This window comes from Myotis myotis, unplaced genomic scaffold, assembly GCF_014108235.1.
Source record: "Myotis myotis isolate mMyoMyo1 unplaced genomic scaffold, mMyoMyo1.p scaffold_m19_p_5, whole genome shotgun sequence".
Taxonomy (NCBI): domain Eukaryota; kingdom Metazoa; phylum Chordata; class Mammalia; order Chiroptera; family Vespertilionidae; genus Myotis; species Myotis myotis.
The window spans coordinates 101,481,133-102,042,601 of NW_023416357.1; the positions used below are offsets into that span (position 1 = coordinate 101,481,133).

The 561,469-nt window shown below is 49.1% G+C and overlaps 18 protein-coding genes, 5 long non-coding RNA genes, 1 other non-coding gene and 6 pseudogenes across 68 annotated transcripts; 12 read left to right on the forward strand and 18 right to left on the reverse strand.

Annotated features, from left to right (window-relative positions):
- Positions 1–2,951: 2,951 nt before the first annotated feature.
- LOC118656570 lies at positions 2,952–8,419 on the reverse strand (annotated as a pseudogene).
- Positions 8,420–24,246: 15,827 nt separating this feature from the next.
- On the reverse strand, positions 24,247–28,305 carry LOC118656870. Of its 3 annotated transcripts, none has more exons than XR_004967729.1 (5): positions 28,172–28,305; positions 27,661–27,833; positions 26,101–26,164; positions 24,667–24,771; positions 24,247–24,424 (listed from the first exon to the last, which is right to left on the reverse strand). It is a non-coding gene; the product is annotated as an uncharacterized LOC118656870 (long non-coding RNA). The 3 variants fall into 3 exon arrangements; XR_004967731.1 differs by having other exon boundaries at positions 27,661–27,766; positions 28,172–28,289; XR_004967730.1 differs by having other exon boundaries at positions 27,661–27,859; positions 28,172–28,186.
- Positions 28,306–42,432: 14,127 nt separating this feature from the next.
- On the forward strand, positions 42,433–43,621 carry LOC118656571 (annotated as a pseudogene).
- A 484-nt stretch (positions 43,622–44,105) lies between these two features.
- Positions 44,106–51,448, forward strand: LOC118656572 (annotated as a pseudogene).
- A 6,941-nt stretch (positions 51,449–58,389) lies between these two features.
- On the forward strand, positions 58,390–76,850 carry SRRM2 (serine/arginine repetitive matrix 2). Of its 13 annotated transcripts, none has more exons than XR_004967708.1 (15): positions 58,390–58,587; positions 61,802–62,079; positions 62,943–63,050; positions 63,225–63,389; positions 63,595–63,672; positions 64,146–64,208; positions 64,305–64,337; positions 64,532–64,582; positions 64,989–65,081; positions 65,755–65,950; positions 67,142–73,737; positions 74,471–74,758; positions 75,098–75,717; positions 75,841–75,954; positions 76,080–76,108. XR_004967708.1 is itself a non-coding variant. In XM_036310522.1 (15 exons), the coding sequence occupies exons 2-15, from the start codon at positions 61,838–61,840 to the stop codon at positions 76,296–76,298; spliced, it is 8,154 nt and encodes a 2,717-aa protein (XP_036166415.1). In that variant the 5' UTR covers positions 58,390–58,595; positions 61,802–61,837; the 3' UTR covers positions 76,299–76,850. The 13 variants fall into 13 exon arrangements, 7 of the variants coding, with proteins under 7 accessions (XP_036166415.1, XP_036166414.1, XP_036166416.1 ...); XM_036310522.1 differs by lacking the exon at positions 75,098–75,717 and adding an exon at positions 76,289–76,850 and having other exon boundaries at positions 58,390–58,595; positions 76,080–76,196; XM_036310521.1 differs by lacking the exon at positions 75,098–75,717 and adding an exon at positions 76,289–76,850 and having other exon boundaries at positions 76,080–76,196.
- Positions 76,851–77,345: 495 nt separating this feature from the next.
- ELOB (elongin B) lies at positions 77,346–85,809 on the reverse strand. Its single transcript, XM_036310619.1, has 4 exons — positions 85,696–85,809; positions 85,448–85,582; positions 84,204–84,309; positions 77,346–77,522 (listed from the first exon to the last, which is right to left on the reverse strand). Exons 1-4 carry the CDS (start codon positions 85,696–85,698, stop codon positions 77,410–77,412), a joined length of 357 nt encoding a protein of 118 aa, XP_036166512.1. The 5' UTR covers positions 85,699–85,809; the 3' UTR covers positions 77,346–77,409.
- Positions 85,810–90,674: 4,865 nt separating this feature from the next.
- Positions 90,675–92,927, reverse strand: PRSS33 (serine protease 33). The gene is made up of 5 exons (XM_036310010.1): positions 92,882–92,927; positions 92,154–92,316; positions 91,720–91,991; positions 91,330–91,499; positions 90,675–91,128 (listed from the first exon to the last, which is right to left on the reverse strand). Exons 1-5 carry the CDS (start codon positions 92,925–92,927, stop codon positions 90,970–90,972), a joined length of 810 nt encoding a protein of 269 aa, XP_036165903.1. The 3' UTR covers positions 90,675–90,969.
- A 2,167-nt stretch (positions 92,928–95,094) lies between these two features.
- Positions 95,095–102,244, reverse strand: LOC118656857 (testisin-like). Its single transcript, XM_036310603.1, is given in 4 exon segments — positions 95,095–95,398; positions 95,757–95,911; positions 100,787–101,067; positions 102,147–102,244. Coding segments are annotated over 4 exon segments (762 nt in total). The 3' UTR covers positions 95,095–95,170.
- Positions 102,245–107,035: 4,791 nt separating this feature from the next.
- Positions 107,036–113,397, forward strand: LOC118656574 (testisin-like). Its single transcript, XM_036310011.1, has 8 exons — positions 107,036–107,133; positions 108,277–108,473; positions 108,558–108,587; positions 108,677–108,703; positions 108,915–109,080; positions 110,148–110,431; positions 112,724–112,878; positions 113,158–113,397. Exons 1-8 carry the CDS (start codon positions 107,036–107,038, stop codon positions 113,395–113,397), a joined length of 1,197 nt encoding a protein of 398 aa, XP_036165904.1.
- Positions 113,398–124,595: 11,198 nt separating this feature from the next.
- LOC118656862 (zymogen granule protein 16 homolog B-like) lies at positions 124,596–126,746 on the forward strand. Its single transcript, XM_036310609.1, has 4 exons — positions 124,596–124,639; positions 124,730–124,812; positions 124,999–125,104; positions 126,250–126,746. The coding sequence occupies exons 2-4, from the start codon at positions 124,758–124,760 to the stop codon at positions 126,581–126,583; spliced, it is 495 nt and encodes a 164-aa protein (XP_036166502.1). The 5' UTR covers positions 124,596–124,639; positions 124,730–124,757; the 3' UTR covers positions 126,584–126,746.
- Positions 126,747–133,510: 6,764 nt separating this feature from the next.
- On the forward strand, positions 133,511–135,629 carry LOC118656861 (zymogen granule protein 16 homolog B-like). Its single transcript, XM_036310608.1, has 4 exons — positions 133,511–133,646; positions 133,737–133,819; positions 134,007–134,112; positions 135,260–135,629. Exons 2-4 carry the CDS (start codon positions 133,765–133,767, stop codon positions 135,612–135,614), a joined length of 516 nt encoding a protein of 171 aa, XP_036166501.1. The 5' UTR covers positions 133,511–133,646; positions 133,737–133,764; the 3' UTR covers positions 135,615–135,629.
- Positions 135,630–151,801: 16,172 nt separating this feature from the next.
- On the reverse strand, positions 151,802–154,616 carry LOC118656875. Of its 2 annotated transcripts, XR_004967739.1 has the most exons (4): positions 154,484–154,616; positions 154,317–154,385; positions 153,605–153,673; positions 151,802–152,865 (listed from the first exon to the last, which is right to left on the reverse strand). It is a non-coding gene; the product is annotated as an uncharacterized LOC118656875 (long non-coding RNA). The 2 variants fall into 2 exon arrangements; XR_004967738.1 differs by lacking the exon at positions 154,484–154,616 and having other exon boundaries at positions 154,317–154,430.
- Positions 154,617–157,230: 2,614 nt separating this feature from the next.
- Positions 157,231–164,154, reverse strand: LOC118656575 (annotated as a pseudogene).
- A 5,091-nt stretch (positions 164,155–169,245) lies between these two features.
- Positions 169,246–174,244, reverse strand: PRSS22 (serine protease 22). The gene is made up of 6 exons (XM_036309871.1): positions 173,782–174,244; positions 172,737–172,763; positions 172,093–172,264; positions 171,561–171,838; positions 170,307–170,464; positions 169,246–169,717 (listed from the first exon to the last, which is right to left on the reverse strand). Exons 1-6 carry the CDS (start codon positions 173,861–173,863, stop codon positions 169,463–169,465), a joined length of 972 nt encoding a protein of 323 aa, XP_036165764.1. The 5' UTR covers positions 173,864–174,244; the 3' UTR covers positions 169,246–169,462.
- Positions 174,245–182,641: 8,397 nt separating this feature from the next.
- Positions 182,642–201,178, forward strand: LOC118656714 (cullin-2-like). Of its 2 annotated transcripts, XM_036310280.1 has the most exons (3): positions 182,642–182,647; positions 186,784–186,788; positions 199,003–201,178. In XM_036310280.1, exon 3 carries the CDS (start codon positions 199,181–199,183, stop codon positions 201,161–201,163), a length of 1,983 nt encoding a protein of 660 aa, XP_036166173.1. In that variant the 5' UTR covers positions 182,642–182,647; positions 186,784–186,788; positions 199,003–199,180; the 3' UTR covers positions 201,164–201,178. The 2 variants fall into 2 exon arrangements, with proteins under 2 accessions (XP_036166173.1, XP_036166172.1); XM_036310279.1 differs by lacking the exons at positions 182,642–182,647; positions 186,784–186,788 and having other exon boundaries at positions 198,926–201,178.
- Positions 200,389–207,398, reverse strand: LOC118656715. Its single transcript, XR_004967669.1, has 2 exons — positions 206,427–207,398; positions 200,389–201,222 (listed from the first exon to the last, which is right to left on the reverse strand). It is a non-coding gene; the product is annotated as an uncharacterized LOC118656715 (long non-coding RNA).
- A 15,001-nt stretch (positions 207,399–222,399) lies between these two features.
- Positions 222,400–230,083, forward strand: PRSS27 (serine protease 27). Of its 4 annotated transcripts, none has more exons than XM_036309671.1 (6): positions 222,411–222,550; positions 226,528–226,554; positions 227,227–227,389; positions 228,420–228,754; positions 229,101–229,270; positions 229,658–230,082. In XM_036309671.1, exons 1-6 carry the CDS (start codon positions 222,499–222,501, stop codon positions 229,949–229,951), a joined length of 1,041 nt encoding a protein of 346 aa, XP_036165564.1. In that variant the 5' UTR covers positions 222,411–222,498; the 3' UTR covers positions 229,952–230,082. The 4 variants fall into 4 exon arrangements, with proteins under 4 accessions (XP_036165565.1, XP_036165564.1, XP_036165567.1 ...); XM_036309674.1 differs by having other exon boundaries at positions 228,462–228,754; XM_036309675.1 differs by having other exon boundaries at positions 222,415–222,550; positions 228,483–228,754; positions 229,658–230,083.
- A 138-nt stretch (positions 230,084–230,221) lies between these two features.
- Positions 230,222–233,427, forward strand: LOC118656394 (annotated as a pseudogene).
- A 4,311-nt stretch (positions 233,428–237,738) lies between these two features.
- On the reverse strand, positions 237,739–272,075 carry KCTD5 (potassium channel tetramerization domain containing 5). Of its 2 annotated transcripts, XM_036308505.1 has the most exons (7): positions 271,783–272,075; positions 253,105–253,213; positions 250,885–250,976; positions 249,556–249,651; positions 246,296–246,421; positions 243,219–243,277; positions 237,739–239,484 (listed from the first exon to the last, which is right to left on the reverse strand). In XM_036308505.1, the coding sequence occupies exons 1-6, from the start codon at positions 272,032–272,034 to the stop codon at positions 243,233–243,235; spliced, it is 720 nt and encodes a 239-aa protein (XP_036164398.1). In that variant the 5' UTR covers positions 272,035–272,075; the 3' UTR covers positions 237,739–239,484; positions 243,219–243,232. The 2 variants fall into 2 exon arrangements, with proteins under 2 accessions (XP_036164398.1, XP_036164399.1); XM_036308506.1 differs by lacking the exon at positions 243,219–243,277 and having other exon boundaries at positions 271,783–272,073.
- Positions 272,076–282,008: 9,933 nt separating this feature from the next.
- Positions 282,009–374,770, forward strand: PDPK1 (3-phosphoinositide dependent protein kinase 1). Of its 2 annotated transcripts, XM_036309790.1 has the most exons (15): positions 282,009–282,120; positions 318,698–318,964; positions 323,239–323,281; positions 323,550–323,687; positions 328,517–328,661; positions 329,516–329,613; positions 339,650–339,725; positions 343,224–343,277; positions 344,110–344,178; positions 344,431–344,527; positions 357,142–357,315; positions 360,937–361,154; positions 366,681–366,738; positions 368,326–368,478; positions 369,171–374,770. In XM_036309790.1, exons 1-15 carry the CDS (start codon positions 282,097–282,099, stop codon positions 369,285–369,287), a joined length of 1,731 nt encoding a protein of 576 aa, XP_036165683.1. In that variant the 5' UTR covers positions 282,009–282,096; the 3' UTR covers positions 369,288–374,770. The 2 variants fall into 2 exon arrangements, with proteins under 2 accessions (XP_036165683.1, XP_036165682.1); XM_036309789.1 differs by lacking the exons at positions 282,009–282,120; positions 343,224–343,277 and adding an exon at positions 293,790–293,831.
- Positions 374,771–381,718: 6,948 nt separating this feature from the next.
- LOC118656132 lies at positions 381,719–401,121 on the reverse strand. The gene is made up of 2 exons (XR_004967504.1): positions 400,948–401,121; positions 381,719–382,232 (listed from the first exon to the last, which is right to left on the reverse strand). It is a non-coding gene; the product is annotated as an uncharacterized LOC118656132 (long non-coding RNA).
- On the forward strand, positions 383,902–389,141 carry LOC118656133. 2 transcript variants are annotated; one of them, XR_004967505.1, is made up of 3 exons: positions 383,902–385,411; positions 386,247–386,662; positions 387,925–389,141. It is a non-coding gene; the product is annotated as an uncharacterized LOC118656133 (long non-coding RNA). The 2 variants fall into 2 exon arrangements; XR_004967506.1 differs by having other exon boundaries at positions 383,902–384,910; positions 385,239–386,662.
- Positions 401,122–411,040: 9,919 nt separating the features above from the next.
- On the reverse strand, positions 411,041–426,390 carry AMDHD2 (amidohydrolase domain containing 2). Of its 7 annotated transcripts, none has more exons than XM_036308595.1 (11): positions 426,205–426,373; positions 425,937–426,073; positions 425,718–425,857; positions 415,119–415,173; positions 414,738–414,950; positions 414,563–414,651; positions 414,340–414,484; positions 414,160–414,267; positions 413,929–413,997; positions 412,969–413,135; positions 411,041–412,580 (listed from the first exon to the last, which is right to left on the reverse strand). In XM_036308595.1, exons 1-11 carry the CDS (start codon positions 426,285–426,287, stop codon positions 412,572–412,574), a joined length of 1,215 nt encoding a protein of 404 aa, XP_036164488.1. In that variant the 5' UTR covers positions 426,288–426,373; the 3' UTR covers positions 411,041–412,571. The 7 variants fall into 7 exon arrangements, 5 of the variants coding, with proteins under 5 accessions (XP_036164488.1, XP_036164487.1, XP_036164486.1 ...); XM_036308594.1 differs by having other exon boundaries at positions 412,969–413,070; positions 426,205–426,369; XM_036308593.1 differs by lacking the exon at positions 414,160–414,267 and having other exon boundaries at positions 413,929–414,123; positions 426,205–426,390.
- An 87-nt stretch (positions 426,391–426,477) lies between these two features.
- On the reverse strand, positions 426,478–432,307 carry ATP6V0C (ATPase H+ transporting V0 subunit c). The gene is made up of 3 exons (XM_036308596.1): positions 432,076–432,307; positions 427,368–427,551; positions 426,478–427,218 (listed from the first exon to the last, which is right to left on the reverse strand). Exons 1-3 carry the CDS (start codon positions 432,155–432,157, stop codon positions 427,014–427,016), a joined length of 471 nt encoding a protein of 156 aa, XP_036164489.1. The 5' UTR covers positions 432,158–432,307; the 3' UTR covers positions 426,478–427,013.
- An 11,842-nt stretch (positions 432,308–444,149) lies between these two features.
- Positions 444,150–445,304, forward strand: LOC118656396 (annotated as a pseudogene).
- A 4,575-nt stretch (positions 445,305–449,879) lies between these two features.
- On the reverse strand, positions 449,880–478,003 carry TBC1D24 (TBC1 domain family member 24). 12 transcript variants are annotated; one of them, XM_036309734.1, is made up of 11 exons: positions 477,311–477,421; positions 470,507–470,578; positions 459,013–459,122; positions 456,577–457,650; positions 455,933–455,950; positions 455,252–455,410; positions 454,025–454,088; positions 452,672–452,767; positions 452,124–452,364; positions 451,613–451,783; positions 449,880–450,960 (listed from the first exon to the last, which is right to left on the reverse strand). In XM_036309734.1, the coding sequence occupies exons 4-10, from the start codon at positions 457,539–457,541 to the stop codon at positions 451,629–451,631; spliced, it is 1,698 nt and encodes a 565-aa protein (XP_036165627.1). In that variant the 5' UTR covers positions 457,542–457,650; positions 459,013–459,122; positions 470,507–470,578; positions 477,311–477,421; the 3' UTR covers positions 449,880–450,960; positions 451,613–451,628. The 12 variants fall into 12 exon arrangements, with proteins under 12 accessions (XP_036165627.1, XP_036165630.1, XP_036165626.1 ...); XM_036309737.1 differs by having other exon boundaries at positions 470,503–470,578; XM_036309733.1 differs by lacking the exons at positions 470,507–470,578; positions 477,311–477,421 and adding exons at positions 461,671–461,769; positions 462,887–463,213.
- A 571-nt stretch (positions 478,004–478,574) lies between these two features.
- On the reverse strand, positions 478,575–481,431 carry NTN3 (netrin 3). Its single transcript, XM_036309730.1, has 6 exons — positions 480,140–481,431; positions 479,880–480,068; positions 479,654–479,803; positions 479,484–479,534; positions 479,266–479,340; positions 478,575–478,964 (listed from the first exon to the last, which is right to left on the reverse strand). The coding sequence occupies exons 1-6, from the start codon at positions 481,065–481,067 to the stop codon at positions 478,615–478,617; spliced, it is 1,743 nt and encodes a 580-aa protein (XP_036165623.1). The 5' UTR covers positions 481,068–481,431; the 3' UTR covers positions 478,575–478,614.
- A 5,751-nt stretch (positions 481,432–487,182) lies between these two features.
- On the reverse strand, positions 487,183–491,387 carry TEDC2 (tubulin epsilon and delta complex 2). 3 transcript variants are annotated; one of them, XM_036310775.1, is made up of 10 exons: positions 491,253–491,387; positions 491,067–491,165; positions 490,809–490,879; positions 490,325–490,706; positions 489,820–489,873; positions 489,089–489,182; positions 488,813–488,924; positions 488,614–488,715; positions 487,998–488,251; positions 487,183–487,679 (listed from the first exon to the last, which is right to left on the reverse strand). In XM_036310775.1, the coding sequence occupies exons 1-10, from the start codon at positions 491,276–491,278 to the stop codon at positions 487,533–487,535; spliced, it is 1,341 nt and encodes a 446-aa protein (XP_036166668.1). In that variant the 5' UTR covers positions 491,279–491,387; the 3' UTR covers positions 487,183–487,532. The 3 variants fall into 3 exon arrangements, with proteins under 3 accessions (XP_036166668.1, XP_036166669.1, XP_036166670.1); XM_036310776.1 differs by lacking the exon at positions 489,820–489,873; XM_036310777.1 differs by lacking the exon at positions 491,067–491,165 and having other exon boundaries at positions 491,253–491,323.
- A 1,182-nt stretch (positions 491,388–492,569) lies between these two features.
- Positions 492,570–514,224, reverse strand: CCNF (cyclin F). Of its 4 annotated transcripts, XM_036310187.1 has the most exons (17): positions 514,116–514,224; positions 512,939–513,093; positions 510,274–510,380; positions 509,264–509,331; positions 507,829–508,022; positions 507,404–507,457; positions 506,545–506,649; positions 506,148–506,225; positions 504,632–504,783; positions 502,465–502,629; positions 500,377–500,500; positions 499,925–500,105; positions 498,992–499,079; positions 496,738–496,837; positions 496,512–496,639; positions 495,641–495,810; positions 492,570–494,632 (listed from the first exon to the last, which is right to left on the reverse strand). In XM_036310187.1, exons 1-17 carry the CDS (start codon positions 514,129–514,131, stop codon positions 494,163–494,165), a joined length of 2,355 nt encoding a protein of 784 aa, XP_036166080.1. In that variant the 5' UTR covers positions 514,132–514,224; the 3' UTR covers positions 492,570–494,162. The 4 variants fall into 4 exon arrangements, with proteins under 4 accessions (XP_036166080.1, XP_036166081.1, XP_036166083.1 ...); XM_036310188.1 differs by lacking the exon at positions 506,545–506,649; XM_036310190.1 differs by lacking the exons at positions 504,632–504,783; positions 506,545–506,649; positions 509,264–509,331; ... (1 more) ...; positions 512,939–513,093; positions 514,116–514,224 and having other exon boundaries at positions 507,829–507,906.
- Positions 512,045–512,151, reverse strand: LOC118657275. The gene has a single exon (XR_004967970.1). It is a non-coding gene; the product is annotated as a U6 spliceosomal RNA (small nuclear RNA).
- Positions 514,225–561,469: the final 47,245 nt, after the last annotated feature.

Genomic DNA, 561,469 nt, shown 5'->3' on the forward strand with positions numbered 1-561,469 from the left:
TTATTGATTTTAGAGAGGAGGAGAGAGAGAAACATCAATGTGAGAATCATCTAAATCGATTGGTTGATTCCCGTATGCATCCCAATCTGGGATGGAACTCACAACCTAGGTGTGTGCCCTGACTGGGATTTGAATCCTCAGTCTTTTGGTGCATGGGGTGACGCTCCAACCAACTGAGCCACCCACCAGGGCCTGCGTTATAGCCTTTATAATAAACCAATTATCTAAAAAGTGAACCAATTTCCTGGGTTCTGTGAGCCTTTCTAGCAAAGTATTGAACGTAAGGAGTTGTGGAAATCCCTGGAAAGAAATTTGTGGGTAACCTGAGACCCATTATCTGGGATTGGCATCTGAAGCTGGGGCAGATTGGTGGGACTGAACCGTGAATCTGTGGGTGTCAGATTTGAGTTAAATCGGAGGAAACAAAGTCGGTGTCCACAGAGACTGGAAACAGCTTGGTGGGGAAATCCCACAGCTGGCCTGGACTGTGAGAGTTGTAGAGGAGAAACAGAGGTGACTTTCCCTTTTCGGGCCCCGAGGAGGCCCCAGAAGAGCCAGCCGCCCTGGGTCTGAAGGATGAATCAGGTCAGGCAGCCCTGGGGGAGGGCTAGGTGGGGGCTGATTGGGTGTGGGGAGGCCCCAGGGCTGGGTCTCAAAGGACCCAGAATCCGGGGATAAAGAGTCTGGTTCTGGAAGAGTAAGGCACACAGTATGCACTCAATCAATGTGTATTTAATTAATTTTTATTTTGCTCAAAAGGTGACTTGTTTATACTCAAAATATAAGCTGTGAATAGCATGTTGCTTCACACGTTCCCCAGGAAGGTGAAGCCTTCTCCTTCTGGCCAGGAGATTGGAAAGGATTCCTGTCAATGCATTTTATAGGTCTTGTTTTCACTGACCTGGAAGAGAAAGTGGGCGTGTCAGACAGGGCCCGGAGCTGACAATATTAGGAGGGTATGGGCGGTCAGTTTGAAGGGGCTGCCAGAACTCCAGGCCAATGGAGGGCCCCACTACCTTCTCAGATCTGAACTGTGCCTCCTTAAAACCATCCCCAGCCCTCCCTCTTACTCATACACAGCCCCCACCCCCACCCCAGCCAGCCCCAGACCTCCCCAGATGCTAATCCCAGGCTTGCTCTGACCTTAGCCAAGCAGAAGGCGCTGATTCCTACGAGTCGTACTGCCACCGTCACCGTGCCCAAGGCTAGCACAAGTGCACTGGGCCCATTTGCCAATAAGTTCAGACTGATTGCTCCCTATGTGGAGGAAGAAAGGGGAAGGGTGACCTGTGCCCCCAGGCTCACCCCACAAGATAAAGACAATGAGGGGACTAAGGGGCTCAGGGTCCCGGCTGACAGGGTGGGTGGAACCAGAGGGAAGAGGAACACTCAAGATGGCCCCATCCACTGAGCTGAGTGGGAAGAATGGGCTTCAAGGCAGATGCTGGCTCTGCTCCACCCTCTGTAGAGAGCAACTGGGGGCCTCAGAATGGCCCTCGGCCCTTCTGGGTGCTGCCACCTCATAGGTCATGGGGATGGCACTCTCCAACCCCTGGGCTCTAGGGAGAAAGCAAGTGGCCAGTGGAGCTGCTCACAGGGTGAGCTGGGCACATTGTAGGTCAGGGGTCCTCAACCTTTTTAAACAGGAGGCTAGTTCACTGTCCCTCAGACCATTGGAGGGCCAGACTATAGTTTAAAAAAAAACTATGAACAAATTCCTATGCACACTGCACATATCTTATTTTGACGTAAAAAAACAAAACGGGAACTAATACAATATTTGTATTTGCATGTGGCCCACGGGTTGTAGTTTGAGGACCCCTGCTGTAGAGAGTCCCCCATTCTGGGGGATGTGGCCCTTCTGACTCCCCAGCAGGGGATGGAGGCTGAGGGGTCCTGTGTAACCGGACAATCAGGGGGTCTGTGCTGCTGTCACTCCTTGAGCCAATTCAGCAGAGCGTTTATTCCAATGCTGCTGGCAGCGTTGGTGAGCAGCAGGTCATCCCCAAACATCTGCTCTGCACCTCACCGTAAGCCCGCTGCTGATATTGGGTACAAGGACAAAGATTGCATGGGGAAGTAGGTAAGTGTATGCCAAGTGGGCAGTTTACAGCTCATACAGGCTGGAGATTTGCAAAGGCCTGAGCATATGCAAAGGCTGCGGGTCTTCAAAGGGCTGGCAATATGGGAAGGGCTCCAGGCTCTGGTTTCTACAACTAGGCTGTTATTCTTTCTATGATAACAGGCAGCTCCCTGGTGGGGATGATGGGCTGCATTTCCAGGTGAGCTCCCAGCCAGGTTAGAATGTGCCTTATTTCATCAGAACAATCCAATCACGGTTAACAGAGCATGATTAATGTTTCTTACAATTTCAGTTGGTCCCCAATATTCTCTTTCTGCCCCTATCACCTGGGTCCTCTGAGAACTGCTGGCCTATCGCTTGAGATGTCCCATCCCAGGGTCCTGGGGTCTTAGCCCAGGGGGAAGCAGTGGGCCCCCTTATAGGCCCTTAGTTGTCCTGGGTGCACCCTGTCAGTGGGGGAAATGACCAGAGTCCTGTTTTAGTCCCAGGAACTGCTGGCTGGGCATGGCCAGGCCTGGCTGAATCTTACCAGAAAGAGGGTGAAATCCAGACCTTTCCTTTCCCTCACCTTCTCAAAAAATCAGAGCTCACACCTGTGGGGAGAAAACCCCAAGTCACCTTCCCACACACTCCAATTCCCAAGGGCAGGGCGTGGGCAACCTTTTTGTGAGTGCGTGCCAAAACCAGCAAAATCTCTGACTCCAAATTCTTCTGCATGCCAACCTTCGTTTTTTGAAAACATGATATGCCTACTTGATATCTCTTAAGGTGTATGTATGTGAAGAACCTTGAAGAAATAATAAAATTCATTTGAGCGACAAAAACACAGTATATGATGATGAAAAATACATTTATTATTATTTTTTTAATCACAAATAGGCTTTTTTATTTGTCATTAGATGTCTGAGTTTTAAACAGATTCTTGGACTGGAGGCTCATATCCATCAGCTCGTTCAGCTTTAGCACCTGTCTCATCCCCAGTAGCTTTTCCAGAACTGCTACCTTCACCACGAAACTCCATGAGTTTCCCCAATTCAAACTTGGGCTTCTTCAGCATTTTGACTTTTCTAACAAAGACATCATGGAGTGGATAAATAGATTGGCAAGCCTTTTCTATGTCTTTTCCAATGCTGTCTGGAATCAATTTATTGACCAGTTCTTTCAAGTCATTTGTCTGCACCTCTAGTGTCATGATTTTCATCATCTTCTTCCGGATTTGGCGAACCTGATGATGCTGAGCATAAGAGGTCTTCCGAATCTGATTGTCGAGCTTTTTTTTTTTTTTTTTTTTTTAAATATATTTTATTGATATTTTACAGAGAGGAAGGGAGAGAGATAGAGAGTCAGAAACATCAATGAGAGAGAGACATTGATCAGCTGCCTCCTGCACACTCCCCACGGGGGATGTGCCCGCAACCAAGGTACATGCCCTTGACCGGAATTGAACCTGGGACCTTTCAATCTGCAGGCCGACGCTCTATCCACTGAGCTAAACCGGTTTCGGCTGTTGAGGTTTTTAGTAAAACCAACACAGAAGAGACGAAGCAAATTGCCATCAGTAGTCTTGGCATCGACATGAGCTTCAATCATGGTCTGCCACTTCTTGACCATAGAGCACATTTTGTCACGGGTAAGGTCCATGCCATGGAAATTAGTCAGGCAGTTTTGCCCTGAACATCCTCAGTAATTAGCTTGAATTTTCTAAATGCAACTTCATCATTCTGTAGATCAGCTAGGCTCACTTCAAAAACATGACCCTTGAGGCCATCAGATGTAATTTTGGTTCCTTGAGTTCTCGTAACCAGTGTTTTTCCAATATTTCTTATATTGAACAGAGCTGGTGCTTTCATATCACACCAATCTTTCTTAGAAAATGGATCAACCACTTTCTTCTTGGCTCCCTTTTTGCTGACTTTCGTAAGGCGCTTGTTCTTGCCCACCGCTATGGTGCTGCTCAGAGAGCCAAAAGGCTACATTTATTTTTTAATGTATACATGTACACTGATAGTCCGACAGAAAGCTTTATGACTCCGTTTGATATTATCAATGGGACTTTTGCTGTGCATCACTGATGACAGAGATTCTACATCAGGTTTATATTTTGTGACCTTCAGAGATATGAACGAGCTACTACTTTCATCCATCTTTCTACTCCTATTACGAGACTTAACGAAATTCATCACTGAGAACAAAGATTCACAATTGTAAATGGAAGATTATGAGAGGGTGTCGTGTGCCAGCAAAAGTTACTGGCCTGCCATGTTTGGCACACGTGCCAGGGGTTGCCCACCCCTGCCCTAGGGCCTCTGGAATCTGCTCCTCCAAGTTGGAAGCCAGGTCCGAACCTGCCTAGAGGGGATCTTCTGGACAAGAGACCTGCGGGACAATTGCCCTGGAGCCAAGCCCATTCTGGGGGGGGAAGGGGGGCGCCTTCTCTGTGGAGTCCCAGGGCCAGGCTTTGCCTTGGGCTCAGAAGTGTCCTCTGCAGGCCTGGGGGTAGAGCTCACCTCCCCCCTCTCCACCCCACCCCCCATTGCCTCTGAGCTCCCCAGCCTGGCTGGGGCTTCCCCTTGTAGGAGACATACCTCTATGATTCATCTTCATAGAAAAGAAACAGCATGTAGCCAGTCAGTTACTGAGTTTTCCCAGAGCAAGCAGGATGTGGCAGGGGAGAGATTATGAGAGCTGTGCACATGGCTGATAGCACATTTTCCATGAAGATTCCCTAGACCAGTGGTGCCCCGACCCGCGGGGCATGCAACGTGGGTACCGTGACGATTCCTGTAAGGGAATGAGAGGGTAGGAGACGCGAAGAAATGGAGGCAAGACAGGATTCTGATCAAGCCTCAAATTTTATTCTTCCAGCGGCAGAATATATATTGTTTTAGGAGGTGGGGGGTGGGGGGGTGGGGGGGGGTGGAGAAGCCTATTAGCTTATCAGCAGGGTTGTAGCGGTAGTTGCTTCAGGGTATGAGATAATTATCTTTAGCTGCTGACCAAACCTCAGGACATACGTGGTTTCTGGTAACTAGGAGTTCCTACCAGAAACTTACTGTTCTTAAGATGGCTTTGTCTAGGCCAATATCTCTAATGGCTCCCAACACAGTGGTCGGCAAACTCATTAGTCAACAGAGCCAAATATCAACAGTACAACGATTGAAATTTCTTTTGAGAGCCAAATTTTTTAAACTTAAACTATATAGGTAGGTACATTGTTATTAACTTAATTAGGGGACTCCTAAGCTGGCCTTTGCTAAAAACGTCCTCAATCTGATTGAGGTACGTTCACTGAGGTCGACCCCTTCCAACTCTCCCATCCACACTCGTCTTGTATACTTGTTTCGTCTATCTCCTTTCATTCATCCTTTCTATATGTCCAAACCATCTCAACATACCTTTCTCAATCCTCGACACTACATCTTCTTTCACTCCACAACGCTCCCTAAAATTAACTTAATAAACTTTACTTAAGTTTTAAGTCTTAGTTAAACTATAGGTACGTTGAATAAAACTTGATATAATACTTAATAACAATATTATTTATTGATAAAATTAAATTCCTTACAATATCCATAAAATTAAATCATGACAATGACTGACAAACACTAATGTGAACAATGGCTTTGCATCTCCTTGGAAAGTTTGGGTAAGTCAGGTTTGTTTGTTGTTGCCCACATGTGGTATGTTTGGAAGAGCCACACTCAAGGGGCCAGAGAGCAGCATGTGGCTCGCGAACCAAGATTTGCCGACCACTGCCCTAGACAAAGGGAGGTGGAGACAACTAGAAAAGGCCTCAGCCAATTAAAGCAAAACAAAAACCCAATAGGAGACAATAAGACCTAGGTGACTTTATGGGATAGTATGTAAACTCCATATACTCAGCCAAAGAACAGGAGGAGGGACTTTCACACAAGAGGATAAATATTGCCTGTGCCAGCTAATTCAGGTGAGCCTGCACCAACGGACACCTGCTCCTGAGAAAGTTTTAAAAGTCTCCTTTTCACCAGACTCTGTCTCTGAGTCCGTTATTTGAATTCAGACAGGTGAGCCTTTCCCACACTGTCTCCTCACCCACCGTGGGAAACTGTTTTGTTTTTTTTTTATTTAATTTTTATTGTTCAGATTATTACAGTTGTTCCTCTTTTTTTCCTCCCATGGTTCTCCTCCATCCAGTTCCCACCCCACCCTCTGCCCTTACCCCTCCCACTGTCCTCATCCATAGTTGTATGATTTTTGTCCAGTCTCTTCCTACACCCCCAAACCCCTTTCCCCCCAAGAATTGTCAGTCCACTCCCTTTCCATGCCCCTGATTCTATTATATTCACCAGTTTATTCTGTTCATCAGATTTTTTATTCACTTCATTTTTAGATTCACTTGTTGATAGATATGTATTTGCTGTTCATAATTTTTATCTTTACCTTTTTCTTCTTCCTCTTCTTAAAGAATACCTTTCAGCATTTCATATAATGCTGGTTTGGTGGTGATGAACTCCTTTAGCTTTTTCTTATCTGTGAAGCTCTTTATCTGACCTTCAATTCTGAATGATAGCTTTGCTGGATAAAGTAATCTTGGTTGCAGGTTCTTGCTATTCATCACTTTGAATATTTCTTGCCATTCCCTTCTGGCCTGAATAGTTTCTGTTGAGAAATCAGCTGACAGTCGTATGGGTACACCCTTGTAGGTAACTGACTGTTTTTCTCTTGCTGCTTTTAAGATTATCTTTTTGTCTTTTGCTCTTGGCATTTTAATTATGATGTGTCTTGGTGTGGTCCTCTTTGGATTCCTTTTGTTTGGGGTTCTCTGCACTTCCTGGACCTGTAAGTCTATTTCTTTCACCAGGTAGGGGAAGTTTTCTGTCATTATTTCTTCAAATAGGTTTTCAATATCTTCCTCTCTCTCTTCTTCTGGCACCCCTATAATTTGGGTGTTAGTACACTTGAAGTTGTCCCAGAGGCTCCTTACACTATCTTCATATTTTGGGGTTATTTTTTCTTTTTGCTTTTCTGGGTGGGTATTTTTTGTTTCTTTGTATTTCAAATCTTTGACTTGATTCTTGGGATCCTCTTGTCTGCTGTTGGATCTCTGTATATTATTCTTTATTTCAGTCAGTGTATGCTTAATTTCTAGTTGGTCCTTTTTCATATCCTCCAAGGTCTCACTAAATTTATTGGTGGTTTCTAGAAAATTCTTGAAAAACCTTATAACCGTGGTTTTGAACTCTATATCCAGTCGTTTGCTTTCCTACATTTCTTTCATGTGTGAGGTTTCTTTGTCTCCACATTTTTTATGCTTCCCTGTGTTGATAGAGTGGCTTTGTGTGCTAGGTGTCCTATAGGGCCCAGTGGCTCAGCCTCCCCAATTACCTGAGGTGGACACTCTTGGTGCACCCCTTTGTGGGATTTGTGCACAGTCTTATTGTAGTTATGCCTTGATTGTTGTAGGTATCACTGGGAGGAATTGACCTCCAGGCCAATTGGCTGTGAGAATCAGCTGTGTCTACAGTGGGAGAACTTCTGTGCTAAAGACACCCTTATGGGGCAAGACTTGCTTCAGTGGGGCTTTGGTGCTCACTGAGTCTGCCCCCTGAGTGTGTTCCTTATGGATCTGAGGAGTTGTAATCTGGATGGTCCCACTCTGACAACTGGCTCTTGGATCTAAGGAGGTGCTAATTTAGCCTCTGCCTGAGGCTAACCAGCAGGAGCTATGAAGAGATCTGCAGATTCCCCTTTCTTTTTGGGGGTTTGGAGGTGCCCAGAAGAGGCCCAGCTGTGCAGCAATGCAAGTTGCTGTGGGGCCTTGGGACTTCTCTTGGAAGATCTGGGTCTGTCTGGCCCAGCTGCGATTTGTTAGGTAATTTTCCGATTGAAAAGGGGCAGGGCCTTCATATGCAAAAGCCTCTGCCACAGCTTGTGTGGGGTGAGGTCTCAGGGAATCAACAGGGCGGAGCAAGCAGCTATGGCTGATCCTCAGCCCTGCCCTAAGCGGCCCATGTCTCAGTGTCCCGGTAATTGCTGCAAGCACCTCTGAGGGAAAGCCATCCTCAAGTTCCGAGTTCTGCCTGCTGCCAAACAGTCCAGTTTCTCCCTGTATGAGTCCTGGGTGCCCAGAGACTTCCTGGAACTGGAGTTGAGAGCAGTCCGGGGCTTCTGACTCCCTCCTGATTCAAAAAGACAGCCGCATCCTCAGGTGCCAGCCCCTTTCCACATGCTCTCGAGCCTCCATACCTCTGCACTTTACTTCCACGGCTTCTCTGAGTCTCAGTGTGCTTTTCTCCTTCCTTCTAGTTGTAGAATTTCCACTCAGCGAGCCTTACTGTAGTTCTGGATGATGTCCATTTTGTCTTTTCGTTGTATTTCTGAAGTTGTTGTGGGAGGCAGCAATTTCCGGTGTTTATCTATGCCGCCATCTTGGTTTTCCGGGAAACTGTTTTTTGAGGAAGCTCCTGTGACCACCAGCCCAAGCTTTGTTCCACTTCCTGCTAATCCTCTTCAGCCCCTCCACCTGTGCCCCCCATACCTTGAAAACCCAGGCTTGGCTCCTAGGGCCCTTGGCCCCTCTCCTCTGCTCCCTGGGTCATATGGGGATACTCATCAGCAGCCCCTCCCCCTTCCTTGTCCACCAGGCTATTTCCTTTGGCTGCTCAGAATTCCTGACACATCTCCTCCCCCAACTCACTGCTCCCAGCAGGACCCTTGGATAAGAACCTGCCATGGGACACATCTGGGGAGCACCTGCGGGGGTGGTCACCTGACAGGTGGTAGTGGGATGAGGGGTGGCCCCACTGGGTTCAGAGAAAGGAACAGCTGGGGTTTTGGCCCACTGACACTCCCTGCCCATCTCCCCCAACACATCCGAAGGCACACATTCCAAGGCCAGGGTGTCGGCTAACCCTGGCTCTCACCCTTTGTCCTCAGTTGCCCCTTCTAGAAGGAATATCTGATTCCTGCCTGCAAATCATTTCCCTGCTGTATCTAGGCCTCCCTTGGCTGAGGACCCCATTCACTGAGGCTGAGCCTTCCGCCCGTTCCAGATAATGAACCCCCTCCCCTGTCGGACTCCCACATCTTGGTGAGGCAGCTCTCCTACCCTGGTGCTCCTGCCCATCACCCTGCTCTTACCTTGAGAAAGAGACCAACCTCTCTCCTTCTGCTCAGACTGGTCCAGACACAGAAATAGACTTGGGACTTTGCTTCCTGCTCTTCCCCGGTGTGTATCCAGTGGTTTCCCTGAAATTATGTGACATTTTTTCTGAGGTGATTATGGTTTGCCCCGACCCCCAGGACAACAACGGGGGAACGAAGAGACACCCTAGGAGAATGAAACAAACAAGAGACACGAAAGAATGGAGGCAAGACAAGTTCTGATCAAGCCTCAAACTTTATTCTCACAGCGGCAGGATATATACTGTTTTAGGGAAGGGGGGTGGGTAAAGGGGTCTATGGGCAGTAACCTATTACTAGTGATTTATCAGGCTCCGGATGGCTGTGCTTATTAGCGGAGATGTGTGATTTAGCAGGCTCTGGATGGCTGTGTGCTTATCAGTGGAGATATGTGATTTAGCGGCTGTGTGAGGGTAGTTTATCTTTTAACTGCTGGCCAAATTGTAAGACACAGGTGGTTTCTGGTAATTAGGAGTTTCTGGAGGAGCCAGAAACTTATAGTTCTTAAGATGGCTTTGTCTAAGCCAATATCTTTAATGGTTCCCAACAATGGTTCATTTTATTTTGTTTCGCTTTCACTTGCTCTGAAGAAAAAGCAGTTAACACATAGCTTTTTGTGAGTCAACTAGGGACAACTGAGGGTGAGGGACAGAGGAGAAAATCAATGCCTGGGCAGGCTTGCCTCATGGCTGCTAGAGGAGAAATATAGTTGAAGCCCCAGACAGTAGGGGCAGTGCCAGGGGGTGGTGGGGACTGAGGCCAAAGATTCCATAATTCTGAGTCATTTTAAGAGGACCCTGAGCCTGCTATGGAAACAGAGCTTCAGGTCCAGTCCTTATGTCCAGTCCCCGCCCCACAGTCTGCAGCCCCCATTCCGTACTCAGAATCCCTGGAGCCAACATTTTTGGCAAAGGCCCTTCCCCTGAAATCTCACAGTGTTAGACATGCTCTCAACAATGTCAAGGGAATGAGACAAACACTCAAAACTGGATCAACAAGCCAAATTCACTCCTGCGCAGAGGGTGCTCTTGCCAGCTGGTAATCAAGGGCAAAGCACACCAAAAGGGAAGTCTGATGAGGTTTTATTTCCTGATGCGGGGTTTGCCCTGCCCCTCACTCTGAACTCTGACTTGATTGGTCAGGGCTCAGAGCTCGGCTTCCCACTATTGCTCGATTGGCTAATTCAGAGTAAGGGGAGGGGTAAGACAGAGCCCAAGATGGTGGCCCCCAGGGAGCTGCAAGTCATGCAGGCCAAAATGGCAGCTGTCTAAATGATTCTTTGACAGATGTTAATGGGAAAAAAAACCACATTGAAACCTATAAAGAATTTTGTTAGTTTATTTGAGCCAAACTGTTGACAATTGCCAGGAAGCAGAACCTCAACAGGTTGAGATAATGCTCCGGAGAATGGCGGGGTTACATTTGTATTTATACATTGCAATTGAAGGAGGGATGTAGGTGGGTTACATGAAATTCATTGGTGATAGATGAAGGAGGAGAGGTATAGCAAAGCAGGGAAACCCCTGGGATTGGATAAAAAGTAAAATGATGGAAGAAACCAAGATGGTTTCTTCGCACAACCACTTAAAAAATGCAACTAAAAGAAAAAACAGACATCATCCAGAACCACAGGAAGGCTGGCTGAGTGAAAATTCTACAACTAGAAGGAAAGAGAAAAGCTCACTGAGACTCAGAGGAGGTGCGGAAGTAAAGTGCAGAGGTACGGAGGCAGCAAGGGCTGGCAATGGAGGACGCTGGTGTCTTTTTAAATTGGGAGGGAGTCTCAAGCTCTGAACTCCAGTTCCAGGCAAGTCTCTTGGGACCCAGACTCATATGGGGAGAAATTGGACTGTCTGGCAGCGGGCGGAACTCAAGGGCGGCTTTCTCTTAGAGATGCTTGCAGCGATTACCAGGACACTGAGACCCGGGACCTCTTAGGGCAGGGCTGAGGATCAGCCATAGCTGTTTGCTCCACCCTGTTGATTCCCTGAGAACCAGCCCAACCCAGGCAGCGACAGAGGCTTTTGCATATGAATGGGCTGGCCCTTTGAGATCTAAAATTACCTAGCAAACTACAGCTGGGTCAGAAAGACCCCGAACACCCAAAAGAAGGCCCAAAGCCCCACAGCAGCTTGCATTGCTTCACAGCTGGGCCTCATCTGGGCACCTCCAAACCACAAACAAGGAAGAGGAACCTGCAGATCTCTCCGTATTTCCTGCTGGGTAGCCTCAGGAAGAGGCTAAATTAGCACCTCCTTAGAGATCGAAGAGCCTGTTTACCCAGTGGACAGATTGGGACCATCCAGATTGCAACTCCTCAGATCCATAAGGGACACACTCAGGGGGCAGACTCAGTGAGCACCAAAGCCCCACTGAAGCAAGTCTTGCCCCATAAGGGTGTCTTTAGCACAGAAGTTCTCCCACTGTAGACACAGCTGATTCTCACAGCCAATTGGCCTGGAGGTCAATTCTTCCCAGTGATAACTACAACAATCAAGGCTTAACTACAACAAGACTACAAGAAGACTGTGTACACAGCCCACAAAGGGGTGCACCAAGAGTGTCCACCTCAGGTAATTGGGGAGGCTGAGCCACTGGGCCCTATAGGACACCTAGCACACAAAGCCACTCTATCAACACAGGGAAGCATAAAAAATGTGGAGACAAAGAAACACATCACAAATGACAGAAATGGAGGAAAGCAAACGACTGGATATTTGAATTCAAAACCATGGTTATAAGGTTTTTCAAGAATTTTCTAGAAACCACCAATAAATTTAGTGAGACCCTTGAGGTTATGAAAAAGGACCAACTAGAAATTAAGCATACACTGACTGAAATAAAGAGTAATATACAGAGATCCAACAGCAGACAAGAGGATCCCAAGACTCAAGTCAAAGATTTGAAATACAAAGAAGTAAAAAATACCCAACAGGAAAAGCAAAAAGAAAAAAGAATCCAAAAATATCAAGATAGTGTAAGGAGCCTCTGGGACAACTTCAAGTGTACCAACATCCAAATTATAGGGGTGCCAGAAGAAGAGAGAGGAAGATATTGAAAACCTATTTGAAGAAATAATGACAGAAAACTTCCCCTACCTGGTGAAAGAAATAGACTTACAGGTCCAGGAAGTGCAGAGAACCCCAAACAAAAGGAATCCAAAGAGGACCACACCAAGACACATCATAATTAAAATGCCAAGAGCAAAAGACAAAAAGATAATCTTAAAAGCAGCAAGAGAAAAACAGTCAGTTACCTACAAGGGAGTACCCATATGACTGTCAGCTGATTTCTCAACAGAAACTATTCAGGCCAGAAGGGAGTGGCAAGAAATATTCAAAGTGATGAATGCCAAGAACCTACAACCAAGATTACTTTATCCAGCAAAGCTATCATTCAGATTTGAAGGTCAGATAAAGAGCTTCACAGATAAGAAAAAGCTAAAGGAGTTCATCACCACCAAACCAGTATTATATGAAATGCTGAAAGGTATTCTTTCCCCCCCCCCCCCCACACACACATTCTGGATCAATTATATTTTTATTTATTTATTTTCCTTTTTTTTTATTGCTTAAAGTATTACAAAGAGTATTACATATGTCTCCAGTTTTTCTCCGCCCTTGACAATCCCCTGGCCTCCCCTACCCCCCAGTGTCTTATGTCCGTTGGTTATGGTTATATGCATGCATACAAGTCCTTCGGTTGATCTCTTACCCTCCCCTCCTACCCCCCAACCCTCCCCGGCCTTCCTGCTGTAGTTTGACAGTCTGTTCGAGGCTACTCTGCCTCTGTATCTATTTTTGTTCATAAGTTTATAATGGTCTTTATTATCCATAAATGAGTGAGATCATGTGGTATTTTCCCCTCATTGACTGGCTTATTTCACTTAGCATAATGCTCTCCAGTTCCAACCATTCTGTTGCAAATGGGAAGAATTCCTTCTTTTCTACAGCAGCATAGTATTCCATTGTGTACCACAGTTTTCTAATCCATTCATCTGCTGAGGGGCACTTAGGCTGTTTCCAGATCTTTGCTATGGTAAATTGTGCTGCTATGAACATAGGGATGCATATATCCTTTCTGATTGGTGTTTCTGGTTTCTTGGTGAAAGGTATTCTTTAAGAAGAGAAAGAAGAAAAAGGTAAAGATAAAAATTATGAACAACAAATACATATCTATCAACAAGTGAATCTAAAAATCAAGTGAATAAAAAACCTGATGAACAGAGTAAACTGGTGAATGTAATAGAATAAGGGGCATAGAAAGGGAGTGGACTGACAATTCTTGGGGGGAAAAGGGTATGGGGGTGTGGGAAGAGTCTGGACAAAAATCGTACACTTATGGATGAGGACAGTGGGGGGGGGTAAGGGCAGAGTGTGGGGTGGGAACTGGGTGGAGGGGAGCTATGGGGGGAAAAGGGGGAACAACTGTAATAATCTGAACAATAAAGATATATTTTAAAAAATATAAAAAGAAACGGGAGAAGCGGGACTGTCTGGCTTTGGTCGGAACTCAAAGGCAGCTTTCTCTCTGAGGTTTGCAGTGGTTGCTGGGACTCTGTGAGGCAGAGCCTCTGGGGACGGAACTGTGAGCAGCCATAACTGCTCGCTCCGCCCGCCCTGTAGATCCCCGGGGACCCGCCCCGCCCAAGCCCTGCGCAGAGCCATTTGCCAGGTAGCCTCAGGCAAACGCTAGATTAGCACCGCCCTAGAGATCCAGCACAGAAGCTCCCCCACTGCAGACACAGCTGACTCTCATAGCCAGTTGTCTGGAGGTCAAATCACCCCTAGAATTGCCGACAACAATCAAGGCTTAACTACAACAAGACTGCGCACAAAGACCACAAGGAGGTGCACCAAGAAAGCATAAAAAATGCAGAGACAAAGAAACATGACAGAAATGGAGAATATAGAGCCAAAAACCGCAATTTTAAGGTCTTTCAATAATTTTCTAGAAACTGCCGATAAATGTAGTGAGATCCTCAAGAAATCTAATGAGACCCTCGATGTTGTGATAAAGAACCAACTAGAAATTAAGCATACACTGACTGAAATAAAGAATATTATACAGACTCCCAACAGCAGACCAGAGGAGCGCAAGAATCAAGTCAAAGATTCGAAATGCGAAGAAGCAAAAAACACCCAACTGGAAAAACAAAATGAAAAAAGAACCCGAAAATATGAAAATAGTGTAAGGAGCCTCTGGGACAGCTTCAAGCGTACCAACATCCGAATTATAGGGGTGCCAGAAGATGAGAGAGACCAAGATATTGAAAACCTATTTGAAGAAATAATGACAGAAAACTTCCCCTACCTGCTGAAAGAAATAGACTTACAGGTCTAGGAAGCTCAGAGAACCCCAAACAAAAGGAATCCAAAGAGGACCGCACCAAGACACATCATAATTAAAATGCCAAGAGCAAAAGACAAAGAGAGAATCTTAAAAGCAGCAAGAGAAAGAAACCCAGTTACCTACAAGGGAATACCCATACGACTGTCAGCTGATTTCTCAACAGAAACTTTGCAGGCCAGAAGGGAGTGGCAAGAAATATTCAAATTGATGAATGCCAAGAACCTACAACCAAGATTACTTTATCCAGCAAAGCTATCATTCAGAACTGAAGGTCAGATAAAGAGCTTCACAGATAAGGAAAAGCTAAAGGAGTTCATCACCACCAACCAGTATTATATGAAATGCTGAAAGGTATCCTTTAAGAAGAGGAAGAAGAAGAAAAAGGTAAAGATACAAATTATGAACAACAAACATGCATCTATCAACAAGTGAATCTAAGAATCAAGTGAACAAATAATCTGGTGATTATAATAGAATCAGGGACATAGAAAGGGAATGGACTGACTATTCTTGGGTGGGAAAGGGGTGTGGGAGATGGGGGAAGAGACTGAACAAAAATCGTGCACCTATGGATGAGGACAGTGGGTGGGGAGTGAGGGCGGAGGGTGGGGTGGGAACTGGGAGGAGGGGAGTTATGGGGGGAAAAAAGAGGAACAAATGTAATTATCTGAACAATAAAGATTTAATTAAAAATATATAAAAAGAAAAAAGTAAAATGATGAACACATACTTAGGTGGGTGCAGGACCAATTAACATGATAATGAAGGAATCTGTGGTATCTGTCTTGGCGCCCAGCACATTTGGTTGTGCCCCAAGGGGTCCAGAAAAAGGGAAGTTACAAGTTACCCAGACACTTCAACGGCATGTTATCATAGATGCAAAGAGATAGATAGGCTCAGTTCAGGTAAAGGTTGACCTTGTCAGTGAAGATACCAGCCTAGGATGTAACTACCCACCATAACTGCTTTTAGTTAAAGTTTAATTTCAGATCATCCTTTGTGGTTCCTTTAGGTCTCAGAGTTTGCACGACCGCCATGCAAGCCTCCCCTGAGCTTGTCAGGTTAGCATGTGGCCCCTTTCATACACAAATGTTTCTGTTGCACCTTGGAAACTTGAATTTTGAACTGGGCAGGATGCAAAGCTAGCTTCCCGGGTTCTTGTCCAGGTGGATTCAAAGAATGAAGCCACAGACAAAAGGTGGAAAAGGTGGAAATGTATTGAGAAACAAGCACAAACTCCCATGTGGGGAGGGGGAGAGAGTCCCTAAGTCCCTTTCTCTAAGGTTTATAAAGGCTGCAGTTCTTTGTGTCCTGATATCCCACCTGATTGGTCTATAGCAGCTTCAGAGCTCAAACCTCACATGGGGTTCCCCTCTTCTCTCCCTTGTGTTTTTCTATTCCCTTTGGCCTCCTCTTCCTTCTCTGAGTGAGTGGCTTCCTTTCCTGTACTCTGTAAATGCACACCTCCTGGCTGCTCCCTTATTCTGTGAAATGTATACCTTTGGGCAGCTCCCAGCTTTGCAGCCTTGTGGTTCTCCCCATGGAACCCCTAATTCCTAAAACTTCCTAAACCTGCCTATTTTACCCCTAAAAACTGCTTTCCCCTTCAGCCTGCATGGTGCTCTGTGGCCCCTCCAGTGAGCAGCTCCCACTGTGCCTCTGGGGGGCTCTGCAGTGCAGGGCTGAAGGGTCCAGCCAGTTGAGGGGAATGCCACTTCATATTTTATAATTTTTAAGTGATGGGATTTTGACTGATTGGTCTTTTACTTTGCAGCAGGCCCCTTTCCCCCAAATATCCTATCTAATAAAAGAGAAACATGCAAATTGATCATAACCCTAACACCCTTCCCATAGGCTAACCAGCAGGATATGCAAATTAACTGCCAACCAAGATGGCGGCCGGCAGCCATGCAGCTGAAGTGAACAAGAGGCTTGCTTGCTCCAGTGACGGAGGAAGCCAACATTCCCGGCCTGCTGCTGCTGGGCTCTGAGCTGCACTCTAAGCAACTATTTTGCAATTATAGAAGCTAAACAAGCTCCAGAGACCTGCTTTCAGCCAACTTTGGCCTCAGAGCTTAGAGCTGCAGTGATGGCAACAGAGTTTCAATTATAGAAGCCAAACAGACCCAGAACCTGCTTTCAGCCCTCAGAGCTGGAGCTGGCTCTCAGCTCCAGTGACAGCTATAGAAGGTAAATAAATCCCAGAATAAAAAAAGAAAAAGAAAAAAACGAGAGGCTGGGAGTTTAAGTTGCCCTCCAGCCTGAAAACAGCTCTCAGGCCCTCACCCAGACTGGCCAGGCACCCAGTGGGGACCCCCACCCTGAAGCGGGTGTGACCAGCTGCAAACAGCTATCAGCCCATCATCCAGGCTAGCCAGGCACCCAAGTGGGACCCCCACCTTGATCTGGGACACTTTCAGGGCAAACCATCTGCCCCCACCCATGCACCAGGCCTCTATCCTATACTACAGGCAGGGCGGGACAGCGTGAGCTGCCATCCGGGCCCCATGTGCAGCCCTGGGTAGTGGGGCATAAGCCCCTCCCCCAGCCGGGACCCCTGTGTGCCACCTGAGCCTCCAGCCGGGACCCCTGTGCCACCTAAGCCCCACACTGCTAAGCCCCGCCCCCAGCCTGGATCCTATGACTATTGGAGAGCAGTAAAGTACCGCTGGGCCCTGGGTCACTGTGGTGATCTGGCCGTCGGTAAGTAGAAAAGTGCGGCCTGTAGGCAGCCCCCAGCTGGGCCTGCTCCCCGGTTGCCATGGGGATCTGGGAGCAGGAGAGCCTGGCTTGCAAGCAGCACCCCCATCCTGGCCATAGCTCAAGGGAGAGTACAACATGCAGTGGAGGCCAGGAGCCTGAGAGATCAACACAGAGGGGCTCCTGCTCCAAGCCTCCATAGTGTGGCTGGGGGCAGGCCCCCAGCAGACACACACACACACACACACACACACACACACACAGTGCCTGCTCTGAGCCTCCAATGTGGCTGGGGGCAGACCCCCAGTGGGGACACACACACACACACACACACACACACACACACACACACGGCAACTGCTTCGAGCCTACGTGGCGTGGCTGGGGGCAGGCCCTAGCAAACAGACACACACACACACACACACACACACACACACACACACACACACACGGGATGCCTGCTCCGAGCCTCTGCTGCCAGACTGTGGCCATCAGTAGGACATCCACTGAGGGCTCCTGGTCTGTGAGAGGGGCAGGCTAGGCTGAGGGAACACCACCCCCCAGTGCAAGAATTTCATGCACCGGGCCTCTAGTCCTAATATATAAAAAACCAGGGGTCATCACTCTTAGGTTAGGTGGCTCAGGAGGTGGCAAAGGAAATAAAGAAAAGGAAGGAAGGAAGGAAAGTTTATTCTGCATCCCCAGGAGACCCATGTACCCCCAAGAACAGGGCACGTGGATTCACGCCAACAAGGAGAGGGGCAACCCCTTGATTACACCTGTCTGGGTGCCACTGGTCGTAAGCAAAACAGACATAGGTTTGGCCAGTATTGGACACTGGATGTCGTCAGCCATCTGGATCTTTGTCTGACATCCGAACAGAGGGCAGTCCTGAGATCCTACCTGCCAGGTGACTTGTTTGCCGTTCTGGTAGTGGGTTTCATGGACCTGGAACCTCCACACATAAGCGGGTGGGGGTGGGTGTAGGTTGCTCAGGGCCGGGAGGAGAAAGTGGAGTGGGAGGGCGGTTAAGCAGGACCTTAGTGGGGCCCAACACCTCACATTTATAGAAGTCATGCTGCTCCGGGGTCCTCTTGAGTCTGGAGAGGTGGTGCCAGGACAGGTCGTCAAGCTGGGGTCGTCAAGCAGCTTGGCTGCAGTGGGGGCTGTGAGGATTACAGTGTGAAGTCCCGTGCACCTAGGCTCCAAGGCTTGTGATTAGGTTCTTAAGGAGGACCGAGTCACCAGGGTGAAGGGCTGGTCCTTGGGAGTCCTGGTCGGTCGGCTCTCCCTCATCATTCCATGTCCGTTTCACCTGAAAATATTAAAAAACCTGAGCAAAACTGGAGGGTCCCTTGCCAGGTAAGAGCCTGTGAGGAATGATGAGTCATCCGGTCCTGGATGGTGTCACGGAATCTTCTTCGGGGATGGTGAGAGGCACTCGGTGAGCCTGAGAGAGGTAGGTATTTCAGTGAAAGTGGGAGGAAATGTTAGAATGGGCTGTTATCCAAGGGAAAAGGGAAGGGATGGAGCAGTGGAAGCCAGGGATCTGGATATGAGACTGGAGAAAAGGCGGGGGGAGGGAGGGAGCAGGTCGAGCAGCCTGTTCCCAGGCCTCTAGCCGCTTGGATTTTAAAACTGCCGCATTTTTCCTTTGGGAGGGGTAGAGGGGGATGGGGCGAGGTCAGAGCAGTTTTCAGTTCAGAGGAGGTCACAGTCGTGGAGGAGATAAGAAGATAAGGCTTTCACAGCGAAGACTGAGCTAGGCGAAAACTGAGCTAGGCGAAAACTGAGCTAGGCGACTGGTCTGGGACAACAGGCCCCATAACGGGACGCGTGGCAGTGGGGAATCAGCATCCCTGTAAAGGGAGGGGGCCAGGATTGGAAGGAGCAGGGAGGCTGAAGGGAAGAGTGGCCGCTAGGATGGTGAGGATATCTCGTTCTAACAGGGGTATGGGGCATGAAAACATGACTAAGCTATCATCAAGGAGGCAGGGAAGGGGTCCGGTGGCCAGCGGGCAGGTGGATTTGCCATTAATACCCATGACCAAGATCTTGGAAGGATAAAGGGGCCCTAAAAAGGAGGGCAGGACAGAGAAGGCAGCTCCCGTGTTAACCAGGAAGGTGACCCACTACCTTCATTGTGACCCGAGGCTAGGCGAGGGTGATGGGGGTCGTCGTGTCCAGGCTCCTTCAGTCTTCAGTCCGTCCCAGCATGGCCAGCAGCGGGTCATGACCTTGAAGGGCGGCCCCTCCACACTGGGGTGCAGAGGGCCCGCCACCTTTCCAGGGGCAGTCATTCTTCCAGTGGCGCTTTGGCCTCATGCCGGGCAGGGCTTGGTTGGAGCCGGCGGCCGGGGGCACTGCTTTGCCCAGTGGCCTTCATTTCCGCATTTGAATCATTCTCCGGTGGCGTTTCTTTCATTGTACCCCCACCGCTCACAGCCCCCTTGGGGCCATGGCGGCTGCCGTCGACCTCAGGGCCACAACTAAGGCGTGTCTGCAGGTGTACCTTCTGTCGAAGGCAGGCTTGCCATTCTGACTGTGCCTGCTCCCACCGGCATTAAAATCTTACAGGCTGTGTTCACTGGATCTCAGACAGGGGTTTAAGGACCAGTAAAGACCTTAAAGGTCAGTTAGAGAGTGGGGGCATAGATTCAGACCATGCCCTCAGTCCCTGCTGCCTCCCTCAGGGGTAGAATGGGCACAGAAATAGAAGAGGAATTCCTCCCAAAGGTAACTGGCCCACCACCTGTGAATTTAAAGTGCTGGCAGTCATGGGGGCAGAGTTTCGGCGGATCGCACAGAGGAAGGCGGGTGGTTAGAACTTACAGAGGGCACTGCGTGGGGTACAGGATTCTACAGCAGGGCTGTAAGGGAAGGGGAGAGAGCAGGAGAGGCAGCCTGGGTGGGCGTGGGAGAGACACCAGAATTCTTTGATGAACTCAGAGGGGTTGGCGGAGAAAGACACCAGCTGCAGTTCAATTGAGTTTAAAAGCCGCAACCATCTGGGTAGCGTGGCCGAGCGGTCTAAGGCACTGGATTAAAAGCCGCAACCTCCCGGGGGCGGGGCAGTGGGGAGGAGGGACAGAAGGAAGGTGGAGCCTGCGGATGCGCGCACGCACATGTGTGTGTGTGTGTGTGTGTGTGTGTGTACCGACTGGGGAAGCAGGTGGGGGTGGGGGCGGGGTTGCTGTCCCGGCGACTTGAGTTTCCGGCTCCTGCAGCGGCTATGGCGGTGGTGGTGGGGGCAGAGCAGGCAGACGGACCGACCACGTGGCAGCAGCGCCATGGAGGGGTGCGGGTTGTCTTCAAGCAGTTTGAGTTTCCGGCCGCCATTGGGGGGGGGGGGCAGAAGAGGGGAGGCAGGGTTAGCAGGTAAGGGCGGAAGACGGGAGGCAGGATCAGTAGTTAATGACAGAGAAGGCATGGCTGGAGGAGGGTCTGGCAGGGAGGGAGGAGGAGAGAGGGTGTTGACGGACAGGGGCACCAAGCCAGTGGCTTTAGCCGAGGGGAATTTGCAGTGGTCTCCAGTGAAGGGGAGTGGGAGGACGCGGAGACGATGATGATGATGGCGCCGGTGCCGGCGCTGGCGCCGCCACCCACACATAGCACATGAACCCACTCCCACACACACATACCACACACACTGAGGGCTCGGTAGTGCACTGCGCGGCAGCGCAGAGAGAGCCCGGAGGGATGAGGGAGGACAGGGCGAGGAGAGACGTGGAAGGAACTTTCGGGGGAGGGACGGGGACGCAGCAGAGAGAGGGAGCACTTTTCAGTGAAAGAGAGAGAGAGACTTGGGCACATTTCCCAGTTCGCTGGCAGAAATTACTGAGATCGGTGAAGACGGTAAAGTCAGGGTTCCGTTTTCATACTGAGGCCATGCTACGTTACAGAAAAAGGACACAGGTCCGGGACAGGCCCCATGTTTAGCCAGATTGGCAAGCCGACACCCTAGAGGTGTGCTCAAGTCAGGTTTGGAATTTGGATTCCCCCTGTGCTTGATCCCCGTGGCCTGTAGCGGGGCTAAAGGCTGGCATCCCAGTGGTTTAACCCATGCTATGGACGGACGGAGGGACCGTGGGCGGGGTAGAGGCATCCCTGCTACCTTCCCAGGTCTGAAGGAGCCTTCCTGGAAAGGTCCGGAAAAGGCAATTCCTGACGCGGCCGCATTTTACGGACAGAGATGCCAGCGGGCGGGCGGCCACATGGGACCGGCACGAGTGTGGGCGGGACTCACCGCTGATGCTGCCAAACTGGGAAAAGATGCTGAGCTGAAGAGATGAGGTCCTGATGGGTCCAGAGCCACGAGGAGGGAGAGGCGGGCACCCCGAGCCGTGGAGGGACGGCCAAATGGGGTGCTCGCGCCACCCAGGTTTCAAGGCACCAAATGTTAGGTCAGGTGGCTCAGGAGGCAGCGAAGGAAATAAAGAGAGTTGATCAGAAAAGGAAGGAAGGAAGGAAAGTTTATTCTGCATCCCCGGGAGACCCACATACCCCAAGGACAGGGCACGTGGATTCACGCCAACAGGGAGGGGGGCGCTTTTTTTATACTGCGGTTGGGTGAGGGGCAGGGACATGAGCTAAGGTATTCAGCTGAGGAAGTTTCAGCTGCAGAGGGTCAACAAAGTATTCAGGAAGGAGTCAGTATCTGTTTGGGGGTCTTGGAGAAGCCAGTATCTGTGTCTGGCACGCTGATCTGTGAGAAATTCCAGGGGAGTCCATTGTCTCATCACATGTCTGCATGTATCTGATCCTGGGCTCTCTCCGACCTTACAATCACAACCAAAACAACTTAATGGACAACCAAACAGCAGGCTGGGTGGGGCAACAAGGCTGGCAGGGGGGTTAGTGATGGACAACCAAACGACTGAACAGCAGGCTGTGTGGGGCGACCAGGCTGGCAGGCAGGGCAGTTCGGGGGAGACCAGGCAGGCATGGGGTAGGAAGTTTGGGGTGACCAGGCCAGCAGTGGGGGCAGTGAAGGGCCACCAGGCCAGCAGGGGGCAAGCAGGACAGCATGGAGGGGGCAGCTAGGGGTAACCAGGCTGGCAGGGGGCAGTAAGGGGCAACCAATCTGGCAGGGGAGGCAATTAGGAGTGACCAGGTCAGCGGGGGGGGGGGGGGGGGTCAGTAAGGGGTGATCAGGCAGGCAGGCAGGCAGGTGAGCAGTAAGGAGCCAGCAGTCCTGGATTGTGAGAGGATGTCTAACTGTCCAAAACTGGCAGTCGGACATCTCCCAAGGGGTCTGGGATTGGAGAGGTGCAGCCAGGGCTGAGGGAACCCACTGCCCCCGTGCATGAATTTTGTGCACTGGCCTCTAGAGTGTGTGTGTGTGTGTGTGTGTGTGTGTGTGTGTGTGTGTGTGTGTAGATAGATAGATAGATAGATAGATAGATAGATAGATAGATAGGGATACAGATAGAGATAGAGATAGAGATAGAGATAGAGATAGAGATAGAGATAGAGATAGAGAGAGAGAGATAGAGATAGAGATAGAGATAGAGGTAGAGGTAGAGATAGAGATATATGACTTGGTACTTTCAACCCCATCCTCCCATCCTTTCGGGTTGATGGTGACTATATGTTGAAGCTGCCATTAAAATCCTTGAACTACAGGATCTGGAGAGCATCCAGGTTAGTGAACGTGTGGAGGTGCTAGAAGGGTGGCGTGCGAATAGGGGGCATGGAAGCTCCTAGTCCCTTCCCCAGTACCATGCCCTATACATCTCTTTCACCACTTTTTTTAATCCCCACCCAAGGATATGTTTTTATTGATTTGAGAGAGAGAGAGAAAGAGAAACATCAATGTGAGAATCACCTACATCAATTGGTTGATTCTTGTATGCACCCCAACTGGGGATGGAACTCACAACCTAGGTGTGTGTCCTGACTGGGATTTGAACCCTCAGTCTTTTGGTGCATGGGGTGATGCTCCAACCAACTGAGCCACCCAACCAGGGCCTGTGTCATATCTATTCTAATAAAAAGGTAGTATCCTAATTAGACCAGGAGACCATCCCAGAGACCTTCAAGATGTCCTTCCAGACAAAGCCATGGTAGCAGGGCCGAGGCAGAGGAAGTTAGGGGTGATCAAGCCAGCAGGGGAGGGCAGTTGGGGGTTATCAGGCCTGTGGGGGCGGCAGTTGGTGGCAGTTGGGGGTGATGAGGCCGGAGGAGAGGGCAGTTGGGGGCGAACAGGCCGGCAGGCAGAGTGGTTAGTGGTGATCAGGCAGGCAGGCAGGTGAGCGGTTAGGAGCCAGTGGTCCTGGATTGAGAGAGGGATGACTGACTGCTGGTTTACGCCCAATCCGCTATGGACATCCCCTGAGGTGTCCCAGATTGGAGAGGATGCTGGCCAGCTGAGGTACACACCCCACCCCCTGTGCACCGAGCCACTAGTCCTTTATAATAAACCAATGATCTAACCCATTTTCCTGGATTCTGTGAGCCCTTCTAGAAAATTATTGAACCCAAGGAAAAGTTGTGGAAATCCCTGGAAAAAAAAATTTGTGGGTAACCTGGGACCCATTATCTGGGATTGGCATGTGAAGTTGGGGCAGATTGGTGGGACAGAACCCTTAACCTGTGGGGTCTTCAATAACTCCTGTTGGTGTCAGAACTGAGTTAATCAGAGGAAACAAAGTCGGTGTCCACAGAGACTGGAAATAGCTTGGTGGGGAAATCCCACAGCTGGTCTGGACTGTGAGAGTTGTAGAGGAGAAACAGAGGTGACTTTCCCTTTTCGGGCCCCGAGGAGGCCCCAGAAGAGCCAGCCGCCCTGGGTCTGAAGGATGAATCAGGTCAGGCAGCCCTGGGGGAGGGCCAGGTGGGGCTGATTGGGTGTGGAGAGGCCCCAGGGCTGGGTCTCAAAGGACCCAAAATCCTGGGATAAAGAGTCTCGTTCTGGAAGAGTCAGGCACACAGAATGCACTCAATCAATGTGTATTTAATTAATTTTTATTTTGCTCAAAAGTTGACTTTGTTCATACTCAAAATATAAGCTGTGTGTAGCATGTTGCTTCACACATTCCCCAAGAAGGTGGAGCCTTCTCCTTCTGGCCAGGTGATTGGAAAGGATTCCTGTCAATAATACATTTTCTGGGTCTTCTTTTCGCTGGCCTACAAGAGAAGGTGGGTGTGTCAGACAGGGCCCAGAGCTGACAATGGGAGGAGGGTATGGGCAGTCAGTTTGAAGGGGCTGCCAGACCTCCAGGCCAATGGAGGGCCCAACTACCTTCTTGGATCTGAACTGTGCCTCCATCAAACCATCCCCAGCCCTCCCTCCTACCAAATGCGGCCCCCAACCCTACCCCCAGCAACCCCCAGACCTCCCCAGATGCTAATCCCAGGCTTGCTCTGACCTTAGTCAAGTAGGTGACGCCGATTCCTAGGAGTATTACTGCTGCGCCCACGGATAGCACAAGCGCACAGGACCCCGATGCCCACATTTTCAGACCACCTAGTCCCTATATGGAGGAAGAAAGGGGAAGGGTGACCTGTGACCCCAGGCTCACCCCACAGGATAGAGACAATGAGGGAACTATGGGGCTCAGGATTCCGGCTGACAGGATGGGTGGAACCAGGGGGAAGAGGAACACTCAAGATAGCCCCATCCACTGAGCTCAGTGGGAAGAATAGGTTTCAAGGCAGATGCTGGCTCTGCTCCACCCTCTGTAGTGAGCAACTGGTGGCCTCAGGATGGCCCTTGGCCCTCTGGGCGCTGCCACCTCATAGGTCATGGGGATGGCACTCTCCACCCCCTGGGCTGGAGGGAGAAAGCAAGTGGCCAGTGGAGCTGCTCACAGGGTGAGCTGGGCACACTGTAGAGCAGGGGTCGTCAAACTACGGCCCGCGGGCCACATGAGGCCCGCCAAAAATATTTATCCGGCCTACCGGGTGTTTTTGTCGCTACTGTCTGCATAGGAATTTGTTCATTGTTTCCCTTTTAAACTATAGTCCGGCCCTCCAACGGTCTGAGGGACAGTGAACTGGCCTCCTGTTTAAAAAGTTTGAGGGTCTTTCAGGCTCTGGGGGATGTGGCCCTTCTGACACCCCAGCAGGTGATGGAGGCTGAGGGGTCCCTGTGTAACCGGATAACCAGTGGGTCTGTGCTGCCTGTCACTCCCTGAGCCAATTTAGCAGAGCGCTTATTCCAATATTCCTGGCAGTGCTGGTGAGCAGCAGGTCATCCCCAAACATCTGCTCTGCACCTCACCATAAGCCCGCTGCTTATATTGGGTAGAAGGACAAAGATTGCATGGGGAAGTAGGCAAGGGTATGCCAAATGGGCAGTTTGCAGGTAATACAGGCTGGAGATTTGCAAAGGCCTGAGCATCTGCAAAGGCAGGGGGTCTTCAAAGGGCTGGTGATATGGGAAGGGCTCCAGGCTCTGGTTTCTACAACTAGGTTGTTAGTCTCTCCATGATAATAGGCAGCTCCCTGGTGGGGGAGGATGGGCTGCATTTCCAGGTGATCTCCCAGCCAGGTCAGAATGGGCCTTATTTCATCAGAACAAAACAATCACGGTTAACAGAGCATGATTAATGTTTCTTACAATTTCAGTTGGTCCCCAATATTCTAGTTCTGCCCCTATCACCTGGGTCCTCTGAGAACTGGCCTGTCGCTTGAGATACCCCATTCCATGATACTGGGGTCTTAGCCCAGGGGGAAGCAGTGGGCCCCTTATAGGCCCTTAGTTGTCCTGGGTGCACCCTGTCAGTGGGGGAAATGACCAGAGTCCTGTTTTTATCCCAGTAACTGGTGGCTGGGCATGGCCAGGCCTGGCTGAATCTTACCATACAGAGGACCAATGAGTGATGTTTTCCTTCCGCCATCTTCTCAAGGAATCAGAGCTCACACCTGTGGGGAGAACATCCAAGTCACCTTCCCACACACTCCAATTCCCCTAGAACCTCTGGGATCTGCTGCTCCAAGGCGGAAGCCTGTCCAACCTCACAGATCCAGCCCTGAGGGGATCACCTGGACAACAAGAGACCTGAGGGTTAATGGCCCTGGACCAGGCCCATTCTCTGGGGGTGGAGGGATGGGGGGTTATCTGTGGAGTCCTAGGTCCAAGCTTTCCCTTGGGCTCAGGAGTCTCCTCTGCAGGCCTGGGGGAGAGCTCACCTATCCCCCACCCTCCATTGCCTTTGAGCTCCCCAGCCTGGGTGGGGCTTCCTGTTGTAGGAGACATGCCTCTATGATTTATTCATTTTCATAGAAAAGAAACAGCATGTAGCCAGTCAGTTACTGAATTTCCTCAGAGCAAACAGGATGTGGTAGGGGAGGTGTGGAGAGATTATTAGAGCTGTGCAGCTAGCTGGTAGCACAATTTCCAGGAAGATTCTGTAGACAAAGGGAGGTGGAGACAAGTAGAAAATGCCTCAGCCAATAAAAAAACAAACAAACAAACAACCAATAGGACACAATTCGACCTAGGTGATTTAAAGGAGAGTATGTAAACTCCATATACTCAGCCAAAGAACTGGAGGAGGGACTTTCTCACAAGAGGATAAATATTGCCTGTGCCAGCTAATTCAGGTGAGCCTGCACCAACGGACACCTGCTCTCGAGAAAGTTTTAAAAGTCTCCTTTCGCCAGACTCTGTGTCTGAGTCTGTTATTTGAATTCAGACAGATGAGCCTTTCCCACCCTGTCTCCTCACCCACCGTGGGAAACTGTTTTTTGAGGGAGCCCCTGTGGCCACCAGCCCAGGCTTTGCCCCACCTCCTGCCCATCCTCTGCAGCCCCTCCAGCTGTGCCCCACCCACACCTTGAAAACCCAGACTTGGCTCCTGGGGCCCTGGGCCCCTCTCCTCTGTTCCCGGGGTCTATGGGGATACTCACCAGCAGCCCCTCCCCCTTCCCTGTCCACCAGGCTATTTCCTTTGGCTGCTCAGAATTCCTGACACCCCTCCTCCCCCAACTCACTGCTCCCAGCAGGACCCATGGATAAGAACCTGCCCTGGGACACATCTGGGGAGGACCTGAGGGGGTGGCCATCTGACAGGTGGTAGTGGGGTGAGGGTGACCCCACTGGGTGCAGAGAAAGGAACAGCTGGGGTTCCTTGACCCACTGACACTCCCTGCCCAGCTCCCCCCACACATTCTAAGGCCAGGGTGTCAGGTAACCCTGGCTCTCACCCTTTGTCCTCAGTTGCCCCTTCTGAAGGCAGATCTGCTTCCTGCCTGCAAATCATTTCCCTGCTGTATCTAGGGCCCCCTTGGCTGAGGACCCCATTCCCTGAGGCTGAGCCTGCCGCCCTGTTCCAGATAACGAACCCCCTGTTGGACTCTCACATCTTGGTGAGGCAGCTCTCCTACCCTGGACCCCCTGCCCGTCCCCCTGCTCTTACCTTGAGAAAGAGACCAACCTCTCGCCTCCTGCTCTGGCTGGTCTGACCCAGAAACAGACTTGGGACTTTGCTTTCCGCTCTTCCCGGTGTGTATCCAGTGGTTTCCCTGAAATCATGTGACTTTTTTTCTGAGGTGATTATGGTTCAGTTGTTTTGTTTCTCTTTCACTTGTTCTGAAGAAAAAGCAGTTAACACATAGCTTTTTGGGAGTCAACTAAGGACAACTAAGGGCAAGGGTCAAAGGGAGAAAATCAATGCCTGGGCAGGCTTGCCTCATGGCTCCTAGAGGAGAAATATAGCTGAAGCCCCAGACAGTAGGGGCAGTGCCAGGGGGTGGTGGGGACTGAGGCCAAAGATTCCATAATTCGGAGTCATTTGAAGAGGACCCCGAGCCTGTTATGTAATCAGAGCCCCAGGTCCAGTCCCTGCCCCACAGACTGCAGCCCCCATCCTGAACTCAGAATCCCCGGAGCCAACATTTTTAGCGAAGGCCCTTCCCCTGGAAGCTCACAGTGGTAGAAATGCTCTCAGCAATGTCGCAGGAATCAGGCAAACACTGGAAACTGGATCAGCAAGGCCAATTTACCCCTGCACAGAAGGGTGCTCTGCCAGCTGGAAATCAAGGGCAAAGCACACCGAAAGGGAGGTCTGATGGGGTTTTATTTCCTGATGTGGGGTCTGACCTGCCCCTCAGTCTGAACTCTGACTTTATTGGTCAGGGCTCAGAGCTCGGCTTCCCATTATTGCAGGATTGGCTAATTCAGAGGAAGGGGAGGGGTAAGACAGAGCCCAAGATGGTAGCCCCCAGGGAGCTGCAAGTCATGCGGGCCAAAGTGGCAGCTGTCTAAATGGTTCTTTAACCGATGTTAATGAAAAAAACAACAACATTGAAACCTGTAAAAAATTTTGTGAGTTTATTTGAGCCAAACTGTTGACAATTGCCGGAAGCAGAACCTCAATGAATTGAGGTAATGCTCCAGAGTGGCAAGGTTACTTTTATTAAATTTCTTATCTAATTTGGATGTCTTTCTTTTTTTTTTCTTTTAAATTAAATCTTGATTGTTCAGATTACTAGAGTTGTTCCTCTTTTTTCCCCCATAACTTCTCTCCACCCAGTTCCCACCCCACCCTCTGCCCTTACCACCACCCCCCGTCCTCATCCATAGGTGTATGATTTTTCTCCAGTCTCTTCCTGCACTCCCCACACCCCTTTTACCCTGAGAATTGTCAGTCCACTCCCTTTCTATGCCCCTGGTTCTATTATATTCACCAGTTTATTCTGTTCATCAAATTATTTATTCACTTGTTTTTTAGATTCACTTATTGATAGATATGTTTTTGTTATTCATAATTTGTATCTTTACCTTTTTCTTCTTCTTCCTCTTCTTAAAAGATACCTTTCAGCATTTCATCTAATACTGGTTTGGTGGTGATGAACTCCTTTAGCTTTTTCTTATCTGTGAAGCTCTTTATCTGACCTTCAATTCTGAATGATAGCTTTGCTGGATAAAGTAATCTTGGTTGTAGGTTCTTGGCATTCATCACTTTGAATATTTCTTGCCACTCCCTTCTGGCCTGCATGGTTTCTGTTGAGAAATCAGCTGACAGTCCTATGGGTACTCCCTCGTAGGTAACTGACTGTTTTTCTCTTGCTGCTTTTAAGATTCTCTCTTTGTCTTCTGCTCTTGGTATTTTAATTATGATGTGTCTTGGTGTGGTCCTCTTTGGATTCCTTTTGTTTGGGGTTCTCTGCACTTCCTGGACTTGTAAGTCTATTTCTTTCACGAGGTAGGGGAAGTTTTCTGTCATTATTTCTTCAAATAGGTTTTCAATATCTTGCCCTCTCTTTTCTTCTGGCCCCCCTATAATTCTGATGTTGGTACGCTTGAAGTTGTCCCAGAGGCTCCTTACACTATCTTCATATTTTTGGATTCTTTTTTCTTTTTGTTTTTCCAGTTGGTTGTTTTTTGCTTCTTCGTATTTCAAATCTTTGACTTGATTCTTGGGATCCTCTAGTCTGCTGTTGGATCTCTCTGCACTTTACTTTCACACCTCCTCTGAGTCTCAGTGTGCTTTTCTCTTTCCTTCTAGTTGCAGAATTTCCACTCAGCCAGCCTTTCTGTGGTTCTGGATGATGTCCATTTTGTCTTTTAGTTGTATTTTTGAAGTGGTTGTGCGAGGCAGCAATTTTCGGTGTTTACCTATGCCACCATCTTCGTTTCCCCTCCCGAGGTTACATTTGTATTTATACATTGCAATTGAAGGAGGGACGTAGGTGGATTACATGAAATTCATTGGTGATAGAGTAAGGAGGAGGGATAAAGCAAAGCAGGGGAAACGCCTGGGATTGGATAAAAAGTAAAATGATGGACACATTCTTAGGTGGGTGCAGGAACAATTAACATGATAATGAAGGAATTTGTGGTATCTGTCCTGGCACCCAGCACATTAGGTTGTGCCCCAAGGGATCCAGAAAAAGGGAAGTTACAAGTTACAAGATATTTCAAGAGTATGTTATTATAGATGCAAAAAGACAGATAGTCTCAGTTAAGGTAAAGGTTGACCTTGTCAGTGAAGATACTGGCTTAGGATGTACAATTGCTTTTAGTTCAAGTTTGATTTCAGCCGAAAATGGTTTGGCTCAGTGGATAGAGCGTCAGCCTGCGGACTGAAAGGTCCAGGTTCGATTCCGGTCAAGGGCATGTACCTTCGTTGCGGGCACATCCCCAGTAGGAGATGTGCAGGAGGCAGCTGATCAATGTTTCTCTCTCATCGATGTTTCTAACTCTCTCTCTCCCTTCCTCTCTGTAAAAAATCAATAAAATAGCCAAAACCGGTTTGGCTCAGTGGATAGAGTGTCGGCCTGCGGACTGAAGGGTCCCAGGTTCGATTCCGGTCAAGGGCATGTACCTGGGTTGTGGGCACATCCCCGGTGGGGAATGTGCAGGAGGCGGCTGGTCGATGTTTCTCTCCCATCGATGTTTCTGACTCTCTATCCCTCTCCCTTCCTCTCTGTAAAAAATCAATAAAATATATTTTTTTTAAAAAGTTTAATTTCAGACCATCCTTTGTGGTTACTTTAGGTCTCTGAGTTTGCAAGACTGCCATGCAGGCCTTCCCTGAGCTTGTCAGGTTAGCATGCGACTCCTTCCATCCACAAATGTTTCTGTTGCACCTTTGAAACTCGAATATCAAACTGGGCAGGATGCAAAGGTGGTTACCTGGGTTCTTGTCTAGGTGGATTCGAAGAATGAAGCCATGGACAGAAGGTTGTATAGGAAAATGTGGAAATTTATTCATAAACAAGCACAGACTCCCATGTGGGGAAGGGGAGAGAGTCCCACTAAGTCCCTTTCTCTAAGGTTTATTAAGGCTGCAGTTGTTTGTGTACTGATATCCCCCCTGATTGGTCTATAGCAGCTTCAGAGCTCAATCCCCATGTGAGTTCCCCTCTTCTCTCCCTTGTGTTTTTCTATTCCCTTTGGCCTCCTCTTCCTTCTCTGAGTGAGTGGCTTCCTTCCCTCTACTCTGTAAATGCACACCTCCTGGCTGCTCCCTTATTCTGTGAATGAACACCTTTGGGCAGCTCCCAACTTTGCAGCCTTGTGGTTCTCCCCATGGAACCGCTAATTCCTAAAACTTCCTAAACCTGCCTATTTTACCCCTAAAAACTGCTTTCACCTTCAGCCTGCATGGTGCTCTGTGGCCCCTCCAGTGAGCAGCTCCCACTGTGCCTCTGGGGGGTTCTGCAGTGCGGGGCTGAAGGGTCTGGCCAGTTGAGGGGAATGCCACTTCATATTTTATAATTTTTAAGTGATGGGATTTTGACTCATTGGTCTTTTACTTTTCAGCAGGTCCCCTGCCCCCAAGTATCCTAATATATAAAAAGCCAGGGGCCATCACGACCAAAACAACTGGAGGAACAACTGAACAGCAGGCTGGGTGGGGAAACAAGGTTGGCAGCGTGTTAGTAAGGGGCAACCAAATGACTGAACAGCAGGCTGTGTGGGGTGACCAGGCCATCAGGGAGGCAGTTGGGGGTGACCAGGCCACCAAGGAGGCAGTTGGGGGCAAACAGGCTGGCAGGCAGAGGCAGTTAGGGGTGATCAGGTTGGCAGGCGGGGCAGTTAGGGGTGATCAGGCAGGCAGGCAGGTGAGCCGTTAGAAGTAGCAGTCCCAGAGAACCAAGATGGCGACATAAGGTACAAACCTATACGTGCTGCCCCCACAACAACATTAAAACCACAACTATATGGGAGAAACCAAGATGGTGGCATAGGTAAACACCGGAAATTGCTGCCTCTGACAACAACTTCAAAAATACAACGAAAAGACAAAACAGACATCATCCAGAACTACAGGAAGGCTGGCTGAGTGGAAATTCTACAACTAGAAGGAAAGAGAAAAGCACATTGAGACTCAGAGGAGCTGCGGAAGTAAAGTGCAGAGGTACGGAGGCTCGAGCACTCGGAAAGGGGCTGGCACCTGAGGATGTGGCTGTCTTTTTGAATCGGGAGGGAGTCACAAGCTCCCGACTGCTCTGAACTCCACTTCCAGGAAGTCTCTGGGGACCCAGGACTCATACGGGGAGAAACTGGACTGTCTGGCAGCAGGCAGAATTCAGAACTTGAGGGCGCCTTTCCCTCAGAGGCGCTTGCAGCGATTACCAGGACACTGAGATTCAGGGCCCCTGAGGGCAAGGCTGAGGATCAGCCATAGCTGCTTGCTCTGCCCTGTTGATTCCTTGAGACCCCGCCCCACCCAGGCTGGGGCAGAGGCTTTTGCATATGAATGCCCTGGCCCTTTGCAATCTGAAAATTACCTAACAAATTGCAGCTGGGTCAGACAGACCCAGAACTTCCAAGAGAAGGCTCAAGGCCCCCCAGCAGCTTGCATTGCTTCACAGTTGGGCCTCATCCGGGCACCTCCAAACCCCCAAAAAAGGAAGGGGAATCTGAAGATCTCCTCAGACCCATGTGATACACTCAGGGGGCAGACTCAGTGAGCACCAAAGCCCCACTGAAGCAAGTCTTTCCCAAGAAGGGTGTCTTCAGCACAGAAGTTCTCCCACTGCAGACACAGCTGATTCTCACAGCCAATTGGCCTGGAGGTCAATTCCTCCCAGTGATACCTACAACAATCAAGGCTTAACTATAACAACACTGTGCACAAAGCCCACAAGGAGGTGCACCAAGAGTGTCCACCTCAGGTAATTGGGGAGGCTGAGCCACTGGGCCCTATAGGACACCTAGCACACAAAGCCACTCTACCAACACAGGGAAGCATAAAAAATGCGGAGACAAAGAAACAGGTCACAAATGACAGAAATAGAGGAAAGCAAATGACTGGATATAGAGTTCAAACCACGGTTATAAGGTTTTTCAAGAATTTTCTGGGAACCGCTGATAAATTTAGTGAGACCCTGGAGGATATGAAAAAAGACCAACTAGAAATTAAGCATACACTGACTGAAATAAAGAATAATATACAGAGATCCAACAGCAGACAGGAGAATCCCAAGAATCAAGTCAAAGATTTGAAATACGAAGAAGCAAAAAATACCCAACCGGAAAAGCAAAAACCAAAAAGAATCCAAAAATATGAAGATAGTGTAAGGAGCCTCTGGGACAACTTCAAACGTACCAACATCAGAATTATAGGGGTGCCAGAAGAAGAGAGAGGGCAAGATATTAAAAACCTATTTGAAGAAATAATGACAGAAAACTTCCCCTACCTCGTGAAAGAAATAGACTTACAAGTCCAGGAAGTGTAGAGAACCCCAAACAAAAGGAATCCAAAGAGGACCACACCAAGACACATCATAATTAAAATACCAAGAGCAGAAGACAAAGAGAGAATCTTAAAAGCAGCAAGAGAAAAAAAGTCAGTTACCTACGAGGGAATACCCATACGACTGTCAGCTGATTTCTCAACAGAAACTATGCAGGCCAGAAGGGAGTGACAAGAAATATTTAAAGTGATGAATACCAAGAACCTACAACCAAGATTACGTTATCCAGCAAAGCTATCATTCAGAATTGAAGGTCAGATAAAGAGCTTCACAGATAAGAAAAAGCTAAAGGAGTTCATCACTACCAAACCAGTATTATATGAAATGCTGAAGGATATTCTTTAAGGGATAAACACCACATGATCTCACTCATTTGTGGAATGTAATGAACAACATAAACTGATGAACAAGGACTGATCCAGAGACGGAGAGGCATTGATTGGACTGTTGGGCCCTGGAGGGAAGGTAGGGGACGGTGGGGGTAAGGGGGAAAGATCAACGAAAGGACTTATATGCAAGAATATAGGCCTAAGCAATGGACATGGACAACCGGGGGGAGGGGGGAGGGAGGGGTGGGGGAGAGGGCATGAGTCGGGGGGGGGTAGGGGATAACGTGGGGATAAGGACACAGATTTAATATCTTAATCAATAAAAAAAAAATTAAAAAAAAAAAAGAAGTAGCAGTCCTGGATTGTGAGAGGGATGTCTGACTGCCGGTTTAGGCCCCATCCCCTGGATGGGGCCTAAACCAGCATTTGGACATCTCCCGAGGGGTCCTGGATTGGAGAGGGTGCAGGCTGGGCTGAGGGGGACCCTCCCTTGCCCCCACCTCATGCACGAATTTTGTGGACCGGGCCTCTAGTTTTAAAATAAAAAGTATCAAGCCTGGCAGTTAGAATTCATCTGAAATAAAACTTCAAGCCCAGCTGGCATGGCTCAGTGGTTGAGCATCAACCTATGAACCAGGAAGTCAGGGTTCATAGGTCCCGGTCAGGGCACATGCCCGGGTTGTGGGCTCAATCCCCAGTTGGGGCATGCAGGAGGCAGCCAATCAATGATTCTCTCTCATCATTGAATGTTTCTATTTCTCTCTCCCTCTCCTTCCCGCTCTAAAATCAATGAAAATATATATTTTAAAAAAAACTTCAACTGCTAACCTCTCTAAAGAGACTGAGTAAAAATAATCCTAATGTGGTAGGCAGCTAGGCATGAGCAGAGCAAGGATGATGGGCAGGTACAGAAAGCCACCCGGGCGGAAAGCCCCAGGTGCAGAGCAATGGGGGAAACTGGTAAAACAAGAACCTTGCCCCCAGGGTGACCTGTGCTTCCCTAGCTTATCCCTGGTCATTCGGTTTGGACACTCCCCTGACCTTTGGTCCCCTGGCATGTTGCTGGCCATACAGGTTAGACCTCCTTGGAGGGGAACAAACAAGGGGGCCTGAGAATAGCCCTTAAGCATTAAGGCCCCAGGACAATGAGGCTCTGACCAGCATCAAATACACCTAGACCTCAGTTGTGTTTCAGCTCCAGGCCCAGACAAGCAGCCAAACCTGACAAGCGACACTATGGCTGACATCAGGACCAGCTGTGTTGACTAATGACCCCTGCCCTGGCGCCAGCCCTGAAAGGACACACTGGGAAAGCTGATAAATATTCTATTGGGATCCTCCCCTAAGATGTCAGCTGGAGTGCGGCTTGGGCTCTCTCCACGGATCACACCCTCTCCCTTCCCCTCTCCCTTCCCCCAGGCATGGTTTTCTTGCCTCTCTCTCTCCTAAGCTCCAAGGCCCTTCTTTTGCCTCTGTAACTTGTTTCCTGAGCCCATTTCTTCTACAGCTCACTTCTTCTACCTCTTTAACTTCATAAATAAACTTTCTTTTATAGTTTGAGTCTTGAATCTTTCTTAGCCAGAATTCAAGTACCAAGGTTGCTGAACCAAGGTTTGGTCTGACTCCACTGGTCTAATACCTGGTGCTATTTTCACTGCCAACACTAAGAAAATAAAAGTTACTGCTTTAAGAGCTCTAGAACCCCCCCCCCCGGCTGGTGTGGATCAGTGGTTGGAGTGTCGGCCTGTGCACAGAATGGTAGCCGGTTTGATTCCCAGTCAAAGGCATGCACTTCGATTGCAGGTTGCGGGTTCCCTTCCCACCCACCCCATGTGTCTCTCTCACATTGATGTTTCTCTCTCTCTCTCTCTCTCCCCCCTTCTCTCCCTTTCCCTCTCTCTCTTTTCCTCTCTCTCTCTCTCTCTCTGAAAAGCAATGGGAAAAATATCCTCGGGTGAGGATTAACAAAAACATACACACAAAAATAACCTCTAGAAACCCCCAACTTACAGAGAGCATCCACCCTGAGAAGAAGGGGGTGGGGGGGACAGTGCCAGCCTGAGCGAGGGCTGCACAAAGGCCACGGTGTGTGGTGAAGGAGGCCACGCCTGAAAAGGCTCAGACTAGGGACATCCCTGTTGCCCAGGGGAAGGCCTTCCCTCACAGGGTCTTTCTTGGCCACGGAAACAGGGGCATCTTCCAGGAGCTGCATCCAAGACTTCTTTGAGGGCAAACGCTCTGCTTGCCAGGTGCCCTGCTTCGCCTGTGCTGAGGCTGCGTGGTCCTGGCCACGCCGTTAACCCACACAGCGCCTGGAGGCTGCCAGGCCTGGCCAGGACCATGGTTTCAGGCCTGTGGGAGCTGGCAGGCTGGAGCTGGGACCTCAGATAAAGAGGTGACATAGGAACCTCACAGCAGCAGAGGGTGCTACAGCACCACCTCTGGGAGCTGCCCTCCCACCTCGGTCTGGTCTCCCTCTGGGGAGAGGGAGGAAATAGGATGCTTTCCTGACACAAACCCTGCCTTTACGCGCCCCCGAGCTGCTCCCAGAAGTGGGAATTGGGTTTCTGTGTGTGTGTTTATGGTCTGTCTTTCCAGAGCAATGTCAGCTCCAGGATTCCCGGATCCAGGAGTCAGAAGTGGGAATGGGAGAGGCTGCACTCACCCTTGCCCCAGGAGTCACTGAGGCAGGACGGTAAGAAGCTGGGCAGATTCCCTGACAAGTGGAACAGGGAAGCTGAGACAATACAACGAAACAGGCCAAACAATCTGAGCAACTTACAGCGAGCGTGTGAGTCACAAGGTTTTACCTTCCGTAACCAAGGACACTGAGGAGCAAATTTCAGATCCTCTCAGGACAGAATGGACTGGTCCTGGGTCCTTTTTCAATACCATTCTTAATGACGTTCTTTTAAAAGAAACTGACCAGAAAAGAACCCCTGTCCCCTCTATACTCACATTTGGATGAATGAACACACTGAAGAACACACCTGAAACGCTAATGAGCCCTGGCAGGTGTGGCTCAGTTGGTTGAGCATTGTCCCATGTGCCAAAAGATCGCTGGTTCAATTCCCAGTCAGGGCACCAGCCTTGGTTGCAGGCTCAGTCCCCAGTAGGGGGTGGGCAGGAGGCAGCCGATTGATATTTCTCCCTCACATTGATGTCTCTCTCTCTCTCTCTCTCTCTCTCTCTCTCTCTCTCTCTCTCTCTCTCTCTCTCTTTCCTGTCCTCTCTTTCTAAAGTCAATTAAAAAAAATTTTTTTAAAAGAAAACAGCCCTAACCGGTTTGGCTCAGTGGATAGAGCGTCAGCCTGCGGACTGAAGGGTCTCAGGTTTGATTCCAGTCAAGGGCATGTACCTGGGTTGCGGGCACATCCGCAGTGGGGAGTGTACAGGAGGCAGCTGATTGATGTTTCTCTCTCATCGATGTTTCTAACTCTCTATCCCTCTCCATTCCTCTCTGTTAAAAATTAATAAAATAATAAAAAGAAAACAAAGCTAATGAATATTCTGTGAAGACCCTCCCCTGAGACCTCCCCTAGGATTCTGGCAGGCCAAAGAGAGATAAAAAGCCTCAAGACAAAAGAGCCACAGTGCGCCCTCCAAAGAGCATGTCCATGCCTTGTGTCTTTGCTGGTTTTCTCCTAAACTCTAGGGCACCCCATGAGACTTGTAACCAGGAGAGCGGTGGGCAATGACGGCTCAAGCTGGGCTAGCCCCCCGGACCTGTCTCCATGGCCCCCTTTCCTCTGACTTTTCCTCTCCTGTTGCTTCTCCTACCTAAGCCCTCCCTTGTTTCACTGTCCCCAGCTTTAACAAACACACTCTCAAAAGCCACCTGGACTCATGTTGTGAAATCTTTTCTACACAAAGTCAAGAACCCACACATGATAGGTCCTCCCTTCCCCCAACTGGTGGGTGGGGTATGACGTAACCTGCAGCCCAGAAATACCTGAGTGACTAACCAGGTACCTTATATGGACTATACATTGGACCACCAGTCCACACCTGCCAAATACCCTAAGCCCTTGTCCTATATGGACAATGCAGTAAGCCACCAATCAGCGTGCGCCGAGTACACTAAGCCCCCCACCCCTTCCCATTCCGCCCCTCAAAAGGCCTGCCCAGCCCTGCACGTGCTGCTGTCCTCCCGTTGCGAGGCAGCCCGGCAGGTGCTTCTCCTCTAATAAAGCCTGTAGTCCTGGTTTTAGGCCTCCGTCTGATTTTTCAACACACTATGGTGACAAGCAGGCTGTGTTCTAGGAGGCCCGATTAAGGAGTTTTAGATTTTATTCCAAAGGCATTTAGGAGAGATTTTAGAAGTTTGCATTTTAGAAATATTACTCTAACAATATAGATGCTAAAATGTTAACAGTGACTGTCTCTGGGGGATGGAATTGTTTGTGTACGCTTTTTCTTTACTTTTTTTTCTTCTCTGTTCACTTATCTGTATTTTATCATGTTTTCCACAATGAACACGGCCTACCTGTGTGTATCAGTGTCCAGGGGCTGCCATCATAAAGGACCACAAACTGGGTCACTGAAAACAACAGGAATCTATTATCTCCCAGATTGGGAGACCCTCGGACGCCCAAAATCAAGGTAGCACGGTGCCATGCTCCCTCCCAAGGCTCTGAGAAGGGTCCTTTCTCTCTCTTTTTTTTTTCTTTTCTTGTTTTTACATGGGAAGGATCCTGTCTCTTTTTCTCTTTTTTTTTACTTGGGTTCTGGCTAGGAAATAATTCAGAGCCCAAACCCAAATTATAAGAGAACATTTATTTGGTAAATCAGAGAGGTAGAAAAAGTAATTCCTAAAAGAAATGGGCTCTGGAAGCAAGTTATAGAGGTAAAGGAAGGGCCTTTGGAGCTTGGGAGTGAGGAAGCTAATTGTGATGTGCCTGGGACTCCACGGAGGGGTGGGAGGGGTGGGAGGGGGAGGGCAAGTAAAAAGGGGAAGGAAAGGGAAAGGCAGGGGCGTGCTTCCAGGAGAGGAGCACCCAGGGAAGGATCCTTCCTGCCTCTTCGGTTTCTTGGCTGGTGGCTGCATCACTCCGGGCTCCGCCCCTCCCTTCACATGGCCTTCTCCCCTGTGTGCCTGTGTCTCCTCTTCTTATAAGGACACCAGTCACTGGGTGTAGGGTCCCCCTTAAATTCATAATGATCTCATCCAGAGACCCTTAACTAATTGCATCTGCAAAGCCCTTTCTTTGTCCCAAATAAGGTCACGTTCTGAGGTTCCGAGTGAACATCGAGTTTTGAAGGGCTGCTATTCAACCCACCACATTGCAGGATACAAATAAAGCATCAAAGGAAAATTTAAAAAATCATTCTGGAGGCCCCATGAGACTGGAAGCAAAGCTTAGCGGCCAGGGGCCTGGAGAGGAGGCTGGTGCTGGAGTCCAGGCCCAGGTTTGGACAGCAGCAGCTGGGGATACCGAGGGCAGGGTGAGGGAGAGGCTGTGGAGGCCATGTCACAGGGTTAACTGGAGATGGACATCAAGTGGGGCCAACGGCTGGCTTTCTGGCTTGGATAACAATGCTACGTATCCAGATGGGAATGAGGAGGAGGAGGAGCACGTTGGGGAGAAAGGCATCTGCCAGAACAGGAGAAAACTCTCCACAAGCCAGTGGTACAGACTCCGAGTGACCAAGATATAGTCTCTGAAGGAAGAGTCCTAAAACTAAAGAACCCAGTGAGAAAGGTGTTCATGGTTTCCTACTAATGGCAAGCATACTTGTCTAATGGTCATATTTGTCTAACGGCTCCATTTTGCAGGTGGGGAAACTGAAAACTAGTGTATACCATTCAGAATATATGGCTTTATCTGTTTTACCTAGTTTAATAAGACTGTAAACTTCTTTTTTAAAAATATATATATTTTATTGATTTTTTACAGAGAGGAAGGAAGAGGGATAAAGAGTTAGAAACATTGATGAGAGAGAAACATCAATCAGCTGCCTCCTGCACAAACCCCACTGGGGATGTGCCCACAACCAAGGTACATGCCCTTGACCAGAATCGAACCTGGGACCCTTCAGTCCACAGGCTGACGCTCTATCCACTGAGTCAAACTGGTTAGGACCAGACTGTAAACTTCTATAAGGGAAAAATATATCTCATGTTCAACCTCACTTGTGATTATTGAAATGCAAATTCAAACTACACTGAGATAAACTGGATCTCATTAAAATTAAAAACTTTTGTGCAGCCATGACCAGTTTGGCTCAGTGGATAGAGCATTGGCTTGCGGACTGAAGGGTCCCAGGTTCGATTCCAGTCAAGGACATGTACCTTGGTTGCAGGCACATCTCCAGTAGGGGGTGTGCAGGAGGCAGCTGATCGATGTTTCTCTCTCATCGATGTTTCTAACTCTCTATCCCTCTCCCTTCCTCTCTGTAAAAAAACAATAAAACATATTTAAAAAAACAACCTTTGTGCATAAAAAGATACTATAAAAAAGTGATAGTTTTTCTCAGTGGATAGAGCATCGGCCTATGCACCAAAGGGTTCCAGGTTCAATTCCAGTCAAGGGCACATACCTTGGTTGCAGGCTCCTCCCTGGTCCAGGCCCTGGTTGGGGCTTGTGCGGGAGGCAACCAATCAATGTGTTTCTCTCACATGGATGTTTCTCTCTGTCTTTCCCTCTCTCTCTTCCACTCTCCTTAAAATCAATGGAAAAATATCCTTGGGAGAGGATTAACAAACAACAACAAAAAATTGAAAAACAACTCACAGAATGGGAGAGAACAGTCACAAATCTGATAAGGAACTAATCTCCAGAATATATAAAGAACTCTTACAACTCAACAACAAAATCACACACAACCCAGTTAAAAAATGGGCAAAGGACTTAAATAGACATTTCTCTAAAGGAGATATACAAATTAACAATAAACACATGAAAAGAGGCTCAAAATCACTAATCATTAGAGAAATACAAATCAAAACCACAATGAGATACCACTTCATACCCAGTAGGATGACTAGAATAAAAAAGACAAAAAGACATAATAACAAGTGTTGCTAGGGATGTGAAGAATTGGAACCCTGTGCATTGCTGATAGGAATATAAAATGGTGAAAGCCTTGTGGAAAAATGTCTGGCAGTTTCTCAGAAAAGTTAAACATGAAATTATCACATGAGCCAGCAATTCTACTCCTAGATATATATCCAAGAGAAATGAAAATATACCCACACAAAAACTTGTATACCAATGTTCATGTATAGCAGCATTATTCACAATAGCTAAAAAAAAAAAAAATGATAACAACTCAAATGTCTGTTAACGAATGAGTGGATAAAACACAGTTTATATAGTCCATGGAATATTAGTCAGCCATAAAAAGAATGAAATTCTGATACATGCTACAACATGGATAAACCTTGAAAATATTATGCTAAGAAAAGAAAATATTATGCTAAATGCAATAAGCCAGACACAAAGGACAACTATATATGATTTCCACTCATATGAGATACCTAGAGTAGTCAAATTCTTAGGTACAGAAAGAAATGGAATAGAGGTTACTAAGGGCTGGGGAGAGGGTGGAATGAGGAGTTATTGTTTAATGGCTAGAGTTTCCGTTTGGGGGATAAAAAAAGTTCTGGAAATGGACAGTGGTGATTGTTCACAACATTGTGAATATACTTAATGCCCTGAATTGTACACTTACAAATAGTTGAATTGGTAAATTTTATGTTATAGAAATTTTACCACAAAAACCAACACTGAAATTCCATTTCTCACCTATCAGTTTAGCAAAATTGAAAAGTATAGCAACCTACCCTGTTGGCAAGGCTGTGGGAAAGCAGGCCCTCTTATATTTTGCTAGTGGGAATGCAACCCTTACTGAGAGGAATCTGTCATTAATAACAAAACTACATATGTCTTTACCTTTTGGCCCAGAAACCTCACTTCTAGAACTTTACCTTGGAGATATACCCCCAACAATATGAAAATACATATGTACTTGGTTGCTCATTGCAGCAGGGGAGCTATTTAGATGCTCATACATAAAAAAGTGGTTGAATAAAAGCTCTTCCACACACCTCTGTGAATTGAGGTGGTGTGATTTCCAGGATATAATGCTAAGTGAAAAAGGCAACACGGGAAAGAATATCTAGTGCAGGGGTCCTCAAACTACGGCCCGCGGGCCACATGCAAATATAAATATTGTATTTGTTCCCATTTTGTTTTTTTACTTCAAAATAAGATATGTGCAGTGTGCATAGGAATTTGCTCATAGTTTTTTTTTAAACTATAGTCCGGCCCTCCAACGGTCTGAGGGACAGTGAACTGGCCCCCTGTTTAAAAAGTTTGAGGACGCCTGATCTATAGTGTGCTACTTTTGTATAAGAAACAAGGGGAATTAAGAAAATATACATTTGCCTCCTCACTTGAGCATACAGAAACCTAGGAAGGAAAAAGCAGAGAGAACTGAGATTGGTTACCAGAAGGCAGTGGGCAGGAATTGCGAGGGCAGGATGGAGGGGACAGGGGAGAAGATACTTCTCTGAATATACCTTTTTGTACAGACCTGCCTTTTGGAACCATGCCATTCTTCTATGTATTTGAAAAAGTAAGTAAAATCTCCAAAATGGGAGGAACGAGTCCTAAAATTTAACACAAACAGAACCAAAGCACATTTCAAATGAACAACAAACACACTTGTTCTCACTCGCTGCAGCGGGCCCACACTCCGCTCGCAGCTTTGCTCCGTGCTATTCCATTCTCCGAGACGACTGTTGTCTCCTCCTCCAGTCGCCACGGAAGAAGAGATGTCATCAACCATGGCTATGGCCTGTGCTGAGCTGGCTTTGCTGGGGATGATTCCACCCCTCCCCCAGCTGTGTTTCCTTCATTGCCAGATGCCCCCAACACCAGCATCATGGTGGGCATGGGGCAGAAGACAGCTATATGGGCAACAAGGCCCAGAGCAAGCACAGTATCCTCACCGTCTTGGATGACATGAAGATGGAGAAGATTTGGCACCACACCTTCTACAACGAGCTGCTTGTGGCCCCCGAGGAACATCCTGTGCTGCTGACCGAGGTTCCCCTGAACCCCAAGGCCAACCATGAGAAGATGACTCAGATCATGTCCGAGACCTTTAGCACTCAGGCCATGTACATGGCCATCCAGGCGGTGCTGTCCCTGAATGCCTCTGGCTGCACCACTGATATTGTTATGGGCTCTGGGGATGGGGGTCACCCACACTATGCCCAGCAATGAGGTCTACTCCCCCCCATTCTATCCTGTGTCTGGACCTAGCTGGCTGGGACCTGGCCAACTATCTCCCTGAAGATCTTCACAGGGTGTGGCTACACCTTTACCACCGCAGTGAATGGGAAATCATGTGTAACATCAAGGAGAAGCTCTGCTACATAGTCCCGGACTTCGAGCAGGAGATGGCCACTGCAGTGTCCGCCGCATCCTGGAGAAGAGCTACGAGCCCGAGGGGCAGGTGATCATCATCAGCGAGCGGTTCCAGTGTCCGGAGGCACTCTTTCAGCCCTCCTTCCTGGGTATGGAGTCCCGTGGCATCCAAGAGACCACATTCAACTCTATCACGAAGTGTAATGTTGACATCTGGAAGGACATGTATGCCAACACAATGTTGTCTGTAGGGCCACCATGTACCCCAGCATTGCCGACAGGATGCAGAAGGAGATCACAACCCTGGCTGTGATCAAGATCAAGATCATTGCCCTGCCGAAGAACAAGTACTCGATGTGGATCGATGACTCCATTCTGGCCTCACTGTACACCTTCCAGCAGATGTGGATCAGCAAGAGTATGACAAGTTGGGCCTGTCCGTTGTCCACTGCAAATGCTTCTAAACATACCGTGGGCAGATGAGTAGCATTTGCTGCATGAGTTGATCAAGTCTGAGTTTGCCCTAGCAAATGTATACACCTCAGGCTGGCCTCATGGAACTGGAATAAGCCTTTGAAAAGAAATTGTCCTTGAAGCTTGTATCTGATCTTGTATTCAAGTTAACTGTTCCCTTGGAACATGTTTTAAGACCCTGTACATATCTATGATTTTTAAAAATATATATTTTTATTGATTTCAGAGAGGAAGGGAGAGAGAGAGAGATAGAAACATCACTGATGAGAGAGAATCATTGATTGGCTACCTCCTGTACACCCGCTACTGGGGCTCGAGCTCACAACCCAGGCATGTGCCCTTGACTGGAATCGAACCTGGGACCCTTCAGTCCATAGGCCAACACTCTATCCACTGAGCCAAACCAGTTAGGGCCATATTTATGATTTAAACCCCTGCACATGTGGTTGGTCACTTGGTGGCCGAAACGAAAACATGATTGTGCAAGAGAAATCCAGCGTCTTGGTGAGAAGTGGGGAGACCACGCATTCCTGATTTGTTCAGGGTACTAACCTGCAGAAGCTGCCTATTCCAGGGTTTCTTTGTGTTTTTTTTTAAATATATTTTATTGATTTTTTTACAGAGAGGAAGAGAGAAGGATAAAGAGTTAGAAACATCGATGAGAGAGAAACATCCATCAGCTGCCTCCTACACACCCCCCACTGGGGATGTGCCCGCAACAAAGGTACATGCCCTTGACCGGAATCAAACCCGGGACCCTTCAGTCCGCAGGCCGATGCCCTAGCCACTGAGCCAAACCGGTTAGGGCAATTCCAGGATTTCTTTAGAGGCTGGCATGAGTCCTGAACCAGCTGTCATTTCTGTCCTGCCAGTCTGATGGTGTTGGGAGAGTTTGAGGCTTGGAAAGTTTCTATCTCTATCCCTCTCCTTTACTCTCTCTCTAAAAATCAATGAAAATACAGGTTTTTTTAAAAGGTTTAACTGGCCGAAACCGGTTTGGCTCAGTGAATAGAGCGTCAGCCTGCGGACTGAAGGGTCCCAGGTTCGATTCCGGTCAAGGGCATGTACCTGGGTTGCGGGCACATCCCCAGTGGGAGATGTGCAGGAGGCAGCTGATCGATGTTTCTCTCTCATCGATGTTTCTAACTTTCTATCTCTCTCCCTTCCTCTCTGTGAAAAATCAATAAAATATATATAAATAAATAAATAAATAAATAAATAAATAAAAGGTTTAACTGTTAGGGAATCAATTACACATTGAGAATGACTAATCTTATTGTGGGAAGCCGCCTATTATCTTCACTAGCAGAGAGGTGTGGACAAGGAGCCGGAATGCTGGTGACCCTGGAGCCCTGGCAAAGGTCAGGGCAATGCACCCACTGTTTAGCCCAGACAATGGTAGCTGAAGCAACTTCCCACCAGATAGTCATGGAAATCCTTACTGATAAGAAAGCCTGTCTGTCACTGGAAAATGCCTGCCTAAGGGCTATAGGTGTATCCCAAACTGAATAAAAGTCTGGCTAGGCCCAGCACAAGCGGAGTCCTCCCTCTTGCGTTCAGCTCCCGCCTGGCCCCCCAATTTCCAAATTATTATTTCTTGTCTCATCTCTGTCATTTGCTCGCGGCCCTTCTCCAGAGCCGGAACCCTGAACCACGCGGGACACGGGTCATTCACATCTTATGATGACCTCAAAAATAGTATTTCACGCTTTATTACTGTGTCACTTCACTAAATAGGAAATTTAGTTTCTAAAAACTCTTATCTGTTTTTTATTTTACTGGCTTGAAAGGCAGATTCCTGTTTTGAGAATTACATGTTGTAATATAATCACAAATAAGTTAATGGTTCAAAAACAAATGGTAGTACTTTATAAAAGGAGCAAGACAAGAAAGAGAAAAAAAAAAGGCGCAAGACCGTTTTCATTAGGTTGTGACACCAGGCTAAGAGGGCTTAGGGTTGGAAAGCAAGGAGTGTGGGCAGTGCATGGGCTCAGGTATAAATCTGCTTATGCTCTAGAGCAGTGGTTCTCAACCTTCCTCATGCCGCGGCCTGTGCTAGGGCGAGGGGCGGCGGCGTGGAGGGGTTACAGAATGTCACAGAATGTGCTGAGGGGAGGAAACGGGACATGAGAAATTGAATGTGCTGGGAGGGGGGACTGACATATGGAGGACTGTGTCAGGGTTAGGAACCACGGAAGAAAAATTGCTAGATTGTCTTAGAAAAACAATGTGTTATGATATGCTCCAGCCAGGTGTGACGACTCTGTTTACCCCCCCCCCCCCTTTGTGCTTATGAACTATCTGTGAACTTCTAAGGAATAGCTAATGGAATGCTTTGTATTTTTTCTCTAACACTGATTTGCTATAAAGGATCATACTGCACCCTTGATCTCTGCCACATGCTCCGAAGCTCCCAGAGGGGGAGATAGGCACTGTGGTCAGCTGGCCAGCTTAATAAAGGCTCTTAAATTTAAATTCTGAGTCGGTGGTCTATCTCGTTGAGCCAACCCATAACAGACCCTTTAATACAGTTCCTCATGTTGTGGTGACCCCCAATGTCATTGTTACAAATTGAACATAATTAAAGCGCAGTGATTATCACAAAAACAATATGTAATTATATATGTCTTTTCCGATGGTCTTAGGCGACCCCTGTGAAAGGGTTGTTCGACTCCCAAAGGGGTCGCGACCCACAGGTTGAGAACCGCTGCTCTAGACGAAGGGATCTAGAGAACCTAGACCTATTTTCCTTTCTTAGCTGATGTTTTCCTGCCAGAATACCTAGGATGCTTGTTTCTTGCCTTAAGTTGGAAAACAATTTGCATTTTCACCTCTAAATTTATTCATCTTTTTTTTAAAAAACCTGATGCTTTTTAAAAAATACATTTTTATTGATTTCAGAGAGGAGGAGAGGAGATACATAGAAACATCGATGAGAGCGATACATCCTAGGCTGCCTCCCACACGCCTCCTACTGGGGATCAAGCCCACAACCTGGGCATGTGTCCTGACTGGGAATCAAATCTGGGACCTCTTGGTTCATGGGACTACGTTCAATCCACTGAATTACATCAGCTGGGCAATTCATCCTTTTAATTTATGTAAAATTTTTGTACACAATTCTCAATTCTTTTTTTTTTAAATATATTTTATTGATTTTTCACAGAGAGGAAGGGAGAGAGACAGAGAGTCAGAAACATCGATGAGAGAGAAACATCGATCAGCTGCCTCCTGCACATCTCCTACCAGGGATGTGCCCGCAACCAGGGCACACGCCCCTGACCGGAATCGAACCCAGGACCCTTGAGTCCCCAGGCTGACGCTCTATCCACTGAGCCAAACCGGTTCGGCCTCAATTCTTTAAGAGATAACAAGTACTGTCATGTGGGGGAGAAACCAAGATGGCGGCATAGGTTAACACCGGAGATTGCTGCCTCGAACAACCACTTCAGAGATATAACTAAAGGACAGAACGGACATCATCCAGAACCACAGGAAGGCTGGCTGAGTGGAAATTCTACAACTAGGAGGAAAGAGAATATCATACCCAGACTCAGAGGAGGCACAGTGCTGAAGTGAAATACTCAGGTGCGGAGTGCGCGCGCGGAGCGGGCTGGCGGCGAGGGTGCGGTTGTTGTTTTCAATCAGGAGGGAGTTTCAGACTCTGAGCTCCAGATCCGGGCGAGTCGCTGGGGACCCAGACTCAAACGGGAGAAGCGGGACTGTCTGGCTTCGGTCGGAACTCAAAGGCAGCTTTCTCTCCGAGGTTTGCAACCGTTGCTGGGACTCTGAGAGGCAGAGCCCCTAGGGACAGGACTGAGAGCAGCCATAACTGCTTGCTCCGCCTGCCCTGTAGATCCCCGGGGACCCGCCCTGCCCAAGCCCTTCGCAGAACCATTTGCCAGATAGCCTCAGGCAAACGGTAGATTAGCACCGCCCTAGAGATCCAGCACAGAAGCTCTCCCACTGCAGACACAGCTGACTCTCATAGCCAGTTAGCCTGGAGGTCAAATCACCCCTGGTATTGCTGACAACAATCAAGGCTTAATTACAACAAGACTGTGCACAAAGACCACTAGGGGGTGCACCAAGAAAAGATAAAAAAATGCGGAGACAAAGAAACAGGACACAAATGTCAGAAATGGAAGATATAGAGCTCAAAACCACACTTTTAAGGTCTCTCAAGAACTGTCTAGAAGCTGCCGATAAACTTAGTAAGGCCCTCGAAAAGACTGGTGAGACCGCCGATAAATGTAGTGAGATCCTCAAGAAATCTAATGAGACCCTCGATGTTGTGATAAAGAACCAACTAGAAATTAAGCATACACTGACTGAAATAAAGAATATTATACAGACACCCAACAGCAGACCAGAGGAGCGCAAGAATCAAGTCAAAGATTCGAAACGTGAAGAAGCAAAAAACATCCAACTGGAAAAGCAAAATGAAAAAAGAATCCGAAAATACGAAGATAGTGTAAGGAGCCTCTGGGACAGCTTCAAGCGTACCAACATCAGAATTATAGGGGTGCCAGAAGATGAGAGAGAGCAAGATATTGAAAACCTATTTGAAGAAATAATGACAGAAAACTTCCCCCACCTGGTGAAAGAAATAGACTTACAGGTCCAGGAGGTGCAGAGAACCCCAAACAAAAGAAATCCAAAGAGGACCACACCAAGACACATCATAATTAAAATGCCAAGAGCAAAAGACAAAGAGAGAATCCTAAAAGCAGCAAGAGAAAGAAACTCAGTTACCTACAAGGGAATACCCATACGACTGTCAGCTGATTTCTCAACAGAAACTTTGCAGGCCAGGAGGGAGTGGCAAGAAATATTCAAAGTGATGAATACCAAGAACCTACAACCAAGATTACTTTATCCAGCAAAGCTCTCATTCAGAATTGAAGGTCAGATAAAGAGCTTCACAGATAAGGAAAAGCTAAAGGAGTTCATCACCACCAAACCAGTATTATATGAAATGCTGAAAGGTATCCTTTAAGAAGAGGAAGAAGAAGAAAAAGGTAAAGATACAAATTGTGAACAACAAATATGCATCTATCAACAAGTGAATCTAAGAATCAAGTGAACAAATAATCTGGTGATCATAATAGAATCAGGGACATAGAAAGGGAATGGACTGACTATTCTTGGGGGGGAAAGGGGTGTGGGAGATGCGGGAAGAGACTGGACAAAAATCGTGCACCTATGGATGAGGACAGTGGGTGGGGAATGAGGGCGGAGGGTGGGGTGGGAACTAGGAGGAGGGGAGTTATGGGGGGAAAAAAGAGGAACAAATGTAATAATCTGAACAATAAAGATTTAATTAAAAAATAAAAAAAAAAAACAAGTATTGTCATGTGAGAACATTAGGCTCCAAGAACAAGTCATTGTGAGAAGAATAATGTGCTGCAGTAAAAAAAGAGACACATACTTAAGGGTGAGAAAAAAAATAAAACCAATGATCTTAGGTAACTTTTGAATATAGTATTTAGAGCACATGCCTTCAGGTTAAAGACAAAAAGAACTCTAAACAAATATTAAACTCTACTAGGTAGGCATTTTTCCCCATAGGCATGAATGAACAATTTGAAGTTACTTTTTGGAATTCTAGAATTGAGCAAATATGTAAATATACAGTATTGTGGAAATGAAAGCCAAGTTCCTCATGGTTGGAGAATGGAGTTACAAATATGGAGAGGGGATGCCTGGCCGGCGTGGCTCAGTTGGTTGGTTGGTTTTGTCCCGTGCACCAAAAGGTTGCCAGTTCAAGTCCTGTTCAAGGCACATGCCCAGATTTTGGGCTCAGTCCCCAGTAGGGATGCAGGAGGCAGCTGATCAATGTTTTGTTCACACTGATCTTTCTCTTCCTCTCCTTTACCCTCTAAAACTCAATTTTAGGAACCTGGCTGGAGAACCTCGCTACGCTGATCGCTGATCGACTGAACGCTGCCTCCGTGTCATTCCTTCTTCGCAGACTCCGTCCATCCGCACCTTTGGGAACCCCTGGACCTGCTGGGGCTGGACCCCAACATCTGGCGCCCAGCGTGGGGCACGAACCCACGACCCTGAGATCAGGAGTCTCCTGCTCTACAGACTGAGCCAACCGGCCGCGTGCCAGCCTCACACCCCACGGGGTTGGCATCGACTGACTGCCGCAGGGAGCCCGCTTCGGCGCAGAGCTCCAGCGGCCGGCGGGGGCGCCCGCAGCCTCTCCCGGGATCCGCGCCTTTGGAGGCGGGAGAGCCCTCCTGCCGCGGCTGGTGTGGGCTGGGGACACCGCCCCTCCCGCTTTCGCCCCGGCCGGGCCCCTGCCCCTGCCCCTGCCCCTGCCCCTGCCCCGGTCCCTGCCCCTGCCCCTGCCCCTGCCCCTGCCCCTGCCCCTGCCCCTGCCCCGGTCCCTGCCCCTGCCCCTGCCCCTGCCCCTGCCCCGGTCCCTGCCCCTGCCCCCGCCCCCGCCCCTGCCCCTGCCCCTGCCCCTGCCGCGGAGCCGGCGGCCTCCCCACCCCCCTGTCTGCTCCGGAGCCCGCGGGTCAGCCGCTCTGGGAGTCCCCGCTCTCCCCCGTTTCCTCCCCTCCCGTCCCCCCTCTCCACCCCCGGAGCCCCCGGCCGTGGCGTGCGGGGCCCCTCTGAAAAGGACTCTGGGTTTCCACCCGCTGCTGAGCCCGGCGTCCCGGAAGCGGCGGCGATGGGCGCCATTGTGGGCGCCCACCTCCGCCGCCGCCTCCGCGGAAGCACCTCCGAATGGAGCCGGCCCCCCTCGGCGACGTCTCGGCCCGCCTCACCACAGAGCAAATCCTGTACGACGTAAAACAAGAGTATAAACGCCTGCAGAAGAGAAGACATTTAGAAACTTGTCTTCAGCCTAACCGGTTTGGCTCAGTGGATAGAGCGTCGGCCTGCGGACTGAAGGGTCCCAGGTTCGATTCCGGTCAAGGGCATGTACCTGGGTTGTGGGCACATCCCCAGTAGGGAGTGTGCAGGAGGCAGCTGATGGACGTTTCTCTCTCATCGATGTTTCTAACTCTCTCTCCTCCCTTCCTCTCTGTAAAAATCAATAAAAATAAAATTAAAAAAAAAAAACTTGTCTTCAACAGACGGTTGCATGTTGTACTTCGGATGCACAGCCACATGCCTTTCTCCTCCGTGGACCCGCTTCCCCAGGAACTTCATCTGCAACATCCTCACCTTTAAAGCAAGAACAGCCCTTACTCACCCGACGGCAGGTTGGCGTGATCTGTGAACGCTTGTGGAAAGAACGGGAAGAGAAAGTTCGAGAAGAGTATGAAGAATTACTGAAAACAAACCTTGCAGAACAATACGATGCATTTGTGAAGTTTACGCATGATCAAATAATGCGACGATATGGAGAACAGCCTGCTAGTTATGGTTCATGAATCACATTTTCTGCATTTGCGGGCTGCCTTGTTCCTTGTTGAATTGTTGCAAGCGGTCCCAATTATGACATGCAGCAATGCGAACACCCCCCTGTGAATACAGGTTATTTCAAGCTTTCATCAGTGACCACTACTCTTAGGCAGCAACTGGTTTTGGAAATCCCTACCTTGTACAGTAGGAAAAACAACCTCCCTTACAGAGATTAAACAGAAGGTCGAGGGACCTATCAGGATTTCCTTTCTCGCCTCATACAGGCAGTCAAGAGAGTAATCACTAACGAAGAGGCAGCCGATATTCTAGTTAAACAACTGGCTTTTGAAAATGCTAATAATACCTGTCAGGCTTTATGAAGGCCGATTCGCAGAAGGGGAACTATAAATGATTTTATAGAACAGTGTGCTGATGTAAGTCCAGCATTTATACAGGGTGTAGCGATAGTTGCAGCCCTCAAGGGGGAGACATACCCTCAATATGTACAGGGCATAGGACACGCCAGCAATAATACAGATAATAAAAGAAATATGAACTGCTAAAAAAATAAAAAATAAAACTCAATTTTAAAATATTTAAAAAAAAATATGGAACCCTAGCCTGTTTGGCTCAGTGGATAGAGCATCGGCCTGTGGACCAAAGGGTCCAGGGTTCGATTCCAGTCAAGAGCACATACCACGGTTGCAGGCTTCTCCCCAGCCCAGGCCCTGGTCAGGGTGTGTGCAGGAGGCAATCAATTGATGTATTTCTCTCACATTGATATTTCTGTCTTTCCGTCTCTCTAAAAATCAATCAATGGAAAATATCTCAGGTGAGGATAAAAAAAGAAAGAAAGATATATGGAGAGGGGAGATAGAATGAATCCTATAGCATTACACTGGAATTGGAGATATCAGTATAAACCTACGGATGTATACATTTCATCCATTTCCCAGCTCTATCCTCCAAGAGGGCACCACAATAACTATAAGTACACTTAGTACCCAGCTCTTGGTTTCTAACTACATTTTCCACTAAACACTTTTTTTTTAAATGTTAATAGTGACCCTCTTTGAGTGGTATTTATTTATTTATTTACTTTTAATTTTTATTTATTTCAGAGAGGAAGGGAGAGGGAGAGAGAGACAGAAACAGCAATGATGAGAGAGAATCATTGATTGGCAGCCTCCTGCATGCCCCTTCCTGGGGATTGAGCCCGCAACCCGGGCATGTGTCCTTGACTGGAATCGAACCTGGGACCCTTCAGTCTGTAGGCCGACACTCTATCCACTGAGCCAAACAGGCTAGGGCTCCACTAAACATTTAAAAAAACAACTACAAAGTGTCAACTAGAAGTTTTATAGCAGAGGAAACCTGGTTGATCAATCAAAGTCAGCCTTGGCAGTAATGAAACTATTGGGCAGTGTATACCTCTTCACATTATACACGGAGAACTCAGCATCACTTCCGTAGTCTTCCTGCCTAAAAAGTGAATGGCCTAAATCTAAGTATGATGAAACTGAAACTGAGGGATACTCTATAAAATAAATGGCCGTACTCTTCAAAATGACAATGTCAAAACAACAACAACAAAGAAAAAAACGAAAACAAAATGACAATGATTATAATAGCTAGGAACTATTTCAGATTAAAGGAGTTTAAAGAATAAATGCAAACCTTGTATGATTTTGAATTTTCTTTTGCTATAAAGAATATTATCAGGACAATTGATAACACCTTGATAAGGTCTGTAGATAATAGTATCATTTCAGGGTTACTTTCCTGATTTTGAACACTGTTCTGTGGATATATAAGGGAATTCATTGTTGTTCCCATAGGAAAAGGAGAATAATACCTACCCCATGGGGTTGTCAAGAGCATTAAATGCACTGATTCACATACAGAATTTAGCATAAAATATGTAGTAAATATAGAGAAGAATACCACTGGGAATTTGGTTACAAGAAAGGGTCTCATTGGAGGTGGTATGGTAAAAAAAACCACCATCCTATACCTTCAACTTCAGAAATACCAGCTTAGGTGCAGAAAGACAAAGGCTCTGCCAATATGGATATATTAAAACACACACACACACACACACACACACACACAAAACCCACAATATATCTGCCAGGAAGGAATCGTAGTTAACTGGGCACAGTCTGATAACTGAAGTCTAGTTGCCATCGTTGACAGAGGCCTGTCATGCACACTGCATTTTAGGGAAAAGCTACAAACTGAACCTTTAGATTTCTGTACTGTGCTCCTAACACCAACCCTTATAGGAGTTTCTGGTATTGTCTTTTAACCAATGAGCTAAGAGCTGCACTGCTATTTCTTCATTTGCATCTTTATGGACCAATCAGAGCAACTCCATAATGACCAATCAGAACATGTGATTCTAACCAATCCAGAGAGTGCTATTTGGACCAGTCAGACTATGCAAATTTGAACTCCTCATTTTCATAAAATGGCCAATCAGGGAACAGGGCAGGAGTCCACTTTCTCTATAAAAAGTGGACTATGGTCCTAATCGGTTTGGCATGTAGGCCTGCGGACTGAAGGGTCCCAGGTTCGATTCCGGTCAAGAGCATGTACCTTGGTGTGGGCACATCCCCAGTAAGGGGTGTGCAGGAGGCAGCTGATTGATGTTTCTCTCTCATTGATGTTTCTAACTCTCTATCCCTCTTCCTTCCTCTCTGTAAAAAAAAAAAAAAAAAAAAAAAAAAAAAAAAATCAATAAAATATATATATTTTTTAAAAGTGGACTATGGAGCTCAGTTGGTTAGAGCATGACCCAACATGTCAAGATGTGGTTTGATCTCTAGTCAGGGAACATATAAGTATCAACCAATGAATGCATAAATAAGTGGAACAATAATGGATGTTTTTCTCTCCCCCCTTCCTCTCTCTAAAAATCAATAAATTAAATAAAATGTATAAAAAGCAGCCTCTCCACACAGGGGGTGCGCTCAGTTGGTTGAGCACCATCGCAGGTTCCATTCCAGGTCAGGGCACAAGCTGGGTTACAGACTGTATCACCACTAGGGGGCATGCCAGATTCATATTTCTTTCTCATTGATTTTTTCATCTCTCTCTCCTCCCTTTCTCTCTCTAAAATCAATTTAAAATATTACACACACACACACCCACTAGTGGCCTGGTGCATGAAATTTGTGCACCTTAAAAGGGAATTAATTAGAGGAAACATTTTAATATTGCTATTTGCCCTTTCTCTATAATAGAAGTGTCAGAGATGAAAGAAAATTAATAAAATGTATATGAAAATCTACCTCCTGTCAGAGTCTGGGGCACGCCGTGAGACCCAGACTCAAGTCCCCACCCACCCGCATGCATATCGAAATCATGTGAGACCCAGACCCAGCCGGCCCCACCCCCATTGGGTGAGATCCAGACCCAGCTGGCACCACCCATGTCAAGCCCTGCTGGGCAGGGGGGTGCAGCCTCAGGTCCCCCAGCCCAGCACCGGGGCGGGGGGCATGGCCTGAGGTTCCCGTTCAAGCCCCAACAGGTGGGAGGCGTGGCCTCAGGTCCCACGTCAAACCCTGCTGTGCCAGGAGCGTGGCCTCAGGTCCCACACCCCAGCCCAGCGCCACACAGCCTCAGGTTCCTGCTGATCACTTGTTATGGCTCGTTATAGGAACCCCGCCTCTGCTGTGGGCACAGCCATCTTCTGTTATGGGAACCCTGCCTCCTCTGTGGGCGCAGCCATCTTGTGATGGCATGATTGGGGGTCAATTTGCATATTATCATTTTATTATATAGGCTATACACCTTTTCTATTTATATAAAAACCCTGGGTGTAACATCACAACCAGAGGCTTGACCAACTGGAAGGAAGTCAGTCCTGCAGAGGTTGTCTTGGAAACGGCTGCACCTTCCCTGAGCTGTTTCCCAGGAGGGCGAGGTTTGAGGCAGGAACCGGCCCTCGGAGCGTGGAGGCATATCTTTATAAAGTTTTAATACATTATATTAGAGGTCGTGGTGGTACTGTTTTACCCACAGAGTCTACAGGAATTGCTGCACATTTACTTTTCAGTGGAAGGGCCTTTCATTCCCAATATAAATTACCCATTCCACTAAATGAAACTTCAATTTCTAGACTCGATATAAACAGTGAAGTTGCTAAAACTATTAAAAAGGCCCAACTTCTCATTATTAATGAATGCACCATGGCATCCAGTCATGCTATAAACGCCATAGACAGATTACTAAGAGAAATATTTTTTTAAAAATATATTTTATTGATTTTTTACAGAGAGGAAGGGAGAGAGATAGAGAGTTAGAAACATCGATGAGCAAAAAACATCAATCAGCTGCCTCCTGCACATCTCCCACTGGGGATGTGCCCACAACCCAGGTACATGCCCTTGACCGGAATCAAACCTGGGACCTTTCAGTCCGCAGGCCGACGCTCTATCCACTGAGCCAAACCGGTTTTGGCACTAAGAGAAATTTAAATGTTATATTTGGTGGGAAAGTTCTCCTTCTTGGAGGGGATTTTCAACAAAGTCTCAATATTGTACCACATGCTATGTGATCGGCCATAGTACAAGTTTAAAGTACTGCAGTGTTTGGGGATGTTTCAGAAAGTTGTCTCTTACAACAAATATGAGATCAGAGGATTCTGCTTATAGTGGATGGTTAGTAAAACTTGGAGATGGCAAATTTGATAGCAGTTTTCATTTAGGAATGGATATTATTGAAATCCCCTGTGAAATGATTTGTAATGGATCTATTATTGAAGCTACCTTTGGAAATACTATATCTATAGATAATATTAAAACTATATCTGAACGTGCAATTCTTTGTCCAAAAAATGAGCACATTCAAAAAGTAAATGAAGAAATTTTGGATATACTCGATGGAGATGTTCACACATATTTGAGTGACGATTCCATTGATTCCACAGATGATGCTGAAAAGGAAAAATTTCCCATCGAATTTCTTAATAGTATTACTCCATTGGGAATGCCGTGTCATAAATTAAAATTGAAAGTGGGTGCAATCATCATGCTATTGAGAAATCTTAATAGTAAATGGGGTCTTTGTAATGGTACCAGATTTATTATCAAAAGATTGTCACCTAACATTATCAAAGCTGAAGTATTAACAGGATCTGCAGAGAAAGAGGTTGTTCTGATTTCAAGAATTGATTTGTCCCCATCTGACACTGGCCTCCCATTTAAATTGATTCAATGACAGTTCCCCGTGATGCCAGCATTTGTGATGACTATTAATAAATCACAAGGACAAACTCTAGACAGAGTAGGCATATTCCTACCTGAACCTTTTTCACACATGTTCAGTTATATGTTGCTTTCTCTCGAGTTCGAAGAGCATGTGACATTAAAGTTAAAGTTCTAAATATTTCAGCACAAGGGAAATTAGTCAAGCACTCTGAAAGTGTTTTCACTCAATGTGGTGTACAGGGAGATATTAGAATAAGTTTAATCACTTTATCAGTCATTGTTTGCATCACTGTTGTTTTTTTAAAAATATATTTTATTGATTTTTTTACAGAGAGGAAGGGAGAGGGATAGAGAGTTAGAAACATTGATGAGAGAGAAACATCAATCAGCTGTCTCCTGCACATCTCCTATTGGGGATGTGCCCGCAACCCAGGCACATGCCCTTGACCGGAATCGAACCTGGGACCCTTCAGTCCACAGGCCGACGCTCTATCCACTGAGCCAAACTGGTTAGGGCCACTGTTGTTTTTATATCATGTTTTTGTTGTTTTCATATCATGTTTTTGTCATTTTTATATCATGCCTCTGTTGTTGTTATATCCTTTTGTTACTGTTATTTATTAATGCATTTATATATTATTTTCATATACATTTTACTAATTTCCTTTCATCTCTCACACTTCTATTATAGAGAAAGGGCAAATAGCAATATTAAAATATTTTCGCTAATTAATTTCCTTTTAATGTGCATGAATTTTGTGCACCGGGCTACTAGCATATATATATATATATATATATATATATATATATATATATATATATATATATATGCCTCTTGTAGAAACCCAAAGTACACCCCACTTTGTCTCTAGGGGTGTACTTTAGGTTTCCACCCGAGGCTTCATTTCCTGAGTTTGCAAACTATTCTCTTGAATAGTTTTTCCTTTTTCCATACTCCTAATTTGGGGCTTTTGTCATTATCAGCCTGGGGGTAGTGAACTTTGCCACAAGGTATTCCATTGGTGGGTCCAGCTCATGGAAGCTGTATGCGAGGCGCCCGGATTCAAGGAGGCAGGTACACCAGCTCTTGGGCCCTGTAAGCTCCTGCAGAAAACGGAGGGTCCCCCAGTTCTAGTGTCTGAGGTGAGTCTATCCTTACAAAGGCAGGTTAACAGGAATGCTTAGCAATACCAAATACAACTCCTCCAATTCAAAACGGCTGTCATGAAATAGCTACCATGTGCTGGGTATTGTTGAAGGTGCGAGGCAGCCTCTCACCCCAAGGATCAAGATCCCCGAGTGTGAGCCCAAGGTTGACCGGCAAGTGAGTGGCATCTGGTGACACATGTCGGCCTGGCTGAGCAGTTCAGCTTCTTTCAACTCTGCTCTGAGGCTGGCAGGATCTCAGGCTCAAAAGGAAAATGTGCTTAAATTAACAGGAGACATTCTGTAAAGGTGGGAAAAATTTAGGGGTGTTTGTAACGTTTTTGCCCTGTTTTGTTTGTATATCACATTGTTGCCTAGCCGCTTCACCTGGAGCTAAAAGAAAATTATTTCCCGGGATAGAGGACCCGATTCTGCTTTTCTGCAACCGTGAAAGCTGCGAGCTGGATGGGCTTTCGCCTCAGGCCCTGGGCCTGGAGCTGGGCCCTGGGGTCCCGTGGGAGCCCGCTGGCTGAGGGCTGAGGGGATTTTCCCCAGGTGCGGTCGCAAGGCCGAGTGCGGCAGCGCCAGTGCCAGCGACACAGGAAGCCCGCGGTCACGGAGAAGCAGCAGGGTCTCTGGACTCAGGGCCATCGCCTTCCAACTTGGGGAGACAAAATGGCGGCCATGCCCAGGGCCGAAACTACAAACGGGTTCCGGGCTACGCTAGAACCACAACTCCCAGAATGCTCTCGGTCGAACTCGGAGTCCGTGGAACGTTCCAGCGTCGCTCGATGTGGGCACTAGCCCCTGTGTTCTTCTCCCCTTCGTAATACGTTGCCCCGCCCTAGCCCGTCATCGCACTGGCCAACGGGACTCGTAGTTCTTCGGCTACATAATTGAACAGCCCTCGGGCCTAAGAAACTACACTTCCGGGTGGGTTTCGGCGCCTGCGCACAAGGCCGCGGTGCGTACTACGGCGCCCGGCGGGTACTGCGACGCCCGCGGCTGCGTGCTGACGCACTTAGTCGTGCTGACGTGCAGCGCGGCCCAGGCGGGGTGCGAGTGGCGCAGTCGGAGCCCGCTGCGGCCCTTGAGGAAGCGAGGAGGCGTCAGTGTCGACTGAGGCGGGTGAACCGGCGAGGCGGCGGCTTCAAGCCCCTAGAGACTAAGGAGCTCGAGCAGCAGTAGCACCTCTTCCCCTAGGAAGCAGCGGGCGGCGGCGGCGGCGGCGGGTGAGAGGGTGAGGGAGCGCGCGAGCCGGGTGGGGGAGGGGCGGCGGCCCCGGCTCGAGGCCAAAGCGCGCGGAGAACGGTCTAGGCCGCCGCGCGCACGCGCGCTCGCCTCCCCTAGCTCGCGCGGACGCCCTCGCTCGCCTGCCTCCCCTCCCCCTTCCCGCGGTTTCTGTCGCGCGCGGGTTTTCACCCTATTTCCCCTCCCCCATGGCAACGGCGCGCGCCGCCGATTGCATTCAAGCGCGTGCGCGCTCTCGGCGAGAAGGGGGGAGCGCGCGAGCGCGCGGCCCGGCTGATCGTCTCCCCCACGCGTGCGGCCGAGGAGGTTCCTTGTGTAGCTGCCCTTTCTTGGCGGGGAGGAGGCGGCGGCGACCAGGGCCTGCCCCGGGATCATTTCCCCGCTCCACTCGGGCTTCCCCATCCTTCCTGGGCCTGTGGTCGGCTAGGAGCCTCCCAGACTTTGGGGCGCCACGCAGCCCCCTCCCCCCCCCTCCCCCCCATCTCTCAAGTCCGAAAATAAGCCTTGGCTTCTCAGTCAGTGCAGAGAAAGCCTTGAACTACAAGCCGCGGAGGTTTAGATCGTTCGGACTCCTTACTGTTCGCCCTGAAAGTATTAGGAAGAGAAAAGGCCCAAACCTTTAAAAAAAATACTCAACCTGGGTATGTAAAGGCAGACCATGTGCTTTTATAAAATTTAGGTTTTTTTCGTCGTCTCCCCAAAAGTTGTGTTAAAGTTAGGGAGGAGGCTGGCTGTTGGAGGAAGAAAACGCTGGACTCTTCCAGGCATTATTTGGCACATAACGCTTCTGAGCCTTGGTCTCCAGTCACGTTTATCTAAGATATCTTTTGGATTAAAAATTCGAAGAGAGTCTGTTTCGCCTTCCATCTTCAGTGTGTAGGCTTAGGTCTCGGAGCTAATATTTTAGGCTTTCTGGGTTTCATAGTGACAACTCAGCTATACAGTGCCCTAGTGCTGTGCTTGCTTTGCTTACATATGTCCATTTTCCGTAACGTTCCCCCTTCCATCCTGTTTGTGCCTTTCGTTTCTTGGATACCTTAATATTGGATTTCAGGACTGCCTTTTATCTCATTAGTTAAGCATCGTGATAATTTCCCAATAGAAAAAATTCTCTTTTGCATTCCTTTGCAGCTTTTATTTTCTGCCTTTAGCTTGGGTAACTTTTGCATTTATAATCCTTCAAAAGTCCATGGACCCCAGTTTAAGAATCCCTAGTTTATAAAGTCATCCGGTTTTGGTGATGTGTGCGTTAATGTGCCCCTGGTCGGTCCTTCCTTTTAATGTTTTGGATGCTGTGGTTTGTTTTTTTTCTTTTCCTTTTTTTGGCTCATTCTCTACAAGTTCTCCAGTTCGTTGTGACTTAATACCCTTTGCTTAGCAGCTACTGGTTTAATCTCCCTAGGGAGTGGGAGGATTATTGTGTGAGGTGGTATGGAAGTGTGGGTGAATGGTTAAACTGAAGAATTAATTGCAGGTCAGAAGCTTTCTGCAAGGGAAAAATTAGGTGGGGTGTAGAGAGGCAAAGAAGGACCTAGGTTTAGAGTGGGGGGGATTGGTATTGGAAAAAGTGAAAGTGAGGTTTGGAAGGTAGAGAAACTGATTTCTTGTGCTATAGTTTTTCATTTCTTTGTCATTATCACTTGCCTTTCCTAGACTTAGCCTCATCTGTCATTCCCTTTACCTGGTATGGTTACCTTTTTTGTTTTCAATTTCTTCTTGAGTCTACTACTGAGATGGGCAGGGACCCAGCCTTAGAATTGGGAGGGGGGGGGGAGGGAGAAGGGGGTTCCCAAGCTGTTCTAGAGTTTGGGCTATCTCCCTTCCATTCAACATCTCGCCATACCTCTCTCTCTTTTTTTTTAATTGCTTTAATACATTTTCCCAGGCATTTGTATGATACTTCTTTATTCTGGGATTTTAAAAAACATAGCCTTCCCTTTTATTTAATTCAGTCTCTTTTCCCTCTTTCACTAATCTATCCACTTTGTTCCTTGGGTAGTTTTCCTAACACATTTATGTTTTGTGAAATTATCTTGGCCAGGATAAGTTGGAGAAAGAAATAGAGTATATATAATATGAGAAAGGAATAGACTATATGTAGCCAAGAAATCTAACAAGAAAAACTGGGGCTTGAGGGCTCGTTAGAGTCATGTTGAGGTTGGGACTAGTTGAGAGGATAGGACCTGGTGGGAGGCATGGGATAGCAATGTGAGAGGGATAAGGCAGGCCTGGAAGAGAAAAACTAGGAAGTGAGATACAGGAGACTGGTAGGGAAAGCCGGCAGTTTGACATAGTGATAGTGAACTATAAAGGGGTTGTTTTTCATTATAAGACAGGGAATAGAGAAAGTATGGGAACAGTTGAAACAGGAGGCTGGTTTGATGTATTTAGAGCATTGAACTGGAAACAGGTAATATTTAACAGGTGTTAGGGAGACTTGGATGAGCTGCAAATCGTGAGAAATCCTATAGCAAGGAAATTGAGGGAATAAGGTATCGGGGTATTTAAGAGGAGGTATAAATATTTGGGATCAAGGAAATGGCCCCTGGGATGTAAAGTATGAAGATTGTTTCCAAGGTTTATGGGTTTCTGACATGCATGTTGGCCTTTAGTCTGGGTTTGAGGCTGCACAGGATACTTTTGATTTCTCTTAATCAGTTGGTCTACCTGTTTAGATATCTAGGGGCTGCTTAGTCCATTTTGTGTTCATAACAAGGTAGTCTGAAATCCTTAGGTCAGTTCTTGGAAGTCTTTGAACTTGAGCTGTAGGCCCTTGAGTGTTTGTTGTGCCAGTTTGGAGGCCTCCGTCAGTAACCAGAGGTTAGGAGTTAGAGTAGTTGGTGGAGACACCATTTGTGTGTATTGGGACCAAAAGAGAATAAAGGGACAGTATGGAGATATTTGAAAGGATCTTTGTTTGCTTAGGGTAGAAAAAAGAAGAAAATCTAGGTGCAAGTAGGAATGGCTCTTGCACCTTGAAGGAAAATGCTGTAAGAGCTGGGCTATGAGTTGGTGGAAAGAAAGCATTGTGGGAAGGAAGGTTTTGTTAGGAGACTAGGAAGATTATGCAGCTAAAGGTTGTTTAGTGTGTATGTACATGTTGTAATAGGGATGAAGGAGAGCAGGGATTTGGGTGGTGGTAAGTGGTTAGCTTGGGGCCAGGGGCCTGACCCGTGTTTCCCCGCTCCCCCTCAGGAGCGGTGGTGCCCCACTCCCCCCGGGCACGGGGCCATGTACAACGGGATCGGGCTGCCGACGCCCCGGGGCAGCGGCACCAACGGCTACGTCCAGCGCAACCTGTCCCTGGTTCGGGGCCGTCGGGGTGAGCGGCCTGACTACAAGGGAGAGGAGGAACTGCGGCGCCTGGAGGCTGCCCTGGTGAAGCGGCCTAATCCTGACATCCTGGACCACGAGCGCAAGCGGCGAGTGGAGCTGCGATGCCTCGAGCTGGAGGAGATGATGGAAGAGCAGGGGTGAGGGGAGGGCTGGGGAGAGCCAAGCACTGAATGAGTACAGAGCTGGGGGAGTTAGGTGGGGTGTAGGTAGCTTAGGAGTTGTTGAAAGAGGCCTGGAGGGGAGTTGTAGGAGGGGTGGAGGTAGCACCTTGAAAGGAGTTAAGGGACAGTTCAGAGTGGGAGATGAGGAAACTGCCTGGGACATCTAAGGGAGCCCGATTTAGACAGAGGCACATGGGGAAAGGGGGCCATTGAGGGGGGGAAAAATGTGCTTTAAGGGAGAGGTGGGAATGCAGAAAACAGGCAAGAGAAGATCTAGATAAGTTGACCAGTGTTGTTATTGATAGAGAAGAGGAAGATAAATGTATTTAAGGATTTAGGCCTTGGAAAGTAGCAAAGACAGGAAAACAGGAACTAGAATACCTGGCTGGATAAGAGAGGATCATGGGTTGGATAAGAAGTGAAATTTTGGGAAAGGAGCACATTCAGGGAGAAAACCTTTTAGAGCAGTGGTTTTCAAACGTCAGCAGTGGCGCCCCTTTTATACAATGCACCTTATTTTGTAATCCTAGGAAATGAAAGACCTGTTCTTGTTGAGGTTGGGGAGGAGCACCTGAAACTCTGCCTGTTTAACTTTATTCTCTTGGCCTGAGTGTAGCATGTTTAAAATCCACTGTTCTAGAGGGTATAGTAAGTGGAAGGAAGATGACAGAGAGAAGATCAGAAGGACTTAAGAAAAGGGTGCTTTGGGTGACAGTGAGTGAAAAGTTCTATGTGTGCATGGAGAGGGAAGGGACCCTGTTGGGAATGAGGAAACTGTAAACCTGGGACTGGGGAAAGTGTCTAATCAAGCTTTAACCCTGAAGGGATTTGTTCTCCAGGTACGAGGAACAGCAAATTCAGGAAAAAGTGGCGACCTTTCGACTCATGTTGCTGGAGAAGGATGTGAACCCTGGGGGCAAGGAGGAGACCCCAGGGCAGAGACCAGCGTGAGTGTTTAATTCTCCTTTGATTTCCTCTGGACTATATACTGCTCCTTCTGTCCTCTCTTCTTACGTTTTACTTTCTGTTTTGTCTTCCTTTTCCTAATCCTGTTTGGCTCCTGCCTGTAATTCTGTAAAAATGATTGTGTCCTTCACACCTTTGCTATTTTTTCCCTATAGGGTAACTGAGACTCACCAGTTGGCAGAATTGAATGAGAAAAAGAATGAGCGACTTCGTGCTGCCTTTGGCATCAGTGATTCCTATGTGGATGGGAGCTCTTTTGATCCTCAGCGTCGTGCTCGAGAAGCCAAACAACCAGTTCCCGAGCCTCCTAAACCTTACAGGTACATAAGTCCAAGAACCCAGTGTCAGCTTCTCTCCCTAATTCTAAGTGCTCTGCTTTATTTATTTATTTATTTATGTATTTATGTATGTATGTATGTATGTAGACTGTTTCTTCCCAAACTCTTTGGATTTTGTTCTTTTGAAGTTGAAATATCTTGAGAAAATTTGTCTTAACACCCATCCTTCCTTTTCGTTTCTCCCCAGCCTTGTTCGGGAGTCCAGTAGTTCTCGTTCACCAACCCCAAAGCAAAAGAAGAAGAAAAAGAAGAAAGATAGAGGACGGTAAGTTAGTTGGAAAGTTACTGTAGTAAGCAAGAGGATTAGTTCTGCATTTTTTTTCTCCCCAGTCAACCTGTATATGTGTACCTCTCTCTGTCTATAGAGAATTCTTGCTTCTGGAAAGCAGGAGAGAGTTATCTCAGGGAAGAGGGAGTTCCCATTCAGATTTCAGCTGGGAGAAGGAATGTATATGCTTCTTTAGTGGAAAGGGTTGATTCTGTAGCTTTATCACTTAAGAACTGGCCAACAGCATTTTGGATTTCTGAGATTTTCACTTTGATGTTTGTTGATATAAGGAGGAGGTACTTACGCTTTTTATTTTAATAAGTCCTGGGCTTAGGTCTGGGACCTTAATGCTGTTGGAGTTGTTCGGTGCTTTAGAAGCCTTTAGTGGCGGGGAGGGTGGGGTGTGTTATAAGTGGGAGAGCTAGGGAAGGAGCCAAGCAGAATGACCTTGTTTCTGAACTCATCTTTAGCAGGTCAGAGAGCAGCTCTCCTCGACGAGAGAGGAAGAAGAGCTCTAAGAAGAAGAAGCACAGGTATGAGGTGGGAGTACATGGAATGATTTGAGAGGCTTAATGAGTCCAGTTATAGTTATTGGTTTATGTTTTATCCCCCCCCTCGCCCCCCAACAGGTCAGAGTCTGAATCCAAGAAACGGAAGCACAGGTAAGAGCTCTTTGGGGCATAGGGGACATAGTGGCATACAGAGCAGTGAGCCATTGCTTGATGGCCTTGCTTGCTTTCTATGGGGCTTTTTTCTTAAAATAAAGCTTAATTCCTTGATTTTTCAATAACTCCCTAATTCTTTTCATTTCATTTTTTAAATGTGATTATTTTAATAATTTTAATTTAATTTCTAGGTCTCCCACTCCAAAGAGCAAACGTAAATCTAAGGACAAGAAGCGGAAGCGGTGAGTGAATTGGAGGAGGATTTGCTTAGCAAGTAGATGAATGCCGCCTAAGGGGTTAGGGTAGAGTATGTCATGTACCTGACTGATAAAGGGTTGAGGGATGGCCCTAGCCGCCTTGGCTCAGTGGATAGAGAGTCGGCCTGCAGACTGAGGGGTCCCAGGTTCGATTCCGGCCAAGGGCACATGCCTGGGTTGCGGGCTCAATCTCCAGTGGGGTGCGTGCAGGAGGCAGGCAATCAATGATTCTCTCTTATCATTGATGTTTCTATCTCTCTCTCCTTCTCCCTTCCTCTCTGAAACCAATAAAGAAATATATTTAAAAAAAAGAAAAGGGTTGAGGGAGGAATGAGGGGAAACCAATACAGGTGTGACAGTACCTGAGTTCTGGGTGGTGGTCTTCCTTCAGGTCTCGAAGTACAACACCAGCCCCCAAGAGCCGCCGGGCCCACCATTCAACTTCTGCTGACTCTGCCTCCTCTTCTGATACTTCCCGCAGTCGGTAAGGGGTGGTCCAGGAGGAAGGGAGGGAGAGGGACTTGTGGGTTAATTAATTTAATATTTATTGAGCGCCCACGGTGTGCTAGGCGCTGCACAGACCATTCGGAAGACACGGTCCCTGCCCTCTAGGAGCTGACAGGCTAAAGCAACAGGATGGACAGACATATACATTTCCCCTTCTCTTTTTTTTTTTTTTTTTTTTTTTTGGTTTATATTTGTTTTGTTTATTTTGTTATTTTTTTGTTTTGTTCTGATGTATATGGACTGCCAGAATAGGGGGGGTGGTGGTTTGTTCGTGGTGTCTGGGGGAGGAAGGAATCCTTGCCCTGGCTTCCTTAATCGGGGAAGGCTTCCTGAAGGAGGTGGGCTCAGAGGTGAGTTGTGAATGAAGTGGGTAGGGAATGGCTGGGTGGAGGGTTTTGGGAGGTTTGTGGGAGGTGAACAAAGGGGTAGAGGGAGAACATTTTTTGGGATCGTGTTGGGAAGAGGAGGACCAACAAAGTGAATTGGACTTGAACTTCAGTGAGTGATTTGAATCTTATGATTAAGAGAAGGTTTACTTGGAAGAGGGTTGTGTACAGTCAGGAAAGGTGGATGGGAGCTGGGGAGGGGGTTTTCTGTACTCCCCTGAACTGATTTTCTTTCTCTCCCCAATCCTCAATTACCTCCCTCAGGTCTCGAAGTGCTGCAACAAAAACCCATACAACTGCCTTGACAGGGCAAAGTCTTTCCCCTGCTTCAGGGCGTAGAGGGGAGGGAGATGCACCTTCCAGAGAACCAGGTACCAACAACACAGGGCATCCAAGCAGCCCAGAACCCTCTACAAAACAGCCTAGTAGCCCTTATGAAGACAAAGACAAGAAGGAGGAGGTATGTGCATGAGTTAATGGATGTTTGTGGGGTTATAAGGATATGGACTTAGGATAGGTGTTTGCATGAAGAAAAATAAGAGCTTATTGAGATAAATGAATTTGGGGTTGTTTTTTTAAATGTGTTTTTGAATTTAGAGAAAGGAAGGGAGAGAGAAAGAAACATAATGAAAGAGAGACATCAATTGGCTGCCTCTCCTGCATGCCCTCTTTTGGGGATTGAGCCTGTAACCCGGGCATGTGCCCTGACCAGGACCTCTTGGTTCATAGGTATAAGCTCAACCATTAAGCCACACTGGCTGGGTGAATTCAGTTGGTTTTTCTTTTTCCCCTGTATTTCTGTCTTGTTATCAGGTTTTCTTTTATATTTGCAAATCCTTTAGAATTGTGGTTTTCAAACTTCACTTAATGTAGTTTTTGCATTATCATCCTGTTTATATATGTATATAGAACTCTAAAGTTTCTTCATACTTGGTATTACTACTTAGATTCCTCTAATATTTTCTCTCATTAAATGCTGGTTGTGGCTAACTAAAATGTTTGAACCCACTACTGGGTTGCTACCTGCAGTCTGAAAACACTCTTCTGGAGTGTTTATTTTTCAGCACCTGTGCTTTTATACTTGCTATTCTAATGCAAGCCCTAATGTTTTCTTGCTTCAACTATTATATTTTAATTGCTGTTTTGCTAAATTCTTAGCTCTCCTATCCATTTTCCATGTTCTCTGTCTTTTCCTGTGCTCCATCCCAGTGTTTCTTATTTATATAAGTCCTCAAATCTTTGCCTTTTTTCTTTTACTTAATAGTCATTTTTTAAGGATAAAGTCAGAGTCCACCACTTTAGTGAACTGCTTTATCTTTCCACTTAAAAATACTTTTTTCTATGTTTACAACATTTTATAATGGCTCTTTTCTGTAAAATGTACTGTGTTTGCATCCTGTCTCTATATTATATGACCCTTGAGGTCACAGACTATCCATATCTTCATGTTTTCCCCCAATGTTTTTTATGTTAAATAGCCTCTTGTTATTGAATAAATGTGATGGCTTGTCATGGGAAAAAGGACCAGTTTGGTATAATGGGGCATGCAGAAAAATTCCTTTGGAAAGGGTGTTGGAATCTTACGGGTGATAAGAAGTTTTAGTGCTTACATATCCCTATTCCTGCTTTTTTTCCTCCCCCCCACCCTTAGAAATCTACAGTTCGACCTAGCCCCTCTCCGGAAAGGAGCAGCACAGGCCCAGAACCATCTGCTCCCACTCTGCTCCTTGCTGAGCAACATGGCAGCTCCCCACAACCCATTGCAAAAACCCCCATAAGTCAGGAGCCAATGAATCCCCCATCTGAGGCTTCCCCAACCCGGGGTCGATTACCACCTAAGTCTCCTGAGAAACCTCCCCAATCATCTTCAGAGAGCTCCCCACCATCCCCTCAACCTACCAAAGTTTCTCGGCATGCCAGCTCTTCCCCTGAAAGTCCTAAACCCACACCAGCTCCAGGGTCCCACCGAGAGATTTCTTCTTCTCCCGCATCGAAGAGTCGCTCACATGGCAGAGGAAAGCGGGATAAGTCACATTCTCCTACTCCTCGTAGGATGGGGAGGTCCCCTAGCCCTACCACCACGAAGAGGGGGCGATCGCGGTCTCGAACCCCTACTAAGCGAGGTCATTCTCGATCCCGGTCCCCTCAGTGGCATAGGTCCCGGTCTGTACAGAGATGGGGGCGATCTAGAAGTCCCCAGCGACGTGGCCGATCTAGGTCTCCTCAGCGACCAGGCTGGTCCAGGAGCAGAAATACCCAGAGAAGAGGCAGATCTAGATCAGCAAGGCGAGGAAGGTCACACTCCAGATCCCCAGCTGCTAGGGGCAGATCTCGCTCTAGAACACCAGCCAGACGGGGCAGATCTCGCTCTAGAACACCCACGAGGCGTAGATCACGATCCAGAACACCAAACAGGCGTAGATCTCGGTCTAGAACACCAGCCAGGAGGGGCAGATCTCGGTCTAGAACACCGGCTAGGCGCAGATCTAGGACCCATTCAGTACGACGGAGGTCTCGTAGCAGGTCGCCAGCCAGGAGAAGCGGCAGGTCTCGCTCTAGAACCCCGGCCAGGCGTGGCAGGTCTTCCTCTAGGACCCCAGCCAGGCGTGCCAGGTCTCGCTCTAGAACCTCAGCCAGGCGAGGAAAATCTCGGTCTAGGACACCAGCAAGACGAGGGAGATCTAGGTCTAGGACTCCAGCAAGACGAAGATCCCGTAGTAGAAGTCTAGTTAGACGGGGAAGATCTCATTCTAGAACACCACAAAGGAGAGGCAGGTCTGGCTCATCATCAGAGCGGAAGAATAAATCCAGAACATCACAGAGAAGGAGCAGGTCCAACTCAAGCCCAGAAATGAAAAAATTCCATGTTTCTTCAAGGCGGAGCAGGTCTCTCTCCTCTCCACGATCCAAAGCAAAATCTCGCTTGTCTTTGAGACGAAGCCTTTCTGGATCCTCTCCGTGTCCTAAACAAAAGTCTCAGACACCACCTAGGCGTAGCCGCTCTGGATCATCCCAATCTAAAGCTAAATCTCAAACACCACCACCAAGACGAAGTCATTCTGGTTCATCTCAACCTGAAGGGAAATCTGGAACACCACCAAGGCAAGGATCTGTAACAAGTCCTCAGGCAAATGAACAGTCTGCAACACCACAAAGACAGAGCTGTTCTGAAACATCACCTGATCCTGAGGTGAAGTCTAGGACCCCTTTGAGACAAAGCTGCTCTGTGTCCTCGCCTTCTGCAGTGAAATCGAGCACATCTCCAAGACGGAGCCGGTCTGGGTCGTCATCTCCACAACCCAAAGTAAAGGCAGTAAAATCACCAATCCAGAGCCGTTCTGGTTCATCTTCTCCAAGTCCTGGTAGGGTGACATCTAATACACCACCAAGGCAAGACAGATCAGAGTCTCCTCGCTCCAAGGTGGAATCTATATTGTTACAAAGACACAGCCATTCTAGGTCCTCCTCACCAGATACCAAAGTGAAACCTGGAACACCACCAAGACAAAGTCACTCAGGGTCTACTTCACCAAGCCCCAAAGTACAGCCTCAAACTTCACCAGGCCACAATCTTTCTGGATCAAAGTCACCAGGTTCCCAAGAGATGTCTAAAGATTCATCAGCACAAAGTTGTTCTGGGTCCTTCTCACTCTGTTCAGGACTAAAGTCTAGCACACCACCAGGAGAGAGCTATTTTGGCACTTCATCTCTGCAGCAAGAAGGACAATCTCTCACTTCACTAGATTCTAGATCTGACACTTCAAGTCCAGAAAGGAGACAGAATCACTATGACACACTATCTCTGAAGAGCAAATCTCAAACACCGCCTAAGGGTGGTCAATCCAGGCCCTCTTCTCCTGTCACTGAGCCTGCACCCAGATCTCCAACAACACAAGATAGAAGCAAATTGTCGGTGAGCCCTAGGCTGAAATCTGGAATGTCTCCTGAACAGAACAGATCCCAATCTGACTCTTCCCCATATCCTCCAGTGGACTGTAAATCTCTTCTGGGGCAGAGTAGATTGGAGCCTTCTCCTGAATCAAAAAAGCAAACAGACTTACTCCTTCAGGAGGATCTTACTGCATCATCTATACTAAGTGACAAATTGAGTCCTCCTCCAGTACAGAATAGACCTGAGCCCTCACCAGTACTCAAAGATACACCTAGAACCTCTTCAAAGGAAAGAGGTGGTGTTGGGTCATCTCCAGATACAAAAGACCAAAGTAGTCCATCAGCTAAACCAAGCCAAGATGAGGAGTTAATGGAGGTAGCTGACAAATCTGAAGTGTCCTCAAACCAGGTCTTGTCCCATGTTTCTCCAGAACTCAAAGAAATGGCTGGAAGTAACTTTGAATCATCTTCTGAAAAAGAAGAAAGGACTGCTGTGTCTTTGACTCTTGACCAAGGCCAGTTGTTGCAGGCTTCTTTGGAAGCAGAACTCCCTGCAGTGGCATCAACTTGGAGTGGGCCACATTATTCTCCAGAACATAAAGAACTGTCTAACACCTCTCCCAGGGAGAATAACTATGAGTCACCTTTAGAATTTAGAAACTCAGGCCCTGTTGCAGAAATAAATACTGAATTTTCTGCTGAGGTCAAAGGTTTGAATGAACCTTTTCCTAGTCAGTTGGAGACAGATCCATCTCTAGACATGAAAGAACAATTGAGGTCCTCCAGACGCAGCAGTTCTGAGTTATCCCCAGATGCAGTGGGAAAAGCAGGAATGTCCTCAAATCAGACTCTCTCTTCGCCAGTACTTGATGCTATACCTAGAACACCCTCAAGGGAAAGAAGTAGTTCTGCATCTTCTCCTGAACTGAAAGATGATTTACCCAGAACCCCCTCAAGGAGAAGCAGGTCTGGGTCTTCCCCAGGACTTAGAGATGGGTCTGGGACTCCCTCAAGGCACAGCTTGTCTGGATCCTCTCCTGGAATGAAAGACATACCCAGAACACCATCCAGGGGGAGAAGTGAATGTGATTCTTCTCCAGAAACAAAAGCTTTGCCTCAGACTCCTAGGCCAAGGAGTCGTTCTCCATCATCCCCAGAACTCAAGTGTATTACCCCCCAGAGAGAAAGAAGTGGGTCAGAATCATCAGTTGAACAAAAGACTTCGGGTAGGTCTCCTCTTGGGCAGAGAAGTCGATCTGGATCTTCTCAAGAACTTGATGAGAAACCCAGTGCATCCACTCAGGAAAGAAGTGATTCAGACTCTTCTCCAGATGCTAAAGTTAAAACACGAATGTCACTTAGACAAAGGAGTCGTTCTGGATCATCTCCAGAGGTTGATAGCAAATCCCGACCTTCTCCTCAGCTTAGTAGGTCTGGCTCATCCCCTGAAGTTAAAGATAAGCCAAGAGCAGCATCTAGGGCACAGAGTGGTTCTGATTCCTCTCCTGAACCCAAGGCTCCTGCCCCTCGGGCCCTTCCCAGACGAAGCAGATCAGGTTCATCAAGCAAAGGTAGAGGTCCTTCTCCTGAAGGAAGCAGCAGTTCTGAGTCTTCTCCAGAACACCCTCCCAAATCCAGAATGGCTAGAAGAAGCTCTAGGTCATCACCACAGCCCAAGACTAAGTCTCGCACCCCACCTCGTCGTCACAGCTCTCGATCATCAGAGAGGGCTAGGAAGACCAGACTCTCCCGTAGAAGTCGTTCTGCATCTTCCTCACCAGAGACACGTTCTAGAACTCCCCCACGACGCCGACGAAGTCCTTCAGTGTCCTCCCCAGAGCCAGCTGAAAAGTCAAGATCTTCACGCCGGCGGCGTTCAGCTTCATCCCCCCGCACTAAGACAACTTCAAGGAGAGGTCGTTCTCCTTCACCAAAGCCTCGTGGGCTCCAGAGGTCCCGTTCCCGGTCAAGGAGGGAGAAAACCAGAACGACCCGACGTCGAGATAGGTCTGGATCTTCTCAGTCAACCTCTCGAAGAAGACAGCGGAGCCGTTCAAGGTCTCGGGTTACTCGTAGGCGTAGAGGAGGCTCTGGTTACCACTCAAGGTCTCCTGCCCGGCAAGAGAGTTCACGAACCTCCTCTCGACGTCGAAGAGGTCGCTCTCGGACACCCCCAACCAGTCGGAAGCGTTCCCGCTCACGCACATCACCAGCCCCATGGAAGCGTTCCAGGTCTCCCACTCATCGGCGATCCAGATCCAGAACACCCCTGGTCAGCCGACGTAGATCCAGGTCACGTACTTCACCAGTCAGTCGGAGAAGATCAAGATCTAGGACATCAGTGACACGAAGAAGATCTCGCTCAAGAGCATCCCCAGTGAGTCGAAGGCGATCCAGGTCCAGAACACCACCAGTAACCCGCCGGCGTTCAAGATCCAGAACACCAGCTCGCCGGCGTTCCCGTTCTAGAACACCACCAGTGACTCGCAGAAGATCTAGATCTAGGACTCCACCAGTAATGAGGAGGCGATCCCGAAGCAGAACCTCTCCTATCACTCGCAGAAGATCCAGATCCAGAACATCACCAGTCACCCGCAGGAGATCTCGATCTCGCACCAGTCCAATAACTCGAAGGAGGTCCCGCTCTCGAACCTCTCCAGTGACACGCCGCAGATCTAGGTCTCGAACACCTCCAGCTATTCGGCGTCGCTCTAGGTCTCGAACCCCACTTTTGCCACGCAAACGCTCTCGAAGTCGTTCATCACTTGTCCGCCGTCGTTCTAGATCTCGTACTCCTCGAATGACTCGGGGCAAACGGTCCTTAACAAGATCTCCTCCAGCCATCCGTAGACGATCTGTATCTGGAAGTAGTTCCGATCGTTCACGTTCTGCTACTCCTCCTGCAACAAGGAATCATTCTGGTTCTCGGACACCTCCAGTGGCACTCAATAGCTCCAGAATGAGTTGCTTCAGTCGTCCTAGCATGTCACCAACTCCTCTTGACCGCTGTAGATCTCCTGGAATGCTTGAACCCCTTGGCAGCTCTAGAACACCCATGTCTGTCCTGCAGCAAGCTGGTGGCTCCATGATGGATGGTCCAGGTCCCCGAATTCCTGATCACCCTAGAACATCTGTGCCAGAAAATCATGCTCAGTCTAGAATTGCACTTGCCCTGACAGCCATCAGTCTTGGCACTGCTCGGCCGCCTCCATCCATGTCTGCTGCAGGCCTTGCTGCAAGAATGTCCCAGGTTCCTGCTCCAGTGCCTCTCATGAGTCTCAGAACAGCCCCAGCTGCCAGCCTTGCCAGTAGGATTCCTGCAGCCTCTGCAGCAGCCATGAACCTGGCCAGTGCCAGGACACCTGCCATACCAACAGCAGTGAACCTGGCTGACTCGAGAACACCAGCTGCAGCAGCAGCCATGAACTTGACCAGCCCCAGAACAGCAGTCACACCATCTGCTGTGAACCTCGCTGACCCGCGCACCCCTACAGCTCCAGCTGTGAACCTACCAGGAGCCAGAACCCCAGCGGCATTGGCAGCATTGAGTCTCTCAGGCTCTGGCACACCCCCAAACGCTGCAAACTATCCATCCAGCTCCAGAACACCCCAGGCACCAACCCCTGCAAACCTGGTGGGTCCTAGATCTACACATGCCACAGCTCCTGTGAATATTGCCAGCTCAAGAACCCCGCCATCCTTGGCCCCTGCAAGCCTCACCAGTGCTAGAATGGCTCCAGCTTTGTCTGGTGCAAACCTCACCAGCCCCAGGGTGCCCCTCTCTGCCTATGAGCGCATTAGTGGCAGAACCTCACCACCGCTCCTTGACCGAGCCAGGTCTAGAACCCCACCGGGAGGCCCAGGCTCCAGAACCCCACCAGCTGCCCCAAGCCAGTCTAGAATGACCTCTGAGCGGGTTCCCTCTCCAGTTTCTAGAATGGTTCAGGCTCCTCCCTCACAGTCTGTTCTCCCTCCAGCTCAGGATCGGCCTAGGTCCCCTGTGCCATCTGCTCTTTCTGACCAATCCCGATCTTTGCTTGCCTCAACGACCCCTGTAGCAGGATCTCAGTCCCTCTCTTCTGGGTCGGTGGCAAAGACCACATCCTCTGCTGGTGACCACAATGGCATGCTCTCTGTCCCTGCCCCTGGGGGGGCCCACCCTGAGGGCGGGGAACCACCTGCCTCTACGGGGGCCCTGCAGCCAGCAAAGGAGCGGCGGAGTTCCTCCTCCTCCTCCTCATCTAGTTCCTCCTCGTCATCGTCGTCATCCTCCTCCTCCTCCTCCTCCTCTGGCTCCAGTTCTAGTGACTCGGAGGGCTCTAGCCTTCCCCTTCAACCCGAGGTGGCACTGAAGAGGTAAGGGGACTTGGCTTTTAGAACTTTTCCAAGGGGAAGGTTTTGTAAAGGATGGTCGGGATGGGGAAGGGAACGCCCTATCCAGAGGGTTCCTGGCTTGTTTAGGTGTAAGCTGGGAATAGAGAGAATGTGGGGTGGGGGTGTTGGAGGGTGGAATGGGACAGAAAAATCTCCAAAGGTTAATTCTCTAGAGGATAATGATAAGTTTTCCATCTCTACAGAGGACAGAACTAGAGGAAATGGACTTAATTTTACAGCAGGAGGGATGGCAGTTAGACCTCAAGAGGAACTCCCTGGGCTGGAAGGATCTTCAGAGGTCATCCCATCCCTCTTCCTGCCTCCAGGCAGGACGGCTCCTCCCCCAGCCAGCGCACACACACACAGGAGCCTACCCAAGCTGGCTCTCCAAGGAAGGAGACCACCCAGCTTTGCACCCACACCTGAGCCCAGGGGCTGTATTCCTTCATCAGGGACATTCTTGACGTTTAACCTTGATCCCTTGTGCTGCAGACCCCCAGCCTATTGCTTATGTTAGCAGAGGTTGGGTCAGCTTGGGGCCACTGCTCTCCAGAGAATATGCTCACTGGGTCACTGGCTCTCTGGCTTTGGCTAGGAGAGTTCCCAGGACCTTTCTCAAGCCCCCCTCCCCCACTGCCCTTCCTCCCGGTCTTGGAAGGTAGGGTTGGGGTTGGGGCAGCTTGTCTCTCCTTGTGACATTGTACTCTTCCTACAGGGTCCCTACTCCTCCCCCAGCCCCAAAAGAGACTGAACGAGAGGGACGACCTCAGGAACCAACCCCAGCCAAGAGGAAGAGGCGTGATAGCAGCTCCAGTTCCAGCTCTTCCTCTTCCTCTTCCTCATCTTCCTCCTCTTCCTCTTCCTCCTCTTCTTCCTCCTCCTCCTCTTCCTCCTCTTCCTCCTCCTCTTCCTCTTCTACATCCTCTCCTTCCCCTGCTAAGCCTGACCCTCAGGCCTTGCCCAAACCTGCAAGTCCCAAGAAGCCACCCCCTGGCGAGCGGAGGTGAGTGCTACCTTGCTTGAGATGGTAGGGGCGGGATGTGACCCTGGAAGTGTGAGATCCCTGCTGGGTGTCTCATATGGACTCTGGTGTCTGGTTGTATGGGAGGAGTCAAAATCTCTTCTCCCCACATAACTCTTGTGCCTTGTTCTGACAAGGGCTGCGCCATCCAAGTGGGTGCCCCAGCCAAAATTGGGGAGTCCTAGGTTCCTTCTCTTTGCCCCTGACATGCAGCCTGGTCCCTGGTCCCTGGTCCCAGGGATTCTAGCTTTTAAGTCTCCCCATTGCTATTGCCAGGGCTCTGGTCTGGCCACCGTCATCTTCTCCTGACTCTGTCCACAGCCTCTTCCCTGTCTCCCTGCCTCCACGCCATTCTCTTCCACTTGTAGCCAGAGGGATCTTTCTAAAACGCACATCTGGTTACTTCCCTCCACTCCACAAATCCTTCTGGGACGCCCTGTGGCCTGCAGGATAAAGCCCCATCTCTGCGGGAATGGCGTGTGAGGCTCTCCACCAACTGGCCTTGCCTGCCCTGTGTTCTCCTCTCCTGCCCGCCCCCACACATGCCCTCTGCTCCAGCCACTCCCAGCGCCTTGCAGTCTAAGGAGAACCCCATGCCTTTGGACATGCTGTTCCTTCTGCCTGGAATTCCCTTGTCCGCCTGGTGAACTCCTCGTTCTGCAAGACTCCGCTCAAACAGCACCTTCGAGAAGACTACCCTGCCCCTCCCCTTCATCTCCCTCCCCTGAGTCCCCAGATCTACCTATATCAGTCCCTGTGGGGCTGCTTCCCACACATGAGGCTGAGCGTGCCTCTTGGCCTTCCTTCACCACCAGACTGAGCCCCTCCAAGGGCAGGGACTGTCTTTACCTTTGTGTCCCCCACCGTCCCATCCCCATGCCCTGCCCACTGGGGCACTCGGTGGATGGTATGCGGGCGGATGGGTGAGTGAGCAGACAAAGGTGGGTCTGAGGCTGGCCCTGTGTGGTATGAGGTTTGGTGGTTAAGACCTGGGGGGTGGTCCTGAGTGCTGGCTGGTGGGTTTGGAAGAATGTGGCACTATGTGGACCTTCTCTGCTCTTTAGGTCCCGCAGCCCCCGGAAGCCAATAGACTCCCTCCGGGACTCCCGGTCCCTTAGCTATTCACCTGCCGAGCGCCAACACCCCTCGCCCCAGCCCTCACCACAGGACCAACAGAGGTAGGGCCACTAGTGTGTTCTTGCCAATAGCCAGCCCGATTTGGTCAACATTTGCAAAACAGTTTTCAGGCTTAAAAGATGCAAGAGATTGGGGTGTGTGTGTGACCTGATGTCGTGTGTTTCAGGAGCAGCAGCAGTGAGCATGGTTCCCGGAGAGGTCAGCGTGGGGACAGCCGCTCCCCAGGCCACAAGCGCAGGAGGGAGACACCTAGCCCCCGCCCAGTGCGGCACCGCTCCTCCAGGTGTGTTTCATTGTGCTCCAGGACTGAGCCTTTTCCCTGAGAGCTCTGACTGCCTGAGACCTCTGCATTGATGGCATTCTTCTCTGTTGCAGGTCTCCATGAGTGTTTTCTTTGGGGAATCCCACCACACCCCAAGTTCTGGAGCCACAGGGAGTGCCCCCTTTTCTCCCCAACAGCTGTGTGTGTGGGGGGGTGCTTGTCCCCTCCGAACCCTGGCAGCATTTTGAGGGGGTTCCCTTCTTTCTCTACCCCCCCTTTTTTTTTCTTTGTTCCTGTGAAATGTTAATCTGTGAGTTTTTCTGGTTCACATGTTTTGGGGGGTTGGGGGTGGGTGGGAGTAAGAATGGGAGTTGCTGGAGGAGGAAATAGAGTTCAGGATTCCTTCAGTCTTGAGTCAAAAAGGGCCTGGGTGGCACTGTCCCCCCTTTACTCCTGAGTTCAGGGAAGAGGGGGAGGTGATGATTTGGGACTTGGGAACTTGTATGTTATGGAAAGGGGCAGGAGTTAAAATTAGTTGGCCCTTACTGCCCCCCAGTGAGATTGTGGCCCCTTCCCCCCAACTTTTCTTCACATTTCTTAAAGGCATTTTGGTTTTTTAAAATCTGTACAGCAAGAGCAACTTTTTCTGTCAAATAAAAATGAGAAATGCAGGAATTGGGTCTACAGACTGTTTATTAGAGGGTGGAGAAGGGCAGGGAGAAGAGCTGCCCCTTCTAGTGACTGACTACAGGGTTCCACATAGACCGCTCTGAAGCCACACACTGGTTCTGGCTTACGCTTTTGCTTCTGGTCTCTGAGCAGGAAAGAGGTACCTGCCTGGAAGCCAGTGTGCAGAGGTGGAGGGGGAAGCAGCAAAGGGGACTATTGATTGGGAATGAACAAAGCCTCAAACCTTTTGCCCCTAGACAGGAGCAGGCTGAAAAAAACTAGCCTGGGGCCCGGGGTTTCTCCCAGTTCTCTCCCCATGGCCTTTCAGGGACAGGCTGGGCTGGGGATGGATTGATGAGCACAGAGAACCTGTGGTCCAGCAGGCCAGCCTGGCAAGCAAGAGGAGAGGCTGGAGAGGAGTCTCACAAGGAGTGAGCCCCACCCTGGTGAGGATGATGCCTGGAATCAGGAGAGGGTGTGCATAAAGAGGCAGCAACCAGGCAGACACCCAAATCTCTTTTATTGCGGGGATGGGGCACTGGGGAGGAGCAGGCCCCAGGCCCAATCACTGCACAGCTTGTTCATTGGCACTGCTTCCTGAGTCCTGTGGCTTCATCACGTCAGGCAGCTCTGGAGGGCTGGAGAAGGGCTCAATGCGCAGAGCTTCAAATGCATCATCTGAAGAAAATAGGGGGAGCTGGAGGAAATACCTCTAACTTGTGGGACCTCCAAGCAAACCCTCCCCCACCCACCCCCCAAAGTGAGTCTCCTCCACAGCCCTGACCTACCTATATCCAACTGTCCTATTGGAATGTCTCCCACCTCTACAGGACTAACTGACCCTGCTCTCCCTGAGCCTGGCCATCCTGGGGCCCATTTCCTTACCTTCTGATCCCATCTCCTTGTTTCCTTCACATCCCTTCTCTACCAAGCAGTGATTTAAAAAATCAAACCAGCCATAGCTGGTTTGGCTCAGTGAAGAGAGCGTCAGCCCATGGACTGAAGGGTCCCAGGCTCAAATTTGTTCAAGGGCATATACCTTGGTTGCAGGCTCAATCCCCAGCCCTGGTCAGGGTATGTGCGGGAGGCAACCAATTGATGTGTCTCCCCCTCTCTTCCATTGTCTCTAAAAATCAATGAAAAAATATCCTCTGGAGAGGAAAAAAAAAAAAATCAAACCAGACTATTTTATTCCTCCTCAAAATCTTCCAATAGCTTGTAACATACTCTGAATAAAATGTCAAGTTCTTGCTATCATGTTTCTCCAATCTCTCTACTGTGTTATTCCAAGTTCCCATATCGAACTCTTTCTGCCTCAGAGCCTTTGCACTTACTGGTCCAAGCCTGCCATTCCATGACATTCAAACCAAACCACCTCAGAGAAGCCTTCCCCAGCCATCCCACATGAACCACCCCTCTGCATCCCAATGCCCTGTGCATTGCCTTGGAACACTAAACTGGCCAAAATGGCTCTCTGTTCTTCAGAAACAGTGGCTTCCCTGTCAGCATAGAGCAAATGAACCCCATTTCACTTTTTCTTTCTCCTTTTTTTATTGTTAATCCTCACTCTATTTTTCCATTGATTTTTGGGAGAGAGGGTAGCCAAACCGGTTTGGCTCAGTGGATAGAGCATCGGACTGAGTGGTCCTGGGTTCGATTCCGGTCAAGGGCATGTACCTTGGTTGCGGGCACATCCCCAGTAGGGGGCGTGCAGGAGGCAGCTGATCGATCTCATGGATGTTTCTAACTATCCCTCTCCCTTCTCTGTAAAAAATCAATAAAATATATTTAAAAAAAATAAAAAGAGAGAGGGTAACATCGATGTGAGAGAAACACATTGGTTGGTTGCCTCTTGCACAAGCCCTGACCAGGGCCTGGGCCAGGGAAGAGCCTGTAACCGAGGTATGTGCCCTTGACCAGAATGGACCCTGGGACCCTTTGGTCCACAGGCCGACGCTCTATTCGCTGAGCCAAACCGGCTCGGGCCCCATTTCACTTTTCTTCTTCACTTTCTTCCACCCAGAGACTTCCCTTTATCTGGCTCAGGGTTCTCAATCTATTAGGTACCCCCAGGGAAAGTTGGCCATATCTGGCAAAACTTTGAATTATCGTAACTTGGGAGGTGGAGGTCTGCAGACCTTTTCCATTCCTTGGATAAAGTCTGGATGATGCCATTTAACACTTGAGTTGAACACTCACCTCCCTAACTGAAGCCAGTTTGTGGGTGAGAAGACAGACCAATGTCTTGTCCTTCTGCAAGCTGCACAAGGAAACAACTACCCACATTAGCAAATGACCTGAACTCCCCATGTACAGTTAACTTATCCTTAATATGGCACAAGTTTTTGGTCTGCAGAGATGCTGGGAGATTAAGTGATGCGCTGCTGAGAGAATGCCTGCCAGGGTGTCTAGCTCAGGCAAGGTCCTGGCAGCTTGCACCTGAACCATGTCTCCCCTACATAACTGCTGGCAAGTCTGTGTCCACATCTCCAAAATATGGATGGCAATGCTTACCTCTCAGGGCTACCAAGAGGATGAGATAGGCCCTAGCCAGTGTTCTTAGTGGTTAGAGTGTCAGCCCAAGCACCAAAGGGTCTCTATCTTCCCCCAACTCCCAATCCTCCCTTCTACTCTAAAAATCAATGGGGGGAGGGGAAATCCTTGGGTGAGGATTAACAAAACAAAAGACAGTAAAATGAAAATAAAACAGAGCACAGGGCCAGGTACTCAGTAGGTCCTCTCTCAGGTCCAAGATGGTGGCGGCATAGAAGGTTAAACTCGCCCCCTCCCATGAGCAAACTCCAAATAATAGAGCAATTCTTCATGCAAGACAACTGAAAGTTGAATGAACAATTTCTGAACAACAAATGAGGAAGAGACAGAATAGGGAAGGTTGGGAGGTCACAAAGCCATCTAGCAGCTATGGAAACTGGACAAAGGAGCCAGTGAGCACCACTGTTTACATTCCCCTACACTTGATAGGGCTGGGGAGCTCTATCCAGGTGCTTTGGCCTACCTGCAAGATCACCACTGGGTGTTCCTGGCTACATTGCACAGTCTTTAGCCTCCCAACAGAAGGAACAAGCCAGGAATAAGGCATCACCACAAATACCTGGCCTCCCTGCTGGGAGCCACTCTAGCCCCTATAGCAGTGATGGCGAACCTACGACACACGTGTCAAGAGGTGACATGCAAACTCATTTTTTTGGTTGATTTTTCTTTGTTAAATGGCATTAAATATATAAAATATCCAAAATATAAATCTTTGTTTTACTATGGTTGCAAATATCAAAACATTTCTATATGTGACACGGCACCAGAGTTAAGTTAGCGTTTTTCAAAATACTGACACGCCGAGCTCAAAAGGTTCACCATCACTGCCCTATGGGCTAGTGCTCCAACTAAGACTACATAAAGGTAACTTCTTCACCAGACCACCTTCTGTACAATAAACAAAAAAGAGCATATACAGAGAAAGGTGGGGAGCCCGGGACTCCAGGAATTCTACAAGGTTGGCATTGTTTCCCCAGAGTTGTTTATGTCCCCCTCCGCCTCCACCAGGGTCGTCATGGGCTCTATCCAGGTGCTCTAGCCTACCTGCAAGGTCCCTGTGGCATGTTCCCAGAAACATTGCCTCAGCCCATTTCAGCCCCCAACAAAAGAAGCAAGGAAAATCAACAGGCCATTACTACATGCACCTGGCTGCCTAAACCCCCTGGAGCCATTCTGGCTCAGTGGGCAAGGGCTCTGGACGCCTCTTACTAGCCTGCCAAAGCCACCCAGCACACACAGCCTACACAGGCCGCTTCTACCTCCGGCTACTTTTTCATGACTGGGAGAAAGCTATTTTGTTTAATTCATATAAACAAAGTCAAACGAAATGAAAAGACAGAAGAGTATCTCTTAAATGAATGAACATGAAAAATCCCCAGAAAAATACCTGAAGGAAATAGAAACAAGTAATTTTCCTGACAAAGAATTCAAATAATCCTAAGGATGCTCTCCAAACTTGGGAGTAGAAAAGAGGAACTTAGAACTTCAACAAAGTTAGCAAGTATAATAATCAAGCACACCTTTAGAATACATAACTGAAATGAAAAATACATTAGAGGGAGGCCCAGGCTACCCGGCCAGTGGCTTCCCTCTGCGGAGCCCCACAATCGATCGCCCGCAGAGGGAGCCCCAGGCCAGCCAAGCGATCGCACCCCACGCCTATCGTCTGCAGTGGGAGGCGACTTAACCGGTAAATTCTGCCAAGCATTCAAAGAATTAAACATATCCTTAAACTATTTCAAAAGAGGAAGAAACACTTCCAAACTCATTCAGCATTACCCTGATGCCAAAACCAGATGAAGACATTACCCCCCCACACACACACACAAAAAAAATTATAGGTCAATATCTTTGATGGACATAGATGTAAAATTCTCAACAAAATATTAGCAAACCAGGATTAAACACCATGACCAAGTGGGTCATCCGAGGGATGCAAGGATGGTTGGACAACCATAAATCAATGTGATACATCATATTAACAAAACATAAAAACCATTTGATCATCTCAATAGATGCAGAAAAAGTATGACAAATTAAACATCCTTTTATGACAAAAACAACGAAGTGAGTATAGAAAGAACATATTTCAACATACTATACGCTGTATACTACAAACCCACAGGTAATTTCATGCTCAATGGTGAAAGCTTTTCAAAACTAAATGGAGCCAGAGCTGACATGCAGAAGGAACGGCCTTGCATGTTTTATGCCTCAAATCTTTGGAACGTTAAGGCAAAATAACCTTTGGACTGAGCCCAAAGCAACACTGTGTCCTACAGAAATGTTTGAAATTAAAACAAGAAAGCAGTTATTTTAACTACTGGACTGAAGACTATTGGACTAAAAATCACAAATACTGTTTAGAATTAACATTGCTAGCCCTGGCTGGTTTGGCTCAGTGGATAGGGTGTCAGCCTGCGGACTGAAGGGTCCCAGGTTCGATTCTGGCATGGCTCAGTGGTTGAGCATCGACTTATGAACCAGGAGATCACATTGAATTCCTGATTGTGGGTTCGATCCCCAGTAGGAGGGGGCATGCAGGAGGTAGCCAATCAATGATTCTCTTCATTGACCGTCTCTTCTTTTCTTCTCCTTCCTCCCTTCCTTCCTCCCTCCATCCCTCCCTCCCTCCCTCTCTGAAATCAATCAAAAACATTAAAACACACACACACACACACACACACACACACACACACACACACACACAAAGCTACGCCCAGACAGCGACCTCAGTGGTTGAGCGTCGACCACTGAACCAGAAACAATAGAAGGTCATGGTTTGATTCCAGGTCAGGGCACATGCCTGGGTTGCAGGCTCGATCCCCAGTTAGGGTGCCACGCAGGAGGCAGCCAATCAGTGACTCTCATCATTGATGTTTCTATCTCTCCCTCTCCCGTCTTCTCTGAAATTAATAAATATATATATATATATTAAGAAAAAGAAATAGAACTACGTCACTAAATAATTTCTGCACTGCAAAAGATATGATCAGCAAAATGAAAAGACAACCGACTGAGAGAAGATATTTGCCAATGACACATCTGTAAGGAGTTAATATCCAAAATATATAAGGAACTCATACAACTTAACACCAAAAAAACAATCCAATTACATAAAATGGTCAGAGGAGCCAGAACCGGTTTGGCTCAGTGGATAAAGCGTCGGCCTGCGGACTCAGGGTCCTGGGTTCGACTGGGTTCGATTCCGGTCAAGGGCATGTACCTTAGTTGCGGGCACATCCCCAGTGGGGGGAGTGCAGGAGGCAGCTGATCGATATTTCTCTCTCATCGATGTTTCTGGCTCTCTATCCCTCTCCCTTCCTCTGTAAAAAATCAATAAAATATATTTAAAAAAAAAAAAATGGTCAGAAGACCTGAACAGACATTTCTCCCAAGCGGACGCACAGATGGCCAACAAACATGACACTCAACATCACTAATGATGCAAATTAAATCACAATGAACTATCACCTCACATCTGTCAGAATGCTATCATCAATAAATCAACAAGAAGTGCTGGTGAGTAAGTAGAGAAAAAAGAACCCTCATACACTGTTGGTGGGACTGTAAACTTAGTGTAGCCACTATGGAAAACAGTATGGAGATTCCTGAAAAAATTAAAAATAGAGCTACCATATGACCAAGTAATTCCACTTCTGGGTATTTATGTAAAGAAAACAAAAACACTAATTTGAAAAAATATATGCACCCCTTTGTTCATTGCAGCATTACTAGTAATAGCCAAGATATGGAAATAAATTGATGTCCATCAATAGATGGATACAAAAGATGTGGACATACGCACACACGATGGAATATTATTCAGCAATAAAAAAGAATGAAATTTTTCCATTTGCCATAACATGGATGGACCTAGAGCAGTGATGGCGAACCTATGACATGCGTGTCAGAGGTGACACACAAACTCATTTTTTTGGTTGATTTTTGTTAAATGGCATTGAAATATATAAAATAAATATCAAAAATATACATCTTTTACAGAGGCAGAGCTGCCTCAAACAGATTGTCAAACTGCAGTGGGAAGGCCGGGGAGGGTTGGGGGGCAGAAGGTAGGGGGGTAAGAGATCAACTAAAGGACTTGTATGCATCCATATAAGCATAACCAATGGACATAAGACACTGGGGGGTAGGGGAGGCTAGGGGACTGTCTAGGGCAGGGGAATAAAATGGACACATATGTAATACCCTTTGTAATACTTTAAGCAATAAAAAAAAATATATATATATATATATATATACACGTCTTTGTTTTACTATGGTTGCAAATATCAAAAAATTTCTATATGTGACACGGCACCAGAGTTAAGTTAGGATTTTTCAAAATGCTTGACACGCCGAGCTCAAAAGGTTCGCCATCACTGACCTAGAGGGTATAACACTAAATGGAGTAAGTCAGACAGAGAAAAACAAATACCTTATAATTTCACTCATGCGTGGAATCTAAAAAAAAACCCAAAACAAATGAATAAATGAAACAAAACAGATGCATAAATAAGCTGATGGTTGCCAAAGGGGGAAGAAGAGTAAGGGGGATGGGAATTTTAAAAAAAAGTCCCCTGTAAATATAAACTGGTATCATGAATAGAGACCTTTGAATCCTTCATGGAATAGGCTCCAATTTCTACAAAGCATCTTGTTTGCGAGGTAACAAATACAGTCACAGGATATTGCCTGACGTTTGTGGGCTGGGAAAACATTGTCCTGGGAGAGTAATTGCAGGCTCCCCGATGACCCCCTTAACTTTGGCTGTCCGGCCCTGGCTGGCTTGGCTGCCCCTCTCACCTGCCCGGAAGGCCAGCCCCACAGTGGCTGGGGCCTGGGGCCTCGCTGTTTGACTGGTGAAGCCACACTCGCCCAGGGTCTTGCTGTCATCCAGAAGCTGGTCATCCTGAGGAGAGAGGCAGGCAGGGTTGCAGGAGGGGCCCTGGGAGGGTCAGGTCCCAAAGGCCTCTCTGGTCAAGAACTACAGAGGGCGTCAGAAAGGGTAGAGACAGCCCATCGTAGGGCCCAGGACCACCACAGAGTTTACCCAAGTTCCCAGGGCCAGTCAAGTCCCTCCAAACTGGAACCTCCCAAGGTAGGGCTCTGGAATGTTTGTTCCCAAACTCCAGGTGAATCTAATTTTAAGAGCCCGTTAACTCAACCTGGCCACAGGCAGACATGGTTTGAATCCCAGCTCTGCCGCCCCGGACCAAGTAAACTTTTTGATGTGACGTTTCCTTATCTGTCAAATGGGAATTACTGGAATTCCCAACAGGAGGTTTCAGAGTGAAGGCGTGCATCCGGCAGGGAAGCCCCGGTAGGCATCAATCAGCCACTCACGTGAGGGACCTCATGCTTCCAGAGACTTCAATCAGGGCTGACACACCCGATTCCCCAGTGAACACCCCAAACCACAAGCCATCCTTGCTAAATAACTCGTTGGTTGTAAGAAGGCAGGGGTGGGGGTGCGGGAGCTTTTATAACATCAGCAAGGTTGGGGAGTCATCAGTTTTGTGAAGCGCTGGCGGGACCGGATTCAACCGGACTCGTCCGAGCACCATGTCTTTGTGCGGAGTGTCGGGGGGGTCAGTGTGGTTCTGACGGGCCTGCAGAGGGGTAAGGGTCTCCGGAATCAAAGCCTGGCTCTGCCAGCGACCTTGGGCTCTTAAGTGGCCACCTTGCCGAGCCCGTTTCCTTAACAACAGAGCAGGGACGTCCAGGGCCGGCGCGGCGCGGGTGGGACCGTTTGCAGGGATCAGCTGCGATGCCGGCCCCGGCGCTCAGCACGGAGCCTGGCGCGCGCCCTCCACACCCTCCTCCATCGCGACCTCAGGTGTGGCGAGCGCTCTCGCTGCTTCCTCTCCCCGAGTTCGAACACGGCCCCACGTGGGGGAGGTTCAGCCCGCGGCGTCCACTACTGTTTACATCAACGACGCCGCCTCCGGGCGCCTACGACCAGGCTCAGGGAGGCGGTTCCGGGCAGCGTCCGCCCGGGCCCCGGCCATCGCCAGGCCCCCGCCCTCCCGGAACCGGCGGGGCCGCACCTTGTACAGCCGCTGCTCGTCGGGCGGCCTCTTGAGAATGCCCTCAACGATGCGTTTCAGCTCGAACACGGTGCTCGACTCCTTGGCGTCCGTGAAGATGGTGGTCTTGTGGCGCCGGATCATAAGGAACACGTCCTGGGGGCAGCGGACCGGCATCACGGGGAGCCCGACCCCCCCGACCCCCGCGCGGCCCGCGGCCCCCGCCGCCCCCGGCCCCAGCCCAGCGCCCCTCCCCCACGCCCGCTCACCATCGTAGCAGCTGCCTCTCCCACTCGACGCGCCGGCGCGGCCGCGCTCCGCCCCCGTTCCCGGCGTCCCTCGCGCTGGCCCCCAGCGTGCCCCGCGCCCGGCGGCCCCGCCCCGCGGCCGCCATTTTAAGTGATCGGAAAAGCGGGTCCCTCAGACTGTACGGCCGGCCGCCATCTTGGCGCCGTGGCGCGGGACGTCTCCGGCCGGGGTGGCGGAGGTGGTGGGAGTCGGGCAGGGGTCGTAGGCGGGAGGGGCGTCGCTGGGACGGCGCCATCTTGGGAGTGGCAGAGCGAGGTCCGGGTCTGGCTCAGGCAGCGGGAGGCCCGGACGCGGGGCCAGCCTTCTCTCGTTGCTATGGGAGACCAGCTTACGAGCGTGGCTACTCCCGCATCCAGGAAGAGTGAATGGATGATACGCTTCTGGGTCTCTGGGGAGGCAGCATGAGCATCTCAGTGAGACCCGGGCTGCCGCGTGCAGGGGCCTGACGCATGATTCCAACGGCTCTCGGCGGCCATTGGAGGAGCTTTTCAATGCTGGCCCTCCAGCCGCCGTATAGGAGGACTGTCCGCACCGCCCCGCCCCGCCTCAGGCGTGAGTCCGCTTCATCCGGCTCAGGGCGTTACGGCCTGTAATGGCGCTAGGAAGCTGCTGCGGGGGCCCGGGGGTGGGTCGGGCAGGCTAACCGGGCGGAAGCCGCAGGCCGGGAGCAGCCGCCGGGAGCAGAGGAGGGCGGGCCCTGCCCGGGTCCCCCTGGCCTCGGCAGGGCCCGTAGCCTTGCTTCCCTGGCTGCCTGTCCACGGGGCAGCCTGACCCGCAGCCCAGCCCGCCCTTCCTCCGCGGTGGACACTGCCCTGCGTCACTCCCAATTGCAGTCACACTAGAGCAGCGGTTCTCAACCTGTGGGTCGAGACCCCTTTGGGGGTCGAACAACCTTTTCACAGGGGTCGCCTAAGACCATCGGAAAACACATATATAATTACAGATTGTTTTTGTGATTAAACACTGTGCTTTAATTATGTTCAATTTGTAACAATGAAAATACATCCTGCATAGCAGATATTTACATGACGATTCATCACAGTAGCAACATTATAGTTATGAAGTAGCAACGAAAATAATTTTATGGTTGGGGGTCACCACAACATGAGGAACTGTGTTAAAGGGTCGCGGCATTAGGAAGGTTGAGAACCACTGCCCTAGAGCAAGGGATGGAGGCTTTTCGTCTCCTGAACCCACTCCCAGGGTCCGCACCGGGGTGTGTCCCAGAGGAGCCAGTGAATGGCGCTGGGCGCTGGGCGGCCAAAGCTCTGCAGGTGCCGGGCTGCAACCTGAGTGCGTGGAAGCCGCCGCCGTGGCCCTGAGTCACGCTGGTGGCTCGCTGCACGGGCTCTGGGCTCAAATCAACGGGTATTCAAGTCCTGGTTCCAGCGCTGGCTGTGCAGCTTTGGGCAGCTAACCTCACTCATCAAGGCCCACTTTCCTCTTCTTCAAGACGGGAAAGGAACCGTTGGTAAAGTTTGTAGAGCCTCTCCAAGAGTTAGCACTAAACAGATGTCTCCTGAACTCTGACTGGAGGTGTTTTTTACTTCTACTCCCGGCTCCTCAGGAGCCCTCTGAAGTCCCTTCTCCTCTTGCCACTCTCCCGTCCCTGGGCCCCAAGGCAGCAGCGGCTCCCCGCTAGCCGCCAGGTCCAGGCTGACCGCCCCTTGGGCTTCATCTCCGGAGTCAGGACGTGGTGGGGCAGGTCCCTGGCCAGCCTGAAAGCTTCCTTCACATCAGCGTCTTTGTGAACAGAGCGTTGGAGGCTTTGAAGTGCCTGTGCTGCTGAGGAGGGGAGGGCGAAGGGGGCAGCCAGCAGCCCTCCCAGAATGAGGCAGGTGCAGATGGAGTCCCGGGGTGCGGGGACAGGAGAGGTCCAGGCCGCCTGCAGCCTGAGCACATCTGTCTGGAGCTGGGCTGTCCTGCAGACCGTCCTGTAGACAGCTGACCTGTCCGCCCAGCTTGTGTCCCAGCTGATGTTCACCAGGAGTCACCCTGCAGGTCTGGGGGGTGGGCAGCACTCTGAGCCCCCACCCCCTCCCCCTGAGAATCATGCCTGTCCCCAGCCTCCAGCAGGCCGAGTTCGAGCCCCAGCCTACTAACTGTGATCTTGGGCAAGGCACTGAGCCTGCACCTGTTTTTCCATCCTTGAAGGGACTATACGATGGGACGCCTTAGGATATTTGGGAGTATTAATGAACTAATGCACAGAGCACAGTGCCAGGGTTTGAGCAATGATGTGTCTGATCGAAACTGTCTCAGGTCCCCTGGCCTGGGAGAGGTAGTGAGTCCTTCCCTTCAGAGGGGGTGGTCTCTGCCCACTTGGTCAGTTGGTTGCAGGAGGTGACTGCGGGCATCCTGTCGTTCAGGGCAATGATACTTTGTACCCATAGGGATGGGGTGGGGGTGCAATTTGAGGGGAGAACGGGCTGACCACCCCCAACCCCTGTGCTCTGTGGTCTCGCTTGGTGTATGTATGTCCTCCCTCCTAGAGGCCATGACAGAATGGCAATCTTAAGGTGAGTTGGCTAGCCAGCTGCTCTTGCTTCTCTGCCCAGAAAGGCCTGGACCTTTCTGCCCCCTTGCCTCAACTACCCAACGCTCATGACAGGTACCCTCCAAAGTAAGCCTGCAGAGTCTTGGCCTTGGTGGGCCTTCCCCTCCTGTCTATTTTTTAACATTGATTAATAAATAGTAATTATAAATGACCACTAGTTATTATTGGGCCTCTCATTTGTAGTGTTTTACAACTAACCAATCTCCATGAGGGAAGTGACATGGAATTTGAGTCAGTTGCCCAAATTCAATTCTGGCTCCATCTCTTACCTGCCGTGCACCTCAGGGCCTATCACTTAACCTCTCAAGGCCTGTTTTTCACCCATGGATGGGAAATGAAAACACCCAGGAGAGCCCACCCATGCCTGGTCCAGCAAACGTGCTCATGGGCAACACCATGATTGCTGTAGCTGTCAACGTGACTCTCCCAACAGCCTTAATAAGGCAGTTGTTAGCAGTTCAGATGACGGGTGTGGAAATGAGGTTGAGTCCGTATTGGGGGAGACAAGGCCACCTGGTTGTAGCACCACAGACAGGAGGAGGCGGGCAACTAGGAGAAGCCTACCTTGGACAAGAGGCTAGCATCCCCTGTGCAGCCATGGTGGGCCCAGGAGCAGGATGCACGGCCAGCCCCCCCCACACACACACTGACCTTGCTGACAGGGTGCTGCAGTACAGGGTGCTGTGCCAGTGAGCCTGCAGGCTGAAAAGTGCTGCAACTTGCCCAGCCCCACAAGGCTGCCACACCAGGAATAGGCCAAGAAGAATGGGGCTGGGAGCCACAATATCAGCATAGGAAGAAGTGAAGACAGCGAAGGGAGTAATCCCTCCTCTACCATTCCCAGCTCCCCCTGGAATCAGACCACATGGGTTCAGATCCCAGCCTACCGTCTACCAGCTGCATGACTTCGGGCCTCAGTTTTCTCATCTGACAAATGAGGAAACAAACCTACCTCACAGAGCCTCAGTGGAAAACCCAGAGATAGTCCAGTAAAGGCCCTGCACAGTGGCCCAGCCTCCTGGTGAGAGCCCGACCGGAAGTAGCATTTCTTCTCGTTCACTGGCCCTTCCCTTCTCTGCCCAGTTCCTGCCCCTACCCCGCTCCCAGGTTGTGCTTTAGAAACACTGGACTCTGAATGGAAACCCATCACTAAAATCACAGCAGGGCCAAGGCTGAGGAACCCTGGCTCCAGCCCAGGCTTGTTCCCATCTCAGTGCTTTGGGAGGCATCCCTTGGCTGGCTTCAGACTGAGAAAGAACTGGGAGAATGGCCAACATCACCCCACAGGGGTCCTTTGGTTCAACTGCAAATGTGACCACAGCCTTTTGCAGGCCGGTCTGCCACAGCCATACCCTGTTCTGGGCACCCTAGTCCCTGATGCCCCTCAAGAAACAGCCCAGCTCTACCCCAGATGGATGGCCCTCAGCCTGGGGGAAAGAGCAGCCTGGAGTTCCCTGCTGCCCCGGTCCGTACACTCACTCTGCCTGGCCTGGCCTACAGCAGCCCAGCAGCGACCACCTGGGGCAGCTGCACTTGGGCCGCCCCACCCAGCTGCACCTTTGATGATGGCCTTCCCGTTACCTCTTTACCGGCTGCTGCTGCCAACTCCAAAGATTAGGCTTTGGATTTTCCAGGTTTTGTTCAGTTTCTTGTTCTTCCTGCAGCTCTAGAAACTGAGCTCTATCTACAGAATGGGTGTCCTTGGGCTGGGGATGAGGAGATGGCCGGTCCCAGGCACATGAAGGTGGGCATGGAGCTGTAAAAGGTCTAAGCCAGTCTCCAGATTCAGGTGTTGGGGGTCCTGGGTGTGGGGGTTCTGTTCAAGCCCCAGACTCCCGCAGGGCATGGGTGGGGTAATGACAGAAACAACAGCAGAAACTCCAGCCAGGCCTGCCTGGGGGCCCCGGCCCCTTTTGGGCAGAGGGCATGATGCCAGGTGATCCAGACTCCTGAGCCTGGTAGAGGCTCACCCTGCCCCCAGGTATCTTCATTGCGGTGGGGCAAAATCTAGATTCATTTCCTATTGTTGTGTAACCAGTGACTACAAACATAGCAGCTTTAAACAACACAAATTTACTAAAACAGGTCTGTGGGGCTGGCCGAGTGGACTCTCACTGGAGGCTGGGGAAGAATTCGCCTCCCGGCTTGGTCAGGTGTCCAGATTCAGTTCCTTTCGGTCACAGTGCCGAGATTTCCCTTTCCCCGAAGCCTGTCAGCCAAGGCTGCCCTCAGCTCCTGGCGGCGGCTGCAAGTTCCTTGCCGTGCGACCCCTACACCACCTTCAAAGCTGGTGAGGGAGAACCATCTTCTTGGTGCTGAATCCCTCTACACTTCGAATCTCCCTGACTTCCCCTAGAGAGGGGCACACAGGCCAAACCGGGAATGCCACTTACCGTCGCTGGTGCCCAGGCCCAGTCCTGGCTGGAGCTGAGGAGGATAAATGAGCAGGAAGGGGAGGCAGGAGTGTGAGACCCCCACAGATGGGAGGCTCCTGGAGCAGGGCTGGCAGCCCAGGTTTGGTGACCCCCAAGGAAGGCAGGGGATGGACAGCTGGATGGAGAGATGGCCCCTTAGCTTTATCGGGCCTCTGAGCCTCAAGTGAGACGTGGAAGGGTTGGGGATGTGCAGGTCCCCAGAGGGACCAAGTAGCTGAGGAACCCAAGTCAGAGTCACCACATCAGCGGTCGAGGCAAGCCTGAATCCAACGGCTGTACATGGCGACATTGGTATAGACACCTGGACGGTAGGGCAGAGCACAGCCCTTGCCCCAGCTCACCACGCCCGCCAGGACCCAGCGCCCAGACTTCAAGCAGGTCAGGGGTCCCCCAGAATCACCCTGTAGGAGAAAGGCAAGCTTAGGTCCCCGTCCTCTAAGGCTATGATCGTAGTCCTAGGGCTCCAGTCCCCCAGGTGGGGCATCTGGGTTGGGAGCCAGGATGCCGAACCTGGAGGTGGTACCTCCTTGGTCCTGGGTTCAAGGGAGGTAGGCTGCTGGGCAAGGAGCATGGACTCAGAGGTTCGAGGCAGCTTCACGCACCTGGCAGGCATCCTTGTGGCCCTGGACGTAGCCAGCGCACAGGTTCCCTGGTAACACTATCTGCTCAGCGCGGGGCACATGGGTGCCTACATGGTAGAGGTGGTCGCAAGTGCCCGCATCCAGCACCGGCACTCTTACTCCCTGAAGAGGTCGCCACTCTGGAAGTGACACTGGGGGACGAAGGGGGACTCGTGAGCCATGAGAGAGGGTGTGGCAGTAAGCAGGGTGGGGGGAGAAGCCTCACCTGGGAATCTAACTGGCCAGGACTGGGGGGGTTTGGGGTGCCCACAGGTCGCACTGATTCCCAGATTGAAGCAGTGGTGGGACAGAGGAAGGAGGGGGGAATGCCTGGCCCTCCCCCGTGCCCCCCGGCCCCGCCCTCTGCCTCACCTCCTGGGAAGAGGCTGCCCCAGCCAGTGACCCAGCACGGAGTACCGGGTGGCGGCCAGGCCCCGGGTTCCGGCAGGCACACGGGCTGGACTCGGGAGCTCAGGTGCACTGGGCGGCGCAGCTGGAGCAATGCCAAGTCACCGCGGGCCCCGTCCTCAGCGTAGTCGGGGTGCAGCAGCATCCTCTGCACGGGCACCGAGAGCGCGCGGGGCGCGGCCTGACCCAGACGAAGCGCCCCGAGGCGCACGCGGTACCCAGACACTGGCGCCCGCCTGCGCGACAGGAGCAGGGCCGCTTACCGCCGCCCCTCCGCTCGGGCCCAGTCCCCGCGCCTCCGCTAGGTGGCGCCGCATTTTCCCGGGCTTGGCTTCCCGCTCCCGCTGCCCCATCCCTGCATCCCCTGATGAGCCTGGGCCTGGCGTCTGGCCGCTGACCTCTGGACGCAGTGCGCCGCGGTCAGGACCCACTGCGGGGCGATGAGCGAGCCCCCACACACGTGCGCCCCGCGGTGCTGGATGCTCGCCTGCCACGGCCACTCTCCGGCCCGGGCGTCCTGGCCCCCTACGATCCGACTGGACACACGAGGCTGCCCGCAGGCTGCGAGAGGACAAGGGGGACGGGGGTGGGCGGAGGACTGGAGGCTTGGGAAGAGGGCGGGGAGACTTAGAGCCAAGGTTAGGTAGGAGTTGGCCCGGGGGTGGGGGTGGGGTGGGGTGGGGGTGGGGGTGGTGTTAGGAGGCGGACCTGAGGCTTCCTGACCTGCAGACTGCAGTGTCCCGGCCACTCCTGGAAGAGGAAGTAGGGAAGGCACTGGATTATGGATTTGGTATCAGATAACGGAGCGAGGGGAAGGGAGGTTACAGATAAGGGAGGTGGAACAAATCTGTTGCATTAACCTGGTGCCGGGATTATGTCCAACTGGTTACCCAATGTAACCTTCCCCAAAGCACTGAGAGGTGGGGACTTATACCCATTACAAAGACAGCAGCACATCCAGGTTTGGAGAGCCCAAGGTCAGTGACAGAGAGAACCGGAACCCTTGAAGCCAAGATTAGATTGCCCTGGTGTGCTCTATGGGAACCAGGCCAGAGAGGGGTGAGATGGGACATCTGGTAGCCAAGGTCCCTGTGGTCAGCACCCGTAGCCCCTGTCCCACACTCACGTAGCAGCAGCAGGAGCAGTACCCGGGGGCAGGAAGCCCCCCTCATTCTGTCTCTAGGACTGTGCTGGGTGAAAGTGGCCCTGCCCAGGGCTTAGACTCTGCAGAGAGAGGAAGGAGGGTCCTAGCCCAGAGCACTTGTGTCCCAGAGGCCGTTCTGTCTTCCCTCAGCCCCCAGTTAGTCTCAGGCTTACGCCCACGGCCCAGGCTCTGTCTGCTTCCAGGCCCCGGGGAACACCCTTGCCCCCAACCCCTTTGAGACTTGGGGACCCTCGGCCTCCAGGCAAACCCCACCCCACCCTCTATTTCCATTGGCCAATTGCTGCCCCCACCCACCCTGCCAGCCCCTGGACCCTGCTCTCACCCTTACAGCCTGGTCCCTCCCAGCTGACTGGGCTGGCGGTGTATGTGGGGGCTTAAAAGGCCAGGAGGGGGCGGGCCCTGGCCAGGGGTAATTAGGGAGACCAGGGAGGGGCTGCGGCTTCACCTGTCCAGCCTCAAACAAAGATGCTTTGAGCAGCACTTTCAAGGTGGCAGGAAAGGGACACCTGCAATTCTCAAAAGAAGTCTGGTTTGGGCCAAGGTTCTGGAAACGGGGGTGAGGCCAGCCAAGCAAGGGCAGTGAGGTGGGAGGAGAAGGGGGACTGCGGTCAGGCCAGGAAGCTCTAGAGGATCCTTGGCAGCTCTCCTCCAAACCTGACCAGCCCCAGGCTCCTGACAGGGCCGGCTGCGGAGGCACCAAGTTCCGGCTTGGCGGGCCCAACATGGAGCGCAGACCCCAGGCCTGGCCAGGTGCTCTCTAGACCCGGGCCTGTGAGCGGGGTGACTCCAGCAGTCCTGTCCCCTCACTGAGCATCAGTTTCCTCTTTGTGGCCGGGGTGTGTGGGGGTTGGGGGGGGGTGTGGGGGTGGGGGTGGAGGGGAGGGGAGCTCCAGTCTCCCAGGGCTGCCCCAGGGCACGAAGTCCAAGTGTGATGCCCTACACCAGTGGTCGGCAAACTCATTAGTCAACAGAGCCAAATACCAACAGTAGAACGATTGAAATTTCTTTTGAGAGCCAAATTTTTTAAACTTAAACTATATAGGTAGATACGTTGTTGTTAACTTAATTAGGGTACTCCTAAGTTTAGGAAGAGCCACACTCAAGGGGCCAAAGAGCCTCATGTGGCTCTCGAGCCGCAGTTTGCCGACCTCGGCCCTGCACAATGCACTGCTGGCGGTGTGGGGCAGAAACCAGGAAGGTCTGCCCTCTGAAGACTCCCACACCTGCCTCTCCTCAGCAGGGAACTGTAGGGCGGGGAGCCGAGGGAAGAAATCTAGACCAACCATAGCTCCTCACACGTCTTGAGCTCAGTACTTGGGAATCTTGTGAAAACGCAGATCTGCCTGAGCAGTTCCAGGTGCCCCTGAATGGGCCCTACGACTGGCCTGATCCCTGGTCATGCTGAGGCTGGGTTCTGGGACACCAGTGAGGAGCCAGACAGACCTGGTGCTGCCGCCTCCACCAGGCCTCCTTGTGGTGCTGCAGCAGCTCCTGAGGCACTGGCGTCCTCACCGGGACCTGCTGTAACTGGGAGCACCCATGCCACCAGACAACCCTCAACCTGTGGGGTCAGGAGAGAAGTGCCCGCACACAGCATCCTTGTCCTCCAGGAGCCTGCGGTTTCTCCAGGGGCCCAGCAGGACTGCGCCTCAGTACCCTCCTCATTCAGGCAAACGTCATGGGGTTCTTCCTTCCCTGCTTCAGTGTCCCCCCTCCTCACTGGCGCTTCTTGGTATCGCCTCCTAAATAAACTACCCGCACCCCAGTCCGAATCCCAGGTCAGCCTTTGGGGGACCGACCACATTAAGACCAGGAACAGCTGACATCTGTGTGATGAGCACTGGGGTGTTCCGGGGCACGTCCTCCACAATACCCTGCTCCAGTCTTCCTAGCCCCCTAGTGCTACTAACGTCCTTCCACAAATTCTTTCTGATTGCACTAACCTGTGAGGGTTCTCCTGTTGGCAACCAAAATATGTATAGTGCAGATCAGCAGAGAAAGAATTAGGAATTAGGGAGTGGTCTTGGAGAGGATGGGACATAAGTGACTATGAGAGTGTCCAGGAAGCCACCCAAGTCCACAAAACACTCTGCGAGGAATCAATGAAAATGCACACGTTTATTAGCAAAGGAGACAGAAGGGACCAGAGCCTGATCCAGCAGACAGTCCAGGGGTGTCCACAGCCCTGGGTGAATGTGCCCAGTGCTGTGGTAACTCCTGCACCCTTACAGGGCCAGCTGTGCAGGTCAGCTACACGAGTGGGGCAGCCCAGAGCAGAGGGAGGAGCAGCAGTAGTGGGAAGGGGTCTGGCCTGGGTGCGCTGTGGGCCGTGTGCTTCTGGATCCAGCTGAAGTATCTACTGATGTTGGTGTAGACACCGGGTCGGTTGGGCCGACCACAGCCTATTCCCCAGCTCACGATTCCAATCTGAGTCCACAGTCCATTCTTCTCACAGGTCAAGGGTCCGCCTGAGTCACCCTGGAGAGCAGCATAGGTGAGCCTGGCCTGGGGCAGGAGGGGTGCGTGGGGAGGCCGCAGAACAGGAGGGGCTATGGAGCTGGGCAAACTAGGTGCAAATCCTATTCCTCCCCCCGGAAGTGACCAAGCCTCAGTTTCCGCATCTGCAAAGGGGGGAAAAAGTCGCTACCCACATGAGGATCCAAAGAGATACTGATAATGCAAAACGAGCTTTTATAGGCAGGGTAGGTAAGGGCGGAATCACTTCCTCATTAACCAACTCTGAGGGTAGACTGGTCATGGGGGTTGCTCTCAGGCCCGAGGTTGAGGGGGCGGGGCCTGTTTCCAGCAAGGCTCTGACTGGGGCAGGGGCACTCACTTCGCAGGCGTCATGTTTGCCATCCTCAGAGCCAGCACAAATCACGTCATCTGCCAGTCTATAGAAGAAATTGGGCTGTCGGAACAGGTCGTTACACCGGGAGTTGTTTATGATGGAGACCCGTACTTCCTGGAGGATGTAGGGAGCTGGCAGCTCTGCACAGGAGTTGAGGAAACAGAAAGATAGCATCCTGAGCCTCTCCTCTGCTATCAGGTTGGGAGGAATGATATGGGCTATGCCGCTATGGCAACGGAGATCCCTGGGGCACTCACAATGCCTGGGCCATTGTTCTTTAAAAACAGAAAGGTTTTTGTTGATTTTTTAGGGAGGATGGGACATCAGTGACTATGTGTTAAGACACTTCCAGATAAAAAAGAGAAACATTGATGTGAGAAACTTCCATCGGCTGCCTCTTGCACGCCCCCTACTGGGGATTGAGCCTGCACTCAGGTATGTGCCCTAATCAAGTATGTGCCCTAATGAACTGGCAATCTTCTGGTGCATGGGATGACGCTCAACCAACTGAGTGACACTGCCCAAGGGCTGGGCCATTGTTCTTTTCTTTAAAACAAACAAACAAACAAACAAACAAACAAATAAATAAATAAAATTATATATACAATTATATATATTGTTGTTGTTGTTGTTAATCCTCATCTGAGGATATTTTTCTTAGAGAGAGTGGAAGAGAGAGGGAAAGACAGAGAGAAACATTGATGTGAGAGAAACATCAATTGGTTGCCCCCTGCAGGCACCCTGACCAGGGCCCAGGCTGGGGAGGAGCCTGCAAACAAGGTAGGTGCCCTTGACCAGAATCAGACCAAGGACCCTTTGGTCCGCAGGCTGATGCTCTATCCAATGAGCCAAACTGGCTTTTTAAAAATAATTCTGATTTATTGATTTCAGAGAGTAAGGGAGAGGGAGATAGAAACATCAATGATGAGAGAGAATAATTGATCGCTGTCTCCTGCATGCTCCTTGCTGGCAATCAAGCCTGCAACCTGGGCATGTGCCCTGACTGGGAATCAAACTGTGACCTCCTGGGTCATAGATCGACACTCAACCACTGAGCCACACCAATAGGGCAAGGGCCATTGTTCTTTTTAAAATATTTATTTATTTTAAATATATTTTTTATTGATTTCAGAGAGAAAGGGAGAGGGGAAAAGAGATATAAACATCAATGATGAGAGAGAATCACTGATCGGCTGCCTCCTGTATGCCCCCTTCTGGGTATCGGGCCCGAAACCTGGGCATGTGCCCTTAACCCAAATCAAACCTGGGACCCTTTAGTCTGCAGGCCAACGCTTTGTCCATTGAGCCAAACTGGCTAGGGCTAGGACAGTGATGGCGAACCTTTTGAGCTCGGCGTGTCAGCATTTTGAAAAACCCTAACTTAACTCTGGTGCCATGTCACATATAGAAATTTTTTGATAGTTGCAACCATAGAAAAACAAAGATTTATATTTTTGATATTTATTTTATATATTTAAATGCCATTTAACAAAGAAAAATCAACCAAAAAAAAAAAATGAGTTCGCGTGTCACCTCTGACACGCATGTCATAGGTTCGCCATCATTGGGCTAGAATGACATATTTAAAGTGCTGAAAAGCCGAAACCGGTTTGGCTCAGTGGATAGAGCGCCGGCCTGCGGACTGAGGGGTCCCAGGTTCGATTCCGGTCAGGGGCATGTGCCTGGGTTGCGGGCATATCCCCAGTAGGAGATGTGCAGGAGGCAGCTGATCGATGTTTCTCTCTCATCGATGTTTCTAGCTCTCTATCTCTCTCCCTTCCTCTCTGTAAAAAATCAATAAAATATATTTAAAAATAAATAAATAAATAAAGTGCTGAAAGAATAAAAGTTAACCAAGAATTCTATTTCAGGCAAAACTATCGCTCAGAAAACGAAGAAGTTAGGACACTTCCAGATAAATAAATGCTGAGAGGATTCACTGTTAGATCTACCCAATGAGTAATGGGGAAGGGAGCCCTTCAGGATGAAATGAAAGGACACTAATCAGTAACTTAAACCCACTGGAAGACATAAAGAACACTGGTGCAGCCCTGGCCAGTGTGGCTTAGAGCGCTGGCCCGCACACCAAAGGGTCTCAGGATTGATTCCCAGTCAAGGGCACATGCCTGGGTTGCAGGCTCGATCCCTGGCCCCTGTTAGGGTGCGTGTGGGAGGCAACTAATCTCTCACAGTGTTTTCTCTCTCTCTCTCTCTCTCTCTCTCTCTCTCTCTCTCTCTCTCTCAAAATCAATGAACATGTTCTTGGGTGAGGATTAAACAAAAAAGATCCTGCCTACTAAAAAGAAAAAAAAGAAAAGAAAAAGTGGAACAAAATTGGAGGACTCACACTGCCCAATTTCAAAACATACTATAAAGCTAAAGGAATCAACAATGAAATCCTGGCACAAGGATAAACATACAGACCAGAGGACTAAAATTGTGAGTCTAGGAATAAATCTATACATCTATGGTAAATCCACTTTTGATAAAGGTGCCAAGACAAGTCAATGGAGGAGAGAACAATCTCTTCAACAAACAGCGCTTGCATAACTGAATATGCACATGCAAAAGAATGAAGTTGGGCCCTGGCCAGTATTTCCCAGTGGTTAGAGTGTCATCCTGCCCACCGAAGGGTCATGGGCTCAATTCCCAGTCAAGGGTATGTACCTGGGTTGCAGGTTTGAGCCCTGCTCTTGTCGGGGCACATGTGGGAGACAACCAATTGATATGTCTCTCTCACATTGATGTTTCTCTCTCCTCCCCCTCCTCCCTCCCTTCCACTCTCTCTAAAAAAAATCAATGGAAAAGATATCATCGGGTAAGAATTAACAATAAAAAAGAATGAAGTGGGACTCCTACCTCATACCATATGCAAAAATAAACTCAAAATGGATCAAAGACATAAATATAAGCACTAAAACAATAAAAATTTTAAAGAAAGCATAGGGGTAAATCTTCATGACCTTGTATTTTCCGATGGTTTCTTAGATGTAACTTCAAAAGCACAAACAACAAAAGAAAAACATGCAATTTGGATTTCATTAAAAAAATTGAAGCCGAAACCGGTTTGGCTCAGTGGATAGAGCGTCGGCCTGCGGACTGAAAGGTCCCAGGTTCGATTCCGGTTAAGGGCATGTACCTGGGTTGCGGGCACATCCCCAGTAGGAGATGTGCAGGAGGCAGCTGATTGATGTTTCTCTCTCGTCGATGTTTCTAACTCTCTATCTCTCTCCCTTCCTCTCTGTAAAAAATCAATAAAATATATTTAAAAAAAATTGAAAATTGTGCATCAAAAGACACTATCAAGAAAGTGAAAAAAATGCTGAAGCCGGTTTGGCTCAGTGGATAGAGCGTCGGCCTGCGGACTGAAAGGTCCCAGGTTCGATTCCGGTCAAGGGCATGTACCTGGGTTGTGGGCACATCCCCAGTAGGAGATGTGCAGGAGGCAGCTGATCGATGTTTCTTTCTCATCGATGTTTCTAGCTCTCTATCTCTCTCCCTTCCCTCTGTAAAAAATCAATAAAATATATTAAAAAAGAAAGAAAGTGGAAAAAAAAAACCTACAGAATTAGAGAAAATGTGTGCACATCATACACCTGATAAGGGTCTAGTATCCAGAATATATAAAAAGTGATTACAATTAAACAACAAAGACAACTCAATTTTAAAATAGGTGAAGGGCTTGAATATTTCTCTAAGAAAGATATACAAGTGGCCATCATACACATGCAATGATGCTCAACATAACTGTCATTAAAGACATGCAAATCAAAACCACAGTGAGATTCCACTTCACACCCACTAGGATGGCAAAAGTTAAAACATTTTGGAAAAGAACAAGTTGAGGAAAATGGAGAGAAATTATTACCCCCATTTATTGTTGACAGGAATGGAAAATGGTGCAGCTGCTGTGGAACATGGTTGGTTCTTCAAAAGTCAAACATGGAATTACCATGTGATCCAGAAATTGCACTGCTAAATATATATGCAGAAGAATGGAAAAAGGACGTTCAAACAATAATTTGTATACTAATGTTCATAGCAGCTCTATTTGCAATACCCAAAAGGAAGAAACAACACAAATGTTCATCAATGGATAAAGAAATAACTATGATTTATCCATACAATGGAATATTGTTCTGTCATAAAAAGGAATGAAGTTCTGATTTCACGCTACATGAACCTTAAAAATATTATGCTCAGTAAAAGAAACCAAACACAAAATGTCACATATTATATGATTTCATTTCTATAAAATATCTATAACCCATAGAGGTAAAAAGCTTGTTCGTGGCTCAGCTGGTGTGGCTCAGTCATTGAGCCACACCGGTGACCCATAAGCCAGGAGATTACCGGTTAGATTCCTAGTTAGGGCACACACCCGGGTTTTGGGCTCGATCCCCAGTAGGGGACGTGCAGAAGGCAGCTGATTGATGTTTCTATCTCTCTATCCCTTCCCCTTCCTCTCTCTCTCTCAAATCAATAAAAACATAGATATTTTTAAAAATCTGGTTAGTGGTTGCTAAGGGCTGGAGGGAGTGGGTAATGGGGAGGGACTGTTTAGTGGTTATGGGATTTCATTTTGAGATGATGAAAATGTTCTGCAATTAGGTGGCGATGATGGTGCAAACTGTGACTATACTAAAATCCACTGAACTGTATATACTTAAAATGGTGAATTTCATGGTTTGTGAATTAAATCTCAATTATATATATAAAAAAAGCCAACACCCAAGGCCTTTCTGAAAAATCCAGATCCCAGCAGGTTGAGGAATTTGGCCTTGGGGGAGCTGGTCCTCGCCCATTGCTGGCTCAGGCTCAGTCTCTGGGGAGGGCAAGGAACTGAGTGGGCACAGAAAGTCCTGCTCTGTCAGGGGGAGGAGGCGTGGACGGCAGGTGGGGAGAGAATGCTGATTAGGCCCACAGAGGGGCCCCGCTGTACACCGGCCAAGGTGGCAGCTGGAAAAGGAGGATAATGCCCCCCTTCTTTCCCACCCATCTGTCCCCAGTCTCACTTTTATTCTCACGGATGTGCCCCCAGCCGGTCACCCAGCAGTTACTCTGGCTCTGGAATTCGAAGGCGGAGGCCATAACACAGATGGGCTGGATGTACTTGTTGTAGGTGACAGAGGCGGTCAGCCTCAGCAAGGCGATGTCGTTGAGCGACTCCTTGAAGCGAGGGTACACGATAATGTCCTGCACGCTGAAACGGTGGGCGATGGCCCCCAAGTTCCAGAGAGACGGCCTGGAAGACAGCTCACCAAACTGGGCCACCCAATTCGACGGATCCCTGTGTCTGACAGGGGAGAGCAGTTAGTTAGAGGTCTTTTTTTTTCTTTTTCTTTTTTAATAAATTTTTATTGATTTCAGAGAGGAAAGGACAGGGGGAGAGAGAGAGAGAGAGAGAGAGAGAGAGAGAGAGAGAGAGAGAGAGAGAGAGAGAAACATCAATGATGAGAGAGAATCATTGATCAGCTGCCTCTTGCAAGCTCTCCACTGGGGGTGGAGACCGAAACCCAAGCATGTGCCCTGACTGGGAATCGAACCATGAGCTCCTGGTTCATAGGTCAACGTTCAGCCACTGAGCCATGCCGGCCGGGTTCAGTTAGGGGTCTTTAGCGAAGTGTGGGCCACCTGAGCACACCTGGGGCCTGCTCAAAGGGGAGACTGCCCAGGGTGCTACTAGGGCTCATCCTGGACACCAGGAGCTGCTCTTCGTACAGGACAAAGTGTCCAGTGAGAAATGGCGGGAGCCCAGAGAGCCTGCAACCAAAGCCCCAGAACCCGGAGACTTGGGGGCTGGGAGTAGGACAGAAGGGTGCCCCCCACACCCTGTGGTCTGACTGGCTAGTCACTCAACCAGCCTGTCACCCCTCAGAGCCATCCTAAAAATATGAATGAGCAGATGCACAGACGCCTGAGTGGGATGCTCAGCAGAGAGGAGTCCCGACAGCCTCAGGGGCCACAGTTGCCCCAGGCAGGTTCTGTGCCCAGCACTCACCCCCTCGCTCATTCCTCCCGGCTGTGGCGCCCCTCCACTGGGAGGTGGGAGGAGGAAGGTGAAGGCTAGTCATGCCTTTTGGGGAGGAGAGAACAAGAAAGAGAACAGAACAAGACACACAAATGTGCAGGGGAATGCTCTGGAAGACCCTTCTGGGAAAAACTGAAGAGTCCCCTGCAGGCGCACCATGGGAGCTCCGATGGGTGTGAGCCGCTGCAGGAGGCCTGGGGCTCGAGGGAACAGGAGGGTCACGTGTGTGAGGCGTGCTCGGGGCAGACTCACTTCCGGAAGCAGTGCGCCGCAGAGAGCACCCAGCGCCGGTTGAGCAGGCTCCCCGCGCATCTGTGGCCTTTGTGACGCAGCCGCAGGCTCACCTGCCACGGCCAGCGCCCGCGAGCTGACTCCATTCCGCCCACTATGAGCGAGTGGACGTTCCGGCGGCCACAAGGCTCTGGGGGGGACAGACGGACATGCGGCCCACCTGCCCGCCCTCGGCCCCAGGGGAACCGTGCTGGGCCCCTGCAGCCTGGGGAGCAGGGGACGCGGGGGGGGGGGGGGGGGGCCTTCCCACCGGCCTGCAGGCCCCGCCCCTCCCCCAGGGGCCCGTCAGTTACGCTTCAGCCACTACAATTCTTGAAACTGGGGCGGGAGAGAGATGAAAAGAGATGGCGCCCTTCGCGTCCTGGCCCCGGTGCCCTGGGCAGGGAAACTGGGCATCCTGGGCGCCTTACCTGAAAACAGCTGGTTCTGATCCTGCAACCCTGGGGTGAGGCGAGAAGGTGAGCTCCCCTCGGTGTCCATGCTCCCCTGCTGCCCCTGACACCCCTAGCTCCGGCCTGAGCTCACCCTGCATCTCGAGTTCGACCCTCACCAACAGCTGTGCCAGCAGCAGCGCCCCGACTCCAGCGCCCATGCCTCCTCTCCCCGGCTTGACGCCTCCACTGCTCTGCGGGCTCCAGGGCCAGCGCTGGGGCGCCCCCCTGGGGGAGAGGGAGCAACGGCAGCCCTGGCGCTGTTGACCAGCTTGACCTCTCTGGCTCCAAGGGCTTTGGGAACATCAGGCCTCACAGCGCCCCAGCTTTGAGTTTCCCCTGGGGCTGGGTCCCCAATTACACCCCTTGATAATATGACCCAGGAACTAGTAGACTCCCCCCCCCCACGCCACCCCCCAAACCCCACCCCCACCCCAGGTCCCTTTCCTGTCTGAACTCTGGGATCTTGGCTGCCTCCTTCGCTGTCCCCTTTTCTACTCATCCTTCCTTCTAGGAAGGACCATGGCTCCCATGAGAGCACACCAACAAGTCCTCACGGAGTGCCCATCGGGGTCCCCGCACTGAGTCACCTCTGTTAACAGTGATGGTCCTGTACCGGACCCACCGGGTAAAAGCTGGCCCGATTCTGACCACTGGAGAGCTCTCAGCCTCCCACTCTGCTTGCTGTTCTGTAACAGGCCCCAACCAACCCCACAGAGTCTACAGGCAGCTTTCCTTTCTTGTGGGCAATGTTGCAGGGCACCAACGTCAACAAATGGGCTCTTCCATCGTAGAGATGAAGGGACAACCAAGCCGGGCCCACAGCACCACCTTCAGAGTCAATGGTTCACGAGAAGGAATCACAGAACTCAGAAAAGCTATTACACTCCTGGTTCATTCCAGTGAAAGGAACGAGATAACACCAACAAGTGCAAACGGCACAGAGGACGGAATCCAGGAGAGAGCAGGGGCAGGTTTCCTGCTGTCCCCTCTCAGCGGAGTCGGATGTGCTGAGTTCTCCCGGCAACGATTTGTGACAACACACGTGAAGTATTGCCAACCAGGGAAGCTCCCTGAACCTTGGTGTCTGAAGTTTTTATTGGGGTTCCATCACATAGGCATGGAGTACCCATGTAAGTGACCTTTACGCTCAGACTCCAGCTGGGCCAGAGGTCCAACTGAGGAAATGTGACCCAAGGCCCCACCACATGTCACATTGTTGGCATCGGCTATCTGGAGTGGCACAGGACTCCATGCCTACAGAGACCCTCTTTTCAGGCAGGACATTCCAAGGTCTCAGAGGTCACTTCCCAGGAGCCGGTCAAGGGCCAGTCCTTCCTTTGAACTGTGCAGGTTTGGATATTCCTAGATCTGGTCAGTTAACCTTTTACTGCACAGCAACCCAGGATTAAGAAATGTTGGAGATTTTCATGAAACAAGAATATATGGGAAAAGAGCAGTCAGAGAACAAGAAAGAGTGTTGAAAATTTAAAATATTGCTGAAGTGCAACGTTTTAGACAAAGGGCTGAATAATAAAATGGACATTGCTAAAGAAAGAATTGGCAAACTTGAAGGTATGGTAGAGAAATATGATCATAACTTAGAGCAAAAATTTAAAAAGGCAGGTTACATGAGAGAAGAATGTAAAGACATGGAGGGATCTAAAATTGGTTTTATAGACACAGATAACAGTATGGTGGTTACCAGAGGGAAGGGGGATGAGAGGGTAGTAAAGGGTAAAGGGTGTCAAATATATGGTGACAGAAGGCGATTTGACTTTGGGTTGTAAAATCCCCATCAGCAGATCACTAGAAAGGCAGGTGTTGATTCCATATACCCCAGGTATCAGCCTACAGCCGTATGAACTACCCCAGATTATGTAAGTATGAATAAAGAAGTATCTCCTCCATTCTGTATCTTCTGCAGAAACAGGGAATGTACTGTACACAACGTGGGAAAAACATTTCTGAGTCCAGTGCTTGGCTGGGTGTCCTAGTACATTTGGGCTGCTATAGCTTATCAACCACAAACATTTGTTTCTCTCAGTTCCTGGGCTGGAGTTCTGAGATTACGGCGCCAGCAGATTCAGTGGCTGCTGAGAGCCCACTTCATGGGGCATAGCTACTGCCTTCTCTCTGTGTCCTCACATGGAGAAGAGGGGAGGGGTTCTCTGGGGTCCCTTTTATAAGGGTTCTAATGCCATTCCCGAGAGCTCTGGTCTCATAACCAAATCACCTCCCAAAGGCCTGCCTCTGAGCACCATCACTCTGGGAGTTAGGATTTCAAGCTATGAATTTGGGGGAGTAGGGAGACACAAACATTCAGAAAATAGTTCTTAGGCTGTGAATGTTTTGCCTCCTCAATATCACACTTTGCAGGTGACCTGATACCTGTGAGCACAATAAAGGATTATTGAGTGCATGTGGTTCTAAGAAACTCACTGATGATTACGGTAAGGGCTGTTGTGATGTCTTTAAGACAGGTTTCTTATTAAATGAGCTGGCTCTTTCATAATTCTGATAATCTAGGAGTCCTCAAACCATCTCAACTAAGCCAGGATGTGTCTTCGGCCTCATCAGGTATCAATGAATCATAAAAACCATTTTTGTAGTCACAAAAATTGATAATACTGTTCATGCAATTAGTTTACTACCTTTACAAGTATTCTAGCAAGTATATTTCCATAAGGGCAAGTAGGATAAGACATTTAATTTTTTTGTAATTTCAAAGTAATAGAGAAAAGGGGCATGGGAACTATACAAATCAGCTAACGTCAGAGTTAAGACCGGGCCTGCTCCGTGCTGTCCGACATGGAACTCAGCTGACTGACTGAAGCTGGAAGCAGACCAGTAAGAGACTCCGGACAAAGACAATTCCTGCATAGACTGATTAATAGCTACTCACTCATACCTTATCGCTTACCAGTCCCATAAAGGGAAAACAGACCACAAAATACACCTTGTAGAGGTGAAGGTTAATCCCAATGGTGTGTTTTTTTCTTTTCCATTCTCTATTTCCCCATACAGCCATTTTCCACAGAAACTACAAACATATAAGCTCCACCTCTAGAGATGGCTGGGGTCTCTCTTCCTGCTCTTGTGAGGGGAGTCTGCCACTCTGTGTGTGGAGTGGCCTTTCTTGCTTGTCCTCTCTGTTCAATAAAACCTGCTTTCCTACTTCGACCTCTTGTCTGGCTCGCATCCTGAATTCTTTCCTGCCCGTAGCCAAGAACCCTCTGGGCTCGAGTCCCCACTAGGGACTTGCCTCTCTGGAATCATAAATGTTTTCTTTTCATTTTGTCTTGATTGAAAGAAATACATTGGTGAAGAAATGGCAAACAATATGAAAGTGGCTGTGTGTAGTATCACATATCAGATCATTTCAGGTAAAATAGAACCCAGGGCTAACCCAATGAACTAGAGGTAGGGGTGTTTTACCTTGATAAAAGTTACAAGCCCCTGAAAAGATGTAAGAGACATGGGTCTTTATGCCCCTGTCAACAGAGCCTTGAAATACATAAAGAAAAAAAAAGTTCTAAATACTCAAGAAACAAATGAATCAACATTTTTTTCTCAGAAATCAAGAGATCGGGTAGAGGGAAAAAGCAATAACACTGGGGTACTCACTGAGCATGATTTCAGCCTAAAGCAAGCATTTGGGGCTGTGAAGAATCACTGTGCCCCCAGGGGTAATAAGCTCTTAGAGGGGGGACTACCAGGAGGTTAGGTTGATGGGAATTGGGGGGCCATCGGAAGGATGGGAAAAACTTAGGAATCAGGAAAAGTCTCCCACATCCTCCCTTCCGCTTAGCGCCCAAGGCTGGTCGGCTCTCCTTTCTGGCCCACACAACCTCTGCAAGGCCTCTGACGGAGGGGCCAGGGTCACAGCTGCAGGCCAGGGCAGGGGGCACTTGTATTCAGAGGAGAATATCACTGGGGGTCGTTCAGGTTGAGAATCCCTGTCTCCTCCAGCTGCTCCACCTCCTTGAATAAAGGGTCCCTCCTCAGAACCCAGACATCCTGGGCCCACCTCGGGCCCTCAAGAGCCCCGGGTTGAAAATGAATGCTTGAGGGTACAAAGTGGGAAGTACCCCAGAGTCTGCAGTTCTGCTCCCCAACTTCTTACCCCTCTCAGGGGTGCTGGGCACTACACACAGCACGGAGTAGATTTATCTGGCTTTGCCACCTGTAGGGCTTTGAGCAAGTCCTTCAAACATCAGAGTCTCACTTCCTCTGCTGTAGGAAGGGTTCACAGTAGCTCCTGGGAAATCAGGCAAGAGGCATGTGGCATGGTTGGCAGAGTGCCAGCACAGAGTAAGTGCCCCATAGGGGGTGAGAAGGCTGGTGCTGTGATGCCAGGGCCTGGGCAGAGGAGGGAAGGCCTGAGGGTCTTGCCAAGGATGTGGAAGAGGCCAGGGTCCCTGTGCCCAGGAGCACTGTAAGGGCCGAAGGTTGAGAACCACTGGAGTGGTCACACCTTTCAATAGCTCTCACCTCTTCCTCTGGGGAGCATGCCCAGGACACTCTACCCTCTACCCTCCGTGGCCCCTGCCTTGGAGTCCACGGGCACTCGGGTTGGGGCACTGCTGCTGGTGCAGCTGTTGGCGGAGTGCCTGCTTGGAGGGACTCCCAGAAGCCAGTGCTGAGTCACTCATCATTGTGAATCCCACAGTGTCTCTGGTGGTGCCTGGGCATAGAGCGCTACCAGGCAGGCACAGCCTTCCTGGGACCCCCCTGCAGTCACTGGTCACAGGGACACTGGGATGGACACCGCTGGGGTATCTCTCGCTCCCATGTCGGTGATTTCCTTACCCCAGCACCCCAGGAATGTGTTTGAAAGATCCTTTCCACCTTTCAAGATTTAATCCAGAGGAGGAAGAGGAGGGGGGGGAGGGGCGGAGGCCTGCCACCAGCGGGCAGCCTGAGCAGGCGGGACTAGCCTGTCTGCCTCCTCAGGAAGAGACTAGGCCCTGGACCAGCCATGGGCAAACCGCGGCCCGCCGGCCGGATCCGCCCGTTTGAAATGAATAAAACTAAAAAAAAAAAAAAAAAAAAGACCGTACCCTTTTATGTAATGATGTTTACTTTGAATTTATATTAGTTCACACAAACACTCCGTCCATGCTTTTGTTCCGGCCTCCGGTCCAGTTTAAGAACCCATTGTGGCCCTCGAGTCAGAAAGTTTGCCCACCCCTGCCTGGACCATCATGTCCCAAGGCAAGTCTTGTGAAGGATCTCGCCTTCCTGGACCAGCCTAACCACCCTGCCGGACAGGCCTCAGTGGAACTGTTAGTGCTTTCCTGGCGCCCTGGATGTGGGCCAGGTCCTTGCTCCTTCCTAGGAGTGGGCAGCAAGCAGGGCAGCCGGGACCCCAGAGTTTGCAGACAAGAAGGGGATGGTTTAGGACTCAGCGGTTCTCAACCTGTGGGTCGCGACCCCTTTGGGGTTCGAACGACCCTTTCACAGGGGTCGCCTAAGACCATCGGAAAACACATATATAATTACATATTTTTTTGTGATTCATCACTATGCTTTAATTATGTTCAATTTGTAACCATGAAATGGGGGGTCACCACAACATGAGGAACTGTATTGAAGGGTCGCGGCACTAGGGAGGTTGAGAACCACTGGTTTAAGTGCATCGGTTCCTGGGCCACATCAAGGGGGTGTGGTTGACCCCGCCCAGGAGAAACTCAAAGCTGGGCGCTGTAAGGTCAGAAAGGTCAGTGTTCCCCAATGCCCTTTGACCCAGCAAGGTCAAGCTTGGAGAAGGTGGCAGCCGGGCTTCCCGCTCCCCCAGGGGGCGCCTGCGCCGGCCCAGGAGCAGCCAGAAGCGGAGGGGGCGCCAAGCGGCGGGAGAGGAGGCCATGGGCGCGCCGGCGGCGGCGGTGGCGGTGGCGGTGCAGCTGCTGGTGCAGCTGTTGGTGCGAGTTGAACTCGACGAGCTGGGTGAGATGCCGGCGACCTCGGGGCGGTGGGGCGGGGTGGGGAGCCTGGAGGCCGAGGGGCGCTCACCTTCTCGCCTCCCCGCAGGGTGGCCGGAACATGACACGCTGTTTGCAGGTAAGGCGCCCAGGGCGCTCGCTTCCCTGCTCCGCACACCTGGGCCGCAGTGCACAGGGCGCCTCACCTTTTCGTCTCTCTCACCCCAGGTTTCGAGAACTCGTCGTTCCTCACATGTAACTGATGGGCCCCTGGGGGGAGGGGCGGGCGCCTGCAGACCGAGTGGGGGGAGGGTCCCCAGCGTCCTCTTCTCCCTCCGCCGCGTGACCCCAGGCTGCACGCGGTGTCCGGGGAACCCCTGCCCTGCCCTGCGCGCTCCCGGGTGGCCGGGGCGGGCTGACGGGCCTGTGTCCTGCAGCTCAGTCCCGTTCGGTCTGTCCATCCCAGGGCCCTGTGGCCGCCGGGCCGTGGGGACGCGTGTGGTGGGCGGAAAGGACGCGACGATTGGGCGCTGGCCCTGGCAGGGCAGCCTGCGCCTCTGGGGTTACCACTCCTGCGGGGCGAGCCTGCTCAACCGGCGCTGGGTGCTCTCGGCCGCGCACTGCTTTGAAAGGTGAGCCCGGGGGTTGTGGTTCGGAGAACCGGACCCCGACCCCGTGCCTGCACCACCCTCTCCGCATACGATGTGACCCTCGTGTTCTTCTGAACCCTGGCCCCACTGCAGGTGGCCCTGCTGGGGACTCTTCAGTTTTTCCCAGAAGGGTCTTCCAGAACATTCTCCTGCACATTCGTGTCTTGTTCTGTTCTCTTTCTTGTTCTCTTCTCCCCAAATGGCATCCTAGCCTTCGCCTTCCTCCTCCCACCTCCCAGTGGAGGTGCGCCACAGGGGCGGGGAATGAGCGAGGGGTGAGTGCTGGGCACAGAACCTGGCCTGGGCAACAGTGGCCCCAGAGGCTGTTTTGTTTTGTTGTAATCCTCACCTGAGGACATTTCCCATTGATTTTTAGGGGGAGAGAGAGAAAGACAGAGAGAAACATTGATGTGAGAGAAACACATTGATAAGTTGCCTCCTGCACGAGCCCCGACCAGGGCCCAGCCGGGGAGAAGCCTGCAACCAAGGTACGTGCCCTTGACGGGAATCGAACCCGGGACCAACGCTCTATCCACTGAGCCAAACCGGCTAGGGCCCTGGAGGCCGTTCTGACCTCACTCTGCTGAGTGTCCGCTTGGGCATCTGTGCGTCTGCTCGCTCTCGTTCGAGGCTGTGAGAGGTGACAGGCTGGTTGAGTGACTGGCCAGATCACTCCTGCCCCATCACCACCCCCAAGTTCCCAGTTTTTGGGATTTGGGTTGCAACCTCTCTGGACAACCTCTCACCACTCGTTTTTATTTTAATGTTTCTAATGATTTCAGAGAGAGGAAGGGAGAGGGATAGAAACATCACTTATTAGAGTGCATCATTGATCAGCTGCCTCCTGTACACCCTCCCACTGGGGATCGAGCCTGTAACCCGGGCATGTGCCCTGACCGGGAATCGAACCATGACTCCTGGTTCATAGGTCTATGCTCAGCCACGGAGCCACAGCGGCTGAGCTCACCACTCTTGGGAGCAGGCCCCAGGTGTGCTCAGGTGGCTGACCCTCTGGTAAGGCCTCCTGACTGCTCTCTCCCCTCTGCCAGGAACACTAGCCCGGGCATGTGGACAGTCCAGTTTGGTGAGCTGTCTGCCGCGCCATCTATCTGGAACCTGCAGGCCTACCGCAACCGTTACCAGGTGGAGGAGATTGTTATGAGCCCCAGGTATCTGGGGGCGTCAGCCTTTGACATTGCCATGCTGAGGCTGGCCTCGCCTGTCACCTACACTAAGTACATCCAGCCCATCTGTGTCCTCGCCTCTTCTGATGAGTTCCAGAACCGGAGTGACTGCTGGGTGACCGGCTGGGGGGACATCCAAGAAAATGAGGGTGAGGTGGGGGACAGGTGGGGGGTTTAGGGCAGGGGAGCAGGGGCATGATCCTTCACCCCCTGTTCTAGCTGCACCAGCTGGGCCCCTCTGTGGGCCTGGTCAGCATTCTCTCCTCACCCGCTGTGCACTCCTGCTCCCCCTGAAAGGGCAGGACTTGCTGTGCCCACACTCAGGTTCCTCTTCCCCCCAGAGACTGAGCCAGAAGCTAGTGGTGAGAGGGAGACCAGCTTGGCCCAGGCTATCCTCCCAGCGTGCAGGGGTGTTGGTGGGAGGGCCTGACAAAAAGGCCCCACCCTGGTGCTCACCCCTCCCCCAGCCATCCAACCTCCCCGCTCTGTCTCCTCCCTGCCTTCTTTATCTATCCACATTGGCCTGCTCTCCTGGAATGCTGAGCCCATTTCTCTATCCTCAAAATGTCAAGCTATCCTCCAGCCTTGGCTCTGCAGGAGGTCTTTGAGTCAGTAGTCAGCCACCATCTGCTTATCTCTCACCACGAATCCCCTGAAACCGCTGGGCACAACCTCCCCCAAGGTGCCCTGGGGTAGGGGAGGCATAGGCCCTCCACCTGGACTGCCCCTTACACTGCTCCCTGGCCTGGCCCATTCCTGCCTCACCCTTAACAATCCTATCTAATAATAGACAAACATGGTAATTGACCATACCTTTGCTATGCCTCCCATTGGCTAATCAGCATGATATGCAAATTAACTGCCAACAAATACGGTGGCTAATTTGCATACTGCAGGCAGATCCTACTGCCCCGCCCCACCTGGGGCTGGCGGCAGCGCGATCCCTAGCAGCTGGCCGCCCCAGCACAAGATCCAAGCCTGCCCTGTTCAGGGTGGGGCAGGCGGTAGCACGATCTGAGCGGCCGCCCGACCCAGCGCGGGATCCGGGCCTGCCATCTGCAACAGGAGGAGATGGGGCAGACACCATGGGATTGGGCGTGCTATCTCCTACCAGGGGTGCGGGCCTAAGCCAGTAGGTGGTTATCTCCCGAGGGGTCCCAGACTGTGAGAGGGCATAGGTTGGGTGAGGGACCTTACCCCCCCCCCCCCCCGGCCAGTGCACAAATTTTTGTGCACCGGGCTTCTAGTAGTAATAATAACAGCAGAAGCTCCTGCCTGCACACTGTGCCAGGCACTGTTCTAGGCTCTAGGGACTCAGGAGTGAGCAGGGTACCATCTATCTTCCCTCAGACGCTTACCTGCAAATGAGGCTGGGAACATCTATACCCACTTCACAGATGAGCAAGCTGACAAGGGAATGGAAATTGCCCAAGACCCCAGAAGGGGTCATTGGAGCAGCCAGGGCTGTCTGTGTGGTCACACATCTGGAATTGGCAGAGGGGATAGAGAAGTCAACACTAGGCTTGCCTCCCTCTAGAGTTGGGGTCCTTTCCTTTCCTGTAGAAGGGGCTGGATAAAGTGCCCCTGCCATCCACCTCCCTGGCTCCAAAGGGCTGCAGGGAGGCCCAGCCAGGCAGACTGTCCCCTCCCTCCCTGGCCCAAGGCCGGCAGGTAATCACATCCAGCCCTAGGCGCCACCTCATTGTCACAGGTGGCGGGTGACTCGCGGAGCCCTGCCTGATGTGAACCTTAGCTCTGCCACGCGCTCGCTGGAAGATCTTGTGTAAGCACTTCACCTAACTGTGCCTCAGCTTCCTCGCCTGTCCAATGGGGTAACAATAGTTCCCACCTCATAGGGTGGCCCGGAGGTTTACAAGCATTCATACAGAGGGTAGCAGAGTGCCCGGCAGATGGGAGGCTCTGCTGACACATCAGCTTTTGGTGTTATTGTGGTCACCATCCCCTGCAGGAAAAGGTAATCCCAGCCCAGACTTAGGAATTGGATAGACCTGGCTTCATGCCAGGCTCTGCCAATTCTGGGTGCATCTTTCCTGAAAGTGGGTCATGCCTGTGCTGCAGCCTGGGGGGGCTGTGGGAGCTCTTGGCTCAGGCCCTGACATGTGTTAATCCTAAAACATCTCAGCTGCGTTACCCGCCTCCCCCGTGGATGCTAAGGTCGCTCTTCACTGCTGTCATCTGCATGTTGCACGTAGGGAAGCCGGGAGCAGCTGTAACGGCTTGTCCAGTTATTGGGTCCTTCTGTGATATTGCTCATCACCCATGAGGTGCTGGATGCCAGGCCTGAGTAGAGGACTCGTCAAGGCACCATGGATGCCCCAGGGACCCTGCCCCTGCCCGGTAACCTACCCCGTCCCTCCCAACCAGGTGGCAGAGGGGAGTCTCAGGACGCTCTCTCTTTCTGTCTTTCAACTCCTCTGTAGACCTGCCGGCTCCCTACAGCCTCCAGGAAGTGGAGGTCGGCATCATAAACACCACCATGTGCGACTTCATGTACACACAGCCTTCTTACCGCTACAACATCTGGGGAGACATGATTTGCGCTGGCCATGCTCAAGGCGGCAGGGACGCCTGCTTCGTGAGTGTCCCTCCCCACCCCAACCAGAGCCTTCTGGGTCCTAGTCTCTCACCAACCCAGCCCCAGGCCCGAGAGGCACCTGTATCGTTTGGTCCTCATGGCAACCTGAGGAGTTGAGACTATGGCCCCCTTTTGCAGATGCAGAAACTTGGGCGCTTCCTGGGGGAGGAGTAGGATTCGTACCCAGTTTTCCCAGCTCTACAGCCCCTCCTGCTCTCCCTACCTCTGCCAACCCCTCCTGCCCTGCCCCAGGCCCTGCTCACGCATTCTGCTCCCCAGGGTGACTCAGGCGGACCCTTGGCCTGTGAAAAGAAAGGGCTGTGGTATCAGGTTGGAGTCGTGAGCTGGGGAGTGGGCTGTGGTCGGCCCAACCGACCCGGTGTCTACACCAACGTCAGTACTCACTTCAAATGGATGCAGATGCTGATAGCCAGCAGCAGCATTCACAAGCCATCCCCCTGGCTGCTGCTGCTGCTCCTCCTCCTTCTCCGGACTGCCCCACTCCTGCAGCCAGCCTGAGCCCGACGGAGCCCTGAGAGGCAGGGCCATCTGCTGCCTCAGGCCCAGGCTCCCGTCCTGTTTCTAATAAAAACATTTGCATGTTCTAGTGGCTGCCAAACATTCTGTGGACTCCAGGTGGCTTCCTGGACACCCTCATGGTCACTCGTGCTCTGTCCACCCCAAGACCACTCCCTAACTCTTAAATCTCTCTCCACCCGCCTGTGCTATTACAGGTTTGGGTTGCAAACAGAACCCGCTCAGGTTAGTTCAATCAGAAAGATAATTTATGGAAGGACATTAGTAGCACCAGGGTACCTGGGTGCCAGGAAGACTGGAGTGGGGTATTGTGGAGGAAACACCCCCAAACACCCCAGTGCTCATGTTGGTGGCCCCATCACACAGATGTCAGGTGCTCCTGGTCTTAATGCGGCCCCCCAGATGCTGACTTGGGATCCGGGCTGGGGTACAGGTAATTTATTTGGGAGGTGATACCAAAAAGCTCGAGTGCAGCGGTTCTCAACCTGTGGGTCGCGACCCCTTTGGCGGTCGAACGACCCTTTCACAGGGGTCGCCTAAGGCCATCGGAAAACACACATATAATTACATATTGTTTTTGTGATTAATCACTGTGCTTTAATTATGTTCAATTTGTAACCATGAAATTGGGGGTCACCCCAACATGAGGAACTGTATTAAAGGGTCGCGGCATGAGGAAGGTTGAGAACCACTGCTATAGTGGGAAGTGGGGGAACCAAGGCAGAGAGAGAGGAACCCAATGACATTTGCCCGAAAGAAGAAGTTGCTGTGTGAGCAGCTGAGGCATAGTCCCGCTGGAGCCCGCTGAGAAGCCACAGGGAATGTGCCCCAGCTTGGGCCCCTGGGAGACAAGGATGCTGGGTGTGGGCACGTCTCTCTTGGCCGCCATGGGATTCTGCTGATGTGATTAAATGAAGGGCGTGAGATGGGAGGTTTTCCTGGATTATCCGGGTGAGCCCCGTGTAAAAGTGTCCTTAAAACCGGAAGGAGTCGGAAGAGGAAGGCCGAACGATGTGATAGGAAAAGGACACAACCCACTATTGCTGGCTTTGAAGACGGAGAAGGGGCACAAGCCAAGGACTGAGGGCAGCCCCAGGAGCTGGAAAAGGTGAGGTAATGGTTTCTCCAGATAGGAATGCAGCCGTGCTGATGCCGTGGGGTTTTTTTTTTGGGGGGGGGGGGAGGGGGTTAATAAATTCTTTAAAAAAATACATTTTTATTGATTTCAGAGAGGAAGGAAGAGGGAGAGAGATAGAAACATCCATCCACAATGAGTGAGAATCATGGTGGATCGGCTGGCTCCTGCAAGTCCCCCACTGGGGATGGAGCCCACAACCCAGGCACGTGCCCTTGACTGGAATCGAACCTGGGACCCTTCAGTCCGCAGGCCGACACTCTACCCACTGAGCCAAACCAGCCAGGCTGATGCCATGGTTTTAGTGAGATGCTTGTCAGAATTCTAGCCTACAAACTTTAAGGAAATAAACCTGTGCTGTTTTAGGCCACAAAGAGAGTTACCGCAGCAATAGAAAAGCAACACATTACGTAAGCCTGCATTCCTGCAAGTCCAGGGTGAAAACTCAGAAAATTGAAGATTCAGGTTCAAAAACGGCGAAACCCGTCCAGTGGGTCCTGAAACGAGATTCAAGGCGACCGTGTGGCGGGGCCTGAAAGCAATCAGAAGAGTAAGCCACAGGCTTCGGGCTGTGAAGCGGCCTGGGTCGGAGAAATAGAATAAACAAATTGCAAGAAGCACGACTATCAGAAACGCGGGGAGGGAAGGAGTCAGGACTCAAGGTCCAAATGCAACAAACTCAAGGTCCACAACGAAACAGTATGTCCTCCAGCTTCTAGCCAGGAAACGGCCAGGCTGACCCAGCCCGGCCTGGGAAAGCAAGTTCCCATCCGACCCACCAGGCACCAGGCACCTTCCATGAGGTGGAAGTGGGAGAGGGCTTGCGGTTCAGAGGGGCCTGGAGGACAGAAGAAGGGTGGGGAGAGGCAGCCCCCTAGTGGCATCCACGTGACAACGCACAACTCCCCGGTGGTTCCGAATAGGCATTTTGATGCCGGCAGAGGTTCCAGGCGACTGCACTCACTCCCAGTGGCTGGAGAGGTTAAGGTTGGGGATCCTCAGTGTCCGGGGAGACAAGAAGCTCCCCCTGGGCCAGAATAAGCCCCTGGGGTGAGGGAGCAGGAGAGAACAGGAAGGTCCTGGGAGTGGGCAGCAGGACCAGTCATGTAACCAGCCCTGTCGGCTCAGGCCCAGCCCTCAGGCACACCGCTGCCCAGGAGGGCATGAGAGCCCTGATTGATCCCTTCCTGGAGGACAGCAGTGGGACCTGCGCCCTGGCCTGGCCGGGAGCCTGTGGGGCCAGCAGGGCTGGGCCCAGGAGCATCTGCGTCAACACCAGGAAGACAGATAAGCCCAGCCCAGCCCAGTGGCGGCATTGGGTGAGGGCACCCAAGGTATGGCTGGGGGAAAACAGGGCAGCTGACCAGGCCACCCAGGGCACAAAGACCCATATGAGACCCAGACTAGGGGCCCCAGGCTCAATGCTGGCTTTGCAGTGGAGGTGCGGGTGAAGTGGGGATGGGGAGTGCAGTTCCCTTTTCCTGGAGCCCGGACACACCAGGGCCTGTTTGCCTGCCCTCAAGAACACCACCTCCTCATTGGGGCGACGGCCAGTCAAGGTGACCGTGTGGTGGGGCCTGAAAGCAATCAGAAGAGTAAGTTAAGAAATAGTCATGCCTCACCTTTCCTCCAGGTTCCTAGGGGAGGCTGGCTGCAAAGCTGGGCTGGATTGGGAACGGGGAGATGACCTGGGTGGGTGGGTCCTCTCTACTGAGCAGTGTGGGGGCTGGTTCTGGCCCTACAGAGATTCCTGGGGTGCCCCCTGGACAAAGTCCTGGATGGCCTCTGAAGGTCTCATCTTCCCTGACCCTCCTGGTGGAGGAGGGTGGTTCCCCACACACCTGGGGGCACAGGCCTCCGCCCCTGACAGGCTGCTGTACAGTTTTGGACAGTGCTCCCTCCTGGCCCTGGGAGGGAGTCCCCACCTCAACACTGATGGGCTCCTGGGGACAGTCAGAATAAGAGATGCCAGCAGATGCGAAGGGAATGAGGACGGTGCTGCCCTTAACTTGGCTGCCTCCTGCTCCAGGATGAATTCCTTGGACCCTTCTATTGTGCCCCCCTCCCCCCCCTTGTAGGAGCAGCGGGCAGCCAGCCATCTCTCAGTCCCTACCCCACACTGGCCCTCCCTCCCTCACATCTGATCCCCATCAGCGCCTGCCTCTGGAGAACCTCAGAAACAAGCGAGTCCTTCCCTTTGTCCTCTAGGGCAGCGGTTCTCAACCTGTGGGTCGCGACCCCTTTGGGGGGCGAATGACCCTTTCACAGGGGTCGCCTAAGACCATCAGAAACACATATATAATTACATATTGTTTTTGTGATTAATCACTATGCTTTAATTATGTTCAACTTGTAACAATGGAATTGGGGGTCACCACAACATGAGGAACTGTATCAAAGGGTCGCGGCTTTAGGGAGGTTGAGAACCACTGCTCTAGGGAGACCCTCTCTTATCTGAAGAAACAGCTCCCTCAGGCTGTCAGGAGACCCGGTGGGTGGGCCTGTGGGCATTATTTGGATTTAGACATGTCCCAAACTGTACAGCAGTCTTCCAAAGTGGCTGTACCAATTTTGTGTTTCCATCAGCAATGAATGAGAGTTCAACTTACTGTGTTTTTTAAAAAACATATAGATATATTTTTATTGATCTCAGAGAGGAAGGGAAAGGGAGAGAGAGAGAGACAGAAACATCAATGATGAGAAAGAATCTGATCAGCCGTCTCCCGCACGCCTCCCATTGGGATCAAGCCCGCAACCCAGGCATGTGTCCCTACTGGGAATTGAACTGTGACCTCCTGGTTCATAGGTTGACGCTCAACCACTGAGCCACGCTGGCCGGGCTCAACTTAGTTTTTTGGTTTTTAAAAAAATATATTTTATTGATTTTTTACAGAGAGGAAGGGAGAGAGATAGTTAGAAACATCGATGAGAGAGAAACATCGATCAGCTGCCTCCTGCACACCCCCCACTGGGGAGGTGCCCGCAACCAAGGTACATGCCCTTGACCAGAATCAAACCTGGGACCTTTCAGTCCGCAGGCCGACGCTCTATCCACTGAGCCAAACCGGTTTCAGCGACAACTTAGTTTTTTATATCTAAATTTTTATATCTAAAAACCTGGACCTACCCTATAGACTGTTGTGAGAATGAAATGAGTGAATACATCAAACGCTTTGCTTAACCATACCTGGCAGAGAGTAAGCACTAAGCTACTGCCATCATTATCATCATCTTAGCTCAGCCAGCAGGACTCTGAGAGGGAGAGAGCTCCAAACTCCTGAGGCCCCAACATGGAAACCAAGCCAAGAGGACCATCAAACTCCCCCCTTCTCCAGACTGATCCTGGGGCAGCCCAGCCCTCCTCCTCACGTATGGGTCCTCTTCAGCAGTGGTTCCAATGGAACGTTATTTCCAAGAAATGTTAATGGGCTTTCTTTGTAAAAGGACTCTGTGGTCACAGATTTTTGGGAAAGCTAAATTAGTTTCTTTGTTGCAGGACTTCTTGATGACTTTGATCTGCTAAAATGCATCAGGAAACTGTAAGAGGAGATACAGTAGGCAGAATTCTGCAAACTTGGAGCCCTGGTTTTGGAGGAGTTTCATAAGGGACTTGTGAGATGCTGCCCCGTGGTCTCTAGGGCCAGACTGGATCTTCAAGATTCCTTTGGTCCCTCCCTCTGTAGGGTCTCCTGATCAGACATCCTCCTTCTTCTGGGTGGATTCTTCTTCCCTAAAATGACATTCCTTTCTGGACCTGTCCTGTCCTGTGGCTCATCCAACAGGAGGGGGCGCTGGTGAGCTGAGACATCGCTGCCCAAGAGCTCATTTCCAGGTTAGGAAATGGCACCCAGTTCTCGGTCCTCATTGGATATTTGCTCAATAAAGCAGGTATGCAAACATGGGGGTAACTTAAGGTGACTGAATCAGTGCTTATTTCCAGTCTATGTCGCGATGACCCTAGCCCCCTGCCTCCCTGTTCCCCACCACCCCCACTCTCAGTCTCCAGCTGAGCAGCCTCACTCTGCAGAGTCCTTCTTCAATGGTCTCTCCCTTTCTCTCCACCTCCAGGTCTTTCCCTGTCTGAGTCTATGACCAGGTGCAAAGCTACGTATCCAGATTATCTGCCTGCAAAGGAGTTGTTTTTTTCCCTTTTAATCAAGACTCCTTTGCAGGTGAGAGGTGGATCATGGCTTGAAGAAGAATTTGCACACAGCCTGTCTTTCACAGTCTGATCACAGTGCTGCTCTGGACAACTGTTTAAGATAATGGGAGAAATGGTTCCGTCATTTCAGAACCAGACCTCTTTGCAAAATAAAAATAGCTGTATGATGATTATAATATTAATGCATTCTGTTTAGAAAGAAGCATAAGAAAAAAACTTTTGAAAATCACCAGAACCAAACTGCTAACCCTTTTGGTGTTGGGCATTTGAGTTGTTGACAAATGTCATTAAAAACGACACCTCCATGAGCCCTGGCTGGTTTGCTCTGTGGTTAGAGTGTTGGCCTGTGGACTGTAAGGTTCTGAGTTCAATTTCCCGGCAAAGGCGTGTACCTGGTTGCAGGGTCAGCATGTGTGGGAAAATGCATCTCAGTTTTCAAAAGAGTACTTTGTTTTTGTAAGATTGGTACAGTATTATTAAAAAACTAGAGGCCCAGTGCATGAAATTTGTGCCTGGCTCGAAACTCTAGGCCTGGCTGACGATCAGGGCCGATCGGGGCCTCCCTTCCCCCGGCTGCCAGATGCCGGCCTTCCTTTGTTCCTCGCTGCCCCCTGGTGGTCAGCAAACGTCATAGTGAGCAATCCAACTCCCAGTCTCCCAGTGGAACTCCCAAGGGGACACTTTGCATATTAGCCTTTTATATAGAGAGATTGAAGCAATACAGAAAAAGAATAGAGAAAAATGTCTGAAATCCTATCTGGAAATAACCATAGTTTTGTTTGAACATTGTTCCAGAAATATGTTTGGAAAGACAGATTCAAGGACAGGCAGATGGAAGGATGGCTAGGGTATGGGGTCAGGACGGAGGCTTGGACCCACATGCTTGTTTTTCTAAGACACCTCCAAACTCTAGAAAACAACAAGGAGATATTAACAAAGGGAATAATTCTCTAAGCGTGCTGGGCCTAAGGATGTGGTGGAGCCTCCCAAAGGAGGGAGGCAGATTGGGGTGGGGGCCTCAGTGGAGCTGGCGGTGGGGGTTCTGGGGACTTCAGGGAGGATACAGCCTGTGGCTTAAGCCCTCAGCTTATAGATTTGTTACAGCAGCACAAGCTAATACACAAGGTTAAAAAACCATGTGCCAGGGTGGCCTTGAGGAATCGGAACCTGGACCTCTTCAGCTTGATACTTGGGTAGTTTCATTTTATTTCCAATGCTTACACTAATGGAATTTTAATTACATAAACGATTAGGCGTAATGTGTGGTTGGGTGTCCTGGTTTTCCAAGAAAATTATTTAATTTCTCTGGGGGAAAGTGCAGATAAATTTGTAGTTTATTGCTCTGCATCCAACAAAGAATTTGCATGAGTGAGTAAACGAGTCGGTGAGCATTGAGAGGTTCAGAAACGCAAAGCTGAATTGCCCCCCTTAGGGTGGGCCTTCCAGCTTGGCAGCAGCCGCTCAAGGGCAAGCTACAAAGACCGCAAAGGTTGCCCATCCAGCGTGGCTCAGTGGTTGAGCATCAACCTATGAACCAGGAGGTCACGGTTCGATTCCCTGTCAGGGCACATGCCCAGGTTTCGGGCTCAATCCCCAATAGGGGGCGTGCAGGAGGCAGCCGATCAATGATTCTCTCTCATCATTGATGTTTCTATCTCTCTCTCCCTTTCCCTTCCTCTCTGAAATCAATAAAAAAATATATTTTAAAAACCCACAAACAAAAACCAAAACCATAAAAGTCATCCCCTTTCCCCTCGCCAGCAGGCTCTTTCCTCTGACTCCCGGGTCCCCAGGGACCAGATGAGGTCACAAGGGGGGTCCAGCTCCCCTACCTTTGCCCAGGCCAGGCCAGGCTCACCCCTGAAGCCGAAGATCAAAGAGAAGGACACAGGTTCCAGCCCCCAAGGGCAGGTGGGGGCTCCCTGCCTAGGGCCGCAGGGAGCCTGGACCAGCCGAGAGGACAGGGGATGAAGGCCCTCTTGTCTGTTGTGCCTCATGATGCCCAAGCTCCACACCTAGATGGCGGGGAAACCAGGGCAGCCAGCCCTGACCCATCCCTCAACAAACAAGGCAGCCAGGCCAGGGCCTGCTGTGTGGGAGAAGGCCCCATTGTTCTGGGCTCCTGACAGAGTGAGTTCTGGGGCACGCCCACGGAGGGGATTATGGCCTTGTAAATGCCCAGTAAGTCCCCTGGAGGGGAGCCCTGATCCCGAGGGACAAAGGGCCTGTGTTGAGTCTTCCTCAGCCGCAGGGCCAGCTCTGGGCCAAGGTGGAACAGGGGGTGGGTCTCCTCCAGGATGGGGGCCTCCTACACAGGTGTGCACGAGTGTAGGCATGTGTGTGGGAGGCATGTGTAAGCTCCTATGCATAGCGTTAGTGGGCGAGTGTGTGTGTTTAGGGCACATCCGTGTGTGAGCGCATGTGTGTGCATGTGCCTCCGTTATAACCCGTGGCTCTATGAAAATATACCTCATGTGTACTTTCGGGCAACTTGTGCCATCCCCTCTTTGTTCAGGCCAGAAACTGTCCCTTCCTCCAACTCCCACCCCAGGTAGTGCTTCCTGGAGTCTGGGCCCAGACAGACCCTCCTCTGGGCTCCAAACCCTGCCAGCCTGGAGCTGGGAAGAAGGCACCTGAATTGGCAGCAAAACACCCAAAAATTCCCTCAGGCTGGGCTGGGGCTGGAACACAAGGCCCTTTGTGCAGCCTCCTGGCTCCTGCCACCCAGAGCTGTGCTTGTGAGGCCCTGGGCCTCTTCTGCCTCCTTCTGGCAGGAGGTTCCCGGGACCTGGGTGGGAGGGCCTGGGAGGCCAGTTCAGGGACAGAGGAAAGGGTGCAGTTTTCAAGTTAGAGGGCCTCTCTGCTCTGATCTCCCCAAAAGGGTGGCTGTTAAATGAAACCCTTCTACAGCCCCCCAAGCCCCGTGTGGCCAGTACCATGGACGGGGCTGTGGCTGTTCCAGAGCAGGGAAACAGGGCTCACCCGAGTTCTGCTGACTTTATGGGTGAAAGGTTATGTTTAGGTTTTATAAGTCTTTTTTTTTTTTAATTGACTTCAGAAAGGAAGGAAGGGAGAGAGAGAGAGAGAGAGAGAGAGAGAGAGAGAGAGAGAGAGAGAGAAACATCAATGATGAGAGAGAATCATTGATTGGCTGCCTCCTGCATGTCCCCTACTGGGGACTGAGCCCCCAACCCAGGCATGTGCCCCGACTGGCAATCTAACCTGGGATCTCCTGGTTCATAGGTCAGAGCTCAACCACTAAGCCATGCCAGCCAGGCATCTAGGTCTCTCTCTCTCTCTCTCTCTCTCTCTCTCTCTCTCTCTCTCTCTCTCTCTCTCTCTCTCTCTCCAGCTTAAAACAATACACATTTATTATCTTGCAGTTTCTGTGATGTCCAGCAAGGGTGACTGGGCTTCTGCTTAAGGTCTCACATGGCTGAAGTCAAGGTGTCTCAGGTCAAGTAGGGAAGAACCCACTTCCATGTTCATTCAGGTTGTCAGCAGAATTCAGTTTCTTGCAGTTGTAGAACCCCTACCTCTGCCCCCCTGGCCCTGCTCATCTTCAAAGCCAGTAACGGCCAGTAACGGCGCATGGAGTCCTTCTCCTGTTTCAAGTCTCTCTGACTCCCCCTTCTGCTGCATCTCTCTAGGGTTCCTAAGTCTTAAAGTCTCTGTCACGAGGATTCAGCTCTACCCGTAGTGGAAAGCAGCCCCAGACTACATGCAAATTGGCGGGTGGGGCTGAATGCTGATAATACTTCATTGATGGGTGATGGCACTGGGATTTCATGGAATGTTCATGTAGCACAAAATGCTATTCTTTTGAATTATTTTCTAACCATTTAAAGATGTGAAAAGTGTTCTTAGCTCACAGGCTGTGCAGAAACAGGAAGAGGGCCAGGTCTGGCTGCAGGCTACAGTAGCTGCCCCCGGGCCGAGGAATCCAGGTAATGAAGTTGCCAGCTAAGCAGGGCCTCCACTCCATCTCTCAGGCCTCACAGCATTGCCATCTCAGTGAAACCAGACTGTTCAGTTCCTGGCGAACCAGCACTCCCGGAGCAAGTCTGTCTGTGCACACATGAGGCCATTCTCTTTTAGCCAAATGACATTCTAAACCCTCGAGTTTCCACTGGCCTGTGTCCTTGGGCAATGTGCCGGTGCAGCAGGAGTGTTCCATTCCTTCTTCACATCGTGTACTACAGTGGGGCCTTGACTTACGAGTGTCCCGACTAACGAGTTTTTCGAGATACGAGCCGTCTCTCGGCCGATTTTTTGCTTTGAGTTGTGAGCTAAAATTCAGGTTACAAGCCAGGTTCAGATACCCCACCGCTAGTTGGCGCAGCGAACGTCACAGTGAACGCCACAACATCAGTCCAGCATCACGTGTCTCACTCGTTCACTTTATGATTTGACATACGAGTAATTTGAGTTACGAGCTCCATCACAGAACGAATTAAACTCGTAAGTCAAGGCCCCACTGTATTTCCCTGCATAGATGACACAATCATTTATTTAATGGGTTTGCCTCTAGACCTGTAAGTCCACTCTTTCAAATCTGTGATTGCAAAGGATGCTGCAAAGCAAAACCTCGTACACCTGCCTGCATGGCATAAGTCTTCGGTGTTCAGGCTCTTAGCTGGAGAAGCATCTTGCTGAATTGTCACAACATCCTGTGAGTCAGTCCTACTGTTATCCCTACATATCAGATGAATCAAGGCACACAGAGGTGATGTACACGCCCCAAATCCCATGAGTAGTAAGTACAAAAGACAGGATTTGGACATGGTCTGGCTCCAGCACCCATGCCAACAATTAGCCCCTATCTTTTTTTGTAAAGATTTTTTATTGATTTTGAGAGAGAGAGAGAAACATTGATTTGAGAGGAAAACATCGATCGGCTGTCTCTTGTATCCCCCCGACCGGGGATTAAACCCGCAACCTGGGCCTGTGCCCTGATGAGGAATCAAAGTGGAAAACCTTCGGGTGCATAGGGCAATGCCCAACCAACTGAGCTACACTGGCCAGGGCATCAGCCTCTATCTTGATGACTATGACCCTATGGCTCTTCCAAAAGGTTGGGGAGGCCCTGTGGACAGCCTTAGTTCCAGCCCTCACACAAAGCCTAGACTTGCTGCACCAGCAGGGTCCCCTCAACACAGGGAAGTACCCTATTACCTCCAGATAAAGTCTGACCCCTTGGCCTGGCCCCAGGCCCTCTCAGAAGGGCTGGCCAGGAGGCTCACCTCTTCCCAATCCTCTGCGCCTCCTGTCATGTCACCTTTGCTGTTGGTCACCCCACACCCCATTGAGGCTGTTTCATCCCCAGCTACTCTCAGATCTGGCACAGAGGAAAGATCACAGACATCTTCCACATGACAGACCCTGGGAGGCCAACACCTCACACCAGACACACAGTACTTGATTGTCCTCCCCGGCTCTCAGAGAGGGGAGCTTGACCTGGACTCCTGGAAGCCCAAGGGACCATGGGCTCTGCCCAGACCTGCATGAGGTACTCAATCCAATTGTGCACAAGGCGGGAGCCCTGGACCCCACGAACTGCCCGTGGACATTGCACCTATGGCCCCTCATGGGGTTCAAACCTGTCTGGCCAACCCGGAAAGGGCTGTCAGCAAACTCCCCACACCTCTGAAGTCAAGGTCTAGTTCAGGTGCTCAGAGTTGACAGCAAAATCCCATGTCCCGGTCCTGTTTTGTTTGCGTAAGCTCTGGGGCCAGGACAACAAACACAGCATGTCCATGTGGGAACCTCCCCCAGGAAGAGCCCCCACCGATCTGTCTTCAGGGTGTCCCCTTCTCCTTCCTTCTGGATGGGGGCCACAAGGCCTGGGGTATAAAAGGCCAGGTGGAGAGTGCCTAGGCGCAAGTCTCCCCATTGCCAGGATAGGGCGACAAGACTTTCCTGGCCAGGTAGGGCGGTGCTCCCCTCCCATGGATGGGACGGACCAGGTCAGGCAGGGCCCTTCTCTGAGAGCCTGGTGGCCTGTCCCTTCTTTCCAGGAGCCTTGGGACACGGGAGCCAGAAACCATGCTGCTGTGGCTGACCCTTACCATCCTGTGGAGCACCACCTGCTGGGCAGACCGTAAGTCCGGCTGGGTCTCCCTCCCTCCAGCCCATCCCCTGGGTCTGGGCTCGGCCCTTGACTAACTCTAGTTTCAGGACCGTCCCATCTGCCTGGAGGGGCTTCATCCAGTTCTGCAAAAAGATAACCGATATATTACTGTGTAATTTTTTCTCTCTCCCTCACCTGGTTCTATCGTCCATCTAGAGATGTATGGGAATGGAGGAGGCACGTATTTCAGTTCCTCTATCGACAACAAAAATGACATATCTGGGATCCGGGTGTCTATAAGTCCTATAGGCATATTTAGGAGGTGAGTAGGGGCTGGGCACAGAGTCCTATCTCTGTCCCAATTCATGCCTCAGTCTTGGGAACTTGGGGAGGGGGCTCAGCGCTTCTTCTCCAACATCTTCACTGGCTCCTGATGACTCCTTGAGGCCAGTCTTGGAGTCATGCAGCCACCAGCCGTCACCTTTCGGTTTGTCCCTTTTCCTCAGCCACCTCCTCTCCTGCACCCCAGTCCCACTTCCTTCAGTCTCCACCTGCAAGTGCAGACATTGCTTCTTGGGTTGATCTAAAAAAGGGATAAATAATGTTTCTCCCTACTTGCTCCTTTCAACCCAAGCGCAACTCAATGAAAAACAGCCTTTCAGTCTGAAAATGCCTGATGGGAAATTCAGGGGGGAGGTTAGGGTCAATGAGGAAGGAAGTGAGGGTCAGAGTAGACCACTACTTGAGCACAATTGGCCAGACCCTGTAGAGGCAGAAAGCCAAGGACCATTCCCCTAATGCTAGGGAGGTGTACTTACTTGAAGCCTGGGGGAAATCTTTGCTCTACACTTAGGGGTCCCGGGGACCTGTGAGAGAGAATGGGGGAGAGCAGCCAGTAGCAAAGGGGACAGAGTATGGGGTAGGGAGCAGTGGAGGAGGAGGCTCTTGGATAGGCATCAAGGTGTGAAGAAGGACACAGATAAAGTCAGATGAGCAAAGCTAGTGGGATTCCCTCAGGGGAGTGTGAGAAGTCACTTGCTTCTCAGGCCTGCAACCTGATCTGGTTGGAGCGACTTGGGCTCAGAAAACCCAAGCTTGGCTGGGGAACAGCTTCCTGCTCTGAGCAAGGGTGACAGCGGGCACCGCCTGAGGGGCACGGTGACCTGGCATTTAGCAGAGCTCTCCTTCCGGACGATCTTAGTGCCTGCTCCCCACAATCACCCCCACATGCAGATGAAGACGCTGAGGCCCCGAAGGCTGGGCCACAAGCCCAAGACCACAGAGCCCGAAGCCGCAGAGCGGCCTGTCTGTCTCAGGATCCCCAAGGCATGTGCTCAGGGACTTACGCCGCAGTCACAGGGCTGTTCTCCTTGCTGGTGGCTGCGGGGAGGGGTTGTGAGGGATAGAGGACCTGGGGGTGAGGAATCAGCCTGAATCCAGAGTGTTCAAAGCTCCCCTTTCTTCCAGTATCCAGCTGAAATATGGATCCGCTTGGAGCCAAATATATGGTGTCTCAGGTGGGAGTGCCCAGGAATTCATCCTGCAGCCAGATGAATACATTATAGGGCTGGTCGGCTCACACAGGGTCTACCTCCGCTACCTGGTTGTATATACCAACTTGGGGCGCTGGGCCCCATTCGGGCAGGTCAGTGGCCGCAGCTTCACCGTCTACCCCGACGAGCCCGGTATGGTGCTCACAGGACTCTTTGGCCAGACTCAGCTCCTTGGCATCACAGGTATCGGTTTTAAATGGGATTATCCTCTAGCAGAGCCGGAGTCTATACAACAAAGCACAAACTAGAATATTGAAGGGACTCCCTGATACGCCAAGGTCTCGGCTTGGTCCCTGGTCAGGGCACATACAAGAATCAGCTAATGAATGCATAAATCAGTGGAACAACAAATCGATGTCTCTCTCTCTCTCTCTCAAATTAATTAATAAAATTTTTTAAAAAGAACAACTAAATAACGCCACAATAAATGAATACTCCCGGGTCCCCAAGGCTGGGGCATGGGTCACCCTGTGGAGGCCGTTGGGCTGGTGGTAGCCCTGGGATAGCCAAGTCGGGGCGCGGAATCAGAATCCCCCAAACAAAGCTTCTGCTGCAGGAACAGGGCGTCTGGGTGTGGTCCTTGGGTCTGTGTACAACCAAAGCCTCTGAGCTTGTGGGGAACCGGGCCTCTGGGTTAGAGCTCAGGGAACGGAGCTGCAGGATGAGACAGGAGGTGGGTCTGACACCCCCGGCCCCGGCGAGTCTGCTGAGGATGCAGGACCAACCTTGGGCTGATCCACAGTTTTTGAGGATTCTGGGCTCCAACGATGCCCCCAGCCCTGCTCGCCATCCCAAGCCCAGCCGGCGGGCCTCTGCTGGCCCTGGTTCAGTCCTAGCTTCTCTGAGTGTGTCAGTGGCCTCAGGGAAGCCACTCATTCATTCACTCACTCAGCACATATTTGCCAAGACCTCACCCATGCCAGGCTCTCCTGGGAAGCAGGGGTGTGAGGAAGAGACCAGATGTTCTGGTGAAGGGCACCTCCTGGGGGAAGAGTCCGTCACTGACGCAGATAGTGGCGGTTGGTTGTGGCATCTGTGTTGATGGGGACACATGCAGGGCATCGGGCATGGGCACCTCCCCCGAGGTGCGGTGGTCGGGATGTGCTTCAGGGAAGCCTTCCTGGAAGAGCTCAGTCCTAGAGGCCGAGTGAGAACGGGCCAGATGGGGACGAGGGGAAGAGGTCATTCCAGGCAGCGGGCGCAACACAGGCAAAGGTGAGAGCCAGAGACAGCCAAGGACACTGCTCCTTGAAGTGTGGTAAGTGATTATGGTGGCAACGGAGAACTAGTGCAGACCCAGGCCTCGCACACTCTTCGTCTCTCCTTTCACAAGCCGGGACTCCCACACGATCTCTCGCCAAGGTCCGAGTCCCAGAATCCTCCGGGACAAGGCTTCCAAACATTGCGGACCATGGCCACAGGAAGAGGCACATTCTATGCTGTGACACGGAGCACACACACATCTGTCAAACTGCAACAGCCACAGTCATGGTGCCCAGTGCCCATCCACCTGAACTCCCTGCTCAAGGCGGCCCTCGAAGGACAGGACTTCCACACCACCGTCTAGAAAAGGGGATAACGAAGGCACAGCGAGCATGGTGGCTTGGCCTTGACCCCACAGCCGCGCGCGGCAGAAAAGGAGGTTCAGCCTGCCGTGGTCCGGCTGCAGAGTCTGGGCTCAGAACCACAGACCAAGGCAAAGGTTTCCCAACCGATTCTCATCTTCCTGGGTGAGGTGCGGCTGACGCATTTATTTTTCTGGACTTTAATTTGAAGTTCTGGTTGAGAGGCACTGGTGGTTCTTAACTTGGAGTCTGTGGGGGAAATGCAGAGAGCCCATGAACTTGGGTGAGGAAAAAATCACCTCCTTGTTTCCATCGTCTTCTACTGGAAATTTTGTTTCTCCTATTTTGTAAAAAATATATTTTATTGATTTTTTACAGAGAGGAAGGAAGAGGGATAGAGAGTTAGAAACATCGATCAGCTGCCTCCTGCACACCTCCCACTGGGGATGTGCCCGCAACCAAGGTACATGCCCTTGACCGGAATCGAACCTGGGACCTTTCAGTCTGCAGGCCGACGCTCTGTACACTGAGCCAAACCGGTTAGGGCTCTCCTTCCATTATTAAGGTGACCTTGTCCACCTCATCAACAGGGCCTGGGACGTTGTCATATTAATTACAGTTGTCTAGGTATCTTGAAATATACACTCGTCCCTACTTGAAAATGATGGGTGTTTTAGACGTGTCTTTCAAGGCGTCAGTAGTAACAGCACAGAAATACACAGAACACGTATCAGCGACATTCTGACAGGTGCAGCGGAGGTAGCTGTGCAGGGCTCCCTTCTCCTCCGACGTGGGGGAGGCGCACCTTGCCCCCTCCTCCTTCCTGCTCCTCCAGGCTGGAGGGCCCTGCTGCTGCATAATTGGTTTCTTGCCCTTGATTTGCTAAAAGGGAAACCTGTTTTCAGATATTAAGGGATTCTTGACCCCTTTCACGGGTGCTCACCTTTCCCTGCTTCCCAAAACCTCCTGGTGTGGCCACAGGATGGTCAGAGATGGGAGAGCACTAAAGTCATTGCCTGTGACAGGGATCAGGCAGGATGCGAGGAGGGAGAGGAGAGTGGGGAGAGGAAGGGGAGGGGGAGGAGGACAGACAATGGCACCAGCTCAGGGCTGTTGTGCAGACAAATTGTGCAGCACAGTGGGCGGCACCGTGGATCCTTATTTGTGGAGGAGTTCTCAGGAATCCTCCGTCCTTCCCGCAGCACGCCCAGCACGTCCCCCTGCCAAGCTCTGGCTGGCACCTCGTAGCCAGGCGCTGGTTCAGATGCCCCACCTGTGCTCAGGACTTGGGGGTCATCAGGGTGTAGCCCACGCATAGGGCCCGGGTCCAGGGCCACCCCCTGTGGTGACAAAGACCACACGGGCTCTGGTATGTGCAGGACCTTTAAGCCTCAACACGGGCATTCGGGGTCTCTCTGGCCATGCCCATTGGTACTCGCCCGAGTCACCTGGACGCCCGGCTCTGCCAGGTGAGCGAGCGCCAGGTGGGAGTCAGGACCCTCAGGCAAATTCCCTGGGACCCCTTCCCCGCGCCGGGTCCTGGGCGGGCAGACAGCCACCTGAAGCCGATCCTAGAGGGCAGAAGAGTCCCTGCTGCTGCCTGCTGGCTGACAGGAGCTGGGGGCGGCGGCCCGAGGAAGGGCACCGGAAGGCGGGCCGCGGAGCTCCGGAAGGCGGCCTGTCGCCCCCTGCTGGTGCTCGGGAGCAGGCGCTGGATGCCGGCGCGCGCTTTGGGCCCGCGGGGATGCGCTCCCCAGCTCACTGCAGGAGTTCCTGGGCCCCGTGGCCAAGGCCCTCGTACCGGGGCTACAACGCCCCCAAACCTCAGCTGGATTCTGGGAAGGAGTGGGACTCCATACCTCCTCCCAGCTCAGCCAGCCACCCCCAACCCCATCACCCCCGCCCCAATTCCCCAGCGTCCAGGAGGCCTTCCTGCATCTGCCTAGCTCTGAGCTGGACTGCAGTCCGCTTCACCCCTAGGAGTGGCCAGTTCCTTCCCTTCTGTGACCACCATCCACCCCGGGCTATTCCTGGGGCCTCTCTCCCAGGCAGGTGCTGTGCTCCCCGTCCTCCAGACCAGTGACCAAGGAGGCCACGGGTGTTGTGGGCAGTCACCTCCTGCTGCCCTGGCAGGAAGGACTCTCTAAGAATGTGGGCAGCTGTGCGGTCGGCCTTCTTGTGGCGGCTCCCGCCTACCACCCAGAGTGAGGCTGGGGCTGCCGCACTGGCCCGTTGGCCCACGCCTTCGCCTAAGCCCATGGCCACAGGTGGAGCTTGATCCACGCTGAGCCAGCCATTCTCAGGGCCTCAGGTGACCGGGTTCTGCGTGTGCCTGGTGGGGTCACATGTGAGTACGGGCCTTGGGGCAGCCTGTTCACCAAAGGGCTGAAAGTGATGAACAAAGAGCAGCAGAAAGACAGAGACAGAGTCTGAAAGGCCTTCCAGCCAGGCTCTGTCTAGATCAGCTATTCCTGCTCTCACATTCCAAGATACATCCCAAGGAAAAATGCCAGAAAAAATGCAGGACACCCAGTTAAATTCGAATTTCAGTTATACAATGAATAATTTTCTAGTCTAAGTATATGTATATCAAACCTTGCATTTTTAAAAAGTATAACTATGTCCCAAATATTCATTTTATTTTAATTTTTTTATTAATTTAATTTTAATTTTTTTATTTTTATTTATTTTTAATTTTTATTTTTTTTAGTGTAAGCATATCCCAAATACTGCATGGGACATAGTTATACGAAAAAATTATTTGCGTATATCTGAAACAACCTGTAATGGGGTGCACTGTATTTTTATTTGCTGAATTTGGCAGCCCTAACCCAAGACACTTGGGAGCTGTGGGAAGAGAGGGCGCTGGGGGGGAGGGGGACGGGAGTGGTCAGGACTGGGTGTGTCAGGGAGGACCGCCACTCTAGCCAGAGGAAAGGGCAGATCAGGGACACAGAACCGCACATGATGAAGCGGGTCTCTGCTGCTGACTACCAAGGCACTGAGGCACCAGGAAAACCCCAGAGAAGGGATCCTTCACACGTTCCCATTTTGACACACCAGCTTCATTTAGGATTGCTTCTCCCCCACTCAAGGCCGAATCGTTCCCTCTCTCTAGCACCCAGAGCCTAGGTGGGACGGAGGGTGTGCTGGGTGGCGTCACCAGGAAGCGTGAGCGGGGAGGGCAGGGCCTGCTCTAGGGGCTCCAGTGGTTTGAAACACTCCTCGGAGAAGCAGCACGGAGTTGACACATTTGGGGAGCCAGCCCTAGGGCCCTGAGTCTTACTCGCCCCTTCATGAGGCCCATCACCCCCAGGAAGATCCAATCCCCCTGGGTGCTCCCCTTGGCCCTGCAGCTCTGCAGGCAGCAGTATATCAGAGAGTGGGGCAGAAAGTGAGGGGGCAGGACAGGTCCTGGGTTCAGGGCCCCATCTTCAAATGCCTGGCTCAGCTCTGCATTCAGCAGGGGGAGGCCAGGCTTCATGCTGGTGGGTAAGGACGGAAAGGGCAGGGTCTTTCCCTGAGCACTGAAGGCAGGACTGAGAGGAGTGAGAGGACCGGGAACAACAGCATGGCTCCGAGGTGGCACCCCAGGACTTAGAACAGGGGGTCGGGTGACAGACTTCGAGAACATTCAGGGGAGGCTCTGGGGAGGAGAGATCAGGTGTGAGGGCTCCTGGGCTCCTGGAGGTAGAGGAAAGGGAACTGAGGAGAACCTTTTCCTACAGGTTTCGGGGCTTAATGAGGAGACAGTTCCAGAGCTGTTTCACGGCTGTGCCACCTGCTCAGTCGCTCAGACAGGCCCCATCATAAGTTTTGATCAAGGGGCTTCGCATTCTCTTTCTAATTTTTACTTACTGATTGCTTTTTAGAGAGAGCGAGAGAAAGAGAGAGAAACATCAACCTGCTGTTCCATCCATTGACTCCTGCATGTGCCCCGACCAGAGATCGAACCCGCAATCTGGGTGCACCGGGATGATGCTCCAACCAACTGATTACCTGGCCGGGTAGGGCCTCACATTTTCATTTTACACCAGGCCCCCCAAAGTATGCAGCCAGCCCTGGAAGAGAGACTCTGTTTCCCAAGGACCCTGCTCCCCCTGCTCCCTGATTCAGTCTCCAGGCGGGCCAACTTTGCCTCCCCTTCCCTTCCAGCCCCCCAAGCCCTCTCCTACCTGCTCTGTGTGGTCTGAGTCTTTCAGTCATTGCATTTATGCCCAGGCACCACCCAGCCACATGCACTACCAGTGGGGCCTCAAATGCTCTGCCCTTAGCAGGATTCCATTTGGGGTGTCCTGGAGGGGTGCTCAGAGTTTATGTTCCTATCCACGGGCCCCCCAAAAGTAAGCCCCACTGCAAAGATGAAGCCCATAGGACATAGGAAGAGCCAGTGAGGGTTAAGGAGAACAGTCACATTGACCAACCAAGGCAAAGGGATGTCTGCAGAGCCCTGGGCACGTGAGGAGGAAGAAAGCAGACAGGTCCTGCCTGAGATGACCACCAAGGGATTGGAGACACAGAAGCAACTGCTCAGAGTAGGCCAGCCACAGAGAATGTTCGAGACAAGCCCCCTGTCCTTTCCTCCTTTGGGTGAATTTGCTTAAGCTCTCTTTAGATTCCCTCCTTAAAAGATCTCTTCTGCTGCCGTGTCCAAGGACTTTCAACAATGCCCACTGATGGAGCACTCATCCAGACCAGACTCCCAGCCTTTATGGTTTTGTCTCCTTCTTCTAAACTTAGATCATGTGATCCTCTATAGAGTTTTGATATTCAACTATATTCTCTCAGGATTTTCCTGCATTATAATCAGCTTTATTGAAGCATAACCAACGAGCTACACTGGCCAGGGCATCAGCCTCTATCTTAATGACTACGACCCTATGGCTCTTCCAAAAGGTTGGGAAGGCCCTGTGGACAGCTTAGTTCCAGCCCTCACACAAAGCCTAGACTTGCTGCACCAGCAGGGTCCTCTGAATCCTGGGAAGTACCCTATTACCTCCAGATAAAGTCTGACCCCTTGGTCTGGCCCCAGACCCTCTCAGAAGGGCTGGCCAGGAGCCTCACCTCTTCCCAATCCTCTGTGCCTCCTGTCATGTCATCTTTGCTGTTGGTCACCCCACACCCAATTAAGGCTGTATCATTCCCAGTAACTCTCAGGCCTGGCACAGAGGAACGATCACAGACATCTTCCACGTGACAGACCCTGGGAGGCAAACACCTCACACCACACACACAGAACTTGATTGTCCTCCCCGGCTCTCAGAGAGGGGAACTTGACTTGGACTCCTGAGAGCCCAAGGGACCATGGGCTCTGCCCAGACCTGCATGAGGTCCTCAATGCAATTGTGCACAAGGCAGGAGCCCTGGACCCCACGTACAGTCCGTGGACATTGCACCTAAGGCCCCTCATGGGGTTGAAACCTCTCTGGCCAACCCGGAAAGGGCTGTCAGCAAACTCCCCACACCTCTGAGTCAAGGTCTAGTTTAGGTGCTCAGAGTTGACAGCAAAATCCCATGTCCCGGTCCTGTTTTGTTTGCGTAAGCTCTGGGGCCAGGACAACAAACACAGGATGTCCATCCGGGAGCCTCTTCAAGGAAGAGCCCCCACCGATCTGTCTTCAGGGTGTCCCTTCTCCTTCCTTCTGGATAGGGGCCACAAGGCCTGGGGTATAAAAGGCCAGGTGGAGGGTGCCTAGGCCCAAGTCTCCCAGTGCCAGGATTGGGCGATAAGACTTTTCCCGGCCAGGTAGGGCGGTGCTCCCCTCCCATGGATGGGACGGACCAGGTCAGGCAGGGCCCTTCTCTGAGAGCCCGGTGGCCTGTCCCTTCTTTCCAGGAGCCTTGGGACACGGGAGCCAGAAACCATGCTGCTGTGGCTGACCCTTACCATCCTGTGGAGCACCACCTGCTGGGCAGACCGTAAGTCCGGCTGGGTCTCCCTCCCTCCAGCCCATCCCCCTGGGTCTGGGCTCGGCCCTTGACTAACTCTAGTTTCAGGACCGTCCCATCTGCCTGGAGGGGCTTCATCCAGTTCTGCAAAAAGATAACCGATACATTACTGTGTAATTTTCTCTCTCTCCCTCACCTGGTTCTTTCGTCCATCTAGAGATGTATGGGAATGGAGGAGGCACGTATTTCAGTTCCTCTATCGACAACAAAAATGACATATCTGGGATCCGGGTGTCTATAGGTCCTATAGGCACAATTAAGAGGTGAGTAGGGGCTGTGCACAAAGTCCTATCTCTGTCCCAATTCATGCCTCAGTCTTGGGAACTTGGGGAGGGGGGCTCAGTGCCTCTTCTCCAACATCTTCACTGGCTCCTGATGACTCCTTGAGGCCAGTCTTGGAGTCATGCAGCCACCAGCCGTCACCTTTCGGTTTGTCCCTTTTCCTCAGCCACCTCCTCTCCTGCACACCAGTCCTACTTCTTTCTGTCTTCACCTGCAAGTGCAGACATTGCTTCTTGGTTTGGTCTAAAAAAGGGATAAATAATGCTTCCCCCTACTTGCTCCTTTCAACCCAAACTCAACTCAACGAAAAACAGCCTTTCAGTCTGAGAATGCCTGATGGGAAATTCAGGGGGGAGGTTAGGGTCAAAGAGGAAGGAAGTGAGGGTCAGAGTGGATCACTACTTGAGCACAATACGCCAGACCCTGTAGAGACAGAAAGCCCTGGGTCATTCCCCTAACGTTAGGGTGGTGTCCTTGCTTGAAGCCTGGGGGAAATCTTTGGTCTACACTTAGGGGTCCCGCGGACCTGGGAGAGAGAATGGGGGAGAGCAGCCAGTAGTAAAGGGGACAGAGTATGGGGTAGGCAGCAGTGGAGGAGGAGGCTCTTGGATAGGCATCAAGGTGTGAAGAAGGACACAGATAAAGTCAGATGAGCAAAGCTAGTGGAATTCCCTCAGGGGAGTGTGAGAAGTCACTTGCTTCTCAGTCCTGCAACCTGATTTGGTTGGAGTGATTTGGGCTCAGGAAACCCAAGCTTGGCTGGGGAACAGCTCCCTGCTCTGAGGAAGGATGACAGCTGGCACCGTCGGAGGGGCACAGTGACCTGGCATTTAGCAGAGCTCTCTTTCCGGATGATCTCAGTGCCTGCTCCCCACAATCACCCCCACATGCAGATGAAGACGCTGAGGCCCGGAAGGCTGGGCCACAAGCCCAAGACCACAGAGCCCGAAGCCGCAGAGCGGCCTGTCTGTCTCAGGATCCCCAAGGCATGTGCTCAGGGACTTATGTCGCAGTGACAGGGCTGTTCTCCTTGCTGGTGGCTGCGGGGAGGGGTGTGTGAGGGATAGAGGACCTGGGGGTGAGGAATCAGCCTGAATCCAGAGTGTTCATAGCTCCCCTTTCTTCCAGTATCCAGCTGAGATTTGGATCCGCCTGGAGCGAAATATATGGTGTCTCAGGTGGGCGTGCCCAGGAATTCATCCTGCAGCCAGATGAATACATTATAGGGCTGGTGGGCTCACACAGGGTCTACCTCCGCTACCTGGTTGTATATACCAACCTGGGGCGCCAGGCCATATTCGGGCAGAACAGTGGCCGCAGCTTCATCGTCTACCCCGACGTGTCCGGCAAGGTGCTCACAGGACTCTTTGGCCAGAGTCAGCTCCTTGGCATCACAGGCATCGGTTTTAAATGGGATTATCCTCTAGCAGAGCCGGAGACTACACCACCAAGCACAACCCAGAATATTGAAACAACTCCCTGATACGCCAAGGTCTCGACTTGGTCCCTGGTCAGGGCACATACAAGAATCAGCCAATGATGCATAAATAAGTGAACAACAAATCGATTTCTCTCTCTCTCTCTCTCTCTCTCTCTCTCTCTCTCTCTCTCTCAAATTAATTAATAAAACAATTAAAAAGAACAAGTAAATAACGCCACAATAAATGAGTACTCCCGGGTCCCCAGGGCTGGGGGCATGGGTCACCCTGTGGAGGCCGTTGGGCTGGTGGTAGCCCTGGGATAGCCAAGTCGGGGCGCGGAATCACAATCCCCCAAACAAAGCTTCTGCTGCAGGAACAGGGCGTCCGGGGGTGGTCCTTGGGTCTGTGTACAACCAAAGCCTCTGAGCTTGTGGGGAACCTGGCCTCTGGGTTAGAGCTCAGGGAACGGAGCTGCAGGATGAGACAGGAGGTGGGTCTGAAACCCCCGGCCCCGGCGAGTCTGCTGAGGATGCAGGACCAACCTGGGGCTGATTCCACAGTTTTTGAGGATTCTGGGCTCCAACGATGCCCCCAGCCCTGCTCGCCATCCTAAGCCCAGCCGGCGGGCCTCTGCTGGCCCCGGCTCAGTCCTAGGCTTCTCTGAGTGTGTCAGTGGCCTCAGGGAAGCCACTCATTCATTCACTCACTCAGCACATATTTGCCAAGACCTCACCCATGCCAGGCTCTCATGGGAACCAGGGGTGTGAAGAAGAAGAGACCAGATGTTCCGCTGAAGGGCACCTCCTGGGGGAAGAGTCCGTCACCGACGCAGATGGTGGCGGTTGGTTGTGGCATCTGTGTTGATGGGGACACATGCAGGGCATCGGGCATGGGCACCTTCCCCGAGGTGCGGTGGTCGGGATGTGCTTCAGGGAAGCCTTCCTGGAAGAGCTCAGTCCTAGGGGCCGAGTGAGAACGGGCCAGATGGGGACGAGGGGAAGAGGTCATTCCAGGCAGAGGGGGCAACACGGGCAAAGGTGAGAGCCAGAGACAGCCAAGCACACTGCTCCTTGAAGTGTGGTAAGTGATTATGGCGGCAACGGAGAACCAGTGCAGACCCAGGCCTCGCACAGTCTGCGTCTCTCCTTTCACAGGCCGGGACTCCCACGGGATCTCTTGCCAAGGTCCGAGTCCCAGAATCCTCCGGGACAAGGCTTCCAAACATTGCGGACCATGGCCACAGAAAGAGGCACATTCTATGCTGTGACACGGAGCACACACACATCTGTCAAACTGCAACAGCCACAGTCATGGTGCCCAGTGCCCATCCACCTGAACTCCCTGCTCACGGCGGCCCTCGAAGGACAGGACTTCCACATCACCGTCTACAAAAGGGGAAAATGAAGGCACAGCGAGCACGGTGGCTTGGCCTCGGCCCCACAGCCGCGCGCGGCAGAAAAGGAGGTTCAACCTGCTGTGGTCCGGCTGCAGAGTCTGGGCTCAGAACCACAGACCAAGGCAAAGGTTTCCCAACCGATTCTCATCTTCCTGGGTGAGGTGCGGCTGACGTATTTATTTTTCTGGACTTTAATTTGAAGTTCTGGTTGAGAGGCACTTGTGGTTCTTAACTTGGAGTCTGTGGGGGAAATGCAGAGAGCCCATGAACTTGGGTGAGGAAAAAATCATCTCCTTGTTTCCATCGTCTTCTACTGGAAATTTCTTTTCTCCTTCCATTATTAAGGTGACCTTGCCCACCTCATCAACAGGGCCTACGACGTTGTTATATTAATTACCGTTGTCCAGGTATCTTGAAATATACACTCATCCCTACTTCAAAATGATTGAACCTGCAATTTGGGTGCACCTGGCCTCGGCAGGGCCTCACATTTTCATTTTACACCAGGCCCCCCAAAGTATGCAGCCAGCCCTGGAAGAGAGACTCTGTTTCCCAAGGACCCTGCTCCCCCTACTCCCCGATTCAGTCTCCAGGCGGGCCAACTTCGCCTCCCCTTCCCTTCCAGCCCCCAGGCCCTCTCCTACCTGCTCTGTGTGGTCTGAGCCTTTCAGTCATTGCATTTATGCCCAGGCACCACCCAGCCACATGCACTACCAGCGGGGCCCCAAATGCTCTGCCCTTAGCAGGATTCCATTTGGGGTGTCCTGGAGGGGTGCTCAGAGTTAATGTTCCTATCCATGGGCCTCCCCTAAAGTAAGCCCCACTTCAAAGATGAAGCCCATAGGACATAGGGAGAGCCAATGAGGGTTAAGGAGAACAGTCACATTGACCAACCAACGCAAAGAATGGTCCAAAGCCAAGGGATGTCTGCAGAGCCCTGGGCACGTGAGGAGGAAGAAAGCAGACAGGTCCTGCCTGAGATGACCACCAAGGGTTTGGAGACACAGAAGCAGCTGCCCAGAGTAGAAGGCCAGCCGCAGAGAATGTTCGAGACAAGCCCCCTGTCCTTTCCTCCTTTGGGTGAATTTGCTTAAGCTCTCTTTAGATTCCCTCCTTAAATGATCTCTTCTGCTGCCGTGTCCAAGGACTTTCAACAATGCCCACTGATGGAGCACTCACCCGGACCAGACTCCAGCCTTTATGGTTTTGTCTCCTTCTTCTAAACTTAGATCATGTGATCCTCTATAGAGTTTTGATATTCAACTGTATTCTCTCAGGATTTTCCTGCATTTTAATCAGCTTTATTGAAGCATAATTTATATATAATAAAAATGCATCTATGTTAACAGTATAGTTTAATGAGTTCTGACAAATGTATACACCTATGTAATTATCACCCCACAGAAAAGCAGAAAGTTTCTGTCACCCCAAAAGGTCCCCTGGTGTCCATTGGTACTCAGTTCCCTCCCAAATTCAGTTCCAGGTAATCTATTTGCTTTTTGTTACTATGAATTCATTTTGCCTTTTTGAAAATTTCATATAAAGGAAATTATATGATATATACTCTTTTGTGTCTGGCTTTTTAAATTCAATGTTATGATTTTGAGATTCACCTATGTTATTTCTATTTCAGTAGTGTGTTTCTTTCTTTTTTTTTTTTTTTAATCCTCACCCAAAGGTATTTTCCCCATTGATTTCTAGAGAGAAGGAAGAGGGGAGAGAGATAGTGAGACACATTGATTGGTTGCCTCCTGCATGCGCACCTACTGGGGCTGGGGAACCTGCAACCAAGGTACGTGCCTTTGACCAGGAATTGAACCCAAGACCCTTCAGTCTGCAGGTGGATGCTCTAATCACTGAGAAAACCAGCCAGGGCAGTGTGTTCCTTTTTTATTACTAAGTAGCATTTAATTTAATTTATACTTCATTTAGTCTACCCATTTACCAGCTGATGAACATTTGGGTTGTTTGTTTTGGGCCACTATGAATAAAGCTTCTATGAACATTTGTGCATGAACCTTTATGTAGACATAAGTTTTCATTCCTCTTTGGTAAATATCTAGGGGTGGAACTGATAACTCATAGGGTAAGTGTCCATTTAAGTTGATAAGAAACTGCCAAACTGCTTTCCAAAGTGCCATGTTGCATTCCCACTAACAATGTATGAGCGTTCCAGTGGCTCCACATCCTTGTCAGCACTTGGCATTGTCAAGCTGTTGTATTTGGCCATCCTGGAACTAATGGTGAGCATCTTTCTGTGTGCATACTGCCCACTCACATATCTTCCTTCCTGAAATCTCACCCCCAACCTGCCTAGCTGTCTGATTTTTTATATTGAACTCTTTCCTTCTGGCTGTTATTTTGGAGCATCAGGTGAAGAGAGGATCTAGTGCAGCCGTGGGCAAACTACGGCCCGCGGGCCGGATCCGGCCCGTTTGAAATGAATAAAACTAAAAAAAAAAAAAGACCGTACCCTTTTATGTAATGATGTTTACTTTGAATTTATATTAGTTCACACAAACACTCCATCCATGCTTTTGTTCCGGCCCTCCGGTCCAGTTTAAGAACCCATTGTGGCCCTCGAGTCAAAAAGTTTGCCCACCCCTGATCTAATGAGTCACTGACAACACAACGCTGGACTCCTTCCCACTTTGACTCCAAGGGAGACAGAACCTGTGCTCAAGCTGTGTGAGATCAAAACATAACTGTTTACAATCCAGGCTCACATCTAGAAGCAGTTTCTCTTTGGCCTTTCTTGCTGGCCAGCATCCCAAAATCTCAAAGTCCGCTTCCAGGTGACCTTCACTATATTTCCCAGCCAGGGCAGTGTGGGAGTGGGAGTTGGAGCATGGGAAGGGGCCCATGTTTCTACTTATCATATATTTCACCCCAACATGGGTACCTCCCTTTACCTTTCTGTATAATTTGCCTGTTATATTTTCATATATATTCTGGGGAGGGAGGAGGATAAGTGAGATATTGCATTTATATTTTACAGCAACAATATAATGAACAGTAAAGAAATAACAGTATATATACTCTGATACTAATCCTATTTAATAAAGAGGTAATATGTAAATTGACCCTCATGCCTTCACAAGATGGCTGCCTATGACCAGGCCGGCAGGGGGGTTAGTGAGGGATGACCAAACAACTGAAGAGCAGGCTGTGTGAGGCCACCAGGCTGGCAGGGGGGGAAGTTGGGGGCAACCAGGCCATTGGGGGGCCGTTGGGGGTGATTAGGCTGAGAGGGGGACAGTGAGGGGTGACTAGGTCGGCAGCAGGGGGCAGTTGGGGGTGACCAGGCCGGCATGCAGAGGCAGTGAGAGGCTATCAGGCTGGTGGGGGGTGGGGGGAAGTTAGGGGCAACCAGGCAGGCCAGCAGGTGAGCAATTAGGAGCCAGCAGTCCAGGATTGTGAGAGGGATGTCCGACTGCCAGTTTAGGCCCAATCTCGGGGATCGGGCCTAAACCAGCAGTTGGACATCCCCCAAGGGGTCCCAGATTGGAGAAGGTACAGGCTCGGCTGAGGGGTACCTCCCCTCCATGCATTAATTTCATGCACCGGGCCTCTAGTGTGTGTATGTATATATATATTCTATCAGAGTATATAAAGTTAATCACCAGTCCCTAGAAAACTTTCCAAATCATGTTGAGATAGGATTATTCTGTCAGATTGACTGGATTTGTTTTCCAAGGCAGCCCAGCAGTAGCAGAGGGGGGCATTTCCAAACATACCCAACATCTGAAACACTGGGCTGGGGAATCCTTCATCAGCCCATGTCTCAAAGCTGCTAGCCTGCACTGAACTTAAGAGAATAAGACACATGTTTAGTAGGCACCAACACAGGCGAATCAGCACCAGTGGGGAGTATACAGGCCATTGCTCTATCCTGTGTAAGGATAATGGCTTGCCTGGGTAGTCTCCCTGGTCTTCTATACTATACCTTTTGACCAGTGATGTCCTCTCCGCCTAGAACACTAGCTGTGAGAGGAGGAATACAAATCTGCCAGACGCAATAGTAGTTGGCCACCTACCCATTATGGTAGGTTGGATAAGCAAGCCCTGGGCAAGACACCTCCCCCGATCTTAAACTGGACCGGAGGGCCGGAACAAAAGCATGGATGGAGTGTTTGTGTGAACTAATATAAATTCAAAGTAAACATCATTACATAAAAGGGTACGGTCTTTTTTTTCAATAGTTTTATTCATTTCAAACGGGCCGTAGTTTGCCCACGGCTGATCTAGGGTCACCTCCGTACTCTGTACAACCGTCCACATGTCAGTCCACATGGTTTGTCCCCACAGGGGTCTGCTGTTGATAGTCCAGTCCTGAGTATGCCATTTAGGGGGCTGTCCTTTGCGTGGGCCATCAGTGTACCATGCTTCAGTTGGCGCTGGAACAGTACCTGCTTTCACTGATGAAGGGCCAATAAGTTCTTCCTTGAGTGCCTTTTCAGCATCTCCTGACACAAAGGTGACTGGCCCCAACAGTGTCCGCAATTCCTGGCTAAGAGGGGATGTTGAATGAACATGTTTCTGCTGCAGGTAAACACTCCATCTTACTACAGTTTGTGTCTCTGCTGCACCAGATTTCAGGATGTGAGACATGTCCTGCAGCCACCCCGTGATCTGCACCCTTACAGCAGAGCTTCCAGTTATAGGCTCTGTTGCTTGCGGGGCATGGTATGTGGCATAGAGCTGTTTCTTTATTAGGCTGTATCTTTCTCCAGGCCCTTTCATACCAGGGACCAAAACCCTATTGCAATGCAGAGCCTCCCCTGTCGCTGCCAGAGACCCCACGACATCCCCTCCAGGTTACATGTACATCCAAATCCCCAGGTAGGGCTGGATCATAGATACCGAGCACCTGTACCTGTTTAACTGTTCTTTTTGCCCCCTCAAAAGACCGCTGGTGCTTCTTTGGCCAATCCCACTGTTGTCTTTTCCTCAAAAGAGCATACAAAGGTTTTAGGTGCACAATTCTATAATAAATTATCTGTAGACTGTATTGTGTGTTTACCATTCCAAGTCAAGTCTCCTTTTATTATTATGTATTAACCCTATATATTTTCAACATCCCTCATTCTTTATTTTTTTTCCCTGGGACTTATCATATTGTTGAATGTGTTTGTGAGTTTTTCATTTACAAGAGTCAAGATTTGAACTCAGTCAAAGTCTATTTTAATTCCTTAAAGTTTTCTGGTGACATTCAGAGTCTATGCATGTCTCTCTCAAACATGACATGCCATTCAAAGTCTTGGTTAATAAAATCAGTTTTCAATTGTGTCCTGTTATAAAGAGAACAGATTCTCATTGAATTCATGCAAACAACCATATTGCCATGAAAATTAAATAATATTCATTAAGAGTTTCCAAATTCTAAAGGGAGCAGGTAGGGAGAAAAATATAAATGCTTTGGTATTGCTCACAAAGGTATAATGTACCACACTGCTCCCAGGGAAAAATAAGTTCTTATATCTAGAAAACAAAACATTTTTTTAAAAAAAAAAATTAGTAATAGTTCGCCCTAGCAGTTTGGCTCAGTGGATAGAGCATCAGCTTGCAGATGAAGGGTCCCAGGTTGGATTCTGATCAAGGGCATGTACCTTGGTTGCAGGCTCCTCCCCCAACCCAGGTCCTGGTCGGGGCTCATGCAGGAGGCAACCAATCAATGTGTTTCTCTCACATCGATATTTCTCTCTGTCTCTCCCTCTCTTGCCCACTCTCCCTAAAATCAATGGATGAAAAAAGTTAGTAATATTTTGAGCAAACTCATAAAAGCAATAATTATTTTCAGTTTATTCAGGCCCATATGAATAGATTTTTTTTATTCAGATCTATCATATTTCTACAAATCCAGTTTGAAGTTGTAATCTGAAATTTTGTCCTCAGGAAACTTTATTTTAGAATAAGTCACAGTTCTTTCCATGGATCTTTAAGATGAAATCTCTTTGCAAATGCATCTGAGTAAAATAGTGACTACCTATGAATGACAAACTTAAAATGGTATGGTTATATATTTGATTATAATGAAATTGACATAGAACTTTGCTTTTCTGGAAGAGGTAAGATTCTAAGATAAAAATTCTAATGTAAAAGTGCCAGGCTTTTCCCCCCTCACATGCTGCTACCACAGCCTGCCCAGGGCTGGGAGCAGCACCAATTCCCCACTGTCCCCAGGACCACAGCAGCCTCTGAGCCTCCAGAAGGTGCTCAAAAGACTCATTTTTAAATTTTCCTTCTATGTTGCCAGCAGCACTTCCATGCCACTGATACTGGACTGAAAGAAGCCCTGCTTGCACTTGCCAGGCGTCCCTGGAGCACTCACACGTTGGTTCCCTGGGTTGCCACCTCCTACCACATGGAGCTCCTTTTCCAAAGTGGGGTTCCCGGCACCACCTACACACTGCCTCCCATCCCGCTTCCCCAGCCATCAACTCTACGGGAATTTCTCTGGAATCCATCTGCCCAAATATATCAATTGGTATGTGAAGTGCGAAGGTCCCAGAAAACCTCAGCATGTTGTGTGTGGATTCCAAAGAAATATTCCAGAAGACCACTTGTGCACTGGTGGCGGCTGGCCCATGAGGGGTACGGCCACACCAGCTGCCAGGGGGCATGCTGGCCGGTGCTATTGTCTTATCACCACCCAGACTTTCCTAACACAAGGTTTTACAGCGTACGGGAAACACCAAACAACAGGGCATATAGGGGAGGGGCAGGGGCCGTGAACAAGCCGTGTGAGACGGTACACCAGCCTTTTACAATCCAGGCTCACGTCTGGAAGCAGTTTCTCTTTGGCCAGCTTTCCAAGGTCTCACAGTCTTACAGGCCTTCACTATATTTCACATATGGGGGTGGGGGCGGGGAGTTGCAGCATGTGTTAACATTCAATGTAAGAAACATTCAAACCTGTGAAGAATTTTTGTGAGTTCATTTGAGCCAAACTGTCGACAGTTGCTGGCAAGCAGAGTCTCAATGGATTGAGATAATGCTCCGGAGAATGGCAGTTTTGCACCCTGTTTTATACATTACAATTAAAAGAGGAGATGTAGTGGGTGACATGAAATCCACGAGTGATAGGTTAGGGAGGTGGGAGAAAGCAAAGTGGGGAAACCTCTGGGATTGGATAAAAAGTAAAATGATAGACATGTACTTTTTTTTACTTAAGCGGGTGCAGGATAGTTAACAGTCAACAATTAACTCGAGCACGGCTGGTGTGGCTCAGTGACTGAGCATCAACCTATGAACCAGGAGGTCACAGTTGGATTCCTCATCAGGGCACATACCTGGGTTTCGGGCTCAATCTCCAGTGTGGGGCATACAGGAGGCAGCTGAGAGATGATTCTCTCTCATTATGGATGTTTCTCTCTCTCTCTCTCTCTCTCTCTCTCTCTCTCTCTCTCTCTCTCTCTCTCTCTCTCTCTCTTCCCCCACCCCCTTCATCTCTGAAATGAATTTTAAAAAACAAAACAATTAACTCAATAACAATGAGGGAATTCGTGGTCTCTGCAGAGCGGTGCCTGTGCTTTGAGGGGTCCAGAAAAAAGAAAATTACTTTGACATTCCAATGACATGTTATCATAGATGCAAAAAGACAGACTCAGTTAAGGCAAAGATTGACCTTTGTCAGGGAAGATACCAGACTAGGACATCTAACCACCATAAACTGCTCTTTAGTTTAAAAAGTTTTAATTTCAGACCATCCTTTGTGGTTACTTTAGGTCTCTGAGTTTGCAAGGCTGACCAATGATTCTCATCATTGATGTTTCTATCTCTCTCTCTCTCCCCCTCTCCCTTCCTCTCTGAAATCAATAAAAAATATATTTTTAAAAAGTCATATATGTATATTGCAGAAATTAGGAAATACAGCTAAATTGAAAAGAAGTCCCACTACCTAGAGGTACTCAACTGTTGACATTTTAATGTTTCTCATTCTGATACCGTTGTAATTAACCTAGTTATTGAACATAGAAAAGAAGCAAAGGGAAGGCCAGATACTATGGACATGTCATTTGAGCGCTTCACCCGGAAGCTAAAGCTTTACATTCCCCAGGGAGTCACGGGCTATTCCCTGCAGATCCCTTGGGTAAAGGACTGGACAGGGAGGAGAATGGACACAAACCCAGTAAAGTTGGGGTGACATATTGTTGTCCTTCACACTTGAGAACAAAGGTCATTGGCCAGAATGGGCGTTACCACCACAAGGACACAAAATTTGGGATATTTAATCCCCTGAACAAAGGAGTTCGCTTTCTTGGTTCCTCTTGGCATGCTTGGCTCGTGACTCACACTTGACTTCCTGGCCTTCGCCCACATGGTCCACGGCCATGTAAAACGCCCCCCCCCCCCCCCCGCCCGCTCCTTCAATGGACTAATGGACTACAACTAGCCTAATACTGAACTGGACCCGGCTCCAACATGGAAAGGAAACTCTGGACATTGGCTCTGCCTCTAGCTTTACTGGAACCCCGTATTTTCCTACACTTCCATGACTGGACTAAGGGAATTGGAACTTTGGAAACCCAGGGGTGAATCCCACGGAAATAACGCTTCTACTATATCTCGTCCTCCTGTGGGGGCCTCTGGAAATGCTTATTCCAACGGTGCCCCAAGAATCGCACTTCCATTAGCAACGGAGAAAGACCGCCCATGCTTTTCTCCCATAACAGTTCCCGTATTTTCAGAATGCATTTAGACATACAAAAGTGTTTAAGTTTGACCAATAGAATGCCTAGCCATTGAAGTTGGCGTTAGGGGAGAGAGAATTTCTCTGAGGACAAGAGAAGGTGTCCAGAAGGAAAAGGTGCCCAGGGGGACTTGAACAGGGAAGAAGAGACAAGAGGGTCCAGGTCTTGGTGTTTGCAGGTGGCTCCCGTTGAGGCGGAGGACCGAGAGGGCTGGGAGAGCTGAGGAGCAGGCAGGTTGAGACAAAAATGAAACATTCTGTGATGAGAGGGCCTGGTTCCCAAGGGCTGCTTTTGAAAACTAGTTCCTGCTGAAGTGTTTTGTGACGTGTGTACTGCCAGGTCTCTGGGATTTGGATCTTTTTTCTGGAATGAGGGATGGATGGATGGATGGATGGATGAATGGATGGATGGATGGATGGATGGACGGAACTCCAGCATTCATCGTGCGTCTGTTTGGGGCCAGGCTTGATGCTAGGTGGCTTCACAATTGTTACCTCAGCCCTCGCGAACACCTGTGGTGTGGGGCTTACCCTTTTGTTTTTACAGAGAAGAAAACCAGGATGAGAGAGTTAAAGTAATTAACCCAGTGAGTTGTGGAATTTTTTTTTTTTTTTTTTTTTTTTTTTTTTTACAAGTCCCAGAGGAGAAATCAACTTCTTCATCTACATTTTGGATAATGTAGTATATTTCTTAGTATACCCAGCATTTACCTATGGGTATATCTTCTTTAATTAAAGCTGTCATAATTGTCAAGCATAATGCCCCAGAGGTATTACTAATGGCATGACTTTTAATAATTAAAAAAATTCCATGAGACCTGTGGGCTGCATTTGCATCCAGGGTGTTTTTTTTTTTTTTTTTTTTTAATGTTTCTGGGGAGTTGTGGAATTTAAACTCAAACCTCACCATCCCTCTGCCACCCCCTGCTCAGGAACCAGCCCAGTGTTCACCCTCACAGGGAAAAGATGTCCTTTCCTGAGCGTCCCTGCACCCCAAGTGCTCAGTCACTCTAGCGCCCCCACAACACAGGGGTTTCCTACAGGTTTCTTCCCACTGCTGGAGACTAGGGGACTAGGGGCCTGGCTCACTCAGTGCCTTTGGCCGAACTGAGTCCCCGTGAATTCTTTCTCAGTGACTCAACCAAAAGTTCAGAGATAAGGACTGGGTAGGACCTGAGCCCCCAGTTCGAGCTGAGGAAGGGACTGTTCATCCTGTACTTGGTTCCTGCTCTCATCCTTGGCCAAACAGTCCGGTCTTTGGGTAGAAGGCAGGCTGTCAGCCTCCCGGAACATCTGAGTAAATTATAATCACTTCCTTATCCATGTTCTGGCTCAGCCCTACAAGGGACGTTTGTGTGTCGACCATGAATGGTTTCTTCTTATACAACACTGAACCGTGTAACTCCCAGCTGTGCAACTCCTGGCCACTAACCTGTCCCTGAGTTATGTCACTGATCGCAGGGCCTGCCAGAGGCTCACCAGGGTGCATGGACTGCCAGCCATTGGGGGTGCCAGCCATTGGGGGTGCCCTTGAAAGACATCCCACTGGGCAGTCAGGATGGGCCAGGCAGCCAGATGCTGAGAGGAGCTGCTGGGGGTGGTGCAGTGCCCCCTCCACACCGACCCCCACCCCGCTTCCCAAGTGCCAGGACCCACACCTACTCCCCACTCCCAGGCACCAAGAGAACCCTCTTTGTCTGTTGCAATCAGCCGGGGCTGGGGGTGGAGTTTTATAAGCAGAACTGTCAGTCTTCTAAATCCTCTACAAATACCACCTGCGGATGGAACCGGGGACAGAGAAGACAAAGGGGGCTTGTGTTTGTATTGCAGTCGAGGTCAGGCTGCAATGCCCTTCCTGTGAGTGTTGGTTCAGGCTCCTTCCTTCTAACTCACTGTTGGCAGCAGTGGGATGCACGAGGAAGGGGGAGAGGAGCTGCTGGGGGCGGTGCAGTGCCCCCTCCACACCTACCCCGACCCACTTCCCAAGTGCCAGGACCCACACCTACTGCCCCCTCCCAGGCACCAAGAGAACCCAGTTAGGGAGGCATCCCCTGGGAGTGAGTGGAGTGGTTTGGGCTGTCTACAGCTGGAAAACGTGGTGGGCTCTGGGAACACACACACACACACACACACACACACACACACACACATCTATACACACAGATACATATCTATACACACAGACACACACAGCCCAGGCAGGGGCATCTGGACGGAAGTGGGTCCTGGCGCAGGGCTACGTGGTGTGAAGGCCCTGGTCAGTTGGTCATTTGGGGAGAGGAGGGAGTTGAGATTTCTGAGGTGGTTCAGGCTCATGCAAGGGAGACTTGCCAAATAAAATGTTAGGCACAAATGCGAACAGCATTGAGGGTTTTGTTTTACTCTATCACTGCCCCCTCCTCACTGTTTTCTGGAATGGAGTTATTATGAAGAAGAGTCAGAGAATTCGTTACTAAAATAACACAGGGAAGTTATTAGTGAGAGGAAGTTATCTGACAATCAGAAAGTTCGGAAACCTCCACCTGGGCACAGAAGTGGAGTTCCTTAGGGTCTAGTGAGGCCCATCCAGGAGACAGCCCTGCCCACAAAGGCAGAGGGGCAGGGAGGATGAAGGGTGAGGGGGGTTGGGAGGGAGAGCAGAGGACAGAGCTCTGAAAGCAACTCCACGGGGAAAAGGAACGGCCATTTCAGAACATCCTGAGTGTGTGGCTAAGGGAGAGCAAGCCTTCTGGGTAGCAGGCTGGTCTCAGTCCTCAAGTTAACTCAGAGGCTGCCTGGGCTTGTCTGGCCCCTGGAGGGGCAGAGGCTGCAGAGTTGACAAGTCCACTGCCCACCCACCATCCTCTCCCTCTGTCTGGGGCTAACAATTCCAGTCAGTCCTGAGCTTGTGGCTTTGAATCTGGACAGGCCTGTGGCCCTCCTCAGTGAAATATTCCAGACAGCCACCTCCACGGAGGAGAAGGGATGGGGACACCGGTCAGCCCCATATGGGTAGCCCCCTCCCCCTCCCAGACCTCGTAGGCTAACTGGACTAAAAGCAGGACCACCTTGTCTCTCAGAGGCTGTTCCCAACATGTCTCTCCTCAAGAAAGTGCTGAACAGGCTCTGACAGGCCTGGCTTTGTCCCCGCTTCTAAGACACAGCCAGAGGGTGGGGGCCACCAGGTTGGTAACTGTTCCCAGGGCCCCTGTAACACCAGAAGAGACTGTAGGAGGTGGTGGATTCACTGCTGGCCGGAGCTGGGAGATGAAGTTCTAACATGGCCAGCTGGTGGCCATGTGACCATTCAAGGAGGCAAGGATTAAAAACCACGGGGCTTCAGGGACTGGGCTCTTAGGTTAGTTAAGTCATTACTGGGGAGACTAACATCGTCCAGCTTTTTGGACCCCTATGAGAGAATTAGCAATTACACCGGGACAGGAATTAGCCAAGACTGTCCCACGCAAGCAAAAACATGCAGTGACCATAACTGTGAACAAGGGCTGAAGAAGCGGCGATCAAACTGCCCAGAGCAGTGCTTCTCAAATTCTCTGTGGTGAAGAACTATTATTTCTCAATCTGCTATGGTTGATCTGCTCAGGAAGCCAGGCTGTCATAACAAATACCACAGGTTGGGCGGCGTAAACACCGGAATTTATTTTCTCACAGTTCTGGCGGCTGGAAGTCTGAGATCAAGGTGTCAGTGGGTTGATTTCTCCAAGGCCTCTCTCCTTGGTTTGCAGATGGCCGTCCTCTGCCAAGTCCTTACATAACCTTTCCTCTGTGCACAGCCCATGTCTGTATCCAAATTTCCTCTTCATAAAAGGACACCAGGCATATGAATGAGGGCCCACCCATATGACCTCATTTTTCCTTAATTTGGGGTGGAATCATGGAAGGAGCCCCTTGTGTTGTGCTAACAGTAGGCCAGAGAGCACCACTGTGGTGGGAAAAAAGAGGTAATAGGACCTTTTGTTTGTGGATAGTAAGGCCTGAGCTGACCTAAGACCCCTTGATATGCAAATCCAAGTGATGACATAAGTAAATTGTAATAGGGCCAAGGAGCAAGTCTAAAAGGAACTCTATCCTGGTACAGGAAATAAAATGAAACTAGACCACCAACTTACACCATACACAAGAATAAACTCAAAATGGATAAAAAGACTTAAATGTAAGTCATGAAACCATAAAAACCCTAGAAGAAAACATAGGCAGTAAAATCTCAGACATCTCATATAGCAGAATTTTTGCCAATACAACTCCTAGGGCAAGAGAAACAAAGGAAAATATAATCAAATGGGACTACATCAAACTGAAAAGCTCCTGCACATCAAAAGAAATCATCCTCAAAATAAAAAGGGAACCTACTGTAGGGGAGAACATATTTGGCAAGGATACATCTGATAAGTGTTAATTTCCAAAATGTATAAAGAATTCATACAATTCAACAAAAGGAAGACAAACAATCCAGTTAAAAAGTGGGCAAAGGACCTGAATAGACATTTCTCCAAAGAGGACATACAGATGGCCAAGAGACATATGAAAAATGCTCATAGTCACTAATCATCAGTGAGATGCAAATTAAAACTACAATAAAGTATCACCTCACACCTGCCAGAATGGCTACCATCAATGAATCAACAAACAACAAGAGCTGGTGAGGATGTGGAGAAAGGGCAAACCTAGCACACTGGTGGTGGGAATGCAGACTGGTGCAGACATTAGGGAAAATAGTATAGAGTTTCCTCAAAAAATTAAATATGGAACTGCCATTTGACCCAGTGATCCCACTTTTAAGAAACCTGAAACACCAATCAAAAGAATATATGCATCCCTATGTTCATAGTAGAGTTATTTACAATAGCTAAGATCTGCTATTCAGTAGATGAGTGAATAAAAAAGCTGTGGTACATTTACACAATAGAATACTATACAAGTGATGCTATAAGTAAATTACATCATTGATATAAGTGATGATATAAGTGAATATACAGCTGTAAAAAAGAAGGGTCTCTTACCCTTGCCACAAGATGGATGGACCTAGAGATTATTATGCTAATCAAAATAAGTCATTCAGAGAAAGACAATATCACATGATATCACTTATATGTGGAATCTAATGAACAAAATAGGTCCAGAGGCATGGATCCATGGGACAGATTTGATAGATCTCAGAGGGGAGGCAGGTGAGGGAGATGGGAAGAGATTAACCAAAGAACTTATATACATACTAGGGGCCCAGTGCACAAATTCTTACACCTTGAAAGGAACTGTGGGCTGAGAGGCTGTGGTGGGCCCAGGGGCATGTCTCGGCCCCTCCTGTGCACCCCCATCCAGCCCCTCCCACCAAGGCCCAGTCCCCTGTCTGCCAGCAGCCCTGCTCTTACCACCGTTCCCACGGCTGATAGCATTGGCCCCACTCACATCTGCTGACAGTGCGGAGCAATTGCGGCTGGTGCCAGCAGTGGGTGCAAGCGGGGCTGGCACCGTCAGTGGGTGCGAGTGGCAGCTGCTGCCCTGATTGCCTCTCAGGAGCAGGGAGAGGTGGAGAAGTCCTGAGGGGTGATTGGGGCCGGCAGCCGCCACTCACATCCACTGATGGTGCCGGCAGTGGGTGTGAGCTGGGCCAGCACTGGCAGGAGGTGCGAGCGCCAGGCAGGACCGCAGAGCATGGGAGCAAAGAATTTTCAGTAACCACCAGAGGCTTGCCCCGATGACAGCAACCAGCACCCCGCCTTGGTATGGTGCCCCCACTCACCTGCTCCACCATCCCACCACTGCTGACGCCCGCCATGTTCCACACATGCCCCTGATGGTCAGTGCACGTCATAGTGACCGGTTGTTCGGTTGTTTAGCTGTTCCGGTTGTTCTGCTGTTCAGTCTATTTGTATATTAGCCTTTTATTATATAGGGTATGCATAGCCCAGCCGTGGGCAAACTACGGCCGGTGGGCCGGATCCGGCCCGTTTGAAATGAATAAAACTAAAAAAAATAAGACCGTACCCTTTTATGTAATGATGTTTACTTTGAATTTATATTAGTTCACACAAACACTCCATCCATGCTTTTGTTCCGGCCCTCCGGTCCAGTTTAAGACCCATTGTGGCCCTCGAGTCAAAAAGTTTGCCCACCCCTGGCATAGCCCATGGACACAGACAAGAGTGTGGTGAAGGCCTGGAGTGGGGCAGGAGCTGGGTAGAGGGGGGCAAAAGGGGGGGAGTGGGAGACATCTGTAATACTGTCAACAATTTTTAAAAAAGAAAAAAACTGAAAATAAACCAATAAAAAATAAAAGGAACTCTATCTTACTCTTTTATGGGGTCCCCAGTGAAATGGCCACTATTTCCTGGTATGTGGATTAAACACAGTATCTCTTGGCTACACGCAGTGATACACAGGTTGGGTGACAAACAGTGCCATGACAGGTAAATATCAGTAGCATTTCCTGGAGTCATATATCATCACAGAACAGGAAATTTAAAAGACATTACTCATACATGCGAAACTTAAAGCAACTAAAATGATTAATGAAAAATCAACCAACAGAAAGAAAAAACAAACAAACAAGAAATGGGTGTAAAATCTACTGGTGAATAAAATGCAAAATAGTTGAATTTAAGTTGGAGACCAGTCATGAAAGTCAAATTTAGAGAGATTTGATATTATTAGTATTCCCTGATAAATTGGGATAGTTCCACTGCGTCCGTTAACAGGAAGTAAACCCCAAGTGATCCAGGGTCAACACCGTTAGGGTCTAAAGGAGCACTGCATGAGGCCAAAAGTGATAAAGGATTATAAATGTGTTAGGTCATCTGGAGACCAGGTGGGCTAAGCCCCCAAATGGCATCATCACCCAGGGATGGGGAGTCAGAGGTTTCATAGGGTTCTAGGAGGGCTTTTTCAGTGGGGAACTCTGGGTGGATACAGATCCTGGGAAAGTCCGGAGGGGAAAGCTAATGGTCTGAGCCATTGGAATGTGGTTGAAGTGAAAGGGAATGGTGGTTGTGAAGTGGTCTAAGGTAAGTTTCCAGGGGAGGGGCAATGGATTCAATTATTTGATCAGACCTAACATCCCAGCCTTTTTGTTCTATGGCTTCCTGCTGAGGGGAAATTCAAGATCAAAGGGAGATGGGTTTTGATTGCAGTTGGCTGGAACCCTGTAAAGATGCCTCCTGGTTGGCGTGAGGGGTTGCAGCAGCATGATTTCCCCGAGAGACTGGTTGGTGAAGACTCAAAAGTGAAGGTCCTGAAGGAAAGATGGAAAATGGTGCAGAATACATGGGCCAAAAATGAGGATGAGGAATAGGAATGTTAATGGTCCTATGAAGGGAAGTAACCAGGCATACGAATTTATATTCTTTACTAGTAGTTCCATGAATTTGATTGACGTTCTCTAATTTTTCTGTTAATTTTTGGGCAGCATCCCTGACTAGGCCAGACTGATTGACATAAAAACAACATTCTTCCTCCAGAAAGAGGCATAGACCCCCTTTCTCTGCAGTTAGGAGGTCTAGTCCTCTCGGATTTTGGAGGATGACAGCTGCTAATGAGTCTATCTGATCCTGAACTTAAACTAAACCTTTGGCAATGTTATCTAGGCTTTCTTGTAGGTCCTGAGACAGGATTTCAAAATACGATAGAGCAGTGGTTAAGCCGCCTATGCCAGTCCTGACACCTGCTGTGATGCTGAGGGTTACGAGGAGAGGGGTTATCTGGACTGCCCTTTTGTGTGGCCCTGATGGATTACGGGGACAGGTAAAGACTAATTATTTGGGGCTACACCTACACTGGGCGAGAGGAGAGGAGAGTACAGGTTCCTGTCCAGTCAGGAGGCAGATGTATGTATTTTCCCCACACAGGGAGAAAGATCCCTGATCATGGAGACAAGCTGAAAGGTATGGAGAGAAGAGGTGCACTAATAGGTATGAGGTTCCTTTTCCCGGTTCCGCACCCCAAACCAAGAGGGTAGTCGCCATGACACTTACCAATAAGAGGTAACTGATGAATGGTTGAGATTCTACTGCAGAGAAAGCGGGCGGGAATGCTAGAATGGGCTGTTATCCAATGGAAAATCAAAAGGGAAGAAAAGGAGCACTTGAAGCCTTGGGCCTGAATGGTTCGATAAGAACTAAAACATACTAGCTATAGGAGTGAACCATTGGCTTCCAGGGAGACCTGGTAGTCAACCGTTGGGACCAATGGTTGTTCGGTAGTTCTAGGTTAACTGTGGTGTTCCAGGGATGGGTTTCAATGTGGAAAGGTGGAGCCATGAGGTATGGCCCGACAGGTTAGCTGCAGTAGGGTTGTTAGGGGTACCTGATAAGAGCCTTGCCATTGGGGCTGTAAATTATTTATGGATGGTTTGCCTTTAGGAGGACCCAGTCCCCTGGCTGTAGAGGAGTAGGGGGATGTCTCCCATAAAAGGTCAAGGGAGGACCTGGCCAGCATGTTCTCTCAGGAACTGTCGGATGAGATTTTAAATGGGGACACAGTCTCCTCAAGGGGTCTCTGTGGAAGGGAAATTTCCTAGTAAGAAGGGTCTTCCATATATGAGTTCAAAGGGACTAAGAAGGGAGGGTGCTGGGGTGGGGGGTTGCCTGGATGTGCATAAGGGCTAGAGGTAGAGAGTAGTCCAGGGTTTGTTAGTTTTGAGATTTAATTCAGTTAAGTGAGACTTAAGGAATTCGCCTTTCCTACCTTGCCTGAAGACTGGGGCTGGCCGGTAGAGGGTGTGTAAGTTCACTGGATGTTCAGAGTAGAGGAGGCCTGTGGAGTTGAGATATGAAAGCAGGTTCATTATCTGATTGTAATGAGGTGGGGAGACCGAATCTGGGAAGGATATACTGAATGAGAGTTTGTGTGACCTTGGAGGACTTTTCAGACATGGGGAGTGCTTCTAGCCTGAGAAGGTATCTACCAAGGTTAAGAGATATTTGGTTCTTTTAATAGGGGGCATGTGAGTGAAGACAATTTGCCAGTCTTATCCAGGGATTTGGCCTCTTGCCTGATGAGTGGGCAGAGAAGGAGGACTAACCTGTCCTTGGGGAGATACTGAGAAACAAGTAGAACAGGTTTTAGTGATATCATGCAGGAGGGCGGCTAGGCTCGGATAGGTGATGAGGGGTTTTCGGAGTTGTAAAAGTGGTCTGAATCCTATATATAGGGAATTGCAAATAGCCCGTAAGATATCATGGGCCTGTCCCTGGGGAAGGCTATATTTTCTCCGAAATTTTAACCATGGATCTTCCTACATAGCCCCAAGAGCTAACAAGGACTGAAGTTCCTCTGGAGTGTATTTGGGTGTTATATGAGGTACAGCTAAGAGCTGGGGAGACAGAGGCTTCCTCTGAGTGCTGCTTTGTTATTTCCCTGTATTATGGGATCAATCCTGAGTCAGAGTCCTTTGCAGTGTATGGCTTTTAAGAAGGCTAGAAAAGGGGAGAGAAGTTCCTAAATACCAAGCAGGAAGACCTGTTGAGGCTTTCAATGATAATGTCTGTGGATGGTAATGATAATGATAAGGACTGTGAATGAGCAGTAGAAATACAGAAGTCTAGGCTCCAACCTAAGAACTTAAGCAATGGGAGAGCTGGGCGGGGCTGCTTTTGCTTACTAGGAGAGAAGGGGTCCCTTCCATGTCAGGGGCGATCAGGTCCTGACTCACTGGACAAACTTTTCTACAACCTTCACAAACCTTTCTACCCATTCAGAAATAACCAGCTTTAGCCCTAGCCATTTTGGCTCAGTGGATAGGGCATCAGCCTGTGGACTGAAGGGTCCCGGGTTCGATTCCAGTCAAGAGCACATGCCCGGGTTGCAGGGTTCGATCCCCAGTAGGTGGCATGCAGGAGGCAGCCAATCAATGATTCTATCTCATCATTGATGTTTCTCTCTCTCCCTCTCCCTTCCTCTCTGAAATCAATTTTAAAAATATATTTAAAAAATAAACAAATAAACACACACTTGCCCGGCCGATGTGGCTCAGTGGTTGAGTGTCGACCTATGAACCAGGAGGTCACGGTTCAATTCCCAGCCAGGGCACATGCCCAGGTTGTGAGCTCATTTGTTCCCCAGTGTGGGGCATGCAGGAGGCAACAGATCAATGATTCTCTCTCATCATTGATGTTTCTAAATCTCTCTCCCTCTCCCTTCCTCTTTGAAATCAATAAAAATATATTTTAAAAAAATATTTAGATGTTTATGATTTAACCCAGCAATGCTCCAAAGCTTTTAAGTTACCAAAGACTTTGGAAAATTATGTATGGGCCTATGGGGCTGGAGAAAAGGCAGGGGAAGCAGGGAGCCAGCCCTGCAGCAGTTTCCAGGCCTCCAGCTGCTTGGATTTAAGAATGCCACATTTTTCCTTAGAGATAACATGCTAAGCTTTGGGTGATAATGAGTTCTGCTTTTGATAACAGGACTGTTAAGTGTTTGCAGTTTTGTAGTAAAGAAAGTTGCTCTTGCCCGGCCAGTGGGGCTCAATGGTTGAGTGTTGACATGAATCAGAAGGTCACGGTTCGATTCCTGATCAGGGCACAAGCCTGGGTTTCAGACTCAGTCCCCAGGGGGGTGTGCAGGAGACAGCAGATCAATGATTCCCTTTCATCATTTTTGTTTCTGTCTCTCTCTCTCTCTCTCTCTCTCTCTCTCCTTTCATCTCTGAAATCAATAAAAATATATATTTTTTTTAAATGAGGTTGGCTTACCTGCCACCACAATTGTTACTGGAGGCTCTGTCCTGGTGATGTAAGTCTGTGGGGCCTTGTCAGGACCTGGGCAGCTTCAGTCTTGGGTGGCCAGTCCCAGGAGGTCTGGAAGCTCCAAACCGGATCCAGACGGCAGCCTTCCTGGACTGACTGAGGTTGACCTGGAGGGGTCAGACAACAGTCTGATTTCCAGGGGCCTTCCCTTCCACACTTGGGGCAGGGCCCAGGCAGGGGTCTCGGGTTTGGGCAGGACTTGGCCCAGTGTCCTTCCTTCTTGCATGTGAAGCATGGGCCCGGAGGAGGCTTAGCCCCTGGCTTACCCTTGGTTGGAGGACTGGCACTTTGTTTGGGGTTCGTGAGAGCGGTGGCCAGGAGCTGAAAGGCCTCCCTCTGGGCCTCAGCCTGGCCTGATCTCGCTTTTGTTTTTGGATTTGGGTCTCCTCGTCTCTATTATTAAAGACCTTAAAGGCCAGGTTAACGAGGTCTTTTTGAGGGGTTTACGGACCTGTATCTATTTTTCTAAGTTTACGGTATATGTCGGGGGCATATAAAATGGGTGTTCAGAAGAAGGGTTCCCTCTGGGACGTGGGGTCTAAGGTGGTAAATTTCTGTAAGGCCTCCATGATGTGGGAGAGGAAGAGAGCCCTGAGGATTTCATTAAGTTTGTCATAGTTGACCACCTTATGGGAAGTCCTTTTGAGTCCAGCAATGAGACAGGTGAGCCTGCACCCTGGAGAATTAACCAGGTCGTCCCATCTCCCATAAGTTCAGGGATCACATTAGCACCAACCAGGTTGGCCACAGCATCCTGTCTATAGAGGGCCTCAGCCTGGTGCTGAGCTGCTACCAGATGCACCCCTTCTCCTCTGGGTTAGAGAGGAGGACAGGATAACATAGATGTCCTGTCAGGTCCGGTCATCAGACTGGGTCAGGAACTCAAATTCCTCCATAAAAGTGGTCTGGTCGGTGGAAAAGGAAAAGGAGGTCACTTCCTGCTCCCTCCCTCAGGGGTACAATGGCCGCAGGAATAGAAGCGGCTGTTGAGGAAGGCGGTTTTTGGGTGGCCCAAGAGCGAGGGTTAAGTGGGGGGAAAGCTCTATTAGAGCTCGGGTTCTCAGGATTTGGGCTCTCAGGGGCCCTTGGAGAAGGTGGTTGCTGGTTAGATCTGGGTTTGGGGAATCTACTGCAGGTGAGGGAGGGGGCGCATAAGGGGGTGGAGGTCGGTGGTCTGCTGGGTCAGAAGTAGATTCAGAATCAGAAGCTAGGGGTATGATATTTTGTGTAAATCACACAATGTCAAAATTGAAAGGGCTGTTTCCAGGCCATTGAGATGCATTTTCTAGTTGATATTGTGGCCAAACAGTGTTGCAAAAGAAAATGAGGTGCTGGGGCCTGTTCTTTGCCCTGAGTTTAAGGTGGTCAGGATTTTTAAGGACACAGCCAAGAGGGGTCATTTTAGTGGGTATGGAGTGAGTGTTCCCCTTGATAAAGGGTGGCTCACAAGGTCTGTGAGTGACAGATCACAAGTCCAGAGGTGACTGTTTAAGGCAAGCGTCCCCACTGCTAAACAAATCACCATGAGAAACGAGGGGCGACCCTCCGGACTGGGCATCCCCAGTCCAGAAGGACCTGAAGCTGAACAGCTGAGGAGTCTTCTGGCCTAGCTCTAGGACTTTCACAATGAGAGTACTTTCAAGAAGTCAGTGAGAGTAAGTGGGCAGAAGGCTGGAGATAAGGGAAATTGTAGACCATCACTCACCTAGAGAAGATTGGCCCGTGTGGGATGGGGGGTCAGCAATGGAGGAGAGGTTCCTGATCTGTCAGGTGTCTTCCTTGGCTGGCTCGGGAGGGCTCATAAGGAGGGAGGCCTAATTGAGGCAGGTGGTCGAGTCACCCGAGTAGGATTCAGAGGTAAGGCCAGGATGAGTTGCTGCTGTCTACTGCTCTCTGAGTAACAAACTCAGGGTGACTGAAGTTGGGGCAATGACTCCCCTTGCCCGTGGAACCCTCCTAGATTTTTTAAAATATATTTTTATTGATTTCAGAGAGGAAGGGAGAGGGAGAGACAGAAACATCAATGATGAGAGAATCATTGATCGGCTGCCTCCTGCATGGCCCCTACTGGGGATCAAGCCTGCAACTCAGGCATGTGCCCTTGACCGGAATCGAACCTGGCACCCTTCAGTCTGCAGACCAATGCTCTACCCACTGAGCCAAAGGGCCTCCAAGAATTTTGGCACCAACTGTTAGGGTCACCAAAGGAAGAACTCACGAGGCCAAAGTGATACGGAATTATAAATGTATTAGGTCATCTGGAGACCATTTGAGCTGAGCCCCAAAATGGCATCAGCACCCAGGGATGGGGAGCCAGAGGTTTTTTTCATTTTTTACTTTTATTATGTTTTTTTTTTCTTGAAGGTATTTATTACCATCCAAACATATTTCCAACATGGAAAAGCATGATCCCTAATTTCCCTAAGATGTGTTTTCAAAGTCTCCTAGGGAACCCTTCTTACATAACCCTCTGAAGACTCCAGAGTTCTGTTTATCCTTCTCTGACAGAGGTGGGGGAAGTCTTGATCTCTGTACAGGTTAGAGTAATTCAGATTCCAGTTCCCTCTGCCAATTCCTAGGCTGACCTGCAAATTCCTTCTTACTATTTCCCTTAGGTCTCTGGGTCCTTTTTGTCTGAGGTGACGACATTCATGGCCTGCCAATGGCCCTCCTGTGAGGCCCATTGAGGTGAACTGTGGCTTCCCTGTCAAGGCCTTTTGGAGAGCTACAACTAACCACCAGTCTTTCTTTTCCCTCAAGCTGGTTTCCCAGGAGATTTAGCCCCTTTTCTTTGGTCTCAAGGGCCTCAGGAGTTCAAATTTCTACTGAATGCCCCAAGTGAGGAAGCAGTAACAAAAAGTCATATAGATTCCCAAAGTTTCTGGGAAAGACAAGACTAATTAAGGCATCCAAATCACAATGTGGCCAAATACAGTGGGGCCTTGACTTACGAGTTTAATTCGTTCCTTGACGGAGCTCATAACTCAAATTACTCGTATGTCAAATCAATTTTCACCGTTACAATGAATTGAAATGCCATTAATCCATTCTGGACACCCAAAAAACACCGCAATTGTTTTGTTAAATGTTTTTAAATAAGAAAAATGTATTTAAAAATAATGAATATTGTATAAAAAACACAATACTGAACAATAGAATGTAGTGCAATAAACTTGTTTTATTAAGTTTAATGTACAGCATTTACCTTGGAGATCAAACAACTTAAAGATGCTGATGGAGTTGGAGGAGAAAGGCTGAACTGAATAACTGAATCTTATTTGCTGGTTTTTGCCCTTTTCGCACGCTGTCATCACTTTCATCTACAGGAGTTTTCGATAAAAACCTGTCCAATGAGATCTGTTCCATCCTCCCTTTCAGAATTTTTCTGAAATGAGTTAGGCAAGTGTCATTAAACAGCTCCATCGCACGCCCAGTTGCAATTTTTTCTGGGTGTTTCTTTTGAATAAAGTCTGAAAGTTTCTCCCACATTCCCAACATTTCCTTTATCTCACTTATAGAGATAACCTCCTCTTCCTCCTCCGTGTCATCTATTTCCTGCAAAACCTCCGTGTGCTGCTGCGTCTGTGGCTCCTTTAGCTCCTGCGTTGTCAGTTCCTCGGAGTGCTCCTCGATGAGCTCGTTGATGTCAACTTCCTTTATATCTGCGCTCGGTGCCTCACCATGTCTGACAACGGAGTGAATGCCGGTCCTCTTTTTAAAATTTTCGAACCAGCCCCGACTGGCTTTAAACGGCTCGCCCGATGCCTCATCCATTGAAGTGCCTGGGGTCTGCTGCAGCAAGTCAGCATAAATAGCTCATGACTTCTCGCAGATTATAGCCTTCGTTACGGTATCTCCTGCAAGCTGCTTCTCTGTTAACCACACCATTAGCAGCTTCTCCATATTTTCATGGAAAGATGTCCGCTGTTTAGAAATTATTTTAACGCCCTTGGCTGGAGTTGTAGCCTGTATAGGCTCCTTCTGCTTCAGTATGATGCAGATCATAGAAGTGCTACGCTCGTACTGCTTCGCCAAGTCAATTACACACACACCTTGGTCATGTTTTTCGATAATTTCTTTCTTTAATTCAATGCATATCATCCGCTTCTTCTTCTCAGCACTGTCCTTCACACTTACTTTCTTCAGATCCATGGTTGAAAAAACGAAGTTTTGCAAAATAACTGCAAGCACAAATGCGAGCACAATACTGATGCTTCAACTAAGAGCTAACCGCTTAAAGTGAATGAGTGAGACACGTGATGCTGGGCTGATGTTGTGGCGTTCACTGTGACGTTCGCTGCGCCAACTAGCGGTGAGGTATCTGAAGCTGGCTCGTAACCCGAATTTTAGCTCGAAACTCAAAGCAAAAAATCGGCCAAGAGACGGCTCGTATCTCGAAAAACTCGTCAGTCGGGACACTTGTAAGTCAAGGCCCCACTGTATACTAAGGGGGTAGGCACCATGAGACAAGGTGGGCTTCATAGAGAATTCTGCCCTAAGCAGGTCACCTCAAAGACTTTTCATCCTCACTAGTTCAGACAGAATTCCATTTTAGCTTGATGCTAGTCCTTTGCTGCCTCTGCTTCTCCCTTGCAATGACTCCCCCCCACCCCACCCCACACACATACCCATCCTTGTTACTCTTTACAGTAATTACCTCAAAAACAGATGATTTCACCCAGCCCCTATGGCTCACTGGTTGAGTGTTGACCTATGGACCAGAGGTTACAGTTAGATTCGTGGTCAGTGCACATGCTGTGTTGTGGGCTCCATCCCCAGTGGGGGGGGGGGGGGTGAAGGGGGTGCGTGCAGGAGACAGCCCATCAATGATTCTAATCATTGATGTTTCTCTCTCTCTCCTCTCCCTTCCTCTCTGAAATCAATAAAATAAATTTAGAAATAAAACAACACAGATGATTTTGGTCATCAGGGCAAGAAATACCAGATCTCAACAGCAGTCCCCTCTGAATATGCCACCTTATCTGTGGTGAAATGAAACTCCATGTTTCTATCTGGTGTGAGTTCTCTGATGATTCATAAGGCGTGAACTCCGAGAAAAGCTTTCTCCACATTCAGAACATTTATAGGGTCTCTCTCCTGTATGGGTTCTCAGATGACGAATCCAATTGGAGCTGTGAGAAAAACTGTCTACACACTCATGACAGGTATACGGTTTCTCTCCCATGTGAATTCTCTGGTGACTGATTAAGTTGGATCTATGAGAAAAGTTTTCCCTGCAAAGGGTACATTTATATGGTTTCTCTCCTGTGTGTGTTCTCTGATGTCTGGTGAGGTGCATGCCCTGCCGGAAGCTTTTCCCACAGGTCAGACATTCAAAGAGTTTCTTCTCTGTTTTGTGGGTTCCATGATTTGTAAGAAAGGAGCTGCTGTCACTCATTGCTTCCCCACAGTCGGAGAAGGGGAAAAGCCTCTCTTTCTCATGAGTTCTTTCATGTATGACAAGGTGGGAACTTCGAGAGAAACTTTTTCCACACTCAGCACACTTACAGGGTCTCTCTCCTGTGTGAATTCTCTGGTGCCTAAGGAGATTGGAACTGTGAGCAAAACTCTTGCCACACTCAGGGCACTTGTAGGGCTTTTCACCGGTGTGTGTTCTCTGGTGTCTGTGGAGATTGGAGTTGCAAGAGAAGCTTTTTCCACATACATTACACTGATAGGGCTTCTCGCCTGTGTGGGTGCGTTGATGGCGAGTCAGGTGAGTATTCTGACTGAAACTTTTTCCACATTCAAGGCACTTATGGGCCTCCTCTCCAAAATGTGCTCTGTGTAGTGATAAAAAGTGTGGGCTCCCACCAAAGATTTCACCACACTCTACACCCATACACAGTCTTTCTGCTGCATGTATTCTCTGGTGCCTAATTAGATTTGAGTTATTAGAGAAATTTTTGCCACACAAGGGACATAAATGGAACTTCTTCAGCCGCAGTTCCTTTGGCCGGCCTGCTTCTCTGCAACTTGTGGCTCCCACTATGGACTGCTCCCACTATGGACTGCTCCATCTGATCCTCTGGTGGAAGCTCCCAATGCCCTTCTGCCCTGTCCCCAGGCCGTCCCTGCTCAGGACTCCAGGGTACCTCCCCTCTGGCCTGGCCAGTCAGAAGCACCTGCAGATGGATGTTCTCAGGAGAAATAGACTGAGCACTTTTTTCCCGGCTCTCAAATTTCTCTTCGGGAGGTGGGTTTCTGGGGTTCAGTCCCTCCTTGCAAATCTGGACACTGGGATCCCATGGTTTTCTTCCTTGTTCCACCTGGATGCTCAGGGCCTACTGACTGGGAACCTGAGATTCTAGTGAGTCCACATTCTCATAACTCCCCTGCACCATGTCCCTGGAGAGGGCCCTCTTACTAGGATCCTGATGCCCCCACTCCTCCTGGGAGATGTACATAGCCACGTCCTCTAAGCTCTCAGGCAACTGGGGCCCAGTCATCTTGTCTTCCATGTTTCCTTCCGGAGGAAAGAGAGAAAGCCAGGAAGCAGATAATGCCCTCTCCTTTACAGCCTGGGGGTCCCTTTTAGGGCTGGGGCCTAGCAGCTCCTGCAGCCTGGGACCAGGGCTTCGCTCAGTCTCCATTGGCTCCAGCTTGAAGCTCGGTGACTTTCGTGCTGTTTCCAGTGACAAAGGCTCCTCCAAAAGCACTTCTGTTCCCCGCCCATGGTCTGTGACCTGCTGCCTCAGTTTCCCAAGCTCTCTCTGCATATCTTCTACAAGGGTCACTGCTTCCTCGCCGCTCTCCGGGTGCAGCTCCTGCACCCTGCTCTGGATCTCCTGGGGCAGGATGATTAGAAACTGCTCCAGCACCAGCAGCTCCAGGATCTGCTCCTTGGTGCGCATCTCAGGCCGCAGCCATCCATGGCAAGTTCCTGGAGCCGGCTGAGGGCTTCCCGGGGCCCAGCGGCCTCTTGGAAGCGGAACCGTCTGAAGAGCAGGTGGGAGGCCTCCGGGCTGGGCCCCGGGTCCGGCGGGAGCAGCTCCTGGCTCCAGGCGCAGTCCTCCTCCAGTTTCACTATCAGGAGCCCTTCCCGATCCTGGGAGCCCGGGCCCGACGCCATCGTCAGGCCCCCGGAGTGCCCTACCCGGGAAACCAGCGGTGCCCGCCTGGAAAGGAGCCCCCAGCCTCGCACAGGGATGGCCGGCGTCAGCAGAAGCCCGAGGACCCTGGGCTTCAGGTCGCGGCCGAAGAGCCCGCTCTAGCCGGGCCGCAGCCGCCTGCGGCGCCTTGGCCTCTCAGTCGGTGCAGGAGCCGCCGCGCCAGCCCTCGGCCCAGCCCTCCCCAGGGCCTCCCTAGGCACCGACCTGGGCGCCGCGCTTCTCGCAGCGTCGCGAACTCACGCAGAACTCCGCTCTCCGCTCCCCCGCCGGAAGTCTCAGCGCGAGAGTTAGGCGTCCACGGCCAACGGCGCCAGCTGGGGACCCACCTCCAGGTGACGTTCTGCGAACTACAGCGCCCATTGGTCCAGACCTCGCCACGGATTCACCGCCGACCAACCAGGAAGGGAGAGTCATCTGCCGGGACGGGACGAGCGAGGGGCCAATTCAAGGCGAGAGGCGGAGTCGTCCGACAAGCCCTGACACCCTGGAGGTTCCAAGGGAGAGGATGGCTTCGCTAAATAGATTTATAAAAATTGGTCCTAAAGCGGGCGTGACCGGCAGGCCACGTGGGCCCGAATCCCCCGGAAAGTTTACTAAGATACAAACCCTCGAGCCACGCGAGATTCAGTGCGTCAGAGTGTCGGGGTGGCTCGGAAATCTGACTGTTAACACCCCCCCCCCCCCCAGAAATTCTTCACCCATAAGCCTATTTGAGAGTCACTGTCCCAGTCATGACGGATTAAAGGCGGGCTCCACCCGCTCCGGCAGTTCAGGGCTGCAGGAGAGGGAGCCATCTACCCCAGCGGCACCGGAGGCTCCCGACCCGGTGTCCACGAGCCCGCTCGGCCTCTCGGGGGGGCCAGAGGTTTTTAAAGGACTCTAGGTGGGCTTTTCTGGTAGGGAACTCTCTGGGCAGGTCTGGATCCTGGGAAATTCCAGAGGGGAAAGATAATGACTTAGCAAGTGGAATATGGTCTTAAGTCAGTGGTTGGCAAACCGCGGCTCGCGAGCCACATGCGGCTCTTTGGCCCCTTGAGTGTGGCTCTTGCACAAAATACCACGTGCGGGGGCGCACCTACAGTGCGATTGAAACTTCGTGGCCCATGCGCAGAAGTCGGTTTTCCGCCTGGGCCAGTCTATTTTGAAGAAGTGGCTTTAGAAGAAGTGGCGTTAGAAGAAGTGGGGGGAGGGGGGTGTCGGTTGGTGGGGCAACGGGAGACGCTGCGCGGGGCGGTACATTGTTTTGAGGTACGTTTGCTGAGGTCGACCCCTTCCAATTCTCCCATCCTCACTCATGTATCTGAAACAAGTATACAAGACAAGTGTGGATGGGCGAGTTGGAAGGGGTCGACCTCAGCCAACGTACCTCAATCAGATTGAGGCCAGCTTAGGAGTACCCTAATCAAGTTAATAACAATGTACCTACCTATATAGTTTAAGTTTAAAAAATTTGGCTCTCTAAAGAAATTTCAATCGTTGTACTCTTGATATTTGGCTCTGTTGACTAATGAGTTTGCGGACCACTGGACTAAGTGAAAGAGAATCTCGGTTGTGAAGTGTTCCAAAGGTCAGTCCCCAGCGGAGGGGGTATAAGTACCTGGCAAGCCCTTTGGACAAGGCCACTGAGGCACTCTGCTCTGGGGAACGATGACTGGGCCTGTGTGTGTGTGACCTTCAAGACCTGCAACCCAAGGTCGCACGTGGAGGACACCAGTACAAGGCTGGCAGTGAGTGAGATGAGCAAGAGCGACACCAGGGCATGAAAGTGGAGGTGGGGTTGGTCTCTCAGACTGTGGGGGGTCACTGTTCATCCGCATCACCACTTGACCTTGACCCAATGGAACTAAATTGGAGGATTGCTGGACTTTGCAATTCTCATAGAATTCCTCTCTTTGGACTAAATAAACCCCTAGGACTCTTGGACAATTCGTGGAGAGAGTGGGGCAGCCCCAAGAGAGAATGAAATTCTGCTCATGAGAGAATGTGGTGCTTGAGTGATTCATTAGAGAAACAAAGCAGATATGTCTACAATGTCCACCATCCTGATGAAATAGATCATACTCCTTACCATGGACTCATGAAGCGTTTATAACATCTGCTATTTTGCCAGGCCCTTTTTTCTGGACACTGACTGTCCCAAGATGGATAAAATAAAGGTCTAACCTCTAATGAACTGAAAATATTTCTTGGGTAAGATAGTCTAGTAAACAGTAAAACAGAATAGGACAAATACAGGGACAGAGGCTTATCTCCTAGTTGTGTGTGTTTGGGAGGGGACAATAAACAAAGAACAAGTAAAATATGTAGCATGTTCCACAGTAATCAATGTCCTGGAAGAAGAGAAAGCAAGAAAAGAAGCAATGTGGGAGGGGAACACTGCTCTTGTAAACAGGATGGTGACATGGTCATATTTGAGCAAAGACCTGTAGGAAGTGAGGGCGTGAGCCATGCAGTCATGTGGGGGAAGAGGAAGCTGCAGTGCAAAGGCCCTGGGGCAGGAGCATGCCTATTGTGTTCCACAAGACAGCTGGAAGCCAAAGTGGCTGGAGCACAGGGAGCAAGGAGAGGAGAGGTAAGAAGGAAGGCCAGAAAGGTCATGCCATTTCCTCTAAGTAAAGTAAGGAGTCATGGGAGGGTTTTGAATAGAAGAATGACATGATGTGACTTAGGTTTTAAGAGAACCACTCTGGCTGCTGTGCTGAGCATGGACTGGTAAGAGCAACAACAGAAGCAGGGGGACCGGGTAGGAGGCTATCATAGAAATCCAAGAGAAAGAGGGAAGTGGCTTGGACCAGCGTGAAAAGAAGTAGTCATTTTTGCACATGACTTGAAGATAGAATAGAACCAATAGGATTTTCTGATGGTTTGAATTTAGAGAAAGAGAAGCGTCAAGGAGGATTCCACATTTTCGTTGTTGGTTTTTTTGTTTTGTTTTGTTTTTAAATATATTTTATTGATTTTTTACAGAGAGGAAGGGAGAGAGATAGAGAGTTAGGAACATCGATGAGAGAGAAACATCAATCAGCTGCCTCCTGCACATCTCCCACTGGGGATGTGCCCGCAACCCAGACACATGCCCTTGACCAGAATCGAACCTGGGACCTTTCAGTCCGCAGGCTGACGCTCCATCCACTGAGCCAAACCGGTTCTGGCTGTTGTTGGTTTTTTTAAAAAATCAAGCTTGCCAAAGCCGGTTTGGCTCAGTGGATAGAGCGTCGGCCTACAGACTGAAAGGTCCCAGGTTCGATTCCGGTCAAGGGCATGTACCTGGGTTGCGGGCACATCCCCAGTAGGAGATGTGCAGGAGGCAGCTGATCGATGTTTCTCTCTCATCGATGTTTCTAACTCTCTATCTCTCTCCCTTCCTCTCTGTGAAAAATCAATAAAATATATATTAAAAAAAATCAAGCTTATGGAGTAGTTTACATACAGTAAAATTCACCATTTTTAGTGTATAGTTCTTTAAGTTTTGATAAATGCATTCAGTTACATAACTACCACCTAAATCATGATAAAGAGCCAATTCCATCACTATAAAAAAAAAATCCCCCATGCTCCTTTGTGGCCAATCCTTCACCCATTCCAACCCCTAGCAATTACCCATCTGCTCTCTGTCCCTACAATTTTGCCTTTTCCACAATGTCATATACTAGTAAATGGAATCATACAGTATGTACCCTCTTAAGTTTGGCTTCTTCTCCTGCATTCAAGTCTAGAAGGAGGAGGAAGGTGGGACAGGCTAATGTCCCTTTTATCAGGAAAAAACAGCTTCCCAAGAAACCACCCATCAGAAATCTGCTTTCATCTCATTGGCCAACACTCAGTCCCATAGGCACTGGTGACCTTGCCAGAGATTGTAGGAGTGAGTATTTAGCTTTTCCAATCTCTACGGTGGAGGAAGCAGAGGATGGGGATCGGAATGGGTGTTGGCTGAGCCAACCAAAGAAGTCTGCCAACTAGGGGAATGTTCTGGGATTAAATGTGTTTTTTCACACTGTTCTGGATGCAGAGTGGAAGAGTTGGGAGGTCCCAGACTGGGGAGGGGAAGTCTCCTCGATGGTTAAAGAATTAAGGAAGGAGCCTGTGAAGGAGCAATAGCCAGACATCACAGCCTGCAGCTAAGTCAGCTTCTGCTGAAATGACATTTGTCACTGTGGTGTCTCCACTCCTGCCCTTGGGAAGGTAAGAAGGACTCTATAAAGGGCTGTTCATTGTGGGAGGTTAAATGTGAGTGGAGGCATCTGCCTGGATGGGCATATTGGCCCTATTCCCACTGGAGGAGACTCCTCCTGGAGGGAACAGCTGGGCAGGCTGAAGGGTCTTGTCTGCAGCTTCCAGAGGCTGCAGAGGGTATCTATGGGGCCAAAGCAGTGAGGCCTTCCCCCTGAGAGTGGCCTAGATTTGGGGCATGTTCCGGGGCCCACCTCCAACCAAGGAGCGAAGGGGCTCCTCTGTGGAATCCTGTCAAACTTTGAAGCACCTGCTCCCCACTGAGGGCCCAGCCTGTCTCAGGTTCCTCGAGATGGGCAGAAGGGTGCCCTCAGGGTCAGGGGCTTCCTGGAGGCTGATCATCCAACTCAGAGAAAACCCAGCTCACCCAGGAGTATCCTGCTATTCATGGGGCAGCTTCCCCACCCTGGCAGATATTTCTAGGCATCCCTTTCTCAAAAGCTTTTGTCAGCATGTCACTTTAAGGAGCTCATCTGTTTACTGAAGGGGAGGGAGGAGGGTAAGGAGACCAGAGTGACAGGTAAAGAGAGGACTAGGTCACAAAGGGGAGGTCCTGGGATTCAGCTGCCACCCACTCACTCCCCAGGCTGGTTTCCAGGTGAGCAGGAGGCCAGTTTAGCATTTGTTTGTTTATTTTAACAAAACCAACCCCACAACATTTCGTGTGATCTGGTAATAACCTAAGGGTGATCAAAACAATAGGAACAAATGTTTTAGAAAAGTAGTTCCAATAAAGGGTACCAACCAACCAACAAACAACTGCACTCCCCTCTCAAAAACTCACTTCACTGCCTGGTTCTGGCCGGAGGCACTCCTCGCTGTTAGCGTGACTGGACCTAGTTGTTTTCTTGACTTGGCTTTAGAGTGAATCTCTTTTGCATGAACTATTCCAGGGAAGCCCAGGTGGACTAGGACAGGGGTCCAGATATAGGGGAGGGGAGGGGAGGGGAGGGAGGGGAAGGGAGGGGAGGGGGGAAAGGGTTGGTCCAGAGGAAGGAGGCCTAGCCGCAGAAGAGCCGACAGTGGAAAAGGCCATCCTAAGGGAACAAGAGTGTTAGCTGGGTCCCCCCAGGGCAGGAAGCCAGGCGACTCCTTGTGGCTTGGGACATTGCTCTCACCCCACCCCTGTGGGTGCAGGCAGGTGACTCAAGCCCAAGATGAGGCAGAGCCTGAAGCCCTGCTGTCTCATTGTTGTGCTCCTTCCTCCACAGGGAGGATTCGCGGAATCAGCTGTGAGTCACTGGTGAGTCAGCTCCTGGGGGTGCGAGGCGTGGCTGCCTCAGCTCAAACCCGGAGACAGGCCTCTGGGCGCAGGGGGCGTGGTTTCTCCCACCAGCCCTGTTTTGGAAACCCAATCGGCAGGGCCCTGCAGCCACCAAACCCTTGGGGTGCTTTCATGTGGCAGAGCTGGGTCTCCTGCCTTCTCTCTATAAAAGGACAGTGCAAAGGTCAGGGGTCAGGGTGTTGAACCCCAGGTGGACCCCTGCTCCCCAATGTCCCCATACAAGGGGGAAAAAAACAGGATCTGGGGAATAAATAATTTATTGAAATTGGGGGAATAAATAAAATATGCGGGCGGGATTACAAATAACTGTAAAAATCATTAACATATATACACAAAGGCGCTCCCGGCCCCAGGGGTGGAGCCTGAGCCCGGGGCGGGGCGAGGGCGGGGCCTCCCAGCGGAGGGCGGGCGCCCGGGAGAGGTAGATGGCTTATTTACAGCGAGGAAACCACGTGATCAGGCCGCGGGGCCGCCCCGGGCCGCCCGGCGTCCCCGGAGGATTCTTAACCCCGACGGCCGGCTCCCGCTCGCGTAGGAGTGTCCGCGGAGCTGCACCCCTTGCACGATCCTCTGCACCCAGGACCGGTGGGCGTCCAGGCTGATGTAGACGCCGGGCCGGTTGCGCTCCGCACAGCCCTCGCCCCAGCTGATGATGCCGGCCAGCAGCCAGGCGCCCTCCACCTCGCACATGAGGGGGCCTCCGGAGTCGCCCTGCGGAGAGGAGGGCAGGTTAGGGACCCACCCACGTGAGGCAGCGGGTGGGCACAGCCCAGGGTCCGACACAGCGACGGCGGCGGGCGGTTCCCTTTGTGGGGAGAAGGCAGTTATCCATCCTGAGGCCCTGAACTCCACCCAGGCAGGGAGGGCGGGTAGGACGTGCCTCCTGGGCTCGCTTCTGGTGACAAACACCCCGTGTGAGACCTCCTCCCTCCTCGGTGAGGCAGAGAGTACTGTAACTTGTGGCACGGATGGGGAACTGAGGCTCAGAAAGAAGACATGACTTGCCCAAGTTGGCAGCTACGGGCAGCAGGGTAGGGTAGGAATTGCAACCAGGCCTTACCATGTCCAAGGCCAGGCATTGGGCACCATCCTGCCATCCTCCACCCGGGACAGCTCCCCGAGAGGGCGGGCTGGACACCTGAGGTGCCCAGTCTATGTTGGATGTGTGAACAGATGGGTGAGTGACCGAAGCCCCTGGAGGCCTGTTCTGCAAGCACCTAGGGGACTGCAGGCCACAGCTGGTTCTGGGAGAGGCCCAGCCAGCCAGGAGGAATCTCAGGGAAGAAGGTGGGGTGCTCACCAGACAGGCATCACGCTGCCCCTCCAGGTAGCCTGCGCACAACATGTCCTCGGTAATGGCTTCCTGCCCAGCTCCCCGCCAGTACAGGCGACCGCAGGTTTCCGAGTCGATGATGGGAACCTTCAGCTTCTGTAGTGTCTGAGGGTGGGGCAGGGGCACTGGGAACGGGGAAGAGAGAGTCAGGCCTGGGAAGTTCTCCGGGTTGCCTCATCCCCTTTGGCAGCGCTTCTCAAAGTCTAATGGGTCACCTCTGTCAAGGTCTCCAAAGAGGGTTGCGGAAAACCCGAATTCCAGGCCTCCACCTCCGGACCTACTGAATGAGACGTGAGCATGCAGCTTTACGCTCTGAACTGTCAAACAAGGTCTCTGATGCCCACAGATGGGTAGACCCAGTGGTCCAGGTTTGTCCCGTCTCAGGCACTGCTTTACCCAGCATGGGGACTGCGATAGGTGAAGTGTTCAATAAGTGAGCATTAGGTGTTGAATGTCATGAAAACTTGAGGAATTTCCTGACAGCCTGGAGGTGGGAGGAATTGTAGACACACCCTCCCCCCGCCCCCCACATGCCCCCACAGCCCATAGTTCCAGTTCTCACAGAAGCCCCTATGGACCATGGGGAGGCTGACACCTGTCAGTGGGATCTCCAGATTCCACAAATGGTGTCCTTTCTCTTAGTTCTTCTGGAATCTGGTTGAAGTCCTATTTTTCTGATCTTTTGTCCTTTCTTAGTCTCTCTCTCTCTCATCTGTCTTTTCCTGCCTCACTGCCTCTTACCTTATCTCATCTGCTTTGTGTTTCTAGATGGTGTTTTCCAAACCTCCAAACTCAGTTTGCAATTATTATATTTTACAGTCCTGGAGACTGTATTTCCTCCTGGGAATTTTGCCTGCAATTACAGCATGCTGCCACCAGGGATGCCACGCCCATGTTGGAATCTTGGGGCTGTTTTCATATTCCTGGCATTCAGCTAGGCCCCACACATGCCTCCTTCCAGCCATTTCTAGATCACTTAATATCTTTGTTGCTCTGGCTCAGAACACAGCGGAAGATACCTTTCATTAAAAATGACCTGAAACTGTCTACCTAGGCTTCCATGATGCCACATCTTTGGGTTGTAGTCCATCTTTTTGTCTGTCATGCTATGCCACTGGCCTCTAAGCTTTGCTGCCAGGGCACCTGTGTCTCTTAGTGTCCACCACCCTCTGTCCGTATCTCCTTATCTGTCCCCAACCACATGGTGGAGAAGAGACGCACCTCCATCATGGACACTCCCCCAGCCTGCAATCCAGCAGTTGGTGTTCGGAGGGAAATGGATGGAGGAATCAGGCAGGCAGATGGGCAGGATTCGCTCAGAAAACTCGATGGAGTGCTCAAGGCGCACCAAGGCGATGTCTGCACGGGAGCCCTCCTTCCAGGAGTACACAGGGTGGGGCAGCGCCCAGGCAATGCCCACCTCCTGGGACCTGGGACCAGGATTCTCCAGCTGCCAGGCGCCCAGCAGCACCGTGAACTGGGATGGCTTGTTCAGAGTGCTGGGAGGAAGAGGGAAGGGGGTGGGGTCAGGCAGGAACCACTGATGGCCAGGAAGGGTCCGGGAAGGGTGGTTGGGGGAAGAGCAAGCACAAGAAGTCCCCACAAAAGCAGCAGCAGAGCCTTCTGGGAGGAGCCGGGTCGGTCCAGAGGGACCCAGACTGAACCGGCGGTGGCAGCCGTGGCTGTGTGAGGAGCCCGGGTGTGGGGCAGGAAGGAAGCTGGGGACTCGAGTGGAGGAGACTGGCTGCCATACCCCTTGAAGCAGTGGGCGGCGGTGACCACCCAGCGCCTGGTGAGGAGGGAGCCCGCACAGTGGTGGGTCCCGTTCTTCTGGATGCTCACAATCCAGGGCCACTCGGCGTCGGCGCTGTCCTCACCACCCACAATCCGGTTCAGCTGCTGCGGCTTCCCACAGGCAGGGGAGGCTGGCGGAGGAGGGTCCAGTTTTCTGTCACCCCCTCAGCATGGTCCTCAGCCCCTTCCCTCTGCCCCATCTCCAGAGGCCTGTGCTCCACTGCCTCGCCCTCTGCCCTGCACGGACCCCCTCCTCTGCTATGTCTTCCCCTGACCTGCTCTTCCTCTTCCTCTGCCCTCCCTTCTGGCTGGCCTTTCCCCTCCACGTAGCCCTCAGCCTTGCCCACAACTCTATCCTTTTACCTCCTTGGCCATTTGCCCTTCTGGACTCCAGCTGCTCTTGGCCCTCTCTCCTCCAGTCCCCAGTCTCTGCTCTGTCCTCTGGGCCTCCTTTCCTGCCCGCTCTCTAATCCAAACTCTGCCTCCTTCTGACCACCCCCATCCCCCCCCCCCCCCCCCCCCCCCCGCAGACAGACACACAGACACTGCCCTTCCCCTCAGACGCCCTCCATGCCTCCTCCCCTCAGGGCGGTTCCTACTCACCAGGTGTCTTGGCAGCACTGAGAGTGTCTGAGGACAAGAGAAGGGAAGGGTCAGGCCAGTTTGAGAGGAGGCCCCCAAGTGCCCAGTGGAGAGAATGGCCCCCCAGCGTCCAGTGGAGTGGACCTCCCCCCAGGCCCAGTGACCCTTTCCAGTCTCTCATTCCCAGGCCCCTCCAGGCCTTCCCAGGTTGGGCATTGCCTGGAGCCTGGAGAGCACGGGATGGAACTCTCATGCTCTCATTGTGAGCTGAGCCTTGCACATCCCATCAGCTTCCTCCAGCTCATGCTCAGGATTCATCCCACCTGCTGGGGGGGGGGAGAAGCTACCCCTGGGACACCTCTCACGGAGAGTGGGCACACACCTGACCCTCTCGGGCTTCCTCCCTCAGACCTAAGTCAGCGACCAGAGACTTCCTTCACCTCCAACCCCAAGCCCAAGGCCTGGATGCTGCTGCCCCAGAAGATGGAAGAAACAGGAGGGAGGGAGCCCTGACCAGTGTGGTTCAGTGGTTAGAGTGTCGGCCCAAGCACCAAAGGGTCAAGGGTTTGATTCTCTATCAAGGGCAGGTACCTGGGTTGCAGGTTTGATCCCTGGCCCAGGCACATGCAGGAGACAACTAATCGATGTGCCTCTCTCACATCTATGTTTCTCCCCCCCCCCCACACCTCCCTCCCTCTCTTCCACTCTAAAAATCAATGGAAAAAATATCCTCCAGTGGGAATTAAGAACAACAAAAGAATTAAAAATAAAGAAACAGGAGAGAGAGAGATGAAGACAATAATGAATTTGGTCAACAATAACCACCAGAGATGGAGCATATGAAACCTCTTAGTACCTACCTGCAGTGTCTCATTTAAACCTTGAGCATCATGGAGCAGTCAAATAACAGAGAGGGGTGGGGGGGTGCAGGGGAGAGAGCAAAGGAGGAGACTGGATTCCGGCAGGCCCTGGAAGGAAGGTGGCTGAGTCTAGAGGGAGGAGGAGGTGATCCTGAAGGGGCAGAGAGGGAGGTAGAGAGGGAGGGGCAGCAGGTCCTCGGACTCACCGGTAGAAGCCAGAAGCAGCAGGGAGGTTAAAATCCTGAGGCAGCCCCCACCCAGGGCTGGGGGGGTTCTGGACACAAGCATGTCCAGTGGGGGTGGGGCCACGGCCTGGCGAGCTGTGCCGTGCTGGCCACAGGAGTGTTCAGAGTTCCCTGCAGGTCACCCCTGGTTTTATCCTCGGAGGCGGAATGCTGTCGGACCTGTCCCCCCAGTGAGTGGCTCAGTCCCTGCCACTCGGGGCTGTAGGTCACCAGAAGGGGTGGGGCTGCCAGGAGGAAATGAGCCTTAACGGGAACTGGGGGGCTCTGGCCGAGACCCCTGCCTCTGGACTGGGCCAGTGGACTCGGGCTCTGGATCTGGGGCTCAGGACACCAGCTCCAGCTGTGGGCCCAGTATCTGGCCTCAGGAGGGCAGGCTAGGGAACCTGGACCATGGCTTTGACACTGACCATGGAGTTGGGGGGTGCAGAGAAAGGTGCTCATAGCTTGAGAGGAAGGGGGTCCAGGTGGGGAAAGACAGGTGCTCAGACCCAGGAGGCTCAGGTATGAGGTCTTGGAGAGGCCCCAGGGCTTTGGGGAGATGCGGGGGCGGGGGGGGGGGGGCGGGCAGCCAAGGGGATTGCCCAAAGGCTCAGCAAGGCCCACTGCCTCCAGGGGCTGGCTGACCTGACTCAGCCAGGGGAACTAGCCCAGCCCGGGGCTCTGGGATCCCGTTAACCCACTTACTGGAAAGCCATGAATCAGGCCCCCAGTGGCTGCCAGTTCTGGGGCGGCCTTCCTGTGGGCCCTGTCACTCAGAAGCCCTAGGACTCACCCTACTCACCCTTCACCTGTACTCCCAGGAAGCTTGGGTGGGCGGGGCCAGCCAGGCGCTCTGTGGTTATGACTTAGGAGGCTGCCTGGAAAGGGCTGGGAGGCAGGGTCTCCCTCACTCTGCCCCACCCCTGAGCTCCTGCATCCGAGACCCCCAGCCTGAGGCCAGGTCTTCCCTGACTCAGTGCCCACACTCAACTCCCCACCCCACGCAGGAGGAGCAGGCTGCTTCCTCCTCTGAAGCAGGCTGCATCTCTGTCCCTTCTTTCACTTGGTCAACACACCTCAAGCTGGGCCCTTGCTACGCCTAGGGAGCGGGCAAGACGAATAACAATAGCAGCTGGCAGTGTTCAGTGCACCAGGCGTCACCTCCTTTTATCCTCAAATTCCCTTGTTATTATCCCATCCTGCTGATGGGGAAACTGAGGCCACTTAGAAGGGTTAGTGACGTGCCCCAGGTCCCCCAGCTGGCGAGTGGTGGAGCTTGGAGTTGAAACCTGAGCCCGAAGACAGGCAACTGGACTAGACTCAGTGGAGCCTAGAGACCTCAGCCCAGTGGATGGGTACTGGTCACCAGGGGTCATCTGTGAGCGTGGGTGGGGGCCTCAGGAGCCCAGAGGAGGCACCTGACTCCCCTCAGGGGGTCAGAGAAGGAGGGCCTTGAAACTGAGGCCTTTTGGAGAGGAAGTTGAAGGTGGCCCAGCAGAGGCAGGACAGAGGGAGTGAGTGCGGGGTGACTCTGGGGCTGGGGTGCAGAGGGACAGGGTGCTGGGAAGGGGCTGGGGGCTGCTACACCAGATCCTCAGCTCACCCCAGCTGAATCAACGTGTTCTCCCCCAGAGCCTGCCCCAGGGGTGCCCACCTCCTCGTGCTGGGGGGGTGAGGGGGTTTCAGTGGTGGCAGGGTCCTGGGATCCCCTATAGACTGTCAGTGCCGAAAAGGATCATGCTGTGTTTACTGGGCCTGCTTCCATTGGGGGGCAGGAGGCAACTCAGGTTAAACTGCAGGGGCGAGCCCCTGTCCGACCTCCCCCAAACACAAGCCATGGGAGGGGCGCAGGAGCCTCGAACAGCCCCCAGGGTTCAAGGACTGGGGGGCAGGGGCGGAGGGACTGCAGGAAAAACCCTCACTGAGTGGCTAAGGCGAGGGGCCATTTCTATGGGGCCCCTCAGCAGCCAAGCAGGCATTTCCTAGGTAGGGAGAGGGTGCCTCCCTCCTCCCCTGCTCACTCTCCTGGGTCCACCTCTGCAGCCTATGGCTAGCCATGCCCCTCAGGCTCCCCCAACCCACTCCCTTCCTGAGAATGAGGTGATTGGCCTCCCCAGCTACACTCGACAAACATTTATTGGGCGCCTGCTGTATGCCAGCCCTTATGCTGGGCACCGGGACACAATGGTGATAAGACACAGGTCCTATCTTCAGGCAACACACATCGCCCTGGGGATGGATGGGAGGCAGGCGAACAAGTCATGACAGTGAGGTGTTGTGGGGGTGGGCACAGAGACCCTGGGCCTGGGGAGGGAGTGTCAGGAAAGCATTGCAGTGGGCATGGACTCTGGAGGGCCACCCTGAAGTTGGGTGCAGTGGGGACAGTGTGAGGAAGCTCCCCACGGGTCCTCAGATTCTAGGGCCGTGCCTGGTACACGTCAAGCCTCAACGGATGTTTGTTGAATGAATAAATGAGCGCGGGAGAGGTGAGTCTGGAGGATCCCACTAGGGACTGGCGCTCCAGCCTCCTGCCTCTCCCGTTTCCTCTTTGTTCCGGGTTTTCTCGCCTTTCATGACATCTGGGTCACTGCCCAGGTGACCCAAGAGGCAGGCGTGTACCTCAAGATGATTCTGTCCTAGAGATGGGGTGGCCGGGAAAAGCGCCCTAAGGAGCAGGGCCCAGTGGGAGTGGGAGGCAGAGGAAGTCCTGAGCAGCCAGTGAAGACTTCCGCGCACAAGTCCTGGGCAAGGGCCCCAGAGACCGGCTCCGCGGTTCCCAGGACCTGGAGACCCCGGCAGGACTCAACAGTCACTCAACAAGGGGCCGCCGTCTGCTGGACCCACACGAGGCACCCCGGCTGGGCCTGAGGTGGATGGGCTGCCCATCCTGCCACCCACTGCCAAGCCGTCTCAGAGCCGTCAATGAATCGAAACAAGGTGTAGATGACAGACGTGGCCGCAGAGGCCTGACATGAAACAGCAGCTGGAGCTGGCAGGGCTCAGCCCAGAGAAGTGACTCACCAGCAGCATTTCAGACGTGGGCACCGGGGTCAGGGCAGAGATATGAACAGGGGTATTCATTCATCATCAGCCAAAACCTACTGAGCGCCTATTGCGTGCCAGGCACTGCCCTGTGAGCTGGAGACGCAGCCGTGAACAAACCCCAGACGGTCCTGCCCTCGTGGCAGGAAGGCTGGAGGAAACAGAATCAAGACGGTAAATCATTTCGTCTGACAGATGATAAGGTTCATGAGGAAAACCAAGACAGGGAGGGGGTTAGCACAGGAACAGGGGGGCATTGGGAGGTGGAGATGGGGGTAGGGGGTTGCCATCTTAAATCAGGAGCCCCGTGCAGTGCTCACTTTCGAACTGAGACTTGTAGGAGAGGGGGTGAGAGTTGTGGGTGCCATCACTGGCCCTCCAGCCCCAGGAATGGCTCGGGCGGGCGGGACTGGCAGATTTGAGCCTTGGCGAAGGAGAGGCACAGTGGCTGAGGGGCCCTGGCTCTGCTCGGGGAAGGGGAGTCCTCCCAGATGCTGTGAGCCCACCCCAAACTCCAGGTAAGCTGCTCGGCCTCAAGGAGCCCTTTTCCTCATGGTTCTAGCTGTGTGCTCTGAGACCAGAACTGCAAGCCAGCTGTGGGATCCAGCCTTCCAGTGGGCTTTGTTAGACCTGCAGTGCTGTTTGGGCAAATCTATCTTTTTTTTTTTTTTAATCTGAATTTTGACTAATGCTGCTGTGAACATGAGTGTACAAGTATCTGCCGGAATCCTTGCTCAAACAGATATCTGGCCCCGAATGGGTGACTCACTTGGTTGGAGCGTCATCCTGTACACCAGAAAGGTTGGGGTCCAATTCCTGGTCAGGGCACATATCTGGATTGTGGGTTCAATCCCTGGTCAGGGTACATACTCAGAGGCAACCAATTGATGTTTCTCTCTCCCCCCCACCCCCTCCTCTCTCTCTAAAAATCAATGAAAACATATCCTCTGGTGAGGATTTAAACAAACAAACAAGAATAACAACAACAACAGAGATTTGTAAACCCATGTTCATAGCAGCATTATTCATAATAGCTGAAAAGTGCAAACAACCCAAGTGTCTATCGATAAATGAATGGATAAACAAAACGTGGTTCATCCACACAATTGAATATTATTCAGTCCTAAAAAGGGATGACGTACGAACACGTGCTACAACATCGACAAACCTCGTGGACGCTATGCTCAATGAAAAGAGCCAGACACAAAGAACAAACGCTGTATGATTCCACTTATGTGAGGCGGCCCCTGGCGTCCTCTGACTCCTAAAGACAGAGAGTAGATTAGAGGTCACCAGGGCCTGGGGAGGGGAAAGAGGGAGTTTCATGGGGACAGAGTTTCGGATGGGAAGGTGAAAAAGTTCTGGAGATGAAGGTGGTGATGGTTGCACGACATTGTGAATATACTTAATGCCACTGAACTGTACGCTTTTTAAAAATATATTTTTTTGATTTTTTTACAGAGAGGAAGGGAGAGGGATTTAGAAACATCAATGGTGAGAGGGAAACATCGATCAGCTGCCTCCTGCATACTCCCTACTGGGGATGTGCCCGCAACCCAGGTACATGCCCTTGACCAGAATCGAAACTGGGACCCTTCAGTCCGCAGGCCAACGCTCTATCCCAAACCGGTCAGGGCATGAACTGTACACTTAAAATGGTTAAAATTCACCTAAACCGGTTTGGCTCAGTGGATAGAGCGTCGGCCTGAGGACTAAAGGGTCCCGGGTTCGATTCCGGTCAAGGGCATGTACCTGGGTTGCGGGCACATCCCCGGTGGGAGATGTGCAGGAGGCAGCTGATCGACGTTTCTCTCCCATCGATGTTTCCGGCTATCTATCTCTCTCCCTTCCTCTTGTAAAAAATCAATAAAATATATTTTTAAAAAATGGTTAAAATTATAAGTCTTGTGTACGTTGTTCTAAAACGAATATCTGAATGTCCACTTTTTCAGGAACATTGGAAGCTGTGGCAACACTGGGCTCCACTGGCTGAGTCGCCCTGATTGCAGCACAGCCCCACCCACCCACCCCCACTCTGCCCACCGGCTGGTGCCCTGGGTCCTTGGGCATTTCCTGCTCTTGGAGGGCAGGGCCTGGGACACAGCAGATTCTCCATCCCCCGCTCAGGTAGCTCAAGGTGAGCTCCCAGAGTGAGCAGCGCTCTCCAAAGGAGCCAAGTAAACAGCAGCTCCCTCCTCCAACCTGGGCCTCAGTTTACCCATCTGGGAAGAGGATCCGTCAGCACAGCGGTGCCTGTCCTGACCACATGATACAGGGCTGCTCAGGTGTGAGGGCTGGCAGGCGGCCTTGCAGGGCTGAGTGCTGATTGAGCCATGCGCTGGGCTGTGCTCATCTGCAGACAAGGTTTTCTGGGGCACTAATGGTTTTGAGAAACCTGGCCTGGTTGGTGCCGTGGACACTGGAGGACACTGCTCGCTGGCTGGGATTTCATCACCTCCCCATGGGGATGTCCTTCCTCCCATCTGACCACACTCCTGAACTGTCCTGGAAATCAGATGTTGCTCGGGACTCCCTGCCTCTTGGAGACTTGGGTTGAACTTGGCTCCAACCCCATCCCAGGTCCCATATCCCTCTCAGGAACCCCCCCTCCCCCCACCCTCACCGGCTCCTATGCTCCAGACTTCACACTTTCCTCCATCTCCGCCCAGGTTCCTCATTCTCCGTTTTGTCCTGGCCCCAAAGCTCTGACCCTTCTCCCCTCCACAAGAATCCCATCCTCACATTGCACGTACATCAAATCCTTTCCCCATCTTCTGGCTCTCCGACCCTGGGCTGGTGGTCAGGCACTCCTCACCCCCACGTCCCCACCTAAAATTCTGGGGAATAAAAATTTTCCCATCTTATAACATCATTGCCTATCCTCTTGCCATTTCTTTAAAATGGGAGATGAATTGGACGAAAACCTTACACCTATGGATGAGGACAGTGGTGGGAGTAAGGGCATGGGGTGGGGAGGGAACCGGGTGGAGGGGAGCTATGGGGGGGGGGGAGGAACATCTGTAATAATCTGAACAATAAAGATTTATTTAAAAAATAAATAAAATAAAATGGGAGATGAGCATTGCCTCCTTGCCCAGCATTCCATTCTCTAGCCTTAAGGATCCCTCCTCCCGGTCCCTTTCTCGACCCCAAACTTTCTAAAAGGCAGAGCTCCCACCTCAGGAGCCCTCAGATTCTTTGAGAGCTGGACTTCTGAGGTCCAGGTGTTAATTATGTGACACCAGGTATCTTCATTCTGACTAGTGTCTTCCTGGAATACAGAGCACTGCTAGTTCTTGTGGTCTACTAAGATCTTCAGGCCTTTTTTGTTTTTTTAGATGCAATGATGCCTGCTTCTCCATCTCTTACTCGTCTATCTCTTTCTCTATGGCAGGTCTCTATGGCAGCTTCCTCAGCTTTCCTTTCATGGCTTAGAGTACTCTCCTAGGTTTTGTCCACAACCTTTTCCTCCTCCAGAAAAGTTGGCTGTGTATTGGAATTCTTAGAGTTAATCCCATTTCCCCTACTGTTTTCATGGAAAAATACCCCATCAGCCTGGATGGAGAATGTTTTTAGGGAGAAAGATGGTCAGTCCTTCTACATAAATGTCACTGGGCTGTCTACTGTGGGCATCAGAACCCCTCCCCCACACCCCCCTACCTCCCCCACCCCCACCCCCCGCCTCCCCACTCCTAACTTCCCAGTCTACTCGCTGTTGCCTTTGGTTGATGGAAAATCCTTTCTATTGCTGCCACCACCACCACCTCCATAAGAATTATCTCCTTGTGTCTGGCTAATTCAATGAATCATAGGGAAGCTTGAAGCCCCCTGTGCTTGCCTGTTTGTTTACCTCTAAAATAACATGTTTATTAAAGGGATCTGCTAACTTGGGCTCCTATTGGCTAGCAAGAGCTAATTGTTAACTTTTCAGAAATTTTGCAAGCCGTTGACGTCACATTAGCATCTTGAAATCAGCCATGCACAGGTTATACCATGGAAATCAGCAAATGCTACAAAACAGGTCTTCCCCCGAGCCCCACCCCTAGCTAGCCCTCTGTGGAATATTAACTGGCATGCCCCCCAGTATTATCCACCATGTGACTGGCATATTCTAAAGCCAGACTCTTCAACAGCCATGCATACTTCTCTCCCTGCTACCTGGGACCAGTTAGAGCTACTCTCGCCACAACACAGAAATCAGCCTGGAAGGACTGCGCTTCCCCTGTGACCAAGAAGCAGAGAAGGGAGGGCCAGACTGGGAAGGGCTCAGCCTAGAGCTGGTGGAAGAGGGGAGCTGAGAAGGACAGAGGGAAATGGTCAAGCTGGGCGAGCTGACTCGCTGGGTACTGTTCCAGCACTCGTGGGAAGCATCAGTGGCTCAGAGAGGACTGAACCTCAGAGTCATGGGGTCAAAGGTCATGGTCAAAAGCCCAAGGAGAGGAAGTGACTGACGGGGCAGGATAAGCCACATCTAGGTGCGGATGGAGACGGAGGGGCCCCAGTTCAGTTCTACAAGTGAGCTGGGATCTGCAGGTCCTCCTGGCCCTGCCTTGAGGCGGGGGTTGCCTACTGAGCCATGACCTAGTCCCTCCATCTCTCCCCCTTCCTCTCCCCCCTCCTGACCTGGGCAGACACATCATGCAGTCATGCTGGCGGAGAGGAAGCATGGAGAAACCAGCTCCAGCCTCCCCCACAGGGTGGAGAGCCACCTCCAACCGCGTTCCTTCTCCCCACTCATCCCTCCAGGGAAATGAATGACTGCTAATTACTGCTAATGAATGGCTTCTGGGCAAGCCAGTGTGGAGGTTTCTCCAGCCGGAAGACAGGCAGCTCTGTAGCAAGAAACCCATGTGTGTGAGGAGTCAGTCGGCTGCTGGGATTGGGACTTGAACTCCAATGGGCATCTTAAACAGGGAAACTTGAGGTTCCCTTGAATCCAGACACTTCCTGCCCCAGGTTCTCCCCTCTCAGAAAATGGCACCCCACTCACCCAGGTGTTCAAGCCAGAAGACTAAGAGTCAGCCTTTAGTCACCCTTTTCCTCCCCACCCATGTCCAATAGAAAAGTAAAAACAACTTCTCTGTACACACAGAATACCTTTAACACCAGAGATGTGTGGGGTTTCCATACCAACCAATTCTCCAATCCTCCGTGACGCCACGTGTCCTACCACTTCATTCAGACACAAACTGGAATTTTTACTTTTCTTATTTTTGTTGTTTTGTTAATCCTCACCCGAGGATGTTTTTCCATTGATTTTTAGAAAGAGTGGAAGGGAAGGGGAGAGACACAGGGAGAGAAGCATTGATGTGAGGGAGACATATCGATTCATTGCCTCCCATATGGCCCTAACCAGGGAGTGGGGGGGATCGAGCCTGCAACTGAGGTACATGTCCTTCACTGGAATGGAACCCAGGAACCTTCAGTCTGCAGGTCAACGCTTTACCCACTGAGCCAGACTGGTCAGGGCACGAACTGGAATTTGCTCAAACCCCACAGGTTAAGAGTGAGTCCCACAAGACTGTTCCCTCTTCAGGTGGTTGGTCCTGAGGTGCTTCTTGCAGTCAGAGTAAGACCCAAAGGGCCAGTCCAGCCACCACATGTTTACAGGGGCTCCCACAAGTAGTACGGGCCTGGGCAAGAGCCTCTTGCACCCCTAACCAATAGCATTACTTTGGACAGGCTAAGACGGATGCGTCGATATTATTTCACAGCAACCCATAGGCAAGTCATGGTGTTTCCAGCCTAGAACAGAGAGGAGAATCCAGGCCCTTCTCCTCGTCTGCATGGGTCTGTCTGCTCTTCCGTGGACACGGCAACGGCCTCCTGATGGGTCCCCTGCTCCCCTCTCTGTCTCTTTTCCCACAGCAACCAGAGATGTTTCACAAGACACAAACCGGATTGTGGCACTTCCCAGTTTAAAACTCTAATAGCGCTCACTGTGCTTGGAGATCCAAAGGCCTTGTCTCCTCCCGCCAGGTTTTGCATTATCTCCCCCCCCCCCGCCCCCTCCCCACCCCCCTCACCCACCCCCACCCCCGTGCTGACCTCTCTCCCTAGCTCATTCCCGTCCAGCCATGCTGGTCCTATTTTCTCTAAGCCCTTTGCCATCCTAGGGCCTTTGCACATGCTGTTCGATCTATCTGGAAGGTCTTAACCACATCTTTAGAGTTGGCACCTTCTCTTAGATCTTAGTGTAAGCGACACCCTCTCAGTTAATCTGTTTCTTAGCCCCATTTCAAATCTTCCGAGCTTAAACCTGTGCAAGATTGGACATGGGCAAATGAGATTACCGGATCCTTCCAATGGAACTGCAGCCTCCAGGGTTCATCTGATTCCATAGGGAGGTGTTCTTTGCCTCTGATTGGGCTGTTTCACAACCCTATAGAGACACGATTGTCAGAAAACTGGTAGGAATGCAAACAATTCCGGTTCCCAGAAAAGCAAACCAATCCAACTAATGCAGGTGACAGCTTTGCCAGTTTGCATCATCGGCAGAATCACTGCAGCAGCCCTTATCTGACTATAAATGTGTGATACTGTGTCCTCTTCTGAACAAATTGTCATATCTCACTGGTTCCCTCCTTAATTGATAAGTAAAATCTATGAGATGAATTTAGAAAAATCCTAATTTTACCTTTTTGTGAAAAGTATCCTTTAATGGCACCCTAAACGTTTCTCTTACTAAAGTTATGTTTTCATTTGTAAACTGTCTTCCTAAAGTATATGTTCCGTGAGGATAGGACCTTTGCTTGTTAGGAATAACTGTGGAAGACTTAGAAAGTAACTGGGTGTCCTTTCAATGGAAAGCTGAGTCTTACCTAGCTCCTTTGGGGTTATATACTTCTAATATGGGTCTCTGTGCCTTTGTCTTCAACTAGGCTATTTTACAAAGACATTTTTACCCTCCACCTTGCAGAAAAGACGATTCTAAACATTACCTTTTCTTGTTCCATAGGATAATGTCCAGTTTTGCATCCATTAGCAAACTGACTTCCCATATATATTTTTTCTTCAGATTCTCTTTTAAACCATTTTTAAAAATCCTCACCCAAGGATATGTTTATTGATTTTAGAGCAAGGGAGAGAGAGAAAAAGAAAGAGACATCGATGTGAGAGAGAAACATTGATAAAGCATCTCGCCCTGAATGGGACCTAACCCAGAAGCAACCTAGGTATGTGCCCTGACCAGGAATAGAACCCATAACCTTTTGGTGCACAGACGACACTCCAGCCAACCACACCACCCAGCCAGGGCTAAACCACCTTTAACATCCTGTTGGCTTCCTCATTCATTAATGAGTTAAAATCTTTGGCTCGTGCCTATTTTATATTTATTTGACAGTCATAGTTTTACCTTTAGGGAAATTACACATTTTCCCCTATTTAGTACTTTATTTTTTTTATTGTTGAGAGCATTACAGATATCTGCCAATCCCCCTCTTTACCCCCGTTGTCACTGCCTCTGCCCCACCCAGGCCTTCACCACCCTATTATCTGTGTTTATTGGTTATGCATATCTTATCTAATAAACGGGGAATATGCAAATTGACCATCACAATGGCTACGCCCACAGTGGAGGCAGGGATTCCGTAACACAAGATGGCTGCACCTACAGCGGAGACTACATTCCTGTAACGAGCCTTAACAAGCAATCAGCAGGGGCCTAAGGCTGCATAGCACTGGGCCAGGGCAGGGGACCTCAGGCCGTGCCCCCCGCCCCGGTGGGGCTTGATGGGGGTGGGCCAGCCGGGTCTGGATCTAGCCCAATTGGGCGGGGGGGGGGGGGGGCCGGGTTTGGGTCTCGTGCGATTTCAAAGCACACGTGGGTGGGCAGGGACTTGACTCTAGTTCCCGTGGCGCGCCCCAGACTCTGACAGGAAGAAGATTTTCATATACATTTTACTAATTTTCTTTCATCTCTGACACTTCTATTATAGAGAAAGGGCAAATAGTAATATTAAAATATTTCCACTAATTAATTCCCTTTTAATGTGCATGAATTTCATGCACCAGGTCACTAGTATATATATGCTTAAGCAAGCAGTCGACTGGTCGACCACTCATTATGATGCACACTGACCACCAGGGGCAGGAACTGCCCCCTGGTGGCCAGTGTGCTCTCACAGCAGGAGCACTGCTCAGCTAATGGAGGGACATCATAAGCAGGGCTCACAACTGGCCGCCGCAGTCCGGAGACCACAGTGGGGCCAGGATGAGCAGGAGCAGCAGGAGGTGTTGGACTGCTGGTTTGGGCCAAATCCCTGCAGGCCACGCTGAGGGACCCCACCAGTGCATGAATACGTGCACCAGGCCTCTAGTATGTATATAAGTTCTTTGGTTAATTAATATTAGACAAAGGAGGCAAGAACATATGCTCCCCCTCTGAAATATGCCAGTCAGTTCCATGCCTCCATGCCCCTGAACCTATTTTGTTTGGCAGTTTATTACATTCATTAGATTCCACTTATAAGTGAGATCATGTGATATTTGTCTTTCTCTGACTGACTTATTTCACTCAGCATAATATTCTCCAGGTCCTGCCTAGCTGGTTGGCTCAGTGGATAGTGTGTTGGGCCACTGGCCAGAGGCAACCAGTAGATGTGTCCCTCCCATGTCGATGCTTCTCTCTCTCTCTCGCGCCCTCCCTCCCACTCTCTCTAAAAATCAATTGAAAACTATCCTCATGTGAGGAATATATATATATATATATATATATATATATATATATATATATATATATTCATTCTACAGGTCCATTCATGCTGTCACAAAGGGTAACAAATCCTTCTTTTTTACAGCTGCATAGTATTTTCATTGTGTAAATGTACCACAGTGTTTTTTAGCCACTCATCTATTGATGATCACTTGGGCTGTTTCCAATTCTTAGCTATTGTAAATAATGCTACTATGAATATAGTGGTGCATATATTCTTTCTGATTGGTGGTTTGGGCTTCTTAGGATATTTTCCTAGAAGTGGGATCAGTGGATCAAACAGTAGGTTTTTTTTTATTAATTATTTGAGTAAATTCCATACTGTTTTCCATAATGGTTACACCAGTCTGCATTCCCACCAGCAGTGTACTAGCATTCCCTTTTCTCCACATCCTCACCAGCACTTGTTGTTTGTTGATTTATTGATGGTAGCCATTCTAGCAGATGTGAGGTGGTACCTCATTATCAGTTTAGTTTGCATCTCTCTGATGATTAGTGACATTGAACATTTTTTCATATGTGTCCTGGCCATCTGTATGTCCTGTTTGGAGAAGTGCCTATTCTGGTCCTGTGCCCATTTTTTTATTGAGTTATTTGTCTTCCTTTTGTTGAGCGGTATGAGTTCTATATCTATTTTGGAAATTAATCCCCTATCAGATGTGTCATTGGCAAATATGTTTTCCCATACAATGGACTCCCTTTTCATTTTGAGGATGGTTTCTTTCGATGTGCTGAAGCTTTTCAGTTTGATGTAGCCCCATTTATTTTTTTCCCTTTGTTTCTCTTGCCCTAGGAGATGTATCAGTGAAAATTCTGCTACGTGAGATGTCTGAGATTTTGTTGCCAATGTTTTCTTCTAGGATTTTTATGGCTTCATGACTTACATTTAAGTTTTTTATCTACTTTGAGTTTATTATTGTGTATGGTGTAAATTGGTGATCTATTTTCATTTTTTTTGCATGTACCTGTCCAATTTTCCCAACACCATTTATTGAAGAGTCTGTCTTTACTCCATTTTATGTTCTTGTCTCTTTTGTCTAATATTAATTGATCATAATGATGTGGGTTGATTTCTGGGATCTCTGTTCTGTTCCATTGATCTATATGTCTATTCTTGTGTCAGTACCGGGTTGTTTTTATTACAATGGCTTTATAGCATAGTTTGATGTCCTGTATTTTGATCCCTCCAACTTTTTTTTTTCCCCAACATTGCTGCAGCTATTCAGGATCTGTTTTGGTTCCATGTACATTTTTGGAATATTTGTTCTAGATTTGTGAAATATGCCATTGGTATTAATAGGAATTGCATTGAATCTATAGATTGCTTTGGGTAGTATGGTTATTTTAATTATGTTAATTCTTTCAATCCATGAACATGATATATGTTTCCACTTATCTGTATCTTCCTTTCTTTTTTTCCTTCTTTCTTTCTTTCTTTCTTTCTTTCTCTCTTTCTTTCTTTCTTTTTAATGTTCTGTAGTTTTCTGAGTACAGGTCTTTTACCTCCTTGGTTAAGTTTATTCCAAGGAATCTTTGCGGGAAGCCATTCATTGCCAACACTATCATGAAAGTGCATCAAGGAACTCGGAAGGCTAATGAACCTTGAGCTTTAGCAGTGCTAAAAGCTATGCACTGATTGTTCTGTGTTGAGATAACGATGGCTCGAAGCAATTTCCTGACCTAATAGTATCAAAGTAAAAATTTATTGATCTTTTACTGACCTTTGAGATAGTCTGTCTGCTACCAGTTTGCTGAGGGCAAGATGTGTATCTAAAACTGAATAAAAGCTGACAGGTCCAGGGTTTCACTTCTCCACTAAAGAGAGGTTTCCACTTGGCCCCCCATGCCTTCTAAATTCATATTTCTTGTCTAGTGTTTTCATTTGTGCGTGGCCCCTTCTTCAGATCCTGAACCCTCACTGCAAAAGTTTGCAGCATATCTTATTTTTTGTTGTTGTTGCAATGGTAAATTAGTTTCTCTTTCTGAGAGTTCATTACTGGTGTATAAAAATACCATCAATTTTTGGATGTTGATTTTGTATCCTGCTACTTTGCCAAATTCACTTATTAAATCTAGTAGTTTTTTGATGGAGTCATCGAATTTGTTTTTCTATGTACAATATCATGTCATCTGCGAATAATGACAATTTTACTTCCTCCTTTCCAATTTGAATGCCTTTGATTTTTTCATCTTGTCTGATTGCTGTGGCTAGGACTTCCAGTACAATGTTGAATAAGAGTGGTGAAATCGGACATCCCTGTGTTGTTCCTGTTCTTAAGGGAAATGCTTTTAGCTTTTGCCCATTGAATATGAAGTTGGCTATGGGTTTGTCATATATGGCCTTTGTTATGTTGAAGTATGATCCCTCTAGTCCCATTTTACTGAGAGTTTTTATCAAAAATGGGTGCTGGATTTTGTTGAATGCTTTTTCTGCATCTATGCATATGATCATGTGCTTTTTATCCTTCATTTTGTATATGTGATATATCACATTTATTGATTTGAGGATATTGTAGCAACCTTGCATCCCTGGAATAAATCCCACTTGGTCATGGTGTATGATCTTTTTAATGTATTGCTGGATTCAACTTGCTAATATTTTGTCAAGGATTTTAGTATCTATGTTCATCAGGGATATTGACCTGTAATTCTCTTTCTTTGTAGTGTCTTCATCTGATTTTGGGGTTAGGATGATGCTGACCTCATAAAAAGAGCTTGGAAGTGTTCCTTCCTCTTGGATTTTTTAAAGTCATTTGAGAAGGATAGGTATTAGTTCTTCTTTGAATGTTTAATAGAACTCCTCATGAAGCATCTGGTCCAGGATTTCTGTTTGCTGGCAGTTTTTTGATTACTGCTTCAATTTCATCAGTTGTTATTGGCTTATTCAGGTTTTCTGATTCTTTCTGATTAAGTTTTGAAAGATTGTATTTTTCTAAGAATTTGTCCATTTTGTCCAGTTTGTTAGCATATAGTTGTTCATAGTATTTTCTGGTGAGCGGGCGTCCCTAGTCCTCCTCCTTCTTTTCCTACTACTCCTCATCCTCCCCCTGCCACTCAGCCTCCTCTGCCACCACAGAACTCCTCCTTCTGCTGCTTGGAGGGGGTGGGGGGTGGGGTAGAGGCTCCCAGACAAGGGCAGAGTACTCTTCACTGGAGCCAGCCCTGCTCTAGCTTCTGGTCCACCGGGTGGCAGGCTGGTTTGTGGTGCAGATTCTTCTTAATCCTTTGGTGAAAACTGATACAAGATGGCCACAAATAAGCCCAAGGGTCAAAATTCTTTGGTCTTACACAAGACCATCATGGTGGCAAATCCACTCTGACTCTGCAGTTCATGTATGATGAGTTTGTGGAGGACTATGAGCCTACCAAAGCAGACAGCTATTGGAAAAAGGTAGTGCTCACCGGGAGGAAGTGCAGATCGATATCTTGGATAGAATACGTTGCCATTAGAGACTTTGAGTATGTTTTCATATGTCTTTTGGCCTTTTGTATATCCACTTTCAAAAAGATTCTATTTAGGCCCTTTGCCCATTTTTTGATTGGATTATTTATCTTCCTTTTCTTAAATTGTATGAGTTCCCTATAAATTTTGGAGATTAAACCCTTATTGGATATAACATTGGCAAATATGTTTTCCCATGCAGTGGGCTCTCTTGTGGTTTTGTTGGTTTCCTTTGCTGTGCAGAAGATTTTTATTTTGATGTAATCCCTTGCGTTTATTTTCTCCTTAGTTTCCATTGTCCTAGGAGCTGTATTAGTAAAGATATTGCTACAACATATGTCTGATATTTTGCTGTCTATGGATTCTTCTCAGATTTTTATGGTTTCCCTCTTACATTTAAGACCTTTATCCATTTTGAGTTTACTTTTGTGTATGGTGTAAGTTGGTGGTCTAGTTTCATTTTTTTGCATGTATCTGTTCAGTTTTCCCAATACCATTTATTGAAGAGACTGTCTTAACTCCATTGTATGCTCTTGCCTCCTTTGTCAAATATTAATTGAGCATAATGGCTTGGGTCGATTTCTGGGTTCTCTATTCAGTTCCATTGGATAATATGCCTGTTCTTGTGCCAGTACCAGGCAGTTTTGAGAACAGTGGCTTTGTAATATAGCTTGATATCTTGTATTGTGATCCCCCCAACTTTGCTCTTCTTTCTCAGGAGTGTTGCAGCGATTCGGGGTCTTTTTTTATTCCAGATGAATTTTTGGAGAGTTTATTCTAGGTTGGTGAAATATGCCATTGGTATTTTAATGGGGAGTGCATTGAACCTATAAATTGCTTTGGGTAGTATGGACTTTTTAATGATGTTGATTCTACCAATCCATGAACACAGTATAGTCTTCATTTGTTTATGTCTTCCTCTATCTCTTTTTTCAATGTCCTGTAGTTTTCCGAGTACAGGTCTTTTACCTCCTTAGTTAAGTTTATTCCTAATTATCTTAATTTTTTTGTTGCGATGGTAAATTGGGGTTTTTTGTTTTGTTTTGTTTTTTAGTTTCTCTTTCTGTGAGTTCATTATTGGTGTATAAAAAGGCCATAGATTTCTGGGTGTTAATTTTGTATCCTGCTACATTGCCAAATTCATTTATTAAGTCTAGTAGTTTGTTTGTTTGTTTTTTAAATATATTTTTTATTGATTTTTCACAGAGAGGAAGGGAGAGAGATAGAAAGTCTGAAACATCGATGAGAGAGAAACATTGATCAGCTGCCTCCTGCACATCTCCCACTGGGGACGTGCCCACAACCCAGGTACATGCCCCTGACCGGAATCGAACCCGGGACCCTTCAGTCCGCAGGCCGACGCTCCATCCACTGAGCCAAACCGGTTTCGGCAAGTCTAGTAGTTTTTTGATGGAGTCTATGGGGTTTTCTATGTACAATATCATGCCATCTGTAAATAATGATAGTTTTACTTCTTCTTTTCCAATTTTGATGCTTTTTATTTCTTCTTCTTGTCTGATAGGTATGGCTAGTACTTCCAGTACTATGTCGAACTGGAGTGGTGAAAGTGGGTACCCCTGTCTTGTTCCTGTTCTTAGGGGAAATGGTGTTAGTTTTTGCCCATTGAGTATGATGTTGGCTGTAGGTTTGTCATATATGGCTTTTATTATGTTGAGGTATAATCCCACTATTCCCACTTTGCTGAGAGTTATCAAGAAAGGGTAGTGGATTTTGTCAAAAGCTTTTTCTGGCCCTAACCGGTTTGGCTCAATGGATAGAATGTGGGCCTGCAGACTGAAATGACCTGGGTTTGATTCTGGTCAAGGGCATATACCTTGGTTGTGGGCAAATCCCCAGTGGGAGGTGTGCAGGTGGAAGCTGACCGATGTTTCTCTCTCATCGATGTTTCTAACTCTCTATTCTTCTCCCTTCCTCTCTGTAAAATCAATAAAATATTTTTTTTAAAAAAAAAAAAGCTTTTTCTGCATCAATTGATATGATTATGTGATTTTTGTCTCTCAATTTGTTTATGTGATGTATAACATTTATTGATTTGTGGATCTTGTACCAGCCTTGCATCCTTGGAATAAATCCCACTTGGTCATGGTGTATGATCTTTCTAATGTAATACTGGATCTGATTTGCTAGAATTTTATTGAGGATTTTATCATCTATGTTCATCAGGGATATTGACCTGTAATTCTCTTTCTTTGTAGTGTCTTCATCTGATTTTGGGATTAGGGTAATGCTGGATTCATAAAAAGAGCTTAGAAGTGTGCCTTCCTCTTGAATTTTTTTGAGTAATATGAGGAGGATAGGTTTTAGTTCTTCTTTGAATGTTTGGTAAAACTCCCCTGTGAAGTCATCTGGACCAGTGCTTTTGTTTGTTGGAAGTTTTTTTTTTATTATTACTGTTTCAATTTTATTGATAGTTATCAGCCTATTCAGGTTTTTTTTATTCTTCCTGATTGAGTTTTGGAAGATTGTATTTTTCTAGGAATATGTCCATTTCATCTAGGTTGTCCAGTTTGTTGAAATAGAGTTGTTCATAGTATTTTTTTTTTTTTTACAATCCTTTGTATGTCTGTAAGATCAGTTGTTACTTCTCCTCTTTCATTTCTGATTTTGTTTATTTGGATCCTCTCTCTTTGTTTCTTGGTGAGCCTGGATAGAGGTTCACCAATCTTGTTTATCCTTTCAAAGAATCAGCTCTTGGTTTTCTTGATTTTTCATTTTTTGTTTGTTTGTGTGTTTTTTTGTGTGTGTGTTTTTGTTTGTTTGTTGGTGGTGGTACTGCTCATAGAAATTCTGTCTCTATGTCATTTACTTCTGCTCTGATCTTTATTATTTCCTTCCTTATGCTTACTCTGGCCTTTTCTTTAAGTTGTAGGGTGAGATAATTTATTGCCAGTTTTTCTTATTTTTTGAGGTAGGCCTGTAGAGCTATGAACTTCTCTCTCAGGATTACTTTCACTGTGTTCCATAGATTTTGGATTATTGTGTTTTCATTGTCATTTGATTCCAGAATTTTTTTTTTTATTTCTTCTTTGACCTCTTTTGTAATCCAATCATTGTTTAATAGTATGCTATTTAGCCTCTGGGTATTCAATATTTTATTGTTTTTATTGTAGTTGATTTCTAATTTTATGCCGTTGTGATCTGAGAAGATGCTTGATGTGATTTCTATCTTCTTTAATTTGAAGAGACAGCCTGTATCCTAATATGTGGTCTATCTTTGAAAATGTCCCATGTGCACTGGAGAAGAATGTATATTGCATTGTTTTCAGGTGAAATGTTCTGAAGATGTCAATTAGTTCCATCTGACCTAGTGAGTCGTTTAGGATTGCTGTTTGTTGATATTTTTTTATCTAGAAGATATATCCATTGATGTCAAAGGGGTATTAAAGTCCCCTACTATGATTGTATTGCTGTCAATCTCTCCCTTGATATCTTCCAGAAGTTTTTTTTATGTACTTGGATGCTCCTGTATTGGGTGCATATATGTTTACCAGAGTTATATCCTCTTGTTGTATCAGTCTCTTTAGTATTACAAAGTGGCCTTTCTTTTTTTTTAATATATTTTATTGATTTTTTTTTTTTTACAGAGAGGAAGGGAGAGAGATAAAGTCAGAAACATCGATGAGAGAGAAACATCGATCAGCTGCCTCCTGCACATCTCCTACTGGGGATGTGCCCGCAACCCAGGTACATGCCCTTGACCGGAATCGAACCTGGGATCTTTCAGTCCGCAGGCTGACGCTCTATCCACTGACCCAAACCGGTTTCGGCAAAGTGGCCTTTCTTATCTCTTATTATGGCATTCACTTTGAGGTCTATTTTGTCAGACTGCTACCCCAGTATTTTTTGTGTGTGTTTTTTTTCATTTCCTTTTGCCTGAAAAATATTTTCCATCCCTTCATTTTCAGCCTGTGTGAGTCCTTTGTTCTGAGGTGGGTCTCTTGCAGACAGCATATATATATATATCTACACTAATAAAAGAGAAACATGGTAATTGGTGTACGTCCGCTACTTTTCCCATTGGCTAATCAGGGCAATATGCAAATTAACTGTCAGCCAAGATGGCGGCCGGCAGCCAGGCAGCTTGAAACTAACATGAGGCTTGCTTGCTTCAGTGACGGAGGACTCCAACGTTCCCTGCAGGCCGCTGCAGGCCTCTGAGCCTGCAGTTTCAAACATTGTAACAAATATAGACGCTAACGGCTGGGATCTCAGAGCTGGAGTTGATACAGAGTTTCGATTATAGAACCGAAACAAACCAGATACCTGCTTTCAGGAGTGGAGGCCTAAGAGCTGGAGCCTCAGAGCTAAAGCTGGCCCAGAATTAAAAAAAAAGAAGAAAAAAAGGAGCAGTTGGGAGCTTCAGTCCCAGCCTGAAAACAGCCCTCAGCCCCTCACCCAGACTGGCCAGGCACCCCAGTGGGGAACCCCACCCTGATCCAGGACACCCTTCAGGGCCAACCAGCCGGCCGCCACCCGTGCACCAGGCCTCTATTCTATATAGTAAAAGGGTAATATGCCTCCCAGCACTGGGATCAGCAGAGCTGAGAGGCCTCCCGGCACCGGGATCAGTGTGACAGGGGACAGCGCCCAAACCCCCTGATCGCCCTGCGGGTCTGTGTGTGACAGGGGGCAGGGCCACAACCTCCCTATCGGCCCTGCTCTTTTCCTGACAGGGGAAGGCGCCCCAACCCCCTGATCGGCCCTGCTCTGTGGGTGATAGAGGGCGGCGCCCCCCCCCCCCACGGGCCCTGCTCTGTGTGTGATGGGGTAGAGCCATAACCTCCCCATCGGCCCTGCCCTGAGTGTGACAGTGGCGGTGCCCCAACCCCCTGATCGGCCCTGCTCTGTGGGTGACAGGGGGCGGTGTGCCAACTCCCCTATCGGCCCTACTCTGTGAGTGACAGGGGGGAGCTCCCCAACCCCCTGATCTGCCCTGCGCTGTGTGTGACAGGGGGTGGTGTGCCAACTCCCCTATCGGCCCTACTCTGTGAGTGACAGGGGGGAGCTCCCCAGTCCCCTGATGGGCCCTGCTCTGTGCATGACAGGGGGGAGCTTCCCAACCCCTGATGGGCCCTGCTCTGTGCATGACAAGGGGCGGCGCCCCAACTCCCCAATTGGCCCTGCTCTGAGCCCAACCAGGGGCTGCACCTAGGGATTGGGCCTGCCCTCTGCCACCTGGGAGCAGGCCTAAGCCAGCAGGTCATTATCTCCCAAGGGGTCCTAGACTGCGAGAGGGCACAGGCCGGGCTGAGGGGCCCTCCCCTCCCCCCCGAGTGCACAAATTTTTGTGCACCGGGCCTCTAGTGTGTATATATATATATATATATCAATCATGTTTTCTTATTCATTCAGCCACCCTATGTCTTTTGATTGGAGCATGTAATCCATTTACGTTTAAGGTTATTATTAATAGGTACTTGTTTGTTGCCATTTTTATTCTTTATGCTTGTGTTTCTTCTTCCTTGTCTATTTCTTCTTTTTACAAGTTTCTTTAGCATTTCTTGCATTGCTGGCTTGGTGGTAATAAACTCCTTAGCCTTTTTTGTCTGCAAAGCTCCTGATTTCACCTTCAATTTTTATTTATAACCTTGCTGGATAAAGTATTCTTGGATCAGTCCCTTGCTTTGCATTACTTTGTATACTTCATTCCATTCCCTTCTGGCCTGGTGCATTTCTGTTGAAAAATCATTTGAAAGTCTAATGGGAGATCCCTTGCAGGTTACTTTCTGTCTCTCTCTTGCAGCCCTTAAGATTCTTTCTTTGTCATTAATGTTTGCCATTGTAATTACAATGTATCTTGGTGTGGGCCTTTTGGGTTTCATCTTGTTTGGGACTCTGTGCTTATGTGAATTTTTTTCTTCCCCAAGTCAGGGAAGTTTTCTGTCATTATTTCTTCAAATAGATTTTCTATTCCTTGCTTCTCTTCTTGACCTTCTGGCACCTCTATTATGTGGCTGCTTCATTTCATGTTGTCCCAAAGCTCCCTTAAACTCTCCCCCTGCTTTTTAATTTTTTTCCAATTGCTGTTCAGATTGGGTGTGTTTTACTTCCCTGTCTTCTAACTCGCTCTTTCTAGTCTACTATTGAAACCTTCCATTGTGTTTTTTAGTGTAGCTATATCATTTTTCATTTCCTCTTGATTCTTACATACGTTCTTGATTTTCTCATCCAGCCGGTTTAGGAACTTTGTGACCCTTGCTCTGAATTCTTTCTCTAACATATTGCTTGCCTCCATTTCATTTAGTTCCTTTTCTGATAGTTTCTCCTTTCTTTCCTCGGGGGGGTTGTTTCTTTGTCTCTTTCTGGCCCTGGGCACCCTGTTTGGGGTTTGAGAGGTTGAAGACCCTACCAGGCCAATGTCTGGAAATCGTTAGCCCAAAGGCTGGGTCTGCCTTAGTTGTCTCTGCTCTGAGTTGTACTCTTCCCACAGATGTGGTCCCTCGGTTTGTCCACTTCAGATGCTTGGGGTTGTGGGAGAATGTGCACAGTTCCCTGATGTTCAACTTTCTGTGAGGACCCTGAGCCCTCTGGCATGAAATTCACTGTACAGCCCCAGCACCCATGGCACGGTGGCACCCCAGGTCCCTCTGGCAACACACTTGCAGTGTGGTCCTGTGGCCCCTGGCTGGACACGCCACTTGCTCCTGGTTTCCCTGGCAGTGCTTTCCTGAGGCCCAGAGTAGGGAGTCTGCTGAGTTGCTTGGGGTATTGCCTGCAGAACTGTCCCAGAGGCCAGGGTGGAGCAGGTGGGGTGCTCTTGGTCACACAGTCAGAACTCTCCTGTGGCTTGGAGTGGGGCGCACAACTCTCTTGTCTTAAAAAACTTTTCTAAAGTTGTATAATGATTTCTTTTTCTTCCCTTTGTTTACCATAGAAAAATAGAATGCAAACCTTTTCTCCTCATATCCCGAGAGGATTTGAAGATTCAGTCTTTCTTGCCCTTGAGAAAAGGAAAATTATTTTTCCATTTGCTAGTGACTTGGTCTCAAGGATTAATTTGCCATCAAGATCTTGTGAAAGAGCCCAGCCAGTGTGGGTCAGTGGTTGAGTGTTGACCTATGAACTAGGAGGTCATGGTTCGATTCCCACTCAGGGGACATGCCCGGGTTGTGGGCTCAATCCCCACTAGGGGCCATGCAAGAGGCAGTCAATAAATGATTATCTCTCGCCATTGATGTTTCTCTCTATCCCCGTCCCTTTCTCTCTGAATCAATAAAATATATATTTAAAAAAAAAAAAAGATCTTGTGAAAGAGTAGAGTACAGGTTTGAAGGGAGAGGAGATAAGAAATGCCTCAGCTAGGGACAGGAAGGGTGCCAGAAGCCGGTCCACCCTTGCTGCTTGACACAGTCTCTGCAGGGAAGAAACATCTGCACACCTTATGTTCCAAGGACCTGGCGTATATGGCATATGTTTGCTCCCCCTCTTAACGCTATGTGTTTTATTTTTTTTTCTTTTTTTAAAATATATTTCTTTATTGATTTCAGAGAGGAAGGGAGAAGGAGAGAGAGAGAGAAACATCAATGATGAGAGAAAATCATTGATCAGCCGCCTCCTGCATACCCCGTACTGGGGTTCGAGCCCGCAACCCAGGCATGTGCCCTTGGCCGGAATCGAACCTGGGACCCTTCAGTCCGCAGGCGGACGCTCTATCTACTGAGCCAAACCAGCTAGGGCAAGGCACACCTGCTTCTAACAGCTGGCCCCCCACGGAGTTCACAAACCCCTCATAGCTCCACCCCTTTTCATAACAACCACAACATCTCTCCTCCACCTGATGCCAACAGTTCCCACCCCTCCTTTTCACCAGATCTAACGCATCCTAGACCCCTCCATTACCTACTAAACCCTAAACCAATCCCTGGGCACCTAAGAGGGGCCACTGCTCCAGACCCAGCAAAACAAGAACAATAGCCAAAGATCTGTCTCGTGCCTGGAATGCGGGAAAGGCCCCGTCTACATACATCATCACAACACCCTCATCAGCAAAGTGGGGACAGCCTTATCCCTCCTGGCAGATAAGGAAACAGAAGTGAGGTCCCTCATTCAAGGTCACCCGGCTGGGCGGTGACAGCCCTCGAATCCAGGTCTGGCCGGCCCCAAGGCCACGCGCATAGAGTCCGGGAAGCTCCTGACAGCTCCCAGCACCAACACCTGCTTCGAGGAGTTGGGAGCTGACTTGGCACCAGGCCTCCCATCACCGCGACAGTCCTTCCTGCTGGTGCTGGCTGTCCCCATATTGCCGTGGTCAGGCTCCAGATTCCAGACTGTCCGCCTCCCTGGACCCCGAGCCCAGGCTTTCCCCCACCCCCACCCCCGACCCCCAGCTCTTCAGACCTCTTCCCCACAAACCCCTAAGGCCCCCTGGCTCTCTCCCCTTTCTGGAACATCCCCTGGGCCCGCACCTGACGGTGTCCTCTCCTTCCCAGGCCCACAGCTCCCTGTCGCCGGTCCTCCCAAGCCTCTCCACGGGCAATGTCTCCCCTGGGTGCCCTCTGAGCCCCTCCTTTCGCCTCAGTCACCCTCCAAGCCCCTTCTCCACTGCCCTCCATCCTCCTGAGCAAGCCTCCATCCTGGAGCCCCTCGACCCTGCCCCAGGGTCCCACCACAGTCCTCCCCCTTCCCATCTCTCCTCTCCAGGCCCCTAGGACTCTCTGTCCCTCCCGGGCGCTCTCTGTGCCCTGGCCAAGAGCCCCGGTGACCTATCTAGCCCCTTCCCTCTATGACACCCTCTCACCCAGGCCCTCAAGCATGGCCCCATTGGGCTTCCAGGGTTTTATGTCCTCCCAGTCCCTTCTGGCCTCCCCCCCCCAACCCCCCCGGCCCCGACTCGATCGCTCCATGGTGTACCCCCGACACACACCCATGCACCGACTTCCCTTTCTATCTGCATCAGGGATCCCAGCCTAATAGGACCCCCAAGCCCATCATTCCCGGGGACACCTCTATGACCCCATCCTCGGAACCTTACTAACCTCCTCACCTTTAAGACCCTCTAGGGCGTCTCTTAACCACTCCGTGTAGTCACCTCAAGAGGCACCCTAAGCCCCTTCACTCCCCCACCTCGAAGTTCCCCCGGGGCCCTATCTCCACGACCGCCATGGTTTTCTACCCCCCAGGCAAGGTAACCCCCAACCCCTCAATTCATCGCTCCCCGCCTCCAGGGTCCCCCGGCCGCACGCTCACAGTTCCGGATGTCGGAGATGAACACCGTGAGCCCCCGCATCCCATCGCCCTTGGATACGGCCGGCATGATGGCGGTGGTGTCGGCTCCAGGCCTGGCCCGGCTGGGCACGGCGCAGCGGGGGCAAGCAGGCGGGGACGGGGAGGAAAAGGACCCCAGGCAACGCCGAGAGCGGAGCCGGCCGCCGCGGGGGGGGGGGGGGGGGGGGGGGGGGGCAACGCTATGTGTTTTAAATAGGACCACCTCCCCGAGAAAGGTTGTTTCCCCAGGTGAGGATTTTTCCCTGGAGTTAGGGAGGGAATAAAACCCCTTAACTAAGTGCCAGGTGGGTAATTAATCACTTTAACTACGAATAATCACGATTAAACTACATAATCTTTACTTAGGATAATCTCCTTCAGTTACTTCCTTGTAGCTTAATAGAACAATGGAGTAACCTGGGAATGGAGATAACAAACGCCCTAACCTTTGGACTAGAATGGATAGGATTAAAATCAACTGGTATAAATACAGATGTAACAGGACAATAAACACAGAACCTGGCTGGAGAACCTCGCTATGCTGATCAACTGAACACTGTCTCCGTGTCATTCCTTCTTCGCCGACTCTCTCCACACCTTTGGGAACCCCTGGACCTGCTGGGGCTGGACCCCAACAATTGATAAGAAAGCTGACAGTCAAATGCGAGTTCCCTTGTAGATTTCAACACTGAACTTGCACAATGTCTTTGAAACCAAGAGTAGTAGATTTTGATGAAACATGGAACAAGCTTTTAAGGACAATCAAAGCTGTTGTCAGGTTGGAATACGTCGAAAGAGCAACATGGGATGATCGCTTCTCAGATATCTATGCTTTATGTGTGGCCTATCCTGAACCCCTTGGAGAAAGACTTTATACAGAAACTAAGATTTTTTTGGAAAATCACGTACGGCATTTGCACACGAGAGTTCTGGAGTCTGAAGAGCAAGTGCTTGTTATGTATCATAGGTATTGGGAGGAATATAGCAAGGGTGCAGACTATATGGACTGCTTGTATAGAAATCTCAACATCCAGTTTATTAAAAGAAACAAATTGACAGAAGCTGACCTTCAGTATGGCTATGGTGGTGTAGATATGAATGAACCTCTTATGGAAATAGGAGAGCTAGCATTGGATATGTGGAGGAAATTAATGGTTGAACCGCTTCAGACCATCCTTACCCGAATGCTGCTCCGAGAAATCAAAAATGATCGTGGTGGAGAAGACCCAAACCAGAAGGTAATCCATGGGGTTATTAACTCCTTTGTTCATGTTGAACAGTACAGGAAAAGATTCCCCTTAAAGTTTTATCAGGAAATCTTTGAGTCCCCCTTTCTGACTGAAACAGGAGAGTATTACAAACAAGAAGCTTCAAATTTATTACAAGAATCAAACTGCTCACAATATATGGAAAAGGTTCTAGGTAGATTAAAAGATGAAGAAATTCGATGTCGAAAATACTTGCACCCAAGTTCATATACTAAAGTGATTCATGAATGTCAGCAACGAATGGTAGCAGACCACTTACAGTTCTTACATGCCGAATGTCATAATATCATCCGACAAGAGGGGAAAAATGGCCTGGCGAATATGTATGTCTTACTCCATGCTGTGTCCACTGGTTTACCTCATATGATACAGGAGCTGCAAAATCATGTCCATGATGAGGGCCTTAGAGCAACCAGTAATCTTCCTCAGGAAAATATGCCAACACGATTTTTGGAGTCAGTTTTGGAAGTACATGGTAAATTTGTTCAACTTATCAACACTGTTTTGAATGGTGATCAGCACTTCATGAGTGCATTGGATAAGGCTCTTACATCAGTTGTAAATTACAGAGAACCCCAGTCTGTTTGCAAAGCTCCTGAATTACTTGCTAAGTACTGTGACAACTTACTAAAGAAATCAGCAAAGGGGATGACTGAGAATGAAGTGGAAGGCAAACTTACCAGCTTCATTACTGTTTTCAAATATATCGATGATAAAGATGTTTTTCAAAAGTTTTACGCAAGAATGCTGGCGAAACGTTTAATTCACGGGTTATCTATGTCTATGGATTCTGAAGAAGCCATGATCAATAAATTAAAGCAAGAATGTGGTTATGAGTTTACCAGCAAGCTACATCGGATGTGTAAAGATATGAGTGTCAGTGCTGATCTCAACAATAAGTTCAACAATTTTATCAAAAATCAAGACACAGTAATAGATTTGGGAATTAGTTTTCAAATATATGTTCTACAGGCTGGCGCATGGCCTCTTACTCAGGCTCCTTCATCTACATTTGTGATTCCCCAGGAATTGGACAAAAGTGTACAGATGTTTGAATTATTTTACAGCCAGCATTTCAGTGGAAGGAAACTTACATGGTTACATTACCCCTGCACAGGTGAAGTTAAAATGAACTATTTGGGCAAACCATATGTAGCCATGGCTACAACATACCAAATGGCAGTTCTTCTAGCCTTCAACAACAGTGAAACTGTCAGCTATAAAGAGCTTCAAGACAGCACCCAGATGAATGAAAAGGAACTGACAAAAACAATCAAATCGTTACTTGATGTAAAAATGATTAACCATGATTCGGAAAAGGAAGCTATTGATGCAGAATCTTCATTTTCATTAAATATGAACTTCAGCAGTAAAAGAAAAACATTTAAAATTACTCCATCAATGCAGAAAGACACACCACGGGAAATGGAACAAACTAGAAGTGCTGTCGATGAGGACCGGAAAATGTGTCTCCAAGCTGCTATAGTTCGTATCATGAAAGCACGAAAAGTGCTTCGGCATAATGCCCTTATTCAAGAGGTGATTCGCCAGCCAAGAGCTAGGTTTAGCCCTAGTATCAGCATGATTAGGAAGTGTATTGAAGTGCTGATAGACAAACAGTACATTGAACGCAGCCAGGCTTCAGCGGATGAATACAGTTACGTAGCATGATGTCGCGCTCCTCCTGTGTGGGTGTGAGAAGATCATTGCCATCACCATTTGGTGTGTTCCTGTGGGGAAAAGAGCAGGCCTATGCCTCCATAATTTGGTCATTTGGCAGCCCCTGTTTTTCTGCTGTTTACAACACCACTAATGCACGTCACGAGCGTCAGAGAAAATGCCTACAGATATTTCAAGCTCATGTCATTATGACATTTCTTAAAACTTTATTAAAGAATGAGTGAAGTATTGCTGAAATGTGGAAATTTGGTTCGGTACCATGCTTTTTCTCCCCTTCATGTTTGCAGTTGATGAGTGTGTGCGTGTGTGTGTGTGTGTGTGTGTGTGTGCGTTTTTAAATGTATCTTAAAGGACATAAAATAAAAAACTTAAATATCGTAAAAAAAATAAAATAAACAAGGGGGAGAAGAATGTTATATGTTAAATTTTAAAAAAAATACAACGTAGAGGGTTGTACAGCAGCCAAAAGGCATCGGGCCTCCTGTACAATCGCCTCTGCCGACTCAGCCTGGTAGAAGGATACACAAACCAGACAGGAGTTTTACCAGATCTAGTAATGATGTGGGGAAGAGGTTGTGTTTTGTATCTTCCCAGAAGGAGCAGCCTCTGCCTCCCTCCTGGGGACCGTCACCCCTAGGAGGCCGAGTTAACACACCTGACCAGTGCCTGTCTGCAGCAGATGTGCATCCCTGAGCTGGAACCACCTGTCCATTAGGAGGATCACATGTGCCTCCTTTTTGTCTGTCCGTATGTCCCAGCTTTGCCCCACATCTCCTTTACTTTTTACTTTTTCTTTTTCTTTTTTTAAATATGACTACCTGTTTGCTGGTTCTTTGGCCTTTCTCCTTCTCTCCTGAACACAGCCTTTTCTAGAATCTCCCTACCCTACTGTTCCAGAAAGGGCACCTCCCTTTTCTGCCGTGACTGGGGGTGTCTGGTATATGCCCCATACGTGGAGTTGTCTTGTGCCAAGAGCCTGACATCCTGGGCTGAGAAAGCCCTGTCCCGGGACTACATGCTGACAGGCCGTTCCTCCCTTGTCGTGTATTGGCCCCTCTTGCCCTTGTGTCAAGAGGGACCCTCTTCTCACAGTCCATTTGCAGGCGAGGAGAGCCCAAGGCAGGTGCTGGGCGTGGAGGCCATAGGGGCATAGGCTACCAAGGAGACAGAACTGAACCTCTTGCAGGGGGGCGCTGCCCCTCCCTCATTCGCACACCTCACATCACCCTGCTTGGCCCTGGAGGATGGCTGGTTAGCCAGAGACAGGTAAGAGTCCTCAGGGAAGGAACAACCTAATACAGGCACAGTCCCAGAGGGGCCATCAGGAGACAACTTGGGGGTCAACAGAGGTGGGGCACAGACCCTCACCCCCCCAACTTTTCAGAGGCCTGAACCCTAACCCCTTCTGAGGGAGGTCTCCTGCCCTCATGGCTGCTTAGCTTCCCACACCCAGCTCATATTGGGACCTAGGTAAAGACAGAGACTGCCTGACAGCAGCTGCCCTCTCACTGCAACAGGACTTGTTTCCCATTTCTACCTTGGACCACAGGGAAAGGGGCAGCTGAAGGAAAGGGCTGTGTCAGGATGCTGCCTTCTTCCCTTTCTTCTCCCTCTTTTTTCTAAACACTTCCATGCCTTGTAGTTCTTTTGCTTTCTCTTCTTTTTCTCTCTACTACCCTCCATCTCCACCTCATCCTCCTCCTCCCCAGTGTCATCCATATCGGCTGACCCAGAAGGCACAGCTGACTCCTCCCCGGACACCGACACCACCATCAATCGCGGCCCTGATGGACCCTTTGATCCAGCCCTTCAACAAGCTGACGCTTCGGGAAGCCCGGCGCCAATGACACCGCCTGCTAGCCAGATCAACAAGGACAACCAAACCACCAACTTGAGGACAGCTGAAATCCCTTGACTAAAGAAGCCAGCAACCTTCTACAGGAACAAGGCTCTGTGTGCACTCCATTCACTATGTTTATAGCTATGCTCGCTATCATTGCTTGTCAGTCTTCTTCCAAGTCTTAAACAACCCAACCCCAGAGGTGGCCGCTGATTTACACGCTGTGTCATTTAAAAAATAAAAAAGTGCGTATGTAATACTCTTTGTAATACTTTAAGCAGTAAAAAAATAAATTAATTAATTAATTTTAAAAAAAAAAAGTGGGAATTTGCCGGAAGCCGGTCCACCCTTGCTGCTTGACACAGTCGCTGCAGGGAAGAAACATCTGCACAGCTTATGTTTCAAGGGACCTGGCATATATGGCATATGTTTGCTCCCCCTCTTTTTTTAAAAAAAATATATTTTATTGATTTTTTACAGAGAGGAAGGGAGAGGGATAGAGAGTTAGAAACATTGATGAGAGAGAAACATCGATCAGCTGCCTCCTGCACATCTCCTACTGGGGATGTTCCCGCAACCCAGGTACATGCCCTTGACCAGAATCGAACCTGGGACCTTTCAGTCCGCAGGCCGACGCTCTATCCACTGAGCCAAACCGGTTTCGGCTTTGCTCCCCCTCTTAACGCTATGTGTTTTAAACAGGACCACCTCCCCGAGAAAGGTTGCTTCCCCAGGTGAGGATTTTTCCCTGGAGTTAGGGAGGGAATAAAACCCCTTAACTAAGTGCCAGGCGGGTAATTAATCACTTTAACTAGGAATAATCACGATTAAGCTACATAATCTTTACTTAGGATAATCTCCTTCAGTTATTTCCTTGCAGCTTAATAGAACAATGGAGTAACCTTGGAATGGAGATACGAAACGCCCTAACCTTTGGAATAGAGATAAGAAACACCCTAACCTTTGGAATAGAGATAAGAAACACCCTAACCTTTGGAATAGAATGGATAGGATTAAAATCAACTGGTATAAATACAGATGTAACAGGACAATAAACACAGAACCTGGCTGGCGAACCTCGCTATACTGATCAACTGAACGCTGTCTCCGTGTCATTCCTTCTTTGCTGACTCCGTCCACACCTTTGGGAACCCCTGGACCTGCTGGGGCTGGACCCCAACAGAAGGGGAAGGATTTCCCCAAGTCTAGAAGATAAGAGGACCTGAAAACCTAGCCAAGTTCCATTTGAGGGTGCTGCTCAAATGTTCAGGAGCTGCAGGGAGTTGAGGCTTCCCTGGCCTTCCAGTGCCAGAGCCTGGAAGTGCCCAGAGAAGACTCGCCTGATCATAATCTGCCCCACCTCCCCCCATGCCTGCCCTGCACAGGGGTCTACTGCCAACATCCCCTTGTCCCACACCTGAAAGCCAAACCCCTGTACTCCCCTTAAGCGAGCAGATTTTCAGCCAGGATGTTCTGATAGAGCCAAACTGAATGTCAACTACAGGTTGGTAAGCAGCCACTTCCTGAGGCCCCAATTGCCCCTCAATGTGCAGCCGTCCCCTTGACCACCCCCAAATTCTAGCAATTAAAGAATTAATGCCTATTGAGACAGGGGACCTCTAAAGGTTCCAACAAGCCTATTCTATTTCTTGCCTGTAAAGAACTGATTAAATCTTTTTAATATTGTCCCTGCACTTGTCCTGAGGGGAGGGGAGGAGAAAGGGTAGTAAGCAGTGCAGGAACTGATCCAAACAAGTCCCAGACTTCCTATACTGGAATCGTGGTTAATATCAACTTCATTTCTCCTGCTTCCTCCCAACCTGATTAACCTTGAGTCCTTCCCAACTTCTTCCAATGGGCCCATAATCTCTCATAGTTTGTTGTCTTAGACCAATAATGGCGAACCTATGACACGTGTGTCAGAGGTGACACGTGAACTCATTTTTTTGGTTGATTTTTCTTTGTTAAATGGCATTTAAATATATAAAATAAATATCAAAAATATACATCTTTGTTTTACTATGGTTGCAAATATCAAAAAATTTCTATATGTGACACGGCACCAGAGTTAAGTTAGGGTTTTTCAAAATGCTGACACACCGAGCTCAAAAGGTTTGCCATCACTGTTCTAGACTTACAATTTGTAGAGCAGCCCACACTGGTAATGGCTAGCACTGCTCCTGAATCATTTGGACTTGGTTCCAGCTGCTGACTGCCATACTCAACACGTGACCTCATATTATCCTCCTTCTTCTGCCCAAAGCATAGTCTTCCCCAATGCACGGATGAAGAAATGAGCTCAGACAGGGAAGGAACTCACCCCAATTCACAGGGCAATCAGGAAGGGCAGAAGTCAAATGCCTCAGAGCCATTTTATGATCTTGATAAGCCTAGAACATTCTTAGTTGTGGAGACTCCACTACATGCCATCAAACATGAACATACACCTGTCTCTACAGAGTAAATGCAATGGACCAGGAACCATATGCTTTAAGTTGCAGTTGGTTAGTGGACATAGTTATGTTTTGGAGCTAGTTAGTAAACATCTATTCTTTTCCATTTGGCAGCTCCCTTTTCCTATTTGAGAGCAAGAATAATGTTCCAGACTCAGACACCTTTGTGAGCTCTCCTGTGATGTAATATTGAAAGGCTACAATAGGCTCAAACCCTGGTATTCTCACTATATGACCGCTCCAGTCCCTCTCAATATGATCTCCATTTTATACAAAAGAAAACCACATACAGTCTTCCTCTGGGTGCAAATAGCAGAGGACTGTGACTCACACTGGCTGAAGCAAAGTACCATGACTGTCTTACGGTGACTTCATTATTCTGGGAAACACCTGCCCAGGAAGACAAAGGATGCAAATAACCTCACTCTTTCATTTCAGAAAAGTCCACTTAAAATCACATGACTTTTCAGCAGGTCGCACCAGGTAACCGTTGAAACTCCAAGACTCTTGAAAACCCTTACCTCACCCTAGCTGGTTTGGCTCAGTGGATAGAGCGTCAGCCTGTGGACTGAAGGGTCTCAGGTTCAATTCCGGTCAAGGCCACACGACCAGGTTTCGGGCTGGATCCCCAGTAGGGGGCGTGCAGGACGCAGCCGATCAATGATACTCTCTCATCACTGATGTTTCTATCTCTCCCTCTCCCTTCCTCTCTGAAATCAATAAAAATATTTAAAAAATAAATAAATAAAACCCTTACCTCACATGCCAACTCCTAAATTACTATGACTTACAATCCTGAACTGTATAATGCGATCTTTACCCAAATCCTACTTAAGTCCTGCATCAAAAGGCTCTCCTTAAACCAGACCCCAAAACCTCAGTACCTCAACTTTGCCCTTTCCACCTCCACTCAAGAACTCTCTCAAGATTCTGCCCTCCCCGAACAAGAGAAGCAACAAACCCAGTTTTGTCTTAGTAGCCGGTTGTTTTGATGGTATTTGCAGGGAGCCAGCCTTTGACAAGGGGAACAGGATCAAACAGTGGACAGAGCCCATCAGGTTGAATGCAGCGCTGGAGTGCATGTCCCTGGAGGGCTGGCCAACAAGGAAGAACAAGAACAGGGCACACATGTCAGGGAGGCAGCTGCAGAAACCAGGTTCCGCCAGGGTTAAATGCCTTGCCCAAGGTCACTCAAACAGCTGGCAGAGGGCGGGTGAGGAGGATGCCGGTTTCCGGGCCCAACTCCCGGGTTTTCTTTTGTCTTCCTGGGCGCAGGGCCTGGCCCTCTTCTGCATCCGCAGCAGAAGCCTGGGTAGCCTCCTTCCCTGACCTCCTGGGCGCCGCTGCCTCCGGGTGACTCAGGCGGAAGCTCCTGTGCCTCGTCCCTCCTGCACTCATCAGCCGGGCTTAGGACCAGGGAAAACATAAGCTAATTGCGCGGTGATTAATTAACTCCTGCAATTAACGACCTAGACTTGCTCTGGATCCCTAGCCAGCGGAAGTGTGGTCACTGCGCGCGGGATGCCAGGAAGGCGGAGGGGCGAGCTGGCTTCCAGCCACAGGAGCTGCTGGGTGGGTGCGGGCTAAGGGCTAAGAGCTGCGTGGGCCCCGCGACGACGAGGCGATCGGTGGACTGAGAGCCTGGTTTTCCAGACCAGAGCCCTACAGTGGGGACCGCCCCTCCGCGCCCCGGGACCCAAGTGGCGGGGAGGAGCGCAGAGCCCAGGGGCTTCTGCCTTTATTAGCCCGTGTCTGTCGCCTCCCGGTGGCCGTTGTGAGGAACTAGAGCCGGCCTGGGTTCTCCCCAGTGAGCCCCGTTCCTCCTCTTGGCCGGCAGTTTTCCTGCACTTAAAAGACCCATCAGTACACCCTAACCGGGTTGGCTCAGGGGATAGAGCGTCGGCCTGCGGACTGAAAGGTCTCAGGTTCAATTCTGGTCAAGGGCATGTACCTTGGTTGCGGGTACATCCCCAGTAGGAGGTGTGCAGGAGGCGGCTGATCGATGTTTCTACCTCTCTATTGCTCTATCGCTCTCCCTTCCTCTCTGTAAAAAATCAATAAAACATATATTTTTTTAAAAAAAAAAAAGACCCATCAGTAAGTAAAGTATGCCCGGCTGGTGTGGTTCACTGGTTGAGCTAGACCTATGAACCAGGAGGTCACGGTTCGATCCCCCGTCAGGCACCTGTGATTCTCATCATTGATGTTTCTCTCTCTCTCCCTCTCCCTTCCTCTCTGAAATCAATAAAAAACTTTTTTTTTTAAAGAAGAAGTAAAGTGTGAACCATGCATGCAAGGAGACAACAGTGTGCTGGAACCAGCTTGTCTGGAGTCGCCAGAACTGAGTTAAATTTTCAGGATTTTGCAAGCTGGATGTTAGATACATTCATTTTCTTTATCTTTTTTTTATTGAATTTATTGGGGTGACATGCAGGTTTCAACTCAATAAAACATCATCTGCTCTCTGCATCCTGCCCCCATCGCCCCAAGTAAAGTTTCTTTCCCTCCCCATTTCCCTACCCTTTGCCCACTTCCACCTCACCGCACCCGCCTTTCCCTCTGGCTACCCCCACACTGTTGTCTGTGTCTATATGTAATGGATATCGGTTTTTGGTGGATCCCTTCATCTTCTTTCATCCAATCCCTCAACCCCCGTCCCCTGGACAGCTGTCAGTCGGTTCCATGTATCCATGCCTCCGTTTTTATTTTGTTCTTCAGTTCATTTTGTTCATTAAATTCCACATACAAGTGAGATCATATGGTATTTGTCTTTCTCTCACTGGCTTATTTCACTCAGCATAATAATCTCCAGGCCATTCCATGCTGTTGCAAAAGGTAAGATTTCCTTCTTTTTAAAAAACATGTATTTTTATTGACTTTGGAGAGAGAGGAAGGAAGAGGGAGAGAGAGAGAGAGAGAAACATCCATGTGATCGGTTGCCTCCCAGGCCCTGACCAGAAATCGAACCTGCAACTTTTCAGCGCACAGGAGGATGCTCAACCAACTGAGCCACACCAGCCAGGGCTAGATTTCCTTCTTTTTTACAGCCATGTGGTATTCCATTGCGTAAATGTAACACAGCTTTTTTATCACTCATCCCTGAGGGGCACTTGGGCTGTGTCCAGATCTTCGGCTATTGTAAATAACTCTGCAATGAACATAGGGGTGCATCTATTCTTTCTGATTGGTGTTTGGGGTTTCTGAGGATATATTCCCAGAAGTGGGATCGCTGGGTCAAAAGGCAGTTCCATTTTTAATTTTTTGAGGAAACTTCATGTTGTTCCCACAGAGGCTGCACCAGTCTGCATTCCCACCAACAGTGCATGCGTTCCCTTTTGCCATATCCTCACCAGCACTATCTTTTTAAAGCCATTGTTAAAAATTGAATTACATAAACCTACGATGAAATTATATTAAAAGCAAAGGTAGAAAATATTCAAAATTCATCCCTTCCTAATTATTTTGCTACATTTTACTATTATCTACATTCTTGAGATGTTTGTGTCTGTTACAGCTATATGGTAGAAATGCTGTATAATGGTTTTGGTATTGTACAATTATTTTCAATTCTATAGTCAGTGACCATGTTTGTAGCTTGACACGATGGGAATATTTACACCAGAAAAATTGGCAACCTCTAGAACTCATTCCCCCACCTGCACAGATTCTGTTGTTAAACATTCACCATCACCCCAGTGGAGTCAGACTCTGGTCTGGGTGGAGCTCTTTATTAAGCAGCCCCTCCCACCTGCGCGGGTCCTGACCATGGTGCTCAATAAAAGGTTGAGGAAGGGAGGGAGGGAGGAAATTATGGGTTAAACAGGGCCCTCTGTCAGTTTACTTCAGATCAGCTTGCTTAACCCTGCCTGACCCTGGCTGGGACTTTCACCTGACCTTTTTCTCTCTAACTTTCCTAACAGCCCTCATTGCCAGGTCTTGAATGCCAACAATTGAAAGAGTCCCTGGTGAGGGTCAGCCAGAGGAGGAGTTTGAGTCGCGGGTGACATAATCCAAACGTGGCTTTAGGATGAGAATCAGACAAGTTGAGGAAAAGAAGGAACAGAAATAGGGAGACTATTCAAGACTGCTCATTCAAGGCTTTGTTCAGCACTCACTGGGTGTCAGACCTGTGTCGGGATGGGCCTGTATAGCTTAATTTAAACCACAATCCATGACTCCAGGGAGTTCAATTTTATGGGGTGAGAGATGATAGTAAGCAATTATTATAAATGTGACAAGTGGATTGAAAAAGGCAGGTCAAAGTGTCAGCGGGTGAGTCATTCTCTGTGGAGGAGGCAAGGAAGCTGTGAGCCAGCCCTGACAAGTGGGGCTTGTAGGCAGAGAAAAGTTGTCAAAAGAAAAAAGAGTGGTGATCCCAGGCTGAGAACACTGCCTAGGCCAGCTGTGGGCAAACTACGGCCCGCGGGCCGGTTTGAAATGAATAAAACTAAAAAAAAAAAAAGACCGTACCCTTTTATGTAATGATGTTTACTTTGAATTTATATTAGTTCACACAAACACTCCATCCATGCTTTTGTTCCAGCCCTCCGGTCCAGTTTAAGAACCCATTGTGGCCCTCGAGTCAAAAAGTTTGCCCACCCCTGGTAGGCAAAGGCCTAGGTTTGTAGAGGGCCTAGGAGATTGGGTTGGAATGGAAAGGCAAAGGGGAGGGGGGGAGGGGATGGATCTGGAAAAGGGCTGGTGTTGTCACGTCTGAGCTAGAATGGTCAGCTGTGAGGGTAAAGGGTTCTGTCAGAATGGGTTGGGGAAGTTCTTTATTATTCACCACTTGTGCGCTCCATGCCTGCAGCTACATGCAATTTTTCAGCTATATCTCTTACCTTCTTTCTGTGGTCCAACCAGAAAGGAATAGTGATTCCCCAGTGTGGCCTAGGGATCCTGACTCCACACATGGTCGACGCTGCTCTTATACCCAAAGCTCTCTTCAAACACACATCTTCCTTCCTTCCTTCCTTCCTTCCTTCCTTCCTTCCTTCCTTCCTTCCTTCCTTCCTTCCTTCCTCTTTCTCTCTCCCTCCCTCCCTCTCTGAAATTTTACCCAACTTTACCAAGTAGCTGGATGTCTTGATTCAAAATCATTCCCATGACATTCTTTTTTTTTTTAAATCCTCACTCAAGGATAATTTTTCCATTGATTTCTAGAGAGAGTGGAAGGGAGGGAGGAGGAGGGGAGAGAAAGAGAGAGATGCATCAATTGGTTGCCTCCAGCCCTGGTGCTGGGGAACTTGCAACTGAGATACGATGTGCCCTTGACAGGAATCGAACCCGGGACTCTTCAGTCTGCAGGCTGACACTCTAACCACTGAGCAACGAACCAGGGCCTGTGAGATTCTTTTAAAAAAATCCATAGCACAAATTTAAAAAATAAAGCTGCCTTTTAACAACTTTAAAATGCAAAATTTTCTATGTTTATGATGTTTGCATTTTGTCTCTGCATACAGAGGGAGAGAATAGACTTTCAGTCAAAATCTGTTGTGAAACAAAGAAGGTCACTAAATTATGATAAAGGGGTCCATGCACAGAGAGACTATAACAACTGTAAATATATATGAACCCAATATTGGAGCACCTAAATATATAAAGTAAATATTAACAAAACTGAGAGGGAGAAATAAGCAGCAATACAATTATGGTCCAGGGCTTCAATATTCCACCTTCAACAATGAATAGGTCATCCACCGAGAAAATCAATAAGGAAATAGTGGACTTGATAACACTATAGACCAAATGAACCTGACACACATATACAGAACATTCCATCCCAAGGCAGCGGAATAGACATTCTTTTCAATGCACCTGGAACATTCTTCAGGATAGATGACATGTTAGATCACAAAACAAATCAATAAATTTAAGAAGCTTGAAATCATATCAAGTATCTTCTCTGTCCACAATGGTGTGGAATTAGAAATCCACAATAAGAGAAAATTTTATAAATATGTAGAAACTAAACCTTAGGCTCCTGAACAACCAATGAGTCAAAGAACAAAATTGCCGGAAGCCGGTCCATCCTTGCTGCTTGACATAGTCACTGCAGGGAAGAAACATCTGTAGAGCATATGTTTCAAGGGACCTGGCGTATATGGCATACTGTTCTTAATATGTTTGCTCCCCTTCTTGGCACTATGTGTTTTAACCAAGGTCACCTCTCCAAGAAAGGTTGTTTCCCCAGGTAGGGATTGTTTCCCTGAAGTTAGGGAGGGAATAAAACCCCTTAACTAAATGCCAGGTGGGTAGTTAATCACTTTAACTATGAACAATCACCCTTAAGCTACATAATCTTTACTCCCTGGAATGGAGATAAGAAACGCCCTAACCTTTGGAATAGAAATTGACAGGATTAAAATCAACTGGTATAAATACAGATGTAACAAGACAATAAAACACAGAACTTGGCTGGAGATCCTGGATAGAGATCCTGGCTAGGCTGCTGATCAACTGAACGCTGTCTCTGTGTCATTCCTTCTTCGCCAACTCCGTCCACACCTTTGGGAACCCCTGGACCTGCTGGGGCTGGACCCCAACACAAAATTAAGAGAGAACTCAAAAAGTATCTCGAGACAAATAAAATGGAAACACACACACCAAGACTTATGGGTTGCAATAAAAATAGTTCTAAGAAGAAAGTTGACAGTGATAAGTATTAAGAAAAAAAAAAGATCTCAAACAAATGACCTGAAAAGAAGAAAAGTTGCAAGACCAAAGTTAGCGGGAGGAAACAAATAGGTTAGAATAGAAATAAGTGAAGTAGAGACTAAAAAGACAATAGAAAAGGTCAACATTTTCTCATTTCAAATATTTTTATCTTTGAAAGATAAAATTGACAAACATTTTGCTAGACTAATCAAGACAAAATGAGAAAGAACTTGAATAAATAAAATTATAAATATGCCGAAACCGGTTTGGCTCAGTGGATAGAGCGTCGGCCTGCGGACTGAAAGGTCCCAGGTTCGATTCCGGTCAAGGGCATGTACCTGGGTTGTGGGCACATCCCCAGTAGGAGATGTGCAGGAGGCAGCTGATCAATGTTTGTAACTCTCTATCTCTCTCCCTTCCTCTCTGTAAAAAATCAATAAAATATATTTTTAAAAAAAATTATAAATATAAGGGGAGACATTACAGCTGATGCTACAGAAATACAAAAAATTATAAGAGATGCTATGAACAACTACATGCCAACAAATTGTGTAATCTAGAAAAAAATGAATAAATTCCTAGAAACAATCAAACTATCAAGACCGAATCATAAAGAAATAGAAAATATGAATGAATGAATGAATGAATAACAAGAAGATTGAAGCATTACTACTAATAATTTTTTTAAAAAAACTCCCAATAAAGAAAAGCCCAGTGCAAAAAGGCATAATGGGGGAATTCTACCAAACATTTAAAGAAGAATTAGCCGAGAACCAAGATGGCGGCATAGGTTAACGCCGGAGTTTGCTGCTTTGAACAACTACTTCAAAAGTGAAACCAAAAAACGGAAGGGACATCACCCAGAACGACAGGAACGCTGGCTGAGTGGAAGTCCTACAACTAGGAGGAAAGAGAAACGCATACGGACACTCAGAGGAGGCGCAGTGCTGAAGTCAAATTCTGAGGTGCGGAGTGCACGGATCGGGCTGGCGGCGGAGGGCGCGGTTGGCGTTTTCAATCGGGAGGGAGTCGCAGACTCTGAGCTCCAGATACGGGCGAGTCTTTAGGGACCCAGACTCAAACGGGAGAAGCGGGACTGTCTGGCTTCGGTCAGAGCGAGTGCAGCTATCTCTCTGAGCTTTGCAGCGGGTGCTGGGACTCAGAGAGGCAGAGCCCCTGGGGACAGGACTGAGAGCCGCCATAACTGCTCTCTCCAGCCCACCCTGTTGATCCTGTGCGACCCGCCCCGCCCAAGCCCTGCACACAGGCATTTGCCGGATAGCCTCAGGCAAAGGCTAGATTAGCACCTCCCTAGAGAACAGAAGTTCTCTCACTGCTGACACAGCTGATTCTCATAGCCACTTGGCCTGGAGGTCAAACCCTCCCTGGAATTAGCTACAACAATCAAGATTTAACTATAAGACTGCAAACAAAGACCACTAGGGGGTGCACCAAGGAAGCATAACAAAATGTGGAGACAAAGAAACAGGACAAAATTGTCAATGGAAGATATAGAGTTCAGAACCACACTTTTAAGGTCTCTCAAGAACTGTTTAGAAGCCGCCGATAAACTTAATGAGATCTACAAGAAAACTAATGAGACCCTCGATCTTATATTGGGGAACCAACTAGAAATTAAGCATACACGGACTGAAATAACGAATATTATACAGACTCCCGACAGCAGACCAGAGGAGCGCAAGAATCAAGTCAATGATTTGAAATGCGAGGAAGCAAAAAACACCCAACCGGAAAAGCAAAATGAAAAAAGAATCCAAAAATGCGAGGATAGTGTAAGGAGCCTCTGGGACAGCTTCAAGCGTACCAACATCAGAATTATAGGGGTGCCAGAAGATGAGAGAGAGCAAGATATTGAAAACCTATTTGAAGAAATAATGACAGAAAACTTCCCCCACCTGGTGAAAGAAATGGACTTACAGGTCCAAGAAGCGCGGAGAACCCCAAACAAAAGGAATCCAAAGAGGACCACACCAAGACACATCATCATTAAAATGCCAAGAGCAAAAGATAAAGAGAGAATCTTAAAAACAGCAAGAGAAAGAAACTCAGTTACCTACAAGGGAATACCCATACGACTGTCAGCTGATTTCTCAACAGAAACTTTGCAGGCCAGAAGGGAGTGGCAAGAAATATTCAAAGTGATGAATACCAAGAACCTACAACCAAGATTACTTTATCCAGCAAAGCTATCATTCAGAATTGAAGGTCAGATAAAGAGCTTCACAGATAAGGAAAAGCTAAAGGAGTTCATCACCACCAAACCAGGATTATATGAAATGCTGAAAGGTATCCTTTAAGAAGAGGAAGAGGAAGAAAAAGGTAAAGATACAAATTATGAACAACAAATATGCATCTATCAACAAGTGAATCTAAGAATCAAGTGAATAAATAATCTGATGAGCAGAATGAACTGTTGATTATAATAGAATCAGGGACATAGAAAGGGAATGGACTGACTATTCCTGGGGGGGAAAGGGGTGTGGGAGATGCGGGAAGAGACTGGACAAAAATCGTGCACCTATGGATGAGGACAGTGGGTGGGGAGTGAGGGCAGAGGGTGGGGCGGGAACTGGGAGGAGGGGAGTTATAGGGGGGAAAAAAAGAGGAACAAATGTAATAATCTGAACAATAAAGATTTAATTAAAAAAATAAATAAATAAATAAAGAAGAATTAGCCGAAACCGGTTTGGCCCAGTGGATAGAGCGCCGGCCTGCGGACTGAAGGGTCCCAGGTTCGATTCCGGTCAAGGGCATGTACCTGGGTTGCGGGCATATCCCCAGTGGGAGGTGTGCAGGAGGCAGCTGATCGATGTTTCTCTCTCATCGATGTTTCTAACTCTCTATCTCTCTCCCTTCCTCTCTGTAAAAAATCAATAAAATATATATTAAAAAAAAAGAAGAAGAATTAACATGAATCTGTGTGAAATTATTCCAAAAAATTGAAGAGGAGGTAACACTTCCAAACTCATTTTACATGGCTGCCATTACCCTCACACCAAAGCCAGATAAGGACACTATAAGAAAAGAAAATTACAGGCTTATCTCCTTAAACATAAATGCAAAGACCAACAAAATACTAGTAAACCAAATTCAACAGTACATTAAAAGGATCACACGCTATGACAAAAATGAAACTTTTCCCTGGGATACAAATAAACATTGCATTAACAGAACGACGGATAATAATTATATGATTGTCTCAATCTATATATATAAAAGGCTAAGTTACCTACCATCCGTCCGTCCCACTGTCCGACCGACCAGTACATACGATGTGCACTAGCAATTTAAAAATAAACGTTGACTTGTGCATGCATGACACATACACTAGTAAAGCTCTCATTGGCGCCAATCGCTGCGTGTGTTTCTCAAAGCTGAAGTATTAACAGGATCTGCAGAAGGAGAGGTCGTTCTGATTCCAAGAATTGATTTGTCTCCGTCTGACACTGGCCTCCCATTTAAATTAATTCGAAGACAGTTTCCTGTGATGCCAGCATTTGCGATGACTATTAATAAATCACAAGGACTAACTGTAGAGAGAGTAAGCATATTCCTACCTGAACCTGTTTTCAGACATGGTCAGTTAAATGTTGCTTTCTCTCAAATCCAAAGAGCGTGTGACATTAAAGTTAAAAATACTTCATGACAAGGGAAATTAGTCAAGCACTCAGAAAGTGTTTTTACTCCTAATGTAATATATAGGGAGATATTAGAATAAGTTTAATCAATTTATCAGTCATTATTTTTTTTTAAATATATTTTATTGATTTTTTACAGAGAGGAAGGGAGAGAGATAGTTAGAAACATTGATGAGAGAGAAACATCGATCAGCTGCCTCCTGCACATCTCCTACTGGGGATGTGCCCACAACCCAGGTACATGCCCTTGACCGGAATCGAACCTGGGACCCTTCAGTCCGCAAGCCGATGCTCTATCCACTGAGCCAAACCGGTTTCGGCTATCAGTCATTATTTTTATCAATGTTGTCTTTATATCATGTTTTTGTTGTTTTTATTTCATGTCTTTGTTGTTATATCATGTTGTTATTGTTTATTTATTAATCAATTTATATATTATTTTTATATATATTTTACTAATTTTCTTTCATTTCTGACACTTCTATTATACAGAAAGGGCAAAAAACAATATTAAAATATTTCTTCTAATTAATTTCCTTTCAATGTGCACAAATCCATGCACCAGGCCACTAGTTATTTATAATAGCCAAGATATGGAAGCAACCTAAGTGTCCATCAATAGATGACTAGATAAAGAAGAAGTGGTGCAAATATACAATAGAATATAACTTAGCCTTAAAAAAAGAATGAAACCTTGCCATCTGCAACAACGTGGATGGATCTAGAGCAGTGGTTCTCAACCTTCCTAATGCCGCAACCCTTTAATACAGTTCCTCATGTTGTGGTGACCCCCAACCATAAAATTATTTTCGTTGCTACTTCATCACTGTAATGTTGCTACTGTTATGAATCGTAATGTAAATATCTGATATGCAGGATGTATTTTCATTGTTATAAAATGAACATAATTAAAGCATAGTGATTAATCACAAAAACAATATGTAATTATATATGTGTTTTCCGATGGTCTTAGGCGACCCCTGGGAAAGGGCCGTTCGACCGCCAAAGGGGTCGCGACCCGCAGGTTGAGAACCGCTGATCTAGAGGGTATTGTGCTGAGCGAAGTAATTCAGACAAAGACAATTGCTGTACGATTTCACTTCTATATGGAATCTGAAAAAAATAAGACCAAAATAAATGAACAAACAAAATAGAACCAAACTCGTAGATACAGAGAGCATTGCCAAATGCACGGGGGACTGGTGAAAAGGGGGAAAGGGTTAGGAAGTACACAGTGGGCCCTGGCCAGTGTTGCTGAGTGGTTAGAGTGTTGGCCCCCTACACTGGAGGATCAAAAGTTTAATTCCCGAGCAAGGGCACGTACCTGGGTTGCAGGTTTGTTCCCTGAACCCTGTCAGGGGGTGTGTGCCGGAGACAACCAATTGATGTTTCACGTCAATGTTTCTTTCTCTCCCCCTCTCCCTCCCTCCCTCCCACTCTTTCTAAAAACAACAGAAAAATATCCTCGGATGAGGATTTAAAAATAAATAAATAAAGTACAAATTGGGCTCTGGACATGCGGTTCACTTGTTTGGAACGTTATCCCTTACACCAAAAGGTTGTGGGTTCAATTCCTGGCCAAGGTACATACCTAGGCTGTGGTTTGATCCCCAGTTAGGGTGCCAACAAAAGGCAAAGGATTATCTACTTTCTCTCTCTCCCTTCCTCTCTTTCTATAGATTAAAAAAAAAGTACAAATTGATATTACAAAATAGTCTTGGGGATGTAGAGTATATCATAGGGAATATAGTTAATAACATTATAATAATTATGCATGGTAGCTGGTTTGGCTCAGTGGATAGAGTGTCAGACTGAAGGGTCCTGGGTTCGATCCCAGTCAAGGGCACGTATCTTTATTGCAGGCTCGATCCCTGGCCCTGGTTGGGGCTCGTGTAGGAGGCAGTCAATGTGTCTCTCTCACATTGATGTTTTTCTGTGTCTCTCCCCCTCCCTTCTGCTCTCTCTAAAAATCAGTAGAAGCCCAGACTGGTTTGGCTCAGTGGATGGAGCGTTGGCCTGCAGACTGAAAGGTCCCAGGTTCGATTCTGGTCAAGGGCATGTACCTTGGTTGCGGGCACATCCCCAGTAGGGAGTGTGCAGGAGGCAGCTGATAGATGTTTCTCTCTCATCAATGTTTCTAACTCTCTATCCCGCCCCCTTCCTCTCTGTGGAAAATCAATAAAATATATTTTAAATAAATAAATAAATAAAAATTAAATAAATACATAAATAAAAAATCAATGGAAAAATAATTGCCTTTGTTGTTGTTCATTTCTTTGTACTTACCCAGATTTTCTAATTCTCCACAAGGTCAATTCCATTAGAAAATATCACTTCCTTTTTTCTTCTTCTCTGCTGCATCCCTCCTTGAGATTCCCATTTCTCTTTTCTCTAGAATGTCCCTTTGGAATTTTATTTGCCTTTCTCCTGGTCTAAACTTCCTGTATTGGAGAGAGATAGATAGAGATAGAGATAGAGATAGAGATAGAGATAGAGATAGAGATAGAGAGATAGAGATAGAGATAGAGAGAGAGATTGATTGATTTGTTGTTTATGCATTCATCAGTTGTTTCTTATATGTGCCCTCACTGGAGATTGAACCCACAACCTTGGTGTATGGGGACAATGCTCTAACCAACTGAGCTACCTGGCCAGGGCATCTTTCTCCTGTTTTAAATTCCCTATATCCTTGGTCTCTTGGCTTCCTCTTTCTTCATTTACATCTTGTTTTGGTGGAGCACATTATTCAACAGTTTCATCAGACTGAAAAGAGTGCAGTGGCAGAGGGCATGGTGAGGACAATGTCGGCATTCCTGTCTCTTGTGTCAGGGTTCCAATGAGGACTGATTGCCCTCAATGCTGGTGGCACAGCTGTCATTCCAGAATCTCCCTTTATCAACATCCTGGAGATTCCCTTCCCTTCTTTTCTGTGTTCGATCTGTTTTCTACAGCCACATTTCCTGCTTTCTTGGTTTATTCCTTCTTTACTCAGAGAACATCTTTCCTAGCGGCTTCCCAAGAACGGTGCATGGGAGGTAAATGTTTTGATGCCTCCCTTGTCTTAAAATGTCTCTATTTCATTCTACACTAGACCGAGAGTGTGGTGCTTACAGTATTGCTTCTTACTGACCAGCATCTTTCCCTCCTCTTCCTTTCTGTAAACAGACTCTGTCCTGTGGCCGCCTGGTGGCCATGCGACCACCCTGGGTTAATCATAGGGCCAGGAGTCAAGCTGGGCCAGTTAATGTCCTTCCCTGAGACTGTTCATTCTGAATGAATAATCTTTCCACAGACAGAGGCAGAGGAGCTCTGGTCCCCTTGGCTGGCATTCCTTAAGGAAGAGACTCCAGCTGGCAGCCATGTTCCCAGCTCCTCCCAGCTCCTCCCAGCTCCGGGAGTCACCTTGGGGGTTACGGAATGCAGTCACCGCCAGAGAGAGGCAGAGCGTCCTGGGGTGAGAAGGGGGGCTGTCAGAACCACCCTGGGTCCTGCAGCTCTTTCTTCAACTGGGGAATCACCCGACAGTCCCACCAACTAGGACCAAAGGTCCCATGAACACCCTTTGTGTTTCATGAGTCTAAGTTCCTGTCACCTGCTTTTGAAAGAAATCCACATGACTGCAGAACCACTCCTAGCTCGTCATTGCCGAACATCCCTCCACTTTTCTTTTGGATTGCTGCTGTTCCTTTGAAATTTAATTTCTTTTCATAGTTTTTATACTTGTACAAATCTTCATGCCTGTCCTTTGAAAATTTGCTCTTATAATAACATGAGCATTTTCCGTATTTACCCAATCTTCATGGAAATGTCATTTTTATAAATTCTTTTCAGAGGATTTTTTAAAATTTATCATCACCCAACTAGTGTTTTATTCGTTTATTCATTTTGTGTTTTTATGTTTGTTTTGCAAATGTAAGTAACCTGGCCACTAACATCTTTGGCCATAATCCTTTTTCTATATTATTCCTCTCAGGCTAGACTTCCAGCAGTGAAGTCATTGCGTGAAAGGAAATAAATATTTTTAAAAGCTGAAGCCACAGACTGGCAAACTGATTTACAAAAGGGCTGAGCCAGCTGCATGCCCACCAGCTGGCCCATTTCCCAACAGCCTTGCCTAATAGCATTCCTCCCCAGCTGTGCTCACTCTATAGAGAACTAGCATGTCTTTGCCATGGTTTTGATTTGCATTCATTTAACTATTGAGGCCGAACATTTCTCAGTAAGTCTATTAACCAAACTGGTTTCCTCTTCGGTGACCCGTCTGCATGCTTCGTTCATTTCGCCTGGAGGGTCTCAGTGTTTCTCTTATCAATTCCTGGAGTACTTTGCTACATTTCCTGTAAATAATTTTCCTATGGCTGGCCTTTATATTTTGTAACCAATTTTCCTTCCCCTTCCAGAGTTGATAAATGTCCACGTCTATTTTTTTTTTAAATAAAGGATTAACTTCTTTAAAACATTTTTAAGTTCTTGAATCCCTCTGGATTCCAATCCTCCTCGTTGACTGGCGGACAGGGTGCGGAATGGACCTGGCCTCCTGCCCACACTGCACTCCTGCCCGTCCCTGGCTCTGCCTGGAGGCTGCAGACAGGAGGCCCGCGGTGTTGGGTTTAATCTGGCAGCTGCTTCTCTAGCCACCGGACTACCTGGGTCCTCCGAGTCCAACTCTCTCCGGCATCCTGGCTTTCTGGCCACATTTTAACTTTTGTTGCTTGTTTGATTTCAAGGCAGAGTTGCCCTCAGAAGAATTGGCTTTGGGGGCGGGGGGCGAGGGGTGGGGGGGGGGGCGCAGAGAAAACTGAGAAAGGTGCCTGAGAGGAAGCCGTTGGGGAGAGTCGGAACCACCTCTGAGAAGGGGGGGGCTGGTCACCAGGGCCGGGAGGACTGTGGTGCTGGGCGTTTTGAGACACTTCCCACGGCCTGTGGTCAGACATTTCTCCTCCACACCCTAAGCCGGGGACTGTGCGGCTCCCCTCGCTGGTCCCATTACTGGAACAGCCTCGGGCATCAAATGTGCTCAAAAAACACTTCTGGCCCCGGCTGGTGTGGCTCAGTGGACAGAGCGTCGACCTGCGGACTCAAGGGTCCCAGGTTCGATTCCAGTCAAGGGCACGTACCCGGGTTGTGGGCTTGATCCCCAGTGGGGGGTGCGCAGGAGGCAGCCGATCAATGATTCTCTTTCACCATTGCTGTTTCTATCTCTCTCTCCCTCTCCCTTCCTCTCTGAAATCAATACAAATATATTTTTTTAAAAAATACTTCTGGAAGGAACACATGAAGGAACGAATGCGTCTGGAATCCTCCCTCCCACCCACTGCGCTCCCTCGTCCCCTGCAGCCCCCAGGCAGCCCCGCTCGTCCAGACCGCCCACCCCGAGCTCCAGGGGCCGTGCAGGGGTGAGGGGGTGCGGGGCCGCAGGGAGGAGAGGAGGCGGCCCCGCCCTCGCACCCGCCGCGCCCGCCGCAGTGTCGCCGGCGCCCACTGGAGGCCTGAGCTGCGCTGACCCGGAGCGCCCGCCGAGGCCGAGGCGGCAGCGGGGGTGGGGGGCCCCCCACTGTCTACTGCGGCGGCCCCGCGGTACACCCCAGCCACACGCATCCCTGGCGCCGGCGGGGAAACGGAGGCGGAGCTCGGCCCGCCCCCAGCGCACCCCCCGCAGGCCCAGCGGGGAGCACGGACCCTGCCCCGGGCTTCGCCCCCACCCCGACCCCGCGGCCCGGGCGGGGACTGGCCACCCCGGCTCCGGCCCCGGCTCTGACGTCAGCCCCAGGTGCCCAAAACTTCCTCCTCGAGCTGCTTCCTGCGCCTCGGCCACACGTCCTGGAGCCCGGGAGGCCGGCCGGCCGGCTGCACCCAAGGGAGGGACGCAGGGGGAGGTCATCCCGCGGCCCGGCCTTCCCGGAACCGGCTTCCGCCCCGCCCGCCAGAACCCGCGGGTTCCAGGAAGCCTCCCCCACCCCCCACCCGGTCCCCGGTCGTCCTGAGAGGAGGGGGCAGCCCCGCGAATGCGAGCTGGGGCCACCCTGGGGTGTGTTTGGGACAATACGTTTGGGTGGGCGCTTCTGGGACCCAGTTTCTTGGGACGGGGAGCCCGTGAGAGGCACTGGGATCAGGTGGGGACACCCCAACCACACCTGCACTCCTTCCCCCGCTGTTCTTTGTTGCAAAAGTACAGGCGACCCGGACTTCTCCCTGCCAACCCCCATCCCCACCACCACCACACACACACATTAATGTAAGCCCCAGCCTGGGCTCCGGCTCCCTGATGCCTGGTACACAGTAAGTGCTCAATAAATGTGAATGAATGAACAGATGACTGAATGACACAGGGAAATTCTCCTGGGTGGATTGCAGTCAGCTTGCCTGTGTGAGACCTGTGGTCAGTTCAGGGTGGCAGGCAGAAAACCCAGGCCACAAGTGCCCAAATGAGACAGGTGCACCCTTACTCCAGGACCCTAAGGTGTTAGGGTGAGGGGTTTGGCCTTTTGGGATTCAGGGGGTTCAGGGCCAGGTCATGGAGGAGCTGGGGTTCTGGAGTGCCTCCTTCCCTCCAATAGGAGCTGGGCAGGCTGGGCCAACAGGTTGGGTGGCATAGCCAAGCTGACACTCACCTCCAGCATAAAACCCCACTTCATGGAGGCCAGTACCTCACACTAGTGCTCTCGGAGATCCCGCCACTGCTGTCCCCCACCCGGCGCCCCAGACAGGCCTGAGATCATGAGGCAGCCGCCAGCCGTGGCCCTGCTCCTGCTGCTGCTGCTTCGGTTTGGTGAGTCCTGGGTGTTGCAGGAAGTCTTTCCTCCCCTCCCAGAGGGGTCTCCTCTGCCCTGCCTGGAGCTCTGGCTAAGCCCCACTCCCTGGCCAGGCCTGGGGCTGCAGCACATGGCCCCCTTCCCTGCTCTAATGGTGGGGCCTCCCAGGCAGGTGGGAAAGTCCAGATGTCCCACCTGGGGCAGTGAAGACGGGAAGGTCGGATGGGGGTGTAGGCACAGGCCCAAGAGGCAGCGACATGGACAGGGCCTTTGCTACCCTTCCCCCACTTGTGTCCCGCACTCACTGGCCAAGCTCTGGGCTTGTTGCCTCTGCTGCTTCTCATCTGGCCTCTCCCTATCCTGCATATAAAGACACAGGCTGCATGAATACAGGACCTGAACTCAGGGCCCCTGGGTTCCAAATCCCTGAATGGCCATCAGCTGGGCCCCCAGAGGGCGGAGCTGCCGCCTGAGCCTGGGAGCCCCAGGAAGCTGGTGGGGATTCAGTGGGGAGCCAGGGAAGAGTGAGGGCCAGCGATGCAGGCTCCTACTCCCACTTGAAGGAAGGGTATGGGCTAGGGTCAGCAGGTGCCAGCCAGGGAACCCCACCTGCCAGGCCCTTCCTGGTGGGGCGGGCTGCTCTCTACCAGGGAAATCTTCCTGCATTCCTGGGCCAGCCTGGCCAGTCCCGCCACCACCTCACTTCCCTGTCCTCACATCACCTCCCAGGGCCGGGCTGGGTCATACTAGGCCACAACTTGGCCATGGCTCCAGGCTTCCCACCAGGGTGGCACTTCGGTATGGAGGGCCAGCCTCCCTTGACCCCCCCCCCCCCCCGCCCCCCCAGGCCTCCACTTCTGGCCTCCTGGCATAAGAATAACAATATTCTTTGAGGGAGCCCAACTCTGTCAGGAGGTGTTAACACAGTGATGGCTCCTGACGGGTTGAGTAATCAAGGTCAATGCCAGTAGAAACAGAGGCCTGCATTTGACTCACAAACACCTGTGACCAGAGACCTGACTTCTTCAACACCCTCCTCACCCCTACCTCTAGCTCTTCCTCCTGGAGCTGCCATCCCCACCAGCCAAGCCCCCATCAGCTGCAGGAGCATGGGGGCCCTGGACCCGGACAAGGGGCCTGACCCCATGGCCAGCTTACCCAGCCCCTGACAGGATCCCTACCCTGCAGAGCCCAGGTCTCCACCCCTTCCTGGTCAGCCCAGCCCCCGTAGCCACTCTCCTTCTGTCCCTCTATATTCCCTGGGCTCAAGCCTCTGGACGTAGGCCTTCAAGGAGCTCCTGGGCCAATAGGTGAGGTGAGCAAGTCTACCTCCAGGTGAGCAAGGTGGGCAGAGCTCTGTGAGGCCTGGAGGGAAGACTGAGAGTTCAGGAGAGGGAACCAGGCTTCCCAAATGCCAGTGCAAGCAAGAGAGCCGCCCAGAGGAGGTGGCATCGCTTCTATGCCTCAATCTGGAGTAGGACCTGTAGGATTTGGAGCTATAGAGACCAGAAGTAAAGGGCCTCCAGGAAGGGATGTGTTGTGAGCAAACCTTCAGAAGCCAGAGGACTCAATGGGAATGAGAAGCAGAGTTGCATTAGGTTGGGGTGAGGAAGTCTGCAAAGCCTCAAAGGGGTCCTGCCAGGCCACCCCCGCATGCACACTTGATCCTGGGAGTGGACCCTGGATCCATCTGCACGGATGGGAAGGGGGATGGCTATGGGGAGAATCAGGACAAAGCCCTGAAAAATTCCCACAGGGAGGAAACAAGCCTGTAAGTACATTAGTGCTGGTGAGTAGATGGGGCTCAGGGGTGAGAGGGGCGGGGTGGGGGATAGGAGTGAACTGGAGCATCATGTGCAAGCAGAAGCTTCAGTCCTTAGAGCAGTGGTTCTCAACCTTGGCTGCACATTAGAATCACCTGGGCATCTTTTTAAAATCCTGATTTCTGGGCCTCATCCTCCGGAAATTCTGTTTCTTTGTTACTAATGTGGTGGCCCCACCCCATAACAAAGAAACAGAATTTCCGGAGGGTGAGGCCCAGAAGTCAGGATTTTAAAAAAATTCCCAGGTGATTCTAATGTGCAGCCAAGGTTGAGAACCACTGCCTTAGAAAGAGCTGGGGGTCAGGTGTTATGAATTTAACTAAATTATATGGTGCTAAGATGAGGGAGCTACAGGGAGCAGCAGTCCCAGGGTATATTTGCATTTTCAAAGGGCACCTTGCAACACAAATCCATGAGCAGAATGTCCAGGACAGACTTCCTGTTTCATTCACTGGACCAGGCTGGTCTCACTCTTGCCCTGGAACTTCTGCTTGGTACCCTTTCTACTTTGAAGAATGGTCAGTCCCTCCTGTACCTTCTCAGCCCCCACATATCTATCTCCTCTTCTTGCCACATCCATAGCTCTCCCCGCCTCCTGCTCACTGCATCATCCAGCCCCAACACCTCAGCACTGGGGAGTGGACGCCTTGGATTAGGAGTCTGGCTGGAAGACTGGGGGTCCCATAAAAAGAATACAGGGTCCTCCTTGGGCACCCCGTGGAGGTGCACAGCTCAGTCCTGTGCTACCCGCCCCAGGGGCCCCATGGGGCTGGTTACTATTCTGATTAGAGTGAGGACAGGTTCAGTAGCAGCTTCCCCACCCTCCATGCCCTGAAAGAAGTTGAGACACAGGAGAAATTCTGGGGGCTGAGGTGAGGAGAGGCTGTCCTGAGCCACTCACCCTAGCTCTGGTCAGATTTGTCCCCAGTGAACCAGATATGCTGGGGGAGGCATCTCTCTCTCTCTCTCTCTCTCTCTCTCTCTCTCTCTCTCTCTCTCTCTCATCTCGAGGCAGGTATTTCCACATTGTTGCTGGCAGTGGAAGAGACTATCGCCTGGGCTGGTGTCTCAAGGCTGGGGTTGACGTTCCTGTAAAGGCCTAGCAGCAGGCCCTGTGTCTGTGTCCAGAGATGTGAGGGGCAGTGGGTCCTGGGGAGATGGGTCCCAAGAACAGCTCTACCTCATTCCTCTACCTGTCCCCCCGCCTCCCCCACCTCAGGGTGCCATGGCCCAGCAGAGGGTCTTGGGTTCCACCTGCAGAGCATGCTAAAATGCGAGTGAAGGGTCAGCTCTTGGGAATCTGGAATCTTGGGAAGACTAACCCGCAATGACCGCTGACTGGCTTCTCTCTATTCCCCTGAGACTAGAGCAGCCGTGGGCAAACTACAGCCCACGGGCCGGATCCGGCCCATTTGAAATGAATAAAACTAAAAAAAAAAAGACTGTACCCTTTTATGTAATGATGTTTACTTTGAATTTATATTAGTTCACACAAACACTCCAGCCATGCTTTTGTTCCGGCCCTCAGTCCAGTTTAAGAACCCATTGTGGCCCTTGAGTCAAAAAGTTTGCCCATCCCTGGCCTAGAGAGAGAGCCGTGGGCTAGGCTGTAGCCTCGGGATTGAAGTTAGATTGGAGACATGCTCCTTGGACTGTGAGAACGTCCAGACCTCTGAAATGCAAAGGCCGCTCTCAGGGACTCTTCCTTTATCCCAGCTCAAGGCTGTCCAAGGTGGGAAATGCAGACCCCACAGCATCAGGCCTTAAGGCTGGATCCTCCCTAGAGCTTCCAGACAAGGATGTGTGTGAGGTGTGGAGGAAGAGACCTCTTCAGAGACTGGAAGAGCCATCCTGCCCTAAGCAGGAGAGTCAAACTGTGACATGGCCCCCTCACTGGAATCTTCTAATTAGCTCCCTGTATGGCAAGGAGTCTGTCTGCCCTTGCAGATAAGCTCTGGCCCATAGGCCTGGGCCTGTAGACTTTGAATGAGTGTCTGCAGGGTACGTTGAAGGCCCCTGGCCTCTCCTGCTGGGTCCCTTTGTGGACTGTCCTGAGTTCTCAGGGGGCTGGGTATGGAGCAACGGAGGGTCACACTGACCAGCAGTGGGGAAAGGAGGAGCAGAAACTGTTCTGGCAAAGTTGGCTGATGACCCCGTTCTCTCCCTTTCAGGGACTCAGATGACCAAAGCCTTGAACGGTAAGCAGCAAGACCCTTGGATGGGGGGACAGGAGTAGGCTTGAGAGCAGCAAGACTGGCCAGAGGCTCTCACACTCACCCGGAAGGAGACCCAGAATAAATGGGAAGGGCAGGGCACGGGGAATCCCAAAGTACGGAAAAGTTGTGGCTCAATGGAATTGGAGCCCAGACAGGAAGAAGGTCTGTACATTGCAGATGGCACAAGAGGGCCATTGAGGCATGAAGCATGGAGATGGGGCAGGAAAAAGTGACAGGAAAGAAGCAAAGGATAGAACCCGAAGATCATTCTGTTGTAACAACAGACTCCCTTGGGGTCACCCACCCTGGGTGAGACCCTCCCAACATATACTGTGCTTCCAGGAGCCACTGTGTCAGGTGATGGGGTCAGATCTCTACATGTGTTACCTCAACCCTCGATGGTGTCACCATCTCATGAGTGAGGTGTTTGAGGCCATGGGGGTGGGGTCCTTTCCCAAAGCTTGGAAGGATATGCCTGTGTCAGAGGCTGACCTGATGCCCAGGTCTCTGACTTGCCCAAGGTCCCCAAGCAGGTCAGGGACAGGGAGGCCCCAGGATTGAGCAGAAAGTGGAAGCTGGAATGTGGGGTTGGGGTAGGTAATCAGCTGACGGAACCAACCCCCAGTGAGTGCTGCCCTGGTTGTGTTCCCCTAGTCTGCGGGCGCCCGAGGATGCTGAACCGGATGGTGGGTGGGCAGGATGCCTTGGAGGGCGAGTGGCCATGGCAGGTCAGCATCCAGCGAAATGGAAGCCACTTCTGTGGGGGCAGCCTCATCACAGATCGGTGGGTCCTCACTGCGGCGCACTGCTTCTCCAAGTAAGTCTCCCTCCCCCCAACCCACCCCCCACACACACACACTCTCCCTCACTACTAACTGCCTATGTCCACTCTGCCTCTCTCCACACCAGGGGCACCGCTGACAGAGCCCCATGCCCCGCCAGATTTCAGCACCTTGGACAGTGTCTACCGCCTGTCCAGCACTGACCCACCTTTCTGGCCAGCACTGACCCACCTTTAGTCCTCCCTTCGGGACTAACTTCCAGGTTCAATCTCTCCTTCCCAGCCTTTGCTCCCTGCACCCCAGTCGGGAGGTCCACTGCTGGTCTCACTAGTGATGTGCTTGGCCAGGACTGGGGCCCTGTCCCTACAAGTGCTGGCAGGTTCCTCCCATGACCTGGCCCTGGTCCTGATCCCCCCTCACACACTTCAGATCCCTTTCCTGGCTGCGACTGTGGTTACAGATGAGCCCAAGGACTGGAGTAGATTGTCTCTTCCTCCTCCTCACCCTAAGATCACCCATATCATTCCTGACCAAAGGGCCAGGCTACACATCCCTGCTATTACACTGTGAAATCACCTGGTCCCTGACCTTCGGGGTTTCCCAAGCACCTCAGCTCTTGCCTCATCACAGCTCTGCATCTTAAATTCAGCAATGCAGGTTCAGAGGGAGTAGTTCACTTGCCCAAGGCTCATGGGAAGGGCTGGGCCCAACCCCCAGTTGATTGGCCCCCAGCTACTCCCTTGCGGGCAGTCAACTCCTTCACCCCTCATGGCAAGCCTTTTACTGTCCTCATTTCACAACCAAGGAAACTGAGTCACAGAGAACTTGATAGGTGAATTGCTCAAGGTCACCCAGCTGGCCAGGGGTGGACCTGGGAATTAAAATCAGAATTTAAAGCTGCTTTAGCTCATACATCCTTAACCACCTCACCCGGACGTGTGTCCCCCTGGAGATTACTTTTCTGTGCAGAGATGTCAGGCACTGGACCTGGATAGCAGGAGGAAGGTGTCTGGCAGGGGAGGAACAAACTAACTACTCCCTTTCCCTTCTCCATCTAACCTGCAGCAATTCCCCCTTTGAAACCTCAGAGGGGCTGCCTCACACCAGCTCTCTGCTCTTTCCCACCAGCACCTCTGAAACATCCTTGTACCAGGTCCTGCTGGGGGCGCGGCAGCTGGTGAAGCCAGGACCACATGCCACGTATTCACGCGTGAAGCGGGTGAAAAGCAACCCCCTATACCAGGGCATGGCCTCCAGTGCCGATGTGGCCCTGGTGGAGTTGGAGGCACCTGTGACCTTCACCAATTATATCCTCCCCGTGTGCATGCCTGACCCCTCGATCACCTTTGAGTCGGGCATGGAATGCTGGGCCACTGGCTGGGGCAGCCCCAGTGAGCAAGGTAATGCGCAGGTTCAGGACAGAATGGGGGACATGCCACAGGGAAGGTCCCAGGCAGGTTGGGGGCCACTCTGAACCAACAGTCTTTTTCTGTTGATAGTGGTACACATCTCTACTCAAATGGGCGAAGTTGGTATAGGAAAGGGGCAGCAGATGCAGGAGGAGCCATGGGAAAGTGGAGAGACGACAGAAAGAACCCAGCCTGGTGCATGAATAAGGGAGGAAGGAATTCTGTTTCACAAAGCCCTAAGCGAGAAGAGGTCTAAACCCAAGCACAAAACAGGGAGGGACGGAGCTGTGGTTCTCAAGAACTGTCCGCTGAGTTGAGGCTGTTTGCCCCTCCCCAGATCGCTTGCCTAACCCTCGAATCCTCCAGAAACTCGCTGTGCCCATCATTGACACGCCCAAGTGTAACCTACTCTACAGCAAAGATGCCGAGTCCGGCTTTCAGCCGAAAACCATCAAGGACGACATGCTGTGTGCTGGCTTCGCTGAGGGCAAGAAGGACGCCTGCAAGGTAGGGGCTGGGACAAGCTGTGATGGAGGCTGAGCCCTGCTCCCCAGGCCTAGGTCAAGGTGAGAGCCAGCCCGGCCTGAGGAGGCCCACTTGGTGGGTCCAGTGTCCAGACCACAGCTGTGTAGTCAGCCGAGAAAAACAGGTCTGCAGTGGGACTCGGGAAAATACAATTTCAACACACCCCTCTGAGCAGGTGGACGGGAGATCTAGAGAAATGGGCAACCCAGGTCAAAAAAGGGCCAGCCACTGGGGTGAGGGGAGCTGGGCAGGGACATTCCTAGGGTGGGGAGGTGAGGGACAATGGGAGGAAAGCAGGTGCGTGTGCTTGTGTACCTGTTGGCTCTCAGGCCCGTGTGGCTTCTGATGGTACCTCTGCTTTCCCTGCAGGGTGACTCAGGAGGCCCCCTGGTGTGCCTGGTGGACCAGTTGTGGCTACAGGCTGGAGTGATCAGCTGGGGTGAGGGCTGTGCCCGCCGGAACCGCCCAGGCGTCTACATCCGGGTTACCTCCCATTATGACTGGATCCATCGGATCATCCCGGAACTGCAGTTTCAGCATGCCAGGTCGGGCGGCCAGAAGCGGGGGCCCCGGGTCCAGCAGCCCCGCGTTCAAAGCTTTGCACCTTGCCTGGCGGCCCACACTGTCCTCCTGGTCCTCATGGCCCTACTCACCTGCTTCTGAGCCCTGCTCAGGCAGGTAGGCGAGTGTGGCCCCCGGAGCCCACATGTACATTTGTAAATAGCTGTTTCTCTCTTCTTTCAAATGCCAGTTATTTTTATTTATGTTCACCCTCCAATAAAAACCTAACCTCAGTACCAGCTGCCAGGTATGGGCCCTTCGGGCAAGAGGGGAGTGGGGGGGGCGCCTGATGGGGAGATGTACTGAGGAGTGTGAGTTGGGGGCAACACCGGGTGGGGGTGTGTGGAGGGCAAGGCTCCCAGTGAGAAGGGAGCTGAGGCAGGCTCACTGGAGCCCAGGTCCTCAGTGTCTGGTGACACCTGCTCCCAAGACCCCCTCACAGGCAGCTTCCCTGCTCCCACCCCTGCCTGCCTCATCGTCCTTGCCTACAGCCACCCTCACCATAAGTGCTGCCCCAGGGCACCCTGGGCTGGACACTAGGGGCAGTGACCAAACCAGCAGAAAGAATGGGGGCCTGGCAGAGGGGCCTGAAGGAAGAGGGTTTTGAGGGACATGGGGGAATCACAGCTCCCACTTTCTATTTCTGAATCACCCCAGGACTTCTTCAAATAACATCAGGGGTGATGCCCCCACCACAATACTTTCCTACTCCAGTGGGGAGTAGGCAGGGGCCTCTCCAGGGGCTCTCTGTTCCTCAGGTTCCTCTTGACCCCAGCTCCTTTTCCGCCACCTCTCCTTCAGCCTCCACCTCCCCCCTGCTGAGTCCAAAGCTGCAGGGAGGAGGCTGGATTTGGGGCCGTATCCACTGGGAGACTCAGGGGGCCCTCCGATGTGCCTGGTGGGCCAGTTGTGGCTACAGGCTGGGGTGGTCAGCTGGGGTGAGGGTTGTTCCCGCCAGAACCACCCAGGAGTCTACACCCAGGTTACCTCCCTTATGCCTGGATCCAGCGGATCATCCCAGAACTGCAGTTTCAGCAGGCCAGGTCGGGCGGCCAGACCTGCCCCTCCTTCTCAGTGCACCTGCTGCAGCTTGTCAGTACCAGGAATCCAGCACAAATCGGTCTCTGGAGCTCTGGCCCGCAGGGTGCTCAGGCCCTGCCATGATGGCGTGTTTCCCATGGGGCACCGTTAGGTTCGCAGGCTGGTTCAAACAGGTCCACAGCAGGCCTCTTCTGTGGCCATGGTCAGCTCTCCCCCACGTGTAGACTGACTCTCAAAAGGTACCTGGGCTGCCCTGGCCAGCTTGGCTCAGTGGATAGAGCATCAGCCTGCGGACTGAAGGGTCCCAGGTTCGATTCCGGCTGAGGGCACATGCCTGGGTTGTGGGCTCGATCCCCAGTGGAGGACTTGCAGGAGGCAGCCCTGATCAAAGATGTTTCTCTTTCATCGATGTTTCTCTCTCTCTATCCCTCTCCCTTTCTCTCTCTAAAAATCAATAAAAAAAATTTTTTTTAAAAAAGGTACCTGGGCTTACCTACCATGCTTAGCAATAATGAACTGGATGAGACTCCTAGGAGGGCCTTGCACGCACATATAACCACATACCCATGCACACACTCCCTAGTACACCACATATACACATTCATGCAGACATGTGCGCACACCCATGCCTTCACTCACAGATGTTCACATTCATGCACACATGCTCACTAGTACATAACATGCACACACCCATGCACACAGAAACACCCACACATATGCAAGCCCATGCACACACCTGTGTATACACAGGCGGAGCTTCCCACCTGGTGACATGAAGGAGGCCTGGATGTTTATGGAATGCATGAATAAGAACTTAGCAAGCACCTGCTGTGAACTGTGCCTGGGGACAGAGTGGGAACAAATAATTCCTCTGTGTTCCACTTTGCCGGGCACACCCCTGCCTGCAGGCAGGAAGGACCAAAAGGTGCAACTGGCAGAGGCTCATGGTGGGCCCACTCCCCTGCTGGCTGCTTGGTGACCCTCTGGGGACTGGACTGTCCGCTACACTCCTTCTCTAGACCAGAGATGGGCTCTCAGTCCCTCAGGGGTCAGCAGGTACACCAAGGCCCAGGCTATGGGTATCCTGAGGGCAGCCGTAGGGACAAGTTCTGGGCCATCCTGGCTGGGACCAGGGTCTGGCCTGGGTCCCGCAGCCTTGGAGAAAGGCCTGGCTGAGCCCCCAGCCCCTGTTCTGAGGTATTAAAAAGCTTCATGCCGAGGGCTGAAGATGGGAGAAGAGCCGAGTGTCTGAGCAGCACTCCCAGCTTCCTCTCTCCTCTGCACCTCGCTCTCACGGCCTGCCCGCCCTGCCCTCCTGCTGCCTGCTCACCCCCCAGAGCAACTTCCACCATGTCCACCTCGGCGAGTTCCCACTGAACAAAGGCATCAAGCAGATGTACATGTCCCTGCCTCAGGGTGATACAGTCCAAGCTGTGTACATCTGGATTGATGGTGCTGGAGAAGGACTGCGATGCAAGACCTGGACCCTGGACAGTGAGCCCAAGAGTATAGAAGAGTTGCCCGAGTGGAATTTTGGTGGCTCTAGTACTATGCAGCCTGAAGGCTCCAACAGTGACATGTATCTCGTTCCTGCTGCCATATTTCAGGACCCTTTCCGCAAGGACCCCAACAAGCTGGTGTTCTGTGAAGTCTTAAAGTACAACCGCAAACCTGCAGAGACAAATTTAATTTAAGCTATACCTGCAAACGGATAATGGACATGATGAGCAATCAGCATCCCTGGTTTGGAACGGAGCAGGAATATACTCTCATGAGCACTACTGCGGCGTGGGAGCAGACAGAGCCTACGGCAGGGATACTGTGGAGACTCACTGCCAGGCCTGCTTGTACGTTGGCAAAGATCTCAGGGACAAATGCCGAGGTCGTGCCCGCCCAGTGGGAATTCCAGATAGGTCCCCGTGAAGGAATCGACATGGGAGATCTTCTCTGGGTGGCCCGTTTCATCTTGCACCGAGTGTGTGAAGACTTTGGAGTGATAGCAACCTGTGATCCCAAGCCCATTCCTGGAAACTGGGATGGTGCAGACGGCCACACCGACTTCAGCACCAAGGCCATGCGAGAGGAGAACGGTCTGAAGTACAGAGGAGTCCATCGAGAGGCTGAGCAGGCAGCACCAGTACCACATCCGAGCCTACGAGCCCAAGGGGGGCCGGGACAATGCCCGGCGGCTAACTGGATCCAACGAAACCTCCACCATTAACGACTTCTCTGCCTGTGTGGCCAACCGTAGAGCCAGCATCGCATTCCCCGGGCTGTGGGCCAGAAGGGGTACTTTGAAGACCGGCACCCCTCTGCCAACTGTGACCTCTTCGCAGTGACAGAAGCCCTCAGCCACACGTGTCTTCTCAACGAAACTGGCGATGAGCCCGTCCAGTACAAAAACGAAGTGGACTAGACTTGCAGCCATCCAACCCCTTCCAATTACTTCTTCATCCCGCTCCCACTCTTACCCCTCAATTATCATAACAAATGTAACTCACAGGGCAAAATATAAAAATCTTTTTTTATTCCTCGTGCCCAGTTGATATCTCTTGCTTTCTTTGGCCAGGTTAGAGGGGTCAAGTTCTTAGTCTCTTCACACACACACACACACACACACACTCTCACTCCCCCCCCCCCCCCCCCATCACTGAAGCTTTCTAGTATGTTAGTGGGGAGGGGGGCGGGGAAACATAACCACTGCTTCACTTAATCAGGTGTTTGTCCTACAGGTCTAGCTATCTGGCCAGCGAGCATAGTATTTATGAAGGGAAGGGAGGGTCTTCTTCTTTGAGGAGCTGAAGGGGGTAGGAGTGCTGGGCTTGCTCTGTGGTTAGGTTAGATACTCCCTTTTGTGGGGAAGTTCCATTTCTTGAAAGGCTATAACCAGCTTTCTTCTTTTTTTAAATTGATTTCAAAGAGGAAGAGAGAGATAGAAACATCGATGAGAGAGAATCATTGATCGGCTGCCTCCTGCATGGCCCCTACTGGGGATGGAGCCTGCAACCTGGGCATGTGCCCTTGACTAGAATCGAACCTGGGATCCTTCAGTTCACAGGCCAATGCTCTAGCCACTGAGCCAAACTGGCTAGAGCAGGGGTGGGCAAACTTTTTGACTCGAGGGTCACAATGGGTTCTTAAACTGGACCGGAGGGCCGAAACAAAAGCATGGATGGAGTGTTTGTGCGAACTAATATAAATTCAAAGTAAACATCATTACATAAAAGGGTATGGTCTTTTTTTTTTTTAGTTTTATTCATTTCAAATGGGCTGGATCCGGCCCGCGGGCCGTAGTTTGCCCACGGCTGGGCTAGAGCATAACCAGCTTTCTAATTAAAGTGAGAACTAGGAAAGGTGGGGGGCAGCAGGCAGGAAGATGCCCTCTTACCGGCCAACTGTGACCCCTTTGCAGTGACCTGCTTCCCTGGCCTGGGGCTGAGTACCCTCACTGGAAGGTAAACTCAGCATAAAGGGACAGAATGGGTAGCCCTGCCTTCGAAGAAAAAGTTCTCATTGCTTGGTCCTCCGTTTATAACACAAATCAGAGTAGTGTTTTTGTATTTAAATGAGAAAAAAATTATATATATGGGTGTGTGGATATGTGTGCTTTTTCTAAAGGAGACAAACCGTCCTGGTCACTGGGAGCCAAATTTGAGTGAGGAGTCTGGTTAGAAATAAGGCTCTCCTTTTGAGGGGGGGTGAGGGTGACGGTGCTTGAAAAGTTGGCTGTTAGGGGCTCTTAAACCCTCACTACCATTTAAGGGTTTCTGTGCCCTGCCTGCCCTTCTGGACATAGCTGGCTAACAGGAGCAAACAGCAGCGGTCACCCAAGCCCCCTGGCTTTGGTTTATAAAGACACACATATGCACAGGGGTTTAGAAATATGAGTTGGCTGGTCTACTTGCGCATGTATGTTACTGACAAGGGGGTATTGGGTTATTTTCTGGGGAACTAGCATGTCACTAAAACAGGCCTTTTGATGTATTAAAAAAAAATTTTTAAGCAAAACCAATTTAGATTTTAATCATATTTGCAGGGATTTGAAGTCTCTGTTTTACAGAATTGCTTGTTTGCTTCCAGTCTCCTTACTGTCTGCTCTGAGAGGGGAGGGGGACAGGACTGGGGCTAAACACTTGTAATTTTGTATCCTGGTGTCTGTTCTGAGTGTGAAATATTCCTTTCCACTTATTAAGATTCTGAGGAGTTATTTTTTCTTTTATAATAAAAAAACAAATCCCACCTTCAAAAAAAAAAAAAAAAAGCTTCATGCGTAACTGGTGTGGCTCAGTGGTTGAGCATTGACCTATGAAACAGGAGGTCATGGTTCAATTCCCATCAGGACACATGCCCGGGTTTCAGACTCAATCCCCAGCAGGGGTGTGCAGGAAGCAGCCGATCAATGAATCTCTCTCATCATTGACGTTTCTCTCTCTCCCACCCTCTCCCATCATCTCTGAAATCAATAAAAACATATTTTTTTTAAAAAGGGACGCTTCAGGCCTGTGATTAGAGATTAGGTGGTCTCTGGGGGAAAGCCCCTCTGTAGCCTCTGTGGGAGGCCAGAATGAAGCCTTACTGCCTGGAGATGGGTGAAGAGCAGGCTCTTCTCAGAGGACTTGCCACCCTCTCTGCCTCCTGCAGCCTGCTGTCCCAGCTTTCTTTGTGGCCTGGATTCCCCCATTAACACCCCCTCCTGATCTACTACAGGGCAGGGGTCTGGTCAGGTTCTGTGGGGCCAATGAGGAGGGGCACAGATGGCAGGGCAGCCTAGCCTCCAGTGACACCACGCCCAGTTGGGCTGGGAGGGTGAGTCTGGAGTCCCAGGTGGGGCCCCTGATGCAGCCAAGGTGGTGGCCAGCACATGACCGAGGGCACAGTTCCCCCATCCCTGGGCTCCCCCAACACTGTCCCCGCGCAGACCCAGAGCAGATGCTCGACCAGAGGGCTGTGGAGAGGAAGGGCAAATACTCGTGGAGAGACCAGGAGATTAAAAGGGAAAGCAGATGTATTTCATGCCTTTCACAGTTCACAGCACACTTAGTGCTGTGAACGGAGGTTAAGGAGAGACATGCCCCCATCTGTCACCAGTCCCCTTTCCCACCCTTGGCAGGGGTGTGGCTCTGACACAACTTTCCACTATCTCCAAGCAGTAACCCAGGAGCCATCTGCCAGGCGGGGTGTGGCAGGACCAGGTCCAGGTCAGTAGCAGGAAGAACACTTTGGAGAACCTTCTAGCCTCAAGGAACAGAGGTCAGCCATGGCTCTGATGTAGCAGGATGCCTGACTGTGCCTTGAGCAGAGCCCTAGGTCTGTGCACCACCAAGAGCTCAGGTGCTCAGGAGGCATGGAGCAGGGGACAAGAGGGGGTGCAAATCAAAGCCCCTAAAGCCAGAGACTCACCTCTTCCACCCGGGGGTTGTGCATGTGCAGAGTTTCCGTCTGTCTCAGGGAAGCACAGCTCGCTCCAAAGGTGCGAAGTGGAGCTGCTTCCGCTGAAGGCACACCTGGGCCTCAGCGCCCACAGGCCTGCCACAGGCTCCGTGGGACTAACAGCTGCCCTACAGGCTGAACCCTTCATTGCCCCGACAGGGCTCAGTGACCGGTGGGTAACAGGGCACCTGCCAGCCACTGCCACCAGCTCAGGGCAAGACAAAAGATGCCAGAAGCACCTGTTGGGTGGACACAAGTAAACAAAAGGGAGAGGAGGGGCAAAGCAAGGGGTCAAGGGTTGGTGCCTGCCCTATGCAGAGCCCTGGAAGGTTCCAGACATGGGCTCTGCAGGAGGCCCAGCAGTTGGGGCTCCTCGAAGGGAGCCTGCACACAGCAAGCACCCGCCTTCCCCTCCTGTCTGTCCTCTGGCTTCCTGGAGCTACAGGGCTGGTGGCCCCGAGGCTGCCCCGGAAGCTGTCACTTGCCCTCCTCACACACTCCATGTCAGGCAGGCTGTGCCTGGAGGATGAGGACCGAGGGGCGGGGCTCCCTCATCAACCTCAGAACCCAGATTAGACGGCTGTTTCCTTTCCAGTCCTTGGCTAAACAGAAGACAATCTGAGGACTTTGACAGGACGCCCGATATACTCTGGAACCTCTCCCAAGTCCCCACCTGGCAGAGGGAACTAGGGGCATGTGCAGGTTTGCTGTTGACATCAGGGAGCTGGGTGATGCCAAGTTTAGTCTGTTCAGAAAGCAAACTCCTCAGGGCAGAACTTGGAGTACTTTGCCATGTGCCCGGGCTGTAACAGAGGTATGGACGAACCCAGCCCCCGGGCAGGCAGTTCCTACCCCCAGCCTGGGCAGGCAGAACAGGTCCCCACCCAGCCTGGCCAGGGGCCCCACACCTGGAAACAAGACAGACACTCCCGAGAGGCTGGAAGTGTGGATTGCCGGAGACTCCAAAACCTGATAATCGAGGACATCCTAGCCAGCCTCAGCGAGCCAGAGCTCTCCAGGGGACACAGGAACAGGAATTTCCCTAAAGCGTGGAGAGCATCTCAGGAGCTATCCCACAGCGGCCACCAGCGGGAGCCAGAGCGACTGCGGGGAGGGTGGCATTGGGGGTGGGAGGCTCGCAGTGCCCAAGGACGTGAAGGAATTCGAAGCTGGTGTTTCTGGCCAGAGTAAGAGACAAGACAGGTGGGCACACTAAACTTGATGAGGCATCAGTGCTTTAAAATAAGTCACTCAAAGATGATCTTGTCCCCCGGCATGTGCTGCACTCATCCCCTAGCCAATCCCCAGGCTGGTCAGTAATAGACAGGTGGACGGCCCAGCTCCACCCTGGCCACTAACCATGCCCAGTGTCGCCAAGAGCTTTTCCATGCATTTTAAGATATTAACAGTTGCTCTGCTCATTCATAAATACACAATTTTATTTGCTATTTTCAGGGGAAACTTAGGCATTAAACTGTCAGCTGATAAAATACGGATACCTAAAAAAGTATAAAAGTATAAATATCCCCTTAGAATAAATTTTAGTGAATTAGGTCTTACTATCTTTAAATTAAAAAAAAAAAAAAGCCTATCTATAATGTCAAGGTCACAAATTAAACAACAATAAGCGGCCAGCAGTGCCCCACAGGTATACCCTGAAGCCCACAAAGGCCGCCCTCTTCCCAAGGCTCCATGAGGAAAACGGGTCACCAGGGGCTAAATATGCCCTATAGAAAGGTTGCTATAAATGGTTGAAGCCAAACATTTAACAACATACAACAGACCTTACAAAAAGGAGTAGGTAAGTCCTAGGTGCTGGAGAACTTGGTTAATCAGGTTATTTATTGGCAAAGAAGAAGAGGGCACAGGTGAGATGCCTCCGGAAGCATTGAAACTAGACGTGCCAGACTCTGCCCGACATGTCAGCAGCCCCGGTGTCAGTGTGCACAGCTCCCGGGGGAAGCCGTAGGTCAGGAAACAGAGAGCTGCTTGTCTGAGCCAGGTCCCCCAGACTCTAACAGTTTCCACGACCAGCTCAGAAAGGTCTGTTCTCAAAGCATGTGGACAGCAGGTTTTAAAGGAATCCTAGTAGTTCCAATGTCATGTAAGGTGGGCAGAGCCCATGTGTGGAGTCTCAAACATCCCAGAAATATCAGAGAGAACTGCATAGTTATACAAAGAAAATGAAAGAGCCGGCAAGAAAGAGAAATATGTGTGATGCGCTGTAAACATCCAATTTTCAACATGACCCGGAATTTCAGCTCCGGAAGCCAGGTGGACAGGCCTCCCGCCTGACCTCCATCCCAGGCGAGACAAAGGCACTGACGAGCGCCAGCTCCTCCAAGAGCCCATGGGTGGGAGGAACAAAATTTCTACCTCCCTTTAAAGGACTTAACAGATCAATCCAAAATGCAGCAACACTTTTAGGCATTTCTAAAAAGTAAAAACATTGGGAAGTCTATCCACACTGGAAATAAGAGATGCAAAGGTCTCTTGCCTGGAAAATACAAGTGAAGAAGACTTGACTGTTCCAGGCCAGGTCAGGCCAGGGGAACATGGCTCTGAAGGAGGCCCAGCCTTGGGGTGGGGTCCAGGAAGTAGTGAACATACAGAGGCCACCTCTGTCAAAAGCTGCCCAAGGCTGCGAGAACCAGTCACACCTGGGCATGACTCTGACCCGAGAACCAGGGCCTGGTGCGGTGGGGTGACCAGCGGACACCCAGAGCCTGGGGCCACAGCACTGTGACCACTTCCTACCAGCAAGGCCCAGGCTCCATTACAGACTGTTTATGTAGCACCAAGAACGCTGTCCTCTAAATGATCTTCGGTGATTAAAGGGGTCGGTCAGGAGCATCCTTCCTCGGGCCTGGGTGGCACTTGGAAAAACCGAGCGAAGGCTCCCATAACAACGCCCGCCTGGCCAGCACACCTCCTCCTAGTGGGGGATGCCCGGCCTTGAACAGCTGGTCACGTCTCTCACCACCCACCTCAGAGGCAAAAAAGGATTCACACCCAGATCTCTATAGAAAATTGTCAAAAGCAGGTTTCTTCTCACGGCCAAGCTTCCTCGACATGGCGGTTCATTTCATCTTGGGAAAAGTAAAACGTTTCATCAGCTGTCAACATTGAGCTCCTCACATCCTTGAACCTCGTTCTTGCAAAATCTGAAAATGCCAAATGCAGAGAATGAGGACTTGGGTTTTGCACAGGGAGGTGGGAACTACGCAGGCCTGGAACCAAGTGCCCTGCTTCAGGAAGTGGAGCCCACAGATCCCAATCAGCCTACAGACGACTCAGCTCAGGGGCCTGAGGAAGCCAGTACCACAGCTAAGGTCTGAGAATAGGCTGGGGCTCAGCCCAGCTGACCCTCGATGTAGGGGCCTGGCTTGCGTGCCTCCTGTCCTACATGAGGGGCTGGCCCCTCCAACTCTCTCAACCCTCCATCCCAACCTGACATCAGAAAGGCATGTTCCCGCCTCCACCAGGTGCCTCCCTGGGCTTCCTCCAGGAGGTCTGAGGAACACAGGCATGGCTGGAGGGGGGACAGCTCCTTATCAGGCCCCCATGGACTGCCAACAGCCGCCTCTCTCCCTCCCACTCTTCCTTGGCATTTCAGGGCCAGAGCAGCCGTCCACCCCACCCAGCCCTTCCCTCACCACTGGGATCAATTGTGCATCCCATCCACTTCCAAATCGGACTGGGGAGCTCCTCAAGGCCTGGAGCCACCTGGGGACACGCCTGTGCACTGGCAAATGCCCATGGAGTTGAACCCCACACCGGTGGAGGAGCTGGAGCCACCCTGTGTCCCTGGGTGGGGGCTTCAGGGCTGGCAAATATTGCTGTTTCCATACATCAAGTGTGGCTGCTAAGCATCGGTAACCAGGACAGATAGGCCACAAGTCCCGGCCTAGCCCATCCTAGCCAAGGCCAATGCTGTAAGATGACCCTCCCTAGGATCGCATCAGCAGTGTAACAGCGAGCCGTCCAGGGGCATTCTGCACTTGAATTTCAGAGCTGAGAGATATGGCTTCGAGGACAGTGTGTGCTTCTGAGCCCTGGGGCCCAGGCACAACACAGGGATATGCCCTGGAAGGGAGTCAGCTCTGCTTGTGCCAGGCCCAGACCCACATGGATGCTCTGGCCAGAGTGAGGTTCACTGCCCCCCAGCAAGACCCTGTAGGGAAGGGGCAAAATCCTCAGGCTCACACTGAGTGTCCTGCTGGCCCCCAACTCAACAGCCAGGGCACCGCCCCTAGTAGGCACAGTCCCTCAGTCATCTAGGCTCATCCGAATCACTCAAGAAAAGGCACAAATTCTTGGGAATTGCTCCAGCTGTCTCGATACCCTTCTACCCCTGCTGTCCACAGGTCTGGGCCCCCTGAGTCTGAGAGCTCTGGGACTGCTCAGACAGCCCATGCAAGGCATACCTTCCACTGTACTGGGGGAGCAAAGGCCCAGATCAGCCCCTGAAAGTCCCTCCTGCCCCCAGGTGCCAGTCACAGCCCCAGGCTGCGACTCTTTATCTTTGCTGTTTGCAGGGAAAGCTAGGGCTGGCAGGGCCCCAGGAAGCACAGAGCTGCCCTCACTTTGTGGGAGCCCAGCAGAGGAGAGGGAGTGACTGAATCTGCAGGACTAAGTGGTGAAAACAATGAGGCCCACACACATGAGGAGGCCCACATAACCGGAACGTGGCCTGAGAGCAACGTGACAATACAGGAAGGGCTGCCCTGCCAGAGCAGGAGCCCCAACAACTATCTCCTAACGAGGACAGAAGACCCCTCTTCCGAGGACCTGTGACAGTCATAGCCCTGTGTACCCTGGACACAGCTCTTACCTGGGCCACCCCCCTCAGGGACCAGGGCAGGCCATGCACCACGAGCAGCACCCCACAGGCAGGCCTAGGCAGATCCGGAGGCTAGGGCAGCTCCAGGGCTGCTCTGTGATCAGCCCACACCCACCTCTCCCACAGCCCAGACCTTAATGAGGGCCACCACAGCAGCTCCAGCCAGCAGATGCAAAATCAATCACTGAGAAGGGGAGCTGAAAGAAGTCCCCTTGTTCCTCCCCGATGTAGGCCCAGTGCCAGTTCCTGGCAGCTAACCAGTAGGTATAGCTCCTCCAAGCTCATGCAGGCTCCCCTAAAGCCTAGCCAGGTTCCTATCACAGTTCCCATCAGTGGTCACCATCAGGCCAAAGTCTAGGACCTGCTGTCCATCTGCTGCTGAGCCAACTAAGATGTGGCCCCAAACTGAGAAGGGCCACAAAGGCACACTATACACCTGATTTCAGAGACTTTGAAGTGAGAAGCATAAAGTATCCCAACGATTTTTTAGGTTCAAATTAAAATACTTTGCACTGAATTAAGAGTATTAGCATAGCCCTAGCCAGTTTAACTCAGTAGATAGAGCATTGGCCTATGGATTGAAGGGTCCCAGGTTCAATTCCAGTCAAGGGCATGTACCTCAGCTGCAGGCTCGATCCCTGGCCCTGGTCAGGGCACGTGCAGGAGGCAACCAATGGGTGTGTCTTTCTCACATCAATATTTCTCTCTCTCTCTCTGTCTCTCTCCATCCCTTCCACTCTCTAAAAATCAATGGAAAAATCAATGGAAAAATATCCAAATATCCCCAGGTAAGGATTAACAAAAACAAAACAAACAAAAAAGGGGCACTAGCATCAATTTCCCATTCTTCCTAATGTGGCTGCTAGAAGATAGATGGAGCTCATGCTGCATGTCCTGGGCTCCGGCAGCTGGTCTAGCCCAGTGGTTGGCAAACTCATTAGTCAACAGAGCCAAATACCAACAGTACAACGATTGGAATTTCTTTTGAGAGCCAAAATTTTTAAACTTAAACTATATAGGTAGGTACATTGTTATTAACTTAATTAGGGTGCTCCTAAGGCTTAGGAAGAGCCACACTCAAGGGGCCAAAGAGCCGCAGTTTGCTGGCCACGGGTCTAGACCTCTGCTAAGCAAACATTTTCTTAAAGAGTCATATAATCATATAAGTAAATATTTTAGGGTTTATGGGTCAAAGGGCAAAATGGAGGATGTTATGTAGTTATATAATCACCCCCCCACAAAAAACAAACAAACAAAAAACACACCAACAACCACTGAAAGTGTAAAAAAAGCCCCCAGTCTAAACTTCTCATGGCCAGAGGGTCGGCCTCTCAGTGCCTCCTGCTTTTCTGAGCTCCTCTCAGGACAAAGGCTGAGGGTCCCAACCTGCAGGGCTCAGCCTACAAGGGGGTCCCTGGTGGGAGAAGGGAACCCCAGGTGATGCCTGGCTCACCCACCTTCTACCCACCTTCTGCCCTCTCTGGGCTTCGACTTCCTGTGTGCAAGACAAGGGAGTAGGCCAGGTGGTTCCTGCCAACAGAGAATGCAGTTGGGTTCTAGAACCAGCCGGGCCTATGAATCTCAGGCAATGAGAGAGGCTGGGAGGTGGCACAGAAGTGGGGAGCAGCTGGGGCCTCAGGAGGCACACAGAGAGGATCCACACATACTCCACCAGCATCCTCTGCCCGAGGCGCCTGGGAGTAGAGGCACTCCGGACTTTGGCTTCAGGATCAGAGTCCACCTTCTGCATCACAGCCCGCCTCCTCGGCCCCGAGCCCATGGTCCAGCAACAGGGTGGGAAGGCTGGCAGCCTGGTGAGGAGACCTGACACACTTCTCAGGCCCCCCAGCGAAGGTCTCAGTCTCATCCAGACAGGCGTCCTACAGGGACAGACAGCCCACTCCCAGACAGGCCAGCTCTACTGCAGGTCTACACAACTGGCAACTAGTGTGGAAAGTTCTCTGTCAACTACAGGCATGAGACAGACACAGCAGAGGAGGGGCTGGGTCAAGGAAACTGAGGTATGGGGTCCATTGCAAGGGCGGCAGAGCTCACCAGGACATTTACACTTAATCTGAGTCATTCCCATCGTGACCCGTCTCCTCGTCATCACTCTGGCTCGGCACACAGCATGCAGCAAGGGAGAAGAAGAGAGGACACCATCAGTGCAGGGCAAAGCAGGGGCCAGCAGAGGGAAGCCGGCCCAGAGAGTCCTCAGAGACCATGGATGCTCAGGGCCAGGAACTCCCACTGTTCTGTACAGCAAACCACAGACCAAGCCTCATCTTGGGGGCCTGGGCCCCGAACGTACACGACCAGATCACACCATGGAGGAACACGGGGCTCAAGCAGTTCCCTTGCCCCATTGTCCCTGGGCCCTGGCACTCCCAAGTGCCCGAGTAGTCCTTCCCCCTTCGTAGTGAAGAACTGAACCTTGCCCTAACCGAGGTCTGGGCTTTGCACTCGGTTCCTGGTTACACTTGGACAGTCTGACAATGTGATGGGAGACAGGATCAATCGGCCAGGAGGCTGGAGATTGCAATCAGGTATGTGGGTGATTAATCATCAATCAATCATGTCTACGGGATCAAGCCCAGTAAACTCTCTGGACTTAGAGGCTATGGGAGCATTCTGGTACATCTGAATCCTCCCTCTGTACTTCCTGTAATAAATCGTCACCGTGAGCTTAACAGCGGTGAGTTCTGTGAATGCTTCTGGCAAAACACAGAATCAGAGAGGGGGTTGGGAAGCCCCTAACTTGCAGCAGGCGGTGGGTTTGGTAGCTCTTGTGTGCGCCATTCCCCCTGATGGGATGCCCCATCCCCACCTGCTCTTTCCAGCCACTTCCACCTTGACAAGGGAGGCTATTACGGCTGCAGGCTCTCATTTGGTGAACAGGTAAGACCGCAGTAGTGACATTCACTACCCTCAGGATGTGCAGCACTGCTACAACCAGGCTGCACGGGGGTGTCCCCAAAGCACCGTCCCCAGTCCAGCCCAATGGTTTTCCATGGCTTTCCAGAGGACCCAACCGCGCTCCATATCCTTGGGAACTCCTGCCACTGCCCCCATTTAGAAGTCACTGTGGCCACCACACTTCAGAGCCAGGTATTTTTAGAGAGAGAAATAGGGCCGCGTTTTCAATGACAAAGAAATTTGGGGTCATGCCAGGAGCTCCCTCATAGCACAGACACATTCTTCTGCAGCTGAAAAACCACCTGAAGGAAATGAGGTTGGGTGGCTGCCCTGCTGAGCTCGGCTATGAAAACTTGTCAAGTTCAGAAATAAAAGCTTCTAAAAATAAACAACTTATGAGTCCTGCAATTGCTCAGAGAGAGATGTGCCTTCTCATGAGGCTGGGGGATCGCAGGGAGGTGGGTTCACCTTCCACCCCAGATTCTGTGGGAGGTACGTCCCCAGGACCTGGCACCGTGACTCCTCCATCCCTGGTGTGCCTGCATGTGTAGGGAAACTGCACCATCCCCCATGCTGTCCTGTCCTGAGCAGCAGCAGGACAGCCCACACCTGAACACTTAGCCGCAAGCACTGCAGAAGGGCAGGGTGGGGACTTGAGGACTCGATGGGCAATCTTGCGATGGTAAAAATGCTGCCTGGAGCCGGTGGAGGGCCAGCAGTCAGTGACTCTGCTGTTAGTTGCCAAGCCCACACCTCCAAGAAAGACCCTAAAAAGTTCACAGGGGTGGTTCTGAGCAGGTGGTGGCCAGCCAGTCTGAAAAGCCCTGGGAGCCCCGGGTTAATGTAATCAGTTAAAATCCTTCTGGTTCTAGCCCTGGCCGGTTTGGCTCAGTGGATAGAGCGTCAGCCTGCAGACTGAAGGGTCCTGGGTTCGATTCTGGTCAAGGGCACATGCCTGGGTTGCAGGCTCGATCCCCAGTGGGGAGCATGCAGGAGGCAGCCGATTGATGATTCTCTCTCATCATTGATGTTTCTCTCTCTCTCTCTCTCTCTCTCTCTCTCTCTCTCTCTCTCTCTCTCTCTCCCCCTTCCCCTCTGAAATCAATAAAAACACTTTTTTTTTTTTTTTAAATCCTTCTGGCTCTGGATTATTCCTAAACTCACTCAAAATGCCCTTTGGCAGACAACACCCTGAGCCTTCACCAGGGCTGCCACAGAGCCTGCCCCCACCTCCTGGGCTCTGCTAAGGCTGCTTAGACGGCCCCACCCCCTCACACCCCCCTCCCGCCACCCCCTTCCCTACCTCTCCTCCTGAGTCCCCTCAGAGTTGGCTGCAGGACTGTCTGGCTACCACCTGGTTCAAAGGTCTACCTGCCAGGTACAGCCAGCCCAGCCAATGCTAGGTTCTGTCTGTCTTGCAATCCCTGACCTCAGAAACAAACCCAGAGGAGATGCCACTAGTTTTTTCCACCTCTGGGGAAGGCCAGCTGCTGTTCCCTGCCACAAGGCTAACTTGAAAGCAAATGACATGGCAGTTCCACTTTGGCCCTGCTGCACTGCCCTGCCCAAGAGACAGAAAAGCCGGTACCCAGTAGTGAGTGATGCCAGTTTATATAGGTACTGGCCAGGGCCAGGCCGAGACAATACTCCATGGATTCTAAAATAACAGAACCTGCAGGATCCACTTCTTTTACAAACCAAACTCAACTCCCAATTCAGGATGGATGTGGCTAGGGCAGGTGCCACTCGGGCCCCACCCGGAAGCCTTCTGGTCCCAAATCTCCAGGAAAACAGCCCACAAATGGTGGCATCACTTAAAAGCATAGCCACACACTTCCAGGAGCAACTCTGCCTGTTAGAAGAGGGAGTCGGCGGAGAGTGTGGGTTGTGAAAGCCACAGGGGCTCACCCTGTGGGGAAGCTGTGTCCAAAGACCTCTTGATCCACCACATCCTGCGGGGCGCATATGTCCTTCATTACAGGACTCTGCCTATGACACTCATGCGAGAATTACAGGATAATGAACAAGCAGCCCAGGTGAGCGAGTGCCAGGAAGCCTGCATCGCAGGGAGGGCAATGAGAACAGCCAGAAACTATAAAGCCTGAAGGGAAAACCAACCCTACAAAGGGTGCCTTCTGCCCACACGAGCCCCCTCCACTGGCAGGAGGCCAGAGTACCCAGGGCTGCTGCCTGCCTGCTGGCCCACCATTACTCACCTTGGCTTTCTCGCTGGGCTCACTGGTAGTGCCGTACGGGGAGTTGTGCAGCTCCTTGGAGACCACACAGAGGAACTCGGCCTGGTCTTCACTCCCATAGTTGTAGGAGGAGCCAATGCTGACCAGCTGCGAGGAGAGAAGACAGGTGTGACGTGGGCAGAGCCACATATGCACCAGGCTCAAGACCAGCCCACCCACCAGGAAGGAAGCACCAACGTGCGAAAACCCGTGGCAAAGACAGTCAACACGAGGGGCGACTACGGTTTCAGCCAAGAGATTTTTAATGAGATTATGAAAAATGAAGCCCTGACACATCCATATTTGGGCACATACATGCCCATATCCACCACACGCGTAACCCTCATGCAGGACAGGCCTTCTCTGCAGGATGGTCAACAATTTCAGGGCCTAGCCGGTTTGGCTCAGTAGATAGAGCATCGGCCTGAGGACTGGAGGGTCCCAGGTTCGATTCCGGTCAAGGGCACATGCCCAGTGGGGGACTTGCAGGAGGCAGCCAATCCATGATATTCTCTCATCATTGATGTTTCTCTCTCTCCCTCTCCCTCTTCCTTCCTCTCTGAAATCAATAAAAATATATTTTTTTAAAAACACACAACAATTTCAGGGTTTCTGGGCCCACAGGAGATGCTGCCTGACCCCAGGGAGAGGGCAGCACAGTGTGAAGGATTCCAAGATGGGGGTGTCATGTTCAGAGATGGTCCTCTTGAAGCAGGCAGTAGAATTGGGGCATTTAGCACACCAGATGCTCCCTTAACACAGGCCCAAAGCACATATGTGAGAACAAACACATGCACACGAGGACAAGCTCCCAGTCTGCTTGTTCTCGAGTGGCCACCAGGCCTTCCCAGGAGAAGCCAGGATGGAACCTTCCTCCCCAGGGGCTATTAACCGAGAAGGCTTATACTCTGGTGGCAGGAGGAAAGGCTGGCAGAGAAGGGCCGCAGAGGATAGAGCTGCCTGAATCTCGAAGATGATGCTAGGAAGCTGTGGCTTTGCGTGTCTCACTCTGTGTGAGTCCACATCTTCGTGGGCTTCCAGGTCACTACCACCGCCATACAGGCGCCAAGGGCCAACCTGCCTGCTCCAGCCTACCCCAGGGCTACCAAGGGCTTCTGTGCTTTTAAATGTAAAATTAACCAAAGGAAAACTACTACAATTGTAATAAGACCATCAATAGCATAATTATAGAGCTAACAAACACCTGGAAGGCCCCTCAATCTCTGGCCTCCCTATGTAAGAATCTGTACTCATAGGAGAGGCCAGAGATGTGAGGCAGCTCTGAGTGCAAGGATGTGGGAAGGATGAGATGAGAGTGGTGGGTGCAAGTGAGGGACGTTCAGAGAGGTAAGGCCAGTGTGATCAGAGGAGGGGAAAGCACAGGAGGCCCATGGAAAAGGGGGGACACGCTCTCCCTGTGTTTCTAGAAGCCTGTTCCAGGTTCACAATCGCCCCTCAGGAGATGGGCCCTGCCACCTTTGGACCACAGTGGTGCCTGGCCCTGGATGCAGAATGGACAGTGGTGTGCAGTCCCTTATCACCGGGTCTGCCTGGAGGCCATGTTTCCACGAAGCATGCAAGCCTCTTCCAAACCTCACCCAGAACCTTGTTTTGGCCTCGTTACTGACCACTGGGTGACCTGCCCCACGTCCCCTGCAGCAGGTCCAGCTCCTGCTTCTGAGAGTAGAGTGACTCTCATTAAATAAACATGACTCTGGTTCTGGGCTTTTACTGGCATGAACAATGTCCTCAAGGAACAAACTAGGCAAAGGGAATTAAGACTTGATGAAAAGAGAGGACCCTGCTCTTTTCAATGGATTTAGGATCCACTCAGAGGAGCTAAGGACAAAGTCCCTAAGCTGATCATGGGGAGGAAGATGCCCATGCAGAAGGCCGGAGGTGCACTCTCCCTCCAGCAGGAATCACAGAGGACTTAGCTCTACTTGAGGGTGACCCAGTTCACAGATCCTGAACTGATGATTGCAGCTCCCACCTCCACAGCCCTTGTCCAGGCAGCACACCAAGAGGCAACAGAAGGGGCAGTGGGAGACTCCTGAGTGAGTCCAGAGCCTAAGAAACACATGCAGACACAGGACCCGCCTCGATTCCCCAGGGCAAGGGTAGGGCAGGACAAGCTGCAAAACCATCAGAGCAGGGACACACAGAGCAGCCCTGGTGGCTGGTTCCAGGGTGTAGGGAGGGACACAAATGCTGGTTGCACTTATCTTTAGTGACATCTTAAGGGGACTCCAAGCACTTACAATGCAATCCATTATTTCAAAAGACCCAAAGAATAGGGGTAGACTTAATTAGGAGGGATGCTGGGGTGACCATGTAATTTCTCACACTCTCTCTGGAGAGCACTTGCCCCAGTTGGCAGCTATCAACAGAGGAAAATCCAAGAGGCCAGAGGGGGCCTCGTGATCAGGGCAGTCACTACGTAGGGCTAGGGTCACAGGGTCACGACCAGTACCCTGGGCTGGGGGTCAAACAGGGTCACAAGCCCAAACCTCAGAGTCTCTGCCTAAAAAAGTGGAATAGCAACACTGAGCTGATAGGAAAGGTGCTGGGCACTCAGAAAACACCCTTGGTGTGTTCTGAGGCCACAGGTCCTGAGTGCAGCTGCATGGGATGAAAGCAGCATACAGAGGTGCAGGGAGGGACAGAGAGCAGGAGAGAGGACCCAGCATTCAGCACATCAGTCCCAGCCTGTGGCAAGAGCAGAGTTGAGGAAAGTGGAGGGACACAGCCAGGCCAGCATCCTCAGCATCTTTCCAATCAAGGGCAGGAAAGGGGCTGGAGGGTTTGAAAAGCAGTCCCACCAGAAAGGCCATCGGTGCCACCTCCAGCACAAAGGAGCCTGAGGCACCATCTGCTCAGCCAGCACAGGAGGGGCCTGGTGGACATGAGGTGGGACAGGGAGGTTGGGCCAGGCCAGGATGTGGCCAGAATGTCAACCACACACACATTAGACACAAAACAGAAGCTCAGAGAACAGTCCTCCCAAAAAAATGATCTAGAGCAAGAATAACTGCAGAATGAATGAGGGGGTGGGGCAGAGGCACAGGCTGTTTTCGAGAGGGGCCAGTAAACCACATTTCCAGGAATCACAGGTGCCCAATGCCTCATTATTTACGGTCCCTCGGGCCAACAACCCTGAGGACCCAGGTGGGGTCACTGTAATTAACAAGCTGACATCAATCCAGGTGGTGGTGGTGGGGGGGAATGCATGTGCACTTCACCTGTTCAAACTTCCAGCCATCAGACATGGTGGACACCATCTGCGTGAGCTCCTCCTCCTGACACTGAAGTACACGGTAAACATGCTTCACTGGCACCTGCAAGAACAAGGGCCACAGGTGAGACAGGCTCCACATGCCCTGCTGCTCCTGCCCCAGCCCAGCAATCTTGCCCGGCTGCTGATTCTGGAGACAGCCCAACAGGAGGCCCGGTGAGGCTGACATATCTTTCCACCTCTCAGGCTCTGGTCATGATGCCTTGAAGTGGCCCCAAACACATACACCGAAACAAGACAAACAGGCTGGAACAGCTGCCGTTTCCTTCTTCCTTGTCTGCCTCCAAATATATTTCAATTGCGACATTCCAAAGTAAAATGAGTCATGTTCCTAAAATGCCAAGAGCACCTGTGTCTAGATGTGAATGCATGAGGATGTCCACCTTTGTTCTACAGGGAACCACACCAAGTCCCTGAGCCCAGCTGGGGAGGGACTGATGGGAAGGCCTGAAAGCAATGCGGGACCAGCCCGGCCCCTGCTCCTAGCAAAGCTTTCATTCATGCACAGCAGCTCAGACATGAACTGGCTTGGACTGAACTGGCTTCCAAAACATGGACATATCTTTTGAGCCAGCCACCATCCAACCTTCTCTGAGCTCTGTTCCAGGCATTTCTGGTGCTGGGAGCCCGAGGGGGGTCTGCTATCATGGAGCTGCTACTCTAGCAGGAGGAGGCGGCCACCACACACAACACGTGTGTAGCCAAGGGGAAGGGGCCGTAGGAGCACTAAGCTGTTCTGTGATGTTAAAGCAGTGACTCACACTAGTGACACTCAAGTGACAGGGTCACAGCCTAAAGCACATTGCCTTAATTTGTGAAACAGGGAGTGACACTGGAGTACTACCTCACCTGAGCCCTCTAATCCGCACATCGGCCCTGTGACAAGGGGCTCCTCTGCCTCCACTATGCCACTCTGCAAGGGAAGACTGAGGCATACCGTTTGTACTGGTCCAGGTCACACAGCTCATTAAGTGGGGCTGCTGGACGGGGGAGGAAAGTCCAGGGAGGGGGAGGAGGTGGCGAGGAACAGGGAAGCCTGAGGGGGAGAGAGCAGAGACACTGGGGTGGGCGTCCTGAGGAGAGGCTGGACAGGGCTAGATGAGTTTGCCCTTCATGCCTGCCACGGTGCCATCAGGCACTAGAACAATTACAGAGGAAGACGGTCATCAAGATAAGACAGCCAGATCTCAAGGCCTCATGAGGAGGAGGGAGGGGAGGGAGCTCCACATTTGCACCAGGCCTCGGAAGCTTCCAGCACATTCGTCACTGGTCTCACCTGTGATGTTTTGCTGTCTCGTTCTCTAATTTTGTCCTTTACAAGTTTTATTAGTGAGGTGATATTGTAAAATTCCGCTTCCTCCAACACTCCTGGAATAAAGAAAAATAACTATAATTTTCACCAAATCAAAAAAGAAACATTTCACTATGGACCTGTGGCCTATGCCTGACCACTAAAGGCTCCTCAGCCCCCATCCTAACACCCAAAAGTCACCACACAAACATTGTTGGCTCTCAGTAGGGCTCCCCAGGACTTGGCGCAGAGGGCTCACATGGAGAATGATGTGTTTACTGAACATACTTCTGCATGAATCCCTCCACGTGACCTGCTGGGTGCAGAACTCACATACAGCTGGTTCACACACAGGTCCACGAGTGTGGACTGCAAGCTCCATGCTGGGCATGTGGGATGGAACACAGGCATCTTTCCCTCCACAGCCTGCATCTGCCTCTCTGGGCTGGCCAACTCTCTCCTCCCCTCCGTGAGGGGCTCAGGCCTGGCCAGGCGGCCTTGTGCAGGTCTCTGAGTCATTCAGCACATCAGTTTCCCTATTCAAGTGTTAGACTGTGGCTGGTTAAGGGCATAGCTCCTCACTCTAAGACTCTTTTTCCAATTTAGGAACTCCTTTTTTCCCCAAAGATGGCCTTTTGTAATGTACCTTATTTAGGGACTTGAAATCTCTAAGAATTCTAAAAAACTAATTAGAGAGGCTCTGCTTCAGGGATTCCTCATGAGTATTCCAGAAGGTTCAGAGTGAGCCTGGTCATCTGGCTAGACCTCACTCTTCACGGTACAGTTCCCACTGGCAACCCCAGGAGCTCAGAGCCGTGGACTCCAGCTGCCGGACCCACTCAGGCTGCCTCCTAACAAGGTCCCCAGGTGAGGCGACAGAGGGTGAAGGTTGGGGCAGGCAGTAGCCACCCAAAGAGAGGCAAAATCTAGTTTGTTTCTTTTCAGGATGACTTAAGGCAACTGTCAACTCCTCTCTTCAGATCCATGGGTGGGGACTGAAGGGCATTACAAATGAGCACCAGAAGCTTGAGGACAAGTGCTTGGGCCTAAAGGGCACATCTTTCTTCCACCTGGACACGCCATGCACTATACTCGGAAGGGCAACAACAGGAAATGGTGTTCACATGGGCGTTGCTCCTGAAAACACTGTGTCTCAGTCCAGTAGGAAAGCAGGTGAGCGAGGCCAACTGGCAGTGCTTAGTCACATCAAATACCCCTTTCTAAGCAAATTGCATTGAGAAGAGGCTGTGAAGTTTAGCTTCAAATTGTACAGCTGCCCACGTACAACACAAAGGAAGGGTATCCCAAACCATGCAAGTGTGTGAGCAAGAAAAAAGCGCTCCAGAAAAGACATGGAGTAAGATGTGATGAGAGCTGAGGGAGGACAAAGTTCAGTACCGACAGTCAATCCAGGACACAAGCAGAGCAGAGAAGCCAGAGCCCACTGTGAGTCATAGTGCCCTGAGCCTCTCCAGACCTCCCTGGTGCGTGGAGCCAAGCACACACAGAGCATGCATACACCAGCCTTAGACCCGGTGCCCACAGGGCTGCGCCTGGCATCTCTGCTCCTTGTGACCTGAGTCGGAATGTAGTATGGCATTGGGACATGCAGACAGAACTCAAAGGTAATAATACAGTGGTGCCCTGGAAGGAGAGCAGACCCGGGGTGACTGAGACAGAGGGACGCCTGGGAGACTCGCATGGTGGGCACATTCCTAACACACCACCCTCAGACTGTTAAGCCAAAGCATCTCTGAGAATGGGTGGTCTCCCAAAGGAGGAGTCCCCACCCTCATGCATCACTAACTAGACACTTGGAGGAGGGAGCCCATAGTTTTACCCACAGTCAGGGGGACCCTGCAGCCAGGGAGTGGGGTTGCAGGGGCCTGGACCACAGTCCCCAGGCCCTTCTGCTACAACGGTCCTGATAGGCCAGCCTGGCTCTAATGAGCCTTCACTTCTTGGAGGAGAAAAGGGGAAGAGGCCATGCTAAACAGCCCTCTCACCTCTCTGAGACCAGCATCTGCTGCCTCATGGGACACATTTGTGAGAAAGCAGGGGGGGCGAGTGAGGAGACTTGGGCACCTAGGACTTCTGCAGGGGGCAAGGGCACTCAAGATGCCAGCCTGGCCCCCGGGGCACAGAGCCTGTTCAGGCCCAGAGGAGTCCAGTTGTCATCTTCACCAGATCCCACTCTCAACTCACCTTCCTCTGCAAGGTCTTTGTTAATGACCAGCTTTCCATGTCTCAGGTAATTCAGCACAGGCCCAAAATAGGTGGGATCTCTGTCGATTAAATAGGCACCTGTTTCATCCTGCAAAGAACAAAGCACCAACGTGAATCCTGGACAAGAAAGCAGTGGCCCCACAGCCTACCCACAACCAGATCGTTCATGGCACTTCAGTGAAACTCCAAGTAGTGTTGTATGCCTCCTGCCGTCTGCAGCCTCCAACTCCTATCTGCCACCATTTCAAGTCTAAGCCAAGTTGAAATTGTTTTGTAACTAGGTAACCTTCCTTTAGCTACTGTGAGGCAAGGCAATTATGTATTGAGTCTCCTTCCTCACAGGACAAAAGATTTCTAAAGAAAAGCTGATCACCCTCGCCGGTCTGGCTCAGTGGATAGAGCGTCGGCCTGCGGACCAAAGGGTTCCGGATTCAATTCTGATCAAGGGCATGTACCTTGTTTGCAGGCTCCTCCCTGACCCCAGCCCTGGTTGGGGCTCCTGCAGGAGGCAACCAATCGATGTGTTTCTCTCACATCAATGTTTCTCTCTGTCTTTCTCTCTTTCACTCTCCCTAAAAATCAATGGTAAAATATCCTCGGACCTGAGGGTTAACAAAGAAAGAAAAAGAAAAGCTGATCCTTTTCCATTTTAGAAACCATCCCACAAGAGTGACTGACAGACTCTCCTTAGTGGAAAGCTCTTAAAGGCAGGGCTGACACTGGTGGGTCCACTTCTAAAGGACACCAAGACATGGGCCTCTGCGGCCAGTGCTTGCCCTTCTCATTTTGGGGTTACTCCTTGGGCGAGTGTGCAGGACTGAGTGTCAGGGCGATGGCCTGGGTCAAAGGCACATGGAACAGAACCTCATTTTCCCAGAGCTTCACAGTGACTGCTGGTCACCAAGGAAGCTTCACCCATTGGGTAGCGGTCCCAGAGTCTAAGCTGTCTAAAAACAGACCATCAGGAGGACAGAAGATGGCAGCGTAGGTAAATGCCTGTACTCACCACCTCCCACAGCCACATCAAAATTACAACTAACATACAGAACAACCATCACCCAGAACCGCAGGAAAGCTGGCTGAATGGAAGTCCTACAACTAGAGAAGTAAAGAAAGCACACGGAGACCGGTAGGAGGTGCGGAACGGGCTGGTCTGGCACCCACGTGTGCCGCTTTTTTAATCAGGGAAGGAGATCGTCTCTGCAAAGAGCAAGGGGTCCCAGCCCCACACCAGACCCCCAGCCCAGAGTCCCAGAGCTGGGAAAAGAACTCCGGGCTGTAAAAACCAGTGTGGATTAGGGCTCAGTGACACAGAGGCTGCTGAAGACCCAGCTGTTCCTCTTAAAAAGCTGGCACCATGAACTGAACTTACAAGGTCCTGCTTCCTCTGAGCTCCAGCACCAGGGCAAGGCTCTGGGGAACACAGACACATATGAGGAGGAACTGGAATGTCTGGCATTGGGGCAGGAACTCAGGGGGCAGCTTTCTCTCAGATGGAGGTGCTCGCAGGGAACTTGTTCCTATGCTGGGACCTGCCTGGTCGCAGGGCTGACTGACAGCCATTTCTGTTTGCTCTGCCCTGGTGATTCCCTAAGAGCCCACCTCATCCAATTTACAACCCCACTCAAGTTGTGTGCAGTGGCTTTTGCATATGAATGGCCTGTCCTTGCTCAGGCTAAAGTCTCTCAAAACAAGCTGCAGCTGAGTCAGGGAGCCCCAAATAAATCAATAAAAGGCCTAAGACCCAGCACCAGCACCAGCCTTCCTTGCTTCATAGCTGGGCCTCGTTTTGGGCACTTCCAAACCCAATACAAAGAGGAGGAATCTGCAGATCTCTAGGTAGCTCCTGTTGGGTGGCCCCAGGCAGTGGCTGACTTTGCACCTCCCTGGAGCCAGTGCACCCAGTGGTCAGTGTCAGACCACACTACATTACAACTCTACACATCCATAAGTGACACACTCAAGAGGCAGACTCAGTGAACACCAAGGCCCCACTGAAGCAAGTCCTGCTCCATAGGGTGTCTTCTGCACAGCAGCTCTCCCACTGTAGTCGCAGCTGGTCCTCACAGCCAATTGGCCTGGAGGTCAATTCCTCCCAGTGACACCAACAGCAATCAAGTCTCAACTACAACAAGACTGTGCTCACAGCCCACAAAGGGGTGCACCTAGAGCTCCCAGCTCAGGTGACTGGGGAGGCTGAGACACTGGGCCCCATAAAACACCTACTACACAAGTCCACTCTACCAACTCAAGGAGACACAGCAGCTCTACCCAATACATAGAAACAAACACAGGGAAGCAACCAAAATGCGGAGACAAACATGTCACAAATGAAAGAAAGCAAACTACTGAATACAGAGTTCAAAACCACAGTTATAAGGTTACTCAAGAATCTTCTAGAAACCTCCAAAAAAATGGAAAAGGACCAGTCAGAAATTAAGCATACACTGACTGAAATAAAGAATAATATACAAGGATTCAACAGTAGAGTAGATGATTCTGAGAATGAAATCAACAATTTGAAATATGAGGAAGCAAAAAAAACCCAACCAGAAGAGCAAAAAGAAAAAAGAACCCAAAAATATGAAGATAGTGTAAGGAGCCTCTGGGACAACTTCAAGTGTACCAACATTTGCATTATGGGGGTGCCAGAAGGAGAGAGAGAGAGCAAGATATTGAAAACCTATTTAAAGAAGTAATGACAGAAAACTTCCCCTACCTGGTGAAAGAAATAGACTTATAAGTACAGGAAGCACAGAGTCCCAAATAAGAGGAACCCAAAGAGGAGCACACCAAGACACATCATAATTAAAATGCCAAGGGCTAAAGACAAAGAGAGAATCTTAAAAGCAGCAAGAGAAAAGCAGATAGTTACCTACAAGGGGGTACCCATACGACTGTCAGCTGATTTCTCAACAGAAACTATGCAGGCCAGAAGGGAGTGGCAAGAAATATTCAAAGTGATGAATAGCAAGGACCTACAACCAAGATTACGCTACCCAGCAAAGCTATCATTTAGAATTGAAGGTCAGATAAAGAGCTTCACAGACAAGAAGAAGCTAAAGGAGTTCATCACCACCAAACTAGTATTACATGAAATGTTGAAGGGTATTCTTTAAGAAGAGGAAGAAGAAAAATAAAAAGATCAAAAATATGAACAACAAAATGGCAACAAATACATACCTATCAACAATTGAATCTAAAAATCAAATAAATAAGAAATCTAATGAACAGAATAAACTGGTGAATAAAATAGAATCATAGAGGTATGGAAATGGAACAGACTGACAATTCTCAGAGGGAAGGGGGACGGGGGCACAGGAAGAGATTAAACAAAGATCTTAGATGCATAGATGCATTACCTATGGACACAGACAATAGGGTGATGAAGGCCTGGAGTGGGGTGGGAACCAGGTGGAGAAAGGCAATGGGGGGAAACAAAGAGGGACTTCTGTAATAATCTCATCAATAAATATTAAGACAAAACAAAAAACAGACCATCAGAGGGGTTGCTCCTACCCCTTGGCCAGCCCTGTTCCACCCCCAGGAATGGGAACCTTTCTGAGGGTCAGGGACCCCTTGCTGCTCACTAGAGTCTTCAGAGTCAGTTCCAACCACAGCCTCTCTGGCTGCTGCAGCCATAGCCAGGGGAGGTAGGTACTAGGGTGGGGGCAGTCCCCATACAATGACACCACTAGAGTGCACCGTGTACAGGCTGCAGAGTAACAGGCATGTGGGGGCCACCTCAGTATAGGGCAGTGATGGCAAACCTATGACACACGTGTCAGAGGTGACACGCGAATTCATTTTTTTGGTTGATTTTTCTTTGTTAAATGGCATTTAAATATATAAAATAAATATTAAAAGCCGAAACCGGTTTGGCTCAGTGGATAGAGCGTTGGCCTGCAGACTGAAGGGTCCCAGGTTCGATTCCGGTCGGGGGCATGTGCCTGGGTTGCAGGCACATCCCCAGGGGGTGTGCAGGAGGCAGCTGATCGATGTTTCTCTCTCATTGATGTTTCTAGCTCTCTATCTCTCTCCCTTCCTCTCTGTGAGAAATCAATAAAATATATTTAAAATAAAATAAAATAAAATAAATATAAAAAATATAAATCTTTGTTTTACTATGGTTGCAAATATCAAAAAATTTCTATATGTGACACGGCACCAGAGTTAAGTTAGGGTTTTTCAAAATGCTGACACGCCGAGCTCAAAAGGTTCGCCATCACTGGTATAGGGGGATGTGATAGGGACTGGGATCCATCAAGGCCATGGGTCCAATGCTGCCAGGACACCAAAGACGTGTTGGCTGCATATCTGATTTGGGTTGATGAGTATGACCCCACCCAGGCAGCCTTCCAGTGGGGCTACTGATGGATGAGGGACCAAACAGCTTCTGCCCCCACACCAGTGCATTCAGCCTATCGAGAATCCTGCTCCCCCCTGCCAGCCAGCCTGCCCTCCCCAGGCAGAGCCTGGACCTGGGCCAGCGGCCCCAAAGAGGGCAGAGGGGGCCGAGGTCTCCACCCTGAGACTGTGACTCTGTAAACCAGTCTGAGAGTCAATGTGGCCTCCCTGTCCAAAGTGGATCTCGGGACTCACAAGAGGTCCTTAGCAGGTGAGGGCCACAGCGAACAAGAGCAGCTGGCTGGCCGCAGCACCAGAACAGCAGCAGGCATCCCTGCCGGGGAGGTGGAGCAGTGGAAACTCCTAAACCTCTTAGATGTGACATACCCACAGGCCCCACAGCCAGAGACACAAGGAGGCAGGCAGTGTCTGGACCACGAAGCAAGACCCCATGTTAGGACCCTATTTTTCATTTATGAACATTAAATTCTGGAATTTATGTAGTAAACCTTCATAGTTCCCAAGGTTTCTTCCCAAAGTCCACCTTCATAAAGCTGCTATTTAGATCAGATCAATTAAGGTTCCAGCGATGGAGGCACTTCCCACTCAGCCCAGAGCACCTCTGTGCCCTTTTCTCCTACAGGCCTGGCACTCAGACCAGTCTCCAGCCACCACTTGCTCCCTGCCGCCCCCATGGACTTCCTGTCCCCAACCACACAGATTTCCCAAATTCATCTTCTGTCGTCCCCCACCCCTGCATCTAAGAAAGCATGGTCACACACTGTCCCACCCGCCCCTGTCTCCTGGCCTCTGGCCCTCTGCTATTCTCTTAGCAAGGCTAAAGGAGCCCACAGACCAGCTTGTGGGAAAATGCTACTTCAGCAGCCTCCCTGCTGGTGAAAAGGACCAGCATTTCCTACAAAGGGGCCAAGGTCTGAAAAGAAAGGGACAGAGCTGTCAGAACATGGAATGGAGGGGCATTCCCCCCTCCCCCGCATGGATGAAAAGAGCTGAACCATGGCATTGGCACTCACCAAGCTCACAAGTGATTCATCAGCTCACTGCCACCTCACAGACAGCTGGTAGAAGGTTATGTAGGAAAGATCAGAGGGGACAAGACTCATCTCCTCCCTCAGGACACCCCAAGGAGCCTCCCTCGTCACAAGGTGCTTAGGACTCAGGGCCAGCCTCAGTATGATTAGATCCTGGACTCAAGGCCACACAAGCCACAGCCTTGGAGCTGGGACATTGCTCTTGGAGCTGGGACATGGCACTTGGAGCTGGGACATGGCACTTGGAGCTGGGACATGGCACTTGGAGCTGGGACATGGCACTTGGAGCTGGGACATGGCAGAAGAAAGGATTTTTGGTTTGTGTTTTATTTTTCAGAGAGAAGATGGGAAGGAGGGAGGGTGGAAGGGAGGGAGGGGGAGAAAGAGAACATTGATCGGTTCACACCCTGACCAGGGATCAAACCCATAACCTGGGTATGTGCCCTGACTGGGAATCGAACCCGCAGCCTTTAGATTTATGCGACAGTGCTCCAACCGAGTCACACTGGCCACGGCGAAAGGGGCGTTTATGGAGTGCCAACAGTATGTGGAGCAGCGTAAGATACACAAAGGTAACCCAAGCTTCAAAGGCTTGGAGGGAGCCCTGGCTGGTTTGGCTCAGTGGTTAAGAGTGTTAGCCCTCAGACAGAAGGGTCCAGGTTCGATTCCCAGTCAAGAACGTGTACCTAGGGTTGTAGGCCCAATCCCAGCCCGCGTCAGAGTGTGTGCAGCATGCAATCTATCTGTGTGTCTCTCTCACATTGATGTTTCTCTCTGTCTCTGTCTCTCTCTGTTTCTCTCTCCACCCTCTTCCCTCCCACTCTCAGTAGAAATCAATGGAAAAAATATCCTCAGGTGAGTATTAACAACAACAAAAAATTGGAGGGAAAAGGTGGGATAGAAAAGAAGGGGCTGGGAGTCAGGGGAAAGTGCAGTAGCCCGTGCACAGACGGAACCTGGATGGGGAGCCTAGACTGGGCATGGGCGAGCTGGCACTGGGGCTGGACTTTGAAGTGTGAGGCTTATCCAGAAAAGGGCAGGAATGGGAGGGACTACATGTCCCTTTCTGAGGCTCAACAGCTCCAAGTCAGTTAAAGCAGTGCCTTGTGTAGCCACCTTTAAAAATCCTGACCAGTGAGGCTCAGTTGGTTAGGACATTGGCTTGTGCACTGAAGGGTGGTGGATTGATCCTGATCAGGGCATAGACCCAGGTTTTAGGTCTGATCCCTGGTCAGGGTGAGTATAGGAGGCAACCAATCAATGTATGTCTCTCACATCAATGTTTCTCTCTTTCCCTCTCCCTTCCTCTCTAAAATCAGTAAAAAAACAAAAACAAACCCTACAGATCCTCAGGTAAGGATTAAAAAAGAAAATCCATGTGAATTTTACAACTGAATTCTTGTTCTATTTTTTTGTTGTTGTTAATCTTCACCCAAGGATATTTTTTTCCATTGATTTTCAGAAAAAAAATGGAAGGGAAGAAGGGAGGGGAGGAAGGAGGGAGAGAGGGAAAGAGAGAGAACGAGAGAAAAGAAAAAGAGAGACATTGATGTGAGAGAGACACATCAATTAGTCACCTTCTACACTCACCCCAAACTGGGCCAGGGATCAAACCTGCAACCCAGGTACATGCCCTTGACCAAGAATCGAATCTGCAACCCTGCAGTGTGTGGGCCAATGTTCAACCACTGAGAAACACCAGCCAGGGCAATTTGTTCTATTTTTTAAAATATATTTTTATTGATTTCAGAGAGGAAGGGAAAAGGAGAGAGATAAAAACATCAATGATGAGAGAGAATCATTGATTGGCTGCCTCCTGCACTCCCCATACTGGGGATCGAGCCTACAACCCGGGCATATGCCCTGATGGGGAATCAAACCATGATCTCCTGGTCCATAGATCAATGCTCAACCACTGAGCCATGCCAGCTGGGCTGTTCTATTTTTAATACAAAAATGTTTCCCCCAAAACCTCACAGAGGCCATCCTGACACATAGGATCAAACACACTAATTTACAAAGCTCGGGCAAAGAGCATTCCTAGAGAGAGAGGTGCACAGGGGCCAGGCATTCAGGCACACAACAGAACCGTGACTACCCTGAGCTGGGCACTCTTCCACACTCCCGGAACACACGCCAGCTCTCTGTGGCATCCAGAACCTGCCAGTCACTCCAGATATACCTGCTGTTGGGCTGACCTCCACAAGGTCACACACAACCAGAGTGGGCTTTAGAAGGAACCCTCATCCAGGCCCTGTCAGGTAGCTCAGTTGGTTAGAGCCTCGTCCTAATAGGCCAAGGCTGCAGCTGTGATCCCGTAAGGACACATATAAGAATCAACGAATGAATGAATAAATAAGTGGAACAAATTGGTGTGGTTTTTTTCCTCTCTGTCCCTTCCTCTCTATCTCTAAAAATGATTTAAAATTTTTTTTAAAGGAACCCTCATTATACTGTGTTACTCCCACATGGTATGACTCTCTGAGCTTCAGGTCTGCTCAGACATCACCAGCCTCTGAGGGTAGGACACCCACCCAGTGGCTCCTTCATATTGGTCCTGCTACTGGACAATCCCCTGAATGACAGGGGAGAGCTCTCCCCTCCTAGGCTTTTGTCAATCTCCTGAGAAGAAATTCAAACAGGTGACAGAAAGCAGTGTTGAAGCAAAGCAAGCGAATTTATTAAGGAGGTAAAGGAAGCAAGTTTATTAAAAATGCACTCGGCTTAAAGCACAAGTGGGCAACTCAACTATAACCTGATAAGGGCCCAAGGGGTTTTATACCCTTCCCCCTATAGGTTTCAAAGTTCCCCTGCCAGTTATCTTGGGTAGAAGACTAGGTTTCAAAGTCTCCTTCTACACTGTTGTGGCTGATCTCAGAATGTTTGTACATACACCTGGTCATCTTGTTTGGCAAGTCCTACAGTGGCTGACTTCTTTGTTTAGTGGGTAAGATAAAACTTCCCCCTTTTTCCCCCTTCCCCAAGATGGCTGACTTCTTTATTCAGTAGGTGAGATAGTAAAACTCCCCTTTCTTTACCCTTTCCTCCTTTCCGGTCCCAACAGCTATCTTTTCTATTTAACATTCCCAGCAACGTGGCCCAAGCACTCCCCCCAGAAGGAAAGCCACAGAGCCCATGACCCAGACCTGCCTCGAGGCCCACCCACCTGGGCCCAGAACTGCGGGTTCACCAGGGAAACCCTGAGACATTGAAAAGCAAGCGGCCTTCAGTGACAGGCTACACCATCCTCCACCAGCGACAAGCCAGCCTGTCCAGCTTTGCCACTGATGAGCAGCACGTAAGGAAATTCAAAAGCAGTCTCCCCTGTCATGTCAATACTCTGTAGTTTAATTTCTTCTTGTGGACTCATTTTGATTTGATGAGCTTCATTAAGAAACAGGTCCAAAAAAATATTAAAAACAAAGAGGAAAAGAAAAGAAAAGAAAAGGGGAGGGGAGGGGAGGGGAGGGGAGGGGAGGGGAGGGGAGGGGAGGGGAGGGGAGGGGAGGGGAGGGGAGGGGAGGGGAGGGGAGGGGAGGAGAGGAGAGGAGAGGAGAGGAGAGGAGAGGAGAGGAGAGGAGAGGAGAGGAGAGGAGAGGAGAGGAGAGGAGAGGAGAGGAGAGGAGAGGAGAGGAGAGGAGAGGAGAGGAGAGAAGAGAAGAGAAGAGAAGAAAAGAGCTCCAAGATGGCAGGGTTAGGACAAGATAGGCAGCAGCATATGGGAACTGTGCTCTCACCACTGAGCTTACCAGAAGGGAGATTTCAAACTCTACAAGAAATGCCAGGGCCCCTACACCAAGACACTGAAATTCCACAGGCCTAATCCCCAGCTGCAGCCAGATGACGACAGACTTGACTCTCATTTAGAAGCACATGAGCAGGACTCTGTAAAAGCCTCGTCTCTGAGCACCTGAGCGTGAGCAGCGTGCTCCAGAGTCCAGGAGCTTTGGCAAGGGTGGGCCGTGAACAGGCACCCTCGGACATCACTGCTGGGCTGGCTGACCAGACCATGACTGACACGTGTGCCAGGCCTCAGCGCCTCATGTGCTTGTATTGCTAATGTGGAAATAAAGAAAAATACAGCCGAAGCCGGTTTGGCTCAGTGGATAGAGCGTCGGCCTGCGGACTGAAAGGTCCCAGGTTCGATTCCGGTCAAGGGCATGTACCTGGGTTGCGGGCATATCCCCAGTGGGAGGTGTGCAGGAGGCAGCTGATAGATGTTTCTCTCATCGATGTTTCTAACTCTCTATCTCTCTCCCTTCCTCTCTGTAAAAAATCAATAAAATATATTTTAAGAAAAAAGAAAAATACAGAACACAAAAAGAGAAAATATCACAAATTCAGAAGTCTTAGGCTCATGTTTGCACAAGCACAGACAGGGCCATCTCAGTGATACCTATACTATGTGGCTTGTGACTGAGGCACAGCTATCAGCACGCTGCATTCAATCACTTCATCATTCCACAAGTCTGCACCAGCCCCGTAAGGAGAACCTGATGGTGTACACTTGGGGTACTCACACTTATACAACAAGGAACTGGACCAAGTCTAAGACTCCTGGACCTCTCCTCTTCCTCCCTCTTTCCGTCCTTTCTTCACCTTACATAACAAGCGTGTGCTACATTTATAGAGTAGCCAGACTGGGTTTCTTTCTTTTTTTTTTTTTTTTTTTTTTGTAAAAGAGCCAGAATTAACACTGCATTCTCTTCAAATCAATTCCCTCTACTGACCTTCCCCACTTCTCACTGGGTTAGCATTTGACCTACTTGTGAAGTGCTGGCTGTAAAACCATATATCTACCCTAAAGGCATAAAAAAGAGAAATGCTGGACTTTGACTCTTGAACATTTAATGGAAGCCAGCATACTCCTCACTCCAGTTCACACACTGGGGAGAGTGGGTTGATCACTAATACTAGGTTGGCTGAATCCCTGAATCCCACCCCCAGGGGGCCCAAGGGAGTGTTGATGGCAAATGTTTGTGCACAGAAAATCCTATGCTTTTGTATTTAGATTTCAATGGGAGAAATTTGACAGAAAGACTATATCCCGCATTTAGATCAGGACACTGAACCCTCTTAGTTTCCAGTGGCCATCCCTTTTCCACTCTAACAAAGTAGTGGTGGTGTCCAATTCCTGGTGTGTTTGTGGAAATCCAGAAGTGATCCAGCCACGCTGCTGGTCTCCAGGGGAGGTCTGAAGCCGACATCCATGAGCCTGCGCCATGGGACCCTGGGGCCTGAGCACGGGGGCTGCCAGGACACAGAGATGAGGCCCTGGCCAAACCCTAGAGCACGGTGCCTGCTGTCATTTCTCAAGAGAATAGGGAGGGCAAAGGCAGGGCAGAGCCCAAGTCACATGCTGTCCCAGGAGACCCCTGACCTAGGGTTCCTCAACTGAGGGAGGCAGTGAAGACAACCCTGACTGGGAACCCCACGCCACCACTCCTCTCAGCTGCCCAGCAATGTTCTGAGGACCAGGAAGGCATCCCAGCCTCTCAAACAGCCCACCCACAAACACAGCTAGGTGCTCCTGCCCATGCTGCAGGCCCAGCGGTAAACCTCAGCCCTTAAATGCAGAATTGAATGTACTTCCCAGCCACGCATCGTGGATAAATTGGATGCTGCTTGTCCCTAAGGGCTGCCACTCCGACACCAGGTCTTGAAAATGGCGAGGAACAAATGTAGAAAATGACAGGCTCTCACACAAGATTCTAAACAGAAAACATCTCTGTTGACATGTCACACTCCAGCTCCTTCAGTTTCCTTTATTGAGCTTTTGCACTTGGCTCCTTTCGATCACTTCCGGATTTCCACAAACGGACACGACCACTACTTTGTTGCAACAGAAAAGGGATGGCCACTGGAGACCTGAAAGTCAGAGGCCTGAGTGTCCTGAGTTAAATGCAAGATATATTCTGTCAAATTTCTCCCACTGAAATCTAAATGCAAAAGCATAGGATTTTCTGTGCACAAACATTTGCAACCGACCTAATTAGAAGCACAGTTTTTATCTATTTCAAATTTGCACATAAAACCTTCACCTATGCCCTCTCTTCTGCTTTGCTTTCTACAGTTTCTCACATCCTTGACCAGGAAGAAGCGGCAGACATCACCAACGACAAATGAGGAAATGGAGGCCCAGAGACCAGACGCTTGTCCCAGGCACCAGATGCACACAGCAGGGATGGGGCCTCACACAGCCAACAGGCCGCACACGTGCACGAGTGTCAGCTGGTTCTGACTTCGTTTTCCCTACAGGAGACCCCACAATGCCCTGTGTGCACCGAGATCGGAAACCCTCCGGCACACTTGGGGAATAAAGGAAAAACAGGGCCCCACGTAGAGACGAGGGTGCATATGTCAGGGCTCCAGGTCATTCCGACCTCAGTACTGCCCCTGGACACCTACCCCGGAAACAAAACCCTCAGACTTCAGGACCCTGACCCCCAGGTTGCCTCCCCAGCTGCAGGCAGACACTGTTCAGTGTAGCTTTGAATTTAGGATGGCACACACGACTCAAATGAGGCTCCCCAGAAGAAAAGACCCCTACCAGTGAGCCTCCTGAGGAGGCTCCTGGAACAACTGTGCCTCAGATTATCTGAGGGAGTGCCACCAAGCTCCAGGAATATGGAGATGGTTCACAGGGCCCCATTCAGTTCAGCAGGACCCGACCCATTTAGGGACCATCACCCGAGGGCGGAGGACAGTCGTGAGCAGAAAGCCATGGTGGACCTGCCACCTGCCCAGGTCACAGCTGCTATGAACATTTACGTCACAAGGCAAGGGGACATCCATCTGTCCGGTTTTGTCAGGTACTTCCCTCCCGAGAGACATCTCAGGTACAAAGCTCCTGCATGTAAATCCCCTGCAAATATCATGTGACTATGAGTGTGGGTGTTTAACATATAACTGCTGGCATTAGAAAATCAACTAGAGCCCTAGCTGGTTTGGCTCAGTGGATAGAGCATCGGCCTGCGGACTGAAGGGTCCCGGGTTGATTCCAGTCAAGGGCACATGCCCAGGTTGTAGGCTCGATACCTAGTAGGGGGTGTGCAGGAAGCAACCAATCAATGATTCTCACTCATCACTGATGTTTCTCTCTCTCTCCTCCCCTCCTCCATGAAATCAATTAAAAATGTATTTTAAAAACAAAATCATGCCCTAGCTGGTTTGGCTCAGTGAACAGAGGGTCAGCTTGAGGACTAAAGGGTCCCAGGTTCAATTCTGATTAAGGGCACATGCCTGGGTTTCGGGCTTAATCTCCAGTAAGGGGCATGCAGGAGGCAGCCAATCAATGATTCTCTCTCATCATTGATGTTTCTAGCTCTCTCTCCCTCTTCCTTCCTCTCTGAAATCAATAAAAAAAATATTTTAAAAAATCAACTAGAGACGGAAATGGTGGGAATCATGACCCCCCTGGGGCTGAGGCACCAGTTATAAGAACCCAGGGGCCCTGGCTGCAAACACTCTGTGGGGGCTCTGCCAGCCTGGGAATGGGCCTCCTCAGGGTCAGAGTCTCCAGTCCCCCTGGGCACCAGCCACTCAGAGGTAGGAGACAGGACACTGCAGACAGGACACCAGCCAGGGGTTCATACCTGGCCCACTGCTCTCTCGAGGCACCTGAGCCCTCACCACCAGCTGACTCCACGGCCACCGCCCTGCTGGCTCCCAGGTGGCCTCCGCTCTCTTCCGCCCTGCTGGCGGATCCAGTGCAGAGTCCACCCTTCCTTCGCTCTGGGGCTGACGGGCAGGCCTGTGGCTCCTCTGCTCCCTAACCCCCTCCTAAACTTTTGTATAGAAAACTGTATAAAAATTATGTGTTCTATTTAATTCTTATTCTTTTGGGCTTGTAAGTAGCTTACGGTACTTCTCACAATAAAAATTTTTGAAGATATAAAAAAAAAAATTCTTGAAGATTTTTTTAATAAATAACTAGGACTGCCTGGGACTCAGCGCCCCTTATCTGTTTTGAGATACCTCAGCCTATCTATCGGCAATGAGTGGCTGGCACAGCTCATCCTTCCAGAACCATCCCCGCACACCTGAACTCACTTGCCAAGCAGGCCAAGATCCTGGAGGCCCAATGCTGAGGAAACCAGAGCCCACCAGAACACAACTGTGGGAGAGACCGTGGGTGCACCCCCACTTAGATGCCGCCCGGATGCCTTGAGCCTCTCCCAACACACGCCACCAGGGCAGGCGAACTCGGGAGCATGTTCCCCAGTTTCTTGCAAGAAACCTCAGTGACTGCCCAGGAACCGGTGCCCCTCCCCAGGCACAGGCTCCTGTGCCCGCAGCAGGAACTGGCCTTCCAGGACCTGTCCTAAAACCAGCCAGGGGCTCTGAGTGGACAGCACGAAGAGGAGCCAGGAAGCAGGGGAGGCCGGGTGTGTGTGGCTGAGGTGGGAGCTGGCACCACGGGGTTTGGGTAAGCCAGTGAGGCTGTGTAAGAGACATTAACAAAAGACATCATGAGGGGGAGACGAAAGCACTTTGGAACATTCTTTCTAAAAAAACAGAAGATGAAGACTATTAAGAGCCGACTCTACAGACGGCAGTAACCCAGCTCCAAGCACTGGGCAGGGCAGGTGTTCCAGTCATCTTCCTTAAGGCTCACAAGGCCGCCATGACAGAGAGGCACATTAACCTGCCCGGAGCCACACAGCCAATTAAGTTGTGGGCGGAGTCGGTCAGGGCCAGAGTACCAGCCGGGTTGCTCCATCCCACCCAATGCCCACATCCCACCAGTTCTAGACTGGAATGTTCTGGGTGCTCTGTAGTGTGGGGGCAGATGGCAATTAAGACCCGGTGAGAGCACTGGTGCTCAGAGGCCTGCTGGCACCCAGGCCACACAGACCCCCCCTGGTGCCAAGCAACCAGCTCCTTTAGAGGACTTGGACGACTGCTGGCCCAGTGAGTGCTGACCCGGAGAGTCCCTGGAAAGGAGCCAGGCGCACTGCTCACAGGTGAAAGCAGCCACTGACAACCTGGCCACAGGGAGGCGTCTCTGTTCCCCTACAAGTCTATTGGCAAAGTCAGTGTTCTGACCGCTGCTTAAACTAACACCAGTCACTGCTGCTGGAGGAGAGGAACTGAAGGATCCGTGTTCACGGGGCAGAAAGAGGAACTGCTGTGTGGCCGACACCACTTCCTCCCGCTCCCCCCAGATGACTGCGGGTGGGACAGCTCATGGCCTGGGGGCCGGTGCCCTGAAGCAAGCTCTCCTCACTCCTTTTTAGAACTTTCCAGCACTGACTCTAGGGCTGGCTCAGGTCAGAGGAGCCTTCCGGTTGGGCACCTTGTGAAGAGGTGACCACTCGTCTGGGAGCAAGCACCTGCTGTACTAGGGGAGGAGGACCGCTCCCAGGACACAGGGGCCCATTCCCTCAGGTCCTGAGCCGACCTCGAGGCGTGGTCAGGGCTAAGAACGGACCCAGAGCCCCATCCTCCAGCGAAATGTGAACTGACACGCACCAGTGTCTCAGGACACCCACTCGTGGCCTCAGACAGGCCGGCGCACAGCTCTCATCAGGACGGGAGACACGCTTAAGAATTCGGCCAGTTCGCCCTTCACCTCTGATCTAGTTACACTAAACAATCTACCATTTCCACTCAGAATAATCCCCTTCTCTTGCCAAGTGGCTTAAAATATCATATTTCCACCCACAGCCCCATCACTTAGCCCCGTCTTTAAAATTCCTTTCACTATCTTTCCAATCCTGACTCTTGCCAACACCAAGTACACCTGGAGTGAGCCCAAGCAAAGAACTGAAAAGGGCAAGTCATCAGAAGCACCATGATGGCCCCTCCCCTCAAAGACCCATCTGCCGCCACAGAATCTGCAGCCCCAAAGCCAGGACAACGGCCCTGTCAGGACCAAAGCAAATGGGCAACCCACGGCTTTTCTCCCGACGGGCTCAGCCGCAGAGACCAAATCCCCTCAAATCTTCCTTCATCTGAGTGGTTTACCCACCAACAAGTAGTCGTATTTCCTGTTGCCCTCAAACTCCTAAAGTATCTCCACACTGAAACGGCTGATTCAGCTCTAAACAAGGCCTAACCTGTTCATTAGTACCTATGGGCCAGGTATCTGGAATACAGAGACACAGCCAAAGTGAATCACACAGCAAGTATTTACGAAGCACTTCCGGGAAGGAGTATTACACCTGGCCAGCCCCTAAGGGAACCTGGAAGAGAACAGTGACCCAGGACAGACTCAGCCCCATGGAGGAAGCCCCAGGAGGAAGAGAATTCACACTTACACTGTCCATAAAGAGAACCCATGGTGGCAATGGGCCCAGAGTCAGAACTTGAGACAAGAAGGTAGGGGATTGTGGGCACTGGGTCCCACTCAAGCTCAGTCCTGAGAGAGGGAATGTGAAGTCTTAGGGCAGTGGTCGGCAAACTGCGGCTCGCGAGCCACATGCAGCTCGTTGCCCCCTTGAGTGTGGCTCTTCCACAAAATACCACGTGCGGGCGTGCACGTACAGTGCGATTGAAACTTTGTGGCCCATGGGCAGAAGTCGGTATTTTGTGGAAGAGCAACACTCAAGGGGGCAAAGAGCCACGTGTGGCTCGCGAGCCGCAGTTTGCCGACCACTGACTTAGGGGAAGGGGGACCAGTCGTAGCCTAGCTCCTCCCCACCTCCCCTAGCAACCCGCCTGCCCACTCCTAAAAAAGCACTCCGAAATGTCCTGTAACTCCAACTCTCCCACATGGCTTCACTGACTGAGCTCCCCACCAGACATTCTTCCCTTAACAGCAGGCCACAGGCACTCTCCCAGGGACCTCCAAACCCTTGGAACTCCTCCCCTAGATCTCCCCACCCAGCCCTATCCAAGCACCACCCCTGCAAGCCCGGTGCTCAATAAACACTAGCCCAGTGCCCAACAGGGAATCTTCCACCAGGCCCAGGCTGAGCTTCAGCCCTAGGATTATCTGCCAGCTATGCTTTCATTAACCTTAACTAGGAGGTTAGGGCTTGAGTTTTTTACCTGTGAATCAACATCCTGTTTCTCTTCCATTTTGTAATTACTAGTGTCCCACTCCTCCAAACATCCCCTCTCCTCCTCCCTAATCCTCAGATTCCTCTCTCAGGGTTTAGTGACTCTCTGGGATATTTTTTTTGGGGAGGGGGGGGGGCGGTAATTTTTGTTAATCCTCACCAGAGGATAAGTTTTACTTATTTTAGAGAGAGGAAGGGAGAGGGAGGGAGGGAGAGAAACATCTCTCAGTTGCCTCCTGTACCAAGCCCGACTGGTATGTGCCCTGACCAGGAATCAAACCCGAGACCTTTCAGTGTACAGGATGACACTCCAACCAACTGAACCACGCCTGGCCAGGGCTCTGGGACATTCTTTCATCAAAACCAAGGAGAAAGAAACTGAAGAGACCAAGGATCTCACACATTTTCTCACTCAAAATAAAAAATCCCACCATGACTAATGTGAATTAGCATTACTCTTTCTGACAAACTCACATTATCTGTGACTAAAATTAACCCTTATTTACTACCAACTATTTTATTTTATGAGACAGAAACTGTAACTGCTACATTACCTTCAGGTTATAAATTCGTTTTACATTTTAGCAAACAAATATGGCTAAGTGGATGATAACTGGAAAAGCAACAACACAGACATATTCTGATAGATTAATTACCCTCCCTCAGAGAACTATTACAGTAAAGCATGAATTTTTAAAGTAGTCTTGAAACAGTCAAATAAAGGGACGAATGGACTTAACTGTGCAAGCTATAGTTAACTGGCTCAGTATCAGTTGTTTCAGTGTTGAATAGACATCCGTTGCCTCAAAACAACTCGAAGGACAAGAGCAATTTAAAATCTGACTCAATATTCAAAACAGGAACGCTGGAGTAGAGATGCTGGTGAATGACCACTAAGACCCACTGTTTAAAAATAAAAACAAAACAGTAAAACATACACCCACACTATAAAAGGAAAATCATAGCTCACGAAAGCCTGTTTCTATCCTGCAGATGACTGTCATTTTCTGGGAGGTCAGTTCTCTCAGAGAACTTGCTCAAATGAGCAAAGGAAATATGAGGAGTGGGGGTGCGGGGTGAAAGGTGGGGAGGGAGAGGACCAGGACTGGCATCTCAAACTCTGACTTTACCCACGAGTGGTGGTTTTGCAGTAACTCAAGAGTTCTGGTTTCCTGATCACAGGTCATGCCACCCTGAGGATGGTCTCTGGCATGCCTCTCAAACGTGAAGGACGTGACGTTTTCGGGAAGCCTTATGCCTGGCAAGTGCTGGGCTGGCAAGGAAGGAAGCCATGTGCTACTGCACAGGCCCAACCGAAAGACCCAGGAAAGCAAGAGGAAGGCTTGTGAATTCCCGAGGATGAATATAGGTAATAACTATTTTCCAACAGCCTTTTCTGAGTTTCAATCCTATGCAGCTTGCACAGTTCCGAGAAACTCTGCCTTAACCACAGCCTTGTAAAGGTCACCAACAAGATAACTTACTTTCTATTCCCATCTGGAACAACAGTGTGAACACTATATTATACAAAAGACAAGCTGCAAACCAGCCTGGAAATTCCTATCCTTTTGCGAGGGCACTGGGAGAACTAGGATAGTTAGAAGGCAGTCTGAGAAAGACTTCCCACCTGGCCCTTCCATGAACCCCTAACCCACCCCTTAGGATGAACAACATTCCCTCTGAAATAGCACTCTATGGACATCACCGTCTTAGAATGCTAAACGGGGTGCGTGTTGTGGCTGGACACAATAAAGCACCAATTCTCTAAATGCAAGTCACTGGGAAGGGAAGACGAGTGACCGTGTCACCTGCCCCTTGCCAGCAGCAAGTCAAACGTCTGGAAAGTGAAAAGCGAAGGACGCCAGGGCTCTCCGATTCCAAACCCAGGAAGTGCACTGGGACGGAGAAGAGAAGGTGCTGACACACCAGGGGCCACAGAGTCTAGGGAGGAAAAGAAAGTAGATCCACTACAAGTCCGGGATGCGGGGAACCTCTGGCACCGAAGATCAGTGAGGGCTAGATAGACAGGCGCAGGGTGGAGCGGCTGGGGACCCTCGAGAGTAGGTGCTAGGGCGCCATCCCCTCTCCTCCCGGCCGAGAGCAGGGAGTTTGGGGAGTCGATCGAGCTAGTGACAAGGGGAGTGCGGGGATCGGAGCCCGGGACGGGCCGCCTCTGCGTGGGGTAGGGGGTGTGCGGCGGGCCGCAGGCCAGGGCGACCCGGCCCCTTCTGGCCGGCCTGCGCGGCCCTCACCTTGTCCGAGTCCAGGTCGGGGTCGGCCTGGCACAAACGGTACAGGAAAGATTTCGGATCCCGGCACAGCGTCTGCCGGGTGGTGAGAAAATACGTGCCGCCGACGTTGAGCCGGACCCACTTGGACACGCTTCCGGGGCGCTGGGCCAGGGCGCCGAGCCCCACGCTGCAGCGGCGGCACAAGCCGCCCCCCAACCCCGCCCCGAAGCCGCCCGGAGCCGGCTGTAGAAGCTCGCAGTGATTCTCCGCCATGATCCCAGCAAGCCCAGCCACAGCTCCCCTTCACCGGAAGCGTCCGTTCTTTAATACCTTCCTCCGCGCTCTGTCCCGCCCACGGGTCCGCCCTGCTAAAGCGCCCGCCCGGGCGTCATGAGGGAGACGAAAATTCCGGTCCCGAAAAGCCGAGGACCGTGCCCCCTTCTGGCCAGAGAAGGTTGTGGCGTGGTCCGCGGTGCTCGCGTTGAAGTGCAGAGGTGAAGGCGGGCGCGGGGCTGCAGGTTGTCTCCTTGGCCTCCCCGCCGGAATCCGGTCTTAATACAGGTCACGACCAAGATCCACCATAGCCAAAAATAATTACACCGGCCATCGCCATTGTCTACGCTCTACATGCCCCCCCCCTTTTTTTTTAAATCTTTGTTGTCGAAAGTATTACCGCCCTGGCCGGTTTTTCAGTGGTTAAGCATTGCCCTGCGGACTGAAGGGCAGGGGTTTGGAATCCCGTCAAAGGGCACATACCTAGGTTGGGGATCCTGGGGCGTGCAGGAGGCAACCCAGTGGAGAGACACATTGATGTTTGGCTCTCTGTCTCTCCCCCTCCCGTCCATTCTCTCTTAAAAAAACCAATGGAGCCTTTGCTGGTTTGGCTCAGTGGATAGAGCATTGGCCTGCGGACTGAAGGGTCCTGGGTTCAACTCCCGCCGTCAGGGGCACATGCCCAGGTTGCGGGCTCGACCCCCAGTAGGGGGCATGCAGGAGGCAGCTGATTGATGATTCTCTCTCATCATTGATGTTTCTCTCTCCCTCTCCCTTCCTCTCTGAAATCAATAAAAAATATATTTTAAAAAATCAATGAAAAAAATATCCAGTGAAGATTAACAAAAAAAAAAAAAGTATTACAGATGCCCTTCCCCTTTATCCCCCATTGACACCCTCCTCCCTGCTTCTGCCCCCTCCCCAGGCCTTCACTACACTATTATCTGTGTCCAAGGGTTATGCATATCTATACTAATAAAAGGGTAATATGCTAATTAGGGTGTACATCTATCTGGACAAAGCCACAGTGGCTGCAAGGTCCTGGGCTCAGGCCTCACAGCTGCAGCGGCCAGCAGTGGCAGCAGCAGCAGGGTGATGGGGCAACGCCTTCCCCTGATCAGCCCAGTCACCTCCCGCAGAGGGAGGCCAGACTATGGGGAGCGGGTCTAAGCCTTCAGTAGGACATCCCCTGAGGGCTCCCGGACTGTGAGAGGGGGCAGGCCGGGCAAAGGGACCCCCCCACCCCAATGCATGAATTTTCATGCACTGGGCCTCTAGTCCTATATAATAAAAGTCTAATATGCAAATTGTCCCCTCCTCTGGAGTTTGACTGAGAAACCAGGAGTTCAGCCACTCACTATGATGTGCACTGACCACAAGGGGGCAACGCAGAACATGGCGGGCGTCAGCCACCCAGTGCTGTAGCTGGCGGCTGTGGAGGCATTACGGGAGCCTGGCAGGGGAGCGGGGGGGGGGGGGGGGGGGGTAGGGGGCCTGGCCCCGATCGATGGTCCCGCAGGCAGAATGGTGAAGCAGGTGAGGGGGCAGGGGGGGTGGTGCCAGGCCAAAGCAGGGTGCCAGGTGGGGCTGTGGGGCTGCAAGCCTGGGGGCACAAGCTGGGGCCTGATCTCCACAGGCCACTTCAAGGGACCCCACCCGTGCACAAATTCGTGCACCGGACCTCTAGGACGCATATAAGTTCTGTGGTTAATGTCTTCCCGCTTCCACGCTTTTTTATTACAAGACTACCATAGATACGTGCAAAATCATCCAGCAACTACATCTAAAACACAAATATTTTTTAAAAGGAGGAACAGACTCATCAAATTATATAATTAAATCATTGGCCAAATAGAAAATTTATATAATAAAGCCAGAGAAAAAGTTGTAAAATATAGTTTACAGTAATTATTCACATTCAATGTGGTATATCAATACATTCAACAACCTGGCCCCAAACATGAATTCTATCCAAATAACTTATATATTCAATTTTAAATAACACAAACTGAATTAGAGACCAATAGTAGCCAGCAAATAACCTTATATAAGAATAAAAATACGAAAGTGTATATCCTAATATCATTGCATTGTTTGCTTTTCATAAGTGTTTTTGTTTTTTGCTTTGCCTGTACATCACAGTTACAGCTACAGACCAGGTAGAGAATATCACACATGTTCTAAGTGACTGCCACCAACCTGAAAGACAACTAACAGACTATTGCCTCGTCTGATTTTGTGTCAAGGAACAGGTACAGCAGCTCTAAATACTGCGGAATTAAATTTTGCCAATGTCCAATCAAGTGATAAAGGCTTTTCACCCACAAAATGAACCCTATTCATGGTCATTCAGCAATATGACTTGATTCACACCTGCCCAAGGACTACCACTGTCTTCAAAAGGTTTACTCAAACAACACAGAAGTTCATCACAGCAAAATTTAAAGGTTAGACTAGGGTGGATTACACAGCTTAAAAAGGTTTGCCTTTTGTACATAGGTCTCTGTACATAATGTTTGGCGTTTCCTCGTATTGAAGAAATGACTGACGGGGAAAGTTCAGGGGTACGAAGGCTTGTTCAGTGGCACACCACAGCTGTCTGAACTGGAGAGAAAACTGCTCTTTGCTGGAACAGCTTCCTCCCCAGACCAGTTCTCCACAGGCAGCAGCCTGCCAGCAGCCTGTGCCCCTGAGGCTCAAGCAGTGACTCCTGCCCTGGCTTACAGCCCTTGCCCGGTGGGCTGCCCAAGAGGCAGGGCCACACCCACTTGAGTCACCATCCGCTCAGGTTAGGTTTGGATATGAAAAGAAAGAATAGGGAAAAGCATGTATGGCAACATCTCCACGAACAATACCATCTCCAAACTCCTGGCGACTGCATCCTCAGTCTAGACTGGCCAAGGGAGGGGGTTTGAAGATTCAGAGGAGGGCGGGAGACCTAATTCTGTGCAATTCAGCAACAGTCTTTGGCGGAGTCATGTGGCACTGAGCATGGTACCTAGAAAAATTTCTCATGCCTATTTCCCTTCAGAACCAATGGGCCCAAAGTAAAGTGGAGAAATTAAGTAAAAAACCAAATTGAGGTGGTCTGGACGTGAAGACCACTACCACAGAGATGGCACTGCTGAACTTCCCTTCTCTCTGCAGAATGTAAAAGTCCAATGTGCAGCTTTGTGTCCACACGTTTGGATGGAGAGGATCCTAAGCTTGATTCTGTGGCAGCCCAGCCCCCAAAACACCTGGTCAGACCAGTTGTGCTACCAAAGCTCAAGTCCAGTCCATGAGCAATGAGCCTGAGAACAGGCAATGGCCTGAGTCCTGTGGCTGCCCCAGTGTGAGGTTTGTTCTGGGAGCTGCCGGGGCCACACTAAAGTACAGTCTGCTAGGAGGGAGCCCCACCATGAGCTCCCAGTTTTCGGAAGTGTGGGGCTCCTGATGTATATTATACCCCAGTGGTTCTCAACTGGGGCAATTCTGCCTCCCCACTAGCTCATGGACCCTGGCCAAAATCTGGAGAAATTTTGATTGCCATACCGGGGAAGGGAGAATCTGTGTTCCTAGCATCTAGTACAGAGGGGTAGGGATGCTGTAATACCCCACAGTGACAGTTTGGAAGGTCCTGAACGATCTTGTAGACTCCACCCTCTCTCCCCCAGGAAGAACCTCATCAAGTGTATGGTGACTGCTTCAAAACACTCAGCATTAGGGCAGGCCCCGTATTGAGCCCTGAACTGCACTACCCCTTAGAACAGGCGGGAGAGAGAAGCCCAAGCACAAGGATCTGCAGAGGTGGCAGCACCCAGGTTGAAAAGCCCATGCTAAAAAAATGTTAATGCTGTTCTGGGTGACGCATAGACTGTGGCAGAAGCGGTGCTGTATGAAACTTGAGATTCGGTTATAAACATCACTGCAGCTTCTTCCATTTTGCGTGTGTGCTCTTGCTCTCGAAACATTCACTCTGGGGAAAGCCAGCTGCCACAGGGTGCAGACACCCAGACAGCCTTGGGGAGAGGCCCGCCCCCCTGGTGAGGAAGTGAGGCATCTACCAACATCTGGGTGAATGGACAATCTTGGAAGTAGAACCTCCAGACCCAGTCAAGCGTTTAGATGACTCAGCACTGCCAACATCTTGACTGCAACCTTGTCAGAGACCGACCCTGAGCTAGAATAACCCAAGATGCTCCTGGATTCCTGCTCCTCAGAAACCATGAGATAATAAACGTGTGCTGTTTTATGCCTGTAAATTTTGGGGTAAGTCATTACCCAGTGCTACATAATTAACACACTAGCTGTGTGAAGTTAGGCAAGTTCCATTGCCACGGAACCCCATTTCCTCCCCTGTGCCCAGAGGGTTATAGGAATGAGTGAGAAATACCTGAATTAGCGCAGGCTAGGTGCAAGTACAGAGCTGGGTTTGCAGTGAGTACTCCACCCAAATGGCCCATGTACATACGGCAGCCTTTTAGTTCTCCACACCCCCCGCCCCATGGCTATGGTCATCCTCCTGCCCCTCCCTAGGTGGGACTTGACCTCACAATGTCAGACCAAGTCATTGCATTCTGTCCTGAGGTCACCCTTCTGCCAGGGACAGAGGCTCTGGGCACAGAAGGGACAGAAAAGCTGGGAGCTGTCCTCATTCCTCCAGCCAGGATGCCCTTGAATGCTGCTGGGACAGGTGAGTGCACCTCCCCTCCTGCTCACTGTCCTGGGAGGGGCAGCCAGAGCTAACACATGGAGGGGGTACCCTGCCTCTCGCCAGGACTGAGGAGCAGCCTGGCCTGGCCTGGGCTTTCCACACTGGCTGCCACGGAGGCCCCGCCAGACCTGAGAACTGTCCTATCACCCTCTCTCAGCTGCCACTGCCTGCCCTGCTGCTGCTGCCTGCTCAGCTGCCTCCTTCAGGGCCACCCCCACCCCTCTCTCCTCACCCCTTCCCTGAGGCTGGCTGCAATATGGTTGGCTCCACCTGCTGCTCCACTGGGCTCTAGGGCCCAACCTGTTCTTCCTCCCTGTTCTCTGAGTTACTCAAGAACTACATGGCCATGTTTTGGTGTGAGTGGCTCTACGTTTTTAAAAAAGTTAAAGACCCCGGTTCAGAGTCTGCAATTTGCTGCTTTGCCTTCACTCTCCTTCTCTGCAGAGCGTTGCCTGGTTCTTTTCAGTAGCTGCATAGAATTCTCTGGCAATAATTTACCGTTCTCTTGTTGACAAGTATTTTGGTTCTTTTTCTTTTTGTGTGTGTGTGTGTGTGTCACATTCAGGCCGCGCTGTCACAAAGATCCTTGCACAGCTTTACATTCCCACGGGAGAGCGTCTTAGCATTTCCACAAAGAAGATATACCCGTTTCATTAATGTTTATTTGCATCAGTGTTGAAGAGGCCTAAGAATTCTAAAACGGCTTGTAAAGAGAAAGTAGCCCCTGCCTCATGTCTCCCTACACGTCTTCCACTCACTGCTGGTTGCGGTGTTCTTCCTGTGATTTATGTCCGTCTTTCCAAACACTATCTCTGTACTTGGTCTTCATTATCTCCTGCCTTTCTGTTAAAAGGGGCGAGGAGTCAGCTCACTCATTCCTTCTCCGACTCCGGTTTCTACCAGGGTGGAGTATGCTAATTACCAGTTGAATCAGTGCATCTGTATTATGACTGTAAACATCACCCACAGCTGAGATGAGTGAGATGCCTAGGGAACTGTGTGTGCTCTTCTATTCTTCTTCCCCCCTTCTTTTCTGGTACACTGTTTTTCTGGAGTTTTCCTCACCCCTGGCAGCTTCTTAATTCAACTTTAATCTATTATTTTCAGTATTTTTCTGGAGCCCTTGAATCTGTGTGTTCCACATTCTTATCCTGGGATTTCTTCTCATTATCCGTTTCAAATCGCACCTTCTCCCTGAGCACTCCTGAATCCTCCTTACCTGATTTTCTTTCTCTCCCACAACATTTATTACCTTCTTACATCCCATAAGATGTGTTTATTTATTACTAGAGGCCAGGTGCGCGGATTTATGCACGGCGGGGGGGGGGGGGGGGGTAAAGGGAGGAGGGATCCTCAGCCTGGCCCGCATCCTCTCTCAATCTGGGACCCCTTGGGGGACTGTTGGACTGCCAGGGCCTGCAGGGATCAGGGACCAGCTGAAACAGGGCAGTCTGACATCCCCCGAGGGATGTAGCAGTGCGGGAGCAGCAGGTGGCTGGGGAGGAGCCCCAGCCTGGGCCAGGTGCAGCTCCGCTGCTGTTATTCCAGCCCAACTGTGCCTTTTGCTGCCATGGAGGTGGGAGAGGCTCCCGCCACCACAGCTGCATTCACCAGCGGTGAGCCGGGCTTCTGGCTGAGCAGCGTTCCGCTGTGAGAGCACACTGACCACCAGGGGGCAGCTCCTGTGTTGAGTGTCTGCCCCCTGGTGGTCAGTGCGCATCATAGTGACCGGTTGTTCCTGTCATTCTGGTCGCTTAGGCTTTTATCTATATAAATGCTTGCTGCCTGCATCCCCACCCGCAACTACAAGCCAGTGCATCAGAGTTCCACAAGGGCAGAGATTTTTGTGTTTTCTCACCAATGAATTGACAATATCTAGCACAGTGCTTGGCGTGGTGAAAACGTCAGTACATATTTGTGGAAAGGATGAATCTTGGGACTCTCTTCATCACCTTCCTGCGTGTTCTCTTTCTTCCTACTTCCTGGATCTCATGCCTTTTTTCTTGGTTTAGTGGAGCACATCCCTCAGTAACTTTCTGAGAAAAGGTGCTTATGAGATATATATATTTTAGAATCAATAGCTTTGTATATATTTACACTCACATTTAGTGTACACTCTGGCAGATTTCTTCACATGCAAGATGGTAATAAATATTGAGTATCTCATAAGGTTGTGATGAGAATGAAGTAAGATAAATCATATAAAATGGTTAACATTCTCTGAGGACAAGTTATTATTATTTTTGTTAAGACTAAAATACATTTAAAACAAGGTTTGTTGGGAGGCAGTTGAGTACAGTGGCTGAGGTCAGGGTGTCATGGTTGGCCAGACAGGTTTTGAGTCCTGAGCTCTGTGATCTAGTAACTGTGACAGGGAGTAGGCAAGTCACTGGCGCCTCAAGTGTCTTCATGTAAAAAATGGAAATGGTCAGAGTGCCTACTCTTTTTTTAAAAAATACGTTTTTATTGATTTTTAGAGAGAGAGAGGGAGGGCGAGTGACAGATAGAAACATTGATAAGAGAGAAACATCATCAATTGGCTGCTTCCTGCACACTCCCCACTGGGGATGAAGCCTGCAACCTGGGCATGTGCCCCGACTAGGAATCGAACCAGCAACCTCTTGGTTCATGGTTCGACACTCAACACTGAGTCACTCCGGCTGGGCCAGACAGAGTACACAGTAGGAGTTATTGATGTAGGTTAATGTGCCCAATGTTCCCAAATGTTGGGTGTGGCTTGGTACCATGGCAAGAGCTGGCATCTACCTTGAGCTTGTCTTTGCATCCACTGAGGGTGAGAATGTCTGGAGGAGGGTCGGCAATGGGCAATTGGCAGCATGATGCATCAAGTCCTGAGAGGAACACCTGCAATTTGACCCAGCAGTTCTATCTGCTGATAATTTATGTTAAGGAACAAATATGGGTGTGCCTGGATTTAAGTGTGGGGTCTTGTTCATGTGTACGAAAGTCACTGGTGCCTCAGTTTCTTCATGTAAAAAATGGAAATGGTCAGAGTACCTACCATTTTGGGGGAAAAGGCCGGGATCCACTTCAGTGTAAGTTAGGAGCGAGCTTTATCAATACATGGATCTATAAGCCATACACTTCCTCCAGTAGAGTCCTCCTGGGCAGTACATTGTTAAGTGGAAAAGGTGAATATCAAAGCAGCAGGAGCCCTTCTGGGGGACAGAGGTTCCACTTGCCTTTTTATTGTTTCTAAAGATCAGTACATGTGCCGAGGACTGGAAGTCTGGGCAGTCGAACACAGGCTCTATAGCAGTGGTTCTTAACGTGAGACCTCACAGGGGGGTAATTTGATTTTTAAGGGGAGGGAATTCAAGAGTGAGTTATTAACAGTAAATTTTTTGCATTTCTTACGGTTCTTGGGGCCTCATATACAGTATACAAATATATATTGTGACATATTTATGCATTTCAGTTGTTTCGAACCTTTGCTATTTTTTCACATCACTTCATATTAGTATTATTATTTCAACCATTTCTTAGTGATTTCTTCCTCAGGACTTCAAATGTCCTTTTGTTCTTTTACTTTTCTCTGCCATGGATGCCATGTTCTTTGGAAGGCTGTTTAGACCATGTTAATGGCCTTTTAGGCTTCCTCCACATGAATATTATTCACTTTTTGAATAAGAACTATCTGCCACGGGGGAGTGGGCATCAGGATTTTAGAGATGCTTAGGTGGGGCATGGCCAAAAAAAGGTTGGGAACCACTGCTCTATAGCCTCATGGTCCAAGGACAGCCTCTGGTATGTGGGTATCAAGACCCTGGTCTGGCACTACAAGACCTAGGCTAGGGCAAGGCACAGAACTGTGTGCTACGCCTCAGCCCCTCATCTGAAAAGTTGGGCAACAATAGCTGGATGTTTGTTTAGAGTAAATGGGATTAGACATGAAAATTCCTTACTAAGAATAAGTGCTGAGTAAATGCTAGCGGGGCGATGATTGCTACCCAACAATTAAGTCTGGCCAGTGTGAATTAAAGGTTCGGTGATGTTATTGTTACTTCTGTAACAGACTCTAAAGTGTTATTTAAAAATATAAACGCCTTTGTCTTTTGGAAATAGGAAGAAAAAAAAAGGTTATTTAAAAATACGCAAATATTCAGGTAGCAAAGGTGAGTCTAATTTTGTTTAAAAACAGTGTGTGTGGCCTGGTTGGTTGGTATGTCCTCCTGTACATGGAAAGGTCATGGGTTCCATTTTTTTTTTTAAATATGTTTTATTGACTTTTTACAGAGAGGAAGGGAGAGAGATAGAGAGTTAGAAACATCGATGAGAGAGAAACATCGATCAGCTGCCTCCTGCACACCTCCTATTGGGGATGTGCCCGCAACCAAGGTACATGCCCTTGACCGGAATCGAACCTGGGACCCTTGAGTCCGCAGGCCGATGCTCTATCCACTGAGCCAAACCGGTTAGGGCATGGGTTCCATTTTTAATAAGGAACCGACGATTCTCTCCGTCGCTTCCTCCCTCTCTCTACAAACTCAATAAAAAAGCATATCCGTGGGTGAAGACTAAGAAATAAAACTTAATAAAACATCATCGCGCAGCAATGTGAATATACTTAATGCCACTGAAGTGTACACTAAAATGGTTAATGGAATACATTTTGTCTATTTTACCACAATTTTAAAAAACCAAAAACAACAGCGTCATTATCAACAGAAACAACTTCAAAAAAATTCAACATCATCTTCAACTAAAAAAAAAATATATATATATATATGCAAAGAAGTTCTGAAAGTGTCCCTGGCACCAATCGCGGAGATGAGATGGGATTGCTCTTTGCCGTATAAACATGACTTATAGCCCAAATGTCCCCCGTGAGCAATTCTCAGTTTTGTCACTAGTCAAGTTTCGTCTCTCCGCGTTTACGCAGAGCGGCGGGTGGGAGCAGCCTCGCCTCTTGCTCGGGTGTGACCTTGGCGGGCCCTGCCCTGCGAGCCGCATTTTCCCAGCCTGGGAGCCCGAGATGACAGCTCGCCCCGTTCCCCGCCCGGCGGCCCCGGGATTGGCTCCCACCCGGTCGCGCCTCCATCTCCCAAGACAGGGTCCCGCGGCACCAGCCCGCCGGGCCGCAACCCGGAAATGCGGCTCGAGGGCGCCGACGCAGCTGACCAGGGCCGCCGCGTGACGACAGCGAGCACGGCCAATGAGTGCGGGCGGCGGCCGCGGTTTGGAGGAAGTCCCGCCCAGCGTCGCGCGGGGGCGGGGCGGCGAGCGGCGGGGCGGGCGCAGGATGAGGGCGGCCATTGCTGGAGCTCGGCTGCGGAGAGGAGGACGCTGAAGAAGCGCAGAGTCGCGCAGGGCTTCGGAGAGGTGCCCGAGCCGCCGCGGGGTCCATGGCCAGGACCACCAGCCAGCTGGTGAGTGCGCTCGCGGCAGCCAGGGCACCGCGGCCTGTCACCTCCCCGAGCGCGGCGGCCGCCTGGGCCCGACGAAGCTTGGCGGCCCAGGATTCCGAGGGCCGGGCGGCGTCTCACCTGGAGCCGGGCACCAGGGCGGAGGGCCGTGGGCGCTGCGGGCACCCCACTCAGCCACCGAGGGGAGCCCGGTATCCGTGAGGTGGGCCTCGGTGCTGACAGGAGCGCAGAGGACGGGGGAAGCCGGGGAGGTGTCACCAGCCGGTCGGGGTGGAAGTGTTTGGAAAGTTTGTTTTCGGCGCGGCCTGGAGCCGAGCCTTCGGGGTTACTTTCCCTTCTGTCGGCGGAGGAGCCGCCCTGGGCCTTCACTGCAAAGAGGTCCCGGTGCCTCTGCCCGCAGCAGACGCAGGAGGTGCGAGCTCTTACTCAGAGCACCTGGCGATGCTCCGGGCCTCCCAGATTCCCGGTGAGCATGGAGTCTGAGACTCCTTTCCCGGCCCGGAGGGTGCTTTTCCTGCCTTGAGTCCGTGCTCCGGCACAGGCACCGGAGTCGGGGAAAGCCCCTGGGAAGCTCGGCTTGACCCTACTGACTCTAGGGAAAGGGGAGCACGACAGGGAAGGAGAGGTTTTAGGGGGAAAGAAAAAGAAAAGCATTTGTTAGGTTAAATGTTTTGCTAAAAGCATCGCTGGTGTTTCTATATTTTTTCTGTCTGTTGCTAAAAGTATCCCTAGTGTTTTTATGTTTATTTCTCTGCTACATTCTGGACTCTCGGGAAGATGGTTGAAGGTTTCATACCTTGTGTGCGAATGTGAAGTGAGTGATGGAAGAAGGTCTAAACAGCTTTCAAAGTTTGGTTGAAAGGGCAAATCCCTTAAAATTGGTTCTCAGCCTTCCTAATGCCGCGACCCTTTAATACAGTTCCTCATGTTGTGGTGACCCCCCCAACCATAAAATTATTTTCGTTGCTACTTCATAACTGTAATTTTGCTACTGTTATGAATCGTAATGTAAATATATGATGTGCTATTTGTGTTTTCCGATGGTCGCGACCCACAGGTTGAGAACCGCTGCATGAAGGAAGATCCATGAAATGTACTTGACCCTTATGGTTTGAGGGGCGGGTCGTGGGTCCCTTTGAGAATCTGATGGAAAGCCTGCGTCCTCCTGAGAAAAACGCACAGCTCCGTTGACTTTTGTAATTACTTCCGGAAGCTCTTGAACCTTCTGCAGCTCACCCATGGACTCGGGGTTAAGAACACTGAGCTTTGTAGAGATGGGCGACAACCCGAGGTCTCAGAGCAGGAGAACCTGTTGTTGAGGAAAATGGTGAAGGGCAAAGGGGTGTCTTTGGTTGTGGCCACATGTGGTGCCTGGTGAACACACAGAAACACAACTTAGGAGGTTTGGTGACGCTCAGTCCAGGCCGAGGCTGACGGTCATCCTGGATGTTTGTAAAATAAACTTTCACCCAGGGACGCTGTTGCAGTGCAAGGTGTGTACGTCGATGGCGTCCATTGGAGGAGAAAAAGGGCCTTTTCTCGTAGTCTCGGTAGTTCCACGTGATGGTATTTGACACCTGGCATTTTCTTGGCATGAGGCAGCTTTTTAGTGCAAAACGCTGGAATCCAATGAGAAGGAATGAATGACAGAATAGAGACTAGACCTCCCATCAGAAAGTGAGGGACAAGGATTTTGTGTCTGGAGCTAGGTTCCTTCACATGTATGTGAGACTGTGCCATGTTTCCCATCAGTAATGGCAGAGAAGCCCCCCGAAATAGGATTTTCTTTCTTTCTTTCTTTTTTTTTACAGGAGGACCAGTAGAATTCCGTGTTTCAAATGAGTGTGCTGTCAAGTTTGTAATTTTAAGGTGGCACTGTACTAGTATGAGAATCCCCTGTCCAATGATTAATTTTCCTATTTCTTGAAGTGTGTGCAGCCAACAGGGGGAGCAGTAGGAGTTGTGAAGACTGAAAATGGCCTAGCCCAGTGATGGGCAAACTGTGGCTCGCGAGCCATATGTGGCTCTTTGGCCCCTTGAGTGTGGCTCTTCCACAAAATACCACACGCGGGCCCGCATGTACAGTGCGATTGAAACTTTGTGGCCCGTGGGCAGAAGTCGGTATTTTGTGGAAGAGCCACTCTCAAGGGGCCAAAGAGCTTCATGTGGCTTGCGAGTCGCAGTTGGCCGACCACTGGCTAGCCCGGCTTGATAGTCAGGTGGGCCCTGTGCTGTAGTACCACTGATGGAGCAATCCCTTTAAGGCAGGCACTTGGCTAGATAGTTCACACAGTGTTGCTTGGCTTCTGTCAACAGTTTCCAGGTAGGTGTCGTTCCCATTTGACAGGAGTGGGAATGGGTGCAGAAAATGTTAGTACCTGTCTGGTAAAGAGAGTCTGTCTGAATGGTAGCAGAGACCAGGTGCTACCCTCCCTTCACGTGAGGGTCTGCTGGGCAGCTCACTGCAGCACTCAGTCTAAGGAAGTCCTCCGTGCCACTGTCCAGGAGGTCTTTCCCCGGGGGTTGTGCCTGAACGTCTTAACTGTGCTGGAGGCTGGAGGGACATTGTTCCATGGAAGGACAGCACACTGATTTCTTGGGGCAGGTAGCTGAACTCTGTGACCCCCGGAGCCTGTTGCAGCCTCACACTGTGAGAAAGCAGCTGTTTGGAAAGAGGCTCTGGTTCATCCTCATTTGAGGGCTGATATTCTGAATGGGCGAGGCTGGCATCCTCCCTTTAGAAAAAAGAACTGTGCAACGATTTTGTTAAATGAAAAATTGGTGATTAGCCAGAGCGGCTCCCTGCATCTGTAGGGTGGCGGTGTGTTTGCAAAGGTGGCTATATCTGTGTGGGCCGGTGGTGGGGAAAACAGAGAACATGGCAAGAAGTGGGTTCTGACTTCCACTCTCCCTTTTGGTAGGTAGCTCCTCCTATAGTGTGATGTATTTCTTTTCCACGACATCCCTACAGCAGTTACTGAGCCGAGTCCAGCGCTGGCGAGGTGAAGCCCCATGCTAATGAGGTGGACGTGTAGGTTTGTTCTACTCTTTGGACATGCGTTTCATAAGAGGTGTCACAGCACATGCGTGTAGAGATGTGGGGCCTGGAAAGAGGCTTGGGCAGCTAGTTAAAGCAGGTCTGGGCCTCTAGGCTGCCTCTGGCACAGCTTGGGCAGGAGGAAAAGGTATCTCCTGGGTGTGTGTCCCTTGATTCTGTGCCCTTATCTCCCGAGACTCCTGATGGGAGGTTTGGGTGCATGTAGGGCAAGTGCATGATGACCTAGGAAGCACTGCAAAAATGGTGGGGGCAGGAAGGTGCATTCCTCCTGAGATGATGTGTGTGGAGAGCCTTCACTGGCCCTTTACTATGCCCCATCCTAAAGGGGTGTCTTGTGTGGAAATTGACTTTGACTAGAGCAGGGAGCTGATGCTGAGGACGCTTGATACAGAAATGACTCCCTCAGCAGGTGCAAGGGCTAGACCAGGGGTCCTCAAACTTTTTAAACAGGGGGCCAGTTCACTGTCCCTCAGACCGTTGGAGGGCCGGGCTATAGTCTAAAAAAAAAAACTATGAATAAATTCCTATGCACACTGCACATATCTTATTTTGAAGTTAAAAAAACAAAATGGGAACAAATACAATATTTGTATTTGCATGTGGCCTGCGGGCCGTAGTTTGAGGACCCCTGGGCTAAACTCACATGTGCCAGCTCTGTATGCTTGCCCTTGTGATGACAGCTGGCTGTAGGGGTGTGGAGCACAGTTGTTTTGAAGGCAGGTTCAAAGGGCAGATCACCAGGGAGGAAGTACTGGTGTGGAAACTGTAAGTTTTAGACAAGTATCATTTAGGACTTGTCAGTAGTGCCTTCTTCTGTAACCAGATAGCGTTCTTGTTCAATGTGACACGAGGCCCTCAGAAAAAAATTATTTGAATAATGAGAACTGATCGTGTATCCACTAGCCGAGTCAACACAACAGAGTGTTTTCTCAAGAGTCGTGGGGAATGTGTTCTGATGCTAGTGTCTGAGAGAAGAAAGGCCTGCTGGGTTCATGATGGTTCTTGGAGTCTGTTTAAGTGCTTGATGCTCTTTGCATTTATATGGTTGCACAAGGTCTGTTTTTTTTTTTTCTCTTTATTTTTTTACTATTTTAAAATCATCTTCCAAAGATATTTTCCCATTGATTTTTAGAGAGAATGGAAGAGAGAGGGAAAGCCCATCGATGTGAGAATAACACATCGATTGGTTGCCTTCTGCACGTGCCCCGACCAGGGCCTGGGCCAGATAGGAGACTGCAACCCTGGTATGTGTCCTTTACCAGAATTGAACCTGGGACCCTTTGGTCTGCAGGCTGGCTCTCTGTCTAATGAGCCAAACTCGGTAGGGCTTTCAGGTTGTTTTGACTGTGTTAGGGAGATAGTTCATTCCAAATGATTAGGTTTGAGGGCGCCAAATGCCTTATCAGAGCAACTGAGTCAGGTTTCTGTTTAAATAGTTGGGTCACCCACAGCCCTCCAGAAGTGGGAAGTGACAGCGTTGCAAACTGTGTGAAAAAGATGGCCAAGTCTGACATTAGCAGCCCATGACCAGGCGCATGGCCCACAGAAGGACAAACAAGTGTGATTTCCACCTGGAGTGTTTCTGAGGGGCCTGAGGAAGGCAGGCACATAGTTCCTGATGGCCCAGTGACCTCCTCTATCCACCGATAAGATCACATGCTCTCTATACCAGACACTGGGCTTTAAATCAGCTTTCTGCCTGCTGGGAATCGAAATATTTGCAGGCATGGTTGGAAGCAATGTCTGGATGCCAAGAAGTTCTTTCTGGATGTCCTTGTCCTTTCATGTTTGTGGAGCTGCTAGGCAGTGCTGCCCACGTTGTAGAGGGCTGATGAGAGGCTGTATGCAGGGGGCTGTGTGTGTGTGTGTCTGCTATATTACAGTACGAATTCATCCAGCTAAAAGCTTACTTTTACAATGAATTTCATTGTTAACCTATCATTCTCCAACCTGTTTTTTTCTTTTTGAATTAATTTAACTGCAGCAGGAATTGTATCTCAAAGTGACAGCTGTGTATTGGGTGCTGACAGGGAAGGCTGATAAGATTTGCAGGGAAGCTTGAAGCCTCACTGAAATTTCATGAAATGCTTTGATCTGCAATGTAGTGGACACCGTGGGAAAAGGTGCTCGCAGTTAACTTTTCTGTTCTCCGTCCCTGTTTCTGAGAGATTGGGCAGACAGTGCCTTCAGTGCACCTGGGAAATCTGCCCACTTAGGAGAAGAAGGTTGTACCTTACAGATCCTCTTCTTGAACCCCATCTGAAATGCAGTGCATGTGCTGGGTTGTAGCATGGCACTGTCTGGTAAATAGAGTCTGTCTGAATGATAGCAGAGACCAGGTGCTATCTAAATACAACTAGTGTATGTGCATCTAAATACAACTCTTCTGCATAAGGAAGTAGTTACATCTGGAGGGGGTTGGCCACATGCACTCAGGCCTGGTGGGGCTGAAAATATTGACACATTCTCTTCCTAGTTTCCCCTTTCCTAATTAAGGAAGAACTAGGGTTAGGGTTAGGACTTGCTGGTGGGTCCCCAGGTTCCATGGCTCCTGTGACTTCTCCCTCCCTCTCCTGGCTTGTCACTGATTCTCCTTGATGAGGGTCCCTTCTCAGACACCCCTGCCGTGTGGCCTCTGTTCTCAGCCTGCACAGCCCAGGACAGTGTCCAAGATGTTCTCGGCTGCCAGGCTCTCTTTAGACCAGTGGTTCTCAACCTTCTGGCCCTTTAAATACAATTCCTCATGTTGTGCCCCAACCATAAAATTATTTTCGTTGCTACTTCATAACTGTAATGTCGCTACTGTTATGAATCATAATGTAAATATCTGATATGCAGGATGGTCTTAGGCGACCCCTGTGAAAGGGTCGTTCGACTGCCAAAAGGGGTCGTGACCTACAAGTTGAGAACCGCTGCATTAGATCCTTCCTATTTGCCTGAAGTAGTTCTGATTAGTGGACCCCACCCCAAGCTGGCTGTGAAGCTTTTTGGACCGATCAGTTTTTTCATGACCCTCCACCCTCTTGGTCTGTACCAGGTTTTGTTATCTATTGTGTTCTGTTTCTTTAAAATAGGTTCTTTACCTTGTCACATTATGTTTCTAAACCTTGAGTCTCTAGATGGCTTCTCTTACTCTTTTGAAAGAAAAAATATTTTTGTTGATTTCAGAAAGGAAAGGAGAGGGAGAGAGATATAGAAACATTAATGATGAGAGAGAATTATTGATTGACTGCCTCCTACACACCCCACACTAGGGATCAATCCCGCAACTAGGCATGTGCCCTGACCCGAATCAAACCGTGACCTCCCGGCAGATAGGTCAATGATCACCACTGAGCCATGCCCGCTGGGCTTCTATTGCTCTTTTTCACACTTTCTCCTCCTGGTTCTCATTCCCAGGCTTCCTGTGGTATATTTTTCAAATGCCTGCCCACCTTATTATTTTTGCTGCTTATTAACAAAACCGTGCCCTCATCCTGCATGTACATTCTGACTCCCCTGCATTCTGAACTGTGTACGTTTGAGGGGTGCAGAGCCTCATCTTAAACTGTTTGTCGCCAGTTTAATGCCCAGTATGAAAGCATACGAAAGTAAATAGAAGTCAGAGGGTTAAAAACATGGACATCTTTTTCACGTCTTCATGCAGGGGTTCTCAACCCGTGGGTCGCGAACAATGAAAATATACCCTGCATATCAGATATTTTACATTACGATTCATAACAGTAGCAAAATTACAGTTATGAAGTAGCCCTAACCGGTTTGGCTCAGTGGATAGAGCGTCGGCCTGCGGACTGAAGGGTCCCAGGTTCGATTCCAGTCAAGGGCATGTACCTTGGTTGCGGGCACATCCCCAGTGGGGGGTGTGCAGGAGGCAGCTGGTCAATGTTTCTCTCTCATCGATGTTTCTGACTTTCTATCCCTCTCCCTTCCTCTCTGTAAAAAATCAATAAAATATATATATATATGAAAAAAAGAAAGAAAATAATTTTATGGTTGGGGGTCACCACAGCATGAGGAACTGTATTAAAGGGTCGCAGCATTAGGAAGGTTGAGAACCATTGGAAAGCAATATAGTTTAAAAGGGGGATAGGTCTTTTTTCTGTGTGCACATTACCTGACCCTTGAGAGCTTATATTTCAAAGCCATTGGTTCCTTTTTATTTTTAAAAAATATATATTTTATTGATTTTTTACAGAGAGAAAGGGAGAGGGATAGAGAGTTGGAAACATCGATGAGAGAGAAACATCGATCAGCTGCCTCCTGCACTCCCCCCACTGGGTATGTGCTTGCAACCAAGGTACATGCCCTTGACTGGAATCGAACCTGGGACCCTTGAGTCTGCAGGCCAATGCTCTATCCCCTGAGGCAAACCAGTTAGGGCTGGTTCCTTTTTATACTGCAGCCCTTCCCGGGAAGTCTTGGTGATCAAGTGTTGGGTTAAATCTGGTTTAACCAATAGTTAGTGTCAGGCATGCAGTATTCTGGGCTGAAGTTCTCCATGTTGGCACTTCTGCCATGCCAGGTGAGGCCTGCCTTAGACCACTGTCCTCACATAGCTGGATCCTGAGTACTTAAGCTGTACAGGAGCCAGTGTTGGTGATGTGGACCCTGCATAGGAGGCAATTGTTTTCCCATCGGGAGGATTGTTTCTTGAAGATCTCAGGATCAGGATCACCCTAGCTGTCCCTGTGACTAGACACGAAGCTGCTTTCCCTTGAGACAGAAGGACCTTGGGGGAAATGGCCCCCATGATGTTCAGTGTCTTTGGCACACCTCTCTTTGCCATTTTGGGCAGGGTCAGAGAGGGCTTTTCCCAGGCCTCAACTTTGCTCTAATTTTTAAGTGTCCTGTCCCAGGAGGGGTATGTGCTCTACATACAGCACCACGACTATGCCCCCAGGTGTTATAAGGCTCCACTCTCCTGAAATGGTTGTGCAGCTGAGATCTCAGGACTCTTTCTCTGGATAGCCCATGTTTTCTCCCGGTTTCCTGCCATGCACCTGTGGAAGGATACAGGAGGGAGCATTGTGAGCCAGAGCACCACCAGCCTAGGAGGAGGGCAGGAGTGGAATGGGAACTTTAGACCCATTGTGTGCCAACACTGGCTGTCAAGCAGTGCTGCATGCACTTCTCTTTTGGAAAATAATGGAAACAGTCCAGTGTTTGGCAAAACTGCCCAAATACCGGCTCTGCTCAGCCAACATAGGCTCTAGAAAACCACAGCAGTCTGACCCTGGGGAAGCAGGTAAGTTAGCAAGCTAACTTCTTCAGCAAGTTAAGAAGCTTGATAACTGATAATTTCTGAGGTTTTGTCATTATTAACCAACTTCCTTCCTTGAGAGAGTGAGCAATTTTCTATTTTCTCTCCCAGTGGCCTGTGATTTAGGCTAGACAGGAGGCTGAGAGAATACACTGTTTTCTCAGTGCACAATCTCAGAAGCTTAGCATTTACTACCTTTTTTTGCCCGTTCTTAACCTTTTTTCTTTCTGCTCTTTGGCATTTTCTTTCATGGGTTTTTTCATTGGTCAAAATTATTGTCTTCTACTGATTGTAAGTACTAGTATGTAGCTGGTTCTTATCAGATATACAGTTTTAAAATTAAGTATGTACATCTAAATACAAAATTTATTTGTGATTGCATTTTATTCTCATTCCTTCCTAAAAAAACACACAAAAAACTCATAATCTAAATTCCCTCTCTTTCCTTATTTATTTTTTTAATTTTAGAAAGCTTTCCATCCCTAAAGCTGCTATCACTGAGCATTGTGTTTCTAGGGTGGAAGTGGCTGAGAATGGGCTGGTGGTGGTTTAGAGGAGGCATCAACAGAACAGGGCTCCATGCTCTTGGCCTGAGGAATCCTTCAGTGAAAAGGACTGAATCTGTAGTTTAGTGTGTGGGGACAGCCTGCATGCGTTTCTACCCCTCTATGAACCCTGCCAACCACCGCTCTACTCCTGGGGCTGAAGGGAAGCAGTCAACAGCAGGGCCATTATAAATGGTGGAGGGAGGGTTGGTCGGCCTTTATGGGGCTGCTACAGAGTGGAGTCAGAAGAACCTGGACCCAGAGTGCACCTGGCATGGGGGCCAGAAGGCTGAGGCACCCAGAAGGCAGGTGAGCAAAGAAGTGGCCAAGTGTAGCAGAAGTGAAAGGAGGGAGGGAGGCAGTTTACCAGGTGTACCGGTTAGTAATGTGGATTTTTGTAATCAAAGAAAACACGGTAATTTCAAGAGAAACATCAAGTGTTTTATTCAAAGTAATGTCCATCGCTAGCTACACATTTCCCCCATCTTTCAGGTAATTTGTGGATACCGTCCCAATAGAACTTTTCTTGTTTTGAAGCAAACCATTCAGAGACCCAATTTTCCACTTCTTCGTACGTTTTGAAGTGCTGCTCAGAAAGTGTGTGTGTGCCATCGATCTGAACAAGTGGTAATCTGAAGGAGCAAGACCTGGTGAATACAGTGGGTGGGTTAATATTTCCCAGGCAGTATCTTTTAACATGTCTTTAACTGGTTTTGAAGTGTGTGATGGTGCATTATCATGAAGCAAAATTGCTTTGCCGTGTCTTCTGGCACATTCTGGTCATTTCACGAATCAAAGCGTGGTTCGAACTGATCATTTGTTGTCGGTAGCGATCAGTATTAACGGTTTCACCTGGTTTTAGAAGCTCACAATACACCACACCTTCCTGATCCCACCAAACGCAGAGCATTGTCTTCTTTCAGAAGCGATTTGGCCTTGCAGTTGATGTTGATGGTTGACCTGGATCAACCCATGATTTTGTGCATTTGGGATTCTCAAAATAAGTCCACTTTTCATCGCCAGCCACAATTCGATGCAAAAAGACTTTCTTTCGTGCCATTGAAGCAACATTTTACTGATGACTTTTCGGTTTTCCATTTGTCTTTCGTTCAGTTGATGTGGCACCCATTTTCCTTCCTTTAAAATCTTTCCCACTGCTTCTAAACGATCGGAAATTGTTTGCTGAGCAACCTTTAATCTTTCTGCAAGTTGTTTTTGAGTTTGACACACATCTTCATCTAATAATGCTTGTAATTGTTGGTCTTCAAACTTTTTCGGTTGACCTGGACATTCTTTGTCTATCACATCGAAATCATCACTTTTAAAGTGTTTAAACCAGCGTTCACAAGTATCTTGAGGTGGAGCATGTTCACCATAAGCTTCCCGAAGTATACGATAGCTTTCAGCAGCACTTTTCTTCAAAATAAATGAATTAAAACTTCCCGCAAATGCTCTTTTTTTGGGCACGAAATTCAACATTTTTAAGCGTAAAAATATCTATGGTGTTAACACCTTCAGGAAATTTCACATATGAAGTTTTGAAGCTTGTTGTCAATACAACAAAATAGCTTACATATCAAATCACATATATATCAACATATGTGTAACTCCATCTATTGGAAAAAATCCACATTATTAACTGGTACACCTTGTAGCATGCTGGAACGACTTGGCCACTGCTCAAATTGGGAGACCTGCTCTTCTTCGAACATGTAGGCCTTTGGAGAATGCAAGCTGAAGAAGGTGGTGGGGTTAGAAAAATTACACTAAACTTTTTCTGTGTTTAGTTATCTTCACTTTTTTTCAAGTGTACTATTTTCCTTCAGTGGCCCTATGTTTTTCAAATTACTGTTGAGCAGTGACTCTGAGTCGGGTTTTTAATGACATAGTATGTTTTCAGATCCTTTAAATTTGCTTGAAGCTATCAAAATAGCCTCCAAACAAACTTATTTTTATAATAAGCTTGATTTGGAATAATTACAGATATATAGGAGAGTTGCAAAGACAGCTCAGAATTCCTTTCCATAATATCCATCACCCTACTTTTCCTCGTGTTGACTTTACACAACCATGCCACATCCGTTAAAACCAAGAAATTTACATGGGCACCACTATTAAGTAAACTGCAGACCTGTTTGGGATTGCATCAGTTTCAGGCCTTCCTTGTTTTTCATGAACATGATGCTTTGGTAGAGTAATGGTCAGGTATTTCGTGGACTGTGTCTTAGTTTGGGTGTGTCTCATGTGTTTTGGTGATGAAGCTGGGGTTATAGGCTCAGGAAGAACCCTACAGAGATGGGTGCCCCTAGTGCATCCTGTCAGGGGTGCCTGACACCCACTGTCTGTCACTGTTGATATGAAATAAGGTTAGTGCTGGTTGACTGGAATTAGTCCCAGGGCCCTGCCTTGCTCTCTGATATGTGCTGTTTGTGGTCATAGCATGATCACGGTATTTTTATTTTGGAAGAACCTTCATGCTTATTACCTTGTTGTATTCTTCCAGTTTCCAGATGAAGACACTTGGGACCTGGAGGGCTTCATACTTAGCATGTACCAGGTCAGAGCCAGTATGGATGTCCAGACCCCTGCCCACTCTGACCACTTTCTGCAGACATGGACACTCCTGGGACACTCTACAGGAGCTGAAATGTCTCTAGGTGCAGAGTGGACCTAAACTCACTGATAGAACTGGTTCCCCAATCTGACGGACTGCATGCCTTCAGAACATTTGGAGTCTGCTGCTTGTGAGCTTGTTGGCTTTTGTACAGGCTGCAGCAGAGGTTCACGTACTGGGTCTCTTGGTATTCTTTCTGCAGGTTGGAGGATGGGCTTGTTGCAGGTCTTTGTGAAGGTAGGTGGTTGACTCTGATATATTTCTCCTCTAGCTCTTTTCTCTCAGGTGAAGCTACAGTGTTGTTTGTTGTCTATGCCTCCAGCCAAAGATCAAGCTGTGGGCCATTACTTTGAGGTCCTTAGATTGAACCAAGAGCAGAGTATGGAGTTTGTTCTAGTCATAATTGAGAAGATGAGAAGATAGGCGGTTCAGGAGTCATGAATTTAGTTTGTTTACCCAACCATCCATAGATTTGCCCCTCCAATCTCGGTTCTGCACAGCCACAGTTTTGCAAAAGCAAGACAGTTATGAAGGTAGGAATTGGTATCTTAAGAGGGAGCACTGAAACAACGGGAAAGCACTTTGAAGAAAATGATTGTGATGGCTGGCAGCGGGCAGATAGGCCTCGGTGTTGAAGGCTCACCTGGCCAGTCTGTAGGCCTATGACAGGTGCTCGGGGTTGGCTAACACAAGGTGAAATATAGACTGGCCTGGCTGCCCGCCCTGCTTTTCCTCCTCCTCCTCTCCTTGTTTCTGGTAAGTGAACTCCAAACTGATGAGTGGTGGAGGTATGGCTGAATGTCATGCTCCGCACAGTAGGTCTTTCTCCACATGCGGATGATGTTGGGAAGTTACCCTGTGGGAGCTGGCCGGTCAAGTTGCAACAGAGTCTCTCTGGATCTCATTGGCCATTATTTCTCCCCCAGACAAACTCTTTATTCAAAATTTGCAGATAAGGAGCCTAGGAAGGGAGAGCATCTGTTTATGGTGCCTTTTTAGGTGTCAGGATAGGCATTCTGGGTTAGGAATAAGCTGGGGCTCTCCTGTGTTGCAAACCAGAGTTTACAATGCTGGAGGGGTGTTCCTGCCAGATGATATTTATTTATTATGGCCAGTGGCATTCTGGGAGTCTGGTTTTTGTTTTTTACCTATTTCAAAGAGAAAGTAGCTTCTGATTTTTAAAAAAACAAAAGTCTAGCCACATTAATCATGCATTTTCCTTGCAGGATAGCCTGTTAGTGTTATTAGAACACTTATCCATATCACTGTGGGTATAGGTTTATGTGTGGGGAACACTGATGAAGGGTGAACGAAATCCAGGGCATTTTAAGGACTGTGGGAAGTTCTCACAGGTCCCTGTGCTGCTCTCAACCGTCTTGTATCTTGCCTGGAAAGATGCTATTTCTTCCAGGGTACATAAGCCATGGGTCAGCAAGGACAGAGTACAGCTCAGTCCACACTGAGGTTGAAGGACACAGGAGGACAGGGCAGAGCTAGTGCATCAGCGTCAGTAAGGGGAAGGTTAGGTTTAGCTGCAGAAATCAGGGGTGAGAAGTGCTGAGGGTCCTCAGCCCAGCAGAGGGGACCAGAGAAGGGGAGGGGATACTATAGAGGAGAAATTAGTAGGGCTGGAACCCCAGAAAAAGGCTCTCATTTCACTGGAAGTGCCCACATGCTTTAGGTTCTATTTTAGCTTTGACCCGTTTCCTGTCAGGCGCTGGGGTTGGAAGCTGAAGGATGGGAAAGAGTGAAACAGCTCAACACCTGCCGGCCTCACCACATCACTTTACTTAACCAAATAACCTATTTTTGGTCAAGTTATGTGTCCCTCAGATTCCCAAACTAGATCATGGGGGGAAAAGTTTGCTGTACGCATGTAATTCCCAAGGAAAGGTTTATATTGAAGTGGTATATATATTAACATAACTTTATTTTTATTTATCTTTTAATATATTTTTATTGATTTCAAAGAGGAAGAGAAAGATAGAAAAATCAGTGATGAGAGAGAATCATTGTTTGGCTGCCTCCTGCACCACCCCCTCACCCACCTACTGGGAATGAGCCTGCAACCTGGGCATGTGCCCTGACTGAGAATTAAGCTGTGACCTCCTGATTCATAAGTAGACGCTCAACCTCTAAGCCATGCCAGCTGTGCTTAATGAACATGACTTTAAATTAGAAACTCAGCTTTTCTTTTAGTTGTAAATTTTAATATGTTACATTGTTAATTTTAGCAAAATGGAAGGCAAGTGACTGCGCTGGCCAGGTGGCTAAGTTATTTGGAGGATTATCCTATACATCAAAAGGTCGAGGGTTTCGATTCCTGGACAAGGCACAAACCTAGGTTGTGGGTTCCATCCTGGGTCAGGGCCCGAGCGGGAGGCACCCAATCAATGTTTCTCACATCAATTTCTCTCTCTCTGTCTCCCTCTCTCTCCAAATCAATAAAAATATATCCTAGGATGAGGATTCAAAATAAAAAAAAGGGCGGCAAATGATTGCCAATGTTGTTTTCTGACCAACAAGTAGATTTTACTGAGTAAAGCTTTTAACACGTATGGTATCTTAAGTACATGGATTGAGTTATCTTTGAAGTGCTGCTGTTTTTTTCTGATGCAGCTCCAGGATGACAGGCTTGAAAAGCAGTAGTAGGATTTCCATGCCAGGCCCCACTGATACTTAATGGTTTCTGCACCTCACATGGGATCTGTGTCTAAAAATACTAGTTTATTCATCTGCCCACTAGCAAATACTCCTTATACATCTGAGTCCTTCCTGAATCTAGGAACTGATGAACTTGGAAGTGAGTTCAGAAGGTCTGTGGGCCCCATATGGTGTCCCCAGTGAGTAGGCAGGTGGGCAAGGATATAGTCCCTCAGGGATGTTTGTCTACAGGGAGCTCCCCTGCTGTTTCTGCTGATCCTGCCCATGTCACACTTTGTCCTTTGTAGCTATCAAGGTTAAGAGTTACAGGGGATCAACTGGGTGGTCTCTCGCACCTTCACCCAGAGGTCATCATTGTTTCCTTTCAGTCTTCTTTTAACCAGATTGGGACCTCTGTTGTATACCTGACTGTTTTTTCTCCTACTGTTTTCAATTTTAAAAATATATACTGTTTTTATTGATTTTAGAGAGTAAGGGAGAGGGAGAGAGAGATAGAAACATCAGTGATGACAGAGAATCATTTATTGGCTGCCTCCTGCACGCCCCACACACATTGGTGATTGAGCCTGCAACCCTAACCAGGAAATGAACTGTGACCTGGTTCATAGATCGCCTTTCAACCACTGAGCCACGCTGCCTGGGCTCACTTCACTTTTTTTTTCACTTCACATTTTTGAACATTGCCTAGTACTCCTCTCTAACTCAGCGGTTCTTAACCTGTGGGTCACGACCCCTTTAGGGGTCGAATGACCCTTTCACAGGGGTCGCCTAAGACAATCGGAAAACACATATATAATTACATATTGTTTTTGTGATTAATCACTATGCTTTAATTATGTTCAATTTGTAACAGTGAAATTGGGGGTCACCACAACATGAGGAACTGTTATTAAAAGGGTCGCGGCATTAGGAAGTTTCAGAACCACTGCTCTAAGTGAACCAGAGTAGCCATTATTCTACTGGTGGACATTTACATAAGCCATTTCCAGTTGTTAGGAGTCATTTCTTAACAAATGTTTCCTTAATATAAGTCTTATTCTGAATTTCTGACTGTTTCAGCTGGATTCTGTGTAGACGAGTGTGCCAGGTCCGAAGGGCAAGAGCCCAAGGAATGATGTGGTGATTCCTAAATGCTTCCCAGGAAGACCCTGCCAGTTAGGGCCCCCCTTCCTCGGTCCCTGCTGACACAGTATCAGCATCACCCAGACTCTCTACTAACTGGAAGGGGTTGAGAGCAAGGAGTTTGAATATGGGTGAGCATGTGACTATGGACAAGGACCTGCTCTGTGCCTCAGTGTCCCCACCTGTGAAAAGAATGCCAGTGGTTTTCACACCAAGAGTTGTTTTGAAGAGTAACTGTAATAATATATATGCAAAATGCTCAAAAGAGTCTGGGTATGGGAGAGGCAGCCATGGTCACTGTCCCTACCATTGACTGGTGTTCTGTGCTGGGCCTCGCTTTGTGAAATTCTTGGGGTGAAGGGAAGTTCTTAGCAGAAAGCTCTTTGTCAGTGAGCACAGCCGACCTGAGAGCAGAGTCCCTTGAGGGATGAGCTGGTTGGATTTGATGGCAGCCTCCCACCCCTTTTACACAGGGTCCTAGAGGAAGGTACCTGTCCTGGTGCGGTCACACCTCCAGAGCACACTCCACCCAGGCAGCACTTAAAGGCAGCTTAACTTTTCTGAATTTGGGCACGTTCCTCTTGCTGGCTGGAGCCCTAAGCTTTGTGACAGTATCTTGACCATACAAGGCCCTGATTTTGATGTTGATTCCTCTGCTGGTGTGTTAGGGGAGCTCAGCCTTCCTATATGGTTTTCTCTGACTCACAGTTGGAATTGGGCCTCGTAATACAGTATATTACAGTAATTAACTCGGTTTTAGTTACAGATGAATAAACAACACTTGGAAAGGGCCTGCGGGGCTTATTTTATGATTTGATGGTCCCTGGTTGGAGAAAGTTTGTGTCTGTGTCTTCTGTGCTATTTAATGTTCAAAGTGCTCCTAGCACGCTCCCTTCCAGTCAGCTTGAGTACTTTTCATACGTTCACTCGTTAAATCCTCAGAGCAAGCCTGGGAGTTCCCGTTCTCCTTATCCCTGACTATGAGGTAAAGGGTCTGAGCCACAGAGAGATGACATAACTTGTTCAAGGTGAGGCAGCTAGTGAGGATCAGTGCTCAGCTGGGCAGAGTGCGTGTTCTAACAGTTCAGCAATAACCCTTCTCTACTTGTACCTGTAAGTGTGATCGTCTGTCCGAGACCCATGACTAGTTCATATGCAAAAGGTTTACAGAGTTTAGTAACTAGTGATTAAGCTTTTGGAGCTCCACTCGTGTGATATCCTACAATTAGATTCTTCCTCAGCAGGTCTGTAGAAACTTAAAAGAACTCTTAAGAGCCAGGACACACTTAAAGAATCCAGTTGTAGCTGCTGAACTCTCTGAGGTATATAGGCCTCTAGCTTTGAATCGTTGGTCCCTGTGCAGATCTAAAGGCTTCCTCAGAATGAAAGACTGTTCACTGCACTGACCCTGAGTCTAGCTTCAACATCCCCAAGCTCAGTCTTCATATGAAATCCTTGCTGAATTTGCATTTTATCCTTCCTAAAGAGAGAAAGATACAGACAGATAAAGATGCAGGGGGATCTGAGAAACATCAGTCAACCTTCTACTCCCAAATTCAACTCCTTGGCCTCCTGGCAATGACTCAGGGCTCACTTCCTCATCTGCCCAGTGCAGCACAGCCCTCTCTCCTCTCTCTTACCTCCTTTGTGCTCTCAGGACAAGCTTCTGTAACTTCATCGCCACTGAGAATTAGGGGAGGTGTGCCATTTAAAAAACATGGTTCTGTATTGTAAAATCAGCTTCCATCTGCCTGGCAGTTAATCTTTTAAGGGTGATGGAAGCTGTTGTCTGCAGCTATGGAGGGGGCGAGGTGTCTACTGTGAGACTTGATTGCATGGGGGAAAAGAAATCCAAAAATATCCTTGGGTCATTTGTTTCCTTGCCCCAAATTCATTTGCATTTCAATCTGTCAGCTAAAATGTTTGCTACCTTTACCAGATTTGAATATTGGATACTGGATATTTTGATGCTGGTATTTTCCTAAACTCTCTTAGTGGCTAAGCAAGGTATTCCATAATTAAATTGCGCCTTGATATGTTTTCGGTGGCTATGAAAATGTAATTTGATCTCAAAGTAATTTTCCCTTGAGAGTTTCTACTTCTAAGAGGAGACTGCTAAACCCAGTACTCAAAAAGCCAAAGAAGTTAAAACTCTTAAGTTCTTATTTACAAATTGTGTGAAATAAATTGAAGTCTACAGAAAATGCCCAGTTTACATATGACTCTACTTCAAGTTCATTTGGAAGTCAGTGGTTTGAAACTTGTCTTTGTCGTCCTGTCAGAGATGCCCTTGCGAAGGGGTGGTTGTCATGGTCTCCAAACCCCCTGTACCTGCTCTGAAAAGGTGGAGTGAGCACAGCAGGTGGCAGTCCTACTTACAGGTTCACCATGACACACTCAGAGGGTGTAGAAGGTTTACCTTGAGTGGAGTTGTGGGACATGGTGAGGCCCACTTTTCCAGAGACTCCAAAGGTGCCAATGTCGATGGCTGACGCTTCCTAACCAAGGTCATTGAGAACGGGCGTCCTTCCTTGTTCTTGATAGCACTGTGCCATTGGCACACCTCCCCCAATTCTCAGCGGCAGTGAAGTTACAGAAGCTTGTCCTGAGAGCACATAGGAGTAAGAGAGAGAAGCACAGCAGGGGTCTGATCTGAGGGGAAGTAGGGAGATGGATGTGGTGCTGTTAGTGGGGAGCAGGGGAGAAGAGTGGGGCTGGGGCACAGCCTGTGGGAGACTCCTGGTGGGAAAGACATGGCATTGATGTAGGGCTGTGGCCATGGAGAGCCACGGATGGCCCAGAAGGGCTTGCATTTGGGGTGGGATGCATGCATGTCTGTGTGTAAGAAAGGCCAGTGATCATAACTCTCATGGTAACTCGGTGCCTACAGGACCAGGCAGAGGGCCGTGTAGTTGAGAATGGCTCTGTGACCAGCTCCATTTTATTAGGGAGGACAGGGATAAATGAATGGCACACTTAGGGTTTTGTTGCTTTAAGTTTTTCCAGAGAGCTCTGGCCAGGTGGTTCAGTTGGTGAAGCGTCGTTTTGTACACCAAAAGGTTGCAAGTTCGATCCCCCTTTGGCGTGCTTATGGGAAGGCACCTATCCAAGTGTGTATCTGTCTGTCTGTCTCCCTCTCTCCCTCCCTCTTTCCTTCTCTCCCTCCCTCCCTCCCTCCCTCCCTCCCTCCTCTCCCTCCCTCCCTCCCCCTCCCTCCCTCCCCTCCCCTCCCCTCCCCCTCCCCCTCCCCTCCCCCTCCCTCCCCCTCCCCCTCTCCTCCCCCCCCTCTCTCCCCCTCTCCCTCTCTCCCTCTCTCCCTCTGAACATATCCCTGGATGAGGGTTACATTTTTTTTTTTCTCTCCCGAGATTGAAATTTCAGAAGCTATTGAGGAACCAGAAGTACAATAGAGGTGTGCTGGGAGGGAATGACTCACCCACAGGACCTGTGGGCTGGCAGGCTGGATGGGGATGCCTCAAGGAGCCCTCACTGCCACCCATGACCACTGGTCAGCAAGTGCATTCCAGATCCTGGAGGTGTCAGATGCTGTTTGTGCAGCTCAATTCCTTCTCAAGATGCTTTTTAAAATTAGCCTTTTAGAATAACACCTATAGTATAAATAAACATTTGGAGTTTTCATACTGGAAGAGGGCTTTTTTCGTTTTCATTTCACAATTGATGCTTACATGCTTTACAAGGTAATATTGCAACCACCCGTTTCTTTAATTGCAGAAGTAAAACTATTTATTAAACATACCCATGCCAGTGAGTTATGCCTGTGGGAAGAGATAGCACGAAGCACTGAGTCTACCCTGTAAACATCTCCATCTGGGAGAGTCCCTGAGACTGGTCTTGCGCTGAGGTGCTTGGCTGGCTCATGTGGCCGAGGCAGGAAGGAATCCCACGAAGGAGGAAGGCTGCCCGTGACTTGTTCCTGTGTCATCGTGCCCATAGTGTGGAGTGCAGGGGACACTGCTGGGTGCTTTGGCAGCGGTGGTTGTCTAGTGACTAGCATCTCAGCCTTGGACTGATGCTGGACAGTACAGCCTTGGTTAGGCTGTCATCAGACAGGAGGTGCCTGGGTCCTCACGGGCAGCCCTGTTTCTCAGGCTCCCACTCCTGTGGGTAGAGGTGCCCAGAAGGGGTGTTTCAGGGGTGCGGAGGTCCCTGCCTGGCACCCAGGGGTTTGTCTGGAGGTATAGGCCTGCTGTGAGTCTAGAGCTGCTCCAGCCTTGGGACCTTGGCACTGGCTAGTCCTCTGTGGAGGAAGCTCTCCCCAGGTGTCCTTAGGGCTTTCCCCACATCCTCAGATGTCACCTTCCCAGTGAGTGCTTCTCTGTTTACGTACATTTACACCAACCCCATCCAAATTCTCCCCTCTCCCTTCCCTGCTGTATTTTTCTCACAGTGATGAGCTTCATCGCTCCCTCCAAGCCCCTCACCAACCCATGCTGTGGACCACAGCAGCCAGGGGGCTGCTCTGTTCCCCCAGCACTTGTCCAGCTCTGCCATAGCCACCCTCACAACTTTACCCAGCTAGTTCTGTAAAGGACGTCGGGCTTGTCACCCCATTAAGATGTAGCTCATAGGGGCAGGGACCATGTTTGCCTAAGGCTGTTTTGTGGGACCATGGCTGGCACAGTGGCCATGTTTGTTGAATATTTGGGTTAATAGCATAGTTGATTTACCTCTTTTAAGGAACTCTGATGAATAAAATGAGTGCATATATTGTTTTAATGAAATACCCGGAAAACCATGGCTTTGAAGGGTCAGGTGTTCTTAGAGAAGTCACTCCACAGCCTGAGTTGTCTGCACTGGGCAAGTTAATGTCTCAGAGCTCCCGCTGAACTCCCCAGGGCTGAGGATATGGAATTGTGGGACATGTTGTAACTGTGGCAAAAACAAGATATGCCTGCTGAGCTGGGTGGAGCAGGCGAGGGTGGCTAGAGGGGTTCCTGGGGTGACTTTTGGAGTCCTGGGAATTCGAGGTAGAGAGGAATGGTGCTTGTGGACCATGGGTGCTGCCAGCATCCTCTCCTTGCCTCTTCTTCTGGCCAGAGGGCCACCTTCCTCATCTTCCTGCATCTCTGCACGCTCCCTGTTCTCTCCTCGCACTGTGGTCCCCCCAACCAATGCAGGCACGACTCCACTCAGGCCCCAGAGCATTCTGCACTCGCAGAGCATGCTGATGGTGTCAGCCAGCTGCCAACAACAAAGGTAAGGTGACTGACTAGTGTATGTTAACTTGTAGTAAGGTGGCATGCGTCCCTAAAAGGAGAGGCTTAGGAACACCTTCCAACCTCATCGGAATTGTGCTTTGGGCTGAGTGAACTTGCCAGGCATCTTGTAAAGGTAAACTTAGCATCAAGTGCATTTGTGTTTACAGGTGGGAAAAACCTTGGCTCATACCTTTATCTTGTGACAGACTCTGTAAAGTATGAAGAACACACAAGATCTCGATCCTAGAACCACCCACAGGGTACAATGCTAAGAATATAGACACAGGTTTATATCTTTTTTTTTTAACAATGATTCATTTGCATTTTATTATTTCACCAAGAGAAGAAACAGAACTTGTCTAGCTTTCTTCACACCAACCAGAAATTTTGGATTTGAAGTTTGGGATGTTTTCCTTTATGAGCTGAATCAAAAGTCTATTTGAAAAATATATCTACACTAGGGAGAAACCAAGATGGCGGCATATGTAAACACCGGAGAATGCTGCCTCGCTCTACCACTTCAAAAATACAACTAAAAGACGGAACGGACATTACCCAGAACCACAGGAAAGCTGGCTGAGGGGAAATTCTACAACTAGAAGGAAAGAGAAAAGCATACCGACACTGAGAGGAGGCGCAGTACGGAAGTAAAATACTAAGGTGCGAAGGTGCGTGCGGAGCCGACTGGCGGCTGAGGGTGCGGTTGTCGTTTTCAATCGGGAGGGAGTCTCAGGCTCTGGGCTCCAGTTCCAGGCGAGTCTCTGGGGACCCAGACTCAAATGGGAGAAGCGGGACTGTCTGGCATCGGTCGGAACTCGACGGCAGCTTTCTCTCCGAGGTACTTGCAGTGGTTGCTGGGACACTGAGAGGCAGAGCCTCTGGGGACGGGACTGAGAGCAGCCATAACTGCTCGCTCAGCCTGCCCTGTTGATCCCCTGGGACCCGCCCTGCCCAATCCCTGCACAGAGGCATTTGCTGGTTAGCATCAGGCAAAGGCTAGATTAGCACCTCCCTAGAGGACAGTAGTTCTCCCACTGCAGACACAGCTGATTCTCACAGCCAGTTGGCCTGGAGGTCAAATACCCCCCAGTGTTACCTACAACAGTCAAGGCTTAACTACAACAAGACGGCGCACAAAGACCACTAGGAGGTGCACCAAGAAAGCATAAAAAATGCGGAGACAAAGATACAGGACAGAAATGGAGGAAGGCAAAATGCTGGATATAGAGCTCAAAACCACACTTTTAAGGTCTCTCAAGAACTGTCTAGAAGCCGCCGATAAATTTAGTAAGGCCCTCGAAAAGACTGGTGAGACCGCCGATAAATATAGTGAGATCCTCAAGAAATCTAATGAGACCCTCGATGTTGTGACAAAGGACCAACTAGAAATGAAGCATACACTGACTGAAATAAAGAATATTATACAGACTCCCAACAGCAGATCAGAGGAGTGCAAAGATCAAGTTAAAGATTTGAAATGCGAAGAAGCAAAAAACACCCAACCGAAAAAGCAAAATGAAAAAATCCGAAAATACGAAGATAGTGTAAGGAGCCTCTGGGACAGCTTCAAGAGTACCAACATCCGAATTATAGGGGTGCCAGAAGAAGAGAGAGAGCAAGATATTGAAAACCTATTTGAAGAAATAATGACAGAAAACTTCCCCTACCTGCTGAAAGAAATAGACTTACAAGTCCAGGAAGCGCAGAGAACCCCAAACAAAAGGAATCCAAAGAGGACCACTCCAAGACACATCATAATTAAAATGCCAAGAGCAAAAGACAAAGAGAGAATCTTAAAAGCAGCAGGAGAAAGAAACCCAGTTACCTACAAGGGAATACCCATACGACTGTCAGCTGATTTCTCCACAGAAACTTTGCAGGCCAGGAGGGAGCGACAAGAAATATTCAAAGTGATGAATACCAAGAACCTACAACCAAGATTACTTTATCCAGCAAAGCTATCATTCAGAACTGAAGGTCAGATAAAGAGATTCACAGATAAGGAAAAGCTAAAGGAGTTCATCACCACCAAACCAGTATTATATGAAATGCTGAAAGGTATCCTTTAAGAAGAGGAAGAAGAAGAACAAGGTAAAGATACAAATTATGAACAACAAACATGCATCTATCAACAAGTGAATCTAAGAATCAAGTGAACAAAAAATCTGGTGATTATAATAGAATCAGGGACATAGAAAGGGAATGGACTGACTATTCTTGGGTGGGAAAGGGGTGTGGGGGATGGGGGAAGAGACTGAACAAAAATCGTGCACCTATGGATGAGGACAGTGGGTGGGGAGTGAGGGCGGAGGGTGGGGTGGGAACTGGGAGGAGGGGAGTTATGGGGGGGGAAAAAGAGGAACAAATGTAATAATCTGAACAATAAAGATTTTTTTAAAAAAAGAAAAGAAAAATATATCTACACTAATAAAAGACAAACATGCAAATTGACTGTACCTTTGCTATGCCTTAAGCCATGCCCACCAGCCAATCAGAGTGACTATATGCAAATTAACCCAGCCAAGATGGCAGCCGGCAGCCACGGAGCTGGAGCAAGTAGGAGGCTTGGTTTCCCCAATGATGGAGGAAGCCAAGCTTCCCTCCATGGGCGGCTCTGAGCTCCACTCAAAGCAACGAAGTTTCAATTATAGAAGGTAAATAAACCCCAGATACCTGCTTTCAGCTGGCTGTGGCCATGGAGCTGGAGTGAGCAGGAGGCTTTCCTCCCGCCTGCCCTGGCTCGCTCTGAGCTCCTCTCAAGGCTACAAAGTTTCAATTATAGAAGGTAAATAAATCCCAGAATAAAAAAGAAAAAAGAGAGGCTGGGAGCTTCCGTCACTGGGGGGCTTGGCCAGCCTGAATACGGCCCTTAGCCCCTCATCCAGACTGGCCAGGCACCCCAGTGGGGACCCCCCATCCTAAAGGGGGTGTGGCCAGGCTGCAAACAGCCATCAGCCCCTTACCCAGGCAGGCCAAACCTCCATGGAGGATGGGCCCCCACTGCGGCGGGGCTTGACCAGCTTGCAAACAGCCATCAGCCCCTCACCCAGACTGGCCAGGCACCCAAGTAGGGACCCCCACCCTGAAGGGGGTTTGACCAGCCTGCAAACAGCCATCAGCCCCTCACCCAGGCTAGCCAGGCACCCCAGTGGGGACCCCCACCCTGAAGGGGGTGTGAGCAGCTGCAAACAGCCATCATCCCCTCACCCAGGCTGGCCAGGCACCCCAGTGGGGACCCCCACCCTGATCTAGGACACCCTTCAGGGCAAACCAGCCGGCACCCACCCATGCACCAGGCCTCTACCCTATATAGTAAAAGGGTAATATGCCTCCCAGCACTGGGATCAGCGGAGCCGTGAGGCCTCCCGGCACCGGGATCAGCGTGACAGGGGGCAGCGCCCAAACCCCCTGATCACCCTACGGCTCTGTGTGTGACAGGGTGCGGCGCCCCAACCCCCTGATCGGCCCTGCTCTGTGTGTGACAGGGTGCGGCGCCCCAACCTCCCCCCCACCCCCCACAGGCCCTGCTCTGTGTGTGACGGGGTAGAGCCATAACCTCCCCATCGGCCCTGCCCTGAGTGTGAGAGTGGCGGCGCCCCAACCCCCTGATCGTCCCTGCTCTGCAAGTGACAGTGGGCGGTGCCCCAACTCCCCTATCGGCCCTACTTTGTGAGTGACGGGGGAGCTCCCCAACCCCCTGATCGGCCCTGCTCTGTGCGTGACAGGGGGTGCTCCCCAACCCCCTGATGGGCCCTGCTCTGTGCGTGACAGGGTACAGAGCCCCAACCCCCCTGATGGGCCCTGCTCTGTGAGTGACAGGGGGCAGCGCCCCAACCCCCTGATTGGCCCTGCTCTGTGCGTGACAGGGGGTGGCGCCGCAACCTCCCCATCGACCCTGCCTTGAGTATGACAGGGGGCGGTGCCCCAATCCCCAAATCAGCCCTACCCTGAGCGTGACTGAGGGTGGCATCGCAACCTCCCGATCCGCCCTGCTCTGTGCATGACAGGGGCGGCGCCCCAACTTCCCAATCAGCCCTGCTCTGAGCCCCACCAGGGGCTGCACCTACGGATTGGGCCTGCCCTCTGCCACCCGGGAGCAGGCCTCAGCCAGCAGGTCGTTATCTTATCTCCCGAGGGGTCCCAGACTGCAAGAGGGCACAGGCTGGGCTGAGGGAACCCCCTTCCCCCCGAGTGCACAAATTTTTGTGCACCGAGCCTCTAGTATTTATATAAAAAAAGATTCGGGTTGTTTGCACGTAAAATATCGATTGATAAATTTGTTTTTGATTCCATACCTTTTACCTGCTGTCAGGGGACGGGGAGGGCGGTTCTTCCAAGAGAGGTGAGTCCCCATGGGAGCAGCTGTTCCAGGCCAGGCTGTATGTGTCCAAATGCTTTTCCTCACGTCCAGTTTCCTGGCTGGATACATTCTCATTCTGCAGTGGCTTGTTTTATTGTGGGATAATCAGGGCATTCTTCGTGGCAAACAAAAAAGCTCCTAGCTGTGCTTTTCAAATCCCTGCTCTGAGTTGAATTTGCTTCATTAGTTTAAAAAAAAAAATCCATAGGAATGTAAATCAAAAATTATTGGGTGTAATCTTATGGGAAATGAAATGTCATAGGCTGGCGTTTGGAAACAGCAATGTCGAGCAGAGTTGCAGCCCCGACTTGCATGTGTTGAGCCAGGAGTCCAGGCAGAACTGAAAAAGAAAGCAAGTGCTTGCGCCTGGCAGTGTGTCCTTGGGCTTCAGCTCCGTGGCTGCTGGAGTGACGGGACTGCTTTCCCAGGGGCAAGGGGTTGTGCTGAGACATTGAGATGAGTGCATCTTTGCCAGGTTGGTGTTTTACCCTCTTGGGAGTGGAATGTGGATGTGGCTGCTGAGGGAGTTGAGTCCTCTCACCCTCATTAGAGGTGTGCCCACTCCCTCCTCAGCCTCCTCCAGCTCTCTTGGCCCCTTGCTTACACCCCTCTTGAGCTTCCTGAGTGCCCATTTGGCTCTGGAGGGCCGTGAGTGCCTTCTTCTGCTCAGTACGGTATTTCTCAATGTAAAGTTGCAGCTCTGGTTGGCAGTCTTACTGCAAAGCCTCATTAATACTGCCATTAGGTCATGGGTGTAAGTTTCTTATTGTTTCCCATTCACAGCCTTAGGATATTTAAACATGCCTTTTTCAACCTGCCACAGCTACCTCTGGATCTCAGCTTCCTGTGCTTAGGTTTCTTTCTCTCTACTGCTCTGAGGGGTGGTTCAGGTTCTCACTGCACAAAGGGCCTGGCCTACTGTTGAGTGCTTTGATGTTCGTCACTGAACACTTGGTGGGGTTCTTCCTGTGGGAGGGAGGGTACAGTCTACAGACTAGATCAGGATCTCTCAAGTGGGAACTGTCCTGTTTATTGTTGTATACTATAGTATCCTTTCCTCTATGTACTAAATGCCAGTAACACTTTCTCCCTTCTCCAGTTATGGCAATCAAAATGTCACCAGACATTGCCAAAGTTTGGGGAGCGTGGAGGCACAATTGTCCCAGTTGAGAACCACTGGGATAAAATACGCATCAGGGGCTCCAGACTTTCTGAGGCTCCCTCCTAATGGATTGTATTGAGGTATAGCCTCGGCAGTTCCCAGGATGAACCCTAGGTTGGGAGTAGCCACAGGACATAGCCTGTTGCCTGTTCTAAGGCTCACACTCATGTACTGGATATGCAGGCTCACTCAATAAGCAGCTTTGGTAGCACATTTGGCCTGACCAGTTTTGGGGGCTGGGCTGCTGCAGCATCAAGCTCGCAGTCCTCTACATCCACACGTGTGGACACGAAGCAGCACTTCTGACCCTTAAATTCTGCAGAGAGAAGGGCAGCTCTGCAATGCCATCTCTTTTGCTCTTTCTGCCTGAATCATGTCTCACTGTCTGCCACCCCAGCACCATTAGTAACAATAAAACACTTTTTGCTTTTCAAATCTCAGTGTTTGTCTCACCACCTGTCTCCTCTCTCACCTGCTCCAGTGTCTATGACACTTACCATCCTCATGTGTGGAGAGGTGTCAGAAAGGAAGTGAGCACAATGTTCTACTTCGTCCCTCCTTAGTGGGTGGCCAGTTGCTGCTGCAAGTCACTGGGTCTGTTGGGTCAGGTCCAGCCATGGAACCTGGGAATGGGCAGAGGTGAGTACCAAAGGGCCGCCCACCTGGTTGGCACCTGCATTCAAGGTTGGCCTACCCCAGATTGGGTGCAAACCTTCATTTTCTGAGGCAGTGCTCTCTTTTGAAGATCTGTTCTGGAGACCTTTTTTTTTTTTTTTTTTTTAAATCAAAGATACCACTTTGATAAAAAGAAAGCTCTCAGAAACACATGTTTATAAACAAGTCTCATTAAACTTAACCTTCTCATTGCCTTTGGGGAACTTCTCTCCATGGCCTGAGCACTTGTTCAGTTTGCAGTGAGGAAGCTTGAGCTGAAGATAACTTGTCTTGGCAAGTACTCCTGAGGCCATCGTCATTGTGTTAAGGCCCTCCAAGAGTGAGAACAGAGTTGTCTGTTTGATGGTGGTCACACCCAGGTCTTCAGGGCCCCCTTTTCCTATGGACTCGCAGACACCTCCTGCCTGCTGTGCCCAGTCCCCTCAGCCATTGAAGCTGACCCTTTGGGAAACTCCTCACTGCTCTTGGATGTCACTTATGATACCTCCCAGAATTGAGGTTCTGCCTACTGAAAAGAAGCAATGAACTGTGCCAAAGACCTTTATGTGACAGATATGTCGGTGCCTTTGCTGGATCGTCTTTCATCCAGAAACATGTGATGTATAATAACATTTTTCCAGGTCCATGAATCAATCCATCACATTTTGTTATTTAAAAACTTCATGTTTGACATTTTATTCAGTAGTTCATTTGTCAGTTATGAATTAAAAACATCTGTCACTGTCCTGTGTGCCTCTTTCATTGTTTCCTTGAGCTTTGCTTGACATACGGCTGGGCACACAGGTTTAGATGAGGCCTGTAAACAGGCCCATGTTAATCTGATTTACACACTGTTGGGGGAAGAGGGGGGACAGGTGTTGTGGGGCGTGGCATAGGTAGTGTTCTCCCTTCATCCTGTGGGGGCAGTGATGGCCACCTAGCAGGCATATGGCCAGGTAGATTGCAACAGTGCTATAGTGCTCAGGACTCTGTGTGAAGCGCTGACTCCTTCTGCTTCCCTACTCTTGCGTGTGTTCCTTCAGGTCACACAGTCCTGCTTCTCTTCAGTCCTGGGCCTGAGGCTTTGCACTCAAGGATGACCCTGGAAGCCCAAGGAGCATTTCCCCCTTGAGTGTGTAATGAGAACCCAGTGAGGTGCTCAGTGCTCTGTGTGTACAGCTCTCACGCATAGTGTAACTGGCCTAGCTGGTGAGGACAGTCCGGGCCTATCATGGATCGTGATGGGCCTCAGCCTGGTGACTGACCTCTTTCCCATTTACCACTGCCTCTGAGGACAAAAAGTTTCTGCTCTAGAGGAATCCACAGGCAGAAAAATCTCAGACATATGCCGAAGCAATATCTTCACCGATACAGCTCCTAGGGCAATGGAAACTAAAGAGAAAATAAACAAATGGGACTACATCAAAATAAAAAGGTTCTGTACAACAAAAGAAACCATCAACAAAACAAGAAAGCCCACTGCCCGGGAGAACATATTTGCCAATGATAACACTGATAAGGGCTTAATCTCCAACATTTACAGGGAACTCATAGAACTTAACAAAAGGAAGATAAACAACCCAATCAAAAAATGGGCAACAGACCTAAATAGATACTTTTTGAATGTGGTACCATCTCACACCTGTCAGAATGGCTATAATCAACAAATGACAAGTGCTGGCGAGGATGCAGAGAAAAAGGAACCCTAGTGCACTGCTGGTGGGAATGCAGACTGGTGCAGCCACTGTAGAGAACAGTATGGAGTTTCCTCAAAAAACTAAAAATGGAATTCCCATTTCACCCAGTGATCCCACTTCTAGGAATATATCCCAAAAAACTAAAACACCAATCAGAAAGGACATATGCACCCCTATGTTCATAGCAGCACAGTTTACCATAGGTAAGATTTGGAAACAGCCTAAGTGCCCATCAACAGATGAGTGTCTTAAAAAACGGTGGTACATCTACACAATGGAACAGCACGCTGCTGTAAAAAAGAAGGAATTCTTACCATTTGCAACAGCATGGATGGAACTGGAGAACATTATGCTAAACCAGGGGTGGGCAAACTTTTTGACTCGAGGGCCACAATGGGTTCTTAAACTGGACCGGAGGGCTGGAACAAAAGCATGGATGGAGTGTTTGTGTGAACTAATATAAATTCAAAGTAAACATCATTACATAAAAGGGTACGGTCTTTTTTTTCAATAGTTTTATTCATTTCGAACGGGCCGGATCCAGTCTGCGGGCCGTAGTTTGCCCACGGCTGTGCTAAACCATATAAGCCAGTCAGAGAAAGATAAATATCACATGATCTTACTCATTTGTGGAATATAATGAGCAACATAAACTGATGAACAAAAACAGATCCAGAGACAGAGAAGCATCGATCAGACCGTCGAACCTCAGAGGGAAGGTGGGGGAAGGTGGAGGTAAGGGTGAGAGATCAACCACAGGACTTGCATGCATGCATAGACTAGGTGTACCGGTTAATAATGCAGATTTTTTTCAAAAGATGGAGTTACACATATGTTGATATATATGCGATTTGATATGTAAGCTATTTTGTTGTATTGACAACAAGCTTCAAAACTTCATATGTGAAATTTCCTGAAGGTGTTAACACCATAGATATTTTTACGCTTAAAAATGTTGAATTTCGTGCCCAAAAAAAGAGCATTTGCAGGAAGTTTTAATTCATTTATTTTGAAGAAAAGTGCTGCTGAAAGCTATCGTATACTTCGGGAAGCTTATGGTGAACATGCTCCACCTCAAGATACTTGTGAACGCTGGTTTAAACACTTTAAAAGTGATGATTTCGATGTGATAGACAAAGAATGTCCAGGTCAACCGAAAAAGTTTGAAGACCAACAATTACAAGCATTATTAGATGAAGATGTGTGTCAAACTCAAAAACAACTTGCAGAAAGATTAAAGGTTGCTCAGCAAACAATTTCCGATCGTTTAGAAGCAGTGGGAAAGATTTTAAAGGAAGGAAAATGGGTGCCACATCAACTGAACGAAAGACAAATGGAAAACCGAAAAGTCATCAGTAAAATGTTGCTTCAATGGCACGAAAGAAAGTCTTTTTGCATCGAATTGTGGCTGGCGATGAGAAGTGGACTTATTTTGAGACTCCCAAATGCACAAAATCATGGGTTGATCCAGGTCAACCATCAACATCAACTGCAAGGCCAAATCGCTTCTGAAAGAAGACAATGCTCTGCGTTTGGTGGGATCAGGAAGGTGTGGTGTATTGTGAGCTTCTAAAACCAGGTGAAACCGTTAATACTGATCGCTACCGACAACAAATGATCAGTTCGAACCACGCTTTGATTCGTGAAATGACCAGAATGTGCCAGAAGACACGGCAAAGCAATTTTGCTTCATGATAATGCACCATCACACACTTCAAAACCAGTTAAAGACATGTTAAAAGATACTGCCTGGGAAATATTAACCCACCCACTGTATTCACCAGGTCTTGCTCCTTCAGATTACCACTTGTTCCGATCGATGGCGCACACACACTTTCTGAGCAGCACTTCAAAACGTACGAAGAAGTGGAAAATTGGGTCTCTGAATGGTTTGCTTCAAAACAAGAAAAGTTCTATTGGGACGGTATCCACAAATTACCTGAAAGATGGGGGAAATGTGTAGCTAGCGATGGACATTACTTTGAATAAAACACTTGATGTTTCTCTTGAAATTACCGTGTTTTCTTTGATTACAAAAATCCACATTATTAACCGATACACATAAGCCTAACCAATGGACACAGACACCAGGGAGGTGAGGGCATGAGTGGGGATGGGGGTGGAGGGGCAATGGGGGATAAGGACACATATGTAATATCTTAGTCAATAAAAAATTTTAAATAGTTTCTGCTGATCTCCAGGTAAGTAATTGACTTTAAATGTACTTCTGTTGTGATTATATACTTTGCTTATAGGGACAAATTATTAACCCTTTGCGGTCGTATTAAATTTGGACATGGGTGTCGTACTGGTCGGAATTAATTTCCAGTGAAAGAGCAGTGATACATAACATGCAAGATTATGAAGGATAAACAAGATTTATTAATTCTTTTTTGGATCTACGTCACTACTGGTAGAATCACTACAAACGTTATCACTTTCTACGTCAGTGTCAGTATTCAAGGTGCCAAAATAAAACTCTTCATCGTTACTTTCAGATTCGCAGTACACTTCTTTCGGTAACTTTCTTTTTGCCATTTTGGAGTATTATTTTGAAATATCTTAACAAGCGAGAATGCCTAATTACAGTTAAACGTAATTGGTAAAGCTTTATTTGAAATTCTGCAAAGTATCTCTGAAGCTTGTCGATTTCTTCACTCTCAAAAGGCGACTGACTCGCCACGGTGTTTTGCATGGAGTGTGGAACGACTGCGTTTGTTTATATTGAGTTTCGATATCTCCGATTTGTCGGGGCAGTGTTTTGGTTCGTGACAGGGCCGCTTAGACACTTAAGAGCTTTCAGAGAAATTATGAACTGATACATGAATGAATAGAGTTAAGATTCGTACGGTTCCTTGCTGTGGTGGCTGAGAGCAGACATACGACCGGAACGGTAAAAAAGCTTTGGTGGCTGAGAATAGACAAACGACCGCAAAGGGTTAAAGTACTGACTGAACCTCAGAGCGTGGTCCAACCTTTGGTACCTCCTGTGAGATGGAGTATTTCTAAAATGTATAAGGCACACTTGACTTACTGCAGAGCCATAGGGTGTTGGAGAAAACAGTTTTCTATAAGTAAATGTGGCACTTTGGGCTCCCATTCCAGCTAGAGGATATGTACGGCTGGCTGCCTCATTTAATATCAGATTCTCTTAAATCCGTGGTAGGCAAACTGCAGCTCGTGAGCCACATGCGGCTTTTTGGCCCCTTGAGTGTGGCTCTTCCTAAGCCTTAGGAGTACCCTAATTAAGTTAATAACAGTGTACCTACCTATATAGTTTAAGTTTTAAAAATTAGGCTCTCAAAAGAAATTTCAATCGTTGTACTGTTGATATTTGGCTCTGTTTACTAATGAGTTTGCCTACCACTGTCTTAGATGTTTTTTACAAAGTCAATTAGTTATATTCTCCTAATAGTTCATTGATACTGTGTTTGGTTGATTCATTCATAATTTCATACTTTGCCTGGAGTTACAATGATCTTAGCAGACCTTTAAGTAAAAGAAACCTGACTCCTCTTGGCTGTGGTGCAACTCCAAAGTTCTTGATGATGGCTTCTTGCTTGGGAACAGGGACGTGATGTGTATTCTGTGGTGACACTGCTTGAGCTTGCGGGCCACGTGGAGCTGAGGTTTATATGGCACTGCGGGACTGCCCAGGCTCCTGCCTGTTCTTGCCATCTGCTGCCTCCGCTCTCCACTTCCATGCTCATCGTGTTTGGGTTACAGGATGTACTGTTTAGCTTTGGTTTTGACTTTGTTATGTGTTTTACACATCTCAAGATGAACATCATCTCTTGTGGTGGCTGAGCTGTCACCCGCTGCACACTGTTGATTACTTTGTGCCTACCTGTCTTTCCTGTTCTTGGTGCAGTTTCTATAGGACTCTGACTTTTTCATAGTTTTCTGTTTTTCCCTTCCCTATTTAAGTGGAAAGAGGAATATTTTTGTCTGTCCTTTATGAACAAATATATACACTATACAAGGAACAGCTTTGTATGGCTCCACTATCTTAGCTATTCAGATTTATAAAATTAAGCATTCAGTTGTTTTGATGTACCTGTGTGTATTGTTACAGAGTCGTGATTTTTTCCTGTTTCAGCTTATTCTAATTATCTGTACTTAACTGATCTCTTTTTAGTGTTTACAGCACAACTTGGCCAGTAGTGGCCTCTACAGGCCAGCTTCCCTGCTTCCACAATTTGTGACAGCACCTTGTTTTCAGTCCCAGCAAGGGATTCTTGGATCATATTGATTATCTTTCTTCTGTTCCAAGACGTAGAGTCAAATGCTCTCCTGGTTCTTTTAATGGGAAGTACTATTAGAAACAGATCTGGATGCTCTGAGTTCACTTCATATTGTTCTATAACAATCTGGTGATGAGGAGGCTAATGATGTCACTGCTGAAACACTTCAGGGTCAGAGCTAGAAAATATTTTTTATGGTTGTGGGTACAACTTCTATGTATTTCTGATTTGACGCTATCTCATCCTTTCTTAATTCCAACCTAAATTTTTAACTGTATTTATAGCCACTTTTGTTCAGCATTTCTATAACTCATTGACAACTGTTCTGTTATCACTTTATGGACAAATTATCAAATTGCTTCCCAGAAACATTTTAACAGCAACACAGGTTTATGGTGCCAGCTGTACTTGTAGGAATATACTTGCTTTATTCTAGTCTTGCCAGCATTGGGTGTTTCTGTGTATTGAAAACATTTAATCATTCTTATCTATTTATTTATTCTCCCTAGTTGAAAATTTACCATGCTGCCTCTTTGCTTTAATGTGTGTTTTTTTGGTAATTTTTATTTATTGATTTTTAGAGAAGGAGGAAGGAAGAGAGAGAGAGAGAGAGAAACATTGATTTGTTGTTCCACTTATTTACACATTTATTGGTTGCTTCTTGCATACATGTGCCCTAACCAGAGATTGAACTCACAACCTTGGCATATCAGGACGATGCTCTAACCAACTGAATATCTGGCCAGGGCTCTGGTTGCTTTAAATTATCTTTGAGCCGTAACCGGTTTGGCTTAGTGGATAGAACATCGGCCTGCGGACTGAAAGGTTCCAGGTTCAATTCCAGTCAAGGGCATGTACCTTGGTTGCGGGCACATCCCCAGTGGGAGGTGTGCAGGAGGTGGCTGATCGATGTTTCTCTCTCATCAATGTTTCTAACTCTCTATCTCTCTCCCTTCCTCTCTGTAAAAAATCAATAAAATATATATTTAAAAAAATTATCTTTGACTACTGTGTATGTTTTCATCTCTTGGTTACTTGAAGTATTTTGGTGCCTGTTCCTTGCCTATTTCTTCTTTAAAAGTCTTGGTGATTTAGAGATTTGAATGAGTTCTTATTATAATTTAATGCAGTCATACGTGATACAGCTATCCTATATAATAAAACCCTAATATGCAAATAGACCGAATTGCGGAACAACCGGTCACTATGACGCGCACTCACCACCAGAGATAAATGTACTCCCACAGGGGGAGCGCTGCTCAGCCAGAAGCTGGGCTCATGACTGGTGAGTGCAGTGGGAGTGGCAGGATCCTCTCCCGCCTCTGCGGCAGAGCTAAGGATCCCTCAGGGGACATCCCTGGAGGGGTCCCAGACTGAAAGAGGGCACAGGCTGGGCTGAGGGGACTCTCCCTCCCCCACCCCCCAGTGCTGCACAAATGTCGTGCACCAGGCCTCTAGTTTTTTATAATAGCTCATAGAGATATAATTTATATACCATACAGTTCACTCATTTAAAGTATACAATTTAGTAGGGGTGTGTGTGTGTGTGTGTGTGTGTGTTTATTCAGAGTGGAAGGGAGAGGAAGAGAGAGATAGAAACATCAATGATGAGAGGGAATCATTGATTGGCTGTCTTCTGCACATTGGACCAAGCCCGCAACCCAGGCATGTGCCCTTGACCGGAATCAAACCTGGGACCCTTTGGTCCACAGGCTGATGCTCTATCCACTGAGCCAAACCAGCTAATGCTAATTTAGTAGTTTTTAGTATATTCACCGAAAACATCACCACCATCCAATTCTAAAACATCTTCATCATTCCAGAAGGAAACCCCAGAACCATTAGCAGTCACTCCCCATTCTCCCCTTCCCCCAGCCCCTGACAACCACTTACCTACTTTCTGTCTCTATAGGTTTGCCTGTTCTGGACATTTTATGTCACTTGAATCATACAATAGGTAGCCTTTTATGCCTGGTCTCTTTCACTTAGCATCATGCTTTCCATTTTCAACTATGTTGTAGCATAGGTCCATATTTCCTACCTTTTTATGGCTGTGTAATATTTGATTTTATGCCTACATTATGTTTTGTTTACCCATTTATCTGTTGATGGACATTTGGGTTGTGTCCATCTTTTGGCCTGCTATGAGTAAGGTTGCTATGAACAAATGCGTTTTCATTTCTCTTGGGTATATACCAAGTAGTGGAATTGCTGGGTTATATGGTACCTGTTTCTTTTTGAGGAACTGTCATACTATTTGCCAAAGTGCCTGCACCATTTTATATTCCCAGCTGCAATGTATGAGGGATCCAAGTTTTCTACGTTCTCATTAACTTATTATCTGTCTTTTTAGTTCTAACCATCCTAGTGGGTTCAAGTGGAATCTCCTTGTGGCTTTGATTTGCCTTTCCATAATGTCTGGTGATATTGAGCATCTTCATGTGCTTATTGGCCATTTATATTTCTTTTTTGGAAAAATGTTTATTTGAATCCACTGCCTATTTTTAAATTGAATGTGTGTTTTTTTTTAATTGAGTTGTAAGAGTTCCTTATATAGTCTGGCTACAAGTCTTTTATCAGATATATGACTTGCAAATATTTCCTCCCATTCTATGGGTTGTCTTTTCACTTTCTTAATGGTGCCTTTGAAGCATAGAAGTTTTTAATTTTGATGAAGTCCCTTTGACCTGTTTTTTTTTTTTTCTTTTTCTTGTGCTTTTGGTTTCATATCTTAGACACCAAGGTTCATGCCAAGGTTATGAAAATTTTTTCATATTTTTTCCTATATTTTTCTCTAAGAGCTTTATAGTTTTAGTTCTTATAGGTAGATCTTTGATCTACTTAAATTAAATTTGGTATATAATGTGGGAAAGGCATCCAGTTTCATTCTTTTGCATGTAGATATCCAGTTGTCCCAGCGCCATTTGTTGAAAAGACTGTTTTTTCCCCATTGAAGGGTTTTGGCATCCATGTCAAAAATCAGTTGGTGGTAGTAGATGTAAGGGTTTATTTCTAGATTCTATTGTATTCATCTGTGTGCCTATACTTTTGCCAGTAACATCTTGTCTTGATTACTATAGGTTTTTTGTAAGTTTTGAAATCTGGACATGTGAGTCCTCCAACTTCAGATTTTTTGTTTGTTTTGTTTTTTTGAGATTGTTTTGGCTATTTTGACTCCCTTGAATTTCTGTATGAATTTTAGATTCAGCTTGTCAATTTCTACAAAGAAGCCAGTTGGAATTTTAATAGGGATCATATTGAATAATTTTTAAAATTAAGTTTTTAAATTTGTTTGGTGTGTAGAGGGCAGTTTGGCTCTAAATCAGTTACTGTTAACCGATTATGCCACTACTGTTTTGCTTTGTTAAGCTTATTTTTTATCAACTATAACTTTTACGTGTGGTTGGCAATTCTTGGACTCTTCTTTCCATTAAGTTATACTTCTGTGTTCCAGGACTGCGTGGTTAACATTCTATTTGGCTGTGGGATGCAATCTCAAGCCAGTCTGTTTGTTTAAGCCCTAATTGAGTGCCTTCGCGTGTATCCAGTCTTATATCAGCTATGGGTGGGTGAATAGGGCCAGGGGTTCTGAAACAGTATATACTGTGGTTACAGGGTTCAGACTGACTTCCTTTTTGAACAAGGGTTGGCTGTAGATGGCATTTAAGTTGGGTAGTGATGGGCAGGCTAACTGGCCATTGAGTGGGGTCTCGGGTGTGTGTTGGAGACTCATACAGTGCTAAGGAAGGAGGATGAGGGCAGATTGATACTGAGTGGTGGGGTTCTTGGGAAAGCAAGACAGGAGGACTGGGATTTGAGCAGGGAAGGGACTTGGGAGAGGAGGGCAGCATGAACCATGTGGCAGAATGTCAGATAGCCTGTCTGTACTTTGTGTTTGTGTTTCAACAATGTCAACACTTGAGTTCATGCAGTTTAAGAAGAGCTCCTTTGAGTCTTATCTCTTTTTCCTGGGTCCACCAGTATGACACCATTCCTATTCAGTCCAGCGTGGTGTTATGTTCCTGCCCATCCCCATCAATGGTGAGGACCCAGACTGATTCCGGCACGGCCCCTGTTGTTCCAAGCGGTGGTAGCAGGCAGGGCCCCACCATGGACAGCACTGCGGCCGAGTCCCGACCAAGTGCCAACTCACTGCAACATGCCGCACAGCCACCACCACAGCCTCGGAAGAAACGGCCAGAAGACTTCAAATTCGGGAAAATTCTTGGTGAAGGATCTTTTTCAACAGTGAGTACATGCTGCTATTGTTGAATGAGTGTGTTTTCCTTGGATAGGCTGACCTTCCAGGCTTAGAACTGGGAGACCTAGATATGAGGGTGGTGGTCTTCCCTGGAGGAGGGTTGTAGGCCTCTAGAGGTTCTTCTCCTATTCTGAAGGTGACTTGGGGCCATCAAGTAGATCATGTGACTAAAATATCTAAGCTATGATTTTGTACTTGCAAGTTTTAAAAGGCATCATTTGATCTTATTTTTTATTAAATGGCAGTTCATTTTATTCAAACCAGGCATCAGCAGGTGACTAATATTCCATGTCCCTGTGTCACATTGGCAAGACTCTGGGAAGCTTTTCTGTTCCTCAAATTAAAAGTTAGTATTGGTCCTGGCCAGTGTTGCTCAATGGTTGAATGTCAACCTATGAGTCAGGAGGTCATGGTTCGATTCCTGGTCAGGGCACATGCCCAGGTTTCAAGCTCAATCCCCAGTAGAGGGTGTCAGGAGGCATCTGATCAATGATTCTCTCTCATAGTTGATGTTTCTCTCTTTCCCTTCCTCTCTGAAATCAATAAAAATATATTTTTTTAAAAAGTTAGTATTGGGCCCCAGCCAGTTCGGCTCAGTGGATAGAGCATCGGCCTATGAACTGAAAGGTCCCAAGTTCCATTCCGATCAAGGGCACATGCCCAGGTTGTGGGCTCGATCCCCAGTGGGGGACTTGCAGGAGGCAGCCAATCCATGATTCTCTCTCATCATGGATGTTTCTCTCTCTCTCTCTCTCTCCCTTCCTCTCTGAAAAACATAAAAATATATTTTTAAAAAGTTAGTATTGGTATTAGTATCTCCTCAGAGTTTCGGGGGAAACATTTAAAAACCTTTATTTTAAAATACACAAAACATTACATTCATGACGCTTGCTAGAGTTACAGACCAAGACCTGCTGGTCTCTAGATTCTGTGTTCTGTTTTATAAACTAGTGGCCAGGTGCACGAAATTTGTGCATGGGAGGGGGGGTGTCCCTCAGCCCAGCCTGCACCCTCTCCAATCTGGGACCCCTTGGGGGACATCCCTCTTGCAATCCGGGACCGCTGGCTCCTAACCACTCACCTGCCTACCTGCTCGCCCCTAACCACTCTGCCTGTTGGCCTGCTCACCTGCTCACCCCCAGCTGCCCCCCCCCCCAGCCTTCTTGCCCCCAAATGCCCCCCCTGCTGGCCTGATCACCTCCAACTGCCCCCCCCCCACCTGCCTACTTACCCCCAACTGCCCCCCCCCTTGCTGGCCTGATCACCCCCCACTGCCAGCTTGCTCGCCCCCAACTGGCCCCCCTGCCGGCCTGCTTGCCCCCAGCTTCCCCCACTGTCGGCCTGATCATCCCCAATTGCCCTCCCCTCCTGGCCTGATTGCCCCTAACGGCCTCTGCCTCGGCCCTGCCACCATGGCTTTATCCAGAAGGTCTAATTAGCATATTACCCTTTTATTAGTATAGATGTTATCATGGCACTGTCAAGTCACACTCAAGATAACTCTTTTTTGCTACTTGAGTGAGTACCTGTTCCTCCAGCTGGGGTGCACAATCTAAATCTGTGCATTCATCAAAAGGTAGCTCCCATGTGACCATGGTCTCCAAGCTGGGCTCAGCATGCATTGTGCTCACAGCAGGGTGGTGCTTGAGGCCCCTAATGCAGCAGGATTTCTGAACAGTGAGTCTTCCTTGCCTGGCTTTTGTGAACAAACCTTATGTGAAATTTGTTTTCCTTTTCTCTTTTTACATTTATGAAATATTTCAAAATGCAAAGAACATGAAATATTTTAGCTCACTTATGCTTTCAATGTTGTTTTAATTAATGTTAATTTTTGCTGCCTTACACTTTTTGTTTTAATCCTCACCTGTGGCTATTTTTTTCCATTGATTTCTAGATAGTGGAAAAAGAAAGAGAGAGCCCTGACTGTTTTGGCTCAATGGATAGAGCGTTGGCCCGAGAACTGAAGGGTCCTGGGTTCGATTCCGCTCAAGGGCATGTACCTTGGTTGTGGGCTTGATCCCCAGTAGAGGGAGTGCAGGAGGCAGCTGATGTTTCTCATCATTAATGTTTCTAACTCTTTATTTCTTCCCCTTTCTCTCTGTAAAATCAAAAAATATATATTTAAAAGAGAGAGAGGAAAACATCGATGTTAGAGACACACATCAATTGGTTGCCCCTACTGGGGCTGGGGTACCTGCAAACCGAGGTACATGTCCTTGATGGAGACTCGAACCTTTGGTCTGGGGGCCGACACTCTAACCATTGAGCAAAACCGGCCAAGACTCTCTTTATACTTTTAATTTGGGTTTTTTAAAATTAGCAGCTTTTGTTTAAAATATGAAAGAATTGTGTCCTTAGAATAAAAACCTTCAGGCCTAGCTGGTTTAGCTCAGTGGATAGAGCACTGGCCTGCAGACCAAAGGATCCCAGGGTCAATTCTGGTCAAGAGGCACGTACCTTGGTTGCAGGCTCCTCCCTGGCCTGGGCTCTGGTCAAGGCTCATGGCAGGAGGCAACCAATCGATGTGTTTCTCTCATTGATGTTTCTCTCCGTCTTTCCCTCTCTCTCCCACTCTCCCTAAAAATCAATAGAAAAATACCGTCGGGTGAGGACTACTAAAAAACAAAACAAAACAAAACCACTTCAACTGTGAGGATAATCCCCAGTCCTTATGGTACTTAAAGATTCTTTTAGGAGGATGAAGCTGTTTTGAAGAGAACCTTGGTATTCTGCATGGTTTCTTACAGCGGTCCAGTAAAAGAAGAGTTTTCTCCTTTCTCAACTTTTTACTTCATTGGACATTTATTTTTACTGGAAAATGAGGACTTATTTGTGAAATTCCTCCATGTCTGGCTTTCTGAGGCTGATCTTGATGTCCAGATTAGTTCTGTAATCAGCCTGAGTGGTGTGGGGGTATGTGTCAAGTCGTGTCCTGTCGAAGAGGGGCACTCTCTGCCCTGTATCCATAAGGAAACCTGCATGTGAAATACTGAATTTACACACAACAGAAAGATGCCATAACTATCTCCTTCAGAAAGGTTTCCATTTAAATATTAGTACTCTTTAACAGTTCTTTTTACTTACATAGCTAATGCTAATCCTGTGAAGAAATTTAATATTGCATAAATGCATAACCAACTCTCCCCCATCACTCCCCTGTGTGTGAGAACAGTCCACGTAGGTACATTCCTCTGGAAAGATCTTTGAGATCTTTCCACTTGAGTATGTACAATCCAACCTCATCCTTAATGACTGCAGGGCATTTCACACAGCAATTTTCCAGGATTGAGTCTGGTGAAGAATTCTGTACTGGCATATAACTCACACTCAGGGACCAAATGAACCCGGCTGTGTCCTCCTGAGGTTTTCCCAGAAGGCCCAGGGATACCCCAGGAATTGGGCATGTTTTTATCTATTCTCTGGTCCTCGGGCCTTCCTCCTGCAGGTATCTTTGAAGAGATGTTTATACCAGCTGGCAGTGGTGGGGGCCACCCAGCACATCTTCAAACTGGGCTAATTAGGCATTTGGAAGTTGGTGCTTAGATTGCACCTAGGGTTTTCTTGTGTAGAAAGGCCTTTTCCATGTTGTGCGATGTCCCATTGACACTCTGTCCCTCAAATGGAGTTTGAGCACCAGACTCGGGTGTACCACAGAGAGGACACAGCTTGGAGTGTGACTGCACCTCTGATGAGGGTGTAGGACTCCCAGGAGGCACTGTCCGCAGGCCACTGGTGATTTTGTTTCCTGTGCCCTTGATAGCAGAGATGGTATTTATGGTGTCTGAGAGCAGCGTCAAATGAGATGTATGGTAACAATTATTTGAAAAAGCCTAAATACAGTATGACTTTTTGCAATGAACATATACTGAGGACATATTCTTAAAGTTATTTTTTAAGACATTCCTAATACCCACTTGTGGAGGTATTATTTGTTGCTTCTTCCTACTTTTGGGGAGGGTGACACGGGTCTAGATGTTCCTGCGCGTGCACTTCACTGTACAATGGGGACTATTGGCAGCTGATGAAGAATCTTCTGGAAATAGTAGAGAGAGTTATGTGTTTGCTGTTAACTCTTGGAATGAGTTAACTTCGTCATTGACATTCAGCCATATTTGTTAGCACAGGACCAAAAATATTTAAATGTAATTTTACAATGGGGGTGGGGTAGCCTGTGTGATTGGTTGCAGGGTAACTTGTGAGACTCAATGCACTGGTTACATTTGGTGTTTTTTTCTCTTTCCCCCTTTTTTCCCCAAACCAGGTTGTCCTGGCCCGAGAACTGGCAACCTCAAGGGAATATGCTAGTAAGTACTAATTCCAGCAATCTTTGTCTGGGTGCAGAGACAGCACACTTCTAGGCACATGGCCACTCGGCACTGCCCAGCGCTTGGGGGTTTCTGTGCTGATTTTAGAGGAGAGGACACTGTTGGTCTGTCTTAGAGACTATGAAGCCAGTAGCCACATTATGTGAAAAATTTGAATTTATGCCAAAAATTTGAACTTTATGAGTTGTGTCTTTAGTGTTTTCTTACCGTTTCAAATAATAGTAACTTGCTTCTCTCTTACCTTAAGTTAAAATTCTAGAGAAACGTCACATTATCAAAGAGAACAAGGTCCCGTATGTAACCAGAGAGAGAGACGTGATGTCGCGCCTGGATCACCCCTTCTTTGTTAAACTTTACTTCACGTTTCAGGATGATGAAAAGCTGTGTATCCTTTGAACAAAGAGTTCTGAAATCACACAGTGACCCCTATTAGTTTGGCATCATGACAACGTTGTTTTTACAAGTGTTTCCTTCTCCTGAAAAGGAAAAGGGCTGTATATTCTAAATACAAAGGAATTCATAGCATGGCTGTGGCCCCCTGGGGTAACTTCTTGGGAGACCATCACAAACATTTTTTAGATTTTTTTTTTATTGATAAGCATTGTATATAAAGGATTTTTATTATTTTAACCCCGTGGTTGCTATACATTTATTCAAAGGCTTCCCTCATTCCTCTTACCAGCATTCTTGGAGTATCTATCAGGTGTCAAGTCCTGTGCTCAAAGCAGGGAAGTGAGAGAGGAAGAATGATCTTGGGCACCTGGGGCTCCTAGAAGGTGGGCACCTATCTGACTTCTAGGTTTGGTTGGAAGGGACATTTTTACCAGGCTCAGCCCCCAGGTGAGAAGTTCAGGGAGTGACCCATAGGAGCCCAAACCCTTTCTCCCTATACATAGATGCTGTCCTCTCCCTGGGGTCTCCAACCTCCCTCCTCCTGCTCCCTATGGAGTCTGCTCTCTGTGCCTTTTTTTTTTAATTTCTGATCACCCAGTGCTTCTGGCTCTTCATGGCTTTGCAGCTGCATCTCCATCAGAGATAACATACTTGCTGATTCCTTGCTTTATTTGAGGGCATCTTATGTTCCCTGACTTCTCTAACTCTTTTACCTTTGCTTAGGGATAAGGGAGGCAGGGTGCCATGGCAGTCAGGGTGGACCACATGTCTCTGTCATACGTGGGCCTGCCCATCATGTAGCCAGACTGGCCAGTTTTTCCTCACTCCTCGGTCCCTTCACTGAAGTTCTTCCAAACCAAGACTTCCCTCAGCCCCTGTTTGCCTGGTGACTGTTCTCAATCTCAGCAGATGCTCTTGGTTTCTCCTCAGCCATGGAGTTGGTTAAGAGCTTGTTCAGGTTTAAACCTCAGTCTTTGTATTTTTTCTTGTCTTCAAGGTCTCCAGAGCCTCTTCCCCTCACCACACCACTTCCAAAGTTGGTCCAGTGCCTTCCCCATCTTTCATTCTCCCCGGTCAGGCTTCCTTTCCCCTCCCTCTCTATACATAGATTCTTCTGGGTTAAAATTTTGCTCAGTCCTGTTCCTCTTTTAACACCATTTTCTGTCTTCATCAGCTGTCAGCTGAATTTCTTCTTTTGTTTATTGAGAAGTTTTTGGTGAATGCTGGGTGATGGATGGCAATGTGCTGGTAAATGAGATGAGGGCTTTGTCTTCAGGGACCTTAAATTTCCATGCAGGAGTTAGGTCTAAAATAGATGATCAATACCTAAGGGACCAAGAGTAGTAAAGCCAGGTAAGGGAGTGTTGGAGCATGCTACTGTTTTAGCTGGTGGTCCAACTTGACAATGTCAGGCAGAGACCTGCACAGGGTTAGGACAGGAGCATGTATGTGTGGGTGGAGTGAAAAGGCTGGGCCAGGGGTCAGCTCTTTGAGCTTCAGAGGCCTGATAAGAATTTTGGATTTTCTTCTAAGTGTGGCAGGGAGCCCAGGAAGGTCTCCAGCAAGGCAGCTGTTCACTCTGGCTTCTAAGTAAACGGGCGAGGGAGAATGGAGTCAAGGTGACTCTCGGGTGGACCTCAGAACCTGGATGCGCAATGGTGCTGTAACAGCCAGAAGAGACTGGAGAGAGGCCAGGCCAGGAGTGGATGTCGCATTGGCATTTGACATATATGTAGTTGCTAGCTGCTAGAGGGCCAAGTGGGCTGCTGGGTGACTGCCAGCAGAGCTCAGGGAGGAGTCAGGACTGGCTTAGCAGGCTGGCCAGCCACTGAGGGCACTCAGCAGGGGAAAAGGTCTGAGGCTTGAGCTTGGGCCACTCACATTCACAGAGATTGGCACTTGGAAGGGACTCTCTTAGAAGGCAGCGGGGAGAGGGTGTTGCTAGTGAGTTGAGAGGACAGAGACCCAGGGGCCACAGGACCAAATGGTTTCTGAAGAAGGGTGCTGCAGCCAGGCCAGATGCTGCCAAGTGGTCAAGTGCATGGGGCATGGGCCTGACCTATGCATTGGCCCCAGTGCAAGTTGTCATTGTTAGTGGCAGTTTGGAAGTAGGAGGAGAGTTTGGGAGAAGTGAGGAAGTCAGTGCACAGGGCAGGTTCTTCCTAACGGATTCTCTGTAAAGGGGGGCAACAAAGTGGTCTAGTAGCCAAAGTTATGGGAGGTGGGGAGGGGGTTCCTCATTGGTGTTTTGTCTCTACACCTGGTTCCATCTATTCTGTCCCTATCTCTTTGTTGTCATGCCATGCAGCAGCCATTAATGGCTTCCTGAGGACATTGAAGGGTCCTGTTCATGTCTGTTCTGTGTCTCTCTCACCTCTGAGGCCACCTTGACCCTTTGCTCCTTATACTCCCTGGGACCCATGTGACTATGCTCCTGGAGCCTGTGGGGATCTCTGGCTGCCAGATTTTCTGGAGGCCTGGGCTTTCTGTAGGTCCATTGGACAATGTGTCTTATTGGTTGGGGGCTCCAACAGATTGCACACACTTGGCTTTATGTTCTCCAAAGGCCATGTGAGGTGGGATTAGGTGGTTCAGAGCCTAGATGAGTGAGCTTGCTGTCTAATTTTAGATGGGATTGGCCAGAACAATGCAGGTGGAGAGGACTCTAGGGGACTTTGTTCAGTGGTAATTGTTGCTCTTAAATTTTAAGGCAAATTCCAATGCCTGTGAAGGCTGTGAGGGCATGCTTTCCCTCTGACAGGAGTGAAAAGAGGGACTTCTGCCTCAAGTTGAAATCCTTAGTGGCATACATTGTATTAAGAGAGAAAGAAAAGGAAGCTCTCTGCCTGAAGAAAGCCCCAATATGCACACCACATTCCCTTTAGCCATAATTTACACATTGAGGAGATACTGGAGCGACTACAGGGGCAAACTCCCCTCAGGACAGGTAAGGCAGAGCCTGGGGACACCCCTGTGGCAGCCTGGAAACCAGGGCTCTGGACAGGGAGCCGAGCTCCAAGACATTGCTGAGCTCAAGCCCACCCTTCCTCCCAGGCTGCAGTGATGCGTTTTCCTCCATCCCCCACCTGCTCATCTTTGTGTGTCCTCTCTTGCAGCTTGGGATCAGGAGCAGTGCACCTAGGCCTCAGGAGGCTGGGCTTCAGTCCTGTCCCTCCTTGGCTTTGTGACCTTGATCAGTTGGGTTGCTTAACCTCTCTGAGCCAGGTTCCTTTGCAAAGTGCAAGCTTTGGGCTCACCAGGCTCTGCAAAAGGCCTGATCTGTGCTCATCCTTCCGGGAATGTACCCACTCCATGCACTAGAACAGATTTCCTCAGTGCCCTATGGCATTGGCTTTGCTAAAGGAGTTAGGATGGAAGTGGACCAATGAGATCTGAAAAAGTATTTCTGGAGATGAGAAATGTGTGTGGTTGGAGGGACTATGGGCTTGGAGCTATGATCTTCAACATCTGTCATATTCAAAACCTGTCAATCACCTTAGCTTCACAGCTGAGCACAGAACTAGAACTATATCTTACATAGAAAATAGGAATAGTCAGGCAAGGAGCAGAACCTGTGAAGCAGGAAAAGGTGCTATTACTGTGGCTGTGGCTGAGCCCCTGTGGGATGTAGGCTCCTGGGATACTGCGTTCATAACTGGTGAAGCTCCTTGGCTAGTCCAGGTGAGGCCACCTACCCAGGCAGCGCTGAGCTCCTGCTTGGGTTTGGGCAAGCCAGAGTCTGTAGCCTTCCCTGTGGCGGGGGCAGAGCAGGACAAGGAGGGAAGGGGGCCTGGTTGAGACCCTTTGAATTCTCAGAAGCAAGGTTTGTTTTTTGCCTCAGGTTCCTGTTAGATGTCCTAGTTAGAAGGGTTTGAGTGGTCACGGGTGGGGCTGGATTCAGGGCAGGTTTGGGCAGCCTTGGATTGGATTGCCCTCACTGTACTGCAGCTTTAGGCTCCTTCTTGGTGGGAATGGCAGTACCGTGGCAAACAGAAACGAGATGGAATACCTTGAGCACAGGCCAACCCTTTCCTGTCCCTAGCTGCCAGTGGTGAAGTACCTGTAGATTTCCATTAATAGGACATATGTTTGGTGCTTCTAGGAGGAAGATGTTATATGGGATTCATTTGTTTTTGCAACCCTTAGTCCTCTTTGGAAAATAGAAAATAGATATAAAACATATCATACTGTAGTGGTGTCCAGAGGAAAGATGACAGTGTTCCTCCAGTCTCTCCCCAGTGGGTGCCTAATAAATAAATTGAAGCAAGAAGTTAATAAAACGGCATTTCTCTTACAAAACTTGTCACTTTTTACTTGGAAACAGAGTGTTCATTTGAGAAACCTTTACATGAATTGGCTCTTAGCACAGCATGTGGAATGCAGCTGGTGCTCAGTAAATGTATACACATTGTGCAAGTGTGAAGACTGGATTATGTTGGAAACATGCCCCCTCCCCACTCCCATACACACACCTTGGCTGAAGCCTGCAAAGAGGCATTTGACTGCAATCTCTAGCAGCTTCCCTTCACTGGGGCTACATGTGCCATCTGGGCCTGTGGGATCCAGAAGGATCATTTGGGCTGAAAGGCTCATGTCATTGTGTTCTTGGTGAGAAACTTATCCTCGGGCCTGCCCCTGGAGCTGGGGTCTGGGATTCTCATTGGCCATGAGTCTGAACATGGCAGAGTCTGACTCGAAGAGGGGCAGCAATCTTGGGCTACAAGTACTTTCAGTTTTCATTAATTTAAAAAATTTCTATTGGGCTAAGGTTAGTTTTTTAAAAATGAGTTTTTCATTCTTCCTTAACTATGCAATATTTAGATTTTGGCCTTAGTTATGCCAAAAACGGAGAACTACTTAAATACATTCGCAAAATTGGTTCATTCGATGAGACGTGCACCCGATTTTACACAGCTGAGATGGTGTCTGCTCTAGAGTACTTGCATGGCAGGGGCATCATTCACAGGTACCAAGCTGAGGACTGGGGCTCTGCTCTCAAGGTCGGGGGCAGCTGTGGTTTATTTAATGGGGGGTGGGATGCCTCGTGAAAACTAAGAAGAGTTCACATCACCCTGACTTTGAGAGCCTCACAGACCTTCAACTATTAGATGAAATTATGTCTTTTTTTGCCAGGCTAACAGTTTTCTTACCCATCTTGACTGCTGCTTTTATTTTGTCACTTACGGCTTTTGTGTGTACTTTCTTCTGGTCTTGTTTTCCATGACTTTCTGATAAAGTCAAATTGAAAGTATTCAAATAAGCTCTTTTTTAAAACTTTATTGGGGCGGGGGAGAGAGAGGGAGGGAGGAAGGGAGAAAGACATCAATTTGTTGTTCCATTTATTTATGCATTCATTGGTTGCTTCTTGTATGTGCTCTGACTGGAGATTGCACCCACAACCTTGGCATATCAGGACAATGCTCTAACCAACTGAGCTACCTGGCCAGGGCTTTTTTTACTGACTTTTAAAAACTGGACTATGTATAAATTAAGTTGTACAGTGTGATAGTTTGATTTCCATATTTTGTGAAATGATTACAATAATTGGTATAAAAGCTATTTTATGGGTTAAAATGATAAATTATACTTCAAAAAAGTTTATTAAAAATAATAGATGGAGTTTTGAAGTGATGTAATTTGAATGTCTTCATTATATGCAGTTGCTATTTGTTCATTGTGAACTTTAGACTTATATTCTTGGTTGTTAGTCTATAAAGATTAGCATTAACCAGTTTATTTTCTTTTTGGCAAAATTTAGAGTATGTAATAACATTGCTGTTTTAAATACTTATGTCAAATATAAAAAATCTGCTTTCACAGGGACCTGAAACCAGAAAACATTTTGTTAAATGAAGATATGCACATCCAGATCACAGATTTTGGAACAGCAAAAGTATTATCCCCAGAGAGTAAACAAGGTGTGTGAGTGCTTTATTTCCAGCTGATCCTGCGAAATTCAGTGAATTGCATTGTGTTCGTGTGGTGACAGATGTTTGTAATATCTTCGTTATTGTAAAATAGATGCTTGAGTTTTCTCAGGGAAAGCTGTATGCCTGGCCTAGTGGGTGGGGAGGGAGGGAGGGGCTTCCTAGGCTGCCTGTGGTTGGTCTGCCCAGTCTTAAGTGGGGGTGCTGGGCCACCAGGTGCTTTCTGCATGTTGTTGTCATGGGTCCCTTTGAGCACTTTTGAGTGCCCTGTGGCTCACCCTCCATAGTTTTAGAAGGTGCTGGGGTGCCACATTTGTTCCTGGTCTCCCATGCAAGTACATGGGTTCAATATGGTCAGCTTGCAGCTCTTCCTGTTGGCACTGCAGTTTGTAACTGGGGGTTGGGGGAGGACTATTCCTCTATCCCAGTGCCTGCCAGCTTTCTTTCTCCTCACTTCCTGTGTGCAGCTGCAGTAGTGGCCCAGGCACACCCATTATAGTGAGGTTCTACAGAATCACAGAACAGGGGTTGATTTTTACTTGGTCACGTGCATATTTCTGATTGCAAACCGTCCTAATCATTGTTCCCCTAGGGCAGTGGTCGGCAAACTCATTAGTCAACAGAGCCAAATATGAACAGTACAACGATTGAAATTTCTTTTGAGAGCCAGATTTTTTAAACTTAAACTATATAGGTAGGTACATTGTTATTAACTTAATTAGGGTACTCCTAAGGCTTAGGAAGAGCCACACTCAAGGGGCCAAAGAGCCGCATGTGGCTCGCGAGCCGCGGTTTGCTGACCACTGCCCTAGGGTGATTCTTTTTTTAAAAATATATTTTATTGATTTTTTACAGAGAGGAAGGGAGAGAGACAGAGAGTTAGAAACATCGATGAGAGAAACATCGATCAGCTGCCTCCTGCACATCTCCCACTGGGGATGTGCCCGCAACCCAGGTACATGCCCTTGACCGGAATCGAACCTGGGACCCTTCAGTCCGCAGGCCGACGCTCTATCCACTGAGCCAAACCGGTTTCGGCCCTAGGGTGATTCTTAGCATTGGATTATGTATTGTGACAGCTCTATCACCTAGGAGGAGTTGCTAACTTGGGCCAGAAGAGGGTCCTGGATGTCCTAGCTAGCCAGGGGACATCTTGGCAGGGGCTCTTACTGTGTTTGTTGAATGGAAATTGAACTGGAAGCATAACGAATGGCTATTTTACTTCTGAAAATTATTGTCAAGTGTTAGCGTGGAGAGAAGATAAAGCCCTTTATAGTGAGGTTTGGGGGAAGCTAAGGGCCACTGTGCAAGTTAATAAGTGACCTTGAAAATGAACTTTGGGTCTTGGGACAGTTGTGACTGTCAGAGCCACCCTGACCCAAGAGGCTGTCACGGAGACCTCCATATAATGCGCACATCTCTCTGCCTTGAGAGGAAGACCTTGATAAAAAGCATAAAAAGTGCTTGGGCTAACGGATATGCTGGGTATAAATACAGGGTTTTTTGGCAGAAAGATTCAGACTAAAGCATCCACTCTGCTACAGCTACTCTCTTGTAGAAAAGGAAAACTATGAGTATTACGTAGCAGTGGGGAGGAACTTGGCTTTTTAGAAAGTCTTCTAGCTCAGCTGGGCTGGCCCCCTCTATCTTGGGCTTGAATTGTGGCTGGATTAAACACCGTGTTGGCCGAAACCAGTTTGGCTCAGTGGATAGAGCATCGGCCTGCGGACTGAAAGGTCCCAGGTTCGATTCCAGTCAAGGGCATGTACCTGGGTTGCGGGCACATCCCCAGTGGGAGGTGTGCAGGAGGCAGCTGATCGATGTTTCTCTCTCATCGATGTTTCTAGCTCTCTATCTCTCTCCCTTCCTCTCTGTGAAAAATCAATAAAATATATTTTTTTAAAAATAAATAAATAAATAAACACCGTGTTGGACATCCATCCACTGGGCTGATGCCTGGGGTCCACTCATCCCAGCCAAGTGTGGGTAGAGACACAAACCTGTGCTGCTGGGAGGCACCTGTGTGCCTGGCTGGGCCTCCATGGGTTTCCTTCTGCAAGGTGCCTTATCTTTCCTTTCTGCGTGTTTTTCCAGAACAGTGTCCTCAAACAGAGGGTTCTTGTGAACTTTCTAGTTAGGATTCAGTTAGTGCTTTGATCTCTGCGCAAACACTCATTGAGTCACCAGTGTCTTCGATTTGGGAACCTCTCTGAGAATCCTAAAGCACCACCCTTTCAGGACTGAAACAAAACTTGGAATCATGGGATATGCTGTTATTTCTCAGCAAGTCTTAGTCCTGGCCTCACTTGCCTGCCTTTTGTAGCTGCCTTTCCCTCCTTCCCATAGAGGGCATCAGAGGATGGGTGGTCTCCCACCTGGAGATGCACAAAGCCAGGGAAGTCCTACTGGCACTTGTGAGATGCCCCAAAACCTTTATCTGTTCGACCTATGCATATTGCATAGTAATATTTTATTGGCCAGTAATCATGTTTTTATGGACATGGTATAACCCATAACCATAGCATTGTTCATGACAGAGGTGAACCCAACAGGAATTGCTGTGTCCCCAAATGTTCTTGTTAGGCTGCTTATCACAGTCTGTGTTACTTCTGCCATGGGACCTCCCAGTCATTCTTGAGAGCTGCCCACCTTGGGGTCTGCTTTGTCCTTCCTTCATGTATAGTTCCTTCAGAATCTGATATTTGATACAGGCTAGTCCTGTTGCCCTGTGGTCATTGAAAAAATACAAGAATTTAAATGCATTGGTGAAATAGTGCAATAAATAAGCATGCTTTTCTTTCTTTCTGGAAGCAGGAGACTCAAAGTCCTTATGTTACAAACCAGGGAGAATTGCTTGTATATATAGATGAGTTGGCTTTTTCTTTTTTCCTTCCTAAAGAAAAGGGAAAAGCATATATAATTATGTGAATGTTTCATTTTAGTGACTTACTCTCATTTTCTGTTTGAAGTACTTTAGATTTCTGTATTCGCTTTTAAAAAAAAAACACCAAAAACTTTTGTGCAGAGATGATTTCCCAAAAACACCTTAAAACTTCCAGAAGGAAAGTGTTGGTGGGAGCTGAGATTCTTTAATTGTGCACTAAGCATGTTCCCCTTCCTCCTGGCAGGAGGCAGGTTGTCTATCTTCACAGACCTTTGTCCCAGTAGGTTGCTCCTGAAAGGGGGTAAGCCCTGCATCTCTCTCTCGCTGCTGCCTGTTAGGTCAGAGTCGCCTCCCTGTCTATAATGGGCAGGTGTGGGATACAGCAGGGACTGTTGAGGGCATACAGGATTGATGAACAATTTCCGGCACAGAGGACTTGTGACTTCTGACCTTGCACAAGGGTACCACAGACATATCCGGGTGAGGACAGCTTAATCATGTCGAGAAAGCCCCTTGTCTGTGGCTGTGTCTCTGGCCTTTGCCCCCTTTGCAAAATGCTTGAATTTCTTGGAGACCCTGGAGGTTCAGACTTGGGGTTTGTGTCTGGAAACCTGTGTCCTGAGCTATGTAGGCTTTTCTGGTATACAGCCAGATGTGGAGGCTTCACTCACCAAACAGGAGGGGTGGGTCTGCCAGTGTAGATTGGAGGACAGCTGGAGGGGGGATCCAGGGGAAGACTTCAGAGCCGAAATCATTCTGTGACTTGCAGTCTGTTGAAGAAACCAGGTCATTTGTCTTCTAACGTTTCTCGATTACATCTCTGTGGAGTCATGTAGCATGCTCCTCTCTGTACATCCTGTAAATGAGCAGTTGGTGCTGGCCACTTTGATCACATTCAGGTTCAGTTCTCTCACACCAAAGTCTGGTGGTGGTGCCTTCTTTATTAGGAAGCATTTGATATCCATCCATTTCTCTCTCTATGTTGTCAACAGCCATTTAACGCCATAATGACTTAGATCCATTAATTCAGTAGAGAATAAAGAATGATTATAGTCTAATTCTTTTATTCCTGAGATGGAATTCTTCTTTAAAGAGAAATTTCCCCAAAGCAACTATTGCCTTAACTAGTAGTATTGATTGTGGAGGAAAAACAGGATAAATGCTTGCTCTTTCCCCTTTACTTGCCACTTTTGAAAGTCATGAACTGGCTCACCATCATCCTTCAGAAATGACCAAATTATCAAAACATTATTACCGCCCTAACTGGTTTGGCTCAGTGGATGGAGCGTCGGTCTGCAGACTGAAAGGTCCCAGGTTCAATTCCGGTTAAGGGCGTGTACCTTGGTTGGGGGGGCACATCCCCAGTAGGATGTGTGCAGGAGGCAGCTGATCGATGTTTTTAGCTCTCTATCCCTCTCCCTTCCCCTCTGTAAAAAATCAATAAAATATATTAAAAAACAACAACAACAACATTATTACCCCTTGCTTCACACCATACACAAAAGTAACTCAAGATGTTTACTTGGGTAGATTGGAGATCTGAATCTAGGACCTAAAATTATTAACACTGTTGGAAGAAAGCATAGGAGTAAATCTTCATGACCTTGGGTTAGGGAATGGTTTCTTAGATACAATACCAAAGGCACACACACACAAAAAAAACAACAAAAAAAAACCAACAACAACCAAAGGCACAGCAACAGAAGAAAAAAAAAATAGATAAATCATGCCACATTAAGTTTAAAAACTTTTGTGCCATGATACCATTAAGATAGTAAAAAAGACAACTCACTGAATAGGAAATAAAAATATTTTCAAATCATATATCTGATAAGGGACTTGTATCCAGAAGATATTACGAACTCATCATTGGAAAAATAAAAAAAAATTGAACCCAGCAGGCATGGCTGAGTGGTTGAACGTCAGCTTATGAGCCAGCAGGTCACAGTTCGATTCCCGGTCAGGGCGCATGCCCGGGTTGTGGGCTTGATCTCCACTAAAAGGCAGCCCGTCGGTGTTCTCTTTTATTGTTGCTGTTTCTGTCTCTCCCATTCCCTTCCTCTCTGAAATCAATAAAAATATATTTTAAAAATTTTTGAGGGGGGTGGCAATGGGGGAATAACCACACATTTATAATACCTTAATTATTTTTTAAAAAGCACAATAAGATACTACTAACCACACATTAAATGACTAAAGTTTTAGAAGAGTAAAAAAAAAAAAAAAAATCCAGGTATTAGTGAGGATATAGAATTGGATATAGAACTCTCTCACATTGCTTGTGAGAATGTAAAGCTACAGTCACTTTGGAAAATACTCCAGTAATTTACTGTAAAGTTAAATAGATACTTTATAACCCAACAATTCCATTTCTAAGTATTGACCCAAGGAAAAAATTAGTGACATACACAACATGGACACGTCTCTATAATATGCTGAGCCAGAGAAGCTAGATACATACGTCCATACTAATCATTCCACTTATATGTCATTCTAGATTCCCAATTTACAGTGATGGAAATCAAATTAGTGACTAGAGAGTGGGGAATGCAAAGGGTAGGAGGACTGACTGAAAAAGGGAAAGAGGAAACTTTTGGGGACAACAAGAGTGTTCTATATATTGATTGGAATGGTGGTTACATGGTGTATACATTTGTCAAAATCCATCTAACTGACGACTTGAAATATTTCCATTGTTTTATGCAAACTGCACCTTAATAAAGTTTATTTAAAACCATAAAAAATATTGAAAATGGACAGAAGGTCTAATTAGACATTTCTCCAAAGAAGATATACAAATGCCCAGTAAACATATGGAAAGGTACTCCGTGTCATTAGGAAAATGCAAATCAAAACCACTATGAGGTACCACTTCATTACCCACTAGGATGGCTTTGATAAAATAGATAAGTATTAGCAAGGATGTGGAGAATTGAAACCCTCAGACTCTGCAGGTGGGAATGTTAAATAGTGCAATCACTTTGGAAAACAGTGTGGCAGTTCCTCAAAGGTTTAACATAGTTACCTTATAACTCAGCAGTTTTACATATAGGTATGTATCCAGAACTGAAAACATGTTCACATAAAAAGTTGTGCAGGGATATTCATAGCAGCGTTATTCAAAAAGTGGAAACAACTCAAGTATCCATCAACTGATGAGTGGATGAAGTGTGTTCTATCCATACAATTGAATATTATTCAGCCATGAAAAGGAATGAAGTTCTGATACATGCTACGATCTGGATGAACCTTGAAAACATTGTTCTCAGTGAAAGCTAGCTGGGATTTGGGTTATTACTGTGTTGAATGTGTAGATCAGTTTGGGGAGTGCAGGTGCCCCTCAGGTTATGATGGGGTTATATCCCAATAAACCCATCATAAGTTGAAAATATTGGAAGTCAAAAACACATTTAATACATCTAACTTACCAAACATCATAGCTTAGCCTAGCCTACCTTAAATGTGCTCAGAACACAATATCCCAAAATGCTGGCAACACAGTACACTGTGGAGTATCAGTTGTTTACCTTTGTGATTGCATGCCCGACAGAACTATGGCTCACTATCTGTTGTCCCACATATTGCTTGCCTGGAAATCGATCTAAATTCAAAGTACGGTTTTGTACCATTGTAAAGTTAAAATATTGTAAGTCAAACCATCGTAAGTAGGGACTGTATTGCCATCTGAATAATATTAAGCCTGATCCTTCAACATGGGAAATCTTTAGATTTTTAAATTTTTTAATTTAGATTTTTTGTAATTTCAAAAATCTTGTGTAGTTTTCAGTGTATAAACTTGGCACTTTTGTTAAATTTATTCCTAAGTATTTTATTTTTGAAGTTATTATAAATGGAATTGTTTTCTTTCTTTAATTTTCAGATTGTTCATTGCAAGTGTATAGAAATACAGTTGAGCTTGGCCAGACTGGCTCAGTTGGTTAAGCATCATCCTGTGCACCAAAAGGTTGCTGGTTCCATTTCAAGTCAAGGCACATGTCTGGGTTGTGGCACATATAGAAGGCAGCCAATTGATGTTCCCCTCCCTCCCTCCCTCCCTCCCTCCCTCCCTCCCTCCCTCCCACCATGTCCTCAGGTGAGGGTTTAAAAGAAAGAAAGAAATACAGTTGATATTTGTGTACAAGGTCATGTCATCTGTGATTAGAGGTAGTTTACTTTTTCCTTTCTTATCTGGATTCCTTTTATTTCATTTTCTTGTCTAATTGGCCTGTAGAACTTCCACTATGTTGAATAGAGACGACAAGAGTGACATCCTTGTCTTGTTCCTAATCCTAGGAAAAGCTCTTAGTCTTTCACTATGAATAACAAGTTAATTTTGACTTTTTCATAGATGCCTTTATCAGGTTGAGGAGGTTTCTTTCTGTTCTCATTTTATGCATTTTTATAATGAAGGAATTTTTGTTAGATGCTTTTTCTACATCTATTGAGGTGATCATGTGGTTTTGTCCATAATTTTAATGATATGATGTATTACATTGATTGATTTATATATATTTAATCACCTTTGCATTCCTGGGATAAATTTCACTTGCAGGCTCCCCCCCCCCTTTTTTTTTAAAATATATTTTATTGATTTTTTTACAGAGAGGAAGGGAGAGGGATAGAGAGTTAGAAACATTGATGAGAAACATCGATCAGCTGCCTCCTGCACACCCCCTACTGGGGATATACCTGAAACCAAGGCACATGCCCTTAACTGGAATCGAACCTGGGACCCTTCAGTCCGCAGGCCAACGCTCTATCCACTGAGCCAAACCAGTTAGGGCTTAAATTGATTTTTAGAGAGAGAGGAGCGGATGGGGAGAGAAAGAGAAATAATTGATGCGAGAGGAAAACGTAGATCAGCTGCCTCCTGCATGCCCTCTACTGGGGATCGAGCCCACAACCCAGGCATGGGCCCTGACCGGGAATCAAACTGGCAACCTTTCAGTGCAGAGGACGATGCTCAACCAACTGAAGCACACTGGGCAGGGCCAGACTCCTTTTTATGTGCTGCAGTAGTGTTTTCTCATCTTCTGTCCAAGAGGTGACCATATTTTGTGAACGTTTGCTGTGCTTCATGTGTGGGTTTATGGGTATGACACTAGCAGTCTGCACTTACGGCTTGAACAGAGTGTGAGGGTCCCCAGACCTCAGGAACACTTCTTTAGGTCCCTCCTTCCCCACTGGCACCTCAGAGTTTGACTTACAGATTTGTGGTGACTAGAGCGGTGTATAGCCCAGGATGCTGATCACTTTCTTTGAACCACTTTGAGGATGGAAACAGCAACCCAGCCCAGTACCTTTCTCCTTTCTCCTAACTGTGTCCTACGTGAGGGGGTCAGTGGCATAGAGGAGGCTGTGTGTACCAATGATTGTTTCTAGGTCTGGTTTTCCAGTAGCTGGAGAAGTTTGACCTTTAGCTTATCTCTGAACTTCCAGGGGGAGGTGACTAGATTACCTCTGTGGTTTTCTAATGCTCTCTTTGGGGTTTTTACCCTGGTGTCACAGATAGAAGCCAGCCAGCAGCCATGACACTGGAGAGGAGAAAAGTCACTGATTTTCACTAACCTTTCAGTTGAAATCGAACATTTCCTTCAATCATAAAAGTAGACAACAAATGTCTGCTGGTTACACAGTACCAGCCTGGAAGGTTCCTGTGAGTGAAATATGTGGCTCCTCTCCTTGGAGAACCAATTTGCTTTCGGATGATAGGTGGCTCTCATACCGGCATCTCTGATCCTTCATCCTCTGAGAGTCATAGGAAAGGCTGAGAGCACCTGTGTGGTCCCCAATGCCAGAGAAGCTCCATGGAGGATGCCTCAGGAGCAGTGTGGTGGGGCATGCAGCTTATGCCTGTGGTTCTTTTTTTTTTTTTTTTTAATATATATTTTATTGATTTTTTACAGAGAGGAAGGGAGAGAGAGAGAGAGTTAGAAACATCGATGAGAGAGAAACATCGATCAGCTGCCTCCTGCACATCTCCCACTGGGGATATGCCCACAACCCAGGCACATGCCCTTGACCGGAATCGAACCCGGGACCCTTCAGTCTGCAGGCCGACGCTCTATCCACCAAGCCAAACCGGTTTCGGCACCTGTGGTTCTTTATTAGGGATGCATGGCCATTGCTGAGGTCCCTAAGATCCTTGGGGCCACTGGGGTGAATGGGTGTCAGTGCCTCCTCTCTGTGGTGATAGGCAGGTCCAGAGGGTCCTGCTGCCACCCAACCCAGGTCTGCATTTGATCTTTGTGAATTGTGCATCACACAGTCCAGTACTAGAGACAGCAGTATGCTGTGGGGGTTCCCCAGCTGGGACACATGAGTCTTATTCCCTTTATATCCCTGAGCAGTTTATTAAAAGAAGGTATTCCTGCCCTGCAGGGGATCCAGTCCTTTCCTGCATTTTGTGCATTTTCATTGTGTGCTTGCTGCATGTCCGGAACTGTTTTTAAGCACCACAGGCTCCTTGAGATGCTCCAGCTGAGAGAATGCTGGGTGAGGGCTGCTCTAGTGTTGGTGAGAGGCACTAGGACAGTGGTTCTCAATCTTCCTAATGCCACGACCCTTTAATACAGTTCCTCATGTTGTGGTGACCCCAACCATAAAATTATTTTCGTTGCTACTTCATAACTGTAATTTTGCTACTGTTATGAATCGTCATGTAAATATCTGATATGCAGGATGTATTTTCATTGTTACAAATTGAACATAATTAAAGCATAGTGATTAATCACAAAAACAATATGTAATTATATATGTGTTTCCCGATGGTCTTAGGCAACCCCTGTGAAAGGGTCATTCGACCCCCAAAGGGTCGCGACCCACAGGTTGAGAACCGCTGCACTAGGAGAACATGAGGCAGGGAGGTGGCTAGAAGGAGCTTCCCTGGTGGTCAGGGAAAATGTCACTGAGCAGGTGACCTTTGAGCCAGCCCTGGGAGGAGAGGGTCTCAAAATGGGCTGTGAGGGGTGGGCCCCGGACAAGTAAGGCTTTCAGGATTGTACAGTATAGTCTGATTCCAAGTGACGAGTGCTGTGCTGGCAAAAAGCTCCAGTTTATGCCCATGTCAGCCATGATGTCCTGATATGACCGTCCACAGTTGTGTTTTGTATATCAGCATGACCATTTTCCTCTTCTCATCAGCCAGGGCCAACTCGTTTGTAGGAACAGCCCAATATGTTTCTCCAGAGCTGCTCACAGAGAAATCGGCCTGTAAAAGGTAACCTGATTTTTTCTTGTTCTTATCCATATATATATATTTTTTTTCCTGATACATAATAATCTTTTTCTCTAAAGTAGCTAATACAGTTTTTCATGTGAAATTAATAGTTAAGAGAGTGCCTTTCACCCAGCTGGTGTAGCTCAGTGGTTGAGTATCTGTCTATGAACCAGGAGGTCATGGTTTGATTCCTGGTCAGGGTACATGCCCATTTTGGGGGCTCAATTCCAGGTGGGAGGTGTGCAGTAGTTGACTGATTGATGAATCTCTCTCATCATTGATATATTTCTCCTTGAAAATTTTTTATTTTTATTTTTATTTATTTATTTTTTTTTTAAGAGAATGCCTTTCATGGCCTTTATATAGCTAAGCCTACTTTGGAAGAAGTTAGCATTTTGCCTTTTAACCAATATCTTTCTTTTAATAACCAATATGCTACTTTATTGTTACACTTTATACTTCCTGGGGTGGTTGTTGCTTTATACTTTGAGATCAGATCTTGTTCCCTTAGAATAACTTTGGTGAAAAGAAGTGTGGCAGACAGGTCTTTATTATTTAACAAGGCTTCTTGCTTGTTTCAAAGCCCAGGGATCCTTGTGTTGCCTCCTGCTCTGGGAGCCTGGCCTTACTGGCAGCCACAGTCAGCTGTTTAGTGTTATGGACTCTGCAGACTATGGGAAGAGGCCCAGAAGGCAGCATGTGTGGGAGGGGACAGAGCCAGCTTCTTGGCAAGGGCCCAGGCAGCACTAGCCAACTCTGCTCAGGGCTCAGACTGGGACAGGCCTGGCAGTGGCTGCAGGGTTGAGGGCCTTGGTGGGTATAGAGTAAATTATAGAGGACATAGGAGCTGGGGTTCTGTTCACAAGGGCAGTAGTCTGAAGAGTGAAGAGGGGTCAGCATCAGGGCAGCTGGGCAGTGGAAGAAAAGAAGGTGTGTGGAGGGGTGTTGATGGCCAGGAGGGGGGAGAAGTCTGGGGAGCTGTCAGGTAGGTATGAGGGAGGTGGAAGACTGAGGTGGCAGTAGAATCTGGGGTTTCAGAGTTTGGGGAGTGGTTCCAGGTGGTGACAAGATTGTGTAGTTAAAGCTTTTCTTTGGATTCTTCCTCCCCAGGGCCAGCCAAGCACATGGTCTGCTGGCACCTTCCCTTGAGTTGACAGAGGGTCTTCGGGTCAGTGACCTAGATTGGCAGGCTGCAAGGGGCTGCCTTCCTAAAATGACAAAGTAATGGTGCCAAAGCCTTCAGAGGAGTGAGTGATTCTGGGGACAGCAGCTCTGTGTTTGTGAGCATAACAGCTTTTAAAAACTCGTTAAGGGTGGAGCTGTGGGGCAGAAACATGATGAAGGATAGAAGGGTGCTCTCTTCAGGATTAAACTTGGATCTCCGGGCTCTTTATTTTTGAGCTCTTGCCGAGGGCCAAATGCTATTATAGGTCAGGGATTCCTACATGGAGCCTTTTAACCAGTATTCTCCCCAGGGGACATTTGGCTGTGTATGGGCACCGTTTTGGTGTCACAACTTGGTGAGAGTTGGGAGAGAGTGCTGTTGGCGTACAGTGGATGGCTGCTCAGCATCCTGCAGTGCAGAGCCATACTCACAGCAAGAATGATTGGCCCCCCGATGTCTACAGTGCTGAGGCTGAGACACGCTCCTGAGGGTGGTTGGTGCTGTTGGCCAAATTCTTGAAGTGTGTGTGTCACTGCTGACTAAGTACTAGCTTTTCATCAATTTTGAGTTTACTTGTAGGATGAGGCAGCTTATTAGCATGATGGGGAAGATCTCCGCTCTACGGAATGCGATAAGGAAGACACCTTTTGTGAAAAAAGGAGGGAGAATGTCTACCCAGATCTGTTTGTTCATGCATTTTACAACACTAGAAGAGTCTACAAGAATTGGAAAATAACACTGTAATGTTGAGGGAACAGGGTTGTGAGAGAGATATCAATATATATCTTTTTATGCTTTTCAAATTTTTAGTACGTGATATTCAAAAATAGTTCAGATTTTTTAATTTAAAAAGTGATACATATTCATTGGAAAGAATTCTTAGAAAATATGGAGAATAAAAATACAAAAACATTCAGTCTCCAGCCCACTTACAGTCTCAAATAATGAGTTGGTGTATCTTCCCAGTTATTTTTTTCTAGGGGTATTATATATGGTTATGTAATTTTTATGCAACTTGGAGTCATACTGAATAACCAATTTTGAATAGTTATTAAATAACCATTAAATATTTAATGTCTATTATCTAATTATTAAATATATAATGGTTCATTATATAATTATTGCGATTATATGATGAACATTTCCCTACGTCACTAAAATTATTTGCAGTCATCTTTAACAGCTGTGGGGTGTTTTAGCATATGATTTACTGTTGTTTGTCAAACTCTTCCTTTATCATTGGACGTTGAAGTGGTTTTGTTTATTTGGCACAATCTGGCATGCTTACTGTGTGCTGCATATTCTGTGCTGTGGGGCAGAAGGCACTCCTACTTGTCCAGAAGGAGAGATGGGATATCTGCTAGGCTGCCCCAAGGCTGCCCTAAGTTCCTGTGTTGAATTTCAAAAAGTAGAATGACTTGCCCTACCTGAACATTTTTAAAATCTTTTGTACTTGCTAGAAATACTAAACTGACTCCCCCTTTAGTTTTTATTGTATTTTAAAACATTTTAGAGCCCTCACTGGGTAGCTCAGTTGGTTAGAGTGTCATCTCGATATGCCAACGTTGTGGGTTCGATCCCTGGTCAGGGCACATATAAGAATCAACCAATGCCCCTGGCTGGGTGCTCAGTGGTTAGAGTGTTGGCCCACCAACCAAGAGGTCATGGGTTCAATTCCCAGTCAAGGGCACATACCTGGGTTGCAAGAACCCTGCCATGGTCAGGCCCATGCGGGAGGCAGCTGATCAATGTGTCTCTCTCACATTGGTATTCCTCTCTCTCCCTCCGCCCCCCTTTCTCTCTCCCTCCTCCTTCTTCCCTCCCTCCCTCCCTCCCTCCCTGTCTCCTTCCTTCCCTCTGCCCCCCACCCCTGTCCCCTCTCTTTCCATCCTCTCTCTGTCCACATATAAAGGGCATGCTTTGCTGTAGGTGTTTTTCTTATGTAGCTTCCTATTTTAACTAGACTAAACAATAGAGAAAATCAAGTATAAAAACTAGTTACTGGGTAGAATGTAGGTGTTTGTTTGTTTATTTATTTATTTATTTATTTATTTATTGTTAATCCTCACCCGAGGATATTTTTCCATTGATTTTTAGAGAAAGTGGAAGGGAGGGGAAAGACACATTGATTTATTGCCTCCTGCATGTTCCCCAACCAGGGCTTGGGGATTGAGCTTACAACCCAGGTATCAAACCCGGGACCTTTCAGTCCGATGCTCTATCCACTGAGCCAAACCGGCTAGGATGTAGATTTCATTTTTTAAATGCCCTTCACTCCCTCTTTGTGTTGTGACTCAGATTTCTGACCTGTTGCATTTCTATTCCAAATCAAGAGCTTCCTCCTCTCTCCTGGTGCTGGTGATACAGAGCCCTCATCCAAGGCCCAGGTACTGCAGTTGGCCTGTTGTCTCCACCCATGCCCTTGGAATTCATTTTCCAGATACCAGGCTGTGGCCGCTTCCAGACACTGACTACATCCAGTCACCTCTGAGCCCTATAGGCAGACAGGGCAGGGATGGAGATGGGAGCATGGAGAAGCAGCTGGCAGTGCAGGTTGAGGAGCATCTTGATGATTTCTTAGGGCTGAGCTGGGAATAGAACGCAACACTTACAGAGGAAATTAAATATGCAAAGTAGACGTCAGCTGTGAGCTCTGAGGTGGCACTGAGAGAACAGAGAGCGGACCAGAGTAGGTGGGAGAGGGGGTGGCATCCAGGGCAAGGAGAGCAGTGTTGCCCCCGCCCCTCCTCCCCGAGTCCCTGCCAGCTGGTTCTGGAAATGACAGGGCAACTTAGAACTGTAGGGTGTTTCTTTTAAAACATATAATTAAAATGTTTATAAAGAAGGAGCAGGGCTTTGCACTGTGAGTCCAAGAAGGGGAAGAGAAAGCTTGCTTTGTGCACATCCTATAGACTGTCTACTTTGGTTTCCTATTATCTGTGAGCTTGCGTCTCTGTCAGGGTAAACATGAGTTAATGAGAGACTCTCTTAGCAGCCTCCTCAGCACCCCGCTCACTGCTGGCACTGGAAAAGGTGTGTGTAGGATACTCTGGGCCCAAGTTCCCAGGGAGGTAGGTTCCCACCTTCACACTGACCTGGTTTTAAAGGAGTGCAGTAAATAGGAAGCTGAAATGGAGTGGTATGAACAGAGGGAACGGAGAAGACCTCTGCATGTCACTGAAATTTTACAAATGTCATTCTTTGTTTTTCCCCTCAAAGTTCAGACCTTTGGGCTCTTGGATGTATAATATACCAGCTTGTGGCAGGACTCCCACCGTTCCGAGCCGGGTAAGAGACATTCCCTGGTCCTTCTCTCTACCCTCCACCTTCTACCCACCCCACACCCACATACCTCTGCCCATTGAAGCAGTCAGAGAAGTGGGAGGGAGCTGAGCCAAGGTGGGAGGACTTTTACAATGTTGCTTTAATGAATACAGTGGCTCTGTGGGGAGAGGAGATACTGTCCCAGGAAAGGTACAGCTCGCTTCTGGGAGATTTGTGTGACCCTACCCAGAATGATGGTTTCTCTTATTTTTACAGAAACGAATATCTTATATTTCAGAAGATCATTAAGTTGGAATATGATTTTCCTGAAAAATTCTTTCCTAAGGCAAGAGACCTTGTGGAAAAACTTTTGGTAAATATTTTGCATTTTCTTCTTGTAAGATGATCTGGTAGCCAACCAGTCCCTCTGAACCTGGAGGCACCTATCTATCTATACTAATAAAAGGGTAATATGCTAATTAGACTGGGTGGACTGGACATCTTCCGGTCATCCAGTCCTCCTTCTGTACAAAGCCATAGTGGCGGGGGCCGGGGCAGAGGCGGTTAGGGAAGCAATTAGGGGCGATCAGGCCAGCAGGAGAGGGTGGTTAGGGGTGATCAGGCCAGCAGGCAGACAGAGTGGTTAGGGGCGGTCAGGCAGGCAGGCAGGTGAGCAGTTAGGAGCCAGCGGTCCCATGGGGATCAGGCCTGAACCGGCAATTGGACATCCCCCGAGGGGTCCTGGATTGGAGAGGGTGCAGGCTGGGCTGAGGGACATCCCCCTCTTCATGCACTGGGCCTCTAGTATATATATAAAAGGCTAATATGCTAAGTTGTCTGACTATCTGACCGGTCGCTATGACGCACACTGACCACCAGGGGGCAGACGCTCAGTGCAAAAGCTGCCGTAATGCACACTGGCCATTTACAGAGAAACGGCACCTTGGACCTGGTGCCCGCAAAGCAACACTCGGCTTCCCCCAAGTGGGACACAGGCCCCGCTACCACCCCCGAGTTTCAGCCCACCAAATCGCAGACGATGCTGTCAAGACCCCATGGCGCAAAATGCGGCCCACAGCTCAGCCCAGCCCAGCCCTGAAATGGTCATTGTGGGCGCCGGGTAATGACATCACGTAGCAATGCCTGGCTTCCTCTCCCTAGTGACAGCTAGCCTCCTTGCAGTTTCTTCAGCCCAGGAACACAACTTGCTTTATAGCCAGGTGCAAACATTTCACACTTTAACCCAGGGGTGGGCAAACTTTTTGACTCGAGGGCCACAATGGGTTCTTAAACTGGACCGGAGGGCCGGAACAAAAGCATGGATGGAGTGTTTGTGTGAACTAATATAAATTCAAAGTAAACATCATTATATAAAAGGGTACGGTCTTTTTTTTTTTTTTTTTTTAGTTTTATTCATTTCAAACGGGCCGGATCCGGCCCGCGGGCCGTAGTTTGCCCACGGCTGCTTTAACCAAATGTCTGTGAAGCATTTTCTTGTGCTTCATCTCATTTAATCCTCATAGAAGTCCTGGAGTAGGTAAATAGGAGACTTGGTGGAATCCTATTTTCTTTACATTAGCTGGAAAACAGAGATTTAGAAACTTGACCCGACTGAAAAGAAATAAGAAATGGTGGACCTTGCAAATGACTTCAGGTTTTCTCACTGCTCAGAATATAGTCAAACACTGCTGCAGTTAAATATTTTCCCCCTTGTTCTCCTTGAGTGATCTACAGTAATAATCTGGTTCATGATATTTACTGCTGTGTTGCTGACAATTTGACCTGAACGAGAAGTTGGGGTGCTTCACTGGGCTGGAAAAAGTTTAGCTAAATCAGAAAGCAGGTCTAATTAATCAAATATCTATCTATCTATCTATCTATCTATCTATCTATCTATCTATCTATCTCTAAGTTGATTTGTGCATGCACAGTACATATAAAGCTCTCACTGCCGCCAATCGCATGCATGTGTTTCCATCTGTCATTGTCAATCAAAGTGTAAATTTGGTCGACACTTTTATTATAGAGAAAGGGTGAATAGCGATATTAAAATATTTCTTCTAATTAATTTCCTTTCAGTGTGCACAAATTCATGTACTGGACCACTAGTATTTAATAAAAAGCTATTTATGGGTTGATAGTGATTATAGATAGGTTTGTATCTGTTACCTTGTCTCATCATAAGCCCTTTCCAGTTTCCAAATGCCTAATTCTTGACCTTAATCAGACAGGAAATTACTGTACCATTTAGCATTTCTCATCCACATATATAGCATTTTATTTTATTTTTTAATATATTTTTATTGATTTCAGAGAGAAGGGAGAGGGAGAGAGATAGAACATCAATGATGAGTGAGATTCACTGATTGGCTGCCTCCTGCACGCCCCCTTCTGGGGATCGAGCCTGTAATGGGGCATGTCCCCTTGATTAGAATCGAACCTGGGACCCTTTGGTCCACAGGCCGATGCTCTATCCACTGAGAAAAACCAGTTAAGGCCATATATATATATATATAGCATTTTTTTACTTTTTTAGGAACTCCATACTGTTTTTCACAATGGCTGCACCAGTCTGCATTCCCACCAACAGTGCACAAGGGTTCCCTTTTCTCCACAACCTCGCCATCATTTGTTGTTTGTTGATTTATTGATGATAGCCATTCTGGCAGGAGGGAGGTGATATCTCATTGTGGTTTTAATTTGCATTTCTCTGTTGATTAGTGACACTGATAATTTTTCTCATGTCTATTAGCTATCTGCATGTCCTCTTTGGAAAAGTGTCTATTAAGTCCTTTGCCCATTTTTTTTATTTTTTATTTTTATTGATTTCAGAGAGGAAGGGAGAGGGAGAGAGAGATAGAAACATCAATGATGAGAGAGAATCATTGATCGGCTGCCTCCCGCACACCTCCTGTTGGGGATCGAGCCCACAACTCAGGCATGTTGTGCCCTTGACTGGAACCAAACCTGGGACCCACCAGTCTGCAGGCCAACGCTCTATCTACTAAGCCAAACCAGCCAGTGCTTTAATTGGATTTTTTGTCTTCCTGGTATTGATTGTGTACATTCTTTATATATTTTGGAAATTATTTCCTTACCAGATATATCATTGGCAAATATGTTCTCCCATACATTGGATTCCCTTTTCATTTTGTTGATGGTTTCTTTTGCTGTGCAAAAAAGCTTTTTAGTTTGATATAATCCCATTTGTTTATTTATCTTTTGTTTCCCTTGCCCTGGGAGATATATTGGAAAAAGTATTGCTACAAAAGATGTCTGAGATTTTACTGGCTATCTTTTCTTCTAGAGTTTTTATGGTTTTGCTACTTACAGTTAAGTCTTTTATCCATTTTGAGTTTATTTTTATATATAGTGTAAGTTGGTGGTCTAGTTTCTTTTCTTTTTGCATGTACCTGTTCTGTTTTCCCAGCACCATTTATTGAAGAAACTGTCTTTACTCCATTATGTGTTCTTACCACCTTTGTCAAATATTAATAGACCATAAAGGTGCGGGTTTATTTCTGTGCTCTTTGTTCTGTTCTATTGATCTATATGCCTGTACTTAATGCTAGTACCGGGCTGTTTCGATTAACAGGCCTTTGTTATAGTTTGATATCAGGTATTGTGATAACTCCAACTTTGGACCTTCTTTCTCAATATTGTTGAGGTTATTCGGAGTCCTTTTTGGTTCCATATAAATTTTTTGAAATATTTGTTCTGGATCTGTGAAACATGCTGTTGGTATTTTTTTGCTGCTGTTGTTAATCCTCACTTGATAATTTTTTCATTGAATTTTTTTTTTTGAGAGTGTGGGAGGGAGGGGGAGAGAGAGAGAAACATCTATGTGAGGAAGGCACATTAATTGGTTGTCTCCTGCATGTACCCTGGCCAGGGCCAGGAATCAAACTTGCAATCCAAGTAACATGCTCTTGACCGGGAATCAAACTCAAGACCCTTCGGTGCCCGTCCCACTCTCTAACAAATAAGCCCACTGGCCAGGGTTATTCCATTGCTATTTTAATAGGAACTACGTTGAATCTATAGATTGCTTTGGTAGTATGGACATTTTAATGATGTTAATGCTTCCAATTATTTGTATCTTCCTCAGTTTCTTTCGTCAATGTCCTATAATTTTCTGAGTACAGGTCTTTTACCTTCTTGGTTAAATGTATTCCTAGTAACCTTATTTTTTTTGTTGCAATAGTAAATGGGATTGTTGTCTTAATTTCTCTTACTGATAGTTCATTATTGGTATATAAAAATGCCAATATTCTGAATATTAATTTTGTATCCCGCTACTTTGCTAAATTCATTTATTAGATCTAGTAATTTTTGGTGGCATCATTAGGGTTTTCTGTGTACAGTATCATGCCATCTGAGGATAATGACAGTTATACTTCCTCCTTTCCAATTTGGATGCCTTTGATTTCTTCCTCTTAACTAATTGCTGTGGCTAGGACTTCCAGTACTGTGTTGAATAAGAGTGGTGAAAGCAGACATCCTTGTCTTGTTCCTGATCTAGGGGAAATGCTTTCAGTTTTTGCCCACTGAGTATGATGTTGGCTGTAGGTTTGTTATATATGACCTTTATCATGTTGTGATATGATCCTTCTATTCCCATATTACTGACACCACAGATGGTTGCTATCATAAATGTGTGCTCGATTTTATTTTTTGGTGTTTCATTGTGTGTGTGGGATGTTTGTGTGTATGTGGGGGGTTGGTTTTTTGTTTTTGCCCTTTTTTGTAGGGTGCTGGATTTTATCAAATGCTTTTTCTGCATCTATTCATATGATCATGTGATTTTTATCCTTCATTTTGTTTATGTAGTGTATCACATTTATTGATTTGAGAATATTGTACCAACCTTGCATCCCCAGAAAAAAACCCACTTGGCCATGATATGTGATCTTTTTAATGTATTCCTGGATCGGTTGGCTAATTTAAAAAATATATTGTTTTTTATTGATTTCAAAGAGGAAGGGAGAGGGAGAGAGAAAAATAGAAACATCAGTGAGAGAGATCAGCTGCCTCTTGCATGCCCCCAACTGGGAATCAAGCCCATTACCTGGGCATATGCCCTGCCCTGACCAAGAATTGAACCATGACCTCCTGGTTCATAGGTCATTGCTCAACCACTGAGCCACCAGCCAGGCGGTTTGTTAATATTTTGTTGAGGATTTTTGCATCTATGTTCATCAGGGATATTGGCCTATACTTCTCTTTCTTTGTGTAGTGTCTTTGTCTGATTTTGGAATTAGGATAATGCTGGCCTCATAAAAAGAGTTTATAAGTCTGCCTTCCTCTTGAATTTTTTTTGTAGTTTGAGGAGTGTAGTGTGCATTCTTCTGACTGTTTGGTAAAATTTGCCTGTGAAGCCATCTGGTCCAGAACTTTGCTAGGAGTTTTTAAATTACTGCCTCAATTTCATTAGTTGTAATCTGTCTATTCTAGGTTTTCTGATTCTTCTTGAATCAGTTTTGGAAGATAGTATATTTCTAGGAATTCATCTGTTTTGCCCAGGTTGCCCAATTTGTTGGCATATAGTTGTTCATAGTCTTTTCTTACAATCCTTTGTATTTCTGTGGTGTCAGTTATTAATTCATCTCTTTATTTCTGATTTTACTTATTTGGGTCCTCTCTTTTTCTTGATGAGTCTGATTATAGGTTCATCAGCCTTGTTTATATTTTCAAAGAACCAGTTTCATTGTTCTTTTTTTTTAAATTTCTATGTCATTTATGCTCTGATCTTTATTATTTCCTTCTACTTATTCTGGGTTTTGTTTTCCTTTTTCTAATGTTTTTAGGGGAAGGGTTAGATTGATTGAGATTTTTCTTGAGGTAGGCCTGTAATGCTATGAACTTCCCTCATAGAACTATTTTCGCTTTGTCCCATAGATTTTGGGTTGCTGTGTGTTCATTTTCATTTGTTTCCAGGTAGTGTTTTTATTTCCCCTTAATCTGAGTACTAACCCAGTCGTTATTTACTAACATGCTATTTTAGCCTCCATGTGTTTGAATGTTTTTCAGTTTTTTTATTGTAGTTGATTTCTAGTTTCATTATTTTGGTCAGAGACGATGCTTGATAGGATTTTAATCTTGAATTTATTAAGGCTTATTTTGTGTCTTAACAAGTGATCTGTCTTTGAGGATGTTCCATGTGAACTGGAAAATAATGTATATTCTGCTGTTTTGGGATGAAATAGTCTATAAATATCAATTAAGTCCAACTAATTCATTGTGTCGTTTAGGTTTGTTGTTGCCTTGTTGATTTTTTTGTCTGGAAGATCCATTGATGACAGTAGGTTATTGAAATCTCCTACTATGACCATATTAGTCACTCCCCTTTAATGTCCACTGAGATTTTCTTTTTCTTTTTTTAAAAATATATTTTATTGATTTTTTACAGAGAGGAAGGGAGAGGGATAGTCAGAAACATTGATGAGAGAGAAACACCAATCAGCTGCCTCCTACATGCCCCCTACTGGGGATGTGCCTGCAACCAAGGTACATGCCCTTGACTGGAATTGAACCCGGGACCCTTCAGTCCGCAGGCTGATGCTCTATCCACTGGGCCAAACCGGTCAGGGCTGAGATTTTCTTTATATATTTAGGTATTCCTATGTTGGGTGCATGTATGTTTGAAAGGGTTTTATCCCCTTGTTGGATTGATTCCTTTAGTATTATGTAGTGACCTTCTTCGTCTCTTGTTATGGCCTTTATTTTGAAGTCTATTTTGTCAGATATAAGTATTGGGGCCCCAGCTTTTTTCATTTCCATTTGCATGGAATATTTTTTTCCATCCCTTCACTTTCAGTCTTTTTTTTTTAAATTTTTGTTTTTATTGATTTCAGAGAGGAAGGGAGAGGGAGATAGAGATAGAAACATCAATGATGAGAGAGAATCATTGATTGGCTGCCTCCTACACACCCCCTACTGGGGATCGAGCCCACAACCTGAGCACGTGCCCTTGACTGGAATTGTCTGGGACCCTCCAGTCTGCAGGCCAACGCTCTATCCACTGAGCCAAACCAGCTAGGGCTTTTTTTTGAATTTTTTAAATTTTTTTAAGAGAAAGAGAGAGAAACATTGATTTGTTGTTCCACTTATTTATGCACTCATTGGTTGGCTCTTGTATGTGCCCTGACTAGGGATCAAACCCACAACTTTGGCATTATCAGGATGATGCTCTACCCAACTGAACTACCCGGGCCTGTTTGTATCTCTTGTTCTGAAGTGGGTCTCTTATAGTCACCATATATATGGATCATGTTTTCTTATCCATTCAGCTACCCTATGGCTTTTGATTGGAGCAATCAGTTTACATTTAAGTTTATTATTGATAGGTACTTATTTATTGCCATTTTATTCTTTATACCTGTTTTCTTTTCATTTTTAGCCATTTTTTCTTCTTAAAACATTTCTTGCAATACTGGTTTGGTGGTAATGAACTCCTTTAGCTTTTTTTTGTACGGGAAGCTCTTTATTTTGCCTTCAATTTTAAATGATAGCCTTGCTAGATAGAGTAGTCTTGGATTCAGGTCCTTGCTTTTTCATCATGTTGAATACTTTGTACCAGTCACTTCTGGCTTGAAGTGTTTAAGAAATCAGCTGACGCCGAAACCGGTTTGGCTCAGTGGATAGAGCGTCGGCCTGCGGACTGAAGGGTCCCGGGTTCGATTCCGGTCAAGGGCATGTACCTGGGTTGCGGGCACATCCCCGGTGGGGATGTGCAGGAGGTGGCTGATCGATGTTTCTCTCTCATCGATGTTTCTGACTCTCTATCTCTCTCCCTTCCTCTCTGTAAAAAATCAATAAAATATATTTAAAAAAAAAAAAAAAAAGAAAGAAATCAGCTGACATCCTATAGGAACTCCCTTATAGGTAACTGTCTCTCTCTTGCTGCCGTTAAGATTATCTCTAGCCCTAGCCAGTTTGGCTCAATGGATAGAGCATCAGCCTGCAGAGTGAAGGGTCCCAGGTTTGATTCTGATTGAGGGCAGGTGCCTGGGTTGTGGGCTCGATCCCCAATAGGGGGCGTTCAGCAGGCAGCCAATCAGTGATTCTCATCACTGATGTTTGTATCTCTCCCTTTCCCTTTCTCTCTGAAATCAATAAAAATATATTTAAAACATAAATAAATTAATAATAAAAATATTATTAATTTACGACGGAAAAATATCCTCAGGTATGGATTAACAACAACAAAAAATTATCTCTTTGTCTTTATTCTTTGCCATTTTAATTATGTGTCTTGGTGTGGATCTCTTTGGGTTCACCTTGCTTGGGGAAGTTTTCAGCCATTATTTCTTCAAACATATTTTCTAATCCTTTTTCACTCTCTTCTCCTTTTAGTATCCCTATGATGTGGATGTTGTTCTGCTTGATGGTGTCCCAGAGGTCCCTTAGACTTTCCTCAGTTTTTAGAATTCTCTTTTCTTTTAGATGCTCTGCTTGGGTGCTTATTACTATGTTTTCTTGTCCTCTAAATTCCTCTAATCGCTGGTTTGATCCTCTGCTTCATCTAACCTGCTATGGTTCCTTCTAGTGTACAGTAGAACTTTGATTATCAAACTTAATTCGTTCCAGAAGGCTCTTTGAGTAGCAATTTGTTTGAAAACTGAATTTTTTTCCCAGTAGAAATAATATAAATTGAATTAATTCATTCCAGATCCCCAATGATTCCCTGTCTTAACCTTTTATATATATAGTACATGTCTAATGTACTATTTAATCTATAAACACACATTTCTTTTCTTAAATTTATCAACCATTTTTTCTAGCCTTAAAGGAATCACTTTCAGCACTAGTTCTAGGGGTGTCTTTCAGGAAGTCAGCATGAGGCATTTTTGCTTTTTTGCATGTCATTGCCTCCAAAATGTTGTCACTGGCTAACTGCTTTTCGATTATCCAAATCAACGACAGTTTTTCTACCTCTTCAGTTGCCTGTGATCATAGTTTCTTACACACTCTTGGCAACATTAGCACTCTTGAGGGCCTCTTTGTGTTTTAAATTTGTGCTAATTGTCCATTTCACCAGCAACAAAAGCAAAAAAAAAAATGTTTTCACAGCACAATTTCCTGAGATGTTGACAACACAAAGTTTAGCAGTAAACTGACTTGAATTCTCTCCTATGTTTGTGGCCTGAGAGACAATTTTTTTGTCATGATGATATGTCAGTATGAAAGGGTTGTTCAACAACCTAGACTTTTTTTTGAGATAGGAGATGTTTGAGAACCAGAATTTGATTGTTTTCATTTCTGATTTTTTTTTTCTATGTCTTTTTTAATGCTTAGTATCTCTGGGGGTTTTGTTTTTAAATATTTTCTTTTACTTATTTTTTAAGGATGGGAGAGAAAGAGAAAGCGTAGAGACAGAGAAAAAGAGAGAGAAAGCCTCAATTTATTGTTCCACTTGTTTATACATTCATTGGTTGATTCTTGTATATGCTCAGACTGGGGATTGAACCCCCACATCCTTGGTGTATAGGGACAATGCTCTAACCAACTGAGCTACCAAGTCAGGGCCTTATAGCTGTTAAGTTCTCACTGAGATCATCCATCCTTCCCCTAAAGTCCTTGAGCATCCTTATAACCATTGTTTTAAACTCTGAATCTGGTATTTTGGTTGCTTCCATTTCATTTAATCCTTTCCTTGGGGATTTCTCTTGTTCTTTTGTTTGGAGTATTTTTCTCTGCCTCCCCATTTTGTCTCTGAATATTAGGTAGGTCTGCTATAACTCCCAAACTTGTTATGATGGCTTTATGGTGAAGGGCCTTGTTGGGATCAATGGCACAATCTTCCAGATCACCTGAGCTCTGTGCTCCAGGAATGTTTCTTGTGAGTTATATGCACCCTCCTATTGTAGTTGAATCTTGAGTGCTGTTGGCTCTTTCGTGAGTGGAGTTAACTCTTCAGGCTGGCTGACTATAAGGGTAAACCTTGATCACCGCATATGAGATGCTGTGCAAGGGTTGCCCCCAAGGCGGAGTTGTTCCCAGCAGGGTCTGGTGCCTGCTGGCATCCCTTTTTTGGGTGTACAGCTATGTGGCCAGTTGGGTTGAGCTCTGGTGTGATCTGAAGCCCACCACTGGTTGTATTGATTTCAGTTCTACTTGGGCTGGGTTTAGGTACTGGGCAATGTCAGACGTTCTGTGTAACCAGCCTTGGCTACCTGTCTGGAACTACCATGCTATTCACTGTTTGTGGCTAACATCTACTGGGCCTGGGTATATGTGGGAGGGACCAATCTGTGTATAAGGGTCAGCTTCCTCCACCTTAGAGCTGGGGGCAGATCTGTAAAAGGACTGAGGCTCCCTAAGGTTGCTTGGTCTTCCTCCAAAGCCTTCCAAAGAAAGACTGTAGAGTGGGCCCAGGCTGGCCATGAATCACAGCCTCTTCTATACATTTCGAGCTCAGTAGGGAAGGGCAGCTGGGATCAGGAGGATAGGGCTAGTGGGTCCCCTACTTGGGGATCACACAGTCAGGCACTCACTGAGGGGAAAGTGGACCCTCCTCCAGAGCCAAACCAGTCAGTCTCTGCCAGAGTCTCCAATTCTAGCTCCCCGTGGAAGGGCTTGCTGTAGGTTCAGGTTCGGTGTAGCCAGTCATCCCCTCTGCAGGAGCAAGCTCAGCTGCCCTGGGCTCAGGGGGACAGATCAAAAGAGCCTCCCATGGGGGTGATGCCAGCCCACCCCTAAGGAGGGGACTAAGCACTTTGTCTTGGTCCCAGATAATAGTCTCCAAGGGACTCACACTTTGAATGTCTCAGATCTAAGCCACTCTCCCTTCCTCCCATGGAACTGAGCCAGCGGGGCAGAGTATCCAGGACTTGTCAAGGCTGATCCAAACAGTCTCCTGTTGGAGGTGGTTCCTTCAAGCCTGTGGGAGGTGGGTGGGTACTTCTTCCTGGGGTAGCAGTGGCTGAACTTGCTGGAGAGATGGGAGTGTCCCCCTCCCCCACCCTGCAGTGTAGCCACACATACCCCAGCATCTGCCTGTCTGATTCCTGGACAAAAGTTTTTTTGGGAGACATGGTCTGAAAGTCCCAGCTCTGCAAGACACTCTGATATCCCTGCACAGCTGAACTCAGCAGGACAGGGCCTGCCAAGTGAGTCAACAGGTGGGGGGTAGGGGCACTGGCTGTAGGCTCAAGGTGGGGGAGACCAGCCTTCTTTCCAAAGCCACACAGTTTAGTCACTGTCTGAGTATCCGCCAAAACCTCCCCAGAAAAATAGGGCCCCAAATGTCATGATGGATGCAACTAGCAGACCCCTCCACAGGACCTGAGTACAACAGAGTGGCCTCACCAGCAGTTGGAAACTGGGCAGTGCACTCCCAGCCTAGTGCTGTAACGATAGGAGTGCTTGTCCCTGGGAAGGTGGCACCTGGGTCTCCCAGGCAGATGGAAACCACAGTGATTTTCACCACCAGATGCTATGTTCCCATCTCTATTGCTCTGAGTTGGGGATCCCTGAGTGGGGTTGAGACCCCACGCTACTGGAAGGAGGAAGTTTTGTCATAGTGATACCCCTCTAGCTTCTCAGTTGCCAATACACCTGGGTGCTGGGGCCAGCCCTTTCCACATCTCTGCCCTCCTTACCAGTCTCTATGTGGCTTCTTCTGTAAACCCATGGTTATATGTCAGTTCAGCTAGCCTTCAGTTGGTTATCCAGGTTGATTGCTCTATACTAGTAATATAGCTAGGAATCTGGTTTGGGGCTGGGAGCAGGTGAGTATAGCTTCTACCTGCTCTGCAGCCATCTTATAATCTAGCTTCTAGAAATTACACTGTCCCTGCCCCTGGAGTACTTTGGCTCTAGACCAGCGGTTCTCAACCTGTGGGTCGCCAACCTGTGGGTCGTGACCCCTTTGGGGGTCGAACAACCCTTTCACAGGGGTGGTTTGCCTAAGACCATCGGAAAACACATATATAATTACATATTGTTTTTGTGATTAATCACTATGCTTTAATTATGTTCAGTTTGTAACAATGAAAATACATCCTGCATATCAGATATTTACATTACGATTCATAACAGTAGCAAAATTACAGTTATGAAGTAGCAACGAAAATAATTTTATGGTTGGGGTCACCACAACATGAGGAACTGTATTAAAGGGTCGCGGCATTAGGAAGGTTGGGAACCACTGCTCTAGACTGTCCCTTAACTTGATCTTGGGGAAGCAGGGTCAGGCCTGCCTGGTCAGTTTAAGAAGGCTATAGTCTGCCTCTTCTTGCCTGTCCCTCCTGTGTCCGTCCCCTCACTGGGAGGGTATGCTTGGTCCTCTGTGGGTCTGAGGGTGGAGGAACACAGCCAAATCCTGAAGAGACAGCTCTGGGGCCCTGTGATATCAATGCTGGTGGGAGACACAGGCTCTTTGTCCCCCATCTGATAGCTTACCATCAGATAGATTCCTTGTTCTCTTTGTTATTAAAGCCAGTAAGTTCATTTTTTCCCCCTCATTTTAGAATTTTCAACTGTATATTTTAAAATAATGCTTGCTTGCTATTAATTTTGAGTTGTGATTCCTTTTCACCTGTGAGAGGGAAAGGAACAGAAACTTGAGACAAGTAAAAGGAACCCCAGAAGGTGACAGTCTGTCCCTGGCCCATGGTGGGACCAGGTGGGATGGGATGCAGGAACTTTCTATTTCTAGGAGGTACTGGGAAGTTAAAGGAACTACTCAAAAAGAACTTTTTTTTTTTAATATACTTTTATTGATTTCAGAGAGGAAGGGAGAGGGAGAGAGATAGAAACATCAGTGATGAGAGAGAATCATTGATTGGCTGCCTCCTGCACACCCCCTACTGGGGCTCGAGCCCACAACCTGGGCATGTGCTCCTGACCAGAATCGAACCTGGGACCATTCAGTCCGCAGGCTCACTCTCTATGCACTGAGCCAAACAGCCCAGGGCTCAAAAAGAACTTTTATCAGAGTTACTTTTTAACCCTAACACTGACATGTCTTGACATTTATTTAAGGTTTTAGATGCCACAAAGCGATTAGGCTGTGAAGAAATGGAAGGATATGGCCCTCTGAAAGCTCATTCATTTTTTGAATCCATCACATGGGAGAATCTGCATCATCAGACACCTCCGAAACTCACCGCTTACTTACCAGCCATGTCGGAAGATGATGAAGACTGCTATGGAAACGTAAGCTGGCTCATGTGTGTCAGAACAACCCAGGCAGAGATGGATTCTGCTTGTCATACTTTGTGAAAATGGTTCCTCTGTGCTTAGGAAGTTTGTGCCCATTGACCACAGGACTCTGATTCATGGGATGAAGGGCTCAAGGGGAAGCCGGCATAGATCTGGACACTTTGCAGCCCAAATCTGAGTCTCTTACCGAGACTGAGCCTTACTAAGTGGCTTTAGTCCGTGAGTCTGCCCCGAGTACAGGTCATCAGGCCCTGGGGTGGTCGAGTCCCTTTTTCTCATTTTTTCTAGATAATTTTTACCCACAGGGATTGAACCAGAGGCAGATAGTGGGTGAGGGAGTCTGGAGCTAGTGGGAGCAGCACCCTTCACTTTTTCCCCTGGGCTCCTGGTGCTGTCTCTCCTGGTGGGCATCTTTCTTATGCTCTTGGCTGGTGTTTTTATAATCATATGTCTAAAAACATTCTGGAATGCTTCTGATCTTTCCAAGAGAAGCCTAGGGTGCTGTTGCTTTGAACTTTTTGGGACATGGCATTGAGGATGGACATTGGTCAATGTCAGCTTTTAGTTCCTGGTAAAAGCAGGAACTGTGGTACAAGCCCAAGGGGTGTAGCACCTGGCATGTGTGGGAAGTTGTAGTCACAGCTTGAACTCAGATGTAGGTGTAAGTACACTTTGTTCTTTAAATTTTTCTTATGGAAGCATGTGGAATTGGACAGAGGAGTACAAGGAGCTGCAGTGCATCCACCATCCACCTTCAAGTGTTTTCTTACCATCATTGGTAGTCCATTTTTCTGGCTTGAGTTCTGTCACTGTGGCTTATTCTAACCAGTTATGTGTAGAGTTCCACTTTCGTTGATGTGGGAATTCTAGACTTTAAGAGAGTCATCCAGAGCCAAATTAAAATTATTACTGGTATCACCTCTCGAAGATCAAGAGCTCCTTATGTCTCCCGCTTATCGTTGTAAGCAACACATCCCCCTTTGCTTATCCTGAAATATCCTTTGTGCCCAGACTTGAAGGAAGCCTGACCTGCTTCCCCTTGCAGTAGCTGCGGCCTCCGTGTTTGCAGACTGCAGAAGGCTCATCCCCAGGACTTCCTCCCCCGGCCTTGTTATTCCTAAGGCACAGACAGTAGGAGTATGTTAGTGTCTCCCGTCAGTGCCTTTGGCAGGGGTGTCCGGGGAAGCAGCACGTTTGGCTGACTGAGCTCTGATGGAGGGCACAGCTGTCTCGGATCTCAGTGTCTGGGGAGCTCAGCTTCATGTGGCCTGTGTGTGTATGTGCATGTGCGTGTTTGTGTATGCGTGTACACACACTTGAGTGTCTTTTTTAGGCCCTCTGCTGTTTTATTGCCTTCGCCATGTCAAGAGCTCTGACTTCTTGGTACTCAAATGTTTCCATCTCAAACTGGCTCTACAGGTTAACAACTTATTGTTAGGTGGCTCATCCTCGGCTTTGAAGGCTGTATGGTTTGAAAGCCTTGGAAAGTATTCGGCCTGAGCTCCCTATACCACCCTTCACAATTGGACAGTTTAGTGAACCTTGAAAAAGACTTTGACCTGGAAAGGTAATCAAATACAGAGAAAACCTGCTCAAGGAGATACTCCCTCACTGCAGAGGTAGACATGTGTCACAGGAGACAATCTCACCACCCATGAGGCTCCAGGAGAGTCTAGTGTCCTTTTCAGCAGGAAGGGGACTTCCCTGTGAATGAGAGGAGCAGAAACTATCTTTATTCAGGGAGTGAAGAGAGCAGGCACCCTGTTCTCATCTGTGTTCCTACCCCATGCTGGTGGCTGATGGTGATGCTCATGTCTGGACTCCAGGTGGCCCCTGGAGAAACGTTGAGTGTTCAGCACAGTCTGGGGTTTCCTCACTCTGCGTTGGTGAGCACCTCCACTCTAGCCACTGTCACTCCTTGTCACCTGTCCTTTCTAGGTTTGGGGTTTGTGCTGCTCGTCTGTACTAGGTGCTGCTCGTCTGTACTAGGTGCTGCTGAGGGGAGAAGAATGGAGTGCAGAGATAGAGCACCTGGAGCTTTCCCTGGGACAGTACAGTGGAGCCCCCAAGATAGGACTCACCCAGCAAGCAGTGGTCATGGTGGTCAGCTAGCAGTTCCACCATGGGAGCGAGGCAGTCCCTGCATTGGAAACACGCAGGGGTCTGGTTCTGAATTCCACACTGGCCCTCAGGTTGTGACCTTGGGCCCATTCTGAGCCTTATTTCCCTGTTGCAGAAATGGAAATGGTGGTAACAGTCATCTCACTGGCTTCTCAGATTTGTTGAGACACCCACAGAAGCTTATGGAAGCCTCTGTAAGCTGAGAGACACTGCCCAGAGGTGGCCTTGGGGCAGTTTTTAGAGAGGAAGTGGAGAATGCTCCAGGAGGGGCCCCAGGAGTGTCAGTCACTAGGGTCACTCCTACCTGGGAGCCAGTGGGCAGGGCTGAGGCCGCTGTTGAAGCTGTGTGAGCACATGGGTGAAGGCTGCTTGGGCAGCACTTGAGGAGGGTGCGCTCTGGGTCTGCAGGAGGGAGTCGTCCCTCTACAGCAGCAGTTCTAAACCTGTGGGTTGCGACCCCTTTGGTGGTCGAACGACCCTTTCACAGGGGTCGCCTAAGACCTTCCTGCATATCAGATACTTACATTATGATTCATAACAGTAGCAACATTACAGTTATGAAGTAGCAACAAAAATAATTTTATGGTTGGGTCACAACATGAGGAACTGTATTTAAAGGGCCAGAAGGTTGAGAACCACTGCTCTAGAGACAAGGAACTTGGAAGGATGCACTGCATTCTCATCTCACCTGTTTCTGGTGACGTCTTTCCTTTTCCTCTTTGTTAGCCATGGAGAGGCTGGGTGCCCACTTCTCTCCAGGTCTTTGCTGGGGCTCCCTGGCCCGTTCAGCAGCCTAGGAGTGTGCGAGTGCACAGCCCCTGCCTCTTGGTACATTTGTGAGTCAGTCCATTTTCTGTCACCAGTGTTTGTAGTTTTCTCCAGAATAGCAGGCAACTCTGTCTGTGTCAAGCTTAATTAATCTTTGCTGAGATGAAAAGGAGTGTATTTTTATTTTTAATTGAACTCAGTCACATTGGAATATATAATGACAGCCATAGACTCAGAGACATAGGACCACAGGGCTAAAGGAGGAGGGCTCTGAACTCCTGCCACTGAGCCTCTGTACCCCGGAGGGTGGGTTCTCTGGGGCCATAGGTGCCCATCCCTCCTCTTCCCAGAAGGCATCCTAACCCCCTCTGGGGGGGGCAGCATGGGGGCTTATAGAAGTTTCCCTTCCTGGAGATGAAGGCTGAGGGTTAGCTGCTCTCTGGGGTGAGCATCTTCTCATGTTCACCTCGGAAAGAGGGATCTAGACAGGCAGGATCCAGGCCTGCCTTGATTCAGTGGCCAGCCATCCAGTGGAGGAGAAAGAGCAGCCCACACTTAACAGGAGAAGCAGAACTGGGCTACAGCTCTGCGGCTCATCTCCCACCTGGGCTTTGAGGCCCTCAGGCCGTGAGCTTGCTGGTATAGCGTAGGTCAGAGTGTTGTCTGCATCTTTGGACCTTAGGGAACATTAGGCGCTGTTCTCACTTTTCCCTCTTCTCTGTGCAGTACGACAATCTCCTGAGCCAGTTTGGCTGCATGCAAGTGTCATCGTCGTCATCCTCCCACTCCCTGTCTGCCTCAGACACGGGTCTGCCACAGAGGGCGGGCAGCAACATCGAGCAGTATATCCATGACCTGGACACTAATTCTTTTGAACTGGACTTACAGTTTTCCGAAGATGAGAAGAGGTTATTATTGGAGAAGCAGGCCAGTGGAAACCCTTGGTAAGAATTTATAGGCATAAGTAGTACTCCCTTTAAAAATGCAGAGCAGAATACAGGGAATGCAAGACACGGTAAACAGAGAAAGCAGGCATCCTAGTCTTCATTACCGCTGCCTGTGAGGCTCCGCACCAGCTCACTCCTCCCAAAACTGCCAATAACACTCTGGGCTGAGGCCCCTCAAAGGGTCCAACTGGAAGTGGGTATTAAGAATCGTTGGGCAGGGAGTGAGTGCATTTGGGACTCAGCAGGCCAGGCATCTGTGTTTGGACATGATTCACCGTGATTTAATAACTGCTGCTCCTTGGTGAGATGTTTGGGGTGTTCCAGGGGTTTTGCTGTTGTAACTCATCCTCTGCACGTAGTTTTTCTCACTTGTCTGAATATTTCTTTAAAGGTGGAGTCCTGGGTGGCAGGTGGAGTGAAAGTGCACATTTAAGAAGGCAGTGCTTTTTATCTGCAGTGCTTGTGAACAACCCCCATTTCCCTCACGGTCATGCCGACCCTTGAGCATTTTGATGCTCTAAAAACAGGGTCATGTGAATTTGCATTTGATTTCTTATCAAAGCAAACATCGAGATACATTGGCCATTTGTATTTACTTGTCAAGGTACTTTGAGTCCTTTGACTTTTTTTTTGTTTTGCATTTTTTTTAAATTGACTTTATTTTTTTGTTAATCCTCACCTGAGGATATTTTTTCCATTGATTTTTAGAGAGGGTGGAAAGGATGGGAGGGTAGGGAGAGAGAAACATCGATGTGGGAGAGACATGTCCCACATGTGTTCCAACCAGGGCCAGGGATCAAACCTGCAACCCAGGTACATGCCCTTGACCAGGAATTGAAATGGCGACCCTTTGGTGCATGGGCTGACCCTGAGCCATACCAGTCCTGGGCTTCCATAAGGTTTAAGAGTATAAAGGGGTTCTGAGTTCTGAAGGTTTGAGAACTGGTGTTTTAGAGCAAACTGGCCACTTGTTCCTCCTCCACCTGCGTAGAAGCCAAGTATGGAATTCCCTCCTGAGGTGGCCACATCGGGCCTCTAGCAGGCTCACTGGGCTCTCCTGGGTTGGCTGTGTCCTGAAATGGCCCTAGCTTGCTGGTGGCTTGCATCCTTGAAACAGGTTTTCTTGGAGACTGGGTGGGGTGGGATAGGGTGATGAGGAGAGGACCCTGGCTTTGGAATCAGGAAATCCTTCAAGGGGGATTTTACACTGTCACCCCTTGTGAAATGCCTGTGACCAACTTGAGATCCTCAGCCCCTGCATTGACATCTGTAATGAGGTGATGATAAATGTGGCCTATTGTAGAGGGTTGGGTGACAGAGGCTGTGTATGATCTCAGGGCTATGGTAAAGCCTCTTGTGCATGCTAACTATATGCCAAGAGTTAGATATATCTTTAACTTAGGTCTGCTTTCATCTTTGAATCTTCAGACTGGACCTGCCAACTGCCAGAGAGAAAAAGGTGCCTAGTAGGAGTGTTTTTTTTCAGGAGAGTAGGAATTGACCTTTTGAAATAAAAAATCAAAAGGATTCTTTTAAGTAAACTTGTCAAAGTGGGTAACTAGTAGCTTGTTTAACCTAATTGGTTAATTAACCGAACGAATAGGCTGTGGTATTGACGCTGATAAGGGAGCTTCTGACCATCTCTGTCTACTCCCTTGAGTCCTGCCTCCTGGATATACCAGCGATCTACCCCAGCATCAGCTCTTCACCATCTGGAGCACCAGTGGCTCTCCTGTGTCCTGTCATTAGAGAAGCCAAGATAGGTGGCTGTGTGCTGGCAGGCATATGTGAGAGGGAGAGAGAATGTGTATCCATGTGTGTTGGAGGGGCTTGTGCCTGTCAGTGGGAGTCCTCACTCTGCAGGGACAAGGAAGGAGCTCGCATGTTTCTGTGTGGCGCCAAAATGTTCTGTTGCTGAACCATCTCGTGGCTTCCGATTCACAGTGTGAATAACAGTTGTGAAGGTGGGTGCTTCTGGTCTTTGCTTGTCTTTTGTTCCTTAGGATGGACATTATTTCCAAATTACCTTTTCAGCAGGTCCTCCTCATTTCAGGCTATTTGTGCCAGTGCTGAGTGAGACCACGCTTCCACAGCATCCACATGGCACTTGCCTGCACCCCAGTGCGTCTCCGTAGAACACGTGAAAGTTTCTATGGAGACGCACTGGGGTGCAGGCAAGTGCCATGTTTCTTTTTTCCTTTTCTTTTTTTAATTAAAAAAAAAATTTTTTGTTTTTCTTTATTTTTTATTATTTTTTTTGATCCCCACCTGAGGATATTTTTTCCTTTTTTTTTTTTTTTTTTTTTTTTTTAGAGAGAGAGAGGAAGTAAAGGGAAGGGGAGAGAAAGACAGAAACATCAATGCAAGAGAGACACATCAATTGGTTGCCTCCCACATCCTCCGACCAGGGCCAGGATTGAACCTGCAACCCAGGTACGTGCCCTTGATGGGGAATATGCTCTAACCACAGGGAAACTGGCCAGGGCAGTTTCTTTATTGAGAATTTTTGGGGTCACTTAATTCCTCCTTTGGGAATTTCCAATTTGTATCCTTAGTCATGGAGGTGTTAAGCCTTTTATGTCAGTCCCTTTGTAGATGCTCAGTAAAGTACAGATGGTTGTATTTGCTGAATGTTCTCCAGTGTGTTTGCTTGTTAATTTTGGTTATTTTTGTAGTTAAAGGTTCTCTTTGCTCTCATGCAGTCATGTCTGTTACTCTGTATGAAGGAGCTCGTTTTTGTTTCCAGCTTTAAAAAGGAACCGCTCCCTGGCCCGCCAGTGTGGCTCAGTGGTTGAGCATGGACCTGTGAACCAGGAAGTCACGGTTCGGATTCTGGTCTGAGCACATGCCAGGGTTTCAGACTTGAATCCCAGTAGGGGGCATGCAGGAGGCAGCCGATCAATGATTCTCTCTCATCATTGATGTTTCTAGCTCTCTCTCCCTTTCTCTTCCTCTCTGAAATCAATAAAAATAATTTTTTTTAATGATAATAATAGTAAATAAATAGTGGCCCTTCTCATGTAGGCTTAACCAATATCCCCTTCTTTTTTCCTTCCAGTTCTTCTTTCATTTGATTTAATATTTTATTTTTTTAAACATTTTTTTAAAATATATTTTTATTGATTTCAGAGAGGAAAGGAGAGGGAGAGAGATATAGAAACATCAGCAATGAGAGGGAGAATCATTGATCGGCTGCCTCCTGCATGCCCCACACTGGGGATCGAGCCTGCAACCCAGGCCTGTGCCCTTGACCAGAATCGAACCTGGGACCCTTCAGTCCACAGGCCAACACTCTATCCACTGAGCCAAACCAGCTAGGGCTGATTTAATATTTTAAACTGTCTCTCCTGTTAATTCATGTGAGGCTGCAAATATGCTGGAAGGTCTTTTCTTTCCTTGCTGCCTGCCAGACTTCCCTGATGGTGATCTTGTGCCCACTGGCCCAGTATCCCAGCAGCCCAGCTAACTGAGGTCGTGAACTGGCCTAGGCTTAAATTGACACCCTCCACCTGCCTGGTAAAATTAAAGTCTTCCCCTTATTAACTTGTGGTTCTTTATTATACATTGAGTTCTTAAGTAACGGGACCTGTAAGTTAGAAGAGGCTTTCTATTGGGCTCCATTGTTTTCCATGTAGTTCTGTCTTGCAGCAGAGCCTCATTAGAGCTCCTTTTCAGAAATCTCCTTGGTTTTTTCCCTTTGCTTCAAGCTTTGTTTTTGTTTGTTGTTTTTTTTTTAATATATTTTTATTGATTTCAGAGAGAAAGGAAGAGGGAGAGAGAGAGAGAGAAACATCCATGATGAGAGAGAGTCATGGATCGGCTGCCTCCTGCAAGTCCCCCACTGGGGATCGAGCCCACAACTCGGGCATGTGCCCTTGACCGGAATTGAACCTGGGACCTTTCAGTTCATAGGCCGACACTCTATCCACTGAGCCAAACCGGCTAGGGCTTGTTTGTTTATTTTTAAGTGCCTCTGAGAGTGAAGTAGTTCTTTTCCTTGTAGAGGACACAGCCCTTTTTTGTTGTTAATATTCATCTTAGTTGTTTTCAAAATCCACATGATGCTGCATCAGTTTGCTTGGGGCTCATTCCTTGGTGATGGGGTCTCAGCAAGGCAAGCCCAGTGGGCGCTGGGGTGTGGGCGTTGGTCTGGTTGGGTCAGGCTAGGCCAGGAACACTCAGTGGGAGAACATGGGTCCAGCAGCTTGGCCACTGCTTGAACATGCACTAGGTCCCAAAAGGAGCCGAAAAAGCATGTGGATGCACTCACTTACGTGCTAAAATTGTCACTGTTTGATATAACAGTTGTCTGACATGTTTTCAAATATAAAATATTTTGTTTCTACAGTAGAACCTTGGATCAGGAATTTTAGTAAAATCAGAACATCAAGCAGTAACTGTTAGCTTTAACCAGAAGAGATAGCCTGCAGACATTAAAACAACCTCTGTTAAACTCTTAGAAATCAAAGAGAACTATATTTTGCTAATCATGTGTATTAAATCAAAACCTGCATTTGCACTAGCTGGTTTGGCTCAGTGGATAGAGCGTTGGCCTGCGGACCAAAGGGTCCCAGGTTTGATTCCAGTCAAGGGCACATGCCCGGGTTGCAGGCTCGATCCCCAGTAGGGGGTGTGCAGGAGGCAGCCGATCAATGATTCTCTCTGTTGATTGATGTTTATATCTCTCTCTCCCTCTCCCTCCCTCTGAAATATATATATATATATATATATTTTAAACACACACCTGTATTTGAAGCTTTCTCTTCTAAATTCCTGCCATGTTTGAATAAAAGTGCTTTATTACTATGGTAGAAACACCAGTTGAGATTTTTTTAAAATTTTTATTTATTGAGTTTTAGAAAGAAACATGGATTTGTTATTTCACTTATTTATGCATTCATTGCTTGATTCTTATATGTGCCCTGAGTAGGGATTGAACCAGCAGCCTTGGGTATGGGGATAGCACTCTAACCAACTGTGCCCCAGTTAAGATGAGATATTCTTAAACCAAGTCCAACTTGAGTCTTTAGAGATTTATGGTCCTAAGTGGTTCAGTGGATTCTGAACACTGACTTGGGGTCCCAGCTTATGGAGGTAACATATTAACACCGGGCTTCATCCTCAGGTTGATTCCCAGCAGGCTCTGCCCTTTTGGAGGGGTTTTGTGTCTTGGTCCTGCTTTGTTTAAAGTAACGAGGATTTGTGTGATGGGCTCAGCTCTGCAGCCCTGTCTCCCTCTACCTTTCCTTGGTTGTGTGAAGGCTTCCAAGTGAGAGGGGACAGCAGGTGATATTTCTGGCCTCTGGTCCAAACGCAGATGTAAGTTCTATAAAGCAACAGTGCTTGTGTGCTCAGTTGCGTTTGGAGTTTCCTCATGTTACTGAGTTTGGATCTGTGAAGGGAGAGGCTTGGTTAAAGCCAAGTTCACAAATGCCATTGGGAGGTTTGTTTTGAAGGGAGGAGTTGGGAGAATTTCTGTCTCTGACTCATGTGAGTGCTCATTCTTGTTTTCTTCTTTTGTAGGCACCAGTTTGTAGAAAATAATTTAATACTAAAAATGGGTCCAGTAGATAAGCGAAAGGTAAGTCAGACCCCCACTGCTCCTTCCTGTGCATCTGTGTCTCCCTCCTGGTTCTTTTGTTGTTGTTAATTCTCACCTAAGGATATTTTTCCCATTGATTTTTTTTTTTTTTCTGAGTGAGTGGAAGGGAAGGAAAACAATGGGAGAGAGAACGATGTGAGAGAAACACATCAATTGTCTGCCTCCCGCATGCACCCTGACCAGGGCTGGGGATTGAACCCGTGACCTTCAGGGTGAGGGCCAACTTGCTAACCACAGAGCAACACCAGCCAGGGCTCCCTCCTGGTTCTTGATCAGGAGCATGCCTTCCTCTCAGGTCCCTGCGGTAACTTGTCGCACGTAACATCTTTCCTTCTTAGAGATCATCTCTAGATTTGATAGCTAAGGGAGATTTCAGCTATTCAGCTGTAGCAAAACAGAAGTAGAGCCTCTCTCATTTCTTCTCAGAAGCCAGGGTTCTGGTGTCTCCACAAGGCTAGGTTCACTGATAAAGTTTCTGTCCCATTGAGGAGGTTCTGCTTGACATCACCACAGTCTAATACTTCATTAGAATTTTGTTTTTTTAACTTTAAAAAGAATTTTTTTTTATTGATTTGAAAGAAGAGAGAAATATCAATGATGAGAGGGAATCATTGATTGGCTGCCTCCTGTACATTTCCTACTGGGGATTGAGCCTACAATCCAGGCATGTGCCCTGACCAGGAATCGAACTGTAACCTCCTGGTTCATAGGTCAATGCTCAACCACTGACCCACAGCGGCCGGGCCTAGAATTGTTTTGGAAAATTGTTATTTATTATGTTTTATTATTTATTTTATTTTATTATGGATTAATTTTATCAAAACATATCAGACTCCATAAATCTGCTGACCCAAGCCCTTCTTAGCTTGGGCTTGTGAAACCCATTTCTGACCCGCCCTGGGGCATCCTCAGTGGATGAGAACCTCCATGAAGGCGGGTTCTCGGGCAGAGCTCTGTGCCTCAGAATGGAGCAGAAGGCACAAGAAGCAGCGGGGCTGACAATTGATTGTGGGGCGTCCAAGTTTGCTCAGCCACGGGGACCTGAGCTGGTGGGCTGGCCTACACATGGCAGCCAAAGTCAGGGCACCTAAAATGGGGGTGAAGACATCCAGATCGCCAAAACCAAGCAGTAAGCGCTTCCAGTGATGGCGAACCTATGACACGCGTGTCAGAAGTGACACGTGAACTCATTTTTTTGATTGATTTTTCTTTGTTAAGTGGCATTTAAATATATAAAATAAATATCAAAAATATAAATCTTTGTTTTACTATGGTTGCAAATATCAAAAAATTTCTATATGTGACAGGCACCAGAGTTAAGTTAGGGTTTTTCAAAATGCTGACACTCCAAGCTCAAAAGGTTTGCCATCACTGCTCTAATCCAAGGGTGGGTCCACATGGGGGATGAGGTGTGCACGCTCCCTTTGTCCCGGGTGAGTGGATAGGTGGCTGGCAGTGGTTTTTGTACACTGAGTTACTCTGACAGTTCAGCCTCTGAGGCAGCAGTAAGCACTGTCATCACCCACTTCTGAGCCTTAACAAGCGGGGTCCTTTTTTTTTTGTCAGGGTTTATTTGCACGACGACGACAGTTATTACTTACAGAAGGGCCACACTTATATTATGTGGATCCTGTCAACAAAGTCCTGAAAGGTGAAATTCCATGGTCACAAGAACTCCGACCAGAGGCCAAGAATTTTAAAACCTTCTTTGTCCACACAGTAAGTTTGTCTCTATAGATTCTCCTCTGCAAGGCAATTGGAGGCCTTTGTACTTCCATTTGAAGCATCCAAATACTGTAGCCCAAGGAAGGAGCTGGAGTCCAGGCACTTGTCTCCCCCTTTCCCACGTCTCAGGGCCCCACGTTCCTGGCTTAGTCCTGAGCTGAGCTGGGAGACACCTGTGCTTGTTTTTTTACTTTGGGGGTGACCTGAGGGATCTGTAAGTCATCACCTGCATATTTAATATCTGCACGTATGTGGAAGGAAGAAATCCACATGTTCATGTGCTTCCAGAGGTACCTGCAGTGGCTGCAGTAGGACGGCGGTCTCCCTCCCTCCCTCCCTCCCTCCCTACCTCCCTCCCTTCCTTCCTCCCTTCCTTCCTTTTAATATATTTTTATTTCCGAGAGGAAGGGAGAGGGGGAGAGAGATAGAAACATCAGTGATGAGAGAGAATCATCAATTGGCTGCCTACCTGCACACCCCCAGTCGGGGGATCAAGCCCACAACCTGGGCATGTGCCCTGACTGGGAATTGAACTGTGACCTCCTGGTTCATAGGCGGGCGCTCAAACACTAAGCCACACTGGCCAGGTGATGGTTTCTTTCTATGATTTCTCCCCAACAAGTTGAGGTGCTGGTCTTGGGGAGACTCAGTTCTTTGAGAACATTAAATGGTTTCTTTCTCTGCAGCCAAACAGGACGTATTACCTGATGGACCCGAGCGGGAACGCTCACAAATGGTGCAAAAAGATTCAGGAGGTGTGGAGGCACAGATACCAGAGTCACCCAGACACCACCGTGCAGTGACAGCCCGCAGCCCTGCCCTCGCTGCCAGGACACGCGCCCCAGCGCAGCTCATGGCTATCCGGGACGCTTCCAGACCACCTCCCAGCCATCTCAAGGGGAATGTAGACAGTGGAACCTTGCAGCTTTTTTATTTAAAAGAAAAGAAGAAAAAAATACCCAACAACACAAAGAACAAAACCAATAATGAACAGGAATTCAGGGTCGCTTTGCTTGCTCTCTGTGCTCTATGGAGGCCTCCCCGAGCTGTCCTTGTTGCCAGCACCCAGTGCTGTGCACGTCTACCTGATTCCCACCTGGACCAGTGGACCAGTGTCACCAGCTCTCCACCGTGCACCCCGGTCACCTGCTGGTCTTGCTGTGGCCTAGGGGACAGGGTGTATCTCTGGGCTCTTTCTGCCCCCTAGATGATCGTGGAACTCTTCACCAGGGAGTTGTGTGTGCTCTGCAGGGGACGGCCTCTGATCTCCATGGGGTGGGAGGGTTCTTGGCTTTTGTCTGTGTGCTCTTTTCCTCATGTCCCTAGATCATGGCCCATCTCCTGTGCTGCGGGCCCTTGCTTTCCTCCTGGAGTAGCTCTGGCTACAGGATTTCTGTCTGCAAGTGCTCCACATGTTGTGACTGCCAGGTAGGCTCCCAGTGGTGAGAAGTGGAACAGGCTGTTGGGTGAAATACAAGCCACTGCCTGCAAGGTTCCAATCCATCATCCCGTGGAACGGTGGTGCCCTCCGGGGCTGGAACCCATGCACACGGCTGCAGGGAGCACAGTCAGCAGTGGGCCCGGTTAGCCCCAGCTGCACCAGCAGACGGCTCTGCCGGCCTCATGATACCAGGGCAGCAAGGCAGACAGGGCCTGGTGGTCTCCACGTGGAGGAGTGAGATCTGATGAGCCTTTCTGAGAGTTTGTTAAAGGTTGAAGTGTGCAGGACTCCCCCAGACCAGTTACTTAGGAGCCAGGAGACTCCTCACAAATTGGACGGTACTCAGTCATCTGGGTGGTGGGAGGAGTGCAGGCTCCCGGCCAGCACACGCACCCTTTTCATGTTGTGATTGAATATGCTCACAGCCTAAAATTCTTACATCCCAACAGTGAGAATCTAATGCCTTCTCATGGTGCCAGGTCATCTGGTCTCCATCAAGTGGACTTTGCCTGGGAAAGAAAGAGTTAACTCGCCTGGCACTTGAACCCAAGCGCCCAGCCTGCTCTCCTTCCATTTCAGGTTCCCTCCTTTCAATGCTTAGAGGCAGCTCCTACTCTACTGTGACCTACACATGGTCCAGATCCTGCTAGTTCTTTGATTTTCTTTGCTGCTGCTCCCCAGACAGTGGGTCTTGGCTGTTCCTCTCCCTACCCAGGTGTCCCTGGAGGGCAGTCCTCTGTTCCAGGGGGAGAGGAGCAGGCCCTGCAGGCTGCTCCCAGGGGATGGACACCTTTCCTTTTCCTTTAGACTTTCACCAAGGCACTAGCCAAAGGCTCACACAGGAAAGCCCCTCACCACTGCCCTGTCTCCTGTCTCAAACACACCATTCATCCCCCTCTGTGACCAGTGGTCCCGATGGAGAGGAGCCGCCTTTCTCACAGTGAGTGATAGGAGTGGCTGTTCTTAAACTGGGCAGGAGCGTGGATGTGGGGGTTCACTGTGCTGGGCAGGGAGAGGGCTGAGCAGAGGTCGTAGCCAGGTTTGCTGGTGGTTTCTGTTCGGGCATGTCCTCTGCTCTGTGAAATCTGAGAGAAAGACGGACAGCTCACATCTGTCTGGGGGAGGGGCGGGGGTGCCCTTAGCGCAGACTCCCTCTATGCTCCCCTTTCCTCACGTTTGAAAGGCCTGTGTTCATCTGCTTTTCAAAAAGTGAGTCTGACTTGCCCCTTCCAAGAATTTCACTCCAGGCTTCCTCCCATATTGACATTTTACTCTTCTCAGAAACCCTGCCTGTGTGTGTGCGGGTAGAAGGGTGAGGAACCAGTTTCTGTGCAGCATCACCTCAGGGGTCTGGTTACAGGGAACCGAGCGCGGCTGGTATTTGTGTTTAATAAGGGCACTCAGCCGGCTGCTCACGAGACAAGGCCTCCATGCATTCTGCCTTCTGGATAGCGCCACTACCTCCTGGGCTTAACCAACAAGCTCCATCTTAACCTCTGAAACCAGGAAATGAGGGGTTCAGGGTTGAGCTCGAAGTTGACAGAGCTGCAGTGACTGCCCTCGGCCGGCCGAGCCAGTGTGAGCTGAGCCCTGCTCTGTAAGCCAGCTTTCTCTGTTCACTGAGGCCTCTTGTTTTTTTTTAAGGCCCACGTGTAATCTTCTCTTACCCATACTCCCGCCAGCTTTAATTTTATCTAATTTATCCTTACAGCGATCGTCTTGGCATCAGGTGCCTTACATTCTGAGATGTGGACAAGGGTCTGTGTACATACACAGACATACCTGGAAATATGAACGTGGATTTATCCAAAGTGAGAAAGAAAATGCCCTGTTGTTTAATAGATCCAGGAGCCATGTGTCTTAGAGTCAGCAAAGACAAGTCAAACCAAGTACCACCAACTGCAGACAGTCCCTACCATGCAGCCTCTCGCACGGAGGGGAGGGCAGCTAGGAGGTCTGTGCTCTCCACTGTGCCTTGTTGGTCTCTGGGAATGGAGGAGACTGGGTTTGCACAGGAGGTTTCCTCCCCTCTTTCTGTGGACCTGACCAGGGCCACGGGCAGTGGGCAGCCCCCTGTGGAGTGCAAAGCCCCGCCAATGATTGGCACCATTGACTGCCTGCTATTCTGAACCTAACTAACAGCTCGTGACAGACTTGCTTTTGACAAAATGGCTCTGTGGTCATGCCAAAGCTGGCGAGAACTACACCTACTCCAGCCCTCTTGGCCCAGCCTGAAGGGATTGCAGGAGATGGCCCCATGGCGCACACACATACCAACCCCAACCCGGGGCAGGGGGCCCTGGGTGACTCCGAATTTTCTTAAAACATTTGTTTTCTTAAAAAAAAAAAAGGCAGAAAAGACCACTGTAAACATTTTGGTGTATAACCTGTCCTCCCTCCGCCCCAGATTTGTTTGCTTTTTTCATCTAAACTGGGAACATAAAAGACATGCTCTTTGTTATTGGTTTTTAGTGTGAGCGGAAGGGAGAGAAACTTCAGGTGAGAAAGAAACATACATCGGTTGCCTCCTGTACACCCCCCAACTGGGGATTGAATCTGAAACCTTTATATGTGCCCTGACCAAGAATGGAACCCTCGACCCTTTGGTTCACAGGACGATGCTCCAACCAACTGAGCCACACCGGCCACGGCCAATGTATACTGTTGTGCATCGAGCTTTTTTCACTTTTATTTTATCTTAAGCATTTCCCCATGTCATGAAGAATGATTCCGAAGCATTGTTTTTAATGATTGTACAGTTGAATGGCTATAAATCTTATAATTTATTTCCCTGTTATAAAACATTTAGGTGGTTTCTAGTTTTTCACTATTTAAATAATGCTGTGATGACTGTCTTTCTAAATCTTTGATTTTTTACTCTGACCCCTTCTACCCCCATTCCCACAAGTAGTATTTTTGAGTAAAAGTTTGTTTCAGAGGTGGTATTAATTTATTTCTGTCTGATCTGTTGCTTAGATGCTCAGAGTTCTAGAACAGGACCTGCTTAGTTGCTTCCTGCAGATTTTGAAGAAATGAATGAATTTCTGGTAAACTGTATTGAAACTCTTATTCAAACAGTGTTTGAATAAGATTGCTCTTTTTCTTTTTTAATGCTAAAAATGATGTCATTGCTGCAGTATTTTTGTGACAGATTTTTCCAAAAGTCAATTTCCTCATCTTCATTGAAAGAACCTGGTGTGCTGGCATGTTAGTTACTTCCCCCCCTGCTGCCATGGCTTTCACGTGCTTGGTGATATTTTCAGAGTCTTGTACTTTGTGTCCACAATGGTACTGAACTTGCATCTGCACAGTCGGGAGATAGAAAGTGCTGACCTGATCTTGCCACATGCTTAGTGGGTGATTTGTAATTAAGTTTATAGACTTGGAGTATGCTGGGCCGTTTGGAATCAGTGAAAAAGCGAAAGCTCTACTTGGAAAAAAACCACAGACACAGTTGTGTTTTACAGAAGTGTGTGTGCCCCCCTCCCATCTCCCACCTCCAGCTCTTCAAATCCTGGGACTCTGTCAGAGGGTCTTGGTTCAGTAGCACATGGCCAGGCTTTTTCGTGGTAGAAAGTGAGTATCCTGGCTAAGGACTTCCCTCTCCTCACCCACAGTGTAGCAGGTTGTCTAGTTGTCTTCACGGCCAGACCACCCAAATTCGGTTTCGTTCTTAATTTCTCCACTTTACTTTGGGGTCCATTGGTTCTGAAGGGAAACAGGCATGAGAAATTTTTCTAGGTACCATGCTCAGTGCCACATGACTCCGCCAAAGACTGTGGCTGAATTGCACAGAATTAGGTCTCCCACCCTCCTCTGAATCTTCAAACCCCCTCCCTTGGCCAGTCTAGACTGAGGATGCAGTCGCCAGGAGTTTGGAGATGGTATTGTTCGTGGAGATGTTGCCATACATGCTTTTCCCTATTCTTTCTTTTCATATCCAAACCTAACCTGAACGGATGGTGACTCAAGTGGGTATGGCCCTGCCTCTTGGGCAGCCCACCGGGCAAGGGCTGTAAGCCAGGGCAGGAGTCACTGCCTGAGCCTCAGGGGCACAGGCTGCTGGCAGGGTTGTAATCCGGCTGCCTGTGGAGAACTGGTCTGGGGAGGAAGCTGTTCCAGCAAAGAGCAGTTTTCTCTCCGGCTCTGACAGCTGTGGTGTGCCACTGAACAAGCCTTCGTACCCCTGAACTTTCCCCGTCAGTCATTTCTTCAATACGAGGAAACGCCAAACATTATGTACAGAGACCTATGTACAAAAGGCAAACCTTTTTAAGCTGTGTAATCCACTCTAACCTGTCTAGCTGAAGGACCGTGGGTAGGGTTCATTTTGCAGGGGACAAGCCTCTATCACCATCATAGGTTTGATTGGACGTCGGCATAATTTACTTCCGTGGTATTTAGAGCTGCTGTACCTGTTCCTTGACACAAAATCGGACGAGGCAATAGTCTGTTAGTTGTCTTTCAGGTTGGTGGCAGTCACTTAGAACATGTGTGATATTCTCTACCTGGTCTGTAGCTGTAACTGTGATGTACAGGCAAAGCAAAAATTAAAAAAAAAAAAAAACTTATGAAAAACAAATAATGCAATGATATTAGGATATACACTTTTGTATTTTTATTCTTATATAAGATTATTTGCTGGCTATTGTTGGCCTCTAATTCAGTCTGTGTTATTTAAAATCTAATATATGAATTATTTGGATTGAATTCATGTTTGGGGCCAGGTTGTTATATGTATTGATGTACAGCCTTGAATGTGAATAATTATTGTAAACTATATTTTACAACTTTTTCTCTGGCTTTATTATATAAATTTTCTATTTGGTCAATGATTTAATCATATCATAATTTAATGAATCCTTTTTTCCCCCAAATATTTGTGCTTTAGATGTAGTTGCTGGATGATGAATTTTACACATATGCGAGGTAGTCTTGTAATAAAAAAGCATGAAGAGTGTAGACACTCGCTGCATAGCTTTTCCTTTGGCCGGGGATCTGGAGTGGGCGTGAACTGGATTTGGGCCAGAGCAGTTGTCAGTGCACAGCACACGCTGGACTGAGGCCGGTGAGTTCATCTTGAGCCCCAAGCCAATGGATCGCAGGCTGCATGCACATGGCTGGGGGTGGGAATGGGGAGAGGCACAGCCTTCCACTTTTCCGGACTTGCACCCCAAGTGAGGCGGGGGCTGGCACTGAATGTGCTGGACAGCTCGGACGACCTTAGTAAAAGCCAATGCTTCTGGTGCAAGGTAGCAAGGTTTAATGGAATCACGGCAAGGAATGTTAGCGAGCTGCTTCCCCTGCTGTATCCCAGGACGGGGTGCCTGGCCCAGCGTCTAACTCAACCTGCTCAGCATTTACTTCCTCAGCATCTGGCATATGCTGTCCCGGGATCCAAAGTCTTACCTGTACCTTTTGTGCCAGGCCAACCTCAACCTGGACTCCGGAGAGGTGAGCATGGCCCGAACTCCCCTTGTCCCCCGCTCCACTCAATACCCCAGACTCCCTGCCCTGGGCCTGGGAAAGAGGCTGACACTCTGGCACCTACTCCTTTCCAGGATCCTCAGCTGCTCCCCCTCACATCTCCTTCTAGCCCTCACTGTTCTACGGGGAGGAGGTTTTCCTCGCTAGACTATGTGGCCTCTGGTGTGTCAGCACCTTCTCTTCTCCGTCCCAGTGCACTTCCTGGGTTTGGAATCGGAGAACCCTGGCGTCCTTCGCTTTTCACTTTCCAGACGTTTGACTTGATGCTGGCAAGGGGCAGGTGACACGGTCACTCGTCTTCCCTTCCCAGTGACTTGCATTTAGAGAATTGGTGCTTTATTGTGTCCAGCCACAACACGCACCCCGTTTAGCATTCTAAGACGGTGATGTCCATAGAGTGCTATTTCAGAGGGAATGTTGTTCATCCTAAGGGGTGGGTTAGGGGTTCATGGAAGGGCCAGGTGGGAAGTCTTTCTCAGACTGCCTTCTAACTATCCTAGTTCTCCCAGTGCCCTAGCAAAAGGATAGGAATTTCCAGGCTGGTTTGCAGCTTGCCTTTTGTATAATATAGTGTTCACACTGTTGTTCCAGATGGGAATAGAAAGTAAGTTATCTTGTTGGTGACCTTTAAAAGGCTGTGGTTAAGGCAGAGTTTCTCGGAACTGTGCAAGCTGCATAGGATTGAAACTCAGAAAAGGCTGTTGGAAAATAGTTATTACCTATATTCATCCTCGGGAATTCACAAGCCTTCCTCTTACTTTCCTGGGTCTTTCGGTTGGGCCTGTGCAGTAGCACTTGGCTTCCTTCCTTGCCAGCCCAGCACTTGCCAGGCATAAGGCTTCCCCAAAACTTCACGTCCTTCACGTTTGAGAGGCATGCCAGAGACCATCCTCAGGGTGGCATGACCTGTGATCAGGAAACCAGAACTCTTGAGTTACTGCAAAACCACCACTCGTGGGTAAAGTCAGAGTTTGAGATGCCAGTCCTGGTCCTCTCCCTCCCCACCTTCCACCCCACGCCCCCACTCCTCATATTTCCTTTGCTCATTTGAGCAAGTTCTCTGAGAGAACTGACCTCCCAGAAAATGACAGTCATCTGCAGGATAGAAACAGGCTTTCGTGAGCTATGATTTTCCTTTTATAGTGTGGGTGTATGTTTTACTGTTTTGTTTTTATTTTTAAACAGTGGGTCTTAGTGGTCATTCACCAGCATCTCTACTCCAGCGTTCCTGTTTTGAATATTGAGTCAGATTTTAAATTGCTCTTGTCCTTCGAGTTGTTTTGAGGCAACGGATGTCTATTCAACACTGAAACAACTGATACTGAGCCAGTTAACTATAGCTTGCACAGTTAAGTCCATTCGTCCCTTTATTTGACTGTTTCAAGACTACTTTAAAAATTCATGCTTTACTGTAATAGTTCTCTGAGGGAGGGTAATTAATCTATCAGAATATGTCTGTGTTGTTGCTTTTCCAGTTATCATCCACTTAGCCATATTTGTTTGCTAAAATGTAAAACGAATTTATAACCTGAAGGTAATGTAGCAGTTACAGTTTCTGTCTCATAAAATAAAATAGTTGATAGTAAATAAGGGTTAATTTTAGTCACAGATAATGTGAGTTTGTCAGAAAGAGTAATGCTAATTCACATTAGTCATAGTAGTGGGATTTTTTTAATTCAAATGAGAAAATGTGTGAGATCCTTGGTCTCTTAGTTTCTTTCTCCTTGGTTTTGAAGAAAGAATGTCCCAGAGCCCTGGCCAGGGGTGGTTCAGTTGGTTAGAGTGTCATCCTGTACACTGAAAGGTCTCGAGTTTGATTCTTGGTCAAGACACATACTAGTTGTGATGGGTATGTACCCTGATAGATGTTTCTCTCTCTCTCTTTCTAAAGTCAATAAAACATATCCTAGGGCAAGGATTTTTTTAAATTACAACAACAACAAAAATGTCCCAGAGAGTCACTAAACCCTGAGAGAGGATTCTGAGGATTCGGGAGAGGGGAGGATTACGGAGTTGGGCACTGGGCTAGTGTTTATTGAGCACCGGGCTTGCAGAAGGTGGTGCTTGGATAGGGGCTGGGTGGGGAGATCTAGGGGAGGACTTCCAAGGGTTTGGAGGTCCCTGGGAGAGTGCCTGTGGCCTGCTGTTAAGGGAAGAATGTCTGGTGGGGAGCTCAGTCAGTGAAGCCATGTGGGAGAGTTGGAGTTACAGGACATTTTCAGAGTGCTTTTTTAGGAGTGGGCAGGCGGGTTGCTAGGGGAGGTGGGGAGCTGGGCTACGACTGGTCCCCCTTCCCCTAAGTCTTCACATTCCCTCTCTCAGGACTGAGCTTGAGTGGGACCCAGTGCCCACCATCCCCTACCTTCTTGTCTCAAGTTCTGACTCTGGGCCCATTGCCACCATGGGTTCTCTTTATGGACAGTGTAAGTGTGAATTCTCTTCCTCCTGGGGCTTCCTCCATGGGGCTGAGTCTGTCCTGGGTCACTGTTCTCTTCCAGGTTCCCTTAGGGGCTGGCCAGGTGTAATACTCCTTCCCGGAAGTGCTTCGTAAATACTTGCTGTGTGATTCACTTTGGCTGTGTCTCTGTATTCCAGATACCTGGCCCATAGGTACTAATGAACAGGTTAGGCCTTGTTTAGAGCTGAATCAGCCGTTTCAGTGTGGAGATACTTTAGGAGTTTGAGGGCAACAGGAAATACGACTACTTGTTGGTGGGTAAACCACTCAGATGAAGGAAGATTTGAGGGGATTTGGTCTCTGCGGCTGAGCCCGTCGGGAGAAAGCTGGGGTTGCCCATTTGCTTTGGTCCTGACAGGGCCGCTGTCCTGGCTTTGGGGCTGCAGATTCTGTGGCGGCAGATGGGTCTTTGAGGGGAGGGGCCATCATGGTGCTTCTGATGACTTGCCCTTTTCAGTTCTTTGCTTGGGCTCACTCCAGGTGTACTTGGTGTTGGCAAGAGTCAGGATTGGAAAGATAGTGAAAGGAATTTTAAAGACGGGGCTAAGTGATGGGGCTGTGGGTGGAAATACGATATTTTAAGCCACTTGGCAAGAGAAGTGGGGATTATTCTGAGTGGAAATGGTAGATTGTTTAGTGTAACTAGATCAGAGGTGAAGGGCGAACTGGCCGAATTCTTAAGCGTGTCTCCCATCCTGATGAGAGCTGTGCGCCGGCCTGTCTGAGGCCACGAGTGGGTGTCCTGAGACACTGGTGCGTGTCAGTTCACACTTCGCTGGAGGATGGGGCTCTGGGTCCGTTCTTAGCCCTGACCACGCCTCGAGGTCGGCTCAGGACCTGAGGGAATGGGCCCCTGTGTCCTGGGAGTGGTCCTCCTCCCCTAGTACAGCAGGTGCTTGCTCCCAGACGAGTGGTCACCTCTTCACAAGGTGCCCAACCGGAAGGCTCCTCTGACCTGAGCCAGCCCTAGAGTCAGTGCTGGAAAGTTCTAAAAAGGAGTGAGGAGAGCTTGCTTCAGGGCACCGGCCCCCAGGCCATGAGCTGTCCCACCCGCAGTCATCTGGGGGGAGCGGGAGGAAGTGGTGTCGGCCACACAGCAGTTCCTCTTTCTGCCCCGTGAACACGGATCCTTCAGTTCCTCTCCTCCAGCAGCAGTGACTGGTGTTAGTTTAAGCAGCGGTCAGAACACTGACTTTGCCAATAGACTTGTAGGGGAACAGAGATGCCTCCCTGTGGCCAGGTTGTCAGTGGCTGCTTTCACCTGTGAGCGGTGCGCCTGGCTCCTTTCCAGGGACTCTCCGGGTCAGCACTCACTGGGCCAGCAGTCGTCCAAGTCCTCTAAAGGAGCTGGTTGCTTGGCACCAGGGAGGGTCTGTGTGGCCTGGGTGTCAGCAGGCCTCTGAGCACCAGTACTCTCACCGGGTCTTAATTGCCATCTGCCCCCACACTACAGAGCACCCAGAACATTCCAGTCTAGAATTGGTGGGATGTGGGCATTGGGTGGGATGGAGCAACCCGGCTGGTACTCTGGCCCTGACCGACTCCGCCCACAACTTAATTGGCTGTGTGGCTCCGGGCAGGTTAATGTGCCTCTCTGTCATGGCGGGCGGCCTTGTGAGCCTTAAGGAAGATGACTGGAACACCTGCCCTGCCAGTGCTTGGAGCTGGGTTACTGCCGTCCGTAGAGTCGGCTCTTAATAGTCTTCATCTTCTGTTCTTTTAGAAAGAATGTTCCAAAGTGCTTTCGTCTCCCCTTCATGATGTCTTTTGTTAATGTCTCTTACACAGCCTCACTGGCTTACCCAAACCCCGTGGTGCCAGCTCCCACCTCAGCCACACACACCCGGCCTCCCCTGCTTCCTGGCTCCTCTTCGTGCTGTCCACTCAGAGCCCCTGGCTGGTTTTAGGACAGGTCCTGGAAGGCCAGTTCCTGCTGCGGGCACAGGAGCCTGTGCCTGGGGAGGGGCACCGGTTCCTGGGCAGTCACTGAGGTTTCTTGCAAGAAACTGGAGAACATGCTCCCGAGTTCGCCTGCCCTGGTGGCGTGTGTTGGGAGAGGCTCAAGGCATCCGGGCGGCACCTAAGTGGGGGTGCACCCACGGTCTCTCCCACAGTTGTGTTCTGGTGGGCTCTGGTTTCCTCAGCATTGGGCCTCCAGGATCTTGGCCTGCTTGGCAAGTGAGTTCAGGTGTGCGGAGATGGTTCTGGAAGGATGAGCTGTGCCAGCCACTCATTGCCGATAGATAGGCTGAGGTATCTCAAAACAGATAAAGGGCGCTGAGTCCCAGGCAGTCCTAGTTAGTTGTTTAAAAAAATCTTCCACCAAAAATTTTTTTTAAAATATATTTTATTGATTTTTTACAGAGAGGAAGGGCGAGGGATGGAGAGTTAGAAACATCGATGAGAGAGAAACATCGATCAGCTGCCTCCTGCACACCTCCCACTGGGGATGTGCCCGCAACCCAGGTACATGCCCTTGACCGGAATCGAACCTGGGACCTTTCAGTCTGTAGGCTGATGCTCTAGCCACTGAGCCAAACCGGTCAGGGCCAAAAAATTTTTTTATTGTGAGAAGTACCAAAAGCCACAAGCCCAAAAGTATAAGAATTAAATAGAACACATAATTTTTATACAGCTTTCTATACAAAAGTTTAGGAGGGGGTTAGGGAGCAGGGGAGCCACAGGCCTGCCCGTCAGCCCCAGAGCGAAGGAAGCGTGGACTCTGCACTGGATCCGCCAGCAGGGCGGAAGAGAGCAGAGGCCACCTGGGAGCCAGCAGGGCGGTGGCCGTGGAGTCAGCTGGTGGTGAGGGCTCAGGTGCCTCGAGAGAGCAGTGGGCCAGGTATGAACCCCTGGCTGGTGTCTTGTCTGCAGTGTCCTGCCTCCTACCTCTGAGTGGCTGGTGCCCAGGGGGACTGGAGACTCTGGCCCTGAGGAGGCCCATTCCCAGGCTGGCAGAGCCCCCACAGAGTGTTTGCAGCCAGGGCCCCTGGGTTCTTATAACTGGTGCCTCAGCCCCAGGGGGGTCATGATTCCCACCTTTTCCGTCTCTAGTTGATTTTTTTAAATATTTTTTTTATTGATTTCAGAGAGGAAGGAAGAGGGAGAGAGAGCTAGAAACATCAATGATGAGAGAGAATCATTGATTGGCTGCCTCCTGCATGCCCCCTACTGGAGATTAAGCCCGAAACCCAGGCATGTGCCCTTAATCAGAATTGAACCTGGGACCCTTTAGTCCTCAAGCTGACCCTCTGTTCACTGAGCCAAACCAGCTAGGGCATGATTTTGTTTTTAAAATACATTTTTAATTGATTTCATGGAGGAGGGGAGGAGAGAGAGAAACATCAGTGATGAGAGAGAATCATTGATCGGCTGCCTCCTGCACACCCCCTACTAGGTATCGAGCCTACAACCTGGGCATGTGCCCTTGACTGGAATCAACCCGGGACCCTTCAGTCCGCAGGCCGACGCTCTATCCACTGAGCCAAACCAGCTAGGGCTCTAGTTGATTTTCTAATGCCAGCAGTTATATGTTAAACACCCACACTCATAGTCACATGATATTTGCAGGGGATTTACATGCAGGAGCTTTGTACCTGAGATGTCTCTCGGGAGGGAAGTACCTGACAAAACCGGACAGATGGATGTCCCCTTGCCTTGTGACGTAAATGTTCATAGCAGCTGTGACCTGGGCAGGTGGCAGGTCCACCATGGCTTTCTGCTCACGACTGTCCTCCGCCCTCGGGTGATGGTCCCTAAATGGGTCGGGTCCTGCTGAACTGAATGGGGCCCTGTGAACCATCTCCATATTCCTGGAGCTTGGTGGCACTCCCTCAGATAATCTGAGGCACGGTTGTTCCAGGAGCCTCCTCAGGAGGCTCACTGGTAGGGGTCTTTTCTTCTGGGGAGCCTCATTTGAGTCGTGTGTGCCATCCTAAATTCAAAGCTACACTGAACAGTGTCTGCCTGCAGCTGGGGAGGCAACCTGGGGGTCAGGGTCCTGAAGTCTGAGGGTTTTGTTTCCGGGGTAGGTGTCCAGGGGCAGTACTGAGGTCGGAATGACCTGGAGCCCTGACATATGCACCTTCGTCTCTACGTGGAGCCCTGTTTTTCCTTTATTCCCCAAGTGTGCCGGAGGGTTTCCGATCTCGGTGCACACAGGGCATTGTGGGGTCTCCTGTAGGGAAAACGAAGTCAGAACCAGCTGACACTCGTGCACGTGTGCGGCCTGTTGGCTGTGTGAGGCCCCATCCCTGCTGTGTGCATCTGGTGCCTGGGACAAGCGTCTGGTCTCTGGGCCTCCATTTCCTCATTTGTCGTTGGTGATGTCTGCCGCTTCTTCTTGGTCAAGGATGTGAGAAACTAGAAAACAAAGCAGAAGAGGGCATAGGTGAAGGTTTTATGTGCAAATTTGAAATAGATAAAAACTGTGCTTCTAATTAGGTCGGTTGCAAATGTTTGTGCACAGAAAATCCTATGCTTTTGCATTTAGATTTCAGTGGGAGAAACTTGACAGAATATATCTTGCATTTAACTCAGGACACTCAGGCCTCTGACTTTCATGTCTCTAGTGGCCATCCCTTTTCTGTTGCAACAAAGTAGTGGTCGTGTCCGTTTGTGGAAATCCGGAAGTGATCGAAAGGAGCCAAGTGCAAAAGCTCTATAAAGGAAACTGAAGGAGCTGGAGTGTGACATGTCAACAGAGATGTTTTCTGTTTAGAATCTTGTGTGAGAGCCTGTCATTTTCTACATTTGTTCCTCGCCATTTTCAAGACCTGGTGTCGGAGTGGCAGCCCTTAGGGACAAGCAGCATCCAATTTATCCACGATGCGTGGCTGGGAAGTACATTCAATTCTGCATTTAAGGGCTGAGGTTTACCGCTGGGCCTGCAGCATGGGCAGGAGCACCTAGCTGTGTTTGTGGGTGGGCTGTTTGAGAGGCTGGGATGCCTTCCTGGTCCTCAGAACATTGCTGGGCAGCTGAGAGGAGTGGTGGCGTGGGGTTCCCAGTCAGGGTTGTCTTCACTGCCTCCCTCAGTTGAGGAACCCTAGGTCAGGGGTCTCCTGGGACAGCATGTGACTTGGGCTCTGCCCTGCCTTTGCCCTCCCTATTCTCTTGAGAAATGACAGCAGGCACCGTGCTCTAGGGTTTGGCCAGGGCCTCATCTCTGTGTCCTGGCAGCCCCCGTGCTCAGGCCCCAGGGTCCCATGGCGCAGGCTCATGGATGTCGGCTTCAGACCTCCCCTGGAGACCAGCAGTGTGGCTGGATCACTTCTGGATTTCCACAAACACACCAGGAATTGGACACCACCACTACTTTGTTAGAGTGGAAAAGGGATGGCCACTGGAAACTAAGAGGGTTCAGTGTCCTGATCTAAATGCGGGATATAGTCTTTCTGTCAAATTTCTCCCATTGAAATCTAAATACAAAAGCATAGGATTTTCTGTGCACAAACATTTGCCATCAACACTCCCTTGGGCCCCCTGGGGGTGGGATTCAGGGATTCAGCCATCCTGGCATCAATGAGCCATCTAGTGTGGAGTGCAGTTGTAAGAACACAGCTCTCACGGTGCTGCCTGTCCTGTCCTAACCCTGCCCCCTGGGACCTGTTTCCTAATGAAACCCATCCAATTAAAAGGAGTCCACAAGAAGAAATCTGCCAGAGTACTGACGTGACTCCACGATGGAGACTGCTTTTGAATTTCCTTACGTGCTGCTCATCAGTGGAAAGCTGGACAGGCTCGCTTGTAACTGGTGGATGGTGTCGCCCAGTGGTCGGCAAACTCATTAGTCAACAGAGCCAAATATGAACAGTACAACGATTGAAATTTCTTTTGAGAGCCAAATTTTTTAAACTTAAACTATATAGGTAGGTACGTTGTTAGTAACTTAATTAGGGTACTCCTAAGCTGGCCTTTGCTAAAAACGTCCTCAATCTGAGGGGTCGACCTCAGCGAACGTACCCCCACTTCTTCTAACGCCACTTCTTCAAAATAGACTCGCTCGGGCCAAAAACCAACTTCTGTGCATGGGCCACGAAGTTTCAATCGCACTGTACGTGTGCACCCACACATGGTATTTTGTGCAAGAGCCACAGTCAAGGGGACAAAGAGCCGCATGTGGCTCTCGAGCCGCGGTTTGCCGACCACTGGTGTAGCCTGTCCTGAAAGCCGCTTGCTTTTCAACGTCTCAGGGTTTCCCTGGTGAACCCGCAGTTCTGGGCTCTGGTGGGTGGGCCTGGAGGCAAGTCTGGGTCATGGGCTCTGTGACTTCCCTCCTGGGAGGATGTGTGGGGCCATGTGCTAGGACCATTGTGGGGCAGTGTGAAGGTAGCCGCTGGGCTGAGTGTCCTGCCCTCAGAGCCCAGTGATGCCTGGGCAGACCTGGAGCTCAGAGTCATGCCACGGGGGAGAAACACAGTATGATGAGGGTCCCTTCTAAAGCCCACGCTGGCGTTGCGTGTCCTGGTGGAGGTCAGCCCAGCAGCAGGTACATCTGGGGTGAACGGCAGGTTCTGGGTACCCAGAGAGCTGGCGTGTCTTCCGGGAGTCTGGAAGGGTACTTGACTCGGATGTCAGGGTTCTGTTGTGCATATGAACACCTGGCCCCTGGGCACCTCTCTCTAGAGTGCTCTCGGCCCGAACTTTCTAAATCAGTGTGTTTGATCCAGTATGTAAGGGTGGCCTCTGTGGGGATTTTGAGAAAACACTTTTGTATTCGAAATAGAACAAGGAGCCCTGGCCAGTGTGGTTCAATGATTAGAGCGTCAGCCCATGCATGGAAGGGTCTCAGGATCAATTAATTCCCAGTCAAGGGCATGTACCTGGGTTGCAGGTTCAATTCCCAGGCTTGCCTGAGGTGTGTGTGGGAGGCACCCAGTCAATGTCGCTCACATCAATGTTTCTCTGTCTCTTTTTCTCCTCTCTTCCCTCCGATCCACTCTCTCTAAAAATCAATGGAAAAAATATCCTCGGGTGAGGATTAAGAAAAAAAAAAATGGAACAAGGATTCAAGTGTAAAATTCACATGGATTTTTAAGGTAAGCCATACAGAGCTCTGTTTTAAATGACTCAGAGTTGCTGAGCCTCAAAAAGAGGCATGTAGTATGTCCTTTGAGGCCTTCCCTACACGTGCCCTTCGCCAGATCATCCTCACAGTTAGAGGCTCAGCACAAGCCCATCTCCCCGCTCCTCTCCTTGGGCTCCCCAGGGGTGTCCTCTGCACCGAGCACTGCAGTCCCATCTGGCTCACCTGCTCCCGACTCTGTCCCATCCAGTGTCCCTCCAACCCTTTCAGGCCTGGGTCACCTTTGTGTGTGTCCTGCTGCTGAGCTCTGTTGGCGTCCAATAAACTTCCTTCCCTGCTAGACTGGTTCCCCCTGAGCCCAGGGTCCTATCTGACTGAGGCAGGCGCTGAGGCCTCAGCCCTCACCCAGGGGGCTCTGAAGGTGGAGATGAGCCCCGCCCCCTCTGATCTTTCCTACTTGACCTGACAGCTGTCTCTGAGGCAGCAGTGAGCTGATGAATAACTCCTGAGCCTGGTGAGTGCAAACGTCATGGTTCAGCTCTTTTCATCCAATGGTTGAGGCAAACCCTCGATTCCATGTCACAGAAGTTCCGGCCATTGTTCCAGGCCACGGCCCCTTTAAAGAAAATGGTGATTATTTTCACCAGTAGGGAGGCAGCTAAAGCTGATCTGTGGGGTCCTTTGGCTTTACCTAAAGAAGAATGGGGGTCCAGAGGGTTAGGAGGAAGGGGCAGGCCCGTGGGAGTGTGTGACCAGTGCTTCCTTAGATATAGGGGTGGGATCCAATGAGGAATCTGGGAAGTCTGTGCAGTTGGGGCAATGCCCTGGGGTCAAGATGTCGGACCAGGGGTGGCAGGAGCCTGGGCTGAGTCCCCAGGCCAGGGGAGCAAAGAGAACAGAAGTGGCTCTGGGCTTAGTGTGGCATAAGGCTGTGTTTGGGAAATAAGAAACTTACACCCATGACCTAAACAGAATAAAACAGCAGTATTAATGAGGCTTCGCAGTAAGAACGCCAAGCAGGGCTGCGACTTTGCATTGAGAAATACCAGACTGAGCAGAATGGGCATTCGGGAAGCTCGAGGAGGGAGAGAAAGGGGCCAAGAGAGCTGGAGGAGGCTGAGGAGGGAGTGGGCACACCTCTAATGAGGGTGAGAGGACTCAACTCCCTCAGCAGCCACATCCACATTTCACTCCCAAGAGGGTAAAACACCAACCTGGCAAAGATGCACTCATCTCAATGTCTCAGCACAACCCCTTGCCCCTGGGAAAGCAGTCCCGTCACTCCAGCAGCCACAGAGCTGAAGCCCAAGGACACACTGCCAGGCGCAAGCACTTGCTTTCTTTTTCAGTTCTGCCTGGACTCCTGGCTCAGCACATGCAAGTCGGGGCTGCAACTCTGCTCGACATTGCTGTTTCCAAACGCCAGCCTATGACATTTCATTTCCCATAAGATTACACCCAATAATTTCTGATTTACATTCCGATGGATTATTTTTCCTTTTTTTTTTTTTTAATTAATGAAGCAAACTCAACGCAGAGCAGGGATTTGAAAAGCACAGCTAGGAGCTTTTTGTTTGCCACGAAGAATGCCCTGATTATCCCACAATAAAACAAGCCACTGCAGAATGAGAATGTATCCAGCCAGGAAACTGGACGTGAGGAAAAGCATCTGGACACATACAGCCTGGCCTGGAACAGCTGCTCCCACGGGGACTCACCCCTCTTGGAAGAACCGCCCTCCCCGTCCCCCGACAGCACGTAAAAGGTATTAAGATTTAAACCTGTGTCTATATTCTTAGCATTGTACCCTGTGGGTGGTTCTAGGATCGAGATCTTGTGTGTTCTTCATACTTTACAGAGTCTGTCACAAGATAAAGGTATGAGCCAAGGTTTTTCCCACCTGTAAACACAAATGCACTTGATGCTAAGTTTACCTTTACAAGATGCCTGGCAAGTTCACTCAGCCCAAAGCACAATTCCGATGAGGTTGAAAGGTGTTCCTAAGCCTCTCCTTTTAGGAACACATGCCACCTTACTACACGTTAACATACACTAGTCAGTCACCTTACCTTTGTTGTTGGCAGCTGGCTGACACCATCAGCATGCTCTGCGAGTGCAGAATGCTCTGGGGCCTGAGTGGAGTCGTGCCTGCATTGGTTGGGGGGACCACAGTGCGAGGAGAGAACAGGGAGCGTGCAGAGATGCAGGAAGATGAGGAAGGTGGCCCTCTGGCCAGGAGAAGAGGCAAGGAGAGGATGCTGGCAGCACCCATGGTCCACAAGCACCATTCCTCTCCACCTCGAATTCCCAGGACTCCAAGAGTCACCCCAGGAACCCCTCTAGCCACCCTCGCCTGCTCCACCCAGCTCAGCAGGCATATCTTGTTTTTGCCACAGTTACAACATGTCCCACAATTCCATATCCTCAGCCCTGGGGAGTTCAGCGGGAGCTCTGAGACATTAACTTGCCCAGTGCAGACAACTCAGGCTGTGGAGTGACTTCTCTAAGAACACCTGACCCTTCAAAGCCACGGTTTTCCAGGTATTTCATTAAAACAATATATGCACTCATTTTATTCATCAAAGTTCCTTAAAAGAGGTAAATCAACTATGCTATTAACCCAAATATTCAACAAACATGGCCACTGTGCCAGCCATGGTCCCACAACACAGCCTTAGGCAAACATGGTCCCTGCCCCTATGAGCTACATCGAAATGGGGTGACAAGCCCGACGTCCTTTACAGAACTAGCTGGGTAAAGTTGTGAGGGTGGCTATGGCAGAGCTGGACAAGTGCTGGGGGAACAGAGCAGCCCCCTGGCTGCTGTGGTCCACAGCATGGGTTGGTGAGGGGCTTGGAAGGAGCGATGAAGGGCTGCAGTACTGTTCAGAGGAGGGTGATGGAGGCTCAGATGGTGCTGCAGTGGCCAGGAAAGGGATACTAAAGTTCAAAAAGTGAAATGTAGTAAGAGCTCATCACGCAAAACTTTAAAGCATTTTTTAAAGTTTTGCTTTCCTCTATGTTTCAGATTCAACGCAGCAGCCTTCATGAGCCAGAAGGAAAAACCAGTCATTTTGAAATCAACATCCAAGGGAGGATAGAAAGAACTTTGGAGTTTGGAAATGGCAACAACAGATGATCACACACACACACCCCTGCTTCTCCGTCACATGCTTTATGTGAAATGGCAGCCTCCGCCAGCACCTCACGGCAGCTTTGATGATTTAAGGCAAATGCAGTGCTCTGGAGATCACACTGCTCTTATCCACCTCAACAACAAAGGTTAACCGAACACCTACTGTACGCCGCACATTTCTCCTGGGCACTGGAGAGACAGCAAAGAGCAAAACTGAGCCCATGCGCTCAAGAAGCCCACATTTCAGTGGAGTAGAAAGACCACCCCAAAAATAGAAACCAGATAAAAGTTACAGTGTGTCATATGGTGATAATCACTGTGAGAAAAATACAGCAGGGAAGGGAGGGGGGAGAATTTGGATGGGGTTGGTGTAAATGTACGTAAACAGAGAAGCACTCACTGGGAAGGTGACATCTGAGGATGTGGGGAAAGCCCTAAAGACACCTGGGGAGAGCTTCCTCCACAGAGGACTAGCCAGTGCCAAGGTCCCAAGGCTGGAGCAGCTCTAGACTCACAGCAGGCCTATACCTCCAGACAAACCCCTGGGTGCCAGGCAGGGACCTCCGCACCCCTGAAACACCCCTTCTGGGCACCTCTACCCACAGGAGTGGGAGCCTGAGAAACAGGGCTGCCCGTGAGGACCCAGGCACTTCCTGTCTGATGACAGCCTAACCAAGGCTGTACTGTCCAGCATCAGTCCAAGGCTGAGATGCTAGTCACTAGACAACCACCGCTGCCAAAGCACCCAGCAGTGTCCCCTGCACTCCACACTATGGGCACGATGACACAGGAACAAGTCACGGGCAGCCTTCCTCCTTCGTGGGATTCCTTCCTGCCTCGGCCACATGAGCCAGCCAAGCACCTCAGCGCAAGACCAGTCTCAGGGACTCTCCCAGATGGAGATGTTTACAGGGTAGACTCAGTGCTTCGTGCTATCTCTTCCCACAGGCATAACTCACTAGCATGGGTATGTTTAATAAATAGTTTTACTTCTGCAATTAAAGAAACGGGTGGGCCGAAACCGGTTTGGCTCAGTGGATAGAGCGTCGGCCTGCGGACTGAAGGGTCCCGGGTTCGATTCCGGTCAAGGGCATGTACCTACCTGGGTTGTGGGCACATCCCCATTAGGGGTTGTGCAGGAGGCAGCTGATCGATGTTTCTAACTCTCTATCTCTCTCCCTTCCTCTCTGTAAAAAATCAATGAAATATTTAAAAAAAAATAAAAAATAAAGAAACGGGTGGTTGCAATATTACCTTGTAAAGCATGTAAGCATCAATTGTGAAATGAAAACGAAAAAAGCCCTCTTCCAGTATGAAAACTCCAAATGTTTATTTACACTATAGGTGTTATTCTAAAAGGCTAATTTTAAAAAGCATCTTGAGAAGGAATTGAGCTGCACAAACAGCATCTGACACCTCCAGGATCTGGAATGCACTTGCTGACCAGTGGTCATGGGTGGCAGTGAGGGCTCCTTGAGGCATCCCCATCCAGCCTGCCAGCCCACAGGTCCTGTGGGTGAGTCATTCCCTCCCAGCACACCTCTATTGTACTTCTGGTTCCTCAATAGCTTCTGAAATTTCAATCTCGGGAGAGAAAAAAAAAATGTAACCCTCATCCAGGGATATGTTCAGAGGGAGAGAGGGAGGGAGGGAGAGAGGGAGAGAGGGGAGGGGAGGGGAGGGGGGAGAGGAGGGAGGAGGAAGGAGGGAGGGAGGAGGGAGGAGGGAGGAGGGAGGAGAGAGAGACAGATACACACTTGGATAGGTGCCTTCCCATAAGCACGCCAAAGGGGGATCGAACCTGCAACCTTTTGGTGTACAAAACGACGCTTCACCAACTGAACCACCTGGCCAGAGCTCTCTGGAAAAACTTAAAGCAACAAAACCCTAAGTGTGCCATTCATTTATCCCTGTCCTCCCTAATAAAATGGAGCTGGTCACAGAGCCATTCTCAACTACACAGCCCTCTGCCTGGTCCTGCAGGCACCGAGTTACCATGAGAGTTATGATCACTGGCCTTTCTTACACACAGACATGCATGCATCCCACCCCAAATGCAAGCCCTTCAGGGCCACCCGTGGCTCTCCATGGCCACAGCCCTACATCAATGCCGTGTCTTTCCCACCAGGAGTCTCCCACAGGCTGTGCCCCAGCCCCACTCTTCTCCCCTGCTCCCCACTAACAGCACCACATCCATCTCCCTACTTCCCCTCAGATCAGACCCCTGCTGTGCTTCTCTCTCTTACTCCTATGTGCTCTCAGGACAAGCTTCTGTAACTTCACTGCCGCTGAGAATTGGGGGAGGTGTGCCAATGGCACAGTGCTATCAAGAACAAGGAAGGACGCCCGTTCTCAATGACCTTGGTTAGGAAGCGTCAGCCATCGACATTGGCACCTTTGGAGTCTCTGGAAAAGTGGGCCTCACCATGTCCCACAACTCCACTCAAGGTAAACCTTCTACACCCTCTGAGTGTGTCATGGTGAACCTGTAAGTAGGACTGCCACCTGCTGTGCTCACTCCACCTTTTCAGAGCAGGTACAGGGGGTTTGGAGACCATGACAACCACCCCTTCGCAAGGGCATCTCTGACAGGACGACAAAGACAAGTTTCAAACCACTGACTTCCAAATGAACTTGAAGTAGAGTCATATGTAAACTGGGCATTTTCTGTAGACTTCAATTTATTTCACACAATTTGTAAATAAGAACTTAAGAGTTTTAACTTCTTTGGCTTTTTGAGTACTGGGTTTAGCAGTCTCCTCTTAGAAGTAGAAACTCTCAAGGGAAAATTACTTTGAGATCAAATTACATTTTCATAGCCACCGAAAACATATCAAGGCGCAATTTAATTATGGAATACCTTGCTTAGCCACTAAGAGAGTTTAGGAAAATACCAGCATCAAAATATCCAGTATCCAATATTCAAATCTGGTAAAGGTAGCAAACATTTTAGCTGACAGATTGAAATGCAAATGAATTTGGGGCAAGGAAACAAATGACCCAAGGATATTTTTGGATTTCTTTTCCCCCATGCAATCAAGTCTCACAGTAGACACCTCGCCCTTCATAGCTGCAGACAACAGCTTCCATCACCCTTAAAAGATTAACTGCCAGGCAGATGGAAGCTGATTTTACAATACAGAACCATGTTTTTTAAATGGCACACCTCCCCTAATTCTCAGTGGCGATGAAGTTACAGAAGCTTGTCCTGAGAGCACAAAGGAGGTAAGAGAGAGGAGAGAGGGCTGTGCTGCACTGGGCAGATGAGGAAGTGAGCCCCGAGTCAGCGCCAGGAGGCCAAGGAGTTGAATTTGGGAGTAGAAGGTTGACATGTTTCTCAGATCCCCCTGCATCTTTATCTGTCTGTATCTTTCTCTCTTTAGGAAGGATAAAATGCAAATTCAGCAAGGATTTCATATGAAGACTGAGCTTGGGGATGTTGAAGCTAGACTCAGGGTCAGTGCAGTGAACAGTCTTTCATTCTGAGGAAGCCTTTAGATCTGCACAGGGACCAACGATTCAAAGCTAGAGGCCTATATACCTCAGAGAGTTCAGCAGCTACAACTGGATTCTTTAAGTGTGTCCTGGCTCTTAAGAGTTCTTTTAAGTTTCTACAGACCTGCTGAGGAAGAATCTAATTGTAGGATATCACACGAGTGGAGCTCCAAAAGCTTAATCACTAGTTACTAAACTGTGAAAACCTTCTGCATATGAACTAGTCATGGTTCTCGGACAGACGATCACACTTACAGGTACAAGTAGAGAAGGGTTATTGCTGAACTGTTAGAACACGCACTCTGCCCAGCTGAGCACTGATCCTCACTAGCTGCCTCACCTTGAACAAGTTATGTCATCTCTCTGTGGCTCAGACCCTTTACCTCATAGTCAGGGATAAGGAGAACGGGAACTCCCAGGCTTGCTCTGAGGATTTAACGAGTGAACATATGAAAAATACTCAAGCTGACTGGAAGGGAGCGTGCTAGGAGCACTTTGAACATTAAATAGCACAGAAGACACAGACACAAACTTTCTCCAACCAGGGACCATCAAATCATAAAATAAGCCCCGCAGGCCCTTTCCAAGTGTTGTTTATTCATCTGTAACTAAAACCGAGTTAATTACTGTAATATACTGTATTATGAGGCCCAATTCCAACTGTGAGTCAGAGAAAACCATATAGGAAGGCTGAGCTCCCCTAACACACCAGCAGAGGAATCAACATCAAAATCAGGGCCTTGTATGGTCAAGATACTGTCACAAAGCTTAGGGCTCCAGCCAGCAAGAGGAACGTGCCCAAATTCAGAAAAGTTAAGCTGCCTTTAAGTGCTGCCTGGGTGGAGTGTGCTCTGGAGGTGTGACCGCACCAGGACAGGTACCTTCCTCTAGGACCCTGTGTAAAAGGGGTGGGAGGCTGCCATCAAATCCAACCAGCTCATCCCTCAAGGGACTCTGCTCTAAGGTCAGCCGTGCTCACTGACAAAGAGCTTTCTGCTAAGAACTTCCCTTCACCCCAAGAATTTCACAAAGCGAGGCCCAGCACAGAACACCAGTCAATGGTAGGGACAGTGACCATGGCTGCCTCTCCCATACCCAGACTCTTTTGAGCATTTTGCATATATATTATTACAGTTACTCTTCAAAACAACTCTTGGTGTGAAAACCACTGGCATTCTTTTCACAGGTGGGGACACTGAGGCACAGAGCAGGTCCTTGTCCATAGTCACATGCTCACCCATATTCAAACTCCTTGCTCTCAACCCCTTCCAGTTAGTAGAGAGTCTGGGTGATGCTGATATTGTGTCAGCAGGGACCGAGGAAGGGGGGCCCTAACTGGCAGGGCCTTCCTGGGAAGCATTTAGGAATCACCACCATATCATTCCTTGGGCTCTTGCCCTTCGGACCTGGCACACTTGTCTACACAGAATCCAGCTGAAACAGTCAGAAATTCAGAATAAGACTTAAATTAAGGAAACATTTGTTAAAAAAATGACTCCTAGCCGAAACCGGTTTGGCTCAGTGGATAGAGCGTCAGCCTGCAGATTGAAAGGTCCCAGGTTCGATTCCGGTCAAGGGCATGTACCTTGGTTGCGGGCACATACCCAGTAGGAGATGTGCAGGAGGCAGCTGATCGATGTTTCTCTCTCATCGATGTTTTTAACTCTCTATCTCTCTCCCTTCCTCTCTGTAAAAAGTCAATAAAATATATTTTTTTAAAAAAATTAAAAAAAAAAAATGACTCCTAACAACTGGAAATGGCTTATGTAAATGTCCACCAGTAGAACAATGGCTACTCTGGTTCACTTAGAGCAGTGGTTCTCAACCTTCCTAATGCCGCGACCCTTTAATACAGTTCCTCATGTTGTGGTGACCCCCAATTTCACTGTTACAAATTGAACATAATTAAAGCATAGAGATTATCACAAAAACAATATGTAATGATATATGTGTTTTCCGATGGTCTTAGGCGACCCCTGTGAAAGGGTCGTTTGACCCCTATATGGGTCGTGACCCACAGGTTGAGAACCACTGACTTAGAGAGGAGTACTAGGCAGTGTTCAAAAATGTGAAGTGAAAAAAAAAGTGAAGTGGCCGAAACTGGTTTGGCTCAGTGGATAGAGCGTCGGCCTGCGGACTGAAGGGTCCCAGGTTCGATTCCGGTCAAGGGCATGTGCCTGGGTTGCGGGCATATCCCCAGTGGGAGATGTGCAGGAGGCAGCTGATCGATGTTTCTCTCTCATCGATGTTTCTAGCTCTCTGTCTCTCTCCCTTCCTCCCTGTAAAAAATCAATAAAAAATATTAAAAAAAAAAAAAAAAAAAAAGTGAAGTGAGCCCAGGCAGCGTGGTTCAGTGGTTGGATCTATGAACCAGGAGGTCACAGTTCATTTCCTGGTCAGGGTTGCAGGCTCAATCACCAGTGTGTGTGGGGCGTGCAGGAGGCAGCCAATAAATGATTCTCTGTCATCACTGATGTTTCTACCTCTCTCTCCCTCTCCCTTACTCTCTGAGATCAAGAAAAAAAAATTATACATTTTTAAAAGTGAAAACAGCAGGAGACAAAACAGCCAGGTATACAACAGAGGTCCCAATCTGGTTAAAAGAAGACTGAAAGGAAACAATGATGACCTCTGGGTGAAGGTGCGAGAGACCACCCAGTTGATCCCCTGTAACTCTTAACCTTGATAGCTACAAAGGACAAAGTGTGACATGGGCAGGATCAGCAGAAACAGCAGGGGAGCTCCCTGTAGACAAACATCCCTGAGGGACTATATCCTTGCCCACCTGCCTACTCACTGGGGACACCATATGGGGCCCACAGACCTTCTGAACTCACTTCCAAGTTCATCAGTTCCTAGATTCAGGAAGGACTCAGATGTATAAGGAGTATTTGCTAGTGGGCAGATGAATAAACTAGTATTTTTAGACACAGATCCCATGTGAGGTGCAGAAACCATTAAGTATCAGTGGGGCCTGGCATGGAAATCCTACTACTGCTTTTCAAGCCTGTCATCCTGGAGCTGCATCAGAAAAAAACAGCAGCACTTCAAAGATAACTCAATCCATGTACTTAAGATACCATACGTGTTAAAAGCTTTACTCAGTAAAATCTACTTGTTGGTCAGAAAACAACATTGGCAATCATTTGCCGCCCTTTATAAAATAAAAATCCTCACCGAGGATACGTTTTTATTGATTTTTAGAGAGAGGGGGCCAGAGTACGAGAGAGAGAGAGAGAGAGAGAGAGAGAGAGAGAGAGAGAGAGAGAGAGAAACACTGACGTGAGAAACATCGATCGGTTGCCTTCTACACAGGCCCGCAACCTATGTATGTGCCCTGACCAGGAATCGAACCCGTGACATGATGGTATATGGGATAATGCTCCAGCCAAGTAAGGCACCCCCAGAATGCCACTGGCCATATAAATAAATGTCATCTGGCAGGAACACCCCTCCAGCATTGTAAACGCTGTGGTTTGCAACACAGGAGAGCCCCAGCTTATTCCTAACCCAGAATGCCTATCCTGACACCTGAAAAGGCACCATAAACAGATGCTCTCCCTTCCTAGGCTCCTTATCTGCAAATTTTGAATAAAGAGTTTGTCTGGGGGAGAAATAATGGCCAATGAGATCCAGAGAGACTCTGTTGCAACTTGACCGGCCAGCTCCCACAGGGTAACTTCCCAACATCATCCGCATGTGGAGAAGGACCTACTGTGCCGAGCATGACATTCAGCCACACCTCCACCACTCATCAGTTTGGAGTTCACTTACCAGAAACAAGGAGAGGAGGAGGAGGAAAAGCAGGGCGGGCAGCCAGGCCAGTCTATATTTCACCTTGTGTTAGCCAACCCCGAGCACCTGTCATAGGCCTACAGACTGGCCAGGTGAGCCTTCAACACCGAGGCCTATCTGCCCGCTGCCAGCCATCACCATCCTTTCCTTCACAGTGCTTTCCTCGTTTCAGTGCCCCCATTCCTACCATAATAATTGCCTCGCTTTTTCTGTAGCTGTGCAGAAAGGAGACTGGAGGGGCAACTTTGTAAAATTAATTCCAAAAGAGAAAAACAGGTTGGAGAATGAGATATGAACAATTGTGGAGAGCGGCTACAGTGTTTGGACAGGTTCAAGCCTCGGACTAATGAGAGGGCACAGTCCTCTCATGGCCATGTGCAAGTCCCAGCTTGGAGGGCAAAGCCCTCCCAGCACAATTATAGCCAACAGCTATGGTTGTAAGCTTGAACCTATGGTCCGAACATGTGGCCCCACGTGCCTGAGTGATGTGGGCTTGATAGAGTTCAGGTGCATGTCATTGAGTAGGCTCGAAACCCACAAGACTGTTCTAACATCTTGACCACACCCTTACTTTGCCTCGCGGAATCTGGCTATAAAATAAAGAGATGGCTTACAGGCCATGGCGCTGTCCCTCCCCATCAGAGAGAACAGCGTCCCACCCAGACCCAGCTTTCTTCTCTGTCTTTTCTAAATCCTTCACCGCCCCCACTCAGGTTCACCCTTGGTGCTGGTGCGGCACAAACAATGAAATTCATTGTAAAAGCTAAGCTTTTGGCCTGATGAATTCTAACTATAATATGCAGAGGCACACACACACAGCCTCTCATCAGCCCTCTCCAACGTGGGCAGGCCTGCCACCAGCTCCACAAACAGAAGGACAATGACTTCCAGAAAGAAATTCTTGGCATCCAGACGTTCCTTCAAACCATACCTGCCAATATTTCTATTCCCTGCAGGCTGCAAGCTGATTTGAAACCCAGTGGCTGGGGCCTGGCCAGCGTGGCTCAGTGGTTGAACGTCAGCCTATGAACCAGGAGGTCAAGGTTCGATTTCTTGTCAGGACACATGCCCGAATTGTGGGTTCGATCTCCAGTAGGGGGCGTGCAGGAGGCAGCCCATCAATGATTCCCTCTCATCACTGATGTTTCTCTCTCTCTCTCTCTCCTCTCTCTCTCTCTCTCCCTCTACCTTCCTCTCTGAAATCAATAAAGAAATGTATTAAAAAACAAAAACATAAAGTCCAGTGGCTGCTACAGAGGGCGTGCGATCTTGTCAGTGGATAGAGGAGGTCACTGGGCCATCAGGAACTATGTGCCCGCCTTCCTCAGGCCCCTTAGAAACACTCCAGGTGGAAATCACACTTGTTTGTCCTTCTGTGGGCCATGCGCCTGGTCATGGGCTGCTAATGTCAGACTTGGCCATCTTTTTCACACAGTTTGCAATGCTGTCACTTCCCTTCTGTGGGGCTGTGTGTGATCCAACTATTCTTTTTTTTTTTTTTAATATGTTTTTATTGCTTTCAGAGAGGAAGGGAAAGGGAGAGATTGAAACATCAATGATGAGAGAGAATCACTGATTGGCTGCCTCCTGCATGCCCCCAACTGGGGATCGAGCCCACAACCCAGGCATGTGCCCTTGACCGGAATCGAACCCAGGACCCTTCAGTCCCCAGACCAATGCTCTATCCACTGAGCAAAACCAGCTAGGGCTGACCCAACTATTCTTGTTTGTTATAATCCAACTACTTAAACTGAAACCTGGCTCAGTTGCTCTGATAAGGGATTTAATTGCCCTCAAACCTAAATCCTTTGGCATGAACTATCTTCCTAACAGTCAAAACAACCTGAAATTTCTTGGAGTAAAAATTTAAATCTGAAATTTTTCCTAGACTAAGTGAATGGAAACAGACCTTGTGCAACCATATAAATGCAAAGAGCATCAAGCACTTAAACAGACTCCAAGAACCATCAGGAACCCAGCAGGCCTTTCTCCTCTCAGACACTAGCATCAGAACACATTCCCCACGACTCTTGAGAAAACACTCTGTCTGTTGTGTTGACTCGGCTAGTGGATACACGATCAGTTCTCATTATTCAAATAATGTTTTTCTGAGGGCCTCGTGTCACACTGAACAAGAATGCTATCTGGTTACAGAAGAAGGCACTACTGACAAGTCCTAAATGATACTTGTCTAAAACTTACAGTTTCCACACCAGTACTTCCTCCCTGGTGATCTGCCCTTTGAACCTGCCTTCAAAACAACTGTGCTCCACACCCCTACAGCCAGCTGTCATCACAAGGGCAGGCATACAGAGCTGGCACATGTGAGTTTAGCCCAGGGGTCCTCAAACTACGGCCCGCAGGCCACATGCAAATACAAATATTGTATTTGTTCCCATTTTGTTTTTTTAACTTCAAAATAAGATATGTGCAGTGTGCATAGGAATTTGTTCATAGTTTTTTTTTTTAGACTATAGCTCGGCCCTCCAACGGTCTGAGGGACAGTGAATTGGCCCCCTGTTTAAAAAGTCTGAGGACCACTGGTCTAGCCCTTGCACCTGCTGAGGGAGTCATTTCTGTATCAAGCGTCCTCAGCATCAGCTCCCTGCTCTAGTCAAAGTCAATTTCCACACAAGACACCCCTTTAGGATGGGGCATAGTAAAGGGCCAGTGAAGGCTCTCCACACACATCATCTCAGGAGGAATGCACCTTCCTGCCCCCACCATTTTTGCAGTGCTTCCTAGGTCATCATGCACTTGCCCTACATGCACCCAAACCTCCCATCAGGAGTCTCGGGAGATAAGGGCACAGAATCAAGGGACACACACCCAGGAGATACCTTTTCCTCCTGCCCAAGCTGTGCCAGAGGCAGCCTAGAGGCCCAGACCTGCTTTAACTAGCTGCCCAAGCCTCTTTCCAGGCCCCACATCTCTACACGCATGTGCTGTGACACCTCTTATGAAACGCATGTCCAAAGAGTAGAACAAACCTACACGTCCACCTCATTAGCATGGGGCTTCACCTCGCCAGCGCTGGACTCGGCTCAGTAACTGCTGTAGGGATGTCGTGGAAAAGAAATACATCACACTATAGGAGGAGCTACCTACCAAAAGGGAGAGTGGAAGTCAGAACCCACTTCTTGCCATGTTCTCTGTTTTCCCCACCACCGGCCCACACAGATATAGCCACCTTTGCAAACACACCGCCACCCTACAGATGCAGGGAGCCGCTCTGGCTAATCACCAATTTTTCATTTAACAAAATCGTTGCACAGTTCTTTTTTCTAAAGGGAGGATGCCAAGCCTCGCCCATTCAGAATATCAGCCCTCAAATGAGGATGAACCAGAGCCTCTTTCCAAACAGCTGCTTTCTCACAGTGTGAGGCTGCAACAGGCTCCGGGGGTCACAGAGTTCAGCTACCTGCCCCAAGAAATCAGTGTGCTGTCCTTCCATGGAACAATGTCCCTCCAGCCTCCAGCACAGTTAAGACGTTCAGGCACAACCCCCGGGGAAAGACCTCCTGGACAGTGGCACGGAGGACTTCCTTAGACTGAGTGCTGCAGTGAGCTGCCCAGCAGACCCTCACGTGAAGGGAGGGTAGCACCTGGTCTCTGCTACCATTCAGACAGACTCTCTTTACCAGACAGGTACTAACATTTTCTGCACCCATTCCCACTCCTGTCAAATGGGAACGACACCTACCTGGAAACTGTTGACAGAAGCCAAGCAACACTGTGTGAACTATCTAGCCAAGTGCCTGCCTTAAAGGGATTGCTCCATCAGTGGTACTACAGCACAGGGCCCACCTGACTATCAAGCCGGGCTAGCCAGTGGTCGGCCAACTGCGACTCGCGAGCCACATGAAGCTCTTTGGCCCCTTGAGAGTGGCTCTTCCACAAAATACCGACTTCTGCCCACGGGCCACAAAGTTTCAATCGCACTGTACATGCGGGCCCGCGTGTGGTATTTTGTGGAAGAGCCACACTCAAGGGGCCAAAGAGCCACATATGGCTCGCGAGCCGCAGTTTGCCCACCACTGGGCTAGGCCATTTTCAGTCTTCACAACTCCTACTGCTCCCCCTGTTGGCTGCACACACTTCAAGAAATAGGAAAATTAATCATTGGACAGGGGATTCTCATACTAGTACAGTGCCACCTTAAAATTACAAACTTGACAGCACACTCATTTGAAACATGGAAATCTACTGGTCCTCCTGTAAAAAAGAAAGAAAATCCTATTTTGGGGGTGTCCTGCCATTACTGATGGGAAACATGGCACAGTCTCACATACATGTGAAGGAACCTAGCTCCAGACACAAAATCCTTGTCCCTGACTTTCTGATGGGAGGTCTAGTCTCTATTCTGTCATTCATTCCTTCTCATTGGATTCCAGCGTTTTGCACTAAAAAGCTGCCTCATGCCAAGAAAACGCCAGGTGTCAAATACCATCACGTGGAACTACCGAGACTACGAGAAAAGGCCCTTTTTCTCCTCCAATGGACGCCATCGACGTACACACCTTGCACTGCAACAGCGTCCCTGGGTGAAAGTTTATTTTACAAACATCCAGGATGACCGTCAGCCTCGGCCTGGACTGAGCGTCACCAAACCTCCTAAGTTGTGTTTCTGTGTGTTCACCAGGCACCACATGTGGCCACAACCAAAGACACCCCTTTGCCCTTCACCATTTTCCTCAACAACAGGTTCTCCTGCTCTGAGACCTCGGGTTGTCGCCCATCTCTACAAAGCTCAGTGTTCTTAACCCCGAGTCCATGGGTGCGCTGCAGAAGGTTCAAGAGCTTCCGGAAGTAATTACAAAATTCAACGGAGCTGTGCGTTTTTCTCAGGAGGACGCAGGCTTTCCATCAGATTCTCAAAGGGACCCACGACCCGCCCCCCAAACCATAAGGGTCAAGTACATTTCATGGATCTTCCTTCATTTAAGGGATTTGCCCTTTCAACGAAACTTTGAAAGCTGTTTAGACCTTCTTCCATCACTCACTTCACATTCGCACACAAGGTATAAAACCGTCAACCATCTTCCCGAGAGTCCAGAATGTAGCAGAGAAATAAACATAAAAACATTAGGGATACTTTTAGCAACAGACAGAAAAATATAGAAACACTAGCGATGCTTTTAGCAAAACATTTAACCTAACAAATGCTTTTCTTTTTCTTTCCTCCTAAAATCCCTTCTCCCTTTCCCCTGGGCACCAGCTCGCACTCTCTGGGTCTGCTGCGGGCAGAGGCACCGGGACCCCATTCAGGTGAAGTGGCGCGCGGCTCCTCCGCCGACAGAAGGAAAAGTAACCCCGGAGGCTGGGCTCCCGGCCGCGCCGAAAACAAACTTTCCAAACACGTCCACCCCGACCGGCTGGTGACACCTCCCCGGCTTCCCCGCCCTCTGCGCGCCAGTCTGCACCCTCCCCGGTCCGGGGTTTTAGCCCGTGCACCTGCTGCGGGCTAAGACCTCGGCACTGTGCTCCCGTCGGCGACAGAGCGGCGTCCCCACGGCGCCCACGGTCCTCCGTCCAGCCGGCCGGCCGGCCCTCGGAGTCCGGGGACGCCGCCGCGCTCGGGGAGGTGACAGGCCGCGGTGCCCTGGCTGCCGCGAGCGCACTCACCAGCTGGCTGGTGGTCCTGGCCATGGACCCCGCGGCGGCTCGGGCACCTCTCCGCAGCCCTGCGCGACTCTGCGCTTCTTCAGCGTCCTCCTCTCCGCAGCAGAGCTACAGCCACGACCGCAGCCATCCTTCGTCCCGCCCCGCCCCCGCGCGACGCTGGGCGGGACTTCCTCCAAACCGCGGCCGCCGCCCGCACTCATTGGCTGTGCTCGCCGTCGTAACGCGGCGCCCCTGGAGCCGCATTTCCGGGTTGGCGCGACCCTGTCTTGAGGGATGGAGGCACGAGCCAATGGGAGCCAATCCAGGGGCGGCGGGGCGGGGCGGGGCGGGGCGCGAACTGTCATCTCGGGCTCCCAGGCTGGGAAAACGTGGCTCGCAGGGCAGGGCCCGCCAAGGTCACACCCAACAAGAGGCGTGGCTACTCCCACCCGCCGCTCTGCGTAAACGCGGAGAGAGGAAACTTGACTAGTGACAAAACTAAGAATTGCTCACGGGGGACATTTGTCATGTTTATACGTCAAAGAGCAATCCCATCTCATCTCCGCTAATGGTCCCAGGAACGCTTTCAGAACTTCTTTGCTTATAATTTTCTTTGTAGTTGCTGCTGCTGCTGCTGATGTTAATTTTTTGGAAGCTGTTGTTGATAATGATGTTATTGTTTTTTTAAATTGTGGTAAAATAGATATAAAATTTACCACATTTTAGTGTACACTCTGTCATAAAGTACATTCACATTGTTGTGTGATGGTGATGTCTTTTTAAATAGTTCTTTTTTAATTTATTTTTTTTATCGACTTCTGAGAGGAAGGGAAAGGTAGCGAGAAACAGAAACATCCAGGCCAGGAACCATGACCTCCTGGTTCATAGGTCGACGCTCAACCACTGACCAGGGCACGATGATGATGTTTTAAACAAAACTAGGATCATCTTGATACCTGAAGGTCTGCGTGTTTTAAAATAACCTTTTTTCCCCCTATTTCCAAAAGACATAGTCGTTTATATTTTTAAATAACACTTTAGACAATACAGAAGTAACAATAACAGCACCGAACCCTTAATTCACACTGGCCAGACTTAATTGTTGGGTAGCAATAATCGCCCGCTAACACTTCTTAGTAAGGAATCTTCATGTCTAATCTCATTTACTCTAAACAAACATCTAGCTATTGTTGCCCAACTTTTCAGATGAGGGGCTGAGGCGTAGCACACAGCTCTGTACCTTGCCCTAACCTAGGTCTTGTAGTGCCAGACAGGGTCTTGATACCCACATGCCAGAGGCTGTCCTTGGACCATTAAGCTATAGAGCCTGTGTTCGACTGCCCAGACTTCCAGTCCTCGGCACATGTACTGACCTTAAAAACAATAAAAAGGCAAGTGGAACCTCTGTCCCCAGAAGGGCTCCTGCTGCTTTGATACTCACCTTTTCCACTTAACAATGCACTGCCCAGGAGGACTCTACTGGAGGAAGTGTATGGCTTATAGATCCATGTATTGATAAAGCTCCCTCCTAACTTACACTGAAGTGGATCCCTGGCTCCTCCCCCATGAACAAGGCCCTACACTTAAATCCAGGCACACCCATATTTATTTCCTTAACATAAATTGTTAGCAGATAGAACTGCTGGGTCAAATTGCAGGTGTTCCTCTCAGGACTTGATGCATCATGCTGCCAATTGCCCATTGCCGACCCTCCTCCAGACATTCTCATCCTCAGTGGATGCAAAGACAAGCTCAAGGTAGATGGCAGCTCTTGCCACCGTACCAAACCACACCCAACATTTGGGAACATTGGGCACATTAACCTACATCAATAACTCCTACTGTGTATTAAGAGTAGGTACTCTGGCCGAAACCGGTTTGGCTCAGTGGATAGAGCGTCGGCCTGCGGACTGAAGGGTCCCAGGTCCGATTCCGGTCAAGGGCATGTACCTGGGTTGAAGGCACATCCCCCATGGGGGGCGTGCAGGAGGCAGCTGATCGATGTTTCTCTCTCATTGATGTTTCTAACTATCTCTCTCCCTTCCTCTCTGTAAAAAAATCAATAAAAAATCAATAAAATATATTTAAAAAAAAAAAAGAGTAGGTACTCTGGTCCTCGCCGGTGTCATTCAGTGGTTATTAGAGTGTTGGCTTGTGCACCGAAAGGTCTTGGGTTTGATTCCTGGTCAAGGGGGCACATGCCTGGGTTGCAGGTTTGATACCAGGCCCCCAGTCCCAGCGCATTCAGGAGGCAACCAATCGATGTGTCTCTCGCTCCCTTCCACTCTCTAAAAATCAATGAAAAAATATCCTCAGGTGAGGATTAACAACAAAACGTAGGTTCTCAGGCCATTTTCATTTTTTACATGAAGAAACTGAGGCTTCAGTGACTTGCCTACTCTCTGTTATAGAGTTACTAGATCACAGGGCTCAAAACTTGCCCTCATCAACCATGACACCCTGACCTCAGCCACTGTACTCCACTGCCTGCCAAAGAAACCTTTTTTTAAAAAAATATATCTTTATTGATTTCAGAGAGGAAGGGAGAGGGACAGAGAGATAGAAACATCAGTGATGAGACAGAATCATTGATTGGCTGCCTCCTGCACACCCCTACTAGGGATCTAGGCCACATCCCCTGGCATGTGCCCTTGGCCGGAATCGAACCTGGGACCCTTCAGTTCACAGGCTGATGCTCTATCCACTGAGCCAAACCAGCTAGGGCCCAACAAACCTTATTTTATATTTATTTTAGTCCTCCACTAATGTTAACCATTTTATAATTTACCTTAATTCTCATCACAACCTTATGAGATGCTCAATATTCATTACCATCTTGCATGTGAAGAAATCTACCGGAGTGTACACTAAATGTGAGTGTAAATATATACATAGCTATGGAGTCTTAAAATATATATATATAACCTCATAGGCACCTTTTCACAGAAAGTTACTGAGGGATGTGCTCCACTAAACCAAGAAAAAAGGCACGAGATCCATGAAGTAGGAAGAAAGAGAACACGCAGGGAGGGGATGAAGGGGAGTCCCAGGATCCGTCCATTCCACAAATATGTAGTGAGTGTTCCCACCACACCAAGCACAGTGTCAGTTTATTGCTGAGACAACAAAAATCTCTGCCTTTATGGAACTCTGATACCACTGGCTTGTGGTTGGGGCTGGGGGTGGAGACAGCAAACATAATAAACACGTCTTATGTGGTGTTAGAAGATAATAAATGCTGTGGGAGAGAGAAAATTAGGTATGGAGGACTCAGGAGTGCTCAGAGAGAAGGTGCAATTTTATCTTATTTTTTGTTTTTGATAAGGTGCAATTTTGAATGAATAATGAGAAATCCCACTATTAGAATGGGGAACACACAGACTCAACAGCTCCAGAAAAATACTGAAAATGATAGGTTCTTTAGTGGGATTCACCACATAAAAAACTGAATTAAGAAGCTGGCAGAGCCCTAACCGGTTTGGCTCAGCGGACCAAAGCGTTGGCTTGCGGACTCAAGAGTCCCAGGTTCGATTCCGGTCAAGGGCATATATCTTGGTTGCGGGCACATCCCCAGTAGGGGGCGTGCAAGAGGCAGCTGATTGATGTTTCTCATCGATGTTTCTAACTCTCTATCCCTCTCCCCTCCTCTCTGTAAAAAAAAATCAATAAAATACATTTAAAGAAGAAGAAGAAGAAGCTGGCAGAGAGGAGTAAAACTCCAGAAATAAACAGCCAGACCAGAAAAGAAGGGCAAACACAGTTTTCTAGGCATCTCACTCATCTCAGCTGTGGGTGATGTTTACAGTCATAATACAGATGCACTGATTCAACTGGTAATTAGCATACTCCACCCTGGTAGAAACCGGAGTCGGAGAAGGAATGAGTGAGCTGACTCCTCGCCCCTTTTAACAGAAAGGCAGGAGATAATGAAGACCAAGTACAGAGATAGTGTTTGGAAAGACGGACATAAATCACAGGAAGGACACCGCAACCAGCAGTGAGTGGAAGACGCATAGGGAGACATGAGGCAGGGGCTACTTTCTCTTTACAAGCCGTTTTAGAACTCTTTGGCCTCTTCAACACTGATGCAAATAAACATTAATGGAACGGGTATATCTTCTTTGTGGAAATGCTAAGACGCTCTCCCGTGGGAATGTAAAGCTGTGCAAGGATCTTTGTGACAGCGCGGCCTGAATGTGACACACACACACACACACACACACACACACACACACACACACAAAATAAATAAATAATAAAAAGAACCAAAATATTTGTCAACAAGAGAACGGTAAATTATTGCCGGAGAATTCTATGCAGCTACTGAAAAGAACCAGGCAACGCTCTGCAGAGAAGGGGAGTGAAGGCAAAGCAGCAAATTGCAGACTCTGAACCGGGGTCTTTAACTTTTTTAAAAACGTAGAGCCTCTCACACCAAAACATGGCCATGTAGTTCTTGAGTAACTCAGAGAACAGGGAGGAAGAACAGGTTGGGCCCTAGAGCCCAGTGGAGCAGCAGGTGGAGCCAACCATATTGCAGCCAGCCTCAGGGAAGGGGTGAGGAGAGAGGGGTGGGGGTGGCCTGAAGGAGGCTGCTGAGCAGCAGCAGCAGCAGGGCAGGCAGTGGCAGCTGAGAGAGGGTGGTAGGAAAGTTCTCAGCTCTGGCGGGGCCTCCGTGGCAGCCAGTGTGGAAAGCCCAGGCCAAGCCAGGCTGCTCCTCAGTCCTGGCGAGAGGCAGGGTACCCCCTCCATGTGTTAGCTCTGGCTGCCCCTCCCTGGACAGTGAGCAGGAGGGGAGGTGCACTCACCTGTCCCAGCAGCATTCAAGGGCATCCTGGCTGGAGGAATGAGGACAGCTTCCAGCTTTTCTGTCCCTTCTGTGCCCAGATCCTGCCCCTGGTAGAAGGGTGACCTTGGGCCAAGAGTGCAGTGGCTTGGCCTGACATTGTGAGGTCAAGTTCCGCCAAGGAAGGGGCAGGAGGATGACCATACCCACCTGGGAGGTGGCTGAAAGGCTGCCGTATGTACATGGACCATTTGTGTGAAGTACTGATTGCAAACCAGGCTTTGTGCTTGCACCTGGCCTGCGCTAGTTCAGGTATTTCTCACTTGGCACAAGGGAGGAAATGGGGTTCCGTGGCAATGGAACTTGCCTAACTTCACACAGCTAGTGCATTAGTTATCTAGCATTGTGTAACCTTTCCATAAAACTTAAAGGCATAAAACAACAAACATTATTTCACTAGAGGCCCGGCGCACAGATTTGTGTACTGGTGGGGTCCCTCGGCCTGGCCTGCGCCCTCTCGCAATCTGGGACCCCTTGGGGATGTCGGATAGCCGGTTTCCACCCAATACTGACAGGAGGAAGCCTGATTCCTGCAGGCCCAATGCAGACAGGAGGGAGCCTGAGCCTGTGCGTTGAGCATCAGTGTGCGTCATAGTGACCAGTTGACTGGTCGTTCGGTTGCTTAGGCGTTTATATAGAGAGAGTTTCTGAGGGGTAGGAATCTGGAGCAGCTGGGGTCAGGGTAAGCAGGAATGAAATTGTGCAGAGCAGGATATGTTTATTAAGTTAGGGAATATCCATCTTAGGGAACACTGGACGCCTTGTTAAAGTAGTGAAACAGATTCATGTGTCCCCAACAGGGAAGGCCTCTACTTCATGTTCAACTAAAAAAATGGTGAATGGCAGAGCTCTATGAAGAATGCAATGTCCGTTTATAAAACAAACCCAGACACCAACGTGGAAAACAGTGCAGGGCCACACTGGAAGGAACAGCACCGAGCTGTGAAAGGAAGGGAAGTTCCAAGGCAGGCAGAGGGGGGAAGGGTTGAGGTACTAGGGGGGGTTAGGGGTACAATTGATGTCTACAGAGATGCAGTGGGATGAGGAGGGAAACAGGGAAGTCTGCAGGGGTGATAAGAGCTGGGGGGGGGGGGCACTGTGGGGCAGGAAGATGTGCAGAGGCAGAGCCCAGCAGGTTGGCCTGGCCTACAGGTGCCACGAGGGGCATTGGGCTACTCTGCCTTGCTGGCTCCTGGCTTCCGGTCCGCCCGCCCTTTTGCTGGTTCAGAGGACTGCTTTGCCCCTACAGCTTTGCCATGGCGCAGGCCGCCCTTTGGGATTCCTGATTGGCTCTACAGAGGCCCACTCCATTTTCACTCTCTAGAACTCACCCTCATGAAGAAGCCCCTCCTACGGTGAGTTCCGATGCGCTGCACCCCATCTTGGGCCTGTGGTCCCTGTAGATACCTGGGAGTATTAAGGTACTCTCAGCCCAGGGTGCAGTGGAGCAGGTTGGACTGGAGTTTGGTGGAGAAAGGGCACCAGCAATTAGACCTCGTGAGTCAGACTGGACTTGGGTTCACGAACTTGAGTTCTGCCTAAGAAAGAATTCAGAGCCAAGACGAAAACCGTAAGATAAAGTTTATTAGAGAGTCTCAGAGGTAGGAGTGAGCCAATGAAGAAATGGGTTCAGGAAACCAGTGACAAGGGCTAAAGAAAAGCCCCTGGAACTTAGGAGAAAGAGGCAGCCCTAGCCAATCTGGCTCGGGGGCCAGAGCAGGGGCCTCGAACTGTTTAAACGGGGGGCCAGTTCACTGTCCCTCAGACCGTTGGAGGGCCGGACTATAGTTTTTAAAAAAACTATGAACAAATTCCTGTGCACACTGCACATATCCTATTTTGAAGTAAATAAAACGGGAACAAATACAATATTTGTATTTGCATGTGGCCCGCGGGCCGTAGTTTGAGGACCCCTGGGCTAGAGCATCAGCCTGTGGGCCAAAAGGTCCCAGGTTCGATTCTGATCAAGGGCACAAACCTCCCTGGCCTGGGCCCTGGCAGGGGCACATGCAGGAGGCAACCAATTCATGTGTTTCTCTCACATTGATATTTTGCTCTGTCTTTCCCTCTCTCTTCCACTAAAAATCAATGGAAAAATATCCTTGGGTGAGGGAGAAAAAAGAGGCAAGGAAAACACGTCTGGGAGAAGGGGGTGAGGAAAAGTTCCGGCAGCTGCTCTGGGGCTTCAGTCCTGAGGGCTTTTATATGGAAGTCTCGGGGGAAAATCTCAATAGAATACTCACCTGGTTCCCAAGTGTGTCTCCTCAAGGTCAAGATCTCCGCTAATTGGTCAGCACCAGCCCAGAGGGGCATTAGTCATGGCAGCTGGTTCTGATGTCAGCCATGTCATTGCCCTGCCTGGCCTGGCTGCTTCTGAGGAGCTGAAACCCCGCTGAGGCTAGAAGTCATCTACAAGGGTTAATGCTTAAAGCAGTGGTTGTGCAGGGGCTTGTAGCTTTGCCCATTGCTAGGCACCTGGTGCTCTTTGTGATGGCGACCCTCTGCATGTGGCTTGTCTTCCTATTCCGCTCACACCTAACTGCCCACTACAGATTCACTGTGAAATTCCTGCTGCTCAGGCTCAGCCCCTATTTGGGGGCATGGCCACCATCAAACTCTCCCGGTGGTTGATACAGTCCAGCCCCCACTCCCAAACCGCCTTCTCGGACCTGGACCACTCAAAACCTTCCTGCATATCGGCGTCCAGCCCAGTGCGTCTTCCCCGCAGTGTCCTTGTCATCCTGACGTGAAGCCTGAGGCTTCAGAAGGAGCCGCGCTGGCGCTGAGGCCCATGTGCGGTTGGCGCAGTCTCCCAGTTGGCAGTCGGGAGGCCCTCTTCCCAACTGGGAGTATTCAGATGTGACAGCGGCCAACCAGAGAAATGGCTGGAACCCACCACTCCAGCTGCTCTGAAGCTGGCAGTGGAGGAACCCACGGAGAACTGACCTTTACATTTTGCTGAGTAGGAGTTAGGACACCTATTGATATATAGAATTAGGCCATTCACTTTGGGAAGTCATATACAAGGACTTTCATATGTTGGGACCCACTGTCTGGGAAAAGGATGTACCGATGTTTCCTCTAAAGATTAGCGTAGTTCCCTCTGGCAATGTCTGTTCTAGTTATTGTCTTTCAGTAGCTAATAACTACAATATGAGTGTTCTGATAATTTCACCTTCCTTTATGGTAGTGGCCATACTGAGCTGCTGGCTGGTTGGTTTCTGGTATGTGGGGTAACTCCTGCCAACAGCACCGGGGGCCCTGTTCCTTAGGATGACTGACTGTCTTTATGCCTCAGAAACATTACAGGGTCTGAACCAAAAGAGACGACCTCAAGCCCATGGCCCTGGACCGCAATGACGATCTCCACCTGTGGAGCCTGCTGCATACATTGCTTTGACCACTTTTGTTAGGCGGCTAAGGGCAGGCTCCCTTAATGCAGAAGTGACCGGCTGGCTTGTAGCAGGGTACAAGCCCTGAACGCCACCTCCAGGGCTATCCCTGGGATAAAGCAAGAGCTGAGCCAGGTCAGGGAGGCAGTTCTAGAGAATCCGGCAGCGACAGGTTACTTGCTGTGGCAGCATAACCATGGTTGTGAGGAATTTAAAGGAATGTGCTGTTTTAATCTTTCTGACAATTCTCAGTTGATAAAACATATACTCCAGATCCTGCATGTGGTGTGTTCCATCCCTGGGAACTGCTTTCAGGGCAGAAGCAGATGCAGTCCAGCAGGATGAGACTTTTCATCTAAAACTAATCTCATAGATACGAGATGATAGAATAGCAGTGGGGAAATGGTAGGGGCAAGAATAGAATATTGGGACTAGCTATGGTTATGGGAAATATTAATCATGCTCTGTTCACCATGATTGCCTTGTGTTGGTTAAAGAAAGGACATTCTGACCTGGCTGGGAGTTCTACGCCCCTGGGACCTGGGAGTCAACCTTGGAACCATTCTCATTCGGGAACTGCCTATTAGCATGGAAAGATTAACAGCCTTCTTGCCCAAACAGTGGAGTCCCACCCCAGCCTCCTACTTCCTCATGCCTGTAGTCCCTGCTTCCCCATGTAATCCTTGTCCAATCCTGTACAAGCAGCTGGCTTATGGGAGGCTGCAGAGCAGATTTTTGTGGATGACCTGCTGCTCTCCCATACTGCCAGCAGTATTGGAATAAACACTCATATATGATTAAAAAAAAAAGATGTGGTGGCAGCCTGGGCCAAACCAGTCCCTGGGCCAGGCTCTGACCCACATTGGGCCGAGCCTTCCCATTCACACACACTAAACAGGCCAGGGAGATCCTGAGAGTACACCAGGTGCCTCCCCAGGGATCCTACCTCAGCCTCTGCATCTCAGTGAGTCACCCCCACTCCAGTGAGTCAGGCACACACCTAGCATCGCCTCCCCTGCCTCCCACTCCACACCCAGAGTAGGGCAAGCCTGTCTCATCTCATCCCACTGCCACCCACAGCCAGCCCCTCAGGGTCTCCGTACCACCCCCAGCACCAAACCCAGCAACTCAAAGGCAAACTTAAATGGCAGCCTCAGACTTAGAAACGAAGTGGACAGGCAGATGCCAGGGCTGGGGGAGGGGCAATTTGGGTTAGTGTTTAATGGGTGCAATTTCCGTTTGGGGTGATGAAAATGTTCTGGAGATGGTGGTGATGATTGCACAACAATGTGAATGTATTTAATGCCAACAACCTGTATACTTAAAAATGCCCTAGCTGATTTGTCTCAGTGGATAGAGCGTTGGCCTGTGGACTGAAGGGTCCCGGGTGCGATTCCAGTCAAGGGCACATATCTCGGTTGCAGGCTCAGTCCCCAGTAGGGGGCATGTAGAAGGCAGCCAATCAATGATTCTCTCATCATTGATGTTTCTCTCTTTCTCTCTCCCCCCACCTCCCTTCCTCTCTGAAATCAATTAAAATATATATATTTTTTAAAATGGTGATTGTTACATGTATTTTACCACAATTAAAAAAAAAAAAAAAAAAAGATACTCCAGCCACTGCCTCTACACTTCAAATAACATCAGAACTCTCCCTGCAGCTGCGGGGCCCAGCTCCAGCCCCAGTGGCCATTAGTTCTGTTCCTCCGACACACTAAGCCAGGGGTGGGCAAACTTTTTGACTCGAGGGCCACAATGGGTTCTTAAACTGGACCGGAGGGCCGGAACTAAAGCATGGATGGAGTGTTTGTGTGAACTAATATAAATTCAAAGTAAACATCATTACATAAAAGGGTACGGTCTTTTTTTTTTTTAGTTTTATTCATTTCAAACGGGCCGGATCCGGCCCGCAGGCCATAGTTTGCCCACGGCTACACTAAGCCTGTGCATTGTGGGGCAGTTCCCTTTGCCTGAGTGCTCTTTCTTCCCAGCCGTGCTGGCTCCTGTCATCTCTGGTGTCACCTGGCTGGCCACCATCTCAACCAGTCCCTCCACGGTTCTCCACCCAGAGAGCGGACAGGTCTAAGGAAGGCTCCCACGGTTGGCTAGGCCAGGCCAAGTGCTGGCCCAAAGCCCACCAGCTCTGGGACTCAGTGCCCCAGATGACAAACAGGACAGCCCTTTGGATTTTTGGCAGGCGAACGAAGCAAGTGAATACCCATAATCATGAATGAGGCCCAGTACCAAGAAAGTGCCGACAACCGCTGCTCAGGTGCTAACCTATTAGCCGACTCATCTGCCCTCTCCCAAGGACCTTTGCCAGGGAGAGGAGACTTGGAAGGTGGGGTCCAGCTGGACCCCGTGTCCTGTAGGGCACAGGACATTGGTGACCACAAACTGCCCACCAACACCAGACAGGGTTACCTACAGCTGTACAAACACGAGTACAGGATGGCTCCTGGAGCCCTCTTGGGAGTTGGGTTGTTCAGAAAAGATCCCAAAAGATTCAGAGCCTGGATGATCTTGGGGGGCTGGTCCAGTCAGGCAGGCCAGGGAGCAGTAGCCACGGTCAGCTCAGGGGTCTCCAACCATTGCCTCCTGAAATCAGAGCTCGGCAACCTGGGGTCCGGAGGCCAGTGTGGATCCCTCTGAAGGTCAGAGAGGAGTGCTGGGTGATGTGCAGAGAGCGAGACCACAGGACACCCACACACCTACCTCCCAAACCTCTGTAGTGCCCCCTTGAGAGCACAAACTAAGACATTCCTTGCCCATATTCTTAATGTCTCTAAGACCAATGCTCTCCTGTTTAAAATTCCAAGATGTACCCTTTCCCTCAGCCCTACAACAGGCAAACTTCTGAAGTTGTCCCCATTCACTGTCCCCCAGCCTCTTCCTGCCAGTTTTCAGCTTTTCAACCTATAGCCTGTGGCTTCCCCCTCCCGCCCCTCCATTCATTTCCATATGACACACCTGCCTGCAAGTCTGCAGGCCTCTCACACACCCTTCTAACAGGCCCGTGACGCCTCCTTGCAAGGCTGGGCTGAGCTGGAGTCCATCCACTCCCAATCCTAAGCCACAACCCCAACCCCCAGCCTCAGGAAGGCCACCAGAGTGACAGTGGAAACAGCAAGAAGCCTGCTTTGAAGCAAAACTCAGAGACCAGGCAAGTCCCTTTGGGGTAGATGGTTTATCCAAGCCAGTCGCCTCCAGGGCTGTCATTCACCTGGGGCAGGGTTCCCATTCACTCCTCGGAGACCAGCTCCTCAGCAGCCCAGTATTGTCAGTGTCCGGGTGAGGCTGGGTGTCCTTTCCAGCTGTGGTCCCGGGTCACTGCCTGGCCTCCTCCGCCTGCCACACCAACTCGCCTGAGATGTACGTGGCCTGAACGTGGAGGGAGTCGTCGAGCATCACGAAGTCTGGGTCAAAGGTGGACTGTGAGCAGGAGGCAGGGGTGGGGCTGCCCCTCCTACCCCAGCCCAAGGCGGGTGGGAAAGCCAAAGCCTGGGACACAACTTGTGCAGGAGAGGATGCCCTGGCCCAGCACAGACTGACGGAGGCCCTGGAACAGAGACTCTGGCAGTGGGAGGCAGGAATAAGGGACCAGGAGCCCCCTGCCCAATCTAGTCTCAGACGTCAGAAGCCTGGCCTGCTGGGGGAGTGGGGCCAGCCCGAGGCTAGTTGCTGGGTGAGGCTGCCTGGACGTTGGGGAGGTTCCACCCTTCTTCCCACCCTGTCCCTGACCCAGGCCTCCCAAAAACTCCTGAATCTTCAGGCTGCCCAGGCCACCCCACCTTGGACCCTGACCTGCATCAGCTCCAAAGTCCAGGGTTCCCTTGAGCTTCTCCAGTCCCAGTAGCTGGGCGGGGTGCAGTGACGCAGCCTCCAGGGCCGACTCCACACTGCAGCCTGCTCAGGAGACACAGCTGGGTGACCATCCTCACCCCGCCCCCACAGCCCTGGAGCTCCAAGTCCTAGGGATGGGAGGACATATCCCAGGACTCTGCAGCAGGTCGACAAGACCCCCCCGTCTCATCCCTCGCAGCCACTCACCCATCCCAACCCTGTGGGGACCCTCCTTCTGGGTCCCAGGGAGAGCACCCCCACAAGAAAGCAGTACCCTGGGCATCCATGAGGCCACCTAGGGCTTGGTGCTCTGTCCCTACTAAGAAGTCAAATAACCAAACCCAATTTCCTCCGCCTCCTGCATCACTCCCAGGCCAGGCCACAGCTGTCTCCTGCCTCCCAGCCTGTCTCCTTGCTGCTCTAAACAGCATCTTGGACCCTGGTGACCCTCAGCTCCCAGATGACACCCTACCCGGGTGCTGCGAAGAGCCCCATGGGGCCTGGCCAACCACAGCCTCTGCCAGATAACCCCGACCCACCTCCCCCAGAACACACAGCCCGACCCTGGAGCCTGGATTGCTGTCTTGGCCCCCTCCACCTCATCACAGCTCTGTACCTGCTAAGTCCTGCAATCCCATAGGCCCCGAACCAATGCCCTGCTCTCATGTGGGGCAAAGTCTTGGGTGCCCTGGTTTGGGTGCCTGTCACCCTGGGTTCCAGCTCTTTACTTGCTTGTCCTCCTCTTCCCCTCCCTATGGTGGGACCTTACCAACTTACAAATGCCCATCCCTGAGGAACCCCACTAGACATGACAGACAAGGGATGTCCAGCTTCTCTCAGATGCAACCTCCACCCCCAACATACACACACACACACACACACACACACACACACACACACACACACACCAGCCTCGCTGACCTGTGGCCTGCAGGAAATGCCGAATGCAGACGTCCATCGGAGCTATGCTGCCGCTCAGTGTCTTGGTGCCTTGAGAGCAGAGAAGGCAGGCTCTGGGGGGTGGAGGGCAGGGGCCACCAGGCACACTGGATGGGGTGTGGGTCGGCTGGGGACACCTAGGTTCTTGCATCCCACCAGAGGGGCTGAGGGGCTCTTCTAATGTGGCAGCCAGCGGGGACCATGGTCACTCACCTGCCACATAGGCCGTCAGCCCATCCACTTCCACCTCCTGCTGCCCTAGCGTGTGTCGGCCATTGCCCAAGCCCAGGGCAGGGACAGCGTCGGTGACTAACACCAGCCCTGGGGATGAAGAGGCCTCAAGACCTGCCCCACATGTCCTCCCACCTTCCCCGACCCTGCCCAGCCGCTCACCCTGGGGATGGGCCCGGTGGGCAATGCGCAGGGCTGCGGGGTTGGTGTGTATGCCATCGGAGATCATTCCGTAGAAGATGTGGCGCCCGGGGGGCAGCCGGTCACTCGTCAGGAGCCCCACGATGCCAGGGTCCCGGTGGTGGAACTGGCAGGGCCAGGATGGAGAAGCTGAGCGACAGCAGGAGCCCCCAGCCCACCCACCGGGAGCCGGGGCAGCACTCACAGGCAGCATGGCGTTGAAGAGGTGGGTGATGAAGGTAGCCCCGCTCTGCACGGCTTCCTCTGCAACCTGCAGGTCAGCCACAGAGTGCCCTGCACAGGCACCTGCACTCAGATTCTGCCACCAGCCCAGGAGCCCCAGGCTGCCTTCCCCCTCGGGTGGGGACATACCCCCTCACCTAGGGACACACAGATGCCCCGAGCCGTCAGTGCCCGGATCACCTCATGGCTACGGCCCAACTCAGGAGCCAGCGTCACAATGCGAACGTTGTCCAGGGACCCGTAGGTGGCCAGAACATCGTGGAAGGCATTGGCCTCAAAAGAGCGCAGGTAGGCCTCGGGGTGTGCACCCCGCTTCTCCCGGCTGATAAACGGGCCCTCCAGGTGCACACCTGGTAGGAGGGAGTAGATGGCTCCAGCAGGCCTCTCACCCTGCAGCCCCTGCCCCTCTCACCTGCCCACCCTCCCACCCCATTTGGGCATCTGGAAGAGTAGGGGCTGCCAACAGGTCCCATAGGAACCTCCCAGGGTGGGGGCGAGGAGAGGGGTCAGCCACTCACCGAGGACCCCTGCCCCATGGGGGCCACCACTCTTCACAGGGATCTGAGGAAGGACCTGGGGGGAACCAGCTGTTAAAGCCCTGACCCCAATGGCCCAGCACCAACGTTACAGCCCAGCCAAGGTCACAGTTCGGAGCCTAGTCTAGTGCTCACTGGCCTTCCATCAGGTATTAGAAGATGGTCAAAGGCCCACAACCGTGGTCAGGGAAAGCATGGTGCTCAGAACCAGCAGGGCGGTCAGCGGCACCAAGAACGACAGGCCTGGGATGTAAGACTGGCCTGCTTATGAAGACCAGGAGGTGAGGAGACCCCCAGGCAAGGGTCAGGTGCATGGTCCTCAAAATGGTCCAAGTCCAGGCAGCATGCCCCAAGGGTTTGGACCCAGACAGGGTGATGGGCCTGGCATCCCTGAAGACGAGAGGCAGAAGGAGTATGTGCAATCCAGGCAGAGCAAGGGGCAAAAGCAGGGTTTCAGGCACTGACAGGAAGGCCATACTGTGCCTAGAGCTGGACACAGTCGTGAGGGTCACTTGTGTGTGACAGGTGCTCACACAATGTAGTGATCCTGGAGGTGGGTGGGCAGGCAGGCGTCCCAGCCCACATCTCCCTCCTTCAAGGTGGGGAAGGAGCCCACAGAATACTGTCAAGTCCCTGGGTGAGCCTGGGACAGAGTACAGAGATATTTAAAAGCCTTAAACCTGGTGTGACAGAAAGGACAGGAGAAGGGTAGGCTGACCCTGCTTGGAGCCCAACAAGTGGACGCTGGGCAGATGTGGGCAGCCATGCACTGTGGGGAAAGGAAGGAAACAAGGTCCCAAAGCCCCAATGGGCTCAGGCCGGCAACACCTGGTGCCTTGAGAAGTGGGGGGACAAACAGCAGGAGCCTCGTTAAAGACCAGCTGGATCCCGGAGTATGCCCTGCCAAGAGCCTAGAGAAGTAAACCACACAAGTGGGTAGAAGCAGAAAATGGGGCAATTAAAATGAAATGTATATGACTTGGAGGGAGGGAGGGAGGGAGGGAGGGAGGGAGGGAGGGAGGGAGGGAGGAGGGAGAGAGGGAGGGAGAGGGAGAGAGGGAGGGAGGGAGAGGGAGAGAGGGAGAGAGGGAGGGAGGGAGGGAGGGAGGGAGGGAGGGAGGGAGGGAGGGAGGGAGAGGGAATGAGAAAAACACTGATTTGTTGTTCCACTTATTTAGACACTCATTGGTTGATTCCTGTATGTGCCCTGACCAGGGATTGAACCTGCAACCTTGACACATTGGGACAATGCTCTAACCAACTGAGCTACCTGGCCAGGGCCTGAAGTTTATATATATATAAAGTTTATATATATATATATATATATATATATATATATATATATATATATATATCCCCAAGGATATTTTTCCATTGATTTTTAGAGAGTGGAAGGGAGGGGGAGAGACAGAGAGAAACATCAATGTGAGAGAGACACATTGATTGGTTGCCTCCTGAATGCACCCAACCAGGGCCAGGGATCAAGCCTGCAACCAAAGTACGCGTGCCTTGCCCAGAATCGAATTTGGGACCCTTTGGTCTGCGGGCCGATGCTTTATCCACAGAACCAAACGGGCTAGGGCTGAAGTGTATATTTTATTGATTTCAGAGAGGAAGGGAAAGGGAGAGATAGAAACATCAGTGATGCGAGAAACACATTGATCAGCTGCCTCCTGCATGTACCACACCAGGGATCGAGCCTGCGACCCAGGCATGTGCCCCTGACCGGAATCAAACCCGGGACCCTTCAGTCTATAGGCCGACGCTCTATCCACTGAGCCAAACCAGCTAGGGCTGAAGTTTATATATATATATTTTTTAAATATATTTTATTGATTTTTTACAGAGAGGAAGGGAGTGGGATAGAGTTAGAAACATCGATGAGAGAGAAACATCGATCAACTGCCTCCTGCACACCTCCTACTGGGGATGTGCCGGCAACCAAGGTACATGCCCTTAACCGGGATCGAACCTGGAACCCTTCAGTCCATAGGCCGACGCTCTATCCAGCCAGGGCTGAAGTTTATATTTTTAATGCTCCCTGAATGTCACCAGTCAGGATTGTTCCCTCTGAACAGAACAAGACTCTTCTCTGGGGATTTGACCAGCTCAGGAGGAAGGACTCAGGGATCTCAACCTAAGGGTGCTCTCAGGAACCCCCCTGGTGCTCCTGGTGGCTAGCTGAGAACTGCTCTCAATCAGAATAGATGACCAAGGCCTACCAGCTTGAGAAAGCCTCTGAAAGGACACACCTGGTGGGAGCAAACACCCAAGGAAAGGAGAACAAGTAAGAGAGGTCTCATACCCATGAAATAAGAATGGGATGTGAGCTCTGGCCGGCGTCTGTTTGTTGGAGCGTCCTGCAATGCACCAGGCGGTTGCTGGTTCAATTCCCGGTCAGGGCACATGCCTGGGTTGTGTGCTCAATCCCCCGTAGAGAGTGTGCAAGAGGCAGGCAATCAATGTTATGCTCTCACACTGATGTTTCTCTCTTCTCCCTTCCCTTCCTCTCTCTAAAAATCAATAAACTGCCCTAGCCAGCTTGGCTCAGTGGATAAAGCATCAGCCTGCAGACTGAAGGGTCCCAGGTTCGATTCCAGTCAAGGGCACATGCCTGGGTTGCTGGCTCAATCTCCAGTAGGGGGCGTGCAGGAGGCAGCTGATCAATGATCCTCATCATTGATGTTTCTATCTCTCTCTCCTTCTCCCTTCCTCTCTGAAATCAATAAAAGATTTTTTTAAAAGCCTTTATATTAATAAATAAATAAATAAAAATCAATAAACTATTCTTAAAACAAAACAAACAATAACAAGAAGAATGGGATGTTAGAAAAAAAGAACATTACGGGGGGAAAGCAAGCACTTGCACATTAAAGTGCCGAAAATATGTAATAAATGTCACTATATAATGGAACCAGAGCTACCATGCCAGAGGAACTCCCTTGCACATCTTATACCTTACATTTTTGAAATGTTAAAACAGGGCAAAATAAACCATCTGGCCTGGGCTTAAGTAACATTGTATCCCAAAGAACTGTTTGCAAAGATAACAAGAAAGCAGTTATTATGACTACTGCACTGAAAATTAAAAAGATTGTTTAGAATTAACATCACTATTTCCCTGGCCGGTGTGACTCAATGGTTGGAGCGTTGTCCCATACACTAAAAGGTGACAAGTTCGATTCCCGATCAAGGCACATACCCAGGTTGTGGGGTCAATCCCATCAGGAGGCAACCAATGGATGTTTCTCTCTCACATCAATGTCTCTCTCCTCTCTCACTCTCTCTAAAAACAATAACATTATTTAATATTATTATTTACTTATAAAAGCATTAACATCACTGTTATATTATCCACACCAATAAAAATGCCTTCCTTCAATTGATGTAACTGTTCCCCTTCCCCTTCTCATGCATATAAATACCCATTGCTTTTGTCTCCAAATCAGAACATTACTTGGACTGCTGCCTAAATCAATGCTTCCCAAATAGCTATTCCTTGATCTCAAATAAATCCTTTGCCTCTCACTTTATTTATTTTTAAATTTTTTATTTATTGATTTTTAGAGAGAGGAAGGGAGAAACATTAATTTGCTGCCCCACTTATTTATGCATTCATTGGTTGATTCTTTTTAAAAATATATATATAGAGATAGGAAGGGAAAGGGAGAGATAGAAACATCAATGATGAGAGAGAATCATTGATTGGCTGCCTCCTACACACCCCTTACTGGGGATTGAGCCTGGACACGTGCCCTGACCAGGGAACAAAACCGCAACCCTTAGGTGCATGGGACAATGCCCAAAACACTGAGCTACACTTGCCAGGGCCTTGGTTGATTGTTGTACATGCCCTGAATTGAACCCACCACAACCTTGGTGTATCGGGATGCTGCTCTAACCAACTGAGCTATATTGGCCAGGGCTGCCTCTCACTTTAAAAGGCCTTTTTATTTTTGGGTTAACAAAAATATGCACTAAAGCAAAAAACAGAAAAATAAGAGAAGAACTGGAAGATAAAAAAAGCTAAGAGAATGTTCAGAAAACAGTCAACAAGGAAGAAAGGAGAGAATAAAAGGAGAGTCGCCATCCAGGAGGCCCAACAGCACAGTAACTCCCAGAAGGAAAAGACAGAGAAATGATGGAAAAAAATCATCAAAGAAATAATTCAAGAAAAGCAAAAAAAAAAACAAAAACAAAAAAAACCCCACACACAACAAAACCACAACAAACGAACAAAAACCCCAAAACAGGACTTCCAGACTGACATGGCCCAACAAAGGCAAGCAAAGTAGAAGAGCTCCCCCCAGTCCCCAAAATGTCAACCTGAGACTTTATTTTTTATTTTTATTTATTTATTTATTTTTAAAATATATTTTTATTGATTTTAGAGAGGAAGGAAGAGGGATAGAGAGATAGAAACATCAATGATGAGAGAGAATCATTGATCGGCTGCCTCCTGCATGTCCCCTATTGGGGATCCAGCCTGCAACCCAGGAATGTGCCCTTGCCCAGAATCAAACCTGGGACCCTTCAGTCCACAGGCCGACGCTCTATCCACTGAGCCAAAGTGGCTCATGCGTCACCCTGAGACTTTAGAACCCAGGGACAAAGGGAAGATCCCACAAGTTTCCAGAGGGAAGAAACAGGTCACACACAAAGAATCAGGGGTCAGATGGTTTCCAAGTTTTCATTAGCTACTCTGGAAGTTAAATGCCTTTAAAATTCTAGAGAAAAATGACTCCTCAATTAGAATTCTAACCTAGCCAAACCATCAATCCAGAGACAACGTTTTTGGACTATCGAGATCTCAAAACCTTTACATCTTACAACCCCTCTCTCCGAAAGTCACTGGAGGATGTGCTCCACCAAACAAAGGTGTAAACCAGCAGAGAGGAAGACACAGGATACAGAAAGATCCAGCAGAAAGAGGCCAGAGGACCCCCTGCAAGTGAGGGTAAGGGGACTCCCAGGACAGCTTGGCCAGGTAAGGCCAGCAGCCAGTGCTGGAAAAGTAGGTCCCAAGGCTTCCACAAGACGACGAAACAGATGGAATCCTTGGTCTGTCTAAATATCCCAAAAGAGGAAAGAGACCACTGGCAGAAAGCCTGGAATTAAGTCAGCAGATAAAAAACTATGCAGCCCTGGCCAGTGTGGCTCAGTTGATTGGAGCATCATCCCCTACACCAAAAGGTTGCTGGTTTGATCCCTGTCAGGGCACAGGCCTGGGGTTCGGCCGTGCAGGAGGTAGTTGATTGATGCCCCGTTGTCACACTGATGTTTCTCTTTCTCCCTTTCCTTTCCTCTCTCTCTAAAAATCAATTTAAAAAAATATTTTTTTTAAAAATATATTTTATTGATTTCAGAGAGGAAAGGAGAGGTAGAGAGAGAGATAGAAACATCAATGGTGAGAGAGAATCAATGATCGGCTGCCTCCTGCACACCCCACACTGGGGATCAAGCCCGCAACCTGGGCATGTGCCCTTGACTGGAATCGAACCTGGGACCCTTCAGTCCGCAGGCTGACGCTCTATCCACTGAGCCAAACCACGTAGGGCTAAAAAAATATTTTTTAAAAATGTAGCCCTGGCTGGTGTTTCTCAGTGGTTAGTGTCAGCTGCGAGCACCAAAGGGTCTCGGGCTGGATTCCCAGTCAAGGGCACATACCTGGATTGCAGGCCATTCCCAGCCCTGGTCAGCATGCAGGAGGCACCCAATCGATGTGTCTCTCACACTGATGTTTCTCTTTCTCTTTCTTTCTCTCTGCCCCCCCTTCCCTTGCTCTCTCCCTTCCACTCTACCTAAAAGCAATGGAAAATCCCCAGGTGAGGATTTTTTTAAATGTAAATGAGCTACAAGTCCTCTTTACACAGTCCCAGTGACTAATCTAACAAAAATTGCAAGAAACTATTTGGGGAGGATAAGAAGCGAAAGAGCTAAAAGAGGCCAAAGAGAGCCGATCATCTTTCCTGATGGGAAGCCAATAATACCGCTCTAAACTGAAAAGTCAAGCAGGAGTACCAGCATAGGTGTTAGAGATGTAAGGGTAAATTCCAAAGGGTCAACTGAGTTAAAAGTGACTGTCCCATTAAAATATATATAAAAAATAAAGAGCCCTAGCTGGTTTGGCTCAGTGGATAGAGCGTTGGCCTGCGGACTGATGGGTCCCAGGTTCGATTCCAGTCAAGGGCATGTACCTTGGTTGCAGGCACATCCCCAGTGGGAGATGTGCAGGAAGCAGCTGATCGATGTTTGTCTCTCATCGATGTTTCTAACTCTCTATCCCTCTCCCTTCCTCTCCATAAAAAATCAATAAAATATATTTTAAAAAATAAAGAAAGTGACTGTCCCTCAGTGAGAAGTGTGGGGGCAAAGGGCTACTATTTTTCCTAATAAGCCATGTAAGTTATAACATATACAAGTTCACTAAAGATGAAAGAAAAGACAATGGATGAGTTTTTCCAGATCAGACTTTTAAGAGGGAAAGCGAGAGAGCATTAAGTAGAGAGAACAGAATAAAAAACAGTCTAGAGGTGAAGGGAATGAGGCACCTACAGGGAGGAAAAAGTGGGAGAGGCCAGAGTGTAGAAGATGCGGGGGCCAGCACCCTGAGGAGGGACCTGATCTTGCCTCAGAGAAGCAGAGAACAGTGCAAGCCAACCTTCCTCCTGGATGGACAGAAAAGGGCAAGACTGCAGGACACCCCCAGAAAAAGAGCAGGTGGTTTCAATGGACCAGAGCATGATGACAAAACCTGGGTAACTCTGCCAAAGAGGCAATCTAGTTCTGCTCAGTACGAATGGGCCATGGAAGAAGGGGGGTGGATGGGCGTGGGAGTAGGGGAGACAGCCAAATGAGCAGTCCTGTAGTTTCTAAGATGATGTTTTAACCTGTGTTAAAATTTTTATGTTCAGAGCCCGCAACAATTTCCACTATAAATCAGTTTATTCTCTGCTTCCCAAGGTCTTTATCCTGTAAGGGCTTAAGGGGGTTGGTGAGTGCTGGGAAGAAAATAAGAGTTCTCTGGCCAGAAGCTCCTTCTCCTAAGGAAGAAGATCTCACAGTTTGTATCATGATGGGCCAATGTACTGCACAGGTAGATGGGGAAGGATGTGAACCAGCTGGTGCAGCAGACACAGAAAGGCAGGGGGCTGGGGGTGAGGGTGGGGTGGGCAGGAGAGCAACTGCCTGGAATGGCTGGAATGTACCTGGGCAGAGCCAATGCTTGGCAGGTAGGGAGAGAAGGTTTGGGAAGGCGGTGTTTATCCTGCAGATAAGAGCGGAGGAGGAGTGTGAGTGCTGTGCTGAGCCCTGCAGGAGACTAAGATAACAGTCACCAAGCCTCACTGGTGGGGACTGGGAAGGGGGAAGACAAAGAACAAAGAAGTAGGAGGGAGAGCATGTTCCAGGATTCCAGGTTCCGTAAATTATAGGATGATGACCAGGAGAGAAAGCACGGAATCAGGCGCGAGTCTGTGGCAGGAAGATGAGTTTGGTTTTTAACATGACTCTGTGATGGGAGACCTGTGATAAATTTCCAGAACGATGCCCATAGCTGACATTTAGCTAGTGCTTAATATGTACCAAGCACAGTGCTGGGCACCCAACAACTCTAAAGGATGAATATCATTATTATTCTCACTTTAGGTTTGAGGAAACAGAGGCTCAGAAGGAGTAAGGAGTCTCCCAAGTCTCCCAGCTGACAGGTGATAGAAGTCAGGAGCCCACATCCACCTCGCACAGCTCCTGGCTCTGGTGCTATCTCCACACTCCCAGGAGGGAACCCCACAGAGGGCAACGCAATCAGTGATTCTGGAATGGATCCTGTACTGGAAGAAAAAACACTACATAATTGGAACAAAGATGGTAGTTTAAAAGATAACAATTTCCTAAACTCAGTAACTCTATTATGCCTACACAACAGAATACCCATGCTTTTAAGAAATAGTTAAGAAGTAAAGAGGAGAGAACCAAGATGGCGGCATAGGTTAACGCTGGAGTTTGCTGCTTTGAACAACTACTTCAAAAGTGAAACCAAAAAACGGAAGGGACATCACCCAGAACCACAGGAACGCTGGCTGAGTGGAAGTCCTACAACTAGGAGGAAAGAGAAACGCATACGGACACTCAGAGGAGGCGCAGTGCTGAAGTCAAATTCTGAGGTGCGGAGTGCGCGAGCGGGCTGGCGGCGGAGGGCGCGGTTGGCGTTTTCAATCGGGAGGGAGTCGCAGACTCTGAGCTCCAGATCCGAGCGAGTCTTTAGGGACCCAGACTCAAACGGGAGAAGCGGGACTGTGTGGCTTCGGTCAGAGCGAGTGCAGCTTTCTCTCTGAGCTTTGCAGCGGGTGCTGGGACTCAGAGAGGCAGAGCCCCTGGGGACAGGACTGAGAGCCGCCATAACTGCTCTCTCCGGCCCACCCTGTTGATCCTGTGCGACCCGCCCCGCCCAAGCCCTGCACACAGGCATTTGCCGGATAGCCTCAGGCAAAGGCTAGATTAGCACCTCCCTAGAGGACAGAAGTTCTCTCACTGCTGACACAGCTGATTCTCATAGCCACTTGGCCTGGAGGTCAAACCCTCCCTGGAATTAGCTACAACAATCAAGATTTAACTATAAGACTGTGAACAAAGACCACTAGGGGGTGCACCAAGGAAGCATAACAAAATGCGGAGACAAAGAAACAGGACAAAATTGTCAATGGAAGATATAGAGTTCAGAACCACACTTTTAAGGTCTCTCAAGAACTGTTTAGAAGCCGTCGATAAACTTAATGAGATCTACAAGAAAACTAATAAGACCCTCGATCTTATATTGGGGAACCAACTAGAAATTAAGCATACACGGACTGAAATAACGAATATTATACAGACTCCCGACAGCAGACCAGAGGAGCTCAAGAATCAAGTCAATGATTTGAAATGCGAGGAAGCAAAAAACACCCAACCGGAAAAGCAAAATGAAAAAAGAATCCAAAAATGCGAGGATAGTGTAAGGAGCCTCTGGGACAGCTTCAAGCGTACCAACATCAGAATTATAGGGGTGCCAGAAGATGAGAGAGAGCAAGATATTGAAAACCTATTTGAAGAAATAATGACAGAAAACTTCCCCCACCTGGTGAAAGAAATGGACTTACAGGTCCAAGAAGCGCGGAGAACCCCAAACAAAAGGAATCCAAAGAGGACCACACCAAGACACATCATAATTAAAATGCCAAGAGCAAAAGATAAAGAGAGAATCTTAAAAACAGCAAGAGAAAGAAACTCAGTTACCTACAAGGGAATACCCATACGACTGTCAGCTGATTTCTCAACAGAAACTTTGCAGGCCAGAAGGGAGTGGCAAGAAATATTCAAAGTGATGAATACCAAGAACCTACAACCAAGATTACTTTATCCAGCAAAGCTATCATTCAGAATTGAAGGTCAGATAAAGAGCTTCACAGATAAGGAAAAGCTAAAGGAGTTCATCACCACCAAACCAGGATTATATGAAATGCTGAAAGGTATCCTTTAAGAAGGGGAAGAGGAAGAAAAAGGTAAAGATACAAATTATGAACAACAAATATGCATCTATCAACAAGTGAATCTAAGAATCAAGTGAATAAATAATCTGATGAACAGAATGAACTGGTGATTATAATAGAATCAGGGACATAGAAAGGGAATGGACTGACTATTCCTGGGGGGGAAAGGGGTGTGGGAGATGCGGGAAGAGACTGGACAAAAATCGTGCACCTATGGATGAGGACAGTGGGTGGGGAGTGAGGGCGGAGGGTGGGGCGGGAACTGGGAGGAGGGGAGTTATGGGGGGAAAAAAAAGAGGAACAAATGTAATAATCTGAACAATAAAGATTTAATTAAAAATAAAAAATAAAAAAAAAAAAAGAAGAAGTAAAGAGGCACGACCTATACAACCTACTCTCGAACACCTCAGGAAAAAAAGAACATACAGAGAATGAGACCAAATAATTAAATGTTGCAAAGAGTAAAGTGAAGAACCTGCATGAAAAGTAAAATTTCTTAAAGGAAAAAGGACACCTGACACCTCAACAGCAGGACTTGCAGGTCAGAAGTAAAGTGGGAGGGTGTGGGTGTAGGCCATTGCAGCAGAGAAAGGCTGGAGTACAATGGAGCTTCTCTCTGGAAGGTTACCACACACCATATACCACAGGCAGGTTAGCCAGGGAAAAGCCTGAGAAGGGGCCAAGGATGTGGCAATGGGAAAGTCCCCATGGCCTTGATCCAGGAGGCAGATTCTGGAACCTGGAAGTAGCCAGAGTACAGAGTGGGAAAGGCAAGTGGCAGGTGAAGGTGCTGAGGCAGCAAATGTGGAGGCCTGTGGGGACAGCTGCAGCAGACAGACCGGAAATGACAGCGGGCCCAGGGCAGCAGGCAGAGGGACACCTGAATTTGAGAACGACCAAGGGACAGGACCCGGAAGGACCAGATGGAGGAAGGTCAGCAGGTGAGGTCAGACCCAAGTGCCCAGGGGCATTGTGGGGAGAGGAGATGGTATCTGAAAATTAAGGAGCTGGCTACTTCTCGGGCCCCCTTGGCTTGAGGCCGGGCGCCTGACCTCACCTTGTGATAAACCTCTGGTGGCGAGGTGACTAAGGTGGGACAGAAAGAGGTGACTCCGTGCGACAGGATCCTCTGGGCTACAAGGGCTACTCCCGAGCCCACATCCTCTGTGGCCTGCGAGAAGTCAACGCCAAATCCACCTGTGGTCGCAGAAGAGAGGAGGTCGCACGGCGCTCCGAGCTCCGCCCCTGGGTCTCCACCCCCAGGCCCCGACCGCACCGTTGATCTGCACGTCAATGAAGCCGGGCGCCAGGAGGCAGCCCCCGCAGTCCCGCTGCTGGTCGGCTACGAGCCGCTCCTCAAAGAAGAGCTTCTCTGGGTCCAGAATGCGGCCCTCACGCACCCACAGATCCTCCCTGCGGACAGAGAGGGGTGGGGCTCGTGTCGCCGACCCAGCACCCTGCACCCAACCCGCGTCCACCATGGCCAGGCCCTGCGCCCGCCGGCTCCACTCCCGCAGCGCCAGGCGCCGCCCCCCACGCCCCACCTGAGCAGCCTTCGGCCCCGCAGGATGCGGCAGTTGGTGAACCGGAGCACCGGGGCCCGCGAAGCGCCCTTTCCGTCGCGCATCTTGAGCCGAATGAGCCGAGCTCAGCTGGGGGCGCCGGAGCGGGGCCCCACCCACATGACCCTCAGCTGACTACAGCGCGCGCCACGTGACCAGCGTGCCCACGTGACCGCGCACACTGCGGCGCTCTGACGCCGCGGCTCAGCAGCCCGCCCCTCCCCCCGGGCCCACACAAGCACACACACACAGATGTCCAGTCACATCCGAGAATTTTATTGGACACGGCTCTGGGCCTCGCAGGCCCAGCTCATGGCCCCGCAGCTAGGGCTGGAGGACAGTGGTTCCATACAAAAGATCTCAGGGCACACGGTAACCCCACAAAGCGACACTCTAAAGATTATTATAGTTGGGAGACTGTAGGGCTGCTCCACAGACGTGCGAACAGGTCAAATCTTTATAAATAAACATCCAGTGAAAACGACAACTCGAATTCATCCCTATACACAGAGCACTCTAGGGCAGGTAAGTGGGTGGGGGTGGCTAGAAGCCACCATCCTCACTGGTCAGGGGACCTGGATGGGTGATGATGAGTGGGCCCAGATGTCCACGGCACGGGGCGGGTGGGGGCAACAGACAATGGGCACTAGGACACTGCGCATTTACAAGACCAACTACTTGGGGGTAGAGGGGGGCAGCTGCCCCGTGCATGTGTATCAGGCTGTTCATTCTGGAATGAGGAGGGGGTGGTCTTTACATCATATCCTGTGGCTGGTGGGCTTTGAGAGGAGCTACTTTGTGGAGAGGATGAGGGCGACGATGAGACCGTAGAGACCCAGCACCTCTGCGAAAATGAGGATCAAGATCATGCCCACGAATAGTCGGGGCTGCTGGGCAGTGCCCCGCACACCGGCGTCACCCACAATGCCAATGGCAAAGCCCGCTGCCAGCCCACTGAGGCCCACACTCAGACCAGCGCCCAGTTGGAGGAAACTCCTGGGGGAGAGAGGACACAGAATAGACATTAGCTGCCTGTTGGGGAAGATGGTAGGCACAGGCCACTAGCCCACTCCCCAGCCCTCCAGCCCTATGCAGTGGCCTGAACCAGGGCCGGGCGGGTGTGGTGGGAGGAACCCAGCACTCACCTGTAGAGACTGATGCCTTCATTCAGGGAGTTGGCGATAAGGACTGCCACCACCAGGCCATAGATGGCAATAATGCCAGCCATGACCACTGGGATAATGGACTTCATGATCAGCTCTGGTCGCATGACAGACATGGCCGCGATGCCAGTGCCACTCTTGGCGGTACCATAGGCAGCACCCAAGGCTGTTGGGAAGAGGCAAAGTGAGCCCACGCATCTGGAGCCAGCACCTTGGCAGTAGCTCTGACACAGCTGAGGGCCACCCCATTATCACAGGGAACAATGAAGGTGGCGCCCAGCCAGGGGCAGGAGGTGACCCTCAGGGGAAATGGTCACAGCCAAGCACTCAAGAAACACAGGTAACTGTTCCTTTCTTCTGCCAGAGGTCCTTATGGCTGGGTGGCTTATCTGGGCTCCTGCTCTGCTGGGAAACCCCCACCTGTGCTCAGCACTCCCCAATCCTGCTATACAGCTCCCATGCTCCCAAGGAGTTCAGCTCAGCTGCCCCAACCTAAAAGGTGGAGCTGCAACAGGCTGGCAGCAGTCACACAGGGACACAGGCAGCTGGGCCCCTGATGTCTTGCTGGAGATTCTGGACACACTTTGTCCCACCTAGAGTCCCAGGCACTCAGGTCACAGAGGGCCTGGAAAAGCATGCAAAGATTGCATATCGGCAGCCCAGATGTTAGGCCAGGGTCAGTCTGTTGGCCCTAGGGCTATGCTGGAAGAGCCCCAGGACACACAGGGTCTGAGCACTGGTCAGGGAAAGCAATCTGGTAAGTCCTGTTCTCTCAGGCCAGAGTTTCCTGGGCTCCCCACCCTGCCCTGGGACACAATGCTAGGAGAGGTGGCGTCTGTGCTGATGGGATGAGCACACCCTCAACCATACAGCAGGCCTAGAACCTTAAGTCTGGGGAGGATCCTCTCTCAATAACCAGAGGAGCGAGGGCAAGCCAAGAAGACAGGGCACAGGAAGACAGGGGGGCGTGGAGCCATGACCCAGCCCAACCTTGAGGCCTCGGCAGATCTCCCCGAAGCCTAGCCTCTGCCCAAGGCCTCCAGTAATGGGGGTGGGGCTCTAGGAAGGCCTGTCTCCTCTTCCGCTGCCCTCCTCTCTCCCCCTAGAGTATGCTGCCTTCCTGAAAGTTCCCCTCTTCTGGCTTGGAAGTCTAGAGTAACTTTTGCCCAGAACAGAGAGCCACAGCGGGTGAAGGCAGCTCTTCTGACTCAGTCACCTGCTCTCCAGGGTTCCACTGCACTTCTTAAGCAGAGGACATGGGTTGGAGATGGAAGGGACCGAGACAATCCTGGCCATTCCTCTGCACATTCTGTTCACCTATGTGGGCCACAAGGTACCTACTCTGCTCATTACTGAGCAGGGGAGAACTCAGAGGGTCGCTGCCTTCCTAGGGAGGAGACAGATATAGCACCTCCACCCACAATGCCATGTTCCAGGAGAGTGGGGAGGAGGATAGTGATGGGGTCTGGGAAAGGGCTTCATAGAGGTAACATCTGAGTGGGGGGGTGACGATGAGCAGGAAGATTCCCAACAGCCTGAATGGAGATGCTAACTAAGATAGTGCTGGATGGGGACCTACTGGAGGGAGGCAAGGCTGAGGCAAAGGGACTTGAATTGCCTCCTCCCCATGGTCCTGGAGGCACCTTAACACTGCCTCGCCTAAACATTCAGCAGCTTCAGCCTGGGGCCCAGGGCCTCTGTCTTCATGAAGCCTTTGCTGGAATTCTCCCGGTTGCAGTGCATCCTTTGGGCTCCTAATGGAGGCCCAGCATGTCAGGCTGTCACGTGTGTGCAAGGGGCCAGTGCCATGGCTCAAGGGTGAAAGCACAGGCGGCCACATGGCACTTAGGGGGAGATGGTTTCAGGGAACTCAGCATCACAGGCACTGGAACTGCGAGAGGCAGGCAGTGAGCTGGCCCGTCTCTCAGAGGGCAGCAGGGAGATCTGTAGCTGGGGCTGGGAAGGCCACAAGAACAAAGGGAAGAAACAGGAATAACCATCAGGAGAGAAAAGCAGGCTGGCTGGGGAGCAGCAGGTGGCTGAGAAAGCCCTGGATAGCTCTGAAGGCCAAGCCTGATGGGGCTCCAGATCCAATGGGAGACTGCAATCAGAGGGCCGTTCCAAGAACACAGCACCAAACACAGGTGTCTACCAGCAGGGAGGAAGTCACAAAAATTATGGAAAAGGAATAACTGACAGCTTCGTGGAAGACATGATGAAGAATCAACTGGATTTTTTTTGGTCACAAGTTAAAAAAAAAAAAGAGGAAGCTGAAGTGGGAGATGGAGATTGGGGAGGCCTGAGAGTAAGCGGTCCTCATTCAGTTGTAAGAAGACCAATCAGCAAAGCACTAGGCAGGCCAGGGAATATCTAGGCCAGGAGCTAGGGACAGAGCTTAGAGTCGGCCAGGCAGCGACACCTGAGGCCTGAGAACTGAGGGGTTTGTTCACATAGGCACAAGGAGGTAGATGAAGACAAGCCTTGGAGAAGGACATATTTAAAGGAGAAATGAAATAAGAAGTCAACCACAATTAGCCCCATGTAGTGAAAGGAGGAGTGAAGCTGCATTCAGAACAATAGGGATGAATGGTCTCAATACCCAGGAGCTTGGGACAAGCAAAAAAAGCCCTGGATCAGTGCTATCCTGTTCTCAGTAACTTTCGGAGCTCTGCTGGTCAGGCTCCATTGAAAGTACCAAGTAAGCCCTGGACGGTTTGGCTCAGTGGATAGAGCATCGGCCTGCGGACTGAAGGGTCCTAGGTTCAATTCTGGTCAAGGGCACATGCCCAGGTTGTGGGCTCGTTCCCCAGTAGGAGGCGGGCAGGAGGCAGCCGAGCAATGATTCTCTCATCATTGATGTTTCTCTCTCTCCCTCTCCTTCTCTGAAATCAATAAAATACATTTTTTTAAAAAGCAAGTACAAAATTAAGTTCTAGAAGGAAAAGAGAGGCACCTGGTAATCAGAGGGAGACCAGGAGCAGGATACAGATAAAGGGCTTAACAGGCAAACTCAGCTTCAGGAGCAAACAGTGACAGCCAGAATTCCGGGTGGGCAGGCATTGTGTTTTATTCACTTATGTCTCCAAGTGGCTGGCACATAGTAGGAGCTCAATCAAGACTTGTTGAATAAATGACAGCCACCAGTCACGCCCCAAGGAGACCAGGTAAGGCAGAATCTCTGGAGGCCAAGCACAGAAAAGCCGGGGTAAGCAGGCCCGGCAGCCTGCTGGGAGGTTCTGGGAAGCAGTCAGCCCCTGAAGATGTGGAAAGAGCAGGCACTGGCTAGAAGGGAAGGGGAAGTCAGACTTCTCCCACCACAAATGACCTCTTACTGGCACATGATAGAAAGGACAGGGCTCACTCAGCAGCTCGTGACTGGCAGGCAGGCTCAGGGAGAGGGAGGCCTCCCAGAGAGCAGAGCCCCCCAAGTCCCCACAAGTGTTTACAGTCAGCAGAGACTGTTTGGAGTTCAAACCCTCCACATACCTGCATCGGGAGCCTACCAATTCATCAGGTAGGGTGGGGCAGGGCGTGGTCATCAAAGCCAAAAACCAGACCCAGACCAGGCCAGACCAGTCCATGGGGGCTGCATCTGGGCCAGGACTCACCTCCCTGGGTGGCACATTCCTGAGCCTAACCCCAAGGATCTTTCTCCCAGGCCAATTTTCACTAAATTCAACACCCCAGGACTGTCAAGAACCAACTTCAAAAGCAGGGTGCCATAGAGAATGCTGGAAGGCCCCTTTCTCCATGCCTAGGGCAGCCCTTTCCAATACCAGGCCTTGCGGAAAGGAAGGTAGGTCATTCACTCATTCATTCATTCACTCATTCATTCATTCACTCATTCATTCATTCTCATTCATTGGGGCCTGAACTAGAACACTCTCCTAGGGGAGACCCAGTCCCCTCAATGCGGAGATTCTCTGTGCGACCCACTCCCAGGCAAGCGTCCACACATCCCAGCGCTGATGCTGGCCCGATTCCCATTGTCCTCCGCTGTCTCAGTTCCAAACACTCCCACCCCTGGTTCCTGCCGACTCTCAGCATCAACTTCTCAGCCCAGCTTTCCCAACAAACCCACACAGGGCTATTGGGCAACAGTGACAAGCCCTAACCGGAAGTACCTACCTCAGGGTTAGACCCATCCGACCCGGACGGGGGAAGGAGGGGATGGAGGGAAGGGAAGGGCTGGGCACCTCGGCTGGGAGCACCGGGACTCGATCCCCCATCCCCACCGGGCCGGCCCTCTGTCTGGGGAGCTGTCTGGGGTGTGATGTCACGCCTTCCCGCAGGACTGGGGGGGGGGGGGCGGGCGGATGCGGAGCAGGCGCAGGACCGCGCGCCCCCACCCCAGCCTCCCCCCACCGCTCCCCCGGCTAAGATGGCAGCGGCGCCATCGCCCCACCCCCGCACCGACTCGGAACGGGAGCGGGGAGGCCAGCCCGGGTATCCCTGGGAGACCCTTGGGACCCGCACTCCGGCCCCACCCGTAGGTCCCGCCCTGGACACCCCACGGCCCAGGCAGCCTTCTGGGCCCCGACCCCAGCCCGTGGTCACGTGAGGCCCGGGACCCCCCGCAACAGCTTGGAATTACGTCAGAGTGACGTCACACGCCGAACCCCCGGCCAGCTGTGGGCACGAGACCCACGCTCCCCGGCGCCCCCCGGGTCCCTCCTGCCGCGGCGCTCACCGCTGAAGATCATGGCGGCCGAGGCGCCCATGACCGCGAAAAAGGAGGCGTACTCGGGGCCGCCGCTCTTGACCTCGGACATGTCTGCGGGTGGGGAGGGGGCGAGCTCAGCAGGCCGAGGCGGGGGCGAGGACCGGCGGGGCGAGGCGCGCAGGCAGCTGGCAGCGGGCGCGAGGCGAGCGGACGGACGCGGCGGCGAGGCTCCCGGGCAGTCAGCCGCTGCGCTCTAAATACCAGCACCGCAGAACAAAATGGCCGCAGCGGCCGCGTCACGTGATCCTGGCCCCGCCCCCGCGGGCCGGACCACTGCGCGCCGGCGGGGGGCGCCGCGGCCCCGCCCCCTGAGCGGCCCGCTGGCCGCGCCCACCCCGTGCGGCCACCCCGCCGGCCCGGACTCTGTCGTGGCGGCCCCTTGGCCTCCGCGGGGGCGCTGCCCGTGGCCGCGGCATCTCGGCCCCCCGGCGTTGCGCCCGTCGGGCCCCTCCATCGGGGCGGGGCGGTAGCGCGCTCCATTATCATACAGGGCGGGACGCGGGGCGCTCCGCCTCCTCTGCGGCTGCGTGGCGCCGCCGGGGTTCGGATCCGTGGGCTGCTTTTCTTCGCCTTTGCAGCTGGGACCCTCGGCTGCCGGCGTCTCACGGCGGGACCCGGACCCTCCTCTCCTCGTCCTGGAGCGATCTGAGCATCCGAGCAGGCGGGCCCAATCCCGAGTCCGGGCGCTGCCTCTGTCCGACGCTCCAGCCCCGGAGCCCCCGCCCGCCTGTGGATCCCCTCGGTCGCTCCACCCTGACCCCGACCACAGCGTCCCCAGACCCAGGCCCACCAGCTCCTGACCCAGAAATGGGTGACTTCGCCCCTGGCTTCCCAGGAGAAGCACCCCCTTCCCTCCCTCTGTCTCCTCTGTTGCATTAGGGACCCAGACTGCAGCGGCGGGAGGGGTGTCTCTGTCCCCTCGAGACGAAGGCATGACCGGTTTGAAGTCCGGCAGGGCTGCGGCCTGTGCAGGCTTCCCGGGGTGACTGCCCATTCTGGGGTCCCTGCCCTGTCCTCGGGCAAAGCTTGCACCCTCAGAGCTGCCCTTATTTCTGGAGCCAGCGCGCAGCCCGGCCGGGCACTGACACCGGCCTGTTGATCCCACGTGGTGGCCCCGCACCCCAACTGGCTACCCGATGATCTACCCAGCAGCTCTGGTTTCCTGGGCCCTTTTGTCTCTTCCCTTTCAGGAGCCCTGGGTGCCTGCTTTCTGGGTGTCCCTGGAGCTCCAAGTCCTCCCCGCCTCCCTCTGCCACCCCCTCCCTTGCCCTAGACGCTGACTTCTGGAAAGAGGAATCTTTACTCTGCGTGTCCACCTCACCTGCCCTCCATCCTTCCCCAAGGTCACCGGAGACTGCCATTTCTCTAAGCCCAGGGACACTCGTCAGGCTGTCTGAGTGGGTTTCTCTGTTGCTGTGGCCCACTGCCCACTCCTCCACAATCTCTCCTTTCTTTCCTGCTCATTTCCCGTGGCTCAGACGCCCTGATTCCTTCCTGGAGCTCCAGGGAGGAGCAAGGACAGGCCCAGGTCCTACAGTGGTTCCCAGGGCTTCACACCCCTCCCACCCCCGCCCCTGAGTGATCAGGTCATCTGTCTGTACCTCACCAGACGTGCCCCAAGCCCACCCTCCATAACTCTAGGCACTTAGGGTCCACGACCAGGGAGCCCAGGCCAGGCTGATGCTGGCTGGGTGCCAGGGACACTGGGTGCAGGGGGAGAATTCACACCAAGGAAAGGAGGGGCCGGACAGTCCACAGCGGTCAGAAGTACAGTGGTGGGCAAAGTGCGCAGAACCTTGGTATGGCTGAAATTCCAAGACCGGGAAATCGGGGGACAGTTTCCTCACTGGGCTCAGGGAGCAGGTCAGCTTGCTCCCGGTCCTCTCATTTTCTGCGCAGGTTCTGGAATGAGGCGTCACACTGGTTCTCTAGTGGGGCTGCCGACACCTCAAACCGAGCTCAGTCCCATCCGCATCACCACTAACTTCCAACCGGTTATTTCCATTTTGGGTAAGAGACACAACCATCCACCCAACTGCTCCCATCAGCAGCCTTCGAGTCACGAACTGCTCATTCATCATTACTCACCAAGCCCTCCGCTTCCCGTACTTGGCTCTGACCCCGCCAGAAGCCCGCTGCCCCGTGGGCGGTCCTTCATTTCTGGCCTGGGTCTTCTCACAGCCTCTACATGAGTGACCTGCTCGGTTCCACTCCCCACTCCAACCCATTCTCCACCTTTAAGCTATAGGTTCCTTCCAACTGGCCATCTGCCCAGTTGCTCCCTCCTAGAATTCGTCACTGTCCTGACAGAGGCTGGACCCTTGGTGGTCTCCTCTCAGGCCCTCCCTATCTCTTATCCTCGTGTTGGCCCCTCCTCGCCTTTGTCCTGGATCCTGTAGTTCTCTCTGCACCAACTATTCTTCCTTCCTTCTTAGGGAAGGCTACCCAGTCTGAGGGAAGGCTACCTCCTCCAGGAAGCCCTCCTGGCCTCCCTTCCTCCTCCTCAGGCCCCTTCTTCATCCCTTGTACTCCATTACTACTTTTTTGCACTCACTACCTTCCCCACTGAGAGTCCCTGTGCCTCTTTTTCTGTATCCCTGACCCCTGGTAGGGTGCCTGGTGTATACAGCCAACATTGATTGATCACTAAGTGTGTGCCAAGCCTGTCCTGAGCAATTTGGGGGGTATTATCTAATCCTCACAATGGCCCTCTGAGGAAGAAATCACCATTACTCTCATTGTTTGAAAAAGGAAATAGTCCTAGGAAGGTTAACCACCTTGCCCAGGGTCAGGCAGCTGGAGTGGTGGAACTGAAACTCTGGCTGGACAGGCTGAGCCTGGCCCATGTGGCTCGTGCACGACCTGCCTCTTACACCAAGGCTCAGGGGGCTTCTGGTGACCAGTGACGGGCCCAGGAGGGATGGGAGTTGCCTCCCGCTAGGCCTCCCAGCTCTGGCAGGGCTCTGGGGTGGGATGGGCTGTGGCTGTGGAAGGGAGTGGCCAGGGATACACAGCTCTGCCTTCTCCCTCACAGCTAAGTCCCCAGCTTGAAACCACAGTGTCATGAGCCCCTGGCTTGTCACTGGCTTGTCACTGTGCAAGTGGGGATTTCCAGAAATAAAGAAGAAGGGGCTTTGGGGAACTCAGGTAAGAGGCCCTGATAGGGAGGCATAGAGAGATGTGGGTTGGGGTCCTTATCCTCCAAGGAATTTAATGGGGGCAAAAGGGCCCACTGGTCCCCAGTTGGTGGCAGAGAGAGAAGTCCAATGGAATTCTGCAAGTCCCGAGGGCAGAGAGGGAGATGGCTGGAGAGAAAATGACAATAAGATTCCAAATGGCCTCAAATGATCAGAAAGATGAACTTATCTAAAGAAGCCATTTCAAAGAAGAAAGAAGAGAGTGGAATAGTCTGACGCATGGCCTTAATGAGAACATCAGGGCCAGGCCAGTGTGGCTCAGTGGTTGAGCATCGACCTGTGAACCAGGAGGTCACAGTTAGATTCCCAGTCAGGGCACATGCCCAGGTTGCGGGTTCAATCCCCAGTGTGGGGAATGCAGGAAGCAGCCAATTAATGATTCTCTCTCATCGTTGATGTTTCCATCTCTCTCTCCCTTCCTCTGTGAAATCAATACAAATATATTTTTAAGAAGAACATGGAGAAACTGGAGAGAAGCAAGCGTTCCAGGCAGCGTGCTCTCTGCCTGTGAACAGTCCCGTTCTCCCTGTCAGTTGCCACGAAGATACGCTAGAGGGGGCTTAATGCCGGGACACGACCCCCTGTGCTCTTGACCTGGCTACACAAGTGGCCCAGGAAAGGCTGGGAGGAGATGGAACAAACAACTTAGTTGTGCTAGTGGGGGGATGAGTAAAGGCGATTTTTTGTACGTTAAAAAAATTTGGCCCTAACCGGTTTGGCTCAGTGGCTAGAGAGTCGGCCTGCGGACTCAAGGGTCCCAGGTTCGATTCCGGTCAAGGGCATGTGCCTTGGTTGTGGGCACATCCCCAGTCGGGGGCGTGCAGGAGGCAGCTGATCGATGTTTCTCTCTCATCAATGTTTCTAACTCTCTATCCCTCTCCCTTCCTGTCTAAAATATCAATAAAATACATTAAAAAAAATTTTTGGCTTATAAAATGATACAAGTTATTTTTATTTTTTTAATCCTCACCTAAGGATATGCTTTTTATTGATTTTTTAGAGAGAGAGGAAAGGGGGCTACAGAGAGAGAGAGAAAACATCCTTGTGAGACATCGATTAGTTGCTTCTAACTGGGGACTGAACGCACAACCGAGGTATGTGCCTTGTCCAGGAATCGAACCCACAACCTTTTGGTGAACTGAGCCACCCGGCCAGGGACCTTGTTATTTTTTAAAATAAAGTATGTCCTGTAGGTAAACACAGCAGATAGAAGCGGGACCTGCAGCCGCTTGGTCACTGGTAGAGGGCGCCTTGGGCTGTCCCTGACCACCAGGGGGCGGTGTGAGGCTCTCTCCCTGGGCCATGGAAGGAAGGAAGGGAGGGAGGGAAGGAAGGAGGGAGAATCCTGCGGGTTTACCGTAAACCAGGCCCTGGCACTGAGCCTGACACAGGCAGCAGGCTCTCAGAAAGGGTACATAAGAGACACCGGCTGCTCTGGACCCTCCCTCTGATCTGGGCTCAGCACCCCGAAGGCCAGCCCGACCTTCTCACCTCCACCAGTCGGTTCACAATCTCCGGGCCATCTGCCTTCCACCCTAAGCCACTCATCTGACATTTAGTGAGCATCTACTGTGTGTAGACACCAAGCTAGGCTCTGGGGATACAAAATTTAGGAAGTGTTCCTACCCTCTAGGACAGCGGTTCTCAACCTGTGGGTCGCGACCTCTTTGGGGGTCGAACGACCCTTTCACAGGGGTCGCCTAAGACCATCGGAAAACACATATATAATTACATATTGTTTTTGTGATTAATCACTATGTTTTAATTATGTTCAATTTTTTTAAAATATATTTTTTATTGATTTTTTACAGAGAGGAAGGGAGAGAGATAGAAACATCGATGAGAGAGAAACATCGACCAGCTGCCTCCTGCACATCTCCCACTGGGGTTGTGCCCGCAACCCAGGTACATGCCCCCGACCGGAATCGAACCTGGGACCCTTCAATCCGCAGGCCGACGCTCTATCCACTGAGCCAAACCGGTTTCGGCTATGTTCAATTTGTAACAATGGAAATATATCCTGCATATCAGATATTTACATTATGATTCATAACAGTAGCAAAATTACAGTTATGAAGTAGCAACGAAAATAATTTTATGGTTGGGGGTCACCACAACATGAGGAACTGTATTAAGGGTCGCGGCATTAGGAAGGTTGAGAACCGCTGCTCTAGGAGCTCACAGCCATGGGGGCTGGACTTGTCCCAACCCTCAACTGGAAAAGTGGTCACCAGGAGAGGTGATACAAAGGAGGGAGGGGCTGGGCTGCTTGGACTGCCTCCAGGGCAGTGATCTAGGAATGAGGTGTTAAAAGAGGAAGAGGGTTTGAGCAGGGAAGGTAGAGATCTAGCTTGTACTTAAATCACAGAATGCTGGACAGCTGGTTCTGAGATGGAAACAGGTGGGCACATTCTGGTGTGGACGATCTGAGAGGCAGTTAAGTGACAAGCAGCAGGATGGGAAAGAGTGCACAGATGCATGACCTGAACATGCATGAAACACTGCTAACAGTGGAGGCCCCTGGGGACCTGATGGGGAAGGAGACTACCCATTATGGGTATTCTCATATGTACTGATTTTTACAGAGAGGAAGGGAGAGGGAGAGAGAAACATCAATGATGAGAATCATTGATTGGCTGCCTCTTGCACGCCCCCTACTGGGGACCAAGCCAGCAACCTGGGCATGTGCCCTTGATCAGAATTGAACCCAGGACCCTTCAGCCTGCAGGGTGAGGCTCTAACCACTGAGCCAAACCAGTTATGGCTGTATTGATTTTTTACTAGGTGCATTTTACCTTTAAAAACCATAAGAGAGGGAGGAATGGGGAGCAAGTGCTTAATGGGCACAGGGTTCCTTTTGGGGCATAAACATGTGGAACTAGAGGTGGTGTTTGTACAGCCTGTGAATGCCCTAAACACCACTGAACTGTTCACTTTAAAATGGTTAAATTCAGACCTGGCTGGTGTGGTTCAGTTGGTTGGAGTGTTGTCTGGTGCAGGGAAAGTTTGCTGGTTCGCTTCCTGGTAGGGGCGCATGCCTAGGCTGAGAGTTCTATCCCAGGTGGGTGTGTGTACAGGAGATGGATGCTTCTCTCATCTCTCCCTTCCTTTCTCCCTTTCTTTCTTTCTTCCTTTCTTTCTTTCTTTCTTTCTTTCTTTCTTTCTTTCTTTCTTTCTTTCTTTCTTCCTTCCTTCCTTCCTTCCTTCCTTCCTTCCTTCCTTCCTTCTTTCTTTTCTTTCTCTCTCTCTCTCTCCTCTCTTCCACTCCATTTAAAAATCAGTAAAGCAGGCCGGCCGGCATAGCTCAGTGGTTGAGCGTCAACCTATGACCCAGGAGGTCATGGTTCAATTCCTGGTCAGGACATGTGCCTGGGTTGTGGGCTTGATCCCCATTGTGGGACGTGTAGGAGGTGGTCAATTAATGATTCTCTCTCATCATTGATGTTTCTATCTCTCTCTCCCTCTCCCTTCGCTTCCTCTCTGAAAGCAATAAAGATATGTATTTTTTAAAAGATTAAAAAATAAAAAATCACTAAAACATATCCTTGGATAAGGATCAAAAAATAAATAAAAATTAAAAATAAATAAAATTGGCCCTGACTGGTTTGGCTCAGTGGATAGAGCGTCGGCCTGCGGACTGAAGGGTCCCGGGTTCGATTCCGGTCAAGGGCATGTACCTTAGTTGCGGGCACATCCCCAGTGGGGGGTGTGCAGGAGGCAGCTGATCGATGTTTCTCTCTCATTGAAGTTTCTAACTCTCTATCCTTCTCCCTTCCTCTCTGTAAAAAGTCAATAAAATATATTAATAAAATAAAATAAAATAAGATAAATAAAATTGTTAAATTCAATCTTTAAAAAAAAGATAAAAACAAAGCTCTTCCTTGGGTGGCTAGAGACGAGGACTTAAAATGGCACACAATTACCATGGACCAAGCCCAAAAAGGGGTTCACCTGAGGTGGTGGTGGGAGCAGGAGAGGAGGGTGCTTCCGCCTGGTTGAGGTCCTAGCAGACACTGTGGCCACTTGAGCTGACCCGGCCTGAGGCGGGCAGGCTTCTGAAACAGCAGATACAGCCCTGCCCCCTGCTCCCCAGGCCAGGTCATTCCTCACCAGTTCTGGCCTATGTCGGAGTGTCTTCATGTCAACCATAAGATGATCCTAAGCATGCTATAGTAAAAAGCTGTTACTGTAGGTATTGTTGGTGGCACCCCTCAACCATAGGCCCCAGAAATGCACACTGCCATGTGAGCCAATGCACACCCATCTCTCTCTCAGAACACCCTATTATACTAGCAGCACAGGCAGGACCACATGGGGGCTCCTGCTCTCAGGGGCTGACAGTCTCCAGGGGAGGAAATGGGGAGACTCGGAAAGAAAAGCGTTGTCTTCTGGGGCCTCAGGGAGAGTGTCCTGGTTGCAGGGGCACTGCAGCCGACTGAGGGGTGGGACATGTCCTGTGTAAAGGCCTGGAGGCAGAGGCTCTTGGTTCAGAGGAGGAACTGGAAACCAGCTGGCACCAAGCTTCCATTCATCTGTCCTACCAGGACTTCTCAAACCCTGGCCAGGGCCCCACCCATCAGGGCAGCAGCAGAAGCACTGACAGAAAGCACTGGTCTTGGACTCTGAGCAGCCACAAAGGAAGAGAGAGGGGCAGGAGCCTGTCTGCGTGCTGAGCACAGCGAGGAAGCAGAATGGAAGGGAAGAGAGAGAAGCAGCAGTTTCACAGGAGGGCAAAAGCCCCAAAGCAGCTGCAGGGAGGATGGGAAGGGCACTGGGAGGAGCCAGACACGCAGAAAAAAAGGCTATGTTTTCATTTATATCACACAATTAAAACCCTAGGTATTAGGAAAGACACTAACATTGACCCATATAACCTTCCAGATGAAACATTTTCATTTTGATGAACATGACTTTTTGATACTGAATTTTCCGTATGACAGGGATCCAAGCAATTCTTGACTGAGACATTTGGTTGCTCCTCTCATTCCTCTTATTTATGGAGCACGTCTACATGACAGGCTGTGTGAAAAAGAGCAAACAAAAAAAACTAGGAAAGAACTTGGTTCACACTGGCCTTGGCAGCAATTGGAGCAGGGTATGCAGCTCCTGTAATGGACAGAAACTTTTAAAAAAAATATTCTTTATTGATTTTTTACAGAAAAGGAAGAGGGATAGAGAGTTAGAAACATTGATGGTAGAAAAACATCGATCAGCTGCCTCCTGTACACCTACTACTGGGGATGTGCCTGCAACCAAGGTACATGCCCTTGACCAGAATCGAACCTGGGATCCTTCAGTCGGCAGGCCGACGCTCTATCCACTGAGCCAAACAGGATAGGGCCAGAAACGTTTCTTACTGTTCAATCAGCTAATGCAGTCTTTATTTATTTATTTTTAAATATATTTTTAGCCGTGGCCGGTTTGGCTCAGTGGATAGATCGTCGGCCTGCAGACTGAAAGGTCCCGGGTTCGATTCCGGTCAAGGGCATGTACCTTGGTTGCGGGCACATCCCCAGTGGGAAGTGTGCAGGAGTCGGTTGATTGATGTTTCTCTCTCATCGATGTTTCTAACTCTCTATCTCTTTCCCTTCCTCTCTGTAAAAAATCAATAAAATATATTAAAAAATAAAATAAAATAAATATATTTTTACTAAAGGTCCAGTGCACGAAATTTACTAAAAGCCCTGGCCGGCGATCCGGGCCAATCTGTGGGGTGACCAGCAGGGTGATGGTGGTGGGGGGGCCCTGCTGGCCCCTGCCTTGGCTGGCCTGGCGCTGCCAGCTTGCCACCACCCTCCCCCGCCTCCCCCAACCCCCTGCCCCACTGGCACCCGCCTTGGTTGGCCTGGGGCCTGCTGGCTGGGGGCAACGCCTGCGTTGAGCGTCTGCCCCCTGGTGGTCAGTGCATGTCATAGCAACTGGTCGTTCCACAGGTCATTCATCCGTTCGGTTGATTTGCTTATTAGGCTTTAGTTATATAGGAAGGATTGATTTCAGAGAGGAAGGGAGAGGGAGAGACAGAAACCTCAACAATGAGAGAGATTCACCGATTGGCTGCCTCCTGCACGACCCCCACTGGGGATCAAGTCCAAAACCTAGGCATGAGCCCTGATCAGGAATTAAACCTGGACCTCCTGGTTCATAGGTCAATGCTCAACCACAAGCCAGCCGGGCTAATGCAGTCTTTTTTTAAAAATATTTTTTTATTGATTTCAGAGAGGAAGGGAGAGGGATAGAAACATCAATGATGAGAGAGAATCATTGATTGGCTGCCTCCTGCATGCCCCCTTCTAGGGACCAAGCCAGAAACCTGGGCATGTACCCTCGACTAGAATTCAACCCGGGACCCTTCAGTCTGCAGGCCGACGCTCTATCCACTGACCCAAACCAGCTAGGGCCAATGTAGTCTTTTAAATTCTTCAAGGGAGCAGCCTGGCTATTCAGTTGGTTGGGCGTTGTCCCATGCACCAAAAGGTTGCCAGCTGATTCCTGGTCAGGGCACCTACCTGGGTTGCAGGTTCAGGTTTGATCTCTGGGGTGCATGCGGGAGGCAACCAATTGGTAAGTCGCTCTCACATCCATGTATGTATCTCTCTCCCCTCCCTCCTTCCCTTCTACTCTCTAAAAATCAATGGAAAAAAATATCCTTTGGTGAGGATTAACAACAAAAAAATCTTCAAAGGAGCAATGCTCCTTCAAGTCCAGTGCTTCCTTCTCCTCCACGGATGTTGCCAGTTCTGAATATGATGCATCCAGGACTCCCCATCCCCCATCCCATTTATTTTCCCAATCATTATTTCACAGTGATTTTGTTACATTTGTTCTTGTTAATTTTTGTTTAGGATTCAAAATAAAACTGACCAAACATATTACTAAATAACCTATTTTCACTTTTCCAAAATTGAATTGTGCTGCAAAGCCACACATTCTCTCACTATACATTTTTACACAGTTCTTGCAATTTTTTATTACATTCATTTAGATGCTCCAAAGTGTCAGCCCACTTATCCATTTTTCAGTCAATAACCATTCGAGATGAAAGGTAAAAATTCATTTTTTTCTCTTCAATGTTTAACTTGTTTTTGACAAAACATGTCCTTTGCCAGTCAGTGCCCTTCAGTATGAAATAGAGCAGACGTCTGCTCCTGTCTCTTCGCATGAAGATAAAAACAGGCTGGGACTGTTTGCACTGCATGAGCTCCCCTGCTGTGGATGGCCTCACTGGACCAGAGCAGAACTGCAGTCTCCCTCTGGCCGGGGCACTTCTCACTGGTGAATTAACCAAGCAGCCAGGTAACACACCTGTGGATTCAGCGATCTGAAGTGGAAGGTGTTGTTGGTTGGTGTGTCTCTGTCATGTCATGGGTCAATGTGTCCATTGACTTTGCTTCCTCGGTCCCAAGCGTAGTGTTGACAAATTCCACATGGTTGGGTAAAAGGAGCCTGTCTGCCAGTGTGGGGGGCATTTCATCTTTAGCAACAAGTCACATGTACCTAACTTCTCAATTACAATCTGACACTAACATAACAAAGACCATAGAGCTTTTACAGCGTATTATTATTATTATTATTTTAAATCCCCATGCTTCTCTGCCTTAGTGTTGTTGGGGGAAGCACCATGAGGTATGCTTGGTACCCCGTGCCATTTGGTAACTTCTCTGTGCAAACAAGACATTTAGGCAGGAAAAAAAAGATATTTAAGCAAAGACAAAAACAGGACATATGAATACATGTTTGAGACAGTAGGTATACTACCTAATTAGTGGCATTAAAAAAAAATCAGTGTCAGTCTTGTGAATTTGATGATATTCTGGATTTAATAAAAATGTGGGAAAATAGATATCTATAAAAATTAAATCTATTCCTGGAACAGAAAAAGGACTACAGAAAAACTCGGGGGTTGGGGGGAGGCCATAATTTAATTTAATAGCATAATAATAATGTTATTTTCTTTGTTGTGATAAATGTATGATATTAACAGTGGGGAAGCTGGAGAAAGAATATAAGGAACTCTGTACCATCTTGTAACTCTTCTGTAAATCTAAACCTAAAATTATTTCAAAGTAAAAGGTTAATGGCTATTAGAGGGACAGCTGGGAAGAAGTGGATTCCCATTTCAGGCCATTATCAGAAAAGCTAAGTGTGTTGCATAGTAAGGATCAGAAGATCTGATCCTGATTACAGAATCTTGGGTTGTCTCCCACCTCATCCTTTCAAACAATCCCAGAAGATCTATAAGATTCACTGGGAAAACACCAGGAGTTCTTGGAAGAGCGAGAAGAGAGAGGATTATTGGTTGAAATAAAAACAGGATTGAAAGCAGGGTTTGCAAACTCGTGGACAACAATCTGCAGAAGACAACTTCAAAAAACCAACTAGAAGCAATATGCAGAGAAGTAAGATGACAGCTGGTCCACAGCAGAATCTGGAACCAGCGTGCCCAGGCAGATGGTGGGGGAGGGGGTTGTTCTGTAGAGAACCCCCCTTCTGGATTGGTGGGGAAGACAAGAAAGAACAAGCAGAAGACTCCTGGAAACAGGGATGGTGGCAGTACCAGCAAAGCCCCTCAGCCACCTCAGAAGAAAAGGGCACTGGCTGACTCCATTGTTGAAAGTGAGGATGCATTTAAGCAGGGGTCCTCAAACTTTTTAAACAGGGGGCCAGTTCACTGTCCCTCAGACCGTTGGAGGGCCGGACTATAGTTAAAAAAAAAAACTATGAACAAATTCCTATGCACACTGCACATATCTTATTTTGAAGTAAAAAAAAAAAAAAAAAACGGGAACAAATACAATATTTGTATTTGCATGTGGCCCGCGGGCCGTAGTTTGAGGACCCCTGCATTTAAGAATAGAATGGACGTTACAGGAAGGATTCCTGAAGAATTAAAACTATGGCTTGTTGAGGATTGGGACTTAGTTACCAGGCAGAAGGAGCTATTTCAATTCCCTAAGAAAAATGTAGATGCCATTCTAGAAGAGTATGCAAGCTGCAAGAAATCGCAGAGAAATATCAACAATAAGGAATACGCAGTGAATGAAGTTGTAGAAATTAAAGAATGCTTGAACGTGATGTTAGGCACTCAGCTGCTCTACAAATTTAAGAGCCGAAATCCTCTTGGCTCACCCTGATGCACCCGTGTCCCAAGTTTATGGAGCACCACAGCGAGATTATTTGTAAGAACTGGAGCAATTCTGGCATATATGCCCCTTGATGAGAAGAGCCTTACATTATTGTTGGACTATTTGTGTGATTTCCTAAAATACCTGGCAAAGAATGCTGCATCTCTGTTAACTGCCAGTGATTACAAAGTAGCTTCGGCTGAGTACCACCGCAAAGCCCTGTGAGGGTCTACTGAGCACTCGCTATTTTGTCCGGTATCCGTAAACACTCATTTCGTCCTTAGTCTTTTTCTTGTATAATTGATGTCCTTTAAAATTGTTAATGTATAACAGGGCTTATATTTCAGTTTTTCTGTTTTGTTTTAAACAGAAAATAAAAGGAGTACAAGCTCCTTTTATTTCAAAGTTGCTACCAGTGTATGCAGTAATTGGACAAAAAAAGAAACATTCAGTAGAACATCTTCTTGTATAGTTGACAACATTGCTTGAATGCTGGTGGTTCTATCCCTTTGACACTACACAATTTTCTAATTATGTGTTAATGCTACCTGATAAAAATGCCCTGATTCCTAGTGCCAAAGGTTCTACGCAATGTATATACCTGAAAACCCATGCGTCTGTGCTCTTTTTTAAATGGTGCTTGAAGTAAAACAGCCCATCCTCTGCAAGTCCATCCATGTTGTTCCTTAGGTATTCTATCTTTGCTCAGATTGCTGAAGGATGGTGGTTTGTCTCATGGTTTTTGTACTTGAGTCTAATGCACGTTCTAACATGATAGAGGCAATGCTTTATTGTGTAGCCGCGGCTTTCTCGAGAAGTTGATATTTAAGGAACTGTATTTCAGATCTTAAATAAAATTTGTATCTAAATTTCAAAGCAAAAAAAGTTAAAAAACTTAATCTATTAAATATTTTATTTTTATTGATTTCAGAGAGGAAGGAAGAGGGAGAGAGAGAAACATCCATGATGAGAGAGAATCATGGATTGGCTGCCTCCCACAAGTCCCCCCTGGGGATCGAGCCCACAACCTGGGCATGTGCCCTTGACTGGAATCGAACTTGGGAACTTTCAGTTCATAGGCGGCGCTCTATCCACTGAGCCAAACCGGCTAGGGCTTAAATATAAAATATTTAAGGAAACTAACACTTTATGGCTTCATGAAATGGGTAAGAGAAATTTGAAGGTCTTCTGAAATCTAAAATTTCTAAAACAAATTGTCCTGAAAAGCTAAAAAAATTAAGCACCTTACCTAATAACAGACAAACATGCAAATTGACCATACCTTTGCTACAGCCCAAACCATGCCCACCAGCCAATCAGAGTGACTATATGCAAATTAACCCAACCAAGATGGTGGCTGGCAGCCACAGAGCTGTAGCAAGCAGGAGGCTTGGTTGCCCCAATGATGGAGGAAACCAAGCTTCCCGGCCGGCTGCTGCTTCCTCTCAAGGCAACAAAAATTTCAATTATAGAAGGTAAATAAACCCCAGATACCTGCTTCCAGCCACCATGGCCACGGAGCTGGAGTGAATTAAAAAAAAAAAAAAAGGAAAGGCTGGGAGCTTCTGTTGCCGTGGGGCTTGGTCAGTCTGAAAACAGCCATCAGCCCCTCACCCAGGCTGGCCAGGCACCCCAGTGGGGACCCCCAACCTGAAGGGGGTTTGGGCAGCCTGAAAACGGCCCTCAGCCCCTCACCCAGGCTGGCCAAACCCCCATGCAGTGAGGGTTCCCACTGGGGGGCTTGACCAGCCTGCAAACAGCCATCAGCCCCTCTCCTAGGCTGGCCAGGCATCCCAGCGGGACCCCCACCCTGATCCAGGACACCCTTCAGGGCAAACCAGTCGGCCTCCACCTGTGCACCAGGCCTCTATTCTATATAATAAAAGGGTAATATGCAAATTGACCCTAACAGCAGAACGACTGAGAATGACTGGTCACTATGACGCACACTGACCACCAGGGGGCAGATGCTCAATGCAGGAGCTGCCCCCTGGTGGCCAGTGCGCTCCCACAGGGGGAGCTCTGCTCAGCCACAAGCCAGGCTGATGGCTGCCAGCACAGCAGTGGTGGCAGGAGCCTCTCCTGCCTCCTCAGCAGCACTAAGGATGTCCGACTGCAGCTTAGGTCTGCTCCCTGCTGGGCTGCTCCCTGCTGCTCCCTGAGGGCTGCCGGGCTGTGAGAGGGATGTCTGACTGCCAGCTTGGGCCCGATCACTCAGGGAGTGGGCGTAAGCCAGCAGGTGGACATCCTTCGAGGGGTCCCAGACTGCAAGAGGGCATAGGCCGGGCTAAGGGACCCCCCCCCCCCCAGTGCACAAATTTTTGTGCACCGGGCCTCTAGAGTAGTTTATAAAAATAGAAAAAATTTGAAATACTAATTTTAATTCAATAATTAAAACTCTGAATAATGAAATGGCTTAGTCTTTTTTAAAATTATTTTATTACATATGTCTCCGTTTTTTCCCACCCTTAATAATCCCCCGGCCTCCCCTACCCCCCCAGTGTCTTATGTCCATTGGTTATGCTTATATGCATGCATACAAGTCCTTTGGTTGATCTCTTACCTCCCACACCCCTTCCCGCCCCTCAACCCTCCCCGGCTTTCCCACTGTAGTTTGACAGTCTGTTCGAGGCAGCTCTGCCTCTGTATCTATTTTTGTTCATAAGTTTATAATGGCCTTTATTATCCATGAGTGAGTGAGATCATGTGGTGTTTTTCCTTCATTGACTGGCTTATTTCACTTAGCATAATGCTCTCCAGTTCCATCCATGCTGTTGCAAATGGTAAGAGTTCCAGCAGGTGGACATCCTCCGAGGGGTCCCAGACTGCAAGAGGGCATAGGCTGGGCTAAGGGACCCCCCCAAGTGCACAAATTTTTGTGCATAGGGCCTCTAGTGTAGTTTATAAAAATAGAAAAAAATTGAAATACTAATTTTAATTCAACAATTAAAACTCTAATGAAATGGCTTAGTCTTATATTAAAATTTGTTTTTGAGCCCTAGCTGGTTTGGCTTAGTGGATAGAGCGTCAGCCTGCAAACTGAAGGGCCCAGGGCTCGATTCCAGTCAAGGGCACATGTCTGGGTTGCTGGCTCAGTCCCCAGTGGGGGCCTGCAGGAGGCAGCCAATCAACAATTCCCTCTTATCGTTGATGTTTCTATCTCTCTCTTCCTCTCCCTTCCTCTCTGAAATCAATAAAAATATATTTTAAAAAAATATATTTGAGCCCTAGCTGCTTTCTCAATGGTTAGAACATCAGCCCTCGGCCTGAAGGGTCGTGAGTTCAGTTCTGGTCAAGGGCATGTACCTTGGTTGCAGGCTCCATTCTGCCTGGTTGGGGCACATGTGGAAGGCAACCAATCGTTGTGTCTATCTCACATCAATGTTTCTGTCTCTCTCCTCCCTTCCATGCTCCCTAAAAATCAATGAGAAAAATATATCGAGTGAGGATTAACAAAAAATAAAAATAAAAATAAATTATTTTTGAAAAACTGATTTTCTGAAGCCCTAAAGGTATACAGTCCATTTTATTTTATTTTTAATTTAAAAATATTTTTATTGATTTCAGAGAGGAAGGGAGAAGGAGAGATCGATAGAAACATCAACAGTGAGAGAGAATCATTGGCTGCCTCCTACACGCCCCCTACTGGGGATCAAGCCTGCAACCAGCATGTGCCCTTGGCTGGAATCGAACCTGGGACCCTTCAGTCTTCAGGCTGATGCTCTTACCCATTGAGCCAAACCAGTTAGGGCTACAGTCTATTTTAATAAATAACTGAATGAAGTGGTTTAAACTATATTGAATTTTTGTTTTTAAAATAAACTTTTAAACATTTCTAGAAAAACAAGTAATTCATTATGCAATTTCAAAAAACTGGCTAATTTTTAACATTAAAAAACTAATCATAAATAATCAAAAAGAAATAATAGAGAATGTTAACGAAATAAATTATATGCTATTTGGGAACACCTAATATCATATAAGGACAATAATAAGAAAAATAAAGATAATAATAACATACCTTTTAGTTTAGCAGAAAAATTAGGAAGAAGAAATTCAAAGAAGCTATTTTGTGTGCACACACAAAGATGTCATGATATAGAAATCATGACTAAGTAGCGATTTCCCTCCCTGGACTGGATGTCTGGGAAGGCCTGACAGGGGCCCTCGGGATAGCCACAGAGAATCTTCCGGGCTTACCAGAAAAAGAATCCCCAAGTTCAGGAAGTTTGTGGAGGGAGTGCTGGGGTCCAACCCCAGCAGGTCCAGGGGTCCCCAAAGGTGTGGACTGAGTCGGCGAAGAAGGAATGACACAGAGCGTTCAGTTGATCAGCAGCCTAGCCAGGATCTCTAGCCAAGTTCTGATCAGTATCTCCAGCGAAGTTCTGGTTAGGATCTCCAGCCAAGTTCTGTGTCCATGTTCTCTTGCTAGGTTCTCCAGCCAGGTTCTGTAGCCATGTTCCCTCGCAAGGTTCTCCAGCCAGGTTCAGTCACCAGGTTCTATTCAGGTTCTCTTGCCATGTTCTATCCAGGTTCTGTAGCCAGGTTCTGTCTATAGGTTCTTCAGCCAGGTTCTCTCTCTAGGTTCTGTCTCTAGGTTCTGTGTCCTGTTGTCTTGTTACATCTGTATTTATACCAGTTGATTCCAATCCTATCAATCTCTATTCCAAAGGTTAGGGCGTTTCTTATCTCCATTCCAGGGAGTAAAAATTATGTAGCTTAAGCGTGATTGTTCGTAGTTAAAAGTGATTAACTACCCGCCTGGCACTTAGTTAAGGGATTTTATTCCATCCCTAACTTCAGGGGAAAATCCCTACTTGGGGAAACAACCTTTCTCGGAGGGGTGACCTTGGTTAAAACACATAGTGCCAAGAAGGGGAGCAAACACATCAAGAACAGTATGCCATATACGCCAGGTCCCTTGAAACATATGCTGTGCAGATGTTTCTTCCCTGCAGTGACTGTGTCAAGCAGCAAGGATGGACCGGCTCCCGGCAAGGGAGCTATGTAAATAGTACTAAAAAATACTGTTAGTGCCCTAGCCGGGTTGCTCAGTGGGTAGAGCCTCAACCTGTGGACTGAAGGGTCCTGGGTTCTATTCCCGTCAAGGGCAGGTAGGTCGGTTGTAGGCTCAATCCCCGGCCCTCATTGGAGTTCATGTGGGAGACAACCAATTGATGTGTCTCTCTCATCTTGATCTTTCTCTGTCTCTCCCCTTCCCTTCCACACTCTCTAAAAATCAAAGGAAAAAAAAAATCCTCAGGCGAGGATTAACAAAACAACAAAAACTTTTAGCTGCTTCTGAAAAGCTACGTTTTTAAAAGACCTTCACATTCTGGTGATAAAGCACTGACAAGCATAGTGGGGTGCAGCCTCCAGGGTCCCATTTGGTGATAAACCTGGAGGGAAGAGCCCCCGGAGGTTCCTCCGGTTGAAGAGACCAAACTTGGACTATGTAATGAGACCGTGTTTAATAACACCAAAATACAAGCGAGGGCTGTAGGGGCTCAGAGGAAGGGGGAGTAGCGAGGCTGCAGTGATCTGGGGTGGTGGGTCAGCAGTGACACCGCTTCCCAGCACCTTTCCCCTCACAGCCTTTCAACAGTCCTGGAGGGATAGCAGAGCAGGATTGGTCCCATTTTACAGCTGGGGAAACTGAGTTCCAAATAAGTTCATTGGCTTGTCCAAAGCCACACGGGGTTCCTGGTCCTTTCTTCAGTCCCACTGTGGTCTGGCTCAGAGGAGTTTGGGAAGGTGGACACCACAAGAAGAGCAAGCACAGTGTAGATAGGCAGGGATGTGGTATGTAGGAACACTGAGGGGTGGGAGTGGGGGGTTGGCTGGAGAACAGTAATCCTTGGCACCTGCAGCCCAGGCTGCTGCAGCACAGTCACTTGGGTGTCTGCTTCTCCCCTCTTCCCTCCTGGGTGCCCAGGCCCTCAGAACCAGCTGAGGGAGCTCATAGGGCAAGAGGGCTGCTCCTTGCAGTGTTCACTGGTCAAGCTTCACTTGGCACCTATTGTGCACGAGTCCAGTGCAGAACCAGGCAGGGCAGGGTGGAAGAGGAAAGGTGGCAGCACAAGGAAGTCACACTATGTAGCCGATCACAGTGCTGTGAGAGGGATGCAGAGGGAACACACATGCCATGCAGAGGGGCTCGCATTGAAGGTGCAGTGAGGGCAGGGAGTTAGGGAGGGTGCAGACCTGGCACACGGACTTGTAGGGAGGACTGGATGAGACAAGCACGACATGCTGAGGAGTCTGGATGGGATCCTGGGAACCAGGTCACTGTAGCGACATAGAGGAGATATGGGGCCACCACAGAGACTGCAGGAGAGCTTAGGAGGTTCTGACTGTGAGGAAGAGAACTGGAGAAGGCTCCGTAGGTCCAGGCTTCTCCAGGCAGGCTTCTCCATTTCCACCTCCCTGGAAATGGAGGTGGCTGGTTTGACGTCAGAGGGCCCTCCCCTAGCCATCTTGGGAGGCCTCTCCAAGTGTGAGTACATAGTGAGGCCCAGAAGAAGCTTCAGACTCTGCAGAAACACAAGAACATATGATGTTCATTCTGGTCCTTCATCCCACTGGCCCTTAGCCCTCCCTTGGGAGGAGCCCAGAGCTCAGCATAGATCCTGCCTTCCCCAACCTCTTTCACTTATGGCTAACTGTCCAAGAGGCAGCCCCAGGAGGCCAGCATGGGAAGGAGAAAACTGGGTTAGAAGCCCCAGGCAGATGCTCCTGCCAAGAAAGTCCCCAGGGCACCTGTGTCTTCTCAGGACCAACACACCTCTGGAGAGCCAGAGCAGCAGGGCAGGCAGAAGGCTGCAGAGCCTTGCACAGAAGCCATGCAAAGAGGCACCAGCAGGGGGTGCCACAGACCCACACTTGGCAGCCAGTTCCTTTTGCCTTTCTAGTTCTGTCTCCACCATGAAGGGATTAAGGATCAGGGGCTGCAAGTGGGGGATGGCCCCACAGAGGAGAGCTAGGACCTGAGACCAAGGTGGACGCAGTAGAAAGTCTGAGCAGGTCCTAGCAGAGTCAGGTACCACTGCCCAGCCCAGCATCAGGGCCCCAGCTGTATCCCAATGCTGCCTATGCATGTGGTGAGGGGATCTTCATTCACTGCCTCTTCCCTAGAGAGCCTGCCCCACCCCACCGCTCCCCATCCCACAGTGGCAGCTCGGTCACCATCAGCACAGGCCTGTCAGCAGGTGTCGGGGTCCTGGAAGCCCCAGGCCTCCACAGCAGCGATGAGGAAGTTCTCAGAGCAGAGGGGCTGGTTGTTGAAAGTGTCGCAGTGGCCCGTGCGGCCCCGATTCAGGTCGCCATCGATGTAGAGAGCCTGGCCGCCCCCTCCACCTGCAGGATGCTCAGTCAGTGGCTGCCCCTGAGCATCTCCACTTGTCCCTGCCCCAGCCTTGCTAGAGGCCTAAAACCACAGGGCCGACCTTCAACCCTCCAAATGCTGCCAGCCCTCAGCCCGGGTCCAAATTCTAGGCTAGAGTCCACTTCCCAGCTGGTTTACCCAGAATACCTGCCCCTACTCCCGCTCCTCATGCCTGCTTTCTTCCTCTGCCATCATGGGGGCTCTGCCTGTCCTTCAGGTGAGGCACCTGCACCTGAGTCAGCAATGACTGACCCAGGGGCTTTGACCACCCATGACCCTGTACCCTTCTCCAAGGCTAAGTGAGACACCCACCTATGATGAGGCAGTCACTGCCCCCAGCCATGAACATGGACTCAGTCTTGGAGGGCAGATTGAAGTGCCGAGTGGCCAGGAACGGTGAGAGGCGGTCAGCAGGGTCTGAGGATGAGGATGTGGACAAGGACACGGAGTGGCAGTGCCGGGATGAAGTGGCAGAGGTCTCCAAGGAGACTGGCTTAGTCAGCTCTGGGTGTTTGATGACCACCCACTCATAGCGCTGGACCTCCGGCTGCAACTGAAGATGAAAGTATGAGGAGCTGGCACACTATGCCCTGCAGGGCCCTTCTGGCCACTTTCCTCCCACAAATCTTCATTGAAGAGCTCTGTGTATGAGGCCTCCTGCCAGGGCTGAGGAGACGGTGCCACACAAGGCAGGTAGGGGCCTGCCTGCTCTCATGGATCTCACGGTCTAATGATCACAAACCAGAGGAAAATGCGAGGTTATCCCGCAGGGTAACGGCTATAACAAAAGTAAACAGGGCCATGTGAGCAGGGGTGCTGGGCCTGTTGATCTTAGAGCACCTGCAGGGAAACCCACTTACCCTAAACACAAAGCATTCTCCGGTCCCAAAGAAGCCCAGTTTGCCTCCAAACTTATTTCTCTCGCTCCAGTCTGTTGACAAATAAGCTCCACACACCTGGGGAGAAAGGCCCAAGGTGAGGCTGTACCGTGCTGGCCTGCAAGAGCATCCCTTTGCTTAAGGCCTCCTCGGGGCCACGGTACCATCACAGCTTTGTCACTGAACCCTCACTCCCACTTGAGGGCAAGAGCCGAAGAAGGTGAAGAGAGAGAGGTGTGGGAAGTCAGAGTTTGGAGGGCGTGGGGTTAGCAGTGAGAGTGGGGGTGGAGGGGTTTGGGATATTTTCATTTTGCTTCCTTCCTTGGCCCTCAAGCATGGGAACAGCCCCATGTCCACATTCTGCTGTTGGGCATCAGCCCCAAGGAGGCCCCTCAGATGAGAGCTTCCAGGAGGTACGCCTGCTCAACAACATTCTCCAACCCTGTCAGCCAGCAAAGCACTTGATTTCACCATTAAAGTCAGGGTTTTCCCCAAGTGTCTGACAATCAGTCTCCTACTATGATACAGATACCCAGGTTCCTCCTGGAAACCCAGACAGAGTCTGGAATGGGATGAGGAACCTAAAACTCCCATGGGTGCAGGTTTGGGAGCCACTTGAACCAGAAGCTTCTACCACCCTAGCCGGTTTAGTTCAGTGGATAGAGCGTCAGCCTGTGGACCAAAGGGTCCCGGGTTCAATTCCGGTCAAGGGCACATGCCTGGGTTGCAGGCTCAATCCCCAGTAGGGGGTGTGCAGGAGGCAGCCAATCAATGATTCTCTGTCATCATTAATGTTTCTATCTCTCTCTCCCTCTCTCTTCTTCTCTGAACTCAAAATATATATTAAAAAAAAGAAAAAACTCAAGTGAAATGTTTAAAAAAAAAAAGCCTCTACCACTGGCAGACACCCCCAGGATGGGGGCACATGAGCGCTGACCTCCCTAGTCTTGGTGACTTTCCAGGGGACAGATACTGTAGCAGAAAGGGCCCTGAGAACTACCTGTTAGGGGGTGAAGGCAAGTGAAGGCAGCTGATAGAGCTGGTGCTGGCCCGCTGTGTTGGGAGGAGGCTGGGCCTCGCTTACTGAGCATTTCTGCAATGGTCCTCCTAAGTAGCCAGGCTGTGTCAGCAGGGCCTGGGCCCTCAGGGGAAACAAGGAGGCCCTGGGCACTTGGGGGTCAGATAGGGAGGCTAGATTCACTTCATTGTGGACGGTGGCTCTGCTCTGTGCCCCTAAGTGTGGGAATGCTGGGTGGAGGCTGCAGGGGCACAGGAGCAGCAGAGTACCCCAAACTCAGAAGCCAGAACCCCAGGCTCCCTCTGGTCCCTGCTCACCTCCTTTTGTGTGGTCTTAATGAGCAGGAGGGTGGGCTCATGTCCTTCACACTGGAAATAGAACCTGGGGGAAGAGACCACACGTACCAGTCCTGATGGGAAGCAGTTCTCCTGAACTCCTTCCCACACCACCTCTAGCCAGCTTTGCTGACAGCACTCACAGCGCCAGGAAAACCTGGACTGCTAGGGGCAGACGGGCCCAGGACTGCATTTCCTTATCTCCTGGGGACCAGGCACTGTGGCCAAGGACCTAGCAACACTCTGGACTGGGCACTCTTCTAAGCCAAGGGGGAGCTCCCCCAGGGTCTGCAGGGTGAGCAGTCAGCTGCCCCAGGACTGTCTGCCCTGGTGTGAAGCATGGCAAATCGCTCCCAGCAGGCAGAGCTGTGTGCCAGGTGCTTCGGAGAAGCAAAAACAAGAGGAACAGGTCCCTGCTCTAGGAAAGCTCAGAGTCCAAGCATGTGGGAGCTGTTGGCAATGGGAAGCATGTGAGGAAGCCTGAGGTTGCCACTGTGGTGGCTCCAGGTGCCCAGTGCTTGGCTGGCAGCCCTGGCAGCTCCATTAGCTGTCCCTCAGTCACACAGAGGTTGGGGCTGGGCAAATGTAGCTCTGGCTGTGCCATAATGCTCATGGGGCTACAGACAGTCCCCGCCATGTGGGCTGGGCCAACTCTGCCTGTGTTGCCTCTGCTGGGTCACCTATGACCCAAGCCAGAGCGTCTGAGGCTCCAGGGGTGCTGAACTGACAGAGCTGCCAGGGAGGCAGTGTGCCCTGGGGAGTTTAGCACAGCCCCAGCCCCATAGGGCCAACCTATTCCTGGCTTGTGGACTGACAGAGTGGGGGTGGGGAGTACTGAACCACACAGCCTGTTGCCTTGAGTCGTCCTCTTATAGTTCTGTTAAGTTCCCATGTTATCACCATGCCTATATGAGGACATGGAGCTGTGGCATGTACGGTAATGACCGACCGCTGAATTTGGGTGGCCTGGGAGTGAGAGAAGCCCAGAAAAGGGCTTCCCAATTCTAGGGCCCCAAGGAGAGGCAGGGCCTCACCCAAGTGCCAAGGTTCACAGGTCCATTTTCAGTGTGACTTCCTGGAAGCACAGATAGAACCAGAAGCTGGACAACTTCACCACTCCCTCTGCCCCTCCAGCACCACCTGACCCTTAGAGTCCATGCCTCGGGGCCTCGGAGGGCAGGCCTAGCCTCCCCAGTCTCCCGGCATTACCTAGTCAGGCTGTACCCATGCTGCAGTGAGGAGAAGAGCAGGAGGGGCTGACAGAGGGCGAATCGCTCAGGGATCCAGGACCAGATATCTCTCATCTCCTTCACACTGACAATCTCCGAGTGAAAGTTCTCCGCATGAACAGCCAGGTGCACAAACTGCCTGGGGAGAGCCAGGAGAGACTCAGCGCACACCTGCAACCCGAGGCCTGACCATACCCCCTACCCTGGGGGTGTGCACTGGATCTCTTGAAAGCTAAGCCTGGAGGGAACTTCTCACCTGTTCAGCCAGGTTAAAGCCTGGTCCAAGGAACCCTCAGGAAGAAACAGGGTGGAGCTGTTCCCTGGAGCCCCACTTCCATCCCCTCCTTACTAAGAGGGGAGAGTGCCAGCCCAGACAAGGACAAAAGCACCTTTTCTCTAAGAAATGGGGACAGAAAGTGAGTCAGCTCTGGCAAGACAATGCTCAAGGCCAGCCAAGCACGAACAGAGAGCACAGCTGAGGCAACTAAGCAAACAGACAGACAGACAGAAGAACAAACAGATGGTTCCTGAACATCAGCCAGGCTCCAAGGCAGCACTGCAGAAGCAAGCTCTGAGAGCCAGCACAAGCAGCCAGACCCTGGGATAGCCAGGCCAGAAGACAGAGAGAATCCAGGCATGGAGATGTGGTTTCCAGACCTACCTTTTAGAAAGTGAAACACTGAAAAACAGGAGGAAGCAACGGACATGGAGAAGAAGAAGAAAAATAAAACAGACAAGGAGAGGTTAGTAGTAAGTACTGATGTCTAGGACATGTCTGCCTTTGGCCTGGAAGAAAGGCCTTCACACCTACAGTCATGTCATCTGTATCAGGTCATACTGTACCAAGACAGTATCAGGACACCATGGGCCCTTCCCATCCCTGCTCCCCAGGGTTCTGAGTTCAGGGCAGGGGGCATGTCCAGCAGCAAGTGAGCCCAGAGCTGGAGGGGTAGAAGAGGGGCCGCAAAAAAAAAGAAAAGAAATGACCAGAGGCAGCCAGTCTGGCCCACTCTTTGGTCTTCTGACCACATGGTCAACACCCAGCTTTCATCTCCGCCTTGGGCCTCGGGCCTGAGGACAGTAACCGTGTCTTTCATTCCCACAGCTGCCTCAGCAGCCTATGGCTGTAACCAGGAAAGTCCTCTCTCTTTTCCTATCATTTCCTATCCATGTACAGGAGGCTGGCTGGCAGTAGGCAGACCAAGAGGCTGGCAGGACAAGCTCATTGCCTAAGTCCCCAGGATGTATTCCCCCAAAGCCCCACCCTAAGTGGGCCCCTAGCAGCCTGACCAGAGGCCAGCCTACCTCTTCTGCTTGACAGTGATACCCCTCTGCTTCAGAGCTTTCTCATTGGCCATCTGCAGAAGCTGAATCTCCTTCCGAGAGAAGAGGCGGATGGCGAATGCTTTCTCCAGCAGCTTCTCAGGAGACACGGTCTTGGCAATATCCTTGACGAAGATGCGGATGTCCTGCTTCACATTATCCGACTCAAGCGGCTGTCCAGCTTTCACCTTGTGAAAGAACTTGAGGATTGCCAATGCCACGCGGTACAGCACCTTGTAACCTTCCACCAGAAAGACATCAAAGACACGAGCGAAGTAGCTGAGGGGAAGCTCCCCAAACAGCCAGCGCTGCCAGTCCGCATAGACCTGCAGGACGTCCTCCGACACCGCCACCATCAGCTTGTGGGCTGCCTGACAGTACTTGTTCACCAGGTCCCCAAATGTCATGCAGGAAGATTCAAAGGCCAGAAAGCTCTGATCGATCAGCTTCTTGCTGGGGTCATTGCAGGCCAAGATGCGGCAGGCCTTCTCGAAGCACTCAGCTTCATCGATGCTGTAGTGCAGCAGCAGGGCTACGACCGCAGGCAGGGCAGGGCAGAAGGAGATGTCAGGGAACTGGTTGGCAATGCAAAGCAGAATCTTCCGAACAGCACCCTCACCCCGTGTGTTCAGGCAGTAGCTGGGCACTTGTGTGTTGTCCACAAACTCAGGCAAGGGCAGGGTGCTGCTGCTGTGCTTGCCCACGATCTTGCCCACAATGTCACTGTACACGCTGGCATCGGGAGTGACTGTGCGGCAGGGAATGTCCCGGATCAGGCGCTGGTATACCTTCCCCCGCAGAGCATGGCTGTGGGCCCAGTAACCCTGGCGGGCCAGCTGCTTCAGTTCTTGCAGCTCAGTGCAGCTCAGTTCCTTGGGTCCCAGGTCCTGGATGGCAGTGTCCATCTTGTCTTTGTCCACAAAGCAGTTGTACCCCTGGGAGTCCATAGTGCAGGTTGTACCCGGGAGGAGGGCCCGGGGCTGCCAGGAAGGGGCAAAGAGCAGCTTCCAGCCACCTCTGGAGGCTTTTCTGCTAACCTGTTTGCCACCCCATGCCCTGTAGGATTAAAAACCATGCTTAATACATGTGTATAAAGGTTCTCATTTTAGAGAACATGTTTTTGTTTGACTCTTTATATAAAGTATTATAAGGGCTCCATTTAAGATAGGTGGATATTCTGAGAGGTCACTATGAACTCTGGAGTGTAACTTCTTTTCATGGAGCTTATCAAGTTACTGTAATAGGTCACACAGATTATGAATATCAAGAAGCTAGAAACAAGTTCCTGGAAGGGCTTCAAAAGAGAGCCTGACAACAACTCTCAGTTAGGGATGGAAGGTCTATCAGGCTCCCACACATTACCATCCTGTGGCCTGTGGGCCTTAGGAAAGGATCCACTGGTTAAGGGGACCTATTTAAGTCAAGATATGCTTTGTTTCAGTTCTCGAAGGTTTCAGGCCTTTAACCAGCTGTGTATCATGAGGAAGACACACCCTACTCTGCCCCACTGTCCCTGGGCTAGAATTCAGAGGCCAGCTCTTAACCTTCTAAACATGCTAGCTAGGCTTTAGGCAGACTAGAGAAGAAATACTAGTGAGGAGTAGACATGAGGGCTGAGAAATAAATAAAGCTGTTACAGCTTCAAAATTAGACTTTTTGATTGATTGTTAATCCAAACCCAAGGATATATATTTTTTAATATCACTATTTTTTATTTTTGTATTTTCTATTGACTTCAGAGAGGAAGGGAGAGGGTGAGATAGAAACATCAATGATGAGAGAGAATCAATGATCAACTGCCTCCTGCATGCCCCCTACTGGGGATCGAGCCCGAAACCTGGGCACGTACCCTCGACTGGAATTGAACCCAGGACCCTTCAGTCTGCAGGCCGACGCCCTATCCACTGAGCCAAACCAGCTAGGGCCCAAGGATATTTTTTCCATTGATTTTTAGAGAGGGGAAGGGAAGCGGGAGGAGTGGGGAGGCGGGGGAGAGGGGGGAGGAAAGCATCTATGTGAGAAAGACACATTGATTGGTTGCCTTCCGAGTGGGGCTGGGGATCAAACCTGCAACTCAGGTACATGACCTTGACAGGGAATTGAACCCGAGACTCCTCAGTCTGTGGGCCAATGCTCCAAGTGAGTCACACAGGCCAAGGCAAAATTAGACATTTTTATATATAAATGAACCAGAAGTATTGGAGGATTTGACACTATCTCTCCATTTGAGGCAACTATTGAAATTCAGGCAGACATTTAAAAATGGGTGAAATGTGCTATGTGAGACTCTGGCTGATAGGTCACTGCAGGGAACAGCAAGACAGAAGCCTATGTTGAGGATACCACAATTTAACAGTTTTTGCTAAAGGCTACTGTCCTTGGCCTTTACAATAGTCTGCCCATGTACCTCAGACTAACCTTTCTGCCTGTGATGGTGGAAGTGTCTGGAGATGTCACAAGGGTTTGCTTCAGTGAGTTTTGGTAAATGACCAGATCATTCCAGTTTCTCTTGAATCTAGAACATTCATCTGAAAATATAAAAAGCAAAAAATATCTTAAGAACATTGAGTGGAAAGTAAAGAATTATAGTTTAATACCTGTATTGTGAGAAGATATCTTAAGAAGGCATCTTGATTCTTTTTTTGTAGTAAAATATACAAAAAAATTTGCCATTTACAAGTGTATAGTTCAGTAGCATTAAGTACATTCACACTGTTGTTTGTGCAACATCACCACCATCCATCTCCAGAACTTTTTCATCTTCCCAAACTGAAACTCTGTGCCCATTAAACGCTAACTCCTAGTTCCCCCTTCACCTGGCAACCGCCATTGTAACCTCTGTCTCTTAAGAATTTGATTATTCTAAATACCTCATATTAGTGGAATCATACAATATTTGTCCTTTGTGTCTGGCTTATTTCACTGATCATAATGTCCTTAAGGTTCATCTATATTTATAGCATGCTTCAAAAAAATTTTTCAATATATTTGTATTGATTTCAGAGAGGAAAGGAGAGGGAGAGAGAGTTAGAAACATCTATGGTGAGAGAGAATCATTGATTGGCTGCCTCCTGCACACCCTCTACTGGGGATCGAGCCCGCAACCCGGGCATGTACCTTTGACCAGAATCAAACCCAGAACCCTTGCCGAAACCGGTTTGGCTCAGTGGATAGAGCGTCGGCCTGCAGACTGAAAGGTCCCAGGTTCGATTCCGGTCAAGGGCATGTACCTGGGTTGCGGGCACATCCCCAGTGGGAGATGTGCAGGAGGCAGCTGATCGATGTTTCTCTCTCATCGATGTTTCTAACTTTCTATCTCTCTCCCTTCCTCTCTGTGAAAAATCAATAAAATATATTTAAAAACAAACAAACAAACAAACAAACAAAAAAACCCAGAACCCTTCAGTCCACAGGCTCTATCCACTGAGCAAAATTGGCTAGGGCAACACTTTGTTTTTTAAAGCAGTTTTAGGGTCACAGCAAAATTGAGAGGAAGATACAGAGACTTCCCATATACCTCCTTCCCCCACACATGTATAGCCTCCTCCATTATCAATATCCCCCTCCATGCCCACGCCCATTTGGCTCAGTGAATGGAACGTTAGCCCATGAACTGAAGGGCCCGGGTTTGATTCTGGTCAAAGGCAGGTACTTTGGTGCAGGCTCGATCCCCAGCCCTGGTCAGAGTGTGTGCGGGAGACAATCAATCTATGTGTCTCTCTCACATCAATGCTTCTCTGTCTCTTTCTCTTCTCTTCCCTTCCACTCTAAAAATTAATGAAAAAATATACTCAGGTAAGGATTAACAACAACAAAAATCCCCCATCATGAGTAGTACATTTGTTATAATTGATGAACCTACTTTGACACATAATAATCACCCCAAATCTACAGATTAATGAAGGCTCACTCCTGGTGTTATACATTCTATATCAGTGATGGCGAACCTTTTGAGCTCGGCATTTTGAAAAATCCTAACTTAACTCTGATGCCGTGTCACATATAGAAATTTTTTGATATTTGCAACCATAGTAAAACAAAGATTTATATATATATTTTTAAATATATTTTATTGATTTTTTTACAGAGAGGAAGGGAGAGGGATAGAGAGCTAGAAACATTCGATGAGAGAGAAACATTGATCAGCTGCCTCCTGCACACCCCCTACTGGGGATGTGCCCGCAACCCAGGTACATGCCCTTGACGGGAATCGATCCTGGGACCCTTCAGTCCACAGGCCGACGCTCTATCCACTGAGCCAAACCGGTCAGGGCTATATTTTTGATATTTATTTCATATATTTAAATGCATTTAACAAAGAAAAATCAACCAAAAAAATGAGTTCATGTGTCACCTCTGACATGCGTGTCATAGGTTCGCCATCACTGTTCTTCTATATGTTTGGACACATGTAAAATGACATATACTAGTATTCTCATTACTGTATCATATGGAGTATTTTCACTGCCCCCCAAGTCCTCTGTGCTCTACCGGTTCATCCCTGTCCCTGCCCCCATTTATCAGATTTTCATTCCTTTTATGGCTAAATAACATTCCATTATATGAACAGAGCACAATTTGTTTATCCATTCATCTGCTGCTAGACATTTGGGTCCTTTTTACATTTTGGCAATATAAATAATGCTGTTGTGAAGATGGGTGTACAGTGGGGCCTTGACTTACGAGTGTCCCGACTAACGAGTTTTTTGAGATACGAGCTGTCTCTCGGCCGATTTTTTGCTTTGAGTTGCGAGCTAAAATTCGGGTTACGAGCCAGCTTCAGATACCCCAACGCTAGTTGGCGCAGCGAACGTCACAGTGAATGCCACAACATCAGCCCAGCATCACGTGTCTCACTCGTTCACTTTTTGATTTGACATACGAGTAATTTGAGTTACGAGCTCCGTCACGGAACGAATTCAACCCGTAAGTCAAGGCCCCACTGTAAAAGTATCTGTTCAAGTCCCTGTTTTCAATTCCTTTGGATATACAGTATATCCATTGATACTGTGCTTTCCCATAGAAAACATTAATTAAAATAAGTTTTTCTGACAATATCCATTTAATATATCTTACTGGAAAAGCTTCACCCACAGTAGAATCAGGCCTGCTGCCAGTGCTGGGACCTTCTTCCTCCGAAGAAAAGAAACTCAAATTGGGGTTGATTTGTTTGCTCTGCTCTGGGAGAAAAGGCAGTGAGGATTTCCTTCTTCCCCAGGTTCTGAAGACCAGGAAAACAGGCCCACTCACACACCCACGACCATGCTCAGGCTGCACTCCACAATCTTCCATGTGCAAATTACCTAAAGCTTTTAAATCCTTCATTCTAGGCTCTGAGCCCACTAACCTCTGGAGCAGTGGTGGCGAACCTTTTGAGCTCGGCGTGTCAGCACTTTGAAAAACCCTAACTTAACTCTGGTGCCTGTCACATATAGAAATTTTTTGATATCTGCAACCATAGTAAAACAAAGACTTATATTTTTGATATTTATTTTATATATTTAAATGCCATTGAACAAAGAAAAATCAACCAAAAAAATGAGTTCGCGTGTCACCTCTGACACGCGTGTCATAGGTTCGCCAACACTACTCTGGAGGGACCCCAGGCCCATCCTGTTTGTGTGAAAAGAACCAGCTCCTTATCGGGGCAATAAACATGTTTATAAACAGAACAAGAGCAGGGCAGGACAGCACCAACCCTCACTCAACTGGCCTCAGATTCAGGTTGAATATTAAACTGGAAACTCCAAAAGTGATTATCGCACCTTGCAAAGTTCCTTCAGACAGGACCCACAGTTTTGTTTGTTGCTGCAAGTTGCCCAGAGACACACTGGATTCAGAGGGACTCTGAGGAAAGGCCACACCCAGGAGACCCTGAAGGAGCTCCCAGGACCCCCTATGGCCTCCTCCCCAAGCCTCCATCCAAAAAGAGGGCATGCTGTTTCTGGGGCCGGGCAAACAGACTTGCAGTGACCTTCTTAGGCATCTATAAAACCAGGTCCAGGATGGTTTCCTTAGGTTTCTTTTTACACAAATGCATAATCATAAACAAGTCAAAGAATACACAATTACAGAGTAAAAATGTAAAATCCTGTTTATGTTATCCCTTCATTCTTACTCCCTCTTCCACCTAAGATAATCATCCATTGCTCACGTATTATATCCTACAAAGCCTTTTCTTATATTTACACACATTCACAGCTGAGTTAGATTTTAAAGACTGGCTAGTGAGACGGTGAACTCAGGAGGCGGGAAACAGATATAAAACAAAACCATTCCATTAGATACTCACACTCGGGAGTTTACGTAAGTTTTAGGGTTGAAGTGATGCTCTCTCGCTGTTATTCCACCTGCAGCATGCAGCCATCACACAACACTGTCTACACCTCCCCAACACGAAACATGGCTTCACCTGTTCTCCACAGTCCCCCAGCTCCTGACAAAGGTCAAGGGAGAGAAGGGAGGCAGGAGCAAAAGTGGGAAATGATCCAGTTTCAAGTCAGACAAGTCTGGCTTCAAAGTCCTGCTCTGCCACTTGTTTGCCTGAACCTCAAACAAGCCATGGCTCTTTCCTGAAAGGCAGGTGCCTGTCTGTAAACAGAGCTGCCAACACAATCTGCCTCACCACCATTAGTCCCATGAGACACCTAAGGGCTCAGCTCTTACGTGGGCTCACTGGCTGGGTGTGGGTGACATCCCACTTTCTCTCATTTCCACTCACCCCTGCCCAGGCAGTCCAGGGCAGGCAGCCAGCAGGGCCCCGCCAGCAGGTGCACTTTCCCTCAGACTCAGAGTGGGAGGAAGGGAGGGCATGGTTTCTCACCATAAACACGGCACTCACCTAAAGGCCACCCCCCAAGTTCACTGCACAGGAATGGGGGTGGGGGAAGGGCTAGTTCTCTGAAGTGGGAACGGGCTGGCCCCAGCTGCCTGGAATGTAGGGAAGTACCGCTGACCCTTGAACAACATAGGTTTGAACTGCACAGGTCCACTTATACAAGGATTTTTTTCTTTTCAGTACTGTAAATGTATTTTCTTTTTCTTTTCTTTCTTTAAATAAATTGCAGGAAGATCCCAAATTTATTTTTTATTTTTTTGAAATCAATATATTTTTATTGATTTCGGAGTGGAAGGAAGAGGGAGAGAATGAAACATCAATTACGAGAGGACTATCGAATCAGCTGCCCTCCAATGGGGACCGAGCCCACAACCCGGGCATGTGCCCTTGACATGAATCAAACCTGGGACCAACCCTTCAGTCCACCAGCCAACGCTCTATTCATTGAACCAAACCAGCTAAAGCTAAATGTATTTTCTTAATACTATTTTCTTTTCTCTAGCTTACTTTATTGTAAGAATACAGTATATAAATATATATAACATACAAAAATATGTGTCAATCAATTATGTTATTGGTAAGACTTTTAGTCAACAGTAGGCTATTAGTAAAGTTTTTGGGGAGTCAAAAGTTACATATGAATTTTCAACTGCAGGACGGGTCCCCTGATCTCTCTTCAAGAGGGCCCCCTAATCCCCATGTTGTCCAAAGGTCACCTGTATTTTGGGTCTTTTATCCTCAGCTTTAGGCCTAGCCTGCAATTTGGGGAAAAGAGGAAAAATTCAACTCATCCTGTTAGACTCCAAGAACTGCAGACCATGATCATTTCAGATAATGGGGACACCAACCACATAGCCTGTCAGCAGGGTGGCAGCTACTTTAGCTAGGGTCGTTAGGGCAAACCTCTCCCAACCTGAGCTTAAGTGTGAGAAGGAAGCAGCAGAAGAGCTGAGAAAAAGTCACTCTGGACAATGAGAAGAGCAAGTGCAAAGGCCCTGAGGCAGGAACAGGCCTAGTGTGCTCTGGGGAAATAAGGGCACCAGTATGGCAGAGCACAGCGAGCAAGACCACGAGCAGCAGAGATACCCACAGCATGGACCATGCACAGGGAGAGATTTGAATTTTATTATCAGCATAGAGGGACTTAGAGTGGGAAGCAGCGAAGGGATGTGATTCCATGGATATGTTTAAAAGCCAATTGCCAGGATTAACTGAGACTGTTTATAGAAAGCACTCAGCCTAGCCTGACATGCCAGGGCAGCTCAGATGTCCCAAGGGCATCTCAGTTAGTGCTCCTTGGGGTCCCCTGGCCTGGCACTGGCTCTGAGGTATCTGGAGAGTGACAGGGTGGGTCAATGCTTGACCAGTCCTGCGGAGGGGCCGGAGTACCCCCTCCCACGAGAGAGGTGCAGCCACGGGAGGCCCCCACTGAGGTTCTCCCACAGACCCACACAAGTCTCTCACTGTGGCTACTCTGACAGACCTTCTTCCCCTTCTGTGCTGTGCTGCTGCTTCCCACCCAGAAAGCCCCTTCCAGTGACCCTCATACCCCTTTTCCTCACAATCACTGTGTCTGGTTTTTGTTGTTGTTGTTGTTTTAAAATATATTTTTATTGATTTTTTACAGAGAAGAAGGGAGAGGGGTAGAGAGTTAGAAACATCGATGAGAGACATTGATTAGTTACCTCCTGCACACCCCCCACTGGGGATGTGCCTGCAACCAAGGTACATGCCCCTGACTGGAATCGAACCTGGGACCCTTCAGTCCGCAGGCCAACGCTCTATCCACTGAGCCAAACCAGTTAGGGCACACTGTGTCTGTTTTTGAGAATTCAGGCTACCTGATGGAAAGCAAATATTTCTTAAAAAGAAAAAACAAAAACATACATGGAAATGAGTGACCTCTATTTCCCCAAAATATTATCTTGCTGTCGGGGAGACCTCTGTCCAGCTCCCCATCCTGTCATGATGACCACCTCTGTCCAAAGTACACTGTCCTGGGTCTGCCAAGGGCAAGTTCACATCAGACTCTGATGAGACACGATGTATTAGGGGCTCCCTTCAGCGGCTGCAGGCCCACAGCCCCAACAGAGAACTCCCCAATCTGTGCTCACAGAAGGAGGTAAGGGGCCATCTGGGGTGGGAGGAGCCAGGCCTCCCTGAACCTACTTGCTATGCATGCAGCCCTCCAAGATTTCTGATCAGGACCAGGGCAGGAGGAAAAGTGGACACAGAAGGAAGGGCAAGACCTTATTGTGGACAGTGGAGTGGGAGACATCAGGACCAAGCAGTTGGGGTTTAGCAGGACCTCTCCCACACTATTTTCAGGGACTGCCGAACACAAAGCCCACAGCTGCTGTTTGTCAGGCGATTTAGCTTTGCATTTCTATCTCTAATTCTAAGGACAACCCCACGGCATGGGGATTTGCTCCACCTTATAGAGGAGGAAACTGGGATAGAGAGAGGTACCTGTGGGGTCCCCAAGTACAGAGAGAACTATCCCTGATGTGTCAGTCTCCAGAACACTCACAGTAAACCCACAGTGCCTAAGACCCCTCTCCCATGTGGGACAGCCAGCCCTCTTCAGCAAGCTCAGGGCTGGCTTCTCAATACCACCTGCTGTACAGGTCTGATGAGTCATAAGACCTCTATGTTTATCAACTCTTAAGTGGGGAACATGATTTTCCCAAACAATTAGATTTGAAAACAAATTTACTTTCATGTGACAAACAGAGACCCTCACATTAAGCCTGGGCGTTTCCACCTTAACCATCAACCAACATGGGCACTACACCTTCCATTCACACCACCTTTCCTGGGGGGTCCAGTACCCCATCATGACTCCCCTTATCCCAAATTTTTATTGATTTGACAAACATATTGAGTTGCCGTTTCTGTGCTGGGTCCTGGGCAGGACACTGGGGACAAGAGAGTAAAAGATGGCTCTCCAGGAGAGTAATGATCACAGCCCAAGCAGGAAGTGCTGTGAGGCCAGGCAGCGCCCTGGAAGACCACCAAGGCAGGACGCTGACTCCATGTGAACATTACAGAAGGAGCAATGGTATCCCAAGTGTACTATAAAGATGGGGAGTATATCATCTGATGCGAAGGTAGAGAATGGGTGCATGAGGGAGGGCACAACAAGTTGGGGAGCCTAAGGCAGGCAGTGGCTGAAGATGGGATAAGAGGGGGGCTGGTGGTCTTTCGAGCCAGCTGCACTAGAATATTGGATGTCATCCTCCACATTAAGGACCTGGAGGAGATCCTAAGCAACAGTGCATTTTAGAAAAATCCCCCTGGTGGTTCAGGAGGAAGGAAGGCAGTGTCCAGAAGAGGATGCATGAGGAAGGCTGAGTCAAGCCTGGCCAGGGAAAATGGAGAAGATGGGGTGGACCCAAGAGATTGCCCAGGGGTTGGATTCTACCAGACGAGGTGACCAATGGTGGGGGGTAGCACCCAAGCACTGAACAGAGAATTTTGGCCCAGGGGTAGGGTTTTGGTGGGGCAGAGGTGGCACTCCATTTTGAAGTTGAAAGTACCTGTCAAGCAAATGCCAGAGCCGCACAGTTTGGAGGCAGAACCCTGGGCTGCTGTGCCAAGGTCCTGCCCAGACACCCAGCCCCCAGCCCAGAGGCCCACACTGGCTCGTGAACTTCTCACCCAGCTGACCTCAAAGACAGCCCCGCCGCCACACACACCAGGACTCTTCCAAAGTGCCAAATGTGGTGCCACTGGGCAAGAGGCACCCTTGCGCAGAGTGAGGTTGGCACTCCCAGGACTCCTACCCACTCCTACTGCCCCCATCCAGCCGGGCCTAATCACACCTCACCTTGGCTGCCAGAACAGCTCACAGTTGAAGGACCCAGGGCTCGGCCTGTTTGGGCCTTAGTCACTGTACCACAGGACAGGGTGGACGCTCTGTGGGTGTCAGCTGCTGTGTCTCAGTTCTTCCTCTCTAAGTCTGAGCAATCTTATATCCGTTTCCCAGGAGTGGAACCAGAAAACAAAGAACTAAGAGGAAGGAGGCTGCAGCTCCAGCCTGACAGATGACTGGGCAAGGACAGAAAGGAGGGGCAATAAGGTGCTCTGTTCTGGCCTGAAGAATTCCATGTGAAAAATGCACACTCCTCTGTCTCACCAGAGCAGGATTCAGAACATTTGTTCTCTGGGTAGTCCCTCTATCTATCTTTAAAAAATAAAAATAAATAAATAAATAAAATTTCAGGGAGGAAGAGAGATAGAAACATCAATGATGAGAGAGAATCATCTATCGGCTGCCTCCTGCACGCCCCCCACTGTGGATCGAGCCCACAAACCGGGCATGTGCCCTGACCGGGAATCGAACTGTGACCTCTTGGTTCATAGGTTGATGCTCAACCACTGAGCCATGCTGGCCAGAGGGTAGTCCCTCTATCTTAGAGACCATCAGTCCCCAGTGAGGTGGCGCTTGTAGAGGCAGAGCAAGCCAGGACAGAGCAGAATGACTGAGTCCCTCGACACCAACTTGGCATCAGGGGACAGGCATGCAAAGGTGACAGCACCTCACTCCAGCCCTCAGGTGTGCGAGGTCTGAGGATAGGAAAGACACAGCAATTACTGGGCATGTTCACTGCCTGATAAGGAGATGCTCAGGGTGCCAGTGATGGGGCAGGTGGAGAATGTAGCAGCAGGACAGGGAAGGGAAAACAACCTGTGTGTAGGAGGGGAATGCACATCTGGATGGCTGAGTGTAACTTAGCTTGCAGGGCATTACAGTAGGGCGGCAGGGACCACGGGACAGCTGGAAAGGTTTCTGTGCAGGAGAAGGTCGAGGGAGTTAAGGAATCAGGAGATATTCCTGAAGCCATCCACCTTGGACAACCAGAGGGGTGGGGACAGGCCTGGAGCAAAATGCACTCCAGGTGGTGTGGACCCTTTCCTATTATGTTATGCAGGAACCTTCCTCTCAAGCCTGAGTCAAGTTTAATTTCCTCACAGGAGGCCCAGTTCTCCCACCCAGCCATGGGGAGAGGCCAGGGAAATGCCCAATCCTAACTCAGGAATCTGCTGTAGCCCCCAGAGACACAGCTTCAGGACTTTGTCTAGAACCCCAGGTGGAGGACACTCATCTCCCCACCCCAGGCCCCAGCTGTAGGATAACTCCCAATTCTACGGATGGCTGCTGGTGACATTGTCACTGACTGAGGTGACCACTGTCAGTGATCCTCCACATTCCCTTGCCTTGGTGCCCTCTTTTTACCTACCTCACTCCCACCTCCCATCTTTCTCTGGAACATGTCTGTGGGAAACCCATTACCTCATCCTCTCCCAGAATGCACCCTTCTTCCTCCTGGTCAGACAGCAGCCAGCTCTCCCCAGTCCCTGCCCCCTCTCTCCAGGACCTCCCCAGGACCCTGCTGGCCCCTCCCCTAGGACTTCCCAGGACTCTGCCCCTCTCTCTCCAGAATGTCCCCAGGACCAGCCTCCTCTCATTCTAGCTCATGGCCTCCATTCCTTGGCTGCCATCACAGAGCTTGAGGGTTGAGTAGGCAGCCCTGGTGTGAAGCTCTTCACCGTTAAAAGCCTTTATATTGCTAGCATTTTATCCACAACCTGGTCAGCCCCAGAAACTGCTCCACCCAGAGGTAGCATATCACAATCCCACTCTCTTCTAACCTTTTCCTAGAGCTCTCCATTGCTCTCTTCCCACCCACGTGACTCCATCTCCCTCACCTACCAGCCCCCTGTGGCTTTATGTCTTTGCCTGCTCAGCCTACACCTATTCCATCAAGCCCCTTCTGTGCTCCTGTCTCAGCCGTAGGCAAAATCCTCGGGAGAAGCCAGACTGAGAGAGTGCTTCTCCATGCTTGAACCCCAACTGTAGAGGGAAACATCACGCTGTCCTGCTCATGACCTGGCAGCCCTTCTTGGCATGTCTCAGAGGCACCCACTCCTATTCCCCCCCCCCTAACTTACAGCTTCATATCCACCCACAACCCTTACCCTCCCTTTCTCCTGAGAATGGGGTGCCAGGCAGGAGCTTCTTCTCCTCTCTGACCCTGCTCTTGATCTTGGTCCTATATCTCACCTCCTGGGGACCCCAATTCTCCTGCATCTTTAATGCTCCCTCTTTGCTGCTATAGAGACCCCAAACGGCACTCACAGAACCTGACACTCCACTCCAGCTATGCCTGTCCTCCTTTCCTTCCCCGTCAAACTTCTGGTGAGAGAAGGCTACATCTGTCTCCCACCCCTTCCACCTTCACTGCATAGCTGCCAGATCATTTAACAGGCACCTTTCGTCCCTTATCTCCCCGAAGCACACACAGCTGACCCCAGTACTCTCAGATCTCCGCTCCCTGGGCCTCCTGAAACCCTTCCCTCATGTGTGTCTCCTCACCTCTTTGGCTGTAGCTGTTCCTGTTCCTCTTCCTGCCTCTTAAATGTCCCTTTTATAAGAGTCCTTCGTTTTCTCAACCTAGAATCCTCTTGTGAACACAAGTCCTGTACTTCCAATTGCTTTCCTGAATGGCTCCCATTCTTCACACACTCTATGTGACTTCAAAACGTTCAGCTCTGACTCCCAAAGTGCTCTGCCCCTACCTGAAATCACGTTCTGGTTCCCCAACCATCCCTTCAGGATCTGGCCCTACCTGCCCTCCAACGGCAGGTTCAGGAGCCTTGCCCACGGCAATGGCACCAACTGCAGCCCCCGGGACACATGAACAGGGCATGGCCAAAGCCGGGAAGAAAGACAGGACACAGCCGTTCTTTCGGTCCAGTCTACATCAAGCCTCAGCCCAAATGCCCCCTCCTTCTCCAGCCCTTCCCAACTTCCCAGGCAGGGCTGAGGGGACCCTGGCTGCCCTCTACCCCTCCTTATCCAAATCTGTTTTACTGTGATGACCTGCTTATGAGTCCAGCTCTTCTACGATACTGTGATTTTTGAGCCAGGTGTTTCACACTATATCTAGTGTAGCCAGGAAAGAGAAAACGAGAGAAGGAAACAAATGGAGACTCAGAAAAATCCCAAACCACTTGGGCCCAAGAGGAAAATTTAATTCTAAACAATAACAACAGGAAACATTCACCAACTTGTTTAGGCATGTGACCCTCCGAGCAGGCATCTTCACATGATGGGAAGGCAGGCCATGCTCTGCCTCAGCCCTGAAACAGAGCACAAGAATTTCTCAAATATTAATGGCAACTGGCATTCCACAGTGACTATCAGGCAGCCAGTTACCGGGGAACTTGATAGTAAGCCCTTTGCTATAGCACACAATGGAGGGCACGTGCCAGCTACAAAGGGTGTAACCATTAACCATTAGGTATTAGTCACAGCACCGCAGGCCAGTTGGCTGGCCCATCTGCCTGCCACCTGTCAGAAGTTCAAATGCAGGTCTTGCCCGTGGCACCTGAGCCTATGATATGGAGCCCCAAGCAGGAAAGAGTCCCAACCTCATTAGCCACTCAAAACAGTTCCTTGCATCCCTTTCTCAAGCAGAAAACCTCTTTCCCAGCCTGGTCTGGTTCACCTACGGGCAGGAGCTGGGGTTGGAATGGGGCCCTGTTAATTTAGGATCTTTGTCTTCTGAGCTCAAAGGTCCTCCCACCAACATGTCCGGGGAAAACACCCCCCAGCTACAAGATAAACCAGCTAGCTGCACAGAATGATAACCAGAGAAAGAGAACTCGGCTGTCAGCAGCATTAGAATTTTGACTCGTTAAAATTCCAGGCAGGGTGCCTTCAACAGGTGTGCCTCAGAAGGCCGGACACATAGCAGGTTCTCCGCAAATATTTTTAGATCTGACAACAAAGCCAGGCCAGGAGGGAATCTTGCAGGTTTAATCATTTCAATAGGCACTCGAGACACTTCCTGAATGCCAGTGTACTGAGCACTGGAATACAAAGATGCAAGGCCCAGATCCAGCTCTCCATGAGCTCTGGCTGTGGGGATATGGGTGTACTGGCCATGCCAACTCAGGTACAGGTGCTATGACAGGAAAGCACAGGGTGTCTGGGGCCCCAGTCCATGAGGAAAGAGGGGTTGGGAGCCAGTGATATCTCAGCTGAATCCTGAAAGATGAGGTGGCCTTTGTCCCGGAAGCAGCAGAAACAGCATGGGCATAGGACAGGTCCTCAGCTACTTGGGCTGGCAAGCCCTTCAGCTCTTTAAGGGGGCAGGCCAGTGAGTGCCATTTGTGGCTCAATTAAGACAATTCTATATCTAGCCTCATGGACTCCAAGATGCCAAAGGACCTGAGACAGAGGCCTGAGGTTCACAGTGCTGTCGAGGAAGCCAAGTGCTCCTGTGTCCAAGGAGGTGGGGAAGGTTCAGCCCAGGAAGACAGGAGACATGCCAGAGGCAGGAGGAGTTCATGTATACTCCCAGATCCTTCTAAGGCCACAGGTTTACCAAGACATGAAGGCTAGAACGGCCCTTGCCAGAAAAGGAATTAGAGGAGAATTAGGGAACAAGGGCAAAATGATTCAAGGAAAGGCTGAAGGGACAGAGGTGAGGGAAGCAGGTAATGACCTACATTTAGAACACTATACAGGGAGGGGCTTTTATTGGTAACAGAATCACCCATTGGTAAACAACCCTCAATGTGCGTGGTATCCCATTGAAAGTGTAACAATTAGCAGACACACAGTTTCAGATTATGAGACACAGGCTAAGCCATGTGTAGCGTGTTCTCAATCACCTGTAAAAGAAGGGAGCATGCCTGAGTGGGATGGAAGGAGAAACCATGACTGCTGACATGTGACCCCTGACAGCATATCTCTGTGCAGTACCCAACCAGGCCCGCAGACATAACTATACAGAACAGAAAGAGATCTTATCTCACATCTTCTAAGTGAGCAGGTACCAGAGACAAAAATAACCGCTACTGGGCCTGTGCAATTATGCAGGGGCTGGGCAAGTCCTGTGGGCAGATAGGGGCTCCTTTAAAAGTATCAGCCTTTGCCCTAGCTGGTTTGGCTCAGTGGATAGAACACTGGCCTGTGGACTGAAGGGTCCCGGGTTTGATTCTGTTCAAGGGCACATGCCCGAGTTGCGGGCTCAATCCCCAGTATGGGGCATAGAGGAGGCAGCTGATTGATGATTCTCTTTCATCACTGATGTTTCTATCTCTCTCTCCCTCTCCCTTCCTCTCTGAAATCAATAAAAATAACTTTTTAAAAAAAGTGTGGCAACCTTAAAAAGAAAAGAAAAGAAATGTCAGCCTTTCCTTGCCCTCTCTCCTTGCCCCTCAGTGTGGGAGAAAGACTAGGGAGGAGCCACCACACACTTGGCCTCTTTATCCTTAATAGAGTCTTTCCAAAGTCCCACCTGCTGCGAATGCTGAGGTACCACACAGAAACTGGGGTCCTGGAAGGAGAGCGAGGGGACCCCAAAAATTCTGCAACCTTGGATCTATCTCTGGGTCTAAGAAGACCTTTTTCAGAGATCAAATGGTGAGAATGCTCTGAGACGACCAACCCTCAATCTGGAGGGAAAAGTGGTCCTTTGAGATAAGTGACAATCTGGAAGTGTCCCAAAAGGCAAATAAACACGTGAGACAGGAAAGCCCCCGGAACTGATTGTGTGATTTTTGTTGTTTTCTTTTTTTGGTTGTTTTTTTAAAAATATATATTTTATTGATTTTTCACAGAGAGGAAAGGAGAGGGATAGAGAGTTAGAAACATCGATGAGAGAGAAACATTGATCAGCTGCCTCCTGCACACCTCCTACTGGGAATGTGCCCGCAACCAAGGTACATGCCCTTGACCGGAATCGAACCTGGGACCTTTTAGTCCGCAGGCCGACGCTCTATCCACTGAGCCAAACCGGTTAGGGCGATTGTGTGATTTTTGTACCTTGAGCATTTTACATCTTGCTATTTACTCTAACCAACAAATTGGGCCTTTGTCACAGAAATAAAATATCCTGCTCCCACAATCCAAAAAGGCAAGGGGTTATTAATGAAAACTCTGTTAGCTTATCTACTCTGTGTTTTTTGTTGTTGTTGTTTTGTCTTTTTTAAAATATATTTTATTGATTTTTTACAGAGAGGAAGGGAGAGGGATAGAGAGTTAGAAACACCGATGAGAGAGAAACATTGATCAGCTGCCTCCTGCACACTCCCTACTGGGTATGTGCCTGCAACCAAGGTACATGCCCTTGGCCAGAATCGAACCTGGGACCCTTAAGACCGCAGGCCGACGCTCTATCCACTGAGCCAAACCGGTAAGGGCGTACTCTGTGTTTTATAGACATAAAACATTAGGTGCCTCCAGGGTTCAGTCTTTTTTTTCTCTCACTCCATATAATCTCCTGCAAAGGCCCACTCCACTAATACCTGGCTCTACTGTTACACAGAAAGGAGTCCCCAAAATGCCCTCAAGCCCACTACACTCTCCTTGGCTCCAGACCAACATATATCCACCTACTGCTGGGAAGTCTTACTGACCCTCAGCTCAACATCTCCAACCTGAAAGTCAGCACCTGCTCCCAAGTCTGCCCCCTTACTACGCACTGTGTGTGGCTTGGACCCAGCTGCTAGTCACTCAATCTTGGACTGTTCCCTAAGTCTTCCTTTCTCCCTGGCCCTTCCTCCATCCCTTCAGCCACTTGCCTCATGGTTTTGCTCTCCTTTTTTTTTTTTTTAAATATATTTTATTGATTTTCCACAGAGAGGAAGGGAGAGAGATAGAGAGTCAGAAACATCGACAGAGAGAAACATCGATCAGCTGCCCCCTGCACACCCCCCACTGGGGATGTGCCCGCAACCCAGGCACATGCCCCTGACCGGAATCGAACCCGGGACCTCCCAGTCCGCAGGCCGACGCTCTATCCACCGAGCCAAACCGGCCTCGGCTCCTTTTTTATTTTTATTATTATAATTTATTTTTATTGTTGAGAGTATTACAGATGTCCCCCATTTCTCCTCCTTTGTCCCATTTCATTGCTTTCCTTTCTGTATCCTCCACAGCCCTTCATTGGCACTGGGCCTTATATCTCCCTAGGTGTGCCATGGTGGTCCCTCAACCACCCTGGGCTCAGTGCAACCCTTCACCAATCCATCCCAGTAATCACTGCCAGGTTACCAGTGGAGAACACAATCTGATCAGTCACTCACAAGACCCAAAGATCCCTTGGTGACTTCCTACCACTCTCACGGTAAAGTTCAAATTTGGGCCTGGTACTCAAGGCCTCTCTCAATCTGCTGCCAGTCTAGCTCTTTAATTTCATCTCCCTCTCTTTACTCCAACCACCAGAGCACTCCCTGCCCTTCTCCCAACAGGTGGTGGGTAGGTCATGCCCTTTACTTCACATACAGTCTCTGCCCAGGAGGCTCTTTCCCTCATATGGTCTTGCCACTCCTATCAACCTTCAAAATTTGGCTCAAGCATCTCTCAGGAGCCCCCACCAAAGGCCAGCGGGATGTCACTCTATGCCCAAAGCAAACTCTGTCCTCCTCTGTGGGCATGCCTCCCACAGTGCCGCAGTTCACCGGCCCATCTCCTGACTCCACTGTAAGCTCCTTAAGGGCAGAGACTCACTCAACTTTGTAGCCACAGAACACAGGGTACAGGCCCTCCTCATGTGAATGATGATTTCAATAGACGTGTGTGGAAAGAATTTTTAAAAACCATCAAATAATGAATTGAAGTTGATTCTTAGTAAAAAGCCTGAGGCTTTGTTTCCTGGATATTATCTCCATTTGGAAAGTGACACTTGAAACAGTCACTGAAATTGCTGTTTCAAGTTAAAAAGGGCTGCTTTCTCTTATGTACAGAGTTGTCATAACAGAAAAGGTATGCTCAAACAGGTAAAACATTGAACAGGGTAAATGTTAAGTGCTTTTTTATAACCTGCTTCATTGTCTTTATGTACTTTAAACCAGAACCCATCTAAAAGCAAACACTTAAATATGTCATCTGAGGTTGGCTTAGACTGTAATGAGAATTAGGAGCAACAATGCGTGCCCAAGGTCACTTGGCCTGCTGGATTGTCCTGGCAGGTGTGGTCAGCAAGAGCTGGTGAGACCCACCTGCCGGCGAACTTACAGATCCAGGGGGTGAATTTTATTATTGTTATGAAAGGCCAGCTTAGCCCAGCGGCATGGTTCAGTGGTTGAGTGTCGGCCTGTGAACCAGAAGGTCACAGTTCGATTCCTGGTCAGAGCACATACCCAGGATGCAAGCTTAATCCCCAGTGTGGGGCGTATAGGAGGCAGTCGGGTCGATGATTCTCTCTCACCACTGATGTTTCTATCTCTCTCTCCCTTCCTCTCTGAAATCAATAAAAGTATATTTTAAAAAAATTAAAATAAAAAGAAAGCCTGCTTAGATTACTAGATTACTTCTACATCTCCCGGAAGGTCACCCTTACTATCAGATGAAAACCACCACACTAGTTTTATTTAGCATCTTGGTTCACTTCAAGAGATACCGGCCCCCATTCCATGCCAGGCAATAGGGGACCAAAGATGAATGCAATGTGACTCCAGCCCTGTTGACAGGGAAAGACAAGCTTCTAAACAGGGCACTCACTACCAGATAAGCACTTCGCTTAAAGGCTTTATCTGAGGGCTGAGAAGATTAGCTGAGGACCCAACTTTCAGAATAAAAGGAAGTGCACATTGGGGGTCATTCCACTGGCTGTAACCTTTATATACTGAGACACCTTTGTGAGATTTCTTTATCTTTTCTCCTCTGGTCTTGTTTCTCCCGGTCTATATCCTTGTCTTTGAGACAATCAAGCAAACATTTACAGATGCCTACTCTGTGATGGGGGTAGAATGGGTAGACGGAGCCCTTACCCTCAAGCAGAGGAAAAATCTGTCCAATAATGGGATGGTCCTTTCTAAATGTAATGGCCTGGAAGTCCTTGCTGAGTCCCCAGCAAACATACAATGAAAAAAAAAAAAAAAGGAAAACTACCTTTGAGAACTTCTACTGGTCCCAGAAAGACAAACTAATGACTTGGAATAAGAAACTCGGAAAGACCACAACACCAGCATCCCAAGCACAGCCACACCAGCCACAGGCCGGTCCTCCCAGCACACCTCTAGGCTAATAGTCGATCTCTGCCTCCGCACAGCCCGCTGGCCCTTAAACAACCTCTGGCCTTTAATGTCGGCCCGGAGGGTGGTAACCCAGGAGGCCACAGCACACCAGTCTCCATCCTAAGGTCGCAGATGAACACCTGTGCCCAGGCCACCTGTGCCCATCCCTGCGTGCGTGGAGAAAACCATGCCCAGAGGTGGCCCATCCCCGACCTCCAGCTGTGTTCCTCCAGGCTCAGATGGCACAGCGCCCAGGGACCCTGTGGAAGTGCTTCTGCCGCTCGGCCCAGTGGCCGTGCCAAGGGGGCACCCACCGGACAGGGCTCAGAGGCCAGGCGACAGGTGGGCGGGCACGTCATCCTGAGGCAAGCAGAGGGCAGGAAAGGGAGTAGTTGCAAGTCTTCGATGGCAGAACTGTTATCAGAGATTCTGTTGCAATTTCCAGTCCAGAAGAGGACTTCCTCCCCCCACAGACAGACAGCCGCCCAAGGAAGGGGTGACACAGAGACAACTCCTTCTGACTGACGCCTCGCCCGGGGCCGGACGGCCAGCACGCAGACGGCGGCTGGTAGGGGGCGCCGGTCCTGCCCCCGGGGTGAGTGTCCCGCGAAGCCGCGGTCCGCCGGGGGCGATGGGCAGTGACTGTCGGACGGCCCGGGCCCCAGACCTCCGTGCCGCGGCCAGCCCCCGCGCCCCACCTCAGACCCAGGCCCCAGAGTCGGACCCCCACGCCCCCTCCCTCTGCACGCCCCCGCTGCGGTGACAGCCGGCGACCTGGCTCCGCAGCCCCCGAAGCTCCGTGGCAGGCCGCCACGCCCCGTGCCAGGCCCGCCGCGTACCCACCTCTGCCGCCGCGCCGCTCCGTGCCGCGCCGCGTACCGCTTTCTTCTCAGCTCGCAGCGCAACTGAGCGCGGGCTTCTCTACGCATGCGCGCGCGCCGCCCCGCCCCCGCCGAGCACGCGCCAAGGGCTGCCCACCCCGGGTGCCGCGGGTCTCAGCCCAGCGGGCTCTGGGCATGCGCACCGACGCCCCTTGGCCGGGCGGCCGGAGCCCGGGCCAGCCCAGGACAGGTCCCGGCGCGGAGCGTCAGGGGTTCGCGGGCGGTGACTCCTGGCAGGAATCGAGTGAACGGCCGGCTAACCGGAGGGCTGGGGGCATCAGGAGACCAGAGGGCTGTCCGCGGGAGGTGCCGCTCCGCCGGGTTACGCGTAGACCCAGGAACGCGGTGGGCACGACGTCCGGTTCCGAGTGGGAGAAGGGACGCAGGGGATCCTAGGAGCTGGACTTTACGGGAGGGGTCCTAAGGCCGAATCCGAGAGAGACAGCGGGACAGAGACAAGAGACAGGGACAAGGCAGGCCAAGAACGAGGCCGAACAGAGGCAGAGACGCAGTGGAGACAGGGACACAGAGGCCCAACCGGTAGAGAAAGGTCAGGCATAGGGGACAGACGGGGCGCAGAGGCCCCCGTCCTCGCCGGGGGAGGAGTCACAGCTCCCTCTGCGGGTTCTGGCAGGGGCGGGGAAACCAGTGTCGCCGAGCCCCGAGCGGGTCTGTGGACCAAAGTGGTGGCCACAGCGCCTCTCGGTGAGCCATAGCGCTCTCTGGCGGATTCTAGGAGCCCCTGGGGAGTGGAGTCACAGCGGCCCTCGGTGTGTTCTCAGACCGACAGTGGCTCCTGGATTCACAGGGGGCTTCGTAACCGTTTGGGGGGATACACAGTGCCTTGTAGAAAGGTAAGAGCGCTCTTTTCTGGGCTACGGCATCACGAGGAGGCGGCCCTCAGGGTGTTAGCAGAGGCCCCCACCAGAAGGCTCACAGCCTTCTGTAGGTATGACGGTGCCCCTGGGAGGGGGCAGATAGCGCGAGCGTGGGAGATCCAAGGTCCAAGGAATCATCAACAGCTGCCAAAGGAAGGTTCCAGGCAGCTCATTGGGCTATCATATCCCTCTGAGTCGCTGCGTTGGTCACACCCATTCTGGGCACGGGCGCGAGGCGCAGAGGGAGGCGCCCGGCAGGGTTGGGTGGGGACTCAGATGGCCACGCGCGCGATGTGAGCAAAGACTCCTCCACAGACAGATGCACTGGTCGAACGTGCGCCTTGATGTGGGAGTAGCGCCCCGCCCAGCCCCAGCCTGGCCCGCGGGCTCAGGCCGCCCTGCAACGCCCCCGCCGCTCGCGGCGCTGCAGTCTCCGAAGGCGCCGCGTCCACGCGTCGCGCCAGGGCAGCACGAGGCTCCCGCGAGCGGCGATGAGACCGGGCCCTCGGCCCCCTGGATCCCCGACCGCCGCCCCTGGCCCGCCACCCAGCAGCAGGTAGCGGCGACCAGGTAGCAGGTGTGGGCAGCCGCAGGCAGCATCCCGTGTGGGCACCCACAGTGAGCTGCTCCCGCGCCGTGCGCGCTCCTCGCCGCTCCGGAACACGGCGAGCACGGCCACTGGGAAGCGCGTCCACAAGCCACGCGCCTCGCCGCGCGCACCCACCGCCACCTGCACCGCTGCGGAGAGGACGAGAGGGGGCGGGATTAGGCTGGGAAGCGGCAGGCTGCTCAGAGGAGAACCGAGCGCCAGTGGCCAGGAGGGAGGGCAGAGGGAAACAGAGGACAACCACTGGAGAGGGAGCGCACAGAGAGGACACCGCAGAGGAGGGAGCAGAGAGATCACCAAGGAGCTGACGGGGTAGGGCCAGTGGCAGTGGGGCACCTGAGGGATGGGGTCCAGCAATGGTCAGGGTATCCAACGGGAACGTGGGGAGGGCAAGGTGGGAAGGTGGGGGCGGGAGGCCTGAGAGCTGCCTACCATAGTCTTTCCTGCAGAACTTTTTCAGGCTGATGCGGTAGCTGCCCCGGGTGGGTTTGCAGTGCAAATCACAGTCTGGGGAGGGGAGACAAGGTAGTGGGCAGGCTGGCACAGATCCCCACCTCCTTCCCCCAACCTCTCCTCCTACCCTCCTTGAACCCATAGCACCCCTCCTCTCATGGACATGCCAGTCTAGGACCTGATATGTGCCCACTCACCCTGCGACTCCACAGGGCTGCTCTCCTCAGTGGGTCCAGGGGCAGGGGTCTCTGCAGAGAGGGTGGAAGAATGCCTGTATTCGAGGGGGCCTGGGGTTTCTGGAACTCTCAGGGGATATGTAGGCAGCAGCAGGGAGCTGGGGTGGCCTAAGCAGGGCAGGGTCACTCACTAACACAGGGTGCCACTGGAGAACGACTCTGTTGGAAGCCAGGGGCGCAGCGATTGCAGGTGAGGCCAGTGACACCATCCTTGCAGGGACACTGGCCTGTGGTCTGGTTGCAGGTTTTGCCAGCAGCACCAACAGGGTGACAGTCACAGGCTGAGGACAGAGGTGAAATGGTCAGAAACCCATCTGGGAATATGTGAAACCAGAGGGTGGGGGTATGCAGGCTCACCCCTGCAAGCATGGCGGTCATTCGGTGCACGGCCCGGGTCGCGATAGAAGCCCTCCCGGCAGTAATGGCAGTGGCGGCCGGCAGTGTTGTGCCGGCAGTTGAGGCAGACACCACCACTGCGACGGCCGGACAATCGGTACAGCTCCATGTTGAAGCGGCAGCGGCGGGCATGGCCATTGCAGGAGCAAGCTGCAGAGAGGGATGGGTCAGGGGCAGGCTGGCTGGATCCAAGATCCCCAGGCCACCCTCTAAGGCCTCACCAAGGCAAGCGTGGGCTTCCCGGGCTGTGGCCCGCTGCCAGGGCCTGTCGCAGTAGAAGGGCTTGCAGCGGCCACAGTCGGGGCCCTCGGTGCCATGCCGGCAGTCGCAGATCAGGTGGCCCTGGGTGTCCAGCAAGCACCTTGAAGCATGCCCATTGCACTTGCAGCGCCCGCCCACCTGGAGCTCAGCGGCTGAGTAAGAGTAAGGGACCACGGCCTCGGAGTCGCTGGTGTCCCCCAGCATGGCAGGCCTCGTGAGCACTATTCGAATGTCTGTGGCGGTCACCCAGTCTTGGAGCACCGGGCTGCTGTCCAGATCCAGGCCTGGCGGGCTGCTATCCTGCACACTGAAGGCCAGAAGGCCACCGCCATCAGGCTGGGTCTGGGGCTCAGGAAAGCACAAAGCTTCAGGCCCGGGACCGGCTGGGCCATTGGCAGGGGCAGGCAGGCGGCCATAGTCCAGGCCACAGCAGGAGGAGAAGAAGCCCAGCGGGACCCAGCTGCGGCCGTGGTCCTGCGACTTGAGCAGGGCCACTGAGGTGGGGGGCGTGGAGCAGAAGCGCAAGCTCACAAACACCAGCTCGAAAGTTTTGCCCAGGGGTACTGTGAGGCTCACGTTGAGGGGCGCCTGCGTCAGCCAGTCGGAACGCCAGCACAGGGGGCTGGCAGTGCCCCCTGCCAGGGTCAGGAGGGCCGCGGGGTGTGCCCGCCGCGGGTCGGAGGAATCGCAGGCCTGCGTGGGGGGCTGCCCGCACGTGCTGGACGCCAGCACCTCGCGGCCCAAGGCCGCATTCACCAGGCCAGGCACGCAGGCTCGCGGGGCGCCCCCCTCCTCATGACAGGGGTCAGCGGGCGCTGGCGGCCCCGGGCTCAGCGCGGCCAAGAGCGTGCCCGCGGTCACCAGCAGCCCCCAGGGCCAGATGGGCATGGCCGGAGCCTCCGTGGGTCAGCCAGCTGGCCGTGGCCCCACGCCGCTGTCCTCGTGGGGGTAGAGCCCGGGTGTGAGGCTCTGCCGGCAAAGTCGAGCAACCGCAGGCCCCGGGCGGCCACAGCCGGGGCCCAGATGAGGGTGCAGCCGCGGGCACGCCCCGGCCCAGCGCAGCAGCGAGGATGTTGGCGGGTCCTCCTGCAGGGCCTGGAGCGATGACAGCCTTCGCCCCGGCTCCGGGCCCCTCCGCCCTCGGAGGCCCCTCCCGCTGCCCGCTGCTCACACTCACCCACGGAGGGCCGGGTGGAGCAGGTCTCCGGGCCTCCGGGAATGGCTGAGGGCGGGCGGGCCCTGGGGCGCCGGGGCCGCCGCCTCCTCCCGGCTGCAGCGAGGGCCGCGGAGCTGTGCCAGGTGGGGGCGGGGGGCGCAGCAGGCTCAAGCCTGGGCCCAGCCAGGGGCGGGGCTGCTGGGGCCGAGAAGGAGGGAGGGGAGGAGAAGGGGCCTGGTCGGCATAGCGGGAATCAGAAGCAGATTCAGACACTGGCTGGGCCATCGGGGGAGGGGCCGGGGAGCCAGGAATTCGCTGTCGGGAGGGGTCTGGAGGGGAAAACTCAGCCACGCAGCCCGTGGGGGACCACCCAGCAGGGTCGTTGGTCCGCAGCCAGGTTTTGACTGCTCCTGGGGCTGTGTCACATGCTGGGCGGGGGTCTGGCAGGCTCCTCCCTCAGGCCCAACAGGCAGGCTGGGCCCTGGGTCTGAAGTCTGGGTCCAGGATGCTCCCTGATGTCCATGCAGGACATGCGGCATGAGAAGCCAAGTCGTATTGGTGAGTGTGGGGTGCCCCCAAGGCAGCAGTTTGCTCTAGTAGACAGAACCCAGAATTGGGACCAGGTCTTATTTTGAACCAAAGCTGCTCTAATTTCCAGCTGTGTGGTTCAGATTCCTTAACCTGGTCCTGCCTCAGTTTCCTTTTTGGCCACATGCCTGTTATTTAACATTGCAAAGCTGGGGAATTTGATGAGACCAACACTCAACAGACTTGAGTCCCTCCTGCCTTATGCTCAGAACTGTATCGCTGATCCCTGGGACTGGCCTGAGTTATCTAAGGGATGAGGCTAGCGTCCTCCACCCAGATCAGTCCAAACTCTTGTCCCTGGTTCTCTTGAGTGTCTACTTGCCACATCATGATGGGCCCAGTCCTTGGAGCTGGCAGGGAGGAAGTGAAAGCTGTGTGTGTGCAGGGGGTGGGGGAGGGGAGTTGGGGGAGGTACAGCCAACTAGGTGGCAGGTCTCCTTGGGGTTCAGGGGCTTGGTCACCTATGGAGAGGGAGTGGGGTTTGATCCATGGGAAGCACCTGGTCACAGATGGCAGTACCCCTGAGCCTGACCTATATACCAGCAGATTTGGGCAGGGAAACTGAGGCAGAAGCCCAGCTGGGTAGCCTGGACACCAGCTAGGGATGGGGCAGCTGCAGCTGAGAGTGGCCCCAGCCAAGAGGGGCCCGGAATTGCTCTGAACAGAGAGACCCCCTTCCCAGCCACCTCGAGGTCCTTGTTGGAGGGGGGCCAAGCATCCCAGGAGGGGCTGACCCCATGGGGAAAGGGAAGGCCACACAGGAGCGCATCCTGTTTGGGACAGCTGAGGCCTGATGTTTCAGACGGGAGGCTGAGTTCAGGCCAAGCCCGACAGCCAGTGTAGGATGCCACGGGAGTGTGTCTGTGTTGGTGAAACTGCCATCCTATGCTGTGCCTGAGATTCTGCAAGGATCCACAGGAAGAGGATGGAGAGGAGCAGAATCCTTGTGCTGTTTAGGAGAAGAGGGCAGGAGGACACTGGAGCCTCCCAGGGGAAACTGGAGAAGAGGTGAGAGCAGGAGGGCTTGAAGAAGGGGAAGACAGGCCCTTTTCCAGGCCTGACTCGCACAAACGCAGGGAGTATATGTGCAGGGACTAATGAGGTGATGGGAGACTTTGGAAGGACTCACCCAAAAGAGTCCCAGGGGCTGCTGGTCTCTCCCTTCACTTCTGGCAGCAGCAGGAAGGCTATGGGTACCCCTTGCCTCACAGAGCAGGTGCTACGGGACCCTGCCCCTCAACTTCCCAATAAAGAGAGTGCGCCCCTTTCAACAAAGAGCTCTGCACGAATGAGGGAGTTGACAGGGTGCATGCACATTCTGCTCCAGTTCAGAAACAGCACCTTCCCAACCACCCTCTTCAAGGCCCTCTGGCTGCTCCCTGGGATGGGAAGAGCTTGGTGAGAGACTGGGTGCTTCAATAGGTCCTCTGGGGACTGTTAGAAGAAAGGAGGTGATGCAATGGCCACGGTGGGGAGAAATGCCCAGGCCCTACTTAGGAGTTCCATGGGGCTTGAAACAAGCCTCCAGGGAGAACCTGGAGGTCTGCATTCGGGACTCCTGCCAGGAGGGAGGAAGCAGAGATCAGGGGAACAGCCTCTCCCCTAGTTGTCAGCCTCGGAGGCTTTGTCTTCAGCCCAGCCTCCTCGATAGGGTCTGCAGAGCATCTGGGGGCTTCTGATGTGGGTGGAAGGAGGCCCCTGGGGCTCAGACTGCTGTATATTCATGGGGTTCAGCCCTGGACCTGTTGCACCACCAGCTCCCCAGGAAGGAGGCTGCAGTCAGCTGAGCCTCTTCCCTGGAATGGCCGCCTGCACACATTCTTTTCTGCTCCCCGCCCCCCCATGGGGCAGCCCTGGTAGATGGTGTGATGGGAAGTAGGGGGCCTTCCCCCCAGCCCCCAGTCCAGGCTCATTGCTCCTCGTGGACTCTGCCACTTGTCCCCAGTCCCTGATTGGGGCTTCTCACACCTATCTCCTCAATGGCCCTGTCCCTTTCTGGCACCTAGAAGAGGCTTTGTCCCCCCCATCCCCACCCCCCCGCCACACACACACACCCAGGGTGACAGCTGCTGGTTTGGGGGGATGCAGGGAACCTATCTGGGGAAGGGATAGAGGGCCTGACAGTCTGAGGCCTCAGGGGGCTGGAGTCTTTCCTTTAAAAGGCAGACTGGCCCTAGTCGGTTTTGCTCAGTGGGTAGTGTTGGCCTGCTGACTTGATTCCTGGGTTTGATTCTGGTCAAGGGCACATCCATCTACCTCAGTTGTAGGTTCAATCCCCAGCCTCTGTTGGGGTGTGTGTGGGAGGCAACCAATCGATCACATCAATGCTACCTTCTCTGCGTCTCTACCCCTCCCTTCCACTCTCTCTCTAAAAAACAAACAAACAAAAAACAATGGCTGGTTGAGGATTAACACCAAAAAGACCCCCCAAAAATAAAAAAACAAAAACCACACACACACAACCAAAATAAAAGGCCAACTGACCCCCAGCTTGCCCAGGACTTGCTATTTCCACTTTCAAGCCACCTCTTGTTCACGTATCACACAAACATGTATTTATTAAGCACCTGTTATGTCTCGAGGAGCGAGGAGCTTCCAACCCAAGGGGGAAAACAGACAGCTGGGAACAGGAGCACAGCATGCTATTCCTTTCCCTGAAAAGGGCAGCCACTCAGAGTTTGCTGCCCTGCACCACGCACACCCGCCAGGCAGGGTCCCAGTGCCGGCTCACCTGCTCTGCGCTCAAGCCAGGCCCACTCTGTTGCTGTGATCAGCTCTGCGAGCCCAGCAAAACGCTGTGTTGCGGAGGGTGGAGCGAGGTGGGGAGAGCCCATGAGGGACGGGAAGGAAAATGGCTCAGTAACCCCCTTAGTCTGGCCACTCAAGGTTTGAGAAAGGAATGGTTTGGGGAGGGGGCTTCTGGGACCCACACGTGGCACATCTACCCGGCCTGGGCAAGGTCTGGAGGAGGCTCCTGGCTCATCCAGACCTCTCTGGGGACCAAGCCTCTTGCGTGGGCTCAGGGCGTTCCCAGCTCCCGCCCCTCAGCTGCTGTCGCCAACCAAGCATGCCAGCATAGGAAGGCTGCAGCCAGGAGCCGAAGCCCTGCTGCCCGCACCTAATGTAGCCAGCAATTCACCCTCGGCCAGATCCAGACAGGGTTCTCGCTGAGAGAAGGTGATGGCCGTGGTCTCACGGTGAAGCCTGTCAGCATGGCCACAGCAACAAACAGTAGGACAATAGGACCCAGCGAGGCAATGATCCCCCAGTCCATGATGCTAGTGGCCAAAAGCAATGCCAGCAGGGTGGGGGGGAGGGGGGAGGAGGGGGTGCTGGGGTGGTAGGTGGGAATCAGCAGGCTCCTTGGGCTGGGAGTCCAGTGCATTTACGCTGCCCACATTCAGGTGGATGTGAGCACCAGTGCAGTTCCCCATTCCAGCTGGCAAGTCAGAGGAGACTGGCCAGGAATGCAGATGAGATTTCCCTACTGCCTCCTGACTTGGTGGGGCAGGCGCTAGAGGACAGGTCTCCTTCCCTCCTACCTCCCCCGCTCTGGGTGCCTGTGTTGGGGCCTACCCAGGCTTCCCCCCTCATACTATCTGTGGCACCTCCCTGCCCAAGAATGCCCAGTTGTTGGCAGGACACCACCAGTGCCCAGGACTGGCCGGGACAGGCGGGTCTTTGGGCACCCATTCGGGCCTGACTAGAGATTAAGGTGGAAGTGCCTGCCCTTGTGGGGCAAAGGTCCAGTATGGAAGGTGCATAAGTAACCAGTGGATAAAATAATTCTGGTGGAAACCACCTGCTATAGAAACTGATTCTGGGCCCTAGCCAGTTTGGCTCAGTGGATAGAGCGTCGGCTTGAGGACCGAAGGGTCCTGGGTTTGATTCTGGTCAAGGGCACATACCTCAGTTGCAGGCTCCTCCCCAGGGCATGTGCAGGAGGCAACCAATCAATGTGTTACTCTCACATTTCTGTCTTTCCCTCTCTCTAAAAATCAGTAGAAAAAATATCCCCAGGTGAGTATTAAAAAAAAAAAAAAAAAAGATTGTGGGGTGGCCAGTAACAGGGTGGTGGTGGAATCCACCGAGGATTAAGGGTTCCTGAAGATCCAAGCACATGGGCAGCTCTGGAAGCAGTAACGGAGTGGCCAGCTGTCCCTCAGGCTCTTGTCTCTATTACCCCTTCCCCACAGTTCCTGTCCTGGGCAGTGGATGGAGCTGTTCCATTCCCTGGAGGCCCCTCATTGCAATTAGGCCCCTGGTTTTTCCTTCCCTACTTTGTCATCGGGTCCCCAGCAGCTCTCAAGATTCATGACTCTATGTCCGAAGTACCTAGCCTGCTTGGTGATAGGCCTTTTACAGGTAGGGCTTCCTGTGGCTTACTTGGAGCCACCCTGAGGCTGGTTCAACATCACCAAGTTCATCCCTTATATCTGCCATACTTCACCTGGCTCTCAGTTACCTGCCTCCTGGGCAGGGTGCCCCAGGACAGAGGCTGGTGTTACCCCGTCTCAAAATCACTGTCCACACTAAGGACCAGTGCCCCAGCTCTGAGCATTGTGCTCGGTCCTTGCAGGTGCTCAGTAAAGGTTCATTTAAAGAATGCCGCAGCCTCCCACACCTCACCAGCGCCCAGCTCTGTGAGGCATCTCACATCTTCACCCTTGCCCCAGGGCTAATAACCACTACCCCAGCATGATAGTGCGGACAACACTGGGAATTGAGGCTCAGAATCCTTAAGAATCTTGCTGGAAATCCTATAGTGGCAAACAAGTCACAGTGTAAACCCAAATCTGACTGATTTAAAACTAGAGGCCGTGACCTTGACCTCTACTTTCTTGCTTTCCAAAGCAATGATTCCTTCAACAGGGCGGGCAGGAGCCCCAGAAGAGGAACAGATGAGGGGTGTTGGGTAAAGGGCTTGTTCCCTGGTGGTGGCTCAGCGTGGGGGGCCCACACCAACTACAGCAATGGCCCAGGAGGTGGTAGGCACGGGCACCAGGACTGATGGCTGTGGGCACATAGTGCCTGCCTACTCTGAGAGAGGCCTGTGGCTTCTGTGGCTTCCAATGAGCCAGTACAGACCTAGGCACCTGTGCTAAGGCCAATGCATGAGGTGAGTCCCCAGTGCAGCCCATCCTGAGTGGCTTTACCCCCTTCCTATAGTACAGAAGGGATATGAGTGTTCTGACTAGGTATACTTGATATATTCTTGGCAAACAAAAACAAATACACATCAAATCGCACCTTGTTATATAATTTCTAAAGTAGTTTTAATGTCACACAAGCAGCTTTTTAAGTCTAAAGTGAGAGAAAATAGAGGTAACTAAGAAAAATCCCCATTGGCCTCTGTTCCCCCCAGCCTGTGGAGGGCCCAGCTGAGCCCTGACCAGGATTAGCAGCTATGAGAAGGGACCTAGTTCCTCAGGAAGAGCCAGGGGTCCATTCCTTCCCCTTAGAAACCTGGTTTTCCAGGGGAGTACAGCCATCTCAAGCCAGGCCACTGCACCGGTGAATCCCCTCAATTCCTGTTCATTTAACTCTGACCAGAGAAGGGGTGCTCTCCCAGTAGACCCAGAACCAGCTTGCCCAGTCACAGGAAGGGTTCAGTCAGCAGGTTCATCTCGAAGGATGGTGAGGAAGCGCTGGCCTCCCTCACAGAGTAGGCTGTGCACAGCCCGGCAAAGCGCCAGCTGGGGCGCTCCCAGTGGCTCCTGCATGCTCACCAAGGGGAGAAGTTCTGCCATCAGGACCTGGGGGGAGATGTAGGGTCAAGGTTGCAGGGAGGCCTTATCCCAGACAGCAGCCCAGGGCCCCCACAGGAGGGCCCAGGGGATAGAGTATTTCCAGGACAGGCTTTGAGGCACCATGATCCAGCCCCTCCCTCCTCTAAACGCTCCATTCTCTCTCCTGCTGCCCCGGTGCTGGCAAATGCACAGGTGCAGAGGCTCTCGTCAAGAGCACAGATAGGCTGTTGAGCCCTTACAAGGCTTCAGATCTGGAATCCTCCCCATGACTCAGGCTCCCCTGGCACCCAGACACCTACTCCCTAATCCTCACTCAGGAAGTACCTTTTCCAGGTGGATTTGCTGGTCCAGCATGTCCACCCGAAGCCTGAGGGCTGCCAGGGTTTGCAGCTCCTGCGTGCTGGAGTAGAGAAGCAGCTGGGGGCTCCAGGTGGGATCTGCTCCTCCTCCGCAAGGCAATGAGGCCATGGGGGGCCTCTCCTCAGGCCACGGCCCCAGCTGCTGTTCCACCACTTCTGTGAGGACGGTGGAATGTGGCCTCCTGGGGTGACAGCCAGGCACCTCTTTGCCACTCTCCTCTAAGGGGGAGCAAAGTTGCAAAGTCTCCATTTGCCTCCGAGACAAAGCCCTATTGTTCATAATCATCTCTTACAAGGCTAGGCCAGTCACCTACCAGTACCTCTGATTCTCACATGCTACTTTTTCAATGATTGGACAAATAAGTAAACTACTTAAAAGTGATAGGGCTCTGTGTGTTGGGAGAAGGAATGGGGGTGGAGGAGCTGTTCCAACTGGTCCCATAGGACAACTGGGGAGAACTCAGAATGCAATGGAGTGACTTGGGGAAGGGCCTGTCTGCCTCTACTCTTGGGTTATCCTGTGGCTAGAGAACCTTGACCTCCCCTACCAGACTTCAGCACAGATAGCAGTGGGGTCTCACCTGCCTGCAGTTCCCGCAGCCTGTGGAGGCACTGCCCCACAATGGCCTGTAGCCCTTCCAAGGTGAGCAGGCCACGGTATTCCTGCATCCAGTCCGTGGGGTCTACGAAAGAGTCAGGGAGGGCAGGCTGGGTCCATGCTGGTCCTGCAGCACCCCCAACCCCAACCCCTTACAAAAACCTGTATCAGGGCTCACTGACCTCTTGTGAGCTCTTCCTCCATTCTCAGTCTTAGCAGCGAGCAAGCCTTCTGCAGGCGCCCTACCTCTGCCTCCACCTCTGCAGCACTGAGCCTGGAGCTAGGCCAGCCTGACTGGACACAGGTTAGGGAAACTCCCGTGTTCAGCGCCACCGCTCACCTCCCCTAAAGATGGGGCCTGGGAGTGGCTCTGGGCCTTCCTGGAGTTGCTCCTCAAATTCACCAGGTGTAGAACCAGACACTCTTCCCCTACCCCCCAGCAAATCCAGCAAGGATACAGTCACCTGCATTTTCTGGAGGAACTGGGTTTTAGAGGACGTAGTGGCATCCATGGAGTCGCTGGTCTGTGTAGAGCTGAGCTGGGCCCACAGGCTGGATGCACACATGGGCACCCCAGTGAGAGATCATTATTCTAGTTAGCTGGACTGGATCTCAGGAAGTAGGCAAGGGCCAGAGTAGGGGCCTCAGCCTAGGCCCTAGGGTGTCTGGCTCTGCTGAGAGGTAGGAGAGGCCTTGGGATGTCTCAGGGGAACTAAGAGGACACTGTCCAGAGAGCTGACCCATTCTGAGAAATACTAGGAGAGAATTTGAGGAAGAAGGGGAGAGGGGCTGGCAGTGACTGGTAAGAACTGTGGGTGCTGGCTGTGTACCAGGCACAGTGCATAACCTGAAAGGAAGCACCTCAGTTAACATCTCTAGAAAGCTAGTACTACTATCATCACCTGCACATGCAAGACAAATTGGGACTAAAAGACACCAAGTGTTTTGCTCAAAGTCTTGCAGCTTATAACCAAGCAGCTGAGCTGGGGGGTCTCAAAGCCTACTGAGTCTAAGGTGACTATGGCAGTCGGAGCTGGGCAGACTCTCTTAATATATAGTGTTCCCTCCTAGCAAAGAAAGCAAAGAGATCTGCTGGAAAAGTCTTACCAACAGGGCCCCGAGCTGGTGGGAAGCCTTGGCATCCCTGCTCTCCCCTCCACCCCCACCCAGTTGCAAGACTCAGCCTCACCAGGAGTTCTGAGAAGCCGCCTTCCTGAAGGCCATGGGCAGCTGCAGCAGCGTCCTGTCAGGAAACCCAGTGTTCAAAGGAGCCTCGCCTCATTCTGGGACTGCAGACCCCATTCCCTGCTCAGAGCCCAGATAGGGGTGAGGCTAACACCCCCCACCCCCAAACCATGGGAGCCAAACCCTGTCCAGGTCTGCCCTGTCAGAGAGAGGAGAGGGTACCACAAGCAGAGACCATCTGAGCCCCTGGGCTGGGTAGATAAAAGGGCACTGGATGGCCAGGGAGGAGAGTGGGACAGGCCCTAGCACATCTAACCCAGCCAATTCACAACCAGCTGTTCCATTCTGCCAGCTTCTGGGCATGGGCCTCATGGGTGGTACTCCAGAACCCACATGCACTTCAATGCCCTGCCCTCCCTGTCACCCCAAATTCCAGACTCCAGCTGCTGGCTAGGGTCTGGTCAGGTAGAGTGCTAGCAGTTCCTCCAGTGAGGTTCTGAGAAACCTACCCCTTCTCCTTGAGTGTGAAGGCTTCTGGGGCCTGAGGAGCAGCCGATGGAGCTTTCTGTGGGTCCCTGAGGCCGGGTCCAGGCTTGGCAGCTAGGGGCCCTCTCCCTGCACAGGTCTGATCCCCCGCGGACAGAAGCCTAGGCTTAGGGAGGCCCTTGGCAGGCCTGGTGGCCTGGCGGGTGCCCCTGGGGAGTTTTGTTTGAGAAGCCCGGTGTGGGGCAGCGGCTGTGGTAGCCGAAGTGGCAATGGACCCAGACTTTAGGCTGGAGGCATTGTCTCTTTCTCCAGCCTTAGATATGCCTTTTCGCACGTGTACAGCCTTCTGCAGTGCCTGGGTTAGAAGCTCCAGCTCCTTGAGGTCTTGGGGGCTGGGTGTGCATGCTGTGGAAGCCAATACAACGGTCGGTCACCACTGTCCTTCTTACCGCTGCATGCAGAAGGCAGGCCAGGGGCAGCACTTGGAGCTGGGTAGCTGAGGTTTACCTGGAGACGGGGCCTCTTCATTCGTTTCTGGACCTGGGGTTGGCTCCGGAGTCGGGGTCTCCGCTGGTTCCCTGCGAAGACACAGGAAGCAAAACCCCAGCCTTCTCAGAGCCTTCAGGGAAAGGGGAGAGGGAGATGACACCGACAACCGGCACCTGGGAAGTGGGCGCTGGGCCCGCCCTCCTGGCCCGGTCTCTGAGAGGGGTTCTGAAGGCCCGGGGAAGGCCGAGTCGGGGGTCCCGCCCGGGGCCCGCGTACCAGGCCCGCAGCAGCCTCCGGGAGACCCGCAGGCTCTGCTCCAGCTGCCGCTGCCGCTCGGCACAGGTGTCCAGGGCGTCCTGCAGCTCGGCCACCAGCCTGGGGAGGACACGCCGGTAGCTCAGCACCCGGGCGGCCTCCTACGGGCCGTGCTCGCTCCCGCCCTCGCCCCAGCGCCGGACTCACCGGCGTGAGCAACCGAGCGGTAGCATGGAGACGGTAGTCAGTCTTCAGGATTTGCCGCCGGCGGAAAGTCCCACCCCTTCCGGGCTATAAGACCGCCCATTTCCGGCGGACTATCCAATCCGGAGACCAGAGCTCAGGACCTTCCCCCTCCCCCTACACCCAGCCCACCTGCCACCCCGCGCCTGGCGGCTCGGGCCCCTCCTCCCGGAGCCAGGCCCCGAGGCTTGGAGGAGCGGACCTCGGGAGCCGCGCAGGCTTCCGGTGCGGCTGACTGGTGGATGGTAGCATCTGCGATCGCTCACAGTCGGCGTCTCTGTTCTCACCGAAGGCACTCTGAAGTGGGGCCGGCCGGTCTTGCTGACGCCGGGATGGGCCCAATCGCTATTTACTGGCAACAGTCGCTAGAGATGAGGATGAAGTGTGTGTTGGGAGCGGGGGTGAGGAAGAAGGGAGTGTTCACTTTTGGACATACAGGTGCGGTGATGACATTCAGGGGAGACATCAGGTAGGCACGTGGGTAGAGATGAAGCAAGAGGGTTCAAGGTGAGGCAGATGTGCAGGGACAGGGACAGGCGAGGAATGGGTGTTGGAAGGAGAGCTGGAGCCCGGAGAGGTGAAGTGACAGCAGAGCCCGGTGTCAAAGAAGCACTGGGAGACTGTCCAAGGGATGGGGTGGGGTCTTCAGTGACTAAGGGAACACCCAGCGTGGGGGCAGCGATGCAGGCGGCAAGCCCCAATGTAATTGCAGAAAAGAATAAACAAAAATCTTGGGTTACGACCACAGATCTTGGGTGGGGGGGGGGGCGGGAAGGCATGTTTACAGATGGAGAGCTGTCCATTTTGTAGTCACTAATAGGTGGTGCAGCATAGGGGAGAGAGACATGAAAGTGGGGAGTTGAGGCACAAAGGGGTTGGGACCCAGGCAGCCCTGGGGCTGCTGTTAGCGTGGCCCCTCCATCTGCTGTGGCCTGTTTTCATGCCTAATGTGGGGAGGCTGATGCCCTTCTACCAAAATGAGATTCTCTGTGAGGTAGGAGGGGAGGGGAAAACGCTTCCCATCAGCACTTGGGAGACCCCACACCAGTCATAGGGCACTGAGGTGGTCATTAGAACTTTGGAAGATGCAGGGAGACTCCACACTGTGGTCATGGAGTGTTAGGTTCCACAGGAGTAGTTTTCCCCTACAGGTGCAGGCTGGGAGAAGGCAAAGACCCGGGTTCACCCAGAGTTGGGATTTTGGTAAGGGGCCATGGACAAGTGCCACAATGTGCCTTGGTTGACAGCAGGAAGTGACAAGAAGGCAGTACAGATATGCACATCACGCAGCTTCCACTATCCTCATCACGTTTAATCCTCACAACAGGCCTGTGAGGTAGATATTGCCCCATCTTACAGGCGAAGAAACAGGCTCACACATGCCCAGGGGCACACAGTTGCAAAATTCTCTTACAGTAGAAAAGACATAGATACACACCACACACACACACACACACACAAGCACTGTAATTCTGGTTCAAGAGCTTTTGGGGGACACTCCCAGTCAAGTGGTTCTTTCTGACATTTGGAGAGGAAACAGAAGTTATCACAGCATGGCGAGTGTCAGTGGTCAATCCAACTGCGGAGAGGTCAGGGTCCCTGATCTTGGGCAGATCTCTCAGGTGTTTTGACTGCTGCCCCAAGCGTCTCAGCTAGTTGTCCTCAGGAACCCACAGCAGACCCATCCTTGCCCGGTAGGCAGGGACAGTTCTTCTCAATCTTGCTCTTCTGCATCTGGGTCACTTCAGATGTTACAAATGATGTTTTTTGTGGGGTTTCCCCCCCTGGCTAACCTCTTTAGGAAAATTCTTTTTGCATAAACAGTATCAGGATAGCTTTGAGGGGTTTGAATCAGATTATCTTTAGCTGCGTCTAAATAATGTTAAGAATCCCTTGTTTTTAAAAATTTAATACCTTCTATTTAAAAAGAAATGGCCCAGAAATTCAGCACAGCAAGAGATGTTCATATGGAGACTATCTGTTGGGAACACAGACAAATCACTCTGGGAGGAGGGACATTTCTAAAATGAGCTGGGAGGGAGGGAACCTACGACCAAGACATCAAGGCCCTGTCCTGCAAAAAGTCAGGGCCTTCATGTCTGGTCATCACACGTAGTCCGACAATGAAAAGGGCAGGGCTCCCTCACCACGGGACCCTCTGCCCTGTGAGGGAGTAGATGACCTGGGCAGGGTGAGGTGGGCACGGCGACAGACCTGTACTCAAAGCTTTCAGCTCCCCCTAGAATAGGGGTCCTCAAACTTTTTAAACAGGGGGCCAGTTCACTGTCCCTCAGACCATTGGAGGGCCGGACTATAGTTTTAAAAAAACTATGAACAAATTCCTATGCACACTGCACGTATCTTATTTTGAAGTAAAAAAACAAAACGGGAACAAATACAATATTTGTATTTGCATGTGGCCCGCGGGCCGTAGTTTGAGGACCCCTGCCCTAGAACCTAAAACCAGATAGATGGAGTGGAGAAGCTGTGCCAGGCTACCTGGATCACGTGTTCTCAGTTGTGAAAGCTGTCGCTACTGTGATGAGGGTTCAATGGGGTTGGGGTTGTCATGGGCTTAAGCTTCCCAAAGAGAAAGCAGGACAGACACAGGGGAGCACAGAGAAATAGGCTTCACACAGTGTTGCTTTGAGGTGAAACTTTTCAAAGAGAAGGATCTGAGTTTTTGTTCGGATTTAGACATTCTGATAGCTGGAATGGGACTCGCCTGGTGAAAGACACTCAGTGCCCTTCCTAAGTTCTCTGTACCCCATTTGAGGCCACTGGGGTCTACACATCATTCATCTCCAGTGCTCCCACTTCTAGTGCAGCAGCAGCTCTCTCTGCAAACATTCACTGCAGCAAACACTAGCACACTCACAGCTCCAGGAAGCCCAAGTTCGTGTCCTGCTCCTCCTTGCTGGGGGCAGATAGGTTTTTCCTTTTCACCTCTTGCCGGGGAACATTGCTCTCTGGGGAACTTGAGGGACGACACTGTAAACACGACTTCCTGGCATGATGATGGCAATGCAGTGTGCTCGAGTCACTGCCTGGGGAATGTGCTGAGGTAGATTGGGGAGGGCCGCCATTCACGGAGTTTGTAGGACTCACGCTGCTGACGGAGGAGTACCCTGAGGTTGTAATGTCCTTGCTCAGTTCCCTGCTGCCACAGAGAGGGGGCGTGGGCCCTAGGGCCAGAGGTGTCTGGGTGCTTGGCACCATGGCGTGCAGGTCCTGGCATCTCTTGTCCTCCAGGCAGGCCTCCTCATCGCTAGATTCCTGGCCGCAGTGCTGTTCGGGATTGAGGTACACCACAGTGACATCAAGGACACCGCTGGGAGCCGTCACTATGGGAGAAGGAGGAGTCAGAGGAGAGGCCAGGCCACAGACTGAGCATCAGGGTGACCCCCTACCCAGCTGGGACCCTGGTCGCCTAGGGTCCAACCAACTCTCACCCAGTTCTCTCAGCTACATATGCTGGACCTCACTAGACAGTTCCCTCTACTGATCTTTGAGTTAAAGAATGGAATATGGCCGAAACTGGTTTGGCTCAGTGGATAGAGCGTCGGCCTGCGGACTGAAGGGTCCCAGGTTCGATTCCGGTCAGGGGCATGTACCTGGGTTGCGGGCATATCCCCAGTAGGAGATGTGCAGGAGGCAGCTGATCGATGTTTCTCTCTCATTGATGTTTCTAACTCTCTATCTCTCTCCCTTCCTCTCTGTAAAAAATCAATAAAATATATTAAAAAAAAAATTAAAAAAAAAAAAAAAAAAGAATGGAATATGAAATGCCTCCTTCAAGCTTGGGGCACCCAATAGGACTTGGGGGACAGTAGGAAGTGACAACAAACTGGTCATCTAATAATTTACTTAATTCCCTGGACACAAAAGCTTGCAAGCAATCGGGAGACTGACAGAAACTGCTTGAATTGGGTTTTCTATGCAGACAAGTGCCTGAAAACACGAGAATAGAGCCCCCTGCAGCCTCCCCTGGACCCTGGAGGAGAGTGTGAGGCACAGAACCACAAAGCTGCAAAGGGCAGTGGGGAACACATCTCATACATAGTTCTAGAAAGATCTTATTGTAAACTCCAGACAGGACTTCTTCCTCTTCCCTGCCCCAGTGAGTCCCTTCCATCAACACAAGCCTGCCTTAAGCTGAACACACGTTTGGCTTAAATCCTTTTCTCCCCAAACGCTGCTGTGGTGTCCTAGGGACTCTGCTCTCTCACGCCTACCTGTGTCTGGACATGTTCTCTTGCAGGTAAAGTCAGGGGCCCTCGATGAGAGCTGCCCTTTTTCTCGCTGCCCCCTTTGGCATAGCCCCTGAGTAGCTTCGTGGCCACAGGACTTACCATCACCTTCCTTCTCGCCCTCGCTCTCCTGGTCGCCCTCGTAGCCAGAGCAGTAGTCCAGGTTCCAGTCCAGGAAGCTGCCCAGTAGCGTCTCTTCCTGGCTGGACAGCTCTGCGGTGGGGGTGGTGACGAAGCTGCCCCTGTCCTCTTGGAGGCTGTTCTCTCGCTTCCTAAGATGTGGAGGCCAGGAACTCAGTCATAGGCAGAAGTATTAGGTCCCTGGCACCTGCCTGCCCTGCCCCGTGTGCTGTGATAGAGACAACACAGCCACCCAGTGCCTGCCCTTGGAGTCCCAGAGGCAAGGCCAGAGGTGCAGTGAGAGCACTGGCTCATCTGGACTTTGCAGGATCAGTGCGAGTTCTTCAGGTGAATGAGGTGGGGAAGAAAAGTTATTGCAAGTGGTACAGCCAGGACTTTGAGATAGGAGAGACAGAAGTAAGTGGGATATACACAGAAGATTTAGGATAGAGATGAGGGTGCATGGGAGGCGCTGAGGACACTAATTAGGTTATAGCTGCAGTTCAGGGAGTGCCAGTAACACCATGGAGTAGAGGGCCCAGGGAGGGTGACATGTGACAGGTGCATGGCAGGGCCAGAGCCTGAGCTGGGCTCAACCTATGCTCAAGCCTATTTTCCCTCAAAGGGTACCAGTCAAAGCAAGAGATAGCACGTTGGAGGAAAGAGGATAGCACTGTGGAGGCCTGAATTCAACCCAGCTTCAATTTCATAGGATCTGTTGCTTCTCCGTTATGCCATAGGAACCCTCTGTGTATGAAGCCCCTCAGGCAGTTGCAGGGGTCACGAGGGAACCCAGGCCCAAGCACACAGGAGCCACACTGCATCACACCCTTAAGATACGGGGCTTACTAACCTCTTGGTTTTCCTTGCGGAAGGAGAGCTAAGGAAGGTGTGAATGTCCCCTGAGCTGAGGAAAGACGTGGGTTCCGGGCTCTCTTGTTTCACTCCTAGAGCTGCGCACACCTGGCTGTAGCTCAGCACCTGAGAGGAAGCCAGGGTCAGAGGGAGAGAAGAGGCCCCAAGGGGTAGGCAGGGGTTTGTTCCCACCCCAACCAGGAGACAGGGTAGGGAGGTGACACCTCTTCCTGGCTGATCTCTTGGTAACGCTTATCCTCAAATCGCTGTTTCACGGCAGTCAGAGAGACTTGTCTATAGTCCTTGGGGACGTCATCATGGAAGCTGCAAATAGAGGGACACATGAGGGACAGTGGGGGGCAGGTGGGGATCCCGGGCAGGCATTATCAGCACACGAGACTCCCATTTTTAGCCTCCCTCACTAAAATGAGAGGGGACAACATACTTTCAAAAATAGCTCAGTGATGGGAGGTAAAGCAGGGTGCTACTGTGGAAAAGTCTAGCTGTTCCTAACAGTTAAACCTAGAGTCACCTATGACCCAGCAATTCCAGTCCCAGGTGTATCCCCAACAGAAATGTGAACACATGTTCACACAGAAACTTGTCCGTGGATGTTCATAGCAGCATGATTCATAACAGCTAAAGGTGGAAACAATCCAAACATCCATCAGTGCACAAATTATAAACACAATATCGACACAGTAGAATATTAACAGTGGAAAATATGAGGGTGGAAGAGGTCTGCCACAAAAGGTCACATATTGTATGATTCCGTTTCTATGAAATGTCCAGAACAGGTACATCCATAGAGACTGACAGTAGATGAATGTTTGCCTAGGGCTGGAAGGGCGAGGGAATATGGGTAAGGAGAACAGCCCCCCCCTCCCATTTTAAAACCATTTTTATTTTTCAATTATAGTTGACATACATTATTATACTAGTTTCAGGTGTACACTCTAGTGATTAGACATTACATAACTTACTAAGTGATCATCCTGATAAGTCTCACACCCATCTGACACCATACATAGTTAATAGATTATTCACTATGTTCCCTATGCTATACTTTATATCCCATGACTATTATGTATTAACAATTTCTACTTCTTAATCCCTTCACCTTTTTCACCCATCCCCTCAACAACCTTCCATCTGGCAAATGGCAAATGTTCTCTGTATCTGTTATTTTGTTTTTTAGATTCAACTGTTGATAGATATGTATTTATTGCCATTTTATTGTTCATATTTTTTATCTTGTCTTTTCTTCTTCTTCTTAAAGAAGACCCTTTAGCTTTTTTTTTTTTTTTGGTCTGCCCTTTGATTTTAAATGATGGCTTTGCTGGATAATCTTGGTTGTAGGTTCTTCCTTTTCATCACTTTGAATATATCTTGCCAATCCCTTCTGGGCCTTCAAAGTTTCTATTGAGCTCCCTTGAAGGTAACTGCTTTTCTCTTGCTTTTAAGATTCTCTCTGCCTTTACCTTTTGCATTTTAATTACGATGTGCCTTGGTATGGGCCTCTTTGGGTTCATCTTATTTAGGACTCTCTGCAGTTCCATATCTATTCCCTTCAGCAGGTTAGGGAAGGATTCTGTCATTATTTTTTCAAATAGGTTTTCAATTTCTTGACCTTGGCAGCTGAGATAGCTCTCCCAATTTTTATCCACCACATGTGGGACCAGCCTGTTCTCCTTCTGGCAACCCCATGATGCAAATGTTAGTGAGCTTGAAGTTGTCTCAGAGACTCCTTACACTAGCCTCATGTTTTGTGTTCCTTTTTCTTTTTGCTGTTTTGACTTGGTGTTTTTTTGCTTCCTTTTATTCCAAATTGCTGATTTGGTTCTTAGCTTTATCTACTGTACTGTTGTTTCCCTATAAATTATCCTTCATTTCAGTTAGTGTATTCTTCATATCTGACTGGTCCTTTTTTATGCTAAGTTCACTGAGTATCCTTATAACCAGTGTTTTGAACTCTGCATCTAGAATGCTTATCCCCATTTTATTTAGTTCTTTTTCTGGAGTTTTGTTCTGTTCTTTCATTTGGGGCATGTTTCTCTGTCTCCTCATTTTGGCAGCCTCCCTGTGTTTGTTTCTGTGTATTAGGTAGAGCTGCTACATCTCCCTGCCTTGGAGGAGTGGACTAACTTAGTATGTGTTCTACAGGGTCCAGTGGCACAGCCTACCCAATCACCCAGGCTGGGCACTTGAGGTGTGCCTCCTGTGTGGGCTGTGTACACTATCCTCTTGTAGTTGAGCCTTGATTGCTGTTGGCACATCAATGGGAGGGATTTACTCCCAGGCCAATCAGCTGCAAGGACTGGCTATGACCACCAACCTGATACTCACAACTTACTGCAGGAAAGGTCTGTGTGGATTGATGGTCCTCCCATGAGAGCCCCCTCCTTTTCTCTATACTTGAGGACCCAGCCTCTGTGGCAGAAGTAGGGTGGGAGAATCCATTTCCTTTTACAGACTCACCACTTTTGGTGAAGACTCAAGACACAGGGTATGAGGTCTTCACAGGAGAAGCCGGTGAGGTCCCACAGTTGAGTGCTCCAGGGCTGTGCTGGGGAGAAAAGCAGGAATGGTGGGGCTGTTCTGACACCCACTCACACATACAACCCAGATGGTTCTGTTGTGGGATTTCCTGGATTTCAGGGTTGCAAAGACCCCCACATACAAAGCATGCCTCCTTGCTGTCAACAGTGAGGGAAATACAGGGGTGGGCAAAAGTAGGCTTAAGTTGTTCATATGTAAAATCTATAATAATAAAAGCATAATATGCAAATCAACCAAACGGCAGAACAGCGGAACAACTGTCCGGATGAAGCCAGGGCTGTGAGGCCCGAGGCAACTGGGGCTGCGAAGGCCTACTCTTGCACAAATTTAGTGCAAAGGGCCTCTAGTAATATAATAATTAGTAAGTAATAATACAAGCCTGGCTGGTGTGGTCAAGGTTCAATTCCTGGTCAGGGTACATGCTGGGGTTGCAGGCTCAATCCCCAGTAGCGGGGCGTGTAGGAGGCAGCTGATCGATGATTCTCTATCATTGATGCTTCTATCCCCCCCCGCCCCTCTCTTTCTCTCTCTCTCTCTCTCCCTTCCTCTCTCTGAAATCAGTAACATATTTTAAAAATAAATAAATAATAATAATACAAGAATAAATACTGTGTTTGGTGGACTATAATTATAAATCTACTTTTGTCTACTCCTGCACTTAAGCTAGAACCATAGCTAACCTCACCCCCAGAGAATGGCTTTTAGTCCATTCTAGTGTTTTCTTCTCCAGGAGAGATGGGCCTGCTTCTTTTTCTCCCCTCTCCCCACTTATATCTGAGCATCATTTTCTGACTCCAGGAATTGCCCAGGCCCCTGGCTCAGCCTGTGCTGAGTGGCTAACAGGATCCTTACTTTGCCCATGTGTCAACCTTGCTAGCAGCAGGGCGGCTGCGGCCAGGCGTGCTGGGGAGTAGGCGGCCAGGCTGGTGTGCAGTAGGGAGAGCTCGCAGAGGAAGCTGCACAGGTGCTGGGTTCTTGGTGGCATAGGGATCAGCGTCAGCAAGATGTCCTTGTAATCGACCACAGTAGGGACCTAGAGAGAACCGGAAGGCAGATGTGGGGTGGGGGTCTCAGCACACAGAGAGCTCATCTACCCACTCAACAGGGAGGCTGGCCCAGCACAGAGTCTGGCATGACTGATGTTCAAGATGGTTGCCAGGGCATGTGGTGATAAGATGACCTCAGGGTCCAAGAGAACTTCTCAGAGCAGGAAAGTTCAATGCTATGAGGTTGCCCTCAGATCCTGCCACTCCCTCATGTGACCTCCACTTTGATTTACAAAAAAAAAGAAAAAGGCCACTTACTCGAATCTTCCCTTCCAGAGCAGAAATGATCTCTCCCATCATCCTCACCAGGTCCTCATACTTGTACGTATTGTCTGTGAGCCACACGGCTTCCCGGATTGTCAAGATCTCTTTGTTGATGAACCTGGAATATGAGATGGGGTCTGAGAGTTGAGCTCAATTCCCTCAGTGAGGCAATCACTTTAGGCTTCAGTAAAAGAGGCTGGGGGTGGGGAGGTCAAGGAATAGACCTGGATGCTTGTGACTACAGACAGGAACTGAAGAGGTCACATAACCCTGTCATAAGGGGCTGGAAAGGAGGAGGGATTAGTGCCACAGAACATTATGAGTGGCTGGACCGCCAGGCACACAAATGTTTCTGCCAAAGGCACTCATGAATGACGCGACTGGTCAATCCTCTTAGTGAGTGAGGGGGATTTGCCCTGCTTTGTGCCAGATTCTACAGCGAGTATAAATGGCTTAAATCTAGGAGGCAGGTGAGCCAACAGAACTGAGATAGAGGTTGTTTGAAGGTTTGTACATAGCACAAAGTCTGGCCACTGGAAATTTGATTGTCCATTAGGCAGGTGGTCACCCTGTTCTCTATTCTCCATGAGAGCCAACTATCAGTGAACACACTGGTACAGTGGCCTGCTGAGGGTGCCTCGCCTGGTAGGGTGGACTGGGGCCAGGCCTGTGATCGCTTTGTTCTAAGACTCTGCAACTCCCACATTTGCTGAGGCATGGGGACCACAGGTGCTGAAAGATTGAGATGCAAGTGTAGCTGGTGAGAGCCCTGTGCTTGGAGTCATGGCAAGTGCTGCTTTGAGAGCAGAGGTGGGGGTATCTCAGCCTCTAAAAAATTTTAAAGCAATTAGCATCTTACTGCTAGTCAGTTTGTGATCCAATAACTTGGTTTCTGATGGCAAGGATGTAAGTATGCCACCTAGGTACAGGAGGCAGGCACCCTGTCTATTCAGCCCTCTCTGGTGAGGAGACCTGAAATACTAAGGGGCCCAAACAGTGTGCGGCAGTCTGCTTGCTGACCCTGAGTCCATCATGCTCCCTCCACCTGTGGTCATATGACCATGCTTCCATGACTACCCAGAGACCATACTTTCTAGTTACATGTGGCCATGTGACTGAGCTTGCTGCAAAGGTGGACATGGTGACCTTAGGGGTCATGGAATGGTGGTGGCAGAGAATAAGACAGAAACTAGGGCTCCTCTGTGACCTCCATGAAACAGAAAATCTGTCCCAATGACATGATGAGCCTGGATCTTATGCCTCTGGGTTATTGTGCAAAAGAAATCAATCTCCCTGTAATTCACACCACTGTGTGCAATGAGCCTGTTCCTTATTTCCCCCAAGCCTTGCAGACAAGGATGGTTGGTCTGGAAAGCACTGCCCAGGGGAAATGGCAGACCATCTGGTTTAGGAAAACTAGAAAATACAAAATGTATGGTGGGAATCACTGTTCATATTACTTCCAAAACTGGGTGGACAGGTATTTGTTAAAGGACAGCAGATTTAGGTAATAAATAAGATTGAGAAACACATTCTTGGGAACGTGACTGCCAACAAGCAATCTTTCATGATCTTGGGTGGAGGACTCTGACTTTCCCTCCTTGTTGAGTCATCCTCAGGGGCCAGGAGAAGTGGGGTCCAACCTGAGCCTCACCAAGTAAGGCCACACTCTGGGTCCTGAGACCATGTGCTGGGATGAGTGGCTGCCCACACTCCAAGCTCAGCTGTCCCTGTGGGGAGGACTACGTGGCTTGAGCACTCCCTAAAACTCAAATCCCCATCTAACCAAGTGGGGTGCTGAAATTTTACTTCACTGAAAAGCCAGCCCATGGACTAGGGCAGCGGTCCTCAAACTGTGGGTCGAGACCCCTTTGGCGGTCGAACGACCCTTTCACAGGGGTCGCCTAAGACCATCCTGCATATCAGATATTTACATTACGATTCATAACAGTAGCGACATTACAGTTATGAAGTAGCAACAAAAATAATTTTATGGTTGGGTCACAACATGAGGAACTGTATTTAAAGGGCCAGAAGGTTGAGAACCACTGGACTAGGGCATAGCTGTGGGGAGCTTCTCACCGAGTGCAGATGACCATGCAGGCAATGCCCAGCAGCTGGAGCCTGTACCGGGGCACCAGCCTCCTCCGTAGGTATCGGTCCACACACTCCACTGTCAGGTGAAGGCATAGGCTTGTGAAGTCCTTCATGGTAGCAACTTCTACCAGCCAGTCGATCAGAATGTACCTTTGGGAAGAGAACCACCCCTGAACACTAGAGCGAGCACTCATGTATCCTGTCTCCCAATCCAGATGGTTCATCTTCTCGAGTGAGAGAGCTGGTCATCTGCACTATTGGTTTACCCAGGAGCCATCCCAGGCTGAGATGCCACATTCAAGGGAGTTGGGGAGGCCCCACATCTCCTGGCATTGTTTCTGGGGGGTCGGTGGCTCATATATCTGTGTCTCTGCCTTTCCCACAGAGCCCCCCAGGCACTGGAAAGACCTGATACTCACAGGTAAGGGGCAAGGTAGAGGTGGGACAGATCACAGACCCCAGGACCAGAGAAAAGACACTCAAAGGTGCGAGAGCTTTGGCCTTCCTGCAAGTCACCTATGGGGTCATTTACCAAAACCTTTTGCAGTGGAGCAAAGAGCCAAGAACACAACTAAAGCAGAATGCACCGAGACCATGAAATGGACTTTCTTAGTCACCCACCAACCCTGATGGAGCACAGAGACAACACACATGGGGTCCTTCCTCGAGAGGGCTATAGCCTGGGGTCAGGGACACAGACATCACAAAGGAATGCTGTGTGCAATGGGAAGGATACTCGAGTACAGGAAATGCCTTTCTGAACAAAAGAGAGGGGACGGAGAGAATAGGAGAGAGAGAAAAATTGTGATTCTGCACAGACAGGGTAGATGGGATCCTGGTGTCAGGCAGGACAGAAGCATCTCAGAGGGAAGGAGGGAAAGATGGGGTCAAAGTGGTGGAATGGAAGGAGGGAAGCAATGGAGGTGGAATGGAAGGAGGAAAGGATGAAGGAGGAAGACAAGCCTCTAATTTCTCCCAGAAGGAGGAAGACAGCATGAGTATCAGGTATTTGAGGTTTAAACCAGCCACTATTGGAACAGAAGAGGAAGTTCCCCTACACAAACAGATTAACAAGCTTAATCTGGCTTATAAAAACAGAATAACCAATGTATATACTTTAAAATGGTTAAATCTGAAACTAATATAATGTTACATGTCAATTATACCTCAGTAAAAAAAAGTTGGCAGTTGCTAGGCAGAGGAAAATGGAAAGATGCTCAACTCAAGGGCTGAGATGATAGTATCGCAATAAAATTATTTTAGTTCTTAACAAGGAAAAAAAAAGTGAAATTTATTACACACTGCTGCTCCCAAAATAGCAACAGTAAAAAAAAAAAAAGGCAGACTGAGAGGGCACAAGTGGTGTTATCAGCGAATTTCTTCCAACAGAAAAAGGGAAGAGCTGAGAGGAGGGGGGAAGGGACTGTGACATTTAATGTGGGATCTAAGGATGCTGTATCCCTTACTGTGTGTGTGGTAGACATTAAGCCTCTCCAGGAAACGCTAGATCCTTCTAAAAATAAATGTTTACTGAGAACTTACTATGTGCTGGGCATTGTCTACTGGAGTATACCCAGAGCCTGCCCATTATAAATCCGAATGTATTAGAAATCTCTTACATAAGCTCACAAAATTATTCACATTTTCCATTTTACTAACATGCAAGTAAGAAGTACCTTATCTCTAAACCTTGGCGGAAAATGGGCCTGCAGGAAGAGGTGGGTATTGCTGGGGTTTTAGGACACCGGGCACATTGCAGCTGCCCCAGAGGGCATAGCTCCTGGTTCAGGCTGGCTCAGACAGCCATGGAGTTTCACACACCCAGTTGATGATCGTAATGATAGCTTATAAAGAAAAGGTGGTTTGGGGGCTTCAGAAAGATGTTTAAAATGGTTTAACTTGTTCTGAGGCTTAAAAAGGAAAACTGGAGAGAGCAACACTTTTTAGGACGAATATTTTCTCTTAGAAGCCCTGGATAACTTAGAGAACACTCACACACACACATACACAAATGGGGTGATCTAGTGGGGTTGACAACACAGAGTGCTCTGTGATAGGTGGTTCAGGTGAAACAGAATGGATAGCTCCCTTTGCACCAGAGACCAGTGGTCACTCTGCCTTCCAATCAGACGCTCTGGCTTGAACCCCTCACCTCATCGTGTCGTTGAGTCCCTTCTGCACAGAAAACACCTTCTGCTTATTAGCAGCGTGGGAAGCCTGAAAGAGCTGGCAGACTATCTCATTGGATGCTTTCACTTCTAGGCCAAGCTGGTTTCCATTTGCACAGGCTTTGGCTAAAGACAGCTGAGAAGTAAAGACATGCAGAATGAGCACAAAGCAGTGACTTTTGAGGTTTTCCATTTCCAAATGTGAAGAGCTTTTGAGAGAGAAGACATGTGTATACACATTTGCCCTCCTTATGCCTCAAGCCTTCTGTGACCAGTATGACTAAGATTTTAATGATTCCTTTTGAAATAAGTAATATATCACATGATAAAGAATTTTAAAAAGGATAAAAGGTATGTAACGAAATGTCAGTCCCCTTCCTAACCTGGTAAGCAGTTCAAACAATAAGTGTTTGGTAACTTAAAAAAAAAAAAAGTATATTTCTGTTCATCTCCTAATTGTGAAAGCTAGATATTCCAGAAGGAAGAAATGCATTGCCCTTTCACCCAGCAGTGATGGGAATGCTGCTGCTCTGCTTCCTCAGTTGTGTTTATTTCCTCTTTTCTCAGAGGGGACTGAGGCCCTGTGGACTTTATCGGGACCTTATTACTCTTATTGATGAGTTTGAGCTTCAAGTAGAACCACATTGTCATTGTCATGTCTTATAAATTTGCAGACTGCCTTTTTGGACACAAACATTACCGGGCTCTGTGACATGTCAGGCTGAGCCACCTACCGCTTTGTGATTCTTTCTTAGCTTTTGAGGGTAGGTGACTCTCAACCATCCACTTGATTGGCTGAGCTTCTACCCGCTTGGCTTTCTTTGTCTTGAAATCACGACTTCACAGCTACAAGGGGAGAGTGCTTAACTAACACCAACTACAAATCCTTAAGGGTTCTGGTTCTGACACTGGACAACCTGGTGAGCAGGTCAAATAATGAGAATAAGACAGCACTCCACATGCCCACCTGCTCTAAGGAGCTTCAAGATCTGTTGCTGAGGTAAGCTTTACCTGCAAGACAACTTTAGGGACCAGTATGAATTTTGACAGCAGATGCAGTTCCCAGGCACTTAGAAATTAAGAGACTGGCTTAGATGCCCTAACCGGTTTGGCTCAGTGGATAGAGCATCAGCCTGCGGACTGAAAGGTCCTGGGTTCGATTCCAGTCAAGGGCATATACCTTGGTTGCGGGCACATCCCCAGTGGGGAGTGTGCAGGAGGCAGCTGATCGATGTTTCTCTCTCATCGATGTTTCTAACTCTCTATCCCTCTCCTCTCCTCTCTGTAAAAAATCAATAAAATATATTTAAAAAAAAAAAAAAGAGACTGGCTTAGAGGCAATGGGCTTTGAGACAATAGGGTGGTAATGAACAGAGAAGAAAGCAGCAGTTCTAGGCTCTCCTCCCACACACCCCAAAGCTAAACTCCTTTAAGACACAACTCCAGTTTTATGGCCTCCTGAGTGAGAGTCCAGGAGGTAAAGGCAAGCTCCCTTCTCACCTGGGCTTCCCAGCAGCCTTTGGCAGCATAGTCCCTGAGTTTCCGGAAGTTGTGGAGGCACCGTCCAGGATCAGACATCTGTCAATGGAAGAAAGTCACCATGACTTTATACTGTTGTCTCTGGAAAAACTCAGAACTGACCTACGGGATCTTTAAATGTTTCCCCCAACATCCCCAGAGGGTCTCTGGCTACACTTTCTTCCAAGCCTTTTATTCTCTAAATGACAGTGGCCATTTTGGGACAGTGCTGAGAGTGGCCCACTAAGCAGCGGTTCCCAGGGGCCTACTAGATGTATGAGGATCCTTCCTGTGCTGACAACCTCATCTAAGGGCCAATTTGGAGACTGTGCCTTTGGCCAACATAATTCCTCCTCTCCCCAGACCCTGGTCCACTCACATCCGTCATTCTGTCACTTTCCCAGAGGAGGTACGAGCTGATCAAACATCCCTGATTAGCAGACTCTTCAAACAGTTCACGAGCCTGCTTCTTTTTCTCTTCATCCTGGAAAAGTCCAAGCAGTTTATCCTTTTCTTATTCTCTTTCTGCTAACCCATTCTAGTAACCATCTTCATCTTTCTCCATATCTCTAAGTGTCCCCATGCATTGCTCTTTAATAAGAATGAGTTAACTAAATCGGAGTAGAAATGATTTCTCTAAAGACATACATTTGACAATCAACGGGGAAAGTGAATTCATGAATTCTGCCCTCACAGGTTCTGCTTTCTCCTTGACCAGGTTTGTGTTTGGCTTGGCCCTAGGCCTACTGGAGGGCAAGCCCTCCACACTGAACCCCCCAGATGGTGATGCTGGAGGCTATCTTGGGGCTCCTCCACCCCCTCCCTCATGCTCAGTGTCCCTCCCTGTTACTGTCAATGCACACCTGTCACCAGAAGCCACCACCTTCCCTGACTTGCTGCAGAGGGAATTCCTTAATAACAAAGCTTGTTAAAGCTTCCTCAAATGTGGAGAGTCTGGGTGAGCAGTGGGAGAGGCTCACCAATAGCAGAACCATGGAACAAATAAGCACATTCAGACGCTCTGCCTGGCTCCACGCAGCCTCTCAGTCAGGACTCTGGCTTCGAACCCTGGACAGCCCCTTTTGCTGCCTTTCACTTACTTCCTCATCCTTGGTGTTTGTGGCTGGCAGAAAGGTGAGCAGTATGGACATGTGACACTGCACACATATTCTGTGTGCTCACCCAGGCCAGGCACACATAAAACTCAGAATCCAAGTGGGATGGATAACTCAACTCACCTCAAAAAGATTCAGTACTCTCCCCAAGCAGTGCAGTATGGACGCTCTGTGAGTCTAAGAGGAGGAGGAGAAAGAAGAATGATCACTATAGGCGAGAACATCCGGGGCTGCCCCTCCCAGCCTGTGGGGTTTGCAGAGGACCGCCTGCTTCATGGAACCTCTCTTGCCTTTCCAGCTGTCACTGTGCCTGCAGTCCAGCTCATCAGATTCCCCTGAACCCGGCTCCGAGGCCTCCTCTCCTGCTTGGGCATTTCCAGACGCTCCCACATCCAGACTATTGGTTTTCTGTGCCTCCACTGCCCTCAGGTCCCTGACTTTATATGGTCCACAGCATCTCTCCTCAAGGTTTCTCACCTCCCAGGATCCTGTGGGGCTTGAACTGCCCAGCACTGCCTACCCTACATGCGACCCTGGCCAGGACTCACTCTTTGTAGCTGGCACTCTGCCCGGAGGCTCTCGTGAACCACGGCCTTGCAGCAGCTTCCAGACACTGACCACGGAGGGCGGATGAAGAGCCAGATGAAAGGCGCGGCACTGACATTCAGTCGCTCAGCGAGACTAAAGTAGCGAGAGGCTTTCAGGCCATTCACTTCTGCGCGGGCCTCATCAGACACAGACACTGTAGAGGCGGACAGAACATGACCCAGGGATGTCTCGAGGACAAATGTGAGAGTTCTCCATGATCTTTTGGGAAAGTCTAAAACCCCAAGTCCACTGCAGTGCAGAGCTGCTGGTGTTTGAGGAGACAAAAGCCCTCTAGAATGGGGGGCTCCTTCCCCTTCTCTCCCTACTTTGTGACTCATGTACCTCTGCCAGGGTCTTCCCAACAGCCTGGATTTTGAAGGTGGGAAGGTGCTCTCTGTGAAGGTGTCAGATGCCCACCCTCCCTCCTGTTGGGTACTGCTGGCAACCCCCCTGCTAACAAGCTGATTTTGGGGGTAATGAGAATTTCCAAAATCAGACAGTGGTGATAGCTGCACAACTCTGTGACTATACCAAAAATCACTAGGTTGTATACTTTGGATGGGTGAGTTGTATGGTATGTGAATTTTGTCTGGGAACTGCTATCTGATGGGAGGTTTGGGGCAGGACTGCAGCTTTTCTCAGCCTGGAGGAACGCTCATTGTTCCTATTAGTCACAACAGTCTTGTCAACTGACCACATGCAGGGGCTATTTCTCAATAAGATGCCAGATCTTTCAGAAGCAGAAAAACGGCTGTTTTTAAATCTTAATGTGTTTTGGGAACCAGACAGGATGGACCCTAGGCTAGTCCTTAGTGTGCTAAGCAAACAGGCAGGAATTGGTGGAAGGCCACATAAGATTCTTTCAAAGAGCACCTGACCTTTGGGGGTAAAGAAATTCAGTTACCACGCTGGCTTTGACCTGCTTGTACCTGCCTCCGGCTTAGAGCGTTGGCCACCTGTGTTCTTGATCTCCTACGGAATTAGGCACACTTTGACCACTGCTCCAGAGTTCCACAGAGGAACTGTGGCTGAGGCAAGGAGCCAGAGTCTACACACGAGTTTTGGTGTTAACTGGACAGAGGGCAGGCAGCCAGGGGAAGGCTGCTGCCTGAGTAGCCCTCATTCTAAGTCTCTGCTCAGTCATTCTTTGCTGACTGAAATGAAAAGATTTATTAAAATGAGAAGTGAGTCTTCCAATGTACAAAAATCAAACTTCATCAATGGGTCCCTCAGTAGGGCACCTCTGGCACAAGCTCCTTGGAGAAGACAGTAAGGCAGACCTCCAGATACAGAAAGAAGAGCAACTAAATTACAAACACTGAGAATAGCTTATGTGTGTTCTAAAACATCAATATCAAGAGGGGCAATGCCAGCTCCAGCCCTGCAAGGACTTACAGCCTTCATTGTAGAGGTACGCAATGCCTAGCTTCACAGCAGCTTCAAAATTTCCCTTTTCAGCAGCCCTACAGCATTAAGAACAGAAAATATCACAGAATTATATTCCATCAAGGTTATGTTCCATCACAGCAATTGAAACTAGGCATTTTCTGAATAGCAACTTTTTTTTTTAGCTAGTGCAGTTATATATCATACAACATGGATGAACCTTAAAAACATGCTAAGTGAAAGAAGTCAACAAGTTGTATGATTCCTTATATGAAATGTTCATAATGGGCATATCCAGAGAGAGGAAACAGATACTAGGGTTTGGGGGATTGCAGGTAAAATAGGGAATGACTGCTAATGGGTACAGGGTCTCATTTTGGGGTAATGAGAATGTTATAAAGTTAGATAGTGTTGATGGCTGCATAACTGTGACTATATTAAAAATCACCAAGTTGCACATTTAAAAAGGGTAAATTGTATAGTTTGTGGGTTATATCTCAGGTGGCCGGCCTGAAACTACTGGCACACTTGGATGGTGTGTTTAGTCATTGTCACACTAGGATTCACAGGCCTTAGGGCTCACACCCACTTTGGTCCAGCCTCTGGGTGCCATCTCTAGCAGGGGGATGGGATCAGCCAGTGAACGAAATGCAATAGGATTTAAATCATATGGTTTTGACCAAAAGAAAAGAGAGCTGAATAAAGTTTCCACACACAGGTGACCTGGGTTTGAGTCACAAGGGATGGGTCACAGCCCAAGAGGGACTCTTCAGAAGCACCACTCTGACTAATGAGAGTTAGGCCTGTGCTGGTGGTAGGATGACTGATGACTGTGCTGGAAGTCATGTGACTCAGTGGGTGAGGTTGACTGCCCTTAGTTGCTTCCTTGGGGGGATAAGGAATTGGCAGAGGCTACAGGAAGAAAATCATTCCCAGGTCAGGCCTTGGGACACACGCTGAAATATCAGGGAGGCCCCAAGATGGGAGAAAACCAAGCTATTCCCGGGGTGCAGAGATACCTTTCAAAGAGCTTCAGGTTCCTTGGAGAAGGCCATAGCTCTTGAAAGCTGGCACATGCCCACACGCTGGCATGGTTGTCCACCAGGTACTTCAGGTGGGAGTGCACCTGCAGAGCAACGGAAGCAGGGTAGGTGGGAATTAAGGGACCTTCCCAGAAGCCATGCTCTGGAGCTCTTGAAGACAGAAGGTAGGGCCTCCTGTCCTCTTCCCTACCCCAGTAGTAAAGGCCCCCACTCTGTGTCTTAAAGTAACAGTGGCTTTGAATAGAAAAAAGAGCCCAAAAATAAGTTTCTCTGTGGCTCTAAAGATGGAGACAGTGGTCCTAACCCAGCCGTGGGCAAACTACGGCCCTCGGGCCGGATCCGCCAGTTTGAAATGAATAAAACTAAAAAAGAAAAGACCATACCCTTTTATGTAATGATGTTTACTTTGAATTTATATTAGTTCACACAAACACTCCATCCATGCTTTTGTTCCGGCCTCCGGTCCAGTTTAAGAACCCATTGTGGCCCTTGAGTCAAAAAGTTTGCCCACCCGTCCTGCCCAAACCGGTTTGGCTCAGTGGATAGAGCGTCCGCCTGTGGACTAAAAGGTCCCAGGTTCGATTCCGGTCAAGGGCATGTACCTGGGTTGCGGGCACATCCCCAGTAGGGGATGTGCTGGAGGCAGCTGATGGATGTTTCTAACTCTCTATCTCTCTCCCTTCCTCTCTGTAAAAAAAAATCAATAAAATATATTAAAAAAAAAAAAAAAGTTTGCCCACCCATCCTAACCGGTTTGGCTCAGTGGATAGGGCGTCAACCTGCAGACTCAAGGGTCCCAGGTTTGATTCCGGTCAAGGGCTTGTACCTTGGTTTCAGGCACATCTCCAGTATGGAGTGTGCAGGAGGAAGCTGATCGATGTTTCTCTCTCATCGATGTTTCTAACTCTCTATCCCTCTCCCTTCCTCTCTGTAAAAAAATCAATGAAATATATTTAAAAAATTAAAAAAATAAAGGTGGAGACAGTGGTCCTGGAAGGGGGAATAATCATCTAGACTGAGAAAGAGGGGATGACACCTCTGTACGATATATAGCTACAAGGAACAGAGGAACCAAGTCTAACAGGAGCAGCTAGGACAAAAATTTGTTTTTTTGTTGTTGTTTTAAAATTTTTATTGATTTTAGAGAGGAATGGAGGAGAGAGAGATAGAAACATCAATGATGAGAATCACTGATCAGCTGCCTCCTGCACACCCCCTACCAGGGATCGAGCCCACAACCTGGGCATGTGCCCTTCCCCAGAATCGAATCCTCCCGGGTTCCTTCAGTCCGCAGGCTGACGCTCTATCCACTGAGCCAAACCTGGAAGGGCCAAAAATCTGTTTTGTATTGTTCTGCCTGGAGTCTTGCAGTGGGAGCATGAATGGAGCCTAGAGGTCAACGGACTCTTGGAAAAGACTGACAGCAGCCTCAGGTAGGACCTGGAGCCTCTGCTCTGGGCGGGAGCCCTGATCACTGGTTAGCAATCTAAGCGCTAACGTTCCCACCGCCACTGGAAACTCAGCACCCATGGATACTATAACCCAAATGGAGGCGGCTTTGGAAGTTGGAGAAGTGGGTTCTTGTTTTTCTACAAATTTACTATATGCCTTGGGTTAAGTCGTTCAGAATGAGGCTGCAGTTCCAATGTCTGTAAAATAACTCCGAGTCCCTTTCAGTACTGAATATTACATGGGATTTGTTCTCAAGGATATACTTTTATTATTTTTAATATCTTAAATTTCTTTTTTAAATATGGAACGCTTCACGACTTTGCGTGTCATCCTTGCGCAGGGGCCATGCTAATCTTCTCTGTATCGTTCCAATTTTAGTATATGTGCTGCTGAAGCGAGCACTAATATCTTAATTTTTTTCAAAAAAATTTTTAAAAATATATTTTTATTAATTTCAGAGAGGAAGGGAGAGAGAGAGATAGAAACATCAATGCTGAGAGAGAATCATTGATCGGCTGCCTCCTGCACGCCCCCTACTGGGGATTGAGCCTGCAACCTGGGCATGTGCCCTTTACCGGAATCAAACCCAGGACCCTTCAGTCCACAGGCCAACGCTCTATCCACTGAGCCAAACTGGCTAGGCTCAAAATTTTTTTAAAAATTTATTTATCACCCTAGCCGGTTTGGCTCAGTGGATACAGCGTCGGCCTGGGGACTGAAGGTTCGCAGGTTCGATTCCGGTAAAGGGCACATACCTTGGTTGCAGGCACATCCCCAGTAGGGGGTGTGCAGGAGGCAGCTGATCGATGCTTCTCTCTCTTCGATGTTTCTAACTCTCTGTCCCTCTCCCTTCCTAGCTGTAAAAAATCAATCAAAAATATATATATAAAATTTATTTGTCAAGTACAATTGAGATACAGTGTTAGTTTCAGATGTAATGTCTTATGTCGTAAGAAATACAAATTTTACTGCTGTAAAAAAAAGTGGCTTCTCTGTTAAACATTATAGTGAATGTACTACTTTTAGGTTTCCCATGATCAGAATAAACTCAAGCATCTATTAACAATTACCATCCTTGTTCCTCTGTTCTTTTTGTAGCCAAAGTTCTGCTCTGACATTTAAGAACATGAAACCTTGACGGAATGACCAACACTGCTAGGGCTGACACTATCTTTATTGGGCAACTTACAGATCGAACGGCAAGGATGTCCCCAACAGAGAGCCATTTCAGGATGTGAAAGAGCACGTCTTCTGGGAGACTCAAGATGGTTAAGTTTCTGGGTCTTCTTCTTATTCTCCGCTTTGTAGGATAACAGAAACACTTGGCACACCTACAGTGGATCACTTAAGAAAAAAGAATCAGAATGGTCTCAGTGACGTGCTGGAAAGGAGCTATACGGAGGTGAAGTTATACCCGCAGATGACTTAACAGTTACAGCCCCCGCCCCACGAAAGGAGTCAGCCGGATTTCTAGTCCCCAACAAAGAGTTAATAAAGGAACAGTATTCTAAGGATAACAGAAGACGTCGTCATTCATTCAAATATTCAGTAAGTATGGACGGTGAATAGCCGACAATCATGTAGCCTGGCTATCGGGAAACCTTCTGACTCGGAGCCCAGATGATAACCGGGAAGGGGAACCAAGCAGCCAATGGGATGAGGTCTCTCAATGGAGCCCCCGGGACCCCTGCTGATCTCTCTGCTCCGTTTGCATACCTGACTAAGACGCATAATGTTCCATTAGGCTCCGTGGACTTGAACCACCTGGTTTTCGAGTCCAAACCAAGAGGGTCAGTTCCACAGGGACTCAAAGGCTGAACTTGCAGGACAGCTTGGTCCCCCCTCTGCCCAGTGTCCTCTCTCCCCATGGGGGGAGCGGGGGGATCATTCCAACTCCAGCAGCTCCTTCCTCATTCTAAGTAGAGGACTTGGACACTCCCGGGCAGGACCCCCTCACCCACAATTTTCCTGGTGTTTTCCATACAGCACTCCGCCCCCCGCCCCGCTCTTAACCGGGGTCTTCCCAGCCGCAGGTAACGCGCCGAGGAAGCCCGACCTACACTCAGGGGGGCCAGTTCCCACAGGTTACCTGGATTTTACCGCACCGCCCTCATTCCCTTAATGTAGGACAGACACGGAAACGCGTAGCCGCCACGGCGATAATTTCCGAAACCGCGGCAGAGCTCACAGCCTCTACAGGGAATGGGACCCGCGCGGGGCTTTCACGCGGACCTGGGCGCCGCCTGGCATTTAAACTGCGCGCCGGGCGAGTGCCGCCGGGACCCCGGGCCAAAGGGCTCGAGCCGGGCTGCGCAGTCTCGGGCCGCCAGCCCGCCGCCGCCCGCCCCCCTGCGCCCCGCGCTCACCACTGCCGCTCCCCATCGCCACCTGCACCGCCACCTCCGTCGCCTCAGTCACCTCCGTCGCCTCCGTCTAAGCAGCACCAGCCGCCGGCCAGCCCTGAGCGCACCGCCCCACGCACGCGCAGACCCGCCCCGCCGCCCGCCCTAGTTTTCAAACGCACCCAGCGCTTCCATTGGCCCGTCTGGGGGGGCGCGCGCCGCAGGGCTACAGGGCTCCGCCCTCGGCCACGCCCCGCTCGCCGGCTCCGGGCGCCCTCGATTGGCCGCCCCAGGACGCGAATTCGAACGCCGGCCGTTGATTGGCGGAGCCCGTGAAGCCTCCCGGCTCCCTGGTCCTGGCGGGGGTCTGGGAGGAGCGCGGTTCAGACTCGGCGGGCAGGGGCTTCTTCAGTCCGACTTGGGCCGCGTGGTTCCGGGCTGGTCGGTGCTTGGCCCTCGCTGCTGACTCGGCCTCAGAGTTCCCGGCCGCCGGAACCCACCGTGCGCAGTAGGTTGTCGGCGAAGGTCTGCGGACCCTGCAGGCGCGGGGTCTTGCGAAGGCCGCGGCGCAGCTGTGTCCCAGACGGGGCCGTCTACCTGTGTGGACGCGGAAGAGCCAGCGCCCCGGCATTGCGTCCAGGTGGCCCCTGACCCCCGACGCCATACGCCTACTTCCCGTTCGCGCTTCAGGCGAGGAGACCTCGGGTTGGGGACCAAGCCACTGACTGCATCGATTGTCATGGCAGAAAGTGGAATTGGAGATCTGGGCTCGAAAGCATCCACTCAGCAAGCACGTTTGGCCCCTTATTCCCCAGTAACAAGGCTCCCCCTGGGCCCTTCGTCCGTACCTGTCCCAGGACAAGCACTAACCCTCTCACCTTGACCAGGTATCTCCCCAACTCTGTCTCCAGTATCTCCTCACTGCCACCCTGGGAGCCCTTCCCGAAAGGGAAGCGCACACCTGCTTGCTTTACTCGCTGTTGCCAGCCACAGCTGGGCATTCTGTTCTCAGAGGTTAGCAGGCAGTGCCTACATGGCCTGTCTTTCAGGAATCAGCTCACCTTCCACCCCTTCCAGGAGACATTCTAACAAGGAAAGAACTGCAATCTCCGGGCCTGGAGAAGCTAAGGAACCTGAGTCATGGCTCAGACCCCTCCTCCCACAACCTCAACCAGCTGTCATGTCCCCTCCGCTCCCCCATTCCTCATGGTCCCTGAACCTCATGGTGCCCAGGCTCCATACCAGCCTGGAGCAGGAGATGGAGAAGTAAGGAGACGGATGATCTCAACAAAGGATATGAAAGTCTCAGTGGTCCCAAAATGACAAGGGGCTGAGGCCCTGGAATTTGGTGGTGGCGGAGCAGGCGGGGTGATGTGCACGGGAAGTAGAATGGATAGAGCTGAACATGCTTGGGGCCTGCTCCCCAGATGTCCCAGAGTTCTCATCCTTCCTCATACCTTTTTTCCCATTGGTTACTCTTTCCGGGGTTGTTACTTTGTCGCCCTCCTCCCCTGCCTTGTTACTTTGTTACCGGTTTTTCCCCAGGCAGAGGTACCTTCCTTCAGTGTTAGATTTTGGAAGCACCCACAAGGCACTAATAAACTGGACCCACCGATGATGGAGTCAGCTGTCATTCACCGCCCTAACTCCCCTGTCATACGACGTCACCGAGTCCAAAACCTCATCCCTGGTCACTCCGAGTTCCTCAGATGTCCTCTGTCTTGTTCGTTCTGACCGTATCGCTCTCCGTCATTCAGAAGTAAAGGTTTCTTATTTTTTCAGGAAACAGGTGTCCTCTTCTTGGCTATTCTGTAGCCATACCTTCCCTAGCCCCCACCCACTGCCCTAGCAGTAAGAGCCCCTAGGGCCCGGTGGGGTGAGAGACAGTTCCAGAAAGGTGTGAGAAGAGCCCATTTCCCATTCAGGGTGGGAGAACTCATTGGGAATGTCAAACTGTGGGGCGCTCAGGGAAGTTTCTGCTTGGAATAAGATGGCAATTGAAGGACTGGGGATGAATGAGAAAGGAATTCAAGGGTGGCAGGGTGTAGCGGGGAGAGTAAGGAAACTGAAGTAGACTGAGAACTCAAAGATCCCATGATTCAGAGAGAAAAGAACAGGAGTCTTCAGAGAAGCAGAGGAAGTGGAGAGAGGCCACAGGAGGGGTTTTCATCAGAAGGCTGCAGGGGACGTTGTGAAATGCCCTAGAGAAGTTACATGGAAAAATAAGGCAGAAACCAGTGGTGTGATAGCAAGGAGTGTGATAATGCTGTCATTCACCGCCCTAATCTTGGGTAAGTAGTGAGGGGAGGTAGGATGAGTGGGCAGGAACAGTAGATAGCACTTTCCCAGAGAAGACTGAGAAGGGAGGGAGCAAACAACCTGCTGAGGGGGCTTTTTAGAGGGGGCCAGAAGGACCCTGCTGGAGAGAGAGAGGCTGCTTGATGGAGCATCCTCATGACAGAGGTGCAAAGACACATCCGTCCACCCTCAGGCTAGACAGGGCAATGGGCTGGAGCACACGGGTCTTGCGTTCAGTGGTTCTCACACCCGAGCTGCCTCAGAAACACTTGTTAACATGGGGCTCATTTTAATGCAGATTGCTGGGCCTCATCCCCAAATTTCTGACCCAACAGGCCTGGGGTGGGGCCCTTGAACTTGCATTTCTAACAAGTTTCTGAAGCTGCTAATGCTGTGGTCAGGAACTCCACTATGAGAACCTCTGTCTGCCTCAGTCAAATGTTGCCTCTATACCTCCTGACCGTGTAAAGTTACTGAGGTCTAAATCTCAGCTCACTCATCTGGGCAATGGTATAATGATCATGACCACTTCAGGGGTTGGTGTGGGGTCACAGGTAGGCTTACCCTAACCTTTGCAGCGGCTGGGGCAGAAAGCAAATCCAGGTATGTACATGCTGAAAATTTGTGACTTAGGCTGCAAACTCATCAATCTATCTCTTCTCCTACCTTCAGAACTATGACATCTTTGCAGCCATGGTCACCCTCAGCTACTGCTCCTTGAGAGGACACGGCAGGTGTTTCTCTGAGGCCGCTTCCACAGACAGGTCTCAGTGAGGCCGCAGGCCACCAGCTGGGACTCAAGGGAATGGTTTTCTATTGACATACACCTGGATTCTCCACTAGGCCTTCAAGGCAAATGGCCTCAGTCTGGCAGAGAGCCACCCTAGCCTTCCGCCCTTGAGCTGGACTCACTGGGACCACCAGCTGCCTGTGTAATCCTTGCAACCTATGGCAGGGTACGCACACCTGGGCTAACCTGGCACTGGGAAGTTTATTTTTAAAAAATATATGTTTTTATTGATTTTTGGGTTTTTTTGAGAGGAAGGGAAAGGGAAAGGAGAGAGAGAGAAAAAACAACAACACAAAAAACCATCGATGTGAGAGAGAAACATCAATTGGTTGCCTCTCGTCTGCACCCTGACCAGGGATCAAATCCGCAACCTGGGTATATGCCCTGACCTGGAATGGAACGGACAACCTTTCGGTGCATGGGATGACAACCAACTGAGCCACACCTACCAGGGTGGGAATTTTTTTATTGTAGCAAGACTGTGAGGGAAGTGGGGAGGGAGGTGGTGGTGATAAGAGGCCTGCTGGCTCTGCTTGCCCTGGTTTTCCCCCTTGGGTTGGGGGCCCAGGGCAGGTGAAGCTCAGGAAGACGCCCTACAGGGAAACCTGGCTGACTGAGTAGTCATCTAGCATGTACTTCTTGGCTTTCTCCAGAGTGTTAAATACCTACAGTGGATGGTAGGCACCGGGGAGGGGGGAGGAGACAGCAGAGGGTGGAAAGAAGGAGGGTCCTTGAAGTTGTGATAAGGCCCCCAAAAGGCCCATCCCTCTTTCAGCTGCCCCCAGAGCGCTCCCAGCACGTCAGTCCTACAGAATTCAGCTGTCTGCCATCTCGGGGACCCTGGTTGGGAATGGTGCCAGGAAGCAGAGGTCCTGGCGAGCCCCTGGCTTGCTGTACAATGCTGGGTATGTGGCGTTCTCTGTCTGGGCCTGCTACCCTCTCTGTGAAATGAGGAGGAGCTGATCTCCAAGGTCCCTTCCAGCACAGACATCTAATGTTCTATGAAATCCATATGAACACTGCCATGGAGACATCCGAGAGGAACTGCAGCAGCACTGAACGTGATTTCCACCCGAAAGAGAAAACACCGGAAAGCGGGTGACATCAGAGCTGCGCTCCCTCCAATGCCCAGGTATATGCTCACCTTCACCCAGCTGAGAGCATTGCCAGGCAGGTGATAACAGGCCATCCCTTGGTGCTCATCTTCCAGGACACTGCCTGCACGAAGGAGAGACCGTGTCCCCACGAGGGCTGGGCTGGAGGGCCACAGCAGGGTGGCCTGGGCCCACAGAATCTCAGTCTTCATCCTAGGGGCCAGGAATGCGGGACTTGGCAGGGGTGAGGCACAGATGCCCTCTGTGTAGTGTCGCACACCTGGGAAGGTCAGGTCCACAAATGCCTTGAACTCCTGCAGCGCCTCCTGCTGCCTGTTGGTTCTGACTTTGGTCCACAGGGAGTAGCCACAGCCAAACTTGCTCTTGAGGTGCTGGGGGCTGCCCAGGCACTTGATGCCAGCCGGGTGCACAAGGCCTCACAGTCCTCCATGCTGGGGAGAAGGAGTGGGGGCCTGACATCCTTTCAGCTGCCCCCAGAGCACTGTCACCTGTATGAGCACTCCCTGGGGGAGGGATGGGTATGCTGACATCTACCCTCTGTGTCAAACGCTGAATGTCAACACCCAGATCAGGCTGTTCCTGAGTCCCATGCTCAGAGTGTGGCCCACATGCTAGAGCCTGGGGATTCTCCTCACAGATTCTATTCCAACTGATGTCAGGTCTCTGCCTATGCAGTCCCTCCCAGCCTATTCCTCCCATAGCCCCCATCCCAGCTCATCCATCCACCCACAGAGCCCTGAGCTCTACCTATGGGAGGTGATGACGATGGCCTTGCAGGTCTTACAGACCCTTGCCACAGTTCCCCAGAGCAGGCACTGGACCACAGGGTCCATGCCAGTGGATGGCGCTCATCCAGAAAGGTGACCACAGGCTCTCCCAGCAGGGCAATGCCAGTGCTCAGCTTCTGCTTGCTGCCACCGCTAGGAGCAGAGAGGAGGAAGGTTTGGGTGAACGGCAGTTGTCAACCTCCAGTAGTTCAACCCTCCCCACTTTTTCTTCTCTGTCCAGAAAGTGCTCACAACCCCTAGTGGGGCTTTTAGTAACTGTCCACGCTGAGTATAAACCAGGGGTTTATACTTTTTGACTCGAGGGCCACAATGGGTTCTTAAACTGGACCGGAGGTCCGGAACAAAAGCATGGATGGAGTGTTTGTGTGAACTAACATAAATTCAAAGTAAACATCATTACATAAAAGGGTACGGTCTTTTTTTTCAATAGTTTTATTCATTTCAAACGGGCTGGATCCGGCCCGCGGGCCGTAGTTTGCCCATGGCTGGTATAAACCATTCCCCTGACACAGGGATCAGTCCAGGTAAGTACATGGTCAATGAGCCTTCTTTGATGATCTCAATGGGTGCTGGGGATAAGGGCAAAAGGCCAGTTTATTTATTTTAAATGTGCAATTATTACTATGTAAAAGGTAATAAAATATACAAAACAAAACTTTCCCTTTTTAAAACTAATGTTACAAACCCATATTATGGCTTATATATAAAGACTATACTCTATAGCTGACCATTCATTTGGTGCCTAAGTCCAACAAAGTAGCCCTCTAACGGTTAAAAAAACACACAAGAAAAATTTATCCAAGAATGGATTGTGCCCTAATCGGTTTGGCTCAGTGGATAGAGCGTTGGCCTGCGGACTAAAGGGTTCCCAGGTTCGATTCTGGTCAAGGGCATGTACCTTGTTTGCGGGCACATCCCCAGTACGGGGTGTGCAGGAGGCAGCTGATCGATGTTTCTCTCTCATTGATGTTTCTAACTCTCTATCCCTCTCCCTTCTTCTCTGTGAAAAAAAAATCAATAAAATATATTAAAAAAAAAAAAAAAAAAGAATGGATTGCCCTTCTGTGTGTTTATCCTGAATGATCACAGGATTTTGTCAACTATGGGAGGAATCACTGTGTGCGCAAGTCTGAGTAAAAGAGTGTTTTAGATATGGTTTTCAAAATAATTTTCACCCTTCAAAAAACACAAATACACAAAGATGCATCCTTCATAGAAATCAAGCACAAATCAATCAATTTGAGCTATTTTCAAATACAGAAAAAAGTATGGCACAGAACAGAAGCCACAATGTGGCTTTCTCTAATTATATAGAATGTCATAGCACACATTCCAGCATGGAGTTTGTTATTCAAACTTACAGGTATCAATCAGCCCTGTTCCAAGCATAAGAGAGAAAGTGATTCAGTCATCATCATCATCACCATCATCAGGTCTGTTTGGCATTATGATACAAATGGGAAAAATAAACCAGGGACACTTACACTGTCCCAGACCAGAATATTCCCACTGACACAACTATTCTCTTTTTAAAGGAACTGGAGTATGAGGGGGGGAGGGGTCTATTTTTAGAGAAATACAAATACAAATTTTAGAATTTGCCTGTGACCGTCCGAGAGCCCAAGTGAGAGGCCTTGCCCTGCCCAGGCCTGGCCTTCACATGGCCTTGATCTCATAATTCACTGCTTGGTGTTTACTTGTCCCAGCCTTGCCTCATGTTCTCATTGTGGATGCTGTTGTGGGTCCTCTTGTTCTTGTCTCTGTCCTGGGACAGTTCACTGGTCATAAGCTGCTGCTGCACGCACTCCTCCACGCACTCCTCCTCCTTGGCCTGGTGATCTGCTTCTCCTTGCAGGCATCCAGGATGCCCTCCCCGGACAGCTCAGCACTGGAGCCCATGCACTTCGTGTCCTCCTCCTACAGATTCTTTTGGGCCTGACAGCCCACCAACTCCTACACTGAAGTGTGTGTGTGGTTGGGGGCGGGGAGGGTTGTCATCAACCAGATGCAGCTCCTCCTTGATCTTCTCCAGGTCAGCCTGGCTTCTTTGGCCCTGTGCTGCCCCTCCTCCACCTCCTCCTACTTAGTCTAAGTGTCTCTTCCACGAGGGGGATCTTGGTGGTGTTCTATGCAGCCAGCTGCTCCTGGCTTCTTATCTGCTCCACCGCCTGCCTCTTCAGCTCCTTCTTGGCCACAGTGCTGCCAGGGGTCAGCTTCCAGGCACTGGGCCTCGTCTGTCCCGTGTGCTTCCTCTCCTCCTCCAGTTCCAGGGCCGGAGGGCCATTTTATTGAACTTTTAAAAACGAACACATAGCATTTACAATATGCAAGGCGCTGTTCTAAACTTTGCAAAGTTAAATAATGTTATCTTCAAAAGACACTAGGAAACACAAAAACCTGCTTGAAACTGAAGCCAAGAGAGAGAGAGAGAGAGGGAAGAACCAAGGACGACATCCCTGACCCATGGGCGTCTCTGACTTCCCAGTCCAGGGAGTAGGGTGCTGCTGCAAATGCTCAGGGGTTGCTGTGCACAGCTCTAGGGGAGTTCTGGGAGTCCGGAGACGTGTGGCCTGACTTGGTTTAAGCTAGTTGGAGCTGGGTTGATGTCATTGGCAACAGAAAATAGAGGAATGCCTCTAGGCTTTTCACCAGAATATCAACATCTCGGATGCCTCAGACACAGGGGCATAAGGTAATGTATGCTTGAAATGCCAGCCTACCCAAATCAGAACTGTGTTTAGTGGCAGGAAGAAAGGTCTGTCCTCATCCCGTCTGGACAATAACATCTGTAGTGCTGCTACCTGACCTCAGCCCCATTACTGCCTGGGCCAAGAGGAAGCAGTGCCTTAGGGCAGCAAAGGTCACCGACCCATTCTTACAGGAAGGCCACCTCCCTGCAGATCCACAAAGTGATATGGACTGCACAGCTACCCCAAGCCGAGGGCTAATGGGCCTTGCCCTACACCCCAGCAGTGAGAAGAGCCAGAACAAATCTTAGTATTGGAGGTGGTAGGGCCAAGGGAGCTCCAAATCTTACCTGTAGGTCCTCACCAGCTGGTCTGAGTTTGCGGTCACGAGTAAGTCATCAATAATTTGCGCCCTACCTGGTTTGGCTCAGTGGATAGAGCATCGGCCTGCAGACCGAAGGGTCCCAGGTTCAATTCCAGTCAAGGGCACATGCCTGGGTTGTGGGCTCGACCCCCAGCAGGGAGTGTGCAGGAGGCAGCCGATCAATGATTCTCTGTCATCATTAATGTTTCTATCTCTCTCTCCCTCTCCCTTCCTCTCTGAAATCAATTAAAAAAAAAATATATATATATATATATATATATATTTTAAAATAATAATTTGGTCCACGCAGGCACTGATGTGCGCTCGGGGATGCCCCGGAGCCCGCTGTCCATCACCAGCATCTCTCGGCCTGTCATGTGGTCCAGCAGGACATCAAACTGGGGGGAGTGGCCAACACCCTTCCCTACCTGAGGTTGGAACAGACCCAAGGGGAAGGCACATCGGATGGACACCTGCCCTGGCCTTGCCCCACCCCAGACTCCTGCCTCTGCCCTATGCATACCCGCATTTACCACCTGAGCAGACATGTGCCTTGGGGGTTCCTGGGACAACAGTGATGTAGGGAGCCTGGGATGCAGTGCTCACTGTTGGTGGTTGTACACTGGGGCACATGGGGCTGGAGCACTTACTTGGCACCCTACCTTCTGCCCACCAGGCCTACTTCCTGTCACTTTTCAAGTGTCCAATCAATAGAAGACACTTTATTTTTTCCCCTTTAAAAATATTTTCTGTTAGACATGTATAGACAGGAATAGATTTTTTTTGTGTCAAATATTTATACAAAGGCTACTGGACTCTCTTGTTGGTCCCTGCCCCAGACCTGGTGTGCACCTCCAGACTCTCGCATGAGGTGTGCTCCCCGCAGAGGACTGTTTTGTGTTATTGTTGCCAAACAGCATCATCCCGTATCGACCAGTCTGTAACTTGCTTTTCCAGCTCAACGTTATATCTTAAAGATCTTCCTCGGTCAATAAACACAGACCTATTCTGACTCGGTTTAACTGCTAGTTAGTCATCCAGGGAAGGCTTCTAGATTTTACTTAGTTGTTTATAAACAATTCAGGCACATTTGAGTTATTTCCAGTTTTTTGCCATTATGAACTTGCAGCGAACTACCCTGCTTTGTGCCCATGTTCAAACATTCCTCTGGAGTAGATGATGAAAATAGAATGCCATTCTTGAAAGATAACCAAATTTCTTTTCCCCATCTTCTCCTCACTTTAACCAGCTGGATAGTTCTGAGCTCTGGGTCGGGTGGGGAGACTGCTGAGAAGAATGATGACTTGAATGAAGATGCTTCAATTATTTCACTATTACATACAAAGATTTCTGGTAGATTGCAAATAAATCTGGTGATTTTAACATAATATTTCTTCTATTTCTAGTTTGCTAAATTTTTTTCTAAATCATGAGTGGGACCGAAACCGGTTTGGCTCAGTGGATAGAGCGTCAGCCTGTGGACTCAAAGGTCCCAGGTTCGATTCTGGTCAAGGGCATGTACCTTGGTTGTGGGCACATCCCCAGTGGGGAGTGTGCAGGAGGCAGCTGATCTATGTTTCTCTCTCATCGATGTTTCTGGCTCTCTATCCCTCTCCCTTCCTCTCTGTAAAAAATCAATAAAATATATTAAAAAAAATTTTTAAAAAATATGTTTTTAGAAAAAAAAGTATTGGAGAAACCAAGATGACGGCATAGGTAAACACCGGAAATTGCTGCCTCCTACAACAACTTCAAAAATACAACTAAAAGACAAAACGGACATCATCCAGAACCACAGGAAGGCTGGCTGAGTGGAAATTCTATAACTAGAAGGAAATAGAAAAGAACACTGAGACTCAGAGGAGGTGCGGTCCAGAAGTAAAGTGCAGAGGTACGGAGGCGCACAGGGCAAGGGCTGGCAACTGAGGACGCTGTTGTCTTTTTGAATCGGGAGGGAGTCACAAGCCCCCAGCTGCTCTGAACTCCAGATCTGGGAAGTCTCTGGGGACCCAGACTCATACGGGGAGAAACTGGACTGTCTGGCAGTGGGCAGAACTCGGAACTCGACGGCGGCTTTATCTCAGAGGTGCTTGCAGCAATTATCAGGACACTGAGACACGGGGCCTCTTAGGGCAAGGCTGAAGATCAGCCATAGCTGTTTGCTCTGCCCTGTTGATCCCCTGAGACCACGCCCCACCCAAGCTGTGGCAGAGGCTTTTGCATATGAATGCCCTGGCCCTTTGCAATCTGAAAATTACCTAACAAACTGCAGCTGGGCCAGACAGACCCAGAACTTCCAAGAAAAGGCCCAAGGCCCCACAGCAGCTTGCATTGCTTCACAGCTGAGCCTCATCTGGGCACCTCTAAACCCCAAACAAGGAAGGGGAATCTGCAGATCTCTTTGTAGCTCCTGCTGGGTAGCCTCAGGCAGAGGCTAAATTAGCACCTCCTTAGATCCAAGAGCCAGTGTACTCAGTGGTCAGAGTGGGACCACCCAGATCACAACTCCTCAGATCCATAAGGGACACACTCAGAGGGCAGACTCAGTGAGCACCAAAGCCCCACTGAAGCAAGTATTGCCCCAGAAGGGTGTCTCCAGCACAGAAGTTCTGCCACTGCAGACACAGCTGATTCTCACAGCCAATTGGCCTGGAGGTCAATTCCTCCCAGTGATACCTACAACAATCAAGGCTTAACTACAACAAGACTGTGCACAAAGCCCACAAAGGGATGCACCAAGAGTGTCCACCTCAGGTAACTGGGGAGGCTGAGCCACTGGGCCCTATAGGACACCTAGCACACAAAGCCACTCTACCAACACAGGGAAGCTTAAAAAATGAGGAGACAAAGAAACAGGTCACAAATGACAGAAATGGAGGAAAGCAAACTACTGGATATAGAGTTCAAAACCACGGTTATAAGGTTACTCAAGAATTTTCTAGAAACCTAATAAATTTAGTGAGACCCTGGAGGATATGAAAAAAGACCAACTAGAAATTAAGCATACACTGACTGAAATAAAGAATATACAGAGATCCAACAGCAGACAAGAGGATCCCAAGAATCAAGTCAAAGATTTGAAATACAAAGAAGCAAAAAATACCCAACCAGAAAAGCAAAATGAAAAAAGAATCCAAAAATATGAAAATAGTGTAAGGAGCCTCTGGGACAACTTTAAGCGTATCAACATCCGAATTATAGGGGTGCCAGAAGATGAGAGAGACCAAGATATTGAAAACCTATTTGAAGAAATAATGACGGAAAACTTCCCCTACCTGGTGAAACAAATAGACTTACAAGTCCAGGATGCATAGAGAACCCCAAACAAAAGGAATCCAAAGAGGACCACACCAAGACACATCATAATTAAAATGCCAAGGGCAAAAGACAAAGAGAGAATCATAAAAGCAGCAAGAGAAAAACAGTCAGTTGCCTACAATGGAGTACCCATACGACTGTCAGCTGATTTCTCAACAGAAACTATGCAGGCCAGAAGAGAGTGGCAAGAAATATTCAAAGTGATGAATGCCAAGAACCTACAACCAAGATTACTTTATCCAGCAAAGCTATCATTCAGAACTGAAGGTCAAATAAAGAGCTTCACAGATAAGAAAAAGCTAAAGGAGTTCATCACCACCAAACCAGTATTATATGAAATGCTGAAAGGTATTCTTTAAGAAGAGGAAGAAGAAAAAGGCAAAGATAAAAATTATGAACAGCAAATACATATCTATCAATAAGTGAATCTAAAAATCAAGTGAATAAAAAATCAGATGAACAGAGTAAACTGGTGAATATAATAGAACCAGGGGCATGGAAAGGGAGTGGACTGACAATTCTTGTGGGGAAAGGGGTGTGGGGGTGCAGGAAGAGACTGGACAAAAATTGTACACCTATGGATGAGGACAGTTGGAGGGGTAAGGGCAGAGGGTGGGGTGGGAACTGGGTGGAGGAGAGCTATGGGGGGAAAAAAGGAACAACTGTAATAATCTGAACAATAAAGGTTTAATTTTAAAAAATGTTTTTATTGATTTTTAAAGAGAGAGGAAGGGAGAGGGATAGAGAGATAGAAACATCCATTGATCTCTTAGTTCATGAGTCGATGCTCAACCACTGAGCCACACAGGCCAGGCAGGATTTTTCTACTATTGAACCTTATTTATATTTCTGGGATAAGCCTGACTTGATCATAATTTATATTCTTTCAATATATTACTAAATTTGTATTGTTAATATTTATTGAGGATATTTATGTTCCTATATGAAACTGGCCAATGGTTCATTTATTTTGTTGTCTTTCCCTCTCTCTCCCACTCTTTCTAAACATCAATGGGAAAATATCCTCGGGTGAGGATTAAAAAAACAAACAAAGGTGGGTAACCTGGTCAGAAGGTCAAATCTGCAAACTGCTCCTCCCTGGGGGTCCGGGATGAATGTCCTTGAGCATCTCCAGGAAGGCCTGCGGGGATGGTGCCTCCACCTTCTGGAAGGTGTTCTGGACTCTGCCGAACAGGATGAAGTATTTCAGCTCCTGCCAGATGAACCCCAAGTGGTTCTCATCGAACAGGATGAAGACTCCGGGGAAGCGCCCGCGGTAGACTAAGCCAGTTAAGGTAACAGTGTCCACGGCATAGAAACACATCCTGCAGGTTGGGGGTCGTCCTGGTAAAATGAGTTCACGCCCACAGGCAGAACAAACGGGACAGGCTGCTCCTCTGAAGCTGCAGCCCCGGGCTCCCCGACGCTGGGCTGGGCAGGGCTCTGCCAGCCATGGCCCTCGCTTTCCTCAGTCCCGTCTTCTTGCTGCTGCTGCTGCTCCAGCTCCCGGATCACCTGCTCGTCAATCTCCTGGACCACGCGGGAGAGCTCCTTGAAGTTGCGGAAGATCTCGTCAACTGGCAGCCGGATGCGGCGCATGAGGTGGATCTCTAACATCCCGATGGAGTCTCCCGTGACCTTCGTGACCCTGGCATACTTCCCATGGAAGCTGAGCATGACAATCTTTAGGCCGAAGGGATCGTAGTTGCCTTGGAAGAGGCCTGGCCTGATGAGGTCGTCCGGGTGGCTCGGCGGGAGGTAGAGGCGGCGGTAGGCCAGGCAGTCATACTGATATCTGTCGTCCTGCACGTACACCAGCATCAGCCCCCGTTCTTCCCTAAGTCTCATTGTTAAATCCTTTCGGTGGTCTGTCTCCTTGCACTGGAGGGTGAGCCGGCCCTTCTGAATCTGCACGTGGCGGTTGTGGGGCCTGCTGATGCGGCCTTCCAGGCACTCCGCCGCGGCTGGTTTCCGCTCCGTCAGGCGAATTCTGAACGCGGGCTCGAATTGCAGCGGGCCATCCACGTGGGTGTTGAGGGAAGGCCCGTAGGTCCAACCAGTAATGCCTAAGCCGTCCACCACGACGTTCAGCAGTGTTCTATAGTGCTCAGTATCTAGCTGCCACAATCCCAAAATGTGTCTGTATGGGAACAGCTTCGCATAGACTTCTCGATAAGACATATCTATCGTCTCCAGGTTCTGCAAGTTTTCACGAACGCCATACTCGTCCCGGCAGCGCCGTCTCCAGATGCTGTCGGTGTGCAGGATGCGGTGGAATTTGGTGCAGACCTGGGCCAGGCTGAGCAGGTCGGTGCCGGGGAGCAAGGCCAAGATCTCCACCAGCATCTCCACCGGCAGGTCCTGCAGCGAGCAGCGCGGGGGCGCATGGGGCTCGCGATTCCTCCACTCTCCGCACAGCACCCCGCTGCCCCGTCCGCCTCGACGTGCTTTTCTGCCGGGGCCAGGGCCGGGGCCAGCTTGCCGTCGGCCGCTGCGTCTCAGCTGGGCCCTGGCACTGCTGACGACACCGACATCCCCGCGAAGAGCCCACGCCGCAGAGGCCAGCGCACTCCTCCATGCCTCCCTGCGTAACAGCCACGTGGGCCGCTGAGCCTCAGCCGGGCTTTAAACTAGCTAGCTCGTCCTGCCCGAGAGTTCAGCCACGCCCCCCAGGGTCTAGCCACGCCCCCTCAGAGAGGAGCCAATTGTAGGACTTTAGCAACACTTGGAAAGAAACCCATCCCATTGATTTTTAGAAAGAGTCGAAAGGAGGGGGAGAGACAGAGAGAGAAAAACATTGATGTGAGAGAGACACATCGATTGGTTGCCTCTTAACAGGGGTGGGCAAACTTTTTCACTCGAGGCCACAACGGGTTCTTAAACTGGACCGGAGAGCCGAACAAAAGCATGGATGGAGTGTTTGTGTGAACTAATATAAATTCAAAGTAAACATCATTACATAAAAGGGTATGGTCTTTTTTTTTTTTTAGTTTTATTCATTTCAAACAGGCCGTATCTGGCCCACGGGCCATAGTTTGCCCACGGCTGTGTCTAGTACGTGCCCCAACCAGGGCCGCAGATCAAGCCTGCAACTGAGGGATGTGCCCTTGACTGGGATTGAACCCAGGACCCTTCAGTCTGTGGGCTGAGGCTCTATCCACTAAGCCAGTGGTTCTCAACCTTCCTAATGCCGCGACCCTTTAATACAGTTCCTCATGTTGTGGTGACCCCCCAATGTCATTGTTACAAATTGAACATAATTAAAGCATAGTGATTAATCACAAAAACAATATGTAATTATATATGTGTTTTCCGATGGTCTTAGGCGACCCCTGTGAAAGGATCATTCGACTCCCAAAGGGGTCGTTACCCACAGGTTAAGAACCGCTGCACTAAGCCAAACCGGCTAGGGCCTATAGTTCATTTTTGGATCCCTATCTGGTTTTATCATCATTTATGAGTTGGTAGAACCCCATCTTCTCTCCCATGATTCTGAAGGTTCCTTCAAGGAGGAAATTATCTTTTTGGTGGTTGTTGGTAGACTTGCCCATTAATCCCTTTCAGCCTAGATTTTTAAAAAAATATATTTTATTGATTTTTTATTGATTTTTTTTACAGAGAGGAAGGGAGAGGGATAGAGAGTTAGGAACATCGATGAGAGAGAAACATCCATCAGCTGCCTCCTGCACACTCCTTACTGGAGATGTGCCCGCAACCAAGGTACATGCCCTTGACCGGAATCGAACCTGGGACCTTTCAGTCCACAGGCGGACGCTCTATCCACTGAGCCAAACCGGTTACGGCCAGCCTAGATTTTTTAAAATATAGTTTTTTATTGCTTTCAGAGAGGGAGAGTGAGATAGAAACATCAATGATGAGAGAGAATCATTGATCGGCTGCCCCACACTGGGGATTGAGCCTGCAACACGGGCATGTGCCCTTGACCAGAATCAAATCCTTCAGTCCACAGGCCAACACTCTATCCACTGAGACAAACCAGCTAGGGTTCAGCCTAGACTTTTTAAAGAAGGGGTAGGTCTTTGACCATTATTTTATTTTTAATTATTATTATTATTTTTAAAATCCTCACAGGTTGTTTAAAAATTGGTTTTAGAAAGAGAGAAACATTGATTGGTTGCCTCCAACCAGGAATTGAACCTGCAACCTTTTTGGTGTATAGGACAATGTTACAACCTACTGAGCCATCCGGCCAGGGCCTTTGACCATTATTTTAATTTTGTCTCGGTTTTGGTCTATATGGGCAGGTTTTCTATTTCTTGAACCAATTTTGGAATATAAGTCTTGAAAATATAATTTGATTTAAAGAAAATAAAAATAAAAAGGTGACTTTTCTTACACAGTTGAGGTTGACGTAAACCTTTTGCCATGGTGACTCATCTGGGATGGCCAAGGAGCCCTGATCAGCACACAGTGGCACCATGGACCAATGACAACTTTGCAGAGGAGCTAAATAATTCTGAGGCAGTGAGTGACTCAGAAGGAAATTCATGTGGACTCTCTGAAGTCACTGCTGATTTTTAGAATAGCAGCAGATACTGGTAAGACTGTATTTTAGAAGATGTGAAAGAATGCTTAAAAATACTTGTACAGATAAAGGGTGGTGAGCAAAAGGCTCACAAAGGGAGAGAGCAAGGACACAGTTTTGTTAGGGTTTTCTAATTATACTAGAGGCCCGGTGCACAAAAAATGTATGCACTAGGGGGTGGGGGGGGGGGTCCCTCAGGCTGGCCTGCGCCCATTCATAGTCCAGGACCCCTTGGACTATGCTCCCCGGGGGATCAGGCCTAAGCTTGCAGTCAGATATCCTTCTGGCAGCCAGGGAGTCCTCGGGGGATGTCCGACTAAAGGCTTAGGCCCCCAAGGGATCAGGTCTAAACCATTAGTTGGACATTCTTAGTGCTGCCACAGAGGTGGGAGAGGCTCCTGCCACCACCACTGCGCTGGCCAGCCATGAGCCAGCTTCTGGCTGAGTGGCACTCCCCATATGGAAGTGCACTGACCACCAGGGGGCAGCTCCTGCATTGAGCGTCTGCCCCCTGGTGGCCAGTGCGCATCATAGCAACCGGTCATTCTGCCGTTCAGTCAATGTGCATATTAGCCTTATATTATTATTATATAGGATGTCCCTATTTCCCCCTTTTGCCCCCTCTACCCAGCTCTTGCCCCCCATTTCTCTCTGGCCATCACCATACTGTTGTCTGTGTCCATGGGTTGTGCATATATTTTCTTTGCCTAATCCCTTCTTTAAATCCACTTCTTTAAATTTTTATTTTCAGATAAGTGCTTATAACTGCACTATTATATATTTTCTATTACAGTGGGGCCTTGACTTACGAGTGTCCCAACTAACGAGTTTTTTGAGATACCACCTGTCTCTCGGCTGATTTCTTGCATTGAGTTGATAGAGTAATTTGAGTTAACGAGCTCCTTAATGAGCTCAGTCTCGGAACGAATTAAACTTGTAAGTCAAGGCCCCACTGTATATCATTTAGAATTAAGATATTTCTTAATTGAACCCTTGTAAATTTTAACACAATAAATTATGCTAGAAGCAATTAGGAGATTTTTCATGTAATGCAGATACATTTCAATTAATATTTATTAATTTTTAATTTTTTAATATTTTAATTTTAAATAATCTCATACATGTAAAAAAACTATAAAATACTTCAGCATATTATATGTACCCTTCACCCAATTTCTTAGGTGTTAATAATTTAAACATAACCATTATACAACTAACAAAATTTGGAATATATTTTTCTTATAATCGCTTTAATGTTACTTAATCCATCTACTTTGTTTTTGTTAATCTTCACCCAAGGATATTTTTCCATTGAATTTTAGAGAGAGTGAAGGGAAAGGGAGAGACGCATTGATTGACTGCCTCCTGCACATGCTTTGATAGGGGCTGGGGATCAAGCCAGCAACTGAGGTACATGCCCTTGACTGGAATCGAACCTGGGACCCTTCAGTCCACGGGCTAATGCTCTATCCACTGAGCAAAACAGGCTGCAGCTTAATTCATTTACTTTTAATCTATATGTGTCTTTATATTTAAAGTGGGTTTTGTTTTTGATTCACCCTCATAATCTGTCTTTTAATTGGTGCATTTATGCCACTGACTTTCAGAGTGCTTACTGATAGAGTTACTACCATATCAGGCGGCTTCTGGGGCTTCTGGGGCAGGCCTGCCCTGGATGGCAGCACACTGGAGGCTCACGCTGCCCCGCCCTGCCTGCAGTATGCAAATTAGCTGCCATCTTTGTTGGAGGTTAATTTGCATATCACACTGATTAGCCAATGGGAGGCAGCAAAGGTACAGTCAATTACCATGTTTGTCTATTATTAGATAGGATTAATTCAAGTGCGACTTCTAGGAGGAAATAGAGAAACAGAGGAGCAAGTTTAACATGATTTAAATTCGGTATTTCCAACTATGAATCTTTACAAAATGCAGATAAGTTCCAGGAAAATAGAAATCTGATTTCTTGCCAGCTGGGCAGGATGAGGGCCTTGCAGCAGATGTCATTTGACTTTAAATAATACAAAGAAATATCACATTGCCTTTCACCCAAGTTTATGAAATAAGTTCATACTTTCTTCTATGTGAGCTTCAGTAAATGTATGTTGATGGATGAGTGGTGACAATTAGGCTAGATTGAGGGTCTGCTCAGGACCATGTAGCCTTGTCCCATATTTTCTTTTCCTTCCTTCCTTCCACCTTCCTTTCTATTTGTAACAGCTTTATTGATACATAATTCACATACCATACAGTTCACCCATTCACCACATTCACCCACTGATGAATGTTTTTTAGCATATTCAGAGTGGTGGGTCCATCATCACAATCAATTTTAGAACATTTCATCACCCCAAAAAGAAACCCTGTATCCATTAGCAGCCACTCCTCATTTCCTCCAATGCCCCAGGCCCTGGCAACCATTAATCTACTGTCTCTATAGATTCGCCTATAATGGACATTTCACACAAACAGAATCACATAATATGTGGCCTTTTGTGACTGGCTTCTTTCACTTAATGTTTTTGAGGTCCATGTTGTATGTAACATTATCTGTACTTCATTCTTTTAAAAAACATTCCATTAGCCCTGCTGTCGTGGCTCAGTGATTGAGCGTTGACCTATGAACCAGGAGGTCCCGGTTCAATTCCTGGTCAGGGCACATGCCTGGGTTGCGGGCTTGATCCTCAGTGTGGGGCATGCAGGAGGCAGCCAATCAATGATTCTCTCTCATCATTGATGTTCCTATCTCTCTGTCCCTCTCGCTTCCTCTCTGAAATCAATAAAAATATTTTTTTAAAAATAAAAATATTAAAATTAAAAAAACAACTAGAAGATGTCTGAGTGAGGCTGCCTAATAGGCATGTATATATGCACGTCTGAAGCACAGGACTGGGGTTGTGGCTACTTAGGAGACATCAGTAAACAAGATAATGGGATTCAGAGAAACGAATGAGATCAGGCGGGGACAATGTGTAAAGAATGAGAAGGACAGCCTTAACCGGTTTGGCTCAGTGGATAGAGCGTCGGCCTGTAGACTCAAAGGTCCCAGGTTTGATTCCGGTCAAGGGCATGTACCTTGGTTGCAGGCACATCCCCAGTAGGGAGTGTGCAGGAGGCAGCTGATTGATGTTTCTCTCTCACCGATGTTTCTAACTCTCTATCCCACTTCCTTCCTCTCTGTAAAAAATCAATAAAATATATTTTTAAAAAAGGACAGAGAGATGATGTTTCAATCCCAAGGAGCAACAAAATTTCATGAGCTAGATGAAGATCCACCACGGGAGCCTGCAAAGAAGTGTTAGTGACAGAGACGAGGCAGAGGACAGGGGAAACCATACAATAAATCCAGGAAGGCTGGAGTTTGACAGAAGGAAGGGTCAGCATTATGAAATGCTGCAGGAAAGCAAAGAAGCCAAGACTAAAAATCAGGAGTAGCCTCAACCAAGGTGAGTGCAGTGGGAAGGGGCTCAGGTGAGCAGACTCCAGGCTACAGGGAGGGAGCAACCATGAACTGCAGCTGCCCACTGGACATCCTGCATGGCCATAGAAGTTTGCCACCCACTCCCCCAGGAAGTATCGGGGGAGGAGAGAGGAGCGGCTGGGTGTGTGTGGACAGCCAATAGCTTTGGGGGTCCATTGAGTTGCAAGTGCCTGTGAGACATTCAAGAGGCAAAGTTGAGTAAGCAGGTCAGATACATGATCTGGACTCCGAGATGAGGTCTAGGATGGGAGTCACAGACAAACCTGATACGTGGACTGTCCCCCAGCCCTGTGTATTTCAGTGCTCCCCTCTTCTCAACACAGCCACCCCATCCCCAGAGGGGTGCCTCCCTCGGCCCAGCTCACCACCTAGCTTCCCTAAGTGAGAGCTGAGGCTGAGGCCCTCGACCAAGTCATCCCCAGAGGTGACAGACTCTTCCTCAGTCACTAATTAAAAAATGGAGCATTTCCAGCTCCATTGAGGCCAAGAAGGGCAACACGTTCCTCATCTTGAGTGAAGGAGGTCCTGTCTTGTTCACAGCCAGCGGGGCCACCTTCTTGGCATAGACCTGAGACACCCAGACAGAAGATCCCACCAAGGAGGCCTGAGGCCGGCAGTCCGAAGTCCCCTGTGCTCGTCACACTTGGTTCTGGGACAGGCCTCTTTCCTCTGTCCTTGAGACAAACAAAACTCCTTTGATGTTTTAGCCACTGGTAACTATAGAGAAGCTAAGACTAACAGACTTAAGGAAAAGGTCACAAAATTCCTGGATGTTTGCAGGTCTCTCAACAAGATTCTGGCTGGGGCCTCCAGGCTGCTTTGAGCTTTCTCAGCCTTTCCCCCACCTTCCCGCCTCCACAAGCTGTCTTCAAGATCCAGGAGCGATTGACACAGTCGTGCCCGACTTTCAAGGCTCCCTTGCTCCTTGGGGTTCATGGCTCTGGTGCCCCGCTCATCCCAGGCCCTCCTGCCTTATAGGGGGACCCCAAAAGAGATAAGAGGGCTGAGGCACTAACCTCTGTCTTTGGGTGCACAGATGAATCTCCCTCTGAGTCTGTCTCCACCGAAACCCACTTGAGTCTTTTGCCAGATTTCCCAGCCAGCAGGGTCTCGACCAGATTGGTCTCGACCCTTTTCGCCTCCTCCTCCACAACTTGAGCTCCAGGCACGGACGCTACGCTTTGTGACAGGACCTGCTTTCCTGAGACAAGGATGGAGGGTATAACTGCTTTTGCGAGGTTAGGAGGTAGGATCAAGGGAACCGGAGGCACTGGGTTTTCCCCGGGAAGGCCCTGAAGGTGCCCCGGCTGATCTTGGTTCTCATACACACACCTTTCTGAAGGGCAACCACAAATATTCAAGACTGAACACATACTGACATGACCACGACGTGGTGGACATGGAAACGTCACGTGGCACTGGCTTTTGAGGAAAATCATAAGACCTGAGGTCCGGGAATGTCAGGTATCACAAATCCCATTTTCTACAGAGCTTCCTTGGGGGAGGGGAGGCTTTGCCTCTGGAAGAGATGCGGACCAAGAGCTGACAGAACAGACCTTCTTCCTACCTGGCTCCTGGGGAACAGCTGTTCCAGAAAGGTGACTGGGTCGGGAAGCACAGGGTCTTGTTTCTACTCAGCTGACCAGGGTCACAGGGGCCAAGCCAGCCCTCTTTCTCCTTCTTCTGCCAGGTGCCCAGCAGCCACAGATAAAGGCTGTCACCTCGCTGCCCTGAGGGTGGATTAAATGGTCTCTAGGCTCCCTCGGATGCGGAGAGTCAAGGCCATTACAGACCACAGGAAGGATGCTACGAAGCCATGTCTTTAATGAATTACACTCTGACCCACTCACCAGTTTCGCTTCCAGTAGAAGCCAGAACATCTGGCTTTCAGTTGCCACAAGACACTGGTGTCAGTGAGGAAAAGCAGGATGATGTGCACCGGTCCCGAGATGGCAAGTGCTGCCAGATGCTCCCCCATCCCTAGAGGCTCCCTTCCTTTTGAATTGTATGCCCCTCACTAAAATCGCATAAACAGATCTTGTCAAACTTGGGGTGATTTTTCTAAGCTTTTCCTCACCTTTTACATACAGTAGGTACATTTTTACAGAGTAGGTACCTATCATTTAAAAGAAGCATACTTGTTATCATCCTAGCAGATGTTAACCATGAATAATGTTTTGTTTTCCTGGCTGTAACTAATGTCCTATAAAAATAATGCAGTAAAGTAAAAGACTTCTCCCTGTCTATGACAGTTCGTTGAAATGAAAAAAATTATATATTGGTTCTTCTATCATTCATTAATCACCCTGCAACTTCAACTCGCCACACATGTGAAAACACTCAGGAGCCTCTGTTTTCCTTTTTTAAATCTGACCTGCTTTAATTTTTTCTTTTAAATAAATAAATAAATAAATAAATAAATAAATATATATATATATATATATCTCCTATCTAATAAAGACGGAATATGCTAATTGACTGCCCTGCCCTCAAAGATGGTGGTGCCCACAGCCAATAAGGAGGGAATATGCTAATTGACTGCCACATCCTCAAAGATGGCAGCACCCACAGCCACAGGATGGCGGTGCCCAGTCCCCTCAGCCCCGCCAGGGCGGCAGTCACACTGCATCATGCGCCTGCCTCCGGAGTCCCCTAGTCCCCTCAGCCCCTCAGCCTCTCAGCCGCCCAGGGCTGCCCAAGGCACAGGTAACCAGGGCCATCCGAGGCTTGCGCTGCCAGCAGTGGTGGCAGCAGTGGTGTGATGGGCATCACCTTCCCCTGATCGCTGGGTGGCCTCCTGCCCCTGAGGGCTCCCGGACTGTGAGAGGAGGCAGGCTGGGCTGAGGGACCCCCCCTCCAGGGCATGAATTTTCATGCACGGGGCCTCTAGTATATATATATATATATATATATATATATATATATATATATATATATATATATATATTATTGATTTCAGAGAGGGAGAGGGAGAGAGAGATGGATACATCAATGATGTGAGAGAATAATCGATTGGCTGCCTCCTGAAAACCCCCCACTGGGGACCAAGCCCACAACCAGGGCATGTGCCCTTGATTGGAATCGAACCTGGGACCCTTCAGTCTGCAGGCCCACGCTCTATCCATTGAGCCAAACCGGCTAGGGTTTAAATATATGTACTTAAAAATTATACAGTAAATACATACTCACTGGAAAAAAAGAGACAAGTATGAGGTAGGAAGTAAAGGAACTTGCTCATTCCCCAAAACTATTGGTACAGTTTTGTGTATAAACCTTCCATGCTTTTTATTTTTATTTTTTTATTTTTGTAAAAAATATATTTTATTGATTTTTTACAGAGAGGAAGGGAGAGAGATAGAGAGCTAGAAACATCGATGAGAGTGAATCATCAATCAGCTGCCTCCTGCACACCTCCCACCGGGGATGTGCCCGCAACCCAGGCACATGCCCTCGACCGGAATCGAACCTGGGACCTCTCAGTCCGCAGGCCGACGCTCCATCCACTGAGCCAAACCGGCTTCGGCGGCCTTCCATGCTTTTTAGATAAATTTTTAAAAAATACAAGTGGGACAATACTATGCATTGTCTTCACCAACTTGCTTGTTTCGTTTAATAATATATAGCCCTGGCCACTGTGGCTCAGTTGGTTGGACATCGACCTGTACACCGAAAGTTGCTTGTTCGATTCCTGGTAGGGAGCATGCAGGAGGCAGCTGATCAATGTTTCTCTCTCCCTCTCCCTTCCTCTCTCTCTAAAATCAATAAAAATATTAAACACACACACACACACACACACACATACACACACACACATATATATAATGGCCCTAGCTGGTATGGCTCAGTGGATAGAGCATCGGCCTACGGACTGAAGGGTCCCAGGTTCAGTTCTGGTCAAGGGCACATGCCCAGGTTGTGGGCTTGATCCTCAGTAGGGGACATGCAGGAGGCAGCTGATCAATGATTCTCTCTCATCATTGATGTTTCTATCTCTCTCCCTCTCCTTTCCTCTCTGAAATCAATAAAAATATATTTAAAAAATTAGAACTGATATAACAAGTAAAGAAAAAAATATATATAATGAACATTAACCATATCAGGACATATAGATCAAAATAGTAAAGATTTCTGATAAAGGTAAATACATGGACAATTATAAAAGTTGTATCATTATAACTTTAGTTTATAACTCCACTGTTTGTTTTCGACATAATTTAAGAAACTAATGTGTAAAAAATTATTAGCCTATGTTTCTGGACACCCAATACATAAAGATGTATTGTGACATCAATAATTGAAAGGGTAGGGATGGGTCTGTATAGAAACAGTTTTTGTATGTTATTGAAATTAAGGTGGTATAAATTCAAATTAGAATGTTATAACTTTAGGATGTTAATTATATACAATCCCCATGGAAACCACCAAGAACATAGTTATAGGATATACACAAAAGGAAATGAGAAAGGAATTATAACATTTCATATGATGTAGCTAAAGTAGTCAAATTCATATAGACAGGAAGTGGAATGGCAGTTGCCAAGAGCTGGAGAAATCGGGAGTTAGTGATTCATGGATCCAGGGTTTCAGTTTTACAAGATGAAAAAAGTTCCAGACATGGACACAGATAATAGTGTTTGGAAGGCCTGGGGTGGGGCTGGGGTTGGGTGGAGGGGTCTAAAAGGGGGAAATGGGAGACATCTGTAATACTGACAAAAACAATTAAAAAAATATTGATTGAAAAAGAAAAAAAGGTTCTGGAGATGGATGGTGGCGATGGTCGCACAACAACGTGAATGAACTTAATACTCCTGAGTTGTGCACTTAAGAATGGTGAAAATGGGCGGCCAGCATGGCTCAGAGCATCAGTCCATGAACCAGGAGGTCATGGTTCAATTCCCGGTCAGGGCACATGCCTGGGTTTCGGACTCCATCCCCAGTGTGGGGCATGCAGGAGGCAGCCTATCAATGATTCTCTCTCATCATTGATGTTTCTCTCTCTCTCTCTCTCTCTCTCTCTCTCTCTCTCTCTCTCTCTCTCTCTCTCTCTCCCCTCCTCTCTGAAATCAGTAAAAATATATTTTTAAAAATTAAAAAATGGGAAACTTTATAGTATATTTTACCATAATTAAAAAAAAATTTAAAGGTGTTGGAGAGGATGTGGACAATTTCCCATTGATTTTTAGAGAGAGTGGGCAAGACAGAAATATCTATGTGAGAGAAACACATTGATTGGTTGCCTCCTGCACGGGCCCCAGTGAGGGCCAGGCCGGGGAGGAGCCTACAATCAAAATACATGCCCTTGACAGGAATCTAACCCCGGACCCTTTGGTCTGCAGGCCGCTGCTCTATCCACTGAGCCAAATGGGCCAGGGCTAGCTTTCTGTTCTTGATTCTGTGTCTACTGCCATAGAGAGCAGCATGCTAATGAGGGGGTCAGGCATGTGTACAGAGGCCAAGGTTCAGCCTCTGCTAGTTTTTTCCCTCAGGAAGTAGGGATGAGCCCACGAAGGCATTGCTATGCTTTTCCCCAGACCAGAGGCACAGCTTCCTGCCTATCTCAACATCCCTCCTGTAAGACTCACCCACTTTCCACCTAGTTTTTAAGTTGGAAGATGCCTCCTGCTCAGCAGAAGGGCCTTGGTCCTTGTTACTGCTGCATAGGAGGGAAGAGAAGAAATAGCATGAAGCAATCTAAAAAGAAATGGATCCCAGAAAGGCCGAGGGATCCAGAGAGAATGTCCAGAGTCAGGCGCCCACTACCTTGGCAATTCTACATAATAAAAGCATAGTATGCAAATTGTCCCCTCTGGGATTTTGACCTCAGGGCGGGGCTGGCCTGGGGAAGGGAGGGAGTCCCCTGTTAGGGACCCTACCAGTAAGAGTTCCTTCCTTTTTAGAGCAGCATAGTATTCCATCGTGTAGATGTACCACAGTTTTCTAATCCATTCATCTACTGATGGGCACTTAGGCTGTTTCCAGATCTTAGCTATGGTGAATTGTGCTGCTATGAACATATGGGTACATATATCCTTTCTGATTGGTGTTTCTGGTTTCTTGGGATATATTCCTAGAAGTGGGATCACAGGGTCAAATGGGAGTTCCATTTTCAGTTTTTTAAGGAAACTCCATACTGTCTTCCATAGTGGCTGCACCAGTCTGCATTCCCACCAGCAGTGCACAAGTGTTCCTTTTTCTCCACATCCTCTCCAGCACTTGTCCTTTGTTGATTTGTTGATGATAGCCAGTCTGACAGGTGTGAGATGGTACCTCATTGTTGTTTTGATTTGCATCTCTTGGATGATTAGTGACTTTGAGCATGTTTTCATATGTCTCTTGGCTTTCTGAATGTCCTCTTTTGAAAGGTGTCTATTTAGGTCCTTTGCCCATTTTTTTATTGGATTGTTTATCTTCCTTTTGTTAAGTTGTATGAGTTCCCTATAAATTTTGGAGATTAGGCCCTTATCAGATATGACATTGGCAAATATGTTTTCCCACACAGTGGGTTTTCTCGTTGTTTTGTTGATGGTTTCTTTTGCTGTGCAGAAGCTTTTTATTTTGATGTAGTCCCATTTGTTCATTTTCTCTTTAGTTTCAAGTGCCCTAGGAGCTGTATCAGTGAAGAAATTGCTTCGGCATATGTCTGAGATTTTGTTGCCTTTGGATTCTTCTAGAATTTTTATGGTTTCCTGTCGTACATTTAAGTCCTTTATCCATTTTGAGTTTATTTTTGTGTATGGTGTAAGTTGGTGGTCCAGTTTCATTTTCTTGCATGTATCTGTCCAATTTTCCCAACACCATTTATTGAAGAGACTACCTTGGCTCCATTGTATGTTCTTGCCTCCTTTGTCAAATATTAATTGAGCATATTGGTTCGGGCCGGGGGTATGTGTTTTAGTTCTGATCAGTGAATCTCGAATGCTCACTACAGTTGAGAACCGCTGGGTTAGGGTTCGCCTAGAACAGTGGTTCTCAACCTTGGCTGCACATTAGAATCGCCTGGGAATCTTTTTAAAATCCCGATTTCTGGGCCTCATCCTCTGGAACATGACTTTGTTAATCCCCTTTCACCTGCCCGCAGATTACTTTCTGTTCTATTTCAGTTACAAATTCAAAATGCTATGGCTTTTCTGATCCTCTCAGATGAAAATCATTCCACCTCCAAAACTCCACAGGTGGTTTGTGTGAGAACTAGAAAGGGCACCACAAAACTCTGGGAGTTAGACGACTAAAATGAATTCAAAATAGATAAGAATACATACATGTAAAACCCTTTGGGAGATATAATGACTCACAAGAGGAAAGCGGAGGAAGCTGTTCACATATTTTTAAGTAAAAAAAACAACAACAAAAAAAACCACCCCAAACATCAGTTTAAAGGAGGCGACCAGCATAAAAGTAAATAAAAAAGAGCATTACAGAGGTAAAATATGTTTATCCAACTCTGCACCAGAGAGATTTGGTGACAGAAACAAGAAAATGTTCACTTTAAGGCATGTGGTGTGAATGGTGGCCCCCTCTTCAGATTCTTTTAAAAACTGATTATTGATTTCAGAGAGGAAGGGAGAGGGGAACATCAACGATGAGAGAGAATCATTGATCAGCTGCCTCCTGCACGAGATCAAGCAGGCAACCGGGGCATGTACCCTGACTGGGTTCACAGGTTGAAGCTTAACCACTGAGCCAAACCGGCCAGGCTTCAATTTCTTATTTATTTATTTATTTATTTATTTATTTATTTATTTATTTATGTATGTATGTATTTATGTATTTATTTATTTTAAATATATTTTATTGATTTTTTTACAGAGAGGAAAGGAGAGGGATAGAGAGTTAGAAACATCGATGAGAGAGAAACATCGATCAGCTGCCTCCTGCACACCTCCTACTGGGGATGTGCCCGCAACCAAGGTACATGCCCTTGACCGGAATCGAACCTGGGACCTTTCAGTCCGCAGGCCGACGCTCTATCCACTGAGCCAAACCGGTTTTGGCAGGCTTCAGTTTCTTTTTAAACACTCACCAAGCAGCATTCTCCCAGACTTGGCTTATTTATTTACTCATTACCTTTTTTGAAACTGAGGAATAATTTATTTCAGTGAAATGCATGACCATGAGTAGACAATTTGATGAATTTTGACAAATATTTACACTCGTGAAACCAACACCTCAATCAAGATGTGGCAGGATAGCCCTAGCCGGGGCTCTGTGCTTAGAGCATAGGCGTGTGGACCGAAGGGTCCTGGGTTTGATTCCAGTCCCGGGCACATACCTCAGTTGTAGGCTCCTCCCTGGCCCGGGCCCTGGTCAACCAATCAATGTTTTTCTTTCACAACGATATTTCTCTCTGTCTTTCCCTCTCTCTTCCACTCTCTCTAAAAATCAATGGAAAAATATCTTCGGGTGAAAAAAAAAAAAGATGTGGCAGGATAGTAAGAAAATAGGGGAATTCCTTGACAATTGGAATAAGGGAAACTGAGACAAAATAATTAAACAAGGCCAAACAATTTTAGCAATTTACAGCCAGCTAATGAATCAAAGGGTTTTCTCTTCCCTAACCAAGGACACTTAGGAAGAAATGGTTTACACATTCCAGACCATCCAGGAACAGAACGGCCTCAGGCCGGGTCCCTCTTCTGTGAGGTTCTTTATGACAGTCTTTAAAAATGAAACTAGCCAGAAAATAACCCCTGATCCCTCTATCCACACATGTGTTGTTGTTGTTTTTGTGTGTGTGTGTTTTGTTAATCCTCACCTGAGGATACCTTTTCCATTGCTTTTCAGAGAAAGTGGAAAGAAGGAAGGGAAGCGCTGAGGAGAGGGGGAGAGAGAGATTGAGAGAGAGAAACATCCGTGTGTCTTGAGAGAAACACATGCAATGGCTGCCTCCCACATATGCCCTGAATTGTGGGTGAGGAGTAAACCCGAAACCCAGGTATGCAACCTTGACGTGGGCCAATGCTCCAACCACTGAGCCACACCGATTAAGGCTATATGCACATTTTGAAGAATCAACATATTGAAGGACACACCTGAAAAACTGAGGAATATACTATTAACATCCTCCCCTGAGACCTGCCTTAGGATTCCCACCAGCCAAAGAAAGATAAAAAGCCTCAAGACAAAGGGGCCACTTGGTACTCGATAGCGCACACCCACACCTTGTATCTATGTTCTTGTCTAAGAGTTCTCATGAGACTTGCAATCAGGGGAGCAATGGGCAGCAGCAGCTCATCCCAGGCTCACCCCCTGAACTTGTCTCCAAGTCCCCCTTTTCCTATGACTTTCTCTCTCTTGTTGCTTCTTCTACAGTAAACCCTTCCTTTGTTTCATTGTCCCCAGCTTTAATTATCATACTTTCAAAATCACCAGAGACATCTTTCCTACACAAAGTCAAGAACCCACTCACTACAGGCAGGCCCAAGGCAGACCTGCTCCAGGCCCAGACCCAACCAGTAACAAAGACAGAACATTACCATCACTCTAGCGCAGCGATGGCGAACCTTTTGAGCTCGGCGTGTCAGCATTTTGAAAAACCCTAACTTAACTCTGGTGCCGTGTCACATATAGAAATTTTTTGATATTTGCAACCATGGTAAAACAAAGACTTATATTTTTGATATTTATTTTATATATTTAAATGCCATTTAACAAAGGAAAATCAACCAAAAAAATGAGTTCGCGTGTCATAGGTTCGCCATCACTGCTCCAGCGTAAAAAAAAAAACACACACACACACACACACACACACAAAACATGGAGCCCCTTTAAATGGAATTAGATCTGCTATCTCAAAGAAACTGCCTTACATGCCTTATGCCTCAAACCTTTGGAATGTTAAAACAGGACAAAATAATCTTTGGACTGAGCCTCAAGCAACACTGTGTCCCAAATAACTATTTGCAAGGATAACAAGAAAGTAGATATTATGACTCCTGGGCTGATGACTATCAGACTAAAAACCAAAAATATTATTAGAATTAACATCACTAAGTTAGCTTATCTGCACCAATAGAAATGCCTTCTTAGCCCTGGCTGAGTAGCCCAGTTGGTTGGAGTGTTGTCCTGATATGTCAGGTTCGATCCCTGGTCCGGGCACATGTAAGAAGCAACCAGTGAGCCGAAACCGGTTTGGCTCAGTCGATAGAGCGTCGGCCTGCGGACTGAGAGGTCCCGGGTTTGATTCCGGTCAGGGGCATGTGCCTCGGTTGCGGGCGCATCCCCAGTGGGGAGTGTTCGGGAGGCAGCTGGTCGATGTTTCTCTCTCATCAATGTTTCTAACTATCTCTCTCCTTTCCTCTCTGTAAAAACTCAATAAAATATACAAAAAAAAAAAAGAAGCAACCAGTGAATGCATAAATGAGTGGAACAGCAAATTGATGTTTCTCTTTCTCCCCAAAATTAATAAATATTTTTTTTTAAAAAAATGAAAGAAATGCCTTGCTTCTATTACTGTCATTGTTCCCTTCCCTTTCCCATAAATACCCCTTTGCCTTTGTCTCCTAACTGAAACACTATTTGGGCTTCTGCCTGAATCAGTGCTTCCTAATAGCTATTCTTTTATCTCAAATAAACGCCTGTTGCCTCTCACTTTGGCCTTTTATTTTTGGGATAACACCAGAAAGCTCCCTAAGGTCTCTAATTTAGTCAACTCTGAGGCAACCGACTTTCTGATTATCACCCATGTTGTCCTCTGCTCAACACCATGTTGTAGTCATCCACACTGCCCCATGTGGTAAGCAGCTGTTCCCTTTTTATTGCTGAGCACAGTCCCTTGGATGAGTATAACCACTGTGTTCATCTATTCCCTGCCGATGTGTGTTTGGGACATGGCCAGTTTGGGGCTTTTCAGACTACAGCTGCTGAGAATAGCCTGGCCTAGGCTCCGGCAGACACAGCATCTGTGGCTGCTGGAGGAAGTATCAAAGCTCTGTGTCATGTGTAGATATGATGGTCCTCACCTTTTTCACTTGTGACCGAGACAAGAATAACCGGTCCAATGCTCACTCCCTGAGCGTTGTGATGAGCTTAACACAAGTGCTACCCCCATTGTCAAAGTAGAAGCTGGTCAGGTAGATAAAGGGGATGATAGCCGGCCATAGAGCATGAGCAGCAAGATAACAGTCAGGATGTTTTCCTGGTGTGTAAAAGCTTCTTTGTTGTAGTATAAAAACACCACCTTAGGGAAGGGTGGGGGGAAGAATTTGGAAAGTTCACCAAGCGTCAATCCTAAACACATGAAAAAGAACATGATAATCTCAATTTTAAAAAACCAGTTGTTAGTAACACAACTCAGGCAACTCCCTTCACCCAACAGTGCAGAGACAGGAGACTCCACTTCTGGAAATCGTGAGTTCATAGATGTTTACAAAGAACATAGGCAGAGCAAAGGAGGATTGGTCTATTGTACACAAATGACCAGGGAGCCAGCAGGCTGCATAATTCTGTCACAAATACTCGCACCCCTCAATGCCCTAGGGCAGGGGTGGGCAACCTTTTTGTGAGTGCATGCCAAAACCAGCAAAATCTCTGACTCAAAATTCTGTGTGCCAACCCTAATTTTTTGAGAACATGTTACGCCTGCTTGATATCTCTTAAGGTGTACGTATGTGAAGAACCTTGAAGAAATAATAAAATTCATTTGAGCGACAAAAACACAGTATATGATGATGAAAAATACATTTATTTTTTAATGTATACATGTACACTGATAGTCTGACAGAAAACTTTATAACTCCCCGTTTGATATTATCAGTGGGACTTTTTTTTTTTAGGATATTTTTATTGATTTTTTACAGAGAAGAGGGGGGAGGGATAGAGAGTTAGAAACATCGATGAGAGAGAAACATCCATCAGCTGCCTCCTGCACACTCCTTACTGGGGATGTGCCTGCAACCAAGGTACATGCCCTTGACCGGAATCGAACCTGGGACCCTTCAGTCTGCAGGCCGACGCTCTATCCACTGAGCCAAGCCGGTTAGGGCATCAGTGGGACTTTTGCTGCTGCATCACTGATGACAGAGATTTTACATCAGGTTTATATTTCGTGACCTTCAGAGATATGCACGAGCTACTACTTTCATTCATCAGGCTACTCCTATTACAAGACTTAACAAAATTAATCACTGAGAACAAAGATTCACAAACATAAGTGGATGAAACCAAAACACTGGTCGGATCTAGGAAGGCAGGGAGAGTTAAGGCAGAGGCATAGAAATTGCTCTTCCCCTCTCTCGTCAATCCATGCCTATTGTCTTTAAGATAACTTGTCATGTAAAATTATTTATTTATCTAAGATGCACCTACACTGAATTTATCTGAAAAATAAAAAAGTCAATATTAAGAAAAAAATTGTAAATGGAAGATTATAAGAGAGGGTTTCGCGTGCCAGCAAAAGTTACTGGCGTGCCATATTTGGCACGCGTGCCAGGCGTTGCCCACCCCTGCCCTAGGGAGCTGTTTCTGGAATTATCTTTTATGGAGGTCAATAATGAAGATGCTTTTACACCCTGAGTCACCCATCAGGGGCTGAGCTGCCAGCCTAGAACTCCGGTCTCGTTCTGGTTCCTTGAAAGTTCCCCAAAGCAAGTCCCCTGTGACGTGCAGGGGAAGAGTTCCAGCACCACGCACCCCTCACCAGCAGCAGCAGAAGGAGATGAGGTCCCACAGTACAGCCGAGAGCTAGAAAGTGGCCACATAAACTCCACTGACGACGTGGATGTGCCTGGCCTGGATGGATCTCTCTTTGATTGCCAAGATGAAAAAAGAGCCAGACAGGAAAGCTACACGGAAAAGCAAGTTGGTAAGTCCTTTAGGGCCCCTGGAAAAGACAGCACATGAGGTGCGAAGTAGCAGTTTAAGTAGAACTGCCCTCAGCAACCACCGTCCAAAATAACAATTTGTAATTAAAACAAAGGAAGGAACAGGTGGGAAAGGGAGGAGAGGGAAGGGCGGAGTTTTCCCACACTGCAGGCGGGAAAGCTTTAACTGGAGAGAGAAGTTGCACATTCTCCACCAGGGCTAGTGCCAGGGCAGGGGAATGGTGCGCCTGGTGGTTGAGCAGCGCTGTCACTATGGTTTGGTTCCTCACGTCTTCAAAGGAAGCTGCCACTAGGTAGTTCTGATCAAAGCTCTCAGGCTCCTCTTCTGCCTTTTTCAGTAGGAATACCTCCACTGAACCTAAAAGAGAGCAGAACATCTATCTAGCTTCACCCCAGGCCCAGGGGGGCAGGGAGGACTTGCTATTGCCATCCCCCCCCCCCAATCCCTGCTCCTCCTGGGTGTCTCATCATGAATCCTCACCCACATCCCAAAGTGGGCTCCTCCTGACATGGCCTTGCCCTCAGTTCCAGCGATCCCATTTGCCCGCAGGGCTGGCTCCTGCCTGAATCTCATGACCCTGGCACCTCAATAAAGTTTGACTGGAGCAATAAAAACAAAAAAGTCTCATCTAGACCTCTTTTAAGTTTTGTTCAGCTCTGCCTACTCTCCTCCACGGACTATGCGGCCCTAATGGAGCTCCTTGCCTTCTGTCTAGCCCAGGGGTGGGTAAACTTTTTGACTCGAGGGCCACAATGGGTTCTTAAACTGGACCGGAGGGCCGGAACAAAAGCATGGATGGAGTGTTTGTGTGAACTAATATAAATTCAAAGTAAACATCATTACATAAAAGGGTACGGTCTTTTTTTTTTTAGTTTTATTCATTTCAAACGGGCTGGATCCGGCCCGAGGGCCGTAGTTTGCCCACGGCTGGTCTAGCCCCTTCAGTCTCTATGAGAAGACACATCTGGTTACATTGCACCCCACTGAACAAATTCAAATGAGTTCTGCTGTTCTTGAGATAAAGCCAAACTCCTGCATATATCCTACAGCGCCCAACTGCTATCCAGACTGAGCTTCCTGTCTTTTAGTTCTAGCCATGCTGAAGGACTCATGTTCCCCATGCCTACAAATGCTCTTCTGGAGACTTGGAATGTTCTTCCCCTCCTTTGGGTCAATTTCCATTCCTATCTCAGGCTCTTACTCTGAAGCCTCCTCTGACTCTCCGTGGCTGAGATGTGTCTATGTGATATCAGAGCACTTCAATCATCATCATTATTGTCAATTCACATTGTAGCTCTATGGTCACTTACCCATATGACTTCTGGGCTAGAAGGTCATTCATGGCTGGTAATAATATTGTTCATCACTGTACTTCCAGCACACAGGGCCATGTCAAATACATGACTCATCTGACATTCTGGAATCTTCAGTGCTGGGAGGGACCTTCAATCATAGCAATGGCAGTAATGATAATCATACCACTGACTGAAGGCTCACTGAGTGCCACCTGAGCAAAGCCCCTGACAGGCCCTCCCTCATGGAATCCTTGTGATTTATCTATTATTCTCTTCATTTGCATATAAAGAAGCCAAAGCTTGGAGAGGTAGAGCACTATGTAACAAGAAGTATATTATGATGTTTCCTTTTTTGGCACCATTTTACTACATCATGTTCTGCATTTGATTTCTTAATTACAAAACATAATTACATCATGTTAAAAATAAAATAATTATACAAGATTTATAATGAGCCCTGACCAGTTTGGCTCAGTGGATAGATCATCGGCCTGTGGACTGAAGGGTCCCAGGTTTGATTCCGGTCAAGGGCATGTACCTTGGTTGTGGGCACATCTCCAGTGGGGGGTGTGCAGGAGGCAGCTGATCGATGTTTCTTTTTTTTCCTTTTTTTATTAATTAAATATTTCTTGTTCAGATTATTACATTTGTTCCTCTTTCTCCCCCCCATAATCTCCCTCCACCCAGTTCCCACCCCACCCTCCTCCCTCACTCCCCATCCACTGTCCTCATCCATAAGTGCACGATTTTTGTCCAGTCTCTTCCCACATCCCCCTCACCCCTTTCCCCCCCAAGAATAGTCAGTCCATTCCCTTTCTATGTCCCTGATTCTATTATAATCACTAGTTCATTCTGTTCATCAGATTATTTATTCACTTGATTCTTAGGTTCACTTGTTGATAGATGCATATTTGTTGTTCATAATTTGTATCTTTACCTTTCTCTTCTTCTTCCTCTTCTTAAAGGACACCTTTCAGCATTTCATAGAATACTGGTTTGGTGGTGATGAACTCCTTTAGCTTTTTCTTATCTATGAAGCTCTTTATCTGACCTTCAATTCTGAATGATAGCTTTGCTGGATAAAGTAATCTTGGTTGTAGGTTCTTGGCATTCATCACTTTGAATATTTCTTGCCACTCCCTTCTGGCCTGCATAGTTTCTGTTGAGAAATCAGCTGACAGTTGTATGGGTACTCCCTTGTAGGTAACTAACTGTTTTTCTCTTGCTGCTTTTAAGATTCTCTCTTTTGCTCTTGGCATTTTAATTATTATGTGTCTTGGTGTGGACCTCTTTGGATTCCTTTTGTTTGGGGTTCTCTGCGCTTCCTGGGCTTGTAAGTCTATTTCTTTCACCAGGTAGGGGAAGTTTTCTGTCATTATTTCTTCAAATATGTTTTCAGTATCTTGCTCTCTCTCTTTTTCTGGCACCCCTATAATTCGGATGTTGGTACTCTTGAAGCTGTCCCAGAGGCTCCTTACACTATTTTCATATTTTTGGATTCTTTTTTCATTTTGCTTTTCTGGTTGGGTGTTTTTTGCTTCTTCGTATTTCAAATCGTTGACTTGATTCTTGCAATCCTCTAGTCTGCTGTTGGGAGTCTGTATAATATTCTTTATTTCAGTCAGTGTATGCTTAATTTCTAGTTGGTCCTTTATCACAACATCGAGGGTCTCAGATTTCTTGTAGGTCCCATTAAGTTTATCAGCAGTTTCTAGAAAATTCTTGAAAAACCTTAAAAGTGTGGTTTTGAACTCTATATCCAGTAGTTTGCTTTCCTCCATTTCTGTCATTTATGTCCTTTTTCTCTGTCTCCGCATTTTTTATGCTTCCCTGTGCTGATAAAGTGATTTTCTGTGCTGAGTGTCCTCTAGGGCCCAGTTGTTCAGCCTCCCCAATTACCTGAGGAGGACACTCTTGGAGCACCCCCTTGTGGTCTTTGTGCACAGTCTTGTTGTAGTTAAGCCTTGATTGTTGTAGTTATCACTGGGAGGAATTGACCTCCAGGCCAATTGGCTGTGAGAATCAGCTGTGTCTGCAGTGGGAGAACTTCTGTGCTGAAGACACCCCTCTGGGGCAAGACTTGCTTCAATGGGGCTTTGGTGCTCACTGAGTCTGCCCCCTGAGTGTGTCCTTTATGGTTCCACGGAGCTGCAAACTGGATGGTCCCACTCTGACCTCTGGGTATACTGGCTCCTGGATCTCTAGGGAGGTGCTAATCTAGCCTTTGCCTGAGGCTGTCCAGCAAAAGCCTCCCTGTAGGGCTTGGGCAGGGCGGGTCCCACAGGATCAACAGGGTGGGGCTAGCAGTTATGGCTGCTTTCAGACCTGCCCTCAGAGGCTCTGCTTCTCAATGTCCCGGTAATCGCTGCAAGCCCCTCGGAGAGAAAGCTGCCCTCGAGTTCCAACCGATGCCAGACAGTCCCGCTTCTCCCGTATGAGTCTGGGTCCCTAGAGACTCGCCCGGAGCTGGAGCTCAGAGCCGGAGACTCCCTCCCGATTGAAAACGACAACTGCACTCTCAGCCGCCAGCCCGCTCTGCATGCGCCTCTTTACCTTCGTATTTTACTTCTGCACTGCGCCTCCTCTGAGTCTCGCTTTGCTTTTCTCTTTCCTTCTCGTTGTAGAATTTCCACTCAGCCAGCCTTCCTGTGGTTCTGGATGATGTCCGTTCTGTCTTTTAGTTGTATTTTTGAAGTGGTTGTTCGAGGCAGCAATCTCCGGTGTTTACCTATGCCACCATCTTGCTTTCTCCCTCATTGATGTTTCTGACTCTCTATCTCTCTCCCTTCCTCTCTGTAAAAAAAAAAAATCAATAAAATATATATTTTAAAAATCAGTAAAATATATATATTTTTTAAAATTTATAATGAGAAATAGTAGTGCCCTGGCTTACTCTTCAGCATCCCAGTGCCTGCTCACCAGAGGCAACCACTTTCCAATCTTGCAGCTGGTGTTTCTCCAGATTGCTAGTTAGCTAGCACATTTATCTAGTGACAGCCTTTCATGGAAGCAAGGATTTTGTTCTCCATGACTATTCTTACCCCTATGGTCTTCCCCTCCCCTCTCTCTCCTCTCTCCCCTCTAGAGTTATATCACAAATTTGGTTAAATCAATGGTCAGTTTTGACATTATTATGACTAAGTCAAAATTATTCACAGCTGAGCCAAGGAGTATATCATGATGTACATGATATGCAATGTCATACCGCCTTCTCTGTCCAGGATTAATATCCTCTTTTTCTCATTTGTTTAGTTTTCTCTACATTTATCACCAAGTCACTCATAAACTACCTTGATAGAAGTACAAATCTCCTCTCAATACCCTCAAATATATCAGAAAATTTATCACTTTCATTTTTGGACATGCTTTAGTCCCTAGAAAGACACAACTTGGTCCCATTTCTAGGAACCCTGCCTTTTCTGTCACTTGGAGTTTGAAAGATGTTTTTTTTTTCCCCCTGAGACTTCTTGCTCTTCAGTTTGAGTTCAGGGAGTATCACATGCCCTGAAACCACATGGCTAGGCTACAAGGAATCATGGGCCTGCTTCATGCCCCATTCTCCTGGGCCTGGTACTTACCCAGAGGAATCTGTTCCTCAGCCACATGCATATATGCAAAATGTTCTAAAAGCTGAGGACCCAGCTTGGAATTTGGAGAAATAAAGATGGAACAATAGTTTGACTGTATGTTTTTAGAGCCAGTTTGAATGGGACACTTTCCATGTTTGTTCTGAAGTTGAGTGACATGAGACTAACTATAATGATCGCCAGAGGCACCAGGATCTGTATCAATAGCATCATTATCCAGTTGCACCAAGAATATGGAACCTTTTTCAGGAGCATGGCATAAAACTGTTGGCAGAGAAGACTGAGCTACAATTTTTAAAAGAGGGAGATATACCATTAACAGGGTCACAGATAGAAGCTGACGGGAAGTTAAGTGGCCCTGGTTCATGTCCAACTGTATTCTCTCATAATTGTCTAACATTTTTATTTTGTTCATAATTGGCTTCAAGTTAAAATTCTTTGACCCAATGATTTGATTGACATTTGATGGCAAAGAAAAAGAAGGGAAAAATTGGAAAGAGTCTGGAAGAGTAGTCTAAGCAGATACCAAATGTAAACATGGTACAATTTTTTTTTTTTTTTTTTTTTTTTACCTACCAGATTGGCAAAAATGTTAAGTTGACTAGGATGTGGAGAAAATACCACTGTTTTAATTTGGTCCAAGGAAACAAATTAGCTGGATGAATAGAATTTAATTTAATATTCACACAGTCTTCAACCTAGAAATTCCACTTCCAGTAACGTATCCTACAGGTATACTTGTATAAGCATGCGAGACCCATGCACAGGCTGTCCCTACTGCACCGACAGTAAATGTCAAGTGTGTAGTCGTGTGCACTGAGATCCCAAGATCAAGAGTCGTGCGTGGGGGTGGGAGACCCCTAGAGGTTAGCACCACATGCTCCCACTCAGCTTCTCTGTGGCACTGTATGAGCTGGGACAGGAAGGGGGCCCTTTAAGCCTCAGGTGCCAGTGTTCCTTGTGCGTGACTTGTCCACCCACAAGCCTTTGTGGTGGTTGGATTTGAGTGAGGCATTCCTAAGTTTCTGGCCCAAAATACCAACGAATCCCTGAAAATTTCTACCAAACAGCCCCAAAGTTTCCCACATTTGACATGATGGAGGCTACAAATGCCTTAAGTGTTCATCAAAAGGCACTGCAATTGCCCGGACGATGTGGCTCAGTGAACCAGAAGGTCACGGGTTCGGTTCCCAGTCAGAGCACATGCCTGGGTTTTGGGCTTGATCCCCAGTTGGGGGCATGCAGGAGGCAGCCAATCAATGATTCTCTCTCATCGTTGATGTTTCCATCTTTCACTCCCTCTCCCTTCCTCTTTGAAATTACAAAAAAAAATTTCTATTTTATTTTTTTATAGCTAGTTTGGCTCAGTGAATAGAGCGCCGGCCTGCGGACTGAAGGGTGCCAGGTTCGATTCCGGTCAAGGGCATGTACCTTGGTTTTGGGCACATCCCCAGTAGGGGATGTGCAGGAGGCAGCTGATCAATGTTTTTCTCTCATTGATGTTTCTAACTCTCTATCCCCCTCCCTTCATCTCTGTAAAAAATCAATAAGATATATTTTTAAAAAGGGGGGGAGGCACTCCTATTGACTTGTCTGAAGTTGCACCCTCAGAAATACTTCCTGGGAAGATTGCAGAACTGCCTTCAAAAGCAAAGCTTGGCCAAGTGGAGACTGGATAGAGCCTTGCTGGGGACTGAAAATCTGTGGGTCATGAACAATGAAAATACATCCTGCATATCAGATATTTACATTACGATTCATAACAGTAGCAACATTACAGTTATGAAGTAGCAATGAAAATAATTTTATGGTTGGAGGTCACCACAACATGAGGAACTGTATTAAAGGGCCGTGGCATTAGGAAGGTTGAGAACCACTGGAGATGATCCCTATTGCCCTCTCCAACTCAGAGGCTCCGTAGATGACAGCTTCCCCTTTAATGTGTGACTCAAGATAATGAAACAATGAAATTAACCTCTTCACTAACCCATGAAAACCAGTCTCATTATTTTACAGTTATACCTTGTAGAAAGCTAAATTAAGACCACCTTATAAAATTCACCATACTCTTTTATTGACATTGAAAGAATATTACAGGTTGACCCTACATTTCATAAGGATATATATATATATATATTTTTTAAATATATTTTATTGATTGTTCACAGAGAGGAAGGGAGAGAGATAGAGAGTTAGAAACATCGATGAGAGAGAAACATCGATCAGCTGCCTCCTGCACATCTCCCACTGGGGGTGTGCCCGCAACCCAGGTACATGCCCTTGACCGGAATCGAACCCGGGACCCTTTAGTCCCCAGGCCGACGCTCTATCCACTGAGCCAAACCGGTTTCGGCAGGATATATTTTGAAAAATTTTAAATTCCAGGTGGTACAGTACATGATCTGTTTCACACTGAAAGATGAAAAAGAAAGATTAAATATGCTTTTTGGCCAGTAGTTTTAGTGTTTTTATTGTTTCTTCTTCCTGGTAAGAGGAATGGCCAAGGCATTTACTGCGATCTTTTCTGATACTTTCTTCCACTGGGTTAATCCTGGTAAAAAAGAAACACACCAAATTTTGCCTTTGAACCAAAACAGAGAGCATGGTATTGCTGAAATGGAATACAGCCGGTCCTTATGCCTAAATCTGCACATTTTTTCTTAAGCCTTTGTTAAAGGTTGATATATACTTCTTGACAGAATAATAGCATGATTCCAAGAATTAAACCAAAACTGCTTTATTGCATGCATCAGAAATATTTGCTCACCCCAGTGTTTGGGTGGATTGGCAGGCCAGCCTGTATTGAGAAGATCCTTGAATAAAGACGTTTAATTCTGTTAACAGAAACTCTGCTAATCAGGAGGTGAGAATGGACAGAGGGAAGCTTGATGGCTTGGAACTCTGTACTGGAATCTGCCAACTTACCCTAAACCAAACAAAAAACAAAAAGAAATCAAATTCTCAAAATTGCAACACATTTCATTTTGTTTTAATTTAAAAAATAAAAGTCATGTAAAATTTGAAAAAAATAAGAAGTTAGGCCTTAGCTGGTTTGGCTCAGTGGATAGAGTTTCAGCCTGCAGACTGAAGGATCCCTGTTTTGATTCTGGTTAAGGGCACATGGCTGGGTTGCGAGCTCGATCCCCAATAGGAGGCATGCAGGAAGCAGCTAATCAATGATTCTCTCTCTTCATTGATGTTTCCCTCTTTCTCCCTTTCTCTTTGAAATCAATAAAAATATATTTAAAATAAATAAGTTAGGACAACAATAATAAAGGAAAAAGGAGCTGTACCTAGATTACATACTGCTGGCAAGTATAGCTAGTTCTTATATAGGCACTAAATATTGAATTAACTGACCAATGGCTTTTCCAAAGAACTGAGGCAATATTAGCATGAATAGATTCATTATTTTCCTTAAAAAACATCATGTGCAAATTAAAACAGAAATGAAATATTACTTAATATCTATTTTAAGAAAAAGATATATTTGTTGTTGGCAGCAAACTGTTAATAACTCAAGAAACAAATATTTATTCATAGTCATTGGGTCTGTTATTCTACTTCTGGGAATTTGTCACAACAAAATAATCCAGTCCATTTTGACTCATTTTTTCCTTCAGTACAGTTCTGTTGAAGATGTGTTTGTTATCTATTGCTGCTACTATTCCAAAATTTAACAGCTTAAAACAATACTAAACATTTACTGTCTTGCATAGTTTCTGTGGGTCAGGAGTTTGGGAGTGGTTTGGTTGACTGGTTCTTTCTCAAGGTCTCTCACCAGGCTGCGGTCGAGCTATTGGCCAGGGCTGTATTCCTCTGAAGGCTTGACTAAGGCAGAAGGCTGCAAGTACTACCAAGGTGGCGCCCTCACATGGCTGTGGGCTGGGGTGTGTTAGCTGGTTTAACAGCTCTCTGAGTGTAGTTCTAACAAAGATGTTGGTTGATGTTTTAATGAACAATAACTGAGATAAAAGTGAAACAACAGAGATGGATGTCAGAACTTCATTTGTCCATGAGGTGAGCAACATTTTTGTTGAACTGAGTAATACTTGTTTAATACTGGAAGAATATTTCCTCAAATTTCTGTGTTATGCCCAGCCGGTGGCTCAGTGATTGAATCAGGAGGTCAGGGTTTGATTCCGGTCAAGGCACATGCCTGGGTTTCAGGCTCAGTCCCCAGTGTGTGGGGTGGGTAGGAGGCAGCCAATGATTAAATTTTTTTTCTCATTATTGGTTTTCTTTTTCTCTCTCTCTCCCTACCTCTTTCTCCGAAATTTTATATATATATATATATATATATATATATATATATATATATATAAAATGAATTCAAATTTCTGTGCTATTCTATGCCCAGCCAGTGTGACTCAGTGGTTGAGTGTCGACCTATGAACCAGGAGGTCACGGTTCGATCCTGGTCAGGGTATTTCCCCGGGTTTGCGGGCTCGATCCCATGTGGGGCATGCACCTGATCAATGATTCTCTCTCATCATTGACATTTCTATCTCTCTCTCCCTCTCCCTTCCTCTCTGAAATCAATAAAAAAAATATTTTAAAAAAGAATGTTGGTACACTAGTGTTGTCCCAGAGGTCCCTTAAATTAGCCTCATTTTTTTAACATTATTTTTTCTTTTTGCTGTTCCAATTGGGTGCTCTCTCCTACATTGTCTTCCATATTGTTGATTTAATCCTCTGCTTCATCAATTCTGCTATTGATGTCTTCTAATGTACTCTTTATTTCAGTTATTATATTCTTCACTTCTGACTGGTTCTTTTTTTTAATGGTTTCTATCCTTTTCTATCTTTCTGGTAAAATTCTCACTGTTTCATCTATTTGAGCATCTTTATAACCAGTATTTTAAACTCTGTATGTGGTAGATTTTGTGTAGTTCTTGTTTCCATTTTGTGTAGTTCTTTTTCTCAAGTTTTGTTCTGTTCTTTCATTTGGGACATGGTTCTTTGTCTCCTCATTTTATCTGACTCTGTGTGCTTGTTTCTATGTACTGGGTAGACCTGCCATTGTCTCTCAGTCTTGGCCGAGTGGCCTTATACAGTAGAGAGGCCCATTGGTGCAGTCTCCTTGATCACCTGACCCAGGTGTTCCAGGAGTGTCCTTTGTGTGCGTTGTGCGTGCCCTTCTGTTGTAGTTGAGCCTCAGTAGCTGTTGGCACGTCAGTCGGTGGGATTGACTGTCAGGCTGCCTGACTGTGAGGGCTGGCTGTGACTATAGCAGACAAGCTGTTGAGCAGTGGCTGATCCAGACAAGTCTACCCTCCAGGTGCATTGTTTGTGGAGCTGGTTGGGTGGTGCTCTCGTGTGGTCTGCATCTGGCCACCAGATGCGTTGGTTCTGGAGCCTCTGGGAGGGATCCTGGTGGAGGCCAAGGTCAGTCACCCTTTGTATCATTAGTTTCTTGGTAGGAGCTACAAAGTGATTTGTGATTGGTTGCCACTTGTGCTGGGCTTGGAGGTGCTTGGGAGAGGCTATGCTATGAACTGAGGGTGACTACCACTAGTACTTGGCTTGGAATCCTTGTGTGGTCACCATGATGTGAGCTAAGCCAGACGCCCTTGTGCCAAGCTTGTGGTCACTGAGCTATAGCTGTGCTCCAAGCCAACACTGACCACAGGTTATGCCAGGCTTGGTGCCACCTGATGAAGCTTACAATGCAAATTGAGACCAGTTGCCACTTGTACTGAGCTTGGGACTGCTTAGCAAAAGGTAGAGGGCACACTGAGGCCAGTGCTGTTCGTTTGGGGTGTATGGACTTTTGAGAGATTTTAGAAATGTCTGCAGCTTGATGCCCTAGCTGGTTTTGCTCAGTGGATAGAGTGTCGACCTGGGGACTGACGGGTCCCAGGTTCGATTCCAGTCAAGAGCACATGCCTGAGTTGTGGGCTCAATCCCCGGGGGGTGAGAGGCATGCAGGAGGCAGCCAGTCAATGATTCTCTCTCATCATTGATGTTTCTATCTCTCTCTCCCTCCCCGTTCTTCTCTGAAATCAATAAAAATATATTTTTAAAAAACTGCAGCTTGAGCCGAGGCCGGCTGCTCATATGGAAAAGCCACTGGAAGTAGCTCAGACAGGGCACATGAGTTGGGTCGGGCAGGGTTTCAGGGAATTACCAGGGTGGGTCCAACAGTACTATTCAGGTTAATGGAGAACTCCTATTTGATGTCTGCCTGCAAATGTAAGCTGGGTGAAGAGAGGGGTCAAAAAAGGAACAATGGCACCTGCCAGGGCTTCCATCCCTTGAGAGAACTGTCCTGATCCCTGCCCCTCCAGCCCTTGCCCTGAAGCTAATCAATCCAGTTCCTCCCTGTATATTTGTGGTGCTTTCGAGCTGCTGCCGCTTCCCTGGAATTTACAGAGTAAGTTTGTGAGCAAGTGAGTTCCTATGTGGGCCTCTCGAGAGGAATGCGTGGGACTCCATCCGCTCTTTGTCTCACCCAGATTGCTGGTTTTCACAGCCAGATATTATGAGAACTCCTCTTCCCAGTCTGGGAAGTTGGGTGGGGGGCTAGGAACCCTCACTCTTCAGGGGGTACCACCACAGCCAAGATATCCCCCCTGATCCTTGTTCACCACACCTTTGTGTAGGACCTGACCAATCCATGTCTCCTCCGCTCCTTCCAGTCTCGTCTCGGCTTCTTCTTTATATTCTTAGTTATAAGGCTTCGGTTCAGCCACTCCTCAGGTGGTTCTCATTGATGGCTGCTCTATAATGTGGTTGTAACTTCAATGTGGCCATGGGAGGAGGTGAGCACAGCACTTACCTACTCTGCCATCTTGGCTGGAAGCTCTGCAATATCTTTTGTAGGTATCAACAAGCTGACTCTAAAATCCATATGGAATGGCAAAGGAACTGGAATAGTCAAAATCATTTTGAAAAAGGAACAAAAATGGAGGACTCCTATTACCTCACTTCAAGAGTTCTTAAAACCACACTAATCAAGACAATATGGTCTTGCTGAAGCATCAGCAGGCAAACTGACCCATGCGCCAAATCCACTACCCAATTTTTTATAGCCTATAAACTAAGAATGATTTTGACAACTTTTAATGGTTGAAAGAACTCCCCATAACCACTATTACTGGACATTGAATGGCTTTTGAAGTTAGCTTTTACAGTGCTTATCTGTGAAACATACTGTGCTACAGTCATTTTGATGACAACCAATGTTGTTTAAATCACGAGCAATAGCACGCTGCACCAAACACCTCCCATGCTGTCAAAAGACAAAACAAGGAGTGAAATCTTCATTCCCACACAAATTTGCAGCATATGTATATTCCAAACTCAAACTATTGTTCCAGCATCATTTTTTCAGACCTTGATTTAAGTGCAAAGAAAATTTTCATATTTCAAAATCCATTTAATTGTTCAATTGAGGAGCCTCCACATAACCTTCAATTGGATGTGATTAATTTGTAAAAAGCAAATATAAAGGAGAAGAATGTAACAGAATTCTGTCAATGCTTTTCTTTTTTTAAAAAAATATATTTTATTGATTTTTTACAGACAGGAAGGGAGAGGGATAGAGAGTTAGAAACATTGATGAGAGAGAAATATCAATCAGCTGCCTCCTGCACACCCTGAACTGGGGATGTGCCTACAACCAAGGTACATGCCCTTGACCAGAATCAAACCCGGGACCCTTCAGTCCGCAGGTCGACACTCTATCCATGGAGCCAAACTGGTCAGGGCTGTCAATGCTTTTCAAGCCATAAATGCATTCAATCAATATCATATCTTCAAAGTGAAATACACAAAATTTCATTACAGATCAGCATTACGAGTTGAATATTTACAATATCAATTTTGATTATAGGGAACACTTTGAACCCCACCTAGCAAATACGTTGTCTCATAAAAAACAACTCCATTTTTTTCATTAGTAGATATATATTACAAAAAAATTGTACTCAATTATTATATTGAATTTTTAAAATTTATCTTTATTGTTGAAAGTATGTATTATTTTCTCCCCCATTGACCTCCTCTACCCCATTCTCACTCCCTCCCTATTATACTGAATTTCACTAATAAAAATTCTGTGGAAACTTGTTTTGTCTCTTATAGGGTAAGTATCTATATGATATCCTCAATTTTGCCTGTTGACATGCAAAGCCTAAAATTTTGCCCTTTACAGAAAAAGTTTGCCCTTTATAGGAAATTTGCCAAACCCTGGGCTAAAATTAGATCAAAGATACACAAACCAATGGAGCAGAAAAGAGAATCCAGAAATAGACCTACACAAATATAGTCAATTTTTGACAAAGGTGCAACTGAATAGAAAAAGATAGCCTTTTTAACAAATGGTGGTGGAACAGTTGGAATCCATGTATGGTAAAAAACAAACAACAAAAAAACCCCATTTTGATCTATACCTCAATCCACTATATGAAATTAATTCAAAACAGAGCTTAGAACTCAATGCAAAATCAAAGTATTAAATTTCTAGAAAAAAAATATAGAACATCTCTGTGACCTTGGATTAAACAAAGATTTCTTAGCTATGCCATCAAAAGCATAAAAGAAAAATTTATAGTTGGACTTCACCAAAATTAAAAACTTTTTCTCTACTAAAGACCATTAACAGAGTAAAAAGAAAAGCCACAGCCCTAGCCCGTTTGGCTCGGTGGATAAAGCGTCGGCCTGCGGACTGAAGGGTCGCAGGTTCGATTCCTGTCAAGGGTATGTACCTTGGTTGCGGGCACATCCCCAGATGGGGGGTGTGTAGGAGGCTGCTAATGGGTGTTTCTCTCTCATCGATGTTTCGAACTCTCTGTCCCTCTCCCTTTCTCTCTGTAAAGAATCAATAAAATATATTAAAAAATAAAGAAAGAAAAGCCACAGACTGGGAGAAAATATTTGCAAATCACTATCTGACAAAGGAGCTGTATCCAGATGTATAAAACCCTCAAAACTCAAAGTAAGAAAACAACCCAATTTTTGTTCTTGAATTAAAACAAAAATTTAAGATGTTTCACCAAAAAGAATACATGGTTGGCAAATAAGACTATGAAAAGATGTTTAATATCATTAGTCATTAAAAAAAAAACAAACTTAAATCACAATGAAATACTACTACATAGCTACTAGAATGGCTAGTTTTTTTTAAAGTACTGACAAAGATACACAGCAACTGGAACTGTTATATATTGCCAGTGACAATACAAAATGGTACAGCTACTTGGGAAAATATTTTGGCAGTTTCTTATATGGCTAAACATATACTTCCATACCATCCAACAATCCCATCCCTAAGTTTTTACCCAAGAAAAAATGATAACTTTTATTTACAAATGTAAAAAAAAATATTTTTACCCGAGAAATTATACACAAATGATTACAGAAGGCTTTACTCATCATCTCCCCGAGACTGGAAACTGGGCCCTTGCTAAGTGCCATGTACTTCTGTAAGTATTTTAAATGTTTTGATGCATCGAATCCTCACAACCATTCTATGAAGTGGGCACTGTGTGATCCCCATTTTACACAAGAAAACCAAGGCACATAATGGGTACGTAAGACGTTAAGATTTGAGATTCCATTTGAGGCTGTGTGGTCAGATTCAATAACGGGCTTTAACCGCTACAATATGATGCCTCTCAATCACTGCATGAAGGAGTAAGTGAACAGTCATTGATCTAAAATTTATCCCCCAATTATATCACTGTTCCTATGGAAACAATCAGAGGAGCCCTTTCTAAAGCTGTGCATTGAATACCAGCAACTTGGACACTTCTGTACCAAAAACAAACAAACATATATTGGGATAGACAGGTAGATAGTATTTGTGTTCCTGCAAAAGAAATAGGAGCTGACATATTGGTTTCATTTAAAAAGACATGTAGTGTGGCTATGTACTGGTATATATCTATAAATGTCAGCCAACTATTGTAACAACTAGGTTTACTGCCTTTTGTAAAGCCATAAAATTTGTGTACCGCCGTCCACTTTAACTTTTGTTATCAGTGTTGAGAAATGCCTTTGCCATGGCAACCCCAAGGAGTATGCTATGTAATTCCTCAGCATATATTCGTGATATATGAATGTGAGTAATTTACATACCAGAAAGTGCTAAAAAGCCCAGGGACCTCAACACTGGGTTCCAGTCTCATCTATAACATGTGAATTTGAACAAATTATGACCCTAACCTGGGCTTCCATGTGGAGGGAAAAGACTAGATGGAGCATCTAGATTTGGCTTCTTTTTCCAATAGTAGCTCTGAGCAGAAATTTGATTAAATTTTGATTGTTGTGGAACATCAAAAGTGG

Coding starts and splice junctions, on each gene's coding strand:
- ATP6V0C (XM_036308596.1), bottom strand. CDS start 432,157: ATGTCCGAGGTCAAGAGCGGCGGCCCCGAGTACGCCTCCTTTTTCGCG. Junction 427,552..432,075: donor GGCCGCCATGATCTTCAGCG/GTGAGCGCCGCG, acceptor TCTTCCCAACAG/CCTTGGGTGCTGCCTATGGT. Junction 427,219..427,367: donor GAAGGCATCAGTCTCTACAG/GTGAGTGCTGGG, acceptor TCTCTCCCCCAG/GAGTTTCCTCCAACTGGGCG.
- PDPK1 (XM_036309790.1), top strand. CDS start 282,097: ATGGCCAGGACCACCAGCCAGCTG. Junction 343,278..344,109: donor AGCCCTCATCCAAGGCCCAG/GTACTGCAGTTG, acceptor TTCCCCTCAAAG/TTCAGACCTTTGGGCTCTTG. Junction 368,479..369,170: donor AAACCTTCTTTGTCCACACA/GTAAGTTTGTCT, acceptor CTTTCTCTGCAG/CCAAACAGGACGTATTACCT.
- CCNF (XM_036310187.1), bottom strand. Junction 508,023..509,263: donor GTACCTCTACAATGAAGGCT/GTAAGTCCTTGC, acceptor CCGCCTCTACAG/TGTCTGTGTCTGATGAGGCC. Junction 496,838..498,991: donor TTGAGTCTTCACCAAAAGTG/GTGAGTCTGTAA, acceptor CTCTATTTGCAG/CTTCCATGATGACGTCCCCA.
- LOC118656574 (XM_036310011.1), top strand. CDS start 107,036: ATGCCCAGGACACTCTACCCTCTACCCTCCGTGGCCCCTGCCTTGGAG. Junction 108,588..108,676: donor ACATGACACGCTGTTTGCAG/GTAAGGCGCCCA, acceptor CTCTCACCCCAG/GTTTCGAGAACTCGTCGTTC. Junction 112,879..113,157: donor GCGGCAGGGACGCCTGCTTC/GTGAGTGTCCCT, acceptor TCTGCTCCCCAG/GGTGACTCAGGCGGACCCTT.
- AMDHD2 (XM_036308591.1), bottom strand. CDS start 426,287: ATGCGCGACGGAAAGGGCGCTTCGCGGGCCCCGGTGCTCCGGTTCACC. Junction 426,074..426,204: donor CGGGGCCGAAGGCTGCTCAG/GTGGGGCGTGGG, acceptor CTCTGTCCGCAG/GGAGGATCTGTGGGTGCGTG. Junction 413,071..413,928: donor GCATTTCCTGCAGGCCACAG/GTCAGCGAGGCT, acceptor TCTCCTGAGCAG/GCTGCAGTGTGGAGTCGGCC.
- ELOB (XM_036310619.1), bottom strand. Junction 84,310..85,447: donor ACGAGCAGCGGCTGTACAAG/GTGCGGCCCCGC, acceptor CTCTCTCCTCAG/GATGACCAGCTTCTGGATGA. Junction 77,523..84,203: donor GGGGCTGGCCTTCCGGGCAG/GTGAGAGGGGCA, acceptor TATTTTCTTCAG/ATGATGCATTTGAAGCTCTG.
- SRRM2 (XM_036310522.1), top strand. CDS start 61,838: ATGTACAACGGGATCGGGCTGCCGACGCCCCGGGGCAGCGGCACCAAC. Junction 64,583..64,988: donor AAGGACAAGAAGCGGAAGCG/GTGAGTGAATTG, acceptor GTCTTCCTTCAG/GTCTCGAAGTACAACACCAG. Junction 65,082..65,754: donor TCTGATACTTCCCGCAGTCG/GTAAGGGGTGGT, acceptor TACCTCCCTCAG/GTCTCGAAGTGCTGCAACAA.
- LOC118656861 (XM_036310608.1), top strand. CDS start 133,765: ATGCTGCTGTGGCTGACCCTTACCATCCTGTGGAGCACCACCTGCTGG. Junction 133,820..134,006: donor CACCACCTGCTGGGCAGACC/GTAAGTCCGGCT, acceptor TCGTCCATCTAG/AGATGTATGGGAATGGAGGA. Junction 134,113..135,259: donor CCTATAGGCACAATTAAGAG/GTGAGTAGGGGC, acceptor CCTTTCTTCCAG/TATCCAGCTGAGATTTGGAT.
- LOC118656714 (XM_036310279.1), top strand. CDS start 198,926: ATGTCTTTGAAACCAAGAGTAGTAGATTTTGATGAAACATGGAACAAG.
- TBC1D24 (XM_036309739.1), bottom strand. CDS start 457,541: ATGGACTCCCAGGGGTACAACTGCTTTGTGGACAAAGACAAGATGGAC. Junction 454,089..455,251: donor CATGGGTACAGCCTGACTAG/GTAATGCCGGGA, acceptor CTCTTCCCCCAG/GTTCTATTTCCAGTGTGAAG. Junction 451,784..452,123: donor CAGTGACTGCCTCATCATAG/GTGGGTGTCTCA, acceptor AGCATCCTGCAG/GTGGAGGGGGCGGCCAGGCT.
- PRSS22 (XM_036309871.1), bottom strand. CDS start 173,863: ATGCTTGTGTCCAGAACCCCCCCAGCCCTGGGTGGGGGCTGCCTCAGG. Junction 172,764..173,781: donor GCTGCTTCTGGCTTCTACCG/GTGAGTCCGAGG, acceptor TCTTGTCCTCAG/ACACTCTCAGTGCTGCCAAG. Junction 172,265..172,736: donor CAGTGCTGCCAAGACACCTG/GTGAGTAGGAAC, acceptor CTCCTCCGCCAG/CCTCCCCTGCCTGTGGGAAG.
- KCTD5 (XM_036308505.1), bottom strand. CDS start 272,034: ATGGCGGAGAATCACTGCGAGCTTCTACAGCCGGCTCCGGGCGGCTTC. Junction 253,214..271,782: donor CCGACCTGGACTCGGACAAG/GTGAGGGCCGCG, acceptor TGTTCTTTGCAG/GATGAAACAGGTGCCTATTT. Junction 243,278..246,295: donor AGCCCAGCGAGAAAGCCAAG/GTGAGTAATGGT, acceptor GTGCCGAGCCAG/AGTGATGACGAGGAGACGGG.
- PRSS27 (XM_036309671.1), top strand. CDS start 222,499: ATGAGGCAGCCGCCAGCCGTGGCCCTGCTCCTGCTGCTGCTGCTTCGG. Junction 226,555..227,226: donor GATGACCAAAGCCTTGAACG/GTAAGCAGCAAG, acceptor GTGTTCCCCTAG/TCTGCGGGCGCCCGAGGATG. Junction 229,271..229,657: donor GCAAGAAGGACGCCTGCAAG/GTAGGGGCTGGG, acceptor CTTTCCCTGCAG/GGTGACTCAGGAGGCCCCCT.
- TEDC2 (XM_036310775.1), bottom strand. CDS start 491,278: ATGCTACCGCTCGGTTGCTCACGCCG. Junction 490,707..490,808: donor TGAAGAGGCCCCGTCTCCAG/GTAAACCTCAGC, acceptor TGGCTTCCACAG/CATGCACACCCAGCCCCCAA. Junction 487,680..487,997: donor AGCAAATCCACCTGGAAAAG/GTACTTCCTGAG, acceptor ATCTCCCCCCAG/GTCCTGATGGCAGAACTTCT.
- LOC118656862 (XM_036310609.1), top strand. CDS start 124,758: ATGCTGCTGTGGCTGACCCTTACCATCCTGTGGAGCACCACCTGCTGG. Junction 124,813..124,998: donor CACCACCTGCTGGGCAGACC/GTAAGTCCGGCT, acceptor TCGTCCATCTAG/AGATGTATGGGAATGGAGGA. Junction 125,105..126,249: donor CCTATAGGCATATTTAGGAG/GTGAGTAGGGGC, acceptor CCTTTCTTCCAG/TATCCAGCTGAAATATGGAT.
- NTN3 (XM_036309730.1), bottom strand. CDS start 481,067: ATGCCCATCTGGCCCTGGGGGCTGCTGGTGACCGCGGGCACGCTCTTG. Junction 479,535..479,653: donor TCCAGTGGCACCCTGTGTTA/GTGAGTGACCCT, acceptor CCCTCTCTGCAG/AGACCCCTGCCCCTGGACCC. Junction 478,965..479,265: donor GTTCTGCAGGAAAGACTATG/GTAGGCAGCTCT, acceptor TCCTCTCCGCAG/CGGTGCAGGTGGCGGTGGGT.
- PRSS33 (XM_036310010.1), bottom strand. CDS start 92,927: ATGAGGGGGGCTTCCTGCCCCCGGGTACTGCTCCTGCTGCTGCTAC. Junction 92,317..92,881: donor ACTGCTCCTGCTGCTGCTAC/GTGAGTGTGGGA, acceptor GTCCTCTCGCAG/CCTGCGGGCAGCCTCGTGTG. Junction 91,500..91,719: donor GGGCAGCCTCTTCCCAGGAG/GTGAGGCAGAGG, acceptor TTCGTCCCCCAG/TGTCACTTCCAGAGTGGCGA.